General features: G+C 39.9%; 2 protein-coding genes, 1 long non-coding RNA gene, 1 other non-coding gene and 2 pseudogenes across 9 annotated transcripts; 3 read left to right on the plus strand and 3 right to left on the minus strand.

Moving 5' to 3' along the window:
• Positions 1 to 28,320: 28,320 nt before the first annotated feature.
• LOC113598483 (uncharacterized) lies at positions 28,321 to 48,101 on the minus strand. Its single transcript, XR_003419111.2, has 3 exons — positions 47,895 to 48,101; positions 43,212 to 43,349; positions 28,321 to 28,743 (listed from the first exon to the last, which is right to left on the minus strand). It is a non-coding gene; the product is annotated as an uncharacterized LOC113598483 (long non-coding RNA).
• A 119,191-nt stretch (positions 48,102 to 167,292) lies between these two features.
• Positions 167,293 to 430,128, plus strand: HS3ST5 (heparan sulfate-glucosamine 3-sulfotransferase 5). Of its 5 annotated transcripts, none has more exons than XM_015065381.3 (5): positions 167,301 to 168,131; positions 276,609 to 276,796; positions 330,157 to 330,269; positions 422,075 to 422,213; positions 425,697 to 430,128. In XM_015065381.3, the coding sequence occupies exons 4-5, from the start codon at positions 422,107 to 422,109 to the stop codon at positions 426,625 to 426,627; spliced, it is 1,038 nt and encodes a 345-aa protein (XP_014920867.1). In that variant the 5' UTR covers positions 167,301 to 168,131; positions 276,609 to 276,796; positions 330,157 to 330,269; positions 422,075 to 422,106; the 3' UTR covers positions 426,628 to 430,128. The 5 variants fall into 5 exon arrangements, 4 of the variants coding, with proteins under 4 accessions (XP_014920867.1, XP_014920868.1, XP_053078332.1 ...); XM_015065382.3 differs by having other exon boundaries at positions 330,157 to 330,265; XR_008298386.1 differs by lacking the exon at positions 422,075 to 422,213 and having other exon boundaries at positions 167,293 to 168,131; positions 425,697 to 425,824.
• Positions 180,942 to 181,026, minus strand: TRNAP-UGG (transfer RNA proline (anticodon UGG)). Its single transcript has one exon. It is a non-coding gene; the product is annotated as a tRNA-Pro (tRNA).
• A 47,510-nt stretch (positions 430,129 to 477,638) lies between the features above and the next one.
• Positions 477,639 to 477,726, plus strand: LOC113598971 (uncharacterized; annotated as a pseudogene).
• A 10,370-nt stretch (positions 477,727 to 488,096) lies between these two features.
• On the plus strand, positions 488,097 to 517,576 carry HDAC2 (histone deacetylase 2). Of its 2 annotated transcripts, none has more exons than XM_027057061.2 (14): positions 488,097 to 488,383; positions 497,692 to 497,804; positions 498,954 to 499,071; positions 500,675 to 500,749; positions 501,783 to 501,921; positions 504,168 to 504,309; positions 507,262 to 507,354; positions 507,552 to 507,660; positions 510,807 to 510,947; positions 511,199 to 511,307; positions 511,922 to 512,052; positions 512,516 to 512,671; positions 516,221 to 516,278; positions 517,204 to 517,576. In XM_027057061.2, the coding sequence occupies exons 1-14, from the start codon at positions 488,332 to 488,334 to the stop codon at positions 517,232 to 517,234; spliced, it is 1,467 nt and encodes a 488-aa protein (XP_026912862.1). In that variant the 5' UTR covers positions 488,097 to 488,331; the 3' UTR covers positions 517,235 to 517,576. The 2 variants fall into 2 exon arrangements, with proteins under 2 accessions (XP_026912862.1, XP_026912861.1); XM_027057060.2 differs by lacking the exon at positions 488,097 to 488,383 and adding an exon at positions 489,440 to 489,463.
• A 17,925-nt stretch (positions 517,577 to 535,501) lies between these two features.
• LOC113598544 (alpha-ketoglutarate dehydrogenase component 4-like) lies at positions 535,502 to 536,929 on the minus strand (annotated as a pseudogene).
• Between the last annotated feature and the right edge of the window lie 39,787 nt (positions 536,930 to 576,716).

Consider the following 576,716-nt stretch of genomic DNA (forward strand, 5'->3'; position numbering starts at 1 on the left):
CCCCTACTTTCTTTTCTATGTTTTCCAAATTTTCTATGATGAACATGTATTATTTTTATCATAAAAACATAGGAACATGGGGTGCCTGGGTGGCTCGGTCCATTAAGCGCCCGACTTCGGCTCAGGTCATGATCTCACGGTTGTGGGTTCAAACCCTCAAACCGCGAGTTGGGCTCTGTGCTGACAGTTCAGAGCCTGGAGCCTGCTTCTGGTTCTGTGTCTCCCTCCCTCCCTTCCCCTCCACGGCTCGTGCTCTGTCTCTCTGTCTCTAAAAACTAAATACACATTTAAATTTTTTTTTAAAAACAGAGGAACATTCCTTTAAAGTATAATGTAGCAATTGATAATAATTCATCCCTTTTTATTTTTTAAATTTACTACAATTCCATTCTTTATTTCTTCCACTCACATAAAAGACCCAAAAAGTATTTAAAAAAAAAAAGAGGGTTATTGATAAACGTTAATTATTAAACAAGTCACCTTTCTGTGTCTCCAATGATGGACTATTTGTGTGTGATTTGCCTTCATAACTAAATTGGAAACTACCTTGAATACAGGAACCATTTCTTTGCACACACATAATTATGTTAAGAAATGGATTGTTGATTAAGCTAAGTAAATTTTTCCATGATTAGTAATGATATAAAAATAACTTGTCAACAAAGCTTCTCAAGAAAAAAAAAAAGAGAGAGACTTAAGAAAATATGAGGTTATCTTGGTAGCAAGTACAGGAACAAAAAGACACAGACATAGCAAAAAATTATAGGTGAGTATGTGTGTGTATGTGTATCCCATTCACCTTAGAAAAGGAAGTGGTTTTAACTGAGATTTCCAAAGGAGTAGCAATCTTGCTTTCTATTCAGTGGGCCAGATAGGAAAAAAAAAAAAAAAAAACATAAAAAATGAACAGTTGATGGTTAAGTATGGCCAGTTCTAGAGTCTCAACTCCGTGAAGGGAACTGTGGGTTTTCAAGCAACATTCAGAATCCATTTTTCTGCCGTCATTTATCTCTATTGTGTATCGAATGTTCTATCTTTCTAGCCAGCCACTCTGATAAAATGGAAGTAAGGAACCACCAGTAATGTTATAAATGAAGTACTTAGAAGCCTGCAGTAATAGTAGGTATTAATAATCACCTTAATGAAAATTTGTAGCAACCCAATTTGTCATTTGAAAAAGTAGCAACACATGGTATTCATTAAAAATGTGTAAGTACAAAGTTGCAATACTATAACCTCCACCAAGATGTATGAGTATATTATGTTACCTCTCAATGTTTCTAACTATTAACATTTCCTTGGATTTTTTTTCCGAAGAAATAACCTTAGAAGACTTCATTTCAAGACAACGTATTTACTAAAATCCCTCCGCAACGTGCCAGCAGCTACAGCACCTAGGGCAGTTTGTACTTCCCCAAATCTCCCATCTTCTCTGTTCTCCTACAGTGTGACTTTATCCTCCTCATTGAGCTTTGGAGTTGGTTACCCTCCCCTGGAACTTGGTGGGGCTGTGACTGCTTCACCCAATGTACTATGTAAACTACAGAGGGAGTGATCCTATGTGGCTTCCATGCTAGGTCATGAAAAGCCATGCAGCTTCTGCTTTGGGCTCTTGGAATGCACACCCTATGGATACCCTCTTGGGACCTTCATGTTGGAACCAAGCTGCCACGAATAGAGAGGTCCAAGCCAAGGTAAGTCTGCCGTGCTCTGAGGAACAGCGCCAGCTAAGCCCATAATCAGCAGAATTGGGCCCGAATCTTTTACCACATACAAAAATCAACTCAAAATGAACTAAAGAAACATAAGACCCGAAAACATAAAACTCTTACAAGCGTAGAGGAAAAGTTCCTTGACATTGGCCTTGGCAATAAATTTAGAGTATACCAAATGCTCAGACAACAAAAACAAAATTATAGTGAGACTATATCAAACTAAACAAAAAAACTTTCACACAGCAAACAAAATTAAAGAAGCATTTTATGGAGTGGGAAAAAATATTTGGAATCGACATATCTAATAAGTAGTTTATATCCAAAATATATAAGGAGCTCATCCAAATGAAAAGCAAAAAAAACAAAACAAAGGAAAAACAAAACAACCTACGTGAGAAATGGGCAAAGAACCTGAATAGGCCTTTTTTCAAAAAAAAGACCTATAAATGACACAGATACATGAAAAAGTACTCCATATCACTAATCATCCAGGAAATTCACACCTGTTGAGATGGCTATTATAGAAAAAAAATTAAAAATAACAAATGTGGCTAGGGTGTGGACAAAAGAGAACTTTGGACACTACTAGTGGGAATGTAAATGTAAACCTACGGTCATTATGGAAAACATTATCACAGTTCTTAAAAAAAAATAGAAATACCATATGATTCAGCAATCCTTCTTCCTGGTATATACTGGAAGAAAATAAAATCAATGGTTTGAAGAGATATCTACATGTGCTCATTGCAGCATTATTCACTATAGTCAAGATACAGAAACAACCTAAGTATCCATTTGCAAATGAATGGATAAAGAAATTGGGGTACATATACACAATGAAATATCATTCCATATTTTAAAAGGATCTCCTGCCTTCTGCAACATCATGGATGAACCTAGAAGACTTTATGGGAAGTGAAAGAAACCAGATGCAAAAAGAAAAAGAAAACCTGAGTGATCTCACTGATACGTGGAATCTAAAAAGTTGAATACATAAAAGCAGAGAGTAGAATAACGGTCATCAGGGTTGGAGAAGTAGGGGAAATGAGAAGTTCAAATGGTACAAAGTTGCAGTTATGTAGGATGAAAATGTCTAAAGATCTAATGCACAGAAATGTTACTATAGTTAATAATACTGTATTGGATACTTGAAATTTGCTAAGAGCACAGACTTATCACACACACAAGTGGTAACTACATGAGGAGAAGATACAATAATTTGCTTAACTATAGAAACCATTACACTATGCAAATGTGTATCAAATCGTGTTGCACAGCTTAAATATATACAATTCTATTTTCTTAGTAAAATAATAAAGGAACATAACTTTATCATCAGGTCTCAAATTCTTTGGATTGGTATATAATGTTCTTTATGATCCCTTCAGCCTTATTTCCCACAAGACCCATACTACACTTACTGTTCCAGTAACACCGAATCCCTTGTAAATCCCAGATGGAACTCGCTTTCTCTCTCCTCCATTGACAGCCTTGCACATGATGCCTCTGTCTTAAATGTTCTCTTTACACTTCAGTTCTCAAACTTTCCTGAGCCTCCCGGTGGCCACACAAGCGGAGCTTCTCTCAGCTTCCTAAGGTAAGTTATGCCTGTATTCCCACTCCATCTGATAGCTGCCCTTATAATTCAAGAGCCTACCACAACGCCTAGCACATATTATGTACCCTGTGAATGCTTGTTGATGAATGGATGAATGGATACATGAGTACGTGGATGGACGGACAGAAGGACAGATGAATGGACATTGGAGGAAGGATGATCACAAAAATAAATAAATAAATAAATAAATAAATAAATAAATAAATAAATAAATAAAACAAATAACTTTCCAAAGAGATACGTTTTAGTCCCAGTGTTAAATCCTGGCAAGGATTGGAAAAGACTGTAGTGAAGAATACATCCCAGATGGGTAGAATCATCAGATGAAGGGTGAAGGAGGGAAATGAGAGAAACTTTTGTGTCAACAGCAAGTTCATCTGGGGTAAAGTCCTTAGACAGGAGAAGAGTAAAGAGAGCTAGTTGTTAAAATTGTTGAAGGAATGAGGGGAGAAAAACACTGCTGTCATGCTGTAAGTAATTCGGGGAGAGGTGACAGAGGTCACCGGAGAACAAGCTATTACACTTGCATACAGAGAATGCAGCTAAGTATGAAGAGCCGTGAAGAGGGTGTTATTTGTTTCTAAGATTGTATGGGTTGATTTGCAGTTAACCCTGCTGAAGGCATCGAGAAGTATTCCTTCCATTTTTAAATACCTATGCAAAACCTTAGGTTAAGTATTTGATTTTGTTATAAAAAAAAAAAAAAAACATCAGGTCCAATTTTGTATCCACTGAACATACAAACATGTTACATATTTAGAGAGAAATATGGATGTATTTTATGAAAATCTTTTGTCAGGATGTTGTTCATAATCCATTAAGCTAAAGCATTATTTTGAAACATAATGTAAGATGACAAAGTTTTAAATAAAAAAAGGTACAAAGGGTTGTTTGCGAACATACGCAGAAAAATCACAAAATAACTAGAACTATAGTAGAACCTTTCACTTTCATCCTTCACTTAGGGAATGAATCTATTCAGTTCTGAAGGCTGAATTGCGTTATTTCCTTTACACGGTGTGGTATGACTTTGAACTTAGGCAACAGGGAAGATTTTAAAGTGACTAGAATAAGAACGGCAAATCCTAAATCTTCCAGAGCCATAAGGAAGAAAATGAAAATGTGATTGTTGGCCACACTCAAGCAGCAGCGAGTAGCAGTGGAATGAGATACAAGTAATAAATTCAAGAAGTTGGAACGCAAGGTAGTAATGAAAGGAATCTAAGAATTTCATAAATATTTTTAAATTGTGGTAGATTATCACACTTCAATATAATAGCAATAGCTAATTTATAAAGGAAGTCTGTAGACAAGGAGAGGGTCTTAGTGGAAATAATGAAAGCACTGGATTAAGAAAACTTCCTGAGCTTTGATGTTCTCACCTGAAAAGTGAGTAAAATAAAATGTACCTTCCATACATAATTATACGATCAGGGGAAAATTATATAATGGGTTTGGTGCGAAGTCGTCATTTGATATGTAATCATTACTGTTGCTGATACCATCATGGAGTTTGATGTGCACCTAAGAAGAATTTAAAACTACAAAAGGAAGAAAAATAATAGCAATTATGGAGAGTTATAGGAAAAAACATTCAATGATCAATGTTTTTTGCTAGTAGAATAAGGAGGAAATAGTCAAAGGGAATCTCTCACATACATCTCTGTGTGTATACATATTTTCTCTGCTATCTTGTCAGAGAGAAGTCAGTCTCGAGAAAATTAGTGACAGACAGGTGGCATTAGTAGCTCTTCAACAGTCAAAGTTGAGGTAGGTGACACTGAAAGGGGGACAGCTTTGGGTATAGACAGAATCCAATTCCAGGACAGCAAGTAGATACGAGAAGGTGATGACTTCCGTAGGATTCATTTGAAAGGCAAGACTATACAGTTACAACATTTCCAGGAAGAGATTTATGCTTTAAATGTGTTGGGTTTTTTTCTGGGTGCCCTGGTGGCTCAGTCAGTTAAGTGTCCAACTTCAGCTTAGGTCACGATCTCACAGTCCATGAGTTCGAGCCCCACATCAGGCTTTGTTCTGCCAGCTCAGAGCCTGGAGCCTGCTTCAGATTCTGTGTCTACCTCTCTCTCTGCCCCCTCTCCTGCTGGTTCTCTCTCTCTCTCTCTCAAAAATAAATTAACATTAACATAAATTTTTAAAAATGTTCTTATTATAGCTTCACCTGAAAAGAAGAAAAACAAAAACAAAAGCCTTTGACCTCCATGGGCAAAAACTAACCTTTGACATAAGCCTCACAAACTCATACAAAAATAATTCCAAATGTGTCATTTTTAAACATTAAACTTTCAGGGAAAAATTGGAGAAAATTCTCAGGATGTAAGGCTAGGCAAGGAGTTCTTCCAGGTGACATCAAAACATGATCTGTGAAAGAAAAAAAGTGGGTCAGTTGGACTTCATCAAAATTTAAAATTTTTCCTCTGAAAAAGGCACTTTTAAAGGGATGAAAAGACAAGTTATAGACTGAGAGAAAATACTTGCAAAGCGCATATCCAGAGACTAGTATCTTGTCTCAGCATCCAGGACTTTCAAACTTATAGGAAAATAAAATCCACTTATAAAATGGCCAAAAGAGGTAAACATTTCACCCAAGAGGGTGTAAGATGGTAATTAAGCACATGAAAAGTGTTCAGCATCATTATTAGGCAAATGCACATTAAAATCTCAATGCAATCACTTTACATGCAGCAGATCAGCTAAAATAGTAATAACACCAAGTGCTGGTGCAGATGCTGAGAAACTGTCACTCCTACCGTGTACGTGGGAACATAGAGAGAAAAATAGTTTGCCAGCTTTTTATAAAACCTGACATGCAATGACCACACTAGCAAGCAATAAATTATTGGACATTCATTCCAGAGAAAAGAAAACTATGTTCACCTTCACTGTACGTGAATGTTCATGGCAGCTTTTCTCATAACAGTTAAAAAACTGGAGCCAACTCAGATACTTTTAAATAGATGAACAGTTAAGCAAACTGTGGTACATCCATACCATGAAATACGACTCAGTAATAAAAAGAAATGGACTATTGACACACATAACACCGTGGGGTGAATCTCCAGGAAATTTTGCTCAGTGAAAAAAAAAAAATCCCAGAGGTTACATACTACATGATTCCATTTATATGACATTCTTGAAATGACAAAATTACCTAAAGGGAGAGCAGGTTAGTGGTTGTAAGGGGTCAGAAATGCTAGGGGTACAAGAAGAGGTGACCAGGAATTAGGAGTGAAGTTGAGGCATTGGAGGAGGGAAAGGGATGTAGTTATCAATTACATCCACTAGGAATTTCTTGGTGATGAAATTATTTTGTATCCCGATGGTGGTGGATATACAAATTCATATGTGATACAATTGTGTGAAACTAAATATACCTACCCCCAGATAATAGGGAAAATCCAAATAACATTGATGGATTATAGTTTTGCAAGATATTACCATTGGGGGAAACCGGGAAGAGAGCAAACAGGATCTCTCTGAATTATTTCGTATAAGTGTATATGAATATAAAATTATTTCAAAATAATAATTTTAATTGTTTTATAAAAAAAAAAAAAAAACTTTGACCTGGGGCACCTGGCTGGCTCAGTGGGAAGAGCATGCCACTATTGATCTCATGGCCGTGAGTTCAAGCCTCACATTAAGTGTAGAGATTACCTAAAAATAAATAAATTTTAAAAAATAAAACAAATAAAAACAACAAAACGTTGACCTGAGCAATGCCCTCAGTTAGTAGGTTATAAGAAAAAACAAATGACTTTTAAACAACTTCAAAGTTTTAATTCCTGATGTATCACTGTATAAGAAAAAAAAGTCGTGTAGTTTTCCTCAAGATACTCTAGACTAATTAAACTGATTTAATAACTTTGGTTTAAAAACAGTTCCATACGTTCCTCCTGATTTTACCACCGTATAAAAATACTGTTAGCACAATATTCTATTTTATGCAAATCATGGATGTATTTTCTTATGAATAGTCTATTTTAAACTTTAAACTTTAAATTTCCTCTACTGGTTTGGTGTATCAGATAAACTAACATCACTTACAAAATTGCTCAATTCTAAAACACCTGTGTTCTTATTTACTACATTATGGATTAGCCACCAGTTAACAGGTGAAAGGGGCACATGAATCTGTTATGTTAGAGTTCATGTCCATTTTTAAGAAATGTAAAAATATTGTAGAGGTGCCTAGGTGGCTCAGTCAGTTGAGAACCCGACTTGGGTTCAGGTCATGATCTCCTGGCTCATGAGTTCGAGCCCTACGTCGGGCTCTGGGCTGACAGCTCAGAGCCTGGAGCCTGCTTCGGATTCTGTGTCTCCCTCTCTCTCTGCCCCTCCCCCGCTTGCTCTCTCTCTCTCTCTCTCTCTCTCTCTCTCTCAAAAAAAAAATAATAATAATTAATTAATTAATAAACATTAAAAAAACACTTAAGAAAAAGAAATACACAAGTATGGAATGATAAGGGGATATGTACACAAGATACTGAATATACACTGGTTTGTTATGGAATAATTTAGTCTTAAAGTGAAAATATGCTAAAATGTAAAAGGTAATAAAATACAAATCTTATGGCTTGTACCATAAATGTACAAGGTCTGAGTACAACCTCATCTGCCTGGGTTTATAATACTTAGAAATAATGAGCTTGAAGGAAAAAATGAAATGTGTTGAAATTTTTGATGAGTTTGTAGAAACGTGATGAGTTTATTTATAAAGAAAAAAACTCATGAGCTCTTTATTGAATGCTGTTATATGGATAATATCCTAAAAGTATAAGTAAAATCTGTGCCTTTTTTTGGAAAGGGGGCCAAGTTACACTCTTCTGAAATAGCAAATGTCCTTTTTCTCTCACAATAATTGTGGTTTTGGGCATACTCTTAAATTATTCCAGCTAAAGTGTCTTATTCTTTGAAAATGTTTAGTTCATGCTATTATCTGCTAGTCACTACAGCTTTAAAAAATTGCCTGTTAATTACTGTCATTAGATACTGTGATATATGTTCATATATTATCTCTTCTGACAATTTTGTCTTTTGCAAATTCAGTTTCCAATTTCAAAACAATAAAACTATTTAGACCTTTTTTACATGTAAATAATGCTTACGTTTCTTAAATGACCACTAAGTAACACAGAGATTTATCCCCTTCATTTTTAAAAGGAAGCATGTTAAAAATAATTAGCTATGTTTGACCTTCTCCAGACGTTCGAGCAGCTCAATACTGTTAAGAGAACTGTCCTGTATATTCTTGTTTTCAAAAGGAAAAAAGTCTGTTTTCTTAGGTGAATCATATACAGGTAAAGGGCATTAATATACATATATTTCAGTTTTTGTGTTTTTTCCCACTTCAAAAGAAACCATAACTATGTACATGTTCAAAAACTGGCAAAGTAACTGTCAACAAATTTATTTTTAATATACATATACATTTTTAGATTGACCTCACTTATTTTGATGTTCTCCTGTTAAACACATACGCATTAAGGATTGTTATCTTCTTGGAGAATTATTGTCATTACATAATGCTTCCCTTCATCCCTGATAACTTTCCTTGGTTTGGGGTTTGCTGTGTCTGAAATTAATATACTACTCCTATTTTCATCTGATTAATATTAGCATGGTTTATCTTTCTCCATCCATCCACTTTTCTCTATGTTTGTCTTTATATTTAAGATGAGTTTCTTACAGACAACATATGGTTGTGTCTTGGTTTTTGATCCACTCTGACAATCTCTGGTTTTCAATTGGTACATTTAGACCATTGAGATTCAAAGGGATTACTGATATAGTTAGATTCATATCTCCCATTTTATTACTGTTTTTTTGTTGTTGTCCTTATTTTTTATTCATTTTTATCTTCCTTTTATTCCTCAGCCTTTTGTGACTTTAAATGAGCATTTTATGTGATTCTTTTTTTTCTTTTTTAGCATATCCATTATACTTTTTTTGGCTTTCTTTTTTTTTTTTTTTTTTACATTTACAAGTAATCCTGTCAACCTTCAAATAACATTATACTGCTTCTAAGGAAGTATGAGTACCTTGTAACAAATAACCTTAATTATTTCTCCCTTATATCATTGCTGCCATTCATTTCACTTATATACAGCATACAGAAGCATATATACTATATATAGTATGTGTATATATATATAATATGTACATATTACATATAATTATGTATGTATATTATATTATATATATAATTATATATGTACATCATATGTATATATTATATATATTTACATTATATATGTATATTATGTGTATATATAATTATATATGTATATCATATGTATAGATTATATATTTACACATAAGCAAACATAATCAAATACAGTTAGTATTATTTTGAACAAACTATTGTCAGATCAACTAAAAACAAGCAAATTAAAGGTTTTTATTTTACCTTCATTAATTCCTTCTTTGATGCTTTTCTCTACTTTACTTAGATCCCGGTTTCTGACCTATATTATCTTCCTTCTCTCCGCAGAAGTTTTTTTAACATTTCTTACAATTCAAAACTATTGGAAACAAATTCCCTCAATTTTTGTTTGTCTGAGGAAGTCTTCATTTCTTCTTTACTTTTGAAGGTGAATTTCTCAAGATACAGAATTCTAGGTCAGTGGTTTTTTCCTTTTATCACATTAAGTTTTTCACTCCACTTTCTTCTTGCTTGCATGGTTTCTGAGGGGAAGTCAGATGTAATTCTTATCTTTGTTCCTCAATAGGTTGGGTGTATTTTCCCTCTGGCTTCTTTTAGGATTTCTCCTTTAACTTTGGTTTTCTGTAGTTTACATATGAAATGTATATATGTAATTTTTTGGCATTTTTCCCGTTTGGTGTTCTCTGAGCTTCCTAGATCTGTGATTTGGTATCTGACATTAATTTGGGGAAATTCTCAGTCATTATTCTTTCCAATATTTCTTCTGTTTCTCTTTTACTCCCATTTTAGTATTCCCATTACACATATGTTATACCTTTTGTAGTTGCCCCACGTTTCTTGAGTGTTCTGTTATATTTCAGTCTGTGTTCACTTTTCACTTTGGTGATTTCTATTGAGATTTCCTGAAGCGCAGACTCTTTCCTCAGCCACGACCAGTTTACTAATAAGCCCATCAAAAGCATGCTTCATTTCCATTACAGTGTTTTGATCTCTAGCAGTTCCTTTTGTTTTTGTTTTTGTTTTTTTCCTGAGGATTTCCATCTCTCTGCTTACATTGTCTGTTTGTCCCTGCATACTGTCTATATTACCCATTACAGACCTTAGCATATTAGCTAAAGTTGTTTCAAATTCCCGATCTGATAATTCCAACATGTCTGCCATGTCTGGTTCTGACTCTTGCTCCCCCTTCAAACTGTGAAGTTTCTTGCTTTATAGCAGGCCTTTTAATTTTTCTTGATAGACATGATGTGCTGGGTAAAAGGAATTGCTTTAGTAATGTGGCAATAAGGTGTGAGGGAGGGGAAGTATTCTCTAGTCCTGTGATTAGTCTTTTAGTGAGCCCGTGCCTCTGGCCCATGAATTCCTTTTGTGCTTCTCATTCCCATCCCTCCCCTTCTTACCTGGGACAGGATGACTAGAGCCAGGTGGGTATTTCCCTTCCGTTAGATCAATTAGGGTCTGATTAAAAACCCCAGCAAGGGTCTTCTGGGTGGCTTGGTCAGTTAAGCTTCAGGCTCTTGATTTCGGCTCAGGTCATGATCTCATAGTTTGTGAGTTCGAGCCCCAGGTTGGGCCCTGCACTGACAGTGTGGAGCCTGCTTGGAATTTTCTCTCCCCCTCTCTCTCTTCTTATCTCTCTCTCTTTCTCTCTCTCCCTGTCAAAATAAAATAAATAAATAAACCCAGCAAGCTAGACTGTAGTTGAATAGTTTCTCCTGAGGGCAGACGTTGTTAAGAAGAACAGAATGCTCTCATGAATTTCAAAACCGTTCCTTTTCCCTTCCCACTGCAGAAAGAAGCACAAGGGAATTTACTGGGAGAACCCCATCTAGCGCCTGAGGTAAAACTCACAGAAATGTAGGGGACCCCTGTGCCTGAGTCCCCTTGGAGTTTGTAAGTTTCAGACTTGTCTTCTCTGAGCCTCCAGCAATTCATCAATTACCATTCAGTTTTATATCCTGGCACTGGTTCCCGCAGAGCCTTCTGCTCCAGTAAGTTGTGATTTTGTGTATTTGCCTGTCCAGTTTTGGGGGGTAGTGGTTTTCCCTGTGTCCTCACTTCTCTTACAGATCTAGGAAGAGTTATTGAGTTTTCAGTTTATTCAGCTTTTTACTTGTTAGGGTGGTGTGGCAACTTCCAAGCTCCTTACATGAGGAACCAGAAACTGAAAGTCCTGTTTTCTTTACATACCTATTTATACTATTATAGATGTATTATAGCCTATTATATTACCACTTATTATATTATATTATTATATTATAGCCTATTAATATTGGTGACATTCATAAGGTACTTAATGATATAAAGACTAAAGATTTAATAATGGCCTCACCCTATCAAGATAATTTATTAAAACTTTATAAATTGATTATATATTATACTTCAACATAATAGATCGTTCTGTTCCACTCTAATATTTTTAGCTATTATAATAAAATGACCACAACCATTTAGCTTATCCACAAAAAGCTTTCTTCTCTTTGCTTACATTAGTCTAAAGTTCTGCTATAGAAAGAAAAAAATCAAGTGTCCCGGAAGAAACATCAGAAAAGCCTCAGCAAAAGACTATAGCAGTTAGACCTGACCTTTGTTATCACAAGGAATAAACTCTGATCAAACTTCCCAGACCATCACCATAGAAGGGACCTTTTAAACTGATTCAGAAAACTGAGTCAGAACCTCCAAGATTGTTCTGGTCTAGAAGCACAGACTCGATGGGAGTGAACTACTTAACCAAGTTCAACCAAACAAGAATCAATTACCCATGACTCAATGAACCAAATTAACTGATTTAACTGACGTAATATTGTACTTTCAGTGCCCATTTTTAAAGTCTATTTTTTTCTTCTTAATCTTTGTCTAACCCTCAATGTAACGTTTTATTTATACAAATTTGAAGGAAAAACTCTGTCAGTGGGATCTTCTCCCAATGAAATCTTCAGAATTCAAAAGAAAAAAAAAATCCAAAAGTAGCAATACTGACTATAAGCTAACAAATCATCGGGAAATTAAAAAAAATAATTCTGAAAAAATAATGACCTACAGTGATTGACCTTTCTTCATTAAAACAATAATAATGGTTGAACTGTATGAGCAGCAATTTTATTAGATTACTTTGTTTCATGACCATGTAATTATTTCCATAGGTTCATTAAAATGCATCCTCGTTCCTACCAGAATATAATTGAATAAATCACATTTGTAACTTTGACCAAGCCCAAAATCTTGCTTAGCTGGGTCAGATAAGCCCAGTATTTAGAAGGAAGTACCATACTTCACATGTGCAGATAAATGATGTCTTCAGAGTCCTCCCCAGAGAAATTGCCCGATACCTGTTCCATATGAGGTCCCAGCCCTACAAGTAATAAAGAACGTTGCTCCTGGCAGAGGCCGGGATTGTCAATTTAAGAAATGGGATCTCAGAAAGAGGTGACACATCCTGACAGTTACAGATTCTGCAGGAGAAACCTGGAAGAGAATAATAGGATGGTTCCTTATATTTAATGTCAGTACGATTCCTAAGAACAATGAAATTCTTCAGTGACATAAAAGTAAACTATAGCCTCAAGTCCTTGAAACACCTCCAGATAAACATCACCTTTGGGACTCCCGATTGTTTTAGTCATACCAAAAAAGACGTCAAATCTTTGTAATAAACTGGTCAAATGAGACAAAACATTGCATCAATGACGTTAGAAGAAGATCATTGACCAAATGAAGTTGGCAAGTTGGCACCACAGTAGCAAGCACCTGATGGTGACGAGAGTCATGGTAGAAGGAAAGCTGCTTCCAATAGAGTCAACGCTTCATCTAGTCAAGTCAAAAAGAACTCTTCGTACTCTGGGGGGGGCGGGGAGAGGGGGGAATAGGAATTTTAACTGGTTTGATCCCTCGAATAATAAAACTTTGAACATTTCCGATAAACCTGGATGCCCTGACGGAACAATTTTGGCTTCATTGTTCTCTGCACTTGAAGCCGTGACTTGACCTTTGTGAATGTAATAATCATGTCGCAAAGTTGCTGATTTTGACTCCGGGCAGGTTGATACGAACTCAGAAACCCTCCTACTTTTGCAAGGTATTTTTTAAAATTCTTGGCCTTGTGTTGGTTAGAGAACTAGCCCTTCTTTGTGGGTCAACTCTTTGTTTCTTCTCCTGAAAGTTTGTAACTCTGAGTGTTCCTTGGACAGACTGTATGTTGGCGGAGAGCTAGGCAAGCAAACACATACATGCACAGTTAGTGCCACAAATTGAGCCACTATTTCTGGAGAATAATCTGAAAATAGATAAGGAACAGCAATACGAGTAAAAAAATTAAATGCAGCATGAAATTAGGTGCCAAATAAGTGGTTTCAAAAAGAAATGCAAAATGACATTACGAAGGGAGAAATCAGTCAGGCTGGGGTGGTGGAACAGCTCTTCTGAGAAACAGCAATCTTGTTGCTAGTGCACAGAGGAGAGGAAGAACAAGAGTTAAGGCACCAAAGGGCACGGGGGGGGGGGGGGGGGTGCGGGGCTCAGTCGGTTGAGCGTCCGACTTCGGCGGCTCAGGTCATGATCTCACGGTCTGTGAGTTCAATCCCCGTGTTGGGCTCTGCGCTGACAGCTCAGAGCCTGGAGCCTGCTTCAGATTCTGTCTCAAACTCTCTCTCTCTCTCTCTCTCTGCCCCTCCCCCATTCAGGCTCTGTCTCTCAAAAACAAATAAAATGTTAAAAAAAATTTTTTTTTAAAAGTTAAGGCACAGAATAACAAGGCACTAATTTTCCTCCCTGTGAACCCATTAATATTTTCCTTCACTCCTCTGGCACATATCTTTCTATCATACTTAAGAACTTCACATGAGAAAAGACAATTCTTATTATGAGAAAAATTCTAGAGGTCAAAGAAAAAGTCATACCACCTCCTGGAATTTGGGAGTTAACTGGGTTTCTGAGGAGCTTGGAAAAGGTCTTCATGTATTATTAGGCAAGGTAGAATTAAATTTATTTCTGCCTCTCCAGAGAAACTAAAGAACTCTTCATAAGTTTTATAAATAAAATTACACATTCTCCAAATAGAAGGAGATTTTTTTTAATGAGAGAAAAGTAATCAGTATTTTTTACTCTGCTAAAACCAAAAAGAGTCCATGCATACTCACTGAAGATTCACCTTTGATGTCCGTTCTGCTATTGACATTTCTTTGTGCCATTTCTGCTTTGGATGCTTTGCGGCCTGGGGATTGGTAGCAGAAGTTGAGTTCATGTCGTTTCCCTATATGCTTAATTTTTAATGACAGGTCTCTCTGAATTACCAGATTGTGTCAATTACCCCTCTAAGAAATCTAATTTTGTTAATGAAATTAGTTGCTTGGAAAAGAAACGTAAGCATTAATTTCGGTTTAGCAGTTTCTCTTCGAGCTGTAGCAGGTGCTATTTGACTGAATTGCCAGCACTTGATAAAAGGGTTTATCAGGCCTCACACTCAAATCAAATCAACGCTGCCCCGAACAGTTCTGCCACCAGTGATATGGCACGTAGTAGTACATCTGGAAAACAAACTTTTCAAACCCCACATAAGACACGTAGTCACTTCTCTGAAAAAAATCAGCATGACTTTTTTTTTAATGACCTCAAGCCTAAAGCTTTTGTATAAATTCAAAAGAAAGTAAAAAGTTTAAAAAAATTATCTGTGGCAGTGTTGAACGAAAGCATATTTTTTTTTCTAGGACTATTTCTCTATATAAGCTTACAATGTAAATTTTATTTCAATTATCAAGATGATTTTCTTTTTTTTTTTTAACATTTATTTATTTTTGAGAGACAGAGACAGAGCATGAGTATGGGAGGGGCAGAGAGAGAGGGAGACACAGAATCGGAAACAGGCTCCAGGCTCTGAGCTGTCAGCACAGAGCCCGACATGGGGCTTGAACTCACGAACCATGAGATCATGACCTGAGCCGAAGTTGGATGCTTAACCGACTGAGCCACCCAGGCACCCCTATCAAGATGATTTTCTAATTATTGTTTTACTTAACTTTGCCAATAGAAAACTCTTGGTATAATCTGTGTTCTCAACTGTTACAGCTTTTAAAGCATCACGGCAAGGAGAGCTTATGACGATCATTCCTCTTTCAGCAAAATCACATTTTCTTCATCCTTTTTTATTCCTGATGAACGTGGATGTTATTTCCTTGGCACAAAAATACAGGAGTCTACAATTCCACTGAAATGCAATGTATTTATTTTTTACCCCATATAGAAGTGCACTGAATTCTTTAAATAGAAACCAGCAAATTTTAATTTGAGTTAAGAGTTTCATCTGTCTATATTTTCCCCATAGCCTGCTAAAAAGACCATCTATTGAGCAACAAGTACTTATTGAGCTCTTACTATACGCCAGGCATTCTTCCAGGTCCCAAGGATACAGCAATGAGTAAACACCAAGCCCCACCTCTTTGGGGCCTGGGATTCTGGTGACAATCTTACTAGATACAGTTTCTGCCCTGGAGGAGTTCTGGCTCAGACCCTCAATAGAGTGGGGAAAGAGTCCCTGAGACCTTATTTTTCTGAGACAGAAAGAATGGGCATGAGGAGGGAGGGTATCACAGGTAACAAGAAAATATAAAGGTGGTCAGGAAAGGCTATGCTGAGAAGGAGACACCTGAGTAGGTTTTGCAGAATGAATATGAATCCAAAAGAAATGTACTGCAGGAAGAAAAATAAGGAGTTGCTAAAGGCAGGGAAGCATGAACCACCCCCATCCCCTTCATTCCACAGATACTAAGTCGCTATTTGATTAGCAAGTGGAGGGAGGGCAGGAGCTAAGGCTGAAAATATGGACAGAACCCCAGTGGGCCTGTGGGTCATGGTCCAAAAACTGGGGGACCTTTCTCCCCCAGGCTCTCTACTCATAAAAGTATGCTAATTAACAGAATAACTAAAAAAGAGAAAAAAAGGAATGAAAGCATTATACAATCATTCGATTGGATAATTGATTCCTGAAAAGTTCTCTGTAATATGTATACTCTTCCTTTCATTACATTTTTAAGGCCATTGGGAGTTTAATAGTTTTAAGATTATATAACTCCAAAAATAATAAGTAATATTTATAACGCTTTACAGCTTTCAAAAATACTGTCTCATATATTCCTCTTATTCAATCTTCTAAGTGTTGCTGCAAAGTAGAAAAAGTGCGATTAACTTCATTTTACACGTGAGGAAAATGGTTGTTTTGAGGTTGTCAAAAGGTTGAGGAAAATGTTGTCAAGAGGTTGTTTCTGCCAGATCGGATTTCAAACAGTGCCCTCCTCCCTCCAACCCCTGGGATGTGTCTGCCATCCCAGGTCAACTTATATGGAAAATCTAGTTGTTTCATTCCTATAAAAATTCCTTTCTAAAGGAAAGATTTGAAAAGTACAACACTGGGCTCCTCTGGGTTTGAATCACAGCTGTGTGCACACCACATACAGGAAGTACCTGTCGATGTATCGTCTCTCACTCTGGTTGGCACCACCCCAAAGAGATTCCCCAGCCCGCTCACAGTGCTGACGATCCCCAAACGCTTTGCTCTTACTTCCTGTACTGCTTTTCTAGCGCCAAACTTGGCCCCCGTCCTGTCGAGCAATTCACCTGTCAGTGCCGACTTGGTCAGTGTTGGGTTCTTTTCCTGCCTGGTCTCCAGGATCTGCTGTGGAGCTGAGCACCCCCCTTGAATGCAGGTCTCCTTTTCTTTGCCTGAACTGCTGGGTGGGACCCAAAGTCTGCCCTCAAGAATGTGCATTCTCTTGAGAAATAAAATAATTATCCACACGAAACAATTAAAACATAATTCAAAATGGCAGGAAATGAAGGGTCCCATTAAATCTCGATTACAGCTAATTTTTAAGGAAAGCACTTTGGAGAATCTTATAAAATTCTCATTGGACGTCAAAAATGGGCTGTCCGTCCAGGTACCTGAAGATTTTCTACTTCCTCTATGACTCTGTGTGGCAAATAATAACAATACATTAGAAACATTTTTACTGCTCCGTTCTTATAATATTGTTGAATTTCAAGGTAGCACTAGACGTTTGAATTAAGATGCCATGTACTTCTTTCTAGCCCTTTGAAATTATAAAATGTAAATTCTCAAATCTGATTCTTATGAAAATTATGAATCTGCTGTTACCATGTGAGTATCGCCACAGTGAGTACGTCACCATGGATATTCACTAATACCCACACGGTGAGTTTGGATGGGGAGCAGCGTAGGAACCATTTCCTCAGTCCCAAGTCCTCCAGGGGTAGGTAGGAGGTAGGCACTTCTGCCCTGGGTCATCATCTATCCATGCCAGAATTCTGGATCATCTCTTGTTCTTGGAATGCTTCAGAACTGGCTCTCTCCCTTTTGGCTAACTCCTGCAACTCCTCCGTGAAGTCAATCTGTGTCTCATGCTTCATTCTGAGCTTGGGGAAACCCACCTGCGTTTCCCAGAGCCACCTTCCTTTCCTACACAGAGGAATAGCTCTGTGTTCTCACATCAGTGGAGTGCAAACAAAACGCTAAATCAATTGTAGATCCATCTGTCTAGATATGCCATATAGGTATGCCAAGCCAGAACTTTCTCTCCGGGTGAACCCATGAGAAGCATCTTCTGCGCTTCGATTTTCAGATCTCCGTGGGGACCCCGTTCCTTTCAGGTACACGAGGCCTGGTTTCCTAGGGACCACAGCATCCACTCACTCTTGGTTTCCCTTTTGTCTCTCTTCCACGTCTCTACCAGTGTCAAAGAAAACAGTCATCCAGTCTGGAGGCAGACACTGGTGGCAGACGAGTTGAGGCAGAACTTCATTGCTTTTCCTAACCCTTTCATCATTTTGCATTTTCAAAATTTTATATCCACTTTCTAGGGCCTGGACGTTTGAGGCCTCAAAAATTAAGAAATAACCCCTTGTTTCCTCTGCTTTCTACTGTGTTCTTCTTTCCTGAAATGAAAAAATGCCCTGCTGACTACACAGGGCTAGTATTAGGTGAAAGAAAGTATGAAAAAAAGCAGCAAATCTCGTAACATTCGTTTACATCACTGGCAACATCGTATACAGACGGTCTCCAATGTGTGACTTTTTGACTTCATGATGATGCAAAAGTGATATGCATTTAGTAGAAATGGTCCTCCAAATTTTGAATCTGTATCTTTCCCCAGGCTAGCAGTATGAGATACGATCCTCTCTTATGATCCCGGGCAGTGGCAGTGAGTAGCAGCTCCCAGCCAGCCATGTGACCATTGAGGTAAACAGAGATATGCGACAACCATTCTGTTTTTCACTTTCAGTACAGTATTTAATAAATTGCATGAGGTATTCAGTACTTGTTATACGCTTTGTTAGATGGCTCTGCCCAACTGTAGGGGAATGGAAGTAGGTATCCTGAGCACATTTAAGGTAGGCTAGGCTAAGCTATGAGGTTCTCTAGATTAGGAGTAGAAAATGCATTTTTGACTTAAGATATTTTCAATTTATGATGTGTTCATTGGAACATAACCCCAGTGTAAGTGGCCCCAGGTCTTCCAAGATGATTTCCCTGCCATACTGTCAGGAGGTCAACAGTAGCCCAATGTTATGTCACAATGCCTGTGTCATTCACCTCACTTCATGTTATCACATAGGCATTTTACCATCTCACAGCATCACAACAAGAAGGGTGGATACAAGGGGCGCTGGGGTGGTTCAGTCGGTTAAGCCTCCAAGTTGGGCTCAGGCCATCATCTCGCAGTTCGTGGGCTCGAGCCCCAAGTCGGGCTCTGTGCTGACAGCTCAGAACCTGGAGCCTGCTTCCGATTCTGTGTCTCCTTCTCCCTCTGTTCCTCCCCTGCTCGTGCTCTCTCTCTCTCTCTTTCTCTCTCTCTCTCAAAATAAATGAAGAAAAATTTAAAAAAAAAAGAAGGTGGGTACAGTACAAGATTTCGAGAGAGAGACCACACTCACATAACTTTATAGTATATTATAATTGTTCTATTTTATTATTGTTATTGACTTCTTACGGTGTCTAATTTAGAAATTAAACTTTACCAGGGCACCTGGGTGGCTCAGTCAGTTAAGCGTCTGACTTTGGCTCAGGTCATGATCTCACAGTTCGTGAGTTCGAGCCCCGCGTCGGGCTCTGTGCTGACTGACAGCTCAGAGCCTGGAGCCTGCTTCAGAGTCTGTGTCTCCCTCTTTCTCTGCCCCTCCCCCGCTTGCACTCTGTCTCTCCCAAAAATAAATAATAAACATTAAAAAATATTTAGAAATTAAACATTATCGTAAGTGCATAAGGATAGGAAAAAACATAGTACATATAGGATTTGGTACTCTATGTGGTTTCAGGTACCCAGTTGGGGTCTTGGAATGTATCCCCCAGAGGTAGGAGGGGAATAATGTATACAGCTATTCACCAATTTTAGATTTTAACGGGACCAACAGTCACTTTATGAATATTTATAACTTGTTTAACTTTTACATTTATATGCCATTCTTACAGGTTTCAAACTGCTTTTGATTTTTTTTTAACATTTACTTATTTTTGAGAGACTGAGCGAGAGTGGGGGAGGGGCAGAGAGAGAGGGAGACACAGAACCTGAAACAGGCTCCAGGCTCTGGGCTGTCAGCACAGAGCCCGACACGGGGCTCGAACCCACAGACCATGAGAGCATGACCTGAGCTGAAGTTGGACACTTAACCGACTGAGCCACTCAGGTGCCCCTTGATTTTTTTTTTTAACATTTATTTATTTTCGAGAGACAGAGCACGAGTGGGGGAAGGGAAGAGAGAGAGAGAAAGAGAGAGAGAGAGGGAGAATCTGAATCATGCTCCAGGCTCTGAACTGTCAGCACAGAGCCTGACGCAGGGCTGGACCCCACCTACTGTGAGATCATGACCTGAGCTGAAGTCAGATGCTTAACCGACTGAGCCACCCAGGCACTGCTCAAATTGTTTTTGAAGATGCAGAAGAAACTACTCTTTACCAAAGGAAAGACTTTCTATATAACAACTGTTAAATTTGGCCTAACAGATGGTGAAAGTGCAAGCTATGCATTACCCGTTAGAAACCTTTTCTGTTTTCTTAAGGCTGAGAGGTCACCCTGGTGCCTGTGCTCTGAAAGCGGGGCTCTGACGAGCAAGTTAAGTCCCTTCCACCTGCACTTACCCATCTCCTCCTCCTTCTCAAATTCTTCCCCACCTTCCTGTTCTCCTTCTCCCTTCAGTACGGATTTGAAAACGAAGTGCCCCTCCTCTGCCACAGGGACCGTCTCTCCACGCTGGTACCTGTAATGACCTCAGCCTCCTCTCCTCCAGAGCTCACCTCACAGCACAGCACGGAGCATGGAGTCTGCAGCCACACATGGACTCCTAGTGTGGCTCTGCCGCTTTTTGTTGCACATTTCTGCATATTATTTAACATCCCACAACCTCAGGGTCTGCATTTAAAAAATGGAATTGTAACAGCGCCTGCCACATAGTAAGTTCTGGAAGAGTGAGAGATGCTCTATCATTGCCTCTCTCACTTTCTTGCATCCCTACTCTTTTCTCTTATCTTGATTCTGTTTCTTCTCCAACAAATCTCAGTTCTTCCCGAATTTAGACAAAACACGCCTCCACCCTGTAGCATCCTCTCCCTACCATGTCTCTCCCTTTACCACTGAATTTTTGAAAGAGTACTGTTCCTGTAGTCTTTTCCTGTTGACTCCAAATTTCTTAAGTTTCACTACTGAATTCGCGTCCTCAAATCTAATCACTGAGCCATGTATCTCTTCTCTAGTTTTAATTCCTTGAAATAGCTGCACTCATCAACACTGTTGGATACCCCTTTGTTTGAAATAATTTCTCTCTCAGCATCTAGTATCGTTCTGTATCTGTGTATTTTTGATCATTCTTTCTCTTCCTACCTCCAAACGTAGCTGTTTCTTCATTTCTTTCCTCCACCCTCTCTGATTAGATGTGCACCATACTTCTGAAATATCACCAAATCTAGCAACACTGCCTGAATGACCCAACGTCTCCATACTGAATTAAAAATCTCATTAGGGGTGCCTCGATGGCTCAGTAGGTTGAGCATCTGCTGCTTGATTTTGGCTCAAGTGATGATCCCAGCATCAGGGGATGGAACCCCACATTGGACTCCATGCGGAGCAAGGAGCCTGCTTAAGATTCTCTCTCTCTCTCTCTCTCTCTCTCTCTCTCTCTCTATCCCTTTGCCCCTCTCCCCCACTCACATGTTCCCTCTCTCTGTCTCTCTCTTTCTCTTTCTCTCTCTCTAAGATTAAAAAAAACGGATCTCATTAATTATCTGTTTGGACGTTCTGTGAACCTTTGAACTCAAAACACCCCATGAACCAAAGTCATTCCATTGCACCCAAACCAGGTCTTATTAACACAGTATTAAAGATATTGGCATTCTCCTTGGCAACCAGAGCCAAAATCTTCAAGTTACTTCCTCTCCTACCATCTCCTACCGTGGATCAGTCACCAATCCCATAAATTCTAGCTCTATAATATTTTCACATTCATCACTGTCTTCCAGTTTAATTGTCACCTCCATGGTTCGGGATTTATTACTTCTTATCTGAACTATTATAATAACCTTCTAATTTGTTCTAACTCATCTTAAGTCTCTCCTTTCAGCTTTCCCCTAACCTTCATTTCTGAACTAATCCATCATCAATGCCAGATAAAGCTTCAGTTTAATTTAATAAGTGTTTATGAATAAGAAACTTGCAAAAGAAAAAAATAGGAATTGATATTTGGGGGCAGCAGCTGGTAGCATATCATATATTTTACTATGTTATCATATTTAATATTCAAAACAAATTGTGACAGACATACGTGGTTGCCCATGCAATATCCATTTCCCTCTTCCACCTTTGAAAGGGAACCCTGATTTTATTGAGGTTTCCGTCTCCATCTCTCTCACAGGAAGATTCTAATTAGTCTGTCCTTGTTTTCTGACTGCTATTACTGGTCTAAGGGTAATTACACATCCCACAATGATGCGTAAGGAAAGAACTTGTATTTCATGGTTGGCTAAGAATGTCTCTGTCTCTCATGAGACAGGAAAAGAGAGCATCTTACCCAGTTTGCCACAGCCACCAACTTAGGACCATAGGAGGGGCCAGACCGAGAATAAAATTGACAGACAAGGGCTGAACCCAAAGAGTAGTAAAGAAAGAGTCAGAGAGTGACACATTGTATCTCCAAGCCCCTGGACTACTGATTCCCCAAGACAACGTGTTTCCATATTTATAAATTCGTTTGGAATATTCTATTACGTATAGCCTGAATCTGCCTGATGAGTAGTCTTATGATATGGAGTCAGGTTCAGAGAACCCCAAGTTTACATGGCTGGTTGCAGCAGAGCCTAGATTTGAAACTGCGTTTGCTTGACTACAAAGCCCTTGCTTTTCCCACTAATCCGTATTATCTGATTAAAATTCCCGTCAGCTTAAAACCTGTAGAAATATTTCAGACATTCATTGAGGCATTATTGTGTATTCTGCAGTTACAAGCACTTTACAGGTATTAACTCAGTGACTCCTTGAAATAACTGTATGAGGCTCACATGCTATCGTCATTTTACAAAGACCGAAAGATGTTAAATAACTTTCTCAGGGTCACACGGCAAGTAATGATGAGAGCGTGGGACTGAAACAATGCATCTGGCTCTAGAACTCCTGCTCTCCGTCACTGGTCTTCAACACAATTCTTCATGGATCCTTTGCATGTGCTCGAAGCTTGCAAACCAGGTGGCATAGTCACAAGGAAAGTTGTGGGAGTCTACTGGAAGAGAACGCTGGTTTACAGTCACAGTTTCTGCATGTGTCAGAGGGAGGCTGACAGCGGCATGAACGGGGGACTATTGGAATGAGAATATGTGATGTGAAATGCAGTATCTTTTGGCTAAAGAGGAGGCAGCCCCCGTCTCACAAGGGTGAGGCCTGGCAATGGTGCTGGCGGTGGAAGTTCTCAAGGAAACCTTCACATATGGCTTAGTTCGAATTTTCATGATGCCCAGAGAGCCAGGCCAACTCCTTGAGGGGCTCTCCACAGAACCAAAGCTAATTCCAAGCTCCCGAGCCTAGCGTTTATATTCTGAGTCCAATCTACCCTTCCAGTCCCCCACCCAGACCCCCCCCACCCTTCTCTTTTATACACATCATCTCTTGTCATTGAACTTAGGTAATGAAAACTGTTCTACATTAGCCCTGATCATTCTTTCATAGGGAAAGTTAACTTGCAGAGAGATAATTTTAGGAATACAGCTAGCATCTATTCACTGGAAATGGAAAGAACCTCAGCAGTTGGATGTCTTTGTCATAATGCAGTGAGACATATGGTGAGGGCAATGGTAGAATCTTAGAAAATGAGGTTCGCTCAGTGGGAGACTCTGTTTTGTATTTGAAAAAAAAAAAAACTCTGTTCAAGTTCTACTCAGCTAACAAATGAAGTAAGGTCCTTGTTCGTGCTACATCATGGAAAGGTGAGGTGTCTGTCCTCACTCCTAATGAGAAGCCAGGGGCACGAATTAAGCAAGCCTGGTAGTTCTTTACCCATCTGTAACTTAATAAAGTATTACAGAGAAAAACAGCTTCAGGGTTTGTACCCAACTCTTGATTTTTTTGTGTTTTTTTGTTACTGTGGACATAAAATATCCCCTCCCTCCAGAGCTTCTGTGAAATGGTGTCTTGAAAATAAGTGAAATGTCATTTGTTATCTTCATCCAGTAATGGTAGATTATTAAGTTCCTGTTTGTCACTGGGATATAAGTTTCATCCAAAGGTAATATTCCAGTATTTTTCTTAGGATCGGAAATATTCTATCTGAACAAGATAAATATTAAGCATTCATCCTTCTTCTTCAACTGTCAGTAAGATCTTGGGGAGGCCATAACAGCCAGGAGGAATTAACAGTAATTGTATCTGTATTAACAGTTTTACATAGTCAGTAGTATAAGGAGTAGGGGAAACTTTTTCAGGTCGTTGTCAATCTAAGGTTTTCTTTTCCACAAAAAGCCGAGTGCTTTAAAATCCCTTTAAACACCACAAGCACACCAGAGGAAGAATTCAAGGAAAACAAAAATAAGATCTGATACTATCTGAAGGTTTTGCATGTTTCACTAAATTTCTTTGGCACCGAGAAGAAGGTAATTCACATTGCGTACAGCACAGCAGCACGCCAAATTTTATTAATGGAAACCTATCATCTATCCAGTTGAGGGAATGAAGAGGGCAAATAGGTTAAATTTTTTCTCTTAACTATTAATTAATGCGCCTCAGGTGATCTCGTTCCTATTAATGTCATTGTACCACCGGAAAATATAGTCAGAACAACTGTACATGTTAATCAGTGCTGCTTGCAAAGTTAATACAGGATAGAGGTCTGAATGTCTCCCTCTAAATCAGTAGCAATAACAACACCACCATCAGAGAAGATGCTATTAAACGCTGCCCGTTCCAGCACATATGCCACAGGCTAATTCTACCAACATCTACGTTTCTAACTAGATTCGTGTTTATGCCAAGATAACCAAATCAACAAAATGCCTTACAACACAGCCGTGGTCTCCATGAAAGTTGTGGCAACAAGAGCACGAATTTAAGTATGAAAAGAAAATTTGTATTATGTCGATTTTATTTTAATATACATAATATTGAATTTTTTAGAGAAGGAACACTGACCAATTTGCTTTACTAACCTGAATATATATAATGTGGGAATTGGAATCTCAAAAAGTCTTCAAAAAAAATAGAAGAAGACTAGGGGTGCCTGGATGGCTCCGTTGGTTAAGCATCTGACTTTTGATTTAGGCTCAGGCCATAGTCTCACAGTTCGTGTGATCGAGCCCCGTGTCAGGCTTTGCACTGACAGTGGAGCCTACTTGGGGTTCTCTCTCTCTCCCCCTCTTTCTCTGCCCCTCCCCTGCTCATGTGCATTCGCTCTCTCTCTCCTTTTCTCTCTTTCTCTCAAAATAAATAATAAATAAATAAATAAATAAAGTGTATAAAGACTGTTTTCATAGAAAGTGACAAGATCACATTGTATCTGGCTAAAGAGAGGAAGGGAATTTATTGTTCAAGTAATTGAGAAAGCAAGTGTTGGACCCAACTTTAGGAAAAGACAGGATTCAAAGATTGTTACTCTTGTTACTCTTTTTCTTGTTTTTGTTTTCTCTTCTCTTTTTTTTTCTCCTTCCATTTTCCTTCCCTTTATTCCTTTTTTCTTTCTTCTCTCTGTGTGGTGGTCTCATTTTCTTTACAATTTTTTCCAGCTTTATTAAGGAATAATTGACTAGTATAAATGTGTATATTTAAAGCGTACAAAATAATGATTTGAGATAGACAGATCGAGTGGGATTACCAAAGTAAGGATAATTAGCACACCATCATCTCACATAGTTAACGTGTGTGTGTCTGTATGTGTGCACGTGCACACGTGGTAGGAACACTTAAGATCTATTCTCAGCAACATTCAAGTATACAATTAGTAATACCGTACCATTAACTAAAGTCACCATGCTGTACATTAGATCCTCAGATCTTACACATAATATAACTGGAAGTTTTTTCCCTTCGACCAACATCTCCCTATTTCCCCCTGCCCCCAGCTCTTGGCAACCACCATTCTAGTCAAAGTTTCAATGAAATTGGTTTTCTACATAGATAGTTTCATGTATAATCACACATGAATGAATAGTAGCGGAAAACCAAAAATAGAATGGTTGGCATAAGTGAGGAGCAATCTTCCAAAGGAAGTTTGCAGCGGAGAGGTATTGAAAGGATGCTCTTACAAGAAGAGAGAAAGTCAGGCAGAAATTCCCAACAATAGAAATCATCTTCATTGGTGTTTCCCACTGTGGTCTCCAGACCAACAGCATGTGCATTACCTGGGAAACTATTAGAAATGCATATTCTCTAGCCTTCCTCCAGATCTACTGAATCAAAAACTCTAGAAATGGGGTCTGGCCACCCATTTCCACATGCCCTCCAAGTGATTCTCAAGCATGCTAATGTTTAAGAGGCATTGTTCCACATGATGATTCCAGAGTATCATTGTGACCGTCTATCCTGCATAGTCAACTGTCCCACCTTACTTTGTACACCTTAAATTGCAGGGATTTATGATAGAGCTCATCATAGCCTGCCAATGCAGCTCCCCCCCCTGATATTTCTGTTCTCGGTTAATGCCACCACAATCCATCTGGGAAATGGAGATGCATCATGGAGTTCTTCTACCCTAGACCCACTTGCTGTATATTATCAAGTTCAGCCAGTCTCTGTACTGATCTCTCTCGTACCTGCCTTTTCCATAACCTCAAATTCATTTCTTCTCTATAAACAAAGTAATGCAATTAAAATGCAAATCCGGTATGCGTCACCTCTGCAAAACATTCTGAAAGCTTGCAGAATGAAGCCAACAGATTTGCATACTACTTGGCTAAGGCACCAACTCTCTGGGTGGACCTCTACTTTGCTGTCCCCCATGTCCTAAGTTGCTCTCCACATCAGAAATTCATGAATACCCCAGGATTCCATTTTAAAAATCCATGTTATGTTTATATGCGCATTTTTCTAGGGAGTAGGTCCTCAGCTTTCATCAGATTCTTGTTGACTCAAAAAGTGTAAACAACATCGATACAGTAGACAGAGGAGAAAAGTAGTGTAAGTTCTCGGTGCACATCAATGACTGAGAGTCCTCTGAAAAAAAGTGAAGATTAATCTAACACATCTTTCTGTATGAAGCCATTCCTATGCTTGTTAGAGTGACCACATGGGTAAGCTGTAATATAGATTCGTTGTGCCAAATTAACCATGGTAAGAAGGATTTTTCACAAGAGTGAAAATACCATAGTTCTAATCATCGTAATAATTGGAATCACGCTAATTATTTCCTGAGAAGATTGATGGAGGATCTGGAATGCAAACCAAACCAACCAAACAAACGATGCTTTGAAAGAAGAATGTATTTAATTTGAAAATAGATTTGATAAGGAGAGCCAGTAAGGATTCTGATAGCTATTTTTCGGGACTACCCAGCACATTTCCCATTAAATCTCATTATTTTTCTAACATTCTACAGATACTCCCTCATTCTTTGTGGTGAACGTGTAACCCATGCATGACCAATTATTGTGACAAACTTTCCTATCACAGTAATTGGCCCTGGGGTGAGCACTTAATAAATAAGCGAGGCAAAACAGATGCCTTCTTAAATTGATAAGGGGATATTGGAAAGCAGTTCTCATTCAACTGGATGTGCTAAGACAGGGCCATATAAACCTAAGGCTGTCAAAGACAGTACAGAGAACTTGTCAGAAGGGGAAAATTGAGCCAATAGACAAGGAAAAGCTAAAGAGATAGGGAAAGAGAAGCCCTGAAAACATCATTGAACTCTTATTTATCTGTACTCGAAGCTGGATTCACTTTGGACTTCCTAACCATATGGACTAATACCTTGTCTTTTATTGCTTGAAGTACTTTCAGGAGGATTTCTATCATTTGCAACAAAAACAGACCTGCCTAATATACGGAACTAGGAGCTCCATACTTTGCTGTCATTCCATCTGTCACTGGACAGATACCAAGTCTGAACCTAGCCCGAGCTCCTTGTCTCAGAGAAGCTCACACTTTCCCAGTGATGAAAGGTACCATGATGAGGTGCCTTTCTATTGACATTTTGAGATCATCATTTGCTACATATATGTTTTTCTTGCTTTAATTTTAACAAATGCAATGTTAAAGTGCTCCATCTGATCCATACACAAAGCACCATGGGAGTATGGAGTGATGGAGGCAGTATGGAATCAGCAAAATTGCCAACCACCAGCTCTGTACATGTGGACAGCTTGCTCAACCTGCTAAGCCTAGATATACTATCTACCTTAAAAGATTTTAGAAATAAAGTAGGCAAATAATACATATTATTACTGTGTCTGTCACATATTTGCATGAATCAATATTCTTTCCACAGATGCATGCATTCAAATAAGAGAAAAGACCGGTTCTCTTTGTTGGGAAGCACTGTAATTCCACAGAGAATGTTCCTCATGAATTGAGTGATCAGGATTTTGACAGATAAAAAATAGGGAAGGGCATTACAATTAGAGAATAGCATGTGTTTGCTAGTTATTTTTAATTTGCGTTTCTAGATCTCCCTTCTGCCCATCTCTTTATGACCTGCATTACCCAGGCTCTCTCGTCCTCCTGGCTTCTGGTGGGGTCAGCCAATGGTGACTCCTGGAGGATAGTGGAGGGTGGGAAGAAAGAGAGCTCAGAGTAGTAATTTTGTCAGGCCACCTCATTCTCATGGCTATAATGCTCACTGGTTTCTGGTAACAACTTTCCAGTATGTACCTTATGTAGCTCAATATCTTTGGTTGGTTTCCCTGACCTTTCCCATCCTTTTGTAAATAGTGCCTACTGAGCTCTCTCCAGTGAAATATTTTGTGTGCACCTCTTTCTTTTCAGCACCCAAATATATACAACAGGTAAAACACAAGAAGTAAAACGGCATGGTCTATTTAGGAAATCATAAGTAGGTCAATTTTTTCCCCATTTTCAAAGTAACAAAAATAAATAAAATTAAAAAAAAAATAACCTTCCTAATATCTTGGAACTATCTCGCTTGTTCTCCTTTTCCCACCATAGCTAAGCCTTGTAAAAAAACCAGTTTACACGGAGTCACCCACTTCTTCATTCCTTCGTTTTAGCCACCACATCATTCCATGAAAGCCTGTAGCAAAAGCCTCTAAACTATATATATCCTTTGTTGTGTTAAGAAAGTTCCCTCCAATTTCCAGTTTGCTGAGAGTTTTTATTATAAGTGGGTGTTGAATTTTATCAAATATTTCTTTTGCGTCTATTAATACTATCATATCGTTATGGTTTTTACCTTTATTACTGTGATGAATTACAGTACTCAATTTTTAAACTTTAAACTATCCTTGCATTGTTGGAATAAACCTTACTTGGTCATTTTTCTTTCTGTAAGTACCTAGGTTCCAGTTACATCTAACTCATTCAGAATTTTTTACTTCATGTTCATAAGGAACATTGGCCTGTAATGTTCTTTCTTACTGTACTTTTCAAGTTTTGGTATCAAGATTATGCTAAGCTCAGAAGCTGAGAGGTGCTCCTTATATCGTTTTCTCTTAGCTTACTCCCTAAGTATTTTTCTTATAGTTTCGTTTTTACGCAGCCATTGTTTTTCTACTTATAATCCTATGTCCGTGCCTTAAGTTTTGGAATTTTCCAAGGTTCTACTTATTGTCTTAGCGGAGAAAGAAAAATGGCAGAGTAAATAAGTAGGTTGGGTCTAGATTATACAGGGATGTGTATTAAGCCTTTGTTACATTTCTGTCTAAAACACTACTGCAATTTCTCTCAAAAGCCTTCATAAACCCCCAATTGCTGGCAAAATTAGACCTGCGTTTGGTTCACACTTTTCCCTCCTCCTGATACGCCTGTCTTTCTCACTTTGTGTAAACTTCGTTTCTTCCAATGTTCATTTCAAAGATACCTCCTTCCATGAAGACTGAATAATACCCCCGTGGTTCTTAAAGAATGCCATCCCCTCCCATTTGGGCTCTTTACATTATAGCACTGAACGGATAGCCCTTTTACAAAACCCATTCACTTTGTCTCCTGTAATAGTCACATATGTACAAGTTTTATTGCCACCTCCAAACCCAATCAAACTAGACTACTTATGAGAAGAAGTATATCCCATCTGTTTATCTCCTGCTGAGTCCAGTTCACTGTCTCATAATTTTTAGACCATTAAAAAACCATTTGTAGCTAATGTAACGTTGTGTGTCAACTACACTTCAATTAAAAAAAAACGCTATTTGTAAAGTGAATTCAATTAAAATTGGAATGGACAATCCAGGATGTCTGGCCATCTTAATCTGTATCTTATTGAACAGCATGCCAAAGGAAATCTCCTTGTAGGCAAAGTCCTTGCTAGCACTCTTTTTTCTTTCCTATGACATTTTGAGTCTTGCTGCTAAAAGTAGATACGCTAAGAAAATGTGGTTTTCATAAGTCAATGGAATGTAGATAAAATTCTTACCAAAATAGGGCATTGGAACTGAACATCCAATTAGTAACTTCTGATAAATCCATGAGCTTAAACAAAAACTGCCGTAAAGTTCTGCAGCAATGCACAAGGGAAATTTTGCAGCTATATATATATATATATACATACACACACAAACACATGGAGATATATATATATATATATATATATATATATATACACACACACACACACACATGGATATATATATGGATATATATATGGATATCATGGTTATTTTATTTCCCCAATGTTTATTCTTTCCAAATGTTGGTATCTATGCTGGATCTTGATGAAAGGAAGGGGAAAAAAAGGGAAAATAAACTGTGTCTGACAATACTATTTCCCTCCTGTAGTAGGTAACTTGTAATAAAATACATATAGCTATTTATATTGACTTCCTCCTAGTCAGGAAAAAAAAATGATAAACAAACAGCAACAACAAAAGAGCAGCAGACCTTCCATCCCCAAGAGTATTACTAAGGCTTTATGCTGAAATATAGAACCCCACAGCCATGCCATCAAAGCATAGCATGTAAAATCTGAGAGAGCATGGTATTTCTAAATCAATAAAACATCAAATTGGTTGGTCCTACTTTTGCTGAAAAAAAATTCTAGTGGTTTAACTTAAAAGTAGAGTGAAATACAGAAATAAAAAAGATCAAAGATCAAAGTTTTACTCAATATTACTTTTTTTTCAAATAACATTTGAGCACCGAAATAAGTTACATATGAGAATGCATATTGGAATTAGTCAGTAGGGTTTGTTTTCTTGAATAACAGAGGCATAGATACCTCTAAGCTGAAGCTAATGTTGGCTTATCATAGCTATGGATGGAAACTGTTGGTAGGATTAACTGAAGTCCCTACACGCTTGCTGACCTCTCGTTCACATAATTAACTTGTTCAGTACTAAGTATGTGTTCCAGATCCTGTCTCTTCTTCTGGCCCTACGGTGTTTTTTCCCAGTTTTCCTCTCCCCTCATTTCTTCTAGAAAACTGTCTTGGCACATCTTAGTCCTACCACTGCACTTATTTTTTAAACAATGAAATAGGCTTTTAAAATATAATTCAAACCAGAGCCAGTCATCTACATACTCCGAAATATTTGAGGAGAAAAGAGAGCCCGCTCTTAATGTTACTCGTTTTGTGTTTTGGTTTCTCTGCTTTGGATATGAGCTATCTTACAATCACAAACTGGTGGGTAAATTTAAATTTAGGCTGAACAAAGAATCATTTGGATGACATAGCTCACAGAGAAAAGAGAATGAAGGAAAGTGAGATGATCCTTATTAAAGAGAAGGAGAGAAGGAATATAGAGCTATGTGAGGAGAATAAGTTGGCGGTCAAAGACAATGAGTAGTCCACGAGAAACTGTAGAAAAGAGAAGCCATAAAGGAAGGAAGTTGAGGAGATGTGGAAGGTAAGTCAGTATCAAGAAATGGGGATAGAAATAATTAATGGATATTGATATCAGATATCTAGGAAAAGAAACAAGTTTTAAAAGAGCATGGCCGTTAACTTGTTTTTTAATGTAAGATGTGAAAATTCTGCCTTTTGCATTATAGAATATGTAAACAGTGCCTCCTGAAACTGTGCCCTGCGCAATGAGTATGACCATATGTGATGGCCCTGACTGCCAAGAAAATGTTTTAATTTAAACAGAGGACGGGAGCACCTGGGTGGCTCTGTTGGTTGAGCATCCAACTTCCGCTCAGGTCATGAAGTCATGGTTTGTGAGTTTGAGCCCTGCGTCGGGCTCTGTGCCGACAGCTCAGAGCCCGGAGCCTGCTTCGGATTCTGTGTCTTCCTCGCTCTCTGCCCCTCCCCCACTCTCACTCTGTCTCTTTCTCTCTCTCCAAAATAAATAAAAACATTTTTAAAAATTAAAAAATAAATAAAATAGAGAACCAGCCATTGGAGAACCTTCCAGAAACTACTTTGTTTTGTATATCAAGCCAAAAGCATTGTGTGTTGGAAAGACCCTTCCTTTGCCACTTTCTAACCTAAAAAAATGTCAATTTCATATAGTTCAGCGTATTAATTGCAAAATCTTGGTAAAGCCATTTTACCTTTCTTGGGAAAAGTTTTTCCCAGCTGTAAAATGAGAACTTTAGACTAGATCAGTGAGGGCCAAACTGTATTTTGCCCTGTCCTCTTCCACATCACTACACACTGCTCTGAACAGCAGCCTTCCTATGCGCAGTGACTCCTAATGGGTACAGTGATAGAGGGACCACATTGGTTGTCTCCTGCAGACAGTGATTCTGAATGCTCCTTTATAGAGCCATTCCTTTTCCCTGCCCCGTTGGAAACCCTGGAGTGAGATGCTAGAATTTCTTGGGTGACCAGAATAGTTCTTTGAGAGTCAGGCACCGGGACTTATAGGCTAGTTGGTGTTGACTGTCCAGAAAACTACACCCCATAGTTAAAATCTTAATCTGCCCACATATATGTTGAGTGTTCTGAGATTCTTCTTCGGCAGCAAATGTAGGTCACAGGCCATCAGCAATGGCCTGAAAGCATAATTATTTTGATGGTCCATCCCATAGGAAAAACTGTGACTAAGAATAATCACAAGGCTTAGCCTTAAGGCAACATGCGAAGGTGGAGACTCCCCTACTGTCCTTTGGGAGGGCAGGTGAGGCAGGGAATAGGCCGAACCTTAGGAAAAGGCAGAATAGAGCTCCTTGGGTTGTAGCACTTGTGACAACATTTTAGAATTCCTGTTTAATTTCCTGTTTTCACAGGGGAGATTAAAGAGTCTTGAAATTACCTGTCTTTGCATCCCGTTCATCTTTATATCCCAAATATCTATCAGAATGCCTTCTTGGCATTTGGTAAACCCTCAGTGTCTTTTTTTTTTTCTTCAACTTTATTATTATGAAATAACTTGAAAATCTGAATGGGAGATTTGCAAAAATAGTACTCCTTTATGAACTAGTTTCGTGTGTTGTTGACATGTTACCACATTTACTCTGCCCATCTAAGCCTTTTTGAAGTAGGTCACAATTATCGTGGCCAATTACCCTTGAATACTTCAGTGTACATTTCTAAAAGCAAGGAAGTTATATAATCATATTACAAATATTAAAGTCCTGTTATAAACCATTGCTGTAGTCCATGTTTATAATTGGCCAATAATCTCGGTGTTGGTTGATAGCAACCTTTCCAGTCAATGAGATAAATAGTACAGTTACTTAACAAATTAATAATTTCTGAATGAAAGCCAAGTATATTTTATCCTCTCAACTCTGTTTTCCTTAGTGCTAAATTTGTTTAACACCTGGAATTTCATAGACAATAGGGCAAAACAGAATGGGATTTTAAGTCAAAAGAATTAAGGTACCTAGATGGTTAAACTAGAGTAATTTTCTTAGCTACAGACTTCTTACTGGTAAAACGTTGATCACTCTCACATGGTGAGGGTATACAGTAAAAGGGTTTATAAATAACAACTGTCCAGGTGATTTTTTTCACCTCTAACTAGCTAACTCTCTCCTGATCATAAAGTAGACACTGTAAAACATTCAAAGATAAAATACACTCACCAGCATAACAAAGTACAATGAAATAGAGAGGTTGGGAGCATATCCAAAAGAAAAAAAAGTTAGATAATTCTAGCAAATTTGATCACATGAATCTAAGGGTTTCTCACATGAGTCTAAGGGTTGATATTTTAGCCATAAGAATTTATTGTCGTGAGGGCCGGGGGCTGTCCTGTGCATTGTATGATGTCTAGCAGAATTCCTTTTTAAGTTACCCAACAAATTCCTACTGGCCTCAAAGTTAGTCATTCCACTGCAATGGGAATATATGCACATTTATGTCTACTTTCCAAATATCTGATTACAGTATATTTTTATATGTCTATATTGAGTTCCTCCTGAGTAGTAAACATGTATTTCCAACTCTCCCCCAGTACTATATTTTCTGATAAATGTTGGTGAAGGAAGGGAGAGAAAAAGGAAAGAACCCCGAGGATATAACCTGATACATGAGAGCAAGTGGAGTAATTTACAGAACTGAAAGAAAATGACCTGAATCCAAGAGTGCCTCATGAGAATCTATCTTGAAAAGTCACTTGATATTGACCACCATTTTGAGTGAAAAGTACAAAACCAAAACCCATGAAGCAGTAAATACCATATGTTCAAATCTCCTAATTTCAGTTTTCCATCAAGAAAGATACATGCAAGGAACCTTTATATATCTGCCTATGACACTCCTGCTTCCAAAATGATAAAGTTAATATTATGGTATTATTGATTCTTCTTTTTCTTCTTCCAAGTACTATCAGACGCATGTGCACACACAATTGAATGAAAAAGTTTCTATTACATTCTTTTGGGAGAAAAGAGTTGATGTTGTTGTTTTCTTGTTACTGTTTTCAATAAATATACCAGACAGAATATCAAGATAATTTAAAAAAAATTTTTTTTAATGTTTGATTCACTTTTGAGAGACAGAGAAAGCTGGGGGGTGGGGCAGGGAGGAAGACAGAATCCAAAGCAGGCTCCTGGTTCCGAGCTGTCAGTGCAGAGCCCCACACGGGGCTCAAAATCACAAACCATGAGATCATGACCTGAGCCACAGTCAGCTGCTTAACCGACTGAGCCACCCCGGCTCCCCAAAATAATTTTTTTAAATCTCTATCTAGCAATCTTATAAAAGTATGTTATTAGGTTCGTGTGGATAATGTACAATCAAGTCCTATTTTCATACATAAAATTCCAAGGAAAACTTAGAAAAATTGATATAATAATTTGTTTTATTCCTTTCATAGCAAGAAACTTTCAGTTCATTCCCTTTGGTATGTAGTTGTTTAGTACCTGTGTTTTAACAAGAAATAAGAAAAACAAAACCTGTTTAGAACACAGCTTTACTTTTATCTTACTGCATTGAATATTGGTGTTTTGACAAGAAGAATAAGATTATGAAAGGTAAATGGACTAATTTAACCAGAGATTTTTATATAGAATGCTATAAGGAATAGAACCAATGCATGAAGACTGAATAAGTATGTAAAATAACAAAAACAAACAAACTAAAACCTCTCAGGCTCCAGGCTCCCAGAATGCCCATAAAATAACCTGAAATTCTGAAAATAGAAGGCTTTTCCTCTGCTCTCAATAATATGCACATAGTAACATAGTAGGAGCTAAAAAAAAAAAAAAGTTATTGAATGAGTGATGGTGAAGGCTTCATACTGTTTTTATTTCCTCCTATTCATACATTCACCGGATATGAAAGTGGTCATGGAGCACTGGTTATGTGTCAAACACTTTTAGGAAGCTGGGGAGGGGTGCTTGGGTGGCTCTGTCAGTTAAGAGTCTGACTCGATTTCGGCTCAGGTCATGATCTCAAGATCTTGAGATCAAGCCCTGCTTCGGGCTCCGTGCCGAGTGTGGAACCTGCTTAAGATTCTCTTTCTCCCTTTGTTTCCTTCCGCCCCTCTCCTGCTCTCTCTCTCAAATAAAATATAAAATAAAAAAAAGGAAGAAGAAGAACCTGGAATCTATTAATGAATAAAAAAAAAACCAAAGATTTCAATCATTGTGGAGTTTACATTATAAGCAGGCAAATGGAGAATAACAATAATTGTAATTAGTAAGTCAATGACACATTATAGTAGAAGGTGATAAGTGCTGTGAATTAAAGTAAACAGTAGGGAATAAGAGGATGGAGAACAAGTTGAAGCATTAAATAGTATGATCAAGATAGTCCTCAGAAGAGGTATGAACAAATAGTTAAAATAGTTCAAAGAATGGGAATTAGTGAAGCAGATATTGATAACAGGAACATTCCAGTCAGGAAGAACAGTTAAAGCAAAGTCCTTAAGGCATCATCTTCAGAAAACAGCAGGGAGGGGAGCATGGCTGGAAGAAATTACATGAAAGAGATCAGGAGTAATGACGCCAGACAAGGTCTCTCTGGTCCATTGTATTTTATTCTACTTTTGTCTGAGTGGAATGGGGAGCCATCACAGCATTTTTAACAGAGGATGGATGTTAGCTTTTATTTTTTTGTTTTGTTGTGTTGTTGATTACGGTTAAAGTAAAGGTACGCAAATGCATATTTAAGTGTATAATTCAATAAGTTGTACATAAATGTAAATACTCAACTCCGTTCCCAAACATGATACAGAACATTTCTCTAACTCCAGAAACTTCTTTTGGGAACTTTCGATCTCCTCCTCCATGAGCAACTGTTTTTCTGATTTCTTTCAACGTAGATTATTTTACCTGTTCTTGAACTTCATATAAATAGATTCGAACTGTCTGTGGGTTTTTGCGTCTAGTTTCTTTCACTTAACGTAATGTTTTTGCGATCTGTCTATGGTGTTTGTATCAGTAGGTGATTTTGTTGTTGTTGTTGTTCTTGAGTGGTATTTCATTGTACAGATACCGTAATTTGCTATTGGCAATCTTTTTGATGGGCATTTGAGCTATATCTGGTTTTTTGGCAATTAGGAATAGAGCTTCTGTGAAATTCCTGTACAAGTTACTTTGCAGATGCGTCTGCAGATGCGTCTACTCTGCAGATGCAGAGATCAGTTGTTCGGTTGTGAAACTGAGGTCGCTATTTCTTTGCTGACCATTGGTCAAGGGTCACTCCCGGACTGTAGACGCTACCTGTTTGCCTCAGTATGTGATTTCCTTCCTCTGTTTTCAAAGCCAACAAATTGAGTCATATGTGTCTCCTACTTCGTATCTTTTCTGTCTTCTTCCATTGTCTCAAATTTCTGGTCTACTTTCACTTTTAGAGGCCGACGTGATTACACAAGGACCACCTGGATAATCCAGAGTAATCTCCCTGTTTTAAAGTTTGTTGGCTTAATTCCATGTGAAAAATTATTTTGCCATGTAACTAGAAAGGAAAAATTTGCTTCCTCCTGTGTGACTCCTTTATGATTTATACTTAATACTTCTTCATGTGGGAGACAAAGACAGAATGAAATGTAGTTAAAATTAAATTTCCTTATAACCTGCGGCCCATTGGCAAATACTTGAGGCAGGCAGAGTATGACATTCTTTCAGGAAACCCCAATCTTAATGTTAATGAGTTGCTAGAGGGAAAGACAACTTTAGTTTGACAATAGCTAGGACTCCAGTATCTTATGAGTCCTCTTTAGTATACGAAAGTCCTTTTAGAAACTTCCCTTTTGTCTTTACCTGTCCCAACTCCATAGTATATAATGAGTCACTCCTCACAACCCCAGTGCATTTCATTCTGCCCGTGGGTCCTGTCCCTGTACTTTAATAAAATCACCTTTTTGAACCAAAGACGTCTCAAGAATTCTTTCTCGGCCATAGGCTCTGGACCCCCTCACCCCCCACCAATCCAAAACCGCATCACCCCGACCCTCTCCTTGTGTTTGATTGATTTGCTAGAGTGCCTCGCAGAACTCAGCAAAACATTTTCTTACTGCAGGTTTATTGCAGGTTTATTGCAAAAAGATACAACTCGGGAACAACCCGATGAAAGAAATGTATAGGGTAAGGTATGTGGGAAGGGGCAGGGAGCTTCCATGCTGTCTCTGGGCCACAAGTTTTCCAGCACCTTCCATGTAACCACCAATCTGGAAACTCTCCAAATTCTGTCCTTTAGGGTTTTTATGGAGGCTTCGTTACTTAGGCATGATGGATTAAATCAGTGGCCACAGGTGGTTGACTCAATCTCTATCCCTTTTCCCCTTCCCAGAGGTCAAATGGTGGAACTGAAAATTCCAACCCTCTCCTCCAAGTTGGTTTCCCTGGCAACAGCCCTCCTCCTTACCTAACCTAGGTGCTTTTCAAAAGTGACCTCATTAACATAAACTCTGGTGTGGTAGAAAGGGACTTGTTATGAATAACAAAAGACAGCCATTTCACCTTTATCACTCTTACCACTTAGGAAATTGCAGGACTACAGGAACCCCAAGCCAAAAACTGGGATGAAGATCACATATATATTTATTTTATAAATCACAACATCAGGGGCGCCTGGGTGGCTCAGTTGGTTAAGCGCCCGACTTCAGCTCAGGTCACGATCTCGCGGTCCGTGAGTTCGAGCCCCACGTAGGCTCTGGGCTGATGGCTCAGAGCCTGGAGCCTGCTTCCGATTCTGTGTCTCCCTCTCTCTCTGCCCCTCCCCCGTTCATGCTCTGTCTCTCTCTGTCCCAAAAATAAATAAACGTTAAAAAATAAATAAATAAATAAATAAATAAATAAATAAATAAATATATAAATCACAACATCACAAGAACATACTCACAGGTCCCAGGGATTAGGATGTGGACACTTTAGGGGAGCAGTATTCTGCCTACCACAACTTTTTATCTGCTAACTCTAATCTGCTGCTAAATCCATCCACAGAACTTTTTTTAGGTGCTGAATTTTCCGTTTCAAGAATTTCTATTTGGTTTTTTATAGTTTCCATTTCTCCACTGATATTTCCCATCTGTTCACTCTCTTTATGACCATCTTTTAAATTAAGTCCTTGTGATAGATACTTGAATGTCCTTGACTATTAATTGCCTACTGTTTTCATGATCTATTGATATTGATTGCTTTCATTTTTGATAGTAGCTCATATTCTGCTTTATGTAATAAATTTTTATTTTATATTTGTTATTGTGCTTGGAGATTCTTGATTCTGTTATCTTCCTATGAGAAGGGGTGATTTTTTTTTTCCTAACAGTTAAATTACTGGCTGATCATACTGAATTTTTAAAGCCTTGATTTTATACCTTGTGGAGGCAATATATGGAGAGACAGAGAGCAAGGAGTGCACTCATGCCTGCATTTGGGCAAATCAGGGAACACAGTATTTGCATATAATATGAGGAATGTCATAGGTTCCAAAGGAAAGCCCAAGGTGTTTACTTTTTACTTGGCAAGAACTGCCAAACTCTGTCTTCCCAGTATAGGTCAATAGCTGTAACCTACGCTCAATGTTTCCAGCCATCAAGTTGTTGATTTCCTCTGGACTTTTTGTTATATGCTCTCTATATATGAATTTTAGGAAATCACAGGTTTGAGGGGGTCTTGCATGAGTGGCTCCATCTCCAGGCCTTCTTCTCCTAGCTTCTAGACACTCTAATACCTCCTAACTCCTTTCTTTGAAATTACAGGTCAGTAAGACTGGTTTCCGCTCAGTTTTATTCAAGGATACCACATTTTAATTAGATATTGCCCTCAGGCAGAAAAGCTTTGTAAGAATGCCTGTTACCTGGTATGGCACCCTTCTTTCCAACGTCAAATTCTTCTCTGTGTCTGCCTACTTTGCATTATTGGGGGGGGGCCTGGGTGGCTGAGTCTGTTAAGCCTAACTTCGACTCAGGTCATGATCCCCTGGCCCACAAGTTCAAGCCCCACATCAGGTTCTGTGCTGAAGACTCAGAGCTTGGAGCCTGCTTTGGATTCTGTTTCCCTTGCTCTCTGCCCCTCCCCACCCCTCTCTTTCAAAAATAAATAAACATTAAAAGAAATATCTTGAAGGCACCTGGGTGGCTCACTGGGCTAAGCATCTGACTTTGGTTCAGGTCATGATCTCACAGTTCATGAGCTTGAACCTCACATGGGGCTTGCTGCTGTCAACACACAGCCTGCTTCAGATCCTCTGTCCCCCTCTCTCTCTGCCCCTCCCCTGCTCATTCTCTCTCTCTCTCTCTCAAAATAAATAAATAAATAAATAAATAAATAAATAAATAAAGTTTTAAAAAATGTTTGAAAAATATTATGCCAGAGTTTAAAATTGCTATCTACAAGAAAGTTAGTCTGATACAAGTAACTCTACCATTAACAGAACTGGAAACTGACTCAAATTTTTAAAGAATAAAGATATATTGTTGAAGGATAACTGTCTCCTGTGTTGAGAAGATATAGTAGGGCAGAAATACAAGGTTAGAAGCTGAAAGACAATAAGAAGTTTCTTGCAACGATCCAGGAAAGAGATGAGGTTGGTTTGTTGCAGAGTGGTGGCAATGAGGTGGTGAGGGGTCAAATCAGGATAGCTTTTACATAGAGCCCAAAGAATTTTCTACTAGTTTGGGGGAAAGCATAGAACATAGACGTCAAAGGTATCTTGAAGACTTAGTAACTTGACAATTTCTATTAACTGGCATGGGGAAGTTATGCCAGGGCCTTGGGGAGAGGGGAGCAAAGAATATAAGTTTAGTTTTAAATATGTCGACGTCAAGATGTCCATGAGCCATCAGGGTAGAGATAGCAAGTAGGCAGTTGGATATACCAGTCTGGAGTTCATGAGAGTGATCTGACTGGAGGTAAAAATTCAGGGCTTACATCAGTTACCTATTGCTCTGCAATAAATTATCCCCAAACTTAGTGTCTTAAAACAAAAAAATATATATAATAATAATGGTCTCACCCAGTTTCAATGTTACAAAGCCAGATATGACTGAGCTGAGTGGTTCTGGCTCAGGGTTTCTCATAAAGTTGTAATCAAGTTATAGCTAAGGCTATAGTCTCTCAAGACTTGATTGGGCCTAGAGGATCTGTTTTCTGGTGTGGCTGTTGGCTGGAGGCTCTTTCCTCATTATATGGACATCTCCATAGTGCTTCTCAGGACATGTCTCCACACAGAGCACTTGATGAGAGAGAAAACCCAAGATGGAGACCCCGATCTCAAAAGTGACATTCCAGCACTTGGTTATATTCCACCCATTAGACGACAGTCACTACGTCTGGCCCATACTCCATACTCAGGGAAGTAGAAGCAGGCTCAGTCTTTTGGAGGGAGGAAGATCAAAGAATTTGAGAACACATCTTTAAAACTGCCATGTAAGTTATCAGTATATAGATGATATTTAAAGTCACAGGACTGGGGCACCTGGGTAGCTTGCTCCAGTAAGCATCTGCCTCTTGATCTTGGCTCAAGTCACAATGTCGCACGGTTCATGGGATCAAGCCCCATTTAGGGCTTTGTGTTGACAGTGTAGAGCCTGCTTGGGATTCTTTCTCTCTCCCTCTCTCCCTCTCTCCCTGCCCCTCTCCACTCACAAGCTTTCTCTCTCTCTCTCTCTCTCTCAGAATAAATAAACTTAAAAAAAAATATTTAAAGTCACAGGACTGGATGAGATCACCAAGAGAGAGGATGACATACAGATATCCAAGACCTGATCTCTAGATCATACCAACAGAAAGAGGTCGAAGAGAAGAAGGAAAAAAAAAAAGTAAATAAGGTTAAGGGAGAGATCAGTGAGGTAATAGGAAAACAAAGATTATAAAATCCTTGAAGCTTGAAAAATAAAGTATACAATATACCAGGCCCTGTGATAGACTTTATAATAAGAAGTAGACTTTCTACTTTTTTACACTTAGTTTCCTGGCATTAAGCATACTTAACATGTACTGCATAATTGTTACATGCTGCAGATATGTTTGAGCATTCTAAATATGTTATTTCATCCAACCAAAGAGACAGTTTTATTATTCAACATTTTAGACATAAGAATCAAATGGTTCAGAGAATTCAATAACTCGCCCAAATTCACATAAGTACAAAGCCTATAATTGAATTACAGTCAGCCTAATCGAAACCCCAAGTTCTAGCCCTAGCCTTCAAGATATTCACTAAATTATGAACACTTTAAAATGGCTGTTTCATTTACCATATTTAGTTAATTATTTCAGCCATAGAAACAAAATCAGTGTTTATGAAAAATTGGCCCTAATCCCTAAGAATTCTGAAATAATTTCTTTATAAGCAAAGAAATTTACCCCAACATGCAGAGTGTGCAAATAATAACATCATATAAAAACAGTAAAGCATAATAATTCTTCTTCAGCAATGTCCATTGCATTCCTTTTTTTTTTTCCCCCACCTCCACTGCTACCTATTTTCCTATTTACCAGTTAGTCATTTATTAGCCTTCCATTTCTCTCCCACGGCATTCTTCTCTACACATAACTGCCATTTTAGCCTCCTGAAACACAAATATTAACCTGGCTTATCACAGCTCAGAAAATTCCAATGACTAAATGGAGCCAAGTCCAGACCTGTGATTCTGGCATTTCTTTCTAATCTCATCTTTTTTAGCCTGGCATCCAGTACAGCCAGACTATAAATATTTCATGTAGGCCTATCTCCATTTCTTTTTTTCTTTATCTTCCTGAAATGTTTACCTCCTTTTCCAATCTTCCTCCATATAATCAATAAACCTATATCTTGCCTGGGGCCACAAGGACTTCTCCATTCCTCTGAACTCCTGATGTCACAGGGCACTTACCATTCTGCTTTATATTCTTCATTTTCTTTGTAGTACCCTTCTTTGCCATTGAATGCAATGGTAAAGAAATATACTATGCCTACGGTATTTGTGAATCTTATAGTGTGTGTGTGTGTGTGTGTGTGTGTATTATACATAATACATGCTTAATATTAATTTAATATTAACTAATATCCTTAAGTTGACATTAAATATTCTGTATACAATAATAGCAAATGCAGAGAGCTTACTTTATTTACACCTTCGAAGAGCTTTATGTATATTAACTCACAAATTTTCTCCTTTGATTTTCCTAAAACTTTGCCAAATGTCTCCAATTTATTTGGGGGACAAAGAACGATTGAATAAGCTAACTTATGTAGTTTAAATAACACGTGTGACAAAAGCCATACATACCACGTATATAACTTCGGCCAAGGACTGTCCTGTGCTCTTGACTTCACCATCAGGGTACAGACGGTGGATATTAAAGTGTACATATCACGTTATCACTCCTTTCTTTGTAGCCTCCATTTGCTTTCATAAATCATCATGCTTGGCAAGAAGAGGGAGGGAAGGCAATGGGAGAAAATTAAAAATAAAAATAAAAATAAAAAACAAATCATCATCCTTATCCCATCCACTTTAATTAAACATAACCACTGAGTTCTGTTTCAATGTACATTTAGCATTGTTAAATAACTCCATTATAAAGCCCTTTATTACATTGTGCATATAGGTCTTGTTTGGTCAAACTGTGTCTCTTACAATGCAAAGTGGTCTCGGGTGTCTAAAACAATAAAACAGAAATAAGTTACCCAGTTTTATTGACTGTGGCATCCAAACTTGGAATGATGGTCACTGTAGACACAGAACAGATGAAATAATAATAATAATAATAATAATAACAAATAAAAAAACAGATAAAGTAATGTAAAGTAATTATATCAACACTAGGAGATTTGATCCTCAGAGGTGGTTTTTTTTTTTCCCCCACAAAGACTTAGAAGAACAGAAAAGTGTCATTCACTTTTTCTTGACAAAGAACAAATCTGTATTGGTAGCTGAGAAAAGAAAATCAACCCATTTATTTTTACAATCAACAAATTGTATTCTATGGTCTTCTTTCTGTGCATTGGCCAAAAAAAGACTACTGATTTCTGCGTATCTAGCGGTTTCAGAAATGGAACATTTTATGAGTGATATCAAAGTAATACAAAAGTTCCAAAGTAAGATACCTGGAATTAGAAATCCTGATAAAATAGAAAGTACTTTGCAATTTCCTCTAGGTGCTTGTTTAATATTGTTTCCTAGTGCTTGGCAGATTTTCTTCCTCATCTCTGTCTTGCTGCACCTGAACGCAGAGATAAATGCACCCATAACACTGCCATCTCAAAAGGAAAGAGGGAGAAAAGTCATTTCTCGGCCCCACAAAGAATTGTGCCAGAAAGATTTGATGGGCTCCCTCAAACCCAGTCATAATGTTCACTCTGATTTGGATTTAATCAGAAGCACTGTATGGAGTTTTAATTAAAAAAAAAAAAAAGACGAAGAAAAGAAAAGGAAAAAAGAACTCTTACTTTCTTGAGCTATTACAAAGGAATAATTATGTAGTAACCTATTGTTTTCACCAAACCAGATGAAACTTCGGTCTATCCTTCCAAATCCCCTCATGATTTAATCTTGAATTGAGCAACACAGAACAAAAGAATCAATTCCCTTTTTAAGAAACAAATGTTTAATCATCACACTGGACCCAAGCCAACCTGCAAAATCCTTAGGACTGGCAAAAAAGCAAAAATAAAAACAAAAGACACTTAAAAACTTTTTCAAAGATACTGCTAGCTATCCAGTATTATTAAATCATTCAAGTTTGTCTTTGGCAAATTCAAGTACTCTACTTCTCTGTCCCTTTTTCACTTGCTATTACTCATCTCCCCTTAAGTGCCCACAGCTATCAAATCTATCTTTGAACCTCAATGTAAATATGCAGAGAAACAAGCAAAAAACTTTTTCAAAGAAATACTAGTGGTGTTACTTTTTTCCAGGGTTTTGTATTTTAAATTCAATTTTATTTATTTATTTGTTTGTTTGTTTTAATGTTTATTTTTTAGAGAGAGAGAGAGAGAGAGAGAGAGAGAGAGACAGAGCATGAGTGGGGGAGGGGCAGAGAAAGAGAGAGAAAGACAGAACCTGAAGCAGACCCCAGGCTCCACGCTGTCAACACAGAGCCTGACGCAGGGCTCAAAATCCTGTTCTGTGAGATCATGCCCTAAGCTGAAGTTGGATGCTCAACAGACTGACCCACCCAGGTGCCCCATATTTTAAATTCAATTAAAAAAAAAAAAAACAAAACATCTCCTGAGCATCCATTCTTTTCCAAGTTCTGGAAAAAGTGAAGAAGAGACCTATGCCCTGTACCTGGGTTCTCACAGTCTACCAGGGGAAACAGAATTATAACAAATGACCAACCTACACTGAGCTAAGCTTATGACAGAATAGCATGAAAGGTACAGAGAAAACAGAGATATTTTACTCTCTATTTTGGGGTCATGGATGCCTTGGAAAAAGTGTTGAGTTGAAGTATTTGTAAGATTTTATCCAGAGATATTCAGAAGGAACTGAACATTGGGTCTGGGGATCTCTAAAAACATGAGGGCTGAAGACATTATTTTGAAAAACATCATTGTTATCCACCCTTAGGTAATGGAGAAAAGTGTAGATGAGTATTTTGCAAAGCCCGTAACTTGGACTAATAGTCTCATGAGATGCTTTGGAGAAAATGGAACTAGGATTAGATAAAATAAAGGAATACCATATGCATTACTCCCTCCTTGGGAAACTTGTAAATGACATTAACATGTTAAAAGTGCTGATAATTCCTACATTTGGGCAGGATAGAGGAAGAGAACCAGAAGATGTTTATTAAGGAAGCCAAAAGAACAAAATATTGCAAGAAGATAGATATGAAGATCATTTGTATCAATCCTGGAAGTCCCAAAAGTTAAGAACTGGCAGAGAGACGGTCTTGCTCAGTTTGTTGTTCCAGGACCCAGCAGAGACCATGGCATATTTTATGAATATTTGGCAGATTAATCAGCGAATAAAAACATGTAATTCCTCATGCGATTCCACTTAACATTCTACTAAACGCCTATAAAGACAGAGAAAAAATGGCAATTATACAAACAATTCAGATAAAAGAACATCATTCCATCTGAAGAAAGTTTCATAAAATACACGTAGTATAGAAGCATGTTCTTAGACTCTATAGCCGTGATTCTCAGTAAAAAGAAGGGAGGGCATTTTTGCTCCCCAAAGAACACTTAGCAACTTCTAAAGACATTTTTGGTTGCCACACTCTACTTGCATCTACTGGATAGAGACCAGGAGACTGCTAAACATGCTGCCAGGACAGCCCCACAGCCATGAATATTCCAGTACAAAATGTCTGTGGCACAGCAGTGGAGAAATCCTGCTCCACAGTGTACAATACAGCCACACATGCAGAGCAACAAGGATGAGTCCAAATCCGGGGTAGCAAAAGCCTTTGATTTACTCTTCTTTGTCTGATCCAAACTCTGGCCACAAAAATTACACAGATCAGAAAAAACATCTGACTTTTTTTTTCTGGCTGCCAAAGATCATTTTTTAAGACAGCCAGAGCCTCGCCATTTATCTGTTCTAGGGCTTCTACCCACAAAGCTCTCAGAGGTATATGTCGAGGAGCACTGACTGAGATGCCTTTCCCCTCAAAAAAAAAAAAAAATACTAAGCCCATCCTTTCCAGACTAATCACCGTTAGACACAAACATCCTAAGATCCGTGCAAATCAATCTGCCTTTGGTTCTAGAGCCAAAGGATGGCAGGGTCTGGACTTAGGGGAAGAGCAATCCAGCTTAATGGAGACAAGAAAACATGTTTTGGAAAATACCAGGTCTGGATGAATCTACATCTGTGAAAGAATGATAAAGAGAGAAAGCCAGTAGGAAAAAGAAAAGGTAATGTTTAATAAACTAGGCTTGATGTCCTCAAAAACATGAAGAAGGAAATGGCCTCTGGAGTAAGACAGCAAAGATAAACGGTATTAGGTAAGGGCAGACACAAAGCAATCTGACTAAAATAATGAAAAAAAAAAAAATGCAAGAAAAACCCCAGAGCAAGAGTGGAACTAAAGTTCCCATTACAAACAGTAAAAATGGATATGACCAAATCCAATTGGTAATAACGATAGCAGATTTGAGAACCCTTAAATCCAAAGGTAAAACACATAAACCAAAGTGACAGGAAAATGTATAGACATGGGAGGAAAGGAAATGAAGATCTAATGCAAGACAACTCTGACATAACTAAAAGAAACTAACACAGAAAAATCTGCCTAAGGTGAGAAAGAAAACCAAATTTATAGCTCTAAAAGCTTCACTAAATATCAGGTTAAAAATACTAAAACAAGACTCATTCTGGAAATAGGGGAAATCTGAGATTATATAATGATATATGAATGCTGAAAGCATCAATGAAAAGGGAATCATTTGCCTACAAAGGACTAAAGATCAGGCTGACATTAGACTTCCTGAATCATACTAAAGACCACAGGAAAACAGAGCGGGATGCCTACATAGGTGCATATCTGTGAAAAGTAATAAGAGAAAATATACCAAAACAGAATTAAGGTGAGAAAATTTTGCTTGCCTTATCTGTGCAAAGTAAGTATATAAAAGAATTAGAAAATACATGATTTTCATATCTTAATAAACAAAATTGAATTAACAGTTATACATTGAAAAGAATAATTCTTTTCCAATATTAAGTATTATTGATATTTGTATACATTATATTTTAATCATCATGTCCGTCCCCTCTGTTTGTAATGACTTCACCCCTTCTCTCCTTTTTCCAGCTCAGTTGCAGTGTTGTTTTGGTAAATCAGTCCTCTGAGGAAAAAAGAAAGTCCTGATTTGCCAATTTCCATGGTGTTGATATTCCCACCATAGCCAATTTCAAGCTGCCAAAGGTTTAACAACCAGCTGTCAAGATTCCTGAATATTTAATCATGGAGCTGGGAAGATCCACCTGGATCGTACCACAGAGGCCTGTTACCTTCTCTGATGAAGTAGCTCCTCGTTCGCCACATTTCATTATAGCCAGGGAGGTGGGATTTGGCCGAGAATCTGGAGTCTTTAACAGAAAGTCTCCTGGCTTTTCCATACTAAGATGGAAAAGGTCCTTGGAAAAGACCAGCAAATACACATTTTATTGCTGGCGTTTGACCTCAAACCTTGGAATGGAATCCCAAAGTCCGGTAAGCTAGAATGGAACCCAAATGAGTCACAAAACTCTTTGTGAATCCCAGGCCTAGATAAATATGTGTCAAATATTTATCTTTGCTCCTTTCCCTAAACACACAAGCTAAGTTTAATATCTGTCCATCTTAATAGTGCGATAAAGCCCAGAAAGATCATTTCAAGGCCTAGAACAGCAAACCAACGCATCCCGTCAAGTATTCCTGGACTGCAGACTTCATTCTGATTACTAGTGGGTTTCTGAGGAGATTAGAAAAGGAAACACGTTTTCAAAGGAGAGAAGACGTTGGATCCCTGTATGATACTGACATAGAAGGAGAGAAGCCCAAATCCCAACAAACTTGAAAGCATTTGCAAACATCTGAGACTCTAACTCCTTTGCTCATCACACCCAAAGTTCTGTCCTTTGTACCCCTGGCACCATGCCGTCTCTGAGGAATTCCTGTTGTCCCTGATCTGAAGCAGTCAGGCCTCTAGGTGGGATGGAGGGATGACTGGTGTGGGTAGAAAATAGCCTTGAACTCTTACTAGAGGCTGGTAGTCGCTCTGGCAGGGTTCAGCAAACTTTTGCTTAAAGGGCCAGGTAATAAATATTTTAGACATACAGACAGTCGTTTCTGCAGAGACTAAAGCTGCATAGTTCCTGTTTCATAACAATTACGTTCTCTCCATTTTAAGTAGTGCTATGTCAGAAAAGAAAAAAATATATTAATAATGATATTGAGTAGAACCTCAGTATTTTGATCATCCCACCAAAATCAACACAAAGATAAGAACGACAGGATTGCAAGAGTCACCATTCTCTTCAACGTTGTAAAACAGCAATATTTACAAATTCGCCTCATTGTTAACCTAGCAGTTAGGACCACCAGTTTTGGACTGAAGAAAGCCAAGCAAACGTTTTCGTGTTATATCAGCACCTTAAATGATGTACCGTATGGGATTCTATTTTTAATGCGCAATCTGTGAAAGCAAGATTTATTTAAATTAAACTTTATTTTGGATGCAAGCTTACCATTTCAATGACCATTTGAGAATGTGGGGCATTTTATACATGTTCCAAAAGCTCTCTTTCCCACATCAAGTCTGTTCAGCTGAATTAACCATTGCAACCAAGTCAATCCAGTATTTGCAGCTGTCTTAACAACCAAACCAAAATGCTACATGGTCAATCAGTTGATCAATGCCTAATTGATCGTGAAGATAGCCCGAAATATCAGCCAATTTGTTAACTGTGTGGAGATATAGACAGAATCAGTAAGCAAATTGGAGCAAGGAAATTAAAAGAATGTAATCAAAATTGCTCTGATCAAAGGGACTATTTGGCTGAATGAGGACTAAATTTTATTCCATTTTTTTTTCTCTTGGAAAATCCTGACACTTCTATGCTTAGAATTCTTGACCCTTGTTAACTACCTCCAACAACCTCTTATATGGAACTTGTTTGAAATATGCTCTCCCTCAACCCTCCATCAACATCACTACATTCAATAAAAGTATGAAACAGTGTGTTTTCTGAAATAGACACAGAGAGCAAGGTTGTTTAACCAATCATTTTTCATCCACAATATTGCCCATATCAATGGACTACATAAAAAGAATGGTACAAGAAAGCAAAAGGGAGAGAAAACTACAGAAGAAGATGAATATTAAAACCAACTTTTAAGAAAGAACATAGAAAAGTAGATAAGGGCTTGAGAACACAACTTCAAACATAATTTAAAAGTTAAATTTTCCGGGGCGCCTAGGTGGCTCAGTCAGTTAAGCTTATGACTCTTGATTTTTGCTCAGATCATGATCTCATGGTTCTTGAGATGACCCCTACGTCAGCACAGAGCCTGCTTGGAATTCTCTCTCTCTGTCCCTTCCCCTCTCCCACTCTCTCTCGCTGCCCTCCTCCTCTCATTCTCTCTCTCTCTCTCTTTCAAAACAAATAAACATTTAAAAAAAATAAAATAAAAGTTAAAATTTACTAATTCATTCAGTTTAGTATAAATAAATATTATATGTGTGTCTAACATATACAAAATTAAATGACACTAAAATTATATATATATATATATGTTTACATGTGTTTTATTTTATAAATGTCTATACGATTTCAAACAAATAGATTATTTTGCAGGCAGTATACAGATGCTTTGGTTGATACTTTTTTAGGCTTATATGAAAAATATTTACAGCCATGAGTATGCAAGTAGATAATATAATACCAAAAAAACTTTTACGGATTAGTGTTAAAGTCCTAAGGCAAAGGAGCTTTATACAGCCCTTTATCACCTTTTTTCATTCATGATTTCATTTGAGCCTCACAGCCCTGCTGATCAAGAATTAGCATCAGTCATATTTTAGAGATGAAGCACCTGTAGGTCAAATGGATGAGGTGACTTTCCTGAGATCACACTAATAGCTAACGGGTGCAATTGACATATCATCAAGCTGTTCTGACCTTTTCCATGAACAATTCTGCTTTCTACCTTATCAACACTGAGATGTGAAAAACAAGGTTTTTTTTTTTGTTTTACAACCGAGTGATCCTTCCCCTGAAACTCGCTGAAAATGTGTATAAACATTGATTATAATGTGCATGTTTCTCAAGAAAAGTCAGAATAAGTGAAGCCACCCCAGTGAATTAAATGTCTTTGACTGTGGAACAATATGAGACCCCCGCCCCCAGCCTCAGCCTCATTTGAATTCGTGTTTTAAGAACTTAATTGCCTGTTTGTCCAGACACACTGTGCTAACCACAGGGGAAGGAAACCAGACTTGCTTCTGTTTCAGCCTGGGTGATATGGTGTAGTAATTCCTTGCCGTTTTAGAACTGTAATTTAAAATTATCAATATTTAATAGCTGAGGTGGACTGGCACACATATTTTCTTTGACCTAGGTTTTCCTCTTCTCTTCTTCTTTAGCCCTGCCCTGACCAGAAGACCGGGAATTCAGCATAAATTTTGAAACATAAGAGCATCAAGTCTAGATGTTTACCACCAGTGGGGCCTGTAGCTAATCAGCACTAAGAATGAGGAACAACTGAGAGAGAATTTCCAGTAACTTTAAAAAATGTGGATAGATAAGTTTTCTCTCTGAAACCTGCATCTGAATAGTGCGAGAATCACAAATACTAAAAAACAAGCCAGCTGATTTGGGCTACAGTGGGGAAGAAAGACACTGTCTGATTCTCCACCCTTTCCTTTGTCCTTTACCAACTGCCTTCAAATGCAGCTCATTTCCCACTTCACATCTTTATGATAATTCAAATTCTGCGGCGTTTGTTGAGTGTCTGTGATCTGCCAGGCATTGGGAAAAGCACTCCACATAGTTCATTATTGTTGAGCTGTTCAAGTCTATCTTTCTTCATTTTACAAATGAACAAGCATAAGTAGAGTCCTTCAATATTAGTCCTAGATTTTAGCATTACTCTTTCTCCCCTACCTTTTTTTTTTTAATCATTTTGTTTTGCTTCGTATCAATGTTTTCTTTGCACAGGTCACAATTTCTTTAGTATTTATTATACTCCACACCCAATATGAATACCTGTAGATATTATCTTATGTCATCTTACTTGAGCTTACCATTAAGTAGGCATCATTATTCCCACTGGGCAAGTAGGAAAGTTAAGACTTTAAGATGCCATTCATCAGAGGTCACACATTCATTCAGTGGCAAGGTGGGATCTGAAATCCAGATCTGTCTGATTTCAGATCACAGGCCTTATAACTTGTAACCAATGAGGTTCTGCTTTGTTATCATATACATAAAGACAACACATATAAATAGGGATTCAAATTATACACTCATGGTGGATATTCCCTCTAATGGTTTGTACAGAAGAGGAATAATTGGTCTAACTTTCTTGTACACATTACCCTCCCCATCTTACCCATGGCTCCAGCCATTGCCCCTGTGAATATCTTTATTTCTTTATATTTACACTAAAAAATTCATCAGGCTAACATTCATAGGACATTAACTTTGCACTCCCCCGGAGAGGGATAAGGGAAAAACATTTCTCCCCATCAAGCTAAAGCATATTTCAGTTGGTGCATGTAACAGATTAAAAAAAAAAAACAAACTCAAATTCTTCCATACTTGTCCCATTTTCTTTCTCTTCTTTTGAATCTGGGCTGGCCTACTGTTTTGATCAGTAGAGCATGAAGAAAGTCATGTTATGCTATTTCTAGGCTCAGCCTTTAAGAGAACTGGGTGCTTATCTGTCTTGTTGTCTTAAAGCCCTGAGACACAATGGGAGAAGTCTACCCTGCCAGAGAAACTTCATGGAAAGGCCTTGAGGTGAAAAAGAGACACAGACTCAGCTGAACCCAGTCTTCCACCTACCACCTGTTTTCAGGCAGGGAGTCTCTTAAATCATGTTCCCGGGAAATAGATTCTGAGATCTGAGATTTATGTGCAGGAGACTATCGGGAAGTTCTCCCAAGAACAACATCTATAAGGCATAAACGAAGCAGGCTGGGCAGAGGGAGAAGTTAAATGGTGATACAATTGCAACAGTTGAGCTCTGGAAATAGGATGGCCCCTGACGTTGTCGTATCTTGAGCCAGAGAGGTGGAACTTTTATGCTTCAGCATGGAAGAGTGTTTAGATTCAGGCTATGTCCATGCATGCAGTAGGGGGTGTGCCCTTAGACAAGAACACTCAGTCCTGAAGAGTTCTGGGCAATGTATCACCGCATCCACTAAATGGAGTCCCAGTGAAAAGCATTCTTCAATTGATTGACTATAATTCATGGGAATTTCAAGAGAACTGCTCTGGCAGAAATGGCATAAGCCTTTAACTCAGCTAGAAATCAGACAAAAAGGAGCTTAATTTTGCAAAAAAAAAAAAAAGTTAAAATAAACATTGTTTTTTTTCCAAACTCTTTCCATGAAGCCCCCATTACCTTGATTCCAAAACCAAACAGAGACCACACTAAAAAGGAGAACTATAGACCAATTTCCCTGATGAACATGGATGCAAAAATCCTCAGCAAGATATTAGCCAACTGGATCCAACAATACATTAAAAAAATTATTCACCATGACCAAGTGGGTTTTATACCTGGGATGCAGGGCTGGCTCAATAGCCACAAAACAATTAATGTGATTCATCACATCAATAAAATAAAGGACAAAAACCATATGATCATCTCACTAGATGCAGAGAAAGCATTTGACAAAATACAGCATCCTTTCTTGATAAAAACCCTCAAGAAAGTAGGGATAGAAGAAGCATACCTCAAGATCATAAAAGCCATGTGTGAACAACCCAATGCTAATATCATCCTCAATGGGGAAAAACTGAGAGCTTTCCCCCTAAGGTCGGGAATAAGACAAGGATGTCCACTCTCGCCACTGTTATTCAACATGGTATTGGAAGTCTTAGCTTCTGCTATCAGACAACACAAAGAAATAAAAGGAATCCAAATCGTCCAGGAAGATGTCAAACTTTCACTCTTCGCAGATGACATGATACTCCATATGGAAAACCCAAAAGATTCCACCAAAAAAACTGCTAGAACTGATTCATGAATTCAGCAAAGTTGCAGGATATAAAAAACACACAGAAATCAGTTGCATTCCATACACCAACAATGAAGCGACAGAAAGAGAAATCAAGGAATCTATCCCATTTATAGTTGCACCAAAAACCATAAAATACCTAGCAATAAATCTAACCAAAGAGGTGAAACATCTATACACTGAAAACTACAGAAAGCTTATGAAAGAAATTGAAGAAGACACACACACACACACACACACACACACACACACAAATGGAAAAAGATTCCATGCTCCTGGATAGGAAGAACAAATATTGTTAAAATGCCAATACTACCCAAAGCAATCTACATAGTCAGTGCAATCCCTACCAAAATAACACCAGCGTTCTTCACGGAGCTAGAACAAACAATCCTAAAATTTGTATGGAACGAGAAAAGACCCCGAATAGTCAAAGCAATAGTGAAAAAGAAAACCAAAGCAGGAGGCATTACAATTCCAGACTTCAAGCTATACTACAAAGCTGATATCATCAAGACAGTATGGTACTGGCACAAGAACAGACACTCAGATCAATGGGAACAGAATAGAGAACCCAGAAATGGACCCACAAACATATGGCCAACTAATCTTTGACAAAGCAGGAAAGAATATCCGATGGAATAAAGACAGTCTCTTCAGCAAGTGGTCCTGGGAAAATTGGACAGCGACATGTAGAAGAACGAACCTGGACCACTTTCTTACACCATACACAAAAATAAATTCAAAATGGATGAGAGACCTCAATGTAAGACAGGAAGCTATCAAAATCCTCGAGGAAAAAGCAGGCAAAAACCTTTTTGATCTTGGCTGCAGCAACTTCTTACTCAACACGTCCCCAGAGGCAAGGGAAACAAAAGCAAAAATGAACTATTGGGACCTCATCAAAATAAAAAGCTTCTGCACAGTGCAGGAAACAGTCAGCAAAACTAAAAGGCAACCGACAGAATGGGAGAAGATATTTGCAAATGACATATGAGATAAAGGGTTAGTCTCCAAAATCAGTAAGGAACTTATCAAACTCAACACCCAAAAAACAAACAATCCATTGAAGAAATGGGCAAAAGACATGAATAGACACTTCTCCAAAGAAGACATCCAGATGGCCAACCGACACATGAAAAAATGCTCAACATCACTCATCATCAGGGAAATGCAAATCAAAACCACAAGGAGATACCACCACACACCTGTCAGAATGGCTAACACTAACAACTCAGGCAACAACAGATGTTAGTGAGGATGTGGAGAAAGTGGATCTGTTTTGCATTGTTGGTGGGAATGCAAACTGGTGCAGCCACTCTGGAAAACAGTATGGAGGTTCCTCAAAAAACTAAAAATAGAACTACCCTAGGACCTAGCAATTGCACTACTAGGCATTTATCCAAGGGATACAGGTGTGCTGTTTCGAAGGGACACATGCACCCCCATGTTTATAGCAGCACTATCAACAATAGCCAAATATGGAAAGAGCCCAAATGTCCACTGATGGATGAATGGATAAAGAAGATGTGGTATATCTATATATCTGTCTATCTATATAGATAGATAGATATACACAATGGAGTATTACTCGGCAATCAAAAAGAATGAAATCTTGCCATTTGCAACTATGTGGATAGAACTAGAAGGTATTATGCTAAGTGAAATTAGTCAGTCAGAGAAAGACAAACAGCATATGACTACATGCATATAAGGACTTTAAGACACAGAACAGATGAACCTAAGGGAAAAGGAAGCAAAAATAATATAAAAACAGGGAGGGGGCAAAACAGAAGAGACTCTTAAATATGGAGAACAAAAAGAGGGTTACAGGAGGGGTTGTAGGAGGGGGGATGGGCTAAATGGGTAAAGGGCATTAAGCAATCTGCTCCTGAAATCATTGTTGCACTATATGCTAACTAATTTGGATGTAAATTAAAAAAATAAAATTAAAATTAAAAAAATTTTTAAATTAATTATTAAAAAATAAAATAAAATAAAATAAAATAAAATAAAATAAGATAAAATAAAATAAACATCATTTTGCTTCTTCCAGGCTTTCTAAATATTAGAAACACTAAGCGTGAATCCAAAGGAATTAGTCATGTGATCTCAGGCAAGTCACTTAGAGAACAATAGTCTGAATTTACATCCTGCCAAGAACCTTGCACTGGGGACATACTAAGGAGAAGGCTGCCACCACCCTCAGGAAGCTCAGGTAAGTGAAGTCAGTGACCCTCTCAGACTTTCAGAGGTATCCCTTGTAAAATGGAAACAATTCTACCTGCCTAAATCCTATGCTAAAGTTTTGCCAACAGTACATAATTGATATGTGCAAAATTCTACACAATGATAAAGGACTAAAGAAAGTTAAGGTACTCGGGTACCTGGGTGGCTCAGTTGGTGGAGCGTCCGACTTCGGTTCAGGTCATGATCTTGCAGTCTGTGAGTTCGAGCCTTGCGTTGTGCTCTGTGCTGACAGCTCAGAGCCTGGAGCCTGCTTTGGATTTTGTGTCTCCCTTTCTCTCTGCCCCTCCCCCACTCATGCTCGCTCTCTCTCTCTCTCTCTCTCTCTCTTTCAAAAATAAACATTAAATAAATTTAAAAAAAAGAAAGTTAAGGTATTTTTAAGGTATTTTTAATAATAATGAATTTTCCTTGTTGTCAAATATCTCATAGAAAAACATTCAATCAAAGTGAGTGTGTATTTGTATTTATTATCAAGCTTCCATTTGAAAATAAACATTAACGTTCAGGTTATAAAAAATGAAAAAAACAACTTTTTAAAACTGACTTTTATTTATGAGTCTATGCAAATCAGTTTTCATTGTTCTCTCTTTTCTACACAAGTGTAGTCTCTTTAAATATGCATTGCTAGCATGTACGTTATAGTTTTGCAAAACATCCTAAATTAAAACTGACAAGATTCTTCTTGCAAAACCTATTCTGATAGCCCATTCCTGACACCCACAGTCTTCAAACTAATGTTAGTGGAAAGGTGAGAAAGTCAAATTAATATCAGTCTACTAAGAATACCTTGTCCAAAATCCTTCCAATTCCAGAGTTCTTTTATTAGATTTTGGCTCCGTTTTTGTCCTAATTGAATGTACGGAGAATCAGTTAAAGAAGTATATAGACAAAATGAAATAAAATAAAATAAAAAGTCTGACTATGTTAAACTAATAAGAAAACCTTCGTTCCATCTGCCTCTGATTTTCTAGATAGACAATTTATGAAGCAGGGATCACAGGCTAGGCTGCATATAATATTATTGTCAAAATTGCAGGAGAAGGGATTGTTTTTTATGTACTTATTTATATATATTTTTTTGCAAATTAATTGTCAATTTCAAATGGCCTAAAGCAGCCCTGAGCCCTTGTTACACTTTTAATTTACATTAAATTATTAGATTGCATGTCTTGATGAAATGGGTGCCTTCACCTAAGTCAAGCAACAAGGAAACTATTGCTTTTTTCTGGGTCCAAGTTCCCATTTTGCTCCTATGAAATAGTCTTAAAAAGCTACTGCCTGCTTTCCTCTTGTTGCCGTCAATCAATAAGAACATGGTTTTGCAACAGATTCAACTAAAATGAAATGACTCCATCCAAGAGCTTTACTCATTTGACCAGTAAAAAAAAATTAACGTTTATTTTTGAAGGTGGGGTAGGGGCAGAGAGGGAGGAAGACAGAGGATCCAAGCAGGTTCTGTGCACTCAGTGCAAAGCCCCATGCAGGGCTCAAACTCACAAACTGTGAGATCATGACCTGAACTGCAATCAAGAATCAGACGCGGTTGGCTGAGCCACCCAGCACTGCTGCTTTTCCACATTTTTTTAAACTCGTCAATAAATCTTTACAGATCTATATGGGGAGAGATCTACCTTAATCTTTCCAATGGCTTCCTGGTATTTCATTGTATTGCTATGTTACACTTCAATTAATTAAACTTGCATCTCTGAGGGGCGCCTGGGTGGCTTGGTCGGTTAAGCGTCCGACTTCGGCTCAGGTCATGATCTCACTGTCCGTGAGTTTGAGCCCCGCGTCGGGCTGTGTGCTGACCGCTCCGAACCTGCAGCCTGTTTCAGATTCTGTGTCTCCCTCTCTCTCTGCCCCTCCCCTGTTCATGCTCTGTCTCTCTCTGTCTCAAAAATAAATAAACGTTAAAAAAAAATTAAAAAAAAACCTTGCATCTATGAGTATTAATTTTCCATTTATCTACACTATCTACACTATAAAAGTGTTTCAATCAGCATCCGTGCAACTTTGTGTGAAGTCTAATAATTTTATCAGACTGAATACTTGAACATGCAGTTTTTCGGTCAAATCAAATGTGTATTTTCAATTTTAGTTCATATTGTTATATGCCCCAGAGAAAGTTTGAATAAGTGTTTACTTCCAACAAGAGAACATAAAAGTGCTTGTTTCTGTAAATTCTTGATAAGCTTCTGGGTAGCTGGTGATAAAGGTACTGTGTTTACAGTATACAGGATCTGCGGATAATTAAAATGTCCCTTATCCCATTTGTATCAAGCATTCGTTGTCTTAAGTGAGTCTCTGGCAAATGCTGGAAGGAAGTCAGTTCGTAGGGAAGTTCTCTGATGAGTGCCCATAGGGCCAGGATTCTTGTGGAATCCAGAGAAACCACAGGCTTCAGATAGCAGTTGCACAGAGCACAAATCTGACATGCCAGTGTGAACACGTGACAGCCTGATTTGAGCTCGGCCGCAGAAATTTTCCAATCAAATGGAGGTGCGCTATGGGGATGTTGAGAAAGGAACCCATCAAAAAAATTTTTTTTATTGCCTGATAAGAACTTGAGCACTATTTAGTTGAGATGTTCGGGTTCTGGGCCAGATGCAGAAGTGAAGAGGTGACTTTGGCCTAATAGTCTACCTCGCTTATGGAAACAAAAGTAAACACTTCAAACACCTCAATAAAAAGGTGAGATTTTGAGTAAGAGTAAAATCTCGCTGCTTATCTAAATAGGTCAAAAGGCTCGTAAAGAGTTAAATGAGGGGCACCTTGGTGGTTCAGTGGGTTGAGCATCCAATTTCTGTTCATGGTTCGTGACACGCTGGCATCATGGAGCCTGCTTGGAATTCTCTCTCCCTCTCTCTCTGCCCCCCCCCCACTTGCTCACACTCTCCTTCTTTCAAAGTAAATAAACTTAAAAAATGTTTTAATGTGGAAAAGCAAATATAATTTGATCTCTTGTTTGTTTAAATGTACATAACCATACATGTGCATTTAAAAAGTATATAACTATAGAAGTAAATGTAGCACGGGTTCAAAATAACTAACTCATGCCGTAACGTAACTCACAACACCTATTCGTCCACTACTCTCGGTAGATTTTTATGCTGAATTTGGTCCTCCACTGCCCCACTTACATATTCACTTTGGAAGGTAGTAGAATATAAAGGGAAACTTAGGAGGAAAAGGAAGAAAAGGAGGGAGAGGACTTGCTCTTACCTTTACACTGCTTGAATTCTGCCTCTCCCTCCCTCCTCCTCTTAAGTTCTTCATGTGATTTTTTAAAATTTATTTCCATCATTATTTCTGATTATTGGATAATTCACTTACAAAGTTTTTTTTCATATTTCCTATTAGTTTCCTTAGAAGACTCATCAACCATGATTCGATGTTTTTAGGTTTATTTTGATTTACTTAGAGAGATAGAGAGCAAGCAGGGGAGGTACAGAGAGAGAGAGAGACAGAATCCCAAGCAGGTTCCAGACTGTCAGTGCAGAGCACGATGCAGGATTCGAACTCACAAACTGTGAGATCTTGACCTGAGCTGAAATCAAGAGCCAGATGTTCAACCAATGGAGCCACCTAGGTGACCCAACCATGATTCAGTTAAAAAAACACACACACACATTTTAAATCCTTGCTGCAATCCTACAATTCACCCTCGATTAAGAAATAGTTGTCCATGTGAGAAACTGTTCCAATGCAAACCTGTTACTGGAATTCTGAGCCTCTGTCCTATTTGTTAAAACCACTGTTTTCACTAATAAATCGTCTTCAAATGTAGTGAGCAGCAAATAGACCTGATTTAGTTCTGTTTTCAAACGCTAGAAGTTGAATTTCTCTTTACCTTATGTGTCCCCAGATCCCCTCAAAAAAGAATTTCAATTATGTCATAGCTTACTTTTAAAGTAAGAAAATCCCCCACATACCCTTCATATTTACTGAAAAGTATCTGCCTTCATGATCTCTCTCCTTGACACGGTCTCCACAGCTCCCATAAGTGAATTTTGTGAAAGCTGTATGACTTATATTTTTACATCAGGCTGCGCGAAACTCACCCTATTAATTTGGTGACAATTCACATATCCATTTTCTCGTGATGCATTAATGAACCTGCAGACAGATTTGACTTTTATATAGTTTTGAAAGATTAAGTACATGGAGGTAATGTCTCCCCCACACACAGAATGTTTAGATACGATTACTTCTAACTCAAGCTGTCAGTTTATTCTTAAAACTCAAAATGAATCAGGAAATTAATAAATGTCGTTTGCATGTCCTTTGAAATCATGAAAAGATTTCTCTCTTGAAAGGATTGATAATGGATTTGGAAAGCATGGGGAAAAATTGCGGGCATCTAAAAAATCTATACCACTAACTCTCATAATGTGGTTTTCAAATGTACAATAGTTTTACCTGCCACAACAGCATTTAACATTTATAAAAATTTAAAGATTAAAATAGCTTCCTCTTTTTTTTTTTTTTGAACAGCCCAACTTAGGAAACAGACACATGCATACACACATACATACCCCTTAATTCTTCATTTATGTTTGCATTGCCAAAAGAGTATAAACAATAAATAAATAAATAAATTCTGGTAATCACACTGAGGGTGGAATCTTGAGTTTCCACCTTAATTTCAATGAGTTCATGTTTCAATATCATAGACAGCCTAATCCTTCCCTACCCTTGCTTTATGACTTTGAAAAAGACTAAAGGGGATGATGCAAGATCCTACATTTCTCTGAGTAAGAAGTAATGTCCCTATGCTTAAATTCTTTTGAGGTCATGACGCCAGAGTTAACCCAATGCCCAAAGCAACACCAATAGTTCTGAGTACATTCAACAGTGAAGGAGAGAGGACTCTTTCCAGATTTCTATGGCCAGGCCCCTGCCCAGTTCTTAGAAGTGAAAACAGTGCACAGAGGTTCATATTGTAGTGGCAAGTCCTCAGGTGTTCACACTCTCTTGGGGGTCCTTAGGCAGCACTGTTGGAGAGGTCTGATCAAGCAAGACTGAGAGCCCCTGTGTATCCTGAGCACAAGACTCCTAAAACTTGCCTGCATTGAGCTCACATAAAGGAAGCAGAGGAGAACTATAGACCAATTTCCCTGATGAACATGGATGCAAAAATCCTCAACAAGATATTAGCCAACCAGATCCAACAGTACATTAAAAAATTATTCACAACGACCAAGTGGGATTTAAACCTGGGTTGCAGGGCTGGTTCAATATCTGCAAAATAATTAACGTGGTTCATCACATCAATAAATGAAAGGACAAGAACCATATGATCATCTCACTAGATGCAGAGAAAGCATTTGACAAAATACAGCATCCTTTCTTGATAAAAACCCTCAAGAAAGTAAGGATAGAAGGAGCATATCTCGAGATCATAAAAGCCATATATGAACAACCCAATGCTAATATCATCCTCAATGGGGAAAAACTGAGAGCTTTCCCCCTAAGGTCAGGGACAAGACAGGGATGTCCACTCTCGCCACTGTTATTCAACATAGTATTGGAAGTCTTAGCTTCTGCAATCAAACAACACAAAGAAATAAAAGGCATCCAAATCGGCCAGGAGGAGGTTAAACTTTCACTCTTCGCAGATAACATGATACTCTATATGGAAAACCCAAAAGATTCCACCAAAAACCTGCTAGAATGGATTCACAAATTCATCAAAGTTGCAGGATATAAAAAACACACAGAAATCAGTTGCATTCCATATACCAACAATGAAGCGACAGAAAGAGAAATCAAGGAATCGATCCCATTTACAGCTGCAACAAAAACCATAAAACCTAGGAATAAATCTAACCAAAGAGGTGAAACATCTATACACTAAAAACTACAGAAAGCTTATGAAAGAAACTGAAGAAGACACAAAAAAAATGGAAAAAGATTCCATGCTCCTGGATGGGAAGAACAAATATTGTTAAAATGTCAATACCACCCAAAGCAATCTACATAGTCAGTGCAATCCCTACCAAAATAGCACCAGCGTTCTTCACAGAGCTAGAACAAACAATCCTAAAATTTGTATGGAACGAGAAAAGACCCCGAATAGTCAAAGCAATAGTGAAAAAGAAAACCAAAGCAGGAGGCATTACAATTCCAGACTTCAAGCTATACTACAAAGCTGATATCATCAAGACAGTATGGTACTGGCACAAGAACAGACACTCAGATCAAGGGAACAGAATAGAGAACCCAGAAATGGACCCACAGACTTATGGCCAACTAATCTTTGACAAAGCAGGGAAGAATATCCAATGGAATAAAGACGGTCTCTTCAGCAAGTGGTCCTGGGAAAATTGGACAGCGACATGTAGAAGAACGAACCTGGACCACTTTCTTACACCATACACAAAAATAAACTCAAAATAGATGAGAGACCTCAATGTAAGACAGGAAGCCATCAAAATCCTCAAGGAGAAAGCAGGCAAAAACCTTTTTGATCTTGGCCGCAGCAACTTCTTACTCAACACGTCTCCAGAGGCAAGGGAAACAAAAGCAAAAAAGAACTATTGGGACCTCATCAAAATAAAAAGCTTCTGCACAGTGCAGGAAACAGTCAGCAAAACTAAAAGGCAACCGACAGAATGGGAGAAGATATTTGCAAATGACATATGAGATAAAGGGTTAGTCTCCAAAATCAGTAAGGAACTTATCAAACTCAACACCCAAAAAACAAATAATCCAGTGAAGAAACGGGCAAAAGACACGAATAGACACTTCTCCAAAGAAGACATCCAGATGGCCAACCACACTGGAAAACAGTATGGAGGTTCCTCAAAAAATTAAAAATAGAATTACCCTACGACCCAGCAATTGCACTACTAGGCATTTATCCAAGAGATACAGGTGTGCTATTTCAAAGGGACACATGCACCCCCATGTTTATAGCAACACTATCAACAACAGCCAAAGTATGGAAAGAGCCCAAATGTCCATCGATGGATGAATAGATAAAGAAGATGTGGTATATATATATACAATGGCGTATTACTCAGCAATCAAAAAGAATGAAATCTTGCCCTTTGCAACTACATGGATGGAACTGGAGGGTATTCTGCTAAGTGAAATCAGTCAGTCAGAGAAAGACGAGTATCATATGACTTCACTCATATGAGGACTTTAACAGACAAAACAGATGAACATAAGGGAAGGGAAGCAAAAATAATATAAAAACAGGGAGGGGGACAAAACAGAAGAGACTCATAACTATGGAGAACAAACAGAGGGTTACTGGAGGGATTATGGGAGGGGGGATGGGCTAAATGGGTAAGGAACCTACTCCTGAAATCATTGTTGCACTACATGCTAACTAATTTGGATGTTAAGTTTAAAAAATAATTAAATTAAAAAAAGGGGGGGGGAGCAGAATCCACAGGCTCCAGACCCAGTGACACTGCCAGGGGCCCCATCTTAATCGGAGGATTCTGGTGCCATGCTGCTCTCCAACAGTCTTCCTGCGTCCTTTACTACCAAGCTTCATCACACTTGCTGCGCCGCTGTCCCGGTTCCTGGATTCCCGAGACTCATCCATTCTGAGTAGCACGTGACTGCCCAGCCTGCGCCAAGGTAAGAGGACACTCTCGTGAACAGTAACCCTGAGCCAACACCACTGCCAGCTGGTACCAAAACATCTACTTGTCCTGACTGCTTAGGCAAAAACTGTGGAGGTACAAGAGCGAAAAGGGGCAGCCTGCTTGCTACATACACGGCAGGGGTTCCACTTAGAGCTTCACGAACACTGTCTCACCCCCTCTCCTCGCAAGCTCTTATAAGTGGATGCTGAGTGCCCTCACCCTACAGATAAGGAAACTTGAGACACAGGAACCACATAGCTTCTGGCCACAGAGCTGGTAGTGATAGAGCCAGGCTCTGCACCCACGTCAGGCTGTGTGTGGACGGGTGAGCATTCAATCACTTCACCAGGCCACTTCTTACTGGACATACAAGTTGGGCTCTGACCTAGAAATAGAAGCAGGCCAAGGCAGTAAACTTGCGTGCTATTAACAACAATATTCTTTTTTTTTTAATTTTTTTAATGTTTATTTATCTTTGAGAGAGAGACAGAGTGCGAGCAGGGGAGGGACAGAGGCAGAGGGAGACACAGAATCCGAAGCAGGCTGCAGGCTCCGAGCCATCAGCACAGAGCCCGATGCGGGGCTCGAACTCACAGACCCGGAGATCATGACCTGAGCCGAAGTCGGACGCTCAACTGACTGAGGCACCCAGGCACCCCAACAACCATACTCTATTGAAACAAGAACATTTTTCAATAGTGCCCCCAAAATGATATATATGAACGTAATGACCAAAAAAATATATATATATCTTCATAAGTCAATCTCATGTTTCTGGATCTTTCTGTGACTTCTCACTGCTCTGTCAAGGATTCTAAATCCACTCCCCTTGTCTGCACCATCTTTATTCTGAAGGTGCCTGGTTTCAGGAATCAAATTAAGCCCACTTCATGTCACTTCACATGGGTCTGTGCTTTCATCAGCAGCTACATGATAATCAAAAAAAGGATTGTTCAGGGGCACCTGGTCGATTGAGTGTCTGACTCTTGATTCTAGCTCAGGTCGTGATCTCATGGTTTTTGAGTTCGAGCCTCACATTGGGCACTGTGTTGACAGTGTGGAGCCTGCTTGGGATTCTCTCTTTCTCTCTCTCTCTCTCTCTCTCAAAATGAATTTTAAAACTTAAAAAAAAAAAAAGGATGTCCACCCTGGCCGTCCTCAGATGGGTGGGCAGAGGTTTGAGAACGTAGTACAGCTACCTGGGCATACCTCATCTCTCTCTGGACTGTGGCAATAGTCTCCCATCTGAATCCTTGCATCTTTTCTGCCTCTCCTCCAGTGTATTCCCACAGTGCAGCCACAGTGTTTTCTCAAGACACAAATCTGATAATGTTTCTTATCCTAGAATAGTGTTCCCTCCCCTCATCCTATTTAGTTCATATTATCCTCAGGTCAGATGTCAACAACCTCGACCATCACTTCTTAAAGAAACCTCCACCAGCCTCCTGCCCTGGTTAAATTTAAAACTGGTTCTTTAAATTATTAAACTTAGAGGGGTGCCTGGGAGGCTTGGTCGGTTAAGCGTCCGACTTCAGCTCAGGTCACGATTTCACAGTCTGTGAGTTTGAGCCCCACATCAGGCTCTGAGATTACAGCTCAGAGCCTGGAGCCTGCTTCAGAGTCTGTGTCTCCCTCTCTCTCTGCCCCTCCCCTGCTCATGCTCTGTCTCTCTCTGTCTCAAAAATAAATAAAAACATTGAAAAAAATTTTTAATAAATAAATTATTAAACTTAGAAATTATTCAAAATACGATGTGTCCTTATAACGCCATGAAGCTCTTCTTTGTAGTTCGAGGTACAGGTTGCAGTCTCACATTCACAGAAGTTCGCTTTTATTTTTCAGCCTATCTCTAGTTGCCCCTCTGCTGCATGGTACAGAATGGAGACTCCCAAGTAGGTGTCAAAGGAAGGTAAGTGATCTGGTGAAGTGAGTGGGGATGTCGATTTGCACGCGCACCTGGGCACACTTAAACTTGACCAACACGCCCAGACGTTCATTGACGTGAAAGGTTTGTAAAACCTTTACAAACTATGTCTTTTATAATTTTACAAGGGCCACAGTTGATACAAAATCCTGGGACATTTTATGTTGGATAAATTACAGTAGAGAAAACTTTGTGTTTCTTATGGTTGTGAGACCTTGATTTGACAGTTCCTGTTTTAAGTTTTGTATCAAACAAACTGGCCAGTTACCCTGTGTTTGGGAAAACTAATGCTCTCTTCCCGGCAAGTATGGATAAAGGGCTCTCCTGTCTTGAAGGAATCTAACTGAAATATCACATGAAAGAATGTTCTTGGCTACTTCACTACTTAATCCCCAAGTAGGGATGGATCCGGAAACACCGTTCTTTCACGGAGTTCGTGAATTACAAAGTCTCAGCCCAACATCCCATGATGGTTCTAGTGTATTTGCAACAGTCAAGACGCACATTCTAGCAACCCTTTTGTTTCTTCCCCCCCTCTTTTTTTCCCCTTTAACATGGTGATAATCAGAACAAATTGATTTTGTTTCTCAGATTGCTAAAATCCTCCCAACACTTTCTTCAACACTGGTGCTGAATAAATCATTGTAATGTTCCCCTGAAGTGAATTGAAAATTAATTTACACAACCACGATGATCCTCCTAATAACAGGGTACACGGAATGGGGAAATTGGAAATCATTACCCAGCAAACATTATCTGCATTATTTTTGTAGCTGCTTTAGATTGCATTGTAATAGAAAATTAGGAGACCGGCTGTGAAGAAGTTTAAGAGGGTCCCCTGAAGAGCGTCTACTTTAAAATTGATTCTTTAAGAAAGCATTAAAAAGCTATTGGAATTGATTGCCTGCTAATATAAAGGAAAAACTCTTCGCCACCATTTGAGTTAAAAAAGAGCATCTTCATTCATGCATGTTATTAAAACTACTGGCCTGAAAGCCCCTGTAGAAAGATAAAGGATATGGATGGGATATTAAAACAGCAATCTTTACCTTATCTGGGATTTAAACTTAATATGTTGCTTTTATTAATTTAGCGGGTACCATTACTTAGGATGTCAAAGAGTGGATTTACAATTAAAATGCTATAGAATGGCAATATCTTTAATAAACAATGGACCAGGAATTCTTCATTAATCTTCCAAGCATGAGGCACACCCCTACAAAGAATAAATCCTGAATTTACAGTTTTCTTTATTGCTAAGTTTTCTGCGCAGCAGCAATAAAAGTCATAGCTGATGACACCCCTGATTAGCTCTTGAAGCCTCTCTTGAAATAGGGTAATGACCAATCAGATCCCAGCAGTTGGCCAGATAGAAAATGGCATTTGTCATCTTAAAAATATGTCTTTTGCGCTTAGAAAGGCTTCCATGTATCTGATGCAGTGGGCTATTGTTTGAGAAATGATATTGTAGACAGATATACAAACACATAAGCAAAACCAATAGGGGGCCTTGACACTAAATTATTTTCTCTTTATGGCCTTTTGATTTTCACCACATTCAGTGGGAAATTGCCTTGTCTCTTTTAATACATGATAAGTAGGACTACTTAACAGCAAGGAATAATGAGTAAGAAATGCCTTTTCAAATGCAATATATTATCTTTTGCTTTAAAAGTTATCTCGAATTTAGTTAAACTTTACTCTCACCTCAATCACCTGCTTCATCTCTCTCCCTCTGTTTCAGTGGATTATGAGTAATTGCTACACCAACGAGCAATATTAGCAATTTTGGGGGAGAGAAATGGCATCATAGATGTATAGCATATGCACTAAAGCTACCTTCATGGAAGGAAATTGTCACTTCAGGAGCCCCCTGGAGCCCTTGCTGATGTAATAGAAATAGACTCCTATTGAGGCTCTTGGGGTACCCCAGTTAGGAACCCATTGAAAAGAACTGAAATGGGCCCACACATTATTCTGTGTTCTGCCTATTTTTCTGCCTAGCCTAATAACACCTTTTTTGTGTATCAGCCTCAAATATGAACAGGAAACTTAAAATGTGCCTTGGACTTACCACCAGAACAATTCTTCACTAAGAATACTTATCACATAGATTTCTTAATAAGCTTCCCTGTACCTATTTTATTCATATTTTATTTTTAGTTGGTTAGGAGAGTGACTAATGCCATTGGTCCTGGTTTACCTGGCATAGTCCCAATCAAAGCCTGTTGCCTGGAGTAATCATTAATAGAATCTCATTCTCAAAAGTGTTCTGTTTTAGAAGATAAATGATATGGCCACTCTATAAGTAATTTCTGAAATATATCACTTTTATGTCATTTGTTATAGAACTTCAAGTCATTTTTTGTCAAAATAGTTAAGCTTATGTTAAAAGAGTAAAGTGTTTATGCTTTCAAAATAAATTTCAATTTCTTTGCCACCCATAAAACTTAAAAGCCCAGGCCCAGAAGTGATCCATAAGTCACCCATAAGTCATTATTATAGATATTTAATTTTCCTAATGTTGCTGATAAAGATAATTAGAATAATTGCCCAAATGCAAACAAGTACTAGAAGAAATGAATATAAACCATAAAAATTAATGCTGTTTTTATTACTGATGTATAACACTTTCAGACTACAGAGGCCATATATGATTTTGGTTAGAAAGGTTTTAATGACTAAGTGAAAATTCTCTATAAACTTGCTTCACAAAGGCAACCATTGTTAACAGTTCTTTGTCTACAGATACAAAAAACAGACTCCTTCTTTTTGTTTTGTTTTTGAAATGGGATCATAATATTTTCAAACTGGTCTTTTCACTCTGCTGCAGAGACCAGAAAGAAAAGATGTCGTAAATAACAAACATAATTGCATTTCTGATTTTGTTAACAAAATAGCATATGCCAACAGAGACTAAAGGAGCCCTGTAGAGAAGTTCAACCTCTTTCATGTCCAGGTTCTTGGGTTTCCATAAGGTTTTTTATTTTCTTCACCAATACTACGGATATTGAACACCACACCAAAACTAAAACTAAGACCAAAGAGTGAAATTAACATGGATACTTTAATTATTTTTAATACCCAGAAGCAATAATCCAGAGTCTTATTTAAATGGAAAGATCTGTGTATTACATGGACGTTACATATCAGTGAGTATTATAAATAATTAATAGAGTATTATTAATAATTATATTATTATAATTATATATTACATATATTATATATATTATATAAATAATATAATAATTGCTAATGTTCGTGATAAAAAAGTAATTATATTGTTAATATGTAAACAAAAGTAGGAGAAATTTTTTAAAACAGTAAAAATTAATCTCATCTCTATTACTATTATTTTAATATTAATTTGTAACTTGTTGAGATTACCAAGGTGTTATACAATATAGGAGAAATCTATATGAAATTATTCCTTGTACGAACTTTAAAATTTTCTCTTTTCGTCAAAGTTCTCACTAGTTAGGAGCGCCTGTGTGGCTCAGTCAGTTGAGCCTCCAACCCTTGATTTTGGCTCAGATCATGACCCCTGGTATTGAGCCCTACGGACTCCACCCTAAGCGTGGAGCCTGCTTAAGACTCCCTCTTTTTCCCCTCTGACACTGTCTCTCTCAAAAAAAAAAAAAAATCTCAATAACCAGAAATTGGAATTTTTAATTCCAACCAATATGGCACAAATAACCTCAAGCATCCTATTTATTGTATCAAAATAATTTTAATATTAGGCAATATAAATGTTTTTCAGAATCACTGATGATAAAAAGCAAACGGAAATGTAGATGCTTGCAGCCCTACTGCCCTGAATTAAAATGCAACAGTAGCCACCTTAAAAGTCGGTGTTTTTCCCTAAGAAAATACTTATTGGTTCTTTTAAAATACTCAGTGTGACTCAGTCTTTCTTTGTAAATTCATATTTATGGTGGTATAAAAGTCACCCCTTTTAGGTGTATGGTTTTTCAATGTCTGTCACTTGAAAGAGGCACAAAGCTAGAAATTTGTTCTATGATTCGAATGGGTAGGAATGTCAGTTAACAGAAGACACATTCTTCTAGAAATTAGTTGAAAATTACTCTAAAACCAGTTCCGCATATCAAAAGGCCCAAGTGGAGGGCAAAACAGAGATGGAAGTGAAATCATCTGTATATCACTCATCCTACCAAGAGAGAGAGTTCCTGTCCTCCAACAGGAAGGAAATTCATTGGGAAATTGTCCATAATCTTTAAATTAGCTCATAATCTTTAAATCTTTAAATTAACTTTTTCTTTTCTTTTTTCAAAATTTTTAAACATTTATTTATTTTTGAGAGAGAGAGAGAGAGCGCGCGCGCGCGCGCGCGCGCACAAGTGGGGGAGGGGCAGAGAGAGAGGGAGACACAGACTCTGAAGCAGGCTCCAGGCTCTGAGCTGTCAGCACACAGCCCGATGCGGGGCTTGAACCCACGAATCATGAGATCATGACCTGAGCGAAAGACAGTCGTTGAACTGACTGAGCCACCCAGGCGCCCCTTATCTTCCCTTTTCTCATTCACACCTTAATAAATCCAAATTACTACTCCACTATGCATACAAAAAAGGAAAGTCCAACAATTAATTATCAGGAAACTGAGAAAATATGTATCTCCTAGATGAGTCTAGAGAAGTAGAAAGAAGTCAGGAAATGAAAAGGGAAGAAAGTTAACTTTATCTTCCCAGTTTTTAAGGGCTGTAAACAATAAATAGCATGGCTTGTATAGGTTTCACCATTCCTAAATCTTTACAAAATGAGTGAAAAAAAACACTGAGAAATACTCTTCACCTTTATTACCTATTAAGTTGGTTTCAAATAAACAGTGGGCACGAGAGCTAAATTGCTTATCCCTTGAGAAAAGTCGTATTACACACACATGAACATACACACACACACACACACACACACACACACACACACAGAGAGAAAGCCAAAGCTCATAGAATACCAAATATTTCCATTTTATATTGAAAAGTTCAGGTCAGTGTCAGGCTTCCTGAGAGATCCTTAAAATGAGCAATGCAGAAGTTCGAACTCTCACATATATCACCTCTTTGAAGAATGTACTACTCTCGGTTTTCTTCCTTTAATTAACACGTTAAAGGAAACTGAACAAATTGAAGGACTAATGCACTGAAGGACATTATTTTAATAAGACTAGACATCATCCTTCAACTGTCTTGACCAGATCTGTAAACTGACTGTTGCCACGTCACTCCTGGCAGTGATAGAAGCAGAGCCCCCCCCCCCACCACCTCCCCAGACCATACTGCGTCTCAGCCGTGCTCCCCATTCTCTCCATTGTTGTGGCAGCCATCAAGAAAAATTATTTGAACAGCAGCATCTCAAACAGATGGCTAAGAGACAAGTTAGAGATGGAAAAACCTCTGAGAAGAAATTTGCAAAAGTCAAGGCAGACATCAAAGCACAGCCCTATTCTCTAGCTGTGGGACAGAGACAGGCAGAGTTTTCCTGTGCATGTGCTAGCCAGACTTCTTCCACACCCCTGGTCCGGTCCAGACTCTGGCCAGCTCCCTTGCACGGCTGGCTACCCCAACCTTGGGAGTGGCGAGGGGCAACATATCTCCTTTCTTCCTTTCTGGCAGCCAGTTCTTGAGGCAGAATCCAACCTAGGTAGCATTTGGTGACAGAAATATTGCCTTCCAATTCCTTTCTGTCTTCGTCACTTGTCTTTCTATGAACCAGACCTGCTTTCTCAGCTGGATGCCCTATATTTCCTTATCACCCAGGGTGGCCGTGGCAGACATAAGAATATGCTTTGGAGTTCTCCAGCCACAGGAGGAAAATTGGCCAAGGGACCCAGCTGCCGTTCTCTGAATCCGCCACTGTGTTGGCTGAGCCCATGCTCCCCTCCGGCTGCTTCCAGGCAATGACTGAGCGCAGCAGAGATACTAAGGCAGGCTCGTTTTTGAGGCATACAAACTCCTCTGACGGGGGTCTTTGGCTCAGGAACTATGCATGGGTTTGCCAAATCTGTCTTAGTGTGATCCTGCACTCCATGACCTTTCCTGTCTAACTTTCCCTCCTTCCCTCCTTCTTTGCCAGGGGCTAGAACTGCATCATGATTTGAAAGCCCCTCCAGACTCCTCATGTTTTTGTGTGTCTGCTTCCTGGAGGATCCAAATTCACTCAGGGGCTCTGCCCCTTTACTCTTCCTCACCTGCTCTGCGATCCCTCAAAGCTCTGCTGTGTGATACGCTGCCAGTCGGATGTGTATACTGTTACAATTTAAATTGTCAACTTAATTGAGTAGCAATGTTACTGAGAGAATTTGCATTCTTTTTCAGTGAGGAAAATGTGAAGTATCTTGGTACATTTGAAGAGTAGCAAGGAGAAGGCAGCTTTCTGATCTTCCAGGCATAAATTCCATTTAGAGATACATCTTGCAACACAGAGCTCCTTGTAGCCAAAGGCAAAGGGTTCTTAGTGGAGCACAGAGTGTATCTGTCCTCTGGCTGGCCCTATCACGGGGCCATAAATCAAATGCTTTATTTTCAGAATAATCTTCTCTGAAACTTTGGTCTCCATTAGCCAAAATTTACCACAAATCATGTCATTTGTTTATTATCAGCAGTGATGATGATATAGTTACTTCTTAAGCACTTTTTTCTTTGTGCTTAACCTTGTAACACACATTACCTTATCTACTTTGACACTATGAAGTTGGTGCATTTATGGATGATGAAACTGGGAGCCAGCAGGGGGATGTGATTTGACCAAGGTCACAGAATTATTCTATCTACAGTGGAATTTTTTTGTTTTTGCCAGCAGAGTCCTCTTTGCCTTTCTTCTGGCAGAAGAATTAATTTTGCCAGTGTCCCATTACATACGGGATAGGCCATTCCATACAGGATAGGATTCTAGTAGCTCTGCTTTCAGATCATATGGGCCTGCTTGTTCTTATTATTTTTTTTCACGTTTATTCATTTTTGAGAGAGAGAAAGAGAAAGAGTGTGAGTGGGGGAGGGCCAGAGAGAGACAGAAACACAGAATCCGAAGTAGGCTCCAGGCTCTGAGCTGTCAGCACAGAGCCCAACACGGGGCTCGAACCCATGAACCGTGTGATCATGACCTGAGCTGAAGTCCGGGGCTTAACCGACTTAGCCACCCAGGCGCCCCCTGGGCCTGCTTGTTCTTGACCTGACCTAGCAAGTGTGGGTGAGTCCCCAGAATGGATGGTCAGGGTGAATACACTGATTGGTCTAAGAGTGACCGACCATGAGATCCTTGCAGGGCCAGAAACCAGGACAGTAGATAAGGATGCTGAGAGAAAAACGATCTCTCCACTTTTACGACAGTGAGTGTTAGGAGTCATATATATTTAGGGCACCCAGTGGCCTTCTTTATCATGGTACAAACACAGCCTCCTGGCAAGTGAAGCCAATATTGAGAAAAGCAGACCTGAGAGTTGAAAAGAAAGTGAATCATAGGACACCTGCTGAACTGGGTGTAGCTCATGCTAACGCCAATCTTCAGGCTTGCCAGCGGCAAAAGCCAATAAATACCTTCTTTAAACTCGAGTTGGATTGGGGTGCCTGGGTGACTTAGTTGGTTGAGCTTCTGGCTATGGTTCAGGTCATGATCTCATGGTTCGTCAGTTGGAGCCCCCCCCCCCCCCCCCGCCGGGGGGTCAGGTCAGAGCCTGCTTTGGATTCTCTGTCTCCCTCTCTCTGCTCCTGTCCCACTGGTGCAACCTCTCTCTCCCTCAAAAATAAAGAGACATTGAGGCGCCTGGGTGGCGCAGTCGGTTAAGCGTCCGACTTCAGCCAGGTCACGATCTCGCGGTCCCGGAGTTCGAGCCCCGCGTCAGGCTCTGGGCTGATGGCTCAGAGCCTGGAGCCTGTTTCCGTTTCTGTGTCTCCCTCTCTCTCTGCCCCTCCCCCGTTCATGCTCTGTCTCTCTCTGTCGCAAAAATAAATAAACGTTGAAAAAAAAAATTAAAAAAATAAAGAGACATTAAAATAAATAAATAAATACGCTAGAGCTGGATTTCTGTTAATGCAACACGGAAAGTCCTGGCTAAGACAATACTAGAGCCAGAATTAGATCCAATCCCTCTGATTATATAACAATATTATATATATATATATATATATGTATATATATACATATATACACACACATATACATATACAATAATATACATATACATAATATTAATTTTTGTAATAACCACCTTTTTATGTTTTTCCACAAATATCTTAATGACCGGTACCATATCTTACTCACCCTTGTAACCCTTCTGCTGATCCCAGTCTCTAGGACATAGAACATGCTCAATAAACATCTTTTGAATAAACAAATATTTACAGTAATTTACCAATAAGAGAATTCTACCTCTTATTTCAAGTTAATTTGGAATACTCTTGTCCAAGATAGTTGCCTGTCCTGGTCTCTTACTTTATGCAGATCTTTGCTTAAAAGACCCTACTTTACCTGAGAGTTTTCCCAACGGAGGGTTCCTAACACACTGTGCTTCCTCGTTGCTCTTCCTCCATTTTAGTATATTCTTCTTGATAATAGCTATCACCTACTGAAACGCTGATGGTCTATTCCCTGTCACTTTCACTAGAATGTAAGCTTCTTGAGAGCGGTGCCTGCACATAAAAGGCTCTCAAAAATGATTCAATCATTAAATATTTACATTGTAAACAGTATAACTGGGGATGCATTCAAGTCCACATTTCTAGTACCTTCCAACACATTTTAGATATTGGTTTAATATTTCATAATTCAAAACATAAGCATTAAATTTAATGTTTACATATTCTAATGTAATGAGTTTTTGTTCTAAAATGATGGTATGTGTGTTCCTGAGTAAAATATTTTGACAGTGTATGAGCTCTGAATCTAAAAATCTTCTGCTAAATCCGTACTGGTAATCATATTGATTAACAAAGTATTGCCTGAAGACAATCTGCTAAATCAGCCATCTGTTTGCTCATGTTGTTATGCTAATGATATCTTAGCCTAGATTAACTGTAATAATATGTAGAGGCTTAGTGAAATCTAGGTGTATATCATCACTGATCTGTATAAACTGGACTTGTTATTTTTTTAAATGCTTTCTTTGACTTTGATTTTTAAGTATAACTTAATACAATTGTCTGCAGTCATCAGTTTTTAAGTAAATACAGATATGAACCCAAAGCAATGGTAACTTACTAGTAAAAACATATTTTGAAAAAACTCATCAATTTCAAAATAATATACTTATGTAGGAAAAAAATTCAGATAAAAATCTCTTATGATAGAAAGTGATCATAAAAGAAACAACATCATGGCAGATTAATTAGGGAAAGTATTCAATGTTTACTTCTTGTTTCATTAATCTTTCAGTTAAATTGACTTTAGGAGAGAGCTTCAAAAACTGTGGCAAGCATCATTGTTCTCTCTACCCTGATTTATGTGCCTAAGGATTGCTTTATTGGTAACCTTTAGGGCTATTGAAACTGACATATTTGGTATTTTTCCATGAATACTATGAACTTTTAAAAAAATATTAAATTGCAATTATAATACAAATCAGTAGCTCCGTGTAATTAAAATAATGACAGTGCATTGTCTCTTGCTGACTCCAAATGTCTAGCCTCTTCTTGCTCTTTATTTCTCCAGTTATCAGAGAGAACAGCTGTGGTTCTACATGGGATACACCTGGCAGCTTGAAGCATCCAGATGCCAACTCCTGCTTTAAAAAGAAAAAAAAGGGGGGGGGGGAAGAAGTAAAAAGCACTCCTTCTTAAGATAATATTTACTTCAGAGGCAACTAGTGTTTGGAGTAGAGATTAAAGGAGAGAAATCAGGGAAGGAAAGGAGCCAGACTTCCATTTGATTTTCATCTGTAACAAATACAGATGATATGTCATTAAAATGCCAGCTCCCTGACCACGGGACTACTCCTTTCTACTTGGAAAGTAAGTTAAGTCTCAGATCCCACTCTTCAGTGCAAATGGGTGACTTGGCTGCAGTTTCCTTCTTTCTTCTTAAAATGGAGGTTGGCCAGGACTTTCATCCCTACCTAATACAGAAAAAATAGCTATGTGACATTTATACCAAAAGGACGGAGCCATGAGAAGTATCACAAACTGGAACACCTGGAGAGAAAGGGCAGGAAGGTTTTATGTGAATTAAATTAAAATGCAACCTCCTTTGTTTTGAAGCTTTAATAAAACATTAAGTACATGCTAAAAGTTTCAGACTCTAGACTGACCACATGTTCTTCATTTAGAGTTTATGTAAAATTATGCATACCGTGTGATGACATAGTTGAACATAACAAACAACCAGAGGAGACTTCCATTTATTTGTTTTATAAAGATCACAATAAACTGCTGAATTTGCTAATGCCTAGCAGGGAATTACATAAAGAGGTACATCTATTTCTGATTGCTTATCCCCACTTTCCACAGACAGAAATTTCCAAGGGATATTTATTTTTGAACTGAGAGCAAACGAAGAAAAAGAAGCCAATATAAATACAGTTGTGTTCTGGGAAATAGCTTTCTTCCTTGTAGTTTTCATTTTTTTTTGAGAAAGAATCCCCTTTCTTTGCTTGTTCAAATCATAGATTATAACTCATCTGGGCTCAGTAATTTTTAGCAGAATGAATTTACCCACTTGTAGCAAAAATTCAAGTTCACTATTTGCTTCTTACATTCTCACACTCGTTAGATCTGTGTTGATGTACAGACATTAAAACTGAAGAATTTTTCCTCACTTCTCTGTTAGTTCTCGTTAAGAATTCCTGGAGGCAGGGTGCCTGGGTGGCTCGGTTGAGCGACTGACTCCTGACTTTGGCTCAGGTCATGATCTCACGGTTGGTGAGATAATGCCCGGTGTTGGGCTTGCACTGACAGCACAGAGGCTGCTTGGCATTCTGTCTCTCCCTGTCTGCCCCTCCCCTGCTCTTGGGTGCATGCACACACATGCTTCCTCACTCTCTCTCAAAATAAATAAATAAACAAACAAACAAAAAAGAATTCCTGAAGGCATTTTATAGCTCTTCTCCCAGTATAACTATATTACATGTATATATTGATGTTTGACTGTGTATGTGTTCCCTAGATCATACCTCTTCTTTCACTCTATTTGAATAACTCTGGAAAAAGAAGACCTATCTTCTTTCACTGCTTAACACTTGAGTCATATCCCCCACAATTCACAACTTGTGCCAAGGCAGTCTTAGAAATGCCACCATCATAAAAAAATCCTGTAGCCAAAAAACTAATAAGTAATTCATCCTAAAACTGAATCCAAGAACAGATATTTAATCCTTTGCTCATGTTTTTCAAAGTTTTTGGGAGTTTTTTTTTTGGTTTAATTTATTTTTATTTTTATTTTTATTTTTTTAGTTTACCATTAGGTAGCTATCTCACATTCTAGTCAACACCAATCATTCTTATTTTAAATTTATTCATACTCAGGCATCTCGGCTCTTACTGTGGCTAAAACCAGCTGGTTTAGGGGCGCCTGGGTGGTGCAGCTGGTTAAGCATCTGACTCTTGATCTTGGCCCAGGTCGTGATCTCACAGTCTGTGAGTTCTAGCCCTGCCTCGGGCTCTGTGCTGATGGTGCAGAGCCTGCTTGGAATTTTGTCTCTCGTTCACTGTGCCCCTACCCGTTGTGCTCTCTCCCTCAAAATAAATAAATAAATGCAAAAAAAAATATATAAGTAAACAGAAGGTAAAAACTGAGTTATGGCTTAAAAAGAGGACAGTATAAGCCACTGCATATTTAATTCCTAAATGTTGTGTTTCAAATATCAAGAACTGGAGCTGTTCTTAACCTCCACATGTCCGGGTCCAGGCACCAGCACTCATAGAAAGCTTTCTAGGTTATTCTAATATGCAACCAGGGATGAGATCGATTGTGCTGGAAAGTCTCCATCCTGACTCACAACCAGCTTTCAGCTGTTTAGGAGATCAAGAGGGTTGAAGATCCAGATACTCAGCCATCATTTCTCAAACCTTAGTCTTCACAAGAATTATCTGGGGCTCTGTTAAACAAACATGGCTCTGGGGCTTAGCCCCGAGAGACTCAGTTTCTGCCACCCTAGGTAGGGCCCCAAACCCACATTTTTCAACAAGAGGCCTTGATGATGTTGATGCAGTGGCCATTAGACCACACTTTGAGGAAACCCACTCAAAATCCAGTGAGTATCCAGATCTGGAGTGGTGACACTTCACATCATAATACGGTAGCTCAGAGTTGACAAATCAATACGAGTATCTTGAAAAACTTATTTTATAAATATATTTTCATATCCTTGTATTGCACTATTTCACTAATACTCTTTTTTATTTTATTTTTATTTATTTATTTATCTTTGAAACAATCTCTATGCCCAATGTGGGGCTCGAATTCACAACCCCAAGATCAAGGGTCACACACTCTACCAACAGAGCCAGCCAGGCGCCCCTATCTCAATAACATTCTTCCTAGGTAAAATAAGTTACCAAAATCAGTTTTGTTTTACAATCGCTAGAGAGATGTTTATAGTACTTTGGAATTATCTTTTCCTTGGCGCCATCATGACTTCTTTAGAAAATTAAACAGTTGAGGGGCGCCTGGGTGGCGCAGTCGGTTAAGCGTCCGACTTCAGCCAGGTCACGGTCTCGCGGCCCGTGAGTTTGAGCCCCGCGTCGGGCTCTGGGCTGATGGCTTGGAGCCTGTTTCCGATTCTGTGTCTCCCTCTCTCTCTGCCCCTCCCCCGTTCATGCTCTGTCTCTCTCTGTCCCAAAAATAAATAAAAAACGTTGAAAAAAAAAAAAGAAAATTAAACAGTTGAGAACCACTGTTTTGAAAAAAAAAATAGAGAAAATATGAACGAAAAATGGAAAGCGAGAAAAGGGCTTTCTTTAGTTATTGTACATGCATGTGTCGCTGTGTGTGTGTTTTCCTTTTCTTGTTTTTGGGGGGTAGGATGAGTAAGGAGGAGCAAAAGCTAACTTAAAGGTTTTATTTTAAAATTACTAAAGCTTTCAGCTAATGATGTTCGCATAACATAAAGTTCTATGACTGTTGCTCATTTTAGCTCAATGTAGTCAAATTGTCTTACTTGTAACTGCTAAGAAGCCTATGAAAACCATGTCTGTTCCTGAAGATAGAACCTTTACATAAGCAAAAATAGAATAGAAACAGAGCTCCCTCAGGGAAAATGCACAAAACATATACTTTTCCCATCAGTAAGTACTTGGAAATTAAATGTCAATGTACTTGTAAAATGTAACACAAAACAGGAAAAAACGGCCCCATGCTATACGATGCATAGCGATGTTAGCTGATATATAACGGATACACTATATTTATCTTCGTTTCATTTTTAGACCAAAGTTTCCCGAATGATGTTAACAAAACATGCATCTCGGTACTTTTAAATGTCTTTAATTTTAAGATTACCAGCTAGCTTTTCATTCATTGATTCTCTTCTTCCACGTGGAGCCTTGAAATTCAACTGCTTTAAACCGTCTGAATCCTACCGCCCTAGAACAGGCACACCTGCAGAAGATCAAAGTTCTCATTGACCTTGAGAACGCAGCAGTTTCGGTGAAATAATCTCATTTAGTAAAAAGAAAACCATATGTGAATCAACATTAACCACTCTTAGCCCACATCAGGGATGATGGCTCCCTTGGCACCCGTCTGCTTTTTGAGCTGAGGAATTTGGCCCGCACTTCCTCTCTCTTAGCCAGGACAGATAGGGAAAGAGGTACACCATTAGCATAAGCAGTTGCTCTGTATTTCTGAATTTTTCTAACTATGTCCCTCTTAAGTTTGCTTTCAGTAGAATTACAGAAAGGATGTTTTCAGCCGCATTTTATTTCCAAAAGCAGTCCCCTGTGCGTTAGGGAGAACTGAGCTTAGCAAATAGAAGTAACAACAACAGCCAACGCATTTATTGTGTGTTTGCTCTGTGCCAGAGACTAGACTATCAGTTTTACCTACTTTGTTTCTTATATTCACAATGCCTCTAAAGTGACACTTATTACCCCCCATTGGACAGATGAGAAAAGTAAGGTTGAGAAAGGCTAAGTGATCTGCCCAAGGACAGATTAAAACCAAAGGCATCCAAACACATGTGATACAATAATGATCCATAAGCATTGAATCACATGTTTCTGTATTCTGTGCTGCATTTAAAAAGTTAACAGCTACCATTTATTTGCTGTTTACTGTGTGTCAGGCGCTGTTCTAATTACTTTCATGCATTAGTTTAACATTTCTACTAACTCCGTGAGGAAAGTACTGCTATTATTCCCATTATATCCCAAGTGATTGAAACTGAGGCACCAAGAAGTCAAGTAACTTGCCTAAAGTCTCAAAGCTGATGCTTGGAGGACCCATGATTTAACCCAGGCAATCAGCATCAGATTATGTGCCCTTAACCATGATGCTGCAAGAATATTAATAGTTTCCAAATAGCCATTTTTTAAATTTCGTTATTAAAATGTACAACTACATGCTCCAACCGTGGACATCAGGATTTATCATAACGAGACAGAATGTCAATGTGAGGAATCTACTCGATAAAAAGGAAGACTTGAATTCTCTACCTGCCACACGATAGGCAGAGAAGACCGACAAGACATCATAGACATTGTGTTGTATAAGATGACTCCTGGGCCTTATCCAGCAGTCAAGAAATTTCAGTCTAAAAAACATTTCATCCTAAATAAAGGTGGGATTTTTGTTGTTGTTGTTGTTGTTTTAGTTTGCCTTGGTTTTTTTGTTTGTTTTTGTTTTTGCAAATCCCTTAGACTATCTCAATGGTACAGCAAACAGCACTTGGGAAGAATTAGGGGTTACAACACCACAGTACCAGGGGAGGTGATGCTTTACATATAACTTCCATCAAGCTGCCTTTTCTGAGCTTTAGAATCACAGTTGTGATGCATAATGATAAACATAATAAATCTGATAGGAAATAAATGCATAGCACTTCATAAAAGAGGCGAGATCTCAGAAGGAAAAGAAGGGATAACGTTTATAACATTTAGTCGTTTCTGGTGGGCTTGTCACAGTTGAGGCGGAGGAAAAAGAGATTATTATCAGTCTGTCTCCTGGGAACTGGTCATGATGTAACAGCTTGAGTTCAGAGATCTGCTCTACAAGAGCAGGAAGAATGTTAGCACATGACTGCACGAAAAGAAAGAAAAAAACATGTATCTGCAGAGTGAAGAAAGTTGCAACATTCTTTGCCTTAATTAAAGAGCAAATATCAACACTGAATTCGGACACATGCACTGCCCAGATTTGAAGTATTAAGATACTCATAAAAATGGAGCGTCTCTGAGCTCTGGTGCTGTTTCTCCTCAATACCCCACCTCTTTTACTCCCCTGGGAGTTCAGCCCTGACAACTACAGGGTTGCCATCACAGCAGCTGGCCCTGTCGCGCGGTGCTATTTTCCGCATGCAAAAACGTGGACTCCAGAGAGACTTGGTGGTGTGCGTTAACATTAAGTCTGATTCCAGTCTTCTGGGAAGACCTAAGTTTATTAGTTTATGAGGAAAAAAAAAGTACTGAGCAGACACTCTGTTCTTAGAACTTTGATTGTTGTCGTTCTAGTTTTATTTAACCGCTAATACTCTGCAATGAATTATTTATGTAGAATTCATGAAGTGAACATACAAATAACTTAAGGAATTTTTCAACCCCTAGCTTCTGATCCTTATATAAAATTTAATGGACAAACAAACAGACCTTTGCCTTTCAAATGAGTGCTTTGTTAACTTCAAATAGGTAACACTGTTTTGAAAAGTTCATATTCTCTCTCAGGCTATTGACCTTACTACGATGATTTTTTTTTTTTTTAAGTTCCTTTTGGGTCTTTTTTCTTAGAATGGTCTGATCCACCCACGAGTCAGTTGCTACATTTCTAAACTTCACTATGTGCTCGCTACCCTCAAGAGAGGATTTCTGTATAATCTAGAAACTTCAAAATGCATGGTGTCTGGGAATTAGGTGCTCCTGGGGAGTACATTCAAAGCTTGGTATCACAGGCTAAATTATTATTTTTTGAAATATAAATACTGCAACCTAGATGGCACAGCACTATTGAAAACGGCTTGCCATATGCCTTTGATTTCACTGAGAGATATGCCATCTGCCACAACATTCAATAGTGATTACCAAAAAAAAAAAAAAAAAAAAGAAAAGAAAAAAAATGTAGAAGAAGAAGGAGAAAAAGGAGAAAGAGAAGAAAGAGAGAAGACTGGCAGAAGGTTGTGACCAAATGTAAGAATGTTGTCCGTCATGTGCCATTTGGATCTGGCCTGGTACTGGTTCCTGACGTCTAGTCAGGAGTCAAAGTCAGACAATATCAACTAATTCCTCTCTTTTTCTGTAGGCTCTGCACTCTGCGTGCCGTGCAGTTCACTCAGCATGATTATTGATATTGGTTTAGAAAAAAGTCTTTGATATGAACTAAAAGCCAAAGATCCTAAGGCAATTTCTATTTTAAAAGAGTTTTGGCCCAGGGACGAGGATTAAAACAGGGAGAACTTGCCTATATATAGTTAATTTATTTGTAAAAAATTAATACCTTCAAGGGTGGTGGCGGAAGGTTGGAGAAAGAAAGTGGCAAGAAGTCAGACTCTGGGGGAATGTATATATGTACACACACACACACACACACACACACACATATATATTGAGGGAAATATCTAGATCTATTTTGTTACTATATTTTATCAAGCATGAATTCGTCCCAGTGTATATTTAACTCTGCATAATAAAATTGTTGTGATAAATCCCTTAAGATGATTCCCAAATAACAGAAGTAATTTCTCTAAGAAGCTTAAAAATAGAACTCTCCTCAAATGCATCCAGACAGTGCCTGCACGGTCACTATTTTGCCAAAGAAACAAAAAAGAGCACAATAAATTGTAAGGTCTGCAGGAAAAAAATTACAAATAACGGTGCGTTTATTTAGTTTTGTTTATCGGAAAGAGGAAAATATTCAAACCCTACGGGCCGAAATTTGGCTGAGAGGATAGCACAGGAACAACGCAGCTGGACTGTGACCAAATTTTTCTTTGTAAAAGGAAAAAAAAAATAGGTGACTAGACTGTAAAAGTGGTTTTGAGAATGAAATACCATCCTGTTTCAGAAATCTATAGCCAATATTACAATGCAGTCTTGTCCCTAGCTTGTGAGATTTATCTGGAATGTTTTATCCCAGATATCCAAGGGTAAAAACCATGTCCATATAATTGAATTTCTAGTACTCTTCTAAGAAATAAATTTTAATGGAAACATATTAGTTCTCCAAAAGCAACTAATTATAAAAAATAATTGTATTTGACCTGCTGTAGAAATTTCATGTCGCCATTTATTTAAAAATGTTTAGTGGGCACCTAGAAAAGCATTATGGGAAGTTTAAAAAAAAAAAAGCTAAAGAATAACACACAGCATTTGTCTATTGCTTTATAATTTATTCACAGTATCTCTAAAACGTATCTTTCTATTTTACAGATAAGAAAGCCGAGGCTTAGCAGGGTTAATCACCTGCTTGCAGTGGAATTGCTAGTAACAGAGTCAGAAGGGAATATAGGTCTTACGTTGATGCTACATTGGGGCCCCTTGTACCTTCATGGGGGCGGGGGGAGGACGGGCCGAGTGGAAACTCTTTGCGGCTTCGTTCTTAGACAAAGATACCAAGTGCTTCAATTTTCAGAGTTGGATATACGATCCCATATAGTTACCCTCATGTTTTCCATCTTTGTGCGGAAATGTTTTAAAACTGGTAACATTTTAAACTGTTTTTAGCCACAGACTGTACAAATTAAGGATTTAACAATTTACCAGAGTGGGGCGCCTGACTGGCTCAGTCGGCAAAGCATCGGACTTCATCTCAGGGGCAAGAGCTCGCGGTTCATGGGTTCGAGCCCCGCATCAGGCTCTGTGCTGACAGCTTGGAGCCTGGAGCCTGCTTCAGATTCTGTGTCTCCCTCTCTCTCTCTGCCCTGCCTGCAGTAGTGCTGTATCTCTCTCTTTCAAAAATGAATAAATGTTAAAAATTAAAAGAATAAAATAAAAAGAATTTACCAGGGAAAGTGAGGACAGGGGTCTTTAGGTCACGGTTTCACACACACTAGTTATGCGACAACTTATATCTGCATGAAATAAATACTGTAGTACACAAGATGTCCTTGCACATAATATCATACATTGATATATTAGAGCGATCATTTGATCAGTACTATTAAAGAGTCAGACGTTATATAACAGGGTTTACAAAGAAGAAACATCTCACAGTTTGCTTTTCTAGGTCAAATTTGGGTGTATAATTTATTGAAATTTGTTAGGATAGCACACTGGCACTAGAGAATTTTGAGTATTAAAATGAATAATCACGCCGCAAATTATCCAATAACTTATTTGTGGACAAGTCCTCATCTCAGAAACTCTTTTGTTGTGGTGGAAATAGAGCTGGAGACGCAGGGGACGCTCCACACATAGGGTGTCTCCCAGGGAAATCGTCAAAGGCGGTATCAGTAGGATAATGCAGGAAAAGTTGCAAGTGTGCTGAATTTCTTAGAGAAAAAAAAGTTAAGCCCTTGAACATTCTTCAGAATCAGATCACATCTACCATTTCTAGAAATATATACAGCTATTAATAGAAAAAGGGGAGAAGAAGCAATGGGAGTTGAGAAAAGACAAGAAGAGTAAAGCAGATAATAAAACAAAAGTCTTCTTTGCAGGGCAGCCTTTGGGAGATAAAACTGAGTTGAAACGCCCAGAGCCATGAAACTGTAGTTCTGTCTAGTAAAGAGGGGAGAATTGGAATGGGGATGGAAAACAGGTCGCAGACCCTGACCCATCCCTGGATGGATCTATACTCTGAAATAAGCCCAGCAGAAAACTGCAGAGAGTTCCTCATTCATGGGAGAGTTGTTCCCTTCACTTAGCCAAGCTATGTTCATAAAATTTCATTACGCTTTCTGTGTGTTAATAAAACCTTACCCAGACCTCTTCCTCCAAAAAGCCCATATTAAATAAGAAGGTGGGATGAGACGATCTCCAAGGTCTCTTCCAGCTTTAGCACAAGAATTTGATGATAAGTGAAAAAGCCCTAATTGTATTTTTAATAGTTAAGAAGTTGGACATTTTTGTTAAAACTCCATGCTCCCGGGACTGGTATCCAGAGGTCAAGAGAATGGTGGCTGACTTGATACAATCAATTTCCTGTTAAGTGTGGGGTGAAGTGTTTGTCCCTAGGGAGTAAATGAAATTCTCCAAATTGACGCTTGTTTTTAGTTCCTCACCCCCCCCCCATTTGCCAATTGCTCTTTTTTTTTTTTTCACTTGCTGGTTTAAGAATTTGCTTGGCTCTTTTCCTCCATTTAATGACTATATTTAAAAAAGGATTTGGCTAGATGCCTAGAGGCTCTTGGGTATTGGGTGCCATATAAACAAAATTAATTACTTATTTCAGTGCCAATATCAGATCACTGGCAATGAGTGGTTAGTTGACAAGAGGCAAAAAAGGTCTGACATTAATGAACATTTCAACAAATAATACTACACTTTTTGCATAAATCCAAGAATATGCCAAAATTCATGGAAATAACCCTACATCTGTATACATTTATATAATGTTTCGTTGGGTTTTTTCCCTAATGTTTTCATGTGTGTTACTTCCTTTAGTTGTCCTAACAATCTCACGTGCTGGCTACTACAGATATTACTAACTTCATTTTACAAAATTAAGGAACCAAGTATCAGAGGTGTTGAGCTGCCATATGCATTTTTTTTCATTCATTCAATAAATACTAAAACCTACCAAGTGCCAAATGTCGCACAAAAGTAACAGGGTGACCAACCATCCCAGAACTGAGTTTCCTGGGATGCAGACTTTCAGTGCTAAAATAAGACAGTCCTGGCCAAACCGGGATGGTTGGTCATGGGAACACAATTCTGGTCACCTTAACGACACATCATGGATTGAGTCATAAAAGAAGCTGTATGCCAGATGGAGACCTCTGTCTCTCTCTTTCATTATGTTTTCACTCAGGACTTTTCCTTCTGAACCCCACTCCCAACTGCACTACAAATTCTCCTCAGGGTGGTCCCTTAAGTACCAAAAAATGTCCTCTTGCTCCCCAAGTTCTCTGACTTAACAGTTTCATTACCTCTATTCCCTTTGACTTCACTTTTCCCTTGCCTTTCTCTCTCCTTTAGTAATGCCCTACATTTTCCCATCTAAACTTCCATCATTAAGCATAAATACGCAATTTTAAAGCCATAGCGGCAGTATGGCAGCTTTGATACAAGGATTTGTTTGACAGAAAGAGCTCCTCTGCACCTGGCCATCCCACCAAGAATTCCAATGAACCCAGTCTCCAGATGAAAAGATTATTTTTCTCCACAGCCAGTTCCTTCTCTTGACTTTCCCGTCTTTCTTGTTTGGCAACATTCCTTGGCCCCAGGTTCCATCTCAAGTCCTCCTTGGTTCTTTTCACCACATCTAATGTGTTACCAGCATTCAGTGAGCAGTTCTTTAGAAAGTTCTTCACATTCACCGTTTCCTTCCTTTTCTAGCTGTTACCACTGAAACACAGTTCCTCCTTACCTCTCTCTTGGACTGCTATCCTCGTTGACTTCATGAACCAGTTATTCCCTGTCTATCAACCCTTCCTCCCGCTCACTGCTTTTTTTTCATTTCAATTTAGTCTACACTGCTCCCAGGTTCACGTGCATTCTGATCTGCATCCCTAATGTTCTTCTATATGCACCCCATTCTCCAGTCATAATAAACCACTTGCCCTGCAGTCCTTTCCTCTCTATGCTTTTGCTTATGTTATTTGTCATGTGTGGAATATTTTTGCCTGTCAAAATCTTACCCTTCTTTCAAGCTAATCTTACATTTCAAAGTTTCAGAAAAAACTTTTTATGGTTGCAAAAGGATGTAAGCCATCCTTCCTTGAACCCTCTTGTCTTTGTACTCCAGAACGACTCATCTCACCTGCTTTATATTGTAATTATGTGCATCTTTTCACAGCCCTCCTACTAGATTGCATGCAAGAATGTATCTGACTCATTATGGGATCGCTGCTTAACATAGCAGGCATTTATTAAGTTTTTAGTGAAGACTGAAATGCACTAACTCCTCTCCCAATTCTGGCTTTAAAAATGTTATTTTGTAAACAAGTCATTTCGGATGTTTGCCATTTTGTGTGTGACTTAAACGCGTAGTGAATGCACGAACACTGTAATTAGCAACAACAACAAAAACCCTCAAGCACCCAAGGATTATCAAATATCAACACAAAGTTTGTGAGTACAGACGCATTCACACCAGGAGCTTTACTTTAGTGTGTATGTTTGCACACACGTTTGCCAGCCCAGGCAGCTCCTTATCAGCTCCCATGCAGAAAAGGCCGCAAAGTAGAAGAGCTATTCCAGGATGGGCAATCACTTGTGTTCAGAAAATAGACTTTAATTGAGTAATTTTTCAGACGATTGAAGTTGAATTGATACCACCCTGCAGAAAGAATGCTTGATTTTGGCCTAAATTGTTTCTCCCCATCTAGCGGGGAGCCACGACGTAAGCAAGAAATCCATACAGTTGGGGACCTACGAACATTTGGATTTCAGGACAATCCCGAAAGAAGCCCATCATTTTGGGCCTCTAAGGGTTTCACTTCATTAACCTGGAATCAGTGAAAAACATCGGAACTGAAAGGCTCATTGCAATATTCATTGAATCTTTATGGCGACAATTTAAAAAATAGCAAAGTTGAAGAGAAGTAGACTCACTTTTCATGATGTTTTCCAAATGTTCCAAAGGCGCTTTGGGTCTGCATGTGGAGGGAGCAACAAGAGACTGATGAGAAGAAAGTCATATTAAATTTTACCTTATCCATTGCCCCCCTCCCACCATCAAGTTCCTCCAGCCAGCTCTACATCAACCCTTCAGGGGCCCCTACTTCAGGCACTGCCGGAAACGCCAGGAAGACTGTCACTTGCTCTTTGCATCTTAAATACGGCTGACGCCTTTTCCCTTGTCCTGAGCCCAGTTCTATCAAGGAAAGGGGGAGACGAACGAGTGACCCATGCATCTGACATCTAATATCTGCTGCTTCAGATTTGGGGTTTGATTTAGTGTCTCTATCAGAGAGTTTAAGGAAACAAAGTCTTTTATCTTCTTTAAATAAATTCATGCACTGACGCACAATTTACCTTCTCTGGCAGTTTTATTACTCAGAACAATGGGCTGTTGTAGTTGTGCAATATTTTGGCTTTTCCCTTTCCTTTCACGTTGATAAACAAAAACATTCAGTGCGGCAACTTAAACAACAATAAAACAGAAGTGATGCATGGCACTAAGACTACAAAACTGCCATGTTGTCATTGTCTTTCTTCAAAAAAAGAGTATAGAAGGGAAAGCAAAATAGCCCTCACCTTGGTATTCAAGTAGGGACCTGAACTCAGTACATTAAAGTGACCTCTTCAGTGGCTGCATTGTCATTTTTACCTCTTTACACTTGGGTGTGTATAGAATTTTATACAAGGGCACTTGGGTGGCTCAGTCAGTTGAGCGGCTGACTCTTGATTTCAGCTCCGGTCATGATCTCATGGTTCATGAGTTTGAGCCCCAAGGGCGGGGGCGGGGGGCACTCTGCACTGCGAGTGTGGAGTCTGCTTGGCATTCTCTCTCTCTCTCTCTCTCTCTCTCTCTCTCTCTCTCTCTCTCTCCCCACCCCCCCCCCCCCCCCCGCCGGCCCTCCTGTAATCTCTCTTTCTCTCTCTCTCAAAATAAATAAATAAACTTTAAAAAATAACATAAAATAAAACTTTATGCAAATCAGTTCATGAATCCTTAGGGCCTCCACTCTGCACAAAGGCCCCAGCCAAAGCAATCAGTGGGACCGACATCCCCTTCCACTCCAATAACTGAATGTAGGTGCCCTAACGTGCAGCTACTCCTTCCTAAGAGACAGGACACCTCTTACTCAACACAAAGGTGCCATCTGCTCTATTAAACTTCTCCTGGTGCTGCATTGCCCAAGAGGGGTTATGTTTTCCCTAACTCACCTGCACAGAAGGGGCATCCTCTCTAATTTGCACAAAGATACCACATAAGCTGCAGGTTGGCCTTGCAGATCTGATGCCTGTTTCTAGATAAATAGTGGAAATAGAATGCAATGAGGATTAGGCAGTTTCAACTAACAAAAAGAAACCACACAGTGCTGCTAATCTAGCATTCACTTGCCTTGAACGTCATTTACTTGCGTAAGAAGTCAGTTGATGGCAAGAGGTGAAATTGGGAAGACTCTTGGGATTCTGGCCGAAGGTGTTCAGATGGGGTATGTCCCACTGGAGAAGGTGTTTGGGGACAAATGGTGGTGCCTCAGGGGAAGGGTCTACCAGAACTGTGCTTATGTCGCCCAGTGTTAAGTCATTGCCAGGAAGAAAGGTCAGATGGAACAAGCAAGTTATGACCAAAATGACCACGAAGTGGAACACATCTTGGTGAGTTGTATCACCGAGTAGACTATTCATCCTAAATTTGAAGTCACATCCCGAGTTTAATAGAGACATTCCTGAGGCAACAGAGGATAACGAAACCTGTCTTAACAGTAAAGTCATCCTTGGAAGGAATGGACAAACCTAGTTATCTGTCTCGTTTATCTCCCCATGGGTACTGATGGAGAAAATCAACCTAGGTCAAATAGACGCTACTATGACTCCAGGGTCTCTGCTGTCAACTGGTCTTCAACAACTCGCTGCTATCCTTGTTTCTCTCTTTGTTACCCTTTTGGTCAATGCTTCTTCACTGTGGTCAGTGTGTGACCCCCCCCCACACCTCGCTTTTACTTGGAGTAAATGTTACCTAATATTTCCCAGAGAAATTGAATGTGAGCTGCTGATGCCTTCCTCTACCTTAATCATCCATTCATTTCATAAGCATTGATTAAGGATTAGCTGTGTGCTATTTGTAAAGAAATGAACAAAACGTGGCATACCTGCGCTCGCCCAGCTCACTAGCCTACACAGAACCACCTGTATCCACATTCACTCTTGCCGTCCTTGTACCTGTTTCATCAGATCTTACCCTGTCTCATTAGATCTATGTTAGAGCCTGTGTTCCGCTTTTTATCCCACAAGACTTTCTCAGCGATGTTTTTAAAATTCTCTCCTCTCCTTTATCTTGTTTCTTTTTCCTCTCACTGCTCTCTTTAAAAAGGCCTCCCTCAAATTCTGTCTACTGATCCCTTTCTTTAACCATCTTCCTCACAGATTTCAGGGACATACTGCTGGTCTTGGAGTATTCACTTCCTCACCTACCAGTCTGAAATTGCTAAACCTGCTCACACTAGAGTCAATAAATTCAATGAATAATTTTCAGGTCTTATCTTACTGACCCCTAGGTAGCATTTTAAATGTTAAAGCAACCTTTCCTATACTAAAGATTCCCTTTTTTAGGCTTCCAACACAACACAAACGCTGGTTTTCCTCTTAAATTTCTGGCCACGATGCTCAGTCTCCTTTACGAACTCTTCCTCCTCTGGACTTCTGGTAAATGCTGATGCTGTGCGAGACCCTCAACACTTTTCACTCTGTTCACCTCCCTTGGGTGATCTCCAGAGTGAAATGGTTTCAGTAATTTGAACCAGTAGAGTTCAAATGTTAGCATGCTTAAGAATCAACTGTAAAATCTGATCCAGTCAATGTAAATTGGGGCCAAATTTAGTATCTAGCCCTCCAGACAATTCTGAGAAAAGCAGTCATCATATTCAGATTTCCTTTAAGCACTGAGCTAAACTGTGATTTCTACGAGGTCACAAATTGGGTCTGTCTTACTCATCATGATATTTTCAGAGCCTAGCAGGATATCTAAAAGAAATGTGTGTCTAATATTCATAGAACCAATGAATGTGTATGTGGGTGACTCCCATGTCTGTATCTCCAGCCCAGATTTCATTCTGTAGTCCCTACCAAGCCCCAGTCTCAGTGAATGGCTGCATCATCTGCTGATAACATATGATTCCCCGTCTATCTCACTCAGCCTTGGTCCAATTAATTAGTAAGCATACCTACTTCAATCTTCTGATATCTTAACAAAACTCTCAATTCCTTTCTGTCACCATTGTCAATGTCCTAGTCCAGGCCACTGTAACTTTTCAGCTGGATTACTTCGATGCTTTTCTAACTAGTCACACTGCCTTTATTCTTGCCCCAAGCTCCCTTAAACAAAGATCGCATCCCTAGGGTCCAGGCACATTAATATGGCTTGTGTGACCCTACGTGAGATGGCTTCTGCTTGTCATTTAACAAACCCTTTTCTAACGTTGTTCGCCTCTATCACCCCACTTTGTGCTCTAGTCATAATAATTTGGGGAAGTAATTTTTTTGCTTTTGGTTCTAATTATGTTTGTTTTTACAGAAGCTTTAAAACATGTATTTGTTTACACGCCAGTCCCAAGAGGGAAAGTTTATTTTAGGTCTCATCCATATAAGCTATTTCAATTTTCACATTTTTACTCTTTCCCTATGCAGTTCCCAATTCTCAACCTTTGTTAATTTAATTTAGTGTTTTTGACTTAGATTACTGTTGTTACATTAAACTATTATTGCATTGTTAAATCTGCATTCAGTATATCTTCTTTCAAGAACAATTTTTGAAACTTGAATTGTTTCTATAACAAAATATTATCAACTTTTCTCTAACTGATTTTAGTGAAAATCTTTTTAGCACTTTTGTGCTTCATCTCTCATTTTATTGAGATAGATCACTAAATAACTTTTCAAGAATGTGGACAGATAACATATTTTCATAGCCTTAACAAAACCTGAAATTATCTTTCTGTTATCTGACTGACAGGTTGATTATTGAAATATTCTTGGGTCACAGATTTTTTTTATCCCTTCAGTATTAATTGTTAACATTCGTTTTGCATTAGACAACCTAAGACCAAACTGAATTTTCTTTCTCTGATGATAAATTATATTTGTCTGCTCAGATACTTATAAAATATTTTAACCAATGCAGTTCAATATTTGTTATTCTATGACCAGGTGGGGATGTATTTTCATTGACTTTTTCCCCGGCATAGAATGAAGTTTTTCAATTAGCGATTGAATGCTGCCTCCCTAAAATATCACCAGATCAACCTGTTAATAAGGCAAAGCCGAGTCTATTGTTTACCTTGATAAGGTACACACTACCTCTATTCTGTTCATAGCATCTCTGGAGGGGAGAGGGAAAAGTTAGGATACTTTATGAGACTTTGAAGTCTGGCTTAAGGTAGTTTTTTCAATAGGGGGGAGGAGAGAACACTTGATTAGGACAGGATAAGCATCATGATATAATAGTATAGGATTGGTAGACACAGCAAGGAGAGACTTTTGAGAGAAGAGGTTCACACTGTCTTGGTGGGGGGAGGTGGATATAGGACCACAATATGCCTAAATATTAGTAGCACATCTTATTAAAACACGAGCCCTCAAGATTCCCCAAATGGTCTAATAAATTCTGGGGGCAAAAATGTGTCTTGGGATGTAAACTTTCCTTCAAAACTTCCTACTGAAGAGTTGATTGGTCTTCCTGCACATTTCTGGACTAATCAATAAAGTTATTTGTCCCTTTTATGTTCCTGAACAAGTTTCTGGGGATAAAGCCATGTTAATGTAGACAACAGCAGTGTGGGTGTGGAAGGTTTCAGTTTTTACCTCACACACATGTTTTTCTTCAGCTCAGGAAAATATTACTGAATTGGATGGGGTTTTCCCCCATTTGTTCACAGCTCTTCTTCAGGATTAATGCTTATGGGTATGTTGTCTACCCATCTCTGTCTTCCACATCTACTCCTTTCCTGATTATTTTGAGTATTTTGACTCCTTGTCATTTTTTGCAGCCTTCTGAAAGATCAGATTAAGTTTTTGTTTCACATCAACATCAACTTTCTGCAGTATCAGTTCTGTTCTTTAGTGCTTTCAACATAAATCTAAGTGTAAAATCTTTTAATTTTTCCCATTTTTAAAACTTCCATTTTTAAATCTCTATTGTCATGTTTATTTATTTCAGGATGGTCTGTTCTTATGGAATGTGTCCCGTGTCCCTACTTTATAGTGGACATTGCTTTGACACTTTTCTGAGTGCTCTGAATAGTTTTCTAAAGTTTATTTTGAATTCTTTGGTACATAATCTGCACAGTATTTCATTCATGTGATTCTCATCAATCTTTTCCTTTATCTGGTAGCATTTGTCACAGGTTCTGGATTGCTGTTGCCCAACCCAAGGAATGAGAAAACTCATTCCTTGCCTTATGATTGTTTCTCTCTTTCTTTTTCTCTTTGTGACCCTTCTTATCCTTGAGTAAGTCAGGATTGTCTATATTTAGTGGTTACCAAAAGATAAAATGATGACATTTCCTGATGTCCTTTTCCAACCACTGGTATGGTTGTTGAAATCCTTCTTTCAGATCTCAGCTCAATTCAGTTGACTGTCCACTCCTTGAAACTCTTTCTCCCACTGATTCTTACCTACCTCACTGGCTACTCTTTCACAGTATGCTTTGCTGCCTTTTTTTTTAACTTCCAATTTTTAAATATTGAAATGTTTCAAGGCCCTGTCTTGACCTCATTCTATTTCTTTCCATATTCATATGCTAATGGCCCTAAAGTCTATATTTGAATACTCATTCATATACATTCTCCTTGGGATACTAGACTCACTTGTCTCAACGTCTATCCAGTATCTCTCTCTCTCTGGTTATCTAATAGGCAAAGCAAATCTAACATAAACAAAGTAAAACTATTAATATTTCTTCCTTGCTGATCCTCATCTGGTTTTTTCTATCTTACTATTGAGTCACACTATCCAATCCTTCATTGAGGCCCTTAATTCAGAGCCGTCCTAATTTCTCTCTTTCCTTCAGCTTCACTTTCGTCTATTAGCAACTTCTTTTGATCCTACCTCTAAAAGATACCCCAAACCCTACATGCTCAAACCTCTCCACTCATGTACTCTCATGAAGGGCACACCTTAAGGTAATTCTTGTGTTTGTAAACTCTTTTCTCTGTTATTCATCCCCTACTCACAGAACGTTGCATGACAATTTTTTTCTTTCTTTTCATATTCAATCTCAAATTTTGTCTTAGAGAGGTCTTTCTAAAATAGTTTCCCAATACAAATGATCTTCACATCATCTTATTTTCATCTTTTGCATAGATCTCATCAATAGATGATTTTTGTTCTTATTTATTTTTCTATTTGCTTATTTTCTACTCTTCCTACATGGAATATTAGTTCTGTGACAGAAAGGACCTATATGTCTTTTATATTTCTGTATCCTTGGTCCCTTAAATATTGTCTCACATAAATAATTGCTCAGTAAATATTTCACGACTTAACAAGTCTATGGCCTAAGGGTAGATACTAATGTATTCAATTCCTTGGCCAAATCACAGGTTTTGTTAGACTTGGACTATACACAAGTTCTCAGAAGCAATATAATACAGGGCAGTATTTTCGTGATTGCATTGCTATCAAGAAGCATCCAGTATCAGGGTGCCTGGGTGGCTCAGTTGGTTAAGTGTCCGACTTCGGCTCAGGTCATGATCTCATGGCTCATGAGTGTGAGCCCTGTGCCAGGCTCTGTGTTGACAGCTCAGAGCCTGGAGCCTGCTTTGGATTCTGTGTCTCCCGATCTCTCTCTGCCCCTCCACTGCATGTGCTCTCTCTCTCTCTCTCTCTCTCAAAAATAAATAACATTAAAATTTTTTTTTGAAAAAACAACCATCCTATATCACTCTCATCTCCTGTCTTTCACTAAGGAATGCTAGAGACCATACCTTCTAGAAAGCTCTGTGTCATGCAGTCCTCTCTTCCATTTTCTGCCCACTTGTTTTCTGGGATTTTTCATTATCTGCCTGGGTTGGGTTGGGGAAACTGACCCACAGAGCATCACCTGAGAGGCCCAGGCTTATGTTTGGTTCATACCTTGGGTTTACAGTTAAAGAATAGCTATGGGACAAGGGGGAAGCATAAAGTCATCGTTCATTTTTGTTAGATAGATGGCATCTTTTATGATATAAAACCAAAGCTTGAAATGACCTGAAACCTGGGAAGATTTTGTATCAACCCAATTTAATTTGCCTAGTAATTATTGTCAACTTCTTCCAAGTAACTGGCAGTTATTTCTGTGCCTGTTTGTATATATGTGTTTATATATATTATAACATATATAAAAACAGGCACGGAAACAGCTTTGACAGTTTCTGACTCCCTTGTTTTTGTTGTTGTTGTTTGTTTGTTTGTTTGTTTGTTTTTAATGACTTTGAACGTCTTGAGGAGGACTGGCCATGTAACCTGTAGAATGTCCCCCAATCTGGATTTGTATCCACCAGAGAAACAGAACTAGAATGGATGGATCTATGGGTGGATAGATATAGATAGATAGATGATAGATAGATAGATAGATAGAGGAATTGGCTTAGTGTTTATGGGGGCTGGCTAGATAAGTCAAAAATCTGTTATGCAAACCAACAGAAAGGAAAGGCTGGAAAGTCTCAGGCTGGAATTGCTGCTGCATTCCAAAAAGTCTTCTTCCGCAGGGAAACCTCACTTCTTGTCTTAAAGCCATTTAATTGATTGAATCAGATCTGGCCCACCTCGGATTATTGAGAATAGTCTTCCTTGCTTAAAGTCAACTGATTGTAGAGGCCAATCACATTTATAAAATACCTTCACAGAAACACCTATATTAGTGTTTGATTGAATAATTGTGCCCCTGCTTACCAAGTGGACACATAAAACTGACCATCACACTGGACTATAGATGTTTTGAAAATATGCAGTGGACATACATACATCTCATCATATGAGGAGTTTCAAAATATCCGTATAATATCGCGGGTGATATTGACCTTCATCACTTGGTTAAGGTAACATTTGCCAGGTTTCTTCACCTGGCAAGAATCTACCATTCTTCCCATTTCCTACTCTAGTCTTTGGAAGTTGTTCACAAAATCTAGCACATTCTGTGGGGTAGAAGAATTAAGCTTCTCCTCCTGTAGTGAGGAGTATCTCCATATGCTATTTGAATTTTTCTGTAATAAACATTTGTCTCTTGTCCCCAATTATTCCTTTATTCGGTTATTTATTTTTGTAAGTATGGTTTCATGTACATACCTTGGATTACAATTTATACTACACTATTTTGTGGTTCAAATTGTTCCAGCTCTAGACATCGAGAGCTCTTTCAGGTTGGTTCCCATGTCTCTTTGACATGCCACCAACCTCTTGCTTTTTGAGCACTTCCTTACTTTCTGGTACTTAAAGATACTCCAGACTCATCTTGCATTCTCCTTGAACTGTCCTAGAAACAGTTATTTCTCCAAGGAGCCCGTTGCTTTTATCGGAGAACAATATTTAGAAACCAGGATCTAGGTGTGTGGTGTGCCCATTGCTATTGGGGTGTCATCGCTTCTAGGCCCTCTCAGAGGACAATGCTATGTAATATATATACTTATAGCATAGCCACCTGTGTATCTTTGTTTCTATATTTATCCAGCAGTATCTATATTAATCTAAACATGAGCATACACTGATGTCTCCAACTCTAATCAAGAAGTGCAGGGTTCATTCTAGACTTTCTTGTTTATCTGTAATTTCACTCACGAACAATGAAAGACGTGTCCCCCCCCACCACCCAACATCCATTTTCTTTGTTTAACCCCACTATACTTATAAAGCAGTTTCAGGATCATTAGTCCGTGCCTTCATAAGAAAGAAATTTGCCAGCTAGAACACAGTGTTTATGAATAGTTTCTTTTTTAGTTTGCACACTTTTTTTAGTTTCTTTTAAAAATTTTTAGCCATTAAACTTCATTCTTTGTTATGCTCAGTTCTATGGATTTTGACAAATTGAGTGATGTAACCATCACCCCAGGACCATACAGAGCATTTTCTTTTCTTCACTCTAAAATTTCCCCTGTGCATCCTCTTGGTAGTCAACCATTCCCACTCCCTTAAGATGCCTAAATTTTATATATTACTTTACCCTTAGTCTTTTTCTTTATATGTTTATGGTTATTTTATTGGATAATTCCAGGGGGAGCTAAACCAGGGTATGCTAAACATCAGGTGTTTTTCCAGTCATTCTCTTTGGAATAAGTATTTAACAAACTCTTCATATCACCATGCATTTTGATGGGTGTAGAGTATATACAGAAGAATAATGCTTCCTTATTAAAGGTGCTAATTTCAGATAGTATATTTAAATTTTCAATCATTTTATTTCTTTTTAATTGACACGTTAAGATTTAGTTGGAAAATTAGCATAAGCTTTACTTTAAAAAACCAAACAGAGTCACAAAATAATGTATAATGTTATGCCAATGAAGATATATTAAGGAAGAAAATAAAATGGCCTTTATGACCTGTACGTGCTCTTAGTCATGGTAGTGACATATCTAACTCAATGTTTTAAAATAATTCTTTTTTTTTAATCTTTATTTATTGTTTTTTGAGAGACAGAGTGAGAATGAGTGCAAACCGGGGAGTGGCAGAGAGAGAGAGAGAGAGAGAGAGGGAGACACAGAATCCAAAGCAGGTTCCAGGCTCTGAGCTATCAGCACTGAGCCCGACACGGGGCTCGAACTCATGACATGAGATCATGACCTGGGCTGAAGTCAAATTCTCAACTGACTGAGCCACCCAGGCACCCCCGTTTTAAAATAATTCTATACTCAATGTAGCAATTTAAAATGGGCCAACTTTGTAACTTTAAAATATGTGTGTGTGTGTATACATATACATATAATTTCATTGTCATGTTTATTTTATAGTTTACAAATATCAAACCAGTAAGCCTTGCTTGTTAAATTTTATTTCTCATAAAGTTAAGAAAGCTCAGGAGACCACTTGCTGTCTCAGGCCAAGTGGGCATGTGTATACGTGTGTTTATTAGGGGAGTGGGATGAGATTCATCTTTGAGCAACTCATAATTTTATATTCCCTGCTAGCCTCCCTATTTGACTCCATATAATTCAGTCTGCTTAAATTTCAAATGCTGTTAGAGAAAAATGTATTCAGAGTATCCTTAAACAAAGTGTAATTATCTTAAAAGAGAAAAACAGAATTAGATCATTCTTCCCATTATAACAATTTTCTGCTGTGGAAAATGGCAGTTAGATGAATTTAGAAAACTAATGAATTAAGAAATAAAATTTATAGTCCCATCTCACTGTATCATTTTTTTAAGACAGAGAATTCCTGGATTAGCAAATTACTTACTATGAGAATGTCAGAGGGGTGCCTGGGTGGCTCAGTTAAGCGTCAGACTTCGCTCAGATCATGATCTCACGGTTTGTGAGTTCGAGCCCCGCTTCAGGCTCTGGGCTGCTGGGTCAGAGCCTGGAGCCTGCTTCGGATCTGTGTCTCCTCTCACTCTCTCTCTGTGCCCCTCCCTGACTAGCGCTCTATCTCTGTCTTTCAAAAATAAATAAATGTCAAAAAAAAAGTCGGATTTTTTTTCCATTAATTTGCATACCTCAAATCAACTAACAGAAAACATTGCAACGTTGCCTCATCTGCAATTTTGTGGGGAAATGATACATCGGTCTTAACCAATGTGATCAGATGACTCTGCTTTTAGAAATACTTTAGGAGAGACGCTTGACAAATACATTTCTAAACTGAATGTGCATAATGCATTTTGAATAAGTTCTTCAGTAGGAGAGAATGTGGAAGCATTTGTAACTTTGCTGAATAGAATTGAAAGCCCCAAGGGCTGAGGATGATAATTTTTTTGTATTGACCTGATAAAAACCTTCCTTTGACTTTACTCCCAGGACCTGAGTGTTAGAGAGAACCATGGAGGTCATCTAGATACCAGGCTTTGTAATTCAATCTTGTGTTTACAGTTGGATGGCCCTTGTATTCCTGTTATCTCTTCACTGAAAATAAACGTGGCGAATGCTAAATAGAATGTGATCTCTTTGGGAAACGATTCAACAGAATGATTAATTAATTGAGAGGAAGTTTAGATGGTAACTGAAATGAAAGCGATGCTTTTTAATTCAGCATTCCAAAGCGCATTTGACGTTTTGTTACAAACTATACGTTTCTCGCAGCTGTGAGGGTGATTGTTTTGCCAGTTTCTAATTGCAGATGTTGGCAGCTGGAAATTAGGAGCAAGTAGTAGTTTCTTTAGGGGATAGAATTCAGTGTGTGAAAACATGAGATCACATCCCGCTTTCCAGTCGTCTTCGACACTACTCTGCAGAGCGGAGTTTTAGAATCTCTGCTAATTATTGTAAAGGTCTGATAACCTTAAACATTAAAAAGCTTTAAGCCTCTACTGGTGATAAAAAAAGCATGTCACTTTTCATAAGGAAATTAGATGACAAAGAATTCTCCGTGGCCAGAGCCAAGAAAGAAAAATAAGGATTTATTTGAATAATTAAATAAAAGAGGAAGTTTTATTGAATTATTCAGATAATTGCTTCAATTCTCCCACTTAGCCTTGCCTGTGAAGACCTGACAAAATGCCCTTTTCTCCTACATTCAGTCTCCAGAGCCACCTAAAGGGATGCTGACAAACATGAATTTTGCATTTATAAAACAGTCTCCGTAAGTGACAGCAATTTCAAGATTAATGCGTGGGCCTCCTGAGAACAGATTTCAGGAATGGAAAAGGTGCTCTTAAAACTTTTTCTTTAGCTCTTACATCATGTCGGGCACTGGGCTGCAACAGTATTTTCCAATCAAAGAGACTGCTGGAGACGCTGCTCTTCTGGCCACAGATTTTGTCCTCCTGCCATTGGAAATAAAGAGTGCTTGTTCCTAGAGGCGCGGTTTACATTGTGTGGGTCGCTCTGCCTGACACAGAAGTCTCCGGGGTGTGTCTTTAAGATGTACGTTCAGTTATAGGGTAGAGGATAAAAGCAATAAAGACGGGGAACTTAGACCATACCCAAACTTTGGCTCTGTGAAAGTCACTGTTAAGGGAGTAAAAAGACAAGCTACAGACTGGCAAGACGCTTGCAAATTACCTATGTGCCAAAGAGCTGTACCCAGCACATAAAGAAGCCCCCAAATTCAGCAACATAAATAACCCATGTGAAAAATGGGCAGAGAAAGTGGGCAGATGGTTTGCCCGAGAAGTTCATGAGTGACCGATAAGGGCATGAAATGTCGCTCGGGATCCCGGGCCATCGAGGGTTGCAAATTAAAAACATAACGATGGGGCACCTGGGTGGCTCAGTCAGTTGAGCGGCCGACTTTGGCTCAGGTCATGATCTCATGGCTTGTGAGTTCGAGCCCTGCATCGGGCTCTGTGCTGACAGCTCAGAGCCTGGAGCCTGCTTCGGATTCCGTGTCTCCCTCTCTCTCTGCCCCTCCCCCACTCGCACTCTGTCTCTTTCTCCTTCAAAAATAAATAAACATTAAAAAAAAATTTTTTTTAGTAAAAAAATAAAAACAGAAAGAGAGGGGTGCCTGGGTGGCACAGCCGGTTGGGCATCCGACTTCAGTTCAGGTCGTGATCTCACGGTTTGTGAGTTCGAGCCCTGCATCAGGCTCTGTGCTGACAGCTCAGAGCCTGGAGCCTGCTTCGGAGTCTGTCTCTCCCTCTCTGTCTCTCTCTGCCTCTCCCCCACTCACATTCTGTCTCTCTCTCTCAAAAATAAAGATTAAAAAAAATTTTTTTTAATAAAATAAAAAAATAAAAACATAATGAGATATTTATTACTGACACCCTTGAGAATGGCTGAATTTTAAAATGCCTGACAATGACCCAGCAAAAATTTAAAGCTGTTGTCAACCCCATGCCTTCTAGCGGGCATGCAGAAAGGTGCACCACTCTTGGAAACTGGCAGTGTTTCATATTTAAGTGGACATGTAGCCATAGGATTCAGCAAACCCACTGCTAGGTATTTACCTAGGAAACTAAAAGCTTATGTTCATGCAAAGCCCATAAATGAATGTTTTTATAGCAGCTCTGCTCATTATCACTTAAAATGGAAGCAACCATCTGTTTCAGTGGATGAGTGAATAAACAAGTTGTAGTTCATTCGTAGAAAGGAATATTAGTCAGCAATCTAAAGGAATGAGGATGTGAGAGACACAATAACATGGATGAAACTCAAAAGCTGTATGTTGAGCTTAAAAAGCCAGTTTCCAAAGGAAACGTACTGAATGAGCTCATTTACGTGACATTCTGGAAAAAGGAAAAACCTAAGAAGGGGAACAGATCTGTGGTTACCAGGGCAAGGAGTGGGGGCAGGGTTTGACAGTTCATGGTGATTATGGAGGTGGCTGTATGAACCCTGTGTCAGAATGGACACAGCTATACGCCAAAAGTGTATATTTAGTGCACACTAAATTAAAAATAAACATTGAGGGGCGCCTGGGTGGCTCGGTCGGTTAATCGTCCGACTTCGGCTCAGGTCACCATCTCGCGGTCCGCGAGTTCGAGCCCCGCGTCGGGCTCTGGGCTGATGGCTCAGAGCCTGGAGCCTGCTTCCGATTCTGTGTTTCCCTCTCTCTCTGCCCCTCCCCCGTTCATGCTGTGTCTCTCTCTGTCTCAAAAATAAATAAATGTTAAAAAAAAAATTTATAAATAAACATTGAAATGCTGGCTTTGAAAAATACTCAAATTGTGATATAATCACCTGCCCTTTCCAAGTTTTGCCTGTTCTCTCCCTTTTTTTTGTTTTCACTCCAAATTATTCACTGACATTTTCAAATTTGTCACAACGACGCATTCTAAGGAGAGTGTGAGGGGAAGATATTGAGGAGTTGCTCATAATTAATCAAGAACAATTAATCCTTGTTCTTCGAATGTAAGCATTTGATATAATGTACTTTCTATCTTATAGTCTGACCTCAGGATGTGATCGGACCCTCATCTGAGGAAAACCAGGAAGCAGGTACTGAGACTTTACTAGTTCTGGGGAATGAAAATGGCTGGAAAACCTGGGGTTTGCCATGCCCGAGTTAATAGGTGAAATTTGAGAACATGGGGTTTCTGCTTCCCAAGTTCTTCCGTGATAAGTCCAGAGCAACCTAGACATTAGTAATGGAAAAGTCCTGAAATCAGGGCCTCCTGTCACCAAGCGGCCCTAAGTAGTTATCTTGCTCGCTATGAAGTTCCAGCTCCCTCCAAGGCGACCATGGTGTTATCAGCAGGCTAAATCCATCCTATCACTCAAAGGGAAGCCTCCTCCCGCATTTACATGGTAATAAGTGAAGAGACTAGGCTGTCCTTTGCCTTGCTTTCCTCTGTCCTGTCCAAGGCTCCGGTGAGTAAATTCCACAGTGGCTATCCCCTCCACTTGATCTGTTTCTTGTCAAGTTAAAGTCCCGCTTTTCTGATGACTCTCAAGGACATGTGTGAGTCCAAAACTGGACATCAGATTAGACCAGAAGCCCCATTTCTAGAACTGTGGCCCCTCTAGCTCAGTCCCCAGATCTCAGGTGTAGGGTCAGGGTAAAAAGGCATGGTTACCCAGAACAAATGGTCCCAGCTTATTCCGTGGGGACAAACATAAAACTGGGAGGGGAGACTTACCTTGTTAAGTCCCAGCAGCTGTCTTTAGGTTCGACCACTAATGAGAGTAGAGGTGAACAGCTCCCTGTTGGCAATGCAGGAGTCTTCTGGACTGATTTTTCCCAGGAGAATTGGTGCTCAGTGCATAATGAGCCCTTAGTATTCGCTACTTTTGGAATTTCCACGTATCTAAGGATTTGAAAAAATTTAAAAGGGTTGTTTTTTTTTAACATTCTCAAGAGAAAAGATAAGATGCTGGCCAATAGATACACCCCTTATAAATTACCCATCATGATTTCTGCATAAGGGATTCTGAGGTCAAACGGAGAAGAAGAGATGATGATTTTTTTTTTTTTTTTTTTGAGATGAGCAATTTTAAACAAAGCTATTCAAAGACCTGGGTAGGATGTTCAGTTAAGGACTGAACTTCCTTGAGTGGAGAATCTATCTGTATCCTGAAGCAGGCACACCCGTGGGCTAAGCCTCTTAGTGCATCTCCTTGACTCTGGCCCTCAAAGTGTGGCCGTAGGCCATAGGCCATATATCATGCTACATAATCCTCTCTAGGTCATCCATAAGCTTGTCCTTTATATATTGTTCATTTTACAATGTGTTAGTGTCTATAGCTTTGCCACAAAATAACCTACTATTTATGATACCTATTTTAAAATAGACACAGTACGCACCTAGATTAAAACTGTGCATGTTCACTGCTGTCCCTGCCAACAAGTGGGGGCAAATACATTTGTTTCCAGTGGTATCAGTCTGCAGAGGAAGAAAAAAAAAATTGTCCTCCAGAAAGAGCAAACTCCTAGGAGCCTAAACTTTCAATTTAAAAGGGTCTCCTGTGTGAAATCCAATAGGCAAAGAAAAGGCTGTTTAATAGAATCAAGGAACTGGAGAGCAGACATGAGTTAAGTCTAGGCCTCAGGAAGATTCATACTGGGGTTTTTTTTTAACTTACCTGGGCCTTTTTTAGCTATATGTCCAACTTGTGAAAAACCAATCACTAGCAAAGCATCACCTCTTAAAGATTTTATAGCCTTTTTCACCCCCTGTTTTTTGGGAAGTAGAAGGGTAGCAGATTTTGTTTGTATATCAAATGCCCCTCAGCTCCTTGGAGAAAGGTTCTGTGTATTCTCCTCCCTGTTCCCCCCAGCCCCTTCCCCAGACATGGGACACATAAATTGCTGCATAACTCAACAGATAATTAATTATTTACTCAATCAATTCAAGACAGGAGACAATAATAGACTAACCCAGACTTTGGCTTGTTTTAATACTCTGGGAACCACTCGTTTAGCATTTCAGACAAGGGCACTCAGTGAGGAGCTGTGGTCTATTTCTAGGCCATCCCTGCATCTCTAAAGAGAGAGATCCTAAGAGAAGGCTGTTTTCTCCTCCCCAAGCCCTGTATATATGTATGACAACACGATCTTTGTTCCGAAATAGGTGTTTATTCCACTCCTGTTTACTTTCTAAGCATAAAGTATTGGTATTCGTGTGAATGACCTCTCCTAAACAAGGTAAAGGTCTGACAAAGAGAAAAAAAAATTAATGGGCATCATGATGTCTTCTTTCAAAAGTAAAACCAACTTCCTAACTAAATTTATGGGGTGGGAAACTTATTTAGGTTAATGAGGGACGGTTTAGATAAGAGTGGTCCATGCGTTATTTTGCTGCAATAAAAAGTACATTTAAAGAAAAAGTTGCAACCATCTCTAAGTACTCAAAAGCCTTCTCTTAAATTTTTCTTAAAAATACTCACTGGTTGACATCAGAGTGAGATTTCTGAATACATAGCTCCATTTTTGTATGTCTCTGTTTTCAGATGAAGGGAATAAGACAGTAAAAAAAAGTTACAGCCAGGGGCGCCTGGGTGGCTTGGTCAGTTAAGTGTCTGACTTCGGCTCAGGTCATGATCTCACAGTTGGTGAGTTCCAGCCCCACCTCGGGCCCTGTGCTGACAGCTCAGAGCCTGGAGCCTGCTTGGGATTCTGTGTCTCCCTCTCTCTCTGCCCCTCCCCCGCTTGCACTCGGTGTGTGTCTCTCTCTCTCTCTTTCCCTCAAAAATAAATAACCATTAAAATTTTTTTTTAAAAAAATTACATCCAGGTAGTTGCTTTAGAATCTCTTACTCACACACATAATAGCACAATACTGTCCTCTTCAGACATCAAAGCCAGAACTTCCTGACAATTCTGTCTGCTGTCTTTTCTGTTCCATTGCTCTTGGTTCTCACAACCCTACCAAACTGTTTGGATCACTATAACCCTACAATGTGCTTTGATAACTAGCAATCAAAACCCATGTAATTAACATTTAAAAAGTAGTTTTAGCGATCTTCACTGGTTATTCTTACTATTATAACATAATCATGATCTCAATACCTCCTTTCCTACCACCAACAAAATTATGAATTTATTTAGAACTATATGAATCGATACGTAATGAAGTTATACATCCTGCTGTTCTTGTGGGCAGGGACCATAAGTTGCCCTTGTATCTGTCACATGTAGCACAGAGCCCGGCATAGAATCTACAACAGAACTTGGTATGTGTTTATTAACACTTGCTACATGTTTGCTGAATGGGTGAACAACTATTATACTTGCCCTATGTTCTGGAGGAAAAAAAAAAAATAGTACTTGTGATAAGCGTAATGGCTATCTGGCATTTATCTTTGGGTTTGGAAATTTTCTTCCTTTCCTGCCTGTCAGGCTTTACCAAGAGCTCTCCTCCAATACCGAGCTCTGTGTGTGGCTTTTGATGTAGGCGTTTTCCTTTAAAGTGTTCCGGTCCAAGATTAGGCAACTTCTGAATTTTCCAGGACCCTTTACTGGTTCATGCAACTTCACTGTCTCCACTTCCACTATGCCAGAAATCAAACCTTTTTTGTTCTATTTTTTGATAAATCTAAGTTCATACCAAGTAATAGAAGCAATGCTCCTCTTGGCATTAAAAAAAAGAGAGAGAGAATTAAGTTCAATAATGCAATTCCCTAATAAAATAATTAAGAAATGGAAAACATCTTGCAAAAAAAAAAAAATAACCATCATATGTTGAGAACTTACTACGTGCCAGGCTCTGTGCTAACCTTGACTTAGAATATTTAATTTAAACATCACAACACTCTGAGGTACATATCATCCGGATTCCTAAGTTCCAGATAAGGACGCTGAAGCTTGAAGAAGTTAAATGGAGCTTGGAGAAGTTAAATAGAGAGGTAGAGATGGCATGGTAATTAAGGACAGGGCCCTTAAGCACTATAATAACCCCCTCAAATTCACACGCACACATCAACATCTTACACTGAGACTGGGAATAACTTTGAACTCGTGCCACAGGCAGAGCATGTTTCAGACCATTTCCTCCTGGCTCCTTCCAACGGAGATAATGGCGGATAGGAACAAACTCTCCAAGCTTCAGATGGAGTGAGTCCCTCGTAATCTAATGGTGGTGTTTAAGGGTATTTCCACAAGTTAAGTGGGCAAAAGGCGAGGAAGATCAAAAGGTAAAACAAAGGCAAGTAGCTTCACACAGAGTGTCTGGGACTTGGGGGTGTGGAGGAAAACACTGCTGGTTGTCACAAACCCACACGGGCTGGCGAGCACCTCCGAGCAGGTAGGACAGGGGCTGGTTGTGTCACCTGTATTCGCAATGTGTTCTTCAGCATCCACAGGAGCTCCCCAACCTGCCTATGTCGTACTTAAATACCTCCTGTGCATTTGAAGGACTTGTATCAGATTTGTCCTCTCGAAAAGCTATTAAGCTAGTTACCCTGCAGCACAGAAGGCTGTTCTTCAAGTAAAACTGACTGTACCACATCATGGCCATTAAAACAGCCCCACGTAGCTGCCTGAATAATTCCTGGGAAAGGTCACCAGTACCTCAACTATGAAGGCCTTTTTTCTTTTACCAAAAAAAAAAAAAAAAAGAGAGAGAGAGAGAGAATGGTAAATCAGCTATTTTCAACTTTTCCAGAACAAAAACCAGCACAAAAGCCCAGTTACATTTTTTCCTTCTCTTCAGCATACTTAAAATAACTGCATTCAGTTGCAAAATGTTGGAAGGAGAGTTTTCTCATTATGTTATGACCTAAGCCGAAATCCATTTTAATTTCTACTCCTGTATCTAGATATTGATTCCCTTCTTCAGATATCCCACCTGTAAGTGTAGAATTTTCTAGTATTTGATGACATATAGCAGAATACAGGCCCTATGTTAGGCCAAGCTTTTGACGGTAAACCAATCCACTCTGCAGTGGGGTAGTAAGCAAGCTTCCTGCAGGATGCCCGCTGGGGAACCACGGCGAGACATCGCCGATCTCCTGTGTGACATTAGCTCAAAGCATGTGTCCCACAGCCAACCTTGAGACTGGGGTAAAACTCTTTGTCATGGATTCACACGTGGCAGAATATAATAGGATTGCAAGTTGTACCAAAGCAGTACATTAACAGATTATCAGATTATCAATTTTGCCTTCATACAAACCCTCCCTTCTCACAACGAAGCTACCTGTAAGTATTCATCTTTCAAGACCTCTCTCTTCTGTTTTCTCTGAGCTGACTGTAAATGAACAGTATATTCAGAGGGATGAGAAAAGGTACCCTTCATACGAAAGCAAGAACTAAAGGAAATTTCAATGAAATGGCCTCTTTTGTAAAATAATGATAATATTAATAATAATTCTTCTGTGGATGAAATACGGTTTGATTAATATTATTTCTTCCGATTTCCTTTCAAGCGGCAACTTTTTCTACGGATTTCCTGTGAGCCATTTAAGGACAATTTCTCTGTTGTTTCTGAATTAAAAACGGTTTTTTTCCAAAAGGAGACAAAGGAGTGGAAAGCTCCAGAATTGTTGTGAGAAAAAGGACTTTGAGGGACAAGGCTCTTACTAATGCTTCTGCCAATTCAAAATAAATAAGAACAAAAAGTTTATTTTTTAATATGTAAGCATCTTGTACATCGTGGTTAAGGTGAAACAGTTCTATAAATAACTCAGGGATAAAAGCTACTGCAATCACAGATGATTTTGCTCTTTCAGAGAAGGAACAGGGCTGTGAGCTGCGGGGTAACCTGGTGGTTAAGAGCAGGGTGGAGCAGGTGAATGCCACAATATAAAGAATCACAGTAGTCAGGCAGCCCTAAAAATTCAACTTCGCAGCTAAATATTGTTGAAATTTTCCAACCAGATCCTTGGGAGTTAACGTGATAGAGACCATAATAAAGATGGTAAAATCAGGGCATAAAAAGATTAAATGAGGGGCACCTGGGTGGCTCAGTCGGTTGAGCGTCTGACTTCAGCTCAGGTCATGATCTCGCATTTGTGAGTTCAAGCCCCTGCAGGGCTCTGTGCTGACAGCTCAGAGCCTGGAGCCTGCTTGGGATTCTGTGTCTCCCTCTCTCTCTGCCCCTCCCCCGCTCTTGCTCTCTGTCTCTCAAAAATAAACAAATGTTAATTAAAAAAAAATGAAAGGATTTACCTAAGATTTGATTCAAATTCCCACAGCTCTCTTACGTCGCTCACTGGTCACTTGCTCCCCTGGGACACCTCCTCTGATGTTCTTGTTTCGGCAAAACAAATGAAATGTTATCTGAAATTTTCACTCCGATAACCTCAACCTTTGTGCTCCCCTAGATGCCCCGAGATCCCAAGGTGTAGCCCAAGCTTCTCAAACGCTTGACAAAGTACTGTGTGGGGAGAAAAGATTATTGTCATGCAAGCAACAGGCCAAAGCAGGCAGGGCATGCGTTCTCTGAAAAAGTGAACTAGGAGTCCTGAGTGGCTCAGTCTGTCTTGATTTCAGCTCAGGTCATGATCCTGAGACTGTGGGATCCAGACCCACGCCCGGCTCTATGCTGAGCGTGCCGCCTGCTTAGGATTCTCTCTCTCTCCCTCTGCCCCTCACCCCCTCTCATGCTCTCTCTCTCTCTAAAGAATAAAATTAAGTAAATAAAATAAAATTTTAAGAAGTGAAATACATTTTGGGGGGTTTTCCCCCTGAACCTAGACCCTCTGCAAATACTGATAAACACGCATAGAACAAAGAAGCTTGAAGGACTATAGGTACAATAAGATAGAGGGGCGCCTGGGTGGCTCAGGTACAATAAGATAGAGGGGCGCCTGGGTGGCTCAGTCGGTTAAGCGTCCGACTTCAGCTCAGGTCATGATCTCGCGGTTTGTGAGTTTGAGCCCCGCGTCGGGCTCTGTGCTGACAGCTCAGAGCCTGGAGCCTGCTTCCGATTCTGTGTCTCCCTCTCTCTCTCTGCCCCTCCCCCGTTCATGCTCTGTCTCTCTCTGTCCCAAAAATAAATAAATGTTAAAAAAAATTTTTTTTTTAAATAAAAAAAAAATAAGATAGTGAGAGTGAGTTTAATAGGCATTCAATAAGTATTAGAAGAATGAATGAATGGACGAATATAAGCAGACTTTGTGAGAGGTTGAAATGGAAAGAATATCTAAATGAGAACAGTAAATAAATAATACCTACATCTAAGCATTCAACTGTTCTTTTACCAAAGAAAGATTGGAAATGGCCTGAACGTGCCCCTTCTTCTTAGTGGACTTTGTGAGCCCCGCCATCCCGATTTCTCAGCAGGCCACAGCGAGCCATGAGAATCAAAGAAAGCAGTTCTAGCATTTGCTCTGGGGACAACAAAGAGCGAACTTGGGGTGTTTTTTACTCAGAGACGTGAGCTGCCAGCCTCTTCTCCCCGCGCAAGCCCTGAGGTGGAGACTCTGTGCCAAGCCCTTTGTTGCTTCAACCCAACTCACATCCTCGGGGTTGATCCCAATTGTGTAGAAAATGAATCTTAGACAACTGGGAAGGGAATGAGTTTGACAAACACAAAGTTACCAATACAACCCGAGGTCCAAAGCCTTGGAAGGGGCCCATGCCAGCACAGGGGTCACACAAGCTGAACCTTCCGTAGCTTCGCGGTAAACCCCGAGTGTACCCCCCTTTTGGAGACTGGATGCCTCTCCTCAACCCTTCTCCAGCAGCCACCCCCTCCCCTGTCTTCACGTGGGTTCTGAAATGTTCCGATCTTTATGCAATTTCCTCTGACACTTACCACCCCAACAGGCAGCATGGTCACCGCAGAGCTGGTGCACTTTTCTCTCACTGACACCACTTACTTAGCTGTTTGGTAGTCGTTCATGTGCCTCTTCCAGACCTCGGCTAGACCGGGGGGCCCTTGGAGGGCAGAGCTCCTGCCTTACTAGCCTTCATGTCCACATTACAGCGGTCTCAGTAAAAGGCCAATTGCATGCTTGGATAGATTATGCTTTTTGTTACACCAATCGCCGGTGCTCAAGATGACAAAATACTATTACGGTTATATTAATGTCTCCATTTTTTTTTTTTTTTTTTTTACCTGATTGTTGCCGCTGATTAAAGAACAGAGCCTGAAGAGTGGATTCATTTTCTCCCATTGCTTTCTTATTCCAAGAAGAAAGTTCATTTTAAAGAAGTGTGGAAACTTTCGAAACCCGAGATGTAAGGGCAGTCAAACCTGCTACGCTCGACTCCCCTCCAAGCAGCCTAGCAAATGCACTATATCCCTAGTCGAGATTACCATTTTCAAATGCAAAGTCTGGATTCGAGTTTTGCAAGCTAAACAAATAACGTTTCCACTGGGAAATAGAACCGGTGAAATCTTTGATTAACAAAATTTAGAGTGCAGATGATAAGGAGGTATTACACTTGCCATTTAGTGAATGCGCCATAATGAAGTTCAGAAAATAAAATCATTTTGTACTATTTGCTGGGTTGTAACTTGGATTTACACAGAGGGAGAATAAAAGGAAATTAGATAAGCCTGAGGTTTTGCTTCTCTAAGATTATTCTTTTTGTAGCAAAGCCTAAAGGGGCAATTAAATGGGAAAATAGAAAACACACTAGCTGTTTATTTTTTTATAAAGTCACAAGAAAAAACGTAAACACAGAACTACACTAAAGCAATAAGATATTTTTTAAAAAGTATTAAAAAATACAATACTTTGTATACCTTTTTTATCCCATATCTTCCCCAAGAGATATTTTCTATTTCTGAGATGTGTGCTTTTGTTTCCCATGTATAGCTTCTAAGCGTAACTCAAGATTTGTTATTTTCAATAACTAAATATTATAAGAGATGTAGATATTATAACAATAAAAAGATAAATAATACAGATGACTAAATTAGAAACTGCTTATGGACAAAAGCATCGTATTTAATAGATTTACATAGATACTGAAGTTAGGACTCATGACCTTACCATGCTCCTTTTCCCCCTCTTTTACATAAAATTCTTAAACAATGAAAGGAAGGCAAGTCCAAACGAGTATCTAGAGTATATAGGTTTATGACTATTATCTCATACAAAGGAGATTTTCTAGGTTAAGAAGTAATTTATTGGGGGACTAGTGAAATTCTGGTATGATCTGAAATAACTTATGTTCATTAATTTGATTTTCAAAATAATACAGATTTCCAAAAGTTAGTTTTTTTTCAGCTTCATTTCTATTTCTCTGTTTCAGAAGATCTAAAGAAAGGGTATGGAGGAGAATAAAAAATGTTTATCTTCTCATTCTCATAAAATATTTTCTTAGACTGGGCTTTTTATTTATTTTTATTTTTTTTACTTTAGAGAGAGAGCACACATGAGTAGGGGAGAGGGGCAGAGGGAGAGACAGAAGGAGAGAAAGAATCCCAAGCAGGTTCCATGCTCAGCATGGAACCCATTGCGGGGCTTGATCCCAAGACGCTGGTATCATGACCTGAGCTGAAATCAAGAGTCGGATGCTCAACCAACTTAACCACCCAGATGCCCTTTAGACTGGGTTTTTTAGTTGTTTGGCAGAAAGATAACAATTTTAAGTTATGAAAAAATTGCACAACAACAACAAAAAATAATTGTTGGCATTATTCTGGTTTCATTAAATAAGATAATTTGGCAATCATTAATCAAATTACCAATTTCCCACAACATAATCACCATACATGAAACAGCAAAATTCCAGAAGCTATCATATAATTATATGACATTTCACAAGTGTTTTCTATATTTATATTTTGAAAATGCTGTGTAACCGATTGAGCCAACCAGGCGCCCCAAATTTTTTTTTTGTAACGTTTTATTTATTTTTGAGACAGAGAGAGACAGAGCATGAACAGGGGAGGGTCAGCGAGAGGGAGACACAGAATCTGAAACAGGCTCCAGGCTCTGAGCTGTCAGCACAGAGCGCAACGCGGGGCTCGAACTCACGGACCGCGAGATCGTGACCTGAGCTGAAGTCGGCCGCTTAACCGACTGAGCCACCCAGGCGCCCCTGAAAATGCTGTTTAAAAGGTATTTTTATGTACTTTTATTGACTATGTACGTACAAAGATATGTTGTCCTATTTACTTTGAATTGTGTTTGGTACAATGTTGAGTACAGATTTTAGCACCTTTGTTTATCACTGTAACCATATTATATTAAAAGCAGCTGAAAATTTCATAGCTGTGCTTATTCTGTTAACCTTCACCATATTACAAGAAAGTGGGACAGCATCTTTATTTGCAAGCTAAATTCACTCTAAAGTTTTCATGGAGAAAAGATGAAATTAAAACATTCAAAATGCCGAATTGTCTCAATGGAATACAGTTTGCTTCATTCACAGAAGTATTTTCTTTTGAGGGGAAAAAATAAAAGAAGGAAAAGGCAAGGAAAAAGGAACTGGGGAGAGAGGAAAAAAGGAGCGAGGAGGGGAATAAAGTAGAAGGAAAAGGGGGGAAATGTCATTTTCAAACTCAGTCACTTTGTTTGCTTCTAGCTAGAAAAGGATCCTATATTTTTCTTTAAAAATTCAGAGATCAGGGGTGCCTGGATAGCTCCATTGGTTAAGTGTCTAGCTCTTGATTTCAGGTCAGGTTGTTATCTCAGGGTTTGTAAGTTTGAGCCCCTGTCAGGCTCTACACTGGCAGTGGAGAGCCTGCCTGGGATTCTCTCCCTCCCTCTCTCTCTCTCTCTGTCAAAATAAAGAAATAAACTTTTTTTTTTTTTTTTTAATGTGAAGGTGAGGCAGCTGGGTGGTTCAGTTACTTAAGTGTCTGACTCTTGGTTTCAGCTCAGGCCATGATCTCACAGTTTGTGGGTTCGAGCCCCACATCAGACTCTGCGCTGATGGTGCAAAGCCTGCTTGGGATTCTCTCTCTCTCTCCCTCTCTCTCATGCACTCTCTCTTCCTTTCTCTCAAAATAAATAAACTTAAAAAAAAAAAACAAAAAATATCTTCCTCCTGTTGTTTTTTTTAATTTGAAGATCAATTTTAATATTCAACATTTATCAAGATTGGGTTGTGGAGCTCTAACAAGGTGGCAAAACTTGTAGAAGGAAAGAAAAGAAAGAAAGAAAGAAAGAAAGAAAGAAAGAAAGAAAGAAAGAAAGAAAGAAAGAAAGAAAAGGAAGGAAAATGGAAAGGAAAGGAAAGGAAAGGAAAGGAAAGGAAAGGAAAGGAAAGGAAAGGAAAAAGAAAACTAAGCTTCAATCTTTTTCGATTCAATACCTAAATGAGCAAAGACCAAGCACTGCTCAGCTGGGCTGATTTTCCACTCTCTATTAGCTTGCATCAACAGTAATGTCCTTGGAGCTCGGAATCTTGTTTTCATTTGTTTGTGCCTCCCAGGTGTGATGTTAATACACCCAGCAAACTCAGCGTGTGCAAACCATAGGAAAAGCAGCAGCTCACAGCCTTCTCAGGTCTCTGTTACTGGAGTTTCAAGTGACCAAGCAAGAGAAAATAAATGGACCCCAGAGCCTAAGAGACACATGATTTAAATGATGAGGGAACAACAAAGGGATGTCCGCTCTGATGATTAGAGAATGAATATGGGCACAATTTCCAGATGTGTAACAAACAGAGGTGTGAGAGTTGAGAATTATGCTGCTCAATAGGAGGTCATCGCAATTATAGTCAATGAAGAAACACAATCTCTATGCAAAAAATAACGATGAACGAAAACATGCAGTGAACTCTGCAGGACAAGTTAAGCATGTGTGTTCATTGTCATTTCATTCGCTCATTTCTAAAGTAGGCATCGACTCCTCAGTGGAATGAAGGCTAGGGGTGGAGGAATATGATCAAAAATAAAGAAAAAGAAGCGATGGAGGGAGGGGGAGAGGGAGGAAAAAAAGGGAATAAAGTGTGAGGTCAATTCCTTAGCTCACAAAGAGTCTAAAAGCTCTTATTAGGATTTTTCAGACAAAAAATAATATTTTAAATATCTTGTGACAAGAGATTCTATATGAATTGCTGATATAATGGAATAAATTTGCATTTTATGTCAGTGAAAAATTCTGTATTCATGTCAAAACCTTATAATTTAAATATCTACATACTTATGAGAATGTGTGTTGAATGAGCTTGCCCAAAGAACATATTGTGAGCCCTTGAAATATATGCACTCTCCACCCAGCAATAACACTATTAGGAATCTATCCAAAGGATACAGGAGTGCTGATGCATAGGGGCACGTGTACCCCAATGTGTATTTATAGCAGCACTTTCAACAATAGCCAAATCACGGAAAGAGCCCAAATGGCCATCAACTGATGAATGGATAAAGAAGATGTGGTTTATCTATACAATGGAATACTACTTGGCAATGAGAAAGAATGAAATCCTGCCATTTGCAACAATGTGGAGGAACTGGAGGGTATTATGCTAAGTGAAATAAGTCAGTCATAGAAAGACAGATCTCATATGTTTTCACCCGTATGTGGAACTTGAGAAACGGGGAAGGAAAGAGGAAACAATAGTTTCAAACAGAGAGGGAGGCAAAACAGAGTACAAACTGAGGGTTAATGGGGGGCGGGCCAGGGGAGAGGGGAAAATGGGTGATGGGCATTGATGAGGACACTTGTTGGGATGAGCACTGGGTGTTGTACGTAAGGGATGAATCACCAGAATCTACCCCCAAAATCAAGAGCTCTCTTGTATGCAATGTACATTCGCTAACTTGACAATAAATTATACTAAAAAAATAAATAAGTAAAAAAATAAACATAAACAAATAAATAAAAATGAAAACTGGAAAAAAAGAAATACATGCACTCTTTTTTTGTAGACTGAAAATTCTTTGTCTCCTGAGTAAGCACTTTGTACACGAGTAGGGCTAAATAAAGTATGAGTTTCAGAAATATTTTTAATGTCATAACTTAAAGATTTGGTTAAGTCTTCAGTTAGAGTACAAGATAAAAACCATCCCCGGCAGTAGCGTGTGGACTCTAACATCTGGGATATGATACGCGCCAGAATCCTCGAGCACGGAACTGAACACGACAGAAGATTATTTTTACTAAAATATTACTTGAATCCATACTAGAATTGAATTTGGTTCATATGTCTAAAACATACAGTTCCAACCATAAAGTCAAACTGAATTTTAGTTAAATACACAACAAAACTATAATATGTTCCTTCAACACTTACTGAGTGGCCACGTGCCAGGTGCTGATGTGTTCCAAGGGCTTGAGAGCGGAGAACCCCAGCCCTCATGGAACTTGTATTCATGCTGAGAGGAAATGGACATAAGCAACTACTGATAAATGAGGAAAATATCTAGCTTGCTGGAGGCAAGCAGTATTATGGAAAAATCATAGAGCAGGGTAGGTAACATTGGAATTCTTGGGAGTGGGTGGGGTGGGAGATACGTGGTGTGCATTTAAAATAGAGTAGTGGTAAGACCTGGTCCAAGTACAGATCTATTTTGAAGGCCAAGCCAATAGAATTTCCTGATGAATTGGATGTCTATCTTGTCAGAGAGAGCATAAGTCAAGGCTGCCCCCAAGGTTTTTGACTGAGCAACTGACAGGATAGGTACCCAATCCAATGAGCTTTTCTCAGTTATGATACTTGCCACTGTTAAATACACCAGTTTTTCTTGAAATCTCTTCCTCCTGCAATTTTGGTGATGCCAGTTTCCTGAGCTTCTTACTCCTCTCTCTGGCTGCCCCCTCTATCTTACTCTCCGACATCTGTTTCTCTACTGGTTCTTACATAGCCACATACCCGCAAGGCTCTTTCTTTTGCCTTGTTCCCAAATTCTCCTCTCTTTTCAGGAAAATCACATCTACCCTCATTCTTCTGCCATCACCCTTTGACATTTATCTTGGTTGTATACTCTGTAAAGCCTTCTCTGACATGGTCATCCCCAAACTGTGATGCACTCCCACCCAAAATACCCAATCCTAGTTCTAACAATTTACAACTTAAACACACCTTCACTTTCCTCCCCTCTCCCAGCCCTTGGCAACGAAACTGTAGAAATTAAATATCATACAAAAAAATTTTTAAATACTGTCCTGCTTGAAATAAATAATGGAAGTCATTATAAATGAAGGGAGGAGTCACTGTGATACCTGCAATAGGGAGCAAGTCAACCAAATGACATTCATCAGTTATGTTTTCTGTCGACAAATAATCGAAGAAGTTGTTGACTTTCCAATAACTTTGCAAAATTTCCAAGACCAGTTAAAAATTGGTGCCAAGGTAATGATAATACTAATACTAATACTAATAATTTATATTTATAGATAAATATTTCAGTGTATTTGCCGGCATTAAAATATTTAGTACATGCCATATACTTTTGCCCTTCTTTGACCTTCCAATTCCCCATCTCCAAATTCCTATTCTTCAAGACACAAGACTGGCTTTTCATATGATTCTGTATGTGAACCAATCTCTTTCTCTCCAGGCAGAGTTCACCACTGTCTTATCCGGACCGGGAAGTGCACTTTGAAATTCCTGGACTAAAGAATGCATCATTTTATTATATAATCATTAGCTAACCCATTATTTTCTCCTGGGAACAATGAGCTTCTCAGAAAGCAGGGGACACTTATGCTGTATTTCCAAAACATCTGACAGATCCTATTGACAAACATTTTAGTACCAAACATAGTAAACTTGCTTTGAATTTTTTTTACTCCCTCATTTATGGAACGTTGTAATGCTTAAATACATAGTGCAGCAAGCGGTCTATTAAATCAAAACAAAGATTTGTTTATGCTCTCTTAGCAATAAGTATACCTGGAGATAACAAAAGGAATTTGTATGCACATCCTGGGCAAGTTCAGTAACCAGATACATCCAAATAAGCCTAGTGATTTGATAAAAATTAAAATGTAGCCTCTCTAAAACTATGCACTCATGTTTACCTATAAATTGGTAGAATCCATTGTATTGACCAAGTGTTCCATATTACAAATACTAAATCTCACAAATTCTCAGTGTGTGTATGTGTATAGCAATTACGTGGGGCTGTAAAAGAATTTAATTTTACTTTGAATTATGCACTTTGTTAAAGTACCGTTATTGACATTATTTTTCATCTCTATTCTAGAAAATTCTTAAAAAACTAAGTTCACTCAATATGTCCCCAGTAATAGTTGAGCGTCCAAGGAACGATTCAATAATGAGTATGGCTATTTAAAATATAATTTTAGAGAGTGTTGGTTTCAATTTATATTTATTGGTTGGTACCTTCTGAATTTACCTAAGCAGAGCTCTAAAATTCATTTTAATCAGGCTGGTTCATCCAAATATACCCTTATCTAAAGACTCATCAAAGAAATAAACATTAAGCCATGTTTTTCACAATATGATTATATGGGTGATGGAATAAAGGACTGTGGGGCGGCCGTTACCCCAGGAGAAGGGAGTAGACTGGGTAAGAAAAGGGGTCTATCAGAGCTTTTTTGGAAAGCAGCAATATCTTGTTTGCTGACCTGGATAGTGGTCAGATGGGTGTTTGCTTTATAATTACTTGTTAAACCGTACATATATTCTACGCTTGGTACCTATGTTTTATTTCATACCGTTTTTTAAAAAGAAAGAAAATCAATGTGCTTATAGTATCTGGCAGAATTACTTCCTCGGGCTTCAGTAACAAAGTGCTACAAACTGAGTGGCTTGAAATGATAGAAATACATTTCCTCACCATCCTGGAGGCTGGGAGTCTAAAATCAGGGTGTCAGGCAGGACATACTTTCTCTGAAGGCTCTAGGGAAAAATCTGTTCCATGCTCTTCCTTAGCTTCTGTTGCTGCCTACCGTCTATGACAGTCCTTGGCTTATATGTGCCTCACCCCGATGTCTGTCTCCGTGCTCACATGGCATTCTCCCTCTGTGTCTCTTTGTGTGGTTTTTCCTTCGCCTCTTCCTGGAAGAAAACTGGTCGCAGTGCACTTGAGGCCACCCTAGCTCAGTATGATTTCATTGTAACATGTTACATCTGCAAAAACCCTATTTTCAAAGCATGTCATTTTCACAGCTACCTCCAGGGGCCGGGACTTCAACATATCTTTCGGGGCTAGGAAGACAGAATCCAACCCATAACAACATCTACCTCAAAAGTGTTGTTAATGACAGGGAGCAAGGAGAGTGAGAGCTACTATTATTTTAATTACGTGAAGCCTATTTTCATATATTCATGTATGTATTCCTTCAGGAACTTGGTCAGTATGAATGGTAAAGAATGCATAGCAGTTATGGCAACGTGAATGTGAGACAGAAAGAGAAAGTAGAAGAAGAAGCGAGCTCTCAGAAATTAAGTGCTATCGTGAGTCAGGCTTGGGTTAAATTTGGCCACATCCATTTATCCCATTAGTTAAATGAGATTCAGATTGTGAAACTGAGCAATGAGGGTTACGGCAGAAGTCTGGCCTCCTTGTTATTTTAGTGTCTTTTTTCTTTTTTTTACTTCGCCGGATTCTTTATCATGTTTGTCTTGCTTTTTGTTGTTTTTTGCGATCATTGGTCCTCAAACTTGCAATTAAAAGTTAAGTAAAAGTTTTTGTTTATTTTGCAGCACTATTCTTAAATATTTATGAAGGATCTTAAGTCTGACTCGCTTTGAGGAAATATAGATGAATTAATAATGGATGCGGCTGCTTTGCAGAAAATTAAAGGTTGGAAGCACGTGTTAAAAAATTAAATCATCTATGCCGAAGACGGCCGATGCTATTTATTTTAAATCTTGCAAAAAATGGACAATTAGGTTCTTTCTCCCATCCAGGTCAACTGAAAACCTAATGATTCATGCCACCTTCTCAGATTCTAAGACCTGAAATTAGTCAAAGTCTAGACAATAAAGGACAAAGAGAAATTGCAAGTTTTATCCCATCATTTTTAAGTGTGCTGCTTATTTACACAGAAATATACAATAGGAAGGAAGATTCTGTATGTTCTGTAGTATGTGGGTCCAGGGGCATATTAATAGACCAATTAATAGTTTTAGTATTCATTTATAATCACAGGGGTCGTATGGTTTATTTAAAGGGTTTACCCTTTAAAGAGTAAGTGTATTTCCTCCACTTGGACATTAGTTTATGTCTTTAAAATAAGTTAAAGACACAGATGCAAAGGATGTCGGGTTAAAAATACTTGCCACCACTGGGCGTAGGTAACTCCAGCAGCTGGAAAAGCAGCGGCTTACACTTTTGCACAAGATTTATGGAACTTGTAATCTTGGCTGGAAGTATTATTTAGAGGGCAGCCTTTCTATAAGAGTTCGGCAATTTTATTTCTGCCTAGAGAATGAAAGAAAGTCGTACTCAAATACTATCAGACTGTTCTAGAGGCGGAGGAGTGTGAGCATAACCTCTACAAGTCCTTACCAAAGCCTCATTTTCTTATCTCACACTGGAAAAAAATCATAAATCACAGAGCAAGTTCAATGAGCAGCAAACTATACTACTGTTGTACCTTTAAGTCATTACTTGCTGTCTAGTCTTTTTGAAGGTATCCCTTTTAAATGGCATTTATCCATCCAACCAGATTTAGAGCCTCTTTTATTTCTTTGCAATAAAACTCCCCATAACTTGATGAATCATCTTTTCTAATTCTGGTTTACCCACCTCTGCTACTGGAAGGTCCCCTGAAATCACTGGCCTTCTAAGGAATGCCTGGTGTCATGACCTTGCGACAGCCAGGGCAGTTCTTTATACATTGATTGAAAATACAGATCAGGAAAAGTTTTCCTGGGTTCCTCCAAAAGGAAAAGTTTACTATTTCTCATGTAAGCAGACTTTGAAGGTCATAGGTATCCCAGTATATCTAAGGTATCCTAAGATCTGAAATATTTTCCCCAGATTATCAGAGTTAACTATTTTTTAAGACTTTATTTAATTCGAACTCATATAAAATCCAGAAGGGCCTATCAAATTAGTTACACCCCCTCCCCCCCAACAAAAAAAAGGAAACTGTCTCCATCACAGAATTGACTAGCAATCCTTACTATGCGATTCACATTGCAGTTTAGGGGAAAACAGTCCAGGGTTCAAGCAGTGATTTCTCAACAGTCTTGTGAACGAATGGATGTGTCAACAAAACACCCTTGCTTCATTTGACTTTATGAAGTGTCCGTTGGCCATTTGATGGAGGTCACTGAGCTTGCATAATCCCGTAGAGAAATGATGGACCCGTGTATCTCATCGCTTCTTACATTGCCAAATGGTTTCCTTCATTCGACTAAAATAAATTAATTTTTCTATTTCTTCCCTAAATGCCTAGTACCTGTCTTTTCTAATTAGGTATATAAACTGAGATCCTACTTCATGCCCCCAAAATGTGCTTACACATTTTTTTTTCTTGGTCCACAGTCCACTATGAAATGAAAAATATTGTACTCCTGAGTAGCTAGCCTTCTCCAGATAGTTAAAATTTTAACAGTGTCTTCTAAGCATTGTTATGTAGAGTGCCCTCTTGGTATAATATCTGCAACAACGTTACACAAAATCAATACATTTTGTTCCAGATTTAATCAATGTATTCAAGGAAACACAAGAGAAATGCTTTCAAACCTTAGAAAAGAGTACACTGGGATTGTTTATCTGGCTTTCAGTAATATTAGTAAACTCATTCTGCATCATGACTGAAATGTGTAGTCTGTGCACTGAAAAGTAGTTGGTCAGTACTCCCACATTTAAAAATATGAACTATTCTGGGGCGCCTAAGTGACTCAGTCACTCAAGTGCCGACTCTTGACTTCAGGTCACCATCTCAAGTTTGTGGGTTAGAGCTCTGCATCAGGTTCTGCTTTGACAGTGTGGAGCCTGCTTGAGATTCTGTCTCTCTCTCTCTCTCTCTCTCTCTCTCAAAATTAATAAATAATAAAACTTTTAAAAATATTTAAAAATATAAACTATTTTAGTAGGAGGAAGTTGGATAAGGACTTAAACTTCCTCATTTTAAAGCTGTAATAGATACTGTGATGAGTGGCCATATCCCCTTCAGAACCTCAGGATTTATGACCCCTCTGCTAGAAGAGGGGACCTCAGCTGCCGGTCTTGTCTAGAAACTGCCTTCGGAAAATGCCCTGGACTAAAGAGAGCCGTCTCACCTGACTGCAAGCCTTTTTCCTGGGACAGCACTCTCCAATGACTGGTGTAAGTTATAAAGTATAAGATATAACATAAAGTACATATAATTGTACAGTATAAACTATTAGTACATTATAGAATATATATACTATATTACATATAGTGTAATATATACATATATACTATATATGTAATATATATACTATATATATAATATATAATATATATTATATATATTATATATAATATATACTATGTACTATAGTATATATACTATATACTATATACTATATACTATATATTATATATATTATATGATTATATGATTATATATATGATATATATGATAATATATAGTATATATATTAGAGAATATATACACTATATTACATATAGTGTATACACTATATGTAATATAGTATTAACAATATAGTATATAGAATAAAAAAATTAATATACAGTGTATAGCATATGTAATAGTATATAGTATATTATTATAGTATATAGAATTAAAATAAAATATAGCATGGAATATATAGCATAGTATATAGTTTACAATATAAACTATTATTGAAGTATAAAATATTTAGAATGGTATAAAGATCCAACAGCCTTGCCAAAGCATGAGATAACTCTGTTATTGAGACAGTATCATGGCTCCAACTTGTCTTTGCCCAATCCTGCTGTTTCCCTGTTTCTTCTCTCCTCTCCCCCTCCCTCTCTTCCCTCTCTTCACTCCTACTCTCAATCTGCTTTCCTTTCCCTCTCCTCCCTCTTCTCCTCTCCTTTTCCTCCCTTCTCTTTCCTTCCATGATTGTCAGTCCTGAAACAATCCCTAACAATGTCCTGCATGTAAGGTCAGTCTTAGAGACAGCTGAGCATAATTGTGCATAAGGGAGCATAATTGTGACCAATGTTTCAGAAAGACAAGAACGTATCCCAAGTGAGTCTATGAGATTTCCTTTTCTGGACAAAATGTTTAAAAAAATAAAACAAGGGATTATCTTTTTGGAATCATTTAGGTTTGAGTCAGCCTGAAATTTTTTAGATTAACTGATGTTGATAATTTAATCGCGGAGTGTGTAGAAATAGTTTTAAAAAATCAAGGAGTGTGGGGCACCCTGGATGGCTCAGTTGGTTAAACGTCCAACTTCTACTCAGGTCATGATCTCACAGTCAAGGGGTTCAAGCCCCGCATCAGGCTCTGTGCTGACAGCTCAGATCCTGGAGCCTGCTTCAGATTCTGTGTCTCCGTCTCTCTGTCCCTCCCCTGCACAACTCTGTCTGTCTCTCTCTCAAAAAAAAAAAAAAAAAAATTAAAAAAAAATTTTTAAATCAAGGAGTGTGCACATAAGAATGATTCAACAGCACAGAGTAAGTACAAATCCTATTAAAAACATAAAGTGATTTCACCAGTAATCCATCTCTGTATATTTCCAACATCCTTTTATTTTTCCATTGTTTTTTCTTGTAAATTTTTCTCACCTTGAAATAATTCATATAGTCATTCTCACCAAAATAAATAAACTATACCATCTATTTGCTCTGTAGAATATCTGTATTATATTCCCTCTTGAGAAATAAACTGCAATGACTTTAAGGATGGTCTAGAAACTCATCTATATGCACCAGTGTCAAAAGAACCACATACAGTATTTAAAAGCAGCAGCAATCTAAAAATTTGGGTGCTCACATCAATAAGGGGGCTCCGGACATTAGAGTTGACAAAAAAGCAAGCAGAGAGTTGCTGTGTACTACAAACATCCTCTCATCTCTGTTTAAAATAGCAAAGTATCTGGGGCTTCCGACTTAGGCTCAGGTCACCCTCGTAATTAGTGAGTTCGAGCCCCCGCGTAGGGCTCTGTAGTGACAGCTCAGAGACCGGAGCCTGCTTTGTATTCTGTGTCTCCCTCTCTCTCTGCCCCTCCCCTGCTCATGCTCTGTCTCTCTAAAAATAAATAAACATTAAAAAAATTAAAAAAAAAATAAATAATACATAGCAAAATATCATTCGGGAGATGTGGGGAGTGGGAGGCATTGAAAAGTTTTCAAACTTGTTTAACTTCCACATTCTTCTCACTCTGGAGCAGCTGATTTGCATTAAAAAAAATCTTGGCATCATTTCAGAAAGGCTACCCCCAGCTAAAATGATGGCACATATCTAAGCTGAAACAGTGTATTCTCCTTTACGTTTTAGTATGCCTGTCTCATTACACAGTTAACGTTCTGTTTCATCATCTAATGTAACATGATATGACAAGTAAGATTTGAGGAAAGAAATCATTTTTTATATTGGAGAGCGACTTTCTTCTTGAAAAGCTGGTATCAGTCTCCACTTCCCTAAACACGCCAAACAGCACCAAAGCTTAAGCCAACATCTGCTTGCAGACACTGGTTAATGAGTTGATGGCTGACTTTAAAAAAAATCTAAGTAACTTGGCATATCACATTCCACCAAAAAATTATGACATATGATGTTTTATTGCTTCCAATTTGCTTGAAAAGGCTGTGTTTTCCTTGTATATCATCTTCTCCTGTCTTGTTTATATATTTTACCACCTACATGGATTCACACAAAAATATTGAGTTCCTTTTCATTTCCTTAATTAAGACAAACTGCATAATTCCATAAATGCCAATGGAGAAAAATATTGTTAAGTTTTGTTCCTCCTAAGATAAAAACACAGGAAAAGATGGGCCAAGATTGTCTTTGCTTCCCATATGTTCCAATCTTGAAGAGAATGTACTTCTTTGCCCCAGTTGATATGGTGCACAAGGAATTTGGGGGTGCAAATACATCATCCTGGCTCCAAAAGCACAAATCACAACCTCTAGAGGTTTTCATGCAGTTTTAGGACATTGAGTGTTAGATGATTATTATCTCTTCCGAAAGTTTAAAATTGCACCAGTTTTTAATACAGCGTTGAAGAAATCTCCTATCAGAGGATCAAATTTTAAAGTATTGACACTGAGGGGCTCCTGGGTGGCTCCGTTGTTAGGCGTCCAACTTTGACTCTGGTCATGATCTCATGGGTTCGTGAGTTAGAGCCCAGCATCTGGCTCTCTACGGAGCCCACTTCAGATCCTCTGTCTCCCTCGCTCTCTGCCCCTCCCCCACCCTCGCTCAAAAATAAATGCACATTTAAAAAAATAAAAGTATTGACATCGAATCTAATTCTTTTATCAGGTTCTACCATCCTTGTTGCTGTTATTCACTCAGGGTTTCCTTTTTTTTTTTTTTTTATTTGTATCTCACTGACTCCAAGTTAAAACAAAGGAAATTTCCTGCAGGAAGAATTCCCGGAAGTTTAATGCTGAGCGTCGTTTTCTTATTTAAAGACAGTACCTTTAAGGGAAAGTAGCAATGGTGTTCAGAGCGGGGGAAAATGTTTAAATTTTTTTTAAATTTTTTTTAACATTTATTTATTTTTGAGACAGAGAGAGAGAGCATGAACAGGGGACGGTCAGAGAAAGAGGGAGACACAGAAACCGAAACAGGCTCCAGGCTCTGAGCTGTCAGCACAGAGCCCGACGCAGGGCTCGAACCCATGGACCGCGAGATCATAACCTGAGCCGAGTTGGATGCTTAACCGACTGAGCCACCCAGGCGCCCCAAAATGTTTAAATTTTTAAGGAGTCTGCTTTAACCTATTTAATTTTTATAAAACACCAACTGTATAACTGCTATAGGACAGAATTTTGAAATTCTAATTCCCTAATGAAAGATGAAGTCAGCCTACCACCTGTTTTGTATGGACCACAAGCTAAAAATGCTTTTTTGTGATTTTAATGGCTTGTCATTTTCTATGACAACCATGATCGCTGGAGTCAGAAACTACTACCCTCAGAAAACAGAAGCACATGAATGAGTGTGAGGTAGGTGTTTCCGGGAAATGCTTTGGTTTACTTCCCCACCTGCTTTCTATTCGCATTTATTTTGTTAACTTCTTATCGTCACTCCAGCACTCTGTTTCTCTCCATTTCTTCAATATGCTTTTTCTTCCAGACAGAAACATCATGTTTCTTAAGAACATAAATACAATACAGATTCTGCCTATTTGTAGACAAGCGGAGACTGATGTTATCAGCTGTCCACCTTATAAACTCAAACAATGTTGCGACTGATGGTGACGTAATTGATGAGTAATATAAACATAAAATACGTTTTAAAGAAAAGAAACATGGTGGATTTTCCCCTTGGCTAAGCATTGGATGGGGACCTGGGCATAAAATTTGTATAAAGTGAAAACATGCGAATACCTGGTTCAAATTATCAACTTAGACATGTGTTTGTTTGGTTCACTCAGAGTTTTCTGACATGCATATTTTACTTGATCGTGTCGATTAAGTTTGTTACTGATGCCCCAGACATGGAGTTTTGGGAAAGCTTCCTTAAACTGCAAGTTGTCATATTTTATGAAAGGACAATTCTGTCTATAAAAATGACCTTTTCCATGGTCCAGTTGTATGACTCAACTTTAAATGAGCAATATTTTAGCACCTAGGTAAGTAAATACCTTTCTGGACTATACGCATGCTGGAATTCACCTTTGTAAATTATTTCATAGCAATGAGTTTATAATTATGTTTCAAGAAAGTTGAATAGCATACTAGATATTTTACTTCAAGATCCAGAACAGGAAACATATCCCATGTCAGGCAGGTTTGACTGTCTGGGATGGTTAAAACGAAAAAAAAAAAAAAAAAAAACCCAACACCCACAAAACCAAATAAGAGGGATGACACCTGAAAAATAACCTCAACCCTTTTATTTTAGAAAAGAAAAGAACTGAGACGTGGGGGGATAAAGGGGAGCTATGTGGGTCCTTTCAACATTTAGCTCTGTGATTTTTATTTCTAAATGAGTAAACATGAGCTTCTAAATTTTCACACTTGGAGCAGATAGATAAAATAGTATCTAATGCAATTTAAAATAGCTTTAGTAAGTCATCCTGTGAGTATCATAACATTTCTCTTTTTGGTACATCTTTCTTCCAAACTCAGTTTTTCATTTAGCACCAAAAGAGACTACACTCCATCCCTCAGAAAAGAAATAAAGGTTTTATTTTTAAAGAATGTTAAGTCTACAAGTGACTAAAGAGTCTTTGATACCAAAAATACTCTAGGTAAAGAGGGAAATTTTTCAGTTTGAACAGTGTGCAGTCATAAATGTGACAGACTATTAGCCCAGACAGTGGGACGAACAGTTGGTGAGGCTTCAGCTCTTTGCTGAGGAGCACAAACCACACCACAGGGAATATGGAATAAGGATGCTTCCTTCTCCCTTTTGTATATACACACCTGCCCACTCGCATGCACACACATGCTCGTTCTCAGGCACATATATGTCACATCTGTACACATACTCAGAAACACACACACTCAGTCACACAGACACTCAGAGATACACATAGCCAGACATACACCAATATATAAATAAAAAGATCCAGAGAAACACTTATGGAGTCACATGGACACATGGACATGTACATGCACACAAGAATTATTAGATACCCAAAGTAACTATAGAAATGAGAACAGGAGGGACGCCTGGGTGCCTCAATCTGTTGAGCGTCTGAGTCTTGATCTCGGCTCAGGTCATGATCTCACAGTTCATGAGTTTGAGCCCCGTGTGGAGCTCTGTGCTGACGACACAGAGCCTGCTTGGGATTCTCTCTCTCTGCCTCTCTTTACACCCCCCCATCTCTCTTACACAAAAAGTAAATATACTTAAAAAAAAAAAAGACATGAGAACCATAATTTGAAGTGTGTTCCTTGTATTCATCATTGTTCCTCTGAAATCTAATGAAATTACCTCTTTATTACAAAATCGTCTTGTCACCATATTGAAAAATACCGTCTTACAAAAATGACAGATGCTTAGTCAATGCAAGTATGTGCCAACATAACAATGTCATAAAAGGAATCAATAAAAAAATTACACGTGTAGGAGAACATGGCTCCTCATCTGTTTCGGAGAAAATCTAAGCGACTCACCTCAGTCAAGTCACCCTGATTCCTCATGTGTGAAATGTGGGTGCCAGACTAGCATCCCCCCGCTCTCATACTGTAGGAATATACACTTAGATTCGCGTAGGAATGAGAGTGACGAACCCTTACTGCTTAACCTTTAATGGACTGCCAAAGCGTTTTATTAAAAATTTGCTACACACCTGACTATTCAGTACTAGAGAAATTATAGAGTTTTCCATACGAGACATTTAATGTGTGCCTTAACTAAGCAGGGAAATGGTTGGTTGCTTGACAATCTGCCATTGACCTTGACCACATGAGTGTTGGGAGAGACTGATAATCCTTAGGAGTTACCAGTAGTAAACCATCTATAGCACCATAAAATAAATCATTTACTAAAGACATGACTGCCTTGGGGTGCTGAATAGACATCGCGCATGTTAAGCGGAATTTGCGTAAGGATGGTGAAAGCAGTAAACTATATAGTAAAAGCAAGACTTCCTGTTTGAACCTCTTCGGGACTTATTCCTGACACTGGATTTCACTCATTCCACATGGCTTTAATAAAGGAATTCTTTCAAAATCTGTCAGGTTTAGGAAAATTAATTAATATGGTATACTCATCTCTCATATAGAACATAAAATCACTTATTATGAACGATCAACTACTCAGTTCCCAATATGATCAGGTGATTTGATATTTTACAACATTTCCAACAACACGCCACATGGTTAAAATTATTATTTCCATCTACAGAAACTGTCCTAAAGCTCAGAGATGAGCTAACATGCCCAAGGCCACATAGCCAGGAAGTAGCAGATCTGGCCTTGGAGCCCGGTTCCGATGGATTCTTGACCACTGCACAACTCTGGCCCAGATGCATCCAGAGGTCTGTGTGAACAGAAACAGTGCTGGAGTGGCTGGGAAGGCAGTCTCATGCTAATCATAGAGATCACAGAGGGTTTTCTCATCTTCTAGAGAGTGGTTCCTGTTCCAATCGCATTGAGGAATCGCAGGACTTCATGCAAAGCCAATGAACAGAGAATGAGGACTTGACCTTGGTATTTGTGAAAAGCTACCCCGGGAGAATCCGATGGGTGCCCAGAGCAGAGAATCACTGTTGTGACCAGTGGGCATCCCCCTGGTCAGCAGCATCCGCATCACCTGGGAACTCGGAAGGTCTCTGGACTCCCATACCACTTGTGTAAGTCTGTGCTTTAACAAAACAATCTTGCTTTAACAAGTCCTCCAGGTGATTGTGACGCATGTTAAGGTTTGAGAGGCGCTGCTCTAGATCAAGGATTCCAGAGATATGCTTTTCAAACATCAAAGTGCATCAATGTTAAAATGAAGATTGTAATTCAAGGGGTCTAGGTGGTGCCTGAGAATCTGCATTCCTAACAAGCTTCTTCCAGGTGATGCTGATGCTGTCCACAGAGGATGCTCTGAGAAGAGCTGGCTTCCAGTCGTTTTTTTTTTTTTTTGATGTGTATTTATTTATATTGAGAGAGGGAAATCGAGAGTGAGCAGGGGAGGGGCAGAGAGAGAGGGAGACAGGCTCTGCACTGTTAGCACAGATCCTAATGTGGGACTCCAACTCATGAGCCGGTGAGATCATGACCTGATTCGAAATTAGGAGTCAGGCGCTTAATCGACTGAGCCACCCAGGTGCCCCTATTTTTTTTTTTTTTTATTTGCATCAACCACTAGTACCAATTTTCATTCAAGGCAATATTCTGGTGTTTAAAAAAGGACTCTTAGATCTCTCTAGTAGTAATAGATATGAGAACATAAACTCCCCAATATAGCATATAAGGTGCAGCAAATGGAAAAAAGCAGCAGGAATGGTCCAAAGCTAGTTCTGAAGAAGTTTCAGCAAGGCCCCATGACTTCTTTGTGTCCACTTTTCTTGCTTTTTAAAACAAAGAATTTAGGGGTGCCTGGGTGGCTCAGTCAGTTAAGCGTCCGACTTCAGCTCAGGTCACGGTCCCACAGTTCGGTTCGTGGGTCCGAGCCCCGCGTCGGCCTCTGTGCTGACAGTTCCGAGCCTGGAGCCTGCTTTGGATTCTGTGTCTCCCTCTCTCTCTACCCCTCCCCAACTCATGCTCTGTCTCTCTCTCTCAAAAATAAATAAACATTAAAAAAAATTTTAATGAAGAATTTAGACTAGACTATTTTGGTATTTTTGAGTTCAAAACTTTTTGTGTGTGTAATTAACTTTGTATTACTTTACTGAGCATTCACCACATTTCCATACTCTGCTTGGAATGTGCTATTGAATGCAGGGACTGTCACTTACAAATCCTTAAGCTTGTACAGCATAGGGATGGTGCACAGCACATGGTACATTCTTCCAACTACCTGATGAAAGCACTGGAAGCAAATTATAAGCTATTTTCTCAGAAGACTCTAATTGCTAAAACGATGGCTGTATTTTCATTTTTCTCCATAGAGATATTTCTTTGCACTAATGAGAAAGATAGATCCCCTTAAAAATCTTGTTTGAAGCAACACAAGAGAAGTCTTGCATGAAGCATCTGACCTATTGCATCACAAATGGAGCAACCTCTTTCATTTATTTATTTATTTAGTTAGTTAGTTAGTTATTTGAGAGAGAGAAAGAGATAGCACATACAACCTGGGGGAGGGGCAGAGGTAAGGAGAGAGAGAGAGAGAGAGATCCCAAGCAGGATCCATACTCAGTGCAGAACCCAATGTAGGGCTCAATCTCATGACGATGAGATCATTACCTTAAAATCAAGAGCTGGAGGTTTAACTGACTGAACCACACAGGTGCCCCTGGAGCAACCACTTTATGCGTATACAATCCACACAGAGTGGACCCAACATGCCACAGGAGTTAAAAGTACAGAACAGGACTTTTTTGTTAGAATAACAGCATTTAATTTTAAGCTACAATTTATAGATATTTAAGATTGTCATTTTGCCCCTTTCCCGATTGTTGTGGTTCAAAAGGAAAGTAGTCAAAATTTTTAAAAGGGCGACGGTGAATGACCCAACAAAATACAAAATAACATGTATTATTTCATTGGGTTCAGTGTTTGGTTTGTTTGTTTGTTTGTTTGTTTGAGAAAGAGCAAGTGGGGGAGGGGCAGAGAGAGAGAGAGAAAAAGAGAGAGAGAGAATCCCAAGCCAGCTCTGCACCTTCAGCACAGAGTCTGACACGGGGCTCAAACTCATGAACCCTGAGATCATGACCCGAGTTGAAATCAAGAGTCAGACGTTTAACCAACTGTACCACCCAAATGCCCCAGTTGGATTCAGTATTTTTAGTGACCTGTGCTCCAAACTCTCTCTGTCCTTTCTTCCTGAAATCACGAGGCAAGGTGAATACCTCCCTTGTGGGTTGGAAACCAGAGACAAAGGGCACCCTCGAGACCTGGAGGGAGATTAGAGGATTTGTGTAAATAGTGAAACCTGAGAGTCAACAATTATCAGGAAGGTGTAATCATCAGAATTAGGCCAGGGAATGTGAGTGAGACTCATTTGGTTGGGTTGACAATGAACAAAATACCCTGGAAGTTTTAACAGATGGAGTTGAGATCCTTAGAGAACATGGAGACCTGTCTTAAGAAGCAGATGGCTGATGACAAAGTACACCCTTGAGAACCAGAGGCAAAACGAACACATGAAGAGAACAAAGATGACTAGAACCTGCGCATTAGGGTTGCCCTAAAAAATTGATCTGGGTGCAAAAGACAGTATCCAAATGATAAGGTAATAGTAATGATAAGAATAAGAATAAGAAGAATAATGCACTTCCTATCCATGTAGAGAACACACCTCTTATTCAGCAGGACAATCCACAGATGTATACAAATGCAAAAGAGACAGAGAGGGATGAAAGATGCTAAAGTAACAGAAGCAGAAAACCAGTATCACCAGGTAAGACAGGAGACTTTGGACTTTTGCATCAAGAAGCAAAAGCCTGAATCACCCGCAAAGCTAGTCTAAGTGCCGTCACTGGACTGAATATTGGGGATACGGTTATTTAGTAAACAGCAGATACAGTGCCTGCTCGTATGGCTCATCGTCCAGTGAGGAAGATGTCCATAAAATATTCAGGTAAATGCAAGCCCTTCCTAGGAAAGGGAAGTGCAACGGGGCTCTGAGAGTTTATAATGGGGGGCTTGACCTCAAAAGATGATGCAGGACATCCTTGAGGAAGTAAGGAGTTTGCTGAGACCTGAACAAAGAGGAGGAGTTAACAGGACGAGGCATATGTTGCTGGTGGGGAGAGGGTGTTGGTCAAGAAGGGATGGGATTGAAAAGCCCCGAGGAAGGATGGGTAGTGATAGATGACACTAGGGAGGAAGGGAGGGGAAGCCCAGCAGAGCTGAAAAGGCCACATTAAATACTTTGGTCTTCGTTGTAAAATTAGTGAGAAACCGTGCAGTTGTCTGAACAGGGGACTGGCATGGGAAGTTACATTTTACAAAAAAAAAAAAAAAAAAAAAAAAAAGATCATTCCAGCATTGGCATATAGCACACACTGTAATGCAGCCAGATTTGAAGGTAATAAAGCAGAAGATTTTTAGAGGCTTTTACAGTGCTCCAGGTGAAGATGACGGCACTCAAGCCAGGGTGGCTGCAATGAAAACAGAGAGAAGTTTCTGGCTCCAGGGTTGTTTAGAAAGTGAAATCGGCAGGATCTAGAGATGGACCGACAGGGCACAGTGGATGATGGAAGCGCGCCTTCCAGAATGACCCGGGCTTCCGGCTTGCTCACCTTTGAAACAGCAATGCCGAAAAAAGATCTTCTTCTGTTCGGTTTGTGACGGGAAGGTGATAATAATAATAAGTTCAGTTAAGGACGAGCAGAATTGAAAATGACTTGAAGATATCCATGTGGAGATACCAAGTAGGCAATGAACCTGCTGGTTTGGACCTTCCAAGAGAGTTCTGGGCTGAAGTTGAAAATAGACAAGACATGGGAGGCATGGAGATGGTCATCGAAGCCATGGGCCAGGGTGGCACTTCCTGGAAAAAGTGGGCAAAGGGAGGAAAGAAGAGACCTTAGAATGAGATTCGAGTAAGTCTAACAAAGAGGGGTGTGCCACGCCCTCCTCACTCTCACCAGACTTGGCCCTAATCTGAAAAGATGCAGTCAGAAAACAACAAATAAACAGAGCAGGATACCCCAATATCATCATTTCAAAAGTCAGGGAAACACATCAAGAGCAAGACAGCTTGTAGGGGTCTCTGACTTAAGTAAACTTTGTAAAAAGTCAAGTAGTCAAAAATATATATTAAGGTCTGATTTTCACCTTACTGGAGGATGTTTTCATTCACCAAAGTACTTGTCCTATAACTATTGAAAACTTATTTCTCTCCGAGCATTTAAAGGAAGATTTGCTTAGCAGATAGAAAAATTGAGGAAACAATCCCATTGGGGTGCCTGACCGGCTCATTTAGTTAAGTGTCTGGTTTTGACCCAGGTCACGATCTCACAGTTTGTGAGATCGAGCCCCACATCAGGCTCTGTGCTGATGGCACGGATTCTCTCTCCCTCTCTCTGCCTGTCCTCCACTCACACTCTATCTCAAAATAAATAAATAAACTTAAAAAAAAAAAAGAACAAAAACAAGCTCATTTACAATTGCACCAAAAATAATAAAAGACCTAGGACTAAACTTACCCAAGGAGGTGAAAAATCCAAACTCTGAAAACTGAAAACACTGATGATAGAAATGGAAGACAACACAAATAAATTGAAAGATATCCCATGCTTATGGATTGGAGGAACAAATGTTGTTAAAATGTCCGTACTACCCAAAGCAACCTACAGATTTAATGTAATCTGTATCAAAATACCAACAGCATTTTTCACAGAACCAAAACAAATAATCTTAAAATGTGTATGGAACCACAAAAGACCCTGAATAGCCAAAGCAACCTTAAAAAAGGAGAATAAAACAGGAGGTATCACAATCCTACATATCAAGATATACTCAAAGCTGTAGTAATCAAAATAGTATGTAACTAGCACAACAATAGACATATACTTCAATGGAACCAATTAGAGAAGCCAGAAATAAATCCACAATTACATGGCCAATTAATCTTCAACAAAGGAGGCAAGAATATGCAATGGGAAAAAGGAAGTTTCTTCAATACGTGGTCTTGGGAAAACTGAACAGCTACGTGCAAAAGAATGAAACAGAACCCTATCTTACATCATCTGCAAAAGTAAACTCAAAATAGATTAAAGACCTAAATATAAGACCTGAGATCATAAAAGTCCTAGAAGAGAGAATAGGCAGTAATTTCTCTGACCTCAGCCATAGCAACATTTTTCTAGATAGGTCTCGTAAGGCAAGGAAAATAAAACCAAAAATAAACTATTAGGATTACATCAAAATAAAAAGCTTCTGCACAGCAAAGAAAACAATCAACAAAACTAAAAGGCAGCCTTCTGAATGGGAGAAGATATTTGCAAATGACATGTAAGGTAAAGTGTTAGTATCCAGAATACATAAAGAACTTATACAACTCAATACCAACCCCCCCCCCAAATAACCTGATTTAAAAATGGGCAGAAGACATGAACAAACATTTCTCCAAAGAAGACATCCGGATGTCCAACAGACACAAGAAGAGACGCTCAACGTCACTCAGCGCCAGGGAAATACAAATCAAAACCACAATGAGATATTACCTCACCCTGTCAGAATGGCTAAAACCAAAAACACAAGAAACAAGAGGACATTGGTGATGATGTGGAGAAAAAGGAACCCTTGTGCACTGTTGGTGGGAATGCAAACTGGTGAAGCCACTGTGGAAAACAGTATGGTGTTTCCTCAAAAAATTAAAAATAGATCTACCCTATGACCCAGCAATAGCACTGCTAGGAATTTACCCAAAGAATATGAAAACACTAATTCCAAAAGATACATGCCCTCCTATGTTTATTGCAGCATTATTTACAATAGCGAAATTATGGAAGCAGCTCAAGTGTCCATCCATAAATAAATGGATAAAGAATATGTGGTATCTTATAAAATGGAATATTACCAAGCCATTAAAAAGAATGAAATCTCGCCATTTACAACAACATGGATGGATATGGAGTATATAATGCTAAGTAAAATAACCAATCAGAGAAAGACAAATAGCATATGATTTCACTCATACGTAGAATTTAAGGAAAAAAACAAATGAACAAAGAAAAAAGAGACAAACAAAAAAACCACTCTTAACTATAGAGAACAAACCAATGGTTACCAGAGGAGAGGGGGTTGGGGGAGTGGGTAAAATAGGTGAAGGGGACTGAGTACACTTAGCATGATGATCACCGAGTAACGTATAGAATTGTTGAATCACTGACCACAGGAAACTAATGTAACACCGTATATTAACTATACTGGAATTAAAAATATTAAATAAAAAAGTAGAGGAATGTGGCTTGCTCAGTTGGTAAAGCATGTGACTATTGATCTCAAGGTTGTACGTTTAAGCCCCACATTGGATGTAGAGACTACTTAAAAGTAAAACATTTAAGGGTGCCTGTGTGGCTCAGCCCGTTAAGCGACCGACTCTTGGTTTTGGCTTATATCGTGACCTCACAGTTTGAAGGTTCGAGCTCTGTGTCTGGCTCCACGTTGACACTGAAGAGCCTGCTTTGGATTCTCTCTCTCCATCTCAAAAACAAATAATAAAATATTTATAAATAAATAAATAAAATTTATAAATAAAAAAATAATTAAAATGAGATTTGCTTTGGCATTTGGGGGTCCAAATGAATTGTCCATGTATGTACGTCAGACATGAAGTTCAGGCTTCCAACACTCTGTGGGCGAGGGAGACTGCACTATAAAGTTTAGGAAGTATGTTTGGTTTCCAGAGAGGAGAGAGAGTTCCAGTGTAATAGAACAAGGGAATAGTATCTCCTCTCTGAGCACAACATATATAATCATGTACATATCTCTCAACAATCTTCCTCCTTAGGGACAATCAGGTAATATTAATTCTGTAGGGGAAAATTAGGATGTTGTTTGTGAATCACTAAAAAAGAAGTTAAGGTTAACCTGGAAGTACAATGGTGAATCTATAACGTATTACTAGAAAGAAAACAATCTTTAGCTTTATTTTATTTATCTATAAAACAATCTAAATCTCTAGCTTTATTTCTTTTTTAAATTTTTTTTACATTTATTTTTGAGAGAGAGAGAGAGAGAGAGAGAGAGAGAGAGAGAGAACAAGTGGGGGAGGGGCAGAGAGAGAAGGAGACACTGAATCCGAAGCAGGCTCCAGCTCTGAGCTGTCAGCACAGAGCTGGACGCGGGGCTCGAACCCACAAACCCACAAACCATGAGATCATGACCTGAGCTTAGGTGGGACCCTCAACCGACTGAGCCACCAAGGCACCCCTCTAGCTTTCTTTCTATATTTCTTTTTTTTTAATTCATGAATTTTTTTTTAATTTTATTTTTTATTTTTTGACATCTATATCCAAATTAGTTAGCATATAGCAAAACAATGATTTCAGGAGTAGATTCCTTAATGCCCCTTACCCATTTAGCCCATCCCCCCTCCCACAACCCCTCCAGCAACCCTCAGTTTGTTCTCCATATTTATGAGTCTCTTCTGTTTTGTCCCCCTCCCTGTTTTTTTTTTTATATTATTTTTGTTTCCCTTCCCTTATGTTCACCTGTTTTGTCTCTTAAAGTCCTCATATGAGTGAAGTCATATGATTTTTGTCTTTCTCTGACTAATTTCACTTAGCATAATACCCTCCAGTTCCATCCACGTAGTTGCAAATGGCAAGATTTCATTCTTTTTGATTGCCGAGTAATACTCCATTGTGTGTGTGTGTGTGTGTGTGTGTGTGTGTGTGTGTGTGTGTGTGTGTATACCACATCTTCTTTATCCATTCATCCATCAATGGACATTTGGGCTCTTTCCATACTTTGGCTGCTGTTGATAGTGCTGTTATAAACATTGGAGTGCGGGGCCCCTGGGTGGCTCAGTCGGTTAAGCTTCCGACTTCGGCTCAGGTCATGATCTCATGGTCCATGAGTTCGAGCCCCGCGTCGGGCTCTGTGCTGACAGCTCAGAGCCTGGAGCCTGTTTCAGATTCTGTGTCTCCCTCTCTATGACCCTCCCCTGTTCATGCTCTGTCTCTCTCTGTCTCAAAAATAAATAAACGTTAAAAAGAATTTTTTTTAAACAAAAAACAAAAAACATTGGAGTGCATGTGTCCCTTCGAAACAGCACACCTGTATCCCTTGGATAAATGCCTCGTAGTGCAATTGCTGGGTCGTAGGGTAGACCTATTTTTAATTTTTTGAGGAACCTCCATACTGTTTTCCAGAGTGGCTGCACCAGCTTGCATTCCCATATATTTCATTTTTTAAATGCTTGATTCCATAGCTTTTACATGGCAAAAAAAAAAAAAGAAGCACATGTACTAGAAATGCATAATCACACTAAAAAAAAAGATATCTGTAAACTCACTTTTCATATTAGAGTTGATGCAAGCATTAACATTTTTTTTCCAATTTAAAAGCAATGGCAATGGCTGTTAAGGGAGCCATGGCAGTACCCAGCAAGGCAGATGAACACAATGGAAGAATTTGCGAACTACTCCGTTGGTAACTTCATCAGGTGAAAGAAATATTCTCTCACGGCTCACAATGAGAGTTTTAAATCTTGTGTTTGAGTGACTTTTTAATATCCACTATTTTTAAATTGTTCTGAGAAATGTTTTTGTACTCTGGAGAAAACTAACGAAAGCATAACTGACAACATAGGGCACCATTGTTTTCCAGTATCTTTGTTGTCTTTATTTTAAATTCTCTTTTTTATGTTTCCCTTCAAAATGTATATTTTTATTCTGACATTGCCATTCGAGTATGAATTTTAATTTTCTTATCCTAGCTCTGTGTAACTTTTCAGATGTAAATACCTCAACAAACTTAAAGTATAAGGAAGAAAAAAAAATCCCTCATGTGATGTCGATGTGCCAACAGAATGGTATTTATGCTTTGTAGTCAGAAATGTTACAATGAAATTGTCTCTGCTTGTGATCTCACATTATGGAGAGTTCTGGGGGTCTGACAACTCCCGACATTATGATATACTCCAGTTACACGGTTAAATCAGACAGCTAGAGCAGAGTTCTCAGCAGGGCATAAGGAAAGATTTATAGACATGGCCAAGGAACACTTTGCCTGTTCCCTTCTTTAAATAATTATGACTTTCCATGAATCTCTTTCTAAATCAACTCCAGAATGACAAATATCTGGGCAAAGAAAAGGCCACAAAAATATCACTTACAGGAAGCACTATCGAGGTTTTAGAAGCACAGTATTGAATTCTCTGTTGTACGTTGTGCATATGATACATTATGTGGGATGCTCCCTGCCTCTCCACACACCATATATTTCTCCCATTATCATTCAAAAAGAACTTTAAAAACTCCCTCTTTCTGTCAAGTTCTTTCTCTTCTCAATACAACAGGTCAAGGAGAAAATATTTCAGTGTATTTTGAATCGAACAAGTTGAGGGGAAGGGACAAAAATATTTGCCTAATTGGTTACATGGTATGAGTACTCTCGAAGGACTTCCCAGGATTTTGAGAAAAAAAAAATTATAAGTATATCTGGATGTCTTGTTCATTTAATCTTGAAGATTTGCAGAAAGTAAAATTTTTAAACACTGAGTTTTTTCTAAACACCCACTTTTTTTTTTTTTCAGTGAAGGGAAAGAGAACTCATGTTTATGGAGCATCATTTCTGCAAGAGCCTTTCCATACGTTGTATCTGTCAATCTCACAGCAGTCCCAGGACAGAAGGGGTGTCAGCTCCATTTTACAGATAAGCACATTGAGTTTCACACAGATTATGTGCTCATGACCACCCGGGTATCTGAAATTGCCTCCTTTAATTACATAATTATTACAAACTTAAACTATAACAAGCTACTTTTATATTTCCATATATTCTTTTTAAGTTTATTTATTTTGAGAGAGAGAGAGCAAGCGGGGAAGGGACAGAAAGAAAGGGAGAGAGAGAATCCCAAGCAACCTCCACACTGTCAGCATGGAGCTAGACACAGGGCTCGATCTCACAAACCCATGAAATATGCCTGAGCTGAAATCAAGAGGTGGACGCTTAACCAACTGAGCCATTCAGGCACCCCTATTTCCATATGTTTTTAAAACAATATATTACATTTTATATATAAAAACTTCATAATTATCATTTTTAAATTACCTAAATAATACATGAATACTATTTTTAAAAAATCTATGAAAAACCAATACGGAAGTTAACTTTAAAAAGTAACATGTGGATGTAACCTGTTGTACTGCCCATCAACCCTACCTTCTTCCCTAAAAATAACTACTGTTCACAGATGTATATCCTTCTAGAGTTTTTCATTGTATCTTATAAATATATGTAATCTTAAGTCATATTATGCTTCTATTTTTTCTGGTCTTAATAACATGTCTTGGCGCTCTTTCAATATTAGGACACTTAGCTTCATTGCTGTCATTCTTTACTCCCGAAGAGTTTACCATGATACAGATATACCACATTTTAGTTTTCCATTCCACAATTGATGGACAGCATGTTATTTTATGGGTTCTTTAACTTTTCTCTAAAGCATCTATCTTGTGCTCTGCCCAATTACCATGTCCAAAATGAAATTTATCACCATCCTCCACATTGCTAATCCCGGTAGGGATGCATGTTCTCTGGGTCAGCGCTACTGAAAGCATGAGCTATGGACCAGTGATGGTCTGGGGATTATTTGAACTGGTCCATGAAGTAAGTACAGAAGCTGAAAGTAAAGCATTTGAAAACTTTCACAGCAATCCGGCAATGCTGCAATATCTAACTGCATGAGCATGCTTCTAGTAATTCATTTTTATTGTATTTTGCAAAAAGTAGACGATGAATAAGAAATTTTTTAAAAATGAATTCTTTACCACGGAGAATCTGAAAAACACTTACTGCTGCAATTTAGCGAACGGTACTAACAGTCACGTAAGCTGGTAATGAGGGCATATCTCTCTGACCAAGAAAACATGGACAGACAGGCAGAGGAAAACCAAGAGAAGCTTTCTAGACCAAAGGGATTGTTTCAAACTCTTGTCTTCCCTGCCCCCTTTCCCATTAGGACTAAAACATGCTGGTTTTCTCTAATCTCTTAAATACCTTCTCTCAATCCCACATGACCTCTCACCCCCCCTCAATTATTTCCCTCTCTTTCTCCCCCTTCATGGTAAGATGTTAGTTCAAAAGATTGGGGGAACATCATGACCCCTTCCATGATCCTGGTCAGGTTTGATAACCGACTGAAATGTGATTTTTCTTTTTCTTTTTCTTTTTTTTAATTTATTTATTTTGGGGAGAGTGTACGCAGAGGAGGGGCAGAGACAGGGGGACAGAGGATCCCAAGTAGCTCTATACTGAAAGGCTGACAACAGCAAGTGTGATGTGGGGCTCGAACTCACAAATGGCAAGATCATGACCTGAGCCAAAGTCAGACACTCAACCGACTGAGCCACCCAGGTGCCTCTGCAGTGTGATTTTTCTTAACTTCCCTGTTGAAAATCTTAATAGCCAACCATGGCTTTATTTCTAAATCCATAGTTGATATCTTCCTTATCTTACCCTTCTCTCTGCAACATTTAACACCATTGACCGGCCTCTTCTTCTTGATACTCATCCTGGCCAATGGTTTTTATTCCAAATCTGTGAAGTAAGGTGTGAAGTCATCTGTCAACAGGTATAGAAGATCTAAAATTGCTCTGGTGGAAATTAAGAGAGGACAGTGTCTATAGAAAATAGAAAGACAGCCAAGCAGTGTTGAGAGCCTGGGTCATTTTGGACACCGCCAATGTAGAGTAGCACTAACTGCTTCTTTGTCTTATTTTCTCTAGTGAACTCAGCCCTGGGTGGTTGAATTAACCCAGAGTTTATCTTAAAGGTGGTGGCTGAAGATGACTAGTGTAGATAAGATCCCCTAAGAAGCACATGTTGAATGAGAAGCAAGAAGGACCAAGGATAAAATTCCAGATAATGTTTAATATTCAAAGAGTTGGCAGGGGGCACCTAGGCGGCTCAGTCGGTTAAGCGTCCAACTTCAGCTCAGGTCATGATCCCACGGTTCTTGAGTGTGAGCCCCACATCGGGCTCTGTGCTGATAGCTCAGAGCCCGGAGCCTGCTTCAGATTCTGAGTCTCCCTCTCTCTCTGCCCCTCCCCTGCACACATCCTCTCTCTCTCTCTCTCTCTCTCTCTCTCTCTCAAAAATAAAACATTTTAAAAATTTTTTAAAAAATAAAGAGTTGGCAGAAAAAGTGTTTACTGATGATGCTGAGGAAAAGTAGTAGCTAGATTAAAGGATAAACATAAAAAGTAGGGCCTAAAAATTAAAGAGACTTTTAGAAAGTAGAGATCGTCAACAGTGACAACTGTAAAGAGATTACGCAGGCTAAGGCCAGGAAACACATGATTGAATATGCAAATTAATGTCATTAGTGATTTTTTTCAATAGTAGCTTCAGAAGCTCCCTGGGAAGTCCACACAGCTACAACTTTTGCTGAATCAGACACAAACACTGCCTCTTGCAGCCCTGGGACGCATACTAGTAGCCATGGTATTCCCAAAGCCATAAAATATATGACCACAATTAGTGGGCAGAAGCAAATCTCCCTGGAAAAATTCTTCTATGCACATTGCCATCCCAAAGGCCTTGACCTGAGAGTGTTATCTGTCATCATCTACTCTACAGCATAAACCACCCAAGCACCTCTGTGGAAACCACTCAATCAAGGCAAAAGTCTCCTTACTTTGATGAAGAGAAACAGCAAAGGAAAAAGCTGATATTGCCTATTTAGGACCACCCCCAAGCTCTGTCCGAATTGACTTCTATGCTCTCATGTCTGGTTTTTCATAATTTTCTTCTCTCTCTCTCTCCTCACTAAGATTCATTATTTGACCTCCCCCTCCAAAAAGGTCCCCAAAACAGAAAAAGTCATATGACACCAAAACCTTCTAAACCAACCTGAAAGTTCTTGTTAAAAAAAAAGACGAGTCTCTTTTAGCTCTCCCTCTATTTTTCCATCTGTATTTCTCATTCCAAAAGATATCCCAAGAGCCCTCCAGGTTTCAGCACACGTATCGTGTAAGTCTGAGTTGGTCCTTCCCACTAGCAAAGCTCTCAATAGAGGGAATGCAAATTTCTCACCATTAAACTTGAGACACATGAAGTTGGGAAATTGTTAAAAGACCAAGAGAACTCTAAGAACCACCCCTCAATGTCAAATGTCATTCGGTAAAGAAGAAAAGTCTCCTGCTCTTTCAGAAGGCACTGAGTGACAAACATATTTTGAAGGCCATGATGTTAAAGATGAGACAGAAGAAACGGTTCTACTAGAGGCATCCCCGTTCTATTCTGATTTAGCACTGTGGCACAGGTAACGTTACGTGTCCACCAAATTCCATTTTCTACTTACCTTTCAAGGGTGTGATAATTGCTACCTATCCAGCTAGCTACCTTTCAGTAAGTTAAGGCCACGATTCTTGTTCTGGACAAGGAGCTATGAGCGGCAGAGGCAATGGGGTCTAAGATAGGCCCCCCTGCCCTGGTGAAAGTGGGGTCCTCATGTCAAGGCAGTAGAGAGACAAGATCCAAACGGTTTGGTTTGCTGGGACACCGTTGGAGGACAGTTATCATTAAATGTCTCCCAGCTTGCAGTCAGGCTTTTCGTGGGACAAACTTTTGTTAGTTCAAGCCACGTGATTTGGGGTTTAACTTGTTATGCCACAGCAACATCTTTCCTATCTTCATTAATGTGAACATTGCATAATTACAGACGTGAGTGGGATTATTTCCCCCAATTTCTTCTTTTTGGAGATGAAACGAAGGCCCACGGAGTCTGTGTCTCAAGACGATGACGTGTCCAAAATCACAAATTTGCATGGTACAGAGGAACATATAATGTAGGTCTCCTGATATTTATTCCGCTTCTCTCTTGTTTATAAGAAACAGTATAAGCTAGGATGTTAGAACAATAATAACACACATTGAAAGCATGCTATTACTGATATTTAAAAAAAAAAATAGGCACATTTGGGGTGCCTGGGTGGCTCAGTTGGTTAAGCAACTGACTCTTGATTTTAGCTCAGGTCATGATCTCACGGTTGACAGGGCCCGGTATCGGGCTCAGCGTTGACAGCTCAGAGCCTGCTTTTGATTCTCTTTCTCCCTCTGTCTCTCCACCCCTCCCCCTGGCGCGTGCTCACTCTCTCTCTCTCTCTCTCTCAAAATAAATAACTAAATAACTAAATAACTAAATAAATAAATAAACTTAAAAAAAAGACTGCTAGAAAAATAAGCACATTTATATACATGCGCACAATAAATACGTCTCAGCTGGTACCCAAAGCAAAGCAAGAATTCAGCCCCTTCTCGTTGTGCCAGATTCTTTGAATTGTGTTTAAATGTTTCCCTCAAGTTGAGAAAGTAATGAGGAAGGAAAGAACAGTTTCTTCCACAAAAGTGATAGGACAAAAAGGGTTTCAGAATTGGACAGACAGAGCATCAGGAGGCTAAATAAGGAGATTAGCCTGGTGAGAAACGAGTAGATAACTATGACGGCGAAGAACAAACTAAATAAACTGGTCTTTAAGTATTCAGGAGCTCATGCGATCTGTGGGAGGGTCATTTCTGAGAAGAGAATAAGTTGGTCATCTTTAGGAATTCCTTATTACCAATATCTGGAGGGTTAGGAACAAAGCAAAATAAAGAGAATTGGTGTCTGTTACATAAGACTGGGGAGTCTCTTGAATTCCTCCGGGAAAAGGTGTGATGAAAATACTGTCAATCTAACTCATGTTTTCCCTTGTGGTTGAATAAATCATTATAATAAATAATCTCCCACCTTTTGTGCCCACAAGAGGTCTCTGAGCAAGGCTTTCCTTTTTGTAGTGCTTTGATCTCCTTCCTTAATGCCCTGCGTTCACCGGACCCTCTGTTCTGAACTTTGACTCGAGTCTGTAGGCGAGGCTCTGAGGTCTCTGGCAAAAATCTATTTGATTTGCGACAGTCAAAGAGCAATGAAATTCCTCCTGAAAGGTCTGCTTGAAAGATACTATTACAAATGACCTCGTGTTTTATGAAGTATTCATTAGAAGAGTGAATATGGATGTGTACATGTATGCAAGTTCAACAACCATCTTTCACGGTAGGGGCCGAGCATAAGGGATGAAACGGTCCGCGCTCCCACCCTCAGTGACCCTGTCCACATAGCTCCCAGTTTCTCTCTGCTAATTAGCTTTAACTTTATCTTCACTGGTCCACCAGCAGAGGCTTTTTAGAAAGTGGTATGCCCAGCTGAAAGCAAATGGAGACCTCAGGGACCATATAATTACTCAGTACCTGTTTACTTGCATCTAAAGAATTGCCTATTTGTCCGCTAAAAAAAATCACCGCGGCATTAAAGTACCACAAGAAGGCTGAAAAGGAGACAACAGTGGTTATCCCTCCACTGGCAAAATTATGCGTCTAGCATTGCCTCCCACTGGTTAACAATGATCTTATCCTCCTCGGTGTCTCCACGGTACTTTAGGCATATGCTCATTACACACTATTTTGTGTTGATTTATTCATTTGCAGAAGTCCCTCCTATTAAACTAGACGTGCTTTAAGGTAAGGGAATGCTCCGTCTGTTTTTAGAGACCCCACATCTACACCAAGGTTCAAGTTCCAAATTTGTTTGTTTGTTTCAGTAAATGAACGCATTGCTGTGGAAGCAGCGATTCGACGGTAGAAGAAAGGATCTTACAGATATAAATAACATGCATAGAAGGTAAGAAAGCCAGAATCAAATCTGATTCTGACTTTGCTGATTGTAAGTTTCATATCTGTCCATCTTTCATGGGGGTCGGGCTCCTGTGATACTTTCCCTCCATTTAGGGGAAATATTTTTCTGGGTGCATGGAAATGCCTATTCTTGACTTGGGAAATACGAAGTAAAAACCAGACCCTGTGTAGAAAGATAGTAGCCAGACGCTGAAAGATGGTAGCTGATAAACTCTGTTCTCTCATAAGGTTGGAGAAAAAGTCCTCTCACTAACCTAGCCAGCTTTGACTCATCATATTTTTCAATAGGTGAAAACTATCAAGCAGAGAGAGAAAGGAAGAGATAATCTGGAATATGGGATTTGTGTAAATCTGAAGCAGAAGACAAATACAAAGACATTGGAAGTGAAAATTGAGAAGCCTGACCACCCTGGAGAACAGCATCCAGTGGGACTCCCTCTAGCTTGAGTGCTGGTTGTGTTAATGAGAAAACTCAAGAGTCCCCCAGGTACATGTCCAAGACCTGGACTAGAGAAAGACTTCTCTGCTCTCCATTTCCTCATCCTCAAGCTGAGTATCATCATAACAGGCACTTATTCACCTGAACAGTTAACAGGGTGTTTGTAATACGGCTTTAAAACCCTCAAAGGAAAGCAACTTTGTAAGACAAAAGCTCTCGCGATATATCTAACTTCCTCATACTTCCTGTAACTTGCAGTGCTTTTTACAACTCAGTTCTCTGGGTTGACCTTGCTTAGCTTGTATTATATTTTAGATAAGCCCATCTATTAATAATTTACTTCTTTCTCATTTACATTATGTTATGTTTGTTTTTTTAAGGAAGTAAGAGTATTGATTTTAATTTCTATATCATGAAGCAAATTATTTCTGACCTCTGTATGTACAGAAGATATGCACTTAAGCTGCAACTCTTGCTAGCCATAAAATACCCTGCTGAATCATGAATATTAAAGCAAATAACTTTCCATCTTGGGGCCAAGAGTGTTCATTTCCATAAAAACAAAAAAAATTGAGTCCATTTAATTTTAAATGAAAAAAATTAATTGAATCATACAGGAGTTGAGAAAAATTTTAAGAGGAATATAAGCGCTTAGTATAAAAATATCCAAAAGTTATTGCCATAATTGTAATTCTGTGAGAGGAGGCATATTCAGAGTTGGAGTCTTCCATTCTAATTAAAAGAACTGTATTTTCCTCAGCAAGAGGGCTGCTTCTTCAGTGATCACTAATCATTACCCTCCCTTTCCAGAATTTTTTTTTTTTTTTTTTTTTTTTGTCTAATCACCCTGTTGAAGTATGTGAGAGACCACAGCCTTGGAATGACCCTTCACGTACACATACACAAAAGAACAAATATCTCTGATCTAATTAAAATTTCTTAAACCTACTTTTGTTCTCAGCTCACCATACCATTATTAAAGAATTCATATATATATATATATAATATTAATACTCTTTCCTTCCAAAATTAAGGTTTTTCTTAATTTTTCAAAATTGACTCTTCTAAGATGTTTAAAGTAAAAAAAAAAAAAAGTGTTTACGCTACATGTGGAAGTAAATATGGATGTGCCAGTGGGAAAAGGGCAAAGAAGGATGTGGGGGGGGGGCGGCGGGAGGAAGGTTCCCTCTCCTAGGATCTCTGTGAAAGTAACGATTAAAGAGGGGTTCATTACAAGTTTGATTTGCAATAGAGTCCCAACTTTTAGCATTTCGTGGATTCTTCATTCGTATTGCGATGCCACAAACCAAAGCATTTTCTAAGTGGTAGCATATTAATAGTATATTAATATACCCGAGTATATTCATGCTCGAGTAGAGTCATTACCCTCACCACTGCTTTCCTTCATGTTGGAGCATACACTGGCCACTACTTTTCACGTTGACCTATCCTTATAGTCTATACTGAACAATGCTCCAGGTTGCTTAGATATGATCACATGTCCAATTGTTTTCTTGTCTCCCCAGCACTACTCTAAACTCCCTCTGGACATGGTGTCTTTTTACATGCACCAGAAAACCCACCACTGCCTAGGCCTCTTCATATTCCCAGCTTCGACGCACTGCCTGGTACATAGCAAGTATTAGATAAGTTTATATTTAACTGTATTTTAAGTATAGTCATAACAACTATCTCTCTAGTTGTGATAGACGAATAGAGGTATAAAGTTAATCCAAAATACACCTGAAGAATGAGTTCTATTATTTATCTAGAACCTAAAAATGATATTTGCATTTCAATCAGCAGATAGCAAGAATATAGTTTAGGTCTAGAAGGGAAAGTGATCTATTCCATAAAGGGTCATCAAAACCTCTGGGACAGGTGTGAATGTACCTGGCTTCCCTTTTGCTCCGATTTAAATTTTTTTTTTTAACCTTTATTTATTTTTGAGACAGAGAGAGACAGAGCATGAACGGGGGAGGGTCAGAGAGAGAGGGAGACACAGAATCTGAAACAGGCTCCAGGCTCTGAGCAGTCAGCACAGAGCCCAATGCGGGGCTCGAACTCACATACCGCGAGATCGTGACCCGAGCCAAAGTCGGACGCCCAACCAACTGAGCCACCCAGGCGCCCCCCTTTTGCTCGGATTTAAAAAACACTACTCGGCAACTGCAGAGGACAAACAAATAGCAAAATATGAGGGTTTGTGTTTTCTTGGCATGATTCCCTAACATGCAGTTTTATACATTCATCTAGTGGGTTGTTAAGCAATATTTGTGATAGCTAATTGTTTTATTTTATTTTTATTTTTATTTTTTTCGAGAGAGGGAGAAAGTGCAGGCAGGAGAGGGGCAGAGAGAGAATCCCAAGCAGGCTCTATGCTGTCAGCGCAGAACCTCATGTGGGGCTCGATCTCATGAACCAGGAGATCACGACCTGGGCTGAAATCAAGAGTCAGACACTTAACTGACTGAGCCACTCATGTGTCCCAGTAACTAATTGTTTTATCATTATTTTTTTTAACTTTTTTCAATGTTTATTTATTTTTGAGACAGAGAGAGACAGAGCATGAACGGGGGGGGTGGGGGGGGGGGGAGACGGTCAGAGAAAGAGGGAGACACAGAATCTGAAGCAGGCTCCAGGCTCTGAGCTGTCAGCACAGAGCCCAACACGGGGCTCGAATTCACGGACCGTGAGATCATGACCTAAGCCGAAGTCAGACGCTTAACCGACTGAGCCACCCAGGCACCCCTGTTTTATCATTATTTATACCTGACTTAGTTGTGCCATATAGTCATTACATTCTTGTATGCTTAAAAAATATTGAGATAAGGCATCAGTGAACATATTTGTCTAAATGTTATTATAGTTATTCTTATAAAAAATTAATTTCATATTTATATAAGAAAAAAATTAATATACACTTGAAATAAGGCATGCCATTAATATTTAGATACAACAAGTTGCATTTTCTCAATTTTGAAACATTTGCCAAGATGGCTTATTTTATATTATCAATATTATTTTCTTTATTTCCTAGAGGTGAAACTGTACAGAGAATTATGTGATAACAATCAAATAAGATAAGAAAAATATATTCAGTGTGGGCTAAGAAGGAAAATGTGCTTGTGATCCACCTCCATTTAGATTTATTGATATATAATGGTCTCAAGTAACTCTAAATGGTTGTCTAGTGATAACAATTACATTTTGGGGCCACACTTTATCAAGTTGATTCTATATGTAAGAATTTTACTATCCAACCAACAATGCTATAGTAAGCTCTTCTCTTTTAACTAATGACAGTGTATTAAATACCATGACCAAAGCCTGAACAGTTCTTGAAGTTAGGCAAAATTCACATTTCGCACGTAGCTCGAATTTCAGTGTGACAGTCAACTCTGGAGACAGAAGGAAAGTGAGGAATCATATTTAGTAGCTGTGTTCACTTTCAATTCATCAAATTTTCTAGATAAATATAACGTTGACCTGAAGAAGTAGATTTTCTTATGACTTTGGTCATCTCCAGTATCTTGCTCCCTGCGTGTATTGATATGGCTTCTATCTTCCTCTGCAGAGTCAAAGGTCATGTCCAGCAGCTTCTCTCCTCTTCCTAGCAATACATTCACAGCACAGGCCTCCACCAGCTCCTGTGTAATTAAACATGCTACTCTTGACACTCAAGCAGAAACCATTGAAAATGTACTGGTAACTGTTGTGTGGATGCAAAAGGCCAATTTGTCACCATTCATTGTGCTAATTCAGCCATGATGAATTAACAGAAATGGAGTCTTTTCCATCTTTCTACTATGACTCCCCTTAAGCCTCAAGGTCTGAAAGCTGAGAGAGGGTGCTTGGTCAGGAAATGGCATGCATAATTCTGGAATACTTAGCAGCACTTTGCAGTCTGGAGCCCCACTGGCCCGGATCTGATTTATCTCCATGTCAAACTTGGTTGGCATTTGGCTAATGTGTAATTTTGTTTTGACATGAATCATTGAAATTTAAACATTTAACTAAATATTTAAATATTTAAATATTTAAACTCTATATGAAACCTTTATTAAAAATCTAAAGTATGTATTTGAAGACTTTTTACAAAACATCTTAGCTAAACATAAAATAATTATTCATAATAGTCTCAAAGATTCTTGACTTTTCTTCTTGGTAAGGGTGAACTATTCTGGGGATATTGCTATTTCACTTTCAATGAAGAGAAAATCATTTCTGTATGAATTTGTCTCCGCAGGATGAGGTGAGGTGAAAGGTCAGCATTTATCAAGTAGGCTAGAAATTTCGTTCATTGGTGACAAAGGATTTGGAGACAAAAATACCAGAGGGCAAATCTCTGAATTATCTGGGTAGATACTGCCTTTCTTTTTTGGCCATTTAAAATTGAATAGAGAAATAGGACAGTGGAAAAAAATAAATAAATAAAGTAGTGAGGTGTTTTTTTTTCTTTTTAAGGAGAGGGTTTTTAAATAATTAAAAATAATTTTTCAGATGCCATCGACATCTGAAATTGAAGAGCAGGAGAGAAGAGTTGCAATATTAAACCTTAGATTCAGCCCATATAACTTTCCAGAGACCAATAGACACATACCAACTCTGAGCAGCAACTTTCTGGACCTAGCCAAGAAACAGTCCTCCAGTCTAGTCAGACAAGTCCTTCATCCAGAGCTGGCGTTTTGAAACTTCTTCTTCTTCTTTTTTTAATGTTTATTTATTTTTGAGAGAGACAGAGACAGAGTGTGGGTGGGGGAGGGGCAGAGAGAGAGGGAGACACAGAATCCGAAGCAGGTTCCAGGCCCTGAGCTGTCAGCACAGAGCCCGATGCGGGGCTCCAACCCACAGACTGTGAATTCATGACCTGAGCCGAAGCTGGACGCTTCACCAACTGAGCCACCCAGGTGCCCCGAAGCTTCTAAACATTATAAAAGACAACCCCTTACTTGCCTTCATTTTAGGAAAGCTATTGGTGAACACTATGGAGGCTCACAGTACTGAGATCAATATGGTATCCCGTATCACCCGACCCCAACATGGCTTCTCCTTCAAGTAGTTTCCTCGGAACTGTCTCGATTCAAATTTGGGAACAGCAAAAAGATCGTATTTTACGACACACTCTGACCAAATGTTGAAGCAAACTCAGCTTAACAAATCAAACTGACCTGAAATATAAAAGGCAATGTTGGCATATTTATGAAAACAGTAGATCCCAGTCCTAAAACACTACCTCACGTTGTAAGGAAACGACATGCTCTGAGTCTTTATGTGGATAGTGAATCAATACAGGAAATATAGGAACACTTGCATTTCTAATTTTGCACTAGTAGCAAAAGGGGACGAGATGAGCCTGCAATCATGTTATGAGGATGCAGTCATGGCCTTCCCAGCTACAGTTAAAGCAATGGGCTCAAAGAATGGAATGGTGTGAAAAGATGAAACCCTTCTCCCCTGACAGCTGCTCAATTCCCTCCAGCAGCGCTGAGGTTTTTTTTAAATGCCCTTTTGCACTAAACTGACCTTTTCCATGAATAGGTCAGCCAGGTGCAAGCTACCAGATGTGACTGTCCCTGGTTGCTAAGCCTCAGGAGGCCATTTATCTCTTCTATTAGATAGGACTCAATGCTCACAAGAAGCGTGGTACAGCAGCATTTTATTAGGGCATGTGGGTTTGACAAAATTGTATGCTCTCCAATAGGAAAAGCACTCCAGATGTGCTGTTTCTTTTCATCACAACATGATTATATCACAAAGCAGACCACTCAGTGTTAAGGCAGTAGTATGGAGATGCTTGTATCGCCATTTCTGATGGCCTAAATTATCTTACACTCCTATACGATGCCTCTTTCACCTACTCCTTGTAGACCTTTTTTAATGGCTCAAACCTGTTGCATGACTTAGGCAAGGACTTCAAGAAACTTAGAGACGGTTGGAATAGCTAAAATATCTCATTGGGTTTTACTAGAGGACTTCCAACCATTGAAAGAATGCTTTTCTACACTCAGCACTTCCTTTGGGGTGCCCTTCACACCCAAGCCCAGGCCTCGTGTCATGCTTTCTGTTTCTTTTCCAAATAAATAACACACGCTGTCCCTCCTCAGCAGCTAGGGGCTGGAGGGTTTCCAACCCCTATCTTTCAGAGTCTCAGTTTCTGAGGCTCACTGGATCACTAACCTCATCAGACAAAGTAATCTCAGCTGATGTTTCAAAGGCCTTCTTGGCAATAACATATATTTAACACCGCCTAACCTGAGTTTTGTTATCTAACTCAGCGGCACCTAAATCTGGAGAGTGCCTTAAAAATACAGATTTTTAAGCCCCAACCCAGATTTGTATTCTGCAAATCTAAGGGGACTCAGGAATCCCTAAATGATCCTATAAGGGCAGCCAAGTTTGGGAACCATTTCGTCAATTCACTAATGGCTATTGTGGGAAATTTGAGACCACAGTAATTTATGGGATACTGTCTCCAGACAAAGAAATATCCATGGTCTTTAGAAGGACACAGACCCAGGTTCAAATCTCTAGTCTGTCATTTCTGAGGTGTGTGGTCTCTTTGAGCCTCAATTTTCTCCCTTAGAAAACAAGTAGGTAATAATACTTGCCCAGATTGTTAATGGTTTTGTTGAAGATGTTAATATGAAGCAAGAGAAAAAAAAATTGAGAAAAAGGAGATTAAATGGTAGTATAGAAATCACAGTTATGTAATACAGTCCTAAAAGAAATAGTCAATTATACCGCTTTCCTGATGAGGAAGTCAAGTCATTACACATTTCTGGGCCATGGCACGGAATTATCCTAGGTGAAAATTAAGAATTGAGGAGATTTCAGGGTGCCTGAGTGGCTCAGTCAATTAAATGTCCGACTTCGGGTCGTGATCTCACCATTCGTGGGTTCGAGCCCCGCGTCATCGGGCTCTGTGCTGACAACTGGGAGCCTGAAGCCTGCTTCAGATTCTGTGATTCCCTCTCTCTCTGCCCCTCCCTCACTCACGCTCTGTCTCTCACTCTCAAAAATAAACGTTAATTTTTTTTTTTAAAGAATTGAGGAGATTTAGAAATGGTCATGGTCAGGGTACAGGGAGCTTCTTCCCTTGGGCAACCCGAGAATTCTTCCATGTGTTCATTCAGCATGTCTGTTGAGTTACTTGCTCTCTGCCAAACAGAAAGAATACCAGGCAGAGATGTAAGAAGGGACAGAGAAAGTTGTCCCTGCTCTGTTGTAACTTATGTTCTAGTGGGAGCAAGGCTAATAATAAAAAAGTAGACAAATGAGCAGTAAATGAATGAATAAGAAAACATCTGATCATGATAAATACCATGTAAGGCATTAAAAAGGTGATGTGAGAGCAAGCGACTGAGCAGATGCTTTCAACTGAATGGGAGAGGAGAGCATCCCCCAAAGTGGCGTCTAGGCTGAAATGGGAAGGGCAAGAAGGAGCCAGCCATGAAGAATTTGGGGGTAAGGGCATTCCTGGCAAAGTTCACAGCTGGTACATAGGTCCTAAGATGAAACCTTGACATGTTCAAGAAACAGGAAGAAGGCCAGTGTGACTGAGGCACAGTGGGTGAGGGCAAAGGGTTGGGACATGAGGACAAAAAGATAGGAGCGGTCAGCACACAGAAGAAAGCTTTGTATTCCAGAGTCAGGAGTTTGGATTTTATTCTGAGAGTGATGAGAAGTCACTGGAAGCTGTTTGCTTGTTTGTTTGTTTGTTTGTTTTGTTATCAGAGAGAGTGCCAATGGGGGAGAGGGGCAGAGGGAGAGAGAGACAATCCTAAGCAGGCTCCATGCTCAATGTGGAGCCCAGTGCAGGGATCATTACCTAAGCTGAAATCAACAGTTGGATGCTCAATCGACTGAGCCACCTATGTGCCCCTGGGAGTTTTTAAGTCAGAGTCGTATCATGGTTAAGTGTATGTTTCACCAGGATCCACCCGGGTTCTCAATGGAGAACAGATTTTAAATAAGAGTAACATCACGGTTAGATGCTGTTTTTCCAGGATCAGCCCAGGCTCTTAGTGGAGAATGAATTTTATAGGGTAAGGAGTGAAAGCAAACACACTTATTTAGGAGGCTACTTCTGTAGTTTAGGCAAGAGGATAGGTGGATGTAGTTTGGAAGACGGTGATAACCGTGGAGAGAGAAAAACAGATGGAGTCAAGACATGTTTTAGAGGCAGTGTCTTCAGTTCTTGTGATATAGTAGATATGGGATATGAGGCCAAAAATAAAGGGATCAAGGAGAAACCAAGGCTTTGGGGCTTGAATAAATGGGTGATGGCTGCCAAAGAACAGGCTGAGAGAGGGCAAATTCAAGAGCTCTCCTGGTGATATTTCAACTGCCATAAAACTTGAACAACAACAAAAATAAGTCAGAAGTCGGAATAAGTCTGTAAAATATTCCACATTTACTCTAGTATCAGAAAAGCCACCTCTGAATTGAAATACTAATAACACTGTAACTGAACTTTAATAGATAATCTATGTTAGGATTTGATTAACTTGTTGCCATGAGGTGTAAGGTGGGTAAATCTCCTTCAATACCAGGTCAGCTATACTGATAGTGGAATATATTGAGAGCTCTCTGTGTACCAGACGCTGCTTAAAGTGTGAATTTTTCAGTAACCCTGTGAGATCAATTTCCTAATCATGCTCATTTCACAAAGTGGGGACCTGCATTAACTTCCCCACCGGCACAGAGCCTGCAAGGGGAAGCAGGGTTTGAATACTACTTTTTCTTCTAAGAATTCTTTAGAGTCTTCTTTGTAAGCTAGAAAAACACAGGGGTTTTTTTTTAGAGTCATTTCTTTTCTTTTTTAATATGTTATTTTTAAGTAATCTCTACGTCCAACGGAGGGCTCAAACTTACCATCCCAAGGTCAAGAGTCACAGGCTCTACCGCCTGAGCCAGCCATGCACCCCAAGAGTCATTTATTTCTGATGCCAGTAATTAAATCTGTTACCAAAGAATTTTATACTTATGAGGCAGTACAAAACAATCAGGGCCTTTTGTAAAGTATGGTTTTTATGAACTTAGTTTTATTACTTGTTAATATCCATTTATATCTTAGCTTAAAATATTAACTTTCCTCGAGATTACTAAAAGCCCATTTCTTCTCAAATATTTTCTCGGGCAGATTTCTTACTCTTTTCCCTCCATTACTGCCAATGAATGAGGTTTTAAACTGTTCACATTTATGGGACTGCATATAAAAATAATAATAAACACCAACTTTCAAAATTATGTCCTTTTTAATTTTGTGGAGACTGTTTAGAGAAATAAAAATGTAAATGATACAAATTTACAGTGGTTGATTCATGAGCGATTCTTTTCAAATTGATGGAAGAAGCCGGCAAATGCCCACAGTCACATAAGATTTTTAAATTATAGCCATTTTAAACACCACCGGATTTTTGTCACTTAATTTTAGGAGGGAACTTTCCATGTCGAACAATAGGAAATGATGAACAGCTGGTTTTGACTGAGGCCTATTTATCATTTTTTAAAAAATGGTAATTATAGGTCATAGAACTCACAGAAACTTGACACGGGACAAATGACATTAACTTTTGAGAGGAGGAAAGTCAGTTTGTTGGAGAAGCTAATGCTTATTGAGAACTTACTATGGAGCAATCCCTGTATTAAGTACTTTACATAAATTGTTGCTTCTAACTTCACAGTAACTCCTGAGATGTGCCCCAGGTGAGCAGACACTGGCATCCCAAGAGGGTACGCAGTAGGGGATAACCCTAGTGTTGGAACCTCGACCACATCCTTGATCACTTTGCTCTACAGACAAGCTGTTTCCTGAGAAGTGCCGAATGATCAGCATTCGGTCTTTATTCACATCCCTCCAGCAACAGCAGGCCCTCGGTGGTATTTACAGTGACTTGGTGGAGAGGACCAGTGCCTGGCCAGTGGATGCCCTTGAGTAATAGAGAGAGAGAGGCAGACTTTAGAGCTGACGGCTGAACTTGGGGACCACGGGGAAAGCTTCCGGTTCTGTCCAAACAGCCTATTCATTTATTGGAAGCAAAGACATCATCTAAATGCCTCGACACATTTACCACTTCCCTGATCTCACTTTGCTTTGTTTTGTTTTGTTTTGTTTTCAGGAGAAATTTTAGAACAAAAGGTTTAATCTGTTCTTATTTCCAATGTTTAAATCTACCAGAGACTTATATGTTCATAAAGTGGGGCTCAGATAACTCAAAAACCTGCCCAAGATCACAGGGCTGCCAGCAGAAGTCCTGTAACTTGACTCTGAACCTGATTTCCCTACACATTGATCTCCTATTCTCTTATGGTTTCTCTCTTCTCACCACTTCCCATTTTCTTTTTCTTCTCCTCTGTGCCCTTCTTGTATTTCTCACATGTGTCCTCACCTGTTTGGAGGAGGAAGGAGTAGAGGAAGGAAAGAAGAGACAACGAGGAAGCAAAGTGTGGTGAAGCGATCACGCTCAGTATTGATTTTATATGTAGAATGTTTCTGGGCTCAGATCACTTCCTGGACGTTTGCCTCCTGGTTTTAAAGTTTCATATCTTTAAATGAAAATTTTTTTTAGAACTGCACATTCTTACGTGGGTAGCTTTCGTTTCTTTACATTTTGCATGCCTCCAGCAGAGAATGTGGATTCTACTTTCTAGATGTGTGACTTACTAACTTTTTGACCTTAGACACGTAATAGCTTTTTAACATTTTCAACTTCATCGTCCATCAACAGAGAACAATACTTGTTTCGCCAGCTGGACAGGGTGTCTGTAAAGATTAAATGAAACAGCAGGATGACTACGCTTACAAGGACTGATGCTCATGAGGTGGTTCTGGTAGCAGAATATTTCTGGCCCTTTCTTGACCCCCTCCCTCTCCATCTCCTTCCACTTTCTTTTTTTTTTTACTTTCTCATCTGCCGTTTCAGCAATGCCGCATTTATTTGACACACCAATAAATAATGTGTTCCACTAGAAATTAATGAAGTTTCCACCAAACTAGACCATGGACATTTATTTTGTTAGCTTTAATCATTTTAAATGGAACGTTTTTAGAACAGGATTATTCATATCCTGCCTCTTTAAACATCCTTCGTTAAGTATAATTTCTATTTCCTTGATGATTCAGGACTATTATCACTATAAATATATGATCCCTACCCCCAATAAACTGTCACCCACCCCATGCTGCTTCTAGTACTGTCTCAATTACTTGTACCTGTATCTCCTCGTGTCCCTTTACCCACCATCTAACTTATGTTTTACAGTCTTTCTCCCCAAAGAACTCTTAGTCCCTCGATGGCGTGGACTGATTTTCATGTGACAGTATGTCACAGTTCCTAGCAGTATGGATTATTCAATCCATCACGTAGTATGAGTTTCATAAACACTATCTGAATTTATAAAATTCATTGATAGCCAATGAGCCTGTTCATCCCCAGGAGGAAAGGAAGGAAAGGGGTACTTCTCACAAACGTGTTACATCACATATGTTTAATCTTCACAACAACTGGATAAAGAGTAGAGTATTAACACCTCCATTTTAGAAATGAGAAGAGTGGGGCTCAGAGAACTCAAAAACCTGCCCAAGATCACACAGCTACCAGCAGAAGTCCGGTAACTTGAATCTGAACCTGTTTTATGCCGAAGTCCATTCTCTTCCTGCCATACCACATACGCATGCTCTGACGCTGAAGAGGCCCACCTGCTTTTTGGTTTGAGCTAAAGTTCATAGGCTTTTACAAGTTTTCCTCCCCTCCCTCAAAGTCACTTGTGACCTCTTTGGCTATCATTTATTACATACGCTCTCCCATTCGGTATTTCGCTGTTCCGGTCTGCGATCAGCCTAGGAAACACTACCCATACTTGTTAGGCTTATCTGGAAATAAGAATAAAACATTCTCGTAACAACATAAGGAAAGGATGGCAAACGGGATTAAAGCTGCATGTCCGACCCCAACAGAACAGTAGCAGTTGCCTGGAGTGCCGGGTTGAAGCAACATCCAGGCTCTGCAGGAATGAGGACCCACAGGGAGTAGCGACGTCTGGCATAGTTAAGGGAAGGGAAAGTGGTGCCATGCTTCTGGGGCCTGGGGACTTTTCAACGAGTAAATTGCATGACGGTTACTGTGTGGTCTTGGCATCATCCATCTACACTTTCTGACGTGCTTTGGCTGACTCCTTCGTTCTTAACTGGAGCGTATACAGTTAAGGAAGTTGGATAAATGACTTCTGTATAACTAAAATGTTTACGACGGTCTTTTTTCTTTCTCTCGCCCCTTATTTTATTTTTCTTGGCCCGTGCTCCGTGGTTTAGGTCTTCAGCGAGGCACCACCACCCATAGCACCCACCCGCTTTACCTAAGTCGTGGAAAGCACATAAAGCTGAAAAAGTGCAAACCTCTGGTGTAGATTAAGACAACCACAGGTAAGTACATTCACCAAGAACTAAATGATTACAATTAGCAAAAGAGATGTTTTTCCAGGAATATTAAGTATGTGAGGATTTAATTATACGTGGCACCCTGACACCCATTGGACCACCGATATTAACTCTGAACTTCACCCCTGCATCGTTCTTCCCCACAGTCTACAAGAGCTTCCACGTACAATCCCCTTTGCTTGCTTTCCCTTTCCCTCTGCCTTTCTTATTTCTTATCTAGTTGGATCCCTGTCATGTCATCTGAGCTTCTTGGTTTCTACATGAAAAGACTGACCTTTTATATACATCATCATCAAGCCACAAGATTTCTTCCCTCCTGCTGGAGAATTAATCGATCACAGCTCATCTGCTGTAACCTTCATGCCTTTGGCTCTTCTTAACCATGTTCAGAATGCACAAAGCTCACAGTTACTTCTTTCGTTAGATACAAGTTCTGTTTTCTTCCTTTTGTATCTGACACCATTCCTGATGCTTGAACACTGGACTCTGGATAAGTGAGATTATGCTGCACTTGATAAAGCCTACCTGCTGAAGACACTTTTCCATTGTTCCACACATGATAGTCAATGTACGCATTCATAACCCCACCCAAGGGGTGGCCAGTGTAGGCTCAACTCCCAAGGGGCCTTCTCTAACAACTCCCTTTCTCTCCCTCTCTTTAACATATGTCTCAAAGGAAGGGAGATTGTCCTCCATTAGAGGAATAACCTTGATTCTACTAAAAGTGATCCTCTTAAATCATTTGCTAAATTCCTTGTGGCAGAACACAGTGGGTTTTGGTCCTAATATTAACAACTCCTGATAGCTCAATTTGCTAAAGAATCATCCTAAAAATAAGATTGCTGATGGTTTAGCATCACTCAGAGATGCAATGCATCAAGTGGTATCCTGATGGACATTCTCGTGTCATTATTCCAAGACCAGAGTTACCTGATATTGCAAGTTTAATTAAATAGAACCGTGAAGGAAAGAAAAACAATAGAGAAATAAATAGCTTCTGGGACGTAAGAATGAGACAGTTTCTACTGTTGTGATTTTGTTGTGGTGGTTGTTATGTAAGATACAAAGTTTTATTTACCCATATTTACCTATTGAAGAGAAGCAAAAAGAGAGGGAGAGATAGAAAATATATTGGTGAGAGGAGGTTATTTATGGTATAAAATTGTCTTGTCCAATATGGTAGCCACTAGCCACATGTGGCTATTGAGCACTTAAAATGTGGTTAATCTAAATTGAGATATGCTGAAAGTGTAAAATACACATGGGATTTTGAGGATTTGGCAGGAAACAAAAGCATGTAAACTATCGCATTAATATTTTTTGCATTGGCTTGCATATTGAAAAGATAATATTTTGGAAACATCAATTTAAATAAAATATATCATTAACATTATTTCACCTGTTTCTTTTTACCTTTTAGAATGGCTGGAAAAACTTGAGTTATGTATATGGCTTACATTTGTGGCTCACATTACATTGTTTTTAGGCAGCATTTGTATAAGGTTTTAACTACTGGGATTAGATTGAACCGCAAGTAACAGAAAACTCCAAAATAACATGGGATTACTCAAGACAAATGTGTATTGATTCCTTACACAATAGACCAGAGGTAGACAGGGCTGAGAGGGTCACTCCATATTCATCAGAGACTTGGCTTCCTTTCATCCTTATGATAGAATATGAGAAGCATGCTGCCTCATGGTCCAAGATGGCTGCTAAAGCTCTTGCCACAATAACCACATTCCAGCCAGCAGGAAGAGAAAGGAACCCAGCAAAGACACCTTCTATGTGTAGTGTTCTAAAACCATTTTCTGTCATGTACCCTGATAAGTGAAAACCCACATTGGTCAAGATATGGACACCCTTGTTAAACTTTGGGGGAAAACTAGTCACTGTGATCTGGTACCATTTTAGTCGTGAGGTCACCCACAAATACGAAGGAGGCTGGACAACAGAGTCTTTATTCCTAACAATGAGTATACAGCTAAAAATCAGGAGTTATTTTCAGGATGACCATGTGTCCTAGTTAGCCAGGAAGTCTATTTTGTGTGTGTTGTCCTGGCATAATTATTAATAGCTCCCCCTTTTTCTCTCTTGAGCGTCCTAGTTTGGATGATAAATTATATGGTCACCCTTGTTGCATTGCCAAGAAAAAAAGGAGAAAAACAGATGATGGGGTAGACAATTCAGTATCTGCTAGAGAGTTTTGAGGAATCATTGGAGAAATCCTTGGCAGGTGGGTGTTTCTTTAGCCCACCTCACGATTGTTTTGAAACTGTCCTTGTAGAGATTGCTAGTGACTTCGTATTGATAAAGGACTTTTGTCACTGTTCACTCTGTTGTGTTGTGACTCCATGTATCAAGCACTATGCGTTTGGGGGACACAGGGATAAAGTGGAATTCAATATTATTAGTCCTCAAACTATTAAACCCATCTCCTATTACAGTAGAGTAATAGAAGTCTGAATTGGCTGGATTCTGGGACTATTGCTTCTCCCACTGGTTATTTGTCTAAGTCTCTTTCTATCTTCTTCTGGTTCCAGAATATTCTAGCCCGTGGTTTCCCAAAATGTCTCCAATATATCACTAGTTCTTCAAGAAAGTGCCATAGTCAAATAATATTTGCAAGTGCAGCATAATTAGAGCCTCACGACGCACGTTAGCATACTAAAATCTCTAAGAAGTTCTACAATAGGAATTCCTATTTAACTCTTCTAATCTGAACCGGTTCTAGGGTAATACCCGCTAATAGCTGATATAACATCCCTTTTGCACTGCTTCATTTGTCCCAGAAATATGAAGCGTTATAAAGTCTCTATCTGTAGCTCCTCCCTCTACGTTCAGCCTCCTGATCCCCACATTTGTTCTCCAAGGAGATGACAGCCTTTACCTCATTCCCCACACCAATTCAACGGGCATCTCTATTGAATAGAACATCATTATCTCAAACTCTATGATCCTGAACTTACGTACCTGAAGTTTGAATGTGCTTCTTTGTCCCAAATCGAGTCTCCCCTCATGCATATCAATTTTGGGAGGCATCCTGCCTGTACTCAATATTTTATTTCCTTTGTTGGTTGTTTCTTTGTTTCGGTTTGCTTTGGTGTGGTTTTGGCAAGGGGTGGGGTGGGAGTTTGGGGGCAGGCTGAGTGGCCTTGCAGCTTTATTCCCACTTTTTTTATTTTTTATTTTTTATTTTTATTCCTACTTTTGTAGAAAGTGCCTTTTTGTACAGTGCTGGTGACACAATATGCACCACCAGTGGCTCCTGGCCATCTAGGCTTGAGCATGTGGTCTGGGCTCAGCCGGTCAGCCTCCCGTTGGGGACTTTGAATCTTGAGTTATCAGAACAGAAACATATGAATGGCTACAATTCCCTCATCGTGTGGCAGCAGTGAAGCCAGCAGTGTTCCTTCACAAGTGGCCCTGTCCTACTCACCCCTGATGACTCTAATGTACTCTAAAGTTTGACAACTGACTACTGCATCAGGGCTTTCTTATACATCAGCTCTCCCAGGAAAATTTAATTAGTATCCTACCCGAGATTAACTCTTCCTTTTGGAGAGTCGTATAATCCTCATTGTCTATATGCTGAACCTATGCTGTGTTGTTTGGCTAAGCAGGTACCTTCTTTCTCTCTCTTTTTTTTTTTAAAGTTTATTTTGAGAGAGACAGAGACAGCATGACTGGGGGAGGGGGCAGAGACAGAGGGACAGAGAGAGAGAGAGAGAGAGAGAGAGAGAGAATCCCAAGCAGCCTCTGTGCTGCTAGCACAGAGCCTGACACGGGGCTTGAACTCTGACCTGAACCATGAGATCATGACCTGAGCTGAAACCAAGAGTCGGTCTCTCAACCAACTGAGCCACCCGGGCGCCCCAACAGGTACCTAATTTCTAAAACTAGTTTCTAAGCTTCTAAAAGACAGGATATAAGTCACAGTGACTTACATAAAGTAATAACTGACTGCGTATGATAGGGAAAGATAGGATTCAGTAGGCAGAGAGGGACAGGTTAGGACCTGAGGTCCCTGGGTAGGAAAAAACACACTTTAAATGATTTCTTCTGGGAATATCTACCTCCAGCAAACTCTCCCAGGCATAAAGTTCCTCTTGAGAATGACATACAGCACCTACTATCTGCCAGGTTTCCCTCAGGAATCTGACAAACAAAAGACCTGACTAAAAAGAAGTAGACCATAAAAACATACTACCCACAAGGAATAGGCATGGCCATACGCCATCAATGGAAAGGAACCAATCAAAAAGGAATGAGTAGGCATGTAGAGTTACCTAGCCAATAAGGGTAGAACCTGAGAAGGAACCAGGGGGGAAGGAGAGAGGGTGCCAAACAAAGGCCCTGGCCTATAGCTGGCAGGCATTCACTTTCAAACGCCCCCTCTCTGTAAAGAGAACTTCCATACAATTTTTACCTTCTGATCTTATACTCTAATAAACTTCCTTGCTGCTCATTTTAGTGCCCACCTCTTCATTCTGTGAAGTAGCAAGACAATAAACCTTCGGTATTGAGGTAACAAAATCCTGCAACAGTAGGAATACATGAATATCACTAATGACACCTTAATCGCACTGGATATGTAAGCCTTTTTTGTTTTCTCTAATAAACTCTAAATACGTTCACCTCTACTTAAGAGGTCCTAAAGCAATGGTTCTCAAATTTGCAGTATTTTAAAATCACCTAGAAAATTGTAACGAATACTTACATTCAAGTCACAACTTCAGAGATTCTTGTGTAATTGATTTGGGGGTACAGCAACCTGGCCATTGTGATTCTTAAGAGTTCCTAAATGAGTCTATGTTACAGGCAAGGTTGTGAATCATCATCGTGATATTCAGAGCGTGATTCAAAAACCAGCAGTTCACCTGGGAGCTTCAGAATGTGCATTTTACCCAGATTTCCAGAGGATTCATATATGCATTAAAATATGAGAAGCACTTGGTCTAGAGCAGAAATGGCCTATAGAAACACAAGCCTGAGATACTGTGATTTATAAGAAATACCTATTCGGTCATTCAAATGACCAAAATACATTTCTCATATATGTGTTTGGTCTTTGTCCACAGTTCCTGGCTCACAGCTCCCAAAACCCTTGGAATTTCCTGACCTGCATCTTTTGTTACAATACTTGGTCTCTTGTCCTTAGTTCCTGAAATCCCTTCAGAGCCATGAAGGTGACATGGGTGTCTTATTATTCATAATAAGCTCCTCTCCAGCACAACTGTGTTTATGTTCGGGAGATGACTTTGGAAAACACCTATGAATAGACCTTGGGTGCAGGAGAGCTTTCAGTCCCACTGGATGATTTCCAGGGAAGGGAGAGGGACTGGACGTTGAATCGGTCACCACTGGCCAAGGATTTCATCAATCACACCTGTGTAATAAATGCATCTGTAATAAAGCCATCATAAAAACCCAAAGGGAGAGGGTTCAGAGAACCCTCAGGTAGGAGAACCAGAATGTGTGACCCTACCAGGTTCCAAACTCTACAGGGACAGAAGCTCCTTTGCTCGGGACTTCATACGTATTTCTTCATCTCGCTATTGATTTGTATCTTTCAATGTCCCTTGCAATCAGTAATCTCGTGAGTTAATGGGTTTCCTGAATTCTGTGAGCCACCCTAACAAATTAATCAAATCCAAGAAAGGGAAAGCGGGGGACCTCTGATCTACAGACCGTCAAGCACAGGTAACAATCTGGGCTTGCGACTGGCGTCTGAAGCAGGTGGGGAGCAAGCCAGAATTGTGGGACTGAGCCCTTCACCTGTGGAATCTGATGCTACCTTTGAGTAGATAGCGTCAGAGTTGAGCTGGGTTGTAGGACCCCCGGCTGGTGTCTGAGAATTGTTTGTTGGTGTGATGTTCAAGCCCCTCATCAGGTTCAGTGCTGGCAGCTCAGAGCCTGAAGCCTACTTGGGATTCTGTGTCTCCTCTCTCTCTGCCCCTCCCCCACTCACATTCTGTCTCTCTCTCTCTCAAAAATAAATAAACATCTAAAAAAATGTAAACAAAACGCTTGAAGAAAAGCTTTTAAAAAGGCAAAAATAATTTTAAGAATATATTTTGGGTAACCCAAAGTATCCAAAATATGATTACTTCCACAATTACTATAACATTTTCAGTAAACTATTTTACAGGGCTTTTTCCCCCCCGAGTGTTTGAAATCCAATGTGTATTTTCCACTTATAGAGTGTCTCCAATCAGTCCAGCCACATTTCAAGTGCTTCAGAGCCACATGTGGCTAACAGCTACCATATTGAACGGTGCAGATCGAGAGCTTATCCACTTTGCCATCTCTAACACCAACTACGGCTCGCCTTACAAGAGCTTTTCACTGTAGTCAAGGGACGTTTTCACTAGTCCATCCACCCAGTCACTTTCCTGTCTGTGCAGGGCTGTCCCCATTGCTCCTCACAGCCCAGAAAGCCCTCCCTCTTCTCCCTTCTGATCTAGGCTCCATTTTTTTTTTCTTTAAACCCAGTCTAGGTCTATATAACTCCTTAGCAAAACCTTTCTAAAATGGTCCCAGATCACATTGGTTAGTTTCTGCTCTAGATTTTATACTAGAGTTTCTGCTCTACTTTTTACATGCTTACCTGTCAGTGAAGATGGTAAAAGCTGATTTTAGAAAATTAAACATGGAATGCAATTAGAATTGGAAAACATGCTGCCCTTCTTAATGAAAACAAAATGTAGATCCTCAGAAGTTTGATATTGAAAAGCAATTTCTCGGTAGGGAGGAACAACCTTCCTAGGCATGCTAAATCAATCCACATAATTCTTCTCCTGGAGATCTTTAACAGTTACTCTTACCTGCCCTTCCCCACCCCTACTACTAGAATTAAATGACTGATGCTCTGCCTTAAGCATGAATTCAAATGGAAGCAACAACTCCTCTTCATTGCTCCAAAACTTAACTGAGACAGAGATGAAATATTCAAAAAAGACTTTATTAACAGGCTCTACTAATAAAGCAAATTTATCCAAGTACAATGAATTTGGACAATCTGACTTGTAAAATGTAGCCTGCTTTCTCTAAGACCAAGAACACCTCGTTCCCATGGGCCAAGGATGGGGACTCAAGAGAGATCTTGCTAAGTTCCTCCCTTCCTTGCTCCTTTTCTTTCTCCACACAGTGATGCTATATCTAGATTACAAACCTAGCACTTCTTAGGTATCTTGATTTCTCTTGGTCTAGACTTAACACTGTCCAATATGGCAGCCATTCACCACACTGAATAGTTGAAATATGGCCAATCTATATTGAGATGGACTGTAAGTGTAAAATACATCCCAGATTTTGAGATTTAGTATGTGTATGAGTTTTCCACTGCTGCTGTAAAAAATCACCATAAACGAAGTGGCTTATAAAACACCCACTTATTATGTCACATTTCCGTGGTCCTGAAGTTGTGCGGCATGGCTCAGCTGATCCCTCTGTCTAGAGTCTCAGAAGGCCAAAATCAAAATATCGGTTGGGCTATATTCTTCTCTGCAGCTCTGGAGATGAATCTGCTTCCGGAATCATTCATGTGGTTGGCCACATTCAGTTCCTTATTGTTGTAGGGCAGGTCTCATTTCTTTCCTGGCTATCAGAAGGAAGCCTCTTTCAGAACCTGAAGGCCACCTGCATTCCTTGTCATCATATTGGTTCTTCCACCCTTAAACCAGCCACAGCATGTTGAATCCTTCTCATGTTTTAAATTTCTCTGACTTCTTTTTTCACCTCTTGTCTGCTTTTTAAAAACTCATCTGATTAGTTTGGGTCCATCCAGACAATCCTGGATAATCTCCCTATTTGAAGGTCTATAAGCTTAATTACCTCTGCAAAGTCCCATTTGCCATGGTAATGTAACATATTCACAGGTTCCAGGGATTAGGATATGGGAGCTACTCTGCCTATCATAATTAAAAAAAAATTCATTAATACTTTTTATATTTCTCATATGTTGAAATACCTAAAATATATGTAAACTTAAATAAAACACATTATTGAAATTAATGTCACCTGTTTCTTTTACTTTTTTAACTATAGCATATTTAAAATTGCATCTATGGCCCACATTCCTGCCTGGCATCAGACTTCTATTGGCCGGCACAGGTCTAAACCTTGAGAGAGGTTGAATCCTCTTTACCATCTTCATAGCTTATGCACCTGTCCTGTGGCCCACCTCTTCAACAATCACACGTGGCCTTATCATTTCAGCCTTTCAACCACTTAAACATACCATAGCATAATATGAAAACCATAACTTTCACGGAAGAGATGCTCAAATACAGTGATAGCGTATGGAGATGTGGGTGCGTGGGCTTATTTCCATACAAGGGAAGGAACCCAGGTCCACCAGATGTGTAGCTGATAACTCTAGTGATTACTGAGTTTGCCCCCTGAGGGGGAGATTTTATTCATCTTTCAGTTTCTGGTTGTTGGCACCTAGAGGGGTCCTTTGAATGAATATTTGCTAATCCAAGTGAATCTAGATGTCAGTGATTGGCTAGTTAAAAAGAAAACCAAATGGATATTGGAAAATAAGTCAGCTATCCCCTCTTGCCTAATAATGACAAACACTTTCATGCTTTAACTGAGGGGCTCTGCCTCCATTAAAACTATAAGCTGCACAATATTTAACGGTTGCGTCTTTATGAGACAAGAGAGGGTGATGATGCTCAGAAAAAAAGTTCTTTACCAAATGATCACTCGAATTAACCAAATGTTTTCATTACTGTGCACTTTATTTGGCTTTGGCAACTAAACCAAACCAGACTCTAGGGCTGTTTTCAAAACCGCATTTTAAAAAGATCTTTTGGATGTCACTTTGTCCAGTGCTTAGTTTTAATTTAGCACAGTACCAAAATGTTACTACTAAATATGACAGACCCCAACCACTCATCTCTGCACTTTATCTAGACAGCAGGAAGGCCAGAATGTCTGTGGGAAGTGAAGACCAGCGCACAAAGCAATGCAAATACCCCGATCTAACACTCCAACCATAGGCAAGGTAGAAACCCTTTCCAGAGCTTTGCTTCTCAGTTTCTGGGTCTGTAGCTGCTGCCAGCCCCAGTTGTGATCTTGCACAAGAGAGGCAAAACCACTGGACAATCTTGCAGTCCATCAGCTACCCAGCCAAGGATCCTCCGAGGAGAAGTTAGGACTGCTGAGAAGCACAGGCTGCTGAATGTTCCTCTTCTGCCAGACATAAACCTGAAGCAAGACAGAATTATGAGAATCCAGATTTGTCTCAAATCCATCATCCTTCTCAGTAATCTTCCCAGCACAAAAGAAAGAATGAATACCAATAAAAAGATAATACAAACATTTTAAATAAAGTTTACTAATTGAAAGGACTGATAGAGGGAGGGAGGCATTCTTCAAAATCTATTGTCATGCCTTTGTGGAGTTTATTGCCTATCAGCAATTTTTCCCCTCAAGAAAAACAGAACAGCAACGTTTGTTCAGGGAAAAAAAAAAAGCCAATTGTGTTCCTTCCTTTCTTATTACTTTTATTGTTTGAGGTTTCTTTTAGACTATAATGTGGCATTGTGATTTTGAGATGGGGGAAAAAAACAATCCCTTGTCTTTCAAACATAAGAATGTGATTGTATGCTATTGTTGCCAACAATGAGCTAAAGAGGTTAATGGATCACATATCTGGCAAACAGCCATTTTTCCTCCTGCTCAATATATTAAACAATATACATTCTGTTGTTGCTGCTGAGCTTCTGATTCTGTGTGAGTAGTTGGTAAATAAGTTTACTTGCATTTAAGTTATCTCTTTCTAGAACTCAGCAGCTTTGTCCTTCAGGCAGTCTCCTGAAATTTAAATAAAGTGCAGTTTGAGATCCGAGCTCCTGAGCTTTCAAAGTGACGGTAAAAGAGGAAGGCTAGGAAAGGGGGGTGGGCTGGCTGTTGAAGGAGAATCTAGAAATATTGTGCCTTGTCAATTGCATCCGACCTTTCATTTTCAGGTGGCCTGAATTAACAGTGTGGAATTACCATATAAAAAGAAAGGGATACCGGAGAAAGCGCCCCTGTTCTTTCTGGTGTTGTTGCCAGTGATCATTCTAACAGACCTGTAATTAAACGGACAATCCTCTCCACTGACCCCCAGGTTGACTCAACTTTGCATTCTGTGACTGTCATTGGAAAACAGACAAGCCGTCAGAAGCAATAATGCGTGATTCTCGACTAAGACTTTTGTGTGTGTTGCATTTGTACTATGGAATTAGCGAGAGACCTAATGCCTCAGCAGCCAAAGCGGGGGGGGGGGGGGGGGAGGTGTATTTATTTGTTTGTTTGTTTAAAGGAAACTCCAGAGAGAGAGAGAGGAAAAAAAAAACTTTGTCAATAAGAAAGGTATTAGTTTTTCAGGAAATTTTGGTTGGGTGGCCATAGATACTAAGGGAGGGGACTACAGTTGAGAGAGAAGCAGCACCACACCAGCCTGGATCTGGTGGGATCCCTTCGATCTAGCAAAGGGCACAGTAAACAGCACCTCGAGTTCCGTGGCCCTCCGTGTTGCCGGGAGCAAAGGGAAGAGGGACAGGACAGACCGCGTGGGGAAGGCGAGTGTGCCTCTCGGGCTTTGGGATTTGGACTCGGAAAAAAAAAAAGGCTGAGCGACGATCTCTGCTTCCCAGCTTGGCGGTGATCGCCCCCTGCGACTCCGGATGCATACAGCAGTCTGAGAACGGCCGCCGCCGCCGCCGCCCGACCCCTCTCCCAGCCTCCAGCGCTCCTGATAGGCAACCTAGAGCCACAGGCCAGCTCCCTGGACACCTGTGTGCCCCAAGCTCCGCGTCTAGGGCCCTCACCCTAGGGACACCGGTCTCAGCTCCTCAGACATTGGGTCCTTCCGACTTCTAAGTTCCTAGGTTCTGCCACCCTGGTGACTTCTGCGGGTTCCCCAAGCTTCGGCCTCAGTCGGCGGGGGAGCCCTGCGCGCCCCCCTCCCCATCGCCTCGCCGGCCCGCAGCTCCCGCGCCCGGGTGGGATGGGCGGCGGCTCGGCCGCAGGACCTCGGCCTCGGGGTAAATCCCCTCCTCCCCCTTCTCCGCCTGAGCCCTGCCCTCCCCCTTCAGCAAGCCGCCCCGGTGTGAGCGCCCCTCTCTCGACTGAAGACACCTGCGCTTCCTTCCCCACCCTTCTCCGCCCCTTTCGCTGCGGTTTCTCACCGCCTTTGGGAGCTCGGGAGCGCCTGCTGGAGGAGGAGCAGCGGGGAGGAGGCGGAGGGCGAGGAGTAGGGGCGGGGTGCGTGGGGAGAGAGCGGGAGGGTGTGGACTGGCAGCCACTCTGCAGCTGGTCGCCGGGGACCCGGTCCCTCCCGCGCGCCGAGTGATGGAGGGGAAGAGATTCGCTTAGACACACACACGCGCACACAGCTGGGCACGTCTCCGGGAGGCAGCTGCCGGCTCGGGCGCGCCGGGGGCCGGGCGGCGGCCGTGACAGCGCCAGCCGCGGGGAGCGGGGCGCCGGCACCGCTTGGCACCGCGGCTCCGAGACCTAGGAAGGGAAGATCCCAGCCGCCCTGACTGTTGCTCTTTTGGGCGGATCGGGAGGGAGCAGGCTGCCCAAGGAGCTGTCACCGAGGACACCGGAGGCTCTCCCCTTGGCGCTCAGAGTCCGGGGCCGCGCCAGTGCCCGCGTGGGGCGAGGAGGATGCGCACCTCCTCCCGCAGAGCGGCTGCGGGCCCGGGCACTGCGTGGACTCGGGCTCCGGCGGCTGCCCGTGCCGTGCCTGCGCCGCGGGAGCGCGCCCTGCCGCACCTGGCCCCAGCCTCCCGGCGAAGTGCAGGAAACGCGCCCTAAACTCCACTACTTCTCGCCCGCTTCCTCCCCCTTCCGGCTCCCGCCCGGGACCCAGCAGCCGCCGCCGCTGCCCTCGTGTGGGGCCCGCCCGCCTCTTACTCTCACGCGCGCACGCACAGCGCGGTCGCTCGCTCCCATTCACGCCGACTCGCTCTCCGCGGAGCCGGAGCCCGGGCTTCCGAAACTACTGGACCAACTGCCGCGGAGACTGAGGGAGCGACCGGTGGCCCGGCGCGACCCGTGGCCGGCGCCCGCGCCCTGGGCTCCCGCCCCCGCCCCCGCCGCCGCGCCCGGGACGAAGGTGAGCAGGGCGAGCTGCCCGCCTCGCGCCGGGGAGGGGCTCGGGCGCAGCGGGCTGAAAGCTCGTAGATTCGGGAGGAATTGACTCGGGAGGGGAGTCGCCCAAGGGCGACGTCCGTGCGGTGCCAGCCGAAACCACTTTGGGGGCGCGGTTCTCCTGGGTGCTGCCGGGGGTAGACTTTTGAGACGTTCCCTGGGGCTCGGGGCTAAACTAGAGCGAGACGGGAACCGGCGGGGCGATTCCCGGGGTAAATTTAAGAGGGTCGTAGGTGTCAGTCGGTCAGTCTCAGCCCGCGCTGGGCTCTCTTTGAGGGAGCCAGGGAGGAAACACGGGTAAACTGCGCTCTGCAGAGTTTGGGGCCTCGCGCCCAGCCACTTCCCCGGGTGGCTGTGGGGCTGTCGCTTGGAGCGCGAGACGGCTTCGGGAGACTGGGGGGCTGCAAGGCCGGAGCGGGGGGCAGGCAGAGGCTCAGTTAACTTGGGTCGGGTGCGATCTCCGCCCCAGCCGGCCCCCATCTCTCGCAGCCCCAGACCCCGCCACCCATCCCACTCACGAGTCCCCAGCACACGCGCGCGCGCGAGCTGGATGCAATCGAGGGGGCGGTCGCATTATTCAGGGGTGCGCGAGGTCGCTGTGCCTTCTGACTGGAGCGCAGAGACCCCTGCTCCTGGGACTTGGGTGGTCGCCTTGGTTTGGGGACTCGGGGAATGAGCGCCCCGAGGAGCGCGCAGACTGTTGTGGACGCCTCTACCCGGCGGTTCCGGGTGCACAGCGAGCAGTCCTCCGCTTTAGCTCCGGAGTCACTTCACCCTGTTGGGCTCCGTTCTCCAGCTTCTCTCTTGGCGTGCTTCAGGGTGCCCGCCCAAAGGGGCTGCTATTCAGATCCGTGGTTTCCCCAGTCCTCACCCGGTGGGTCGGTCTCTCCCTCTCCATCCCTTCCTTCTTTCCCTCCCTCCTCCCAATACCACCTTCTTCATGGAAAACATTGATCCCTTAAGGGGAGGTTTAATATTTGCAAAGTGCTTTATATCATATTACTTCGTGGCTACATTTAATTGCACTGTAACTCTTCTCTGATTTATGTAAACTTAGTCTGATAAATAGCATACAGGGTCAGGTTGGGCGTGAGCGAGAGTGGGTGAGCGTCCTTTCTGTAAAGGTGCCCTTTTCTAAACAGATTTGCTCCAAGTACTATGAGGTGGTTCTTCTGAAAGCTTTTGCTCAGTAGTTTTGACGTATTTCAAAGCTTTAAACCCATGTTTCCACGTGACAGTTTATTTCAAATGTATTCAGTGTCCAGTCCAAGGAAAAGTTGAAATGCAGGTAAGAAAAGAGATTACAAATTTGGATATCAAAGCTGTTTTTAAAAATATGTTTTATTGATCTCAATGATGTTGTAGCAGATTTTTAAAAGTTACCTTAGTGGTTTCTCCCAGGGAAGCTCTTAACGGGAGAAATGAAAACAGTACTCCAAACCTTACTCCCTTTGTTTGTTTACAAATGGTCCTGGCTTAAAGTGACTGGAGGAGCATGGGGAGGGATTCTTTAGGAATGTGAAGTCGGTCACCAGTGAACTAGAGGCAGGAAGATATTGCACACAACCTAGTGATGGACGGAAACTGTTGTTTAAATTTAACTGCCTCTCAGAGTCTGAACAGTGAAATGGAAAACTGTTCTCGCCCCTTCCAGATTACTCCAGAGTATTTTTAAAGTATTCTTTTTTCAGTTACTAAAATGCATAGAAACATATTTAATGATGTAAAATAATATTTTCAAATAGATGCCTAAATCAGGTTACGTGGGAAATTATGAGCATAGCATTTAATGGGGTTTCACAGAAGTACTAGGATCATGATTTCTAGGTTAAGCTGGACCTCCTGCTTAGATTTTAATACTGGAAGTTGCTCCCTCTTGGACCTTTCTGAGAAGGTGTTCATTACAGTGTTTTGATTATGCTTCCATCATTGTCCTTACCATTTTGCAGGCAGACACAGATGTTTTTGAATGAATAACCTTCTTACTCACTGAATTTCCACTCATTCAAGAAGTATTTATTGAGCACAGGAGCACACACACAGAGGCAAAGCTGGGCTGGATGTTATTTTAAATAAAAAGGAAGGATTTTCGGTAGAAGCAGGATGCTTACTTCTACACCCTGTAAAGGAACTGCAGAGCAGTGGGTTACTTAGGGAAGCGGCATCTTGCCCAAAGTAGGTGGTCAACAAAGAGTTGTTGACTCAAAAATCATACAAGATGTTAACTAGCCAACTTTGCTTTCACCATAAATCCCACCCTCATTCTTAACCCACCACATCATTTAGATGTGACTCAACTTCAGAGAATTGATGCTGACTTTAATCTTCTTGCTCTTTGTGTGAATACTTTGGAGAAATGTAACTCCCTGTGCACTGCTCTAGCTTTCTGTGTGTGATTTCTATGGAGCAGCCAGATCTGCATGTCATTAGTATTCATTTATGAGGACATGCAAATGTTCCTGTTGCATTGAAAAAGTGAACTCAAATTCCTACAACACAGCAAACAATTTGCTCCTTTTCTCCTCTCTTTGTTTGTGTAATCTCAGAAACAGTAACAGCTCTCAAAAATGCAGTAATATGTCAAAGAGGCTAATAATAATAAGAAGAAGAAAAGGTTATTTAAGAGTGTTTAGAAAAAGGGAAACCTCTTATGGAAATTTCAGTCGAGGAGAATTTTCTTTGGCTCTCTTGACATGTCTGGCAGGATGGTCTTTTATTTTAGGGACGTTCATTCCTGAATGAAGTAACTCTCAAGATAACTTCCTAGTAAAGGGAGCTGGCAGAGGAGAGAATGCTTGCTAAAAATGATGCTAACAACCCTGGGAATAGAGTGTTAGAAGTAACACTAGATTTGTGCCACTGAAATTATATATGTGAATAGTCGTATATTTTATTGGCCCTTATATGCCTGACATTTTTTTTGGATTTCTTTGTAATACTTTATTCAAGTATTTTCATATTCTGCCGTTGGTACAATTAAGTGAGGAGCTCTTATTTGGTAATAGAATTATAGTTTGTTTTCAGAAAAGATAAATAGCTTGAAAGAAGAGAACAGGTCAAGTTCAGAGACTATTTATTCAAACGACAGATTTATCTTCATTCAAGGTTTGTCCTGTTTTGGTAGGGAGGGGGACTTCAAAACCAAAGTAGCTAGTTAAACTTTGTTACGACCTAAATTGCTACTATTTAGAAAAACCCTACATTTTAATTTTTCTGCAAAGTTAATATGAATTCATTAGAACCAGCAAAAGAGTAACTCCCCCAACCCCCCGCCAGGATCTCATTTAATTGTTGATATATTTTGCTCACTCTAGAATCAGTATTTATTTCTGAGACTCGTGATGTTATCCTAACCTTTACAGCAGAAAAACAATTAAAGCAAGATATTTATAATTGCATTTAAAAGCCACTGATCTAAGTCAAAAACATTTCAGAGCAGCTAACACTAACAAAAGTAGGAGCAAAAGATTATATCTGGAGATCCACATAATGTATAGGCAGGATAAATGAACCCCTATAGATCTTCTATGCAAGTTCCATTATCATGTCTTAATTAACATTTGGTACAATGGATTATTTTCCATTTTCTTGAAAAGTTTTATGAAGGAAAACTGTGTCAGTTTTTTTTTTTTTTTTAATGTCAGTTTAACTGATGGTTGAAGACTTGCTTTGCCTTTAGCCCACTTCACCTAGATTGTGCACGGGAGGTGGTTAAGTTTCATATGTGTACCTATGCTTCTGTATACATATATGCATATATACTCATAAGTGTACATATGGAGTATATCTTTATATATTTATGTTTCTGCATATATCTATGATTTGTCCAATAACTTTGAATAATAGGAAGAGACTCTCCTTTGTGGCAGATATGTTTTGTGAAGTCAGCATGATCTTAAGAATGGTATTTATAAATACTCAAATACTTTGATGCTAAAAATTGGAGCGTATTCAACTTTTTGGAACAATTTGTTTAAGAAGCTTTTATCATAACCTTTAAGATGTTCCTGACACTGTCCAAAGAGCTCTCCTATTATTAACTCACTCAATTCTGGTAGCCACCCTCCTCTCCCCCCCCCCCAACCCCCCCCCCCCCCGCCGTTTCAGAGGGAAAATAAGTGGGTAAAGTAGGTATTATTAGTATCCCTATTTAGGGGAAGAGGAAAAAATGAGGCTAAGTGGGCCTAAATACAAGACTCAGGCCCCACAGCTGCTAAGGGCAGAGCTGGTATTCGAGCCCAGGCTGTTTACCATCCCACCACTGCTCTTGAACAGATACCCTTTTAAAGCTTACTGAATAAGGGGCCAAGTGGGGCGCAGGTGAAGTTGTCAGATAGATTCTAGCAACTGAGATGTATGACAGTTTTCAACTTGGAGTGCATTCTTCAGGAATTCATAAAGAAGGCAGTTGTCATGAAGCACGGACACAACCTGAACTACAGCAGTGGGAGAGCAGTGCTATCACTTAATGTAATATTTAATGGACTCAATCATTTTCTTAGGTTCAGCTACTTTTAAATTAGGTAACTTAAGAACTGATGCCGTATTTAAGTAGTTTTAATAGCTCGGAGGATCTGGTTCTGAATGTTTTATGCTTCCCATAATATCCTTATAATGTGAACGTCTTGTGCAGAGGTCAGTATTATGTGTTACTATGCAGTACTTGCCAAAGGAATCCCAGATGTTCTGTTTTGTCTCATGAAGATGTGAAATGAGACTCAATATGTTCTGATGCACGGGACATACAGTAGGCATCCAATTAATGTTTACTGCATGAAGTGATACAGGGTATTCTACAAGTTGCTAGACCAGAATTAAAAAAAAAAAAATGTTAAAGTCTTTATAGGGCATAGTTGCAAGATTGTGATTTAATATTGAATGGACTGTTTCCTTGGTCATGATCTCAGGACATTACGGTCTATGGAACCCTGTGGAATAATAATCTTTATGAGACTGAATGGCCTGAGACAGGAGGAGGATGGCACAGGAGGGTAAAGTAATAAACTGATTAAAATGTTTAAGTTTAGAAGTTGACGAAAGGAAAACCATCTGTAACTGTTCCTTTTATTTTAAAAAAGCATATAGGGCACTTGGGGGGCTCAGTCGGTTAAGTGTCCGACTTCGGCTCAGGTCACGGTCTTGGGGTTCATGGATTCGAGCCCCGCATCGGGCTCTGTGCTGACAGCGCAAGAGCCTGGAGCCTGCTTCAGATTCTGGGTCTCCCTCTCTCTCTGCCCCGCCCCCCACTCGCATTCTGTCAGTCTCTCTCTCTCTGTAAAAAGTAAATAAACTTTTAAAAAGCATATAAAACATAATGAACACTAAGTAACAGCATCTTTACACTACTAATGAAGTAGCCTAACCGTCCTATCGTAAATATTAATAATCTTATTAAATGTATAGTTTGGGAAACTATTTATGAACCTGTTACAGTGTCACTGTAATCTCTTTGTCATAGCTAACTCAAGTCAATGAAAAAAATCACCGTGTTTCTGAATGTGTCTCAGCATAAGTAAGGTATTTGTTATAGTGTAAGTACTGGAATCAGAGAGGGCTGGCTGAATTAGAAGCCCTGCTTCGCGGTTTATTAGCTATGGGATCTTGGGCAAATTACTTAGCCTTTCTATTTCTTAGTAATATTATCTTTTATATGGTTATGGGATTACCAGTTCTAGATTTCCATACAAGAATACATGTAAAATGACTAGCAGAGAGTGTCACACATGGTTAAGATTTAGGAAGTGGTAATTGATATTGCTGTAATCATCATCACCTTGAACATCAGCATAACATCCTCACAAATGGTTAAACACAATGGGCACATTTTTCCTTCTTTATCTATTTATATGTATGTGTATATATGTATATATGAGTTGGTTGTTCTCCATTGTAAAAGCATAGGTTCTATGGATCCTTTTACTGTTGAGGGAAAGGTAGAAAGAGAAGAAATCTGTGTTTCAGACTGGATTTAAAGGCCTCTGTCAAGCATAGAAATTAAGAGGAGGCTTTTGGAATAGCTACTTCACTGTGTGTTCTTGCAGGCCCCGGCTGTACATGTTCGCACAAATTTTTGTAAGATAAATCCTCTTCTATAGATATAGGTAATGGGGAAGAACAAAAGGCATTGAAAAGCATTGAAATATTTCTGTTTATCTTTATATCCAATATGAGTTGAAGTATTAGGATACGTAGAAATTTCTCTTTTATGTATATTTATTTAAAAAAAATTTTTTTACATTTATGTATTTTTGAGAAACAGTGAGACAAAGCGTGAGCGGGGGAGGGGCAGAGAGAGAAGGAGACAGAATCTGAAGCAGGCTCCAAGCTCTGAGCAAGCGGTCAGCACAGAGCCCGACGTGGGGCTTGAACCCACAAAGTGTGAGATCATGACCTGAGCTGAAGTCGGACGCTCAACCGACTGAGCCACCCAGGTGCCCCATATGTATATTTATTTTTAAAATATTTTTATACCATATAGAGTTCATAGTGTAAAGTAAAAGGCTGTTTTCTAACTCTGGTCATTAAACTTGAGTAACAGAATTTAAAAGGTTAAATTTAACTTTATTCTTAGTTTTTTTATTGTTTTTTTTTTGTAACTTATTTAATTCTGGTAGATATCTGGTTATCTTCACTTTACAGATTTGTAAAGCTTAGGAACTAATGTTCCTTCATGTTTATTTCATCCTAATGAATATACCTATTTACCTCTTTATCTCTGGAAAAATAATAAATGATAATAGATAACATTTAATTATTGTTTACTATGTGCCAAGCATTGTACAGGTCATCGCACATTGCATTCCCGCAAAACATTCAGTGGGACATGTCATTAGCGTTTCCATTTCACAGGTGAAGAAACTGAGGCCCAGAGAAGCCCTGTTGCTAGAAGGGTGGAGCCATGATCTAAACCCATGCCATCTAGCTTAGAGCCCACACATGCCCACACCAACAGACTTCTCAGTAGCCTTTAGCCCCAGAGCGTCATCCCTGGATTTCCGGGCCTTGAAACTCAGGCCTCCCTATTTCCCTGTGTCCTTCCTGCAACAAGAGAGGGATTTATTTTTAATAAAGTTTGATTTCTTGGCTTCGTCATATCACACTATTTTCCAGTGTATATGCAACAGCCGCTGAAGCTAAAGAATGAGACCATAGTAATTTTTAGTAGACTGTGGTATCTATTTTTAAACAGATTTAAATAGATCTGCCAAGATCCTGCTAAATAGTTGCACCCCTGCTCCGTGTGCAGGGGTACGGAACTGCTACTCGGTGTAGTGGAATTTCATCTAGTGAGCCAGCTGCCTGTGGGCCTAACTTCCTAATCGCCTCGCTTTTTCTGCGCTGAATGAAATAGTATAGGATCTAGGGCACTGGAAAGGGGCACTGCGAAGGAGTGGAGATACTCCCCACTAGGGAGCTATGGGTTCCTGCGGATGCACAGAGTTCCTTCCTCCTAAGAAGCCAGAAAAGGCCCAAAGACCATTCTGTTGTCCACCTGACTGAGTGACTCTGAAGGGCAGGGATTGTGCTGGGTTACCTTTATTTATTTCCGTGGTATTTGGTGCATGGTGTCAGATGGGGCACACAGGGGGCTTCTTCCTTTGGGCACTTCGGAACCTGGCAAACGGAGAGCTGAGGGATGCAGGGTGGGGTTGGGGGTACCCAGGCGAGGGGCGGAGACAGAAGACAGGACATATATGGGCGTGCCTGAGGGAAGGATGGGCCAGCAGATGGATTGGTAGCTAGTGGGAGTACTTGTTTCCGTTTTATTTTTTATTCACATTTAGCTATATTGTTTTTTTCCCCCCATTGAGACTAGATGTGTGGTGCCCACTTAATCCTGATACCTGACTCTTCAAAGTGAAGAACGTTATTGCCAATTGCCAGGACCGTGGTATCTGGCACACCAGATATTAGCTATAGTTATTGGCCAATTTTCTGTAGAGCTTTAGGGTAAAGTTCAAACAAGTTCAACAATCAAAGCTCTATTTTTTTTTTTTTTCAGTCAGGTGTTTATGTTATTCTCATACCCTATCCACTCTGAAATAGGCACCTGGGCGTTCAGCAGCTACGATAGCAGCATTTAGTGTTAGAGTTGCTGAATTCTATAAATACTAGCAGAAGGAATCCCCAACTTTGTACTTAACGACAACAAGAGCAAGGGCTTGAAATTTTGTATGCACCATTACTTTCTTAATGTTACGTCTTATCGAATACTTTCTATTATTTTGTTCTTCTCTATTGGCAACATCATCCATCCAGACACTCAAGGAAAGTGAGAAACCAAGGAGCATAGTTAGTTACAAAGATCGTAGTCGGAATACAGGTACCCTGGGATCCTCTTGCATTTTCTCCTCTGCTCCTCCAGTCTGTCACCAAGACATGACAACCCAGCCTCCTGAACTCCTACCTATTCCGTCAGCCTCAATGCACCTGCTTTAGTTCAGTCCGAACTTCTTGCCTGAATCACGCCAGCCTCCTTACCAGCCTCAAGTACTTGTCAGTGCGTCTGCAGTTTTGTTTTGTTTTGTTTCCACATGCAAACCTGATCATGTAATTCCCCTGCTTGATAACCTGTAACATCTTTGCTTCTAGGGTGAAGTTCAGACTAGTGCGGCATTCCACGATCTTACTGTTCCAAAGACCCAGCCTAGGACTTATCTCCTGTTGACTCCAAAATGAGGTCCCTGCAATTTGGAGGTTCTGGGCAGGGAGTAGTGTGCTCTTTCACATACGATGCCTTTGCACATGTTGCCCATCTCGAGTGCTCTCTGCTCGTCTGACTTCTCTTCCTCTTTCTCCCCACTTCTCTTTTTTTCTTATGCCTTTTCTTCTTGCAGCCTACCCACCCCCACCCAAGCCAGGATGGGCTGGCTTTCTGCTCTTCTATTGTATGTACTCTGTGTATAGATTGTATTTTTGAATGATTGGTTTATTTGTTAGTGGCCGGCCAGCATTCATATACACACACTGCCTCCGCCCCAGCCAGTGCCTATATCTGCAGTGCCTTCCATAGTATCTGGGATATAGGAAGCACTAAATACATTTTTATTGGAGAAATAATCATGATCTTATTCCCTCTGCCTTACTTTTTTTCCAGCTTTTTCTTACTCACTGACTTGCTCAATTTATTTCAGTACACATTTATTGAGCACTTACTGTGTGTGACGGGCAATGGGTTAGGTGCTGAGGAGGTCGATGACACACTCCTTGCTCTCAAGGAATTTGCAAGCCCAAGAATAAATTTAGCTGGTAAACGAACAGGTGGTACTTCGTGTGTTACACGAGGGAGAGAAGATGCAACGAGGACATGGGGTGAGGAAGAAAAGTCCCGTTCTGCCTGAGATTAGGGAAAACTTGCTCCCCACTCCCAGTCCGGTTCCCTTCTTTTCCACTGTTCTCAGTGTCCACAGTAGGTATCCATCTAGCAAGACTAGATAGATTTTTTTTTTTTAAGAGTAAATTGAAGTTCTCCATTTCTCTGGTAAGGTCTATAGAGAACTAGGCAGTTTTAATTTTTATATTCTATATACAAGGCTAAGAAAGCTTTAGAAAGTTCCATAATAGGGGCACCTGAGTGGCTCCGTTGGTTACATGTCTGACTTTTGGTTTCAGCACAGGTCATGATCTCATGGTTTGTGAGTTCATGGTTTCGAGTCCTGCTTTGGGTATCATGCTGTCAGTGCAGGGCCTGCTTGGGATTTTCTTTCCCTCTCTCTCTGTCCCTCCCCTGCTCATGTGAGCACGCACGCGTGTACTCTCTCAAAATAAATAAACTTAAAACAAGAAAGTTCCGTAATAGTCCATAAGCTTATTTTTTACTTTTCATTCCATTCAAATTCTTTCAAATATATCTAATAATAGGGGCGCCTGGGTGTTTTCAGTCGGTTAAGCGTCCCACTTCGGCTCAGGTCAGGATCTCGCGGTCCGTGAGTTCGAGCCCTGCGTCGGGCTCTGTGCTGACAGCTCAGTACTTGGAGCCTGTTTCGGGTTCTGTGTCTCCCTCTCTCTGTGACCCTCCCCCATTCATGCTCTGTGTCTCTCTGTCTCAAAAATAAATAAATGTTTAAAAAAATTAAATATATCTAATAATAATATGATTTATTTATGATTTTCCCTATAAATCAAGATACTTATATTTAACCCATTATTTACTTAATGTGAGATAAAAATTTTTCTTCTAAGATTTGAAATAAACATGAAATTAAATTCCTTCACTATGACCAAAATGGAAAACTCCATAAAAGCAAAAGATTAGCTGATAACCTATGATAATCACATTAACATCTTATCTGGTTCTGAAAAAATATCAATGGCCTGTTGATAGATGTATTTAATAGGAAATATTTTTAGATGTGTGTGGCCATTCCCTGGTGAGTAACCAAACATACAAATAAAATAATAAATTCCCTTCAAAAATAAAAATACTACCTTCAAAAGTATAACATAAAGACTATAATATACTATTCTCTAAAAATATTGATGCATGTAGTATGGTATTTAAGCTATAACTATTTTAGCTGACTTCTTTTACTGTATTTCTAAAATTAAAAACAAAAACAGTATTAATATTATGTTTATCTGCTTCCTCTTAAGTACTTAAAAACATTAATATTCCCTTGTTGTATAGACATTATATTCCCATTGTATGCCTTAAGCCTGAGACAAAACCATCAGTAATATGTAAGTAGAAACAAGTTAATCCTGTTTGCTTTCAGTCATAAATTTATTTGGAAATGTTTATACCGTTGTGAGAATTTAACTATATCCTGTTTTAAAGGTACCTTAGCAAGGAATATATATTTTAGGGGTGTATACATGTATATTCTATTATGTATACTATAATAATATTAAATCATATATATATAATTATATACATATATATGAAATTTTTCCTCTGCCTTTAGTAGCTGCTGCTGCTTTTTTTTTTCTTTTTTAGTAGTAGCTTCTTGATTACCAAATAATTCTGTAGCCTTGATGAAGGGGATAGTTTTACTTTTATAAGCATGAAGCTCTCTGTGACCTAATTCCATCACAATAATAATCAGCCATTTTTGATCTACAGGTGGTTCCCTACATACATTACATGTCCAAAATATATTTGAAGATAAAATGTCAGAAAACTGAACAAAAGACTTATGTTTGTTTTAAATAGATGACCATAGAATTTACTGGCCAAGCTGGGATACTTTTGAAAGCAAAAGGATATCTAGTAATCGTTATGCTGAGAGAGAGAACCATTCTGAAATCCCTAAGTGTGGTTACTGTAGTGCTGCCTTCCTGTGTCCAGTGATCCTACGGTCTGGGGAGACCAGCCCTAGAAGGCTGGGCACACACCTTCATCCCTCACCCAGCACACGGCTGGGGCAGACCTTCTGACAACTACACATGTTACAGGGTTTGTGCCAGGACTCCTTTGATACTAAAAGTAGGCTCGAGGAGGAGGACCTTTTCCTTGTTCCAGAAGATAGTCAAGTGGGTCTTACCTCCCCAAGTTGGTAAAAGGGAGCCTGATGTAGGAGGGAGCGGAGCGCAAAGAAAGGAAAGATGTTTGTGTTGCCCTGGGGAGCCTGTGGATGTTCGTGCGAGGAAACAAGGCCCTTATGCTCCCCACTCCCATCAGCACCCGACCACAGGTGGGAAGCCTACCTCTGGCTGTGCTGTCTCTGCCCTTGCCACCAAATTTCACTCCCTGGCTTCAGCCGGCTAGAGTGGGAAGCAAGTAACAATACCGTGACAATAGCTCAAAATCTCATGCACTTGATGGCTATTTCTTGAACACCTACTGTATTCCAGGAATGTTCCAGGTGATTCAAAAGCCTGAGTTTGGCATATGACAGCTATTCAAGAATGCAGTGAAATTGTCATAGGAACCTAAAAAAAGCCAGGACGTTTCAGAGGTTCTATAGTCCGTGTTTGTCTTACTGGTTTCTCCCTTTGAATAAACCCTACTCTGTAAGGAACTCAGTAGCTACTCAGTGTGTTCTTTCTTCAATTGAGATGCCAATCACTTGAAATGTTTAACATTTTGGTTTTTTAGAAATATCTGGAATAGCCCATGTATTCTCAATAAAGGAGGTGAGAATTTGTACCAGGGAAAAGGGAGAACTTACACCATTCCCACGGGACCTTGCACCCCTTACCCAACAGAGGAGTCCCGGGAAAAAGAATGCAAGTTAGTGTCTTTTGCCTACCGTAGTTCAAAAATACACTTAGATAGTTCTACCTTTTTTTTTTTTCCATTATTTTCCATCGGGAAAGCTTTTTTTTTTTTTTCTTTTTTCTGTCTGAGATGAACAACCAAATTATTAATTGTATTTAAATAATGTGCTGTATGCAGAAGAGTAGCTGCTGAATTTGTTGGGACCTGTAACAAGATAATTAATTATCCAGGAACACAAGGACTATTGGAGTGTTGGTGGGAGAAGAAGGATGAGGCGGTCAGGATGCTGTGAGGGGTGTGATAAGTCTTAGAGCCTGGGCGGTGGCAGGGAGGGGGGCAGGGTCAAGCCACTTGTGCACCAGGTCCTCCCTGCTGTTGTTTTCCCCACTGATCCTACCACCACCCCATGGCTTCACTGGTTGAGACTCCGGCTTCCCCTTCCCACTGCCGCCACATTCATTTTATTTATTTATTTTTTTAACTTTTTAATGTTTATTTACAGAGAGAGAGTGAGAAAGACAGAGAGTGTGTGTGAGCGGCAGAGTGGCAGAGAGAGAGCCAGCGAGACACAGAATCCGAAGCAGACTCCGGGCTCCGTCCGAGCTGTCAGCACGGAGCCCGACGCGGGGCTCGAACCCGCAACCTGTGAGATCATGACCTGAGCCCAAGTCAGATGCCCAACCGGCTGAGCCACCCAGGCGCCCCAACCACCCCATTCATTTTAAATGTCAGGGGAAGTCAGGGGAGGCGAGGGCCGCAGCTCTGCTCCCCTCAGACCCTGGCCTCAATGCCAGCGTCTGTGGCATTTCCTGCACCTATCCTGTGCAGAGAATTGGGCTGCCAGTACCTTCACCCCGACATTGCTTGTAGTCAGGTAGATTCAGAGCTTTAAAGAGTTTTAGGCTTCTTTCAGAAGCGCTTAAGATAAATTAGTGTTACAAGCAAAAGCCATGCATTTTTTTCACTTGCAAATTTCGAAGACCTGAACTGAAGTCCAGCATTTTCCCAGAGAAAGCCTGGTTGCGTATCAGTGAAATAAGGCATAGAGGACATTGTTACTACCCCCCCCCCTTCACCTTGCAAAGTATCCTCCTCTGTCTAATCCATTTATGAGAATTAGAAGTCTCATTTGTACTGAAGTCCCCTTGATGGTAGAGATTATAGTGACTTCACTATTGATGCTTTTCTTACCGATTACCATCATGATGTATTTTTAACTCAGAAAGGCATAGTACTTGTTGGTATTACGGAGGGGTGACATTTAGATTTCAGATATGAAAAGAACTATTTAATTGCAAACTTTATTACTCATGTGCTAAAGAAATACCGGATAACCCCCTTCAGGTATCTTCACAATAAAGTTACTCATTCGTCATAAAAAAAAAAGAGTGAGTTTCTGATGTGGGGAAGTCAGCAGTCACCTTGCTTCTCCCACCCTCTCAATATCAGGCCCATCTTTTATCATTTAAAGTAGAGCTCCCTAAAATAGATTACACTGACAAGGAGTAATTACTGACAGCTGCATTTAATTAGCAAAGCAGATTCCTGCTCATGACAATAAAGTATTATTGCATGTTTAGCATTAGCACCCACAGTAGAAGAGGTGACTTTGCTAACACAGAACTAGAAGACCTGTTTTCTTTATTTAAAAATACGCATGCACACTTTGCCTGGAATTGAGCCTCTGCTCTGTGGGAGTGTCTATGGTTACAAAGAGAAAGAAGAACAGTAACTGCAAAAGTGGTTGAAAAAACAACAACAACAACAACAAAAAACCAGGCAGACTGTACAAGGACTAAAAGTCCAGTGCCAACCACTGGCTCCCAGTCTGGAATTGGCGTGTCATTGTTTTTGTGTCTGTGTCTGTGCGTAAGTTTGTCTGAGGGTTGGGGGGGGGGGGTCAAAGAGTTTGGATGTCAGAGATAGAAATGCAATTGGCCCATGTAAATTAGCCATGTCTGATTATGCGAAGATGCTATTGTCTTTCTTTTCTTCTTTCCCCTGTGTGCAACTCTAGCTTATAGAGTATTTGAAAAGTATTATGGGGGCTCCTGGGTGGCTTAGTCGGTTAAGCATCTTGATTTTGGCTCAGGCCGTGATCCCAGGGTCGTGGGATCAAGCCCCGCATCCGGGTAGTGTTGAGTGTGGTGCCTGCTTAAGATTCTCATTCTGTCATGCTCTCCGTCTCCCCACCCCCGCCCCTCGGAAAAAAGGATACATGCAGTCAAATTTTGGATTTTATATACACTCTGGGTTTTACAGTTGATTGGAATTTCCATCTATTCCTTCTGATCACGTAGGCTTATCCTACCTTTTACCACCCCTGGTATTCCATTGCCATTGCCCTGTCTTGCTCTCCTCTGGAATTCTTAGTGAGAACTTAGAATGGTGAGCGTCCGGACATCACAACAGGTGGTCAGTATTTTGTGTAATACCGTCTTCCCCACCTCACCAGTTCACAGTGCACAGCGGGCTGCTGCTAGCTTTAACGACACGGAGAGCACCAAAACTAGCACTCCTGGACTTACATGACATTTGCTGTTTTCATTATTTAGACACATGACTCAGGACATGGCAACAGATCAGCTTGTCATGGCGTTGGTCAGTAGAACCGGTCCTAGAACTGAGTGTGTTTTCTCACATTCATGGAACCCAATTCTGAAACAGTTACTGGAGGTCAGAAGTATGATGTTGCATGTCTGGAAGGTGCTTCTGCTGAGATAGCCTCGTATGTTTCCACAACGCCGCTTTAAGTTATCTGGACGGCATTTACTTTTTAGGTTGTAAAAATAGACTCAGTGTAATATACTGCCATCTTGTAACTTGCCATTATAAATGCTATATTCATAAAAACTTATGTATCCATGGCAATAAGAGGCAAAATGAATATGAATCAAGGAATCCTGAATTGATCCTCAAAAAAATTTCCATCCTCAGACTGGTCAGCAGATTTCCCAAACTTAAACTGTTGTTTTTTTTTTCCTCCTCTCTCCCACTTACCCTCTAGTGGACACAGCTAAAGAACAAGGGGGCTGCCCAAGACAGTATGCAGCAGGGTATAGAGTAGAGATTCCACAAGGAATATGGCCAACACACTAGTTTGATATTTCTCAATATCCACAAGTACGCTGTGACCACAGACTGTGTTCACAACCCCAGACTGGGCACTGTACCGTCTTTGTTCACTAATGCTGCTTATTCCAACAGAGGTATTTAAAAGGAAAAATTTCAGGAGCATGTCTCTGTTTTAAGGAGATATTACAAAAAGTAAATTCTGAGAAACAGCATTTGTATGGATACTAAATATAAGTATCCAAGTGAGCATTTAGATAAGACCTATTAAGAGTTATTTTGATTATCAAATTGCAAAACTTCACTCACACCCTAAATTTAAAGCCCTACTGCATCTTGTAATATATTGTCATTTAAATCCTATTAAGAAAGGAGGTTTATTTTTATTTTGTGCTTTAGAAACCAAGAATAGAAGATTATTCACTGAAAACAGTTTATGGGATTCAAGGACATTGACTGAAAAGAAGTATCGTGATCGTCAAAATTGGATATGTTTGACGACTCAATGTTTCAACTATAAAACTTTCCAAAATTAGATCTATAAAATTGGAAACTAGTACACAGCAGCTCTAATTACTGTGCTAGTTCATAAATTAGTACCGAGGAATACAGGCCCAAATATTCTCTTTTAAGAACATCTTTGATTTTTAATATTGTCGTTACTGAGAATTCCATATTCAGTCATTAAGCGGATACTTATTGAGGGCCTGCTCTGTGCTGCAGAGATGAACCAAACACAGTCCTCTGGCTTCGTGGAGTTACATGAGAAAGTAAATTATTACATTACAATTAAAGAAGGACTACCTCACTGTCCTTTCTTCCCTCCTACCAACTAGAATGTGAACTCCACTGAGAACAAGAATTTTTTTGTTCACCAGTGTATCCTAAGTGTGTCAGAATATTCCCTGGCACATGGCAAGTGCTTATAAATACTGGTTGAATGGAATCATAGAGGAGGTATTAAAGAAGGAGAGTAGAGGAAGAAAGGAGAGACTGTAAGGGAAAAGGTGTAAGAAAGTACTTCCAGGAGGTGGTAAGCCTTGAACTCAATCTAGAAGCTCTAAATGGAAAATCATTTGAGTAAAGCTTAGAGGGGCCTTATATACCTGCTTAGAGCTGTGTGCGGCTTTTTTTCTTTTCACTTAATTTTTATTGGTTGTTGTTGTTGGTGGTGGTGGTGGTGGTGGTGTGTGTGTGTGTGTGTGTGTGTGTTTGTCTTGAAACATGCCTAACACTGAGTCACAGAAATACTGCTTTGGCAGCCAAAAATAACAAACAAGCAGTTTGAATCTTGGGATGCAGCAAACCTTCTTGAGACACTTCTCTCCATCTCTCTGCATGTTTCACTTGCACGACGGCTAGATCCTAAAGCTATCTTCCTTCTCTGCTAACTCCTAATGATATCATCAGGAAACCAGCCCATCTTAGCGAAATAACACTTTTACCATGTTTCTGTCCCACCATCTTGTTGAATCAGTCCCCTGATTTCCATCAAAATTGGTCTACAGTACATATTTTTAAACTGGAACAGCCTTTGTTACAAAGCCTGGATCTCTCTGTGGTTTAAATACGTTCCTGTTTTAACCCTTGGTGAGTTGTGCCTAGATAACTAACCCCATCAAGTTGACTTGTAGAATTCTTTCTGCTCCAAGCTGTATCTACTGCAGCATATGCATGAATCATCTGCAGATGCTAAATTTAGCAAACCGTTCATTCAGAAAGTGGGGATTAGGCTGATGTATTCAAGGTGCATTTCCTGCTGCAAGGCAACATAAAGGCCTTTTTAAAAAAAAAAGAAATCTTTGTTTAAATGTTCCTTTCTCCGGATTATTAGCCTGGAGCCCAGTGTAGACATTTCCTGAATGCGTAACAGCCATTTCCTAGTTTGACAGTACTTCGCTGACTAGCCATGTGACTAAAGTTGTACTGTGCTGTGATGTCCCTTCAACTGGAGGAGACACGTTATCAAAAATCGGAATCACTAGGAAGCATAAGAATGGTGGTCCCATAGACTAGTATAAGTGAAAGGAGGCTATCATAGGAGTTTGCTTAAGTGTGCAGGCCTACTCCTGGTCCAACTGAATGTACTTGAATATGCTGGCCGCAAGTCTTCTTTTAGAACGTCACCGTAGGAGAGACCATCGCAGACTTTGTGCATCCAGTTGTCTCAAAAATTGCAACAGGCTTTGGATGGAGAAGGCAGAGGACATAAAAATAAGTCAGTGACTGACAGGTAAAACCTAAAGTGCACCAAGAGATATAGTTTGCTGTGAAATACCCTGGTTCTTTTTTTAAGGGAACCTATTTTGATGGGCAAATATCTCTAAGAAACTCAGGAGAATAAATCTTAGCCTACATAATGATTAAGTAATATGGGGGGAAGGGTGCTCATTTTTTAAAACGTGGAGTCAGAGCCATCAAACTAATGTTGCATCAAAATGTTTTAGGTCCAAGGTTTTTGTTCTGTTGTGCTGTGATTGAATGTCAAAAGCCATGTGTAAATTATGAATAAAAGTGATGAGCTGAAACCAGAAACGTACCCATGTCAGGGACTACTTGCCCCTCCAGGGCCAAGTTAGAAATCAAAGTTTTCAGAAAAGGTATTCAAGGGAACGCAAGTATCACTCTCTTCGCCTGATCCAGAATCTTTGAAGCTTTTCGATTTTTCTCACCCAGGAATTATACTGGGCCTCAGTGATGGCTGGCAGCTGTTGTCTAAGGGGGACCAGAATGGGTAGGCATTTTCAAGCAGGTACATTTTGTGTGCAATAATGGCTACCTCAATGCACTGTTAGGTTGGGTTTATCTCCTACACTCCGTTTTCTTCTTCTTTTTTGAATCTCACACTCTCAGGAGCTACGAAAGGACAGGAAGAAGTCCGTGCCCCCCAGTGCTCTTGCTGAAGTCTTGTCTGGATGTCTTTGTTAAGCCTCACCTGCTGACTCAACCTCCCTTCAAAACAGCCTTCGAGATCTCTTTGGCCCTAAAGTTAAAACTGTCTTGTTCTTCTGAGAACCTTTGAAAATGTCCTCTGTCCCAGGCTTCTCCAAAGCCTGAAACCCAATTCTGCTTAATTCACATTCACCCTAGGCTCACCCATAGCTTTAGACCCTAGATAATTTTGGATACGTTAGCTTTCTGTTCATTGAGAGGGAAAGTATAAATATGTAGAAGTAATAAGATTTGTGTTGATCGAACAGCCGTTGTATGCCACATCCTTATATCAGACTCTTAACATGCATTCTCTGTTATCTTCAGAATAACCCAGCAAGCTAGCTTCCATATGCCAGTTTTATAGATTAGCAATTGCACCTTCAGTTAAATTGCTCAGAGTTGAGCAGTCGGGAAGAGGTTTGAAGGATTGAACTCAGTCTGTCTGATTTCATAAATACATGACCCCTGCCACCAGTAATACTGCCCACTACAGGTTACCATGACAAACGCTTTCATCTCTGAAGATAAAATTGAAATATTACTGCACTATTGGTATTCACTAACAATTTAATGATTTTATCCGTATCCCCCTATACACACTTAATAGTCATCCACATAGAAGTCCTTAACCCCCTTTATAAGTACAAATCATTAAATATGCTATTTTTCTCTTAATTCCAACAACAGTCCTGCTTTTTTTTTTTTTCTTTGCACCTTCTAGGTAAAAGAGCTTCCCTTCATTCTGGTGTATGACTTCCTATCACAGATGTTAGTCAGGAAGAGGCTAAGTTGTGCTGAGGTAACAAATGGCTTGATCTCAATGATTTCACAATCTCAAATGTTCGTTTCTCCCTCCCGCCACATTTCCATCGCAGGCTGGAGGGCTCTACTCAAGGAGTCTGCACTCTGGGACCCGGATGGTTAGAGCACCATCCATGGAAAGCATTGCTGATCTTTTTGGTGTGGGGAAAAGAGATTACCATAGACAACATGCTGGCTCTAGAAGCATCGCCTTGGGAGTGACCTGTATTCATGTCAGTAGCCAAATCGATTCCTATGGCCAACTCTGACATCAGTGAGGCAAAGAAATACAGCCCTCCCCCAGGGAGGAGGAACAAATATTTGGGAAGTTCAGCACTGTCTACGGTATTAGATATGAATGCTTGTCATTTCCTAAAAGTACGATACATCTAGTCTTTGCAGTGGGTAAGTCAAAGAAAACTTCAGAGAGAGAGAGAGAGAAGTATAGAAGGCAAGAAGAGAAATGAATGTCTGTAAGGTGTTTTCTCAAAGGCTACTTCAGCAGCTTCTGCAGACGTGACCTCCAGGATTCCTATCCTTTCACAAACAGATACCTTCCCATTTATTACTTTTGCTAAAATGGATTTGAGTCCTTATCGACAGGGAATCTATATGCTTCACTGTTGCCTTTTGAATTTAGAACGTATATTTAGAATTTGGAATCATTTTCTCTGATGTCAGTTCTGCAGCTGATTTTTTTAATGTGTTATATGAGCAAATGTAGATTGTAACTATAAACACAGTGCAAGGAAAAAGCGGGCCCATCTGTCTTTTTCAAACTCGATTAGGGAAGGTTGTACAATACTTACTTAGGGAAGACAATACTTTTGGTATGGTCTTAAAATTAAGGTTAAGTTGCTTTGACACCAATTGACTACAATAGATTTGTTCATTTTGAGGGTTAGGATAAAACAAATTGAAAAAATATACACATTCCCAAAGACACATTATGTTGCTATTTTGAAACCACATTTATTTTTTGCTTGCACAGGAAATACATTTGGTGTAGAGACCTTTCCTTCTCTGACTTGGGTGATAGAAATTTTTGAAATGGCCAACAGTTCTATCACGTGTAGTTAATACCACTGATAAGAATTGAACTAAGAACAAGAGGGAATAGTCTGTATACTCTCAAGCTCTGGATAAATGAGAAAAGTTATATTACATGAATCTAAATGGCATAGACAAAAGTAAATTCAATAGTGACTGCAAGAAAAAAGTACCTTTTTCATTTGCTCTAAGTCTGATTTTAATTATTAATCTGAAAGATTGTTCAACCAAGTCATGAACTTATTAAATTATTCAGTTGACCAACAAGTACCAGACCAGCCTTGTTTTTCTCCACCTCCCATCACCATGGGAAATAGATAAATGCCAAAAAAAAAAAAAAATCAAGTAAATAGTAAGATGCTTGGGTTCATTGAGAAAGAGTCTTGGAAAAACGTTTAGTGGCTCTGATGAAGAAAAATTTTGAAGGAGAAGAAAATAGGAAATTCCAGGTGTGTTTATGAAACAACAAATAGATTTGACCTAGAGCAATAAATGTGCAAGTGAGGCTGTTACAGTTCCTGGGCTAGGTACTTAACGTTTCCAGTCTCCACAGTGCTACTGGGTGGGAGTGCGGGGTTCCACAGGAGAGGGAAAAGGGCTTATCGCAGTTGGGTAGCTAACTTGCCCAAAGTTTCTGTTCCTGCATCCATGGAGCCAAAGTTAATTAAGTCCACACATCTGTTCATTCCTTCAACCAATACTTATTGAGCACTTTCTAGGCACTATTCTAGGCCCTGGGAATACTGTAGTGCACGAGAGAAAAACTGGCCTATCCTCATGGAGCCGGTATTTGCACAATATTAACAGTTTCCTATTTTGTTTTTAGCTGTTGGAATGTTGTGGGTTTTTTCAAATACTTTTCAAATAAAGTATTACCTGACCCCATTCCCTTACACAGAAAGCGGATGACAATGGAGCTACTCTGTGGAAGGTGAGGCTAAGGGCCTGGGAGCCATACTGAATCAGCACCTCCCCTGGCTGTGCCCTCACTGCGCGCGTATACCTACTTAAAAAGCGTCCACACCCTGAGGTTGCTGCCACAGCAGGAGAGGTGACAGGGAGGGACAGGGGAAGTGGGTCCAGATGCTGAGGAAGCGTAAGTACTGGGCTGAAAGAGTAATCTTATGATGTAATTGAATTCGTGTTGGAGTGAGGTTATTGGCAAGTGGCGAGCAGGAGAAATTTGAGGGAAGTAACTTAAGACAAGAAGAGTCCGTAGGAGGCTGTTTCACTAGTCTGCCTGAACTAGTGAGATAGCAGTGGATACCACGTAGATTCGGAGGGATTTAGAGTTGTAATGAATCAGCATATAAAGGCTGATATCATGCATTACTACAGAGACGTAGATTTGAGGGCAGAGTATAGGTTTAGGAATTAAGAGAACCCAGGCACATAGGCTGGCCTCAGTACTTAATGTTGTAACTTCGGTCACATTCCTCATTTGACTTGAGCCTCAGTTTCCTCATCTGAAAATTTTATCATGGGTCTAAAAAAAACCTATCTAATTGCGAGAATTAAAAACAATGCATGTGAAGTCGCAAGAACAGCACAGTTGCCTACAAACTACCTTCCCATCGCCACCAATTTTTTTAAAGATTTTTTTTTAATGTTTATTTATCTTTGAGAGAGAGAGACAGAGTGTGAGCAGGAAAGGGGCAGAGAGAGAGGGAGAGACAGAATCCGAAGCAGGCTGCAGGCTTCAAGCTGTCAGCACAGAGCCCAACGCGGGGCTCGAACCCATGGACCGTGAGATCATGACCTGAGAGGAAGTCAGACACTGAACCAGCTGAGCCACCCAGGCGCCCCCCCATCACCACCAGTTTTTATAAGATTTTCTTTTGTGTAGTTAAAAACAAGTCCTCTTAGTTCTTGTTGTTGTTGTTGTTGTTATTACCATGACCACGACCACCATTTTTTCCTCTCTAGTAAAAGATTGGATCCTGAGGCGCCTGGGTGGCTCAGTCAGTTAAGTGCCAGACTCTTGATCAGGTCATGATCTCAAAGTTTTGTGGGATCAGGCTCTGTGTTGGGCTCTATGCTGATAAGTGGAGCCTGCTTGGGATTCTCTCTCTCCCTCTCTCTCTGCCTCTCATCCACTTGTGTGCTCTCTCTCTCTCAAAATAAATAAATAAGTACTTAATTAATTAAAAATGATTGGATGTAATAAAGAACTGATTGAATCTGATGTGCCATCTATTATTATGAAGGGTCAGAGATATCAGAAGATTCTAAACCTGATTGGGGTAATGGTGGAGCCATTAACAAAAAATTAGGGTAAGGTACTTACAGACATACACGAGTGTGCAAAGGAACTGAAGTATGTTTATTGCAGTATTGTTTGTAGTAGCAAAAGACCGGAAAAACCTAAATTTCCATCAGTAAGAACTTGTAAAATAAGTGAAGCTATATTCATACAGTAGAACACGATTCAACTAAAAGAAAGAATGAGATAGAAATTTAAATAAAAATGTGTAATGATTTCCAACATAGTTTTTAAGTATAAAAGGAGGATGTATACTCTCTGGAAGAATAACATTAAGGTTCCCCACATGATATTTATATTTAGGATACGGAAAAAGAGAAAAAAATAGAATAAAAAATGAGCAAATGGCATTGTTTTTTAACTAAGGCTTTTGAGGTGGCCTTCACAAAACATCAACATGGTCATAACCATGCATAGACCATGAAACTAACAGTGACAGATGGTAATCAGGGGCCATAGTATATAGGAGTCAATTTTACAAAAAGCTTGAAGGTTCAGATCATTCTCTTAAGCGTTATTTGTCTATGGAATCACTCCCAGCAGTTAACATTTCTGAACTCAAAGGAGAGGAGTTGATCTAACTCTTAAGTGTTGCGTAATGGTGCGTGCAAATTGAATAATCCAAAAGAAACGTATTAAGTTTAAGAAAATTGAACAGATTGAGTTCTTCCTTCCTCTAAGAGCTTGGAATATATAACATCTTCAGAGACCTACAAGTATACATGTATCATGTTTAACAGAAGCTGCATACGCAAAATTAAATGCATATTTTAAATATATACAGTGGATGGTCACTGATTTAGGGATTTTTTTTTCTTTTGCAAACATGTATAACAAAGCAAAACAAAAGACTTGTCAAAATAATAGGAAATACCTAAATCTTGTTTCTCGTTGGGTTGATAGGAGCTGAGAAAAGTGATATTTTAGTCATTCTTAGAAAAAGATTATGGAGTTATAATAGCTGATAGGTATTGAGCACTTGCTGGGTCCAAGCATGATGCTGACTGATTTACATATTAGTTACATCCTGATAACGACTTGATGAGGTAAGTGCTTTTGTTTCCCCAAGTGGTTCATTTATGTGCCCAACATCCCGCAGGTGATAAGAGGTCAAGTGGGCATTTGAACCTGGGTCGGCTGACGTCAGAGCCCTTATTTGTAACTAAGATGCTGGACGTTCTAGGCTTAGGGCATAACCTCCAAGAGGGACATGGGGTAGGATTTAGTCAGTCATACAGAGCTAGAGGAGAAGCCATTCAAGAGACTGGATTTGGGTACAGAAACAGGAAATAATGGTGGGCAGACTTGGTGGGCAGATTCAGTGACCTATATTTTACTATTGAAATTATGCCCAGGACAGTTATTTATTGCCAGACAGTTATTTTTTTTAACCTGCTTAAAGAGTCCGAGATTAGATTCCTGAGAATGAGTGACTGAGGGGGAAAAAAACTAGAAATTTGAACAACAAATGCAGTGCTGAGTAGATAGGTAAATTATAAAAGTAATGCACATAGATTTTGAGATCAATGAAGAGACTGAAGTTGAGTTAAAGCATGGCTAAGAGTTTTTGAAGACAATATTCACTGTGCTTTTGGTGAGTATAGATTTTGCATTTTTTTCCTAATCGGTCACCTTATATTATGGGCCAGCCATGAAGTGGACAGAATGTGGTTCACTCTCTGGGATGGGGAGCCGTGAATAGTGAGGTGTTAAACGGTGGAGATTAATGAGCCTTGGCAGGTCAATGTAGGGGAGCTTGGGTGGCATCTGCTCTCCCGGCAGTGGGTTTAGCTCTCTCCAGTTATATGTGTAAGCTGATCGCTCAGACTTTCAAGTAGAGAAAAACTTCCTCCATCTAATGCTATATTCTAATTTCAGCATCTGCCTTACCAGTGCTGTTAATGAGGGCATCCTGTTTTCTGAAAATGTCTTGTCGGTGTGTGTGTTTTAATACGTGTCGATGGTGTGGCAGTCAGAGCACTAGCCACTCTGTAAAGTAAGCCACTTTTCTCCATGATTTTTCCCCACCCTCCAGCCCCCCCCCATAGCCCCCCCATTATTACCCTGACGTTCCTTCATAGCGTTTAGACACCTTGAGAATGTTGCGGTGTGCCTGTGTTGATGTCATTCCCCAGTTAAAACAAGCTCTGTGAGGACAGGCACCATGTCACTTTTGTTCCCAGCTAGGTATATGCATGATCTACCTACCCCTGTAGATACTCAGTGAATATCTGTTCGGTGAACAGGTGGATGCATGAAATGTCTTTTCCATTGTCCCTGGAATAATCAAAAATGTTATCATATACCATTCAAATATCACATCCATAGATGTTGCCCCAAACCCTGAAGAAACAATATTTTTCTAATTGTGGATTAAGACTATTATGGAACTCCTTTGCATTTCTGTTATTACTTTCATTCTGAAGGGAGATGAGCAACTGGTGTGTTGAAGGTTACCCTTGTGAGTAATGCAGGTCGAAGAGATTACTTGGAGAGGAAGAGGTCACTTCTACATAAGAACAAGACAGATCCTAAGGGCATTCCTCCAAGATTGACCTATACGTTTTACCAAAATGAAAATAACATTATTTACATTCCTATAATGCCTTAGCTTTTACAGAGATACCAGCCATAAATTCCTCATTTGTCATTTCTACGTTTTAAAGAAACCACGATTCAAGGAAATTAAATTACTTGCACAGAGTCACCTCACTAATAATTGGAAAATCTGAGATATTAAATCAGATCTTTGAATCAAACTTCGGTGAGTTTCCCAGTGAAACACACTGGAATAGCTTGCTTTTACAAGAAAAATCTCATTGTAGTCCGCAAGCTAGCCATGTAACTGCTCTGCCACAATTTTATTGCCCTAGAACTGAACAAACAAAACCCCCAGCAACTCACGATTCATAGTATCAGCTTTTCTTATAAGGTAATCTAAAATATTAGCATATAAAATAAAACATTTTTATCTTATCTAAAACAAAAAAATTCTTGCCTTTAAAAGATGAAAAATTTGTGCTGATGATTCAACGAATGTTCATCAAGGAGAGCTTTATTTTTTCTAGCAGCATTAACTACAGAACACGTACGTAATACTTAACAGTGAATTTCTGTTAGCCAAAACATGTAAATATTTGGCATGTATAATGTAGATTACTCTTCCTGAGATCATCTGTTTTTATTATTTTTTTTTCTTTTTGAATCAAGTTGTCACTTGAATACTTTTGGATAAATCTGGAATCTTCTCCCCCTTCTGCTCTCCATTCCTTGTCCCCTTGGAATTAAAAAATCATCAATTTGATTTCAGTGCTCATCTGATATGTGACAGAATAAACAATACTGGATGTGTTCCAGGCCCACATTACATTTAATGCCATCCGTCCTCCAACAGATGGCCAATGCAGTGTTCGTTTTATGAGTGTCCTTAGATCGGGGCTGCTTCCTGCATCATTGGTTTATTGCAACTGGTAGTGATATGGTTGGAAGAGTTACTTCCAAAAGCAGACGACATTATGGCGTAATTTATACAAATAATTATCTGTACACAGGCAAATTACTAAAATACAAAAAATAGTGTCTGCTGCCTTGAAGAAAGGTGGAGTTATGGAAGGTCCTTGTTCACTGATGGCCTAATCCACTTTATATGACAATAAATTCAGTAATTGTTGATAGAAAAAGTCACATGCCTGTTTCCATTTCTCTTGATGGCACTGCAGGGTTAGATTGCAGCATGAATGAGAAGATGGTATGTTTTCAAAGCCTTGGCAGCCTGCAGTGACCTTCAGGAGAAATGAAATGCTCTGCTGGCTAGAGAAACAATTGAGCTGAAACCAGTGAGGCGCAGAAAACTCAGAGATAGACTTCCCAAATTAAAAGCTGTTAGCAACAGCTCAGACAAGAAAAGGGAGAAAATAATATCATTCTGCAAGGTGATTTTATGCGGAGATTTAAAAATGGAGGAGAAAATGGAGTTCAAATAAGAGTAAGTTTGTTTTTTTGCCTCCTAAAGAGCTTAGTGTCCATACATTATCGAGACCATGGACATAGATAAGTCTAACCTGTTGAAAAGCATGCAGAAAAATAAAAGTCAGACCTTTTCATAAAACAGAACATGAAAGAATTAGTAGTGGTCATAATATTTCATAATCAAATTGTTTTCTGTGCACTTCTAAGTCACAAAATATGTCAGTGGACCACATATTTGTAGAGGCTAATTGACATATTTATTATGAAACATGGATACTAAATAAGTTTACTAAATCTGTTCATGGCTAAGCTCTATGATTATTTGTAATTTTTTTCTATTTTATGAAAATGATTGAATGTAACAAGGTTTCTGATCGCTTATTGAGAAACTGTATCAACCCCTAAATGTGTATCCAGGATAGAGACCAGATAAAGTGGAAGACTGAAAATATATTCTTTCATATCTGTAGGGAATAAAGAGAGGTATACTGGACAATGAATAGACAGATGTGCTGTATTATAATATTATATGTGGCAGTTCCATTAGCGTTTATACGGAATGTGAAATAGGTAGGAAATAATCATAACCACATTTGCATATTCTCCGCATGAAAATGTATATGCACAAATAAAAATGCTCTTACAGCTGCAATCTATCATTTCATGTATTGTCCAAGCCACATACTATAGTTATTAACTTTACATAATTATTTCTTATTTTCTTAATTACACTGGAACCAGAAAGTGGGGAAAGGTGAAATAAAGAATATCTTAATTTTAATCTTGAAAAATTTTAATTCAGTCTTAAAAAAATTACACTTCTAGAATGTCTGGTCGCACTTAGAAGCTTTCTTTGCTCATTACTTTTCAATGGTGAACGCTTATTCATTCCTCTTCACTGCTAGTGACCTACATAATATCTATGCCAAGCCTTCAATCTAAAACTTCTGAGTGCTCAGTGCAAATAAAAAAAAAAATCGAAGTTGTAAGCTTTCATGTTCACTTACTGTTTATCTTTGAAGAAAACTCATGTATATGAAAATTAAAAATGGAAAGGATACTCACAGAGTTACTTTAGTGTGCCTTAATCTTTTTTGATCATATTCACTTGAAAATTTGATGAAAACTTGGCCTTCTCTCTAGGGGGGAGAAAAAAGTGTGCACAAAAAATTTGTGTTGAATTTCAGAGGATTTGCCAGCTCCCTCTATGAATTTGCAGGGACTTCTGGGACTTGTGAAAGCAATTAAAAAGCTTACTTTAGTTTTCCAGGAAATTACTCAAAATACTAAATTTTATTCCCATTAAATTGAGACGCATATGCAAGGACTTAACTTGGTAAAAGTGCTCTGTGTCTGACTGCAGCAAGGCCATCCTGCTGAAATTGACCTCACTAATTGATTCATTTTAGGAATCATTTTTGTCTACCTCTAAGGCACTAGCTTTTCAGCTGTGCTCCCTGGAGGAGCCGTGTCACCATCTCCTCCCCTTCCCACCTGATCCCTTGTTAGAAATGCGTATTCCTGGGCCTCACCCCTGACACATGGAGTCAGAAACTTGAGGTAGGATCCAGCAGTTACTTCCAGGTAATTCCTATGGAAGCCAATGTTTAACAAACCACTAATCTAAGGAATTCCCTTATTTCTAATCCCCATAGCCAAGCATCTATTTTAAATCACTTGATTGATATATAATTTACATACAATACAATGCATGCATTTTAAACATGCGGCAGGTGAGTTTTGACAAATCCATGTACCCACGATGAAGGTGTTGAACATTTTTTTTTCCATCTCCCTAGCAAATTCCCCCATATGCCCTTATGGGTAATCCCTGTCACCTTCTCCCCAGCAAACTGTTGATCTGATTTTTACCACTATGGATAAGTGTTGCCTGTTCTAGAACTTCATTTAATGAAATCATGCAATCTCTATTTCCTCCACATAGTTAAAAAGAAGTTTATCTGAATTGCTGTGTATATCAGCTCATTTCTCCCCCCCCTTTTTTTTTGCTGAGTAGTATTCTTTTTTAAAATTAAAAAAAATTTTAATTTTTAATTTTTTTTTTATTTTAGAGCGAGAGAGCATGGGGGAGAGGGGCAGAGGGAGAAGGAGAGGGAGAATCCTAAGTAGGCTCCACGCTCAACACAGAACCCAACATGGGGCTCGATCCCATGACCCTGGCATCTTGACCTGAGCCGACATCAAGAGTCAGACCCTCAGCCGACTGAGCTACCCAGACGCCCCAAATAGTATTCCGTTTGTTGTATAGATAGATCACAGTTGTTTTTCCATTTATCTATTGTTGGATATTTGGATTGTTTCCACTTTAGGGTTATTATGAGTACAGATATTATAAACATTTTTGTACAGCTCTGTGAACATATTTTTATTTATCATGGGCAAATAATACCTAGAAATGGGATTGCTAGATCCCATGGTCAGCGTATGGTTAATTTTATAAGACTGCCAAACTGTTTTCCAGCATGGTTGCACTCCCATCAGAAACATAAGAGTTTCAGTTGTACTGTTGTATCTTCATCAGTAGTTGGTGTTGCCAGCTTTTTGTCCTTTTTTTTTTTTTTAAATGTTTGTCCTGCTAATGACTGTAAAGTGATCTCTTACCGTGGTTTTAAATTTCATTTTCCTGATGACTAATGTTGAGCATCTTTTCATGTGTTTGGCTATGAGTGTATCTTATTTGGTGAAGTGAAGTCTTTTGGCCATTTTTAAGTGGGTTGATTTTTTTTCCTTATTATTTAGCATTAAGATTTTTTTTCTTTTCATTTTTTTGCTTCTAGGTACAGGTCATTTGTTACATGTGTTAGAAATATTTTCTTCCAGTCTGTGGCTTGCCTTCTTGCTTTCTTAATGAAAAAGTTTATCGATTTTATCAATGGATTTATCCGATTTATCAATTTATCAATTTTATTTTTTTTAACTTTATATATATTGTGTCTAGTCTAAGAAATCTTTGTCTATCTCAAGGATCTTGTCCTGTGTTTTATTGTAGACATTTCATACTTTTAGCTTTTATATTTATAAATATCTTACATTTTCAATTTAGACCTAATTCCTAAATGTCTTTTGTGTATGGTGTAAGATACAGACCAAGGTTCTTTATTTTTCTCCCCAGTTTGACTATCTGGTTGTTTCAGCACATTTGTTGATACTTGATACAAAGACAAATATCTGTTTTGTTTTGTTTTTTAATGCTTATTTATTTATTTTTAGAGAGATGGATAGAGAACAAGTTGGGGAAGGGCAGGGAGAGACACACACAGAATCTGAAGCAGGCTCCAGGCTCCGAACTGTCAGCAGAGAGCCTGATGTGGGGCTCAAACCCACAAACCGTGAGATCATGACCTGAGCCAAAGTCGGACGCTCAACTGACTGAGCCACCAGGCTCACAAATATCTGTTTTTAACTCTAAGATAGTTTATTAACTTTCTCTTAAAAGTTTAAGATTCTTCATTATTCTTAGATTTTTGCCCAGAGGTTCCATTAGATGTTAGTTTGCAAACATATTAACAAGAGGGATGCTTGGCTGGCTCAGTTGGAGGAGCATGTGACTCTTGATCTGTGGGTCATGAATTCAAGCCCCATGTTGGGTATAGAGATTACTAAAAATAAATAAATAAATAAACTCAAGAAAACACATTAATAAGAAACCCAACTCTTCCCGAGGAATTTAGTATTAGTCTAGATATTAGTTTGGCTCATATTCAGCCAGAGGAAGGAAAAGACAAAAATGCTCTATGTAGAACTCTACCTCATTGGAAAGGTGAATATAAAAGTAGCAGACAATATGTTAATGGAGGACATTACTCAGGTTGCAAAATTAAAATACTACAAATTTTCAAAGCAGAATGCTGAATTGAAAGTAAAATGGCATAAATGATGAAATACCTAGTAAATTATTGATTGGTTTACTTATGACCATAGCAAAACGTTTTACTTAAGGTTTTAATTCAAGTGGTAGCAATTTTTAAATAGCTTTGTTTTTTTTTAAATGTTGTAATAGAAACATAAGTTTGTTAAAAATGTAGAAAAGCGTAAAGAGTAATTCAAATAAACCATAGTTCTTCCAGTCAGAAGTAACTGATCTTAACATATAGCTGTATATCCTTACAAATGTAGAACCACAAAGATTGGAATGGAAACATAGTCTAGATACCATTGTTTTCCTTAAGATATTGCAAATCCCTTTATGTCTTAGTAAATGAAGATTAGCGTTGTATATGATTTTATTATTTGAAAGTTATGTGTCTTTGTTAACTATTTCTTTATAAATGTTTTGTTGTTTTTGATTTTTGTTATTATAAACAGTGCTGTGTATTATAAACAGTCTGGTATGTATACATTTGCATTCTTGTCTGATTATTTTAAAAGGCAGTGCTTATTTCAATGAATAAAATTGGTTGTTCTGTTTCTTTGTTTGTTTAATGTATTTATTCTTGACCCTGAGCATTTAATCTTGATGACTTCAGTGGTAACAGCATATTCAACCTCCTGGAATATTTACAACTGGAACTAAAACCAGAAAGTTGCCAAACTGTATTTATTTTTCATGGGGATTTTGAGGCCTTAGGAGAATTTATATATGTGGAAATAGATGAAAAATTCATCAAACATTCTTGTCATTGAAAATTGTGGGAATATAATATTAAATGACTATGTATTCAGCAACTATTTATTGTGTACAAGACACTGTTTAGATGGAGGTGGGTTGGAAAAAGAAAAAAAAGATTTCCTGGGTGCCTAGGGGGGAGAAAAAGACTTTAGTGAGTAAATAAAATGGTCTTTTCCATAAAGGCATTTTTAAAGTTTCTGCCTTTTATAATACAACTGAATTTGACGGTTTAAAATGCCATTTTAGGAAGAGACCCTTACTCTAGGGTTCTTAAGTAACTTGAAGTTTAATTATTTGATTTCTTAGCTCCCTGGGGGGGGAAAAATCTATATTCCCACAGTTCTTCTTATACAACTACCTCTCAGTGAGCATTAGTATGTAGTGAAGGCAGATATTTCATTCATTTATTGAGTAGTTATTATATAAAAGATGTTGTACTGAGCACCCTGGAGGAGCTTTGACACCTGCCTGGGAATTTCAAACTTGAAAGATATTTTACATGTAAAAATGTTAGCCTGGATTTAAATCTAAGACTTCTGCAGAGACTATGACTTTAATGTTTTTCCCCACCATTCCATTATGGGTTTGCTGTTTCCTTGTCCACTGTGATATGTGAGAGGAAACAAGTTCACTGTCGTCTGCCGTTTACTCATAGGTCTTGTTCTCTGCACATTACCCTTAAGACCTTGTTGAAAGGCATGTTCAAAAGTATAAGTAAGTATAGAGAAGATCTTTTTCTTTAGATCTACTTTGTGTTTATGAAGTCGAAATTGGAAAAGAACCCTGGCAGTCAATATTTAGTGCAAACATAATTCTCTGCTCAAAATGTGAAATAATCTTGGCCCAAAGACAGAGGTAGGACTCTGTTTTTCAGTGTTTTAGGTCTCATATAAAAATGTTTAACGCATATGACAATGTTTAACGCAAAAGGCTATTTCAGTGTTTTTAAATTGAGGTTACTATTTAATTCATTACATTAGGTGGTATAGTAGGAAAAGTGTATTTATGTGTTTATTGGCAAGTCACCCAAATAGTAAGAGGTTTTCACTGCTTAACTCTGTGTTTTGGGTAACTGTACTTTATTACAAGTTTCAGTTATTTTTAGCATACCACCCTTTCAGGGATTTCGCGGCCCCTGGTGCTTGTGTATACTCTGTGAAAGGGTTCCTTTAGTGTGGTCAAAGAAACCATCTTCAACAGCATCCCCTAGGTTTCTTGTAAAAAGCCAGCATCCTTGGTTTTACATTTCCTAAATCCGAATCTCTGGATGTGGGACTCCGTCTTCTGTAACGTTAGCCACATCCCAGGTGAGTGTGACATTAACTGCACTTCAAAGACAATGCTCTGTGGAATCGGTTCTCATTCCTGCCTCCAGGTCGCCTGTTAATAGGATTCTGAGTCTGGAGGAAAAATCGCCCTTTTACTCGTTTCATACCTGCCTGGCTCTGAGAACACCTGGTCATCAAAATCAGGTGTGTCTCAGCTGTTGGGGAACAGGGGTACAGGGTTCAAGGTTATGTTGTACGTGGGGAGCAGTCAGAGAATCATTTCACCAGCCATTTCGTCCACTCACTTCTCCTTACCGCGTCTTACTTGCTCCCGGGACCGTGTTCGGGGAGAGCTCAGAGACTGAGGCATTGCACAAAGCTATAGCTCCGGTCAGCAGTGAAAGAGCTATAATCTCCTATACTTGTACTTAAACGTTCAGTAAGTGTTAAACTAGATTATTTCCTGCTATGCAAGTGAGTCAAACAAGGATGAGAAGAGTAAGAGACTCATGCTTTAAAGAATATTTTTAAAAATGCAGTACACTCTTAAGATATTCCTATGCTTATTAGTATATAAATTTTCAACTGAAAATTTGTAGTAGGCATTTACTATGATCATTTTTTCCGACATTATTCTTGGAATATAGACTATTTTGTCAATTAATTATTTCTTCTCTGCAAACAATGTCAATACATAAAAATTTTCTTTCCAAATTAAGGTATCTGCTTTCTAAAGGAATCATTTCTAAGTTCATTATATGACTCAACTCATTGAATTTTTTGACATCAGTCTTAATATTGCACATTGAGTAAGAACTTATAAATTAGAGTAATATGATATATACTGACATAGAACTCTCAAACCATTTCAATCAAAACCAATATGAGATTGGTAATTAAGAATATCTTTGAAAATAAATTTGAATTCAATTCACATTGATGTTAATTAAAATAGTAGTATTCCAAATTTTCTTGGATACGTTGCTATTAATATTTTATTATTAAAAGAAAGCAAATCACATCTCACTAGCAAATGCCAATTCATCTGCTTTTTAAATTTAAATGCAAATTATTTCCACCCCTTACCTTTACATTGAGATAAGTCAAAGTAGAAATTGCATATGTTATGCATTACTTACCCAGACTTCAATATCAAAATTATTTTTATCACTATTCTCCAAAAACTTATTTTAGACTAACATCAGTGAATCCAATTTTTATCCTAGTTTCTATATTACATTTTAATACAATAGAATTCTTAGACATTTATGAGAAGCTTTATGATAGTTCTTAGAAATCCCTATGTAATTTTCAATAGATTACTACGTGAAAAAAATGTAGGGGTACTTGTGATAGACATATTTCAAATGTGGCATCCTGTGTTGTTCTCACAAGAGAGAAAGAAATGTTTTTTTATATTATTCCACTGGTGTAATGTGTAATGACCCAGAGGATGCCCTAGCACACCTTCCCCCGGGTAATCTCATGGACCATAGCATAATAGAGTTGAGGAATCAAAATTTGGAATTTCCTCTCAGTGCTCGCAAAGTCTGGAAACTTCCGTTTGACAACAAAAGGCTGTGGACTCTCTATATCCACAATAAAGGAGGTCCAATCCACACTGTCTCTACTAATGACGTGGGAGTCCATGCTTGACAGGATGCTCACACGGCTCTTGTTAATGCAGTTCTACGAATTTCCCCCATGAATCTCCACTGGCTGCTGCTATGACCAGTAGTGGGATGGTCATAACAGAGCTTCAAGGGGAATAAGGATACACCGAAATGGAAATAGACCCAAAGAAGCAATCGTATGTTCTAATGTATGTTCTTTAACTAGGGTTGGAGGTATTTAGCACTTGGAACTTCTCTTGGTGATTGAGAGTCTAAGCTAAATCAGGAATAGGTAGGATTTGCTACATTTCTCACTTCAGTTTTTAAACTCTCGGATTCCAGGATTACAAAGCACTTAATACTCTTCCACTAATTTAACTTGGGTGCTCAAAGTACATCTCTAAAATATAGCTGTTTTTATAGCAACTACACCTGTGTCTAATGGAGTACTCTCTATGTGTCTCCTTTTTTTCCTAACCTGTAAAATGTTGAATGTTTTTAGTCTATAATCATATTGATGGATAACAATTCACAGCTAAAATATAGAAACAGAACAGTCTGTTGAAAAATTATTATAGACATCATGTCAGTTACTAAAACACCAATATGTTTCAATAATGTCATACAGACTTGGCCCTGAGTTTTATTTGAGGTCAAAACTATTTATTATTTGTAATCACAGGATAAAAGTCTTTGCTTCTGGAAGATCCATATATTATTCATGACAGAAGTTTTGCCTTAAAAAGTTCCTGAATGAACCAAAAGAAAAAAAATGCTAAAATAAAATTTTGATTCTTAAAGAAAATAGAGGGTATATTAAATATTTTTTTTTCATAGTCATAATTGTTCAGGAAATGTATTTAGACTAAGGATCTCAGAATGTAAAGTACTTTCTTGGAGACAAAGTGTAGTGGGAATTGCACAGGAACTGTGCGGCCTTGAGTCACTGACTTCCTAAACTTCAGTGTTTATTTCTGTTAACTCAGTAAGCCAACCAGCTGGTCTCTCCATTCCAACATTATAGTCCAATGTATCATAGAAACCCTGGTTCTCAAGCTGTGATCGGTGGACTTCTGGGATCCTTGAGTCACTATCAGGGAGTCTGTGAGGCCAGAACTTTCCAGAATATTATTGGTGTTCTTTGTCCTTTTCCCCTTGTTGACATTTGAATTGATGAGTGGTGAGTACAACTTCTGAAGCTTCTTCACTTCACACACATACATTGAGCGTAGAAGAGGGGAGAGGAGGAGGGGGAAGCAGCTTTACTTAAGAATGTCCTTTTCATATATATATTTATTTATTTTATATATATATACATATAAATATAAATATATATATTATATATATTATATATAATTATATTATATATATATTAAATATATATAATATATATATTTATATTTATATATATACATAATTTACATTTCTATAATAAATATTTATTTTATTTATTTATTTTAAATATTTGCTTAACATACAGTGCAATATTGGTTTCAGGATGAGAATTCAGTGATTTATCCCTTGCATACAACACCCAGTGCTCATCACAGTTGCCCTCCTTAGTACCCATCACCCATCTAGCCCATCTCCCACCCACTTCCCTCCATCTAGCCATAGTTTGTTCTGTATCATTAAGAGTCTCTTGTAGTTTGTTTAAAAAAAGGAAAAAAAACAAAAAAGAATGTCCTTGAGAGGGCACCTGGGTGGCTAAGTCATTAAGCATCTGACTTCAGCTCAGGTCATGATCCCGTGAGTCCCATATCAGGTGATTTGGAGCCCCACATTGGGTAAACAGAAGCTCAGCTTCAGGTGAGCCCCCTCCCCCTCCTCTGTCTCTGCCCCTTGCTCTCTTGCACCCTCTCTCTCTCTCTCTCAAAAAAAAAAAATGACCTTGAAGCAGTAAAAGCTATTAATTATATTAAATATCAACCCTTGAGTATGGTCTTTTTAATAGCTTGCATGATGAAATGGGAAGGATGCATAAAGCACTCTGCTGTACATCAAAGTACAAATATCGTCTTGAGGAAAACCTCAGGTGGATTGTTTGATGTGCTAAACTAGCCACACTTTTCGTGGAACATCAAGTTTACTTGAAAGAATGGCAAACTACAGTTATTCCTATTTGGGTATTTTCTCAAAAACCAGCAGGATCAGATTAGCCTGCCACTTCAAGGAAACCGATTGACAATACTTACTGCCAATGATAAAATTCAAGCTTTCAAATAAAAGTACTGGGAAACTTGTATATGCTATTAGTGTGACAGCTTCCCAGTTGGTAAAGATTTTTCTGATGAAATGGGTGGTGATTTTTTGACAATGAGATATGTCAACATTTGGAAGATATATAGAATTCAGTGCAATATTTTCCCAAAGACCAGTGTGTGATGTTAAATTTTAGGCTTGGCAAAAGGACCCAGAATATTCAAAGTGTAAGATAGACTTATTTTTTGTAGTAGAGTCAAAAAATCCATTGATGTGATTTCAGATTCCACAGTGCAATAACCTTTAAGAAACTATTACTTGTCAAGTTTTGGTGTAGTATTAAAAATACCACAATAACCTGAAAATGCTATTAAATTACTCCTTCCTATTCCAACTATGTATCTATGTGAAGCCTTACAGATAATATAGTTGGAATAAGAAAGGGTAATTTAATTATATGTATAATTAAACTAAAATGACATACTGCAGCAGATTTAATGCAAAAGCATTTATGGGAATCCAGCTGTTTGAAGCCAGAAATTAATGGGACTTATAAAAATATGAAACAATATATCTCTTATAATTTCCTTGAACATACAGCCTTTTTTTAAATAAAAATGTTATTTATGTTAACATGTAATGAATGGGTTTATTGTTACTTTTCAATGAATTAATATTTTCTTAAATCTCAGTTTTGATTCCTAATATAGCAAATAGTTATAGATAGAGCATACCTAAACAAGAGGTTCTGAGACCACAAAGTTTGGGAATTGTTAATATAAACCAGAAGGCTGGTGTCCGGGGAAGCTATTCAAATCTAAAACAGAGCTAAAATGATCACTTTAGCCACTAGAGGGAGCTTTTATTTTATATAAATGTATAGTGTATAGGCATTAAAAATGTACCTGAAAAATAAATGCAAAAATTCTAGAATTCCAGCACTTAATATATACAACACAGAGCTTTGTGAGAACCCCCAGCTTCTGTGCTTTATTTCCACAACAGCCCTTTAAACAAAATGGAAGGATATTTTTTCTATAGCCATAAGCTTGTCTTTGCCTGGTATACTTAAGAAAATTATGTTTACGTTGAAGTAGACATTTAGGAAAACACCATGAAGTCTTAGTATATGATGCCATATGGTTAAAAGTCATTAATTTTTTTTCCCTTTCTAACTAATTTCTTATAAACAGCAAGAGGTTCTTGATATGGTTCTTCTTGGTATATCTTGATATGGTTCTTCTCACTGACCTTTGAGTGATAGCTAGTTGAGTGTAGGTCAGTCAGAAATACTTCTGACATTGTATTTCTCCCAGAGACATTTGTATCAGTTACAGGGAAATGACCGTGCATATAGAAGCAATGACTAAGTTCTGAATGATTTATTTCTTCTCTTCTCTGGGGTTCACAGAGAATCACAGCAGTCATTCCTGTGGTGTTATGAACTCTCCCTCAGTGACATCTATTTTTATAACAGTATCTATTATTTTTCATTGTCTTCCTAAAGCCTCGATATGGAGAACCATATCCTAATTCTTAAGAGATGGGTACAGGCTCAGTGAAAAGCTGCTAGGTTACTTTTGTAGTATTTTAGAAATAATTGCATACACTATTCCCTGTATTTCATAAGCAATCTTCAGCAGTCAGGGGTGCAGTAAAACTAAAGCTAAGTACATCCACATCTGCAGAAGCCATGCTGTTCAAATTACTTAGGATTCTTTTTTTCACGTAAGATATAATGTACCCTGATAAGGACAGAGGGGAGGGAGTTCCCTGCTAGAAAAATTATTTTTATCGAGTACTCTCTTCTCCCTACAGAACATCTTGTGTTCCTTCAAACCCATGGTTCTTAATATATTGAAATTTGAAAAAAAGGAAGAAAGAAAAGAAAGAAAAAAGCTTTAAAATCAGGTGAAAGCTATGATCCCTCTGCCCAAAAAAATATGCTAAAATATGCTAAAATATTAGCATAACAAGCTAATCTTTGCATATAATCTTAAAGGTTTTTAGATCTGAAGTCCGCAAGAAACCCAGATTAAGAATTCTTGTTTAAATCCACAGAAAATCAGTGAAGATACAATGTGATAGGTTTTGTTTGTTTGGGAGTGAGGGAGAAGATAAGTATCTGGGACTAATATGCGTTAATTATTTATCTTAGAGTCACTAAAAATATCTTTGGGTATCCTGAAATGCTTTTAGTAAAGGCTTCATAATTCATTTCCATTACAAATGTTATAAAAGCTAGAGCTGAAAGCTTTGGTAGAATTGAGGCTAGAACTAGTGACACCTGGTAACTCCCCAATGCAGAAGGTCCACTCATGTTTGTCACAGGTTTAAGAAAGTGACGTCTTTAGAGAAGCCATTCTAAGTAAATCTTGATTTTAACGAATTAAACCTTTTTGAGTTATTTAGAGCACACAGTTTCCAGGAACTAAATTGTTCTCAAGAATCTATCAGGAATAAACCATACAAGTTTAAGTTATATAAAGTAAGCTAAGAGCATTTTAAATATAGGCAAACCTAAATAGTAACATTAAAGTTGTTAATCCATATTCTCCCTGCAACATTTTCACTCTTTGTTGAGAAGGGATTGGCATAATATATTTAAACTGTGAATAATGAAGACATAACTGATAACACTAGGAGATAAAGGATTGTAGGATCAAAGATGCCCCCTAAGGATCCCATAAGAATGAAAAAGATGAGAGAAAAGAGTAGAAAATTACTTTCGTTCAGTAATTCCCGGCAGGTGTTGATAGTTGAAGCTTACCTAGAAAATGAAATATACTTTTTTTTTCTTTCAAGACAAATACACCCTAAATCTCTGATCCCTGAAATTTTTATAAGGAATTTTCATTGTTCTACATAGCTTTCCAGATGCCTTAACTTCTTTGAACCTCGTATCTATATATCTGAATTATTGCCATTGGTTTTATTAAGTAGCAGATGATTGATAGTTTAATTTTGTTTATATGCTTGAATATAGCTATGGTAAGGAAATAGAACTAGGTACATCCTATCATTAATAAACTTAAACATGATCTTCCCTTAGTATTTCACATGTGCTGCTATGTTCCAGCAATCATGAAATAGTTTTCTGTGACTTTCAGCAAGTCTAGATTACTGTTAGCTTCATTCTGCTTTTTGAAGGTTGTATTGATTGAAATAAGTGAGTTTTCTGTCTTTGTCATGGACGGCTGATCCTAACATATACATGTAGGGGTATCCAGAGTCACCACACATACAATTAATGCATACCTCCTTCATACCTAAAATTTGGAGGCTGCCACTTTGGCAAGGATAATTTAGCACCTTTCTGAGCAATTTCAAATATTTGCAAATCTTGGAGAGAAGAGCAGCAGACAGTATGATTTGCAGCTTGGAGAGCCAACTTAGTGAGTCATCAATGATGTCCAAAGCCAACAAAGATCTAATGAATGCATGCTGTGGTTTTAACACTGGAAATCAACGGTCAATTATCCAGAAGGTTATTTTTTTCCTTAAAAAGCCCTTTTAAGCCCTTGGTTGCCCTTCCGTTCTTCTAAGCTTGGCAGGCATATTTAAGTGGTGACGATAAGCAGATAGTAGCAGGGCTGCATCATGGTCCTGGGAGACCAGTCCTCTTCTGAAGAGAAACTTCTGGAGTAGCTAAGAGCTGAGCCGTATGTCCAGGTTCAGGGGAAGGATGATATGAGCTCAGGAGAGTGTCGGTGTCACGGAAATGGAGTTAAGGTCAAGGGTCCAGTCACAGGTAAAGAAATATCTTCAGGTATCCCGATGTAAATTTTAAGAAAGTCGAAAGTACAGGTTTCTCAGGAAGCCAAAGATTTACCGTATTTCAGAAAGTGTGGGGTGGGGAGCCATGGTGCTGATAGAACAGGGAGAAAATTATGGCTTATTTGGACATAGATCCCTTAAATGTACTCTCGTATCTAGGACGCCAAGGCTGACTCTAGACCCTACTTACTACCAGGAATGGGGCATCTCAAATTATATATGCCTTGTTCAGCATTGACTCAGGTGAGCTAGGACTGCAGGTTTTTGACAGTAGCTCCATGACCAAGAAAACAAGGACATCTTTCCCCCCAGACAAGACTTGAACTTCCCAAGGGATTGCTAGTGTGTGGTGCGTGCTGTGCATGACCTTTAGAAATCAGTTAACTTTTCATGGAAAAACAACAAATCTATCGGGATACTTTGTATTCACATGTATGGTGCTAAAAATGAATTTACTAACATGGAGATCCATTTTTTTTTCTTTTGCAGAATCAATTTTTGAAGAAACCTGTTTATTATTTAAAAAAAAAACAGCTTTATTGGGCTGTATATAATTCCTCTATCATAAAATCCATCCATTTAAAATGTACAGTTAAGTGGTTTTTAATATATTCACAGAGCTCTGTGCCTGTTAAAGTCAATCCCCATCCCCTCTCCCTAACCCAGCAGCCCTAAGCAACTACTAATCTATTTTCTGTCTCTCTCTGTTTGTCTATTTCTAGACATTTCATACAAACGGCAACATGTAAATGTGGTCTTTTGTGATTAGCTTCTTTCACTCAGTGTAATGTTTCAAAGTTCATCCATGTTGTGGGGGTGCCTTGGTGGCTTAGTTAAGCATCCGAATTTGGCTCAGGTCGTGATCTCAAGGTCCGTGAGTTCAAGCCCCACGTCGGGCTCTGTGCTGACAGCTCAGAGCCTGGAGCCTGCTTCGGATTCTGTGTCTCCCTCTCTCTCTCTGCCCCTCCCTGCTCATACCCTGTCTCTCTCTTTCTCTCAAAAATGAATAAAAATGTTAAAAAAAAAAAAAGTTCATCCATGTAGCACGTATAAGGATTTCACTCGTTTTTATTGCTGAATAATAGTCCATTGTATAAAGATACCATTTTATTTATTCATTCATCAGTTTATTGGTATTAAGGAGGTTTCCACTTTCTGGCTATCATGAATAATGCTGCTGTGAATATTCATGTCCAGGTTTGTGTATGGACACGTGTTTTAAATTCTCTTGGGTATATACCTGGGAATGGAATTGTTAGGTCATATAATAAGTAATAATATTTAAGAACTAATAACTAATAATACTAATAACTAATAACATTTAATATATTGGGGAATTGCTAAACTGTTTTCCAAAGTAGCTGTGCTATTTTATAATCCCACCAGCAATGTATGAGGGCACTAATTTCTATACATCCTTGAAAATACTTTTTGCCGACTATATTTTTGGTTTTAGCCATCCTGCTAACAATAAAGTAGTATCTCATGGTTTTGAGTTGCATTTCTTTAATTACTACTGATATCGGGCATCTTTCCATATACTTATATGTCTTTTTGGAGGAATGTCTATTCAAATCCTTAGACCATTTTTAAATTGGGATATTTCTTTGTGCTGTATTGTACAATGTTTTTCATATATTCTTGGTGCAAGTTCCTTTTCAGAGGTATGGTTTACAAATAGTTTTCTTCTGTGAGTTATCTTTTTGCTCTCTTGATGATGTTCTTTTAAATACAATAGTTTTTTTTAATTTTGATTAAGTCCAACTTATATATTTTTTTTTTCTTTTGTCACTTGTGCTTTTGGTGTCTGTCATTAACCAGAAACTTTGGCCTAAAGTTGCTGGTTACTTGTAGATATTAAGTCATTTTACATTTTAATCCATAGTTTTTTAGACTTGCACTATTTTGTTTTCCTGCATGGTTGGGCTATCTTTACCTGCAGGTAAGGACCATTTTTCTGGTGTCAGGCCATAGGAGAGGGAACAATATTCAAGAAGTGCATTTTTTAGTGATCAGTCACTGCCTAGTGGTCACTAGCACTGAACTTGGGAAAAAGCAAGTAAAAGCACAAAACATGTATTTCCATCTATAAAGGAAATTTAGAAATTTCAGTAGGTAGAATATGTTTCTCATTATTCTTGATAGATTTATTTTTTTTAATTTTTTTTTAACGTTTATTTACTTTTGAGACAGAGAGAGACAGAGCATGAACGGGAGAGGGGCAGAGGGAGAGGGAGACACAGAATCCGAAGCAGGCTCTAGGCTCTGAGCCGTCAGCCCAGAGCCCGACGCGGGGCTCGAACTCACGGACCACGAGATCGTGACCTGAGCTGAAGTTGGATGCTTAACCGACTGAGCCACCTAGGCGCCCCTAGATTTATTTTTTTTTTAAGTAGGTTTCACACCTAGTACAGAGCCCAATGTAGGGCTCAAACTCACAACCATGAGATCAAGACCTGAGCCTAGATCAAGAGTCAGACACTTAACTGACTGAGCCATGCAAGAGCCCTTATTCTTGATAGATTTCAACTAATACCTAATACCTTGAATGCCTACAAAACCCATTGCCAGAAAATTCAGCCTTATCTCCCCCCACATCAGATTTTTGGATTCTGTTATCTTGTAGAGGACAAGATTGTGTGCTCTGAGGTCACGCTTCTAGGGGGAACCCTGACTCTCTTATTAGCTGTGTGAGTTCAGGAAAGTTACAGCTCGGTGTTTGAATTCCATCCATAAAGTGGTAGTGACAATAGCATCTACCTCGTAGAGATGTGAGGGCTAACTGAGATATAGGTAAACCAGTTAGAACAAGCGTCCAGCACATAATCCGTGACCATTAGCGTCAAGTGCAGTGATGATGTTACAAAATTGGTGTATCTGTGAAAAATTGACCAAAACGAATTCTGATGAATCTCCTGTATTGCTGTTGAAGTATTTCAGACAACATGAAATATAACCCCGAAATATGAACAGCACTAGATATGCAGATCTGAAACAGAAAGTCTGATGATCATTCATACATTTTCTGTTTTTTTAAGAGTTTTTTTTTTTTTTTTGGTCTGAAAAGAATAAATTATATCTTCTAATAGTCAGGAAATTGCCTCCATCAATCTTTGTTGTTTAATTTGTTTGAATTCTGAGCATTAAAATAGCTCGTTAATTAATCACAGTTTTCTCAGTTACTTTCAAACGCTGAACTAATATTTTATATATGGCAATCGGAGATTTCTCAACTATTTTCAGTTCCTGCAAACATACTAATACTTTATATATGGCAATCACCGCTGAGGAAGCAGGCTGGGGGATACCACCATCAAATAAGAGGAAAGCCTTTTAAAACAATTGTATTAACTCCTTTTGTAGGAAAGATAATTCACAGAAAAATTAATGTCAAGGTTCATAAAAGCACATTCCAGTTACTGTTCCCAAAATAATGTGTCAGATCCTTTTGTATTCATTATCTTTATTACTCATTCTGGCAGTTTCAATTACACTGTCACTATTTCATGAGATTAACAGACTATCTTCCAATATAAATACTGGGGTAGATGCCTTGTCTCCCAATTAGATTGCCACTCCTTGAAGGAAGGCACTAGCCAGACCTGTTCTGTATTCCTAGCATCTAAAGTGGTGCTATGTTTATAGAAAGTATTCTATAGATTCCTACAGACCCATACAATTTTAAAGCTACAAGAGAAGGGCCTTCATTAAAAATGGATAAATTTATGGGTGCCTGGGTGGTTCAGTCAGTTGAGCATCTGACTTCGGCTCAGGTCACTATCTCACAGCTCATGAGGTCGAGCTGTTACCTTGTCAAGGACAAGATTGTGTATCGGGCTCTGTGCTGCCAGCTTTGAGCCTGGAGCCTACTTTGGATTCTCTCTCTCTCTCTCTCTCTCTCTCTCTCTCTCTCTCTCCTTTTGCCCCACTCGTGCTCTGTCTCACTCTCTTTCAAAAATAAGCATTAAAAAAATTTTTTTAATGGATAAATTTACAGAGTATTACTAGAATGTCTGAAAAAGACTGTGCACTGAAATAAACAGTAAAAATCTTGAAAGAGACGTTTCACCATAAGCCCTACGTCATTCCTTCCTCTTCAGCTTTTGTTTGGTTCCTTCTCCTCTCACTCGAGTTGCTAACACACAGATGCCTGAGGACACACTTGAGTTGAGTGCCCCTCCAGCATGCCGCCACAGGACCTTGACCTTCCTCATTGTAGCACAGAGTCTCAGTTTTGTAAGTGCTTCTTTAATTGCCTGTTTCCCCCTTTAAACTAGAGTCCTGGGACAATGGAAGCCATTCTTGTCCTACGCTGATCATTGTATTCTTCATGCAAGTCTAGCATGGGACGGTGCCTGGTACAGAATTCCTCGGGTACTTGCCAAACGACTGGAGGAATTATGTCAGTGTCTGACTCTGCCTCGAACTGGTTGTGTGGGCTTGGGGAAGTCAGTAGCCTCTCCAGGTCTCAGCGCATCTACCTGTAAAATGATGTGGTTGGGCTTGATCAGAGTTTGAAATCAGCCGATCTATTTGCTAATTCTGACCCAGAAGAGTGTTTTTATTTTTGTTTCTCTTCTCATTTGTTTGTCTCAGGGAAGCATGCCCTCCCATTTGGCCACACTTCCCTTTGCATTTCAGCTCTCGCCCCTATGCTCATGTTATCTGACCAGCTCCTGAGGTATTTTGAAGTTGCCACCCCTGACCTAGGGGTGATCTGTATGATCACTTTCAGTTCTAAAATGTTGATTCCGTGATGTTTAAGAGAAATACACAATCTCACGCTTCAGCCTGCATTCACTTGCAACAAGGAGTTTTTATTTACATTGGTTTGTTTTCTGGAGTATCTTTTTGTTTTGGCTCTTTCCACCTGGCAACGCTTATCAATTCCGAAGCTTACAAATCCTTGCTGTTCGCTCTGCCCTGTTCGTCAACAGAAGTGATTATACGTATTTGTGTCTTCTCTCTGGATATTTTTATAGCACCATGCAAGGGGATTATCGTTGTGGTGATAATGTTACCGTGAAAAGAAAATTACCTTTAGGAATAGATTATGAATTTTAGAAGTTCCCTGTTCTTCATTTGACATGTATTTAGTTATATATTTTTCCCATGGATTATGCCACTATCTCTGTGCTGGTTATAGAGATGTATGAACGCATTTCAATTCTGAACTTAACAGTATTATGTGTAAATGTATGTATGTAGGAACATATGGAGATATTGATAATTTTATTTAAAAAATAATTTTAATAATAATTTCATGTAATTTGTCATCCCCTAAGGTCATTTTTTTTTCAGCAGGGCAAAAGCAAATATAAAAACTTCACACAATCCTCAATATATCTATTGCAGGATGCCTGATTAACAGAGGTATCACTCTATAAATGCCACTGCTTAGTAGAATGATATATATTTGACAGGTACCCATAGTTACTAACCTTCGAGTGGAACATAACAGGCTCCTGCTGAGTTAAAACATTAATGTAGCGGAGAAGTTTACAAATGGTGAAAGGAACTACTTTTAGTTTTGCTCTCAAAAGATATGTAAGAAATCTAAATATTGTGAATATTCTTTTCTGTACTGAGCAGAGCAGCCATTACGTGGAGAAATATGTGACCGTTTGGCCTACTATTACTGCCTATTTCAGAACATTCTGCATGGTTAGTTACTTGGAGCCTAGATTCACAACAGAAGCAACTTTCAAATCTAATAGAAACCCGTGGGACATACACATGGGACTGTTCAAATAATTGAACTCCCTTTCACTTATGACTATCTTATTTGCCACTTGGTGCAGGCCTGAAGATTGTACAAGCTGTGAAGGAGCCCCTTGGATATGGTCTGGTGGTCCCCAAGCAATCATTTTAGCGTCCGTCACAGTAGACCTAGTTTATAGAGCACTAAGGAGCACTGTCCTTAAGAATATTAAGGAAATAATTGCTCATACATGAGTTCTGAGTAGTTCCTTCCCTTCTGTATATTTTTCATGCTCTCCACTGTTATTCTCAACGTAGTTATCTCAGGTGTTAAGATATTTACGGTCACTGGCTGAAAATGACCTTATTCTGTAACAGTTTGATGTCTGAAGTAGCAGTAGCTAGACATGTCAGTTTCCTATAGATAGCTTCGAATTAAATGATTGTACTTCCGGGGAGGCGCCTGGGTAGCTCAATTGGTTAAGTGGCTGACTCTTGATTTCAGCTGACATCATGATCTCATGAGTTTGTGAGTTTGAGTCCCACGTCGGGCTCTGCGCTGACATGTGGAGCCTGCTTGGGATTCTGTCTCTCTTCCCCTCCCCCGCTCTCTCTCTCAAAATAAATAAAAATGTTAAACAATTTTTAAGAACATGTTTTTACTTTGGAGATGTCTTACTTACCTAATATGTCTGCATATGTAGCAAAGTTAACTACTATAATAGTCAATACAGTTATTCTCCACATTTGGCCAAATCCCCCTTGCCCTCAAATAAGCACTTAATCTCTTATTGGAGAAGGGAACGTAAGTTTTTGAAGATTTATTCTGTGCCTGTCATATACCTTATGGATAAAATTTTTTTTTATTAATACAAATGTTCTCAGATTTGATTAAGGGGCACTAGAAAAGGTAGTTATGATTCATATCCATTTTCCATTCATCTTCTAGTAATACATTTTACTTTATTATTTTCTGAAGTATGTGTGCATGTGTGTGTGTGAAAACAAGAAAAAAGAAATGAGAGATGAAGTGGGAATAAAATCTTGTTCTTTGGTGTAATTTAGTTCTGTTTCCAGGCACTTAGGTTTAGAAAGAGTTCCTAGTGCCTTATTAATTAGTATGTAAATGCTTATTTGTGAGATAATTATCTATGTCTGCCATTAGTATCTAAATAATTGTCTGTGAGATTAAGTTTCTCCATACAATGAGAGAACTGTAATCCTTGAATACACAAACATGCTCACCTTCAGGTATTAGTTCAAAATTAAGAAAAGAAAGAAAGATAAATAGAAGAATTAGACATTTGATCTTTGCAAGAATTTCCAAAAGGCTTTTTTCCCTATTTCAGTCAGCATTATTGGAACATAATCAGTGACTTAATATTACATAATCTTAAAACTGTCTCAGAGTCCTGAAGAAAGTTCTTTCAATATCAGAAATGTAGCTCTTTAAATAGATTAGATGTGGTAGAAAAGTTTTATAACTTCAACTTAGCAAGATGAATTTTAGGAGTTCAAAGAGCCATAGCTAAAACAGTCCAGTCCAACTTTCTACCAACAGGTAGAATGGTTTCTATACATCCTGGTCAAATGTAGTGAGGCTGTGCTTGAATCTTCAAAGACAAGTTTGTAACCTGGTGAAGCAGAAACACCACGTTGTTGGCTAATTCTAATTCTGCAGTTTTTTTCTGTTTGGAGCTAAAGTTCACTTCCATGTATCAGCTCTCTTTCTTCTAATGCTTATCTCCTGGACACGGGCAAAATTTATCACACTTCCAAATTCCAAATTTCCCGCGGCTATCTCTCCTTCAGTTATTTCTTCATGACATGCCATTGAGATCCAATGACAGCCTGATCTCCTTTCTGAAGATTCCCATCCAACTCTTTACATAGTTTAAAATTTCTCCATGATTTTGTGTCAAGCTCGTAGAAGAGATAATTACTCTCTTTGTTCTTACTTCCTCACTTTTAATTCACTCCAGAAAGCACCACAGTCAGGTTTCTCCTTTGGGCTAAATTCTACAGAAATGTGCCTCCATGGGGTTATTCAGGACTTCCTGGGCACCAAATCCTGAATACTTTAGTCTCTCTGTAACATCTAGCCCTGTTGATTCCTTGAGGCTCTTTCCTCTTTTGACATCCTAAAACTTCCTCCTCCATTTCCTCCTGGTTCTGACTGCTTCACCCCAGCTCCTTCATGAGTTCACCTTTTAAAGTTTGGAGTTGTTTTCCAAGGTAGCATCCATCATCTTTTCTCATAGTACACATGCTTACTGAGCAGTTCTATGTGCTGTGATGTGTCATAGGCCATATTTTGAAGGTTCACAAAAGTAAGTCACCAATTTAGATCTTGCTTCTAACTTTTACAATTTAATTGCCCCATGAACTGTTTTCACTTAGGATCTTCTCATTTACTGCTTGTTTGACCACATCAGTCTCCTGATTGGTCTTTATGTCCAATGGATGTCTTCACTGTGGCAAGAGGGAGCTTTCTGAAACAAAAATCAATCATTATCCCGAGTAAAAGACTTCAAGGACTCCTCTTTGTCTCGTGAGTTCTTTCAAACCCCTTAGTTTAGTGTATGAGGCTCTTCATGACCTGTTACTTCTCCAGTGTAACCTAAAACCATTTTCCATCTTAAACACTCAGCTATGGTCCTAGAGAATTCACTTCTGTTTCCCAAACACTTGAAGCTCTTTTGCACCTCTGAACCCTATGCAGCTTCTTCTGCCTGAAACCAATTCCCTTCCCTGTCTGCTCTCTTTTCATTCAGCTACCTTTTATGCAGTTCAGAGATCCCAGTCCACCTGCCCCGTGGCTTATTCTTCCCAGAACTCAGTTAAGTGCCTCTTTGATGTGCTCTTGGAGTCCCAATATACTCAGCACTTATCACACTGAGATTGTTTTTGTACTTGTCTCTCTCCCCACCAAAGCATGAATGACTTGAGAGAGTATGTCTTCGCATGTGTATAGCTCTCAACACTTTATAAAATAACTTTTGCACCTCAGTTTAGGCCTTGTTCATTCAGTCACTTGGTGACTGTTTTTTTGAATCTACCAAACTCTTTAACAGATGCTTGGAATATACTGATGAGCAAGGTGATAACGGACTGGCCTTCATGAAACTTACAAACCACTAAACAACCTCTTCATTCCTTTTAAAGGTTGTTCCTTCATTCCTTCCTATATGCCAAGATCATTTTAAATCTTGATCTTTCTATAAACCACATTAGCTATTCTTTCTCTCTATGTCCTGTGCAGATTTGTTCTTTAGAACACGCCTTGGAGTATTAGGCATGTACTTATTGCTAACATGCATGTACTTTCATTCACAAAGCAATTCCGAGATATATTGTCAGTGCTGTTATTCTCTGTTCCCATGGAAGAAAACAGAAGCTAGTGGAATTTAAATCCTGGACTTGTGTCAAAGTAGAGTTTCAAACCTAAAGCCCAAGAGCTGTATGCTAAACTGATCAAGAGGCTCTTTGTGTCTTCGTTAAAAGCACTGATAACAAATGGTGAGTAAGAAAGACCTGAACTTTGAGGCCCCGGGGCTGACATTACAGATCTCCTTCCTGGTGACACCATACATTTATCAGACATTCCTATCAATCTCCCTATTAGGCAGCCCACCTTTCTTCATTCTGTCCACAAGGACATTACAAAGGGCTCACTAATGCCTTGCAGAAATCGGTATCCACCTTACCCATGGCACTGCCTTTATCTATAAATCCAGTGCCCTCATCACATGGGGAAATGGGCCTAACACCAGGTCTCATAAATATCTGTCAAATGAACGATTGACTTGACTTTCTTTCCTGTTCTTTCCATTACATCCACTAATGACTTGCAGCTACATAAATGCAGTGCAATTACCCTTTAAGTCCTCAGATGTGCAACCTCACTGGCAGTATAAACACAAAACATAAGCTCTCTTAAGAGACTGGATGGCTCCCTCCCATACAATGTACACAGTTGCATACCTGTTTTAATCAGCGTGCCGCGTGCTCCAAAGAAGAGAGCGCTAAAAGCATGCATTCCCAACCAGTGGTTACACTGAAGTGCTTAGAGGCTGGGCAGGTGGGACTGAACCCAGGTATACCGAAACTTCTTTCATTTCCAGAGGAAAAGGGTGTCAGTCAGCCTTGCCTTGGACAGCAGCCCGAAGGGAGTCTGTTTGACAGGACAGAAAGAATTGCACGTTGAAAGAGGCTGCATAGGGCCGACTCCCAGAACTGGGCACTGTTAGGTCCCCAAACCCAGTTTTCCACTTGCTACTTGATAGTGTCATCAAGAGGACCAGTGGGAGGAATTTTTTAAATAATAGATTATTGTCAACATAATAATCTTGACGGTTTCCCCCTTGGAGGCTAATGGCTTCTCTTAAAAAAAAAAGAACAAATCACACAACTCTTGCAAAAAATACTACTTTTTTTTTTTAACTTTCTTAGGCAGATGTGACAGAACCAATACAAATGGCACCTAGTAATTGTCAAGTTGTAGCTTTAGAAATAAAAAATGCCTTCCAAGCGAGCCTCTGTTTCAAAAGAAAAATTTAGCATCGACTTTCTGGTATTCAAATCACTTTGAAAAAAAGTATTCATAGTGGTGTGAATTCTCCTAGGACGAGGCTGGTGAGGAACCAGAGACTGTGGAATTGAACAACCTTGAAGAAAACAAAATCCCTCTTGGCATTACTTCTTGCTGTGTGATCTCCTCTGTCAGGAGTCCAAGTTTAGTCTGATCTTGATCAGAAGGGCATAATTTATAGGAGAAATTTCAGAATGGGGCCTCTTCTACTTAATTTTTTTTTTCTTTTTCTGTGCTCTCTTTAAAGCACTCTGAGTTCTCCCTTTAAATCTAATCAACTACTGGTTATTCTCAAATTCCAAAAAGGAACAATGGATTGAACCCTTTGACTTCTTCACCCTGCATTACTGAGAGCAATAGTTATTCCCTTAAAGTGTACAGGGCACACTTTAAGAAGCCACTCATACAGTGTTTTGTGTGTCTTTCAAAAGATTGCATTGACATGTTAATTAGATTCTAAAAATGTAATTACAGATGAAATAAAAAAAAACCCACCCTTGTATGTAATTTAATCGCTCTATATTTATTTGATCATTTTCAAATAGTACACAAGTATGAAACTTAGACAGAAATGCCATCTGTAATTGTGCTGTGTTTCAGTGACTACAAAGGACAGAGAATTCTTATATAATAAGTTGATGTCGTCTTTTTGGCTCTCCAGAGCTTATATGTCATTGTTATAAAGGAAATTTCTCATTCTTGTTTTTCATTTGACATACAGTATACTCCCTACCCTATTACCCACTAGACATTTTGTGCTTAATTAACAATGTGGTCAAGAGGTACTTGAAAGTAAGATGTTTCACTTTGACTTCAAAGTTCATAGAAAGGAAGTTTGGAAGACTGACAGTAGATATTGTTTATTCTCTCTGATTTCAATTCTGCCCATCACTTAGGTAATGATACAAAGTATAAGATTTGCACTTGTAGAACACGTTTGTATAAGGAGTTTATCGGGGCAAGTGCTAGAATGGATTGCTCTCCAGGGTCGTCCTGAGAATGAGATACAGGACAAATATTAATGTCCTCAGCTGACAAACTGAAACAAGGTTATGATTGACTCAAGTTTCCATCATCTGCAGATCTATAAGGAAACCAACCTCCTGGAGTGGTTTCTCTTCCACTTACCTAAGGGAGAACAAGATGCCACAAGCAGGGGAGAATTTTGCTGAATGAACTCCATCAGTGTTTACTTAACTTGGGGCCACTTAAACATAGTAAGAGGAAGCGTTGCCTGGCTGGCTGAGTTGGTAGAGCATGCGACTCTTGATCTCTTGTAAGTTCAAGTCCCGCGTCGGGTATACTTACACATAAAGTCTTAAAAAAAAAAAAATAGCGGTTCAAAAAAATAGTAAGAGGACGATAAGTGATTGGATGTCTTTCAATTTTATGTCTTCAATTTTTAAAATAAATACCCAGCATTAGTTGTTCTTGTAGACATATAATATGCTCATGCTTCTTGGACTTGCTGACTGTATACCATGCTGATTCAGAAGCAGTTGCAGTGTTGTTTTCCCACTCGAGGAAGAGTTTATAAATAGCACTGATGGGTGTTCATTGTGTGCTATTTCATGAAATGCTGACTGAATTGTCTTTATATAGTGTATTTTTATTGTAAAAACTATAATGTTGTATTATGGTATCTCCCATGAAATAGATTTTAAAATGTGTACGTTCCAGACCAAAACATATAACATTAAATGGAGAAACTCAGCCCGTGATTCAATATATTCATTCATCCATTCAAACGTCCCACCAGCCAACATTTACCAAGGGTCTACTGTGCGTCAGGCCCTGTCCCAGTCAAGATGTACTGAACATCTTCTCTGTCCCAGGAACCGTGCCAGGCATCTGGAATATAAAGTTCCTAAAGTGCTGTCTGTGTTCTTAGGGAACTAAGGATGTTGCTCTTATGAGAAGTAGGGATGATTAATTACTAGCTGACTAGGTCAGGGAAAAGCCCCAAGGTTATGGGGCAATGGTCCCCATCACTATTGGACAAAATTATTTTATTCAAATCCTTGGGCACAGACTACATCTGACATCCTGGTTGTTTTGGGGGATGGCAGCAAGAGACACGTGAAAGATTCTGAAGAGGAGTGAGAATAGAAATAATGTGGATACCTTCTCCATGAAACCTTTAGCCATCTGTCCAGCCAAAGTAATTATTCCCTTGAACTCACAAAGCTCTCGAGTCTTGTGTCATATGTCTTTGTATCTGTATGTCCTCATATCTGTCGGTCTGCCTGCCTCTGCGTGGCAGCTCAGGGCTCTAAGAGCAAGTGTTTCAAAAGACGGGGAGTGGATGATACCAGTCTCTTATGTCCTTTTTTGTTAGAAAAAGACAAGATTTCAAAGAAGAATATATTTTTTTAAAGCCCTTAAATGTCCCTGTCTGCTTGGCCACCCTGCCAATATACTTGGTGATAATTTTAGAACTACATGAAATTCCAAATATAATATGGTATCAGTGGTTGATGGGACTTTCAGTATATATGAAACAAAATAAGATATATGATTCCATTGATTTTCTGATTTGCACTGTGGAGAAACACAGCCAATGAATTTTGCCACTCAATAGTTGCCCTTTGGTTACTTCCCTTAAAGAGGTATTTTTACAATACATTGTTAAGGGAGGAAAGGAACTTATTTTATTGAATGCTGTTTATTTGTTTCTCTCACTAGTGTTGTACATTACCTGGCAGACATTTTCCCATAATTGTAATGGATTAATTATGTATGTATGTATGTATACTTGGTGTATTATGTATTTATAAAAATAGGTACAGTAATTTCTGAATTTGTTAAGCTACCCAGGAATAACTCATTTCTTCATATTTATAGTGCATATGTGAGTGTATATGTGCGTGTTAAAATAACATCTTCACACATGACTAGCTTCAGTAGGATAAAATTTCAAGGACTATTCCCTCTAAAGCTTTTAGGTGGGAGAAGATGAGAAACTGGGCGAAGGGGAAATTTTCATCTTACTGCCGTGTATCACGCAATTAGGTACTTTATGGGGGATTTTATGTCTCCTACTAAAATAGCCAGCATTAGACATTTTCAGAAATAGGATATTGGACTGATCAGACCATTGGTCAGTTTTGCTGTGGCAATTTCTGTTTGCCTAAGGAGGGTGATGGGTGCTTGATTTGAATACATGTCAGAAAACAGAGCATTCTCTGTTTAGGCTTCTTGAATCATACCATGCTAGAAACAGATGTATTACAAGATTTCTTACTTATCAGTGTGCTTCTTTTTCAAGTGTCATGGTAGGTGATTACATAATGATGTGAGAAGGGGTTCATACAATGTTATATGGACAAAAAATAGATAAAACAGTATATATAAATTAACAGTCCTTCTTCATACACAGAGTATGTATAGCCCTGTGTAGCAGAGTCATGGCTATGGTCAGTCTTTGGCGTAGATCAGAGGAAGGGCCCAATTTAAAATCCCAGCTTCTCCACCTATTAAATATGTGACCTTTGACCCTGCGCAAGTTTCTGTGCCTTAATTTCCTCACTTGCAGAATGGAGATAATGAGGGACTGTACATATGATTTTATATATATAATCTGTTCTAAATTATATATTTTATTTAAAATACACGATATATGTATGAGCCTGATACAGAGTAAGTGCTTAATATTGTTAAAATTATATTATTATTAGTGCATAGTATTAATAGTGCTTATCTCTAGATAATTGGGCTGAAAAGTAATTTAAGAAAATTTTTTTAATGTTTATTTACTTTTGAGAGAAAGAGAGTCAGAGCACCAAGGGGTTGGTGGGGGGGGGGAGGGCAGAGAGAGACGGAGACACAGAATCAGAAGCAGGCTCCAGGCTCTGAGCTGTCAGCACAGAGCCTGATGTGGGGCTCAAATTCATGAGCCATGAGATCATGACCTGAGAGGAAGTCAGATGCTCAACTGACTGAGCCACCCAGGTGCCCCTGCAGTCATTTTTATTTCTTCATTTTAATTGTATTCTCTAAATTGTCTAAAATGTACATGAATTGAGGTTAAATATGTTGTTTAAAAAGAGTAAAAAAAAAGGCTGATACTGTAATTTACATTAGAAATCTTTAAGCGTGACTCCAGGCATCTTTAACACCTTCTAAACAGAAACTAGTCTAGTTGTCATTTAATTGTTATCTTCTTAATGCGTCAAAATTGGAATGTTACTAAGTTACTAAGATCTTAGCAGCTCCACCGAAATAAGGGTAGCGGACAAAAATGTAAGTAGTTTTTCTTCTCAATATGTTCTTTATAATAATAAATATTAAGACAGACTTTTTGTCATTTGTTGTAACTTTTTAAGTTTCTTTCTAAAGTTACTTACTTTTTCTAATTCAAAGTGAATCACAAGAAAATGTGAAAAGCCAAATGTATGCTTGAGGAAAAAAAGAGTTTAGTAAGTCATTGTTTGAAATTCAAGGTTAGTTTATAAAAGGGAAGGATGAAAATTAACAACTTAGCTAGACATTTAATTGGGAAGAGAACCAGGCTTCTTCCCAATAGACTTTAACATGCCTATTTTCTTCTTATTTTATTGCACTAATTTCCCAATACACTATGAAGTACTTGGCTAATAGCCATTCAGATATTTACCAGCCAATCTCTCATACTTTGTTAAACTGGCATATGTATGAAAGTGGTGTGCAAATAGAATATTCTAGCACTTTAGAGAATGAGTCATATAAAAGCATACATAGATTAACTTGAGCTGCAGTCTAATTTGAATTTTAGTCTTATGGATGTTTTCTCCCACTAAGAGAGAAATTTAATTTTATAAAATTTAGTATTTTTTTCCCTCAAATCTGCTGTTCAAATGTGTGTGTCTGTGTGTGTCTATCAGAAAAACACATTGAAGATTTACTTTTTTTACTTCTACAAGATAAGTTTTTTCTGGCTGTAAACTCTTAGTATGTAATTTTGCTATCACTTAAGGAAAATGTTATGAAGTTTTGTAACACTGGTATTAAAGAGACTGAAAGTTCTTCTTTTCTCTTGCTCTGGTAGTCATAGGCCCAGGCTTTTAGGAACTGGAATATTCAGTGCTCCTTGGGTTGTTGAGGAGATATACAGAAAGCGATCACAGAATTTTCTGGTGCCAAGTTGTGGCCAAGACTAGATCTCTTGGCTCAGGCTAGCTTCTCAACTTTTAGCACAATTCTTTGATGATTAATGATTTCACAACTGATTTCTCACCATAAGAAAAGACACACTTAAAGCAAAAAAAAAAAACATTAAAAATATACGACTTGTAACAACTTTGCAATTAAGACCAAAAATACTGACTGCCTGGGGCACCTGGGTGGCTCAGTGGGTTGAATGTTTGACTTCAGCTCAGGTCATGATCTCAAAGCTCATGAATTCGAGCCCTGCATCAGACTCTGTGCAGACAGCTCAGAGCCTGGATCCTGCTTCGGATTCTGTGTCTCCCTCTCTCTCTGCCCTTCCCCCATTTATGTTCTATCTCTCTCTCCTTCAAAAAATAAATAAACATTTAAAAAAAATTTTTAAATAATACTGACTGCCTTTGTAAAATAATAGTTCAACATAGTATGAAGCCTCCAGGAATGTACATCATGAAGGGATTTGTCGATGAAGAACCCATCGTTAATGTGAAAAAAATGGAGCTAATATAGATTTGGTGTTAGACTTTAAAATTCTTTAATGAGTTTTAATGTCCTCTTAGATGATGGGCCAAGCATTTTGTAGGTAATGTTGTATGAGCCCAGAATCATTTGTTATCACCTTTAAACGAGGGTTGAGAGTTTTGTTTTTCTAGCTATTGAGTGTTTAAGACCAGATTCCCAGTCAATAACAGTATAGGCATAATTAACATCCAGGGATTAGATGTGCCCAGAGATAGAGATCATCCCCAACTGGTAGGATTGGTTGAGTCCTTCATCAGCTTTTCCAATCCCAGAAACACATGCAATATTATTTTGAGTAGGTTCTGTCTGTCTGTATTTTCTGCTTAAACATTCCACCTGCTACTGAAAAAAATTGGGGGTTCTTTGTGAAGAGGTATCATTTTTTTTTTTTTTTGATATCCTGAGACAGTTGCTGAAAGTGTTTCTCAGTATAGGCAAGAACGCTCACCAATTCTCTGGTTCATTAACTGGCAGACTTGTGTAGTCTCTTTAGAAATATTCAGGGAATATATTTTTCTTCATACCTTTTTTTTTTCTTTTCCCCTAAAACAACAGATTCAATGTGTAGGAAAGGGGAAGAACTCACCGCCTGCATCGTAAACCCAGTAACGTCTTTTTGTGAGCAAACAGACACAGGAGAAGGGCTTTTAGAAAGTGTTTATTTAGGGGTGCCTGGGTGGCTCAGTCGGTTGAGCGTCCGACTAAGGCTCAGGTCATGATCTCACAGTTTGTGAGTTCGAGCCCCACGTCGGGCTCTGTGCTGACAGCTCGGAGCCTGGAGCCTGTTCCGGATTCTGTCTCCCTTTCTCTCTACCCCTCCCCTGCTCACACTCTGTCTCTGTCTCTCTCAAAAATAAATAAACATTAAAAAAAATTTTTTTTAAATAAAAATAAAAAAAGAAAGTGTTTATTTAACTGAATGAATTGGAGTATAAACCAAAGGTGGTGTTTATTTTATGACATGAAAAAAATAAGAGCAAAGAATTTCTATATTACTTTATAGTTTTGGAAAAACTTTCCTGAGTATAATCCTCTTCAAGTTTTGCAGGCTCTCAGTAGTGTTGATATTGCTACTGTCATTTCACAGATGAAAAAATTAATCCTCCAAGAGGCCTTGCAGGTGGTGAATGATGAACCAAGCCTGGAAATCATGGCAACCCTTAACCCAAGGATACCACATATAATCTTGATGCTGACTCTGGCTGTAAAGAAGAATTCATAGTGACAACTCAAAACTGGACTAAAACTTAGAATGGAGGAAAAGTAGGGTTGGTATTTGAAGCAAAACCTAAAAAAGTAATCAAAGACTGAAATCTAGAATTTAGTATCTAAGCAGCATTCATATGTATATTAACTCTTTGTAGCTTCAAAGGATCATGGATTCTCTTGCTGATTCTATTTTTGGAGTAAAACCAAATTAACAGCTTAAATTGAGGAGGCATATATTGAAAGGTCCTGGAATTCTGGTTATCAAATTATATAAATTATATTGCTTTTTTCTTTAAAAAAAAAAGGTTACGGAATGAAGCTTTGTACTTGTGAAACTTTTAGTTGCGAGGTTATTTTTCTTGCGACTCCACATGAGTAGGCCGTTAAGAGATTAGTTGTACCAAATTCCATGAGTCTCTCAGTGCTAAGTGGCCCCCTGGTTTTTGTCTTTAATAATGGGGGCAACGGGAAAGAGAAAGGATAGGAAAAGGAGGGAGGAGAGGAGAGAGGGAAAGAAAGAAATCAAATCTGCAAAAAGAGTTCCAGGTGCACCTCAGTGGGCCAAACGGAGCATTCAGTACAGTGTATTAACATGGGCTTGAATAATTCAGACTTTCAAACCACAGGAAGAGGCTTTCCAGTGGGAGGAAAAGTCACCATAATTAAAGCTTCCCTGGCACATGGAGGCAGCTGTATGTTCCGACAGACTGAGAAAATTGGACAAGGCCTAATAGCCTAAGAACAGGGATGCGGTGGTGCAGGAGTTGTTTGAGAAGTGTTGGGTTTATTTTGGTGTTCTCCAATTATAAAGTCAATTCTCTGGATACCAGCTTCTTTTACATATTAATGGCCTAACCCTTGGCATATGGCAAGAATGCAGGATTCAACTCTGGAAACTGCTTGAGAAAGGAAGGGAGTTCAAAGATGCCAGTGGCTGCATATTACGTTTTCGAAAGCTAGCTTTGAAAAATAAACACGAAGATGGGAGTTTTTACATCAATATGCAATTTATTTTAGGAAGACTATTTCCCCACTTAACGTCTTTACATAAGGTGCTTAAGGGTTTCAAAATATTTTGTACACACATGTACATACACACACTCATACAGTTTCTGAATATGTTGTTTTAAAAATAAAGATTGTTTCTATTATATACATTCCTTTCCATAACAAATCTGAACCTCTACCTCAGCTTATTCATTTAAAGCTTTCAAAAGTCCCACTTGATTTTGATTTATTCAAAGGCCAAGAAGCTTCATCGGCACCTTTGTTTTTTTGTTGTTGTTGTTGTTGTTGGTTTTTGTTTGTTTGTTTGTTTGTTTTTTGGAAGGTGCTTATTTTTCCCCTCTAGTGCACTTCCTATTTGCAATTTTCTGTCATCTTCCAGTGTCTTCAGCAAAGGAGGCTAATTGTCATGCTTGTTTTCTGGGGGTTGAAATAAACAATTCAGTGTAATCCTGGAGGCCTTGCCAGACTGAGAAAAGCTAACATATTGTGGCATTCCCCTGGGGACTTCACACCGTGTCTCAGCTGAAGAAGGTGGAAAAAAGAGGGGAACAGCAATATCTTCTATTTCCTCTTGCCTTTGCTGACAGCAGAGTTAAAAGCTTACCTCTTTCTTCACATTTGATTTCCCACTCCCCCGCTATCCCGAACGTCAGTACAACAGTGAATCGTTTTCCAGGTGGCCACAGGGGATTGGAAAATAGGAATGAAAAGCAAGGAATCCGAAGTCCACTGCTCCAGGGAGAAAAGAAGTTTATTTATATCAAGCGATTTAAAAACTGGCCAGAAAGCTTCTGTGGCCTTTCCAAGAAACTCTTCATTACTTTCTGGACAACTTTGAAAACTTCATGATAAAACTGCCTTATACAGGACTGTCATTCCAAAGAATTGCGTCCAACCCTGTAGGACTGTATTGGCATGCTTTGTAAAGTATAGCTCATATTCTAATTAAGGGACCATGTTACCCTTGTAAGTGAAACAGAGTTGCGTTGGAAGGGACCACTGAGACAAAGATGTGATTTGTTACTTGCAAAATGGTCTGCCTTATCTTAGAATACATTTCTTACTCTGAATTTCCAAATTAAATGATATCTGAACTCTCATTTTCATGCTGAAAGTCTGTTCCTAATAAAAACTTTGCTAAACTTATAAGGCTACTGCCTTACTTTAAGAAACAGAAATGGCCTCTCGTGTGACCACAAACCCACTGACCTGAAACTCTCACATTTACAGATTGCATTGTTAGTCTGATGATGATTAGAGGTTTTCTGATTTTATTGCTTACCAGTTTTTATGATTCCTAAAGGCTCTGTTTACAGCTGAAAGTGTCCTACTTTGGTTTTGATGCTGAATTGTGAATAAGCAGGTCAGATTGTCTTCAAAGACATACGAATTCAAATCAGATCTCTGAAGGCTCATCCAAAAGGCAAGAGGTGGAGTGTAATATTTACTGCCTTCAAAAATACCATACTTCTGAAACTCCTGAAAATTACTGAAAAAAATGCGCCATTTACTATGTGGAAGACAGAAAAGGTAGTCAGAAATAATTTAGTAATTTAACATTCAGAACATTCCATGATAATCAACTATACAACTCATTCTAGTTCTCTTTCTGTCTCTGTGTCTGTCTCTCTCTCTCACACACACACATTTTTCCCCCCTCGAAAATTCCCACTCTCCTCTGGGCTCACATAGTTATGATTTCTCTGACAAGCCTTCGTGGACCAGTTTTGTTGCCCTTCTATACGCTTTCCTAGTTTCAGGACTATGTACTTCTACGTTGGTCCTGTGTATCATTCTCAATGATAGTTTCCTGCCGTCTCTTGTACTGTGTGGGAACTCTTCCCTAGCTACCCCCTAAGCTATCTGAGGCTAAGGACCAGGATTTATTCACTGTGATCTTCCTACCACTTGCCCCAGAGTAACTTCTCCGTAAATATTTGTTGAATAATTGAGCAAACTGTTTGGAGCCAGCTTGTTCAAACTCTCTCCCAACTTCCGCAAGGTGGCCTTCCCCCTACCACCAGACCACTGCCCCACCACAAGAGACATTTCCTATTTCTGAGTCCTACTCTGTCCCATCCCTTCAAGGTAAATTCTGCCACACTAGGCCAAGTCTTGATCATAATGAGGTTCTCAGAAAGCAATGAAACGAGGACAGTCTTCAGGAGTGAATAGAAGTGTGGAAGCCGCCCAGAATGGAGATCGTCCCTTTTTGATGTTTCTATCATTTAAATCTCACTGCAATTGCAACAAAAATCTGGGACAGCTTTGTTACACTCCCATCACCATAGTCTACATTTAGAAACTTGTATAACACACAGGCACAGATTCCACCTATTTTTCCCTAAATAGAAAGAACAGGTTATATAGTTAAGGATGAAATGATGCTTCCATTGCAGAACCTCCTTGCGCGATTTGCTGCTCATTACTTATTCTTCCGTGTTCCGTGTTAAGAACAAGCACAACTTACTGGGCCTTTCCTGAAGCAGTACTTGCACATTTCGGCATCGTTGTCTATGTATTCCCATTTCCAATTCAGCACTGATAAACGCAGCACACACATCTAAATATTGGCATAGGAGCTGATTTTTCTTGTAAAGAAATATGGACTTGGAATAATCCTGAAGTTTTCACGTACTTCCGTAGCTCCAGATTTCTTTGTCTAATTATGCAACTAAAGAAATAGATGATTTCTTGTCATTAGAATTCGTCTGGTATTGATTAGCAATGCTATGGCGCGCTGCCTCATTCTCTAAAAGGAATTGATGTAGTAAAGTAGAAACAATAAAAAGAGGTTATTCTTGTTGTAGGGCCTGAGTCTTTATTGAGCTTTGGAGGCTTTCCTGAGTGGTGAATTACTGATACACTGATCTTGTTAGATGCATTCTGTCATTTGATGTGGAGAACTCATTTCCATCCGGTTTCCAAAGGGAATCCTTTGAGATCTGCATGTGTGCAAGAAAGTTTATGCAAAGAGAAAAAGTGTGTTTTTCTAGCCTTCACCCTTTAAAATGTAGATTCACTCAGAGGTTCTTATCACTCCCTGTCCATTTCATTTCCACGTCATCTGTGTGGGGTTTTTTTCTGCTCTCCCTGCCAACAGCCTTTAGCCTTCTAGTGGAAACTGGTATTCAGGAATCTGAATACAGCTGATGAACAATTAAAATGTCAGCCGTTTGTTGTAAGAGCGTATGGTCTCACACTTTGCGGGATATTTGAAGAATACTGAAATAGCAGTACTTTTTAAATGAATACAAAAAAGGCCTCACATTCCTCCCAAATTCCTAAGTTCGTCTCAGTTTTCATTTTAGTTTGTTTTATTTTACTGTATATCGGGGAGAAATTTTTCTGTTCATTTTGGCTCAAACTTTGTAAGGCTGTGGAATTTGTAAGCAAAATTAATATAGAAAATGCAACCCTTAGGCAGAGAAAATTAGTACGAATGACAAGAAAAAGAATAATGCTGTAAACTGCCTACGTTCAAATTCAAGAAGTAGAACTGAACAGCAAGGATTGCTATTGATTTTGATGTATTTTTTTTTATTACAGCGTGGTGTGCATTTATGGAGCTATATAAATCTCATAAGAATAATTGAAGAGTACATGTAGACCTGCCCCCTTGCCCGTCTGGGTCTCCTCCCACATGACTTAACCCCAGTGTCGGGAAGCAGCTGTCAGTCATGGGTGGCTGTGTTTGATCATCTTTTGTTTCTCCTGCTAACCTGCCTGCCTGGAAGCCCATCTCGGGTGGCCTTGACCGAAAGTGAGAAATGGGAGCCAGGACGCTTTCTCGTCACTGATAATTAGGGTGACCTTTTTATGGTTGGGGGATTTAAAAATATATTTTCAAACAGGAGAATTAAAAAAAAAAGTCATCTTTATGTTCTTTTGTAATTAAAACTGCTACCTGGACGAGGCAGGTAGCCTCAAGGCAGGACGAGGCAGGGTATACCTCCCTTTAATGAGGGTATCTTTGCTCAACAAAGGATACAAAAATAAACTTCCGGAACTAACCCTTTTAAGACATTCTTGAGTCATATCTGCATATGGCTTTTCCTAAAGTCAGTAAAATTTCCACATATGTACTCAAGCATGGAGCAGTCTAGAATGAATTCCCTTATCAAGAACAGGGCAATGTTTCCGTTGCCTGTGAAACATTTTGTGCAGCAAACATCATAATCCAGGAACGTATCTGTTTATTCAGCAGATAGAATGATAAAATTGCAACACCAAAAAGGAAAGGGGGGTAAAAAAAAAAAAACCTAAGATTTGCATTTATACAAATTGGGTTTTATTATTATTCTAATTACTGTTACTGTTTGTGTAACTGCTGGTGTAAGCAGCCCGTATTTCCTATTGGAATGAAGCAAAAGAAACATGATTCAGTTCCCCTTTTTTCTGGTCCTGCTTATTACTTATCTACTATTGACAGTCAATACACCATTGAAACCATAACCGAGGAGAGTCACCCCTGCATTACAGAATTTTATGTTTTTGTATTTTATTTTTTTTATTATTTTTTGATCGAGAGAGCGAGAGAGAGAGCGAGAGAGAGAGAGAGAGAGTGCATGTGTGCAAGAGGGGGAGGGGCAGAAGGGGAGGGAGGGAGAGAATCTCAAGCAGGTTCGATGCTGAGCATGGACCTTGCCGCCACCAGGCTTCCTCTCACGGTCTGACAACCGTGAGGTCACCACCTGCCCCAAAATGAGGAGTCGGATGCTTAAGCAACCGAGCCACCGACTGGCTTTAACCAAGTCACTTGGTTACAGAATTTTAGAAAGAATTAAATCAAGAATTAAAAATTAGTAAGGTATCATCCTTTCTAGGGGTGGAAGGGAAGCTGCAAATATTTGCAACTTCAAGTTGAGTAACTGTGACTCTTGTGGATTTCTTTACTTGGTCTGAAAACAAGCAAAATACCAAAAACATTCTGACTATGTACTTTCCCCAATGTGAAGGAAAATCGAATTGGGGAAAAGGTAAAGCTGAAATAGGTCTCAGTGATGTTCATTCTTTGCCAAATGGACCCTGCTTGTTATAGGGTAGCTCCTTTAACTGGAGATGTGTCCTAATGCAGTCAAAGGCTCATAATGTCTTCCAGCAATATCTAAACTAATCCCATACTGAACATCAATCCATTCCATCACTTCCTTACATAAATAGAGGGATAGAGAAAGAGCAAGTGCTTCCTCAAAAGTGAACTAAGTGGGTCAAGTCAGAAGGAGGGAACAAATGCATGTGCCTAGAAAATAGGTCATTTTGTGCCCATTAGACCCCAATCTTAGCTGTAGAAATCGCCCTGTATCTTAGGAAATTTGGGCTATATAGAAGAAACTTGAAAAAGCAGTGCTGAGGTCATTTGGTGTATTTCACCTGGAAACTTACACCACTCTGAGAGATTTTTTTCCCCCTCTCTACTTTCACAGCCTTTGGAGATTTAGCTGTGGCAGATCATGGGCTCATTTACCCAAATGGAGTTTGTGCTGGTGCAGAAAGGGTGCTTTTTGCTCTTTAGTGGCTGGTCAGAAGATTGCTCTTGTCTTGTGTAAAAAGCATGTGTTACCCATTGGTTAAGATGGTACTAACACTTACTTTGTCACCATGCCAATATTTAAATAGTAGTCAATTCATTCAGGTAATAAATACACACAGAACACTCTGTGCAAAGCATTAATTATTAGCGTGACTTGCATCACGTAGGATTGGCAAGGAAATGAGGACCCAGTAGGTCTACAGTTCTAATCCCAGCTCTGTCACTTTTGAGATGTGTAGTCTTTGGAAAATCACTTAATTTCTCTAATTTTTGCTTTTATAGCTTTTGTAAAAGTACTAAAGAAACCATAATAGAGGGTCGCCAGTTCCCCAACATGGCCTTCTCTGTTTGCTACGTTGTCTTTCTCTTTGGTGATCTACCTTCTTAACCCTGTGAGTTTCTGATTAGTCAGTAAACAATTCGCAGAAAATATTTTTCATATGGTTTGGGGATCATACCATGGACCCCGAGGCCAGGGCCATGAAAACAAGAAGGATGCCCAGCCTGAGCTCCCACTAAAGTCAAAAACTGATGCCTAACCCAAAACCACAAGGACTCTTCTCTATCCGACAAGTCAGCAAACTATATAGCCTTTGAGTCAAAGACCTGGCACCCGTTTTTGAATAACCTGGGGCCATTTACACTTTTAAATGGCTGAAAAAAAAAATCAAAAGAAAAGGAACATATCGTGACATGTGAAAACTATGTGAAATTCAAATTTTAGTGTCCATAAGTCAAGTTTTATTGGAACACAACCATACTAGGTTGTCGATGTAGTGGCTGGGGCTGCTTTCCTGCTATGCTATGGCAGAGGTGACTAATTGCTCCAGAGACCTTCGGGCCACAGAAACCTAAAATATTTACTCTCTGGCCTTTTACAGAAAATGTTTGCTGATGCCTACCCTCCTTTGTAAAAACCCTGGCCCTGCTTCCGTTGGGACCTACCTGGTTGTCACGTGCTCCCCCTACACATCTGCTGACTAAAGCCTTATCCTCCATGGGAGTCAGTGAAATTCTCTCATCGCAGTTGTCGTTGCTGTTCTTATAAGCTGTTCTTATAAGTATCTGCAAGAGGGTGTCACTGTAAAGTTTAGTAACGTTATATAAAGCATTCGAGAGAACGCTAGGCACAAAGAGACAACTTAAGCTGCTACTGTTGGTTTATTTCTATAATTATTTATATGTATATTGTGTATGTATACACCATGTGCTGTTCTGTAGGCAGGGGACCACTAGGTGCGACACTTTCCAGGAGCTTATACTCTCAAACATGGCTATCGAATAACAATAGATAGAAAGTAGAAGAGAGTCATAATGGATTGCAGATAAAGAGTTGTAAGACCTAGAAGGCAAGAAGAGAGGAAAGGTGAGGTCAGGGAAGGTATCCATAAAGGGAACTATTTAAGCCGATCCTGTCCTTCCCCTTGCTGCAACCACTCCCAAGACCATAGTCTAAGCCTTCTCATTGCCAATTGCTGTACCTCCTTCGCAATCCTGTTTTCAAGCATTGCATTTGCAACTACGGCCTGTCTTTCCACCTTGCCTCCTTCGGTGCTCCATTTCCGGCAATTCACAGGGTCTACAATCCATTGATCCCACTACGTTCTCACTGCACTTCACCCTTATCACAGCTTTACTTTCCTCCCACCAGCTAAATTATGTAGTTCTTCATTAAAATGACTCCCTTGCTTATACCCTCAATTCTGGCAGTAACTGAACCCAACTCTCCTCCATCTTTGCAGGGACTGCCCCCTTGCAGCCCAGTATTTCTAGAGACAAACACACAGCCATGCTGACGGGTCTCACTTTTAATTCATGGTCATTAACCTCCCGGGGTCATTAGCACTGCCCAGCAGCTGTGCCGTAATTTTCTGGTCCATCCATCACCCTCTCTTTTGAAACCTCCACATCTCCTCTACATTGTCTCTCAGCTGCTCTCCTTGCTTCCTATTTCATTAAAAATAGTAGCAATCAGAAGAGGACTTGCAAAGAGTCCACCAACAGAACCATCTGGCCTCGGCCTCGATGCCCACATTTCTCTGTCCCTCCCATTACTCTGGATGAACCCCTATGATCCGGAGGCCACTTTTTGGTCACTAGATCCCATTCCCTTGTACTCCCTCAGGAGTACCACTTAACCGCTTCTCCCCTCCTCATCCAGCACCATGAGAATGGCCTCTACTAGATCATTCCCACAGCATGTAAACACGTTATTTCTCCCATATTTAATTCATTTTTTCTTTGCCCTACCTTCCCCTCCGGCTCCAGTCTGGTTTTTCTGCTCCCCTTGAGAGCAGAACTTCTCTAAACAGTTGTCAGAACTCTGTCTCCAGCCCTTCTCTCCTATCTTGGACCCCCTCCAATCAAGCCTTTGCCCCATCGCTCTCCTGAAACTGCTCTTTCAGGGTCACCAGTAACCCCCTGTTGCACATACAGTGGTCAATTCTCATTCTTCATCCAATTTGACCTTTTGGCATTTGACACAGCTAATTATTCCATTTTTATCTGAAACACTGTTTGTTTGTGCTTGGCTTTCTGGAGACCATACCCGCCTAGGTTTCCACTCTTTCTCAGTCTTGCTTATTCCCCTTCGTGTCTCCAACCCCTTCCTTTTGAAGGGCTTAGACATCAGACCTCGAGTCCTTTCTCACTTCTTTGATGATTTATTGCAGTCTTATGGCTTTACATACCATCAATAGGCTGATCATCCCCACCCAGACCTAGCCCTGGAGCTCCAGGCTCAGGTACAATAGATTCTATCACTTAGCTTTTAATAAGTATCTCAGATTTAAAGATCCAAAACCAATCCTGATTTTCCTTTTAATTCTCTTTTCACCCCTTTTTCCCTTTTTAGTAGGTGGTTGTTGTCATCCTTCCAGCTGCTCAGGACAGAACCTTCTTTCTCTCACACTCAACACGTAATCCATCAGGATTACTTGTCGACTCCGTCTTCGAAGTACATTTAACCACTCCCCACCTTCTCTGCCATTATTACCCTTTCCCTTGCCACGATATTCTCTCACCTGCACTATTTCACTATCTTTCCTACTCTTTCCTTTCCTTGGCCCTTATTCCACTACAGTTAATTCTCAGTGCAGCAGCCCTTTAAAACTTAAGTTTGGCCGTGTCACTACTCTACTCGAAATCCTCTGGTGGCTGCCCGTTTTGCTCAGAGTAAACATCACATCCTTGCTGAGCCCTGCAAGGCTTCTCTCACCCCTCCCCAACTCCTGGTAAGTCTCTGTATCTTCTCCAACTTTTAGTTCATACAACCCTACGAGTCCTAAAATTCAGCCGTAAAGCTTTTGCACTTGCTGTTTCCTATACCTGGACTGTTCTTTGCGTAGATATCTACATGCCTGTCTCCTTCACTTTATTCATCTCATTGATCGATTGTCATTTCAGTAATTGCACTGCCCTACGCATGCTCCCAGAAGGAGTCTCAGAGGTCCCCGTGAAAGTCCCACGTGGATCCTTGGCTGAGAGCTGGGCTCAGGGCAAGACCCCCCTTGAGGTTTAGCCATGAGTGACCACTGTGGGGTTGAGACTGTAACAGCAGTGGAGACTTTGATTTTCCATTCTGGCCATGTTAACACCTTCTTCACATCCTGTTATCATCCTCAGCTTCTGAAGCAAGACTAGAAAAGCCATGCCTTTGGAGTTAGGATCATACCCTGCCCTTCAAAGCTTAAAAGCAGATGTGATGAGATTCAAAAGGAAGACGCTTCAAAGTTAAGTCCTGGCTGGTTGGAGGGCATAGAGAAACACCTTGAGCTTTCTGTACTGTCCTAAAAGTATAAACCAAGCCTACACAGTATCAAGGTGACCGGCCAGTAATTGAACTGCCTGCTAGAACAAGCTCAACACTCCTCAGAGGGAGAAAACAGCCTCCAGAACCTCTGTTGTATATCACATACCACATTTAGTATTCATCCAAAATTCCTGTGTGTGTACAGAAACAGGAAAATGTGGCCTGTGGTAAAGACAAAAAGAGTCCACAGAAACTAACTCCTAGATGACCTAGATGTGAACTGTAGCAGGCAAAGACTATAAAGAACCTGTGATAAATATGTTCAACAAATCAAAAATATATTCAGAGAAATGTAGCGTTAGTATTCATTCCAAATACGGTTGGTTCAGTGACTCACCAGTATCATCCGTGATCTTTCTAACACTCACATTTTCCTGCTTTTTTCATATGTTGAGGACGTATTTATAGGAAAGGTGGGAGATTTGAAAAAAAAAGAGAGAGAACTTAACAGAGCAAGGTCTTCCTGTGGGCAGGTGGGCATCAGATGGAGAGTGGAAAGTGTAGGATTCACTTTAGAAAGTTGAGAGAATTCTTCCCCTGAAGTAGGAGAAAAGGAGAAAAATGAAGAAAGGTTTATCTTAAGATACATGTTCGGCCTAAGGCAGAAAGAAGACTAATAGGGACCTCATACTGAATGTGTACATGGCCTCCTTTTATATAGGAGGTTATTATTTGGAGACCGTGAGGGTGCAAGATTTAGTGAAACTGAAAAAGAAAATTAGAATCCAACTGTAGGAACAGAGATCCTGAATCAGCAATATGTTAATTAAATTTTTGCTGTAATTTGAAGTTAGCATTGTTTTTTTTAGGTGGAACATATATGCATGTTAAAGTTAAGCCTCCCCATGACCTCGATTTATTATATTTATAATTTAGATTATCTGTTCATCCAGGTAAATTATATTAAGAGCTATTTGGCTTCTACTCTATAGCTTTTTACCAGTTTAGCTACTAATTTATTCTCTATATACATCTCACCTCTTTTGTTTCAAGAACTCCAGAAATCATAGGAGAAGGGAACCAGGAACTGACAGGCACTGGTGAGGAAATTTCCACTGTGAATTGTATTGAGTGATGACCTCTAAGATTCCCTTCTGATTCTAAGATTCTGTGATAAAGTAATAAGGCCACTTGGAGCTTTTTTTCTTTCAATGTAAGACTTCAACTAAAATATATTTAACTTTTTTAATCCTCGCTTTCTTTGTGATCATTAATTCCTAACAACTCATTCTTGTTAATCTAGTTTAAATGTCATTTACATGATTAACTTTTTCTCCTCCCTTATAAAGAGTATAAGCTCCTTAACTTCGTCCTTAAGGATAAAAATGTTATGACAGGATCCTAGACTTAAAATCTGCGAGCAGGGACTAGCCTTAAAGATCACACAGACGTCAATATTTTGCAGGAAGGAAAAGTAAGGCCCAGAGAAGTTAAGTGGTTTGCCCAAGCTCATAGTGTGTAGAATTTCTTGGACCCCACATCTGTTGTACATGTGGTCTCTTGCCTGCTTTTTTTTTTTTTAATTTAAGTGAATTTTTCTGCATGTGTTTATTTCAAATATCTGATTTATTTCAGTAAGGGATCATGTTAAATGACCAAGAGCATGCATCAAATTGAACCAGAATGAAATTTTGGAATGCAGTCTAGAAATGCAATTTATTTCAGCAGTCTCTTCTTAACACAAAGTCTAAAGATTTTTAAATAGATTTAAGAAAAGCTCCTTCAAACATTTTCACCGAGAAAGTAATCAATAGAATCACAATGCTTTCAAATAATGGTGTAGATAAAAATGTCTTCATTTGCAACAGACTAATTAAATTACTGATTTTATCGTTACAACTTGGCTTATATTAGCAAAATTGGCACAGTCTGCCTCATCAAGTTGCATTTGAGAAGTGCATCTTCTTTTTTTTTTTTTTTTTTTGGTTTACTAATTCAGAATACAAGAATCTTCAGCGTCATGTCAACTTTTCCTGACATTGTCTGCAGACCACACTGGTGCCAGACGGCTGTGGTGCCACCATAGCAAATCTGATTAGAACTCAAAAACTAAACAGTATTTGGTTATGCTAGATCAACATTAGAACTGGAAGGGGCAATCTGAGCACGAGCCCAATGTTCTCTCCTTCCCTTGACTGACCACAGAGGTACAGATGATGGCCCAAAGTGACTGGTTGCCAGGTAAATACATATTTAGTTCATTATCAAGCCAATGAAAGGTTATATGACAATGTATGAGTCACTCTAGCCCTCTGGGTCTTGGTTTTGTCATCTGTAAACTGAGGGAATCGGACTCTGTGATCTCCAAGGATCTCCAAGTCTAAAATTATATTAATGAACCTATAGTAGCCCTCCCGGGTGTACTGATAACCAGAAATTATATGGAGAACCGCCAAACAGCACACACAGCTAAATGGATTCTCATGTATTTCATTATTGTTTAATCTTCTTCTTTCTAAGGTTTCCAGCCTTGCTCTAATCACTGGAGAAAATTGAGTGTGCTGGGTCTAAGCTCAGGATGCCATATGGTGGAACTGAAGGGGAATATGGCTATTACTTTCTAAATACATTGAGTGCAATGGTTTTTCTAATTTTATGGCTTAACCTTTGGGCATTTGATGAAAATTCTAAACTGTCCCTTCCAAGAAATCATATAATCATTCAAATTTTGCTTTAATCTTAGAGAGCTCATGGACCTCTCTAGAGCCATCTCTGTTTCCTTTGATATGTCCCTGTTTTGATGGGTGATATATAAATAATGGGCTTTTTAGAGCAGTATCATGTGATAGGAAGAGGATGAGCTCTGGAGTTAGACCTCCATGCTTTGTTATACAGGGCTGTGAGATATTAGGCAAGATGGTTAATTACAGTGGGTCTATTTTTACCTATAAAATAGGAAGATAATTCCTTTACAGGATTCGAGTTATATAAGATAATAATAACATTAACTAACACCATGCTTGATGCATAAGCTTTCAACAACCGATTTCCTGTTTCCTTTCTAAAGTATAACTAATTTATATAATTTAGGTAAAGTTTTAGAAAGCAACTAGTGAAATTTAGAATCATATAACGTTAAGGGTTGGAAGGTAGCAATCTAATAACCCATAAAATTCTTAACCCTTAGACTATAAATTCTGCAACTCAGGACACTGGAGAACTCGAATGAGGCCTGGGGGGCATCTTCAGAGCCCTACACCTCCTCTTTGGCATATTCAGGGACATTCTGTGGTCAGTTTTTGTCCAGTGTAGGCTTCATCCAGACCAGAAACTGCCTGGAGCACCAGCATCATCACTGTTATTCATCAAAATCCATCTGGCCTGGGGGCGCCTGGGTGGCGCAGTCGGTTAAGCGTCCGACTTCAGCCAGGTCACGATCTCACGGTCCATGAGTTTGAGCCCCGCGTCAGGCTCTGGGCTGATGGCTCAGAGCCTGGAGCCTGTTTCCGATTCTGTGTCTCCCTCTCTCTCTGCCCCTCCCCTGTTCATGCTCTGTCTCTCTCTGTCCCAAAAATAAATAAAAAATGTTGAAAAAAAAATTAAAAAAAAAAAAACCCATCTGGTCTGTGTTCCCACCCTCAATGCCTCACTCTCTCCTTATATGAGCTCAAGTGTTAATAGTGGAGAATAAAATAATCCTTACCTCACTAATAACTTTTTAAATACTGCCTTCAGTACTTGTTACCCAAAGAAATGACGACAGTTGACCATTAAACAATGCAGGGGTTTAGGGCATTGACTCCCGTGCAGTCAAAAATCCACTCATAACTCTTGACTTTCTAGACATTTAACTACTAATAGCCTGCTGATGACCAGAAGCCTTACCTAAAACATAAACAGTTAGTTAACTGTATATTCTGTATATTACATGTATTATGAACCTTGTTCTTACAATAAAGTAAGCTAGAGAAAAGAAAATATCGAGAAAGTCATAAGGAAAATCCAGTTACAGTACCGTACTGTATTGAAAAGAATTTGCATATAAATAGATCTGTGCAGTTCAAACCCATGTTGTCCAAGGGTCAACCACAATTGCATAAAATGGCCCGATCCCTCATTTCTGAATCGTCACTTGGCAAACAACTAACTACCTGTGGGCATCCCTTAGTTTATACTTTGGGAAAAGGAAAATAATCGGTCAGAGCAAAGCTCACGTTGTTTCAGACGTGTTCCGTCTTGTTGTTGGGCTAGGATGAAAAATTTTTTTAAATGTTTTTTAAAAAAATGTTAGGGAATGTATACTGCCTCCATCCTTCCTATTTATTTTCTATTCCCCTGAGCATCGAGGAGGAGTAAGCAGCAAGGACGGAGGGAAACCAAGGCCGGTCTGAGCAGGCTTCCCCCTCATCCTTTTCTCTATGAGGACTTCTCACTCCAAGAATAAGAATACATCCTATGTCAAATCCTTGCCTAGAGAGTTGAGCGAGCCCACCCATCTGGATTGTGAAGGAGTGAAAAGCTGCACACAGCGACACTGGAGGCTACCTGAGAACTTGGAGGTGGGATGAGTATCTGCCACAGACAGCACACAAGGTCAAAGAACCAGGAGAGGAAGGTTTGCGCCTCCAAAACCAGTGACTGATTGAGGAAAGTGGGCATTCATGATTGATTGTCTGGTAGAAAGCTCAGGCCCCCCATGTGGTATACAAACTCAATGCTGTGTATGTCTACACAAGGAGAGATGATGAAGTTTTAGAAATAGATATTTTTTCCCCTGTTCATTAAATAAACGTGTCAGTAGAGACCTGGATCATGAAAGCTGGAGAAGGGGAGGGTGGTAATAGACATATTTTCAGAAAAGATGTTCAAGAAACCACATTTTCTGAAACTGGTGACCTGGAACTCGTGAAGGAATACACTGACATGGACACCGACCAGAAAAGAAATTGCTCGTTTTACCTGGCTTCTGCTTCCTTCCATCTTGTCTCCCAGGTCCTTGGGAATTCTCAGGTCTAACGGTGGCTCAGCTCAACTGGCTGTTTGGTTGGTTCTGTTTGTCCCCTGGATTCAGCAATTTGTTGCTTTGATCAAATGCCCACAGTATAAGAAAAAAACAATTTAAATAAGCAAATATCCCAGCTCCAGAAGCTAGAATTATATCTGCTGCCTTGTTTCTAGGAAGAGGGCCTGTCCCTTGTCTTCTGTAGGGCTGAATCTCTCTCTGTCCTTTGGGATCTGGTGTCTGCTTCACTCTCTCTCACCTCAAGGCCCAGGCCCCCTCCCTGAACCCAGAGCATTCCAGACACTCTCTTCTCAATATCCTGCATACTGGTGGGAAAGGGTAGGTGGTAAATACATCTTATTTCTACATTAGCCTCTGTTCTTTGGTGCTTATTGTCGTGGAAAAATACAGACAACTCTACTTTTTACAGACAACGTCTGAAGTTTTTAAACTTCCTAACAAAGCTTCCAGCTGAAGTGCAAATTTATCCCCTTTAAAAATAGCACAGTAGATAGATAGATAGATAGATAGATAGATAGATAGATAGATAAGTAAAAATAAAAATCGTGCCAGTGCCTTTCTTACTGAGGTGGATAGCTGGATCATTATTGCAAGAATAATTTCATCATACCTACTCATTTTTATTACTTGCATCTTATAATTATTAAATTATCCACCAACAAATCTTTAGTTCCTTAATTTATTTTCATTCTGCATCACATTTGCCAGTTTTGAGATTTTGTGTCAAGATACACCTGATTATGCTTTGGACCCAGGCTGGCACTTTTATGTAGAGGCAAGACAATGAAGATGCAGTAAACTATGGGAGGCACTGTTTTCTGTAGGTGTGACAACAACAGGTACCAAAAAGTGCATCTAGTAGGCAATAGACATGATTTTTTGCAACTGAAACTAGATTTTCCCTAGTATATTTGAACTTTGAACTGATATTTGAGTACTGAGTATCGACAAAAGACTTAGCTTGACCAAATACTTTAATAATTTCAAATATAGATGTTTTGTATATCCTTTTGATACCTTTTGATCGAAAAGATTGGAGCAAACATTTTCTTTGAAAAAAGCTGGTACTTGTCACCTATCAAAAGGTTCTTGGTGACAGGTCTGCAATGCAGAAGATGCTGACATGAATATGGTTCTCAGTGTTCTTTATTGTTCTCAATATTCTTTATTGTTCTCAATGTTCTTCATTGTTCTCAAACCTGCAGGGGAAGTATTAATGTTGTTTTCTAGTCCTCATAATTTGTTGCACTTCTGAGAATTTTTGGAAAGGGAACCCACACACTGCATTGTTAAATGAAAATGACAACCAGTAACTGTTTTTCTTGCCTCCCTCCTGAACAGACTTGATTTGGATACAGTTAGCTAATGCTTCTCCATTTAACTTAACAAGTTAAAAGTTAGGAAACATTTGACTCCAATTATTTTCAAAAAACAACTTTTACACTTTTATAAGTTCAAACTCTTGCTAACGCTCTCTAATTTGTAAACCCTATCTCTGAATTCAGGCATTTTTCCTTTAGGCAAATTGAGGGCATCAACAAACATGAGAGAAGGGATATGTCAGGCAGGTAAATGCACAGGATACCTGAGAAATTAAACTCCTTGCCATTCCAATAGATAACACTGATGCCACCTCTGAGCTCGCCTTCTGCGTTTGACATTGACAACCTACATAATAAGGCAGAGTTCAAAAACTATAATTGGTTTCGCCCGTAATCCATCCTCAGAAGGTTTTCCAATGAACTTCAAAACTACCGGAAGAGGATACTCATTTTTTTATTTTTTATTTTTTTTCAATGTTTATTTTATTTTTGAGACAGTGAGGGACAGATCATGAATGGGGGAGGGGCAGAGAGAGGGAGACACAGAATCCGAAGCAGGCTGCAGGCTCTGAGCTGTCAGCACAGAGCCCGAAGCTGGGCTTGAACTCGTCAACCGCGAGATCATGACCTGAGCCGAAGTCGGATGCTCAACGGACAAACCACCCAGGCGCCCCACATTTTTTAATTTTGTTACTAATATCACAATTATATCAGTAAGTAGTCTCTTTACATATTGGTCCCAACATGATATCAACATTGTCAGTTCTATTATATTTTCCTACACAGCTCTCTTTTCAGTCTCCTTGACTTACCTCCAGCCATCACATGCCACACATGTTTTTCATCACTATCTATGTGGACAACCTTACCTCTCCCTTCAAGAAGAAAGTCAAATTCTCCTTTATCTGCGATCCTTTCCTCAGTAATGATTCCTCCAAATCAACAATTAAATATGGCTAAGCCTTATATGTGAGTAGGGAGGGAGAAGAAGGAGTAGGATATGACCAAGATATGTGGATATGGCAGCTGGTAGTTGACAGTGTCATTAACTGAAAGAAAAGAAGATAAAAAGCAAATCTTAAAGTGAAGTATGTTGAGTTCAGATCGGGATCCTTGAATCTTAAGTACCCATGGGATATGTAGGTGAAGGTATCCATCGAGTGACTAGATATAACGTCTGTTTGCCAAGCTTAGAATTAGCTTGCAATGCAGGTGCCATTGACTTGTGAATAATAGTTTGCCCATGAGAATAAAAGAGATCACCTAGGGAGAGCATGTAAAATGAGAAGGAATATGAACCAGAGATGTAATCCTAAAAATAGGTGAGCAGGGAAGAGGTTAGAAGATATACTCAGAAAGGATAGATAAGAACCAGGAGAAACAGGTGTCATGAAAGTTGAGGAGCAGAGGGAATAAATGGTCAATTGTGTTAACTGTGTCTAGTACGATGAGAATTGGTCTGAAGGACATTGGTGAACCTTGGCCAGAGATATTCAGAAGAGTCAATCCTTTTGCTAGAACCCATTGCCTTCTACTTCCTTAAAAAGTTACCTCCTTAGGCTTTCTCATCATTCTCCTGCAATTCAGCTTCTCTTCTACTGGATCATCTCCATCAAAGTGAGCTGATATCCCCAGACTTCACCCAGACTCTCCCTCCAGCAACTGCCCAGTCTCCCTGTTTCACTCTCACAGTCGTACTTGAAAAAAGTGTCCACATGTGCTACATCTGCCATTTAAAATCCGGTTCACTGATTAGCCCACTCCAGGTTGGCTTTGGCAACATTACCACCCCAGCTTTCCACTAGAAAGAACTATTTCGATTGAGTTCACCAGTGATCTTAAGAAAGCCAGATCCTATAGACATTTTTTTAGGCCTCTCAGCAGAATTACACGTCATCAACCGTTTTCTCCGTTTTGATACATTATCTTCTCTTACTGTGACGCCACATTCTTTTGGCATTCTTTCTACCTTCTTAACAGTTCTTGCCATGTTTCTTTTGCTGACCTCTCTTGCTCTACCCAAGTTTCCAATATTACATTTTCCCCAGATTCTGTCCTGGACCCATTTCTCCTTGTTTTCTAAACTCTCCTCATAGTTGTTCACATTTGCTACTGGACTTTAAATGCCTCCCATAGGCTGCGACTCTCAGATTTACATCACCAGCCCATGCTTGTCACTAAGCATCTGATAACACACACACACACACACACACACACACACACACACACACACCCCTACTCAATGGAATGAAAACCATGAAAAACTCTTACAGATCTGTAGTAAAAAGAAGGACGAAAAAGAATTACCACATTAGAAAATTGAGAGACAGAAAAAGGGTTAAAATGTCCAAGAAACACATGGAAACATGTTCATCAACTTTGCAAGTAATAAAAATCAAGTTAAAACTAACCTTCATTGGGCAAATCAGAGTGAGTTATAATAGTTATTATAATGAGTTATGTTGGTGAAATGGACATTTTCTTATATCATTGGTGGGGAATAACATGGTACATTTAGAAGTGCAGTTTATAAATATGTATCAAAATGCAGATTATACATGTTTTTTGATACGTGACCACTTCCAGAAATGCATCCTGAAATAATTCCACAAATGCATGATGTGCAGACAGTGTTCTTCATCGTAGAGTTTATAAGAGCAAAGGTCTGGAAGCAATCTAAATGCCAATCAATAAAGAATGAGTTAAATAAATTATGTATTATCTATATATGAGGTTATCATGCATATAATAATGTGGCTCTATTTTTATTTTTAGAACAAGAGCAATACTATATTAAGTAAAAAGCAGTTTTCAAAATAATATTCATATTATGAATCCTTTAAAGAAAGTATTTGTTTAGACATTCCTAGAAGAGTCTGGAAAGAGTTGATAGACTATTTGTGTTGTGTTATTAAGAGAACTCTTTATAGTCTTCTTTATGTGTTTCAGATTTTTTTCTATACTTTAGAAATTACTAACTATAACCATGTTATTAACTTTTACCTCCTTAATTATAAAAGGTCTATCTCCCTGGAAATGAATATGTGTGTTATCCTTCTTAATTACTGGTTTTTAAATTTCAGCTTTATTGAGGTAGAACTAACATACAAAATTATAAGATATTTAAAATGCATATCACTGTGATTTGTTATGTGTATATATTATGAGAGAATTCCCCCATCTATTTAATTAATACGTCCATCACTAATATATGTGTGTAGTATATTGTTAAATATATATATATTTAATTTAATGTGTTTTATATATATATATATATATTTAATTCTACTCTCTTAGCAAATTTCAAGTATGCAATACAGAGTTATTAGCTGTAGTCACCACATTTTATATTACATCCTCAGACCTTATTTATCTTACTGAGGAAAGCTTATACCCTTTTACCAGCTTCTCCATATTTTCTCTACTCTGCAGATGCTGGCTTTTCTACTCTCTGTTTCTATGGGTTTGATTTTTTTTTTTTTTAGGTCCACATGTAAGTGACACTGTGCAGTATGTGGCTTTCTCATCTGGCTTATTTCATTTAGTTAATTACTGCTGACACTTGACGACTATGGGGTTGGCGAGGGGGAGAATATGTCTTCATTATCCATGTTCTCCTATGACCAGTTTTGCAAGGAGACTGGTGCCACACTCCTTTAGTCCTTCCCTGACATGCCCAGGGTGCTGTCAGTATTGTGGCCCATAAACACTTTAGGGGAACAAAACAAAACAAAACATGACTACACATGACTTCATTTTGAGACTTTGGTTATCAGCAAGTTTTTTTAGCTTTTCTTTTTCTGTTAGAAACCAGTGGTAGAAACTTTCAAAGAGATGAGATTCCATCTAAAACAGGGTTGGCAGAAAGCTACCTGAAAATAACAAAATCCAAGGCTTTGAAGATTAGGAGATAAGTTAGAAGTTCAAATAGCTTTTTTCTTATCTGGAGAATTGGATAATTCACTGTTTAACTAGCTAAGAAGAGTTTTGTTTTTTCATTTTTTTTTTTTAACTAGATTTAATGACAAAGGAGAGTATATAACAGTTCAGAGCATACTGAAAATCTTTTTCTTTCCAAGTCTTTTTTCTCTGTTTTGGAATATTAAGATGGAGGTTATAATTGTCTGCATTAAAGTGGTTAATAAAGATCTTGAAGTATTTTACTAAGAAGTATGTCTAATAGGCCCAGAGTCCTGAAAAAAGATTCTAATTTAGATAATTATTAAATGCATATCTGGGGCGCCTGGATGGCTCAGTCGGTTAAGCGTCTGACTTTAGCTCAGGTCATGATCTCATGGTTCATGAGTTTGAGCCCCATGTCAGGCTCTGTGCTGACAGCCTGGAGCCTGCTTCGGATTCTGTGTCTCCCTCTCTCTCTGCCCCTCCCCAGCTCATGCTCGCACTCTGTCTCTGTCAAAAATAAATAAACTTAACAAAAAAAAAATTTTTTTTAATGCTTATCTACTAGAAAAAAAATTGTTTGAATGTTTTTTAAAAATCTGAGTCACCTAGAGCCCAACAAAGGTATCCATTCTTCAAACCATTATTTCTAGACTTCCACTGGTGATCATTGAAAGAAAGCAAACTTACATAAGGCATTGACTGGATACAACAGCAGCCTGATACCAATATATGTTATTTGATCTCCTACACTGTCTACATTTTCAAGAATGCTACTAGAAGTATTCTGTTTATATTCATAAGCAGAGCAAAATCTTTAATTATCGAAGAAAGATTCACTTATATTTAGTATATTTTCAAGGCAAAAAGGTATTTTTGGTAGCATTTCTCCAACGAAAGCTTACTCAACAAAAAGAGATTCCCGAATCACTATTAAGAAACCTGAAAATGTAATACTTCGCAGTCTCCTATGCATTCCAAGTAATGGAGTTTTTATATTCCTTTGACTTTCATCTTCATTGTTAAGCAACTGCTGTTTTGCTATTTCAGTCCTTCTTAAGGTGAATATATATATAATGTTATGAAAAAATGAAACATATTTGCAACATTCAAATACCTTTCCATTTCATTTTAAAACTCAGAGGAAATATGTTGGAACAACTTAATCAAAAGTATGTTTTATGGGGGGCACCTGGGTGACTCAGTCGGTTAAGTGTCCGATTCTTGATTTCAGCTCAGGTCATGATCTCACAGTTCGTGAGATTGAGTCCCGCATCAGACTCTGCTCTGACAGTTCAGAACCTGCTTGGGATTGTCTCTCTCCATCTCCCCCTGCCCCTCCCCCCTCCTCAAAATAGATAAATACACTTTAAAAAATATGTGTTATGAGGTATTTTTTTAACATTTATTTATTATTGAGAGACAGAGAGAGAGAGACAGAGCGTGAGCATGGGAGGGGCAGAGAGAGGGGGAGACACAGAATCCGAAGCAGGCTCCAGGCTCTGAGCTGTCAGCCCAGAGCCCGATGCAGGGCTCCAACCCACGAACTGTGAGACCATGACCTGAACCGAAGTCAGATACTTAACCGACTGAGCCACCCAGGAGCCCCATGTTATGAAATATTTTTAGAGTACATGATAGTAAACTGCTCCAGAGACAAGAGACAATTATTGAGTCTTAGAGAAGAGTTCTGTAGTTTGATTCATAGGTCACATCTCATGGAAAGATTCTGTAGGTGATCTGTGGGCTCATATTCTTAGAAATAATCTGCAAAATACGATGGTGCAAAACAGCGATTTTAAGGCTTTGTTTTCTTACAGTAATCAGTAATGCATGATATTCATTTAATGGAATTTTACTGGATGCAATATTCATTATCTAGAGAAAGAAATTTCTGGTAGAGAAAGCATATGAGGAGAGGCACTACTGAGGAGAGAATATACAGTAATAGTAAGTTCTATGAGGGCAGAAAGTGTTTTCTCATTTTAACATCCTGCCAACACTGAAGTTCTCTCTAGCTACAGGTCCAGTGAATACATGTGGAGGCAGAAACACTTTCCTGAAGGGTTTGGACAAGGTTAGGGACACTGGGAAGGGGAGAGAGAAGCTTCATCTTCTCCCTTATATGAAGGGACCAGTCAACAGATTTTAATTGAATTCCTACCATGTGTAAAACAGGATGATCTGTGAGAGCACAAAACACCAAGATATACAATTCTGCCTCATGTAGTTATAGTCTGTGGGAAACACATGCATATTCATAAAAAGCCAGCATCACAATGATGCCATGTGAGTGTTAAAAGAATTACATAAACAGTCATTAAATTTACTGTATAGAAGTAGATATTGATGGGAAAGCAACCATATTGTCAATTACAGATACAAAAACATCTTCCCAAAAATGTTACGTGAAATGATTAATGCACATGTTTCTACTGGCTATAGGAAATGATCCCCATGTTACCTAGAACTGATTGCTAATCGGTCGATACCATGTAGTGGTTAATTTGTGAAGGATATGGAAGAGAATCTGGGAAGACAGAGGCTAATTTGAAGGTTCAAAGCAATAGTAACGTCCTGGTCAGACAGTGTGGAGTGGCCCATGCATGGATTATACAATGAGAACATACTTTTATTATCTCCAGATGAGAATCTGAGCCATTGAGTAATAAAGTTTCTTGCCCAAAGCCTCACTGTGAATACTGGTTTCCCATATCATCTCTCCTTGAGACCTTATGTCTTTATTTTTTTTATTTAAAAAAATTTTAACATTTATTTATTTTTGAGAGACAGAGAGAGACAGAGCACAAGCAGGGGAAGGGGGGAGAGAGGGAGATACAGAATCTGAAGCAGGCTCCAGGCTCTGAGCTGGCAGCACAGAGCCTGATGTGGGGCTCGAACCCACGAGCCATGAGATTATGACCTGAACTGAAGTAGGACGCTTAACTGACTGAGTCACCCAGATGCCCCCAGACCTTAAGTCTTTATTAGTTTTATTGTCACTATGATTTCAAATAGCAAGGATCTGGCAGTTCAGTTAGAGCCTTATCAAATAGAAATCAACATGGGTAGAATAGATCAGAGCTAGGAAGATCAAAACTAGGGACTCCAGGCAGTTAGAGGAATATAGGAAAAGGTCAGGAGAGCCAACAGTTTTCAAGTTGGGGGACATTGCCTCCCAGCAAGGATTGGGAGCCAGAGCAAGGAGATTGGACTAATGGGACTTCAATTATAGTCGTGGGGGCACTGCCAAAGGGTTCCCTGTCCCCAGATGTCTCCATAATGCCACAGCTGGAAGACAAAACACTGTAGCTCACCCCCATGCCCATGGCCACAGCTCCAACACCTCCCTCATTTTCCTTTCTTGCCTTTGACCTCTGCCACCCCTCAAAATCTTTGTACAGCTTTGGGCTGGGCTGCTGGTATTTGTCCCATGCTGTTAATCATGCTGCTGATGATAGAAGGGATTGGTACTTTAAATGGAATCTTTTTTTTTTTTTTTTTTTAAATCCACAATCAAATTTTTGTGAGAACTGGTTAGGACCCAGGATTTCAGCAAGGAATCTTGAGTCTTCAAGATCTGAATCAGGAGAGGAATCATCATGTATTCCCCTAGGGTCAAATCAACTCTCCAAAGGGGAGGGGGTGCAAGTCGATGAAGACACCATCTTTTATTTGTGACTAAGGAAAGGCAGTTGGGAGCCTCTGCATTTAATGGCTCAGTTGTTAAATTCATTGGAAGACAGACTCAAGCGCATTGTGTTTGGATTTGAAGTCCTTAATACCTAATCAGAAAGAGATTCATATATAAGACATACGCAAATAAAGGGATTAAAGACTAGCCCCGAGTGTGGACACAAGTTACTTCGTATCCAGGACTTTTAGGTTGCCTCAACCAGGGTATTCCTGTAAGTTGCCTGTTAGTTTTAGTCAGTTTCTGAGTTTTGGGTAGCCTGTTAACCTGACAGGAGTAGAGGTGTATGAGCCAGACTGTAAACCCAGACTGCCTGAGTTCAAATCCTGCCTCTGCCCTTTACAAGCTATGACTCTGGGTAAGTTACTTACCCTCTTTAAGACTCAGGGTCATCATCTGTCAATAGAGATGATATTAATACTACCTACCTTATATTGCGTAAATGAGTTATTTGTCAAGAACTTAGAATAGTAGCTAGCATTTGGTGAAAGGCTTCCCACCCCCCTTGCCAAAATTTCTCTCTTTTCCTGAGTCAGAAACCTGTTATATGCCCTGCCTCCTCTCTTTCCCTGGCCCACTGCCACCGTTCAACAAACCCTGCCAATTACCTCCTCAGCAGAACCTGACACTGTCTACTTCTCTCTCTGGAAGAGATTCTATCCCACTCAACATCTCTTGTCTTGCAGTAGCTTTCTCCCTGGGCTCTGTTCCCCCAGCCTGGCCCCCCTGCCTGCATGCATCCCAGTCCACAAACTCAGGCGCGCAGTAACGATTGCACAGTTTCCCACAGCCCAGTCTAATTACCATTCTGAAACCATATGGAACCTGCCAGGAGGGTAAGAAATTGAAACACACTCGTTGGGGAGGTTCAGGGCCTTCCACAGTGTCATACCATCTGGCGGGGCGGAGGCAAATAAGGATTGTGTCCTTGGCCCATCCTGGGGTCCGTGAGGCATCCACCATGGTGGCGCGCGTTGTTCTGCTTCGTTCTCGCCCTGCCTGGGCATAGAAATCTTTCCCAGCCTGCCTGTCTTCCCCATCCACCTCCTTGAAGCAGACTTTCTCTTCCTGAGCTGCTGCCCCTTCCCTCGTTAGCCTTGTGAGGAGGACCTGTGTTCCATGAAGTGGAGCTCAAAGCCGTCTTCCGTTCACCTTGTTCTCTCATGCTTCTCTCTCTCTCTTGCCCACAGGATGGCCCTTCCTCAGATTTTTATCCAAAACATTTTTCCTAGGCCTCCACATTCTCTTCCTGTGACCTACATCACACACTTTAAAAAAAAATTAATCTTTATTTTTGAGGGGGGGGGAGGGGATGGAGAGAGGGAGACGTAGCATCTAAAGCAGGCTCCAGACTCTGAGCTGTCAGCACAGAGCCCGACTCAGGGCTCGAACTCACAAACCGTGAGATCATGACCTGAGCCGAAGTCGGAGGCTTAACCAACTGAGCCACCCAGGCACCCCCATGACACCCTCTCTTAATTACCCCAACACAATTTTGGATGAGAAAAGCCAAGGAGAACATTGCTCATTTTCACCTTGCCATGTTCCTTCCTTGAGGCAATGAGCAGAGGGTCTGCTGTCTGCTTAAATGGAGACAGGGGAAAAGAACTACAGGGAGAGAAAATGGATGAAGATCTGAAATATTCTCTCACCACACTTTGAACATACAGAAGCCAAGTGGACTATCTGCAAGACCTAATGCACCAATTCAGTCATGTCATTACCCTGTGTGAACATGTCCAGTGGTTTCTAATTGTGTGGAGTGTTTCTTCTAAACTTACAGACCTGGCTTTCCAGTTTGGACACATTAGCACAAGCCTTCTCCACTTTTCCTTTCCTGTCACTCCCTCCCTCTACACCAATGTCAGCCCATATTGAACTTCTGTTCCTTGTGAGAAGAGATATGCTGGCACCTGAGGTTTAAACTGCAGTGTTTGTGTTGATACTTAGAAAGTCCACCCACCCCGGGTCGCCTGGGTGGTTCAGTCGGTTGAGCATCTGACTTCGGCTCAGGTCATGATCTCACGGTTTGTGAGTTCGAGCCCTGCATCGGGCTCTGTGCTGATGCCTCAGAGCCTGGAGCCTGCTTCGGATTCTGTGTCTCCCTCTCTCTCTCTGCCTATCCCCGCTTGTGCTCTGTCTCTCTCTCTGTCTCTCAAAAATAAATAAATAAATGTAAAAAATAAAAATAAAAAAAATAAAAAGTCCACCCACCCCAAACAAAACTCAGGAGGAAGCAACTGTTCTCTAGATCTTTGTTGACTGATGACAAGCATATGTGAGTATTACGCACTTAAGTTTGCTATAGTCTGAATTGAAATGTGCTCTAATTTCATATTCTTAAGATATTGTACCAAAAAAATACAAAATATCTCATTAATGACTTTTTATATTGAGCACGTGTTGAAATGATAATATCTTGGGTATATTGGGTTAAATAAAATAGATTATTAATTTCACCTGTTTCTTTTTACTTGTGTTTGTTTGTTTGTTTGTTTGTTTAGGGAGATAGGGAGAACATGAGTTGGGGAGAGGGGAAGAGGAAGGGAGAAAAAATCCCAAGCAGTTTCCATGCTCAGCACAGAGGCTGATACAAAGTTTGATCCCACAACCCTGGGATCACAATCTGAGCCGAAATCAAGAGTCAGATGCTCAACTGACAGGGCCACCCAGGCGCCCATCTTTTTACTTGTTTTTAATGTGGCTGTTGGAAAATTTAAATTTGCATATGTGGTGCACTTGCATTATATTTCTATTGAATTGCTCTAGTTTGTGACATTTTGGAGAACAACTTAAAATATGGAAGCTTGTAAAGAAAAGGCAGAGATTCTGCTCCCATCTTATCCACTGAAAATCCAAAGGTGATGGTGCTTTGACATAGCTTCAGACAGGGTCAGCCTTAAGTTGGAATGACTTTATAGGTGGATTGCATTTTTTCTCAAAGAAAACCCTCCTTTCCATTTCTAAATACATTCTCCTCACAGACTCACAGCATTCTAAAATTTTGATCAGGAATTCTACTTATCCCTGCAATTATCCTCAATTAATACAGTTTTCTCTTACAATCATCTAGAACGTACACTCATCCCCTTCCACACATGTTCAAGAAACTCTTAAACAAATAGTAATAACCCAGCTTTGACTCCCATGAATTCTACATTCCCAGTCTCAGATGTACAGCTTCCTTTCTGTGGGTCACCGTAATTTCACACTCAGGCAGTCAGCTGAGGGAGGAACCAGGGCCACCTTAACCCACAGCTAATGAAAAATCCTCAGGGCTCAACTTGCACAAAATTGAATCAATGCATTAATTCTCAAACCTCTGCAAGTTAGTGGAGAAGCAAACCCATAAGAAGTAATCTGCACAAAGGCACAGAGAGATTCATAGTGTTGCAGCAGGAATGGATTTCCCGGAACAATCTGAGCAACCCTTTTGTTTTACAAATAAAGGATATAAGTAAATGAAACCTCAGTTAGGGGCAAAACTGGGATCAGAACCCATGGCTCTTAACTCAGTCAATCAACAAATATTTGCCAAGCTGCTCACTCCCTGCCAGCTACTCCTCTAGGTGCCGGGATACAACAGAGATCAGTTACAGTGTTTTCCTGTTATAACAGGAAACCCAATCAAACGTTGGTTCAAAGAATAAAGGAAAGGCGCCCCACTGGCTCAGTCAGTGGAGTGTGCGACTCTTGAGCTCGGGGTTGTAGGTTCAAGCCCCACATTGGGTGTAAAGATTACTTAAAAGTAAAATCTTAAAAAAAAAAGGAAACTTACTGTCATGGAACTGAGAAGTCAGGCCGAGTTCAGGAGGCTCTAGACCAGCAGCTCAGATGAATTTCACGAGGATGACTGTCTCCAGTTCTTAGTGCCACTTCATTGTTTGCTCCATCTGGGGCGTCTTTTCCATTATTGTCACAATATAATAATTTGGCAGCCTCTGGGGTTAGTGCTTTCAGGCACAAATCTAGCACAAAAGAGAGTCCACTTTGCTTTTAGGATTAAAAAACAAAACAACCAAAAACTGAAGACCTACCACATGGAATTGATTCTCTCATCTCTGATTAACCAAGTTGGATCGTGTACTCAACCCTGAACCAATTAGTGTGGTGTGGAGATGGGGTATGCAGACTGACTTAGGCCACACAGGGGCCACTTCCTGAGTCAAGAGCAGTGTCAAATCCATCCGAAATACATGCTGAGAATTTTGAGGTGCTGTTAGGCAGGGGGAATGGGACAATGAAAAAATGTAAATAATCTGTTCCCTCAAGGTCTCACAGCTGAGAGGTTTCCAGTACCCCAGTTGGTTTGTACGCTCTGCTCACTGGGGTCCTAGGAGTTCTTTAGTTGGATCTCAGGGTGTGAGGCAGTCTGCATTACTATCATCCCCAGCCCCTTCCTCTGACTATCATCCCTAGCCCCTTTCCTCTGACTGTCCTCCCCAGACCCTTCCCTCTGACTTTCATCCCCAGCCCCTTCCCTCTGACTGTCCTCCCCAGCCCCTTCCTTCTGACTATCATCCCCAGTCCCTTCCCTCTGACCGTCCTTCCCAGCCCCTTCCCTCTGACTTTCATCCCCAGCCCCTTCCCTCTGACTGCCATCCCCAGCCCCTTCCCTCTGAGTATCATCCCAGCCCCTTCCCTCTGATTATCATCCCTAGCCCCTTCTCTCTATCATCCCCAGCCCCTTCCCTCTGACTGTCATCCCCAGCCCTTTCCCTCTCAGTATCATCCCAGCCCCTTCCCTCTGATTATCATCCCCAGCCCCTTCTCTCTATCATCCCCAGCCCCTTCCCTCTGACTGTTATCCCCAGTCCCTTCCCCCTGACTGTCTTCCCCAGCCCCTTCCCTCAGACTTCAATCAGAGCTAGTCCTCTTGTTGCTTGGTGTACATATTGGGCTCACATATAAGATTTAATTTGAAGAAAGTGCTTCACTGATGAAATGCAGTTTAAAAATTTTTTTAAATGTCTATTTTTGAGAGACAGAGAGAGAGCACAAGCAGGTGAGGGGCAGAGAGAGAGGGAGACACAGAATCTGAAGCAGGCTCCAGGCTCTGAGCTGCCAGCACAAAGCCCCACCACATGGGGATCAAACCCACGAACTGTGAGATCATGACCCGAGCCGAAGTCAGACGCTCAACCGACTCAGTCACTCAGGTGCCCCGATGAAATGCAGTTTTAAAACCACTCTCCCACATCAATACTACGGCGGTGGCAAAGTTGTCTACATTTTATACTTTTTATACATTACTTTTTCCTGATCCAAAGACTTATCCCTATTGCCATATTCCTCTTCTAATGCTAACAGAATGGAATCAGAATGTCATGAAGGCACTTCTTGGAACTTAGATCTTAATGCTGAAAATTCCATTTCACAGGCTCTCATCTCATGCTTCTGATATTTTGCTGATAGTAGTCATTTCATAGACATTCTTTCCATTCCCTGTTCCATTTACTCACTCAAAACACTTGAGACAAATTTCTAAATCTCTAATACTTCTAAATACTCAACTTTAAGGTCATGAGTAAGCAAGTGAAGTTCTTAACAGATAAGATAATCTGCCAATGAGTTCCACTAATGTAGACACTGAGCGAGTATTATATGGCTGTCCTTCCAATAATCCACTTGTTTACCTGGAGTGAAGTTATTATACCGTGTAGTTTGAAAATTAACACTGAAAGTAAAAACAAGCCAAACTTTAACCCAAGAGAAGACAAAATGCCCCTTAACTTCATGTCAAAGTTGACAGTAAGTTTGTTATGGTCATGTGCTTGGCGAATTCTTCTCTTTCTCTGCTAAATTGCTATCTCCTTCGTAGTCTAGTCCGTGAAATGTAAAATTTGAAAACATATCACATTCATTGTTAGCTTTGAAAGGATTCACATCTTAACATTGTATTTATTTGTATTCACTTTACTTCTGTCCATTTCATCTTAATGATGTATTTGAATTATAAACAATTTTATCCCTAAAAAATATTTTCTGAGGAGCATTTAGGGAATTCAAAATATTTCCTAAATTTTAGTCTTACACAATGAGCAATATTCATATCATAAGTTTTTGTGGAAGGTGCTACTATATAAATAATATTATTTCCTCACCTAAAAATTGAATAAGAATCATGAAAATAGGTGAGGATAGACAAATATTTCAGATTCATATTGATACATTTTTATATTAGTTATCTTTGCTTTTTATTCGGCGCACTATCCTCCTTTGAATTTCCTGGAAACACACGCCATAGGCAATTTGTATACATGGAACTTGGGGAAGTATTTGGAAACAACAGCAATAAGGAATTGAGAGAAGCAGGATTAGACAGAGGGTTAGAACACAGACCCCACGTTATCATGAGAGCTCTGAACCTAGATGGGTCCCAAATTAGGGTTGCCCTACATTGAGGCAAGGGTCCTGGCATCCCATGTTGACCAGTCACTGGATATAAACTAACCCCTGGGGAGGGGGCATCTTGGGTAGGGCATTCGCATCTTCAGCCAAGGGCAATGCCAGGAGAGGAGTGCAGCTGTCAGCTGCCTGCATCAACACCCTTAGAAGTTGGGGGAATGCATACCTTAGTTCTGAAGGGGGCATTCACTTACTTTACGGCACCCCCACTCTCACCACCAGAAAGGAGGTTTAAGAGGTAGAACGACAAGAACGTATTTAAGGAGGACTTCTGTTTCTGTTTTATACCTCATTTGCCACTCAAACAAATTGTTCCTGGTAACTTCGAATGCACGATTGGTTCAAGTGAAAGACATTTGTTGATACAGTGAAAGTGTAAGTAATAGATGGTTGATAAGAAAAGAAAAACTTGTAAGAGGTTCGCTTGGGCCTAACAGGTTAATTATTGATTAGCATGTATGTGCTGAAAGAATATTAATAAAAAAACCAGAGATACAAGGCAGTGAATTTCCAGAAGTTGACTTTTTTGGTATTTCTCAAGCAGGAAGAAAAGAGAAGAAATCACAAGGAAAATATATCATGTATTTCCCTGCTTCAGTGGGCTAGTCTTGAGTGATGCTCCAAAAAAGATCACCATCTATATAAATATATGATTGGTGAAACCCATAATGACTATTTCATATATTATTGCTTGTTAATGAAACAAGTTTAGGCTTTTAATCTTGACTGGACGCCAAGCTGGGCAACACTCTTGGTATCAGCAAGGACAAATACACAAAAAAACATTCAAAAACAAATCAGAGTAGATAGAAGATTGAATAAACAATACCTTCAGCCTAAAAATTCTGCTTTTGGACTAAAACAGCTGATAATATGCTACAGGCAATCTTTGCACAGTACCGTATTAACTGATATTTGTGCATATTGGAATCATGGAAAGTGACGATTGTCATTACTCTCACTTCAGTTATTACAATTATCCTACAAATTTGCCTCTTTTTAAAACTTTTTTTTAAGTTTATGTATTTATTTAAGTCATCTCTACACCCAATGTGGGGCTTGAACCCACAACCCTGAGATCAAGAGTTGCATCCTCTTCCGACTAAGCCAGCCAGGCGCCCCAAAACATTTTAAATTGTCTGAATTGTTAGACATTAGCCTCATGAAAGAAGAGACTGTCTAGTTTCCCTTAATATTTAATCCCTACAGGGGCGCCTGGGTGGCTCAGTTGGTTGAGTGTCCGACTTCGGCTCCAGTCATGATCTCGCAAGTTCGTGAGTTCGAGCCCTGCGTCGGGCTCTGTGCTGACAGCTCGGAGCCTGGAGCCTGCTTTAGATTCTGTGTCTCCTTCTCTCTCTGCCCCTTCCCCACTCATGCTCTGTCTCTCTCTGTCGCTCAAAAATGAATCAATGTTAAAATTTTTTTTTTTAATTTAATCCCTACAACCTAATACAGTTTCTGGCCCCATAGCAGGCATTCAGTAAATATTTAATGAATGCATGAACCATCAACCAAATGAAGTAGTGCTTAGCAATCTAGTGACCATACAGTCTTTTCTAAAACTGTCTAGAAAATATCTGAATTATTTGCTGGGTGAATCTTGAAAAGCTAACAGAACTTTCTATAGTAACCTGTTAGTGCTTGCTTTCTTATTTAGAGATGCAGTTTTTATAACAGTCTTTCATACTGTTTGTTCTAATCAAAGATTAGTTGCTCTTTCCTTTTCAACTATTCACTATAAATCTGGTTCCCCCAAAAAAGATCACTATCTATGTAAGTATATAATTGGTGAAACCCATAATGACTATTTCATATATTATTTCTTGTTAATGAAACAAGTTTAGGCTTTTAGTTTTGTTTTAGGCTGTTTTGGGTTTGTGCTGTTGTTGTTGTTGTTGTTGTTTTTAAGTAAACTCTACACTCAAAATGGAGCTTGAACTCACAACCCCAAGGTCAAGAGTCACATGGTCCCTGAGCTGAGCCAACTGGGAGCCCCAAGGTTAGGCTTTTAAATTCAGTTAGAGGGGCGCCTGGGTGGCTCAGTGGGTTAGGCGTCTGACTTCAGCTCAGGTCATGATCTCACAGTTCATGGGTTTGAGCCCTGCATCAGGCTCTGTGCCGTCAGCTCAGAGCCTGGAGCCTGCTCTTGATTCTGTGTCTCCCTCACTTTCTGCCCCTCCCCTGCTCTCTCTCTCTCTCTGTCTCAAAAATAAACATTTTAAAAAAAGTTAAAAAAAATAATAAATTCAGTTAGAAAAATAATTTTTCTGTTGATTTCAAAAACAAATAATTAAAGTTTCTAACTCCGCTTCATGTTCACAGACTAAGCAATTTAGTATACAAAATAGACAAAAGAACACAGATATTAAATAAAGGATAGAAATTCAAATAGGGGATGGAACGAGCGATGTTCAAGGGCACTGGGAAAGCTGAATGATGACTAGAAAACAAAGTGCTTAACCCCAAGGAGTTTCTTAAATTTATTTTTAACTATCAAACTTCTTTTTAAGTTTATTTATTGATTTTGAGAGAGAGAGAGAGAGAGAGCGAGCATGAGCAGGGGAGGGGAAGAGAGAGACAGAGAGAGAGAGAGAGAGAATCCCAAGCAGGCTCTGCACTGCATGCCGGGCTCGAACTCACAAACTAGGAGATCATGACCTAATCCAAAACCAAGAGTCAGACGCTTAACCAACTGAGCCACCCAGGCACCCCCAACTATCAAACTTTTAAATCTGAGACAGCAGTTTCTTCACAAAACATATTCCGATATTTTGGAATCGCCAAATTTGTGTATTACAAATGATAGAATCTTTAGTACTTTCTTCAATATTGTACTTCTGTCAGTCACCCCTATTTCTCAAATAGCCCTCAAGCTCATTTTCCACTTTCCTTAAATTTATCCCTCGCTCTTGGTTTATCTCCCTCTCATTTCTCATGAAAATACTCCGTTTTCTTGTTTTCATCACTAGGGTACGAGTAGGAAACAGCCTAATCTATTGGTGGCCCCTGGGCTAACTCTCTCAATGTCAGAGCGGGTGGTACTCCCAATTCAAATTGACACGATTACAAAATGACAGAGCATTCTCCCCAAGGACCCATGTCATAAATTCACGAACGCTGAAGAGCTACTGTGTTGGCAACAAGACTAGCAATAGTAGAGGGTTAACCATAGGATGGCATTTGGAAAGATGAGGAACAAGAATCCACAGTTGCGAGCATAGCCAATTCTACAATGGAAGCAAAGGAAGCAAGACAAGAGAACACATAGATGAAAATGACTTGATTTTAGCTGAGAACCCTGAAGAAAAAGAAAGTTAGAAAAGAGATTGTTGTCGAATCTGTTCTTAACCATTCTTATTCCCATCACCACAATAAATGAAAGCAAGTTGTAGTAGAAGATTAGAGTTCAGTTTTTCCTGCAGAGTTGTTTGTTGGTCTTTTGTTTTTGGTTTTCTTTGGGGGTTTTTGTCTATGTTAATAGTCAGGCTAAAAAAAGAAATCTTTCTCTTTGAAGGTGCTTTTATTAGGTGAGTAGAACAGAATACAACCTATGTGCTTTTCTTTCTTTCTTCCTTCTTTTTTTTAACCATATAACTAAGCCATTTATTTAAAGTGAACAGCACAAATGTTTTTAGTACATCCACAGAGTTCTGCCATCACCGTAATCAATTTAACAATATTTTCATTGCCCCTAAAAGAAGCCATGTACCCTTTAGCAATCATTCTGTTTTCCTCCACTCCTCCACTTTTATTCTCTGTAGATTTCCCTATTCTACGCATCTCGTAAAAATAAAACCATACAATACATGGCCTTTTATGACTGGCTTTTTTCATTCAGCCTAATGTGTGTGTGTGTGTTTTTTTTTAATTTAAATTCAAGTTAGTTAACATACAGTGTAGTCAGCTTCAGGAGTAGAACCCAGTGATTCATCTCTTACATATAACACCCAGTGCTCATCTGGAAAAGTGCCCTCCTTAATGCCCATCACCCATTTAAACCATCTGCCCACCCACCTCACCTTAACCCTCAGTTTGTTCTCTGTATTTAAGGGTCTCTAATGGTTTTCCTCCCTCTCTGTTTTTATCTTACTTTGGCTTCCCCTCCCCTATGTTCGCCTGTTGAGTTTCTCAAATTCCACATATAAGTGAAATCATATGATATCTGTCTTTCTCTGACTGACTGTTGCAAATGGCAAGATTTCATTCTTTTTGACCACTGAGTAATATTCCATTGTATATCTATACCACATCTTCTTCATCCATTCATCCATTGATAGACATTTGGGCTCTTTGCATACTTTGGCTATTGTTGACAGTGTTGCTATAAACATTGGAGGGCATGTGCCCCTTCGAATCAGGCAAACTGGTACAGCCACTCTGGAAAATAGTATGGAGGTTCCTCAAAAATTAAAAATAGAACTACCCTACAACCCAGCAATTGCACTACTAGGAATTTATCCAAAGGATACAAAAAAGTTAAAAACCTATGTGCCTTTCAATGACTATAAATTGGTAAACAACGTGAGCCTTACATTCAGTGCGTGTGGAAAGTCTAAACAAACCAGCCCATATAAAATTTGATTTTGAAGGGTGCCTGGGTGACTCAGTCATTAAGCATCCGACTTCAGCTCAGGTCATGATCTCCTGGCTTGTGGGTTCGAGCCCCACGTCAAGCTCTGTGCTGACAGCTCGGAGCCTGGAGCCTCCTTCGGATTCTGTGTCTCCCTCTCGCGCTCTGCCCCTCCCCCAGTTGCACTCTGTCTCTCTCTCAAAAATAAATAAACATTAAAAAAATATATGAAAAAAAGCAAACTTGATTTTGAGTGGGAAGATGGCTTTCCCAGAACTATTAAGGCAACATGAGGAGGAGAGTTTGTTCGTTTTCTCTCTTGATAGGAGCAGTGCCGTATAAATGCCGCTGCAGCTATCATTAAAGCTACTTGTTGTTTACCTTAGCGTAAGTGACTGGCAGACAAACTATATTATTGTCTGTTAAACCAGAGATGAGTAGAAGAGCAAATTATAGTAGGTCTGCTTTGAACACTGTTGTTGAAGCCCTCTTGATTACACTTTAAGGCCTGCAATATGTGTATATAGTACTCGATGGATTACACATCATGTCTGTATCTACTATCACTTTCGATCCACACAAAAAACACCGTGACCTAAGCAGAGACGGCATCGGACAAATTACAAAACTCACCTGGCTCGGCCATGCCTGCCAGTTTTCAGTAATCCCCCTGCTGGTCATTTAGTTCATGGAATATTGCTGGGTGACACGTTTCCCTTTGCCAGTAATCGTGAGAGTAATCGAAGGCCGGGCAAGCCTTTTCCTACAAATTTATATGAAAGCATTTTATTAACAGAGAATATAACACAACACCTATATCAAGCATTATGTGTGTAGACTGCTGCGTACGGTTATGGCCCCCGAGAATTCCCAGGCGAGGCCAGTTTGTAAAAATCCTTATTCTGTCTGCCTGCATAAAAAGGTTCATGCTGCTCTGTCATTTAAGCCGCAGCTTCAGGGGGGTCCTGAGACTTGCCGGGTAAATCTTTCCTGGGCCCTTTCCCCAAAGCGTTGACCTTTGCGTTACTACAAAGCACAGAGTATTTTCCAGGAGATTTAGCTCTAGCATAACTGGCCAGGTTTGCACATCACATATATGCAGCTTTCCTTTTCCAACTGTATGTGCAAATGATTTCTTGTGTGTGGCTTCTGCTGGTACGGGCAGAGCCTAGGGCTCAGAGGGTCTATCCTTCCTGCCAGGTTGGCTTGGTGTTTTGTCTCAGAAACAGGGCCACTCTCCCTGATTGCTATGTGCCAGAGCAATCTATCAGGCGCTCTTCCTTCCCAGCAGTCCACTGCTCTCCACAGCATACCTTAACATTGTGCTTCAGTGTCCTTGCAGGACTGTATCTGGCCTCACAGCTTGTGGCTGTCCCCACAGCAGCTCGCCAGACCACATCTGCTCAGTAATCCTGTTGTCATCTGTCCTTCTCACCTGCAGGGGAGGGGCTCTGGTGCGGCAATCTGCGCTAGGAGGCTGGCCGCACACCAACACGTTATTGTTGCCGATGATCCTGACTTGCCGTTTACTGTTCAGCGTTATTCCCAAGTACACGAGAAGAACCAGGTGGGGTTTTGTAATTCATCCCCATCTCGCAGCTGTGGACGAGGCTGCACATTAGTACTTCTGTTCTCTCTAAACCCTCATTTTGTAAACTCAGAGGCGTGATGCTGTCTTCATGTCTTCCAATTTCCAGGAAAGCATATTTGTCTCCGTAATCTAATTTTATTCTTATCCTCCTTTCTTGCAACCTTCCAGGCAAGACACTTTGCCTACCCAGCATCAGCTATCAATTTTGTGTTGTAACTTGAAACCATAGATTGCCGGCGCCTTTTCTATGCAGCTCTGTGGAACTCTACGCTGAACAGTATCTAAAACCTACGTGCCACCTGGTGATTCACCGGTTGTATTGCTAATGAAAACTAGAATTCTGTCAAACAGGACTCGGTGCCCATCCAGTAACACCATAGTTTCGCATTTCACCACTGAAAGCAGAGGGTGCACCTCTGTTTTCTTCTCCGTAGAGTCGCTTAGGGTAGGAATGGAATAGCATTTCAGGGGATCTTCCAAAAATTCAATCCCCAAAAGCCCCCTAAGTGCTCACGTTGTTTGTTGAGCTTCCTAGCATTTGAGTCTGCTCTACCTTGGAAGCCCCTCATCAGTTATGGCAGGTAAAGAAGCATAGTTTCTTTGGCCTTCCACAGAGGTACCTGTAAAGAAAACAGAGGTGTCTTGGTCACTTAGCAACTGTTAAGATGTCAGCTGCTGCTACTGACTTAGGAGCGAGGCTTGGGTACACAGGCCAACTTTTACAGTGCCTTTAGGCCGAACTTGGAATTTTCACAAAGAAAATGCCGTGCTCCAACATTTCGACTGACGTTTATGTCTGTGCAACGTGATAGACATTTTATATTCACTGTCTTATTTAATCTTGAAGGCAACCTATGGAACATATTATTTTCTCTATGGTATCAATCAAGTTAAATGAGTTTTGGAATGGTTTAGTACCTGCCCAGGTAGGCAGCTAGTAAGTGATATGGAAAGTGAATACTACTTATAGGGTCCTGTGTGTTTTTCTACTCTTGCCGCCCTGTTATTCCCCCATTCCTTGCTCAACTTTCTGTACAATATCATCACTGGCAGAAGCCGTGACCCTCAGAAGCCAGTCTCAGAGAAGAGGTATTATTTTTAAGAAGTAATTAATTAATCAACACAAGTTTTCTACTTACGTGTTCAAATCACGTAAAGAGATTTTAAGCAACAACACCTGTAGGAGCATTTGTTAAAAACCTCCTTTCCTTTTGTAACCGTGGTCCCTTACCACCTCACTTGCTCTGAGTCCTCTCATTGAAAACCTCCTCACAAAACCCTCTGCCATTTCTATAGCTTTTTATCTTTAAAAAAAAAAAAAAAGACACTATTCTCCTCATCCTGCCCTTCTACTTTTCTGCCCATGACTCCAGTTTTCTCTCATTCTCAGCATTCTTATGGAGCATCACAAAAGCCCAAAGAACCCATAGGCGCTAGAAGGACCGTCCCAGGAGCATGCTGAGGGGAGGGTATGGAGTGACTCGAGTGCATAGTCGGTACCAGTTTCAACAAGCAGTGAGATAAAACAAAGCTGGGAGTACTCATATTTTCATTTTTTTTTTAATTTTAGACAAAGAGTGTGTGTGTGAGCAGGAGAGAACGGTAGAGGGAGAGGGAGGAGGGAGAATCTTAAGCAGGCTCTATGCTCAGCATGGAGCCTGAAGCAGGGCTCAATACCCCCACCCTGGGATCATGACCTGAGCCAAAATCAAGAGTCAGGCGCACAGCTCACTGAGCCACTCAAGCACCTGGGAAGTACTCACATATTAACAGCTTTTCTCCAACAACAAATAAACCTAAGAACAACCATAGGAAAGGGCCTTTTTAATAGTCCACCACTTGCTTGGAAAAGTAAGAATCGTATTGTGCTACTTATTCCACGCCATTTAAGTTTTAGCATTCCTGCTGATGCTTGTCTTAAAACTCTCCATGATAACCAATAGGTTATACCTCTGGGATGAATTTGTCTGGCTTCTGCTAGAATATCTTCTATAGTTCTCATGCTTGTCATCATGGCCCAACGTATTTTGTCTGAGAGGTTAGAGAGAGTGGGATTTTCAAGTATGACCTTAAGGTTCCCAGTGTGAATTGTCACATTAAAAAATGAACACTCAGTTATGAAAATTACACTTCTGTATCAGGTAGGTATTTCAGAAGAGACTGGGTAATAACCACAGAGTCTTGGCAGCGTGCAAAACTAAGCATGTACCCAGATCATGGGTCTCCGTGTCCTTTGCAGTTGGCGGGGTTGGGTAGCTGTGATGATCTCAGCTGTTTGCTCCTGTGGCTGGGAATCAGCCAGGGATTAGCCTGGGCTCAACTGGGGCAGCTGATTTCTGTCCTATATGTCTCCCATCCTCTTCCTGCCTGGGCCAGTTCTCGCAACAATAGCAGAAGCACCAGAGAGCAAACTCAATAGGGCAAGCATTATTCAAGCCTTTGATCACATCGTGCTCTCTAATGTTTCATTGACCAAAACAAGTCACATGACCCAACCCAAAGCAAAGGAGTAGGGAAAGACATTCTACTTCCTCATCAGGAAAGATTACGGAGACATGTAGCAATGAGCGTGGAGACATATAGCAATGAGCATGGATGCTGGAAGAAGTGAAGAGTTGGTGACATCGATAAGGTCTACTACAGTTATATCCTCCTATCAAAAGTTAGATTTGTTCATTCTGGTAGTATTAGCTACAGATGAAGCTATCTTTCATTCACTCAAGACTGCATTCACTCATTGTGCATTTAACACACAATATTGAGTTCTTTAACAAGTACTATTTAATAGAAATATACTGCAAGTCAATTTTCTAGTAGCTACATTTAAAGAAAGTAAGAACAGGGGTGTCTGGGTGATTCAGTAGGTTAAGCGGATGACTTCAGCTGAGGTCATGATTTCGTGGTCTGAGAATTTGAGCCCCATGTCGGGCTCTGTGTCCACAGCCTAGAGCCTGGAGCCTGCTTCAGATTCTGTGTCTCCCTCTCTCTGTCTCTCTCTTTCTGTCTCTCTCTCTCTCTGCCCCTCCCCCGCTCGCATTCTCTCTCAAAAATAAATAAACCTTAAAAAATTTTTTTTAAAAAAGAAGCTAAGACTAAACAGGCAAAATTATGTCTAATAATATATTTTAATCAAATATATCTAAAAGATTATAATTTTGACATGTAATCAACATTGAAGTTATTAAGATATTCTATATTCTTTTCCTTTTGCACTAAATCTTCAAAATCCAGTGTGTATTCTTCACTTACAGCACAGTTCAGTTTGGACGAGTCATATTTCAAGTACAGTCGAGTCACTCATTTCAAGTGAGTAGTAAAGTTACAGACTATGTATTGAACTTGGTGCTGACAATACAAAATGCCCGCCCCATGGATCTTACAATCTAAAAAGAATTCATTTAAATGATGTGGTCACTTTATGTCTTTCTGAGAAGTTCATATTTGACGTTTTTGGGAAAATTACTATATTTGTACCCCTGGGATCTGATCATGCCATTGTGTGGCAGTTCTTTCCCTATTCTAATAGTTTTCTATTCTGCATCCCCGTACAATCTCCCTAGCCTGGTTTAGTTGGAGACATTTCAACATGCCTTTACAAAATCTCTTGTGGAGAGCCATCCCTGCACTTCAAAGACCAGCAAAAAAAAAAAAAAAAAAAAAAAAAAAAGATGTGGCTTTTTGCAAAATCAATACAGTAAAGGGATATTACCTGAGATCTTATTACTAGGTGGATAAGTTTCCACATTATGATTTGCCCTGATAAGAGCTGAGAATCCTTCATGTTAGAAAAGTTGAATGCAAAAGTTCTCTTTCTCAGTGGCTATCTGCTCTTAAAAAAAAAAATTAATAAAAAAACTGGGTGGTTGTAGAGAGAATGTATAATAAAAGTAGATAAAAAGGAAAATACTGCTTCAGAAGCAGTACAAGACAGAAGAGGCAAAGAATGGAGAAAATGGGAAGAAAAAAAAAGGAAATATTGACAGTGTTTATCTATTCTTGACCTGATTAAGCTTATAACTGCCTAAAAGAACATTTTGACTTTTCCACACTAAACTGCCCAAGCAAGGTTTATCAAAAAAGGTAATTTTTAGAAAGCAATTATTGTCTTTTGAAGTTACAGATAAAGGGTCTGGCAAGAATAGGGAGATAAGCTATTTTCTTTGTAGTCTAAAAAAAAAAATCTCATGTTTCTTTAAATATTTAGGCATAGCTTAAAGAACTGAAAGAGGTCTCTTTTAAATGCTACGAATCACCTCATGATTTCTTCTCTCTTTTTTAATCCTGTTCTCTTCTCAGTGGTGATTCATTGCGTTGATTGTGCAACCCATTGATAGCAAAACCACTTTGGGCGGAGGTGCCCTCATGCTTCTTTGTTCCTCTGGCAACATGACAGGTCCTGGTGATGGTACTTGGAATCATCCCCTTGAGGAACCCAGAGCACCCTTGACTTTCATCACTCATTGCATCCAAATAGCAAACATCTTCTATAGTGTGGGATGATGCAGTGCAGAGAACGACATACCGGATTTTAAGGTCTGAGATAGTACACAAGATAGTACACAAGATTTTAAGCTTACACGATAGTACTGAAAACTACAGTGTGGCCCATGTTTCCGTACTCGACACTTTAGAAAATGACGATAATTACATAGAAAAGGGAGTCCAGATTACATGGTGGGCTTTGTTACACTTGAAATTACAAATATATACTTGTACACGTACCCCAGGTTTTCATGAAGCATTTAAATCAGAACAACTACATTGTCTTATGTATAAGTGACAAAGGATCATTTCAATAATTCCAAGAATTATTTTTCACCACCAATGGATGTCCACCAGATATAGCCTCTCCCTTCCCCCCCCACATCTAACATTCTTGCTTTTAACATTGAAATATTTGGGGTCATTTCCTTTCATTATGATATTTTCAGATGGGAATTTAAAAGAGTCAATCCTCGTAAACTTAGATGGCAAATTAGTGATTTATGAATTGGTGGTTTATGAATGAAAAAAAAAAAAAGTCAGCTGTAAAGGGATGGACATGATGAGGTGGAAAGCCCCTCCTCCCCTGGGTCAGGAAGTGTATGGGGGCTTGGATTAGAGTGAAGGACTAAGAAGGTTGGCATCAGAGACATCTTCGTTAATTCAATCACAGAAGATGGAAAAGGTTCTCCTAAACAGCTCCTAAAGTCACTATATAGTAAAGAATAAAAAGAGTTGCTGGTGGAATGGAGAGTATGAGAGGAGTTTGTGTGCGTGTGTGTGTGTGTGTGTGTGTGTGTGCGCCTGTGTATATAAAAGCTTGAGAATTGACTTCAAAGAATTTAATAAAGTCAATGAATAAGTTGTGTGCTCGCAAATTATCTAAGAATCTTTGTATCCCCATGGCTTAAAACAAAGAAGGCACACCATAACTATTGCATGAACAAATGAATGAATGTTATCTACTTAGATAAATTTTAGCGATTATGGCTTTACTTTTTTCTAGATATTGAGCCCCTACGCACAGAAAGGAGGATCTAAGAATTGGGCAGTCTTTCAGATACAGCCATTAGTACCCTGTCCCTGGTGCCATTTCTCAAAGACCAGAGGAGTCCCATCAACTGCAGAAATACAGGCCAGAGCTAAATGTAGGTGACAAAATAGGGCCACGATTCTTGTCTGGTTCCAAACCCTAACTCCAGCTCCTTAACTGTGGCCCAAACAGAGAAATACAAAAGAGAGGAAATGGAGGTCTAATCCAACTATCCTTATTAATTATACTATATATCTCTCCCTCCCTAAGAAAACTCCATGCCAATTTTAAGATTAGGTTTAGAGACATTCTGGATCTTCCTTTAGCAAAGCAAAGGCGTTAACATTTTCCTAGGAAAGATCTTTTCCAATCATTGGATAAATATAAGGTCTACTTTTAGGACCGGGAGAGTTTTACTCATTCAGTAAACAATCATCAAGCATCTCTTCCTTGAAATAGATTTGTCTCCTGTAATTAAACCAGTCCTCAGTATTTCTGGAGTAGTGAACTTTGTTTCCTCTATCATGATTATGTTTTTGTAGTTGCTAAGATATGTTGAAAGTAGAAGAATTGGAAAAAGCTTAGAATTCTAAAAGTCTATACGTAATTCTATATGCATATTTATTCTATGATAAGCAGGTACAATTTTAGAACATTTATATTCTGACAGCACTTATATTTTGTTTTTCTGCTTCTCTTTCCTCTAACTACCCTCCCTGTTAATTAATACTTTGTCTGATTTGCATGCAGGGTGTTAGTTGAAAATCTGGAGCTCACTGATATAGAAAACTACCATCAGACTACAAATAGGAGTCCAGATTAATGAACAAATTTCCAAGTGTGTGTGTATGCCTGTGTGCATATGAAAGGGACCTTTCCAGAAATTGCAGAATGATAGACTTTGGGGCACTGGAAGTGCTTAGAAGACATATTCATTGATTCTCAATATATTCAGTTGAGAATCACTGAATATATGCCATTGTAATATGCAATTGTATATGTAATAATATGCAATTGTAATATTCAATTGTATGCAATAATATGCAATTGTAATTGCAGATTACAATCACTTGGGGAACCCACAAGACTCCTTTTTCCCACTTCAGACCAACTGAACCAGCATCTTTGAGGATGAGGCCTGAGCATGAGTATTTTTTTAAATCCATGTATGTTCTAATATGCAGCCGGTGTTTAAACATCTCCGGTTTGGGCGGGCCTCTTTTCACTTGGGTAGACAAAATAACCTTTGGATAGAAACTGTGTATCTCAGGCCTTTAGAGTCTGAATTAGAAGCCACATTACCTAGCCCGAATTTCAGAGTGATTTCCATAACAATCCAGCACTAATATCTTTTGTTAGTTTGGACTTGTTTGAACTTTCCCTTGAGAACATTAACAGAAAGAATCAAGTTCCTTAATTTCTTTTTTTTTTTTTTTTTTTTGGTCAAATGGACTTGAGACAAAAGCCCACCATACCGTGCAATAGTATAAATTAATGCGTGAGTTTCCTACATTTCTCAGTGTCGTTGACCTTGCCTTCCACCAAAAATAGGTTAATCTTTGGGGCACCTGGGTGGCTTAGCCCGTTAAGCATCCGACTTCGGCTCAGGTCATGATCTCATGGTTTCTGAGTTTGAGCCCTGCATCGGGCTGTATGCTGACAGCTCAGAGCCTGGAACCTGCTTCAGATTATGTGTCTCCCTCTCCCTCTGCGCCTGTCCTGCTCATGCTCTGTCTCTCTCTGTCTCAAAAATAAAATAAACATTAAAAAAATTTAAAAAAAAAATAAGTCTTTGATTGTTGTGAAGCATTTTGGAACACATTTATAACTTTCATTTTGTACAAGTCCAGAAGATATTTCAAACCATTTTTAAATTTATCATATGAAGTATGTGTAACTCACTTCCTAAGAAACATTCTAAGAAAACAGCACTGATAACATGGCTCATAGTTAGCAGTGTTATGATAGAGATAAACATTTTCCTGTTCTTTGACATCTGTCTTTCTGTATGTATATATCTGTTGAGCCCATCAAAGTCTAAAATATTTCAATTCAGCATAAGATTGCAGTACCAATTGTTATATAGCATATATTTTATCTTGTGGAGAGATGGAAAAGCATATCTAAATACATCATGCCTATGCTCCGAAGTAATGCAAATCTTCTGTCTTGCCACTTCCAGAAATAAATGAAAATGATAGTAGATAAAGGCTAGAAACATTTTTCTCCCTTGCACTCATGCAAAATCTTGCGTGCAGTGATCATCATCAGGCATTAAGCATCTGCTGTAAGCCAGACATTCTGCTATATGGGCAGAGGAATGTTGATGGCATAGTCTGTACCCTCGACTCTTACTAATCAAAAGCAAATAAATAAACAAATACAGTTAAAAATAGGAGGGCATAAAGAACAAACATTTAGCTCAGAAAAAGACTCGTTAAGTACAAAGACATTCTATGAATTATGAATAGAGCTATATATGCTCACACAGTTTTCAACCTCTTATAACTGTCCAGTCTTTACCTAATTAGGTTGTTGGACTGAACATTTATGTCTGTAAGTGTCTTACCTGAATTGTGTATGATTTGTGCCAACTATCACTATAGTGCAAAGAGTAGAGGAATTCATGAATAGCAGGTATTTTAATGATAACTTTTTAAAAAGACCTGAAAAACTGTCCATGGTAGAACTACCAAGTAAAGAAGGTAAGTGTGTTAGAAGGAACAGGACAGATGGCAGCCTGTTATGAACCCGATAATGCACTGATGGAATTTACTACTACCCAGACTCTGAATTTCTGTATTATCAGCCTGAGAGTTAGATTCAAGGAGATGACATCATTATGGTCAGACTTAGAAAGGACTGAACTACCTGAATTAGGTGATCAGTGAATGAGGACCACTCCACTACTGTGTCCAAAGCATCGGTGTCCTTTGTGACCTTTACCTAGAGTGCCTCTTTCTGACCTGGAAGTCACTGGGGGAGCTGACCAGTAAACATGGGGCGTTGGGAGAGATGTGCAATCCAGACCAAAGGGAACTCTGAGGAATCTTCTAAATAAGTGACTTCTGCAGTTACAAGGGAGATCAGGAGGTGAGGTCTTGATCAACATTGGCAACTTCTGTTTCCTGGATTTTCTGTCCTTCACTCTCAAAGCTAGAGATGCCGAAAGCATGTTCCACAGAACTCTAGGGTGCTTTGTAAGAATTGTTTTTTGGGAGATGGATCTTCTCAAAAGGAAAACAACATTGTAACTACTGCTGTCATCTAGCCATCCCCTCCATATTATAGTACAATTTTAGCTTCTCTAATCACATTCCAGTTCTGTCTCTTAGTAATGACATTATTTCCAGATCTCCTTAATGGAGAATGGGAAGTTCCCAAACTCTTCAGACACTCTTTTATTGAGAACGTTGCAGAAGGTTGATCATCTTCAGATGGTTGATCATCTTCAGTCTTGTGGGGCTTGGCTTTTACTTGTTTAATTTTTATTGCTGTTATAGGGTGTTCTAATCTTTGAGCTAGAGGTAGGTATATAAAACCTTTTGTGTTTTTATGCACGATTGAGAGGAAAATCTACATAAGGCATACATAAATGGGCAATCTCCTATTCTTTTTTTTTTTAAGCACTCTTGTAAATGTCTTTATGCCATGTGTTTTTAAAAAACCTGTACTACAGCATTACAGAATGGCAGTGACATCCATCGGCAATCTCACACTCTTAACAAAAGAGTCAATTTTTAAAGAAATACAAAATGGTTGTCCTATAATTATAGGACATGTATGAATTTTCATGCCAAAGGACCAACCTAATCTTATCCACAGATCAAGAAATCAACAAATAAAACAGAAATGTTTTACAAGTGAAGTACTTTACAGTTAAAAATTGTTTTTTTTTCCCTCATACAGGAAAGAAGCGTGTAAAGAGGAGGAGCATAAGAATCTGTCCTTCCTTCATGTAGTTAAACTAATCTTTTATTTTATATAAAGAGGAGCAAAATAAACAGCGTCACTTCAACCTACCCGTTGGAATTTAAGTTAAAGGAAATCATGACTATACCCTGGTAGAATTTCTTATTTTGCTTGAAAAGCAGTTGAATGTTAAATCGTGAATCACTGGTTTCCTAAAATATCTTTCAATACCCTGGGAGAAAATTGTAAAATAGCCTTCTCTCTGATTCTGAGAACAACTACTTGTAGTGATTCTCAAAATGCATTTCTTGAAGAAATGTTCCTTTCTTTTTATTTCTTTCCTTTTTTTAAAATTTTTACAAACTCCCTAATAGAGCCAATACCCTGAAAAAAACTAGAAGATATTTATAACTGAACAACAGGCCTATAGAAACCCAAAGGCAATTATCTCTTGCATAAATATCCCTTAGGCAAACTTCAACTAATATATATGAAGCAGAAGGTTAAGCCTGCTCAAGAATTTTATTCAGACAGGAAATTTGCATTATCTACTCTTGTATTTCTTGGCCTCTCCTCCTTCTTGATCCCCTCAATCCTACTTTTGTTTCCCATTCCCCAACTTGGAAAACTTTATCTGGCCACAGCTAACAGTCAGAAGCCCTCGAGAAGCTTGCTTCCCTTGTTCTCCAGTTTAGAGAATGTGCCTTAGCCCCACTGTTTCATTGCTTTGGGGCTGCTCATGTGTGTTTTCATTTTACGCTACCCTAAGAAATACTTTTCTTATTTTGGGTAATGTCACTTTACAGCATAGGCTAAAATTTCATACCTACCTTTGAATCTCTGAAATTCTTTTTACACTTTCAGGTGAATATCCAATAACTAAGAATTAATTTGCACTTGGGGTAACTATTTTCCAAAATAATCAGTCTCTACCCAAAAAGACTTTAGCTGTCAGTTATTTAAAGTATTAAATTCTTACTTACATGTTTCAAAGGTAAAGATTTCTAAAGAAAACTTGTGTATGTTTGGAAAAAAATGGCAGTGAAAATTGCCAACATGATGTTTCAGTGTCTGTCCACATAATTCAGGGCTTATCTGAAGTTTTTCCATGTCATGCAGAAGAACAACTCCTGTATAATTAATCTGCAAATTCCGTAGAATTGTAATCAGAGACAAATTTTCTATTTTTTTGTACTTCCATTATTTTGACATAATAAATTTCCCCTTATTCATGTTTAACCTGTAGACAAGTGATAACTATCCATTGTGTTAGAATGAATTTCAACCTTTTAAAAAGGAATCAGACTAGAAATATCAATAGTAATATAATTGAATACCTTCTGAACCCCTCCTACTCACATAGCATTCTGCTACAGGTTACAGAGAAATATGACTTTTCTTTATCTGCAATGTACTTATAAGTAACTCAGAAAATAAAGCATACAAAAAAAGTAATGACACAATGTGGCTCATGGTTCAAGAGTTATTGCAAGGCAATTATTCATTCAACAAATATTTACTGAGTGCCTACTATGTGCTAAGCACTCTTCTGCATGCTGAGTTTTTAAAACATGAGTGTATTTAAAAACAGAAGGATCATTGTCCTCCAGAGAAATGAGGCTGGTGAGTCAGGCAGGGATCGGGTGATGTGAGGCCTTGTTCTTTACCCTTAAGACGACGGGAAGGCATTGAAGGTTTTTAAACAAGGATCGACATGATCCACTGTGTAGTTTTAAAAGATCACTCTACATGCCATGAGGCAAATACTGGAGAGAAACAAAATGTGAAATGGGAGACAGAAAAAAATCCAAACAGCGTTCCAAGTAACAGACAAGGTCTTAGGGGTGGCAGCAATGGTAGTGGAGCAGAAGGAAAAGGAGGAAGTGGAGAGAAGGTGGACAAAGCAGATAGATTTACAAATTATTTAGGAAATAAAATCTAAAGAATTTGGTGATCAGGTACTGGGGCTGAAGGAGAAAAGAAGGATGAAATCCACTCTGGTTCCTTTGTTTTAAGATGTTGAAAATCTTGGTTTCTGGCTTCTCCAACTGATATCAATGGTGCTGTTTTTAAAAATCGGAAACATTAGCGGAAAGCTATGTTTGAGACACATGAGTCTTTATGAGTTTGGTTATGGACGAATTCAGGTTGCAGAGCCTTCATTATATCCAAGTTGAGATACCAACTGTTCAGTTAGAAATGAAAGTCTGGAGATAAAAGAAGAAAATGTTAAACTGAAGATTTGAGAGTCATAATGAAATGATAGCATGATATACCTTGGTGAGCTCTTTTATTAGTATGTACAATGAAAAATAAAGACGTTTAATTTAGGGTTCTTTCATTATAAATTAGAAGAGTCTGGAAATGTATTATGGGAGAAGGGGACTTGATCTAAAAAAAAATACAGGGGCTAAGCATTTGACTTCGGCTCAAGTCATGGTCTCACGGTTTGTGGGTTCGAGCCCCACATCAGGCTCTGTGCTGCCAGCCTGGAGCCTGGAGCCTGCTTCGGATTCTGTGTCTCCTCTCTCTCTGCCCCTCCCCTGCTCATGCTCTTTCCTCAAGAATAAATAAACATTAAAAATTTTTTTGGATAAAAAGAATATAGGTAAGAGGAGAGAAGTAGAAATGAATGAAATGGCAGACACACTAAAACATAAATAAATTGCAAAGTTCTTTTTGGTTGCAAATAACAGAGGATACCAACCCAGATTGACTTAATTTAAAAAAAAAAAAAAAGTCTGTAAATTCACACATAACTGAAAAGCCCAGGGTGTTCCACCTACAGGCAAAACTCTGCCCAGGGGTGAAACAACATGGTCAGGACCCAGCTCCTCTTTTTCTGTTTCTCAGCTACTTCCTTGGTGTGGACTTAAGCTCTGGCAAGTTCTCTCATGATCTCAAGATGGTTGCCAGTAGTTCCAAATGTTATATGTTCACATGCCAAAGTCCAGCAAGAAAAACAAGTTGTTCTTTTACATACAACCTGTATGTAAAGGTCAAAGAAAACCCCAAAATGGAGATCATTAACATCTTAAGGCCATGTGCTTATCCTTAATATTGTAGGTAAAAATTGAGATACATAGGTTATCTTAAGCTACTTAAGGTGCATCTCTGGACTGGAGACAAATCCTCCCACCAAGCCATGTAGAGTGTTAGAGAAGGGGGATAGGCTAGAAGAACGTATATAGGGAGACTGAAATGCCAAGTTAAGGACCTTGGACTTAATCCAATAGACCAAAAAGAGCTCTTATATTTTGAACAGAAGAGGGATCTAATGAAATGTTTTAAGAAGTTGAGTCTTAAAGCAACTATAGGACATACTGGAATGTTTAAGAAAAAGGAAAACAAGAATCTGTTAAAAGTCTACGACAACAGTCTAGGAAAGAGATAGTGAAAGCCTAAACTGCAATCGAGTAAGAAATGTTGATAAAGGGGCACCTGGGTGGCTCAGTTGGTTAAGCCTCCAACTTCAGCTCAGGTCATGATCTCACAGTTTGTGAGTTCAAGACCCTCATAGGGCTCTCTGCTTGTTAGCACGGAGTTCACTTTGGATCCTCTGTCCTTCTCTCTCTCTGCCAATCCTTGCTGCCGTGATGTCTCTTTCTCTCAAAAATAGATAAACATTAAAAAAAAATGTTGATAGAGAAGATATCATGAAGTGATGGATGGAACAATATTTCAAAGCATCCACAGTTCACAAGATAATAAGAACGAATTTTGCTATGGAATTTCAGACTCTTACACTGAGATTTCAACCAATGTGATAGCTTTGGCTTATAGCAAAGATGAGATCCTTTTTTAAACCATGATACTGCACCCTCTTCTTCCAAACCCATTTCTAAATGAGTCTTTCCATTTCATTTTGTTTTAATTAGTTACCGTCATCCTGTGACCCATTATTCCCCTCATGCACAGCTTTCCTAGAAGTGAAAAAGAAGCCAAGTTCCAACCTCTGTCAGAATGAAGCCTGTCTTTGACTCCACAGAATAAGAACTTGCGGATTATAATGTAAAAAAGATAGATATCCCTACAGTTACATCAGTGGCATTTACTTTCTAGCAAACGTTTTTTTGAACACTCTGTCAGCCTGCAGTGATTCCGTTAGCAAGCACCAGAAAACCCAATGAGTTAAACAAGTAGAACTCTAGAGGAAGCAGTTGGTAGTGTTGATTCAGCTGCTTATCAGTAGCAGGACCTACATCTTTGTGATTTTCTAGATTTTCGTAGTGTTTTACATCGTGGTGACAAGATGACTGCTTTACCTCCAAGTAGCACATCCTCATTCCAGGCAGGCAGTTGTGTGGAATAGAGAAGAAGGACAGGAATCTTTCTATTCATCAATACAATAAAATACTGCCTGCATTTCTTGCTCAGCATGCTTCTTATAGCTAATGGGCCAGAAGGGAATCACGTAACCATCCTTAGCAGTTGGAAGACTGGGAAAGTGAACATTTGATTTGATTTTCTGTTCTCTATGTATGAGACATAGAAAGGAAGAAGAAAGTTGAGCATGGTTTTGGGGTGGCCAAGCATTAGAATCTTCCATGAAAAACTGTTGTTTTACAGTATAGTCTGTGCTTACGTGTGTATTACACTCTTGTCATTTTGTATTTGACTTTGTACTTATCTGTGTGTGTTGCTTTCTCTACCCTTGAGGAGAATATTTTCATGATCTGTTACCAGTTTTAAAAATAGATGTTTTATTCCCTTTTTCCATTAGCCACTACCAACGTCTGCTTAACTTACTCAGCAAAGATGCTAGAATTTTGGTTTCCCTAAGTAGGCAACACAGATTGACTAGAAAGGATATTATTTTTGTTTATGTCTAGTTACCTTGGCAAGCATTACCATGTGAAAGAAAATATAGCAGAAGCACCAGATGATTCCGTTGGGATTTTGTAATAAGTATCACATTTTATCTTTTGTGGGGTGTGATAGAGTCTCGTGTAAGGATATATTTCCAACAGAACTCATCAACCTTGACTTAGAAAGAAATCCAGTGCCAAAATCTGGCATCTGCACATCAAAGATAAAATTAGTAATACCACTGGATGCAGCGTTTAGATGAAATAGTCAATGAAAGCAGTATGAATTCCACCAGAATCCTCTGCAGACAGCAGCATCATGCAATCCTGACTTCACAATGACATGAAATTTTAAATGACAACTGTGCTAAATCAGGGAGCCGCAAACCCAGGCCAAGTTTAAATTTAGTAACACTGCCAGTTTACTGAAAATAACCTTCTCCGTAGCAGATTCTCTATGAATTTCAGGTGACCGACTACTTGTTTTTCTGTTCTGTTCAGAGATAATCAGGTACCCGGAGGCTCCAGCACTGGTACCTAACCTTGTCAATGGCGTTTCTGGTGTCCACTTCCGGAGTCTCTCTGGCCAGCTTTGAAATACGTGGAGATTAGAGAGTCCGCTGCATATATTCTTAAAACTTTCCACCGTACATGCTCAGACTTTTTTGAATAAGCATAAGGATTTGGAGGTAAGTGGATTTTGGAAGTCACTCACGTGGCCGTGTAGCTCTTAATTACGTCAAAAGTTAATATTTACTATATTTAACAAAATATATAAAAGTAAAAACAGTTATTGAGTATTAGGAAAATAGCCGTCTATGTGCAATTCCATAGCAAAAAAAGGAAAATCAAATACAAAGTTTGAAAGTTGGTATATGTCGTGTAAATGTAAATACAAGTGGTATTCTTGATAACTGATAATCAGGTTCACACAAAAACATCACAATAATCACAGTGGTTCTCAAATTGTAATGTGTGTGAGAGTCACTGGGTGGGGAGAAGGTCTGTAAAATTCTGATACCTGGGTATACTTCACAGAGAGTTAGGTTGACTGGATCTCAGATGTGACCCAGCAATCTGAATTTTTATTTACTCACGTCAAAATGATCCTGATGAATGTGCATCTTGGGCCTTTGGGAAATGCTGAAGTTGGCATTCAAAATAATATGCTTCTGGACGCCTGGGTGGCTCAGTCTGTTTTGCATCAGACTTCGGCTCAGGTCATGATCTTGCAGTCCGTGGGTTTGAGCCTCACGTCGGGCTCTGGGCTGACAGCTCAGAGCCTGGAGCCTGTTTGGGCTTCTGTGTCTCCCTCTCTCTCTGCCTCTCCCCCACTCACGCTCTGTCTCTCTCTCAAAAATGAATATTAAAAAAAATATGCTTCTAATTTTCAAACTTTATATTAAATTGGGTTTTATGCCGTTTCCTTTGGCTACAAGAATAAATAAGGAAGGCACATTTAGCACAGAGGTGCTCAATTAGTGCTCTTTTTGTGACCCCCCCCACCCCCAAATTGAATTGTTAGTTCTCTTTTAATACTTCTTTTTCAAGTTCAGCATGATGGGCTAGGTCCCAGGGCTCCCTATCTTGCTTTCAGAGTAAGCTTGCTGTCTTTAACCGGTTCTCCGTTCTCTGTAATGTTTTAATTTATTCAGATGTTTATGCTTAGTGGATCAACTCTAAGAACCATCTCAGAAGATAGGAATAATGAGTTATTACCAGGATTGGCTAAGCATTTCTTTATTTTTGAAGTTTATTTTCTTTTCCTCTTAACTTGGGAAACTCAGCCTCAGATTTTTCAAAAGAACAGATTTGCTTAACACATCATCAGCTACTCATTTTCCTTTGCACATAAAAACTTCTAAGTCATGTGCTACCTTAACACAGGTTATACGCACATTTATTGAATATCATTTTATTATATTTCTTGATCTCATTTAGCAACTTCATCTTTACTGTGTGCAATTTTAAGTTAATGAAAAGTTTGGTTTTCTTACTCTGGTGATAAAAGTGATTAGTAGAGACATATTCAGAACAGAAAGTGTGATGATTCCTTAAAGGTACAACATGATATTATTTTCGCAGTGAAGAGTGAAGTTTTTAATTAAAATCCTTTGATTGAATTTCATTTTTTTTCACCCTATAAGTCTCTGTGTGCACATGTTCATATTGTATACAATTTCTTGTCAGTAAAATATCAAGTGGCAAAAATAAACCCTTAATAAAAAAAAAGTATATCCCTGTAGTGGCAATTAGCTATACATATTAGCTATTAGTATTACACAAAGAAAATGAATATAGACGTGGTTAAACAAGGTAGCACTTTTTTCAAGTAATCTAAAGATTTACAGAATTAGATCAACTGTAATCATGAATTTTTACATACATTTGTTGTCAGTGTTGTTCTCAATAGGCAATGCTCTCATTGCCATATCTGATGATAAAATCCTAAAATCTATAGTCCCCAAATTGTAAAATCCTCAAATATGTACTATACAAGTTCAATGAAGTTCTCAAATAAGATTTAATAAAGCTTTTAGTGCCAATCTTCTGTAATATTTTTATTTCAGAGAAATATAGAAACTACGCTTCTGCTTTTTCTTTTTTGTGTTCTTTTCCTTTTTTTCCTTCTCAGAAGAGCAGATGGAGAGAGAATGAAATTGTGTCCTCGAGTGAGTCACGTTCATTATCATTGGCATATTTGTCTTAAGTTGTGGCTCCCTAAAGAAAACTTACAATGTAGTTTCAGGGAACCTGAGTGAGACAACCTCCAGACACAGGAAGTAAAATATAACAACAAAAGGATAAATTATAGAAACTTTTTAAAAAAATTTTTTTAATGTTTATTTATTTCTGAGACAGAGAGAGACAGAGCATGAGCGGGGAAGGGGCAGAGAGAGAGAGGGAGACACAGAGTCCGAAGCAGGCTCCAGGCTCCGAGCAGTCAGCACAGAGCCTGACGTGAGGCTCGAACTCATCAACCACAAGATCATGACCTGAGCTGAAGTCAGACGCTCAACTGACTGAGCCACCCAGGCGCCCCTAGAAACTTTATTGAAGCATAGAAGCATAAAGTTTTAGAACAGAAATGGACCATTAAGATCTTCTAGTCTGGCCCCTCATGTATAATAGCATTTTTTCTCTTCCAAACTTGCTGCATAGAAGGTTAATACAAAGAGCAGGAATCATCAATCTGGAGAGCTATGATTTTTTAACGAGCGAAACTAAACAAGTGTTTTTCAGTAATGATTTCTTGGGTAAGGAAGGCTAGAAGGAAATTTTCATCCAAGATGAAGGTTGAAGAGGTAAAGGCAATACCTGAGTACTTATATCATTGAACTTAAAATCATCAATTCTTTTAGTTGTCAGTAGATTATCTTTCATGTCATTCATTTAAAAATGAAAACAGCCAATTGAGGTCTACCTCAGGTTTGGTCAGCTTTATATGGAAATCTGATGTTGAAGGAGAAAAAGAGCTCAGAGTAAGATACAGCTTAGGATAGTAGAGCCATCTGGGACCATTCGCAATATAGGAGAAAGGAGATTTAGCTATGTAAGAATGTCTGGGAGTGTTAGTGTTATTATGAAATAGTATAATAATGATATTTGTGAAATATCCAAAAAGATTAAAATGTATTTATTATTCTCAATTTAAGAAGTTGGAAAGTCATGAACATTTATGTAGTAAAGTATAATTTTTGATGTGTGGGAAATGCTCATAATGTGCTATAAATGAAAACAACAAGTTACAAACCATATTATGATGTGGTCCCATTTTTATTAGAAAAACAACAACAGATGCGTAGGAAGAAAATTGGCATGATATATATCAAAATATTTTTAATGTTTATGCTCAACTGATAAACTATGGTTGATTTTTATTGCTTCTCAGGGTATGTAAAACTGTTTCTAAGTATGGATTATTAATGTAATTTAAAAATATTTTTCAAGGGCTGGGAAAATGTTCAGTTATCTGGAAATTTACTTTTGTAGAACTGTAAGGTAGTCCTGAAAATGTTTGTTTAAAATAGTCTTAAAGGGGGGCACCTGGGTGGCTCAGTCGGTTAAGCGTCCGACTTCGGCTCAGGTCATGATCTCGCGGTCCGTGAGTTCGAGCCCCGCGCCGGACTCTGTGCTGACAGCTCAGAGCCTGGAGCCTGCTTCAGATTCTGTGTCTCCCTCTCTCTCTGACCCTCCCCCGTTCATGCTCTGTCTCTCTCTGTCTCAAAAATAAACGTTAAAAAAAAATTTTTTTTTAAAAAGAAGAAAAAAAAATAAAATAAAATAGTCTTAAAGGAAGGCTCTCGATCTTATAGTATTAAACTGATTTAAATATGAGAATATTACTTACAATTAGAGCAAAATGATTTTTAGATATAACTGTTCATTTGTGGATATTGTACTAAACTAAAATTTTCAATTTTCCCTCTTCATTAAACACTGATAACTTCAGATTATGACAGTTAATTCCTTAGAAATATCCTTTATTTCTTGAATCAGATAATTCCAATGTGCGGTTCAGGAATTTTCTAACTATAATAGCTTGCTCCATTTGGAGGATAATTTTATATGTTTGGTTACATTAGTGTTAATATGTCTTTGTTCTTTAAATCTCCAGCGTAACATATGGTTAGTCTCACCATTATTACTACCAGCTGTGGTTGGCCTATGATTTTTGTTCATTCTGTCTGAATCCAAAGTAATTAGCTCTTTAGTTTAATGACAATATTTGTTAATGGGTTTTTAGGGCCAAATTCTGCTGTTAGAGAGTGGGTGGTATATTTGAAGATAGAATCTGGCCCTTATGTTTTAAGCATAAGCTGTGTAATTTGATTTCAAAATGATGGTTTAGAGAGTTTGGGGTAGGAAAACTGAATCTACATTTATCTGAAGTTTCTCAGTTTCAAGAAACAGAAAATGAAAGTGACAATTTATGTAAACGAAAAACAGACCCACTGAAAATTCTCTAATACAGCTATCCTGCATGAGTCATTCCGTACATAGTTGGAATAAGAAAAGAAATGATAATTTTCAAGCAGACGTTAGGTAGATTCTCTTATGTCATGGGGCACATGTTGAGTCCTTTAAGTGCAATGAAATGCTTTTGGTCATTGTATTTTTTTCAGCTTTATTGAGATATAATTGACATATAACATTATATAAATTTAACGTGTACAGTATGATGATTTGATACACGTATATACTGCAAAATGATTACCACAATAAGGTTAGTTAACATATCCATCAGCTCCCATGATTAAGAGAGCAGATCTTAAATGTTCTCACCACACACAAAAAAATGATCATTGTATTTTTTTAAGGACTCAGTGAAATGAAAAGAACCTTTGCCTGGGATCGCTGGGGTTCAAGATTGGACTCAGCTTCCTAGTAGTGGCATGACCTTGGAGAACTCTCTTTTCCTCTCCTTGGGCTTCAGTTTCTTCATCCTAAAATAAGGCCTTTGTTGTTGATGATCCTAGTGTCCCCTTCCAGCTCTGAAATGAGAACTCATAGTACTTTAAAAAACATTATGGGGAAGGCACAGGATGGCAAGGAATATGCAATGACTTGAGCTGACTGAATAACAAACCATTAAGTCTCGGGGCGCCTGGGTGGCCCAGTCGGTTGAGCATCCGACTTCGGCTCAGGTCATGATCTCGCGGTTCGTGAGTTCGAGCCCCGCGTTGGGCACTGTTCTGACAGCATAGAGCCTGGAGCCTGCTTCGAATTCTGTGTCTCCCTCTCTCTCTGCTCCTCCCCCGCTCATGCTCTGTCTCTCTCTCTCTCTCTTTCAAAAATAAATTAAAAAACATTAAAAAAATAATAAAGTAAATAAATCAGTAAGTCTACTAAAAGGTACTTTGGAGACATTTTGGCCTTAAGAACTCACCTTCAATGAACGACGTGGTACTTTTGGCCTACGCTGGGGGGTTATGTGGTAGAGACTATAGGCTTGTTCCATCGGAAGTATTCAAGGAGACCAGTTTTGGCAAAAGTTAAAAAAGGAAACAAAACTCATCTAATAACAGTTGAGATATCTAACAATGGAATAAGATGCCTTGGGAGATCATGAATTCGCTGTCATCATAGGAAAGAAAGTGGATCCCAAGGGTTATATGACCTGCCAACTGCCTTTCATGGTATAAAAGCTAAAAGCAAATATACTGAGCAGAGAGGAACTCAGGAAGTGCTGTTATCAATGAGCCCTCCTGGAGGTCACTGTTGGAGGACAAATTCCATCAAACCTAGAAGTGACCATGGCAACAACTGCAAAAGTACTGATTGTGAGCATTGACCAGTTTAACCCTAAAACTAAATCTGAAATACGTATGTAGATGAGGGTGGCACACAGATCATACCAGCAAAACTCCCTATAGATCTAAAGCAACCAACAAGAATTGGGAGGATGTGACAGGAGTAAGTGGTATATTGGCTTTACTCTTAATATCTAGGGATTGGTGGGTACCATTTCCACCTGACAAAGCAAGTTCTAGAAGTATTACAGAGTAGGAAAAAAAGGCACTAAGAAAGTGATGTCCAACATTAGGTCACAAAGAATGGGGGAAGAAAGAGGGGAAAAAATGCTTTTTCTGTGCTCATAATAGAGAAATGGTCAATATTCTAAAGATACAGAAGATCAAAGTTATTATATGAAGTTACTGACTTCACATATATATGTTATTACATGAACTTAACAAAGTCATAAATTAGAAGTAAATGTGCACCCTATTAAATATGCTTAAGAAGCTACATATAAATATCAAACAAGGTGAACAGACCATATAATGACTGATTTTCAAAACCTTTAGCAGAAAACTTAAAATATTATGGAAGAATGTCCCTGTCATATCTTTCATATTAATAAATGTAAAGAAATGCATTGATTTGTTTAAAGAAATTCTTTTTAGACATTTTTTAATGTTTCATTTATTTTTGAGAGAGAAAGCATGAGTGGGAGCTGGGGAGGGATAGAGAGAGAGGGGAACAGAAGATCCAAAGCAAGCTCTGCTCACAGCAGCAAGCCTGATGCGGGGCTCGAGCTCACAAAGTGTGAGATCATGATCTGAGCTGATGTCGGACACTCAACCAACTGAGCCGCCCAGGCGCCCCGAAAGAAATTCTTTTTGATTAGATCACAGTGCAGAAGCAAATTATAAGCTTGTATACAAGGATGAGACCAAAACAAAGTGATTAAAAATTTTAAAAATGAAAGGGTAGGTGAATACAGCCTAAATATTTTAGGAGTTTGAATTTTACTACCAGAAAAGGTAAGATTTAGGGGCACCTGGCTGGTTCAGTCGGTGGAGCACACAGCTCTTGATCTTGGGGTTGTGGGTTTGAGCCCCATGTTGGGTGTAGTGATGGCTTAAGAATAAAACCTTTAAAATTTTTAAAGAAAAACCAGAAAAGGTGAAATTTGGGGCCAAAAAACATTAATTAAGACAAAAGAGGGACTTTATAGTGGATACTCATATAATGAAGGCATACAGTCATAAATAAATAATAGCTTTAAGGGCTATCATAGAAGTTTGTTCAGAAAATAAACCTAACTTCTGAAAACATCCCAAGAAATAGCCATAGTCCATATTTTAGTCCAAAAAGTAATATTCTCTGCTATAAAGCAAAACACTTATATTGAAATTTATTTTCAAGGGAAAATATTTCTGTATCAAAACAAAACTACCTATTAACCAAAAATTAAGTACTTGACTGAGGACGATTTTTTTTTTCATTATCAGCACAAAGGAGTTACAAGTTGCTTCTCATAGGAAGAAAACACAAACCATAGATTCCACTAAACATATACATTAAACTTATTTGATTTGAAAGAAAATGGACTGTTCAGACTCCCCCCCCCAACCCCAACAGGCATTCTTTTCTTTTTCTAAGTTTATTTATTTATTTTCTTTTAAGTTTATTTTTATTTTGAGAGAGACAGAGACAGCACCGGCAGGGGAGGGGCAAGAGAGAGATTGAGAGAGAGAGAGAGAGAGAGAGAGAGAGAGAGAGAATACCATGCAGGCTCCACACTGTCAGTGCAGAGCCTGATGCAGGGCTCAAACTCACAAACCTTGAGATCATGACCTGAGCCAAAATCAAGAATTGGACGCTTAACCAACTGAGCTATCCAGACGCCCCTGTTGTTTTTTTTTTGTTTTGTTTTTTTAAACATTTATTTATTTTTGAGAGAGAGGGAGAGACAGTGCGAGCGGGGAAAGGGCAGAGACAGAAGGAGACACAGAATCCCAAGCGGATTCCAGGTTCCAAACTGTCAGCGCAGAGCCCGATGCAGGGCTTGAACCCACGAACCCTAAGTTCATGACCTGAACTGAAGTGGGACTCTTAACCAATTGAGTCACCGAGATGCTCCCCACTGACAGGTATTTTTAGCAGCAGGATATAGTTTCAGAGTTTTTGCAGTTAAGAGGTTTCTGCTGAGCAAAAATTTTCATTCTGTTTAGGAATGCAGATTGTAATCGTTGCTGCCCTCATTTTGCAGATTCCTAAGTTCAGTAAGGAACAACTAGGTAACTTTAGTTCTAAGTTACCACACCCTTCAAGCATAGCCCCATCAACTCAACTTAGTTATCATGCAAAGCCGCTTAGCCTCACAAGTGAAATGGAATACAGTTGAATTGCTTTTCTAATGTAATACCTATTTATAATAAATGCAAAGTGGTTTATGATGGCAGACTTGGTAGAGCATGAAAAATTATGAGGGAAAAAAGCTTATTTTTTTTTTCTGACCTAAAATTGTGAAGAAATGTCATGTATGCTAGTGGGTGACACTACTATTAAAATAAAAAGAGAAAAATATTCAAAACTAAAAATTTAATACATTGGCTTTTATGATCTATTACTTCAGCAAAAAGAAATTTAAATGAAGCTATTATATTTCAGAATAGCATTTTATTCCTAGGTAGCACAGTTTTTCTAATTTACATAAATTCTCTCTAGTTTAATTTCTTTCTGTCCTACTAGGCCTCAACCACATGGGCCAGAATCCCCTCACTTTTGTTTGAAAAAGTAGGGGCGCCTGGGTGGCTCAGTCGGTTGAGCGACCGACTTCAGCTCAGGCCATGATCTCGCGGTCTGTGAGTTCGAGCCCCGCATCAGGCTCTGTGCTGACAGCTCAGAGCCTGGAGCCTGCTTCCGATTCTGTGTCTCCCTCTCTCTCTCTGCCCCTCCCGCACTCATGCCCTGTCTCTGTCGCAGAAATAAACATTAAAAACCTGCATATCAAGATAATCCCTTCTTTAAAAAAAAAAAGAAAGAAAAAGTAAACATGGCTCAAATCTCATCCTTTGTCTGCTGACGGTAGAAAAAACTAAGTCTGTAACAAATGCAAGTTAAACTACAGAAATCTCACATTACCATAAAGTAGGTTACTAAGGTTTTGGTCTTATCCTTTGAGTAAGAACATTCTAGATGGTAGTTTCATTCATCAAGTCAGGTGAGATGGTGCCTGAGCTGATGTTTTACAACCGCAAGCTGCTCTGTCTTCATGCGCATGCTCAGGTAATTCTGTTTGCTCTTCCATTAACTGATCTTCGTTCATGAGTAAGGTATGTATGCCAGGCCACGACAGCTCCATTTTCATTGTGCCTGCTCAATATTGCCAAATGTAAGGATCGATTTGTACAACAAGGGAAGCAAAGGTCTATCTAAGCCTGATAGGTAATTTATAAACTGTACTGGCTTGAAATGTATTTGTTTTTTATGCATAGTAGTGTGATTCCAGCCGAGAATCAAGACCCATACCTGGATACGTGATAACCCGGTGTAAACTTCATTTCTTCATTCATTCAACAAGTATACGGGTAGTAACTACTAAGTGCCAGGATGTTCTAGGACTTGAGATGTGTCCACGAACAAAACATGGCCATTTGGCGGGGGGACATGCAGACAATAAAAATTAATCATAACAAGTAAGTGAATTACATAATGCTATAGACAACAAAAAGGCATGAAAGAAAGAGAACGAAGTAAGACAGGCAGGGAGAGTGTGATAGGATGCAGGGCAGTAGGAGCTGATCTGATACTGTTGTACCAGGACCCGCTCCTCTGGCAGATGCTTTTCCATGTTCAGTCTGGCTGTCTTGTCTTTCATTTTGAGAGGGAGGGGGCGGGTGGGGCGCAAGTGAGTGGGGGGCAGAGATGGAGACAAAGGAGAGAGAAGCAGGGCTCACCCCAGGTGGAGTGGGGCTCATGTTTTACCAAAGGGGGGCTCGAGCTCACCCCATGTGGGGCTTGAACTCACAAACCATGAGATCATGATCTGAGCCAAAGTCAGATGCTTAACCCACTGAGCCACCCAGGAACTCCCAGTCTGGCTGTCTTAAAATGAGAATATGTGGATTGGACTTGGAGGGTGGAATCATTATTACATGACATTTCCAAATGTTCTTATTTTAATGACAAGCTCCCATACATTGACATTCATGCTTGAGATAATTACCTTAGAGTTTACCCAAATTAAAGCAATCAACTTCATGTGTTTTCTAAGTTTTAGCTTTAGAGTTCTTTGCTTGGTTTTATTACAGGTGATCTAATTAACAAGTGCTCTGCAAGTAGTACTGTGGAATTTCCAGGGGGGTCAAACCGTGAAGAATAAAAAATGATCTTAAATTTAAATGTTTTCCTTTGTCCTGAGACTTTATAATTTATGGAGTAGTTTTAAATTATGGCATGACTATAGCCATAATCCTTGTCAGTGATGTTAAGCGATGCCAAATTAGTTCAAAAAGGTCTAAACATCCCATAAGAATATATTAACTTTTAGAATTAATCTGGATTTTGAAAGTAGTTAGGACCCTTGAGATAAGATTCTTGATTATCAGAAAAATGAGGACTGAACTCTACATTTGAGTACGCATTAAAAAAAAACAAAAACCTGGGGCGCCTGCGTGGCTCAGTCAGTTAAGCCTTCAACTTCAGCTCAGGTCATGATCTCGCTCGCGGTCAGTGAATTCAAGCCCCACGTCAGGCTCTGTGCTCACACAGCTCAGAGCCTGGAGCCTGCTTTGGATTCTGTGCTCCCCCCCTTCTCTGCCCCTCCCCCACTCATGCTCTGTCTCTCAAAAATAAATAAATGTTTAAATTTTTTTTTTAAACAACCTAGAGTCATTTTGAATTTATTCATATTGTGATGCCACTTTAAGAACTCTTTATGGGGCACCTGGGTGGCTCAGTCGGTAAAGCATTCGACTTCAGTTGGGCTCATGATCTCACGGTTCGGTTCGTGAGTTCAAGCCCAGTGTCAGGCTCTGTGCTGACAGCTCAGAGCCTGGGGCCTGCTTCGGATTCTGTATCTCCCTCCTTCTCTGCCCCTCCCCTGCTCACACCGTGTCTTTCTCTCTTTCAAAATAAATAAGCATTAAAAAAAAGAATTATTTTCATGTTGATCATCATGTGCTACCAATGCTATAGCATCACAGCCTCCTGGAACTGGAAGTGATCCCAGAAATTGTCTTCCAACTGCTTGTGTTTTGCAGGTGTGAAAACTGAGTCCCACAGAGGGTACTTAATTTGTGCAGGTTAAATGGTATGTGCAGTTCTAGGAGGCCAGTTAGTGGTAACACTGGGACAGGAATACATCCTTTAAAATCCCAGTAGAGTATGTTTCCAGGTACATCCCTCTATCCGAGATTTTTCCATTGCTTATTATTAAAATAATGTTTCTTTTAAAACAAGGAGTTTTACTGATACCTTTGAATTCCACAAAGTCATCTTAAGAGTGTGTCTGCACTCCCAGAATGGTCTTGCTTATTTGATAACCTCTTCAGCACTACCAGAATTACCTTTAAAAAAAAAACAAAAAACACTTAGAATGATCTTTTGAGATTTCTCTCTTTGAAAAGTAAATGAAATTATTTAGGAAGCCATGAAATTAACTTACCCGTTCATCAGTAGATACAGCACAAATGAAATGCAACTGTATTAGTTTTCAAGGAATTGTGGAAGGAGAAAGTTATAAATAGTAAAATGCTGAGTTTAGAAAGCAGCTTAAGTAACATCTGGGCCCTGGGTCCCTTGGCGTCCTTAGGGAATGATACAGGCTCCTGTGAGAGCTCTCTGAATCCTCAGAAGGGAAAATTATGTAACTCATTGGAAAATAATTTTAGTAGATTTAATAGAGCAGAGAGGCAGTATATTCAAAACACAAGAAGAAAAGTGTAAAAAACTGCTAAGACCAGGGAGTTTTATATGCCAGAAAAAAAACCAAAGAAAAAAACAATTAAATCAGTATCAATTAATTTCCTCAGACAGCTTCTAGTTTAAGCATTACAATACAGCTTAAAATGTTGTACATTCTGTGCTTAGAAATGGATTCTAAATTCGCTTGCAGTGAACGATATAACCATGGCTTTCTAAGGACAAAGTTGGGCTTTCTCATTGACAGAAGAGAATTTTCATATGTATTTCCAGGCATATTATTTATTAAACTAATATAATTTAAATCTTAAGTGAACTAAAAAGTATGTGTAACATTAGGTATGTGGCTCTAAATGATTGATGATGATGATTATGGAAAACAGCTGTAAATACCTGGGGTCCAGCCAACTTAATGAGTACTTGTGAACTTACCAAGGTTTTGATGGTTTTGTCTGATAGTGAATGAAGTTCACCGTACAGTCTGACCAACTTTTACTTGCTATTGTGCACTTGTAAATCCAATAAGACTAAGACACTAAAAACTGGACGTTCTATCTATTCCAATATTCGAAACACAGTTCAATTAAAGTCTTCTGTAGTAAGTAAAGTTAATTGAAAATTATAATTTAAAACTACATCTGGTTCTTATTAATGTGATGGCTAATTATTAACATTCTAACATTAGGCATTTTAGGCTAATTGTTTATTATTTTCAACAATAACAGAACAGATGTTTAAGAAAATACAAGGCTAATATATTTCAGATTACCAATGAGGAGGAAAACTGAAAATAACTGATTTATGCTTATTTTTGATTGATTGAATTCATTTTGTCTGAAGCCCTTAGTGATGTCTTTGGAAATTTCTGTCCCTTTTTTTCCTCTCCCCCCTTCCATGAATATTTATGTGATTTAGAAGGCATCACATTTTTTGCATATTCTTTTCCCAAAGGAACATTTTTCCCCCATTTTTAATCACTTCATAGGTGAATTGCTCTCTGATAACCAAGGGAATTAGTGGGCCAGACTTCCCTTTTATGTAAATCTAGGTGGTCAGAGTGTCTTAGTTTGCCACTTGAGCTGAATAAAATTGAATATACCTTTGCCTTTCATTGTCTTTTCACACATTATGTAAATTGGTAAGAATAAAGTAATGTGATTGAAAGTATGGTTTGACAGACAATATCATGTAATATAATATCCAAATACTTATAAGCTAGAAATCGTGCCTTGAGGCACCACATTTATTGTGAATGAGCATTTGCACTTACACATTTTTGTCTAGAGCTCAGACTTGCATAATAAATCACTTATTGTAGAAAGTAGAACTGGTTTCAAAAGGGTAACAAAGAAATAGCAAATGCCATTTCTTCCCGCAAAGCGCTTTCAGTCTATTTGGGGAAGTAAGGCACAGAGACATAAGAAGGAAGTCAGGTTACACAGAGTTAATAATAATAGCAATTCTATATGGATTGACATGGACATTATAAATTCTCTTTCTGTATTTTATATGTAAATAAATGAAATACCTAGAAAAGCTTAATCCAAAAGTGGTACTCATGTGCATTTCCTAATAATTTGGACGCAACATAAGAAAGTCATGAGGCGCCTGGGTGGCTCAGTCGGTTCAGCGTCCAACTTCAGCTCAGGTCATGATCTCACGGTTTGTGGGTTTGAGCCCCGTGTCGGGCTCTGTACAGACAGCTCAGAGGCTGGAGCCTACTTCAGACTCAGTGTCTCCCTCTCTCTCTGCCCCTCCCCACTCACACACTCTCTTTCTCTCTCTCTCTCTCAAAAATAAATAAACATTAAAAAAAATTTTTTTTAAATTTTTTTTCAACGTTTTTTATTTATTTTTGGGACAGAGAGAGACAGAGCATGAACGGGGGAGGGGCAGAGAGAGAGGGAGACACAGAATCGGAAACAGGCTCCAGGCTCCGAGCCGTCAGCCCAGAGCCTGAGCGGGGCTCGAACTCACGGACCGTGAGATCGTGACCTGGCTGAAGTCGGACGCTGAACCGACTGCGCCACCCAGGCGCCCCGAAAAAAATTTTTTTAAGAAAGTTCAGTAGTTGATTCTTAACAGGAATCACATAATACCATCACACCCTAAGCCAGATCAAGGCATCCCATTCCCTGCTTCGTTGGCATGGTCTGTGTGGATTCCAGCTCACTCCCAGCTCATCAGGAAATGGCATTATTCTTTCAAACCTTCATACCTATTGAAAGGCTCCGTATCTTTCAACCAAGTTTCCTCCTTTCCAAAGGAATCAAAATTTTAAACACTGAGGTTTTGAGTATTATTTATTTTCTAAAGAAAATTATTCAAACCAATACATATTTGAGTAAATGTCAAGGACATTTGTCACTGAAACTAGAACTGTTTAGTTATTCAGATAACAAAATGAAAATATGCTTTTTTGTTTTGTTTAACCTTGGCATAGAAAACCATCTCATTTTAATGGGAAACGTGGGGGGAGTCCCATTTTGTCCTGGTTAGTGATAGGGCCATCCGTGAATGGATTTGCTGATACTAAACAAGGTGTTAAAGAATAGCAATTAAGAACGTGACCTCTGGAGTCAGATTGCCTAAATTCAAATCCCCAGTTCTGCTACTTACTATCTGTGTGACCTTGGACACCTTCAACTTGCTAAGTCTCAATTTCCTCATATGTAAAATGCAGATGATAATGTTGCCAACATCAGAGGACTGTTGAGATTAAAGGAGATGAGTCACGTAAAGTACTTTGTGGGCTCAATAGATATAAACCACTCACATTTCTACTATTCCACATGGCTTCTCTCTTCTCAAAAATGCAATCTTGTCATGCAACGCTTTGAACCCTGACTGTTCCTTCATTTCCATTGTTTCCATTAACGTGGAAATGAAGAAACTATAAATACATAACTTTATGTAACTGTATAATTACAACCATGTATACACTATGTACGTATGTATATAACCATATAGGAATTGTGAAAAGATTCAAGTAAGATTGTCTAATAGAGTATTTTTGTCCTCAGGATAGTGGTTGCTTTAAATCTGCAGCTTTGGAACAGAATTTAAATGACACCTTAATGGCTTTGTCATCATAACCACATAAAAGGTCTGGCAAGATGTGTAAATCTGTGCATATGGGCACAGTTGGCAAGCCCTTTGAGTTGAAATCGAACCCACCCAACAAGTTGTTTCATCAAAACAGTGCCTGGAAATGTTTGCATTTTGTGGTGCGGTGGTTGGCTTTCCAGCTAAACCCCTCAGTGAGTGGTGAGTGTGTTCAGTCAGAATAGCGTGGGGCAGGACACTCTGTCCCTCCAGATTGGGGAGCAGCTGGAGGGAGTCATGCTTAACTGACACTTGACAGCTGTCCATCAGCTTTTAATCACGAGAAAAGCTTCGGGACGCAGCAGCTGCCTTTGGCAACCAGAGACCCCAAAGAGAAAATGCAACTGCCTGAGGTAGCAAAGCTTCCCTTGCACTCGCCCCGGCTCCCAGACCTTCCAGTGACTCTGGAATCTCTCTCAGCTAAAAACATGACGTTCTCTGAATCCAGGAAAGAGTTCTTTAGGAGCACTGCACTTTCTCTTTCGTTTTTCAAGGGAGGATGATGATTCTTTTCTGTTTCTGGGCGCTCGTGAAGATTTTCTGGGTCAGACTAAAGAGTCCATCAATAACCATTGTGGCTGAACAGACTGGCTCGCCTGCACCCATTAGCTCGCTCTCTAGTTCCCTATCTATTTGTAGATAATGAGACAAAGGATGTGAGACGACAGGATATACCTGTGGCTACTATTATGTAGACATGCTGATGAGTGGAATCTTCCTTTTAGCAAAGATTAAACATATCGGTGGAATGTCTCCTGATCTGCATCACTGAAGGTTTGTTTACTGTTTTGGACCTGCAGAGTGTGAAACAAAATTGACAGTCTGCATCCTAACTGAAGGTGCATGCGTTTATAATATGCTGGTTTTATTTGTGCATCATTGCATCGCGCTTTGCCAGACGTTGTGAAGAGACCACTGCAAGTTAACAAGTCGCTTGCATGGCTGCATGCATGATTTCATTTACTCCAGGGTCTAGCCAGTGCATTCAGCTTTATTTGCTAACCTGGCAGAAGATTATTTATTAATGAGTTCTTCATGCTTTATTAAGCCTAATGTCAAAACACCTCCGTGGGACCCTAGCAGGCATGTTTTCCCTTTGTGGGAAAGACCTTCCAAAGAAAATGAAAAATTATGCAGCAATGCGCCAGTTAAAACCCAACAGATATCAGTTCAATTTCTCTTGAACCTGTCAGATGCTATTTCTGAATCTTTGGGAAAGATCTGAAGCGAACGCAGAGAACTGAAATTAGAGAATGTCAGTCATTAGAATCCCTTCAAATCAAAGCAAAGCTTCTGTGGCCCCAGGAAACGAGTGGACTCTTTAGCAGGCCAAAGCTAACAATTTCAGCAGGAGGGGGAAGCACAGATTCAGTCTTCACGATAGTAGTGAGAAACTACGGATTTAGGCAGATACCGTAATAATTTGAGATTAGTGACAAAGTGAAATAACCAAGCACGTCTGAGCCAGAAGGGGAACGGGCACAATTCTAAAACTATGCTAGGACTTTGCGGGAAGAGCTGGTGGGAAAGGAGAAAAAGCGCCTATTGCTCGGGCCAAGGAGAACAACCAAAGGGTAGGATAGCAAAAAACAAAAACAAAAAAAACAAAAACATGGGTCTATCAGCTGAGCCTTGTCCTGGTTTCATGGAGCAGCTGTTTCAACAGAGCCAGATAGGTTATAGCATTGGGGAAATCCAGGCAACTGGAGATACCAAAGAGTAGGCGAGTCTGGTATCATACTATGAAGCGTCAGAACATACCATCAGTCACTTGTAGGGAGAACCAGAAAAGGAGCCAACTGGGATTCAGGGTTCCAGGCAAGAAGATTGGATTTCTCTGTCCTGAGTTTCTTAACAGAAAACTACAAGACAGAAACCCTGGTGTTAAGAGAGGTAGGGAGTAATTACTTTCGCTCAGCGATCTGTGCACAGGGCACAGGACAGATGAAGTCTATTTTTAGTGAGATCCGACAACAGCTAGATGCTGAGACCGAGGCTGTGTCTGCCCTTCCTGCCGGCCACCAAGTAGCCGCGTGCCCTGATTAGCGCCAGTGATTTCTGCTCTTCGGGGCATGGAGAAAATGGGCTCGGATACAGTGTCCGCAAAGAGAGCTTTGTGTCTTATAATTTTGCAGTCTTGCCCTTCTAATAACTTAAAGTTGCCATGGCAGACCGTTCACTAAGTAGATAATAAAGACGTTGTTACTATTCTAATTGTTTCTGACATACAGGTAAGTAGTGATCATTGAGTTCTTATCACGTGCTACTGGGAATAAAAACATGTCCCACTGACAAAACTTATGTCCGAGTGAGGAAATACCCATGTACAAATGTAATGTTATTATATGGTAAAAAATTGTCAAGGTCATGAAGGAGAAAGACAGGCTGAGGAACAGTCACAGTTTGGAGGAAGCTAAGGACATATGACAACTCAATGCAGTGTGGGATCCCGAATTGGATTCCGGACTAGAAAAAGTACATCACTGGAAAAACTGGTGGCATCCAAATAAACTCTAGAGTTTAATTTTAAGTATCGTACCAGGACTAATTCCTTCCTTTTGCCAGTGTGGTTACGTGAGATATTAATGTTAGGCGAATCTGATTGAAGGATATAATGGGAACTCGCTGCAACTTTTCTATAAGCCTAGATTCATTTCAAATTAAAAGTTTAAAAATTGATACATCCTATAGGGAAGGTGCAAATGCATACATGAGATAAAAAGATCGTGAAGGGGCACCTGGACATCCAAGGATAGGAAAAGGCTATTTCCAGGGAGAGAACAGGATGGGTCAAGGCATGAAAACAGGAAAAGAGAGGGCTCTTCTGGGAAAGAAAAAAAAAAAAAACAATATACAATGAAAGCATTATAGCCCACGTGGAAGGCTTGGGATATAGTTACAGGCAAAGAAAGAGGCAAGAAGGTGAATAGAACATGGAAGATTAGCAAGGAAATTGATTTGCTTGAGTTCATCACATGTGAAGTGGGGGGCAGAGAGGGATTGGGAGGTCGTCAGAGGTAAAATTGGGAAAGATTTTGAATGCCAAGCACTGGCATTGACCTGCCTCTCCCATGCCACAAAGTAGCCCTGGGCATGTGTCAGCTTGTTCCCCAGAGACTGTAAGTACTTTACAACTGGAACCGTGTCTTATATTGGGATATCTGGGGACAAGTGTATAGAGGAAATGTTCTAGGTTGGAATGTTGCAAAGGAAAGGGAGGAAGCTGCCAAGAGAGCCTGAACCTGCAGGCCAGAAGACAAATGCCTGGGAGAAGAGCAAAGAGGGCATAACAACTAACGTGAAGGCTCTACGACCCACTGCGGTGGGCAAGTGAAGGGAGTTAAAACACAAGGCAATGTATTTAGAGTTAACGACTGTTGCTTAAGTGCTTAGATAGAGAGAAAATTGAGTGAGAGTTCTTTGATGGAATTGCAAAAGTAAACATGTCTAAATCAGAAGTCTACTGAAATGTTGAATCATATTGGAAACTACGTTTGGAAGCATTTTTGATCCAGTTAATATACTTGTTAATAGGAAACCCTAAAGTGCCACCACCGCTTTTGTTTTTCCCACCAGGACTTACAGCGTTTAGATATTGGTGTTGTGATTGTAGGGTTCAAGAGGAGGAGTGGTAGATGAGAGGAGTGCTCATTGCTCTGGTACAATAAATGGGAAAAGAGCCCTAAAACATCAACATCACCACGTACCCCCGCACATCCTAACCCAATGCCAGGACTCCCCACAGGGAAGAGCCAGTAGGGGTTTGGAATATCCACCCTGACCGTGACCACAACTTTGCAGAAGGCCGGGCCTGCTCTCATTGAAATCACCTCTGTGGTTCCTGGAGGCAAGAGTCCTACTAACTGTCTAACTCGTACAGAGTCCCAGGTAAGCAAACAGCTCACCTGTTAGCAAGCTGAACCTCCATCAACACAGACCTGTGTGATCTGGGATCAGTGAGAGGCAGTTACAGACCATACCCACAGCCATGCCTGAAATACAGAATTCCGGGTGCCTGTTCTCACATCAAGTCACTCCCGAGCATGACCGTATGTCTCTCTAACGTATTTCCCTTAAGGATGCAAAACAGTGCAGGGGATATAACCTATGCACATGTCACGTGAGGGTGCTTTTTCCTCCCATTCATTATGTTTTAGACATTAGCAATCACCTTACATGATCTTTCAACAATCCCAAAGCCTCTGAGCACTCCGAGTCTATTTTGGATTCTATTTGATTCTTCTGGCTTGGCCTGTTGTGCCAAGTATTTTCTGTGCCACTACAGTGTCATAAATGGAAATAGCTTTTTGGTCCTTCTGTGTAATCCAGAAATGAAGCTAGTTTTTAACACGTTTCCTCCTGACATATATAAAGTTAAACACTTGTCTTGGAAAATGAAGTCTCTATTTTCACGGAATGTGGCATAATATTAAGAAATATATTCATGAGACTCATAAAAAATTCCAGAAGTTAATAGAAAGGAAGCTTACTTAGATGGGCATCATATAAAATGTTCGTAAAATGGTATCTGTAATTTTATTATAGTGAAGGTTGCTTCTACAACTGGTCTTAGAAACCAGTGACATCCTGGAAATCAAATCTGCAGATGGTATGAAAATCCGAGGAATACCACATACCGTGGAAGCTAGCATCAAGACTTAGATCTGCATTGGCTACAGCGCTGAGCCAAATCTGGGGCAATAAAATGAAATGAGAATAAATGAAAAGTTGCATCCTCCAGTCAAAAGGAAAAAAAAAAAGTGCATTGGGAAGAACCTGGAAGAACCACACATTAAAGATTCTAGCATTCATTCAATTATTAACAGTATGAGTTAGTGAGATGATGTCACTGCCCCAAGGATCTGAGAGGACCTTAGATTCAATTTGTAGGAAGAACATTTCCAGAGCAGAGAGGATGACGGTTTCTCCTGCTGTAGATTGAGCATCCCCACAGCCATGCTGAGGCCATATCGCAGGATACTGTGAGAGGTGTAGTCTAACCGGACCAGAGACAATATGTGTTGGGAGTAGGGCACCTACAACTGTAAAAGGCTAATAAGGAGCACCCTGCAGGGATGAGAATGTTTGACTGAGAGAAAATAAGATATAGTGAAATATAGCGGAGGACTGAAAACCGCCTTCAATATTGGCAGGCCGCCATGGGGAGCACGGAGGAGAAGCACAGGACAGAACAAGGGGAAAAGAGTAGCTGACACAAGTATGTAAACCGCGTCTCAATTTATGTGCAAATTGTAGACTCATTACGGCCGGCCGAGACGCCCACAGGCGGCAAGTTGTCCCTGATCTGGCAAAAGCCCATCGACATGCCACCAGTGCCGAGGGAGCTCTTCCTAAATGTGCCTGGCCTGTGTGATCTTGGCTCCTGGTCTCTCTGAAGGGCCACAGTTTTTTGTACCTTCTACACCTAGATCTGAGAAATGGGGCAAGCCTTAATGGAGCATGGTTCATCTTCTTAGGAATACACCAGAGGGTCCATTTACCTTCTGGAAATGTAAGGAAACATCAGTTTTTCTACACTAAGCCATTGAACGCAGCCCCTAAGCCACTTCTGGTCATCGTAGTTGGTGTTCGCGTTGCCACTGCTTAAGCTGGAGAAGGTGCTAATAGTTTTTCTTGTCCATCATTTTCTCAGCGATAAAAGCAGCTGCTAAGAGGCTAAAATAAGCTAACATCCCTTACGACATGAATTGTGATCACAGATTTTTTTTTATGCATTTTGTTGTTGTTCATTTAATTGAAGGTCCAAGACTACGATAGGCTTTTGCTTTCAAATTATGCAGTGAAAATGTGGGGTATACCTAGAGGGGCACACAGATGAGTGGGGCTACAAAATCACTTCTGCTCACATGGAACTTTTATTTCCTAACTCCAGTTTGTAATTACTACTAGTAATGAATATTTTATCTACGCGTTTTAGCAACCTTTCCATTTGGCTCCATCTGGTCTCTTCACAATCCCATCTTGACATTTTTGCCACGGATGATGTATCAATTTTGCCACCTTGGTCCTTGACAGAAAAACCAGAGACCATGAACAACCTGGGCACGATGTCAAAATTCTGTTCGAATGATAGGTTCCATGGATTTTAAAGATAAGTTGAAAGTAAGTTATGCTATTACTTGAGAATTGCCTTGAAAGGAGGTAATTGTGACCTTTACGCCACTGCTCGCCAAAACACACAATTAATCATCTTTGTTCCTATTTTCTCTTCATCCCTTCCTTCTCCCACTTCTTCCCTTTCTTTCACTTTTTCCCTCCTGATGCCCAATCAATCAGTATTTGAAGTTATATCCTTCCATGGATATTTCTAACCAACTTAAATTCAAACTTGCACACCAATTCCTAGCATAAAGGATTTCAAAATAAAAATTGGAACAGGAACAAGTACTTTTCATCTTCTGCTTAAGCAGCTTTTTAATTACAGTGAGTACCCAGAATTTGAATACCAAATTGTTTATTCTAGGACCATTTAGTGAGTTGGTAAAAAGAAAGACAATACTCAGTAGAAAAGCTGAGAGTATACAGGAAGAGAAAATGTAGGAAGAGGAAACATAAAAAAGGAGAAAATTGGGTCAGAATAATTAAACGCTTGAGAATTATACACAGGGAACATATTTTTAAAAAGAAAGTTATGAAAGAGAAGATAGACAAGGTTTTTTCCCTTCCATGTTAAAAAAAAAAGAACTACGAATGAATATCTTTTTAAAGATTTAAAGTATATAATTAATAATTCTCAAAGCAAAACAGTGCCCAAATTTAGCATATGTTTAATAAAACGTTGCTTAACTGAATTGAATCAACTGCAGAGAATATATGGTTTCACCGAAAATACAGAATGGAAGAAAGAGCCTTATACACATTTCAATTTGGCGACAATGAAGTGATTCTGAAAATGGGTACAGCCCGCATGATCCCCCACCCACAATTCCAATGTACTGTAACTGGGCTCATTGCTGTGCTCTTTTGTGGGTTTTAACCCTATTCTCCCTGTTTGCCTTTAGCTAGATCCAATGTATTCATTGCCCAGGAATATTTATTGAGCTTCGTGTAGTTCTATAACCACCATATATGAGAATTGAACATATTGTAATTCAAGGCAATCTCGGATCTTTAAAAACTGATAAAATTAATGGTATCTCTTTGCATCATGATTTACAATTTACAGAGCACTTTGCATAAAATCTTATAAAGTAGCTGAAACGGGCATTATTATCCCCTTCTCAAAATTGAAAAAGCTAAATCTCAGAGAAGTTAAAAAAAAAAAAAAGCTTACCTAGGATCACTGAATAAGTAAAGGGGGCCACTCTATTTATTTCCTACAGGGCAGATCTAAGAAACATACGTCTAGTGGGGCGCCTAGGTAGCTCAGTTGGTTTAACGTCGGACTCTTGATTTCAGCTCAGGTCATGATCTCATGGTTCATGAAATCGAGCCTCACTTCGGGCTCTGTGCTGACATGGAACCTGCTTGGGATTCTCTCTCTCCCTCTCTCTCTCTGCCGCTCTTCCCACCCCCACTCTCATAATAAATAAACAAACAAACAAACAAACAAAATAAACATTTAAAAACATTTTTCAAAAAGAAACATAACTATAGCTTGTCTTAAAGTGTGGCCTGGTCAGGGTACCTGGGTGGCTCAGTCGGTTGAGCGTCCAACTCTTGATCTCGGCTCAGGTCATGATCTCACAGTGTGTGAGTTCAAGCCCAGCATCAGGTTCTGCGCTGACAGTGCGGGGCCTGCTGGGGATTCTGTCTCTCCCCGTCTTTCTCTGCCCCGCCCCTGCTCATGCTCTGTCTCAAAATAAATAAACATGAAAGAACGTGGACTGGTCAGATTTGCAGTCACCTAGGCAATGAGAGGATGGGTTCTCTTGGTGGGACACAGGCTGGGCCCTTGCACTGATAACTTTCTTTAGTTCTTCCGAGCAGTATGATTCTCAGTGCCATCCTCCCTCCACCAAGAAGCATCTGGCCTCGGTCTTTTTGATAGTCACAAAGACTGAATGATGCCATTGGCATTTAGTCTTGAGGAGCAAGGGATAATGTCTAGGAAAGTAACCAACACCCACAATGAGAAGATCTTCAACCCTAACCAGGGTAATGCCCCTGTTGAAAAGCAGGTTGGGGGTTAGTTACTAATAGTGAGTTATTCATAGATTTTTTTTTAAGCCTGGCACTCCTAACCTAAATTTGATGATCATCTGAATTTATCAATTGACCAAGAACCTGAGCCCTGGCCAGCGCTCAGAGGCTTCCTGCAAATGCACGTACAACATCGGAGTTTCCTTAGTTTTCAGAAAGAACGTGTCATCAGTGCCTCGACAATGTAGTTCTGAGTTGGTCAGGTTTTCAATGGCTGCTATTCCTTGTTAAACATTACTGGTAGCTTTTCAGTCACCATTATCTCTTTGTTCACTATTAGGTATTTAGTTAACTCTGAAGCGTTTGGTAATCCCTACTTTTACGAATAGTATTTTTGGCCTATTACTTATAGTAACTATACCTTAGGACATGCTATATGCTGCAGTGCAAAGATGGGTTATTCCCTGCAACCTACTGCTAAAGTGGATATTTGCCCAAACTCCTCTTCAAAAGCTACCTAGTGTAGTATTGTACAACACAGCATATATGGTATAGAATGGAAAACTATATAATAATAGTATACTATACTGATAATATAATTTACTATAGTATAATTATACTGATATAGACCAGTACAATATAGTATAATAGTATCATATAATATGGTGCAGTATAGTATTATTATCACCAAGAGTGCCTTGTCCATTGTAAAGTGGAAACAGGTGACCTCAATGAGTGATGGGGTCTTTTTTCCTTCCAAAAGGGCTGCCTACCAGAGTTGTTTAAACAAAGAATTGGGAGCCTCTGAGTGATATAGTGCAGCATGAGCTGAGCAGGTGTCAGGAGCTTGGACTTCTTACTCAGAATGGTTGGCATCAGGCAGGGGGAGTGAGTTACCTTCACTACCACTGTCCTTTTTAATTTTTTTTTTTTGTAACGTTTATTTATTTTTGAGACAGAGAGAGACAGAGCATGAACGGGGGAGGGTCAGAGAGAGGGAGACACAGAATCCGAAACAGGCTCCAAGCCGTCAGCACAGAGCCTGAACGCGGGGCTCGAACTCACGGACCGCGAGATCATGACCTGAGCCGAAGTCGGCCGCTTAACCGACTGAGCCACCCAGGCGCCCCACTACCACTGTCCTTAAGGGAGCCCACTAGCCTGCTCTAATGCAGCTCTTTGTGCTCGTGTATTTCTAATGAAGTGTTTTGAGACCCTGTGGCAGACATGTTATTTTTGTTTTAATATCAACTGGTACCTTTTGTCTACAAGGGAAAGTGTTTCCTCTATACTATTTATCACCTTGTCTCTGGTTTTGTTGTCGAAAACTACCTGCGTAGTTTTGTGGGGTTTTTTTCAACACTTTTTATTAAGAAAATATTAGGAAGGAACAATACTAGTAAATTGCAGAATTATAAAAGAGAAGCTTGCACAGCTAAATTTTAAGATACTCTGAGGAACAAAAAGAAAAATATATAAGCCACCAGTGCTGGGTAAGAAAAATGCATGACAATGGAAGTATGAAACGTGATTTACTTGGCCGGCTACTATGTAGGGGAATAAATTCTATAATCTTGCCAAAACCTGAGGGAAATGTGAATTGAATAGCAATAAATAACCTTATTAGAAAGAGTTGAAGGTGATGATATACTGTACCCTCCAGCCTTTATGCAGGAAAATTTCCCATTGATAAGAGCATCAGACCCAAAGTGCACTGAAGGTGAGATCATTTTTAATATACTTCACAATGTCCCTTCTTCTCCTATGCCACAACCTCCTCAAACTTTATGAGTTGGGAGGTTAGTTGAACTGTGTATGCAACTCCGGAATTCTCAGCCTCTTTCAGGATTAAGTAAATTTTATAACTAATGTTTTTTTTTTCTATGTTTTTTCATTAATATTCTTGTGCTATTCAGAAGTCAGTCTTCTATGTTTATTAATGTCGTATGTTTAATAACATCTTAATTTGTTTTCTTTGACTAATGTTTTAAAGTTACAAGCACTTTTGTCCATAAGCTTATTTAACCCTCACAATATTACCGTGTGTTTAGAGAGGGTATTGTTTCTCCTGTGTGTTATAGTTGAGAACATTCGGACCTAGAGTGCTTATGTGACTTGCCCAATCATATACACTGAGTAGATGGCCAGTCTGGGGCTCAATATGAGGGTTTCTGCATCCCAATATTTGGTTAATAAGAATTTTATCATTTGACTTATTACAATTTATATGATAGTTGCGTTTCTGCTGAAATGCCTAGTTCTATCATATTTTTATTACTGAGCATCACATAGACTACTAAAGGGCAGTTTGCTTGCTTTATTCAGGCAGTTGCTTGCTCCTTTATTAAAAATTTTTGAGTATCTGCTTTGTGTATTAGGTGGGGGGAGAAAAGAAAAACAGACATAAGAGATTGCCCTCAAAGAGTATGCGTCCGAAGGGAAAGCAGATAAACATACATGCTCACCACAATGCCAAAATCATTTGTGTAATACAATAAAAAAATATATTTAGTCTTTGTTCCCCCTCCCTGCCATTCTGGAACAAAGCTCTTAAAACTGTTGGAATTTTCTGAAGTGATAGGAGCGTCTCACTGTCTGCTAATAATGACTCGCGGGGGAACAGAGGACTAGAAGAACGAACCATGTGATTCGATGGTTAGAGCTTTCAGCCCCATCACCCAGTGTCCAGGGAAGCGAGAGGGGCTGGAGACTGAGTTCAGTTACCAGCGACCAGTGATTTAAATTAAGTATGCCTTTGTATGAAATTTCAGTTAAAAACTCTGAAACAATGAAGCTAAGAGAGCTTCTGGGTTGGGGACACAATGATGTACTGGGAGGAGACTGCATGGAGTCTTCTGAACTCATAAGTCTTTCAAGTTCTATGAGTCATTGTGGTGAATATTGAACCTGGGGGTAGTGGGGGGGCGGGGGGGGGGGAGGGACTCTTGAATTTGTTAAGGAGTCATTTAGAAATGTGGGTAGCCTGGGGACCCAGGACTCAAGACTAGCATCTGAAGTGAAGGTAGTCTTGTGGGACTGAGCCCTTAACTTGTGGCCGGGGGCGGGGTGGAGGGTAGGGGGCGGGGCGGGTAGTCAGTGCTAATTCTGGGTAGTTAATGTCAAAATTGAATTGAATTGTAGGAAACCTACCTGGTGTCAGAGAGTTAGAGAATTGATGATTGTTTGCAAAACCCAAACACCACTGCTCACCATGCCCTGCACAAAATGCCCTATGTGACTCAGGCATTCAGAGTACCTGTGGCCAGTGAGGTACTCTCTCTCTTTGCATTTTTGTTTCCACCATTTGTGCTGTGTACTTATCATTAATTGGTATTGTTTGCCCCCAAACTGTTTGTGCTAATAGTATTCTGTGTAGATATGTACTTTAATTGAGTATTTAGTAATCTTAGAAATACACATGTGATATTCAAAAGTAATTTCTAGTTGAACTAAAACTTAGTTCAACTCTTTGGAAAGATTCAATAAAGATAAGCTGCAGAAAATTCTATCAAAGTGGGCATGGACAATACAACTCCAAAAGACTGATGAAAACATTAAAAATCTAAAAAGATTAAAAATAAAATGTATCAATTCCTAGAGTAAAAAATTACCCAAGAAATTACTTCAGAACATACTTACAGAATCACTTTTTATTTTTTTCAGAATCACTTTTTAAATACCAGTTGTGTAAATACAAATTATAGTATAAAAACTCTACTCAGAATTTCTCACAAGCATCTTTAAGGTTTTACTTTAAAGAAATGAAATGAATTTGTAGACGAAACCTGGCTTGTGACCAGCAAGGAAGAAAATAAGGAACACCAATCATCAGACCCATCGGGCCTTTCTTCTCCTTCAAAAGATGATTTATGTGTTTTAAGTTGAAATTAGGGGCGCCTGGGTGGCGCAGTCGGTTAAGCGTCCGACCTCAGCTCAGGTCACAATCTCGCGGTCGGTGAGTTCGAGCCCCGCGTCGGGCTCTGGGCTGATGGCTCAGAGCCTGGAGCCTGTTTCCGATTCTGTGTCTCCCTCTCTCTCTGCCCCTCCCCCGTTCATGCTCTGTCTCTCTCTGTCTCAAAAATAAATAAACGTTAAAAAAAAAATTAAAAAAAAAAAGTTGAAATTAAATGTATAATGTGTGTATTTATTGTCAAATTCCCACCTTAGCCATTTTTTGCCAATTAATCTACCAACCATTGGTTTTGATTCTAAAATGAGAGAACTGAGCATACCTCACCTTCATAACTCAACTCTTCCTTCTGTTTTTGGTTAAGAAATTGAAGTTATCACCTGTGAGCCTAGAAGGTAATGCCAAAATTTAAATTATTTGCAATACCATTTTGTCAGGGATTTATGACCCTGGTTTTCATTTAGGGAGAGTTAATAAGCTCCTAGTCAGTAGATGTACTCTCAGATTGACTTTGAAAGAAAAGCATAGCCCTCAAGTTTTTTCCTTCCCTTCCCTTCCCTTCCCTAAAATAATTTATAAAATCGTGGAGCTGTCTGAATCCACCGAAGTCAGCTTCGTTACCCTGCCTCCAGGCCAGCTTCCCCTCATTGTGCTAGACTGTTTAGAAAGGTACTCTAGACGTATGATTTCCTAGGAGATGATTTTGTGATTTTGTTCATTAACCTATAAATGAACCTGACAACCAGCCTATTGAGATTTCTTTTATTCTGTGCATCCAATCTTAATCTCATCTACTGCTGGCTTCAAACTCCATTTTTTTTTAATTTGTTCAGATACTCACTGACTACCTCCTATGTGCCAGGAATTTTGGAGGCACTTGGGATACAAAGACGCCTACCTGTGGTACTTCTATATGAGAGCTGGGAGGGGAGAGTCAGAAAATATCAATAATCATAAAGGAGAAGGAAATTGCCTAGTATATTAGAAGGAAATAAGTACTATGGGTGGGGGGCGGGGGTGGGCTGAGAAACCACAGGATATGGGGGATCAGGAGCAACCATGAATTGGGGAATGGATTGCAATTTTAAGTGGGGTGGTCAAGGTAGATTCATTGAATAAAGACTTGAAGAAAGTGAGGAATGTGGCTATGCAGGAAAGGGAACAGTCATTGCAGAGACTTTCAGGTGGGAGGTACTCAGCATGTTTGAATGGTAAGGAAGAAAGTGCCTGGATGAGTTCAGAGAGATAACTGTTAAAAATATCAGTCTGTGTGACATGCTGAAAATAACTGGACAGCGAAAATGCCAGCGGTAAAAACAGAGAGTCTAGTAAAAGGCTGTTGGAATAACCAGGCAAGAGATGATTGTTTCTCACTCCTAAGTGATGCAGTAGAGACAGTGAGGGGTGGCCAGTTCTAGGCATATTTAGAAGGTGGAACCAACAAGATTCCCTTAGCTTAAATGGAAGAGAGGGCTCAAAGATGACTCCAAGGTTTTTTCCACCTGACTACAGGAAGAATGAAGTTGCCATCAACTGAGACAGAGGAGCTATTTTGAGGAGCAGGGTTAGGATGACAGATACAATTTAGGGGGTGCCTAGGTGACACAGTCGGTTAAGCGTCCAACTCTTGACTTTGGCTCAGATCGTGATCTCACAGTTTGTGGGTTTGGGCCCTGCGTCCAGCTCTGCGGTGACAGTGCGGAGCCTGCTTGGGATTCTTTCTCTCCCTCTCTCTCTGCCCCTCCCCTGCTCTTTCCCTCTCGCTCTCTCTCTCTCCCTGTCTCTCCCTCTCTCTTTCTCTCTCTCAAAATAAATAAATAAACTTTTTAAAAAAAAGATGCAATTTAGTACTGGCCATACTGAGTTGAGATGTTTATTGGACTCTGAGTAGAAACGTCCAGTCCAGAATGACCTTTATGGATCTAAAGCTTGGAGAAAGAGTCATCAGCATGTAAACTGCTCTGCTCTTAGAGGAGGTGAAGATGAGCCAGCCTTTCTCAACTAGAGTTTCACAAGAGAAGTAAGCCTTCGAGCCTCAAAGATCCCTTGTGTGTAAATAAATTCTCTCCTGCATATCTAGAATGGTACTGGCTACGTAGCATCTTGAAAGAATTGAGAAATCATTGTTTTGTGTTTCTGTGGTTCAGATGAAAATGCCCAGTGAAGAAAGGCTGTTTGGGGTACCTAAAGAAACTTAAGTTGTCTCTTTTTCAGACAAATGTTCTTAATTCTCTGTTCTTTTTTTTTTAATGTTTGTTTATACATGAGAGAGAGAGACAGAGTATGAGCAGAGTATGGGCAGAGAGATGCAGAAAGAATCTGAAGCAGGGTCCAGGCTCTGAGATGTCAGTACAGAGCCCAACATGGGGCTCGAACTCACGAGCCATGAGATCATGACCTGAGCCAAAGTAGAACACTTAACTGACTGAGCCACCCAGGTGTCCCATCTTAATTCTCATTCTTAAGGTAATTGGAATCTTGAGATACTTTGAGTCATTTTATAAAAACTTAAATGTAATATCATCAACCAAAGTTTCCCAAAATGTGTCCAGTTGTAATTGGTGTTCATAAAAGGTGTGGGGGGAGGGGAGGGGAGGAGGCAGTGATAATTCAGATATGTATGGTGTTGAAGAAAATTCATTAAAATTTATTTCAACCCAGAAATCCTCTCCGCAAGGGGAGTGGGAGAAGAAAACACGTTTGTTTCTGAGTAAACATTAAACCAAACTGTGATGTGCATCGTGGGCGATCCACTGAGAGATTGCAAAGACAGAGAGGAATCGTACCCCCTTATGTAGACAAGAAGATGCAACCTCTTACATACACGTTTTCGAGATAAGTGATAAGTAGTCCTCAAATCGGAGGACTCGACAGCACCATTTTTCACGTAGGGTTTATCCTCACGTTAGCAATTGGGGTGACCATCTGAGTCGTGGCTTCATCCATGGGAAAAACATACCTCGTGTCTTATGACCGAAGGTAGCTTTGCAAATTCGAGAAACTGGAGCAAGTCACCCACTGAAGTTAAAGGTTCTACCCTCCCACAAAAGCTGGGAGATAGGGGGGCTTTTTTATTTCAACTTTGCTTTTCAAAAAGATGGCTCCCAGCCCTGGGTCATAATGCTGATAGAAGTCCCATCTAGTTTTCAAGAGGATTTATAAACATTTTAAAGAGAAAAGAAAGTATTTATAATTATAAATTCTCTCTTTTTTTAATATAATTTATTATCAAGTTGGCTAACATACAGTGTATACAGTGTGCTCTTGGTAAAAAGGGTAGATTCCTGTGATTCATCCCCTACATACAATACCCAGTGCTCATCCCAACAAGTGCCCTCCTCAATGCCCATCACCCATTTTCCCCTCTCCCCTGCCCATCAACCCTTACTTTGTTCTCTGTATTTAAGAGTCTCTTGTGGTTTACCTCTCTCTCTGTTTGAAACTATTTTTCCCCTTCCCTTCCCCCATGGTCTTCGGTTAAGTTTCTCTTCTAAAGTAAATACTCTTAAAAAAAAAAAAAAAAAAAAAAGGATGGGGGAGCGTCTCTTTGCTAATTTTCAACAGAATTAAACTTCTCATTTTTCATTTTTATTTGCCCTTATAATGGTGAGCTCTAGGTATAAAATGAAGATAAACATTTCTTTCCTGTAGGACTTCTCAGCGCTTTTAATTTGCTTGCATGAATTATAAAACTCCAAGGGAGAAATAGGGTTGGCATTATTTCTCAAATGTATTTGACCATAGAACTTTTTTCCAATGTTTATTTTTGAGAGAGGGAGAGAGAGGGAGACAGAGGATCCGAAGTGGGCTCCACGCTGACAGCAAGGATCCCAATGTGGGCTCAAACTTACAAACCGCGAGATCATGACCTGAGCCAATGTCGGACGCTTAACCAACTGAGCTATCCAGGTGCCCCAGAACTTTTTTTTAATGGAGTATCTCATAGAACCAGTATTCCTCAAATTAAGACACTGGAAAATGCCATGCTGACCTAACACAACCTGACCAATTCCGTAAAGACTGGGTGCATTTATTTTGTGCTAATACCTTGTCCCATGCCTGTATCTTTCATGGCCGTAGTCACCAAACTTAGGTCATTTTTGCGCTTGAGTTTTTTTAATTTGTTGCTTTTTCCCCCTATTTATTTTGACATGTGGTATGTTGCTCTTTTCCCCTATTTTGGTGCATGCTGTGCTATTTTTATGTTCCTATATATGCATTTGGCTAAACTACGAACATTCTATATTCCCATTTTATCTCTCTGGTAGTAATGGCATTAATATTTTATTATTTTAATGTTATTAAAATAACACTAGCACTACCTCAATTCTAGTTCTGGAAAATTGCTTGGTATCTTGGAAGCACCTAGATACCTATTTAAAATCCCTTGTGACGTTTCAAGTCTGTAAAATAGCTGTTATTCTGAAAGCAACCCTTTATAGGCCAGTTTACAGCTTGAGGACACTGGGGAACTGCTCCTGGAGAATGGAGGCATAAGTGTGTATAGACATGTGTTGAGCTGACTTCGGGCACAGGCCACCATGAGAATGAGGCATACAACCCATAATTCTCTCATTCATGCATTTATTTTTTTTAGACAAGAACTTGTACTAATTAGCTGCTATTCTCATGAATCTCTAATTTCTACTAAACTTCTTTCTAAATCCACACGATTTGCAAAGCAAAGTCTACAGTAAATACAGAATGCTTCCAAGTAAACTCGGTCATTTCTTTAATTTGCTTGATTGTGCATTGAATTTTGTGCACTGTCAGGACCTTCCCCCGATTTCTTCTTACAACCTGACCCATCACTTGCTGTGTCAGCCCTGCTGGTGTGTGGGAAAGAAGGTGCTAATTGCCCCCTTAAATTCACCTCCTACCTTTCCCTTTAACTCTGATTGTTCTGTAGAATAGAGAAGTCCTGACTCATTTCATCCAAAAACGGCTGTTTCTTGGCCAGCTGGTTGGAGCCCTGGGGCTTCCCTGCTGTCTCCTGCAGCTAAAATTATCTTGTCTTTTCAAGGCAACAGCCACTAAAAAAAGAACTTTACCTGCTTCACTTCTTTGCCCTTCAAGGAAACTAATTGTCCTTCCTCAATTAGTCCTCTCTTACCTCTTGTTAAATGCTCCTTTTCATTTACAAAGTTTCCAGGACTTTACTCTCTCCTTTCTAATGATAACAAACCCTCTCCTTAAAAAAATATCTTTCAGGGCACCTGGGTGGTTCAGTCCGGTAAGCGTCTGGCTTCAGCTCAGGTCATGATCTCATGGTTTGTGAGTTCGAGCCCTGCGTCGGGCGTCAGGCTCTGTGCTGACAGCTCAGAGCCTGGAGCCTGCTTCAGATTCTGTGTCTCCCTTTCTCTCTGCCCCCACCCCATTCATGATCTGTCTCTCTCTCAAAAATTGATAAACGTTAAAAAATATTTTTTTAAACATCTTTCAAACCATCATTAAACAAACAACTTGAAAAAATACTCTTTTAGTAGTGTATTCGTGTATTAGTTGTGATGTCATCTCATGTACTAAAATCCGTATCTAGTGACTGCCACTTTATAGACTGATACTCAATTCCATAGAATTTGGGATCTTTTTATGGTGCCTCAGCCTGGCCAAATGGTACTAGGAAAGATGCTGGTATTTCAGTTGTGGGCCAAGAAGTGAGATTTTCAAAAGGGAGACTCCCCAGTTCTTTGGCTTTGTCATTGGAATTTGGGCAGTACATTTTCTATTTGCCATTTTAGAGTAAAAAGTCAATACAAAAAAAAATACTAAAAAGTAAAAATACTAAAAGTATTTATTTTTAGTAAATACCAAAAAAAAAAGTTACTTAAAGGATGTAACGTCTTATTCTGTCACAAAAGCCCCATTCAGTGGAAGGACAGTTGGGGGAAAGATATTTATATTCCTTTGTTCACCCCACCTTAACGCCAACTCACAGGCTAAACATAGGAGATCCTAACAACAAACTGGCCTGATCTAGGAAACGAGAAAAGATCTCCCTAACTATTGAACTTTGTTCTACTAAATTTGGGCTCTGGAGGAGTAGGTCCGTTTAAACCTGTTGATGTCATCCAAACAGCCATTCCGTAGTGGCTTTCTAGACTTACAATGACTTGAAACTCACATGGAAAGCGATGAGATATGAGATCTAAATGTAAATGTTATGTGTCCTGCTAACTTTTCTTGTGTCTCTCAGTGGTGTCTATGGAAGCGATCATAATCATTTAATATTATTCAGATAGAAGGAGCCAGCTTTTAGAAAATGAATTTGGTCAAGTCTTTCTTCCATTCAAATGCCCAGATTTAGTCAACGTAAGGGTAAGATGTCTAAATCAAATTCAAGTAAAATCGGACAATGGATTTCTGAGGTATCTGGCTCTAATGAGAACTTGTTCTTCTCAGTATGATTTATCTCCCCCAAAAAGGTAAACCTTCTAGGTCTCAACAAACACATTTCTCTTTCTAAAATATATACATGCGGTTATCTAGGGACAGTATGAGTGTCTCGCAATTATTTTGTGTGTGTGTGCCCACTTGTCATTTGACTTCATAATAGGAGATCTGAATGCCTAGGTGAGCTATGAAATAGCTATTCAGGCACCGCTCAGAATTCCTGAGTTGGGAAGCTGCCTTCCAGGAATAGCTTTCTAATTAATAGAAGAGAGGAATCTAGAAGCATAATCTAATATTGCTTATTGTTAGTGTGCAGACACATATGGAGGAAATTTTACCCTTAACAGTGATATTGATTGCTTAGGAATTAGTTGTCTCTTGGGGGGTAATAATAATAATAATGAATGTTTATCGAGTGCTTATTATGTGCCAGGCACAATACTACTCCATTTAACCTCCCCAAACCCTACAGTTTAGGTATTGTTATGTTTCCTATTATCTAGATAAGGAACTTATGGCACAGAGAAGTCAATAAGGAACTTGCCCAAGGTCAGCATCAGGGTTCACATGCAGCAGAATGATGCCAGAATGTGCCTTCTCACCTCCATGTGACCCTACCTCATGTACATGCTATTCCCCAGCCATGCCAGTCCCCCAAAACACCAAGCTCTTTGGTTCCATGAGGTTTTCCTTTTGTCGATTGTACCTTTATTCACCATGTCCATCTTGTGACTTACTCTTTAAATTTTTTTAACATTTATTTATTTTTGAGAGACACAGAGACAGGGCACAAGTGGAGGAGGGGAAGAGAGAGAGAGAGGGAGACACAGAATCCCAAAGCAGGCTCCAGGCTCCAAGCTGTCAGCAACAGAGCCCGATGCAGGGCTCGAACCCACAAACCGTGAGAGAATGACCTGAACTGAAGTTGGACGCTTAAGTAACTGAGCCACCCAGGCGCCCCATTGTGACTATTTATCCTTCAAAATGTGATTCGGATATCACCCCATCTATGAGGACTTCCCTGACTTTTCCAAGGAGAGTTAGTTTTCCTTCCTTATCTAAGCTCCTATGACACACACATGCACACACTTACTCTGCCTTCCCCCCACCCGGACATGTATATTTTTCTTTGGGCCTGTACCATATTAAACAGACATCATTTGTTTATATGTCTGCTCTTCCAACGAAGCTGATTAAATCAGGAAGTGGGTAGCTTTGATCTCCACTGTCCCACACATTAGTGATTAATAGGAGCTTGCTGATTTAATGTGTTTCATGAATGGGCAAACAGGGCATTAACCACTTAGTCCTGGTTCCATTAATACTGCTGCGGAACTATCAGATAGAATCTGAAAGGAAGAAAAGAAAAGAAAAAAGCAGTCACATCCATGCTATAGGTTAAATTAAAAAAGGAGGAGGAGGAGGAGGAGGAGGAGGAGGAGGAGGAGGAGGAGGAGAAGAAGAAGAAGAAGAAGAAGAAGAAGAAGAAGAAGAAGAAGAAGAAGAAATGACAATTTTGAGTATAATAATCTTATGTGGAAACTATGGATATAGCCATTGAATAAAAAATAATCAAATCGTATTTTGTGGCATAGAAGCTCATGATATAACTTTTTATTTTTTTTATGTTTATTTTAGAGAGAGAGACACGGAGCATGAGCTGGAGAGGGGCAGAGAGAGAGAGAGAGAGAGAGAGACAGAATCTAAAGTAGGCTCCAGGCTCTGAGCTGTCAGCACAGAGCCCATCACGGGATTCAAACTCATAAACTGTGAGATCATGACCTGAGCTGAAGCCAGATGCTTACCCAACTGAACCACCCTGACGCCCCTCATGATATAACTTTTTAAGAGAAACTGTGATAGCATTTTTTATCTTATTAACATCGTAGTGATTTATTTCTCTTTATAACCCTAGGGTAAAAGCTCTACCCCTAGGCCCAATTCCCCCCTAAATTATATAACTTTGGTTTCTAGTGGAATAACCTGTGGTCTTCCCTCTGAGACTACAGGCAGTCTCTTAAATTTTCAGAAATGGAATGTCACCCTTGCTCCTGGGTATTGTTCTTTTAATTGACACTTTAGAAATACAAGGTAGTAGGCTCTGGCCTTGGAGTGTAATTTTGAATTTTTCACTATTCAACTTCTTCACAAAAAAAAATCCTAGCTGAAAGAAGTGATATATATTTTTTTAAAGTGTAGGCCAAAAGAAGTGGGATTTACCTTGACGGACAGGTTTTAGCCTTGTGTTCTTGCCACTGAACGGTGTAATGTTGAGCAAGATGTTCACCTCTCTGTGAAATAGTCCTTTCATGTGTAGAATGGGATCATAATAGGTGTCTATCTCTTAAGGTTACTCAGAAGATTAATGAGCTCATGTATGTAAAGTGCTTAGAACAGTGTGTGGCACATGGTAAGTACCTTGGGAATATTTGTGGTCATTATCATCAAGCCATTGAGAAATCTATGCATATACATTAGGTCTCAACAAAAATGCCTTCAAAAATTGTTATAATACTATGCCCTGCACTTGCTGATGGTGATACAAATAACCCTGTGAAAAACATTTCTCTAAGTTGTAAACTCCTTGTCCAAAATAATATTCATTATGTTACTTAATATTCATTATGCAATTTCTAATGTTTATTTATTTTTGAGAGAGAGAGATAGAATGCAGTGGGTTGGGGCAGAGAGACAGGAAGACACAGAAACAGAAGCAGGCACCAGGCTCCGAGCTGTCAGCACAGAGCCTGACTCCGGGCTCGAACTCAGGAGCTGTGAGATCATGACCTGAGCCAAAGTCAGACGCTCAACCCGCTGAGCCACCCAGGCGCCCCAGGTTATTTCTAATACAAGGAATAGATGGCAAACTTCAGTATTGAATTTAGTACCAGAAAAATATTTTCTCTCTTGAAGAACAGATACCTTTTCTATATGAGGTTGAAAATTATACGCCCCCTTTTGCTGTGGGGAAGAATTTGCCAACAGAATCCAACATTTCAACCTTTGGAGGAAACTTAAATGTAAGTGCCTGTGTTGCCACGATACATCTGCTTTTGTGATAACCCGATGAAAATGGAGTTCCATTTTGCTCACAGAAATTAAGGAGTCTATTCAGAAAGCATGCCTCAAAGATGGCCGACTGGAGCTGAGAGTGGAGGTGGGCCAGGGGACCGCAGAAGATGGGGGCGAGCTTTTCCTCAGAAAATAGTCCCTTCCACACGGAGTAACTGTGAAGCCCCCACTTTTGATGCAGCAAGTCATTGAGCGAGAGGGTGTTTGATGGTGCAGTGCTGTAGGCTGAGGATCCCCCACACGCATCCCAGGGCTGGCATGAAAATGGAGATAACGCCTCTGCCATTAGCCAACATCCATTGTTTTATTTTCACAGCCTAGCAGCTACCTGCCTCAAAACTGATTCTCACAGAATTTGATTCTCATATTCTCTTTCCCTGCCCTTCACCTGACATTTATTTCAGCATAAATAAATTCAGCTTGAGGCTGCCTATTAAATATCACTCTAACAAAAACAAAGAACTCACCTTCATGTGTAGAGTATGTGTGTTAATAAATCGTAAGGCAGGGTTGAATGACAGTAATGGTCAATTTTAAATATATTTTCATTTTATAATAATGACTACGTTGTAACTGAAAATAACATAGGGAGGGGGAGCCAAAGAAAGAACACGCAAATACATGGACAATGCATTTTGAAGAACTTCTTCTCAGGGGGGAAGAAAACCTATCGGGATGTATGCGGTGGGATCCTTTTGTAAGTCCATGTTTTCCTTTGTCTCATATTTTCTATACTTAATGTTATTAGACCACCATTAAGTCTGGACCAAGAGCATTTGTCAACAGTTGAAGTCATTTTCTCTTTGGCCACAGCTGCAGTTGGAAGTTATTCATGATGACCCTGTACTCAAAGGGCAGCAATAAAGTGACCTTCACCATCCAAGAATCTATTCAAACAACTAATATACATGTTAAGTGGAAACCAGGACAGATGGCAATATCAGCCCCAGAGTTCTTTGTCATTTTTGGAGACTGGTATTCAGTTCTAGTCTAGATAGATGGTGCATTAGCTCCAAAAAAATCTCTTCACCATAATAATCAATGTTCTAGGAGACCAAGGAGCTCCATACATGGTTTTCTGTTAGAATATCAAAGAATATTTAATATCTCACAATATTTGGAGACATCTGCATGGGACAAATACAGAAAATTGGTACGATTGGTAGAGGCTTATGTATATGAAGAGGTTGAAAAGAATTATACATGGTGATGATTCCTTCACTTGGCAGATATTTGTAAAGGACTTTCTAAGTGCCAAGCACGGCACTTTCTGATGAGGATGCCATGGTGACCAAAGTAGTTATAGTGTATTAACTACCTTCCAAACCCCAATGAAACAACTGAAAAAGAATTCTTTTAAAGGCACACTTGTATAAGGATAAAAGCATGGGATAGCGGACAATAGCAACAAATCGTTTAAGCTGAAAAGGGTATGTAGATGTAGAAACTGATTAAGCAAGCCCCCAAATTGCTGAATCCTAAAACCAGCAGTGGGCAAAGTCGGGAAGCAATGCAGTTTCTGCCGAAGCACTCCCAAAGGCTCAGGAAATGGCCTCTGTGTGTATCTCTCTCTGGAACTGGGAAGTGAACATGAGCCTAACCATTGGAAGATTGACTAAAAAGCAACCCTGGACACCCTCCGGATTCCTTCATTTATCCATACATTCGGAACCCGGAAGTTTTATTCCATGATTAGGACAAAACAGAGAGTCAGTGGACTTGGGACCATCAGGGGGAAGGGAGAACAGTGGTACCACGCTAAAAATAATGGATTTAAGTGAGAGTTCACATATGGAATGTTGAGATCCACAGCCTTCTTCCTCACTGGACTCAGAGAATCCTGGCAATCAGATTTCTGCAGGAGAGATATTTGAAGAGTATTGGGGGAATTTGGTCAGTCCAGAAATGAAAAACCAAAGGATAAAAAGATTAGGGATCAGGGACTCCTTAAGGGAACAGCCTAGCTGGGTCACCCTAGAATAATGAGCATATTTGACCAATTTCCGTATGGTCGCAAGCTCTTTACTCATAATTGTGAGTAGACAACGGTGGATCGATGCATGTTTTATGGAAGGTATCTACTTTGACATACAGACCAAAAACAGATGGTAATACCTGGCAGGAAGCAGAGACTAAGAGAAAGACAAGATTTTGCTTCATTGTAATGAGGAGAGTGTGCTTATAAGACAGGCACATTCAGAGAACAACAAAAAATATGCCTGGAAGTTAAAAATATAATAGCAGACATGATTAAAATAAAAGATTGGAAGATAACATTGAGGCATTTTCCCAGCAAAGACAGCAAAAAGGTTAAAGAGATGAATAATAGGTGAGAAGGTTTTTTAAAACTAGTCTAAGGATTCTACTTCTGAATAACAAGAATTCCTCAGTATGAGAAAAAAAATTACATGAAGGAAAAAATCATCAAAAGAATATTCTCAGAATTCACATGAGTTTCCCTACTGAGAGGGTCATGGAATGCCCAGGATGGTAAATAAAAATAAACCACACTCATTGGGATGTTTTACAACACTGGGGACAAAGAAAATACCTAAGAAATTCTGTAGCAAAAGTACAAATTTCATAGATTGGAGAATGTACCTGAATAGTATCAGACCTCTCTCAACAGCAATACTGGGCAGCTAGAAGAGAGTAAGTGCCTTCAAAAATGAGGAGAATCATTTCTAATCTAGAATCTATACCCAGTGGCCCTACTGATAATTTGTTAGGATAGACATACCTCACAATAGCATACTTTTTAAATATATAAGATTCAGAAAACTCTAGCTTTCACAATAAACCTATGGAGGATGTACTTCACCAAAAAAGAGAGAAACCAAGAAAGTAGGATATAAAGGATTTAGAGAATCAGGAAACATAAACTATAATCCAAAAGAGAGCTTTGGAAATTCCAGGGTAACGTCTGTGCAGCAACTAGTTTAGAATGCGACCAGGCAGAAGGCTCCAAGCCATTTCTCCAAAAAGAGGAAAATTTACAGAATACCTAATATATTTAAACATATGGAGAGATTTAAACAACTAGAAAAGAGGATTGAAAGAGTGATAAATTATTTGAAACAAACTGAACAAGATAATTATTAACTCAGAGTGGGGATTAGTGCAAATGGCAGGCATGAAAATTATATACTCCATGACTCAGCTGAGAATATATAATAATACATAATAATGATTCATTGGTAATTCTCATAACAATCACTGTTGGTCCGTGTTGGGAGAATGGGCTCACAGACAGACTTCATGTGTTAAGAGTTTGTGTAGTAAGTGTAGCTGGCAGGGGAGTGTGAAGGGGGAACTTCTCTTCCAAGAGGGAACTCAGTATTCAATGTCTAAAACTGAAAACTCGAGAAAAAGTAATATGAGCATGATATTTACAAAAATAGTCAAAAATGCCAAAATATTCAGCTGGAAGAATTGAAAGTAGTTGTTTCAGGGGAAATGAAAATGGCATTGGAGTGTGCAAGGAGCAGCTGTTTTCCCTAACAAGCCCCATAAAGTGGACTCTTTAAGATATGTTCATTGTTACCTTGAAAAAATAAAGAGCAAATTAAAAAAAAAAAAAGGCTAGTCTTAGAATTTTCTTGGAATTTACAGCCTAAAGAGGGATATGATATAATTGCATAGATATGTAACTATAACTACCAGTTGTGCGAAATGCTGTGACTGAAATGTCTTGTTTAATCTTGTGTGAACACTGAAAGAATGAGAAGGCGCCCATTCTTAATGAGGAATGTACCAACCCCAGTAGTTGGTGAAAGATCATTATGAGTAATGAACTTCAGAGAAGAGTAGGGAACCATCAAATGTGGCATCTGTTGGGCTGGGGTAACTAACTGTGAGATGCTACCTGGAGCGTTCTATTTAATAATGGCAAGGTCAGCCACTGTGACCATGGGAAGGATCATATTCACCTGGAATAACCTTCCCTAGTTTCTGGCCCTAGTAACCGAAATAACCACCTGGGGTCACCGACCAGGAGAACCTGTTAGGACATCAGAGCTCATCTGTTCTTAACTTTATCCTCTCCTTTTGCAGCCAGGAAGACTCAGGCCCCAGAAGGTTTAGCAGTCTGCCCCAGGTCTCAAAACCCACTTAATTCCAGAGCCAAAGCAAGAATTCGGATCTCCAAGTACCTTATCTAGAACTCTTCTCTACAATTATAGAAAAACATATAGATTGACCTGTTAGAGAAGCTGAAATTAAATGAAACTAATTATCATAGTGTTGCCCAACAACAGAAAACTTCACATTCTTTGTTCAATGATGAAAGAAAACATTACAAAAAATAATTACTTTCTCTATTTGAATTTTTCATTATTGTCCAAATTTAGTACCTGATAGCAGCTTAGGGATGATCAGTCTCTTCTTTGTAAAATAAAAAATTTAAACTTTATATTCATCAGTAATGAGGTGAAAATCTAATGGCGATAACTTGTTACAATAGTTCCAAGAAATGCCTATAAAAACTGCAATATATATGACTTGCACACGTTCTCATTCAGTCTTAAATAATGGCTTTGCATTTACTGCAGCTGATCATATGTAGAAAACATACTATGTATCTTAAATTTTAATTATGTTAATGAAACATATAAAAAAGTATCTCCCCTCCAGAGGAACCTTATAATTCAAGACAGCATGTGCACAACACGCACGCACGCGCGCGCACACACACACACACACACACACAATCAGACCCTGGCGTTCCCTGAAAAACAGAATGATCAGAGTCAGGAGATCCATTTTCACCAAAAGAAAGCTCTTTTTTAAAATGTTCACATGGCTGCACCAGAACCCTGACATTTTAGTCATGTCTACGCTAGTCAAATCTACAACAGCATTTTGAAATCTTGGTGTGGGTCGTGATATCATGTACTTGTACTCTAATACAGGATTCAGCTATCACCCCCCGCCCAGTAGAAGCTTACTACAAGTTCAGAGAACAAGACTATGGTTATCAAAGAGAGAATGTTGTAGGCTTAATTTTTTTCTTTCATGCAGTAAGGAAGCTTTGTAATAATTAGGCCCGGATATGATTTCTGATTCTAAGATCTGATTGGAAAATTCCAAGAAATACTCAGGGTGTCCCAAAGAATAGTTTACGGTTGTATTGACCCTGTGATCACTGTCCATTCAGAACAGAGATTCTCAATGATATATAGGGAAGTAGCACATCGATGTGATGACCATTAGAAATGATCAACTGGACCGCATGATATCTATGAAATTTCCCTTTGGGAATCAGGAAGTACCTATGATTGGGTACACTTGGACAATAATTTTAATATATATATATATGCGCATATATATATATATATTTGAGAATTTTACCATGTTCTCTTTGTCGATCAGTTAGAAGGAAGGTTAGCACTCAGGTGTATGATCCCTCATCTGTGTTTTCATCTGTAATGCTCTAGAAGGCTCTGGAAAGTTCAAGGAGCCCCCGAAGGATTATTGTTGGAAGATTGCATCAGCAGGATAACTTGAATTTGAACAGTTCTTCAAATCCAATACATATTTGACTGAGATATGCATACTTAATCTCTAGATTACTGAGGCAAATATGGCAAGAACAGAAAAGGTGACAGAAAAGTTATTTCTGTAAGTGGGAGAGTGAATCCTGTGATTGCAAGTAAGGAAATGAGATGTATTTGTTTGTTACTATCCCAGATAGTTTAGCTCAGGGCACTTGCTATGGACTGGATTGTATCCTCTACAAATTCATAATTTGCCCCCAGTGTGACAGTATCTGAAGATAGAACTTTCAGGAGTTAAGTAAGGTTAAATGAGGTTATAAGGATGGGGGTCCTAATCCAATAGGATTGGTGGCCTTACAAGAAGAGCAAGAAAGATCTCTCTCTCTCTCCACGTACACACACCCAGGAAAGACCACGTGAGTGCACGGTAAGAAGGCAACCCTCTACAAGCCAGGAAGAGAGGTCTCACCAGGACCTGACCAGGTCATGCTGCCATCATGACCTCAGACTTGCAGCATCCACAACTGTGAGACAACTTGTTAAGCCACTCAGTCTATGAGATTTTGTTGTGGCAGCCTGAGCTGACTAAGACAACACCACAAAAGCGTACCAGGGAGATTGGAATGTTGAAGCAAAGCGTGCATCAGGTACAGTGCAGGATCCCAGACCAGAGTCAGGGCAGAGTTTACATAAGACCAGGGAACAGAATAAAGACAAGACAGGGGCTGTGCATGGAGCAGAGTCTCCGACCAAGAGGCACCGAACCAAGATTTGGCATAGTGAGTAAGAGCTTGGGCTTTGAACTTACCTAGTTCAAAACTTTTTTTTTTTTTCCTCTACCATCCATAAGTTGCAGGACTTTAAATAAGTTATGTAACTACCTCATTCTCACTCTAGGACTTCACCACTAATCCTACAGTGGGGATAATAATGCCTTTATCACATAGCCATTGTGAGAATTAGATGATTAGTATCTAGCAGTGTCTGGCCCAGGCTAACTCACATCTCTTTGAATTGGTAACCACATATAGTAGCCAAAGTCCGAGAATTGGGCGGTCTAAACTGGTCTGTATTCGTGTGTTCCTACTCCAGATATTTACTGCATACTTACTATCCACCAGGCAAGATTATAGGTGCCAGAGAAAGAGCAGTGAGGGACAAAAAAAATCTACCTTCATGGCGCTTACATTCTAGAGAGTTAATGAGTCTAATGGCAAGAACCTGAAGTTGGCAGGCTCCTGAGTCCCCAGCCGTGTCCCATGTGCAAAAAGGTCTTGTTCTGGGCAACTCACACAGTCCCTGGGAATGGCTTAATATATGTAAAAAGAGACAAAATGTATGTTGCCAAATAGCTTGTCACACAGGTGATAAATATTGCTAATTTCTTTTTCAAAACCGCATGAAGGACTGTTGTTCGACACGTCATCTTGCAGAAAGCTATCATCACCCTCATTCTCTAAAAGCTTTTCTTCTCCTTCTCTCTTCCCTCAAAAAAGACAGGCTGTATATAAAGACGGTGTTCTTGTACCAGAAAGAAGTATACTTCGATCTATCCATTGTCCCATAATGTTTCATTTGCTTTCCTGAATCTTGTTTCTAAGAAATTTTAGCTTGGCAAAAAGGAAAACATATTTGAAAACAGTTTGGGAAATTAAAGCTTTGCAATGATAACTTTCTGAAAGGGGCCCCTTCATGCTGACAGCTCCCTTTCTTAATGTTTGTGGAAGTCTGTGTAAGACAGTTTGGGGAACCTCCCAGTGTTGGGGTGTATGTGCAATCTACCTTTTCCATTCATCTTTCCCTCTCGATTCTGAAATCAAGCTAAAACACTTGGACTTTGCTGCATAAATACTTGCAGAGTAGATTTTGTTTTATTTGGTACCATTTACCATTTATTTGTGGGTGTTTCACTCTTTTGTCATCCATATGCAGAGCTAATCGGAAAATGGATTTGGTTATATTAAATAAACCACTTTTGGGGGGCACCTGGGTGGCTCAGTTGGTTGAATGTCTGACTTCGGCTCAGGTCATGATCTCACAGTTCATGAGTTCGAACCCTGCGTCAGGCTCTGTGCTGACAGCTCAGAGCCCGGAGCCTGCTTCGGATTCTGTGTCTCCCTTTCTCTCTCTGCTCCTCCCCTGCTCACACGCTGTCTCTCTCTCTCTTTCTCAAAAATAAATAAAGATTAAAAAAATAATAATAAAAATAAAATAAATAAATAAATAAATAAATAAATAAATAAACCATTTTTTTGTATCTAAAAACCCATTCTCGGGGCACCTGAGTGGCTCAGTTGGTTAAGCATCTGACTCTTGATTGTGGCTCAGGTCATGATCTCCAGGTTCATAAGTTCAAGCCCCTCATTGGACTCTGCACTGACAGCCCAGAGAGCCTGCTTGGGATTCTCTCTCTCCCTCTCTCCCCCTCTCTGCCCCTCCCCCACTCACTTTCTTTCTCTCTCTCTCTCTCTCTCTCATTCACTCCAAATAAATAAAAAATAAGTAAATAAACAAAAACCCATTCTCCAAGATGCTTCTCTGCAGTAACAGTGTAGTTCCTTTGTTGCTTTGGAAATGTGTCTTATTCTCCTTTATTCTTTCGCGGCAACCTGAGTTCACATATTCACAATCCAAAATCAAAAGAGCTTAGGGAAGTACTGAGATCAGCTGCTCATCATTTTATGCCTAAATAAAAGAAAGGGAAAAGTACGAGTGTTTTTGCAAAACTTCAATGAATACCCAATTGTAGTAAACAAACAACCACTAGGAACAATGCTGAAAATAATTGGGCTGAGTCGAAAATTCTTTTCATGTTTAAACAAATTTGGGATTTCTTTTCTTCCCATGTAAATGCATACATGTACAGTTTTGCCCACTACTGAAGAGTATTGCTATCTTAGGAAGTCTCCTTCTTCTGGTTTATCACATAGATCATGGAAAGGTATGATTTTAGAGTTTGTTGCCTTTAATTAATAAATGAATAGTGCCAAATAAAGATAGCCATTCAAATAGCAAATAAACTCTTACCAAGAGAAATTCTTTTATAACTAGAACATCTTTCACAGGACTAAGTCCTTTGTTAGTGAGATAAACTCTAGAAGTGGATTTCAGAATAAAGACCTCAGTATTTGTTTTTATTCTTGTGAAAGCAATAAAGTGCTGACAAAGAGTACTATAATGCGTCACCCTAGTTAGAAATAAGTCACATTTAAGAGTGTTCTTCATTGCTGCCCTTAGCCAGGCTACCACTTTACAAAACAGCAGCAGGATGGTTACATTCATTGGAGCCCCACCTGAATACTATATACACTCTCTAAAAATGTCAGACGTTTAAGGATATTGGAGTGATTATAATACACCGTCATTATGTTCCCATTGGTTTAAGTCTGAAACATACTGAATCTAAAAGAGTAAAAGGGTATGTTTTTCCATTGATTTTCATACCATATTATTTCCTATAAAATTGCAACCCCATTTCAAAAGACTCAGCTATTTCAATTGTGATTTTTTTTAGATAATAAATGTAAACACGGTTTTGACCTATACTTGTTTCTTTAAGTCTGGATGTGAAAATGCGTAATGCTTCCCATTCAAACCACAGTAGATTTGCATTATGGTTCTGAGCACAGAAGGCACGATGGGATAGGAAGATAGAACCTTCAAGCCATGGTATAGGGCCTACTTGGCTGTGAGAAGGCAGATGTGCACAGATGACTGGAACGAAAAATGGGAAGGGGGTTTGTCACCAAATTGTCGAGCAGAAGGCATGAGACCAAGATTCTCAGCTCTGGCTGCACAATAGAATCATCTTGGAGCACACCAGTCCTTGAGAGGGGTTAGCATGTAAGTTAAAGAATTGGCACGTAGAAATAAAAATAGATTTATAACCCAGAGCCTTTCCCTATGTTTTTTTAAAAAGCCTGTCCATATTCAACAGTTATACCTTTCTTTGCTTTTTGGGGGGGGGGGGTAGGAGGCGGGTGAGGTCTACATTTTTTTACCATTTACCCCAGGTAGGCATTCAAGAAGTGCTTTGTTGCCAATCTGACTCCATTTCCAGCCACAGCCCTATGGAGTTTAGCTGGACGATGTCTATACCTGAGAGTAGGCGTGCAGGTATATAATGCTCTGTGTGAATGAGAAGCAAAATTAGTTCTTTCAGAAATGTTGTCTTGGTTCTGATTAAAGATAAAAATAAAAGCTGTAAGTTTCCACAAATGCTACAAGTGTTTTTTCTTGCAATGTACCCATTTATATTTTCAACAACGTTGGTTTGTCTTTCTTGAAAATGTCCTTCATTCAAGGACCACACCGCAACCGTAGATCATTTATGGATAATTTGGTAGATGATAGACATTTGAAATTACTGTGACAGGTGTTTTCGCATTGTTTGTGCTGATCTGATAAAAAGCATGTTGCCAGAAAAGAGAGTGGAGAACTTAAATTCTTCAGAATCAATTTTTGAAGCACCCTTTTGAAATGAGAATTGCTGTGAAGAAGCGTTTTGGAAAGAGGTGAAGGTGGGGGGAACAGTCCTTGAGATGAAAATACAATTCAGTAAAACAAATTTACTTCTTTGATGGGGACTATATACACTGTACTTTAATTTATTCATCACTGTTCTTGTCCTTGAAATTGTTTTCTGCTACCGTCCACATGATGGCCCCAGGAAGCCCAGCAGAGAGCCAAGGGAAACAATTCCACCTGTGCTCCTGGTGAACTATTTCAATATATTTGAATATATTTCAAAATAAGAAATAAGAACTTACTAAAGAGACAAATACTGCAAGCTGAAGGCTAAAAAATACGGAGAAAGGATCTCTTTTATATATGACGGTCCATAGGTGCCAATGTTATTCTGTAAAACCAGTGACACCTGTGTTAAGTAATTTATGTGGGAATAAAAATTGTTTTATGTAACTTTTGCTGTGGAAGGTAGCATTCCATAAGTTCATATTTTTAATCTTGACTTAAGAAAAGAACTGCTATGGCCATGTTAAAAATAAGAGTTCCACTTATCTCTTTGCAAGAACTCCTTCTCTTCCTTCTGTGTCCTTCCCCTCATACCCGCCCTCCCACACCCAACTCCATCCACCCTCCCCCCGTTAGCCAAAGGCATTTGTGAAATATGGAGGCGCTTATGTCGTGCTGTTATTTGGTTGGGGTATTCTTAATAAATGCCTCCTGTGTTTAGAGGTGGTTTGAGGAGGTCAGCTAATGCAATTTCACTTTGATTACTTATTTGAATTTTGGGTGCAAAGAACCCTGAACCAATTCCCTGAATTTGCCATAATCATAATTTAGTTATCCACAGCTGCTTCATTAGATTTAAGGTCCTTTCAAGAGAATATTGATTATTACAGCTCTCGATTATCTAATAACAGTATTCATAAGATGCCCTCTTCTCCAACTCCATTCCGCCTGACTCACCAATAGGTACTGGTTTCCACTGTTCTCCTTTTGCAGGCACAGCATCCCCCGAGAAGTTACCGGCTCATAATGACACAGCAATATAAAGCAAGACCTTCCGTTCTTTCAGAGGTTGTTCATTACTCTCCATAAATCCTTTCTGTCCCCTTTCATTCTGCCCTCATGTTTGCCACTAGAATTCTGTATCTTAAACTCAAAACCAAGCATGGCATTCCAGATCTTACCCTTCTTGAGTTACCCGCCTTGGACTTTCTGTGTAGGGAGAAATGTTATGAGAAACCCTTGAGCCAAAATGTGAAACTTGTCATTCCGGCTAGATGAAATAGTAAAATGGGAACATTAATGGTAACACATGCCAACGCAAGTAAATTAATCTATCTTTTAAAGTAGTTATACTTAACAACGTGCGTTGTCACCAAGAGGAAAAAAAATATATGTATTGGTCACATAGGAACTTTTCGCTCAAATAATTCATTAATCTGTTTAACAAAGGGTTTGAGAGCATCTAGAATATTCCAGACACTTGTCTAAGCAGTGGAGACTTAACAGTAAACAAGACTGCCATGGAACTTATGGTCTGTTGACGATACTGACAAGTAAGGAGGCAGTGACACCACTGTATCACAGGGACTCAGATATGAGAGAAGAGGGTTCTACAGGATCTAGAGAAAGGATGCCGAGAGAGCGAATTGTCAGAAGAATCTTCTGGAGGAAGGTGACATCTAAGCTGAGATTCAAAAGAAGAGAAATTAGCTGAGCTGACTGGGATAGTGATCTAGGCAAAAGAGATTCTGGCCTGTGCAGGGAATTGGAAAAGGCTCTAGAGGAATGAATGAGCAGGCGCAGGGTGGAGTAGAGACAGAAGAGGCTAGAGAGCAGTCGCGCAGGGTCCCAGCCAGAGGGACACAGGATGAAGGGCAGTTTATTGCCTCGAGGTACCCTTGGGTGTCCAACTGAGGTTTTCAGTAGGCAGGGCCTGCATTGGCAAAAAACGAAGGATGATTTGATTTTGAAATTTATGACTTAGTAGGGAACTTATAAGTATAATTCAGAGGCAGCTAAATCTCTTAGGATTCCTTGGCTGGTTTTCTAGAAAATTCTTTGACTTGGTTCCTGTTACATATTTACAATTCACCGAATACTGTTGCTGTAGCTCTTTTCCTCAACACATCTTAGAGTTCTGTGCCTAAAACATTTTGTTGCTGAATTAAATGTTTCCTATTCTAACTACTCATCTTGAATTTCCCCACGTTTTTGCAACCAGAAATTAGTATGTTTAAAAATGCTGTGGTCTGCCATGAAGAAGTACAAAATGGCAAATATAACAGCTTATAGCATCACACCTAGAGTTGATTCTGTGCAAGTTTAATTCCCTGCGCTTGTCAAAAGTTGTTAAAACATTGCTTGCCTTTTTTGAATGTAAAATGTGGGCAGACATGTACTAATATATCAAAAAATGACACTTTGTCAAAGAGGGCTTTCATGGGAGAATGTTCTGAATAAAATGTTTTCTTTTGAAAAGAACCCGACCTGTTTAACATTCCAAAGCAAACACAAAAGAACACATAATGCCTGAACCTACTGCCAGTCACGACTGTCAGTTTCATTTCCCCTTTCATACTTTTTTTTTTCACATTCCAAAAACGGTTCCTCCAAAGAATTATCAGTTTTATTCCATGATAACCCTGGTTTGAAGTAAAATGAAAGTAGCTTAGACACTCCTCAAAATGGATTCTTTTCAGACTTCCTAGCACTTCTAATGGCAAGAAGATGATATGGTTGGCTATGTCTACCGTTAGACTCTATGTAATTATATGTGAAGCAACAATTCCCTTATCTATTAGGAACACTCGCTGAGGCCCACTGTAGTTCACTGTTTGGCAGATGAAATACAGAATTAAAATCTCACACTCCTTTTCAAGTTTTTTTTCGCCCCCCAGTCATTTTAAAATCTTTTAACCTAGGGAAAGATGGTAGCCAGGAATGAATGGAAAACAGATGGTATTTAAAGGCCTTAGCAAGATTAACCAAGCAGATGCGCCTATACGTTTACCCCTACTCGTTTCTCAAATAGTACGTTCTCATCACCGTTACGGTTGATTGGTGACAGAGCCCCTTCTTTGGATCTTCTGACGATTTCCGCAATTCAGATGACGGGTGATAGTTGGAATGTTAAACTGAAAATCAATAGATAATTGGCTTTGATCACAACCTCGTATCATCTTATCTAAAGAGCAGGGATGGCTGTCTATGTTAACGCACGTCCTTGGCGGAGAAATACACTAAGTCTAGCTCTTGAGTGGGACTATCGTTCATTGTTTAGGGTACCAGGGAGAAGGGCTGAAAGAAATAGAAACAGATGGCAGTTGAGGTAATTGAGATACGGTATAGCTTGAAGGCATCCTGGAATGCCACCTAATAGTACTAGCGTGAAAAGAAGAGAAATATTCTGCACAACTTCATTTCGCATGTAAGCTGAGCCTGCTCAGAATGAAAATTCCTCAAGGGTGGAAGGAGACGCAAAAGGTTTGAGCTCGTATCAGAGCATGGCAGGAACAGATGCCCCCGCCGGAAGGGTTCATTGGAGAGTAGGAGGTCCAGGTTTTAATAAAATACTAGAAAATTCTGTGTATACTGTTATGAGCAACTGAAGATGCCTTCCTTAGAGCTCTGCGATGGCAAGTCGGGACAGTGAGGTGCAGAGCTACAGAGTGAAGTTTTGCGTCCTGCCTCCATCTCTACTGATCACACTGCCCTTGGCAGTGCCTTGGACTCCCCAAGCCTCACTTTGTTCACCTGTAAAATGGACCTGATGATACCACCTCGTGAGGCATTTAAGCTAAGCCAGTGCCGACACGTATTGAGTAACTAATAAACAGTAGCGCTATCATTAATGGATTTTGCACAGCTTAGCAGTGTTTCCAGCAACCACACCCCAGAGGAGAATATTCATGGATGTAGTTTTTCGCTTCACCAGGAAACCCAGCTCGATAGTTATTGTGGGTGGCTAAAATTCCCTCACATTCTTTGAGCCGGGAAAAACTGTTCTACGTTACCACCTGTTCTCTTGGTTCCTAGGTATATAAATCATGTGGTGTGTTTAAACAGAAGTTAAAATCAGAACATTTCCTTGAAAACACTTTCTGGTTACACCATCAGACTGACTCAAAGAAGGTTTTCTTTTTTTTTTTTTTTTTTACACAGATCGTTAACACACTTTTGAGTCATTTGCTAAACACAGTGGTTTCTCCTAAATGTATTAAAGCCAAAAGTCATTTATAAAATTTAGATCCCTTTTTAAGTTAAGACACTCGTATCCGTGACTATAGGCTATTATTACCTAAGAGGTGAAGGTGCATATCATCTGCACAAAGGTAACAATGACCTATCATTCGTGGATTCTCCTACATAGTGGTCATCCTCAATACCCTAATATAAATGGCTCACTAGCAGTTACAACTGAAACCAACAAACGATGCAAACGAATCCCGATTTATCTTAATATTCAATTTGTACAGCACTTTTTGAGCTATCTTATAAATTAATTAATTTCAAAATGGATGAAGCAGTAACACTGAGGTTTAGCTAATTATGTGCGAATTAAATATAAGCATTTAAAATAACCATTTTAATTAAATACAAGACTCAGGCAACTAATCATTAAAAGTGGAATTGGTAACTTGAGATTTATCATTCTGAAACTACTTGCACCACATTTCTAATGAATTCTTTCCTCTACTTAAACGAAAGACAAAATGCATCTCCCCAAAGTGGCAGCTAGTAAAAGGTAACCCTTTCTTGAGTCGTTGTCTCAACCCTTTCTTGAGTCATTGCTTTGAAATTGAATCCAAGCAAAAGAAAAAAAAATTTACTTTGCTACAGTCTCTTAGATTCAAAACTGTAGTTACTATTTGCTAAACCATTTCCAGCTTGACTTATATTTTAGTCCTATAAACATCTAAGAAAAAACATAATATCTGTAATGGCATTTGTTACTGCAAAAAAAAATGGATATATTTTGTAAGAAAAAATTGTATCAAAATTTTTTTAACATTTATTAATTTCTGAGAGCCAGAGAGAGACAAAGCATGATTGGGGGGTGGAGGGGGAGCAGAGAGAGAAGGAAACACAGAATCCCAAGCAGGTTCCAGGCTCCAAGGTGTCAGTACAGAGTCCGATGTGGGACTCAAACCCACAACTGTGAGATCATGAGCTGAAGTCGGACGCTTAACCGACAAAGCCACCCAGGCGCTGCAGAAAAAAAATTATACTTTTAACAGAGGAGGCTCTGAGGAAGAAAAATCTGAATAATTTGTGATTTAATTTTTTAATGAAAATAATAATGTATTACAATTCAAGAATAATGAGAAATAATGCTTTAAAAAGTTTCATTTTATATATAGTAGCTATATACTCCAAACTTTATACTTGTAAGGACATAAAAATATCTTGCTATGTTCAAATCTGTCTATAGTAATTTGTATATGTTTAAAGAAAAAAACAGCGGCTACTTTTTAATGGCGCAGCGTCACTGTCAGCATAAATGCTGACACATGGTAGATCTTAATAAACATTTTTAGATTGTGTAAATATATTGATACATTTTACAAAATACCTTTGAAAAGGTTTTCTTTTGAAAACGATTTATTGTTATATCATGCCTCCTATGTACTCCAAATAGCAGATAAAGATGAAACGCATCGACTTAACCTTCTGAGGGCGGTATGCTTTTCTGCTGTCCTGCGATCAATTGCTTTTCTGTGTTCTGGAATTAGTATAGACATTGAGAATCTGAAAGAGAGCAATGCCTCTGCTGGCTGAGAAGGAGTGATTTAAAGGCAAGTTGGCTTGTTTTGTTCCTTGTGCTTGAACACCTGCAATTACTGATTGTCACATTTTTCTTCTGTTGCAAAAACTGAGCTAATTGAAGGCACCACCCTTAGGGGATGAGTTCTGCAGTGTAACGAATGTTGAGTGCCCTCTTGAGTTTAGCATTTTAATTATTCATAATTACAGTGATTTCTGTTTATTTGAGAACTTTGGAAATAATTCTAGTTTCTGTGGTGGAGGCTTTGTTTTGTTTTGTCTTCTGTTGAGGTCAGCAGGCCTGTGAGCATGTGAGAAGTTCTCAGAAGCAACGGAATCCAGTTTTCTGGCTAATAAGTGGACACTATTGATGTGTGCCATGTTCTGAAATAACCGAATGTACTTTTTTCTACCAGCTGTCTGGTTTCTCTAGGACTGTTTGGCTGATAATAGGATTGTGAGGTGAAGAGCGAGCAAGGATTCTAGCAGAAGAACTCGAAAAAATATGTATGAAAGGGTGTTAATCAGAGAAGAGAATACGAGAGATTTGGTAGCTGGCTATTAGCCAAATGTATACAATTTTAAGGTCTTTTCTTTTTCTTGAAAAAGTGTGTGTGTGTGTGTGCGTGTGTTGCACCCTAAATACATTTGCATACAAGGGACCCAGGTAAAGATGAATATTCTAGCCATTTTGGACAACACTAATCTTCATGTCTACTATTTGCAAATAAACATTAGTAAGAATGATGTACTGGGACTGGGCTCCTACAATCTCTTTAGATGTTATATACACTCTTATGATAGCCTGGAAAAACAAGGAAATATTACTTTAACAAAAAGAGTTTGGCACTGACAACCTGTTTTCATTGCAGTCTGTTTCGTTTTCTCATCTCTTTCTTCTTCTTCTTCTTCTACTACTACTACTACTACTACTACTACTACTACTACTACTTCTTTTAATCTCTTAAATACAGCACTTTAGTTCTAGAGCCAAGCATGTACTCTGCAGCTAGAGAATTACTCAGGTCGCCTGGCATTCTCTATTCAACTTAGGAGGAAGCAGCAATTGCCTAATATCTTCAAGTAGCTGCAAAGGTGAAAGTGATCGATATGGATAATCATCATATTGGCAGTAAAAGGCAGTCTGGAGATACACCATGGGTAGCAGTCTTAAGAAGCGTACGCTGAACCTCTCTCACCTAAAAAACCTCAGCAGCCAGATCAGAAGCAAGGTTCTGCTGCAGGAACATTATCTGAAAAGGCATGTTGGGTAGCCCCCAGTTTGTGAGACCATCTCTAATCAAAGGGAATTGACAATGACCTCTCCCAGGGTTAGGCTCAAATATGAGCCCTGCTGCTGTTCATCAGCAAATTGTTTCATAAAGGAACCGAAGGTATCATTTTAAAAAAAAAACAAGGAAAGAAATGGTCTGATCATCCAAACTACACCTCTTCTTCTTCTTACCACAACACATTTTTAACCACAGCTACTAAGGAGCAGAAATTAAACAAACAAACAAACACTACGACAAAATAAAAGACTAACTGGGAAATCACTCGTCTGTGTCTCCACCCCCAGGTGCCATCAAGCAGGGAACAAGCCAAAAGGACAGACAGTAGGTGAGAAGACACCATGGAATGTCCACCAACCAGATAAGCATCGCTGGATCATTGAGAAGTGTCTGAATGTAGGTATGTGCGCTGAAGACTTCTGTGCTCTCCGTTCTCGAACTTTCCATACCCCTACCCCGTGTGTTACCCATCTGCCATCTCCTCAGCCTTTTGAAAGCACTACTTGGAGTGACACCACGCATGTGCACCCAGACACCCTTGGTGGCTCTCCCACAGGAGATCCTCCCCCCTCTCCCGGCTTTTCAAACGTTCTACAAAATGACTTTAAACTGCCTCCTGTTCCCCAGTCTCAGAATTCCTGTAGAGAAACCTTCCCCACTGACACCGAGCCTTATTGCCCAAACACAGAAAGCCTTCTGATTATCTGAAATACCTTCCCCAAATCCTCCTTGCTGGTTTCAGTTCTGGTTTTCCTCCAAGACCTAAGTCAACCTTCACCTCCATTACAAAATTGTGCTGATTTTCCATCCCAATTAAGTCCTTCCTTCCAAACTGCCATAGAACTTGGGGTTATACCCCCTCTCTGACATTCGACAGCTTCTACCGTGTATTACTTTGTCTCTCCTGATGTGTGTGCCCTGTGTCCTCAGTGTGCCTATTTACTTCCGGAAAGGTGGGAACTGTTGTTTTTTTTTTTTTTTTTTACCAGAATCCAGGGTGAGGAGAAGTGGGCATGTCATGAGCTGCCATGACAAACAAGGGGACAAAGCGAGATGGTTAAGAACACAGACTCTGGAGCTAGACTGCCAGAGTTTGAGTTTGAGTTCCTGCTCAGCCAGCTAGTAACTGACCATGGCAAGGGTTCTGTTTTTTAAATGTTTATTTCTGAAAGAGAGAGAGAGAGAGAGAGAGAGAGAGAGAGAGAGAGAGAGAGTAAGTGGGGGAGAGGCAGAGAGAGAGGGAAAGAGAGGATCCAAAGCAGGCTCCGTGTTGACAGCAGAGAGCCCGATACGGGGCTCAAACTCAAGAACCATGAGATCATGACCGGAGTAGAAGTCGGATGCTTAACTGACTGAGCCACCCAGGCACCCCAACCATGGCAAGGTTTCTGCGCCTTAATTTCCTTATCTCTAGAATGGGTATGATAATAGATCCATCCCCTTGAGTTATGGTAAAGCTTAAATCAGCAAAAGAAAAAGTGCTTAGAATAGTGTAATCATATTGAATCACACTCAAAAACTGTTAACCTGTGTATTACTGTGTATACATGGAATAGTCCATCTCAATTAATTTTTTCAATAATGTTATAATAGCACATCATTCCCATTCTAAAAAGAGGAAATCCATGGCCCTGAGACATCAGGCCATTGCCTAAAATCACAAGAAGAGGGAGAATGACAACCAATATGTCTGACCTTAAATCCTGGGCTATTTCACTCTGCGCATTTTCACACATTGCACGTTGCCTCACACCCTAGTTACTGCTGCTAAAAATGAAATGTAGAGTTTAAACCAAATTATGCTGAGATTTCACTAGACGTGACCTTGAAAGATCGTCTCAACGTGAAAAGTTTTAGTTGACTGTAAATACTTTTCTTATGGGCTAATCCAAATGCGGTGGGATGGTAATTGCATTTTTTTTTTTTTTTTTTTTTGTCTGTTTAGTTTGACTTAGAGGCTGAAATTCAGCTCAGCAAGTATTTCTTTTCCCAGGCACTGCAGGAGAAGGGTAGAGAAAATACCAAATGGGTAGTTTTGCCACAGGGTTTTTAACCTATGTGACTTGAGTCATAGAAACAAAGTGGTAACACCTCGCACGTTTGTAAAACTTACATTCCTAGGTCCCCTTGAGATTGGTTCTTCCACATTTCCTTCCTCGCCCCCTGTCATAATATGGTCTGGATACAGTACCACTCTCTACAAAAATGACACTTTGGGGTTTGGCAGAACGTGCCATTCAAGAGGAAAGTATAAAAAGTAGAAGTTTTCAAATCATTTTATTCTATTTGAAGTTATTTGGGAGAATTTTCAAGAAGTCCGTTAAACTTGGCAGACCAGTCCCTCTTGGAATATCTTTATTTTCTAGGAAATCATCAAGTCTGGTTCGTGTCGCTGCCAACATTAGCTGCAGCCAGTCCGTTTGTGCATCTGTAGCACTTAGTACTGAGCTGGGATATAGTAGATGATGGATAAATCCTTGGTTCAATGCAATGTTGTTACTGATACGTTAAATATACTCTGCTCTCCCGGCCCACCACTGAATTACAGAATAACTTTAGAGATCCTCTGTATACCTGAAAGAACTACCTTTAGGTGAAGACTTCCCAAGAGATGGGATTGGAAAGACTAACGTTTTTGAACATACTTACCTTATTCTAAGTTCTTTAATTCACATAAACCATTTCATTTCATCATCAAAGTAACCCTGCGAAATAGGTATTATTATCCTGCACTTACCGACAAGGAAGCTGAACTTCAGGGTTTAACCGATATACTTAAAAACCTTGACACAAGGGCCCCCGGGTGTCTCAGTCTATGAAGCGTGCCTGACTCTTGATCTTGGCTGAGGTCATGATCTCACAGTTCGTGGGTTCGAGCCCCGCATCGGGCTCTGCGCTTGACAGCACAGAGCCTGCCTGGGATTCTCTCTCTGCCCCTCCTCTCTGCCCCTCCTCTGCTTGCACCCATGCTCGCTCGCTCTCTCTTTCCCTCTCTCTGTCAAAATAAATAAATAAACTTAAAAAAATGAAAAAGTAAAAATCACACAACTGGTGAAAAAGCATTTCTATCACAAGTCTAATCCAAAGACCAGCAAATGACGAGGCAGTTAACGGGGACGGATTGAGCCTCCATTCAGTCAGGAAGGAGGAACTCTGTCAAAACAAGTGACTCAGGCATGTCTGATAATCTCCTCATGCCTTGGTTTTCTCATCTCATGTGATGTTATTATGAGGATCAAAATATTTTAAAATTTATTTATTTATTTATCTTGTACACGTTTATTCATTTTTGAGAGACAGAGGGAGACAGAGTATGAACGGGGGACGGTCAGAGAGAGGGAGACACAGAATCCGAAGCAGGCTCCAGGCTCTGAGCTGTCAGCACAGAGCCCGACACGGGGCTTGCACCCGTGAACCGTGAGATCGTGACTTGAGGCCAAAGTCAGAAGCTTAACCGACTGAGCCACCCAGGTGCCCCTGAAGATCAAAACGTTTTATTTGTGAAATAGCTTTGGAATTATCATCGATGCTATAAACATTAAGTTATAGTTAATGGGTTTGGAAAAAATAAACACTGAAACAGTTTAGAAGCCCCCAAAGGGTTTGATACCCCTAGCAGGTAATAGAAGGGAGGGAGAGTCAATGAAAGACAGCAAAGGCCAAAACCAAGCAAATGCCATGCCTGTGTGGGATTTTGGAAGCGGATCTAGAAAAGACTGCTCTAGTACGGATATCGATCCAATGCTGTGCAGGCATCAGTTACTAAGTGGCAGTTACTCATAAGTATGTTGCATCATGTTTTAAAATGTAGATATAATGGCCATAATCACTAAAGCCAAGGACTGGATTTAGGATAAAACAGTGTAAATGAGGACTGTGCCTATGGAGCTTGTACCTTGTACAAGGAATAATTGTGTGGCAAGCTACTCATTGGAAGGATCAAGAGTAATGCTGTCCTTAAACACATGGTTCTAAAAGTTTGTGTGTACCTAGGGGCCTTAATAGGCACCAGCCTGCTGCTTCTTGAAACAATCTCTTCAAACGTTTTCCATAGGAATTAATGGCACCTTCAAGTTGTGCCGGATGTCTGGTTTCGACCTTGTAAATGTTAAGGGAAGTAAATGTATTGGATGAGTTTTAAGCATGTGCTTCAGTTAAGTTAATATGCTAGTAAAAACAACCCTGTCTTATAAACTGTAAGGTGCTTTCCATTCTTTAGCATTTAATTGCATTCTAGCTGAGCTAATAAGTCATTAACCTCAGCATCTGATCTAATCCATGTATTTAGATGTACAAAAATTGGCCATATTTGTCCTTTTCTTTTTTTAAAGATTTTATTTTTAAGTAATCTCCACATGCAACATGGGGCTCAAACTCACAACCCTGAGATTAAGTTGCATGCTCCATTGACTGAGCCAGCCAGGCGCCTCACTGTCTTTTCATTTGTTTACATAATAAGTTCCAGAAACCACCTACCAGATTTTTTTTTAATTGTATTTTAACCTGAAGGACAGCAGCAACCTTGCTGATACTTTAAACAATATTCAAGAAGTCAAAGAGAAAGTAAGAAACCACTTTTAGGGGCACCTGGGTGGCTCAATCAGTTAAGCGTCAGACTCTTGATTTTGGCTCAGGTCATGATCTCACAGTGAGATCATGTGAGATTGTGAGATTGAGCCCTGCATCAGGTTCTGCACCGACAGTGAGGAGCCTGTTTGGGATTCTCTGTCTCCCTCTCTCTCTGCGTGCCTCACTCATGCTTGCTTGCTCTCTCTCAAATAAACATTTAAAAAAATAAGTAGTCTTAAAAAAAAAAAGAAAGAAAAGAAACCACTCTGTAAGTGTGCTTGTTAAAGCCTGCCTAGAGGAGGCCTCTACTGCTGAGATTGAGAATCTGGGATCAATTGCTTAATTTCATCTGACCAATTTCAACTGTCAACTATTTCTAAAGACCTAGGCCGATAACACAGTTAACTTACTTTTTAAGTAGCTTTCTTAATATTTGTAGTTTCTCATTATTGTTTATTATTAAACGTCTTGACGGTAGAATGGATTGCCGGAATAATGATTGGAGTAATACAGCAATGAGTGGCTAAACGGGGGAATATTTTTAGAGCATAGTCCTAAGTCGTAAAGGTATTTTGTAAACTCTAAGTCACTACACAAATATTATTTATAAGAATAATTTTTAGGGGCGCCTGGGTGGCGCAGTCGGTTGAGCGTCCGACTTCAGCCAGGTCACGATCTCGCGGTCCGTGAGTTCGAGCCCCGCGTCAGGCTCTGGGCTGATGGCTCGGAGCCTGGAGCCTGTTTCCGATTCTGTGTCTCCCTCTCTCTCTGCCCCTCCCCCGTTCATGCTCTGTCTCTCTCTGTCCCAAAAATAAATAAACATTGAAAAAATAATAATAATTTTTATAATACTACATTATGTTTTTCTGCAAAGCACTGAAATATAAGGAGGAAATTTTTCCTACTACTTTTACTTAAAAAATATTCATGAACATGGGTTCTTTAATACAGAACAGAATAGTACCTGAGAGAAGATTCATAAAAATTATAATACCTGCTGTTACAGAGTACTTGTTTTAGGCTAGACATTTTTAAATAGATCATTTTTAGTCTTCAGAATGTCCCTGCAAGATTTTGCTTTCTTCATAGATCCTCTTACACAATTGGGGCTCAGATTCATTAATAAACAGATTAGTAAACTAGTAAATGGCAGTGCCATAGTTTAAACCCAGATGTTTTAGACTCCTATGCTCATGCTTTTTAGCTATTAGGGAAGCCATTTTTCTCCATAAACAATAGAAGGAAGGAGTGAAAAAGAAAAAGTCGTAAAACAAAAACAATAATAGTAGCTACCATTTATTAATGTGCCATGTACTGAGGTAGGTGCCACAGGGTGCCCTTTAATTCATGAACCTAATTAACAGCTCCAAAGGGGTTCATTCATCTCCGGTTTTCGAAGCAAACTGGATATTAATATTTTCACTTGCCTTGTGAGAACTTTAAAGTTCAAAGACATTGAGTTGCTGACCCAAGATGGCACACCCAGCAAGTGGCAGGACCATCCTGATGATTTCCAAAATCCATATTCTTTCTGCAGAATATGACAAGCTAAAGTATATTTCTGATTCATAAAATAAAGACTCTGGACTGCTGCATGCTTATCTTTTTTTTTTCCTCTGAGTTTATTCTTAGACTGATTTTAGTTTTGTTTAGAAATTACTGAGCTTTCGGTTTGTAAGGAGCTTTCAGAAAATTATTATTAATTCTGTGAATATGCACTGCTTTGTGTTTATCGTAATGGTGCCCAAGTTTACACTGAAGTCAGATTTCAACATTATAAATCTCATGTGCTCAGCTTATATTTCATAATCCAGAATTTCGCTAAGAACTTAAAAATTAAAACAGATTTATTAGGTTCGGGAAAACTGCCTCGCATGCATAAATTACTGCTCTGGAATACCACAAGTTACAAACACAACTGAATAGCTTTCATCCTAATCTTGCAAGAAGCCTAGAGCAGCATTTTTGCGTTCATTCATTAAACAAGTGTCTACTGATTGCTAACTATTTTCATAAACTCCATGCTAGGGAGATTGGCAGATAATAAGAACACAAACACCCCTACCCTTAAAGAGCTTTACAAATTAATTAGGGAGAAAAGATGTGGAAACCGTTAAACAATGAGAACTGAAGTTCAGCCATATTACAACAGTGAAATAAATCATTTTAATACAAAAAAAAAAAAAAAGGCTGTTCCAGTTTCATGACTAGAGGTGCTAACTATGGCTTGAAGTAGTGAAAAAGGCCTCACAGATGGAAGGCGACGGGCTAGGCAGAGAGGATGGATGGTACCCACCAGGCAGGCCCTATGGTGAAAGTAACCAAGCAGCAGATGCATTTATTATCCTGCAGGCTTGTGCAGGAGAACTGGAAAAGACAAGATTAGAAAAGCAAGTGAGGCCGGAGAGCCCAAAGCTTTGATTCTAGATAAAGACCGGCCTCTGGCCCCCAGGGGATGGGGACTCATTGACAATTTTGAGCAGAGGAATGATATAATTAAAATAGTGCTTTAAAAAAGATTCATTTGGCAGGAGTAGGCAGGATGGATTGGTAGAAAGAGAACAGGAGCAGAGAAACTACTGCAATAACTCAGTTCTAAGGTGATGAGGTTCTAGACAGAAGTGACGGTGGGGTAGAAGGAAAGAATAAATGCGAGAGATAGTGCAAAGGAAGGCACGACAGAGGTGATGACCAGATGCGGGAGACAGACACAAAACTTACTAACTTCACATTCTGTTCGGGAACTTGTATAGTTTGCAAAGTGTGTAGAGTTCATTGACATTATGCATAATATTCATGGTCTCAGGTGCCATTGGATTCCAGGAACATCTTGCTTTTATTTACTGTAGCATTTCTTTTAGCAAACCTACAGTGAAGTCCTGATTTCCACGAGATAATAAATACTATTATAAAAATGCCTGGGAGAATAATTGTAGCTCTATGTTGAAGTAAGAAGATGGAAGCATAATTAGATGAGTAATGAACATTCAGCCAGTGATGTTTAATATGCCCCCAAAATTCCAGTTTCCTTGTTCAGCTGCTGTTATATTTTTTTACCGCATTGACTTGTAAAAGCTGTTAATTGATTGTCTAGAGTGCATTATTTTCATAAATGTATTGATACGATTCTCCAGTAGTTTGGTGTTTATTTAGTACCTTCCTGCCAGGATTAATTCCAGTGTCTTCAAAATGTCCTTCTTTAACAGTTTTACTTTACAAATGGAAAAACTGAGCCATAGAGAAAGTGAATTAATGATTTATCCCCGGTAGCAGGAGAACTCAAGAATCTATCTTTCTGTGGGTCCAGAGTGGGCTACAGAGATAAAATAAAACCAGAAAGCCATCAAGTACTCTTTGTAGTTATTTAGATTTAAGGAAATACCCAGTGCCAGGCAAATGTAACCTCCTTACCTAGAACACACACACACACGCACGCACACGCACACACACGCGCGCATGCGCGCGCGCGCACACACACACACACACACACACACACACCCACACCCACTCCATTGCGTTACGATGATATATAATAGTTCAAAAAGCAAGTGCCATTTTAATATTACTTAGATGCTGTTTTTAATGCCTCAAGTAAACCATATCGTAGCTTCTAATATTAATTCATTCCCCACTTAGAATTGTTAAAAATATTTATGATCTGGTATAGAGCAAAGCATATTGTTATCCATTTTCTTCAGCTTTGATATAAAAGCATTCTTCAGCTGTCTTCTAGGGACGAATGTCGTCAGAGTTTGATGGTAATTTATGTTGTCAGTCCATTAAGTTGATTTTATGGCAGCCAACACAACTATTGTCCATTTATGAGAAACCCGAGGACCACTCCGGGTCTCCACGAAGGCCGTTTGATACCTGCCCTCTCATATGGCTGACCTTGAGGGGAGTTGAGTTTGGTAATTTATGGCAAACCCCATCTAGGAAGACCTATTTGCAAGATTCACTGTCATTTAGTGCTAAATGATCATTGCTGAGTCCAGAGACAATCTGAGCTCCTGACAGAGCAATCCCATAAAAAATATTGCCTACCCACCCAGGTGTCCTTTCCAATTATCTGGAGTAGAAATTAATACTTTTAAAAGCTGCTAGTTTTTGAAAGGTTATTACAATTTATTCCAGCGGTTTCTTTTGCACATTATGATGAATTAGTTTATTACGCCATTATTTTCCATGTCAGCTTTTTAGAAGATTGAACCATAATGTTGAAACATTAGTGTGAATGGCAAACATACTATTTTACAGCTGAGTAATATATTTCTTTGAGAAAAAATGTGCTCAGTTTTTAATAACAGGTAATTTTATGTTTATGCTCCCTAATGCTGTTGTCAGGTATTATTTATTTCTGTTTGGTAAGAACTGGAGAACTTTCTTTTAAAATGTTAATGGGGGTTTGGACAGATTTTAGAGTCATAGTAAGAATATATTACTTAAAAGTAGAAAATATAAATTGTAAGTGTTTTTTCCTGAAAGCTAATATTTTCTAAGGTTTTCTTGACACCAATTTAATATATGATTACTTCCAGGGAGAGTGATACTACTCTTCATTTTTTCTCTAAAATGTAGTTGGTGGGAGGATACTTTTTTGTTCATTTTTCCAAGGTCTTCATGACTTTCAAGTTTTTTTTAATAAAGTATCTTTCTCTTATAAATGATTTAAGATAAATGATTTATGAAGCTATAAATCATTTAATGATGTTCTATCATTTACAGGCGTCTTATAAATAATATTAAAACAGCACTGTTATATAATAATTAGCACTATGATATTTATTTTTTTCAGTCATTATTCTCTATTATATGCTTGCTAAAATAGCAAAGAAGTATATAGTTCATTTCCTGTTTACCAGGTATTTAAAAAATACCCATTGTATCTCTATGTGACAAAGATTGAGGAGAAGTATCTAACGAGTGCACCTTGTACTATATTTTTATTCTTAAAGCAAATATTTTTCAAATGCTTATTATTTGCCAGGCATTACACAACTGTGTGTAGTTGGGACAAAGCCAGAGCAGCATTTTAGACATTCAGTCTTTTTTATTTCTATTACAATTATTTTTATCCCTACAGTTTTTAAAAAATACAACTCCACAAAAATTCTGAATCTTGAGTAAACCAAACATCTAAGCAAATTCAGTAACAACTTGGAAGTTTTACATTTGCTACCTCCAATCCAACAAATGTTTGCCAAAGGAAATACTGGTTTTTGTTTTCTCATCAAACACATTTGTTTCTTTAGCAAACGTTTTCAATATTGAAGTATTTATTTTTGTTGACACGACTGAAGCAAATGTTAGTTTTAGCAGAATTAAGATTCACAACATTCGTGAGTTCTTCCCTGAGAACTTGTGCCTGAGAATTTCTTCATAATGGAGGAGATAGGTAAAAGAGAGCACCAGCTTTCTTCTTTTTGGGGGGAAAGGGATGTGATTTTTGTTGAAGTGTAACATGTATACAGAAAAAGATGCACAAATAATAAGTATACAGCTGAATGGATTGGCCCAGAATGAGCATTCCTGTGCAATCAGCACTCAAAGCGAGAGGCAGAAATCACCAGCATTTCAACAAACACCGCTGTGTCCTCTAAGTAACCATTCTTCTTACTTCTGACATCAGAGATTAGGTTAGACTGTTTTTTGAAATTTGCGTCGATAAAAATCATGATAAAATGATAACTTCTTTTGCTCCTCATAATTTTGTGATTCATCCACATGGTTGTATGTAGTTGTACCTTGGTTTCATCACTGCATGGTATATTCCATTGCTTAAATATACCGTATTTTATTTGCCCAGTCTACTATTGATGATCATTGGATCGATGGCAGTTGGGGGTATTACAAAAAAAAAAAAAAATGCTTATCATATATATCATTTGGTGACAAATAAAAGCACTTCTATTGGGTATATTTCTAGGGGTAGAGGAGCTGGGTCTCAGGATGGGTATAGGTTCAGCTTTCATAGATACTGCTGACCACTTTTCCCGAGTCCTGGGAATCTCTTATGCTTACTGGTTATTTTCCTTTAGACCTTAAACTTAAAAATAATTGTAGAGAATTGGAGTAAATAATGTCTAGGTTTGTATCAGGCCTAAAATACTGTAATTCAGTACTTGTTTACAGAGGAGAGCTTTGGCATTGATTTTAACAAAAAGCAGATAATGAGAATATGCTATTTGGTTTTCCATTATATTTCTCCATTTGCATTTGCATCTGGATTTGACTGTTAATGAACCTGAGCATTCACATTTTATGCTAAATAATGAAATTACAGTATCTGGTGCAGAAAAGCTGGAAAGTTTTCTGGTGTGCCCAATCATATTTTTCCATGTAATATAGAATATCTCTTGCCAGGCTGATGGTAATGACTAGCCAAATGCAAAACAGTACCTCTCTTCAACGTCCCTGGTTATTTTCACTGGAGTAAGGAGCGCACGGGTTGTGTGGATGCATCCCTTGTGGTATTTCACACAAAACAAGTATTCAGTACATTTTGTTGAACCCATTTGTCTATTTTGTTGGATGGGTTTTTTTTTTTAGTGGGGGGGGAGTGGACTTTGGGGGTTTCATATAATCTTGGCTCTGACAACTGACTCTGGCCAAATTGCTTATCTCTCTTCGCCTTATTTTCTTCATCTGTAATGTGAAGAAGATAATAGTTCCTGCCTCACAGATCACTGTGTGAACAAAATGACTGTACACGTGAAGCACTTTTCACAGTGCCCGTCCACAGTAGATAACCCAGGAACTATTGGGTATTGTTGTTGTTTTAATTTTAAGATGGGTATTCTTCCAACTTCTGTCTAAAGATAGTAACATTTCTGTTGTTCATACTTTCTGATAGGCAGACATGCTCAAAAATCAATTAGAACTTGACAACTGGATTTTATTCCCTCTTTTATTAATGTTTCCACAAATGTGTTTGAGTACCTACTATGTGTTATGTACTACACAAGACAGGTCAGACACCGCCCCTGGGCACACAAAGCTGACGTGGCTTGCGAGTCCTCAGGCAGTTAAAGGGCAGTAGGACAAGGCATGACGGGGAGGTTCACGGAGTAGAGATTGCGCAGCAGGGCACTTCAATCCGTGAAGGCAGCCTGGAGGAAGTGACGCTGCACTGATAGCTGACGGAGGCACAGGAGCTGACCAGGTGAGGGAAGAGTAATAAATATACGGGGACAAGAGCATACCAGGCAGAGGACTGAAAGATTTTCAGAAAGACTGAACTCATAAGACTACGTATGGGGAAAAGGAAAGGAAAAGTGTCAGGAAGAAAGAGGGACGGCTAACAAGGCAAGAGGGACCAGCCCATTAAGGCCATATGAACCGGTCTTTGGACTTTGGACATTATCCTGAAGGTAATGAGAAGCTATTGAGGTTTTGAGTGTCCTATCAGATTTTCGATTTGAGTATCAAGATCAGATTTGTATATTAGAAAGACCAGTGTTGGTGCACAGTGAAGAATGGATCGGACGGGAACATAACAGGGGGCAGGAAGACCAGTTAGGAGGTCAAGACAGTGAACAGGGTAGTGCGCAACAGTGGTCTGCAGGTCTCCACAGGAGGATGTGTGATACAAAGTATCACACTTGGAAATGTAGAACGGTACCCATATCCTCGCTTGGACAACGGGATGGATCGTCATGGTAGTGAGCAAAGGAAGCAATGCAGAAGGAGGAGAAGGTGGAGGCAGAAGACAGATGCGCTGCACTGGGGCATATTAAGATGGAAGTGCCTGTGTTGTCTAAATACCGAAGGCCCGTAAGTGTTGAATAAATAGCTTTGAGTTCAGGAGAGAAAGCTTAAATGAAGATGTCGCTAACATGGTCATTGCAGCAGCCATAGACATAGGGCAGGTGGCTGAAGCAGGCTGAAGAGAGTGACCGAGAACAGAGACCTAAGGAAAAGCCATATACAAGATACAGATGGGAGAACCTCAAGGGACACCGAGAAAGAACAGCCACAGAGGTGGTGGGAAAATGTGAAGAGTGGAGGTATCATGATGACCAGCAGGATAAAACGTTTCCAGAAGAAGGGGAAGTAGGTGTCAGATGCTGTGGAGGTGTGAAATAAGCAGGGTACTGAGGAGCGTAACCACCAGATTTAGCAACAAGGAGATCTCTTAAGAAGAGGCTAGCTTTGAGCCAGTGAGGGTGCAAATAACAAATGGAAACTACCTAAGAGTTGATGGCCTTCCAGATGAGTATATTATTAAAAAGCACGTCACATGACTACATTAGTAAGACGGTTGTACTAAGACCTGGTAAATCCAGATTTTTACAACTTAAATACCAGAACTACAAAATACGTACCACTTTTGATCATTTTTTTTTTCTTAATGGGTTCGCATCACTGGTTTGACATGTACCTTTGAATCATAGAAATGTTCTGTAAAAGAATACAAATCTTATGCCCTCGTTGAATTGTTAGAAATTTGCCTCTTAATGAAACTCAGCTGTGAATTCTGAAGAAACAGGAATGAACAGGGCGGGGAAGAAATTCTCTTGGGTTAAGTTCCTTTCGAACACTTTTTGTTAATGTGGAAAAGAGGTAGGAAATGAAAGCATACCATAGAGGAATTCCAAATGGAAAAACAGTTCCTGCCCTTGCATGTACATATATGCAGAATCAAACTCAGAGAAAGGATAAACTCCGGGAGGAAAAGCCAGTGATTCATTATTGTGAGTTAAGAGGGGACATGCTATAAATCACAAGCAGGAAAAGCCCAGTGCTGTTCTCCCTGCTCTGTTCCACTGTTGAAAATTAATTTTCCCCAGGATTTTTTTTTCCTGGTGGCTGTTATTTACAGTATTGTCCACCCAGCCCCGCTCGTTCATTTACACAGGCCGTCCCTGTTGGTGCACCAGGGTAAAGCACAGCAAATTAGGTTGGGGGGTTGTAGGAGCTCTACGAGGAAGCACTGTTTCCAGTTCAATCTATAAACGTGGGGTGTGTTCATCTTCACATTTCACACCAGGCCCAAGCCCAAGCCCAGGTTAGTACTTGAGATTCATGTTTAAGAGAGCTTTGGAAAGGATCACGTTTGGGAGATTTTCCTTTTAAAAATATATAAGGTCACTCAGGTGTGTGATATAACGGGTCCTTTCATGGACACGGCATCTTCTCACAGGGGCTCTGTCGCATTGAGGGTAGAGCTGAGGAGCCGGCTGCCTCGTGGAGCCGATGGCTTGGGGAGTGGCAGGGCCGTGAAGGGCACCCCCATCCCTGTGTCCCCCCCCCCCGGGTGAGTGGCCCCTCTCAGGACTGAGCACGTGGAGCCGGGCCCGGACTGAGGGCCTCAGAGCACCCTGTTCCCACTTACTCACCAGCAGAGCCAACCCTGGGAGGTGACACCAGAATGAGGTCCATTTCACAAAGAGGAAAGTCAGAGCCTGAGAAATTACGTACTTGGCCTAGGTACACCACGACTAAGTAGTAAGAGCTGGATTCAAACCCAGATTGTTCCACAATGGCCCAATGGAACGCAAGAGTAGTAGGTTTGTATATGTATACTTTTTTGCTTTGGGTTTGTTTTTTTTTTTTTTTTTCAGGTTGCTGAAGAGAGTCCCCTGGCTTGATTAACAGAAGACTAACTATTTTGTCTTCCCATGCTACCACAAGTTTCCCTTTACAATCCTATTCTTTTTTTTTTCTTTATTCTTTATATATATTTATATCCTATTTACTTCTCTGTGGGCCACTTAAAATCGGAAAGAAGATGACGAAGGAGATACTTTATTAAGTCACAAGATAAAGCATTGTTAAAATTTAGTATCATAATAAAATAAAGCGTAACAAATCAAGTCAAATCTATTAGTGTTAAGCAAGAGAGATGTTATTCCATGAAATAATTAGCATAAATTCATTCAACAAATACTTCTTAAGCACCTGCTTCTCTCTGGAGGCCCTCCTCTGTGCTGGGTCAACAACGGTGGACAAAACAGATGGCCTGTCCTCCAGAAGCTGTCATTCTAGGGGAGCGGGGGGGATGAGGGAGGCAGGCAGTTAACACATATGTAACAAGGGCATACGTTTGCCTTTGGTGAGAGGAAGCAAAGTTCAGTGGGTGTGGGCACCAAGGGCGTGAGAGGAAGAGGGTGTGTTCTTAGGCATCACAGTCAGGGGAGACTTTTCACGCGAGATGATGTTTGACAGGAGCCACAGGGAGCAAACCCTGGCCACAGATGGGTGGAGGGCATCTGAGGATGAGGAAGCCTTAGCAGCGAATACTCTGAGACAGGAACTCTCTAAGTGTTTGTGTGTCCTTACCCGCGCCTTCCGCCAGAAAGGAGACCAGTGTAGCCCAGAATAGAGTAGGCCAGAGGGAGGAAGCATGGCATAGCTACTAAATCAGAGAGGCCCAAGCGGTGGGGCAGGGTGGCCTATTTTGTAGGGCCCTGTAAACCACTTCAGTCAAATGTAGTAAGCAAGTCACATTTACAAGTCATCTTGCTGTGGTACACCTCATCCAAATTTTACCAGTTTGCCCTTCTTTTGGTTTTTCTTTTCACTTGTAAGTAGTTCCAATTGGATGATTTGTCCTGAATCCCAAAAGAGCGGATCAGAAAATAAGCAGCCGGCCACTCCCTTCTCCTCCCTCAGGGCAGGAAGCAGTAACTGATCATGGAGTTCTCTAGTCCATTGCAAAAGGTCAGAGCCAGCCAAGAGATGAGCCATTCCAGATGTAGCCTTTAATATGCATATGTTTCCATCCCTGCCCTTCACCTCACCCTGCTTCATTAATAGATTAAGGTCCAAGATCCAAGCCTCCAGCAGCTGACTTGCCTTTGCTTCAGTCCAGCTGCCTGACCCAGAAACTAAAATGCCCTCTGATCCTTTCTACTTCACACTGAGCACCTCCTGACCCTGTGTGCACTCAGTCCCTTTCAGTCCCCTAGGTAGCTCCCCACCGCTCACTGTTGCCCTCTTGGGACCTGAACAGCGAACAGCTGAAAGCAAAATAACCTTGACCTTTCTAGGTCTTAGCTTCCTCACTGGCAAAATGGCTCATCTCGCCCAGCCTGCAGAATGGTCGTGAGTAGGAAGTAGCAGCTATTAATAAAGTGAGTGTGCCTGATTCTAGTTGAGTCCTGGATCTGATAGAAGAAAAAGCAGGGAGAAAATGGGTCGTAGAAACTTGAAATAGAAGAAACAGAGGTGAGGGGTGCCTGGGTGGCTCAGTCAGCTGAGTGTCTGACTCTTGATTTCACTCAGGTCATGATCTCACAGTTGCTGAGTTTGAGCCTCAAATCAGGCTCTGCACTGACAACAGAGACTGCTTGGGATTCTCCCTCTCTCCTCCCTGTGCCCCTCTCCTACTCGTACTCTCTTTCTCTCTCCTAAAATAAATAAATAAACTTTAAAAAAGAAGAAGAAGGAACAGAGGTAAAAATGACGTACGTTTTGTACTGGCCTTCTATCATATCTGGCTGAGCACAGAATTACCAAGAATGAGATAAGACAGAATATATTGTCCAGGACAAAAGCTTGAGGTCTCCATCAATATGATGTCATGGGAGTCCGCCCAGTGGGGAACATGAATATGAAGATGATCATCAGATAATTCCTGCCATGGAGAGAGGACAGAGTTTTCAACTGGTGGGTGGGAAGGATGAGTATATCAATGAAAATACAGAGATAGACAACATTTAGAAAATTAGGAAGTGCAACAGAATTCCGGTAGAATACGTAAGTATTCCAACCTATCGTCACTTCATGGGAGGCTGTTGAACATTGTTTAGTTAGCTATACTGAAGCAGGGCAGACTCGGGCCGGGCCTGGCACTCCCCCATCACCAAGGAACATACAAGAGGGAACATACCAGCTGTAAGTACTCTTAGGAAGTCTAGACTAGGAGCCAGATCCCAGTATTTGAATGATAGCCATGAGAGTCACCATGTTACCACTACCATAGACATTGGGCAATAAGTTTTGATGGACACGTTAAATAGAGCAACTGGAAATATGCAAGCAAATGCATAGAACCTCAACCATCGGCTGGGGCTCAGAGGCAAGGCTTCTACTGCTTGTAAAATGGAACGAGAGGGCTTGAGGGAGACTAGAACTCATGTGGGGCCAACTAAAGAGCATGGAAATTATGAGGCAGGTTCCCAGGCAGATTCAGTTGATAATACTGAGATCCAATACATCTAAACAAGGCAGAAGTTTTGGAATCCGAATCCAAAACACAGGCCAAAGCACTTCTCAGCAAAGGCCACACGATGCTGAGCCCCTACATCCCTCCTGGCTGAGATGGGGACCCACTGACCAAGGGGCAAGCCACTTGAGATTGCACTTGCATTGGGGAGTTGGGCCACAGGAAGAAAGTGTGTAGAGGTGAGGAAGTGAACTAGTGCTAACCCTTCTCACCTGGCCAAGTCTCAGAAAAATCCATTTCAGTCTCTGGACTTCCTTGGGTTGCAAGATGGAAATTCTGAGAAGAAAGTTGAGGAAAGTAAATCTGTAAGTTGTTTGGGAGTTCCAAGTGCTACCTTCTTTCTAAAAATCATTTTTTCCTTAGCTCACGTAGTTAACAGAATTCTTTTCCAGTATCTAAAATGTCGACTTTAACTGGACTTTAGTGAAGAATGATGTCCTTAAAAACTTAAAATTCTAGGGGCGCCTGGGTAGCTCAGTTGGTTAACCATCCGACTTCGGCTTAGGTCATGATCTCACGGTTCATGAGTTCAAGCCCTCCATTGGGCTTGCTGCTGTCAGTGTAGACCATGCTTTGGACCCTCTGTCCCCCTCTTTCTTTTCCCTCCCCTGCTCGTGTGTGCGCTCTCTCTCTCTTTCTCTCTTTCTCTCAAAAGAAACATTAAGAAAAGAATTAAAAAGTTTTTAATTTTTTTCAAAAGCCTTAAAATTCTGGAGTTCCAAGTAAAGAAATAGAGACTGTAGGTGTGCTAATAACAGTCCATGAAGTCTTAGAGTGATGTGTGCCACGCAGAAACATATAGTGAGAGAAACACAATTAGGCACTTGCAGAGACCGATTCTTTTTCTTTAAAAATGGAAACTTGTGGGGCGCCTGGGTGGCTCAGTCGGTTAAGCGGCCGACTTCGGCTCAGGTCACGATCTCATGGTCCGTGAGTTCGAGCCCCGCGTCGGGCTCTGGGCTGATGGCTCAGAGCCTGGAGCCTGCTTCCGATTCTGTGTCTCCCTCTCTCTCTGCCCCTCCCCCGTTCATGCTCTGTCTCTCTTTGTCTCAAAAATAAATAAACGTTAAAAAAAAAATTTTTTTTAGTGGAAACTTGTGTGCTAATGTTGACAGTGAGACCAAAGTTTTCTTCTGAATAAATTAAGCAACATAAATCTGAACTTGCCAGCTTACAATTAACCCAGCCACAGACAGTAGGATATAAGAGTAGAGCGGAATGTGTTGAATTGGAACAGAATGACCTTATACATACTGGCACAAGAACTTATGTTTTTCTGTTTTAATTTACAGTTTGCAAAGTGTTGATACAATTTTCTACATTCTACATAATTTGATTATAAGAGTCTCCTTTCAAAGGGGCTTTGAGTATATTGGAATTTATTGGGCAAATGCTTATTCGGGGGCAAATGGTTATTCATCTACTTATTGGCTTCCAGAGAGAGGTTGTGCTGGTTCATTTAGGCGACTGGAATCCTGTCCACCAGAAAGCTAATCAACAAGATGGCCGGTTACATTCATGAGTATTTCTTTTGGAGGCATTTCGTTTCAATCCCACAGATGGTAGCTGCAGTCCATTAGTTTGTGAGCCAAGCCTTTCCGTGTCCTATTGTACTTAGCAAAATTGCTATTGCAGCAACACGATTATTCCAAATTCAGTGAGACTCAGCAGGGCTAAAACAAAGCTATGTCATATCAATTTAATCCCAGCTCACCTTCCCCTTTACTGGATAAACAACCAAACACCTGCTGAATTCTGCCGCACATAATGAGAACATCTGAGCAACAAAGATCAAAGAACACTGACATCTGATCTTAAAACCAATACAGTGGAACCCCATTTTGGAAAGGGTTTTTATTACATGGTTTCAGGTAGCTATTCTGTGGGTCAAATTATAGTACCCAAAATAAGCCGTACCAAAAAATCCTACCTCGACATGGCTAATTTGTAAGGCCTATACCTCATCATCAACCTTTTTAGGAGCTTCGTGCCATCCACCTCAGCCTTCATTTGAATGACTTGAAAAATGGTCATTTAGAATTTACAGGGGCAAGAGAATATGTGTTTTCTGCTTAAAAAAAAAAAAAAACAACAGTAAAAAATGCAAGATGAAAACCTGTTAAGGATGTTTATCTTCCCGGTTGCACTAGAATCTCCACTTTCAAAAACAAGCAAAACACTTTGAGCTTTGAAAATATCCCTAACACAAGTTTTCCAGTGTAATTCACAGAAGACACCTTGATTGTCCCTTCTGGGTACTTTTTCCTCCGTGCTTATGAGGAATAAATAAATCTGACCACAAATGGCAATGCTTTCTTCCAGGGTTTTAATGTAATACTGAATACACCTCCTACACTCAGGTATTACCTCCTCCTGTGGGTCTTTTTTTTTCTTTTTTTTTTTTTTTTTTTTTTTGTAGTGCACTGTAAACTGTAGAATGCAAGCTTTCTCGCCTTCTTCTAGCAAATCCGAATGGTTGTTAACCCCCGTATTCTTTATAAAATGCTTCCTGAGTCAACATGAAATGGACTTTCTGCTCCGGTCCTCCATACAGGTCCCAGCGTTCCCCAGGTTCTCTACTCTGTAAAGGCCCCTTGTATAATTTCTGATATAAGAAGTAAACGCTTATTTTGACATACGCAGTCAGGAGGGCACCTAGGCCTATGAACATTTGCTTATGAGATTTTCTGTCTTAGAAAACTTTAAGAAGGCAAACGGGGAACAACAGTCATGCTGTGCCCTGAACACCTGGAGCCGAATGGAACTGACTGGTGTTTTTATGTTAATTGTGTGGACATCGGCTGTGTGGCATCTAGATCTGTGCGAGTCCCGTGATGTGCAGGGACATCCATACCAGCTCATTGTATTGGCGTTATTGTTAAATTAATTCTATTTAGCTCACAACAAGGAGCCAAAGGCTGGTTTTCAATGAGAGTGCTTGATGGCAGCCAAAAAAATAATAATAATAATTAGCCATTGCCCACTCCCTATAGAATATAAATTCTAGTCTCCAAAGGTAACCTAGGCCCACCGTACCAGATTATTCCAAATTCGTGGAGACTCAGCAGGGCTAAAACATCCTCCTGGCATGAGAAGTCTCCTGTTTTAGCCAACCTGGCCCTCTAACCAGCAAAGGAGAACTGTATTTTAAGCCTGTCTCTGTTTGATATTGGAAGGTTCAGAAGTACCAGGATTTTGAAGCATGCTTGAACTCATTTGGGACTACCTTTGAATACTTGATAAAAACTGAACCCTGTGTGTGTGTGTTGTACTTTTTTACATGTAATTTCGGGGTGGTGCTATACCCCAGATACTAAACTCCTGCTGACCTGAGAATTTATACGGCCTAGAAAAATGGCTTTATGGTATTTGAACTAAAAATTCAAATTACTCTAGAGGTGATGCTTTTATTGGCTCTGACCTCAAACCATTCTGAAATGATGATGTCCTGCACTGGGACGAAGGAGGATATCTTTGCTATGACAAAGAGAACCCAGGCCCCTCCCATTCACCCTCTACTATTTGGGCAGTGGTTGTTTTATCCGTATAAACCACCCTGGCCACTCTCTCGTTTCCTCCTCTAATCAAGCAGGATCTGGGTCTCCATGTGAGCATTATGTTTCCTATCCTCTGATTTGGGAGCATGCCTTTCCAAACCTAACATTGTCATTTCATCTCATTCTTGCCTTAAACCAGGGTCCACGTAGCCCAGGCCTACTGCTGGGACCACCATAAATAACACTGGAGATGAAACCAGAAGCACACTAAGCCATTTTGAGAAAGAATCTTCCATTACAAACAAACTCTATTCCTGAAAAGATGGTAAAAGGTCCATAGGAAGTGTTGTTTTGTGTCGTACTGTTTTGTTTTGTTTGAGTGAGGCAGTCTTTGGGCCGTGTGGGAGCCAGGACTGGAATGTGCTCTCAGAAACAACCTAGAAGTACAAAACCAAACGCTGGGTCTAGAACTTGAAGGAACACGGACAGAATACGAGAACTAGAACATAGTTCTAGTATGAAAGGTACGAGATCAGTTTCAAAGCCAAGATTCTCAGGGTATAAACAGTGAGGGGTGCCAAAAAGGGAAGGGTAAGTCAGTGACAAAAACCGCTGGAGAGCAGAGGAGCTGCTTTGAGGGGTGGGGAAGAGGTGAGCAGGGACGGTAATGTCCATGAGCATCAGCTGAGCATGTGTGAAGGGCACGGACCACATGGGCACAGGTGAGATTTCACCTGCTAGAGGCTCCCACTCTTCAGGCCTTGACGAACAATGGAGTGGTGAGCCAGGGACACTCAGATTTACTGTTACATGTCAGGCACTGTCGTAGGAGGAATTCAAAGGTTGCTCATTTGATTCTTCTGAATTCTTCTGATTCTTTTGACACCACTCTGAAATGTGGGTCAGGTCACACAGCTAGTAAAAGCCCAGGCTAAGATTTGTACCCAAGTCTACCCGATGCCAAAGGCTTTGTGTGTTCCCCCTAGCAGGGGTTAGAACATGTTTAAAGTGTTCCGTGGACTTTCTGGGCCTGCCACGTTCAGTCTCCACTTGTACACTGTAGATGCATTGAAGTGAGGGCTATCTTCTGCTCAGGGATTTTTCCCATCATTAAATGGTCATGTTTGGTCAGACCGTAGGAACTTCCGGAGAGTTCGGAGTTCAGTCCTTATGGCTGATTTTTTCAAAGACAGTCCCAAAGCTGAAACGGATTTCTTTCTTTGTGATGTAAGAAAGAAGGCCTTTGTCAGGCTGTAATTTTATTTGTGCACTTTCAGTCTTCGATCAGTGAGTGGTGGGAAATCATGTTAGTAATCTGATCACTCCATTAAATGTATTGGGCTTAGGTCACCCAAAAGTGGCCTGAAGTCCGCTCTTGGACCTCGCCAGTGTTTGGGAGCGCGGCACGCTTGTCTTTGTGTAGGCCAGAACAGAATGAATGTCTTTCAGCCTCAAAATACAGGACAGCAGTTTCCTGACACTTGAATCATCCAATCTGTCAGGGGCACTTATGCGCCAGTCGGCTCAGGCTACGGAGCGGAGGGTAGTGAACCCACTGCCTCTGGGAACACCCCGAGTGCATTCGCATTGCCTGCCAAACTCTGACATTGGAACAGCAATGACTCTGTATACCGAATCCCCTCCTATTCTGCCTCGGACATGGAAACAGTTCCTAAGAGAAACACAAATCTAGAAGAGGAGCGAGGCGATGACTATCCACAGTGACCTCCCACGGAATACACCGTATGTGCGGTAACAATGATAATCAGGATCGTTCCATCAGACATTGATGTACAGATTATTCTCTGCCGGGTGCTGTTCTGTGCACTTTATGGGTATTAACCCCTTAGTGGTTACAACCGTCTTATTAAGTAGGTCCTGTTATTATGCCACCATTAAGGATGAGGAGACTAAGGTGTAGAACTGTTAAGCAACTTGCCCAAGACCTCATATCTAGTTTTGACTTTTTAGCCACTTTTCAGCAGCTACTAAAATGATGTTCCTTGTATGAAGAAACGGATGAGACAGGTGTACTGACTGACAGCTGCTCTAGAATTAGTGCAAAGAGGGGGCGCCTGGGTGGCTCAGTCGGTTGAGCATCTGAGTCTCGATTTCGGCTCAGGTCACCATCTCACGGTTTGTGATATTGAGCCCCACGTCGGGCTCTGCGCTGATAGTGCAGAGCCTGCTTGGGATTCTCTCTCTGCCTCTCCCCCGCTCACTCTCGCTTGCTCTCACTCTCTCTCGCTCGCTCTCGCTCTCTCTCTCTCTCAAATAAATAACCATGAAAAAATTTTTTTAAAAATAATTAATACAGGGAGAAGAGCGATCTCGGTAACTTACACACTTAGCCTGCACTGTTTAAGTCCCTGCATGGCTCCCAGTGGCCACTGTCCATCTCCTGCTTCTCTTCTGACTCCAGAAGCCCAAGAGTTTTTCTCTGAGAATACATTTAGGGGAGGAATCTGTGATAATGAGGCAGGGAAAGTGATGAGTGAGGTGAAAGCATAACTTTTACCTAAAAACAATCCAGAGGAAATGATGCTGTTCTGTGCAGCCCTCTTCCCTCCCCCTTCCTAGTCTCCTATAAATGGATAGCCATCTAGGCAAGCCTTGACTTGGGATGATTCTAGTTCATAAGACTAGATCACTCAGTGCTGTTATTTTAGCTCCTCGTATGAGACTCTGAGATAGTTTTATTATAGAGAAGACTTTTCTGTAATGGCATTTACTCTGATGTGGTTTCACCTGTAAGGGCAAAAAAATTTATCAGACTTCTCGGTGATATAATTTATTCATCTTGACAAACGTTTTTCAGAAATGGCCACGTTGACATTCTGTTTGCCTCCCAAGGCTTGCATTATCCTCAGCCACTACCAGTTACTGCCCCACCCCTGCCCCCCCTCTCCCAGGACACGTGTGCTGCCACATGACCACCCACACCCAGCGTTTCCACATGGCATGGGCTCTAATGAAAGGTCGACGGCATTTCTTTCTGATGGTATTCCAGTTGACGTGCAGGACCTGGAACATTAAAGGGGAGGGCATTACGTTGTGAGAGAGAAAGGGGAGACAGCACAGAAACCCAGAAATACCATGAACATTTCAGAAAACTGGCTGTAGATAATGAAGATTAAAAACGTGGAATAAAAAATGAAGCAGGGAAGTATTCGTTTTATTCAGATAATGTAAGGATCTGAGAGCCAACAGAATATTCTGGCAGTCATTAGCATGACAAGCCTGCGTACAAAGCGGCAGGTGAAGGCTCATCTCAGGGAGAGCACAGGGGTGGCAAAGCAGCAGGGCCCGGCTCTAGGAGCACCTGAAGTCTGTAACCAGTGGCTGTGGGACAGGGGCTAATGGGCGGGAAGGTCACACTCACCTTGCCAGCTTCGCCTTCCCAATATCCTCTGCTTCCTTCGTACATTCCAACTGAGTTTCATGCATTTGGTATTGTACATATTGTTAAAATGAAAATTAAAACTGTCATCCTTGGGTGGCTGGTGCACATTTATAATTTATCACCTTCCTTTATAGTTAAAAAGGACAACCAGGGAAATGCAGCTTAGCCCTCACTCACAAACTCTCAGCACTGCATAAAGCACGCTCGGGCCTCGTAGGACAGATATACTGCACACATTTAGCATATTTATTTCTCCCCTTATGGAACTTCTTCTTATCCGGGGTATGCTTAGCTTTAAATATATTCAGAGGCTATAAATATTGCATGGAATTTTGAGATCTGAAAAATAACTTCTCCATCGCTGATTTACTGATACACTGCAGAACAAGTTTAGTATCTATATTTACATGATAAAAATTTTCAGTTAATACACGGGCTGTTTTTAGCCATCCATGGCAGTGCTACGATTACATTTTAATCCTTGGGTGAAAAGGGAGAAAAAAGAATCAGTTGGGAATGATCCCAGGTTTCTGTCCTTGGTTTGCGGGTAAATGGAGATTCTTTGAGTCTGGGGAGGCAGGAAGAGACACGGGCTTCCAGTGTTAAAGTAGACGAGTACATCTTGATGAGGTAGTAAAGCCTGATGCCCAATTCCCTGTCCTTCTGATGTTAGAATCATGTACGTCATGTATTTTCAGAATCCCATTTTGGTTCCCATATGAATAAAAATAACAGCGGCCCTTTATTATTTGATCCATTTCAGACATTGTTGCTCGTTTTGTCTTAATCCTTATAACAACCGTGTGGGCACTTTTCTCCATTTTACAGATGAGGAAATTGAAGCAGAGACACTAAGTAACTTGCTAAAAATCACACAGCTAGTACATGCAAAGAGCTACCAGGCTCTCAACCCTGTGCCTTCACCTCTGCCCTGGACAGGTTCCCGTTTGGGAAATAGCAAACTCGCCGTATTTCACAGAAGAGTCGAACTTCACTCTGGTGGCTCAGTCCCAGGGCACCCCTTTCAGTACTCCTCGTTGTTCTCCACCTTCCAGGGTGCTCCTCCATACGCCCTTGGAGCAGATGTGAACGTGTTTATCAGTGCCCTGTGTTAGATACATAGCCAAGGCGAGAATGCGATGGAATCAGCAGTGTCCAGTGCTTTCCAAATCTGCATTTGTTTTTCACAGGAATTTTAGACCATTATAACAAGCAAGAGTAGGCAGACCTTGGAGACTTTCTAATTCAACTCAAACCTCTAATGTGTCTCGGATTTCAGCCAATCATATACTACCTTCACGACTAGCCAGACTGGCTCACCACTCTATAGTATACCATTTAAATAAACTTTTTTTTTTTACCTTAAATGTATTTTTTATAAAAGAATCCTTACATCACTATTATAAATGGAAAACCAGTATCACTTTCCACAAATTGAAATTAATCATAAATACACAGACAGAACAAAGTAATGTTATTAAATTCTAGCCTCGTATTGCCCAAACTCTGAAATTGATAGCCACGTCTTTTCTTCTGGTATGTATTAGAATGTGGTTGGGAGATATTAAAGACATTGCAGCATCGTGCTGAGACTTTTCTCCTTGAATAAATAGGAGGATGAAAAAAAAAAGGATTTAGAAGGAAATAACTCTTTCTTCAGGGGGTTGGGTGTTACTTCAGGCTATGTCTGTGCATCACTTACAGTCATCTCTAGCATAACCAGTCGTTGGTATCCATCACTTGCAAAACTCTGGCCTTGTCTAGTCCTCACATTTTACCAAAAAAAGAAACTAAGATCCAGAAAGTCCAAATGATTTTCCATGCTCACGTATCTGGTACCTGGCATTTAGTAGATGTCAACGAACGATGAATGAGCTATTTGGACATGTTTGGACTTCAGGATCAAATGTGGATTCCAATCCTGTCACTTATTACCAGTATGATCAAAAACCCAGTTGGTCTCTTGACTCCCAGAAGTGTTCTTGTTAATGCTACATACTGCCTTACAGGTTGAAGATGACACATAAATAAAGTTCTGAAAAGTTATAGAGACACATAAAGTCGAAAGAACAGGATATGGATTCTGCAACAGGTCCAAGTTCCACAAAGGAGAACCTAGCATGGTGTTGAGAATCTAAGGTATATCAAATAAGCAATGGTATTTGAATCTTTAGATGGATAGGAATCTTGTATCCTTCATTCTGAATTCGACAATTAAATTCAACTTCAATTTATTGGACATCTTCTATATCTACCCATAGAGATTGGACTTAAAGATAAATGGGATTACTTGTGCTGAGTTACCCAAAAGATGAAATGGCCTACAGAGGCCTACGCTGCCTTCCTTGCCCATTTTTTCCCCTTTATGACCCATGCCATTGGAAAGATATTTAAATCCTAAGCTCTTCACAAACTTTTCCAACTCCTTTTCCTACCTTCTTCAGCTTCCTCAACCGCATTTGCCCAAGAGTAGCCACCATAAGCTGTTACGTTAATTCATTCAAGATGGCCTGGTTGTTCAACACCAAAGCTTGGGGATAATTGGAAACTAAAAGTTTCGATCACTGCAGCAGAGACAAAAGGTGTGCTTTTGAGAGAACAGTGGGAGAAGATCCAGGCAGTGGGGCAAAACTGTTCCTATTGGGCTGGATGGTATTGCTCCTGGGAGAGTCTTCCTCCTACTGCCATCTTTGGTGGGCTGCACAGCCTGGCTCTACGTTCCAAGTGTGGAGCCGGAAAGGTTTCCTTTAAATACCTACTCTGGATGTTTACCAGAAGAGCCACATAGATGGATCATGGAGGGACTGTGAATTGTGCTATTTTCAGCCATATGGCCTCATATGCATGGGGCAGGTGGGGTGGTGGGGAGGAAGGCTAGGAAAGAAGTTTGAGTATGTAAAGGATGTCCCTAAATGGTTACTTGCTTATTCCAACCCAGTATCTCCTAACCCTGGCTTCTGTTTTGAAGTTCATCTGACCTCTCCCAATGTCAAGACCTTTGGCCCTCTCCAACGTTCCATCATTTTAAGCAGCCATTGCTCGAACAGCAATTACAGACAAGATCAGACTAACCCAAATACCTTCTACTTCTAACTGTGCTGCTACTGTACAAGTCCCCCTTTTTGGAGAAGAAAGGAAAGTCTGAAAAGTGGGTTTGTGAAAAGAATAATTTTTTAAGTTCAATAGCTGGAGGCAATATGCCCTTCATTTTGTGAAGTCAATGACTATCCTGTCCCCAATACATAGTATCTGCTCTGGATTATAATAGATGCTTGATAGGTACTTGTCAAATGAAAGAATGTGCATTTGGACATACAATGAGCTTAGGAATTAGATGTGGATGTTGGCTGTCTTTCTTTTACTGCCATTTACTACTAGTGTGACTTTAGGCAAGATACCCAGCTCTCTGGGCCTCCATTTTCTCATCTATAAATTATCAGTGGTACTTTTAAGATTAGGTATAAAGTGTGTAGAGAGTCTATCACAATACCTGGTCCAGAGGAAGAACGTGATGGTAGCTAAGTGCATCTGTGCTGTGTGTTTATTATTTGGGAGCTTTAAGGAGGTCTGAAAATGCCTTTTCCTTCAAAGATTCACTGACTACCTTTTTATGGTCAGTGCCACCAAGAGGACACAGTGTTGGATGCCAAAGGGAGTCATAAGCAGCGGGAAATAAGAAAAGTGGGAGAGATGCCATAGGCATAGAAGAATCAAATAAAAAAGGCAGACAAGGAAAGGAAGTCAAGTTGAGGAACAGAGTGGCCTGCCAACAATGCCTGCCTCATTAGCACTTAGGACAGAGAGACTTACCTCTCTCACTTCTCCTTTCCTTAGAACATCCACTCGGACTATAGGAGAGACACAACTTGGGGATTTTGAGTGGTCAGCTGGAAAAAGTCTTATTTCTTGCCCACTTCACTCTCTGGTATGACCAACTAAATATTTGCTTAGTACATCAATTTAGCGGATGTTTATGGAGCACTACAAAGCCCAAAACCTGGTAGATGGCACTTCAGCAATGAGATACTCAAGATTTTTAACCTAGGACAACAGACAGTCTTATCTCTGAGACATCCATAGGTGTGCATTTCTCTTACCACTTTAACAAAAAAGAAGTGAGTTTCTCATAGCCAATGATAATTTTCTCATATCCAGGAGTTAAAACCAGCATGCTGTTACTTTGGTACTTTGAAATTATAAGCGGTATGTGTGAGAAGAAAGGGAGAAATGGGAATGGTTTTCATTAAGAGAGAAAATATATTTTCCAGATAGCCTCCTGAAGAAGAGATCATTCTCCAGTTTCTACTTTGGATACAGCCATTGTCCAGAAAGTCACTGAAATCAGATTGCTATGATGCATTATGCTGTCATATCCACATGTCCATTTAGAAGAAAAATACTTTGGTAACAATTCCGCAGCAGAATCTACTGTGTTTTCTGAATAATCCGATTGAGAAGGCAAAATATTAAAGAACGATATTCTCTCCAAAAATAGTTCTTCATAAAAAGACCAGGACTTTTGGCACTCCATAAATACCATTTTTGTAATTATTATCATTAAAAGCACCAAAAATGAGGCCAGAAACGTGTGGGCCTCAATATAAAAAATGCCCCCATGTCTTACTTCATGAAAGTGTCCAGAGTGATTTTAAGTACTTGGATTATGCAAATGAAATGAATTTGCTACCGCGACCTCCTCTTGAACTAAAGGAGGCTTTTAAGTTGCCATAAATTCCTTGGGTTGTATTTTCGAGTGAGTGAGTGAGTCAGTGCCAAAACCATGTAATAAGGCCAGTGCATCACGGTGGCCAACAACAAAACAAACTGGCCCGTTAAGGAGGAACTGAAGGGTTTCAAGTGAATGCCCAGTTCAGTTCAACACAGCAGGTGCAGGTGACCTTTTGTGTGTGAGGTATCGTGAGAGGGACAAGGGGCATACAGAGCAGTTCTCTTAGAGGTTCGTAGACAGACAGCTACTCTGGCAGTCGCAGCGCAGGCTTCAATCATACATTCAACCAATAGACCCTAGACACTGACTACGTCAGCCTCTATTCTAGGTGCCGTAGATAAAGCAAAGGCACACGTCTCTGCTCTCACGATAAGCGATTTTAACGTATCGTATGCTAGACTAATCATGACCGATGTGGAGACAAACGAAGCAGAGAAGGGATATAATGTTGGTTTTCGGTGAGAAATAAGGAGAAGATGACACTTGAATAAAGACATGGAGGAGGTAGACGAGTGAACCTCCAGGATATCTGGGGGAGATCATTCCAGATAGGGGAGAACAAGGGCAACGTAAGGGGTATGGGGGGAAGGTGGATGCGCAGAGGGCTCAGCATGAGCAAGGTGTACCAGGAGAACGTGTAAGCAGGTCAGGTTTTCTGGCATCTGACCCATCTGGCCCAGCTCGGGGTCCATGGATTACTGGTGTGCATTACCTCATAAACAGTGCCCTGCTGCCTCTCGTCACCCTTGGCATCCTATCCATTTCTTGGTTTTTCCGTCCCTGGGGAGTGCTGTGGTCGTGCTCCCCCTGACTCCGGGACACATGTCTCCCCCCCAGATCATCCGTTTTCTCACCTGACTTAACTTTTCTGACATCTAAAAAAAAAAAAAAAAAATCAAATGAATGGAATAGGCTTTCTCTCAGGCTAGCATCTGTGTCGTGGTCTAATCTAGAATCTGTAATGCTGTGAATGAGTGAAGGAATAGGAGGGGATAGAGGACATTTGCAGCCATTCTGTAGGAAGAGCATCTGGGAAGAGCTGGGCCACCACAGCCCCTGGGTTTCTGGGGTGGCTCTGAAGAAAGAGCTCATGGTGTTCTCTCGTCTTGAGCTCTGATCTCTCATGGCCCACCCAGCCTGTCCCCACCCCCAATCTAGCAGTCACTTAAACAGAAAATGAATATGTCCCCACGTTCAGACGTGGATGTGACCCCCACCGGGTTTCTGAGCTTTCTCCCCCTGTACGTCCCTGGTGCTGTTACAGCCAGGTGGTTAACCCAGATGAAAGTGAGCACGCATGTTGGAGTGGTCTGGACTGCAGATCATCTTAAAGGGGACCCGAATGCACACAGAAATTCAGGAGGCCCGAGGAAAAGAAAGCGATTGGCAGAGGCCAGGGAGAAAGGGGAATGCATACAGGGCTTATGTAAGGAGACAGACCCTGAGCCCTGACAGACCCTGCATCCAAGCAGTGGTTTCCAGCAACCCTGGCTGCACATGAGAATCACCTGAAGACCTTTCAAAAACTCATGTTGAGCCCCCATTAAATGAGAATCCGAGGGGTGAGGCCCAGGCAGGAATTTCCTTGATGATTCCACTGTGCAGTTGGGGCTGAGGACCACTGAGCTAGAATCGGAGCTTCAACAAAGGCCTTCTTCTCACTGAGGATCCAGCCTTCCATGAAGCTGGGTGCAAAGGGACTGCCTGCCTGCCTGCCTGCCTGCCTGGGACAGACTTCCTCTTGGTCCTCCCTTTGGCGCATGAGCCTCCCATACGGGGCTCCAACCAGACAGCACTAGAAAGGTAAAGAGACGGCTAAGTGACAGAGCGTTTGTGTAAGAACCTTGGGGCAGAACTTGGGTCCAGGCCAGCAATGCACCCACCCTTGGGCGAGTTATTGAACCTCTCTCGGTCTCAGTGCCTTTGCTTATAGATACATGATGATAATAATACCCACCTCAAGGGGTTGTGATGATTCCATGTTTTCATAAATGTAAAGCTCCTCACACAGCCCCTGGCACACGGTAGATGGTCGCTATTTGCTGCCTTCGTTGTGCGTCTTGACCTGGCCCATGCAAGTCTCTAGCCAAGCCTCCAGCTTTGTTGCGTCTTCAAACTTGAATTTTTACATTTCTCTCTTTTTCTCTTCTTTCTCTTGCCCTTCCTCACTCCCACCCTCACGCACGCACACACACACACACGCACAGGTGTACACATGCATTCCCACATACACATCCCAGTCTGTTCCCTCTGCCTGGCCTGGCCTCTCCCTGTCTTTCCAGAAGAACCAGAGTCCTCGCCTCTGTGCTGCTGAAACATCCCTACATGGCTCTAACTCCGCATTTACCATAGTACACTGTAATTATGTACATATTTCCTGGCCCCACTAGAACTGAGCTACTCAAAGTATTGTATTTACCTTGTCTTTTTGGTGCTTAAAACAGCGGCAAGTGTAGAAGTACTCAGTAAGCATTGCCTGCATGAGTACTCTAAAATATTTTTCCAATGGCCTTATTAGGATCCCTGCTAACCTCTTTCCAGCCTGAAATCTCTACCATTTGGAATCATTTATTGGGTTAAACAACAACAACAATAAAAATCACCAACGATATGGACAGAAATCTGATTAAAATGCAACTGTGCTTACACATTCATGTGCACACACACGCATACAATGCTACAGAGGGGCAAGGACTATCCTCTGCAGGCAACCTCCTGCCCTCCCTGTGCCTTAGTGTCCTCAGATGAATAAAAGGGTCATGGGCTGGAGAAGTTCTCAGGTTCCCTCCATATTTAGAACCCCAAGAGTCTAGGCTTAGATCTTGGGGCGGTTCAGAGGAGCTGACCCTGAGGGAGTTAGCGTAGTGGACAGGGCCGTGAAAAGCCGCCCCACTGTCATGCCCTGGTGGACAGAAGACAGGATAGGAAATGATAAGATCTATGTAGGAAGAATAATCCAGAAAGGGTAGGTCTGGATGCAGGCTGGAGAAGAAATTGGAAAAGGGGCTGAGAAATGGGGGGGGGGGGGGGCGGATAAAAAATAGAGGTAACTAGAAGGAGGAGACTCTCGGGAGCAAACACAAGGAAAGGGCTTGGGGGAGAGAGACGAGATTGGGAAGGTTGGCTGGACATTCAGGTGACAGACGCATAATGAAGATAAGAACAAGGAGGACAGAACAGAGAAGATAGCATTTAATCCACAGTCTTCTCAGCCCTGGAAATCTCCAAGAGCAAGTCAAAACTCGAGTCCTCTGAAAGCTGACTAGCCTGAAAGGGGAGCCTGGGTTTCAGCCCGGGCTCTGAAGGGGGCAGGAGCCCGAAAGTCCCGCCCGTAGCCTGTCTTTTAGAACTACCAAAACTAGCCTTGGTTCACCCTGGGTACACAGGCATACTTGGGGGCAGACCTTATTTAATATTTACAGAGCCTGTAACCATTTACAAACCCGCCTTCTGTCCTTGGACCTTGGCCAAAACTCTTATTTAAATCGGGCCAGGCTGTCTTCATTGCTTCAGGCCATAACACTGCTCTGTTTCCTGTTGCGCTTATATTATATAGGTGGACAGCTTGGAAAACGCTCTGTCTGTGACCACTAGCACCTTCTTCGAAAATGCCTGGTATTTAGCCGAATTCTGAATAGCTCTCTTTCTAACTACCTTGGCCGGCCAGCTCCTATGAGAACACAAGGGTGATCTGTATTCATTTCCAGCATTTACGTGCCACAATAAAACATAGCAAACTGAACGGTAAACGCTATGTATAAATTGGTATCAAAAACTGATCTGTTGGGGCTTCTGAAAACAAAATCACATTTGCCAACGCATTTTAATTCATTGTAGGAGGGAGCAGTAGAATGAAGGGCATTTTTGCAAAGCTTCGCTAGGAAGTCATAAGGTCATACAAGTCTACTGGTTACAGGCCAACTGTCTTGTACTATCCCATGTGCATATATGATCATTGCACAGTCTTTATTTTTCTCATTTTCTCTTGGCACAGTTAGAGGACTGGCATCTGAGAACCTTTACATTGGGACATAAGCTATGAGAGAATATTGAAAAGAAGTGACTCATTAGTGTGCAGAAGGAAATTTAAAAGGCAGGGCACAAAGAAGATAAAGATCCAAAATACTTAGAAGATAGAAAATTTATAAGGTATAAAAGGAAAATTAAGCTGAAGGGAAAAACACACTAAATGGTAATGGAAGAAGTTTCCAAATGGAAGCCACACCACTCACTCCCTTGGCATCGAGAACAGGGCACATGCTCGAATATCAAATCCTCGCAGGACTGAGGCCACAGCTGATGGTGAGCACTGGTAGTAAATTTTACTAGTCAGAAAGAGCACTATAGAGGGGAAAATGCAGACTAATTTTGCAGAAGTGCAGTTTATGGATTTTTGTACATGAAAAGAAACTGAATGGGACAACGCTGTTTGATAGCTTTTTGACTTCTTAGGCTTTCTGGCAAACTTTAAAGTAGAATGTAGTAAAGTCTTCCAAAAGTGCATTTCCTGAAAGATTTAATTTTTTAAATCTCAAATTAGCCCCCCTCCATTTGCAATCATCATATAAAAATTATGTTCCCTAAGAACTTTAAGAACATTTTCTCCCCTTTCAACATACTCATAAAGCACATCTCCCAAGAGCCTAATAACTTATGTATTTTTATACTTGAAAAGTTATTGCCAAAAGAAGAAAAATGCTTTATAATTTTTTTTTACTTCCTGAATGTATAGGAAAAGTCACTAACTTTTTCAAAGTTCACTTTTGCAGCATTTTAAGAACAAAATGAATATTTGCTACTTTGTTTCCTATTTAAGAAATTATCTCTTCAAATATGGTCTACTTAAATTTCATTTACCTCCTCCTTCTTTTCCTTTTGATCATCTATGTAGTAGATATTTGCATTAGATTGCTCCTAAACGTATGACAATTGGAACATTAAAGTGGTTTCCACCCCATTTCCAAAATTGCGTGTGCAACTCTGATGCAGCTGGAAAGCTATGCATTCTCTGATGATGCCTGCCCAGTTTTTCCTGTGAAATATCTCTGGGCTGGGGTAGATTTGTCTATAGGCTGGCAATTACGTAAGTAATTTTAGAAGCGCATTTGGAAAATTTGGTCGTGGTGTTCAACTCTCTATCCATTGTGGAATGCTTTTAATAGTGACAAAACGTTGCTTTTCTCTCTCACTGCCTGAAACTAACACAGTGGTGTCTAATAGAATGTTTTAGGATGAGGAAAATCATCTTCATAGATGCTGTTTGACATGAGAGCTTACTTGTCACATTGGGCACTTGAAATGTACTTAGTTCAACTGAGGAACAGGATGTTTAATTTTATTTGATCGTCATTATTTCTAAGTAGCCACATGCGACTAGTGTGGCTAGTACTGCGGGCAGGACAGAGCAAGCAGGTGTCCCATTGTATACCTTGTTCCACTGAGACCAAACCCGTGTCTGTGTTTTCATTTTACCCTGGGTGCCCCTCGATTTTCTCTTTAGTGCAATGAGAGCATTGACTGTGTGATCTCTGATGTTCCCTGCAGTTCAAACTCGTCTGACTCCCCTCTCTATCTCAAAATATCACAGCCTTTACACCCAGCTTTAATTTTACCACAGCCTTAACATCAAATGTAATAATAAGAGCCTTTAATAGCATCGGTGAGGATGACCTTACACACGAGTTTCATACAAAACTTTGATGATCAGTGTCATCACCACTTTTCACACAAATGGCAGAAAGTTTTTTTTTTCTTCTTCTTCTTCTGGAAACAGCCTTGGAACAATTGCCAGTTACATCCGAAGCCAACACTGGCCAAACCTCTTCCTGCAAGGCTCACCTGATTCTCCCTCCTCCCTACCCACCCCTGCGGAGAACGGCTTTTCAGCGACACCACTGAAGCCTAGGATAGCAATTAGAACGCTTCATTTGTTTGGCATTCCTCCCTCTGATAGATGTACGATTCTTGTTGCAGGGGCGTGTCTCAATTGTCTTTGCAGCCCCAGCTCCTGGAGGGGTGCCTGGCCAGTAATAAGAGCAATATACCAGTGATGATAGTTAGCATTTACGGAGAGCTTGCTGCGACCAGACATTGTGCTGCAGGATTTACATTCTCATTTGCCCTCACAAAATCTACGAGGCACACACTATTACAATCTCTCCTTAATAAATGTGTGATGAACGGACATAGAAACAAGCCAGAAGCTTGGCTTTTCCTTTTCCTGGAGTTTACCCCTGCCCATTACAGGAAAAAAAAAGAATTTGTCAGCAGCCTTTTCTGCAATGACCAGACCTTAGCTGCAGTTTTTCTTCACTGCAAAGCACATGTGACTACCTAACATTTGTAGCAGCTAGGAGTTGAAAGAGCAATGCTGGCCAGCTGTAAAGAGCCGGATTCACTCGCTGGCATTCACGCTGGACTGGAGCTAATTGCTGACTCTATTTTCCGGTACTTCTTACTCTTAGCGAGTTATCTTCATGACTCCAGGGTGCTGCTAATCTTGGTTCAGCACTCTCAACTAAATGATGACAATACAAGTTGTAAGATCAACAGGTTTGTTTTCTCTTTCTTGTTTTTTACTCTACTGTCAGTCCAATGTGTTGCCTGTTGAAGTTTTTATTTTTAACTTTTTTCTAATATTTTTAATGCTTGTTTATTTTTTGAGAGAGAGAGAAAGAGAGAGAGAGCACGAGCAGGGGAGGGGCAGAGAGAGAGGGAGACACAGAATCCGAAGCAAGCTCCAGGCTCCGAGCTGTCAGCACAGAGCCCGACGCGGGGCTCGAACCCACGAACCGTGAGATCGTGACGTGAGCAGAAGTCAGACACTTAACCGAGTGAGCCACCCAGGCGGCCCAGGAAAGTTTTTATTTTTTTTAATGAAGACCTGTATACAGGGTATAATTGACTTCTCTTCAAGGCTCCCCCTGCTGTAGCTTCAGTTCCATGAGGGCAGGGATTTGGTCTGGCTCTTTCATCTCTGCACAGATCTGCAGGCCTTACAACAGTGCCTCACATATAACAGGTCCTCTCGATCCCTCTCTGTGAGATGAATGATGACCAGTGTTCAAAGTATTCATAGAGCTGCGTAGTGTTCCTCTACCCAATTTGGAGTGGGGGTGGGGGAAGGGTGGCAATTCTTCCCTCCTTTTAAAAATATTTTATTATTTATATAAAACACTCAGAAACATAATAAAAAGGCACGCATCTAAAATGTGATGGGTTTAAAAATTCTTAAAATGTCAATTATTAAGTTAGATTTAGATGTAATTGCAGAACGTTTCCAATACTTAACCAGAGGTGCATATCCGAATTACCTGTGGGAGCTTTTTAAAACTCCGTATATAAGGCACAGGTCTTACCCCTAGAGATTCTGATTCAGTGAATCCAGGGTGGAGTTTGAGAATTTTTATCTTTATAGTTAATCCGAGGTGATTTTTTTTTTCTTTTAAAACTATCTTTATGGGTGCGTTCGTGAGGGTTCTCCGGAGACGCAGAACCAAGGAGAAGGATACAGAGAGATTGATTTAATTTAGGGAGCTGGCTCACTTAACTGTGGGGGCTGGGAAGGCTAAAATCTGCAGAGTAGGCCAGCAGGCTGGAAATTCTAGCAAGAGTCAATGCTGCTGCCTTGAGTCAAAAGTTAGGTCTGGAGGCAGAAAGCCTTCGTCTCCTGAGGGCCTCAGTCTTCTCTCTTAAGGCCTTCAACTGATTGCATGAAACCCAGATTACTGGGTAATCTGCTTTACTCAGAGTCTACCGACTTGAATGTTAATCACATCTAAAAAATACCTCACAGCAACATCTTAACGCTTCTTAACACTGTTTGAGCCAACAGCTGGGAACTGTAGCCCAGTCACCATCACAAAAGTAACCATCACCACGAAGTAAAATTTACATACAATTAAATGCATCCATGTTAAGTATCCAGGTAGATGAGTTCTGAAAATGTATGCATGCCCTATATATCTGCCGCCAGAACGAAGATATAGGACATTTCCTTCGCTCCAGAAAGTCACCTCTTGGCCCTTTGCAACCATCTGCTTTCTATCATGATGGATTAAGTTGGTCTGTTCTAGAATTTTCCGTAAATTGAGCCTTGTAGGCTGAAACTCTGTACCCACTGAACACTAACTCCCCATTTTGCCCTCTCTCTAGTACCTGGCAACCAACATTCACCTTCTGTCTCTATGACTTTGACTACCCTGGGTACTCATACAAGTGGAATTCTACAATATTTGTCCTTTTGTGACTGGCTTATTTCACTTACCATGATGTCTTCAAGTTTCATCCACGTTGTAGCATGTGTCGATTTCCTTCTTTTTAAGGCAAATGACATTCGACTGCATGTATGGGTCACAGTTTGCTATTCCATGGAGGTACACGCTTGTGTGCCTGGCTTCTTTCATTTAGCATAATGCTTTCAGATTCATGGATTTGCATTTGCTTCTGTCTGTAGTTGTTTCCACAGGTGATTTTGATGGTTCTCAAATTATGCTAACCAAATGAATGCTAGAATATGTGGGTTTTTTTTTTTCTTTAGCCAGTCAGATTATTATATGTGTCTCAACGGTAGGAAATTTCTATTACTCCTAGGGCATGTCCCAGGGCAAAGGCACAGACTGGACTGTGGTAGTAATTTACAGTTGTTTAGCACTGACCATCGACAGCACTTATTTTCATGCCTTGTGTCATGAAATCCTCTTAATAACCCTGTGATATATCATGATCCCCACCTTATCAAAGAGAAAGCCAATGCCATGAAAGATAAAGGAACGATGTGCCCAAGGTCACACAACTGTCAAGTGGCAATACTGTCCTTTGAACCTAATTCTTCTGATCTAGGTTCAGTGCTCACAGCTGCCTGAGCATTTATCTGAGGGGCACAAGGCAGGCTCTGTGACAAAAATTAACTCACCCATCGGTCTATTGGGGTGCCTGAAATTCCTCAAGTAAATGGGCGTCCTTGAGTCCCAAGAGTTCTGCAATCTTCTAGAAATGCCTTTGCAAATGAAATGCCCTGGGATGAGCTACATTTACATCCAGTTCACCCAGTAAGAATCAGTTCACAATAATAAAAGTAACTGCCATTGATTCAATGTGGACCACATCCCTGACTCTGTGCTAGGATCCTGTGTTCATCGGATACCTCACTTCATTCTCAGAATAATTCGGGAGGTCGATATGCTCACCCCCATATTACAGATGAACAAACTTACACAGCAGGTAACTGGAGGAACCTGTTAATGCCAAGACTGCATGGCTGTGTAGACAGCGCCTTTAATCACTAGAGTTCACTGCCTCTTCCAAGCCTTTCCTCTAATGAGGTACTGAACCAGCAGGGATGCAAGAGAGGAGTCCTGGAGTCAAGGGGCTGAAAAAAGGAGTCGAGATGAGCTTCTTGCAAAAGTTTGTCTAGGGCTGGCTTGAGTTACTACTTAGGAATCCTTTGCTATGAAAAACTTATAAAGGCCCCTTTGTTATCTTTTCTTGTTGCTCTTTTTCTTTTTTTTTAACATCTCCCTCCACACTAAATTCTTTGCTTGTGCAGAATGTGTTTTTGACACTTTTTTTCTTGATGTATCCAGGGAGTGTTTTTGAAATGTTCTTTCTTACCAAGCGCCCTAAGGAACTGATGATATTAATCGCGATGAAGAAAGAACAAGAATATAAGATTCATGCTGCTCTTTGATTAAAGCTTCTTAGATAGAATTGGACCTCAGAGCTGTGTTGTTTTAATGGCCTCCTATAGGTATTTTTCTGAGAGGTCTCTGAGGGCTTTGTTTCCTGGTTCCTCCTGGCAACGCCTGGCAGCTTCCATGCCGCATGTATTTTACTTCAAAGGAGAGCCTGGGTAATTTGCCTATTTCTGCATTTTGGAGCCAGTCAAACAATACCAACTCGGCTCTCGTGTGTTGACAAGAAGTCAGCAGGAAAGGCTAGTCAGCTAATCATCAAGTTGATGTATTTGAGACGCTGTGAAGTCATTCCGGTTTTGCTTCCACTAAATACTCTCTGGGTTCCGTGGGAATCGATTAATCGGGAGGAGTTCTCTTTACGTCCCACATATGCCGTTTATTGCGTAGTCCCTTTCCCAGGAATATGTGATCTAAGCCTCCATACTGAAATAAAATTATACCTAATTTACCAATTTCTTGAGAATCATCTTTGATATCAATGATGCCAGAAATAGAGTGGATTCTGATCTTGCTCAATATTGAACAACTTTCATGAAATGGTAGAAAGCTGGCTTTCTAGAATTTCATGAATCTTTTCTGCTGAACTAAAATCAAGGTTTATATGTTAAAAACTATTTTTGAGAAGATGGCCCTGAATTTTAGAGCCAGTTTTCTCAGAATGCTCAAACATTTTTAAATGAACTTTAGAATGCATCTTTAAAATTGTAGGCATTGGTAAGGGAATTTCTGCGGAAAAACATGAAGCTTCCAGAGGGTATGTATTATTCTTAGTTGAAAGGGATATGTTAGATTGTTCTTGATATATGATCCTAGAAAAGCTAAGATACTAATTCTCTGTAAAGATACTTCAACTTCAGTAGTCTTCTGTTTTTTAAAAAAGAAAAATAAAATCATTGAATTTATTGGCCATATTCCACTTTACATATTTCAGTAGAATATCATATCTTCCAGAGAAAAATCAATTACCTTTTATTTACTTTCCCCAGACAGACTTTAATTTTTTTTTTCAACGTTTTTTATTTTATTTTTGGGACAGAGAGAGACAGAGCATGAACGGGGGAGGGGCAGAGAAAGAGGGAGGCACAGAATCTGAAACAGGCTCCAGGCTCCGAGCCATCAGCCCAGAGCCCGACGCCAGGCTCGAACTCACGGACCGCGAGATGGTGACCTGGCTGAAGTCAGACGCTTAACCGACTGCGCCACCCAGGCGCCCCTCCCCAGACAGACTTTAATGCCAATCGGAGATAAATAAACCTATATCTTGGCTGCCTCTCTTAAGGAATTTCAAGCAAAAGCAGCCACCCCAGCAAATTACTTACACCACACCTAGAATCGCCCCATGGACCAGGCTTTGAAATATTGCGTCTTGCTTGCTTGCTTGTTTTATAGAACATCATACTTACCACCATCAAGCAAGTTGCTGGAGAGAAATACACTAAATGACCCAAAACAATGTAAATCTGAAAATCGGTAGTTGATTGTTAATAATACGGTTCCTTTGTCTTCTGAAAGAGAGGCATTTCAATCACATTGTTTCAAAGGTACCAAGAAAGAAGGATGACAAAATTAAATCCTTTGTGTTGTTGTTGTGGGCTTTTTTTTTTTTTTTTTGCCATTGTCAGAGTATATTTTTCATCGGCCAGTACCGTTAGATCTTCTTTAAAAAGGACAATCTTGGGCAGATTTGCTTACCAGACAACTGAGCCATAGGAGTGGAAAAGTATGAGCCAAAACATTTTCAAAACTCGTTTACGTAAATGAAAATATCAGTCTCATATAGGAAAAAAAAAAAAAAAACCTATCCATTCTTTTAGCCTCATATGTGGGTGGGCACAGAAAGTGGGTAGGGTTAGTTGAAACACTTATAGAATAAGGACAGTAAGAAATTGTTGACTCAACCCCAGGGTTTACAGCCTGGCCCAGCATGCATTTTTGGAGTAACCTGCATTCCCAGGTTCCTCTTTCCCTCCAGGCTGGAGGCAGTCGTGTCCTATTCTATACAATTCAAAAAGGGATAGTAGCCCTAAAACTGCTGTGCAACACCAAGAAGAACAGGAGTCTGAAATATTAAGCCCATTTCAGTCATAGGGAGAACTGGACAAAAAAAAGCAGGGACAGCAATTGGAAAATCAAAGCTGGGGAGTTCAGAAAGCCTTCTGGAGGTGACGTGAAGCCAGGGGAGGGAGCTATTTGTGGCAAGCTTCGTCTTGATGGGAGGGAGCTGTTAAAGCCAGCTTTGACCTCTACCTTAGAGAGTGGATGTGATGGTGACCTTGTAAAGAGAAGGGAGGCAGCTGGTATCCTTGCGTAATGCCCGAAAAAGAAATCGAGACCACGGCAACACATTCTCCCTGGTGCATTCTAGCAAGTTGTAAAAAAAATTTGGGAGGGGGAACAAAGCATTCAAAGAAATCAAATGTCAACATATGCAAAGAGTTATTACATTTCTAAAGTAACATTTTGTACTTGCAAGTAAATGTGTCCCTTACAGAGTACATGCGAACCAAGGATTCACGGCCAAAGAGAGAGAAAGACCCGTTTGTCTAGAGAAAATGAGGGCTGGATTTCTAAACTAGGTTTGAAGAAGGTCAAGGTCATGGATTAGCACGCTGAATGCCATAATGTATGTATGTGCTTGTGGTAAAATGTTAATTGTGTTAAAAAAAAAAATTGACTTGGCTGGAGAGACGAACCTGTGTTAGTTAGAAACAGGAAATGGACCTTGACTGTCAAGCTGAAGAATTTGGATTTAATTTAATTGGACAACTATTAATTAATCTTTATTTTCATTTCCTTGACACGTTTTGAAGAATTTTTCTCTTGGGTATAGATCTTGCTCTCTTCACTTTTTAAAGACAAACTTTTAATTGCTGTTGGATATCCAAACTCTGAAATGAGGGAAGTAAGCTCAAGCCATTTAGCCTTGGCTGAGTTTCCTCATTTCCACAATGAAAGTCTTGGCCTAGAATATTTCTGAGATCCCTTTCAATTTACAGTTGCAAGCCTAGACAGTGTTTTTAAAAACGCTGTACACACTTGATGCTGAAATAGGAAAAAGTTGTTTTCACCTGCTTAATGATTTAATTTCTAAAAATAAGTATCTGCCGATTGGGAGTTTGATGGACCAAATGTTATAATCTCATGTAAATGATGATAATATGATCCATGAGTCATCCCTGTGTCTTAGCTTCTGTGCCCCACACTTTACTGTTGGCCACATGCTCCTCCAAAGGTAGGGGATGTGTAGGTGGTGGAGGCCCAGTTGGCTGCATATGATGGTAATATATTTGCAACATATGTTAGCAGAAGTGTGGTTTAAATATCCTACATGATTTATTTTCTTCCAAGCTTATGTTAACAAGGATTTTCATGAGTTTAAAAGGGAAAACCATAGAAATAAAGCGGATAGGGCTAAAGATACTAGAAATACCTGATGTCACAATCATTCCCAACTAGACATGATCTACCCCTCTACTGAAGAGGAAGATGAATTTCAGAGATTTTCCAATGGGGTGCAATTAATGGGCTTGCTCTGTGTCTCCCTCTCTTTCCCTCTCTCCCTCTCTTCTCATAATTCCTCAGAACTTTTGAAACATAGACCCACTCCATGAAGAATATCCCCAGGCCCAGACGATCTTCCAAAAAGTAGGGACTCACTGAATTGTGCAATGGATGAAAGAAAGAACATTTATGTAAAATGGCGAAATGTTTAAGCACAGCCTCAAAGGATGTCATGGACCCTGCCAAGGTGACTCCTGAGGGATCCAGGCAGTCAAGGCATGACTCTGAGGGCTCGTCAGACATTCTGGAAATGGTCAGTAGCAAGGCTGGCTAAGCAGAGGATCCCAGCTGGGCCTTTCAGCATTACCCAAACCACACTCAACGTCAGGGGCAGGGATTGGTGTTTGGGCTGGGCCAAGGAAGAACGGTCTCATTAAAAGGGGAAGCAAGGACAGAAAAGGAAGCAAGCCCTGGCATCGAGCTCCCGGGTTGGGCCTGGGACAGGACTTGCAGTAGGAAGAAGGTAGGATAAATTGTTGGAGCTAAGGTCTGTCACTAACTTATCAACCGTAAGTCATCATCCATAACCGTATTCCCACCTCCAAAGTGCTGTTTTTAACATACGCTAAACATAACCAAATGTACAGATAAATAAATAATAACTTTATTTATTTTTTTTTAATGTTTATTTTTGAGAAAGAGCGTGAGTGCGGGAGGGGCAGAGAGAGAAGGAGACACAGAATCCAAAGCAGGCTCCAGGCTCCGAGCTGTCAGCACAGAGCCCGACGTGGGGCTCAAACTTACAGGCTGCAAGATCATGACCTGAGCTAAAGTCAGATGCCCAACCGACTGAGCCACCCAGGCACCCCAATAATAACAACTTTAAAAAAATAGACATTCAGTTTGTTTCCAAAGACTGTGACAAGTATCATTAAGGAATGATATTATAATAACTCAATACCAGAGACAAGTTTAGTATTCAGTTACAGGGGTGCGTTCAAGAAAACGTGGGACAATCATGCGCTAATACTATGAAACTATGTAAAACGATTTATGTATTCTTTTACCATGTTATTAAATGAAAACATAAGGTGGGACACCTGGGTGGCTCAGTCGATTAAGTGTCTAACCCTTGATTTCGGCCCACGTCGTGATCTTAGAGTTTGTGAGTTTGAGTCCTTTGTCAGGCTTTCTACTGACTTCACAGAGTCTGCTTGGGATTCTCTTCCCCCCACCCCCGCCCCTCCCTACTCATTTGCTCTCTCTCTCTCTCAAAAATAAATAAATAAACATGTAAATGAAAAAATAAGGTCATAACTAGTGTTGTATTTTTTTATAAAAAAAAACGTAATTCATTTACAAAGCAAAGAGTTTAGAAAGATATAGGCCAACGTATTTCTAGTGGTGTTTGTTCAGTAACTGGATTACATTTATGTAATTCTTAATTTTTATACAATGAACGTATATTACTTTTAAAACTTTAAAAAGAGCAGCAAGGGGCGCCTGGGTGGCTCAGTGGGTTAAGCATCCGACTTCAGCTCAGGTCACGATCTCACGTTCCGTGAGTTCGAACCCCGCGTCGGGCTCTGGGCTGATGGCTCGGAGCCTGGAGCCTGTTTCAGGTTCTGTGTCTCCCTCTCTCTCTGCCCCTCCCCCATTCATGCTCTGTCTCTCTCTGTCTCAAAAATAAATAAACGTTAAAAAAAAAATTTTTTTTTAACAATAAAAAAAAAAGAGCAGCAAAAATTTTTAAAAACTCAACAAGCGGTCAATTTGTCCTTGATTACAGAAAGGCATCTGAATGGAATGTCATATGTCTTTACAAGTCCTAAGAAATAGCCTGACACTGTAGTGCGTGTCTGTGTTCTCTCGAGTGAGCGTTACCAGAGAAGCCTCCAGAATAGATGTTTCCATTTCCATTATATCTGGAGAACTTAGAACGTTGTTATGTGGTATATAAACTGTTGGTCAGAGCAGTAATAGAAAAATAATGAGAGTAGCTTTGCTTCAAGAAACCCAACTTAATTTAAAGTGACTGAATTCCAATTTATAAGCCTGAGGTACATTAGAGTTTGAACACTTTTTGTTTCCTTTCAAATATACATTAATATTTGGCTCAACACTCATAGGGAAGCAATTCAGCACCAAAGGTGCAATTTTTCTTCCAGAATGCTAAAATCAATTTAGCCATTTGGCTTGTACTAAATGGTGAGTAGTTTCTGATGCCAAGTTTTCCTCCAATGATGGGTGTGTGGTACTGGGACTTCTGGAAAAAAAGAAAACATATATATATATATATACACATATATACACACACACACACATATATATATATACACACACACATATATATTAAGGCCTCCCTTTTTAATTCTGAGGATTCGATCTCAAAGAAAAAGAAAAAGAACTAATCGGTCATAGAAGAAAATTACAACCTCCAGCTATAAATTTGTAAAAACAGTTTTATCACTGCTTATCTTTTTAGAGATTTTATTATTTTATCTAAGACTATCTGCTTTGCTGTGTTAAATATGATTTCTAGACTCTTTGCTGAAAACCAACTTAGCATTTTGCATATGACTGACTAGAAAGATTCTCAAAATATAGCTTATAAATCATTAATGTCCTTGGACTTTTGGGGTTTTTTTTAAGTTTTTTTTTTTTTTAAGTTTACTTCTTTTGGAAGAGAGAGAGAATGAGAGAGCAAGAGCGAGCGTGCAAGCAGGGTAAGGGCAGAGAAAGAGGGGAGGGAAACAATCCCAAGCAGGCTGTCAGTGCAGAGCCCAAGGCGGGGCTCAAACTCATGAACCTGATCACAACCTGAGCCAAAATCAAGGGCCAGAGGCTTAACTGACTAAGCCACCCAGGTGCCTCTGTCCCTGGAGTTTCTTGAACTGAAAAAAAAAAATAACCAAAATGTCATTACATAAAAAGATAATTTTTTTTCTTTTTGATAAGCCCATCGTCCGTTTAAAGCACACACCCACACACAGGCACACTAACATTTCAAAACTACTTTAAATAATCACATAATCTTAAAAAAAATTTTTTTTTAATATTTATTTATTTTTGAGAGAGAGAGCATGAGCGGGGGGGGGGGGAGCAGAGAGAGAGGAAGACACAGAATCTGAAGCAATCTCCCCGTTTACTGTTAATTTTGTGAGGTATGTTAATAGCATGGCTGTTATTATTTTTTTAACGTTTATTTATTTTTGAGAGAGAGAAAGAGCGTGAGCAGGGGAGGGGCAGAGAGAGAGAGGGAGACACAGAATCCGAAGCAGACTCCGGGCTCTGAGCTGTCAGCGCAAAGCCCGACATGGGGCTCGAACTCATGAGCCGTGAGATCATGACCTGAGCCGAAATCAGATACTTCACCGACTGAGCCACTCAGGCGCCCCCCAAAATCGCATAATCTTAAAGTTAGACGTGAAAGGCATCAGCGTATGTTTGAAAGAATACAGATATTGAAATCACAGAAAATTGATTTCAAGTCCCAGTTTTGCCTATTATTGTATGAATGTAAGAGTCGATTACTCCATCTCTCTGAGTTTCAACAAGACCTTCACCTACACAGCAAGCTTGTAAAAATCAGGGGAAAAATTACATAAAAGCCAATTCAATCAACCTCACTAACAAATACTAGGTATTTAATCAACACTAGCTGGGGGCTTGTTGGTTTATTGTCTGTTTATTTGACTCTACCGCAAGCTCCTTGAGGGCAGGAACTATATCCTCTTTGGTCCCCCAACATTTTAGCACAATTTCTAATTCCTAGTAGTCACTCAGTAAACATTTGTTGGCTAAGTTAATGGAGCGGTATCGTATCCTCCAAGGACTGAGGGTTCCTCACTAGGATTATTTGTGACCTCATCATAATGTAATATCCTAGATCTTGTCAGCTTTCCAATCCCTTTTAAATATTATGATTTTAGTATCATTAGTATCTTTTTTCTGAATCTTTAAGATTCACTTCTCTAATAAGCTGGAGTACTTTTTATGTCCAGTGTTCCCTATCTGGGTTGCTATGTAATCTCCCATGGTTTTCGTTACTTCCTTAACATTAAGTAGCTCTTTACTGAGCCAGTTTAATGCCAATTTGCAATTCCCCTGACTGCCTCCTCAGCTTTTGAAAATCCCACAGTGTTGCTTTTGAAAGATCACTTTATTTTCTGGGTAAGTCAAGAATCTATCAGATTCTGCCTTTTTTTGTCAGAACAACGGTTCTGACATAGATCAAGTGGTTAAAGTCTCCCGGTGGTGGTCTGACCACCATCCCGGTTTCAGCGTCTGTGTTAGGAAAGGATTTGGCTGATCCCATCCCCATGAAGTCACTTCTCTGCTGCTCCGTTTATCTTCCCTCAGACACTTTGCCTTCCACCTTTCCCCTTAGGTTTGTGAGTATCCATTCATTGTATGCCTTTGCCTATGCTCTGCTAAACTCTTATCCCTTAGTATATCCATTCCTTTTGAATAAGGTCAACTGTTATCAGTCATGACGGTATCAATTATCTTTTGATTACAAACGACCCACAAATCGGGGTCGGGTGCTCCTCTGTTCCATTTGGCCTCAGTTTAGACCTCAGTTTAGGTCTCAGACAAAGAGACCAGCTACTATCTGGAACGTAGTCAAACACTAGGCAGTATGGCAGAAGGGGAAAGACCTATGGTGTATATCACACAAATCCTTAAAGCTTTCACGTGTCATTTATGCTCATATTTCAATAGCCTGAGCGAGCCCTATAGCCCTATACCGTGCCTGTCTTAAAAGCAGATGGGGCAGTACCCTTCTACCACCTGTCTACAAGAAAAAAACAGAAATAACTGCTGAAGAGATTAATGCCTGAGACATACAACTTTCTACCAATTCATTCTGATTGTGAGTCCTCTTCCACCCGTGGGAGCTCATATTTACTTCCACATTTTAAAATCTCAAGTTCACTTAATTTATTCACCAGAATAGAAATTTTTCTTTGAATAGAAAAATGGAAGGGTGCCTGGGTGGCTCAGTCGGTTGAGCGTCCGACTTCGGCTCAGGTCATGATCTCACAGTCTGTGAGTTCAAGCCCCGCATCGGGCTCTGTGCTGATGGCTCAGAGCCTGGAGCCTGCTTCCGATTCTGTGTCTCCCTCTCTCTCCGCCCCTTCCCTGCTCATGCTCTGTCTCTCTCTGTCTCAAAAATAAATAAAAAATTAAGAAAAAAAATTAAAAAAAAAAAAAGAAAAATGGAAACCAGTAGTGAAGACAATGGTAAATAATGGTAATAGCCCCATTGAATTGTTTTATTATATACAGGCTGTTTGTCATATAATTAATTCTCATCCTTAAGAATCAATAGTTTGAGAATCACGAATCTCCAAGAGAGAATATCAAACACTTGAGACAAAATACAGAGTTGCTGTCCTTTTCTTCCTTGTATTTCCTGCCTAACTATAGATCAACTTCTTTCTGTACATCATTTTTCTGCTGAAAATTGTGCCTGCCTCCTACATGTGGGAATGGCCAAGCCAGTAAGAATTGTATACTAGCTCCATCAAACCCTCACTGGTACCTCAAAATCACCTGCTTAAAGATTGGTAAATCTGGTCATAGTACCAAAAACCCACAACTACAAGAATAAAGGAATCCCCCTTGCCACAGAGAGAAGGCCCTGTGAATGTTGACATATCCGTTTTAATTCCCTCTGAAACCTGAAGCAAATCACTTAGTTGCTAGCTGTCTTCCTTTTCTGCCCCAAGGATAATATTAACATACTTCTCTCGGTCCTTCCGAGGCATAATGTACAGAATTGAGAGCAAAGGCATTTTCAGAATATGAGACACTGTAGACATTTGATGCGCTCTGGATTCTGTACAGTGACCCTCCTCGAGGAGGATGTCTGGCCAGAGAGAGGAATGTCTGAGGCAAGGGGTATTTCTATAGGACAGAGATGTCTGTTCTGAATTCCCAATTAGGCAGGGTCATTTATCTATGTTGTGGATTGTATCTGGGCTGTTTGATGTACTGATCTTCCTCCTTTCTTTAGGCATTTTTCTGGTTTCTGTCCTAACCACTTGGCAGAAGAGATCAAACTCAAATTAGTCCCTTTTTTTTTTAATTTAATTTAATTTATTTATTTTTTGCCTGGCATAGTAACTCTAGGAAAAGAGTTGGATTGGAGAGCTGGTTATAAATGATACTGATGCTTTGGGTTTAGAGTTGGAGTAATGACATATCTGTTTGCTTTTAAGTGTTTGCAAAGTGCATTCACAGCACATATGATCTTATTGGAGACTTACTGTTAGTTACTCTGTAAGGTGGGCATCATCCTTATTTACAGAAGAGGACATAGAGACGTAAAGGATTCAGTGTGTGGCCAAAGCCACCACAGTAAGAAATGACAAACTCAATATTAGATTTTTCTGATTCTGATTCTGATTTTTTGTTCCATTGTTCTGGGCCGCCTCTGTTTTCTGGCAGAGACAGGTGACAATCCAGCTTTAAACCATGATCAGCTGGAACCAACATTAGGAAAGGAGGGAACTGATTAAAGAAACAAATGGAAAGGGACTAATCATTCGAATCCAAATTTAGCATTCTTTTGCTTAGGAAGTAAAAGGAGCTAAGCATTTCTTCAAGACTAATTTTAGTATTCTAATGAGATAAAATTAATTTAGTTAACTAGTAAGTTTTTTTCCACCAGAACATTCAGCCAGAATGGGGAGAGATATTTTTAATCCCCAGTAAAAATGATGAGTTGATTTCTTTTTTTTTTTTTTTAATGTTTATTTATTTTTGAGGGAGGGAGACAGAGAGAGAAATGGAATGTGAGCAGGGGAGGGGCACAGAGAGGGAGATACAGAATCTGAAGCAGGGTCCAGGCTCCGAGCTGTCAGCACAAAGCCCAACACAGGGCTCAAACCCACAAACCGTAGATCTTGACTAACTGAGCCAGCGCCCCCCGCCCCGGCACCCCTGATGACTTATTTCTTTATGATGGAATCAGCCAACGACTCAACTCCATTCCCCGGTTTCCCCCTCCAAAAATAATAGCAATAAGGAGAGTTGATTTTTATTCATTTGTTATGCATTTATTTACCACCATTTGCCAAGAAGTTTTAGCCTAATGGGTGGAGGGAGGGGGAGAACAGATAAGTAAATGGATGCTTATAATACAGTAAGCGCTAGAATAGAACAAAGGATGGCACCAAACCCAGAAGGAAAGGTCAAGAAAACTTAGAAAAGCCAGCCATTAAGGTGAATTAAGCCATTACTTACTTAATCTCTTGAAGTGAGAGTTACTGGGTCGACAGTAGGGGAAATGGAGCTCTAGCTTTAAGAGCAGAAGCTTAAATGGCTCTGCAGGGGTGGGAGGATGGGAAGGAGTTGGGAAGTGGAGGGAGATGGGCCAAAGAGGTAAGCAAGGGTTGGACCTTAAAAGACCTGGTATAGCCTGCTGCAGTTTTTTAACTTTATTCTTAATGCTCTTGGAGCCACTGATGAATCTGACCAAATTAGAAAGATCTGTGGGGGAGATGGACTTGGGGACTTGGTAATAGGTCTGCCGGCTGACTCAGAAACATTCAAGGAGGTGGTTCATGAAATGCAAGCAAGAAATGACCAGGTGGTTCATGAAGTTCAAGCAAGAAATGACCAGGTGAAAAGAGCTTATGGTCTTTCCTGCATGCCATTTACCTCATACTTGGGCAAATCAGAAGTTAGAACTCAACTTCTCTAATTCCTTGGCTGGCAGTTTTCTCTCTCATCCCACAGTGCCTACCCATCTCTTCGGTATTTTCTTTCTTTAGAGAACTCTATTCCTTTTGGAATGTGTGCAGAGATGCTAGAACATTTTTAAGGTAATCTCATGCTCTACTAGAACTAAATATTTATCGTGGTGATGATAACGTTTAGACAGTTCCCACCAGCAGACCCATCCATGTGATCGTATTTGGTTTTCTTCTGAGAATGCCAGGGCTATCTTTACTTCTATGGGTAAAAATAAAGACTCTCTAAATTTTTGTAACTACATACTTTAAACTTTAAGCTGTGACTTGTCTTTCTATTACAGTTTGAGGATAAAGCAAAGCAATTGTTTTACTTTATTCTTTAGTATCAAAAGATAACTGCTCAATGTTAATGAGAATTATAGGGCCAGCTCAACTGCAGTGATAAGTTCAGAGCATAAAAGATCATATATCAGCATGACCTCACTAACCTTCTCTGTACTAGATGACAAACTGCTAGAAATAGCCTTTGGATCAGGTCACGGGCTCACTAAAATACTCACCCTTCACCACAGAGCTCTATTGAACCCTATCTATCATTTACCACCTTCAATCACAGAAGCCTGCTTCAATGCTGAACAGAATTTCCAACACAAAATAAAAGGAGAGACAACTTCCTTCAAATAGTTCAACTTCTGATTTTATTTAGCATCTCTCTGAACTCTGAAACAACGTGGCGAAAGATCACAGCTAGTTACACTAGGCTTTTTGCATTTGTAGAGGGATTGAGGTATAAGGGAAAAAATAGGGTTTTAGAGTCAGTGGTTACCTCTTCCGTAAGAGGTTAATGTCGTATCATTGCTCTAACGCTAGGACGGATATATGACATTACTCTTTTCTTAACAGCAGAACTGGACCCAACTATTAAGGCTTCGTTAAGCTTTGTAAGAGAATAGTGGGATTCAACCAAGCGGTTCTAAGACTGCCAGGTTCGTGTTACACATACTTGCTGCGCACACTTCATCCCCATCGTCAAATAAACGTCACTGCTCCTTGTTCTGAATGTGTCCATAAGCGACTTTTCCAGTCTATTTGGAAAATCAGGATTTCAAATAAATTATCTTCAGGGAAATAAATACACTCTTTAACCACTCTAGTGTTCGTGTGTTATTTTCATATATTTTTCGTGCAAGGGAGAAATATTTGGGAAAGCATAAAAATTAAAATGTACCTTCATACACGTGGTTGAACTTCATAGTTTGTCAATGGGTAATAATTGAGATTTCATATTATATATAGCATTTATGTGTTTGACTTTGGGACAGGCACTGTGGCTAATTGCAGAAACAATACTGAACCATGTCAACAATATCCTTGGATTTATAAAGCTTACAAGGATAATAGCAAAGATGATTTGCTGAATGAATAAATGGCCTTTGCCTTCATATAACCTTTTCAATTGAAGCATAGGTGACATATAATATGTCCGTTTTAGGTATACAATATTGTATATAGTGATTCAATATTATATACATCATGAAATGCTGACCACAGTAAGTCTAGTTACCATCTGTCACCATACAATGTCATTATAATATTATTGACTGTATTTCCTATGCTGTCCTTTTCATCACATCACTTATTTGCTTTGTAACTGAAAGTTTGTACCTCTTAATCCCCTTCACCTACTTTTCCTCTCCCCTCCATCAGCAATCCCCGTCCACTGGCAACCACTAGTTTGTTTTCTTTATTTATGAATCTGTTTCTATTTTTTTTGTTGTTGTTTTTGTTGTTTGTGTGTTCATTTTAACACACAAAAAAAGGCTATATTTGTCTATGGCTGAGTCTAAGTTACAGCAAAAAAAATGGTCAATAGAATTTTTTTAAAAAACAACGATCTGTTGTACTTTTAACTTCTGCTTTTCCTTTAAAGCTTTTTGTCATCTCCTTAATAATATTTACCATTCTTTTATATATTATTCCATGATTAATTTAGTCAAAAAGAAGAAAAATCAAAGTATGAATATTGTAACAATCAGAAAAATTCATGTATAATAACAAAATGATCTTATTACCTGGACATAGTCAGATTTTAAAGGATTTAAAGTTTTCTAAGTGTGAATATATGTGACTTTATATAATGCCAAAGTCATAATGAAGTCTCATAGCATTCCAGCTTTTGCGCCCCATTCTTTGAGATATCACTTTATTATGGAGTCCCATTGGGTCTTCAAGAGCTAAGCCTTTGCATGGTCTCATTGGATTTTCAATAGCTAAGCTTTGTTGAAAAGCCATTAAGAGTTTTTGTCATTACCCTCAAATAAACATCAGTAACCTTCTTTTCCGTAAGTCACAAATAGGAATGATTATTCCGGGGCTCATGACTAATACTTAAGAATAGCAGTACGATGAATGAAGTAAAATATGGATTTGTTGTTAGGTGTGGAGGAAAGGAAAGCCCCAGTAAGGCAAGCGGTTTTCCTGACTACATTGAAAACCCACCAACGAATCAAACTATTGATAGAGAATCTAGTCCCTACTTGGTTCTATAGTGATTTAAAGAACTGTAAATTGATTCTACCAACAAGATTATTCTGTTCTTTTTTTTTTTTAATGTTTATTTATTTTCGACAGAGAGAGAGAGCATGAGCGGGGAGGGGCAGAGAGAGAGAGAGGCACAGAATCTGAAGCAGGCTCGAGGCTCTGAACTGTCAGCATAGAGCCCGACACGGGACTCGAACTCACGGGCTGTGAGATCATGACCTGAGCCAAAGTCAGACGCTCAACCGACTGGGCCACCCAGGTGCCCCTAGATTATATTCTGTTCTAATCTGAGAAGCCAAATCAGCGCATGAGCAACAAAAACAGAGACAGCCCAGTACTTACCACTGCAATGGCAGAACAAAAATTAAAATGCAGATGCTCTTAGTTAGGTATAAGCTTTCATTTGAAATACTTGACAATAATCCTGTCACAGAATCAACATAGAAACAAGACGTCAATGAGTGCTGCAGCTGCCCAGCCTGATGTCTAATGATGCCAACTTTGGCCAGAACTGGCAGGAGTTACAGGAATGCTCTGTTCATACAACTTCTAAGGACAAGAAAATGATCATATGACAGAGACTTTGACCTGCCCAAATTTTGCTTCAACGAAGTTAACTCTGGAGTGGAATTTAGTACATAAGAGTCATAAACATTCATTGAAAGAATATGTGCCATGCATACATTCTGATGCGAGCACACAGACAATAAATGAATAAAAGAATGAATGAATGAATGAATGAATGGGAGTTTGGGTACTGATATATGCTATGAAGAGTTTTCTTATGTATGATGCGACCGAACAACTTCAGGTTTGTTTGGATAGGGCCAATGAAGCCCTCCTGAACAGGGTGACCTTTGAATCGAGGCATCAGTGAGGAGAAGGCAGCCTCCAATGAAGTGGAGGAAGATTATTCCAAGCAGAAGAAACAGCAAATGCAAGAGCCCTGAGGTGGAAATAAGCTTGTTTTCGTTGAGGGACAGAAGAAAGAATGTCAGCATGACTGCAGTAAGTGAAGAGAAGAGTTGTAAAAAATGAGATGGGAAAGTCCACAGGTGTCTGATTACCCAGATTTTTGTAGCCCAAGGTAGGTTCTGGGTTTTTTATTGGGTGCAGTGGAGAGACTTTTGAGGATGATAAGTGGGGAAATAGTCCAATTTAGTCTTTAGAAAAATCACTAAGTCTATAGAGTGGGAAGCAAAGACAGGGAGGTTAGTGCATCTGTCCAGGCGAGGGGTGGAGGGGAACTAGAGTAGGGCCCCTCAGTAGGGATGTGAGAAGTCATGGGGCTCGGGGCATACAGAAATTACTTACACATCGGGATGTGGTGTGTGAGGGGGAAAGTGGAATTAAGACTTCTACATGTTTTGCCTGAGTTATTGAGTGTTACTACCGGTAGGGAGCCCCCTGAGAAGTTAAGAAAGTTGGAACCCAGGACTCAGTAGAAGAGACTGGCTTTCGATTGCCTTGTGGACACTCTACTTCATCCCCTATAACATGTGGAAGACAGAACATATATGTAGCCATGGAAGCAGATTAAGGAAATGGTGGGAAGATGCTCTGTTTCTCAACTATTTATAATTATTTTTTCTGTGAAGAAACAAGCACAAACGGGGCGTAAGTTGAGGAAAGACAGTGTTGGAGGCGTGATGAAAGAAAAGGTGTGAAGTAATCATCTTGGAGAGAAAGTGAATTTATAGGAAAGTGTAATCAGATTGTCTGGAAATGTCGAGAGGTCCTTTTTGATATGTAGTCGTATTTGCAGTGAGGCCAGTTAGCATGGTTGTGTAATTTTTCCAACGATCAGCTCTCTGTGGGTGCCGGCAGATTCTAAGTAGATAGTGGGATTTAACCATGGGTATTGGTTTGCTATTGCTGCTAAAACATACCACAAACTTAATGGCTTTAAACAACACATAGTTGCCAGAGGTCAGAATTCAAAAACGAGTCTCACTGGGCTAAGTTCAAAATGTCAGTAGGGCTGCGTTTTGTCTGGAGACCCTAGGGAAAAATCCATCTCTTTGCCTTTCCAGCTTCCCAAGTGCATTTCCGGTCTCATGGCCCCCTTCCGTCTTCAAAGCCAGCGATAAGTGGCTGAGTCCTTCTCATGCTCCCAGCCCTCTACCTCTCCTTCTTCTGCCTCCAGTGTGATTACCTGGGCCCCACTCAGATAATGCAAGATAATCTTTCCATCTCAAGGCTCACTAATTAGCAACATTAATCATGTCTGCAACTTTAGTTCCCCTTTGCCATATGTTTAGCATATTCACACTTTCAGGGATTACACTGTGGACATCTTTGTGGAACCATTGTTCTGCCTAACACTGTATCTGTCTGCTCTGACTGCCATAACAAAATAGCATAAACTAGGTGTCTTAATAGCAATTTATTTTCTTATAATTCTGGAAGCTGGAAGTCTGAGATCAGGGTGTCAGCATGGTCAGTTTCTGGTGAAAACTCTCTTTCTAGTTTCTCTCTCTTGTCTCTTTCTAGACGGCTGCCTTCTTGCTATATCCTTATGTGGCGGGGATTAGGGGTAGTGCTCTCTCTGCGTCTGTTCTTATAAGGACACTAATTGAATGGGATCAGGGCCCCACCCTTGTGCCCTCATTTAACTGCGGTTACCTCCTTGTAAGCTCCATCTCCAAATACAGTGGCATTGGAGGTTAATATTTCAACCAAATTAGGAGGGGACACAATTCAGTCCATAGCATACACAGTGGTTGGAGTTTTGCCGGCCAATAGGTGATATATGACAAAGAGAAGGAAAGAGAGTGAGAAATTTAAGAGTGTTTTCAAGGAGTGGTTATAGAGCTGAACCATCAAATCCAAGCTGTAAGTGGAGAGTAGTGGGGGTTTCAAAAGGATGTTTAGAAGGGGACAAACTAGTAATATCCAGATATGGTGGATCTCAATGAGATCAGGAAATTTCTGGAGAAGAGAACTGGAATCAGTAAGCTGGAAGAACAGAAAGTGATGGTCAGAGGGCAACAGATTTAAAAATGGGGTTTCAGAGACTTACGGTTATTGGAAATGGCAAAGTTTATGAGTTTTGAAACTGAAGGACACAAACAAACTAATGACGAGTCATTTTGCTCTCAGTAAGTCAAGTACCTAGTACGGACCCAAGGAGACAGTAAGGTTCCAGGGTGTTTATTTTTAAAAGGAATAACTGCCATTTATCCATTTTGAAAAGTAAACCTCGTTTCACATCCTGTCCCTGGCCTCTGGACCTGTCAGGAGAAGGCCCCTCTTCCAGCCTCAGCTGGGAGGGGGCAGGGTGAGCCGTGCCTACGGAGAGGGATTTGTCACCCAGGGAAACAGAGACCAGAAGAGCGGTGCTCTGTGTGAGAAGGAGAGCCATTCTATTCGGGGACTAGTAAATGGCTCAGAAAATGACGTGTAACTGCTTCCACTAAAGGGTGGCAGAGTTATTCAGGATGCCTTCTGTGGTACCTAGGGAACATTTTGTGTCTAAATTGCTAAGGATGTTTCTATTTTGAACTTCAAACTGTTTCATGCTTTATTTTGCAATACAAATATGGGTCATCTCATTGCAGTGTTCATTGAAAGATTTCTCTCTCGTGTACTATGCCCAGAAAGCACTGAATTAGTTCTGCTCTACTGAAACCAGTACAAGATTGTCTGTGGAGTGCATGGTTTCTGTGTCACATTATTAAAATATCATTAATTTCCTCCAGGTCTATGCATATACTTTTTTCCCAGGCAGTACAGAATGACAGCTTGCTGAATATGAGAGGCCAGATGTGTATGTTCTCTATAATTTGGAGGTGAATATGAGTTGGAGGAAAAAGCTACTGAATAAAATTAGAGAATAAATGGAACGGCACATTATGTGTTCCGAGGTCAATACTTAATGAAGTGTAATGATTACAACAATTTTATTAGAAAATAAGGATTTGCCTTATGCCTTTTGCAGAGGATTTAGAAACAAATGGCTGTTTTCACTAGAAACTACATCTTTTGAATGCTACTAAAATAACAAATGCCACTACATTATGGAATATGCAAATACAAGTTGCAGTGTTAAAAAAATTCATCTGATTATTTCTCTGACACCTCTAATAGCCTCACATGTCTCATCCCACATCACGCATTCGTCCACACGCTCACATCCATCCTACCTTCTTTCAACTTTTTAATTTTCTGAACATCTCGTGAAGCCCAGCTTTCCCACAGAGACTTCTTTGACTGTAAGACCCACACACGACTCCTCCCAGACTTGCTTTTGGCCTGGGGTGAGTACGCCTGTTCTCCAGTAAAATGGTCTCTGTTGACCAGTTTTAGCATTTAACAACGTAATGTCTGTGAAGGCAAATCAAACCATCCCAGCCCCAGGCACCGTGTCAAGCTCAAAAGCATGTTTTATTTTTTGATTTAGATTGCACAACTCAACTCCCTACTGCACCGCAGCCCGCCCCCGCCCCCCCCCCCCCCGCCCCCCAGCCACTAACTTGAGATTCATTCCGTGATGGCTATGGTTATAGTGGCAGGGAAATAAAACAAGGTATAGACTCTGGGCCACAGTTGTCTATTTCAAACAATTTTAAGTGCTTTTAGACAGGATAAGGTAAGGTAGACTAAGGAGAAAACAACCCAGCTCCTCAGAAAGCAGCCATCTCGCAAGAGGCCATCCAAAAAGTCGAATATTCTGTATGTAGGTGGTATAAATGTAAATGCCATCACTCATCATTTCTGAGTCCCTGCCTTTAAGAAGCTTACAATAATCCCAGTTTGAGGAATGGCATGTCAAGAGAGAGATGTCTGCTAATGCGTTCTACAGTTTCTACTAAAATGTAAGGTCCAGCACAGCAAAGACTATATTTGTATTGTTCATTGTGTTAGCCCTGACAACGAACACAATACCTGCATATAGTAGTCACTAAAAGAAATTATGTTAATGCAAAATTGCTTTTTACCATACAGGAGACAGGGAGTGAGGGGAAGGGCAGCAGTACGTTCTAAGACTGTATGTAACCCAGTATGTTGTCTAAATCTCTGAATGAGCAACAACCGTGGACACTGTCCTCCAAGGGAGGGTGGGGCTTCATGGGTCCAGGGATACCCATTCAAGCCAGGAAGTGAGACCTGGCTCAGGAGGGATTGGGGGCAGAGGCTGTGCTCATGAGAACCAAATCTCAGTTAAGGCTGGCCCTGAAGTTTTGCAGAGGAGACTTATTTAATCCCTGGCCCCACTGGACAGGCAAGGGGAGGTGAGTTTCCTCAGTCCAAGTTGGCTCCTGAACTCAAGTCAGAGGTAAAGCCTACAGAGAATTTCACTCTGAGTGAAGCAAGGGGCCCTTAATAGTCAGCAATTCTGTCTCGTGGCAAAAAAAAAAAAAAAAAAAGCAAAGCCAAGAACAAAAAAAAACATACATACATATAAACACCTTCCACCTAAACTTCTAACAGATGCAAAGGTTCTTTCGGGAGAGAAATAGAGAAATGCTGTATACATTTTCTGTAATAGCTTTATTGATGTCTCATCAACATACAAAGAACGGCACATAGTTTAATGTACAGTTTGATTAGTTTTGACGTATGTTTGTAGCTGTGAAACCATCACCACAATCAAGAAAATGAACGTATCTATCACCTCCCCCCCAAAAAAATTTCCTCATGCTTCTTTACAACCCCTTTGTGCCCTTATGGATTTAACTGTCAGCTCCAAATGCGTCTCTTTTGCCTGCTCCATGAAAAGGAACCTGGGCCATTTTCGCAGCTGGCACCGTGTTTAGCCTTGTCAGTAGATGGTGCTGGCGAGCTATCGCAGGAGGAAAGGGGAGGGTTGCTCCTGGATTCCAGTCTACGCACCAGGCTGGGCTCCTGCAGTGCCCAGCAGCCAGCTTCACCGGGTGGTCAGAAGCTTCCCCCAGCACTCCCGTGGGCATGTTCTTAGCTGAGTGCCTCCAGTAAGACACATTGCCCGTGGACAGCTCCCCAGGCACCCCAGGACATAGATCTCAGTCAAGTTGCATCGGGCCACACCACAGCAGCTCTCTTTTTACCCAGGGAGCCAGCTGTATCTCAACGTTAGGAGGAGGGGAGGTGGCAGTGGAGCTGTCCCCAGACACTCCATCTTAGCCATACAGGGTGATAATTGCTTCTTGTATCTGCTATTCCTGTAGGGTTCTCTTTACCTCTTACTAGCCATCTCTGGTCACTCCAGTCTCCTGGTATGCTTAATAATGTGGTGCATTAAACTTTCTTTGTTTGACTTACTGTGTTATTTCCCTCTCTTGACTGAAACTGGACTATTATCTATCTATCTATCTATCTATCTATCTATCTATCTATCCATCCATCTATTATCTATCTGCCCTTCTATACCTTTACGTATCTATATAATCTCCTAGACATCCCTTTCTGTTGTTCCTCTTCAAGCAGACACTGATGCGCTTTCTGTCACAATAGACCAGAATTCACTTTCTAGAATTTTATATAGATTGGAACCCCAAAATTTTCTGGTTTTGCCTACAAGTTTTATAATTTTAGGTCACACGTTAAGTCTATGATCTATGTTGAGTTGGTATTTGTATATGGTGCAAGGTACGGATCCAAGTTCTTTTTTGCATATAGATATCCAGTTGCTGTAGCACAGCTTATTTACAAGATGATCATTTCCCCACTAAATTGCCTTTGTAGTTATCCATATACATGTGTGTTTATTTCTAGACTCTCTCTGTTCCATTGATCTATATGCCCATCCTTATACCAATGCCACACTGTATTAGTTAATGTAGCTTTATAGCAAGTCTTGAAATCAGGTAGTATTAGTCCTCCAACTTCGTTCTTACTTTTTAAATGTGCTTTGGTTATTTTAAGACAATGAATTTCCATATAGACTGTAGAATCTTCTTGGCAATTTCTATCCAAAAAAAAAAAAATACTGAGATTTTGATTGGGATTATGTTGAATTTATAAATCAACCTAAGGAGAGTTGGCAGCTTGGCAATATGGGGTATTCCAACACATGAACAAGGTAATATATCTCCATGTATTATTGGATCTTCTTTAAATTCTCTCAGGAATTTTATAATTTTTATAAAAAAATTTTATAAAAATGTTATAATTTTTGATTCACATATTTGCATCCATTTTATCACATTTATTTACTAAATATTCCATATTTGTGTGCTCTTATAATATTGCATTTCACATTGATCATTGCTAAGATATAGAAATATAATGGATTTTTATATATTAAACTTATATTCTGCAACCTTAGTAAATTCACTTATTCTAGTAGCACCTTTATAGATTCCGTCAGTCTCCGTAATCGTGCCGTCTGCGAATTCAGACAATTTTACCTTTGCCTTTTCAATCTGTCTTTTCTTTTCCTTCCTCTATTTTCATGACTAAAACTTTCAAAACAGTAATGAACAGGAAGGGTGAAAACAGACATCCTTGTCTTGTTCTTGGTTTTAGGAAGAAAGCATTAAATCTTTCATCATTAAGTATGATGTTTACTGTGGGTTTTTCACAGATGAGCTTTATCGGGCTGGGAAACTTCCCTTAAATTCCTCATTGACTGAGAGTTGTCATAGGGAATGGATGTTGGATTTTGTCAAATGCTTTTATAGTATCTGTTGAGGTGAACGTATGTTTTTTTCTTTTTTAATCTACTACTATGATGAGTTACATTATTTGATTTTCAGATGTTCAAAGTTTTTCATTCTTCGGATAAACCCCACTTGGTCACGATGTATTTTTTTTAATATTGCGCTATTTTTCTTCTCAAAAAGACAGGAACTGAAACTCATGAGAAGGAAAAAAAAAAAACCAGCCAGGAAAATATGGTGTTTTCTTTTTGATTCCTTACTCAATTTTAGTCACTAATTTGGGAATTGGGGAAGCCTATAATTTATGCTTGCTGCCAGTTACTTCTCAATATGATTTCGAACACAAGAATTTTTGTGCAGTTTCTGAGATGTGGTTAATGGAATTATTTTTAATATGCCATCTGCTCGTCTTCTAATTTTAGCACCAGTAACAGAAACGAAGATTTGGTAAAATACGTAACCACCGTAGAGAATTTGTATCTTACTTGCAACTTTTCTACAACAGAAATAATGTTTGTCACTTTTCTATGTTATTTTCTAAGAATAGATGATTATAAACTTTCTCAGAACCTTATCTTCATTTTCCACTTTTACAATGTAGGTGGCATTTCATAATCATCATGAACAAGTGAATTCTTGTATCAACTTCAACTGCACTCAGGTATATGCGTCAGCCCTAAAGTAGCAAGGAATTTTTGTAAAAAGTTTTAATTTCATTCTAAATATTCTCCCATACTATTTGGGCACCACTTCTGGGCACTCATTTTACCTATAGTTGTCATATGTCAGGACAACATATTTTGTATTGAATAAAAGAAGTAGTTGTAGATAATGCTTAAAATGCAGATATATTATCAGGGCACTTGGGTGGCTCAGTCAGTTAAGCATTTGACTTTGGCTCAGGTCATGATCTCACAGTTCATGAGTTCAAGCCCCACATCTGGCTCTTTGCTGTCAGTGTGGAGTCTGCTTTGGATCCTCTGTCTATCTCTCTCTGTCCTTCACTTTCTCTCTCTCTCTCTCTCTCTCAAAAATAAGTAAACATTTTTATAAATGCAGATATATGTCCATTATGTGTAGTTTTGACTTTGTGCTTTTACTCCTGGAGAAACACAGACAGAACATATTACAGATGGAGAAGGATGAGTGTCTTTTATGCAAGTCTTTTTTGTTTATTCAATTCAAGAAACATTTAGAGAATGCCAACTCCACACAGGATTCTTTTGTTAATAGTATTTCTTAATTTGTTATCCCTCTCCTAAATGATGGTATTTTTTCATTTGATAGGCCTATTTTAACAGAGAAATGGCTACTCTTAGATTAGGCATATGATGGATGATAATGTAATTTATTTCATTCAAGTAGGGACAGTTCTTGGCTTTCTGGAAATCCCATTATCCATAAAACTTCGCCCTATTTTCTTCTTCTTTTCATGAAATTACCTCCTTGGCTTAATTACAAGGGTAGTGTTTTCCCACAGGCATTACAATATCTAGTTACCCTAAACACCCCAAAGTCAAGAAAACTTAGAGTGTTAAGTAAAATTGATTTGTTCAGTTCAGATCAAAAACAACATTACAGCTTACTGGTTAATCAATGTAAATTTTGCTAATGCCATAAGGACTCAAGTCCATTTATTAAAGGATACGTGTATAACCTGTTTCATGAATCTGTGTCGTCTATGCCATGTTAATTTGATCTCAGGTAGTTTGGTAAGACAAATAGGCTTATTTTCTGAAAATATTCTAGCTGTATAACATGAGATGTGTCCAGATAAGGGAGGAGACTTGTGCAGGATTGTATAGAAACATTTGTTGACATGGAAAACTGCCAGAGCTGTTTTTGAATATAAAACTGTCAGGAGTTAAAACAGCAGATTGATATATGTTCATCCTAAGGAAAACGGGGGCAACAGTGATCAGAAGAACAAAGAGTCCACACTTTTCACCCAATTTAATTCTTGAAAATTATTTCCAAGCTGACAATAATATTTCTTCAAGGGGAAAATGTCATTCTGGTTACATTTCCTGACCAAATGCATGTAAATTAAAAATACAATCAGTATTATATCACAATAGCAAAGAGGCAAGAAAGAGAAACTTTGATCAGATGAAATAGTAAAATATGCTGCCCTTTGTATACGATGAAACAGATGGGCAATTTACCAGTTCCTCATGGATGATGACAGACCTCACAATACCAAACACTACCACTCTACTACGTAGTCACCGAAAGTCGCGTGCCAGCTAATGCAATACTTCAATTAAAATTTTACTAAAATTTCTTTGCCTTAGAATTTAGGAAGACTTTTGAGGCATCATGTGGTTTATCAACTCTCCTAAACATCCCCATAGACATTTGAGTGGCTGCCTTCTTTTCCCTAATGTGTTTTTCCCTCCGTAAGCCAAACTTTTCATTCACAATTATTCCGTTGACTTAAAATCACCTCAACATAATGTAGCCACTGTTGACAGCTAGGAGAGTGGTTCCCACTTCTCTGGAAGGCCATAAAAAAAATCCAGCAGGTCTGAAGCACAAACTTTTTATACTTTTTCTATGGAGGTTTTTGGGGCTTTGCAAGTTCTCTTAGGGACTGAGAAGGTGAGAGGTATCCCAGGGCTTGAGTACTGGCTCCAAAATCTGTCAGAGTTTTAAGTGAATGGAAAAGGAGTGCCAAAAGCTGAGGTTTTAGTTAGGCCTGAATGAAGGAGGAGGATATTCAAAGTCACAAAAATGTCTTGTGACGTACCCTTAATCCTTGGGTAATCTGGACCAAAGGTATTGTCCTTTTCCATTGCATTGGTCCCACATCCTAGTTCTTCAGAACTTTCTAAGGAAGCATAAATTAGTCAGGTCAGCCTTGGGGAGAGATCTATTAACTTCTCAAGACCACCACCTGCATAGTTCATGCCTAAGAGAGGGCCGAACCAAACCAAGCAAAGCATTGGGATAAAATCGCCTCTAAGTGGTGCCAAGAGTGGCTTTTGTTGAGAGGACGTGAAGTGTAGAATTCTGCAGGGTCCGAGAGAGTCTAGGGAACTGGGACCAATCCTGGAAAAAAACCCAAACTGAATAAATTCGAGAAAATGCAAAGAGTAAAATGGCTGCGGGGAACGTGGCCTCGACAGACCCAGCACTACAGATTTAAACACTCAACTGATGCTCAGAAAAGGAGATGATGAGCGTGAACTTTGTAGCTCGAAAGACGTAACTTCAACCTGTAATTAGTCTACAGAGGTAAAAGGCAAGTCTGTCTGTCTAGAAATCTGAATGCACGTAGTCTTTTAGCTGTTAGCATTTTCTCCAAATACCCACACAGACGAGGTATCAGAGGAACTGGGTGCGATTCCAAAGCTTTGTCCCTTGCTTAGCATAGGATTTTTAGAACTTCTCAAAATCTCTGTGGTTTAAGCATTTTTAAAAATGCAAGTCAAATGCTTCTCTCCTGTGGGCCTCAGGATTATTCTAAATATCAAAAAGGATATAATACGTAAGAGGGCTTGGGAAATTAGAGCACTAGGTAAGAGGCTAAGAATATAGTCAGCCAACCAGTAATGAGCTGCCAAGTGTTTTCTGAAGCCAGTTCGGTACTGCGGAATTATGGTTCTCCAACACAGACACCGTTTGCAGTCTGTTTTCATGAGCGTTTTTACATCCTCCTACCACCTATCCTAGTATTTACCTGACATTATTTCTGTAAATCAGATCACTTTTCTGTTTCTTTTGTGCTTACTTAAGTCTCACCCTAAAAGCAATTTTCCTAAAGCCAGAGGTTGGTGTGCTTCTTATGTAATTGCAACACGCATTAAAATAAATGCATACTTACTACAAAAAAAAAAAAAAGTAAAGTTCTCTATATGATGCTTTAATAAACATTGCTAGAGAAAAAGGCCTTAAAATTCAGGCCAGAGGCCGGGAGTGTGCAAAGTAAAAAAATGGAAGCTAGCAAAGGCTTTGGCGATGGTTATTTGATCCTTTTGCAAATATAATCACTCTCCTCCTAAAAAAGTGCAGTATTGATCTTTAACTTGCCGTGAGGTGGAATTTTATTTTGAACTGTCTTTACAATAACTAAGTCATCTGAAAATGTCGGCTTCCAAGAAAAACTTTTATTTGGGGCTTTAAAATTCTGTCTTGGTCCAGCAACTTCTGTTCACCAGAAGGGCACCCTGTCACATTCTGCCGTTCCGAAGGGTGGGCTTTTCCGAAATGCATGCTTGCAAAGCCAGATTTTAAACTTCTTCACGTGGGCCTAGCTGTACTTCAGCGTGCTGGCATTGTGATGTAATTTTTTTTTTTTTAACGTTTATTTATTTTTGGGACAGAGAGAGACAGAGCATGAACGGGGGAGGGGCAGAGAGAGGGGGAGACACAGAACCGGGGAAGCAGGCTCCAAGCTCCGAGCCATCAGCCCAGAGCCCGACGCGGGGCTCGAACTCACGGACCGTGAGATCGTGACCTGAGCTGAAGTCGGACGCCTAACCGACTGAGCCACCCAGGCGCCCCTGTGATGTAATTTTAATGACCGAATTTGAAATAGGGTTATATCGTGTGACTGTTTGGCGTAAGCATGCAATCCAATAAAATGAAAGGGGAAACAAAGACCATGTAAATCCATTCAGGCCAGAGTGCCTAACTCCTCTTCCTTCTTAGGGTATAATTACTGCCATCAAGGTTTATTACCACCGTTCAAGTTACCCAGGTCTGCACCCTCCTCCATCACTCAAAGGTCCTTCCTGGGTACCTAAGGCCCACGGGGCCCATCCCCACCCTATCCACAATGTCTGGAATACCAGTCATCATGCTCCATGGGGTGGGGGAGAGGAGAACGACCAGCGGGTCCTCAAGAGCTCCAGATCTCCCATTTCAGCGCCAAATGTAGAGATTCCAGAACCAGTTGATGTGCCAAGAATGCCTGGTGTCCTGCGATATAATGGGTTATGTGCAACCATTTCTATGCTGGGAGTTCAATAATAGATACCAGGATGATTAGGCAACCAAGGAAATGCTACAGTAAATACACAGTCTTTTCTACTGAAGGTATTTTTGGAGCCTTTGATCTGCCATTAGTCACTGTAAATCACCAAGATGGGGACTCCATATGCATCATCCCTCAAACTGATTTTGCCACACAGTTCTTTTATAAGGAGTGTCTGAGGAGACTAGTGTCCCGAGGGGGCACTGCTCTAAAAAGTGATCGTTGCTCTTTGGGGTAATACAAAAATAATGCAATGTAATTTAGGCGGCTACCTTTTCGTATCTTCTTAAAACCCGTTACTTTTGTGCTTTGGAATTGAGCTAGATAAATATATTGTAAACCTGCTTATATATATATTGTATATTATTATATATATATTATTATTATATTATAATATAATATATATTATATGTATATTATATATATATTATATATATACATATATATATTATATATATTGTAAACCTGAATAAGTCTCTGCTTATTCAGCTCAATAACCTCTTTCTTTGTGGCCTCTGAATAATGTAAGGATTTGATTCATTATTTAGAAATCTGAGTAGCTGCAGTAATGAAGTAGATATTACATTTAATCGAGACCGCCAGACTGCAGAGACTGCTAATCTCACGTGGCAGCAAAACTCGCTGAATTTTCATGCCGGCTTAAAACAAAAGAGAGAGAGAAGATTCACGTCCAAAAGTTAGGGAAAACACTTTGCCAATCGCTAATGACCCTGGATGCGACTTTTAGTTTACGGAAAGGCGCAGATTAATTGTTTTCAATCCAAACGCCAAGACTCTCAGCTAGCACTTTAATTTTAAACAACTCTCGTTCTCCATCTGGTCTACAAGACCCTACCTACAAGTGATAAGGCCCGTAATGACTGTCTGGCATGATGTCAACTTTAGCTGCCATATACTGTATATGTTTTGGAACTAAATATTTCTCCTTCCACTTGACTCTTGACCCCCTTAGAACAACTGTCGCCTCCTTCAAACACTTTCACTAAGTACAAAGTCAATTGGCTGTAAGTGGTGATGAAGAAAATGTCATGTGATTAATGCTACAGTTTAGGCTGTTGTGATTAGTCACGGGAAAAACAGTTAAACTTCCTCCCCAAGAAACATGGGATGTTAACGGCAAATGGCCTGCCTAAAGCCCAATAGGAAGAAAGAGTTGGGCAGTGTTAAAAGCTGCCTATTGATTTGTGCCCCGACTGAAAGCCATGCGCTGATGTAAATGAAAATGTGTCAAGAGTTGATATCGATTTTTTTTTTTTTTTTTCAAATCAGACCATCTCTGGGGAAATACTGCTAGCCATAGTACTGCTCTTGTGTCTGAGTGAAATAAGGTTCCTTTCCACAAGACTACACATGTCCAGACATCAAATTTTCCTCTTTAACTGAGGTAGGGTAGGATGCTAGTCCGCCGTCTGCAACCTCTGCTTGGAAAAAAATAGCGCAGAGTCTCTCTATCCAGGAATAAAATAAGAAAGAGAGTATACAGTTTAAGAGGGATGTGTGTGTGGCGAAATTGGGGGAATTCATGCACCTGGACCTACCAGTTGGCCTGTTTGTATGTGGCTCGTACCACACAGACATGCTTAAGCTAGGAATTTTTACCCCATGTGTCCCAAAAGAAATCATTTCAGAAGCATATGTTTATTTCTAGAAAATTCTATTCAAAGATAACCATAATATAGGGTAGGAACTGAAATCTGTGGGGAAACAGAAACATGAAGTTCAGGGCTTTCTTCTCCTCCAGCCTATAGGAAACCTAACCATATGTCCCCCGTGTAGGAATAACTTCCTGAGCTGTGCTTTAGTCATAGACCACACTGCTTGTAAATATTGATGAACAATATAAGAAAAGGCCAAGAGTCATAATAATCGTGCAGCTTTGGGTCAGATCTGTGGGGGTTTCAGCTGCCTAGCCAAGGCTGCTCTTCAGGATTCAGCTGGGGTAAGGCATGGACTCTAATATTGGGCAATTAAAATGGAAAATTAGCATGGAAGAGGAGAGAGGTCATCGTCTGCCAATATATGTGGATTATTTGGAATCCACTATTGGGATTAGAGAAAACCCTAATAAACTGATAAGGGAAAGGCCATTCCCTCCATGGTAGCTTAAAGAGCTAAATCCATTTAGTTTGATTCACTGGCCTTAGGCACAGACATGTGATTAAAAACTCCACGTTGCAGATTGCTTAACTTTTGTTGATTGCTCAGTGACCTTTGAAATATTCTAGATTTTGTGATCTATATGCTTTGCCTTTGAGAATAAAGGAAAAACAATCATCTGAAATAGACCTTAAGAGAGTGGGACTTACTAGGATGAGATCATTCTGTACTGAACGTCCTGCATTAAAATTTAGGAATATGTAGCAGAAATCTTCAGAAGACAATTACTTTGCTAACAAGAAATGATCGAAGTAGATGGGACTTTTCTATTTAGGACCACTGTCCTAAAACAGTTAAAATTGATCTACAGCTCTTAAAACAGGTGTGGCTTCCTAGACCTATAGTCTGATTAACAAACTGAGGCTTTGGGCTGATCCTCCAGAGTTTCCCCAAAGAGGCTAAAAGAGCAGTCCTTCCTGTAGCTGGGAAAACCAGTGCAGACCCAGAGATCTTTGCCTGTGGTGGTTCTAGACCAGCTCATGACTGTTCTGCCCCCCGCCCCCCCCCCCCGCCATTCCTTGGCATAACTTTGGATATATGTTTATTAAGTATCTCCGGCAGCATAGTAAGCTCAAAAAAGACAGAGATCATGCATTATAGTTGGTTGTATTACCAGCAGTGCATAACTTCATAACTGCTCAAGGAAAAAATCTACAAATATACACACATACATACATACATATACAGACACATATGTGTATATCTGCATATCTTTATTTAGATATGTATATATTTAACTGCAGGAAGAGCTAGCCATCCCTATGATGTCAAATTACCTAGCCACTAGTTATGCAGAAATAAAAAAGCTATATACATACCAATGACCTTACACAGTTATTCATTCTCGGATGAGCTCACATCAACTCAGAAAATGTTATTCAGAATGAAAAGTGTGTTTCCTTTCTTGTGGTTTATACAGCTGCTTAATATACACGTTCACCAAGTAATTCCTAGTTGCCTTTCTCTCATGCTTAGGCATATAAATATCATTTTCAAATATATATGCTTGAGACAATGAGGTAAAATGATTTGAGAGTGGCTATAAAGTCTGGAAACATAGATAATATTTATTATCTACATGTGATATAATATCAGTAAATCATTTATTTTATGTTTGTCTGCTTCCAGATTTAGTAGCCACCCAATATTTTCAAATAGGTTGCCTAAAAGTATGCATTTAACAAACTGATCTTTTTTTAAAAATTGTTTTCAGTGTTTTTTGTTTTTTGTTTTTTGTTTTTTTGAGAGAGACAGAGACAGAGTGTGAGTAGGGAAGGGGCAGAGAAAGAGGGAGACACAGAATCCAAAGCAGGCTCCAGGCTCAAAGCTGCCGGACACGGGGCTCAAATTCACAAACCGTGAGATCATGACCTCAGCCAAAGTCAGACGCTTAACCAACTGAGCCACCTAGGTGCCCCATAAACTAATTGATCTTCTGATTTTGACTTCAGTTACTAAATTGAAGGTTTTTGTTTGGTTGATTTTTAAGTTTCGTGAAAAAAAATTTAACAAAAGATGGCCACAGCCAAAAACTTCCAGGTTAAACAAATATCATAACTTTACTACCTTAAATGTTCTTCACTTGGAAAAGAATCAGAGTTGGAAAGCATATGCTGATATTTGATTCCTATCCTTTCCTTTCAGAGTCTGTCTTTGCTTTTTCAAGTCTTAGTGAAGGAGGCAGACAAGTAAATGTTTATACAGAAGTCATGCATTTGTTTTTGTCTGTAGAGAAGAAATAGCAAACAACACACGCATATAAACCTAAAAATAATAATGAATTCTTTGCCAGCCCACAAAATTTTGTCACTGCTCTTTTTTTGGCCCACTGGGGATAGAGTTAGTTTAAAAATCTGAATTTAAATTTTTAGTGGGGAATTAGGTGGGAAACACAAAAGAATGAGAATGTATGTTGTACTCTGATAAAAAGAAACCAAATAAGGAAGGAAAACTAGGGACATTCAACACCACCACCCCCCCCCCCGCTGTCATCCCCCTCATCTACCTCCCCCAAAGTATTTCTGATTCCTTCAATTCGAAGGGTACATATGTTCCAAAGCACAAAATAGACTCCAAATATAGTTCTATGTGGCATTTTCAGATATTCATGCCACACCATTTGACAATAGAAACAAACAATATGTAATGCAGTACTCATAATTTGAACACATTTGGAAGTCTGTGGACACAAACATGAATCACAATATACTACATGAAGGATGCTAACTATGCAATATTTCCTTTCCTAGTAGTAATACTTTGTGTCATAAATATGATTTAATATTACTGGGGAAAAGTTTTACATGAGTTTTGCATTTTACATGCCTTAGAACAGTAAATCAAGTATATCCTAATAATTATCTTAAGTACGTCTACATAGAGAGGATCAAGGCTTTCATAGATTCATTTAACTGGTAATATAGTAGTATACGTAATTTAAAATTTTTATTCTGCATATTTGGTTAAATAGAGTTCAACAATCTAATACCCAGTTACATATATATTTATATCTACAGACAGATATTTATTTCATATCAATGAATACTGATCTATTAATACGGTAGACTAATTCAGGTGATAAAAATTTTAATCTTTTTACTCTGTATTGCTCAGAAAAGTAATCAGGAAGCTAGATGAAGTTCTTCTTCCCCCCTTTTATTACACCAAAGAAATTGAGTTTAGCGAAGCACATTATGCCTTTCTCTATCAGGTACATGTTTACATTCGCATTGCTAAATTATTTACCATAAATACATTTTTAACTCTGGAAAACCTTAAAATCATAAAGTTCCATTTTCAGTCTTTATACAAACATGCAAATGTTAATATTACTAAGGAATATACTTTAAATTACGGAGCATTTTTATTCATTATTCTATTGCCCCTGCTGGGATAGTCAGGTCTCCCAGCAAGTTTGGAATATTAGGGGTCCCCCTAGTGGTACCTGTATTCCTAGTAAATTCCAAACTAAAGAATAAAAGTTAGTTCTTTTCTTGACTACTTGGACCAGTTCTGGTAGCTACACATATTTTGCTGACTTTTTTTTCCCAGTTTTGAAACCCAAGTGGATTACTTCTTACGTCCTACATATGTTGTGTACATTTCTGGCGTCAAAAATGTAATCATAATAATTCTCATCTCCAGTTATTCAAATGCGCAACTGCTAAAATCTTTTCTCATTTTTTCTCATCTTGTAACCTTTCCAGTCATCTCGGAAGCCATTTAGAGATTCAAGATGAAAAACATTTTCATACAGAAATAAAATTCCTATACTAAATGATAAAAACACACACATACCCCCAAATAGATGTATGTTCTAATATTATGGTAGTACAGAGCTGTATCTTCATAATACTTTCATCTAGCCAAAGAAAAATATATACAAAATGACACCTAGATTGAATTATCATTGGGACAGCCACATAACATGTTTAGAGCTTTCTGATATTACTATTAATTATGGTGAAGTCTTGGTGATGGGCTGAAGGGTGGCATCCCCTTGGATCAAAAGATGCCTTTCCTACCAGGTCCCCACAGAGCCTGTAGCCTAGCCTAGCCTGATCCTTCTTGATAAGCAAGCGAAGGCTTCCTGGGGATTATATTTCCACAGAATCTTAAAGGATAAGGTGAAATTACCCTCAGAATTATAGAGAGCATTCCTCACAGTGAGGACAACTTCAACAGGAATATAGAGATGAAAATAGCATGCATTTGCCCTGGAAATTGTACTATAAATGATCAATATCCTTGAAACACAGAGTGAGAAGTGGGATCATAGGGGGCATTCCAGAGATGGAGCACTGCCAACCGGATTATGAAAGGGTTTGTGGGCTACACTAAAAGGTTGGAATTTATCCTGAACACAGTGGAAAGTGTTTTGAGATTGTCAGATTTGTTTTAGGAAAGGAGTCTAGGAAGATAGCAGAGGATACATTTGAGGAGGAGTAAGTTCTAAGTCAGAATGAATATTTGGTCCAGGCAGGAAATGATGAGAGCTGGTACTGTAAGTTGTAAAAGTGCTTCTGCAATAACGTGAGGTCATTTTCTGGGCCACTGATGCCCCAGGCAACAGTGGAATTAACTGGGATCTGAGCTAAGGCCCTGGCACCTCCCTGCCTCAGCTCGGCACCCCATCAGGTCTGTCTTTGGTTACTCACCCCTTGACCTTGGCAATACTTACTACTGCCTGCTGTTCTCTCTCTGAGAATGAGCTCAAGTGAGCATCTCATAGCCTTCAGCCCTAAGACGGACATGGGTTGTATAGTTGACATTGTACAACTTTGGAGAGTGTGAAGCATGGAAAAGAGCTGAGGAAGAGGTGGGACCACAGATTGTGCATCATGGCTAGATGTGACATGTTGGGCATACAAGAGGAAAAGTAGCCCAGAATGACTCCTCAGCCTCTGGCAGGGTGACTGGGAAGATGGAAGTTCTAATCACTGGTTTGTAGAGCCAGGAAGGGACAAGGAGCACAAGTGAACTCTATCGGTCTAATTGGCTGTGTAACAAATTGCCACAAATTTAGCAGCTCAAAACAACACACATGTATTATCTCATCTTTCCTTTGGGTCAGGAGCCTGAGCACAGCTTGGCTGAGCTCTCTGCTTCCAGGTCTTCCAAGGCTGCAGTCAAGGTGCCAGCGAGAGCTTGCCTCTCCACTAGAGACTCATCTAGGAAAGTGTGTGCTTCCTTGCCAGTGTGGTTGTTGCCAGCGTGCAGTTTCTTGCAGCCGAGGGTTCATGGAAGATTCCTCCTTCAAAGCCGGCAGAAGAGACTTAGAGCAAGTCTGATAGCAAGACAGTCTTACATAATGTAACAAAATCACACGAATGATATCCCATCCTCTTTGCTATATTCTTGTGATTAGAAGCAAGTCCTTGGTCCCACCCATACTCAAGTGGAAGGGACTATACAATGGCATGAACATCAGGCACCAAAGACCTTGGGAGCCACCCCAATAAGTCCATCACATGAGCCCTTTTATAAAGTTTAAAAATGGGAAATTTCTGGGTCTCTTTACTTCCAGCTGTCCACTCAAGGAAATTCCATTATATTTGAACTTTGGCCATGAATACAGTGGCTTAGGATTATAAGAATAAGCATATGTGTCCTGAAAGTATGTGCAATAGAAAGGGGGGCGGGGGGAAGGTATAACTCCATTCTTTCTGATCTTTAGCACCCATTCAGAAGGTGCTATATTATACATCTATAAAAACGTGGTCTTAATATGCCTCTGAAAAACCTCAGGTCATGGTTTGGAAAATCTAAATGAGCAAAATCCAAGAACACTTCTTGCTAAATGACATTAAATAGGGTTGATAGTTGCTTCCTGTCCATGCTGAAGTTTGACTGACATGAATATTTAGGGAAGCATTAGAACTGACTTTAAATCCTTTTGGGGGGCACCTCTTCTTGAACTTCTCAAAAAAACAAGATTTTTTGAAAACTAAAGACAATCCTAAAATGCCTTATATTATATCCAGTCTTTTTCCAGTTTCTAATTACCTTTTCTTCAAAATACCTGTTCTACTCACCCCTTTTTCCTCATTCACACCCCTCCCTGGGAGGGAGTCATTACTGCATCATGTCTGGATAAATCAGCATCAGCCTCCTTTCTGGTGTCCTTACTCGAATATTTCCTCCCCTCTCAGTCAGTACTTTCCAGACTGGATCCTTCTTCTATAAAAACAACTTGTAACAAGAAGTTTTTTTCAATCATTTGTGCTGCTGCTCTGTTTCCTACACTAGCACCTATATACACTCCTATCTGGCTTTTAAAAGATCTGTCATCTAATATACCTTCCATTCAATCTTACTTACGTTCTTCAGTGCAGACCGTCTTTACCCCTCCAAATAATGCCCTCCTGCTCACTGCACAAGGCAGGCTTGTTCCTGTTTCCGTATCACTGCTTTTGTTGTACCCTCAGCTAGGATTGTTCAAACCATGTCATCATGCCTGCCCTAAGTACAATGAATAGACATTGAACGATGGGGACCCCAGGTAAAGAATGAGGGGAAAGCCAGATGTACACGATAGGAAAAAAAAGACACAACAAATGCATAAAATAACTCAAAAGACAGTGGACAAGGCAGAGCCAGAAGGTTAGAAAAAGGTAGGCATAACGAGCAATGATGTTATCACTTCCAAGAAGTTAAAACCAATCCCCAAAGCCAAGCCAGGTTGGTGAGCCTGGACAAATGTAAATACCAAGAGTCAAGTCAAGACAAGCAGAAAGGGGCAGACAAAAAGTATCCAAGAAAACAAAGAGGGTCAAGAGAGCTCATGTGTGAGGGTTTTCTTGGACTCGATAGGGATGAGGTAAGCAAAGAGGGTAAGCCAGATGCGTATTCACCTACTTGGTAAGACAATTGCTCGATAAGAGAGGCAGCATTCTGCAAGAGACCCAGCTTCCCATGTACCCCATGTACTTCCTATCCAGACAGCTAGATGCATGTGGAGGATCATGGTCTTTAAAGCCAGTCAGTCCTGGATTCAAATCCCTCTTCCATCATTTGTTAGCTGTGTGACCTTGGACAAGTTATTCAGCCTCCTCAAGCCTTAGTTCACTTATCTACAAAATGTGGGTGATCGTACCAATCTTATGGCTTCATAATGATTAGACGTATAAATTAAATGCTTTTAATTTAATTTACATGAAATATATATATTGAAATACTTGGCATCCAGCAAGTGTATACTGGTTCGTTTTTATCATTTATTTATTTTTTTTATTTTTGCCCTCTGCCAAAACCAAAATGGCTACCGAGTTGTATCTGCGATCTGCAGGACCTTCTCTAAGCTCTTGCAATCCTTTCAGTCAGCTTCACACATTGTGCCATTTGTCACAGACTACTCTGTGGGTTTGCTAAGTTTCAATTATTTAAGCTAATTTCCCCAATGATATTATGAATTCCTTGAGGAGAAGCTTCCCACTGCTAAGCTCATTATAAAGAGTCAGACAGCAGTTGCTTTTACAATGCATCTCAAGGCCCCACTTCATGTATTCACTCATTCAACAACTATTTATCGAGCACCCACTATGTGTGATGCACCGTGTGTGATTCACTACTAAGAACAAAGGCTTGGCTTCCTGGAGCGAGGCATGGATTGTATCGCCAAAGGAAGAGCCCTATAAATCTTGAAAATGGAAGGACCTATGAGATGGTCTAGCCCAACTCTGTAATTTTACAAAGGTACAACTGAGGATCAAGGAGAGTACACTTGGCTTTTAAGTTCTTCTCCGCTAACCACTTCTCTGCCTATTCAGTCACCGCAGTTTTGAAAAATAGAGAGAAAACTCCAGGATGGTTTTAACTGAGTTAGACTTTGCAGGTAAATCGTTTTGCCGTCCGCCACGTCTCTGTGTCAATGAGCCCACTCGTCTCAGAACGTTGCCAGCAAATGTGCGTGGCAAAATCTGCGGCATGACCTGCTCGGCTCTACCAGAAAACCGACAAAAGCTCTTCAAGGCAGCTGTGCTCTGCCTTCTTTGCCTTTGCCCCCATGTGCAAAAAAAAAAAAAAAAAAAAAAAAAATTCCATCATAGAAACAAAGGCGATTCCGGAAATATGCAGATACTTACTACATTCTTTGCTGGGGAAGGCCAAGGTGGTGGCTTCCTCCAATGGTCAATCTAGACCATTGCTTCTACATTTGAAAAGACGTTAAGCATTTCATGTAGAGAGATGTATTTGAATCAATAATATGGGACTGGCATCACAACATTTGGTGGCTTTAATCAAACTGTTTGTTCAACTCCTCTCAATACTTCAATACTTGATCCACAAACTTATTTCAAGATTAGAATGCCAAGGTGAAGATTAACACCTCTAGTGCAGCAGAGCTAATGAAACACGACTTATTAATCCTACAAGAAAATCTTAATTAGACATTGGAGCACTGCTTATCTCATTGTTAAATACTACCCAATCCCTGAAGAATTGGAAAATAAATAAGGACTGAAATAGAAAGTGGTGCTATAACCAGGCCCCCTGAAATGGAAGCAATACTTATTTTCTCCCACATGGAAAGTATTTGTGACTTGTTTCCCCTAAATAACTCAGTATCAGCATTTGTAACAAAAACTTGACACAAACATTCTTGAAATAGCAAGACACGTGGACACTAGGGAAATAGTAGATTACATTCAACAGGACTCCACAAAGAAGCTGAGTTTCAGGTGCAGCGATGTTCATCATGTCCAGTTTAATTAGCAAGATGCCTCATTATTTACTTCTTGTTCATTTCGTAGCGTCTTCCTATAAAGAGACACTAAGGTTTCATAGTGTACGTCCACGTGTTTTGGAACTGCTTCATTTTACTTCGTTGGCACTTATTTCAATCTTTCTATCCTACCCAGAAGGGAAGTGTGGGGGGGATGGGAAGAGCAGGGCTGCACCATCAGGGTACAGTTGACATTTACTCCAGCTTCCCAAACAAAATGGTAGAACACAGCATACCTATGATAATATGCATGAGTACAAGTTTTCCCATAATATATGATATTCTAAATTTTGTTTTCATGAGTAGGTCCAAGATAAGAATAGAAAGGACGAAAAGGCAGGAGAGATGGAGGGCGGAGGGGAGGAGGAACCTTGGGGCCATTCATTTACAGCTTTAGAATAAGTCCCCTTGCTGTGATCTAGGTGGGAAACATGTTGTTGGCATTTTACATACAATTACTTACAAAATACGCTCATAAACCAGATTGTCAGATTGTGTCAGTCACATCTAAACAACAGCAAGCAAATTGCCTTACACAGATGGAAAATGTGTAAGATGCACAGATATCCTGTGTAAACAACCTCAACTAAGATCTATTGATTAATTTTGTCCTACTTATCTATTCTGTTTGAAATCAGAGCCCACATTCTTTTCACCTTCTTTTTTGAAAAAGAAAAATCATTAAAGCCTAAGCCCCACAGTTCAAAAGCTGCAAGCTCTCACAAGTCTCCTAATCTTCAGCAAAAGGGAAATTCCACAAGTACAGGGTTCCCAAAAAAATGTCAATAACTATCTCCCCATCACTGGAGTTTCAGAGATATAGCAGGAAGACCCCGCCCCCAGTATAGTTTGGGGGAGTCAATTTAGCAGTTATTCTGGTTACTATTATATTAGATAAAGCGATTAAGATTATTTTCTTTCCATTCATACTAAACCCCAGCTGCTGTGTTTTAAAGAGAATATTCTGAAGAATAAGAAATTAACTGGTAAAGCTAAAGTCATGATGTTGACCAACTGCTTCTTTCTGTTTGTGCCTCAAATAATACCTCTTGCCCCAGCTATAGAGGACAGGCATTCTTCTTCATAAGTAATAATGGAAAATAATAGGGGAAGCAATCAGAACATTTGCAAACGATATAAAAGACACATACACTGGGGCGCCTGGGTGGTGCAGTCGGTTAAGCATCCGACTTCAGCCAGGTCACGAGCTCGCGGTCCATGAGTTCGAGCCCCGAGTCAAGATCTGGGCTGATGGCTCAGAGCCTGGAGCCTGTTTCCGATTCTGTGCCTCCCTCTCTCTCTGCCCCTCCCCCGTTCATGCTCCGTCTCTCTCTGTCCCAAAAATAAATAAACGTTGAAAAAAAAATTAAAAAAAAAAAAAAAGACACATACACCTCCGTCACTTCTTAGCTGTGTGATGTTTGATCAGTTTAACTCCTCTGAGTTCCACGTTTCAAAGTGTGGGTGCTAATGACACCTAGTAAGTTCGCTTTGAGAATTTTAGGATATGATATATGTGAGAGGAGTGCTCTGTAAAATACCAAGTCACAAATGCACCAAAGGGACCAGGACAAGAAAGGATGAGGGAAATCAATGAAAACCCACCACTGCTATTTTGAAAATTGCTGAAAGCACATAGTCTCAAGAGCAGCAAGATAAACACCACCCACTTGGAAGGGTCATCTGAACAGGAAGGGAAGATATCATTTACTCTTCTAAATCCACATATGCCTAGATGCTATGGTCAGAAAACCTGTTAAGTGGCTAATTTAATGGTTGGCTAAGAAGAATGTTTGAAGCAAGGCTCCCTATGGCTTGCCGACTTGCCTTCCCCTCTCTGTGTGGTAGAGTGGAAATCTTGCTACTCTGAATCAGATGTAGAGTCTCATTTCAGTTCACTAGGTGCACTTACCTTGCATTGTTCATTCATTCATTCGTTGGGCCAATGTTTATTGACTCCTAAGTGTCAGGTCCTGCACTGAGCACAAAGGCACCGCAGTCTACCTCGCACGTGGCTTATATCTAGCAGGGTCTCTCAACTTCTCCAGCTGGAACTCTGTCATCTGTGAAACAAAGGAAATGGGCGTCATGCTCTCTGCAGTCTCTTCCAGTTGTCATGTGCTGAGTCTTTTTTCTCTGTGGGTTTTCAATTCTTTATTCTTCTCCGAAGAATAAAGAGTCTTCATGGTGATCTTTCCCTCTTCATTAAATTATGAAATAATTTGTGAGTATACACACACATACACATAAACATGTCAGTACATATATACACATATATATGTATATAGACAAAAATCTATCTCCTAAATAAAATTCCCCCATTCGATGTATGCATCACACATTTTTTGAGAGTCACTGAGGAAAGACACTATGCTGTTTGTGGACGCATATATACACAGATAGGCATGTTAAACAGCCCCTGTCCTAAGAGACAAAATATATTCACAAATTATAACATATCAGAATCCTACCTTTAGAAGGAAAAAGAAAAATCTTCAGTTAATAGGACCAGAGAAGGTTTCTCATAGACAGTGGAGCAAATATGAGCCTGGAAGAGGGAATAGAATTTTGGTAAGCAAAATGAAAGAAAAGAATAAGGTATGGGCAGAGGAAAAGAAGAAAGATAGGGTTTCTGAAAAAATACTGGCTATGATGGACATTTCACGTGTGAGACAGGAGAGATGAGGCCATATGTAAATCAAAATGCCAAGTTCAGGTGCTAGAACATTATGCCCTTGGCTAGTACTGCCTAAAAACGTGTAATGCAAGCCATATATATATATATATATATATATATATATATATATATATATATATAGTTTTGAAACTTCCGTGGCCTCATTAAAAAAGATGAAAAGAACAGATGAAATTAATTTTAGTGACACATTTCCTTTCACCCAGTATAAGCAAAATATCTTCTTAACACATACACAAAATAAAACATTTTTAATGAGATATTTTGTATTCTTTTTATACCATGCCTTTGAAACCCATTGATGTTTAACCCTTTCATCACGTCTCAAGTTGTGTTTATGGCTGCTGACTAGTGACTCATACTGTGCAGTACAGCTTCAGGCTACAGAGAGTTACCGCTGGGTTTTGAGATGGAGGGTGGCTCGGTGAAAGCAATTTCTTTGGCAGCTGAATAAAGTTTTAGGATGTAGGAATGGAGGGAGTAGGTATGCATGTATGTGGAAGACAGGGAGATTGATCTTGTTGAAATTACCTGGGTTTGAGGAGACTGTGGTGGTCAACTCACCGAGTACACACGGTTGAGAGAAATGTCAAGCCTACACAATCCAACTGAAGCAGAAAGTAACAAGCCATAGGCCAATTCACACAGTTAAAGAAAAAGCAGTATTCCTGATTATCTTGCTTATCTCACTAGACTTGATCCTCAATTTAACAGATGTGGATCAAACATCTAATAATGAACTGTGCCATCTTTGGGGGTCTATATATATATATATATACACACACGTATATATAAATACACACACGTGTGTGTATGTATATATATATAGACCCCCAAAGATGGCATATATGTGTGTGTGTGTGTGTGTGTATATATATATATACACGTATATATAAATACACATGCGTGTGTGTATATATATATATATATATACACCCCCAAAGATGGCATATATATGTGTATATATATATACACACACATATATATAAATACACACAGTTGTAAGACAGTAATTTAGCAATAACATGGGGAAAGTGGACATTTACACAACAAAGCGCAAGAAGTGTTTTTGAATGCTTTGGGAACACAAAAGAGAGAATATACAATTCTGCCTGGAAGAATCTAGAAAAGATTCTTGGGGGAAGTGTCACCTGAGCTGAATATTGAGAGATAAGCACAGTGTCTGCAAGTACAAATAGGAGAGCAGAAGGAAGAGCATGAGAAAAATTAGGAAACTACCTGGCATGTCTTGGAAACAATGAATATTTGCCAAAGTTAGGGTCTGTGTGGGCGTATCACAGGAAATGTAGCTGGAGGGGCGCCTGGGTGGCCCCATCAGGTGCGCATCGAACTCTTGACTTTGGCTCAGGTCATGATCTCATAGTTAGTGGGATCAAGCCCCGCATCAGGCTCTGCACTGAGTGAGGAGCCTGCTTGGGATTCCCTCTCCCTGCCTCCCGGTTCCTTCCCTGCCGGTGTGCGCACGCTCTCTCTCTCTCAAAATAAGTGAATATTTAAATAAATAAATAAATAATTTTTTATTTATTTTCTTTTATTTTTTTTACCGTTTATTTATTTTTGAGACAGAGAGAGACAGAGCATGAACGGGGGAGGGTCAGAGAGAGGGAGACACAGAATCCGAAACAGGCTCCAGGCTCTGAGCGGTCAGCCCAGAGCCCGACGCGGGGCTCGAACTCACGGACCACGAGATCATGACCTGAGCCGAAGTCGGCGGCTTAACCGACTGAGCCACCCAGGCGCCCCTAAATAATTTTTTTTTAAATGAAGATGGAAAGGTGAAAGAGAAATTGGGGGTGGGGGAAGGTCAACCTCTAGCTAAATGTAGTGTTCACTGTGCTACAGAGACCTCGAGCATCATAGGGGAGAGAAGTCACTTCCAGAGCCCACAGGTGTGTTGGGCAACAAGGCTTTGGCTTGAAAAACAAACGCAAAAAGGGTCGGCTTCGAAGAGAGTCATATGGAGACAGTAGCTTGCACATTATAACTCAAGAGTACTGACTTAGTGTCAGATGTCATGATCTGCCTTTTCGCTGAAAAGTAGTCGACACTTCACTAAATTGACCTTTTCTGGCCAATAGCAAACGCAGTTGCATTATCGTCTGGGTTCAAAGTTGGAGCATACGAGCTATCATTGTTAGGGGTACAATGTATCTCTTGGAGGTGAGCTTTTGCTATTTGGCAGTGAGAAGAAAGCTTCAGGGGAAAATCACCACTGCTTTTTTTTTTTTCTAAAAGCTACAGATGATGGAGAAATATGCCTGTATTAGTTTTCTAATGCTGCATGACAAAAGACTTCCAACACAGTAACATAACACAGCACCCATTTATTAGTTCACAGGTCTGTAGGTCAGAAGTCCAGGTGGTTCAACTGGATTGTCTGTGGAGCATCTCACAAGGCTGAAATCAAGCCTTGAAGTCAGCCTGACTGGGCTCTTATCTGGAGATGGTGCGGAGGAATATGCTGCCAAGTTCATTGTTGTGATTGGCAGAATCTAGTTCCTTGTGGTTGTAGGCATGAGGTCACCTGTTCTTTCTGGCTGCTGGCCAGAAGTCACTCTCAGTTCCTGGGGGCTGCTCTCCAAGTCCTTACATCTTCCAGCTTGCAACAGCATGTTGAATCCTTGTCTTGCTTGCACTCTAAGCTACCAGCCGAAGAGAACTTCCTGCTTTTCAAGAGCTCGCCTAATTGCATTAGGCCCACCTAAATGATTTCCTTATCCTGTGGTCAACTGATTAGCAACCGTAATTGCAGTCTGCAAAACATAATCTCAGGAATAACATCGGGGCGAAGGTCATGGGGGACGGGAAAAATCCTTCCCTGCCTACAGTGCCCTTTACCATCTTGTCAGAGTACATTTCAGATGGATCCATTTTCTTTTCTTTGTAAATTGAAAGAAGCTGTTTGGGCCACTTTACCTGATGAAACAAATAAAATTTCTGTGAATGTCTGTGAAGGGACCGATTTTCTCCTGGCTGGGTGATTAAGTAGGTGGGCTAAAACTGTATGTGAGTTTAAGGGAAAAGGAATAAAATAAAAGACACTTTCATTTCTGACAGGATGGTCAAACAGATACTCTGTATCCCACTTGCTACTGAAATAACTAAAATGTATGCTGAAATAGCTAAAGGATATGTCTATCCTGTAAGTATATAATTATATCTATATGGCTACTTGAAAGTAAGGAAGGACCAGAGCCCCAGAGTGAGATAAAATTGGGAAACCTGATTGGCGAGTGAGTTCCAAAGTGAGGATTACTCTGAGAATTTCTACCAAACTCTAGAATCCTTTTTCTTCCACTTTGATGGTTTTGCAGGCTCAGCTGTGAGAAAAATCACAAGAAGTGATCAGTGCAAGGAGTCTAAAGCAAGACAGTCATAAAAATAGTATTCTAGAGGATTGTACTGCCATTGTAAGAATGAATTAGAAGTAAGCCCAAATATTCCACAAGGAAATCAATTTTGGCACAGTGTAAAAGGACAGAACTCCCTGAAGATTGACAATCACAAACCGGTTCTCTCTGGAGTGTGGGGTTCTAGTTCATCCTACATGTGTGGTCCCAAAATCCCCAAGCAGGATCCCAGAGGACCATGCCCTCTGGCAACTGCAGCAGCAAATTTGTAATTCCTTCGGAAAACTCAACCTCAACCCAGGCTTCAAAGAGTACCAAAAAATAAAATTCCTTGGAAAATGAACAACCCAGAATGAGAATCACAGAACAAACAAGGAAATAAGACGTTATGAGTAAAACAACAAACCCAAAGGTCTCAGATAATGAGATTGTCAACACAGAGTATAACATAGCTATGTTTAATGAAATCTACCAAAAGCTTGGAAATAAGAGCAGGGAACATGAGACCATAAAAAATAACCAACCCTACTTGAACAATATTAGATTCTAGAAAGTAATATGCAATCATTGAAATTTAAAATGCGGTGAATGTACTATCCAAAAGATTAGATACAGTGAAGATAGCGAACTGGGAGATAAGTCTTAAGAAATGAACTAGAAAAGAAAAAAGAAAAAGAAATGAACTAGAATTCTGTCCAAACGGGTAGAAAATATAAAACGTAAGTTAAGAGTTATAGAGAATAGAATGAGAAGGTTTAACATAAATCTTATCAAGAGTTTCAGAAGGTAGTAGAAATAACATAAAAAAGGAATACTCAATGTGATAACGATTCCTATTTTTTTTCCCAAATTTATTGAAATATATGAATTCTGAGAACCAGGAAACCTAGTAAATCCCAATTAGGATAAATGAAAAGGTTTCTTCTACACTAAGACCTACAGTAAAGCTACAGATCACCAAAGTGAAAGCGAAGATCTTAAAAGCAGAGTGAAAAGTTGGTTAAGTGTCCAACTTCAGCTCAGGTCATGATCTCACAGTCATGAGTTCGATCCCCGTGTCAGACTCTGTGCTGACAGCTCAGAGCCTGGAGCCTGCGTCTCTCTTTTTCTCTCTGCCTCTTTCCCCACTCATGCTGTTTCTCTCTCTCTCTCAAAAATAAATAAAAACATTTTTAAAAAATTTTTAAAAGAGAAGAACAGCTTGATTGTCAATTCTGAATCAGCACCAATGGAAACTGAAGACAGCAGTATTAATATATTTAATAGAACGTGCTTCAAGAGAATAACCACCTCCCTTGAATTCTATACCCAGTCTTCCTTGTAAAAATAAGCGTGAAAAAAGATGTTCATATTTAAACACAAAGCCAGTGAATTTTCACCTAAAGACTTTTCCTAAAGGCAATTCTATTTCAAATGAAAGGTAATGATCCAAATGTTTATTGTATAAACAATAACAATAATAAAACTGTCTCTAATTAGTGAGGGGAAAATTCAGGCTAAGATGATAATCAAGCTGAAACTAAAATAATATAACTGTTAAGAGCCCAGGCTTAGAAACAATAAGATTCTTGACTCTGCCACTTGGTCAAGTTTCTTTTTTTTTTTTTAATGTTTATTTATTTTTGAGAGAGAGACAGAGCACAAGTGGGGGAGGGGCAGAGAGAGAGGGAGACACAGAATCGGAAGCAGGCTCCAGGCTCTGAGCTATCAGCACAGGGCCCGACGCAGGGCTCGAACCCACAAACCGTGAGATCATGACCCGAGCCGAAGGCAGTTGCTTAACCAACTAAGCCACCCAGGCGCCCCAGGCAAATTTCTTTAAATGGCAAATGAGTATGACACTAACCAACTTCACAGAGCCATTAAAAGCGATCATGTAGGTTAAGTACTTAATACTTAAATATTAACTTAGTGTGACTGGATACTAAGTGCCCAATACGTAATGTCCACCACTGTTACTCTTAATGATTATCTGAGAGAATTTTGAAACTTTTGTGTTGATTTGGCAATCAAAAAATCCATAGGATTCATACAAGTGCTTAGCACGTGACCCATTACCTACCACATGTAGGCACGGACAAAGACTCTCTCCTTGACTAAACTCCAGTCAGGTTCCCTGGAGCCCTCTTGTCATTGAGGCCTCAACCTTAGTCTGTAAGAATTGCAGACACACAGCACTAATGACTTGGTCTACCCTCCACTCCCATCCCCTCCACCACAAACACACACACACACACACACACACACACACACACACACTGAAAGACTTGCACAAACTCTAGCAAGCTTCTGGCAGCCTAAGGCCATATGCCTAAGGTGACCCCAGCCCTCCTAAAATTGCCTGCCCGCAACAGCTCGGGGCTGTCAGTGGAATTTACTGTTTATTCCTGCCCAAACCTGCCATGTGCCCATGAACTCCCTCTTAAAGCAGTTACTTTAGAAAACTTATCATTATAAAGACTTTCTCTTGACCCTTTGAGATATACATCTACCACCCACACCTGTCTCCTTAAGGACCCAGAAATGCAGACCTTCAGAGAGGGATAGCTCTCACCCTTGTGCCTCTCAGTCCCTGGGGTGCGTATGCTGGGTGCCTTGTTCCCATTTGCAAAACTACCTCCTGTCCTGAAGATAGAAGAAGCGTGTTTTGCCTCCCGGTAAAAGCACCGATTAACAAACCCAGATGGCTTCGTCAAAGTGACCAACCCCTTCCCACTCCGTAATTTTTCACTTTCCTGACTCTGCTAGGGCCCTTCCGTCCGCACTCCCTCATCCCCCCCTTTAAACTCCCAGTCACCTCTACCAATCAGAGTGGAGCTCAGGTCTATAGTGAGGTGTCTCCCCTGCTGCAGTAATAGCACTGAATAAAATCTGTCTTTACCACCGTTAGCTAGTGTCCAATTTTGTTCTTTAATACCACTCCATAAACGAGAGCTTTATGATGACATCGGAGCACATGGCCCTGGTGCCTCCTGGTGCTGACTGCTTTACCAGCGCCTGTGTTCTTTTGTTCTGGAGGTGATTACTAGCTCAAGAGCTCTTTACTGAACACTAAACATCCTAAAACCTGTTTTGAAAAAGGACGAATTTTGGAAGAGAACATTTTAGTACTGTATTCTTTTAAACTAAGTTTCAAGTCACTCGTGGGCTCAACAGCTAACAAATCCTTCAGAAATTAGATCATCTTAATGGAGAAAACAGCGAAAAGAAAGAAGTACGACCTCTTTTTCCCTCTGGGAAGAAAAAAATTGAGGAAAATATTTCCGCCTTCGATACGAAATGTCACAACCTGTGTTTTCGGAATGGGAGGAAATTGTACTTCTGGCAAAAGGAAAATGAGATGCAAGAAGGCAGAGTGAGGCAAAAGTGGATCAGTGGTTGCCTAGGGCTAAGGGGAGAGATGGGGATGCAGGGGAGGTGGGGGCCACTCCAGGACAGTGTTTCTTTCCAGGGTGGGAAACATGTTCTACAATTGACAAGTGGTGGTTGCACAACTCTGAGTATGCTAAAATCCATTGAATGTATACTTTTACATGCGTGGGTTGCATGGTATGTGAATTATGTCTCAATAAAGTGGGTACCGGGGCACCCAGGTGGCTCAGTAGTTTGCGCGTCCGACTTCAGCTCAGATCATTGATCTCACGGTCCGTGAGTTCAAGCCCCGCGTCGGGCTCTGTGCTGACAGCTCGGAGCCTGGAGCCTGCTTCGGATTCTGTGTCTCCCTCTCTCTGTCCCTCCCCCACTTGTGCTCTGTCTCTCTCTCTCTCTCTCTCTCTCTCTCTCTCTCTCTCTCTCTCTCAAAAATAAATAAACATTAAAAAAAATTTTTTTAATGTTTAATGTTAAATCAGTATCATTTTCAGTCATTATAAAAGAAATATATAGCTCAGTATTATGGAGATTAAAAGAGAGGAAAAGTCACTGCAGAGAACATTTAATCAGCACTCCAATCAAATAAAAATTAATGATAAAAATACCACCATATTTTAATTTAGTTATGGCACTAAAAGACATTTTATGTACATTATTTCTTTGATCCTCACCAAAAACAAGACATTTGTGAGAAAGGAAATAAGATTTGGAAATTGACTTTCTGTCGGGTACAGAATATTACACTTGATTTTACTGGGTGTGACAAGTAGAACTAATATTACTATAAAATTGACTTTGGCTATACAAGGCCGAGCTTATCCAGTTAACTTGACCTTTTTAACAGCATGAGCCTAAAGTACTGGAATGACCTGCTTGGACGATGTATATTAACTTAAAATGCCTGTATACTGGTCACCTCTCCCACTTACACTTTCCTATATAAACACAAGATTAGAGAGGGAAAGATTCTACCTCTAAACTTGCCAACAGGACGATTTATTAAACTCCAACAACCATTTAATGAAGCCAAAAGAAACTTTAGTGGGAAAAACACCCTTCTTCTATAAACATTAGTTACATATAGCAATGAGATACTGAGATTAAGACTAATTGGAATTCTATGCCAAAATAAAATTCAGTTCCCATCTCTTTCCTTAAGACATCATCCTACTAAATGAGACCCCTGAACAGAAGCAGAATTAACTGGCTCCTTTTAAGTTCGATAATTACAAATGCAAAATGAGTATCTTCCTGCAGACAGAGAGCCAGAGGACTACTCAAGCTAACACAATAATGGTAGCTGTGTGTGATAAATTATGTATGCATGATATCAAAAGCTGAATGGAGGGGAGAAATGGAGAACGCATTTGAAAATTTGGAATTTGCTCAATGCCACTCCTGCAGTATTTCCCCGGAGCGTAAGTGCTAAGCACAGCGCAGTCATAAGCTCTACAGTTCTGTATAATTTATCAACTTTTTTCCTTTTCATTTCTAACATTGACCCTTCATGGTTAACTGAAGAAACAAAGAGCTAAATAGCTTCCTCAGCCATTTGATAGAGCAATTATGAGCATCCTGACTGATACATTTTCTGCCTAATCTACTAACAAATGGTGTCCATTTTCCTCTTAATCTACACCCTGTCTCCACATTCGACTTGACACGTGCAGAACGCTCCTTTCCATGCCCTTGTTCTTGCGCCCCTCTTCATTTGTTTCTTTGTCATTACAGCTCTCTTATGTGATCATTATAATAGGAGAAAAGCGAATTCTTTATGACAATTTTCCTCAGCTGCCCTTGGTTAATTTTTTTCAAAATGTGATTCCTATGGGTTCTCTGACAGCTGGGCAAATTGAAAGCTAATCAGCAGAATCTTTCTGAAGTGTCTGTATCTTTCCAAAGAAATTTCGTGTCTTAGAACGAGAGGATTGGTGTTCACGGTGATCGGCAATGTAATGTGATAGAGCCATCTTGAAGGGGGTCCAACTGTTTAAAACTGGGGGGTGATAAGAAAAATTGAGATTTACCTCAGGCACTAACTTCCCCACGCTGCAATTGTCTTTACTTCCTCAGATATTAATCTGTCATTATAAGAACACTCATTTAGTGGTCTTCTGGTGGAATCCCTTAGGTTGAGAGAACTTTAGACCCAGAAGGTCTGAACTCATCCCTTGAAAGCCCTTTGTTTCTTGGGTGGAAAAAAAAAAAAAAAAAAAAAAAAAGATCTGGGAGGTTAAATGATTTACCCATGATCACATAGCAGGTGAGTAGCAGGTTAGTTTGAACTTGCCTGGTTTTGGGGTGCCTGGGTGGCTCATTCAGTTAAGCATCCAACTCTTGCTTTTGGCTCACGTCATGATCTCCTGGTTGTGAGATCAAGCCCGGCTTTGGGCTCTCCACTGAGCATGCAGCTTGCTTGGGTTTTCTCTCTCTCCCTCTCATTTTGCTCCTCCCCTGCTCTTGCACACGTCCTCTCTCTCAAAATAAATAAACATTTTTTTAAAAAAAGATGTGGCGTAGGGGTGCCTGGGTGGCTCAGTTGGTTAAGCCTCCAACTTCAGCTCAGGTCATGATCCTGTGGTTGGTGAGTTCAAGCCCCACGTCGGGCTCTGTGCTGACAGCTCGGAACCTGGAGCCTGCTTCAGATTCTGTGTCTCCCTCCCTCTTTCTCTGCTCCTCCCACACTCGTGTTCTGTCTGTCTGTCTGTCTCTCTCTCTCTCAAAAATAAATAAGCTTAAAAAAAAAAAAAGATGTGGTGTAGATACACAATGGAATATTATCCATAAAAAAAGAATGAATTCTTGCCATGTGCAACATGGATGGATCTAGAGGCTATAATACTAAGTCAGAGAAAGATAAATACCATATGAGTTCACTCGTATGTGGAACTTAAGAAACAAAACAAAGAAACAAAGAGTCAAATAAAAAAAACAGATTCTTAAATATAGAGAACAGACTGATGGTTACCAGAGGAGATGTGGGGTAGGGGGAAGTGGGTTAATAGGTAAAGGGTTTTAAGAGTACACATATCAGGTGGTGCCTGGGTGGCCCAGTCGGTTGGGCATCTGACTTTGGCTCAGGTCATGATCTCGCAGTCCGTGGGTTCAGGCCCCATGTCGGGTTCTGTGCTGACAGCTCGGAGCCTGGAACCTGTTTTGGTTTCTGTGTCTCCCTCTCTGCCCCTCCCCTGCTCATCCGTGCGCACTCTCTCTCTTTCTGTTTCTCTCAAAAATAAATAAACATTAAAAAAATTTTTAAAAAAAGTACACTTTTCAGGATGAGCACTGAGAAATGTATGGAATCGTTGAATCACTATATTGTACACCTGTAACTAATATAACACTGTATGTTAATTATACTAGAAATACATACATGTACATATTTTAAAATAAATAATCAATGAAGGGCATTATACGTTAGAAATGACCTCACTTCTCCATCAATGCAAGAAAAAAACCTAAACGGACTATAAGGGAATAAAAAAAAGTTGTAAGTAATATAGCAACCAAAAAAAAAAAAAAACCAGCAGAAGAAAAGAAAAAGAAATGATACAGTGAATATGAAAACCACTTTGTAAAGTATTGAAAACATTACTTTTCTGTAAGAACAGCACCTTTCATTTTCATCATCATTATCATCGCTTACTAATATTTTTCCTTTGTTTTATCAGGTACAAACCATCCCAAATGCCCCTGTTGCCTGCCCCTCCATGGAAACTCTTTTCCTCTTTTACTTTTTTTCACCTCCCCATCTTCCACTTCAAGTTCAATGGCAGGTAATTTGGGTGGAGTTAAGTGGTTTTGTCTGCTCTCATCAATCAATGAACAAGTATTTATTAAGAGTCTCCCAGGTGAGCATCCAGAGTTCTATGAGTGGCATTGCAATCAAGGGGCCACATTCTTTGGGGTCAGATAATTCTGCATTTAAATTCTCCTTTTGCATTTACCAGCTACATGCCCTTGGGTAAATAATCTGCTCATCTCTCTGCTCTTTGGCTTCCATCAGAAAAAATAAAATAGATAATACTTCACAGTGCCGTTGTATAACATGAGATGATAAATGTGGGAGAAAGTAACAGAGAGCATATGCTCAATAAATGTAGTTCCCGTCCACTTCATAAGGCTGTTACTAAATGAGCTAATGCTCAGGAGACAGTTATGCTTTCCTTGGAATAATTCTGCTCTGTGAGTTTGGCTGTTTTTAATGAACTTCGCTGCTATTGTTTCTGTTACTGTTTTTACTGCTACCGGGGGCTTGTGGTAACCATGTCTACCAGCTTTTGAGCAGCGCTTGAACATATCTTTATTATTATTATTTCTGAGTTCCCTTATTTCTTTGTTTCAGCTTGGGAATCATTTCTTTTCTTTGCTTAGTGCTGCTTTGAAGAAACAGCCAGATGTCTATACAATTTGTCGTTTCTGGCCATGTACTCTGTTCTTTAGCTACTGTGCTTTGTTCAGCTAAGATACCGTGTCTATGAAAGCTTTAGTAGTCTGGAGAAACTATAATTGTGCCGTTCTTGGCACACCAAATGAAAAACACTGAGAGATTAAAAACTGGAGATGAAGGGGGCCTTCTGTGTCACTATAGGTCTTTAACCTTTTTCTATACATAAAAAGAAATAATAAACCTTAAAAAAATTTTATATACCTTGCCTATTACCAGTATGACTGCTGTGATGTAAGATTTTTAAAATATCCATTAAAGTTGGCATAGCCAAAAGAAGGAACTTTGGATCATTTAACCTTCTTCCCAGTTTAATACTGTTTTTGGTAAAACTTAGATGGTGTGGCTTCTCTTTGGTTTGAATCCTCAGACCAAGAGCAACAACTCCCAGCTTTTAAGACTCAGACAGACCCTGGAGCACTTCATGATGGAAACCAAAGGGGCATCTCGAATGTTAAATTCACCAAGTACCTTTGGTTCCCTGAGCAGGGTTGATTCAGGGGATGCTAGGGTACTGTCTCTTAGTTTATATATAGTCTGAGACTGATTACAGAACAAAATGCGATTTCACTTCCCATGTCCTGGGACATTTATTCAGAACTACTGATTTGGCTTCCGCATTTCTCAAAAATTCCAAGAGATTTCAGCCTAACACAATAAGTGTTCATTTTTTGTCTCTCTTTTTGGTAATTCTTTGCTTCGCCATCTTGCTTTGAGGAGAGAATATAGTGTTACCATTCTCATATTTCACAGTAATTTCCATTGAAAGTTATTTATATTAGAAATAGGCTTACATTTTCCACAATCCAATTATACTATTAATGAGAACTGCACTAATTGCATTCTCTTCTTCTTTAAAATGCATTGTAAGAACAACGACATCAATCTCCCGAAGGTATTTGTTATGCTTCATTTTTGTCAAGTGCCCAGACACTCATTAAGTTCTATCCCGCGTTATCTTACTGAAGGCTCATGTCATCACAACCCCGTGAGACAGACAGACATCATTATCTTCATTGTACAGATGAGGATACCCAAACCCAGAGAGTTTCAGTTATCAAAGTAAACCAAAGTGTTACTCGGGGGTCTTTGACTCCCAATCCAGTGGTCTTTGCACTGCATCATGGATGACTCATTCATATTAGCTGAGCGCTCGAATTAAAATTTTAGTTCTCCTCAGCACCCTAGTAGACTTGAGGGCGTGTAATGGGCCTGCCACAAGTAGAGGAGGCAGTGTAAACAAATGTGTCAAGAATGAGGTTTCCCAAAGAGAGAGAAACCCCCAGGGGGTCTATTTAAGGCATCTCAGGCATAAGCTGCACTGGCTGGAACAGCTTATCCCACAGAGCAAAACCTCCTGGACTTTAAAAGGACAGCCTATAGGTGGAGTATTGGAACCTTTGAGAATGAAAGATCCTCAGTGGCGGTAGAAAAAACTGTGGCTCCTACTCAGTCTGGTTTCATAACCTACTGTTTACCAGATGGCACATGCATTGCAGTAGAGAGCTTGAGAGCTTCGTTGTGGCATTCTCCTGAATCTTGGGCTAATTCCTCAGTGGCCTCCATTATTCCTCAGTCCTTTTCTTTCCTGCCTGCCAACCTTGAGCAGAGTGCAGCCATGAGGTAGCTCCACAGCCTTACTCCCCCTACACGCAAATGTCTCTCCCGTGTTAGCTCTAAGCCCAGCAGTTACCCTCTGTTCCCATACTTACCGACACGACGGGCCTGACCCACTCCTCCTCACTAATGGGCAGTATATTGGGATTTCCTCCTCCAAAATCCGCATCCACCAGGATCACCCTCCACGGCAAGGTATTCACAGGATCTGAGAGTCTTGGAGGAAATGTAGGAAAGCCATTCCAGGCCAGTGAGGAAGCTGACAAAAGCAGAGAGATGAGAGCGAAGAGGGATGAGAGGCAGCAAGGACGCTGGCCTGAAGGGCACAGAGGCTGCTGCTGGGGAGTAATAATAATACGGACGGAAGCTGAGTCTCCAAGCTGGAGCCTCGGAAGGAGGGGCCCGCACTTTCAAGAAGAGATTGGACTGGGTCAGCAAATAACCAAAAACGGGAGGGCAGAATAACTTGGGTGAGGAAGAATAACCAGACTATATGGGCCATAGGAAATGCGCAAGGATAATATCCCCAGATGTTAAGAAATAAGGGAGGTATCCTGTGCCTCAGAAGGCAAAGCAGGAAGAAATTAAGGAGAGAGTTTTCTAAACTTCGTATCTGAAGAGGAAAACAAGACAGTAAAAAATGACTAAGTTTTGTGTGTCATTCACTCCACTGTAAAACACACACACACACACACACACACACACACACACACACGATGCAAGATTAATTCAGACCCATTAAAATGGAATCTCTGAAGGTGGTAGCAGGTGTGCATTTCCTAAAGTTCCTGCAAGCTCCCGATAGAGAACCCCCTGTCAAGAGAGCAAAGCAGATAGATTCTGGGCTCAGCGCCTTTTCTTCTTGTACGTCAGTGAGCAGGTCTAGCCCACTGCTGTACTCAGATAGGGTTTATCTGAGAATTTCCTGAGCTTCCTCTTTCCCTTCTCTTCCCCGTCTTACCTACACACAAGGAAAGATGTTCGAAGTGGTAACCACAGGCTCATCGAGTCCTTGCAAAGACCCTTCTTACTGCCTCCTCTCTGCTTTTGTCCTCAGCCCTTTCTCTCCCCACCCTCAGCTCCTGTGTCCATCCAGGCCAGCCTTCCTTCGCTTCTCAAACTGGCCAAGCATTTTTCCTCCGCACTATTTTCGTGCGTGCTGGTTCCTCTGCCCTTGCCCTGTCCTCCTTGCTTCTCATCCTCAGGTGTCAGGCCAACTGTCACTTCTTCAGCAAAGACTGAATAGGTTCCTCCTGTTATTCTCTCTCAGTGGATCCTGTTCCTTTGTTATTACCGTCTGTGAATATATGTGAATCCTACGTTTGCTAGTCAATATCTCTCTTCTCCACTAGACCATAGACTCCCATGTTTCCCACTATCTCTTTAGCACCTGGTACACAATACAGCACGTAGGACACGTTCCATAAATATTTATTCACTGTGTGTTGGATGAATATGGCTCTTATCTCCCTCTTTTGGGATTCCTTCCTCCAGCCTCCTCACCAGATCATGCACTACATTCCACAGACAGAGCATGCGTGGGGGAGGGGTAGAGCAAGGGAGACACAGAATCTGGAGAGGCTCCAGGCTCTGACTGATTGGCACACAGCCTGACGTGGGGGTTGAACTCACAGACTGCGAGATCATGACCTGAGCCAAAGTCGGTTGCTCAACCAACTGAGCCACCCAGGTGCCCCTCTTCCCCCTAGTTTAGTATTTGCTCTTATAACATGGGCCAGGAAAAGGAACACAAGTTTTGGGAAATACCTGTTATATCATGAACATAGTTAAGGTTGGTATGGGATCTTTTCTTCATGAAACATCACTTCCCATACAGCCTGTACTCCCACCCCTCCAAGGCTTTGTGACAATCCACAGAGCCTATTAGGGATGACTACTGATGAGTCCCCTTCTATCCCTTGTCTCTCAGGCTGCAGAAGTCCTGAAGGTTGATGGAGGGCCATGCTATTCAAACAGCAGGCGTGGCTGAGACAGAAGCTCCTGGTGCTGGGAAGCCTTGCCGTTGGGAGTCTCCTGTATCTAGTCGCCAGAGTTGGGAGCTTGGATAGGTAGGTAATTAAACACATACTCATGCCCATGTGACTTCAAGTGTCTCTTGATTTACACTTCCCTAGGACATAATCTTAAATCCATCCATTTGTTTTCCTCTCTCAAAATTCCCAAGAAACACGCTTTTCTGCAGTATTGATTTTGATTTATTGAGCCTTTGAAAAAAAGAGATCCAAGTTGCTCAAGCCAAGGTGTTCGTCAAGATCCATTTGTATTCTGTGTGCATTGACATTTGTTTTCAGAGAAGGGATAAAGCAGTAAAAATGTCATTTACGAGAGCTCAGTGTGGTCTGTGTGCATCTGGTTGTTGACCTCTAGCCATAGCAAAATGGTGATGTTGTATTTATTTATCTTCATTTTGAAATTTATGAGTGAGCAATTAGTGTGCTACCACAAGAGTTAAGATTACGTATGAGCCTGTAAAGTAGCTCATCAAGTTTGGAATCCATTGCCTTGGAAAGATGGCTGTAGGCTTGGGGAGTTTTAACCATGTTAATTAGGTCTGGTTCCAAGGAGCTGAAAGTATCAAATGAGGAGGCTGTCGCTCAGAGTAATTGCACAGAAAACAATGGAAAATCCATGGAGAGGAAATTTACAGAGGTAGCATTTTGGCTGTAAATAAGCAAACAGTTGAGAGATGATACTAGTCTTACACTAGTCCCAGCAACATCAGCTGGCTTGACATTGAGTGGCTCTGGACTGTCCCACATTTGGTATGATTGGAAAGGACAGAGAAGTTAATTTCTGGAATGCAAAGTTTCCTTCTTTGCCCTTTAAAATCAAGTCTTGCACCGGAAAGACTGAGGAATTCAATTCCCGTTTTTCATGAAAATGCGGCCACACTTAAAACTACCTTCCTTACAGTTCTCCTTTTCTAATCTCTAGAGCTTATCAATTGGTTATTTAGCAAATAATGTTGCAGTGGTTTTTATTTTCCTTCAGCCAGTGTCAATTTGGGTAAAGTGAACCCCTCTGATGCTTTTCAATTCAAAATTCCTAAGTAAACTTCCCACCCAGTGGTTTGCTGACTATGAGAAATGGTAGTATCCAGGCTCATCCCTGACTTCGAGTAGTTTTCTAAAGTAGTACTTAGTTATTAGTGAAAAGCGTGGAGGTGGGCACCATTGTCCTAGGTCCCTACTGGAATTTTTATGTCCAGATCTTTCAATACCTTTAGTTAGCTTCCAATCATTTTCCTTTTATTGAGCAATTGATCCAATGATCATTAACATATTAGTTACTTAGTTGATGACTTTTTCGTTTTTAACTTGGTCGCTAGTCTCCAATGGGGTAGCTTTTACAAGGAATTGAACTGTTTGGTGGGCTTTCCCGAAACCTCTCATTTGAGAGTTTGAACAGATGATGCCTAAAATTGACACGCACTTACTTAGGCCTATCCTTTAGTAACTGAGGACCCTGCTCTTTGGGAGGGAGGCTGAGCTCCAATACTTCTGCTCCTCCTGGTCCTAAGATTCCATGTTTTTCCCATGTCTGAAGCCCATGCACAGAACCTACTCTTCAGGAAAGGGAAATAATATATTGTCTCCTATTGTGAGTCAGGAAGTCAAAAAAGCAACTGTTCTGCAGGGTATGAGCTCCCAAGGTGGAAGATAGAAAGAGGACAGGAGGAAAGAAGGAAAATGGGCCTGTTTCAGCCTCTCAGCCAGAGTTCCACAAGAGAATTAAGTCCTTACAGAAAAGGCGTGGATTGACTATCTCTTCATTTCTCCCAAGGAAGGCACAAGCCTCATTTTGGATGCGCAGGAGAGAAGTCCATCCATTACATTCAATGGATGCCTTAGGGAATTAGGGCTTAATTTTGGACCAGAACCCAAGATGAGCTAAAAGATGAATTTGCAATATCCCAGTCAATGTGACAATAAAAAATATCGTTGTATGTGTTGCTACTTTCATATCTTCCATTTAGAACTCTAGTGTATTAATCCTATTAACGAATCTATAAACACAAAATTCACACTTCCCTAAAATATGTAATGTAGCACACCCCATTATTTTTGTCATAGTCCATATTTTCACGTTTTCTACAATGAGCGTGGGTTGTTTCTAAAATCAGAAAAAACAAACATCACAAATAATATGTGAGCGTAATTTTCCATACGCATTATGACAGATGTTTGGACAGGCCAAACCCTTTTCCCTCAATTCTTCGGAATGTGTTGGTGAAGTTTTTCTCTTCTCCCTTTAATTATAAACATCAGAGAAGATAAGGACGGTATAATAGGGTCTCTGGGGAAAAGCAAGAGACAGCCTCATTGCCACAGAGAGGGGAACATAGACTCCAAATAATTAGGGTAACTAGAAGCTTCAGTTGGAGGATTGGCTTAACAGCCATCCTGACTAATACTATACCCTTTAACAAGAAGGCTAAAATGCCTTCTCAGATAAACTCAGGGATGTTATAATGAGTTTCAGCTAGATTCCAGACTGTTACCCAAAAGGAAACTCAATTTGCCACCCATATTTATTGGCCATGCCAAATCAAGCCGGGACTCTAGTCCGGTATCATTAGGATCGTTACCACAGCTTTCTCTCTGTAAAAAGCAGTGGTGGTTGTTCATTATTTAGGGCAACGTTGAAGTGGGAATCCTCCTTTCTGGTTCCATCCATTGCATTCCTTCCTTCACGAGCTTGAGCGCTATAATTTACATGGGTTTGGCAGTGAGGACCTGAGGCTTCCTGCCCTGCCAAAGTCTTGTTGATTTCTGGTCCAGGGTGGGGGGGCGCGAGGGGGTAGGTGATAGATAGCACTTGCTGATGGCATGGGGTTTGTTCCTACATTCAGCAAAGCAGAAACATAATCTTGACCCCTTTAGATAGAAAGAGAAGCAGAAGAAATATAGTACTTGTCTAGCTGTCCCCAAGGCCAACGGCAGAAATTCTCATAGAATGAAAAAGCTCAGCAAATGCCAGGATTGGATTTTTGCAGGTTGATGATACAAATAGCCACGGGCAGAACCTGGGACCTCTATCCAGATTATATCTCAGGGATTTTTAAGAGCCACATGAACGCTGCTGAGCTGCAAGAAAATAATACCACATGAAACCCAAAAGACGCGGCTTCCTAGCCACCCTTCCGCCTCGCAGCTGAAGATTATAATCTCCTGCCTCTCACGTCTTCTAAATGATGCTAACTCGTGGGCTGTGAAAAGGCTATTAGTATGGCTGGTGTCGCTTGTCTGTCCTGTACTGTGAACATAAGTACACGCTGTAGTCAATTAAGTGCTTGGTGAATAAAAATTTTAAGGAGCACTAATAAAAATAATCCCATCAATTATGTGTGCTCCATTTAATACAGGGTTGCTTAAAATAAAATTTCCCAAACATATGTTCATTATGGATTGCAGCAGGCTGGGAACCAGTAGTGTTATTTATGCATTTAAAGTCCTACTCTGACTAGGGAAGCAGAAAAGTGACAAGTTAGTTGCAATGAGCTTCTAAGAGCCTCTTTCTGTTGCTTTCAGGCTACAACCCATTTGCCCCATCGAAGGACGATTCGGAGCCCGCAGCCAGGCCGAATTCCCTCTCCGCGCCCTGCAGTTTAAGCGGGGCCTGCTGCACGAGTTCCGGAAGGGCAATACTTCCAAGGAGCAAGTTCGCCTTCATGACCTGGTCCAGCAGCTCCCCAGGGCCATTATCATTGGGGTGAGGAAAGGAGGCACAAGGGCCCTGCTTGAGATGCTGAACCTCCATCCAGCGGTGGTCAAAGCCTCTCAAGAAATCCACTTCTTTGACAATGATGAGAATTATGCCAAGGGAATTGAGTGGTATAGGAAAAAGATGCCTTTTTCCTACCCGCAGCAAATCACAATTGAAAAGAGCCCAGCATATTTTATCACGGAGGAGGTTCCGGAAAGGATTTACAAAATGAACTCATCCATCAAGTTGTTGATCATTGTCAGGGAGCCAACCACAAGAGCTATTTCTGATTACACTCAGGTGCTAGAGGGGAAGGAGAGGAAGAATAAAACTTACTACAAGTTTGAGAAGCTGGCAATAGACCCAAATACCTGCGAAGTGAACACAAAATACAAGGCGGTAAGAACCAGCATCTACACCAAACATCTGGAAAGGTGGTTAAAATACTTTCCGATTGAGCAATTTCACATTGTGGACGGAGATCGCCTCATCACGGAACCTCTGCCAGAACTTCAGCTTGTGGAGAAGTTCCTAAATCTTCCCCCGAGGATAAGTCAATACAATTTATATTTCAATGCTACCAGAGGGTTTTACTGCTTGCGATTTAACATTATCTTTAATAAGTGCCTGGCGGGCAGCAAGGGACGCATTCATCCAGAGGTGGACCCCTCTGTCATTACCAAATTGCGCAAATTTTTTCACCCTTTCAATCAAAAGTTTTACCAGATCACTGGGAGGACATTGAACTGGCCCTAAAATAATAAGTCATATAACACTATGTGTTGTGGCTGGAGACTCACAATGTCTCCCCTAGATTAAAAATATGCACTTTTCTTAGACACAGCTATCCGAGTCATTTTTCCATGTATACTTGTACATACGCAGTGTGTGACCAAATATAAGATCAATTCTTTTTCTATTGAAAATTGACAAAAAAAAAGCAAACAAAACAACAGTTTGCCGTCTGAGTAGTTGCATCTTTTAAGCTATTGACGAAAAGAAAAGATGGTGGTATTGGGGGACAGTGACTTCAGCTATCCTCAAAGAGTTAGTCTTCCTTTGAGTCAGAATTTGCCGCCCACCATTTTCATAGGTTTAAGCCAAAAGATTATGTGTGAAAACGCACCAGTGGCTGCGAAGCTTCAGGAGGTAGAGGATTCAGTTATGCATTCTTTTCTAAGGGAAAGCTGGCTCTTTAATTCAGAGACTGAATTGGTGCCATGAAAACAGAAAATACTATTTTCTTATTATTTCAAAGAATGTCTTGTCTCATAAACTTGACACTGTTCCAAAGTTCCTGTGGTGATTTTGCACTATTGTTTTCTCGTAGAGACCATGGTGTCTGTCACACGTGGCATGTCAATCACACATTTGAAAGTTAAGTCCTTTCACTTCCATGTCCTACGTCCACAAAGAGAAATGCCATGTACATACTGTATATTGTTGTAAATACTGGTTTCACACTAAGTAATTCTATTTTGTAAACTGAATATGGCTATTTAATTTATTGTGAAAATTAAATTTATTGTGGTATTTAAAAATGGAATGGATTAAAATTACTCTATGTGCAACCTTTTTATTCCCCCCCCTCATTTTGTTTTACGTGCCCCCTGCTGGCTCCCCAAATCAAGGCTGTTTGTGTGCACGCCAACGGGCTTGGAAAGATGCGCTGCTCAGTTAGATTTCTGTACCCTTGTGAAAATGCTTTTATGGAGCGGGGTTGAGGATCTTAAAGAAAACATCTCAGCCATCTGGAAATCTAGTAATACAGCCACCTCTACTCCTGCTGCAACTTTGTAACAATTAATTTACTTGCAATTTTACCACTGTGCCGGGAGAGAGACAGAAATACTTTAACGTAATCAAGGCATAGAAGAATCACAATTTCATTTGAACCTCTAATCAGAGTCAGACCAGTAGAGAAATTAAATAAGATCAGAAAACTTGTGTGGCCTCTGTACTGAAAGCTGCTGATGCTTCAAAAATGAATACAAACTCCCCCCCCCCAAAAAGGAATACAAACTCTCAGAACTCCCTCTTTGAGATGAAAATATATCAGTCTCCTCAGAAACGATCAAATGCGTACTGTTGCTCTTACTAACATAAACATATGGCTCATATTTCCAGCCAGAGAAATTAATGCTAAATTGGGTGCTTGCTAACATCAGATACATTGTACCGTGCTTAAATATAATTCAGAAAACCATGGAAAGAGGTATCAACCACAAGAACAAAAAGAGGGATTTTTCACGATCATAGCTGCTCATCCGGTAGAAAATGTTTAGGAGAGTTTTACTCCACATCACATTGAGAGTGCCTAGAGAAATCAGCAAATTACCATGGGTTCCCTTTGGATTGTAATAAGCGTTGATTTTCTCCATGAGTTGTTTATTCTGTCCAGTGATTTGATGGTGAACTTGCCTAAATAAATAGCCCTTTCCCCTCTGGTGTTGGTATATATTGCTTCTCAAGCTACAGCCTTAGTAATCATCTCTACTGTTTCAATTAGCAATGATGCCGTTCTCTCAGCATGGGATGGACGTGACTCCAGCCCACGCTGACAGGCCAGCTTCCCACTCACTGCGCAGCGACTCTGGAGAGCGTCTCGGGTCTCAATTCCAATCCCTTCTCCCTTAAGCTGTGAATGAAATCAAACATACGGAATGTAGCATTTGATTTCCTTGTGCCTCAACTCTCAGCTAACCATCAGAGTAAACTCCGAATGATACGTTCAAGGTCATAATTACATGCTATCATTAATTCTATTGTAACTCTTTCTAGAATACTGCAGCTAATACAGTTTTATACCAGAACTATCAAAGTATACCCCAGTGGAACAGTGATGTTTCAAAATCTTAGCCGAGGTATTCCACCAATAAAATTGAAAAACAGCAATCTTGGGGTAACTGAGTGGCTCAGTTGGTTAAGGGTCTGACTCTTAGTTTCAGCTCAGGCCATGGTCTCACGGTTTGTGGGTTTGAGCCCAAATAAATAAATAAACTATAAAAAAGTTAAGAGAAAAACAGCAATTTTTTCCTAGATAAACAGAGGAATTTTTTTTTAAATAATGAATAGAAATTTATCAGTGATAAATTTTTTTATTAAAATGTTTTTAATGTTTATTTATTTTTGAGGGAGAGAGAGTGTACAAGCAGGGGAGGGGCAGAGGGAGAGGGAGACACAGAATCTGAAGCAGGCTCCAGGCTCCGAGCTGTCCGCACAGAGTCCGACGCGGGGCTGGAACTCACAAACCGTGACATCATGACCTGAGTCAAAGTCGGACGCTTAACTGAGCCACCCAGGAGTCCCCCAAGTTTTTCTTAATTTTTGCTAATGCTACCAATAATATATATTAGAGTTTATTCTGAGATTCTATTTGGCTTATACTGACTCTTCTAATTTGTTATTTTTGGCTCCATAAGCCATTGTTTCTTCTTCACTCTCAGCAAAAAAAAGTTCTGTGATTTCCAATTGTTTCGCTTTCTAAGTAACTTTGAGAATTGTTTTCAACCTTGGAGCCTCCCCACAGAGACCTAAAGCAGGAGGCCTGGCCTGGGAAGATGTTTTGGAGGTAGGTTTCATTTCCCTGAAAGAAAGAAAAAAAACAGCCACAGCCACTGCTGGTTGAGCAACATAGAAGTAATCCCATAACTTCATTGCATACTTCCGCTGGAGGCTTTAAACCTCCTTGTTTAGGAAAATGTTTCCTGTTGTCATCAAACAGGCAACAGATCTCTAGAGAAATCCTCTAGATTTACGTTAGCTCCACCAGGGTTCTCTCTAATAAGTTACTCCTTTTACATCGTGAAATCTTTGCATTCCTCCTGGAGGCTTGGTGGCACCATACAGCTTTGTGAAACAGTTCTAGCTGCAAAGAGCAAAAAAAATCTAAGCAACGGTGAAGTTTCTGATGGACCGAAAGGCTGAAATAACACCATTTTGGAAGCTAAGGAATTGCAATTACAAGTATACAAACTAGAACTGGAGTCCTGAGACATCAGAGAGAAAAAGAGACCTACCGTAACCCCCTGGACACACAGCCCCAGTTCAAGTGCATCACCTAGTCACCTGAAATCACCTCACAGAAGCACTTTTCCTATCAACTGCACTGTCGTATAGGAAACCTCTAAGACATTAGGGCCTGTGCTCATGGATGATAAAGCAATGGCATGTAAACCAGCATAATCACATCTGATCTTAGATTTGGCACCTTTTATGTTGAAGGACCAGCAAGAACAGTCACTAATTGCCACTAAGGCTGATAGGGCCTCACGAGAGCACCATTCGTGGTGCCACACCTCGTACAAGAGCCCTACTGTACCCGCAAGGCCCTTTGAGGAGCATTATCTGGGACACTGGAGGCATGTTGCTGCAAAGGGAAGGTGGGAACCAAGGGTAAGGGAAGCCCAAACTCCAGCCCTGCCAATAGCTTTTGCTTTCTCCGATTAGCAGTGAGCTAGATTGGATGAGCCTAATTTGAGGCTCTTCATGAGCCTAATTTGAGAAACTTCCGGGGATGGACAATTTCAAACGATCATAAATAGTGTTTTCCCGCCAAAGACTTTTGTATTCTCTTGGCACACTGAGCAGCCATTTTCCACTCAGGAGAATGGTCTACAGTATAAGCAAAAAAAGAAGAGTTCACCGAAAACATTTCCCCTAAAAATGACTAAATACAGCCAAATCTTAGCAATTCGGACTAACAAGGTGAAAGTACAGAATATTTTCAAGCAAATTCATTGCAATGATTCCCAAATGCATAAGGTGCAAAACTGTACTAACATACTGAAAAATATCTAATTGCACCTGCTTTACCAAATAAAAGCCTCTTAATTGGCTTTTTTCCCCCCAAATCGGTGTTACTCAAGTGTTTCAAAACAGTCTGTTCTCCTAAGTAGGTTACTCAGGCCCTCGAGCATCTGTTTATCAATTTTCATAGCAAACCTTTCCTTTATAGCTAGACTAAGGATGAAATTTAGGCCAAACTAGGATTCTTTGGTAAGGTTCTAATAAAGGGTGCCTTACTAGACATCCTACAAAATCAGTTTTGTTTTGTTTTTACACTTTGCACTTTCAAAGATTTCTTAACGATTACATCTTATTGTAACTTTTAGGAATAAGAGTGCTGCTTCTTAACGATGCCAAATGAACTGGGGAATTGAAGAGGAAGAACTGAACTGAGAGCAACATGCACTCCCATAGAAAGCACCTGACTGGTATTCCAAGAACAAGTGTCTGTTATTCAAAGGCAGCTCAGTAAAGGGGTGCCTGGGGGGCTCAGTCTGTTAAATGGCAGGCGCTTGGTTTGGGCTCCGGTCATTATCTCACGGTTAGTGAGTTTGGGCCCCTGTGTTGGGCTCCACTCTGGCAATGCAGAGCTTTCTTGGGACTCTCTTTCTCTCTCTGCCCCTCCCCTGCATGTGCTCTCTCTCGCAAAATAAATAAACTTAAAAAAAAAGCAGTCCACCACAAGGGGGAGTGGTTCCCAGTAGACTGGTAATTTTACAAAGACGCAGCTCACCTCCAAAATTCTGAATACACAGATTTCTGCTTTACCTGTCCTTTTCAGACAGACGCAGCATTGCTGGCTTGGAAGATGGAGGGAGGGAGCCACAAGCCAAGAAATATGCCAGTCTTTAGAAGCTGGAAAAGGCAAGGCCTAGAACCTCCAGAAGGGAACACCTGCTAACACCTTAATTTTAGCCTAATGAAACTTGTGTTGGATTTCTAACCCTACAGAAATGTGGAAGTAGGTGTGCATTGTTTTTAAGCTAACTTTGTGGTCATTTGCTACAGCAGCCATAGAAAATGATCATAAGAAACAAGGAGAGGGGTGCCTGTGTGGCTCAGTTAAGCGTCCAGCTCTCGATCGTGGCTTAGGTCGTGATCTCACAGTTACTGTAGGTCTCACAGTGAATCATTTTGCGAGATCAAGCCCCATATCAGGCTCTGCACTGACAGCATGAAGCCTGCTGGGGATTCTCTCTCTCCCTGTTTCTCTCTGCCCCTTCTCTGCTTATGCTCTTTTTCTCTCTCTCTTCCAAAATAAATAGATAAACTTAAAAGTAAGAGAAAGAAGGAAAAATGGAGTGTTCACTGAGTGCTGGCATTTTTAATCAGCTTCTGCTCTGTCATCTCCACAGGGTGATGGGGCCACAGCCATCAGTCACAAAGGGCACTTCCAAACAAAGCAAGCGGAAGTCCTGAAGGACCAATGTACCCTTGCAAGTTCCCAAAGGCAACTGCAGGCAGAATGACCCTCAAGGAGACAATTTCCTGGTGATTAAAACCAGAGCAAGTCTCATTTCTTCTGGGACACCTCCGCTGAAGCTCAGAGGTTACAAAAACAAAAAAACGAAACCAAACCAAAAAAACAATGTAATGGTAACTTACAGATAAGTTTATGACGAGGTATATAGATTATGTGACATTTTTAAATATCTCTAACATTAAGGTTTTTACACAGAAAAGAGAAAGTATTTCTGGTCTGGTCTTCTTACACGTTCATAGAGTCTAGACAATCCAGAATATCTGAAGTCTCCAAAGATCAGAGCCAGGATCTGGCTCTTTTTCAAATTGGTCCCAGGATCTCCTCCCAATGGCCTCAAAAATTGTCCTGTAAGGAAAACAAAGACCTGAGATTCTTCCTCCAGGGATTAATGAAATTCAGAGGCATGTATTGATCACCTAATATGTGAAGGATCCAGTAAACAATTACTAAAGGTCACTAGAAAAAGCCAGTATTAGAGGTGTGACCAAAATACAGGCCTCCAGAATTCCAGCCCAGGGCTGCTTGTCAAGAAGTCGCTAAATGGTTCTATTTATTATTTATGTCTGCCTACATCTTAAAAGGATTTGCAGTGGCAATTTTTTAATTAAAATTTTTTTCTAATCTCTTTCTAATCGCGTCTTATTGGCTGCATTTCAACCCTTTGTACTTAATCAACCTTGAATAGTAACGTGTATTGAGTCTGTATAAACCCATGAACTAGCATTAAAATTAAAATGTACACACATTTAATACACATGCAATATGTATGGGCATATTTGTATTTGTAAGCCTGCTGAAAGAAGCTAATGATAATGGCTCCTTGTGGGACTAATCAAACTTATTCTTTCTTCAAATCTGCATAGCTGCCTTTTAAAAATGACATTCCAAAGGTGTCACAGTCCAGCCAAACAAAGTGAATACATAAAGAAAAGAAAAACTCGATAAATTAATATTTCAAAAGCCCATCGACTTATCTAGAAACAAACACTTCTATGAAAGAACACAACTTGACCAATTAAAGTGTCGCTACATCTGGTATAAAAGGTTGCAATGGTAAAAACACATAGGTCTTGTTAATTCAAGGATACTGAAAGTGCTCACACAGGAGGTATTTTACATGGCCACCGTTGTGTGTGTGTGGATCCGTGTGCATGTGTGATTTTCAGCAATTCTCTAACAGTGTCTCATCCCCATGTGATTATCACATTGCTTTGGCTTGACCACCACCAAGAGTTTTTCACCGTGGAATTGTATCAAGTTTCTCGGAAAGCACAATTAAATTTAAAGAAAAATTTAAGAACAACATGTTTACTTGGCATTATTATCTGTATCTGTTGTGCCTGAGGCACTGATGTAAACAAATTAGTAACATTAGTAGGTGCACAGGCCTGCGCCTCGAGCTCTGAGAACATGGAATTGATAATTCCCTCTGGGATCCTGAAATGTCTTCGGAAACTCCATGCTAAAGACGTAAACATCACTGAAAACAAAAGGTGTTTGAGGTGAATGGTCAGAATCAGACGGACAGAACAGGGCCAATGCCTGGTTTTTCACCCACAGCCGCCTCCGGGGAAAGACCCAAAAGGGAGTAGACACCCAGTGAGTGTTATCTGTGTTTATACACACGGACTCCCCAACTGAATTCAGCCACACAAACCCTTGTTTTAAACAGTCTGTTAAATTGGTCGAATTATTGGTTACTAGGGGACCATCTTCAAAAAAGTTACTTCCACCTTTTCAAGTTCTCCTTCAGACAATGCCTTTTGAAAGATTTGGAGAAATCGCTTAAAAATTCTTTATGTGAAATTAATTCTCTTTCGATCCCTTTGGCTGGCTCATGCCCCCTATGGGTCCCAGCCTCAGCAGCATGCTCACAAAGCCTTCCCGGGAGTCCTCAAGACTCAATGTGTGTCAATGTGTGAATGCATGTGAGGGGGTGTCCTTCTATTCTTATTGTTATACTCCCTTTCAAAAAATACCAAAACCTCCCTATGGAGTATGAACAAAGCAGCTCTTTCCACCCCTGTGTTCAGAATCTACCCCCTGTAAAGCTCAGGCAAGAGCAGAAGACAAATCTGGGTAACAGACACCATGTTGAATTTAGAATCTCATGATAAGTGTTCAATGAACATGCGTGGATTAAATGAATAAGTCCTCTTTCATTATGATGGTGGAGGCTTTGCTGCTGGCTTAAATTTGTTTGCCTGTCTTATCCTTCCTTTAGAGTGGGTTCTCTGCCAGGAGAGTCCAAGGTCCTATGCAAATAGACCTCAGGTGATCAACCCACCAAACAACCAGACCTGCCCCCCAGCAGTGGATATAGTGTAGGCTTTTGCTAGGCTCCCAAATGCCCATTATACTTATTGTATTTTTAAGTGCTTTTTTTAAAATTTATTTTGAGAGAGAAAGAGAGAACACGAATGGGGTAGGGGCAGAGAGAGAGGGAGAGAGAATTCCAAGCAGGCTCCACACTGTCAGCGCAGAGCCCAACACGGAGCCAAATGCCCTCTATGCTTTTAACACGTTGTAAGATACAAATGCTAAGAACCGAGGGCTCCCTTCAAACTCTGCTCTCTTCCTTCTCATGCCAGGTAGCAGCATGACAGTCCAAGTCGCTCCACTTCTTTATGCCCTCCTCCCAAACAAACGGTGAGGGTATTCTATTCATGTAAGAGACCTAGCTCCTCAATAAATGTGGGTCTCTGAATTTTCTTTATTACAGTTAAGTGTTACATCAGGCACAAATTAAAATTGTGAATCGTCAAAACAATAGACTCGTTGGCACGTTCATCCCAGTAAACCATGCTCTGAATATTATTGCTTAGGGGATTATAACACTAAAGGTGAACGGCTTAGTTCACTGATAGGATAGAAGTAGGGCTTCTTGTTGGTGTTTTTAATTACACTTGACTTCTACCTTCTTGCATGTTAATGCATCTGAGCCTGGGCAAGCGTGGACACAATATAATGGACTCAAAGAGAAGGAGATGGTTCACAAGCCACCAGAATACTGGAGAATAACAGATCGACATCTACACAATAACTCCCGCATCACAGAGTAGGAGAAACACCCACTTTTGGTCACTTTGACACGTGTAGAGAGTCATTAGAAGATCTTAATGAAAGAACTACGTTAACTGAACTAATTATTTGACTAAGGCTCTCTACGTGTAAGTAAAACAACCAAACCATAGATGATCCATTTATTTCTACTAAGGGTAGAAATACCTGCAAATTGAAATTGCAACTCGGTTGATTGTTCACATCATTCAGACACCGGCAAACCTTTTAAGAATGTATTTGGTGAACGAATGATTTTGGAAAATTCACTAAATGACGAGGCAGCAGCTGTGAATAGATGAAAACTCTTGACTCGAATATCCATCTAGGTCAATAGAACTACACCTGTCAGGGCACGATGGATAATATAGCCAACATCTACCCACTGGGCTGCTTATTTCAGTGCCTCACAAGTAGTTCTGGCAGAGACCCAAAAGAAATGTGCATGTCACTTCCTATCCGTCGTATTACAGATAGGCGGCCCAGGTGAAAAGCCACTATTCTCTATTCTAAAATGTACTTGTTGCTTTTATTGTCATAATAAGTGCAGCATAATTAAGAGAATGGTGTCTTTATTTGACATTTCTTCTGTCTCACAAGCAACTTTAGGACAAGTATTATGTCATCACTACGTCCCCATCCCATGCAGGCACAAGACTCCCTCCTTACACCACAGTGAATGATTTTTTTTTTTTAATTGTGAATGAAAACACTTAACCATTTAAATAATATCAAGAATCTCAAAAGATCACTGTTGGCTGAAAAGTAGCTTCTGAGGCCCAATGCCACCCAGGGCACCGCCAACTACGGATGCTCTTGGATGCATGCGTTTCGTGTAGGGCTCATCACTTACATCAGGAGGTACAAGAACGGTTTTGGCTCCAAGCCTAACACTGGCAAAGAGGCCAAAGTTGGACTAGCGGCACTGCCTCCAAATGACACCAGACTGTCATCCCTGGAAAACTCTGGCACATATCACACATTCTGACATATTTCATTTCCTAATACATTAGAACCTCAGAAAATGGCGGTAGGCCCCGTGACATCCGAGAGGCAACAACCTCATTCATCTGGACCTAAACTCGTTCACGACAGGATTGGCACGACGGAGGACGGAGGAGAGGATCCATTTAGCAGGCTCACGTCGCTTGTCCTTGTCAGTTTGGGAAACGGTGTGGGACCCGCAGGTGCGCGTGAGAATGCACTTTTGAACAGCAAATGCTAACGGAAAAAGTGGCGCGGGAATCTAATCCATATTCCGACGGAAATGCTCTGGTTTCAGTATTCTTTTTGAAAAACCTAACTTCTCGAGTAAATTGGTCACACTCCAAGAGGAATTAGGCTTGAAAGATAACAGAACTTCAAAAGCCAAATAGAAAAGACCAGACCTGAGGCTATGAAGTGCATTCAGAAGAGAGAAGGGTTTTAACTCAGCTTTCAAAGCTTGTTCTCCCTCCTCTTTGAAAGTTTCTGACACTTTGAGAGTTGCTGAAGATTTTCCCACCCGTGACGTCTTTCAACAGAAAAGCATGAAATGACAAAACTCTCTTTTGAGGTAGAGCAGGGGGAATGTGGAAGTCAGAATCAGGTAAAGTCAGTTGCCCCTTGTGCTGCTTATTTTGTTGTTGCTGTTCTACTTATTCTTGAGCCTCACAGCCATCTCCAAGAAAGCTGCCTGAGCCTTGCTTATCTCATTGCAAAGAAGCACATTCGATTACGAGTGAAACCAAGGCCCCGAACGTGTGACTCCCAACAGTAAGCACAGGGCGCGGCACGTTGCCAGAAATGTGTCTCCATGACCCGCTGGCCACTGGCCATTGGCTAGTGACTGCCAAACAAACAGACGATAACAACAACAACAAAAACCCAAAGGGAAAAAGAAAGGAGGAAGGAATAAAAATAGGAGGTGGCAAATACACAGCTCGGCACTTACATTCCTGCCTCTTTCCGGCTACTTCTTTCACCCAGAACACTGTTGTCCTGCATTTACCCTCGGGAACCTCTGGGGACCCTCCAGGATTCAAATGAGAATCATTCCAGTTCCTAGTATGTGCCAGGCTCCGTACTAGGCACAAGGAACCGGAAAGTGCACAGCAAAATACTGACCCTCAAAGAGCTGTGTGCCAGGCTCACAAGTGGGCACCAAGAACAATGTACAAAGAAAGCAGTTATTCTAAGCTCACTGTTTGCCACAAAGAAAAGAACAGTGCACAGTACAAGATACCTACCGACAAGGAGCTGAGCACCAGGCTCAGGGCTAGACACAGGAAACACAACAGTGCAGAATGAAATATACTAACCTGGAGGGGACTGGAGTCCAGGCTCTGTGCTGGACACAAGGAACGTGGCAGCACACAACCCAAGGTTCCTACTCATAGTCGATGTGTGCCAGTTTCAACGTGGGCAAACGAACAAGGTAATGTCCAATGCAATGTGCTTACCCTCAAGGAACTGCCTTCCCGGAACCCCTTGACATGGTACTTGCTTTTATACCTCCTGATAAACATCATCACTTTTTTCAAGTTTGTTTATTTTGAGAGAGAAAGAGAGAGAGAGAGAGCAGAGAAAGGGAGAGAGAGAATCCCAAACAGGCTCCGCACTGACAGTGGGGCTCAATCCCATAAACTGGGAGATGGTGACCTGAGCTAAAATCAAGAGTTGATGCTTAACCAACTGAGTCACCCAGGTGCCCCAACATCATCGCTTCTGAGCAAAATATTTTCAGGGTCTATTCCCCCCCCCACACCCCCCCCCATGGACAGTAAGTGCATCGACGGCATCATTTATAATTTATTTGTGTTCGTATCCCCAACACGAAGCACAGGGACCTCAAAAATCCAAAACCACTACCACCAGTGACAGCACAGATGTGCATGGCACTGAGCAAAAGTGCTAATAAATTTCTCCTCCAAACAGTGTCAAAGAGGTTTCAGAAAAACCTTTTCTTTGGGATATTTTAGTTAGTATTTACGCACCAATATTCATGAGTGATACGGGTCTGTAATTCTCTTTCTTTGTACTGCCTTGATCTGGCTTATGTGCCAGCGTCAAATGTTAAACTTGCTTCATCAAAGGCGTTAGAGAATTTTCCTTTCTCTTCAGTGTTCTAGCATAGATGTCAGCACACTTTGCCATAATAGGTTGATAGTAAGTGGCAGTAAATATTTTAGGCTTTGTGGTCCACACGGTCCGTGTGGCAACTCTTCGACTTTTTCCCAAAGCAGCCACAGACAATAAGGAAACAAGCAGCTGTGACCATGTGTGACCGTCCAATTCAACTTCATATCTAAAACCAGGTGGCAGGGGCGCCTGGGTGGCTCAGTGGGTTGAGCGTCTGACTTCAGCTCAGGTCATGATCCTGCGGTCTGTGAGTTCAAGCCCCACGTCGGGCTCTGTGTTGATGCCTCAGAGCCTGGAGCCTGCTTCGGATTCTGTGTCTCCCTCTCTCTCTGCCCCTCCCCTGCTCATGCTCTGCCTCTCTCTCTCTGTCTGTCAAAAATAAACAGTAAAAATGATTTAAAAAAAAAATAAAACCAGGTGGCAATGAGCCAGATTTGATCCGTGGGCCTTGGCTTGTTGACACCTGTTCCGGAATAATTTATAGAGCACGTGACCCATGCGGTCTTTGAGAGTTTGGTAGAAATGCCCCTGCGCCTGATCTCAGTGGAAAAGACTCTGGTGTTTCCCCGTTAAGTAAGATCATAAGACTTTGCAGGTCCATCTTATATTTTCCCTGCCCCAGGTCTGGGATGACCCACTTGTCCGAGGAGCCGGTGTCAAGCTCTCTTAGTTATACAGGCTTTATAGTGTATTTTAATGTCTGGTAGAGCTAGTTTCTCTTGGGAGTTCGACTCTTTTCAGGTTTCATCCCAGGGTCTTCCCTGCCCAACCAACCACAGAAAGACAGAGAAGACTAGAAGGAAACGTGACCCAGAGGCAGAACTTGCCCACAGGGACCAGGGCTGGGAGGAAGAAGCTTAGTGAGGCAGGCCACGTGTGGGAACTAGCAGCTTGAGTATGGCACTGTTATGACCGTGGGTCCTGGCACATCTGGTCCGGGAGGCTGAGGCTAACCGTGATGAAGGACTCTGGTGGCAGTGAATCCAGGTGTAAGTGAAATCCTGAGACTCGTTCATGCTGGGTGACAGCAGGCAGCAAGGGGCCGCTCCGAGCAGAGGAAGGCTGGCCTGGCAAGGACAAGGCAAAGGCCTAACGGGAGAGGTCCAGGGTCCTAAGACAGGGGACCCTGGAAGAGATCCCCTTGGTGGCACTGCTAAGTATCTGAGGAAGAAAGTGAGGTCCCAGATGAGTTACCAAACCCGGAGCTCAGGGCAGAGCCGGACAAGGACTAAGTGGGATTCTGGCTGAAACCCAAATGTCAGGCGAGGCCTCCTAAGTCCCTCCTAGCTGATGTCCTCAGGACTTGAATGAGATTGTGTCTCAGATCCCTTCCACTGCTAAGAGTCTAATTAATTAATCCACTCAAGAGCAATGAGGACTTCTGTGTCAGCGGCTCGTTTTGTGTACCATGCATGCACTCTGACAATCCCTTTACATACATTAAAGGGAAGAAAACAAATGCTTTTTGGTGTGTTGGGACATGTTTAACAACCAGCTCTCAAAATTTCCGATAATTTGTCAATCAGTTCTTGAGAGCTGGTATGGGGCACCTGTAACACGCTACTGACTATTACTTACTGCCTATCGGAGGCCATGACTGTCCTGGGAGACCCATTGTTTCATTAATCCTCACGGTGATCTTCGGAAATAATGACTATTTTACTGATGAATAAAAGGATGACTGAAAGGCTGAATAACTTGCCTGGAATCACACAGTTAACCTATGGGTTAATCACCCTCCACATCCCTGCATTCTAGCATACCACGCTGTCGCTCGTGTTGCAAACATTCGATCTCAAAGTGTTTTATTCTTTAAGAGAGTAGACTGTGTCCCATGTATGTCCGCTGAATTCGGCGAATCTGCGAACGCGGATGTGTGTGTAAGGTTGTTGGCACTGAGTCGGTTTCCTTTCTGAAAGTGCCATTAAGCTGGATAAGATGGCGGAGCCTAACCTGTGTAGTCTTTCAGAGGAGGATGGCAAGAAGCCCTTCCCGAAGCAGTGGGAATCCCCTCTGGGTCTCCTCTCGGTTTCCTTTCTTTTCCCTAAATTAATTCCAGCTCACAAAATTAATTCCTTGTTAATCAAGTCAATGTCTCCCCCAATGAACCTAAAGATGAGTAGCCAGTAACGCTTCAACCGCGGTCTTCAACTAATTTACAACATTTGCGATTCTGTTGTTTTTTCTTCTCCAGACACGATGGTGTTTACCTTTGAATAAGCCGCATCGCTGTAAAGTTACAAGAGGAGTCCCTAGAAACAAAATAGTTTTAAAACATGAATTCAGTGATTTCTCACAAGAGCCCTATGCAATAGGAATTATTATTATCCTAAGGTGCTGGTAAACTGAAATCCAAAGAGGCTAATAATTTATTCGATAACATCTTACTGGTCTAAAGATAAGCTCCAGATTCCTTACATTTTCAATCAAGGCCCTCCATAATCTGGCTCCAAATGCCCTTTCAAAATTAGACCTCACTCCTGACAACACTACTCCTTAGGACCTGCCATGTATTCTGCTTTTTGCCTGTAAGCCTCAGTCTCACTACTGTCCCCACCCAAGACACCCTCTTCCTTGCCCTTTGGGTACCTGGAACCTCCCTATCACACAAAACACTGCTCTAGTGTTGGCTTTTCCATGGAGACATATTGTCATTTAAATGCCTACATTAGTCTATATCAAAGTCTTATTCTCCAACTACAATGTTAACTTGCTCTAAATCATACTTCCACAGTGCCTAGTACTGTTCTAAGTACACAATTATCTTCAATGCCTTTTATTTATTTATTTTTTTTTAAGTAAGCTCTAGGCCCAACATGGGGTTTGAACTCACGACCCTGAGATCAATGCTCTACTGACTGAGCCAGCCAGGCACACCCCTTCAGTGCTGTTTTCATCAAAGTATTGTATGGCTTATGCAGAAGTTACTCTTTTCATCAGAAATGCACTCTGTTCTTGGACCCACACCTCATACATCTTCAGCATGAAAAACAGTTATATGCTTGAAGGCTGCATGTATTCTGGTAAAATCAACGGATGAGAATTATACATTAATCAAGATATTTGCTACCCTCAACTCATATTGTTTCCACTTTATTTTTATATGCTATAAAAAATAGAATATTCAAAAAAACTTACCACTTTAGGCAAACTGGTTAAAGTAACATTGGAAAAACTCACAGCTTAGGCAAGAAACAAGAAATTAAATACATTTTCTTTTAATAATGCACAATACCAGAGGGAAGGCAGGTGTAAGAGAAGTACAGCGTCAGACTCTACCAGAGTTATTTTTGAATAGCTTCAAAGAAAGAAAAGTTGCAAAAGTGACAACGAAGAAAAAAGGAATTTTAAATGGCAGATTAATTCGAAAGTTTGGAAGACTTTTCAGGACAGTAATTCACAGCTTTTTGAATGTATTTAAATGAGGTGGAAACTGACAAAATGGAATTGTTTTAGAAAACTTGCCCCAAGCAGACAAAGAGCAGATGGGTGGAAGATGGCAGTGAACACACACATAGCTACTTAACTCCAGTTTGGAAATGGACCATTAGGCTAAGGATGAGACAGAAAAAAAAAAAAGTTTAACTCAAAACAAAAGAAATAAACAAGCTAGCTAACTTTCAAAGTATTCTGCCTGATTTTTATTTCAAACCACTCTTAGGGGATCAGAAGTACATCAGCTTCTGCGAGCAGGCAGTGGAAACCATCTTTGTGTTCCTCACAAGGCTCATTTGCTCATAAAACAAGAGAATGAACAAGACTGCAGCATCCACACTTACTGATCACACGGCAAAGATTAGTGTTAATTCATCTTAAGAGGTCCTGATTGGCCACATTTATAGCACAACACTTAAACCCCAAGGTGATTTAATTGGAGTCACATTACTAAAGAATCCAAAAGAAATTCTTGAGAAATTGAAATTAGGTAATAATAATAAAGATCTGGGGCTGCTCTAGGTTCAGGAAACTGTAGATGGGCAGGTTTAACTTCTGTCCTAAAGGAACTATTAAGGCTTTATTTTTAGAAACCAATTAAGGATACTAATGGACGAAGCTTTCCCTCCGTCTAGGGGAAGCTAACCTGGTTGCAGAAAAATATGGCCACTCTCACTAACAGAGGTGATAAGAGATGTCATTTGAAGATAGCAGAGCTGAGGAAGACAAAAAGGGAAAGCCAACATCATAATTAGATTTCCAGGAAGAGTATGAGAGCATTTCACATTTAGAGTAAAAGGTCCAAATGTCAAAGTCACTGAACGTCAGCACTCTGGTGTTAACCCTCCGAAGCAAGATGAAAAGATTCTGTAACCTCAGATGCTTAGACGGTCTGGGTGGCAGTACCTTACACGTGAACGTGTTATGTACTGAGGAGTAGTTTTTATTAAATATAAATAATAGATTACAACTTGCCTTAAAGCATGTTACGATGTTGTAGACAATATGATACTAAGAACCATCTTACAACGTGATGGACTATGACACTAAGAACCATGACTGAATGATGAAAATTCAATCCAGTACAAAACTTGGTAAATCGGGGCTATATCTCATCTGTACGGCTTTCTGGAGTGAGTAAAAGCAGACAAAACTACATACAGAGACGCTTTCGAGGAAAAATAAATGTCCGATGTTTCTGGTCATAGATTTTCATCCTAAAAACAAAAACAAAACAAAACAAAACAAAAAAAAACGAAATACATTTTACTTTGAGCAGAACATCTCGCCAATTCGGTCCAAAGTTCCATCAGTCAGGAATGCTCCCAGGTGGCCGGATTAATGACCTTTTTTAGGTATTGACTCTCCATTCTGGCATCATGATATTATTACTCAAGGACATAAGTCACTTCTTAAGAGGGTAAGTTCGTTGATGGATAGGTTAACTTTTTAATTTTCTAGACTTTGAAGCAGCATACACTACTCTAGATTTGTCACCATCTCCGAACATTTATGGAGGAGACAAAACCTAAATGCATATGAACATGAATTAAAAGAACAAAGTGGCATCAGCTATCTACCAAACGAATGCTAAAGACAACAAATACAAAAGGTAGCAGTGGTTTGGAAAGGTCAAGAAAGGCACCCAGGGTAAGGAAAAGATGTGAGCAAAAATTCTGATTCGAATTCTCCTGGCTTGTCCAATTTGAATACAGTGTGGGACTCCTAGTGCAGATGTAATGAAAAATAAAGTGGGAAAGGTAATTAAAAGTAAAATGATGTAGTCTTTGGAAAGTCAGGTGTGGCAATTTGCACTTAATCTGCAGATGCGTGGATGGATGACTTAGAAAGTTTGAAGGTATATCTGTGAGCAAGATGGGCCAAAAGAATGAAGGTGGAGAAATCAGTTAAGACTATTTCAATAATCCAAGGCAATCAAACCAAATTAATACATTGGTAGCCCAAGGGCCTCCAGTCTGGCCCACGCAGACTTTATTTAGCCTGAGATATGATTGGCATATAACACTGTAGAAGTCTAAGATGTATAAAGTTTGACTTGGTACATTTCTTTACTGCAGTATGATTACCACATTAGTGTTAGTATCTATCATGTCACATAATTATCATTTCTCTTTTGAGGTGAGAATGTTTATGATCTAGTCTCTTAGCAACTTTACAGTAAAGAATACAATATTGTCGACTATAATCAGCATAGTGTGCATTAGTTCTCCAGAACCTACTCATCTCCTGGTTCCAAGTTTGTAGTCTTAGACCAAAATCTCCCCAACACCCTCACCCCCAGTCCCTGATTACCACCTTTCTACTCTCTGTTTCTGAGTTCAGAGTTTTTAGATTCCTCATATAAGTGACATTATACAGTCATTGTCTGACTCATTGTCATTCCTCTCTGACTTATCTCCCTTAGCATAATGCCCTCAAGGGTGTTATCAAGACCTTACCAAGACCGCATTGTCAAGGTCTATCCGTATGAAAGAATGCCTACATACTTTTTAAACAATTTGAAATAAATTGCCAACATCTAAAAGGAGCATATTTCCCATGAAAACCTGAATTTTCTACTTCTCCAGAAGGACTGTTCAAGACCCTTCATAATCCTTAGGGCCTAGGCACTGAATTTGGTGACCCAATCCCATTTTCTTCCAAACATATCCAAGTGAACCCAAGTCTCACATTAAATATAACTTATACCTGGCTACAAATTGATTTGCATGTGATTAGTTGACAACATGTTAGGTTTTGCAGACATTTAATTAAAACGTTTATTAATTGTAGTTTGCAGTTTTGTTTTTAAAGCAGTCAAAACCTTTTTTTTTTTATTCTAGGTTATATATATGTCATCAGTTTCTGAAAAACTGCAGGTACCATGCCTATGATGACTAACAGATAAAATAATACTATTCTCCTGAAAAAAAACTTATGGCAGCACTGGGTCCACATTTGTATAAAACTAACATCCCCATTAGATGGGCCCTGTGCTCAACGAGATACCATCAGAATGTGTCACTCTTCACATTACCTGCCTGGACCCTGTGACCCCAGGCATTTGGGACCTTTGCTTTAGATTCCTACCACTTAGAATGTGGTCTGCACACCTGTAGAATTCATATCATTTGAGAGCTGGACAGAAATGCAGAATTGCATACCCCACTGTGGGCCTTCAATTTAGCATGTCATGAACCATTTTGATATCCTACAAACATTAAAGTTTGCAAGCACTGTTTTGATCAATGTATGGTGCCCCCAGCTGGAAGCATCAACATCACCTGGGAGGTGTAAATTCTCAAGTTTCACCCAAGATCTACTAAATTAGAAGCTCTGGGATGGGGACCCAGGAGTCTGTGTATTAAAAAGCCTTCCGGATGATGCCAAGGAACACTAACGTGTGAGAGCCACTGTTCAGACGATGGTTTCTTAAACCAGAACAGTAATAGGGGGAAGGAAAATACAGAGCTGAATATATAAATACCTGCAAGGGAGAGATCAGTAGAATTTAATGACCGCTTGGAGCAGAGGGATGGAGAAAGACAAGGTTCAAGGGTGACAAGAAACTTGAACCCACGTTCTTTTAACTTGTGCACAAGATGGGAAATTTTACTTGCCAGAATATCTCTGTTAAGGATTTTTCACTAGTAAAGGGGGCAGAGTGAGTGAAGATATTTCCTAAAAGGAAAAGGAGATGCTGGGTTTCAACAAAACAGCATTTCAGTTCGGGGTGTGGAAGGGCAAAGAACTGCGGGGAGCACCCACTTTCCAGGAGCTGTGGGGTGGCTGGCAGGAGCCCAACCCCCTCACTTTAAGGATGAATGAGGTGCTGTGGTGGCAGGAAGGGAGAAGAAGGGAAAGCACCCCCAAGGGCATCTGAGAGAGGAGAAAAGAGGGAGCGGAGAAGGCAGAGGCAATGGGAACACACAGAAACAGGAAGTGGGAAGGAAGATTATGAAGATGCTAGGTGTGCCTGAAGGTGCTCTCCTTGCCCTACCTCCTTTGCACCTCCAAACACTTGGGAAAACAAAGTTCAGGAGCTACAGTTTAACTGCTCAGCTCTGTTTCCTCAAACGTGGTGCAATCCCTGTCCCAGGCCCCGTGGACCCCTGAATGGATTTGACTTAGAAAAGAGTAATGATGCATTTAAGTAGGAAAATCAGAAAGAAAAAAAAAAAATGAATAGAATGAATCATTTTTATATGTGTTGAATTTGAGCTTTCAGCAGGAAAATCAAAGTCAAAATATCCAATAGTCCATTCGTGACACACAATGGGAGCTTGAAAGAGATTTAGCTTTTACAGTCATCTACATACAAGCAACCACTGGATTTATTAAACACAAACCTTGAAGAAGATGAGGATTAGCAGGCTGAAGGAGACTGAAGAGCCAATGAAAGGGAGAAAAAGGCAAATGAAATAATATAATTTTCTAGGGTTTGGAGGCCGGGAGAATACTGAGTTTCAGGGCGAGCTCAACTCTGAGCCCAGATCAGTGAGGCACGTTCATACACATTAGCTTATTAAACCTATATGGCAGCATTTCAAGATGGGTCATTATACCAAATGAACAGATAATACCAAATACAGAGAAATTTCCTAATTAGCCCCCAAACTACACAGCCCCAAATCTAGCTCAATGTTTCCCATCACGGGGCGGGGGGGGGGGGGGGCGGATTTTTGTCCCCCACGAGGCAGTTGGCACGGTCTGAAAAAATTTGGGGTCTTTACAGCTTGGGGGGAGGGTTGTGGGGAAAGATCAGAGAGGGGATGAGTGTGGAATTGCTACCTGCAACTAATGGATCGAGGCCAGGGATGGTGCTAAACATCCTACAATCACAGGACAGAGAACAGCACCCCCCCCCCCACAACAAAGAATTATCTGGCCCCAAATATCAATAGTGCTGCTACCAAGAAACCTTATTTAGCATCTAGTCTTTGAAATATGGTGTATAATCTTCCCACAACACCACTCTATCCACACTCAACAGGTTGCTCCACTACGTTAGAGTAAGGGAGCTTTGATGGAAGTTTCTAGAATATGTTTTCTGTGTAGTACACAAGACTGATTTAGACACTCTGGGAGAAAGGCCCGACTATCTGTGCTTTTAAAATCCTTCCAGATGACCGTGTTACACTGTAAAGTTTGAGAACCAGTAATTTTTTTTTTTTTTGAGTCTGATGAATTTGGTCATTTGAAAACCATCACTGCCTGCTGAGAGTGTACTTTTTGAGAATGTGCTGGCACCAGAAACTGGGGCAGAAGTGGGGGGCAGATCCCTGTTACATGAGATGGCTGTGAAAAATCCCACCGCTGAAGCAGAGAAACTCCATGGAAGAGATGATTCTTAAGACGAGTTGCAACGAGGAAAAAGCATTTGCCCTGCGCGTCAGCTCTAACAGTGCCTTCTAGGCAACGAAGCCAAGCCAGCAGCAGTTAAAGAAACCTGTATCAGCATGGCTAATGTTGAGATGACAATAAGCAGTTTAGCATTGACTAGAGGATAGGCGGGGCAAGCGATGGTAGGGGAGACAGCTCAGTCTGAAGGGTGGCAATGAAGAGCTTGGCCACGTGGGCTGGAGGCAGTTTGTAGAACTAACGAAGGAGGCGTGGGGTTGGGGGTGAAGAGTTTCAAGCATGGAAATACCTTAATTAGATATGCATTTAAAAAATATAATTTAGCAGCTATTTGGATGGTGGACCTCAGTGGGATAAGAGGCTGAAGACGCTCTTACAGCCATTTCATCAGCTGTTCCCAAAGTGGGAAGAATGTGCCTAGAAGGGGTGTAAACTGATCCACTACGGTATGGAAAGGGAATACCGGAACTTGACATGTATCTAATATATTGTCATCTAAGCCAATTAAGGTTTACTAGCATTTTAATATATAAATTAATGTGAAGACCTTCGCTTTTTCCGTGTGCCAGAGGGCTGTGTGTTACTGGGACAGGAGAGTAGAAAGATTTCTGTGATGAGCTGGCAGGGAATTTCTCATCTCACACACTTTAGATTGCGTATTTCACCTGACGTGTGCCCGACAGATGGTTTTATGGCCCATGGTATCTAATTTAAGCTCAACTAGCCCTTACAAAATGAACACATGGTTTGTAAAAGATTCCTGCAAAGAAACATTAGATTGGTAGATGATGTGACTAATTCAAGCACGAGGAAATGGTAGAGTTCAAGCTTCTTCTCCCGGCCCAAACTCTTCCTCAACCACACTGTAGGCATAGATCTGATAAGACGATGACCAAAATCGTTTAAATTATCCATAATACTTGCAATACTGCATTATATCCTAATCAATAAAGAAAACCTTACCTGAACTGTATGTTGTGCTTTGAGATGCTAGCTACTGACAGTAGGAAGTCATCAAAACTAGTAAGATGTTTAAGCAACGAGAATGAAAAAATATACTGTTACTCAAAACATGAATAAATCTCAGAAACCTCACGTTGAGCAAAGAGACCAGACAGAAGCAGGAGGTACTATTTGATTATTATATAAAGTTCAAAACAAGTAAACGTTGTCCATGGTGGCAGAGGTCAGGCCAGTAGTTATCCGTGGCAGCAGGGGAAGGGGGATGTAGTGACTAGGAGAGGACACGGGAACTTCTGGGTACTGGTAATGTCCAATGTCCTGGACCTAATTTAAATTACATGGTTACACACCGATGTTTACTTTGCAAACATTCATCAAGCTAGAAACTTAAAAATGTGTCCTCTTTTCTCCATGTACATTAAACAAAATTAGATAAAAAGTTCACTTGCAAATTTTTTTAAGATGCTTACTAAACATAAACACATGTCCGTAATTTGTGAGAAAACTCCTTTTGTGCTGTTAATAAACTCAACTTTTAAAAATTATTGTTTCAGGGTGCCTGAGTGGATCAGTTGGTTAAGCGTCTGACTTCAACTCAGGTTATTATCTCACAGTTTGTGAGTTTGGGTCCCGCGTCGGACTCTGTGCTGATAGCGTGAAGCCTGCTTGGGATTCTCTCTCTCTCTCTCTCTCTCTCTCTCTCTCTCTGCCCGCCCCCCATTCGTGCTTTCTCTCTCTCTCTCAAAATAAATAAACTTAAAAAATACACTGTTTCATTCATCTGTATCTAAAATGTGTCTGTCATATAGGAAATGTTAGACAAATAGTGCATAGATCCCATTTCATTGAATATAAACCATAATACATTGGGGAGATTGAATGCATTGGTTTACTGATGGGGATGTGCCATAAAGAATCTCACCAGACCACGCACAGGTTGATAAGAGTCCGGACTCCCAGTGCACTAGGGGTGAGGGGAGGGAATGGGGAGAAGAAATGACAAGAGAGAATCTACAGGACTGATAACTGGTGGGGTTGTGCAATGTGTAAAGGGAAAAAGAGTCCCAGGTTTCCGTGAGGGCTTCCACGTGGGCTTTGAGAGGTTGATAATGCCCTGCACCAAGACAGGAAACCCAGGACGGCAATGGGTGTGAAGAAGATGCATTTAGAATATGAAAGGTGCACTATTTTTATTTTGATCCACAACCATAACCCCGTGTTTTTTAGTCAACACCTAAAACTAACTCATCTATTATTTTCTGAAGGCACATAAGGAAGCATCACTCCTAAGAAGGAATCCTGACTTATTACTGTTATACACTTATGATTACACTAAAAGTATCATTTACTTTTGAGAGAGTCTAGGAAAAATCACTCCAAAATCAAGTTCTATAATTCTTCAATTTTTTCTTTACATTTATTCATTTTTGAAAGACAGAGAGAGACAGAGTGCGAATGGGGAAGGGGCAGAGAGAGAGGGAGACACAGAATTCGAAGCAGGCTCCAGGTTCCAAGCTGTCAGCATGGAGCCCGATGCGGGGTTGAACTCACAGACCGCAAGATCATGACCTGAGCCGAAGTCGGCCGCCCAACTGACTGAGCCACCCAGGCGCCCCTCAAGTTCTGTAATTCTTTTTGAAAGTGTGGAAAACAGTGCACAGTATTTTATTATTAGGTCTATGGAAAAGGGCCGTGTAATTAATCCCCAATTACATTCTTAAAATTAGGCTTCTTTTAAAACATACAAGTCAAAGAAATGCATTCGTTTTTAATGGAGACTTTAAGAATGTTTTAAATTAGCATCATGAAAATGTTATTAGGACAAAAATCATTTGCATTGCCCACAAAAGATCCTTTGCTCAGAAATGTGCATCGAGTTTGTCATCTCTAAGACTTCATCCTTACTTGACTCTTTTTTAATCCAAAAAGCTTTAATTTCTTTACAAGTATTTATCCAGCTCCCACGTACCTCATGAGGATAATTTCCTGAAAGAATCAACACAAAGAGATGCCCGCCTTTCTCTACAGTCACACCATGGTAGACCAAGTGGCTCAGACAGAAAGGGATAAGCCAGGAGATACTTCTCGGGATCCCATGTTGCTCCCTTTACTACAGGAAAAATGTATTCTATGAAGCTATGAAAAGCACATGGGACTCCCTACAATGTGTCAGAGGATGAGAAAAATAACCTCAGAGAAGAAAGAAACACATTGGAGGAAGAAAGTGCAAAACAGGCACTAACCTTCGAATGGTTTCTCTCTGCCATGGGCTTTCACTCTTGTTTGAGGGGCTTGCTCTCCGCTACATTCATTCTCTGCGCCTGTACGAAGTTTCCCTTCTTCCCTTCCCTCTCCTTGCCTCTACTTCCCTCCTTTCCTTTCCTTTTCTCTTCCTTTCCTCCATGCCATTTGCTGATCGCTGGCTGCGGGTCGTACTGAGCTGGCATTAAGGGAAACCAACATAAGCAGGTCAGGGCGCCAGCCCTGGAGGCGATCAGAGTTTAGTAAGAAACTTACATTTGAATCAAGGAAAAGGCATGCCTTTTATACATTTTTGGGCTCACAAAGCGTGTAGACTCTTTAGTTTGACCAGGAAACTATCAATATTTTTTGAAATCATAAAACTGATAAATTGGCAACTTAAAAACAAATGCTTTCTTGGACTGGCCTTCTAGCAGATAAATCCCTCTCACAAAGGATTGAAAGGCACAGAAAGTCTGCTCTACTTTTGGATGATGTTTTCCCAGGGCTAGAAGTGGTTTTTCAATATAATTATTGTAGTGATACTGATGCATACAGGAAACATTTCAGATTGTCATTCTAAAACCCCAGTTATTGGGGCACCTGGGTGGCTCAGTCGGTTGAAGATCTGACTTTGGCTCAGGTCATGATCTCACAGTTCCTGAGTTTGAGCCCCGTGTCCACCTGTCTCCTGTCAGCACAGAACCCTCTCTGGATCCTCTGTCTCGCTCTTTGCCCCTCCCACACTCGTGCATATATATATATATGCACACACACGTGCGCTCTCTCTCAAAAATAAACATTAAAAAAATCCTAGTTATTTTCCTCCTCTCCCCGTAATTTTTTTTTGTCATTCTAACCATTTCAGATAACAAATCACAGATACTAGCAAGCATGCTTTCTCTCTAATGGGCACTGCAATGTTCTCAGACTAATATTTCCCTTCTTATTCCTCAGCTAGCTATTAGAGTTGAGAGAGCTGCCTTTTCCCACATGGGCCGGGGATTTCTCGAGGATCCACCTCACTTCGAAGTCTGGGGTCTGGAAGTACTGCCTTCTTAACGCAGAGACCACCCTGGTGTTTGCAAGTTCTCAGGCCGATGTTGAAGGCATCGAAATGGATAAGTGAACATCAGATGGTGCACCTAAGTGTCCTCCCTCAGGGCTCTGTGGTGTGCAGAATGCTCGGACGCAGTGCCCTGATGGGGCCCCCCCATAGGATGCATCTGCTTCCAAGCACAGAGTAAGTGTCTTTCAATGACACAGTCAAATGAAACGGAACCACAATCATTGTGCAGATAAAGCAGATTTGTGCCTAGTGGCCTGCTGTAAGAGGTAATCAGAGCTTTCCTTTAATGGACTGAAAATCCAAACCAATTAGAAAGCTGTCTGACCCAAACTGTAGCTCAGTTCAGATTATGAGAGAGGCTATTGTCTTTCATGTATGTCACCTCCCCCCTGAAATGAGCTCTGCTGCTTTCGAAAAGGTTACAATGATGCCCATGTAGGAAAACTATGACTGGCCCACCTAAAAGAGCAGACATCAGAACCACAGCCTGAATCTCCTACTCTGACCAAGATGAAACCACAGATACAGAAGAAGCATGGCCACTGTAGTTTCAGGCAGACGATCTGAAGAAGTGAGGACAGAGAAACTTTAGTAAATTGATATTTATTAAAATAATAATGAGAAGTTTCAGGGACATTTTAGAGCCCTGTTCAGGAGGAAAGCACAAATGTCTGTACATCCATGCACAGAAGGATTCCCCACAGGAGATATGGATATATTGGGACCACCCATGATTCCCAGGGCCTAGAAAATCAAACTGAAGTTGCAGTGTGTGCGAACAGCAGAAAGAGTAACTCTAGGATCCTTTCTTCAAGTACGTGCTAAGACTGGGAAGACATGGGTTATGGGAAAAAATGGAGGGGGACAATATTAACCAAAAGATCGCTTTCCTCAGCTGAGTTGTCAGCCACCCTGCCCGGTTACATGAAAGTCCTGACCAGAAGACAAAAAGACTAGAGCGACTGTTAGCCAATCGGAGGTGGAAAGATCACGTACAAGAACAGCTAAGGCAGGCTGTAAGACAATGAACTGTCCATCTGTGGAGAGGAGAGACAGAAGGGGCAGATGTGCTAACAGCCAACACTATTACCTGCCTACATATGGCTTCATGGGTGATTCCTGAGCTGGTGAGCCAATTATTAACTGATGGCTTGAGGTTCCAAATCTACCCTTCTTTGCTCTGCTTTGCAATGCCAAAGCAGGTCCCTGTAAACATATCTTCCTTGCTGGCCGGATTATAGGGGCTTTACCAACAGAAGGTACTAGAGAGACTCTGCAAAGACAGAACAGGAGGCAGGGATTTTCCTTGTTTTCCCCCCTGGTGTGAAGTTTCCACTAGGCAATCAGCAGATTTGGCATGTGTGGTCAATAGTGGTCAACCTCAAACCATGCCCTCCAGCAAGGTTCTCTAGCACTAGTGGGTCACATGTACCCTCTCTTCAGAGGTTCTGAAATTTCAGCCTGGAGCTGAGGGAAGAGTGTCTCAGTGTCTAAGTTCAATCTTTGTTCGCTCGCTCTCTCAGCCTAGAGATAGGTGCTGCTTTCTGTCGTTGCTACTTCTTGACCTCTTGGACTCCCTTTTTCACCTCTTGTAGTTGTGAGTTACTTTTTGCAAGGTAACAATTCTTCATATTAAATTTTCCCTCTTCAAATTGCTGGTGTAATTTCTGTCGCCAAGAGGTCTCCTGGAAATAGTGTCTCCAAGGGTTACCATGATCCAGGGTTTGGTACTTGTCTTTGCAGATTCCTGAACTCAAAAGATGATGGAGAATTTCAGATGTACTTTGTCACTGGAAAGACATGGGTTCGAATCTCAGTTCCACCACTTCCTAGCTTCATAATCAAGAGCAACTTATATAAATTACAATTCTACTTATAGGAGACGATGCATTTATTCAATAAATGTGTTTGCAGAAATCCTACTATGTGTCAGGTACTATTGTAGACATTAGGGATTCAGACAAAAATCCCTGCCCTCAAGGAGCTTATATTCTGGTAGGGGAAGACTGGCAATAAATACAAGCAACGTATGAAACACACAGTGTGCTATATAGTCATCGATAGTATGGCAAAAGGCTAGGCAGGGAAGGGGGATGGGAAGGGTTGGGAAGTTGGAAGCTTCAGTAGAATGGTTAGGGAAAGTCTCTCTTTGAATACAACATGTAAGTTCATTTTTGAAGGGAATGAGAGAATTAACCACAAGGATCCCCGGGGGAAAGGTATTCCGGGTTATGAATTATTCCCAAAAGTGTTACTTCGAGAGTTGATGGGCCGGAGTAGGCAGGAGCAGAGCGAGCGAGGCGAAGAACTCTCGGAAATGAGATCAGAAAGGAACAGCAAGCAAGACTGTGCAACATGGCAAACACATACCCCAGTGGCTGACACACATTCCCTAAATGGTAACTCTAGCAGCTACCCATGGGACTGTGAGCTCCAGGGAGAGAGAGAGAGAGAAAGAGAGAGAGGCCTTTGGAGTGTCATCCTGTCCCCTTCTGAATTTCTTACACCTCCAGTAGTACCCTGCGCAAAGGAAGCGCTGAACGAATGGTGAACAAGGTATTTACTCTAATTGCACACGCGGGACTGTGATGTGAGGTCAGAACATGAAGTTATCAATTTATAACATGTGACACACCTCTCTCTTGTACTAATTATGTCAGTCTGCGATCCAGGGCACTTCTGACCAGATATCAAGGCAGTTAGGTAGACTAATTAATCAAGAGAAAGCTGCTTAATGAGCGTGGAATAGGGTCAAAGAAAGCTGGGGAATCTTGAGGGATGTTACTTGTAATCCTGTCTTCCCGGCTCTGGCAATTTTACATATCAGAAGATGAGTCAGGCAACTGCGACTGTGTTGAATCAAAGTAGGAAATGGACTAAACACACAGTAGGGACCTTGCTGGTTGCCTATTCAAGACTCCTTCCCTCTCCCTATCCTGTAGTTCCTACTCAGCAGGTACCAAGGGGCCACCTGAACCCCCTCACAGCCCCAGGGAGTGAATCACAGCTGCTCTAAAGCAATCATAGTAATCCCATTCTCCTTGAAGGGATGATTTAGGCAAAAGCATATGACACAACCCTGACTAATGAGACCTAAGCAAACGACTATGGGGTTGGGGGGGGGGGGCTTCTGAAGAAGTTTTTCACTCAAACAGATTTGCATGAGAGAAGCTGGCTTTTCCACTTCTTAAATAGCTAGGAGTGGAAGTAACCCTCGGTGCTGAAACAGCTCTCTTACATCCACGCACGGACAAGCCTAGGGGTTAAAAGTCAATTCGCTGAGGATGACAGAACAGGAAAATGGAGAGAGCTTAGGTACTTGTTCACACAATTGAGCTGTTAATTAGCCGGCCTTGGAAATGTCTTAACTCTGGAACTCTCAGTATTATGTGGGATGGTAGATTTGCTTATGCCTTTTTTTTTTTTTAATGTTTATTTATTTTTGAATGAGAGCGAGACAGGGACAGAGGATCTAAAGTGGGCTCTGTGCTGACAGTAGGGAGCCCAACTCAGGGCCCAAACTCGGGAACCGTGAGATCATGACCTGAGCCGAAGTCAGACACTTAACCAACTAAGCCACCCAGGTGCCCCGAATTTGCTTATATTTAAAGCAATCTTGTTTGGATGTTATATTAGTATGCTATGGCTGTCATAATAATATACCACAGACCAGGTGACTTAAACAATTGAAATTTTTTTTTTTCACAGTTCTGGAGCCTAGAAGTCCAACTCTGAGATGTCAGCAGGTTTGAGGCCTCTCTCCTTAGCTTGTAGATGACCACCTTCCTCTGTGCCCTCACACTGTCATTCCTCAGTACGTGCATCCCTGGTGTCTCTTCCTTTTCTTATAAGGACATCAGTCATGGGGTGCCTGGGTGGTTCAGTTGCTTAAGCATCTGACTCTTGGTTTCGGCTCAGGTCATGATCTCAGAGTCATGAGATCAAGCTTGACATCAGCTCCACACTGGGTGCAGAGTCTGCTTAAGATTCTCTTTCTCTCTCCCTGTGCCCCTGCCCTGCTCACATGTGCATGTGTGTGCATGAACTCTCTCTGTCCAAAAACCAAGAAAGGAGTCATATCAAATTAAAGCCCTATCTTTATGACTTCATTTAACTGTAATTACCTCTTAAACGTCCTATCTCCAAATGTAATCACATTTGGGGTTAGGGCCTCAATATATAAATGGGGGGAGGCACAATTTGGTTCATAACAGGTCTCCTGTTACAGATAATATGCCACTCCTTAGGTCATTGTGACAATTTCAGAGTGTCAGTTAAAGTCTACTATCACAACATCTAATAGTAATTATAGGCTGCTCATCACATTTTTAATTTGTATAATTGGATACGCTACTTTTCAAGTCCCTCCCAAGTCTGAGATTCCATGAGTATATTTGTTTATTGCTAATACTTTCAAAGTTATAATCATGGTTATATATTAGTTGAAGTACTTTCAGCTTCAAGGAACAGAAATATCCAGAAAAATGCAGCTAAAAGTAATTTAAGCCACATCATATAAAAAGAAATCCAGAGGCAGAGAAGTTCCAGAATTAGTTAATAAAGTTGCTTAACAAATTATCAGGAGGGCCAAGATTCTTTCCATTTTTCCAGCTTGCCAATTGTCAGTTAGTGACACCACCCCCATGGTCACAAAATGACTGTAGTGGCTCCAGGTGTCACATCACTATATACCACCTCCAGAAGCAAGACAAAGGGAAAGGAAAAAACTTCCCTTCTTTCCTCTTTTTTTTTTTTTTTTTTTTTTTAGGAATGAAGAAAGAATTCCATAAAGTTTCCCCATTAGGCTTGTTGCTGGGCAGACTTTTGTCACATACCTACCATGAGTGGTTTAAATTGGCCAACTCCCCTCATTTCTCATTGATAGAACTAGGTAGCATATATACCAAATCATTCAAAAGCAAAGTGGAGAGGGGGGCACCTGGCTGGCTTAGTCAGAGGAAAGTGTGATTCTTGATCTTGGGGCTGTGGGTTCAAGCCTCACATTGGGTATCGAGATTACTAAAAATAAATAAATGAACTTAAAACATTTTTTTTTTCCAAAGCAAAGGGGGAAAAGACCTAAACCGATTATGAGCCTTCCTTAGGGTTGATGAGGGGTCAGCTTTGGCTGAAACAAATCTCCCCTGGAGAAGAATTGACCAAATCAAGATTCTGTTAGCAAGGAAGGACAAGAAGATCTAGGATATAACAGACACACTGCTACAATCCCATGTGAGAGCTGACTGTGGAAATGCATACTTGATATCCAGATTGCCCTGGGAAATCTGAAAGACCACAGAGACTGACCTGTGGTTGTTCCCACTCTGGTGAACCCTAGAAACAGCAGAAGATATTGACAGAATTTCTGAGCTGTTTTCAATATCTCAACCACCCTAGGAGAAAAGTTTGTACAAAATGGCTAAAATGTTAAATTTTTTTTTGAAACTAACTGAAATTCTGTAAAGTCTGTATACCAAGCGTTATTCTCTAATTGGGAACTCATATTGCCTAATAAATATGTATTTAATAAAAGTTTTCAATAAATTAATACTTGAAACATATTTGAAAAATAGGGGAAACCTCTTTGGCTCAGGTGACGGAGTGTCTGACTCTTGATTTTGGCTCAGGTCATGATCCCAGGGTCGTGGGATCGAGCCCTGTCTTGGGCTCTGTGCTGAGTGGGGAGCCTTCTTAAGATTCTCTCTCGCCTTCTGCCCCTCTCCCCCTACTCATGCCATGCGCCCTCTCTCTTTCTAAAATAAGAAAGAAAAAAAAGGCTCTCTTTGGGGTGCCCTCTGGCTCAGTTGGTTAAGCATCTGACTCTTGATTTTGGCTCAGGCCATGATCTCACAGTTCAGGGTTCAAGCCCGTGTTGGATTCTGTGCTGACAGCACAAGCCTGCTTGAGATCCTCTCTCTCCCTCTCTCTCTGCCCCTCTCCTGCTTGTGCTCTCTCTAAAAATAAATAAACTTTAAAAAATAAATAAAACTAGACACTTTTGAAACAAGGAATCCGTGGAGGAAAAATAATTTTTAAAAGGTTATTGTTGAGAATAACATGAGAGATCACTGATGCCCAAACTATTCCTTTCCTTAAGGAAATGTAAAGGATTTCAGCTACTCATGGCTCAAGTGCTATCCTCTCTAAAGAGACAAGAAGTAATGATTTACAGACCTCAGGCCGTTCAATCTTAGCCTGTTCTGTGCCCGGATAGTTATCTTTCACACTGACCATATGCTCAAAAACCACTATCTTTCTATATCATGAACTCATGACACCACCAGAATTTCTTGAATAAATGCATTAATTAAGCTAAGAATAATATAAAAGGCACCCTTATTGTCTTTTTTTCTATGAGAAAAGGACCAATCAACAAAAAGTATTTAAATTAAATTCTATCAGCAAAATATACTTATTTGATATCATAGACATTTGCGTTTTATTCCCTGCAATTACCACTCGCTAATAGTAATTTAATTGTTTAATAAATAAACCCAAGGAGAATAAACATTAATGAAATGGTGAACATTTTATGGGAGTCCTTCTAGTTTTATTTCTCGATAGCGAGAACGATACTCAGCAATTTCTAAAAGAGCATTAATCAAAGCCAGACAATGGTGAGAGATAGTTGTATGGCTCTTGAATATTAGATGGCCAAAGAAAACAGCTAATTCTGGAAGTGGTGTCTGGGGAGAAGAGCAAAGTGTGACAAAAATTGTCATGTGTTTTGAGTATGGGTTCTGATGCTAATGTAATTGGGTAGGACAAAACAATTGGTTAGAAAAGAGAATGCATTAAGATTGCACACACACCCCCATCCTTATGCCTTTATCAGGCTTGCACCTAAGCTTGCCTGGCAGCCAAAAAGATGCAATTAGCCTGCTTAGGAGTTATCTACAGAGCAGACTTTGATCTCAAAGATTGTTGAATGATAACCTGGAAAGAAGGTTTGTTTTTGGTTTTGGGGGTTTTTTTGTTTGTTTGTTTTTAAGCGAATGACTATGGTTTGTATTCATATTCTGGTGAAGTGGACACAGCAATGAACATAGCTGATTCTCCATGTTGGAGTGGAAAGGCCACTGTCCTAAGGAACTTTCTGGTCCAGGTATTAGGAACATACAAATAGGATACAGGAAAGGAATGCCACAGATAGACAGAAAGAAGAGCCAGACTAAGGTTCAAGCTCAAGCCTTGGAGAATAAACTGAAGGGTGGGTCTTAACCCAAGATTTCTCTGGAGTCCTCAGAAGTGATATATCTTTGCCACAGAGCTCCACAGTCTACAGAGCACCAGCTCTTCTCCACTTGCCTCCTCTGTTTTCTCTTCCTACGAACTGGCTTCTTCACTCTCTCATCTCTGATTCTTTACTCCATCTTGAAGCATTTGCCCATTCATAACTATAGCTCATGAATAGGTCTACGTCACTCATGACCCAGCTCTATCTCAACTCCTTCCGCTTTCTCTCCCTATTGCTAACCCCCTTATTCTCTTGGCGCATTCCACATGAAATGCCCAAGAGAGACTATCTAATTGACTCAGATTACCTTTCTGTGCCCAGGTCACTAACTAACTCACATTGACTGCCGTTGGGTCAAGTGCCCATTCTCGTAACCATTTATGTCCAGGATAGATAAGGACGCATGGAATCAAATATGACTGCCCATGGCTCTTTCTTCACCAGGGCCTGAGGATGAGGTGATTCCCTTAGGAATATCTGAAAGTTAGCCAGGCAGTGTGACTGGCATCTCTAACAAAAAACAAAAACAAAAACAAAAATAAAAACAAAATAAAAACAAAACTTAGTCGGACTAAGTTCAGGAGAACTTAGTCGGAAGACATGCCCGCAGGTAGCTCTGTTATCTGGTTGGCAGGTCTTCAGTGAGTAAGCAAATTGAATAATCAGCCCATATTTATGCAAATACAATCATAGTCTATACTTCTTTCAGTCTAGAAGTAAATGTCAGTAATTATGAAAGCTGCTTCTCAAGCGCACTCGTGTTGTTCCAATGCATCCAGCATTTTGAGTCAAAACAACTCCAGCAGATAGAGACCCATAGAAATCTACTATCTTCTCTTAACTCCCATGAAATAAACTCCCTTTAGAATCCATGAATCACGCCTATCCACTCCATTGTTAATAAATTCTGTAGGAGACATCTCAAAATAAAGGGCAGTTATTATTTATTGTTTGTAATGAAGCCTACTCAGCCCAGAGGGACATTGTGAGGATCACTGTCAGATTTTGTAAAATGCCTTTTGGCTTTTCAACGGAAAGGTACTATATATGATAATAAAAGAAATAGCAATAATATTCTTGCACAACCCTGACACTGAGTTCATCTTTGTCTTTAAAAATAAGATAGTTCATCTTTAGGCCTTCTGGGGATTACTGAATTCAATTTGTTTTGAGAATGCTGAGGCTGATGGAAAAGATGCTCATTATAAAAGCACTTTCTCCACTTCCTGTTCTGCTCAATATGCGCTGCTCTTAACTTTCATGTCTGGTGAAGAGTTGACCATCGCTTATAAATGCACAATGGTACTAATCGGAAGCGGACCCCTATAAAAATGTCATGGTGGCATAGAAAGAACTTTTTAAAAAATAAGGCATCAGCAACTATGCAAATATGCTTGGCTAGATGCACTCATGTGCTTATGCAGTTAAATATACACACGTGAGAAAGAGAGGCACAAAAGCAAGAAAAGGAGCTTTGGGGTGAGACTTTGAAGAATTAATACTATAATCGCACCTACATATGGGCTGTGCTCGTACTGCTTTACAAAGCATATAGTATACAGTATTTCATTTGGTTCTCACTAGAAATCTTGGAGCTCGGTGCATCTAACTCTGTTGTCCTGAGTATTGTAGGATTCAAGGCAGTCCGACTATCCAGAGGACAACAGGGCTGGCGGTGGGCAAGTAGGTGCACGGCCAGTTTCCTGCTGAAGACAAAAGGAGAGGCCCCATGGAAACCCAGAGAGTTAATGAACCTGGACACCCGTGTTCTCCTTTACGTCCCAGTGGAGATTTTGCAGTGGATTTTCCTTTAACTCCACCTGGGTTAGGGTGAAGAGCAGGACGTATTTGTGAGGCAGTGGGACTTGAAGGGGGTAGATCATGTGGATCATTCATTTCTAGGCAAACTTCAGGAACCAGTGGAGATTGAGATAATACAAGCCACAGAGGCAGAAGTAAGGCGTCCTGAGGAAACAAGAGTGAGGGGCCTTTGGAAATCACGGACTCACGCCAGGGCTCCTGTGATCAGCTATGACTAAGTATTACTCACATAATTGATGTGCAATTAATTCTGTATAAACAAACAAGCTATTTTGATCAAATCGCAACAGGGAATCCAGTAAACGTCTCCAGAGCAGCCGGCCCAGCCTTGCCTCTTCAGATACTCTGATCAATTCCTGCCTCTTAGGAAATCATCACCCTTCTCTGGCTTTTCCGAATTCTCACTTTTCAAAATCTCCAGGCTGCTTCAAATGTGGCAGCCTAGCAACTTGCTCCCCATAGAAAACTTCACTTTGTCATTCTGCCATTTCCAAATCCAATTTAGAACTGCTTTTCTAGTTTTTACAACTCTTGCTGGGTTTGCTCCTCCCTCCCTTTCCAAATGCATCTCTCCTTATCTTCATCAATCTGTCACCTTCAGCTCCACCCCCGCACTCTACTTCTTGGCTTTTCAGGCAGTTACCATTTGAATGAGAAGATTGAGAATCTCATTTATCACTTTTGAGAAGTCTCACAGAAACATATTGCAAAGCTTCCCTCACACGAGACAGACAGGGAGTGAGAGAGAAAGCGTGACACCTAAAAATGAATCTCTAGGGAGGGAGTATCCCTGAAAGAGAGCAAAATAATACACCGATGCCCGCTCGGCTTTCTTACACAACAAAACAATGGAACGCTCCCTTTGTAGATGAGCTGTTATCAAAGTGCTCGATACTGGAGAAATTCCACAAATTGCTAAATTCCCTTAAAAAAAATAAATAAAACCCGTGCTATTCACACCCCTGCAAGGAGCCACAACAGAAAAGGCTGCCAAGACAAAGCCCCACTCTTCCACTCAATGCCAACACCGTCCAGGTCTATATTACACCGCCGAGAAGACTCGGCAATTCGAACATCTGTTCCAAGGCACACCCCAGCAGAACTGCTACCTTGATTCACCCTCCTTCCTTCGGCGGGCTTGACAGATGGATATATTCCTAATGGCCCCAGGTTACATCCACATCGTTGCAACAGCCACTTCCTCCTGGGCAAACACTTCTTTCCCCACCCCACCCCTGCCCCCAGGCAGCAAAGCTGTGATCACAGTAGAGGAGTGTACTGTGATATAAATTGGGGATCTGGGCTCAAGACCCGACATCTTCCCTGTTGGCAGCAGCAGCAGCCATCTTCGTCTTGCACCACGCATTCAGTAAGTGACAACAGGCAATGAAATGCAAAGGAAAAGAGAAAAAGATATGCCCACAGGGTCTCTCCCAAATGCTGCCAAGTGTTTTGTTGGAACTACCCTGTGGGTTATAGGAGGCGGAACGGCAAGTCACCTGTTAGACTGCCTGCCACCGTGTTAGGATCTTTACTGATTATCACCAAGGGTCTTTTGTCTCCAGAATGCAATGAAAAATAACTCTCGTAAAGGAAGGTGGTATAACGTGGGAAATGCGGGCTACTATGTCAGAGTCATGTGGATGGATGTGTTCTGCTAGCAGGCTTCCGTTTCACTCTATAACTAGAAAAGAAAGAGATGAAACTTCTGGGGGAAGAAAAAAGCTGCTGCCAGTGAAAAGAACTTCTATCACCAAGTCAACTAGACCGGGGTCTCCACTTACAGATGGTGATTTACATAGACTATGGATTAATCTGTGTTGCCATATATACACCAGAAGTCTCTCTGTCCTTCTGTGGACTCGATTGGATCTTCTTTCCTCATGGTCTTTTCTTATGCTACAATTTCCCACTTTTGCTTTTTGCTCTAGGCTGGCGTAAGATTCAGATTTCTAAGGGTGTCAGGTTGTGAGTATAGAAACAAATTTCACTCTAATTTATTTTTGTGTTTGAAATTTAATATAGAATGAAGTATGTGTATTTCATCTTTAAAGAGGCTGTGAAGAATATCCTTCTAGTGAACAATCTGCTTCCTGTAGTTTTGTGGCTTCTGATGTGATAATGGGAGGTAACCCATTTCCATTTTCATTAAAATGTGTTCCTAGTCTTGGCATGTCCCTTTCTGTAATGTGTCAATATTCTCGTCTTATCTACTATCGAAACCGACTTAAAACATTTCTAAAAGGCTGTGTGTTCAGTTTACATGTTCCCTAGTGATACAATTGTCCTCTACCCACCTTTCCCCCTCTTGCCAACTGCTATTCCGATTCACATTTGGCTTTTTATTACATTTCCCCCAATTTGAGCATTTCCATTTACTTTTTTCCCTCTCTCATTTCCCTGCTAATTCTCTGTAGGGGATGAGATTCTATCATTGTTATTGTTATTGTCTTTTTTCTTCTGAAGACTGGAAGAGTGGAAGCTAAAATATTTGGGAAATGACTAGTTCCATAAATATCAAGACCTAGGTAATCAGTGGAAGCTGGTCCAGAAATCCTAACTCCTAGATTTGGGTCTATTTTTTTTTTTAATTTTTTTTTTCAACGTTTATTTATTTTTGGGACAGAGAGAGACAGAGCATGAACGGGGGAGGGGCAGAGAGAGAGGGAGACACAGAATCGGAAACAGGCTCCAGGCTCTGAGCCATCAGCCCAGAGCCTGACGCGGGGCTCAAACTCACGGACCGCGAGATCGTGACCTGGCTGAAGTCGGACGCTTAACTGACTGCGCCACCCAGGCGCCCCGATTTGGGTCTATTTTTAGTGAACCACATGAGATATGGGCGGAGACCCAAAATCCAAGTACCCTTAATTATTTTTTGGAGCTAAAATCCAATCAGGTTTCTCAATTATAAATTTATTACAAAGCTAATTGACCTGCGATGATAACCAATTGATAAACCTTATAACTGAGTAAGACGCTCTCAACAGATTTCTGTAAATGCTGTAAGAATAAAACTCCAAGAACAAAGGTAGTTTAATTTTGTTAATAAGACAGAACTTTCTTTTTTTTTTTTTAATAACAAAAGTAAAATTGGCATGTTAGCTCAACGGTGTTTCTCTTTAAGCAGGAAAAGGCAAGAAAGGCCACGGTCACAGCATCCACCCTTTTTGTCGTCTGAATCAGTGAGTAAAAAAGCTGCTTACAACCTGCTTTGGTGTAGTTTAGTGGTAGTGATTTTTTGTTTTAGTGTGAGATTTGAAATGGTTGCCCTCTGCGAGAAAAAGAGGGTGTGCTTGCAAAAATGCGAACGCAGGACCAAAACCTGGCCCTGGAGTGGAGGGGCTGGAGCCCCCAGGAGCCCCCAGCTGGTCCCCGCTGTGTGAGAGAGAGAGCAGAGCTGCAGGCAGATAGCAGGTGGGGAGTCAGCAGTTAAAAGCAGCAGGCCGAGGGGGACCTCGGCTGGGAAGAAATGAGAAGTCTCTCCAGTGGAGAGCTGTGGTGTAGCACTCTTATAACTACTGTTGCCTTTCCAGAAAGAGCAGAGGGCGGCTGTTCTCAGACAGTCGTGAGCAGAAGAAGCAGGTCAACTGCCTAAAAAGTCAGATTCCCAGTCTCACACCTCCAGACTCTTGGAGCCTGGGAATCTTCACTCATCAACACACGTGATTCTGATGCAGCTGTGCCAGGAGCCACACTTTTAAAGATTCCCCAACAGGGGTACAGCATCTAGGGCTATAAAGCACAAGACTGTGATAAGTATGTGAGCAACAGGACTACGTATTTCTACACAGGGATCTGGCTTCCTTTGAACCCTTTAAAAAAATAGCGCTTGCGCATGAAATTAAATTACTTAGGGGCTATTTAATGAAGACACTTCCATTTTCTGGTCTTCTGTAAGACACTGTGTCTTGATTTGGGGTGCTCTAAATACGATCCTCAGTTTAGAAGAAACCATGCTTTCTGCTGTTCCAGCAGTTACTTATATCTGAGGCTGTTCCATTCTGAAAAGTAAGTAAGTAAGTAAGTAAGTAAGTAAATAAATAAATAAATAAATAAATAAATAAATAAATAAAATTCACATGAGGGGAGATACCAAATTCCTGCCTCTCTCTGTTACATAGAAATACAACAATCTGGGCTGTAATTGAGCTTAGGCTATGATGAGCCTGCTAGTAGCCACTGTTGGAAATGCCTGCACAGGACCTTGAAGGAATAATTGTTCTCCAAAGGATCCACTACATATAACGACTGCCATTTCCCACACGGTTTCTGCCTCTCAGGAATGCTCATCTTTATTATGGGTTTCTCCACAGCACAAGGACACCATCTTGTGATGCACACTTTTTGTGATCAGATGGAGGATGGGGTGGCACAAGATTTAATAACTGCTAGAGGCAAGTGCACTAAAATCTAGAGAAATCAGAAGAAAGGAGAAAAGGTCGTAGGGGGTTACTTTAACCAGATGCATTAGATTTGCAACATTTTTTAGAGTCGTTCTTGGTGGAATAGCTCAACTTTGTCCAAGAAAGACAGTGCTACTGCCTTCCAAAAAATTCATATTCTGCTATTGTCTGCGGGTCAAGGTGAAAGTCGGCTCTGAAAGAATCAGCTATAAATCTAATAAATGGCAAAGAAACTTAGATGGCTTTATAGAAAAGTAAGGTTTTTTTTAAGACAGCCTGCAAAAATGTGCTGACCTAAAATCAGCAATTACAGAATAATACTTGAGATATGCGAGAAGAAGGACTTTTCAGAAACACAAGTGCAAAAACATGAAAGTTATCTTTTTCTCATAGCTCTAAAGCAAATCATCAGTAAATTATCACCTAATTGAGCGGCTTAAGCAGAAACATTATACCTTGGATATGTGTACACATTAGAGATTCTGCTACAGGATCTCACTGGGTCTTTGGTCTTCCTAGGGTGGGCTTTTCAACACTGATGTCTTCTGCTGCATTTCCCTTGGCTACCCTCTGTGGCAATGGGATGGCTGAGCTGAGGCAACTGGAGAGAAAATGTGTGGAGAAAATGTGTGGAGAAAATGGAGAAAAGTCACGAGACTGACAAGAGGGATCAGTCTGGGAGAGAATTAGTGTTTTTCTTCTTGGTAATCAGAGCATTTGATGTGCACCATCTTCATACATTTCTCATGGTTGCCAGACGCTCACCTGGTACTGATAGTCACTGTCTTCCTCAAAGTCTCTCCCTGAGCACAGGCCAACTATTCAACAAGGTCAATGCCAAACCTGTGTGTTAAGCACTGGCTAGGAAAAGTTGGATGGCATTTATTTCAAAGGTGAAGTGGTCCGGAAGATACAATGAGGAGTTAAGAAAATGTCAATACCATCTCTCGGCCCCGTGGTCTCTGGACTGCGGGTGGATGAGCCGCCTCTTCCAGAAGCTACAGAATTGGACCCATAAGGGAGTCGCAGGAGATCGAATTTAAGGCAAGAAGGTTGAGGATGTGAAGAAGTCCACTAGGTATCTATTCGAGTAATGCTAGACAAGTGTTGTAACAAATACACAAAATTTCAGTGGCTAGTTTTCTCATAGCCAGTCCATTGCAGATTGATCTTCACTGGCGTAACTTTTCTTCACGCAGTAGTTCAGACAGCCAGGCTCCCTGCATCTTGTGGCTCTGCCAATCCCTAACAGCTACAGAATCCTTCCCATTCAACTGAGAGTAAGAGAACAGGGGAGGTGCAGATTGTTTTTTTTAAAAAAAACCATCTGGGAGGGGACATAAATCTTATTCCGTTGGTGAGGACGAATCACATGGCCTTTGGATGCAGATGGCTACATCTGGATGCAGGAAGGGCTGGGGGACACAGTCTCCTGGCTGGATAGCCACCTCCCAGTGCCATCTCTACCTTATGAAAGGGAGCTGAGTGTTGGGGAGCAGTTGGTCATCTCTATCTACCACACAAAGGTTGAGAGGGCACAATAGACAGGACTGAGCAGGAAACTAGCCACCAAAGAAACAGAGAATATTGCAGGAGCTCGGCAAGACAGGATGGTACACCATTTCCTTGGTGACTTTTTATAACAAAGATGGGATGCATGATTAAATTAACCGCCGTTGACGTTTTGGGGTAAGACAGACTAAGAATTCCGGTACGATGAGGTTTAGGAGGTATTGCGGGGTGTTCAAATGGACTGTAATCAAGAACTAGCGTGAGGGTCTCCGAAGAATTTCTTTCCAGGTTATTAGAGGAGAGAATTAACTGCTTTTGAATTGTTCAAGTGCTGAAAAAGTCTGCTGCTTGCAGTAGCTGGAATGCTTAAGGCTTTCGCTGGTAGAACTAGAAATGGCTGAATTCTAGATTAGAGGTAAGCAGCAGAAAGGTCTGCAATGATGGAAGTGTTCCACATGTGTGCTGCCCAACACAGTAGCCACTAGCCACGTGACACTATCCAGCACTTGAAACGAGGCTAATGTGACTGCGAACCTAAATGTTTAATTTTATTTAATTCTGAGAAATTTACATTTACAGTTAACCACATGTAGCCCACGTACTGGACAGCATGGCTCTAGAGGTGGGTGATGGGCGGTTCTTATGTTGCCTTCACTGGCCTCGCCTTTCTTCCTCCACGAGCTTACTCAGGTGGCTCTGCAAAGCCAGGCTCATCCAAGTTTTCCTCCTTACTGGCTATGGCTGATTAAACTTGGGGTGAGCTCTACCAAAATTAGCCGGTCGGAGTCCTTTCTCAGATGCTGGGTGAATGACAAAGAATCAGTCTGTCTCCAGGTGGATTCAGGAGCTGCTGCTGGCCATGTTTTCTGCATGGGGATGGGAGAAGCAGAGGAGGTCAGACTTCAGAGAGAGATAAATGAGGCAGACTTGAAGAAAACAAGGAGATGAGGGAGAAAGCCCTAATCCTGGCCCCTGTTCCAGCCTCTGATTCTGATGTATTCCTAAAACAGGATTGCGGCCAGCCCTTTGCTTTGTGACACATCCCTGAATTCTTTTAACACATTCCTCTTTTCTAGAAATTCCTGTTACCTGTAGTAAGGAAGTCTTAACTACTAAGAAAGGCTTGGGGAAAGCACTCCTTGAGTGAAACCGACCACCAGGTAGAAAAGGAGGGGGTTGGCTAGCTATCTAGACGCTCCGTCTGTCCCCGCTAACATCCGGTGGGAGAACACCCGAGGCAGGCTCACAGCATGTCCCTGAGGTCACCACAAATCCTGGATCTCTCAGCCTCAACACATGGGAATGTTGATCCTTACAGCTCATCCAGGCTCTGAGGACTGAGACAATTTTGCAAACTCACAAATGACTGATAAGCAAGAATGCCAACTTATATATTGCCTATTTGGTAAATAGCGGTGGTATTCAGTCTGTAATGACCTGGCCTCATTTTTTTTAATGAAGATTTGATTTCCTCCCATGTATCCTACTTTCTGTGGCACACGTATGCCATGTATTTTTCCTCTATGTCTTTGCTCTGACCATTAACTCAGTGGAAATATCTGACCTCCATCTCCATCTATGGGTTCTACCATTATTTTAGGACCCATTTCAAAGGTCATCCCCTCCTATTCTTTTAGAGTAATCTGTCTCTCTCCACTTTCTCCTCCCATTTTACTTTGTGACTCTTTGAGTACACAGTCTACATTGTTTTAGAATTATTTATGAATGTCTCATAAGTTCAATACTCCAAAACCTTCACCAGACACAATTTTTTAGAATTCAGTCTGTAATTCACTTTTCTGGTAGCTAGTTTATAATTTCATCTCACATTAAGTTCTGTGGTCAATTTAGACCCTATATGTCATTATCCTTGAGGATTTAGCCCGGAATATGCTGGATGCCATTGCCAGGCTGGTGAGAGAGTGGAAGGGAGGAGCCAAATGACAGCAGGCACAGGAGCACAGCACAGGAGACTTGGGACCAGTGTAGTGGCATTAACATTGAACTGACCTAGAAAAAGTACAGCAGGTAATTCCGGAAAGCTACAACAGCTGGAGTCACTTAGCTAACCACTCTGGTCCAAGGGCCCATTAAAGTCAAAGAAAAACCTAGCCAGCAGCCAACAGAGTCTGGGGAAGGAGCGTCGGGCCCGACCACCTGAGAATGGCTGTTAAAGGCATGATGGGACTTCGGGGCTCAGCAAGCAGACAAGTAAGGTGGAAGCACTAGCTTTGGAGCCAGAAAGACTGGGGTTCTCGTCTCGGCTCTACCATTCACTTCCTGTAAAATGTGGCACAAGTGATTTTGCTTCTGTGAACCTCGGTTTTCTTATCCGTAAAATGAGGGGAAAGACTCCTGCTTTTCACAGGATTGTTGTGAGATGACCTGAAGGGGCGAATGTATGCCTGGTCCATAGCTGATGCTGAGTATATGTATTCATCTCCATCACAAGCACGGGCTTGGTGGCATGTGTGTGTGAGTCTATGCCAGATTCCTGGCAGAGCCCGCCTGGTGGAAGAATCGGAGATTAAGACAGCAATCAAGGCTGCTAGCCAGGGTTAGAAACTCAAACAGAACACTTCGGTCAGAAGACGCATGGCATTTCTCACCAGCCGTTGAACCATAAATACAGATCCACTGGATGCTGTTTGGTGACTTTGATATGTGATTGCTACATCCTACGACATCAGCTTCTCCAACTCTGACTTCGTGGCTTGCTCAGCTCCTCCAAGACCACCCTGGCCTGTGGCTTCGTGTTGGCCCAGCTGCTCTTGCGGGTGCTTCTTTGCCCCTCATCGGTATTGGTGCTCCTTGCAGTTCTATCCCTGGCCTCGTCTTCTCACTTTCATGTTCTTCCCCTGTAAGCTCATCCTTGTGGCTTTGTTTGGCTTTCAACTATTGGCTGCCGACTCCCAGATCTGCATGTTCAGCTATTCAGTCACAACTCAAAACCCTTCGCGGTTCTCTGAAAACCTTGAGATTAATTTGTATTGAGCTAGTTATCCCTTTACCTTTCTTCTTGTGTCCCCCTGCTTCTCCTGAAAAACTGAGGCTTTGGCTCATCAACATCTAAATTCCTCACTGTAATCAATCCCATTATGGATTATGACCCGTCATTAAGACTAGAATTATGGGGGCGCCTGGGGGCCTCAGTGGGTTAAGCATCTGACTTTGGCTCAGGTCCTGATCTTGCAGCTCGTGATTTGGAGCCCCATATTGGGCTCTTTGCCGACAGCTCAGAGCTTGGAGCCTGTTTCAGATTCTGTGTCTGCCTCTCTCTCTCTGCCCCTTCCCTGCTAGAGCTGTTTTTCTCAAAACTAAATAAACATAAAAAAACAAAACAAACAAACAAAAAAACTAGAATTAGGGGCACCTGGGTGGCTCAGTTAAGCATCTTTTTTTTTTTTTTAATGTTTACTTATTTTTGAGAGACATAGAGAAATAGAACAGGGCAGGGAGGGGCAGAGAGAGAAGGAGACACAGAATCCAAAACAAGATCCAGGCTCCAAGCTGTCTGCACAGAGCCCAGTGTGGGGCTTGAACTCATGAACCTCAAGATCATGACCTGTGCCAAAGTTGGACAGTCCATAGACTGAGCCACCCAGATGCTCCTCAGTTAAGTGTCTGACTCTTGATTTTGGCTCAGGTCATGATCTCATGGTTCATGAGATTGAGCCCTTATGTAGGGCTCCAAGCTCACAGTGTGGAGCCTACTTGAGATTCTCTCTCTCCCTCTCTGTGCCCCTGCTAGTGCATGTGCATTCTCTTTCTCTCAAAATAAATAGATAAACTTAAAAAAAAAAAAGACTAGAATTAATTTTGAGATTCACAACTAGCTTCTTCAAGAATAGAAGAACATAGAATGGAATGGAATAGAAATAGCAGAATGCTAGCTTCCCTAGTATTGCTTTAAGATTTTTTGTTTACAGTGTGCATACATTGGGTCACAATAAAAAATTATTTTTTTACGAGTCTATGTCATAGACAAAAGTTAAATACCCACTGTATTAAACCACGATCTCTTCCAGAGAATCCCAAATCAAACATAAGAGGAAAGATTTGGGAATTACCTGAGTTCAGTCACAAGCTCCTATGCTGACTAGTGTGTTTTCTTGGACAAATTACTTAACTTCTGTACTTCTTGATTTTTTTCATCTGTAAAATGGGTATAAAAATAATAGCTCCTTATGGGACCATTGTGAAGATTACATGAATTAATGTAGCTATTGCTTGACATGGATGTGTTTTTTAACTACTCTTAATGAAAATCTAAATATTTTATTAAAGATATTAAAATTATGGAAATGCATAAGCGATATCCACATATAGGCCTATTTCATATAATGTGGAAATAGACAAATTCATCAGGTTTCATTTTTTTCATGATGCGACAAATATGGAAAATGACAGTGTTTGCTGCTGTTGGAAAAAGGGAATATCCCACTCTGGCTGGAGATGACTGCTCAGATGTGACTGCAGCTTCTGGACCGAAACAAATGGCAGCCCCGGGGCCTGAAGGGATCAATATCTCTACATTTGACCCATCCCCAGCACAAAGTGGGAAGCTCTGGACTCTAAACCAAGAGATATCTTTCCCATGGCCACTGTTACCAATTCAGGGTGGGCCTGTGATCAAGTCTGGCCAAGGAAACTGATGAGAAAGATTTACACCCCACTGTGTCATTCTCGCTCCCACTGGATGAAAAAAAAAAGTGATGCCAGCCTTAGAAGGAGGCTGACTCTGCGGATGGCAGAAAACGTGATCTAAGTAACCTCTCACAAATGTCTGAGCTGCTCAATCACAGGCCCTGAAGAACAGCCTCCTGTTCTAGACTCCCCGTTTAGGGAGGGATAATAAATGTGTTTATTGTTTAAGCCATTTTTGAGTTAGGATTTCAATTACATCCAACACACAGCATCCTAACTGATTCAGTGTCTTGTTCTATTCTATAGATTTTCCAACACTGTAATTCATGAATGCTGTACTGTGAAATGCAAAGTATTACACGTGACTTAAGTAATCGGTGTCATGGGCCATAGAACTCAGATAATTGCAAGTGTTTACATTTGGGTTTTCAGGTTCTTCTCGGATCCTCATTAACCCTTCCATGGCAAAGATTCCTGCTAACTGAAGACTGCTCCATCTCTACCTCATCTAGATTTTTTTTTTTCTGTTTGGCGGATTCAGTGTACTTTCATAGGTCTGGATAACCTCAGGGTGTAAACCGCTGGAAGCCACGGTGCCGCCATCTGTGTAACTGCTTCTTTGGGTAGCCTATGGGGAGCTCTCTCACGGAAATCCCATACCTGCTGTAAAAAGAGATTTAAGTTCATGGAACTCAGTAACTATGAGGACATGGGAGACCACGCCCTCTAGGTGGCCCATGACCAGCTGTGTTCCTCGAATGATGTGGCCATCCTGAAGGGGTCAAAGGCACACAGCTGCAGCAGACAGGAAGAAGCCAGGGCAGGCACATGGGACCATCTTCATAAGCTGCTCACTGCTCTCCCAACTCTTCTTCAGGCTGCTGCCTGGCATCATCCTCAAATGTACTGGCAGAAACGGAAGAGGGATCCATGGAACAGGCAGCCTGGGAGCTCCTGGGAACCCCCTTTATCACCACCATTTCAAAGCCTCTCATAAATGACAGAGGACAAGTGACAGGTGGCTCCAGCACGTCCCCGTGCGGCAGCAGGTGAACGTGTCAGAGAAGAGGAGTGGACTTAGTTTACGCAGAACACTGAAGAGTGACTGGAACAATAACAAAGCAGTTTTGAAGCAGAATTCACATGGTCCCTTTATTTTTAGGCAACTTTGGATGACAAATGGTGGCACACACACATTTTCAGCCCTGCAATCACTTCAGAGGAACTCCTTCCTCTTATCGGCCAACTGAACTCATCTGGAAGCAGCCCACCGAGGCACGAGCAGGACTCCCTGCAACGGCTAGTTCAACCTGACAAGTCTCCCTACTGCCTTTGTTTGTTTTTATCTTTAATACTGGAAACATTAAGGAGCTGAAGAACTTTGGCTGCTGACCACTGGACTCCCCTTACTCATTAACTAGGTTCCGCTCCACTTCTGGCTCAGCACTTCGAATTTGGCATCCATGCAGCGACTTCCCCTGGGGAAGGACGACTGGGATGGGACAGGTTCTGGGAAACTCTTCGTGAGGACCTCTGAATTATGTCCCTTGAAGGTACAGAGAGCTCTGCCAATCCCAAGGCCACTTGCCAATTTCTAACTCTGCTGTGTGTGATGCTTCTTTACAGAACAGTTCTTAAAATATTTACTTTTCAGCAAGGGAATGATGGCAGTGTTAGTTCCTAGAGATGAAGACACCATGCCATTGGGTTGGCTGCCATTCATTTTGGGAAACTTAAGGGAATTATTTGTACAAAGATAGGGCTAGCTAGTAACTGTCCACTGTCCTCAGAGATTAGTTTGAGGTCACCTTAAATCTGTGACAGATGCTACAGCCTAGGGTTTTAAGGATTATAGAGAACAATAAACATCAAGTATAGAGTTAGTCAGGTCCTTCCCTCAAAAAGAAAAAAAGAGAGAGAGAGAAAAGTTTTTAGTTCAAGGAAATTTAGGTGGTGACCCTCCTTTAGGGTTATTTGATATTGCATTATATTATTAACTAACAGCAATGCTTTGTAGCCCATTAGTGTCCTTGGTTGTTTACACAGAACAAATAATCTGCATAGAGTTAAAGGAAACAGATTATATGCACGCTTCAGAATAAACTGAGAGAAGGCTCATCCTGGCCATGATTTGTGGTTGATGCCAGAGCCTTCCTTACCCAGCACCTTGAGGGCCCAGTGGCGGGAAGAGCTGCAAAGGGTCCACTTCTAATGGGTCATTAGACTTCTTCACAATGGTAGGTGTGGCCCTTGTGGACAAAGTACCCTCAGTGTCTTAAATTTATCACAATAAGGAGTCTAAAGAGAACAAAGGAAAGAGGGAATGGGAGTCCCTTAAAAAGAAATGTGAAATCGTTTTTATCCTCCAACCAGTGAATTAAAACCTATTCATATTATAAGCATGTATAATGGATACATACATTAGAGTACACAGTACTCTAGTTTCCACCTGAGGGAGATGTTAATTGAGGTACAACAAACCGTACGTAGTCAAAGTATACAACTTGATGAGTTTTGACCTATGTTCTATTCCTTGAATGGGATGAGACTTGTTGAATTTCCTCGGAAAGTTTCTACTGCCTTGGGAATCTCACCATATGGGACTTAGAAGGTCTCGGGGCAGGGAGTGGGAAGAAGTCAACTGTTATACATGCACAGATCCCAGCACCAGAGCATAAAAGTGACATCCGGAGGGACCTGAAGAGCAAGGAGACCATAAAATCAACCATTCTCTGTAAGCGGCTCTGGGACAGAAGGCAAGAGGAGGGTCCTTTTTCATCTGTATTCTCTTCTTTGCCAACACGGTCCATAGGAAGGTGCCACCTCTCGTCTGGATGGCTGCACTGGGTGGCAGCAAGGGTCACACAAGATGACGGGGTCCCCAACCAATCCACTGGCGGTAGAGTCTCAGTCCAGGGTTCTCAGAGGCCTAAAATTAAACAGATTGAACACACAGCGGGAGGGGAGGCACCGCTCGGAGAAAAGGGCCACGAGTCCGTAGGCATGATGTTGCCTAGTATGTCACACAGCATCTTTCAAAAACAGCTGCCAACACTCTCGGTCTGTTTTTTCCCAAAGGCAACCTTGCGTCTTACCCATTGCGTAATGAGCTCTGTGTCCCCTGGCCTTGAACCGGGGTGCGTCTTTGTGGTTGTCTTATCTAAGAAAGTTCTGTAGAAGTGAAGATGTATGACTTCTGAGACAAGATCACAAAAATGTCATTTTCTTTTTTTTTTTACTTTGTTCTTTTGGCATGCTCATTCACAGAACTCAGCCACTATGCTGGGAAAAACACTAAGCAGCCACAGGGAGAGTCTCAAACCATCTTCTCAGAAATAACTTCCTCACAAGGGGAAAAATAAAAGCTATATAGTGGAGAAACCTGGTGGGCATTACCTTAACCAAGTTCATAAGCCAGTTAACATGATCAGTAACGAGGGAAACAGACACTATGTGTCACCAGGCATAACACACTGAGAAAGACACATCACTTCAGAGGCATTTCTGCAAACAATGAAATCTAGCAACAAGAAATATCAGATAAACACAAAGAGAAAGACGTTCTATAAAATAATTGGCCTGTACTCCTCAAAAATGGCAAGATGAAGACAGACAAAAAAAAAAAAAAATACAACAACAACAACCACCCAAAACCGGTTTCCGATTAAAGGAGATTAAACAAGCATTTCAGCTAAATGTTATATGTGGTCCTGGACTGGATCTTAAACTGGGGCAGGGAGGGAGGAGAATAACTATAAAAATATTACTGGGATAGTTGTAGAAATCTTAACATACACTCTGAATTAGACAATAGCATTACATAACTATTATATCTCCTAACTTTGACAATTCTACTCTAATTATGTAGGGGAATGTCTTAGCCTTCAGGAAATACACACAGGAATGTTTCCAACCTCCTTTTAAATGGTTCAGAAAAAGAAAAATGTATGTGGGAGTAACTAGCAAATCTGGAGAAACGGTATACCGAAGTTTCTCATCCCATCCTTGCAAATATTCTGAAAGTTTCAAATTATGTCAAAATAAAAAGCTCTTCCCAGGGAAACCCCCCCAAAAGAAGAAAAGGACGTATATAAACGTATAAACACGTATATGGGATGCGGCTGGTTTGGGCACAAGGCAATACTTGCTCCTAGAGGCTTCTCTGAATCCAACAAGCTTACAGGCTGGTTGTGCTTTAGGGAACAATGGGTGACCCTCAGAGAAGGGGCATCAAGTACAGAGGATGTCATGGATTCTGGACAGGGGTCTGGACCAGCAAGGGACTCCCACAGCATAGCGATCAGCCTGTGCAAGCTCTTCCTTTTGTGACACCTTGTGGCAAAAAAGAGCTACTACAGACTTCTCTATTTGCCAGGATTAACCTTTGAGCTCAGTCATCTCCCAGAGTTCTTGAACAATTTGGGGGGAAAGATTTTAAGGAGACATTACGCTTCCTATTAAATATGGCAGGTGAGTTTTCAAACTAGACCGTAGAAGAAAAAAAAAAAAGACATGTAAGACTGTTTGTATCCTGAGTTTACCAGGTGATGCCAGTCATACTTCCTAAGCTTTGTATGCTCCTGTGCAACAACTGTGTCAAAAACTAAGCAAGTGCCAAGAAAAGATGATGAAAATACAACTGGGTAAGTTCTCATGAATGGGAAAAATTCAAAACAAAGCTATGTAACAGTCCTTTTGCATCATTCGTGTTCTTGAAAAGTTGTTAGTAACCTGAATTGTTATAATTGAAATCATATTTCCATTGTAATGAGAAGCATTTAAAAGACTATTATATATTATAGCACAACATTTTGAAATGTGAATACTTACAGACTTTAAAAAATTTTTTAATCCAAAATTTCAGTCTCTGAAAAAGTCATGTTCCTGTAAAGGGCAGCATTCCTTCAAAGTTGGATGTTTAAATAGGTAGAGACTAGTGATAAGTCATGTAAGCGTGAGAGCAGAAATTCCGTGTTTTAAAATTGTGGACAACATGATAGAAAAAAATGTGTGTACAGCTACTCAGATAATTTATTGATAAGACAGATAAATCTTTATTACTTTTATTTTTTATATTGCTTCATGTATTATCAAGACTGTTTTGGTTATAAGAGACAGAGATCCAAATCAACTAGTATAAGCAAAAAATAAAAAAATAATAAAGTGAATTTATCGGCTTATACAACTGAAGTATAAACAAAAAATAAAAAAAACTAATAAAGTGAATTTATTGGCTCATACAACTGAAGAGTCCAGAGGTAATTCTAACTCTCAGGCATGGCTAGATATAGAAGCTCAAATATTTCCTTCCTTCCTTCCATCCTTCCCTCCTTTCTTCTTTCCTTTTTTCCTTCCTTCCTTCCTTTCCTTCCTTCCTTCTTCCCTTCCTCTCTTCCTTCTTTCCTTCATTCCTTCCTTCCCTCCTGTCATCTATCACTTTTCTACTTCCCTCTTTAATTCTCTCAGTTGCTCCTTGTACCAACAGCCTCCTCCTTCGTGCCAGGGAAGACAGCCAAGAGCAGATAGACAAGTCCCTCAATTTGCTCTATCAGCAATGTCTGGGGAAATACTCTGGTCCAATTTGGATCACAAGCACATGCCTGGGAGGGAAGGAGGGAGGCCATGTGACTCAACCCTTCCAGGACCATGGCCCAAGGTGGGAGGCAGAGTAAGATGTTACAAGGTGTAGTTCCCCTAAAGAACCAGAAAAAAAGGGGAAAATGTGGTACAAAAACCACAGCTATTCTCCCCCATACTTGATAAAGGCAGCTTTTTATAATATAATTCTAATGGACCTAAACATAGCGATAGAAGCTCTTTAAGGTAAATATTGGACAAATGCACAAAGATCTATTATAATACATTTAAAGAAGGTACGGTTTTATAAGAGCCCAAGATTTTTAAAAATCTAATAGAGGTTTGGTTAAACAAATCCTACTTTATTCATGAAATAGTTTTGATTTATTTATATAGAAATGTATTATTGATAGGGAAAACATAAATTTAAAACAGTACGCACTTATCAAACAGTATACCAATAGTTTTGTTGGATAAAACCACTTTTGTTTTATAATGTATTTTCTTATGTGCTTACATAGCTTAGTATTCATTTAAAAAGTAGGGCAGTACATGCAACAAAATGTTATTTCAGGCTAGAAAGAGATGAATGATAGATGATTTTCTTTGGCCTGTTTACATTTTTTTATTTTTCTATAGAACCACATATAAAACAAAACTCAAATACTATATAATCCGAAGTTTTATGCATCAACTTTAGTTGCAAGTACTAATCCATTTCAGACTAGCATAAGGCCTGGAGGCAGTCAGTTTCAAGATGGTGGCGACAGGTCTGTGTCAGGCCTCGCTAGCTTACTTAGTTAACTTGGACTCAGCGATTCGGTAAGAAATGATAATTGTGCTGTCAAAAGAGGACCACTGTGGGGCACGTCTGGGGGGGCTCAATTGGTTAAGCATCCGACTTTGGCTCAGGTCATGGTTCATGAGTTCGAGCCCTGTGTGGGGCTCTGTGCTGGAAGCCAGAGCCTGGAGCCTGCTTCAAATTCTGTGCCTCCCTCCCTCTCTGCCCCTCCCCCGTTCTCTCTCTCTCTCAAAAATAAAAAAAAATAAAACATTAAAATTGGAATGATACAGAGAATACCAGCATGTCCTCTGCTCAAGAGTGACACACAATCCTGAAACGTTCCATATTAAAAAAAAAAAAAAAGCACAGTTCTTTTGTCTAACATGAACACTGATCAAAAATTATAAAGTTGTTATTAAACATCTTTGTAATAATCACATTACATTAAGGGCATCAACATTTTTTCCCAGAATAAGTTCCAAATATTTGGGGATCAAAATTGATAAAATGCACAAAAATTCACATTATAGAAACCATTCTAGGACGATAACTATGATGTTAGCAAAATAGACTTGAAAGGATAGATAGTTCAGAAAGAAACAGAAAAGGAAAGAAAGGAGGAAGGGAGAAAAAGGGAAGGAAATTTTGCCGGGCACCAACTAAGTACTTAGGGCAAGCATTTTTATAATTAGAAAATTCCAGCAAGGTTACTTTTTTTTTTTTTTAATTTTTTTTTTCAACATTTATTTATTTTTGGGACAGAGAGAGACAGAGCATGAACAGGGGAGGGGCAGAGAGAGAGAGGGAGACACAGAATCGGAAACAGGCTCCAGGCTCTGAGCCATCAGCCCAGAGCCTGACGCGGGGCTCGAACTCATGGACCGCGAGATCGTGACCTGGCTGAAGTCGGACGCTTAACCAACTGCGCCACCCAGGCGCCCCCAAGGTTACTTTTTAAATTATTTAATATGCAACTTTAAGATACCAAAAGTTCAATTTATAAATAAATTTTTAGGGAATCTACAATTTTAGGTATTTCCTATTATCTTAAAATTTTAGTAGAAAAATAATTGAGGAAGTAAAAGCAAGATGAATAATTAACGCTGATTCCATCCTACCTAGCCAATGAGTGTTTGCAAGTAATGTAACTGAAAGCAGTAACTAATAAGGGAAATAATTTAATGGGAAATATTTATTTAATAGAATAAAATAAGCTAAGCTAAATTCTGGTAGATTTTTATTATAAAGACACTGAATAATTTTCCAGTGGGTGCAGCGAAAATCTTTATTGCCTGTTATAAGTACTTTTAAAGTACTTGGAAATACAGTGTAGAGGGAAAGTCAGCAAAATATAAAAACTGCATAACCTATGCAGTTCTTTTCTTCTTTAGTTTCTGTGGTATGCTAATAGCTTAAAGAAAGCATTAACATAAGAGAGCTGAAGTGCATCAGATTTCAGTCATGCAGTATACAGCTTACTCTTCAGTGACACAGTACTCATTCTATCTTTATGATTTTATTAGTCAGGTTCTCTAAAGAAACAGAATCAATAAGATGTGTGTATCTTTAAAAAGATATATTTTAAGGCATTAGCTCCTACAATTATGGAGATGGGCACACCCACAATCTGCAGGGTGGGTCAGCAGGCTGGAGACCCAGGGAAGAGGTGATGCTGAATTTCAAGTCCAAAGGCTAGAGACCCAGGAGTCAATATTGCAGTTCAAGTCTGAAGGCCATCTGCTGGCAGAATTCCCTCTTGCTCGGGAGGAAGTCAGTCTTTTGTTCCAATTAGAACTTTAACTAACTGGATGGGGCCCAACCACATTATGGAAGGCAGTCTGCTTTACTCAACCTACTGGTTCAAATCTTAATCGCACCTAGAAACATCCTCACAGAAAGACCCAGAATAATGGTTAACCAAGTATCTCAGCATTCCGTGGCTCAATTAAGTTGACAGGTAAAACTAACCATCACTCAGAAACATCCATAATGTCTGAATATCTCAGAACTGTGGTCCCAGCAAGGTGACACATAAAATTAACCACCAAAATGGCCTATGTTAGATCTGATGTCTATGAGATTACCAGTAATTTTTCTTTATTTTCTACACAAATGGCTCATTTTCTAGTTGAATACATTATAATAAAAGTTAAGTTTTCAAAGTTATTTTATAAAGAGAAAGATGAGACCTTCAGTACAAGATAGAGAAAACCATCAGAGTTAATTATATGTCATTTGCTATCAAGAGGCTAATAGCTGAGGTGGACACTTTTGGGCTGACCAGCATTTTGACCCTCTTCTTATGTTTGGGCAGCCTGTCATTGATGTATTTTAGTGGGAGCCATGCTCCCATCTTCTACCAAAAGACCACACACTTCACTTCCACTGATTCCTGACAGCTAGAGCATATAACCTAAGAACCATTTATTGGGTGCTCCTGCCCAGGACTTTTGTGCTGAAGTTAACACACAGAGAAGGCAGGGACAGTGCACGAAGTGGCAGCTAACTCCAGGGTCTTAATCTGGGTTTGGTGATTGTTAGCAGTGACAGTTTCCAATGTCCACGGAGAAAACACCCTCATAATCAGACCCCGCATATGAAGATATTTAGCTGTGTTTTATCATCCGTCTTACTGGTTGATTCTTCTCAATTTTCCAAGCCTGTTCCTCTTGCTTTCCCATCAACTTCTTGAGCCATCTATACCCTTCTCATACATTCCGTTTTGCTTATCATCACCAGAACTGGCAACCAAGAACCTTGACCAATATAATACTCTTATCTAGGAGGCTTCAAGGGATTATTTTGATGTATTTTATAGAGTAGTTGTAGCATAAGTGGGGCTATTTTGATGCATTACAAAGCCTGAATTAATTTTAGAACATTATGATGTGTACATTTACATCAGTCATCCAAAATTTGAAGACTTATAAGACAAGTTTCCCTCCTGTTATGGACTGACTTGTGTTCCATTAAAGTTCATATGTCAAAGTCCTAACCCCTAGAACCTCTGAATGTGATGTATTTGGAGTTAGGACCTTTAAAGAGGTGAGTTAAAATGGGGCTGTTAGGTTTGGTACTAATCCAATAAGACTTCTTTTTTTCAGTGTTTATTTTTGAGAGAGAGAGAGTGGGAGCAGGGGAGAGGCAGAGAGACAGAGAGAGACAGAGAGAGAGACTGAGACTGGAGCAGGCTCCAGGCTCTGAGCTATTAGCACAGAACCTGATGTGGGGCTCAAACTGAGAAACTGTGAGTCATGACCTGAGCTGAAGTCAGATGCTTAACCAACTGAGCCACCCAGGCACCCCCAATAAGACTTTTTGTATGGTGCCCTTACAAAAGAGGTTAGGTCACAGACAACACAAAGAGATGACCATGTGAGGACACAGCGAAAAGCCAGCCATCTGCAAGCCAAAGAAAGAGGACTCAGAAGAAACTAAACCTGCCAATACCTTTATCTTAGGCTTCTAGCCTCCAAAATTGTGAGAAAATAAATTTCTATTGTTTAAGCCACTTAATTTATGGTATTGTGTTATTGCAGCCCGAGTAAACTAATACATATGCCCTCAAGGATCTTATAATTTTGTAAAGGTAAATAAGTATGAATAAGAAAAAAATATAGATGCTAACATATAAACTGCACATAGGATGCTGGAGGATAAAGGTGGAGAGTTAGGGAAGAGGGGTTAGGACAATGCTATATGAATTTAGATATTATTTGTCTTATTTTTAAGTGAGATCTTTTCTTGAGTCAAACCTCATACAAATACTTATTATTTAAGCTTAAGAAGAAATGAAAATGTATTTGGGTAATTAACCTACCATCATAAATGAAATACAATGAAAGTGTATTGGAGGGGAAAGCAAGTGATGGAGGGGAAAGAAAAAAAAAATCCAAGCCTTAACAGACTGTTTTTAAAAGTTTTGCCTGAAAGATGCTTTTAACAGACTAATATACCAACAAATGTAAGCATTTATTATATCAACAGACTATAAAAACTAGCATCAAATTATCCCCGTAAAGCAAGGAGGCAAAATTATGATACCAGGCCATCAGCCATGAACATCCGGTGAAGCACATTTGCCACTAGCTCAACTAAGACCGGAGTCTACAGTAAAAGTTTAATGTTTTACAAAATGAGAAGACATTACTATAGAAAAAAGGACAGCACTAAACAATGCAGTCTGTACCATTATGCGCACTCGGGTGTTGGTCATTGTTACATAAAGGAAGGTGTGGTAATGTCTTGGAGCATGGCAATGCAAAATTTGGATGAAAAAGAAAACAAGGTCACAGGTGCATTATATCTCAATAAAATTAGAAAAAAGAAAAAAATGGTCAGTTAGAAGAGAGCAAGAGAAGGTAACCTTCACTGCTGCTGAACAATATCTATTCTAGATTGTCAGCATTCCCTGTCCGTGTTCACACAAAAAAGATACTGAATCTTCAACGATTTGTGATTCTATTTAAGTGCTTTTGATGAATACTTCCAACACCTTTGTATTCACATTAGCACAAATGGGATAAAAGCATCTCAATTTTCCTCTCCTAACTAACGATCTGATAGTTTTCCAATAAAACTCATCCAGAGGTAATGTGCTAGGAATTTTTACATGTTCCCCCCTGCTCCACCCATGACTGGAAAGAAGAATCTAGAATTCACCGTAAGCTGGATATATCTGTGGGTTCACAGTATAAGGACAAATTTCTCATTGCTAACAATGCTTTGGCATTACATGGTCATGAACTGTCAAGCCCTTGAGATTTTATCGCATCTTGCAAGTGAGTTAAGTTAACCTGTTAAAGTTTTCATGGACTCTGGCTGAAGTTAGGAGATTCCCGGATCAGAGACAAAGTACTTTACTGCTCACAGCACAGCAAAACTGAATGAGCATCAACCCATTCTTTTCAGTTTCTCTTGTCTCCTAAGTCCCAGAAAGAATACGTAATGACCCAGATGACACCTGCACACAGAGTGGGTTGTACTGCAAAAGAGAAACCCGGGACCAAGGGCCCAGATTGCCGAGCAAGCAGCAAGCAAGCCAGTCTCCCTGACCCTGAGAGTGAGCACTTACACATTAGTCATGATATGTCACCTTCCTACTTAGATATCTATGTGACTAGCTACAGAAACTGCTTAGTCTCAGGAGACAGAGAAGTCTTGCAACCTGGCATACTCAGCAAGAATGTACAGGACACTCAGCAAGAATGTGCAGGGACCGGACTCTTCTAACAATCCACCCTACGTGTTCTTGACAGAACTCAAACTTTCACATGGATATATTACCATTAACCACTCTGATTAATCTGACTAGCAGAGGCTTCATTCAATTTGTCTCATATAGCGTTTAATTAAGGCCCTGTCACTGACAGCCAAGCAGCAGGAGGAGACCAATCTGTAGTATTGACCTCAGGCATGCCCCAAGGTTCCTGAAATCCCATAAACCATCGGGTCACTGGCTTTTTTCCTTATGATTCTGATTTGACCTTTCTATCTGGTCTGAGGCATTAATCCAGTTCAGCTGATGTATTAAGGATGGTTCAAAACCTGCCACCTAGGGTAATTCTATCATCTATAACAACCCTGGCTGGTGAGTTGAGGCAGACCTCACTGCTTTCTAAGGCTTCGGTGGCATCACTGATCACTTGAGCTAAACTCAGGGACAAATTTCTTACCATCTTTTCTAATTGCCTGACATCATCAGGATAATCAACCACAGAGTGCACATAAAGGAGTCAGTTATCCTTCTGGGAAGTTCCTCCAAATAACTAAGGGTGGCCCTGTTTCAAAGAGATGTCCACTGTCATCTGAAACCTATGCAATCTACTGGTGGGTCCTTAAACACTTCAAAGTCTCTTATGACCATAGCTAGGGTGCACGTTACTGTGACCTTGGAAGCGGTAAAATTAATACCTGACTTCCATTCAAGAAGTATAGTTCTGGGAGTGGACAGGGTATCCCCAGAAATCAAGTATTATTTATTACAACTGTTGGGGATCGCTAGTGGGATCAACCTAAGTCTGAAAACACAGGTTGGCTGTGTCTCCAACATGGTGAAGAAGTACCCCCACCTGGGGGAAAGCTACACAAGCAGGATACTGTGCAGCCACCTGTCTTTAAACCTACTGGTTGGTATTCAGCCTGCAAGCCCCCCAGTTCCTCTTCATTAACAGGCAATACAGTGGAGGGCCATGTAATTCCCAGTTGACTGTATAATCTGGTCAAATGTTTGCTACCAATTTCCATGGACTTCCCTCAAATTCTGCTGGTTGACAAGGCTCTCATCCTTCCTTTTTAGTAAGCCATGTCTTTATCAGCCCCCCAATCTCATCACTAAAAACTGTCAAGAAATGTGAAGGGTCTGAGATTTTACACTATTTGCAAGCTAACAAGCTAGACAACCACAGTTTCATAGACACAAGACTCCTGTGCCAAAGGCAAAGGTAATTTATTATTCAAAGCAATAGCAGTGACCAGAGTATAAGTATTATGTTTTGTGCTTCCTACAGGTCATGAGGAAGAGGACCAGATGACACACTTGTAGCGTGTTGCGTTATAGGAGATGAACCCTGAACTTAGAGAACCTGAATCTTTTATAATGGGTAGTACACGTGCCCTGCCTTTGCCCCAGAGGGAGTCACTTTCTCTTATCTTCCAAAGCTGTTCATTATACAAACATCTTTGAATGGATTGTTTGGAAAAAAGGGCATTCAGTACCTCCACTCTCAAGATGTTCAAAACCCAAGGAAAGCTGTCTCTCCACAGAAATCTGTAATTTCTAACTGGAAATCACCAAAAGCCACTAACTCCTAATGTATATTTTACATGAAGTAGGATTGTATCCAACTGCATTTAACAAAGTCCTGACTACAGTGGTTTACCCAAATATTTGTTTTGATATGTCTTTTTTCCCTGCATGTAACCAGAAGTCAGGAGGTGGACAGTCCAGGTCTGGTACAGATATAAATGAGGTCTTCAAGGACCCAGGTCCCACCATTCTGCTCCATGATCCTCATTATTGAGCTTTTCACTCAGTGGTCCCAACACACATACTCTACCTCCATTTGTACAGTTCTGTGCTAAGTAGAGAGAAATAATTATCAGATTTGAAGTAAAGTTAAAAAATTTGAGAGGAAAGATGAAGAATTAAGATATAAGTGTTGGGTGATTGGGAGACACTAGCAAATAGATTTTCCCAGATAAAGCATGGGTATAGAATTTTTCTAGAAAATGTGTGTAAGTAGATGGGTTGGATGAAAGTAATACTATGTTTTAAGGGACAGAAGCAAAGCATCCATCAGCTAAGAAGCTAAGAGGGGTGACATGGAAAGTGTAATGCAACAGAATAATTTAGTAGATAAGCTATGATTCAAAAATCTATTTTTAATAAAAATGGGAAATTTAAAATTTTACTACACAAATGCACAGCTCAAATAGAATAATGTTTCATTATTTGGTGCTACTGTTCAGATTAATGAGTTATAGCTTATAGTACTGGGTAAAAATAGGAACCATGTTTCTAGGGAAATCAAAATTCAGCTTGAGGCTGGTTTAGTGTGTGACAGCACCCTCATGTTAGTAATTCTACTTCTCTACCTTCTGTACTACCTTATGGAATTGCTACATAGAATTTAACACCAGGAAATCTAAATTTCCCTTAGAGTAGAAACAAGCTTATATGAACAATTCTTTTATGGTAACTAAAAATTAAACTATCTGCTGCAGTTGGTAGCAGGGTTTCATTTTTAGCATAAGCTGAGACAATTGTTTTCCGGTTTTTTTTTTAAACAATCGGTTTCTAAATAATCTAAATAGTTTCTAGTCAATCAGTTCTAAATAGTCAAAATAATCCAATTATGTTTAACAGATCCTTTCACTGAATAATCTCAAAGTACCAAACATCTTCAAGATTATAAAGATATGTCCATGTAGACGAAGTAGAAACCAAAGAAAAATAGTTTAAGAATAAAAACAATCCTCCAGGCCCTTGGGTGGCTCAGTTGGTTGAGTGTCCAGCTTTGGCTCAGGTCAGGATCTCGTGGTTCTGAATTCAACCCCACATTGGGCTCCCTGCTGTCAGTGAGGAGCCTACTTTGGATCCTCTCTCCCCCTCTCTCCCTGCCCCTCCCCCTGCAAATAAATGAACATTTAAAAAATAATGTAAAAAAAAAAAAAAGAATAAAGACAATCCTCAATTACACATTCTATGAATTAACCTTGTTCTCAACTTGTTTCCTTCTCCTATATATTGTCTAAAACTTTTTTCTTTTTTTTATGTTTATTTATTTTTGAGAAAAAGAGACAGAGACAGAGCGTGAGAGGGGGAGGGGCAGAGAGAGAGAGAGAGGGAGACAGAGAATCCGAAGCAGGCTCCAGCCTCTGAGCTGTTAGCACACAGCTGGACATGGGGCTTGAACTCACAGACCGCAAGTTCATGACCCGAGCCAAAGATGGATGCCCAACCAACTGAGCCACCCAGGCACCCAAAAGACTTTCTTTTTTGTGATGGTAAAAAGGTTTGTGACAGATGAGTTTGAATACGGTAAATGAAATTAGAGTTTGTCAATTCTGATAGAATGTTTGATAATCTACAGTTCATTATGACGTTTAGGCACATAATTCACTTGGTCAGCTCTTGTCACTGGGTAAGATATCCTTCTCCAATGCTAGTTTCTAAGGGTAAAATAATTTGCTTCAATTAGTTTAAAATTATTAAATAATAAATAACATAACAAGTTCCTCAACAGTTAAGGTATATGCCCAGGCTCATCTCACACATTCAAAGCTAAATGCTGTGGATGCAAACAATGGTTATTATTACCAGTATTGTAATAACAATCATAATAATCCCTTATATTTACAAAGTTCTCACTGTTTAAAAACTATTCCATATTAACTTTCTTATTTGAGCCACTCAGTATTCATATGAGGAACTATTCTTTAAGTGATCCTGCCTCATTTTACAGATAAGGCAATTCAGACCAAAAAAAGTTTAAGTGACTTGCCCCATGTCACAGAGATAAAATTGCATGCAAGACAGACATAGTCCTTCCTCTGGCTAACCTCTATTCTAATCAGAAGTTAAAAGAAGTTGTGAGCAATCTTAACGTGGTGTTGAGCTAGAGCAGTACTAGTCCCAAGAACTACATGAGGGGCAAAGAAAGACTTGGGGTCAAGGAGGTAGGTAGAGTCAGGGAAATTTTCCTGAAGTAAATAAAGTCTCATTTCAGACTTCACTATGCTGAATCTGAGAAGAATATTAGTTTTTGCTCAGAATCTACCAAGTTGATTTTGGACTTGATAGAGTAAAACTTTAAAGTCAATACCTTGTAATTAACCTTAAGCCAATGTTTCTCACACTGTGGTTCTTGTATCAACTGCATCAGTTACCTGGTATGCTTGTTAAAAATACAGACTTGGGAAAAGGGGTTACTCTGGACTTTTCTTAAACTTCTTGGGGTGAGATCCAAGAAAATTGCTTTTTTAAGTATAAATACCTTGAGGATTTTGAAGTCAATAGCAAAATCAAGAAGATATTTTTGATAGTGGCTCCGAATGGCGCCTGCTTCAATAAGGCCTTTTTTTTTTTTTTTTTGGTGAGGCTATGGAAGAGAGTGTGTATTCACGTATTTGGGAGAAAATTGTACAAGATATAGTTGGAATAAGAGTGCTACACTGTAGACTGTCAGAAGCCCCCACCCCTCACAATGCAATGTGATTGGCTTACAATAGGTGCTTGACAAATGTTTGTTGACCTATTGATCAGACACAGGTATTTATGGCTTCCATGAGTTTTGAAAGTGTTTTAGCATTCTGCTCCAATCTTCTAGTGTCCAAACAGCAGCAGCAGTATGGATGTGTGGATTTGGGGGGGGGGGGGGGGGGGAAGACTGAATGAATTCAAACCCTGGATCAACAGTGGACACGACCAAGTACCTTACTAAAGAAGAAATAGGAATAACACTTACATCTCAGTGTTTGGGGGAGTCTTAAATGGCCTACCAGGTAGCTTTTATAAATAGGTATCAATGAAAATATTGTAAGTGCAAATGCTTACCACTGTGCTTTACGCCCTGATGTAAATGCATTCTATAAATACTCATTCAAAACCAGGCAGTACTGTACTACTTATTGTCTGTATTAGGTCCCCTTAACAGATCGCAACCTCGGAGCAATTATCAACAAAAAATAAAGAATAAATGAACAAACGAGAAACCTGAGGCGACCCGGCCCAGGGACCATGGGCTGCAGCCCGGCGTGTTCGAAGAGGCCGGAAGGGGTGCAAGAGTGGTCTCTCCCCGCCCGGTTCCCGGCACGTGGTCCGCTCGGGCGGGAGCTTCGCGACAGTGGGGGAGGGGAGCGGCGTGGGACGACGCGGAGGGGGTCTAGGCGGCCAAGGCTACGGTTGGAGAGGCGCGATTGCGCAGACTCCGAATAGGCGCAACCACTGTGCGAAGATTGTGAGGGGGGGAGCGCTCACCCGGCGCCACACTCCCTTTAGCTACTTGTGGAGTGATAGCCTGACTATTTTTCTCGTTTCACGACTGCATTTGGCGCCGCTCTCCACAAGTTATTCATCATTAGAAGGCCTCTTATCTCAAGGTGACAAGGATTCTTTTTCTAGTCGGACCCCTCTTTCCCCCCCGTGAAGGCCACAGTGGACGCGTCCCACCTCCCCTCGGCCTCCGGAGGTGGTTTGGCTGCCCCCTCCCCCTCCCCAGTGTCGCGAGTTGGCGCCGCTGCCACCCCCCGCTCCGCGCTCTCGGCCCTTCGGCCGGGCGGTACCGAGTCCTCCCGGCACCCCCTCCTCTCCTCCCTTTGGCTGGCCCTTCCCCACGGGACTGCCACCCCCACCTTCGCCCCAGCCCTTTTCTTTCCCCGCCTAGCCGCGGCGGCAGCAGCAGCAGCAGCAGGAGGAGGAGCCGGAGCCCGGAGGCGGCGGTGGCCGGGGAGCCCATGGCGTACAGTCAGGGAGGCGGCAAGAAGAAAGTCTGCTACTACTACGATGGTGAGAGGCCGGGCCGGCGGCAGGGTGGGCGGGCAGGGCTGGGGAGCCAGGCCGGGAGCCGAGCCGGACTCCGCGGCCGCCGAAGCGAGTGGGCGCCGGTGCTGAGGGGTGGGAAGGAGGAGGGACCGACGTCTGGCCGCATCTTAACCCATTCCCGACCCGACGCCGTCAGGGGGAGCCCCTCCGCGGCGAGCGGCCCCGCCGGCTCTGCGGCGGGTGCCAGGTGGACGCCCCCCTTTTCCCTCTTGCCGTTCTCCCTCCGGCTGTACGGTCCGCCGCCCTGAAGGCGGCCGCCTGTAGGACGGCGCCGGCCTACCCTGCCTCGGTGGAGGTGGCCAAGGGGATGGTCCGGCCTCTCGCCTCTCCTGCCCCCCACTCGCGGAAACCCAGCTCCGGCCCCCGACCCCTCCCCCCCGGGTCAAAATATCTACCCCGGCCCAGACTTCACACAAAGCCCCGCGGCCGCGAGAGCCCCGCCCCCAGTCCCCGTCCCTCCCCCCTCCCCCCCCCCCCCCGGTCGCGGCTCGCTCCCGCCCCGCCCCTCCCTTCCTCTTCGGCTCTGGCTGGCCGCAGTGTCTACTCCTTTCTCCGCCTCCAGCTTCACCCCGGACCCCTCGACCGGGTCGCGGCTGGCGAGTAGTTACTGAGGGTGGGGGCCCATGGACGCCTTGGGGCACACACTCCTCCGTTTCGCCGGGGCTCCATCCCTCTCCTTTGTTCGCCCGGTGCTTTCAGCGCCACTTTCTCAGGATTCAAACGAAAAGGCTTCACTTCCTCGAAAAAAATTGGGGTTTTTCGAGTTTGAGGTAGTTAGTCTTCGCGGGAAATATGATGGTGCTAGGGAGACGTGGAGCTGTTACTGCTTGTGTTCGTGGATCAGACTCGATGGGTCCTGGCTTGCCTCTGTGAGAGGCGGTTGCCACCCACTTCTTTGTTGCTCTTTGTTCGATCAGGAAATACACCCTGCTTTGGAGGTTTAGGAGAGCATTGGCATCTTGCTTGTGAAAGCTGTTACTAGGTGGTGGGAGTTTGGGTGTAGGAAAACTTTGAGGAGTCGTGCGGAAAGTGCTGAATAATCAGGTAAGCTTGAGCTTGCGGCCCAGTAAAATATGAAAATCAGATAGCTTAAATTTTAGGGGTTCTCCCACTTGAAATTTGAGCAGAGACGTTACACAAAGACATTAACGGCAAATAGTTTCTCCTGGATTATTCTCCAGAGAAGGATTTTGAAAAGTTAACAAAGAAGCTAGGCTCCGTGACCTGCGAGTCCTATTTGATGTGTCTCAAGCAGTACAAATCTTGAAAGTTGTTTCCTACAAGTGGTGTATTGTCTGTATTACAAAATCTTAGGTGGAACCAGACCTTAGAGATCTGGTTCAGAATGAAGCTGATTTTAATTTGAAAATGGCCATACCATATTACTTCATTTAGCAAAGATGAATCTTTTAATGCCTGATCATATAAAATGACCATATAAAATGTGTCTTTGGGGGAAAACTTCAGATCATACGGAAGAAATCTAAATTGTTTGATGTTTGATGGCTAGTACTAAGTAGTTAACAGCTGTGGTATAAAACATTTTTTGAGAGCATTGCATATATGTGTAATACAAATTGAAATTATGCCATCCTGGAGGGATAGAGATAGGACTACATTTTAATTTTAATATGAACTATATTTCTTATCAGTCTTTAAAAATTTATGCGTATTTTGAGTCACTGGCGGAGCCCTTGCTCTCCATTCCCTGATCAAATTGGAAAGTAAATAACCGTATGTGTAAATTAATTTTTAAAATGATATTGTTTCTAAGGTTTAAAAAGCGGGGGAAACTAATGCTAAGGCTCTTCCTGCAGCTTAGTTGCTATTGACAGTGATAGGCTCTAATGAAGCTGCTTATAACTTCTTGTCATCAGACTTGAATTGTAGAAGCAGGAAGTACACGTAAGGAGCAGTTTTAAGAACAGCTGTTTGTTTCTGGGCCCATTTGTGATGAGCCTTTGCTGAGGGAATGGGATGCCAAAGGCAGGATACGGGGCTTGATAGGTAGAGTGGAAAAAATCAAGTCTCATGAGTATCACTTATTTACTGTATACCATTCAACTGCTTTACCTGATGACCAACACCAGTTGTGTAACTGAGTTTTTGGAAATCTAAGGCTCTTGCCTCATTTTTAGAATGGAATTTTTGGTTGCTTTCATTTGGAATTTTCTTTGGATTTTTGTCGGGGGTGGGGGGAGCTAATAAAATGTTTTGGAGAAACTATTAAGTTGGCTGGGTATCATTGTGCTAATTATTAGTACGTGATAGCATATATACTAAGCTTTGAACAATTAATTCAAAAAGCTTACATTTTCATTATCCCCAAAATCCTATTTTGTCAGCTGATAAAGGTAGTGGTAATTTTTCTTTTTCTAATTGTGAGGAAAGAGAAAGGTAAAGTAGCTTCTGCACCAAGACTTGGAGGTATACAACATGGATTGGATTGAAACTAAAAATCTGCTCGCCTAAATTAGCTGCTTTTAATGTGTTGGTAAAGAGAGTAGAAGACAGGAGTGAAGCGAATTCTACAACCATAGGAATCCTACGTTTAGGCTTAGTGGGACCATTAGGCACACTCTTTGCAACACAGAGAGAATATCTAGCAAATGAAAGAGACTTCTTGAAGACGTGTATTTTTCTCTGTATGCTTTATAGTGTTCAGTATTATACCCTTTAGGTGGCTGGAACGCTGGTTCCAGGTGAACCTTCAGGCATTGGTGGATGAGGTATCCTTAAACCTTTGAGAAACTGCAGCAATTGTTGACCCATGCCTCCAAAGTTTCCAAAAACTCCCTTCTAAATCTTGGTATTCTTGCAGGTACTACAAGATTATCAATACTATGTAAAGTGACATAACTAGTTGCTGAGATCCCTTCTGACTTTAAAATGATGTGATTTCTGTACTTAAATGTAATTAGCAAACCAAGCTGTGTTAACGGCCTTGTCTGTGATACTCACATTTATTTTATTTTTTTAAGTTTACTTATTTATCTTGTGAGAGAGAGCCCACGCAAACAGTGGTGGGGCAGAGAGAGAGGGAGAGGGAGAATCCCAAGCAGGGTCCCTTCTACAGAGCCAGATGTGGGCCGGATCATGACCTGAGCCAAATCAAGAGTCAGACACCTAACCACTGAGCCAACCAGGTGCCCCACAATGCATTTATAACACTTTATCTAGAAATGTTAAATGTGCTTTGTTTTGAATCAAGCTTTAGGCCAATCACATTTAGTGCCTATTTTATAATGTATGTGATATAATAGGGTTGTATATATATGTCATTTACATAATTGTCTGTATATTGCTCTGTGCTCTGTTTTTTCCTCTTGATAGTGTGCATCAGAATTTTTGGAGACAAGTGGTTCAATGAAAAGCATGCACCACTATACAAAGATAGAATATAAAAGTTATCAAGATTGCACCTCCCAGGATACTCATAAGAATTCTGTTTGGCAGCCAACTATTCACAGATTTTCTTAGACTTTTATTTGTAACAGTGGTGCCAAAGCCTTTTGTTAGATAGATAGCCTTTAATAAAACGGCATGGGTTCTTTGCTGTAGTATAAATATTATCTGTAAAATAGGTAATCATTTTTTCTAGAACAGGTTATCAGCAAATCAGAGTACTGAATGAATTACAGCAGCAGTTCATAAATACCAGTAGTCCTAATTGCACATCACTATTTAGACCTAGTACTGTGTAATACTTAAATAAAACAGTTTTTCTTATACTTGGGCCCTCTTCCCCCAACTATTCTTTACTACTCGTTTCCTTAAAATTTCACCTTATGAGACTTTTCCCTATTACCTTAATCCTCATTACTGATTTTTTCCCTATTATACTCTCATGCTGTTTATATCACCTGAATTTTGTCCACCTCACTGAATATAAGCTTTGTGAGGACAGAGTCTTGTCTGTTTTGCTTATGTCTGTGCCTCCATCATGTAAATAAGTTAAAGGTTTTTTAAATTATTGATGAATAAATGATCAGTACCTTATTTTTATGGATAGAGCACTTTTTTTTTTTAACATTTATTTATTTTTGAGACAGAGAGCATGAACAGGGGAGGGTCAGAGAAAGAGGGAGACACAGAATCTGGAACAGCCTCCAGGCTCTGAGCTGTCAGCACAGAGCCCGACGCGGGGCTCGAACCCACGGACCACGAGATCATGACCTGAGCCGAAGTCGGACACTTAACCGACTGAGCCACCCAGGCGCCCCTGGATAGAGCACTTTCATATAACATTTTCTTTGCTTCTTAAAACCATTCTGAGTTATAGACAGGTAAAATGAGTGGCATTTTGTCTATATTACATTTGAAAATAGATTCGTATCCCTGTTTGACCCAGTCCACTCCTTATCCTTTACCACATTGACTGGTTTTAATGTCCAAGAAGAGGTCAAAACCTGGTACCTAAAAGATTTTTCTTTTTTCCTTTGGTGACGCAACAGTGGACCTCCTTAGGCTGCTACAAAAAAAGGGTGGGCCGGGGGCTTCCTCTTACAAAACAAAGTATTAGTAATTATTTTTCTTAACAAAAACTTGTAAATGCTTCGGTTGATAAGTATTTAAGGAGATAGTTGGAATTGGTAATCTCTTAGAGAATGATAATAGCATTGAAATATGAATGAGATCAGATTTAAAAGTTTAATGAGGATATTTGTACTGGTTGATTAAGTCCTGTTCCTATTTCCATAGTAGTTAGCTTATACTTGTTTATGAAAGCCCATAGAAATATCAAATGGGTTTAATATTTGTGTGCCAGGTAGACAAAAGATTATTTAAGTCCTAAGAAGGAAATAAAAGCTGTATACCTAAGTGTGGACCTTTGCAGGCTGTTCAGACAAGGAAGGCCTGAAAGAAGAGAATGGGCCAGTTTTAAAAGAGTTTTCCTATGAGGACACATGGGTGGCTTAGTGGCTGAAGCATCTGACTTCAGCTCAGGTCATGATCTCTTGGTTTGTGGTATTGAGCTCTGAGCCTGCTTCAGATTCTGTGTGTCCCTCTCTCTCTGCCCTTCCCTGTTCATGCTCTGTCCCACTCTTTAAAAAATAAACATTAAAAAAAAACATTAGGGGAAAAAGGTTTTCCTATGTAGTACATTGCAAACTACAAAGGCCAAGTAAGTTAGGATTTGGCATACTAAACAAAAGGGAAGATGTAGGGGAACCATGGGATGCCAAGGCAAGGTAGTAAAGGGCCAGACCACGCAAGACGTGTACTAAGAGATTTTAACTTTGTTCAGGGAATAGAAAACCACTGAAGGTTTTTAAATAGAACTCTTTAAGTGGAAAAAGGATGGTAAAGAGTGATGAATGGAAGACTGAAAGCAAGAATTGAATGTATGTTGGTCCACATAAAATATCATGGTTGTGGCTGACAGAAATGGACACATTTAAGAGAGGTTTTGAGAGTAAAAAGAACTTGTTGGTGGATTGGAAACGGAGCTGGAACTGGTTAATGGTGATACAGAATAAAGGATGATTCCTAAGTTTCTATCTAGATGGAACAGATTAGGTGACTCATTCCTAAGAGAAGAAGATTTTTAGAGCAGTCCTCTCTTGTTCACTGACTTGTCCAAGCACCTAGAAAAGTGCCTGGCACATGGTAGTCTCTTGATTTTGTTAAATGAATGAATGAACTTGAGAAGCTCCTGATACTTAAAGGTTGGTGGAGGAGTGGCTATGGGGTAGGAGTAAAGTCCAAGAGAGCAGTTTATGGAAGCCAGTGGCCAGTGTGTTAAAGATAGTGGACTAAGCAGTATGTGGAAGATGAAAAAATTAATATTTATAATCATTATTCTGCATATTGTGAATCTTCACACATTTTTTTGCTGCAAAAATATTAATGTTTGATTATAGGCTGCTGTGTAGATCCCAGGATATCACATAATATACAACAGATGTAACAACTACATTTATAAAACCTGAAAAAAAATCTTAAATACATCTAGTCTCAAGTACTTTAGGTGAGAGTGTAGATCTTAGTAGCCATTTTGTTCTGATAGCTTCTTTTGAAGAGTGAACAGTTGCTAAAATTTTGCAGATAAAATGAATTCTTTGTGAGGACTTCTTCATGTTGACGATTAAAATTTATTGTGTTCAGGGAACCACCTTGAGCTAATTTTTCTGATGTTTGCTTCATTGGTAAAGCATTTTTATGTATTTTGATGAAAATCAAGATAACATTTAAAATGTCCAGGTTGCGGGGCGCCTGGGTGGCTCAGTCGGTTAAGCGTCCGACTTCAGCTCAGGTCACGATCCCGCGGTCCGTGGGTTTGAGCCCCGCGTCGGGCTCTGGGCTGATGGCTCGGAGCCTGGAGCCTGCTTCCGATTCTATGTCTCCCTCTCTCTCTGCCCCTCCCCCGTTCATGCTCTGTCTCTCTCTGTCCCAAAAATAAATAAACGTTAAAATAAAATAAAATAAAATAAAATGTCCAAGTTGCATTACTTCACCACTTAGATGAGTGGAATTTGTAGGTTCTTAAAACTAAGAAAAGACATTTTATGTTTATTGAAAAGTGGATGGCTACAAAGCAGCCTTGAGAGAATTTTGAGATATGGGATTAAACCAGAAAGAATTGGGAGATGGTTCTTTTATTAACCCCTTACATTTTGGGGGAATTCTTGGTAAACCAGTTAATACTTATCTTTGGCTTGGTTGCCCTTGTGGACATGTGTCATTTAAGTAGGGGGCACATATTTTTGATGGGTCTGGGGCACCTAAATTGTAGCAGAGAAAACTTGTTGAAAGCTACGTATATTCATACAAAATTGGAGGACCCTATATTGGTAAAAAAGTGATGGATTAGATAGGTAGTTTCTTATATTCATTTTCTTGAAATTAGTGAAGACCCTATACCTTTACCATATTATATCCTTTCCTAGCCAGGCTTTCCCCTACCATTTCTACTGACTGTAAATGTCGTTGCTCTCCTACTAGCTACTGCTTAAAGATGGTCTGCGTTGTTCTGCCCACATTTGACTATAGCTCTTCTAGCTTGGCAATATTACCGGACTCAGCTGCATCTCACATTTCTTCACTATAGGAACAATAGTAATAATAAATACCTACATCATAGGGTTAATTGACAAGATTAACAGATCATAATGTGAAGTGTTTAGAATTGTACCTCCTAGTAAGCACTCAATAAATGTTCATTGCTGCTATCATTTTTTTTTTCAAACATGCTTGCTGAGAGATTGCTACTGTAGTCACCCTTCTGTAGGTTATTGGCATCTTTCCTATTATTAGATTATTAGTGGCTTTCCATTGGACTCTCAGTATGTCTATAACTAGAGTTATTTGGTCTTAAAATATAATAGATGTTAGAGACCTCTCATCTTAGTAAATCTAACCAAGTGTTTGGAAGTTCTCTGAAGACAAGTTTCTTTATTCTTATTCTCATGGTCTCTTGGTAGTGATAACTTAGAAGTAACCTCCCTTGCATTAATTTGGGTATGTGATGCTTTGTGATTCTAGCGGGCTTTCCATACCTCAAGAATTTCTTGAAACCAGGTTGCTTTCAAGGAAGTATGTGTGGTGCCAACCATGTAGAACTGAGCTTCATAGTATATCCTTGTAAAGGTAGTTTATTTCATACATGGCCTCTGAATTGTGATATATATACGCAGAGGAATGTTACATATCCCCATAGTCTTCCTTAGCTACTTGTCTGTATTGTCTTAGCTTTGTTGTTGGCTCTTGGTTTAAGAAAGGTGGCTTTCCCTTTAAATGACTGTGTATATGTTGTTTTCGGAAGAGAGTTTGTATTGAAAATGAGTTAAGGAAATTAGTGTTACAATACCAACAAAATAGAACAGTAGTAGTATTTAGAAATAGCTATGTTATGAAAATAGGCCCATTATAAAACAGGAATGTTTGTCCTGGAGTATTATCAAATACATGGAAGAGAGAAATGCAAGTTTTTGAGTTCTCAGTTTACATTAAACCAAAAAAGGTGGGGGCACCTGGGTGACTCAGTCAGTTAAGCCGCCGTCTTCAGCTCAGGTCATGATCTCCTCATTTGTGGTATCGAGCCCCCCATTGGGCTCTGTCCTCAGAACCTGGAGCTTACTTCCAATTCTCTCTCTCTCTCTCTCTCTCTCTCTCTCTCTGCCCCTCCCCTGCTTGCTCTGTGTGTGTGTCTCTCAAAAATAATAAACATTAAAAAAAATTTTTTTTAACCAAAAGTGTATATTAGGACTTTGGAAGATTTTTTTGATCCTGAAGATAGAGAGGGAAATGGTATTCTTTATCCCTAGCTTTTACATAAACTCATGTTGAAGTGATTAACTTCAAGCCATTAAAGTCAGCTTGACTGTCCTCACAAAATTTCGGAATTATTTATTTAAAGACTAGAATTGATACTAAAATAATTTCTAATTTAATACAGTCTGTTGCAGAAAGTGCTTGTTACATTAAAAAAATAGTATATTTTTAGAGGTTTCCTTAATATTTTTATTATAAAACCACTAGGTCTTTACCTAAAAGTATTGATTTTATTGAAATTTGATAGATGAAAATCTGGTTTTGGTGTTACCTGCTCATTTTAAAATAGACCTTATGTATAAGTTTTAAAACGTTGGTATATAAGATGTCATGGAAAGGTAGGCTGGCAGTTACAACTTTTAATCATTAAGAATGAGACAAAATATCCTTTCTCCCTTAAAAAATGTCATGAGTATGTGTGTCTCATCAGAGCAAAATTTTATTTACGATCTAAATTTCATTTACCAAAAATTTCTCTCATAAACTGATAAGGATGTATGTGGAATGTTTTAACTCACATAATTCTAACTCTAAAGGATTTCTGGAATGCCAGTAAATATTCAGGAAGTAATTGCTGTAAAATCTTTAAATAATAACAGTGAAACTCAGCGAATTTACCTTAGGCATCTGAACTTGCCAGTGAATATGAAAAGTAATTATCAATTTAAGTAACAAAAACCACTTTTGTAAGTCATTACAGAGTATTTTATTTGGACTAATCCTAAATAAGAAATTTTGGTAAGCTGAAAATCAGAAAGCTTCCTTGCCTTAATCTATAAATAAGCATAACATATACTAATGGAGTTATCACATGTAAACGTGTACATAGTATCTTGGTTTTCTAATATAATTTGAAAGTTGAAAAATCCAAAATCATTATTTAAGGTTTTAAATCTTATTTGGGTGATAAATGCCTGCTACTGATAAACCTACATAAATTTAGATTGTGAAGATTCTCTTGTTCGTATTATTCAGTTGATGTTGTTTTTCTATTTTAGGTGATATTGGGAATTATTATTATGGACAGGGTCATCCCATGAAACCTCATAGAATCCGCATGACCCACAACTTGCTGCTAAATTATGGCTTATATAGAAAAATGGAAATATATGTGAGTATACCTTTTGGTAAATATTCAGCAGTGATTTTATTTTTTTAATCTACTGCCCTGAAACTTTATTACTCCCTTTGGAGGGCATTTAGCAGATGAAAAAGTCTGGAAGAAAACAGAAACTCCTTTTTGTTTTATTCTTCAGAGAAAACTGGGAGTGTGGGAACTGTAGCCTCTCTTTTCCCTGCTCCTCCACTACTTTTAAAAAGTTTCCCATATCCCACCTTCTCACATTCTGGAGAACAACTCACTTTAGCATACTAAATATTTTTGTTACCGTAGTGGTTGACCTGGCTGTGCTGCTGAAGAGTTGACCTGGGACTATTACGAAAGAATTATGTAGAAAATTCTAGAAAATTGGCATATGGAACAGTGTGTTAGTGGACGTGCAGAATATAAATAACATTTAAGATACAACTGCTTTAAATGTTTTTGCACTGATGGGAGTATATATAAACAAATGCAAGACACAATTCTTGCCTATCTGGGGAGAAAAGAAAGACTTGAAGCAGTTAACAGTGTTGGGTGTGTGTGTGTGTGTGTGTGTGTGTGTGTGTGTGTGTGTGTATGTATATATGTGTATATATATGTACATATATACACATGAGTTATTTTCTTTGAAATATAAACAGAGGAGAGGATTGGATAAGACTATCTGGAAGCCTTCTGGGCTTCTGGGAGAAGTGTGTCATAAATAAAATTGAGCTCTTGGGCACAAGGATAATTAAGATAGGCAAAGGAAAGGAAGAGAGATCCTGAACAAAGACTTAAAATTGAGATTGAGTCTCATTCTCACTGTATGCAGAGCAGGTTTATGATAGAAGGTTTGTGACGGAAAATGAAAGAAAGGGTTTCTAAACATGGATTCGGTAAGTGTTGAGCCATTTCCACTAAAATAAAAGGAGTGATTAATTTATAGTTGGGGCCAGACCTGTCTAATGCTTTTAAAGGAGTAGAAATTCGCTTCAGAATTGATACGGTTTCCTAAAAACACACATGTATAAATTTGGATTAGCTTTGAATTTTATTTTGTTCTGGCCAGCCTAATTCTTTTAGAGGACGGTTAGGGGAAATTGTATATTTTGTGTTTGATAATTCTGATATAACCAGTTGTAATTCCACAATTCTGACATTTGGTTTTCTTCACAGAGGCCCCATAAAGCCACTGCTGAGGAAATGACAAAATACCACAGTGATGAGTACATCAAATTTCTACGTTCAATAAGACCAGATAATATGTCTGAGTATAGTAAGCAGATGCAGAGATGTACGTTTCTGTGCTAAAAATATATGCTAGTATTGATAAGTGTAAATGAGTATTTTTAGAAGCTTATAATTAGAGTTATCCAAATCTAGGTATTCTGCCTGATCTAAATATTATTTTAATTATTGGTTTGAAAAGTCAATGTAAAAATATTAAAGCTACTTTGTAAAAAACAAAAGCAAACTCTACTTGAAGCCTATTGATTTGCCAAACTGCCAAAGAGCTATTTGGTGTTCCTCTACTCTTTGTTTTGGTTAACTTTGGGAGACTGGGTATTAGTGGGAAGACTTTGTTCCCTTGCTGTTTAAAAAAAGTGATTATACTTTGATTGGTCTTAGCCTGGTATATATATCTCATTTTCTATTTGTGTGCTTTAGTTAATCTGGATTGTAATACATAATCTGTTCCTTCCCATTGTTAGTGACACTTTTGATTTTCTTCTATAAAGCATTTTATAGATAAAAAGTATTTTATTAGTGATTGGTTGGCTTGAAAGTGTAATGCAAAGTGTCATCCTAGAATGATTGCAACAGAGTTTTTTAAACCTTGTTAACTGGAGTTCATTCTTATCAGTGTTTTTATTAATCAATTTTAGTGATGATTTTTTTTAATGAACAATTTCAATAATGCTAAATTAAGTGTAGTTGTTAGACATCTCATACATTTATAGAACTTTGTATACATTTCTACTATAGATTATTTATTCAGTAAAATGCTGTAATGTAAATAGAACATACTATTTATACATGTTTTTTTGATAGAGATTTAGGCTTAAGATTAAAAGTCATGAGTAGATGGGGCAGATGAATTAACAGGATTGATTTATTAATACATAGTACTGAATTATATTATGATTATGATTATATCTGAGCAGTAAGAAACTAAAATTTATTCATTGTAGTGTTAGATTAAGGATATATATACAAAGCTATGTAAAATAATTACCCTTACTTTTGAAGAAGTTGTAATTTGAGAGGTGGGGAGAGACTTGAGAATGGGTTATATACATATATGTCCCTTTTATCCTGTCTGTACTAAGGAACTAAATATATTGCAGTGTGTCACGTATCTGTAGGTGTTGTTTTCTCGTGCTTTGTATACTCCTTTCTTCTACACCCTGGCTGTTATGAACTTAGTTAATTCTTCTCCTTTGAGATGGGGTAGGCAACCTGCTGCTTTATCTTTTTAGTACTCGCTAAAATATAGTTCAAAGTTATGGATAGTCTGTGCATGTAAGGAATTGTAAAGAGAGTAAATTATAAAGGAATTAAAGTTGCTTCGATTTTGTAGAATCTTGATTAATTTATTGAATATTTGAGGAGAAATGCCTAAATTTAAGTCTGTGTTTTAATTAAATCAAATACGTTTTATATTTTGATTGCTACTGATTTTTTGTAATAGAGATGTTCTACAAATAATCCTGGTAAGATTTGGTGGTGGTGTTTCACATACAATGCTTTAATTACCTTGGATAAATGATATATTTTTAAGTAACAAACTTTAGCTTTCTACCAAGATGTTTTATGATTGCATCAAATAAAGTTTTTATAAGAAAAGGTTTCATTAATTCACAGAAGGGCTTGTAACTGTAATCCATCTTTCACAGTTAATGTTGGAGAGGATTGTCCAGTGTTTGATGGACTCTTTGAGTTTTGTCAGCTCTCAACTGGTGGCTCAGTTGGTAAGTGTCCTGATTCAGATTTAAAAATTGGCTTAGGGGCACCTGGGTGGCTCAGTTGGTTAAGCGTCCAACTCTTGGTTTTGGCTCAGGTCAAGATCTCACGGTTTGTGGGTTCAAGCCTTGCGTCAGGCTCTGTGCTGGCATCACAGAGCCTGCTTGGGATCCTTTTTCCCCCTCACCTGCTTGTGCTCACTCTCTCAAACTTAAAAAAAAATGACTTAAACTTAGTATGTATCTTTTGGGTTATTTGTTTAGAGCAAAAGTTTTAATGGTAGTGGATTTTAATAACAAAAAAGTAGTCTGTATGTTTATAGTAGAGTACAGTTGTCTTTAAAAACCCCTGTGTTTGGGGCACCTGGCTGACCCATTGGGTAGAGCATGTGACTCTTGATCTAGGAATCATGAATTCAAGCCCCACATTGGGTGTAGAGCTTACTTTGAAAAAAAAGTAAGTAAAGGTAGTTACTTCTTTCTTTAAAAATCAGTCAATGAATTCCCCATGTTTTATGGTCATAATGATTTGAAGTTTTCAGTTTCTTACTGCTATTATATTTTCACTTAGAGATTTCTCTCTTCTGCCTCTCTAGTTACCAATTTCCATATATACCCTTATTTAATCAGATCACAGCTATAGGGTAATATTTATCTAAGGAGGGGCGCCTGGGTGGCTCAGTCGGTTAAGCGTCTGACTTTGGCCTAGGTCATGATCTCACAGTTCGTGAGTTTGAGTCGCACGTCAGGCTCTGTGCTGATACCTTGGAGCCTGGAGCCTGCTTCGGATTATGTGTCTTCCTCTCTCTTTCTGCCCCTCCCCAGCTCATGCTTGCACTTTGTCTCTGTCAAAAATAAACAAACTTAAAATATATATATATTTATCTAAGAAAAAATTGCTGTTTGTGCCCTAGACAGTGATCCTTATATTTTTGTAATTTTAAGTTCTTTTATACATGGCATACTCTATATAGGGCTTTTGTCTAGTTCTACTGTTTTTTATTTTAAACACTTTCAAAGTCTACCCTGTCTGGTTTTTTAGCTGGAGCTGTGAAGTTAAACCGACAACAAACTGATATGGCTGTTAACTGGGCTGGAGGATTACATCATGCTAAGAAATCAGAAGCATCAGGATTCTGTTATGTTAATGATATTGTACTTGCCATCCTTGAGTTACTAAAGTAAGTTAATTTGTGTTATTTTTCTTATGAAAAAAGTTTAAAACAATATGAATCTATGGCTTTAAAATACATATCAAGTAGGTTAAAAGTAGTTATGGTGAGTCTTCTATGGATTTTTTATAAACCATTGTAGAAATGCAGGACATTTTCCCATTCCTTGGATTAGTGAGAATGAGAAATGCCTATGTATATCTAAAAGTCCCATTAAATATCCTTTTAAAAAATACTAGAAGTAGTGTAGCGATTTAGATTTGGGTTATAGTTTCAACTAATGAGAAATGACATGACCCTGAAGTTTATGTTCTAACATTTTGTAAGTTTTAACTCTTGAAGGCAAAAATATGAAACGTTGTGTTAAAGGAAATTTGTTTTTTGAATGAGTTTGTGTAGTTTTACGTGCAGTGGGGCTTTGTTCTCTACTAATGGATAAAATTATCTCTAAATTACTAGAACAGTTTTAAAGTTACCCTTGATGGCAGTTTGAGAGCGGTATCTATAGAGGAGGTACTTAAGAATTTGGAAATTTATAAAGTTTTGGTTTTTTTTAACCATTATCGGTTGTAACATGTCTTAGATTCCACTTGAGATTGTAGTGAATTAGTTTTTTCTCAGTACTGAAAATGTTGTCTATAGTTGATACCATGCATACGGTTCATAGAAACTAATTTTTCAGTCATGTAAAATTTGGAATTGACTCCTCATATAAACAACTAAAATGTTTCAGTGAGCTCATTGAGAGCCAGGGAAAACCATTTGAAATTATTTGCCTTGGTTTTTAATTTACTATTGATGTTGGTTCTTGTGTCTTCATCTCTTGAGTAATAGTTCTTGCCCACATGCTTATAGTCTTTTTTTTTTTTTTAATTTTTTTTTTTTACATTTATTTATTTTTGAGACAGAGAGAGACAGAGCATGAACGGGGAAGGGTCAGAGAGAGAGGGAGACACAGAATCTGAAACAGGCTCCAGGCTCTGAGCGGTTAGCACAGAGCCTGACGCGGGGCTCGAACTCACGGACCGCGAGATCATGACCTGAGCCGAAGTCGGACACTTAACTGACTGAGCCACCCAGGCGCCCCCCACATGCTTATATTCTTAAACAAGTTTAACTTAATTTGTCTAGACATATTTCTTTAACTGATGTGATCAAACATTTAATTAGTTGACAGTTGATAAGCCACTTATGAACCACTTAGAAACTTGCTTTGCTCACAGCTTTATTATTTTTGTGAAGAGATTCTGCTATGATGAGACATTCTACTTTTATTTCATAACTTTGCTGAATGGTGCTTTCCTGTGAGTTGAGACTGTTCCTGAGAGTGCTTAGTTTGATAATGTCAGTTTACATTATTTTCTTTTAACATAGCTGTGGTATCGTCATGTAATAAATACAGTGCTGCCATTAAACTCAGTAACAGAATAATCCTCAGGTTACAGTGCCATAAAAGGATGACATTCAGAGTTCACTTTCCTTTTCTCTTGTTTTGACCTGGGTGCGTGCTAGTAATAAGATGTCACATTATGATGATACACATGGCTCTTAAAATGCATTCAAGTTATAACTGTATCGCTGCAATTTGCAGTGCTCCAATCCGCACTGTGAAGTGACGAGAGTACCGAATGTGGTTTCTGTCACAACTGCTCTACTCTGCAGTTGAAGCACAAAAGAAGCCGTGGACAATATGTAAACAAATAAACGTGTTTCAGTAACACTTTATTTATGGACATTGAAATTTGAATTTCACTTAATTGTCACATATCCTGAACTATTCCTGTTTTAATTTTATTTTTCAGCCATTTAAAAATGTAAAAATTATTCTTACATTAAAGCTTTAAAAAAGATCCCATTGGCCAAATTCGGACTATGAACCATAGATTGCTAACCACTGTTGTATAACCCTGAAAACGTACTAGAGAGATGTTTTAAAGTAACAGTTCTAAGTATGGTATAATCTTCAGTTGTTAATATATAGGAACATGTGCTATGTTTTTAAAACCTGTAGAATAGGACAGATTTCACAGAGAGTAAATACATTTTCTTACCTAGATTGGGGCTAAAGAGAAGATTTAAGGATCTAAGGCTCAAACTTATAATTTCAGGTGTATGAATGGTCTCTTAAGCTGGAAGTAAGGTAAGAAAAGGGATTAAACATTCTGGAATGCAAGAGCTCAAAAATAGGTTTTCTGAACCCATGGTGGTTCTTCCCCATCTTAAAACCCTTTGAAAACTTACGGCTTTGTTTTCAGGTATCATCAAAGAGTCTTATATATTGATATTGATATCCATCATGGTGATGGTGTCGAAGAAGCTTTTTATACCACAGATCGTGTAATGACTGTATCATTCCATAAGTATGGGGAATACTTTCCCGGAACAGGAGATTTGCGGGTAAGACTGAATATGGTCTGAATAAATAATTACGAGATAAATATTAGGAAAACTGAGGAAGCTAATAATTATATATCTAAACTAATATTGTTCTTGAGTCATTAATTTGAAATTTGTGTGCAGAATAGTCTTTTTTTATATGTTATCTAACATATGCTAGAATTCACTTTCGTTGACTATACAAAAATTCTGAGAGGACTTCCTTTGGCTCGGTCACTTTCTTTGATTGAATAATTGTTTTTGAACATCCCTGAAGCACTAAGCAGTCTTCTTGATTGCTGTTCATTTGAATCTTCAAAACCTACTTGATAGTAGTCAACATTGTCTTTGATTGTAAAGACTGGTGGAAGAAAATAAGAAAACAATAAAATCTTTTTTAGATTCTTGTACTGTTCTTTTTATAGTTAGTCTTGATTTAATAGGTCTAATTTTAATCTCTTTTTCTTTTGGGGAAAGAATACCATAGCTTATCCCGCCTGCCTGTTAAATTAAATGCAACTATTTCTTTTATATTTCTGTTATCTTCTTCCATTTGGTGGTCTTTAATGAATGTAAAAACCAGTGGTCAAATCTTGTTTCTATAAAGTTCCTGAAGTTTTTTTTTTTCTTTTTCTACACTAGTTTTTCTTAAACCAAACTATATGCATGTTGAAATTTATTAAAAAATTTAAATAGCTGTTTTTAATTCAGCCTGGATTATATAGGAAATTTCTCTTAGCATGGCATTCAACATTAGTTCTAAATTATTTTATTAAGATTATTTTTCATATCTGTGGTATGGAGTTTATTTTAGCAACCATGTTTTTCAAATATGTGAGTTTTCTTTATTTGACCACAAGGTGGTGCTCTTTCAGTAAGAGTTGTGATGGTGAAATCTTTCTTATAAATAGGTAGAGCGTCAGTGGTTTATTTCTGTTTAAATTATGTGGCTTTTAAAATTGAAAATTTACATTTTCACTTTCTTGCCTGTTAGCTCATTCAGTGTCTTTCCTTTCCTCACTTGGTCTTAACTTACATACTAGTGATTCTCAGAGTATGACCCTTAAACTGGCAGTATCAGTGTCTCCTGGGAACATATTGTCAGGCCTCAGAAACTCAGATTCTGTGCATTAAAGTTTGAGAGGCACTGCTCTAAATCACTAGAATTCCTTTGCCTACAACCATTGCACTAGAAATTCAGCAAAAGCCTTGCTAATTTTAAGTTTAAAAAAATTAGTCTCTTTTCAGTATGGTCCTAATTAATCTCAGAAATGTCAAAAGTCAGCCTGTGTTTTAATTTCTGACAGTATTCTTATGATTGTTTGAAGTTGGTGGAAAATATTGGAGAATGAATGTTTTTAAAAGATTTCAGGATGACTGAATATCTTCTACTCACTTAAGATTTTGCACACACTATATGAAATAGCCTCATAATATTTTTTCCCTTTGGTTATTATAAAAGGTATCCCCAAAATTTTGCAAGGAACTCAAGATCAATCATACATGTAGTTATATTTGGAGTTTCATAAAACTTGTGTGTATCTTTAGATGTTAATTTGATAAACATTCCTTTTCCTTCGTGACAATTTATTCTAAATTAGAAAAGAAGGATACTTTGAGCGTTGATCATTGTTCAAAATTGTATGCATTTATTGGATCGGGAGCATAAGTGGAAGAAAAAGGGGTATGATACAGTAGTAGTTGAGGAATTAGAAATGGAAGGGATATAGCCTGGTGCTACAAGGGGAGCAGCTCTGAGTTGCCAGCCTTTGGCTGGAGTGAGAAGTGCTGACCACCTTTCTGTATTCTGAAATCTCAGTGTCAAGATATATTCCAGGAATTTGGTTTTTAATGAAGGAGTTTAAGAATTCACAGTGCTTTTAGTTTATCCACATCTGTATGGTTTGCATTTAGTTACGTATAAACATTTAGATTTCTTAAGAAAAATTTGGTTGGGAGGAGATGTGTAATCCCACTTGTCTTCGTTGGAAGTTGGCTCATAATAACTAATATTGAAGGATAAACTATGCTTTTTTAAAATGAATCAAGCTCAGATTATTATATGAGAGATCAGGGGAGAATTTACATACAAGTGTTAGTAATCCTAAGGATTCAAGTATATTGAATCATAATTTAAAACACCTGAGTATCAGTCACCCCTAATCCTTTGGTGTGGCAGGTAAAGAACTGTTTTGTAGCAATTTTTATACTGTACCGTTTCTTCAAGGAACATATATGTGTGCACGTGCAGAGGTACATTTACACTCACGCATCTATGCGTGAAATAAGTATTTCAAATACTTATTTATACAAATAAGTATATGTTGTGTGTGTGTGTGTGTGTATCCTAAGTGTGTCTACATTGCTGAACCCAGCTCTCTGTTTCTTTTGCTTCATTTGGAAGGTATTAATGCCTAGAGTGGTATTTATTCAACAAGTAGAAACATTTACTTCAAGCACAATTAAAGAGCAGATTTTGGTGCTTTAGTCTGCAGTTGTCAAGACATCAGGACAGTCAGGGCTTATCTTTCATCATAAATAAACTTACACCAGATTATGAGCCACAAGGAGGATTCTGCATTATAGAGACAATTGTTCTACAGGGTTTTTCTGCTCAGAATATTTATTTTCTGTAGCTTTATTCATAATGTTGTCTTACATATTCTGTTGATGATTAATTTCTTGGTCTCATGTAATACTGCCTTTAATTGTTTATGTTCAATTTCTGTTCTCCCAAGATAACCATTTCAGATTAATTGGAACTCATTCTTTTCAGCCTAATAATGCAATCCATTAATATTGGAATATGTACTTCTTCTGTATTATTTCCTTTCTTAACCTAAAAGCTGAATTCAGAATTGGATATTGTTACCTGTTTTTACAATCTTGCAGAAAACTATTTTAATAAACATGTCAAATATTTTCACTATGAAATACTCCCTAAGACCTGTTTAATTATGTATTTTATTTTAGGATATTGGTGCTGGAAAAGGCAAATACTATGCTGTCAATTTTCCAATGAGAGATGGTATAGATGATGAGTCCTATGGGCAGATTTTTAAGCCTGTAAGTATTACTATTTCAAAATCAAAATGGAAAGGCACCTTGCTGGCACAGTTAGGGCCTGTAACTCTTGATCTTGGAGTTATGAGTTCGAGCCCCATGATGGGTATACTTAATAAAATCTTTAAAAAAAACATAAAATCAAAATGGAATTTTAAAAGTATTTTTAGAGATAATAACTTTGATTATCTTGTACATAGATTATCTCAAAAGTGATGGAAATGTATCAACCTAGTGCTGTGGTGCTACAGTGCGGTGCTGACTCACTATCTGGTGATAGGCTTGGTTGCTTCAATTTGACAGTCAAAGGTAAGCAATTTAATGGATGATAGTCCCAGGAGAATTTTTTTTTCTTCCAAGAACTTCCCATACTAGTTTTCATTACAATTTTTACACAGAGCTACATGCTCTGTAATTTTCATGGGTTTTGTTGAATGTATGTATGCATTAACTATAATTAATCTTGTTTCAGTAAATTAGGTTTTCTTTTGTTGATACATTCAGTGGTGAATACGTCTATAAAGTTTCTCGCAGTCTCAACCAAAGCAGCCATTTTCATTGTTTTTGGTTCTTCTCTTTGGTGTTTATCTTTTATTTTTTCTTTTAAGTTTATGTGTATTTTGAGAGAGAAAGAGGGCACACGTGTGTGTGTGCGCACAGGGGGGATGCAGGGAGTGAGGGAGAGGGAGGACCTCAAGCAGGCTCCGTGCCCCCAACACAGAGCCCGAGGGGGCTCCATCCCATGAACAAGATCGTGCCCTGAGCCGAAGTCAAGAGTCAAGACGCTCAACCGACTGAGCCACCCAGGCACCCCTGGTTTTTATCTTTCTAGAAATATAACATGCAAATTTTGTTACTTTCTATTTTAGCTTTGCGTATTCACTTCCTATCATGGAAGAAGAGGGATTTAGCTCTTTTTCACCACTTTGTCCCCAATACATGCACACACTCTTCCAGTGTCTTCATTTTTACAATTTAAATCTGGGTATGTATACTAGAATTTTGGTTGTGGCATTCAGTGTTTACAGTGTCATTAACGTTAAAGCACTTTTCAGTTACCAGATTTTTCTTTTTTGCATAACTTGTTTTTCTTGCCCAGTTTTTCAATTACTTAGCTTTCTCTTTACTCATTATTAAACTGCCAGTGTCTAAATAGCTTCAAATGTTCAGATGCATCAAATATTCCATCATTTTTACCTTCTTGAAGAATAGCCTTCTGATCTGTTACTGTTTGGTTGAGTATCCCCTATAGATATGGTAGAACAAAGAGCTCTTTGCTTCTCTTGTGTGCCTCCCCTCCCCTATTGCTCTTTCCTCGGTCTTCTTCCTCACTTTTGTCTCATTTTGGTGGCGCACATTCTCAAGTAGCTTTCTGAGAAATGAGAAAAGATGTGGGAGATTAGTACTACACCAGAAATTTAAATTTGATCAAGTGTTGAAATTAACTTGTGATAGAAGTCCAGACCAAAGTAAAAGATCACCATCATGGAATTAACTCTAGAGTTTAAGAATAAATCTGAAACTTTATTTAATAAGGTCTTAAAATTTGTTATATGGGGATCAATAATGATGACTATTGTACATGATTTTGTAGTTGTTTTCCTTTTGAACTTTTAGGTAACTAATGGATGCTTTGAATTCCTTCGTAAGATGTGAAGAATTCTCAATAGAACTTTTCCAGAATTACTGTTGGCTTAAGTGGAATTAAATAACTAAATCCAGATATTAAAGGCTATTTTACTTAATGTTACGATTGCTTCTATACCAGTTAGCATTAGAATTATGGTATAATCTATTTTGCTTTTATTAGGTTGAACCGTACAAACTTGATTGCCCCTTTTCTTGGTAGGTCAGCAGTGGCCAAATAATAGTTTCATATGTTGGACTTAATGTGTTGATAACCATATGTTGGCCTCAAAATGGACATGTTCTTTTAAAAATGATCTACCTAATATTAGCACAAAATGGGTATTAACAGACCATTTTCCTGTCTTAGCTGTTTGAAAATGCTTTAATGCCTTCATACTGAAAAGTAATAGCATTCATAATCATAAACTATAGTGTTTTACTCTTAAATTAATGTACACTTCAGCCAACTGTTACAATTTCCCTGGTATAAAGCATAAGGATATTTGCAATCCCAAATCTTAAACTTGATTCTAAGCTTTCTGCACTGCCAACTTCAATTTGTATTTCTTAAGTCTATTAGTCCCCTCTTGTCCATCTCCTTTCTACCCTCCTTTATGTTGTTACTATTGTGATCTCTGCCATTCATTTTTATCTGTTACAAGAAACAGTCATTTTTCTAGTAGTGATAATAGAAACTGGGTTATGAATCATATGGTGCAACTATTGAAGAACACTTAATTAGAAATGCTCACAATATACAATTACATGAAAAAACTAATTAAACCTTATTAACTCAGAATTGTAGGGAAACGTTTAAGGGGCACCTGGTGGTTCAGTTGGTTAAGCATCCATCTGACTCTTGGTTTCAGCTCAGGTCATGATCTCACGGTTCATGGTATCAAGCCCGATGTCAGGTTCTGTACTAACAGTGTGGAGCCTACTGAAGACCTTTCTCCCTCTCTCTCTGCCCCTCACCCACTTACACATGCACTCTCTTTCTCCCTCCCCCCAATAAAGTAAACTTTAAAAAAAGAAATATTTCAAATACTATCTTTGAATGATGGTGTTTTAGATAGCTTTTCCTTTGCACTGTTTTGATTTTTCCTGATAATCTCCAGTAAGCATGGTTTTCTTTTACAATTGAAGGGTTTTTTTCTTTAAAGATTGATTTGTATACCTAAGTAATATATCAAGAAATTACTGGTAATTAACTTATAATTGATTATTGAACTGGTACATGTATCCAAAGAAATACTTTGTTTTTATATTGGGTTTACTTTTTCCTCAAATTTCTACACATAGAAGTTTGAAGTATTTCTTATACTGATAGATACTAATTTTATAATCTTAGAATAGTTAAAAAAAATTATCCATAGTATTGCTACCTGAAGATAACCCACAGTTAAACTTTGTTATATAGCTTTCCATAATTTGTATGAGTCTAGAGGGAAAATGTAGATTGTGTATGTTTCATTGTAACCTTTCCCCCGACCCCGCATAACCTCACAAGAACATAGAATCTTCGTATCACAGAACTTTTTCATATGTTAATAAAAAATATTCATATTTTAATCTTAGTTGTATATTTGACTTTTCTATCAGGGATACTTGCTAAAGTAGCCAGTGTTTTAAAAATCATTGTGTGAAAGGTATATGATTGAAAAGTAAATTTTAGACTAGAGATTTCTTGAAATTTTTACATATTTTTTAAATACTTAGAAAAGCCATTTTGGTTGAGTAAAACTTTGCATTTATTATCTTTTTAAAACTTTTCAAACTGCTAAAATATTTAGATTTGTATGTTACTCAGATCTTCTTTGTCTTAGGTCATGCTAAATGTGTAGAAGTTGTAAAAACTTTCAATTTACCATTACTGATGCTTGGGGGAGGTGGATACACAATTCGTAATGTTGCTCGATGTTGGACATACGAGACTGCAGTTGCCCTTGATTGTGAGATTCCCAATGGTAGGTATTCTTATTATGATATCTTTATTGGTTGGAACTGTTTATATATACAAATGGATGGATGGATGGATGCATGATTAGAGTAGATTCCAAAACCATGTAAATAGAATAGTCACTTAATAAATTCCCTTTGTGTTCACTTTTATATATTTTCTTGGGGAACATTTCACAACTTGAATCTGGATTTTGTGCATGGATTTGTGTGAAAACTGAACTTTTAATATGTCACTTTATTTCATTGTTTTTAATAGAACTGCCATATAATGATTACTTTGAGTATTTTGGCCCGGACTTCAAACTGCATATTAGTCCTTCAAACATGACAAACCAGAATACTCCCGAATATATGGAAAAGATAAAGTAAGAAATCATCGAATTGGTTTGATAAACATTTCATCTTTAGCTTTATATATCAGATACTTCCTTTGTCGTATTCAAAAGCATTGAAACCTTAAGATTACTGATTTTTTTTTCCTGAGATAATGAAAATGTATGGACCTCATAGCTCAAAAATATTTCCATTTTCTATTAAATATTTTTAAATCGCAAAGGTTCTCTAAATTGTATACTTCCTTGCCTTACATGAAAGTGAAATTTTCATTTTTGAAAACATTTTGATAAAGTTTTATTTCTAAGAACAAAGTGTTTAGAGGGTTATTGTAGTACACAGGCCTGAGTTTGTGTCCTCTTTCTTTGCCACACATTAGTTTTGTGACATGTGGCAGGTTCATTTGCCTTGAAGGCTTGTATTTTCTCACCAGTGAAATGGGGGATGCAATAGTACCTACATTATAAATTTTGAGGATTGAATGGGTTAATGACAGTCTGAAGTATCAGTGCTTTTATGTGTTACTAATTTAACTCACAGGTTAAGTCAGATAAAGATGAAATTTTTGCTTAATGTTTCCTGTTACATTTAAGAGGAACTTGAAAGAAAATGAATTTTGTCTAATACATTTGTACATGTAATTTAGACAGCGCTTATTTGAAAATTTACGCATGTTACCTCATGCACCTGGCGTCCAGATGCAAGCTATTCCAGAAGATGCTGTTCATGAAGACAGCGGAGATGAAGATGGAGAAGATCCAGACAAGAGAATTTCTAGTAAGATAATACCTTGATGTGAATTCTGTTACATTTTTCTGATTTGTTAAAAACATCACTACAAACTGAAGGTTTAATGGCCTGAGAACTTCACTTTGGGTCATGTTTCCTGAGCACACCATTATTACTGGCCTTTTTTTCCATTGCTAATCTTCCATAGTTTTACTTTCATATGCCTTAAAGCCTGATTTGAGTGTCAACGTTTTCAGTTCATGTGACTGTACATATGTGGTCAAATTTAATTATGTATATTTGGGAATTAGTTAGTAATACCAATTATCCAAAGTACAATGGGTTGAATAACATTAAGCACCTTCTGTTTGACTTTCCAGCTTCTCATTCTATTTATTATTGATTGCTAGAGCAATAGCATAATAGTATGCTGTTGTGGTGTAGACATTCTAACATACTTGGTATTAATGATATTTTTAATGTTGTCTATCTAAAATCTTTGTATAATTAGTTCGAGCATCTGACAAACGGATAGCTTGTGATGAAGAATTCTCAGACTCTGAGGATGAAGGAGAAGGAGGTCGTAGAAATGTGGCTGATCATAAGAAAGGAGCCAAGAAAGCTAGAATTGAAGAAGACAAGAAGGAAACAGAGGACAAAAAAGCAGGTCAGGTTTATTTTTTGGTAAAGGTGTTTTAAGTCTAAATTTTAAAAATGAGCTTCACTGCAGTTTTTATGAGAGCCTGAAGGCCATTACACAAGTAAGTATTAGAAAGGTGTGTGTGCTAGGTAGATGACTTTTTTTTCCCAATGTAAATGGTGCTTAGCTCTTAAATCTTTTATTTAGGGCTCTGCTGATGTTACTAATCACATTTGCTCTATAATGTAGAAAACCTTATTACCTACTGTCTCTTGCTGACATAGGCATAAAATAGCAAACATTACACTATGATGATACAGACTGGGTGAGAAGACCAAGTGGTTATAGGTCCGTTTGGAGTCTGTGGGCAGAACTGAAATTCTAAGATAATCTTTAATTACCTAAAGTTTATTTGATGGGAATTAAACACAAAAGAAGAGTCATATTATCTTCAGACCAGTTTTTCACCGTTGTGAAAAAGCTAGGAGAATAGACTTTGCTCAGAAGTTGTTGAATGAAAACATAAAAACTGAGGAAAGAGAAGGGATTTGGAAGCTGGGTTGGAGAGGAGGTATAATACTTCAATGCTTTAACTTTAAAAATGCTGTTAGTAGCTTGTCTTTTGACAAAATGATGCTCTAAGTGGTGAATTTACTACCAGAATTGGTTATCTTTTATCTGAGTTCCCAGAACACTTACACATACCTTGGTCGTTTTGTTTAACACATTGTATTATAGTGCCTCGTTACAGGATTTTATGTATCTCCTTGCTAGATTGGGCTGCCCAAGGCTAGGGAACACCAGATCTTAAATATCTGTACTCTCAACACTTGGTGCATTTCTTGATTGGATACCTGATGCCTATATACAAGTAATGGTGATGAGCATGAGTTTAGCTGGCTGTTAATTTTAACCCTGTAGCGTGCGGAAAACTGATAGAGATACTGGGCCAACATCCTTTTCCTTTTATCTATTATATCGAAGTTACATGAATAAGCTGGCTATCGTGTTCTTTTTTCTTTTTTACTAGAGAGGTTAGGATTCCACAGCATATCTGACACTTTTAGTTCTGTTCTTTTACTCATGATTCACTCCTCTGTAGGCTACCATTCTCTACCATTTTATAATTTTAACTTTGCAATGTATCACAATGGTGGCTCCAGTCTGCTCTTATGTACTGATTGACATCCAGAAATTCCATCTAGTTTTGAGGTAAGGAGGACTTTGCTTTAGTTGTAGGATTGTTCTAGTATTTTTCATTTCTCTCACTGTCTGTATATATTCTTGTCATTTTTGAGGTTTCTTCTCATTTTAAAATCTTTATCTTTTTTGTGCTTTTTGTTTGTTTTCCAAACGGGAGAACACATTTACTAGGGTGCTGCTTGTCTTTAATTGCCTTTTTAGCTAAAAAGAGAGTACCTTTTGCTCTGGCTTAGTAGCCTGGTAGTGGATTAATCACTTAGTATTTAGCTCCTCAAAACTTTTGTTGCTGATAATGATAACTTTAAAAAAAATTCTTTCGTGGTGGGGCTCTTCTTGTAAGACCTTCCAATTGTTAAAATCCCTTGTCCTACACATAAAGAAATATTACCATAGAAAACATTTTTAAAAATCTATAATCAAAACCTCTAAAGTGGGGGCCATTTCTTTTTCCTCCTCCCTTTCCCAGTTCCATTTTAGCAATTTGAATTAAGTTTACATATCTAAAATTAAGCCAGAAGTTGAAAGAAATGTCATCCTTATTGTCACACACATGTTTGTATTGTAAGGCAGACCAGTTTCCTGAAATGTGTATGTAGAATGCTTAGTGATGCTGTGTATAATCGCTGTATCTTTATTATTAGGTCATTACGTCACAACTTTGGCTCATATGCTTCTTTAAAGAAGAAATTCACATTTAGGCTAATTTGTTTTAGTAATCTGGAGTTTGTAGTGATAATGTTACTATTTTATTGATTTTTATTAAAATGGTTGAGTTTCAGTACTTACACAGTGAGAGTTAAAGTGAATAAGCAGTAAGATTTAGCCTCTGTTGTGTCTTGGGTTTATCTTACCTGATTCTCTCTTCTCCGAATACTTCAGTCCCAGTGGTCTTTCATTTCTTCCTTCTAAACCTGCTAATTCCACCTTTCCTCAAAGTCCTTTTAAGGTTTCCCTCCGTTCAAGATACTTCATCCCTTTTCCCACCCAAAAGCTATTCATTCTTAAGACATCTCTCTCTCTCTCTCTTTTTTATCTATACAAGGTTATTTATTACGAAATTATTAATAAAGCAAAATACTTGGAAAAAGCAAATATTGACTAACATAGGACCCGGTAAATGGATTATGATACATAAGAATGAGGAAGATCTGGGGCGCCTGGGTGGCTCAGTCGGTTAAGCGTCCAACTCTTGATTTCGGCTCAGGTCATGATCCCATGGTTCGAATCCCACATTAGGCTCTGTGCTGACAGCGTGGAGCCTGCATGGGATTCTCCCTCTCTCTTTCTCTCTGCCCCTCCCCTGCTCATGTGCTCTTTCTCTCTCTCCCTCAAAATAAATAAGTAAATTTAATGGAAAAAAAAGAAAAAGAATGAGGAAGATCTGTATGTACTGCTATATAATGGGATGGTTTTCTATTCTTTTTTTAAAGATTTTCTTTTCTTTCATTTTATTTTATTGTATGAATATAATTTATTATCAAATTGGCTTACATACAACACCCAGAGCTCATCCCAACAAGTGCCCTCAATGCCCATCACCCATTTTCCCTTCTCCCCCACCCCCCATCCACCCTCAGTTTGTTCTCTGTATTTAAGAGTCTCCTGTGGTTTGCTTCCCTCCCTCTCTGTTTGTAACTATTTTTCCCCCTTCCCTTCCCCCAGGGTCTTCTGTTAAGTTTCTCAAGATCCACATATGAGTGAAAACATATGATATCTGTCCTTCTCTGACTTATTTCACTCAGCGTAATGCCTTTTAGTTCCATCCACGTTGTTGCAAATGACAGGATTTCATTCTTTCTCATTGCCAAGTGCCACATCTTCTTTAATTCTGAGGGCATCTCTCAAAGGTCACTTCTTTGTGGTAGTTTTTCCCAACCTCCCTCAGTGCTGCTGTGCTCATGTCTGTAGGCTGAACTTCTCCACAGTGCATATCTCAGCTGTAATACTGTGGTGCAAGGAAAACAACTTCAGAGGGCAGGGTCTATGTGACATTAACTCCTTGAACCTCTCTCATTTAGCACAGCACCTAACAAAGCTTGTATAGTTATTGAATTCATGAATAGTAAAATTGTATAGGACAGCGCTTTTTTTTTTTTTTTTTTTTTTTTAATATTTGTTTATTTTGGGGGAGAGCCCAAGTGAGGGAGGGGAAGAGAGAGGAGACAGAGGATCCGAAGTTGGCTCTGCACGGACAGTCTTGACTGCAGCAAGCCCGATGTGGGATCTCAAACTGAGACATGACCTGAGCCAAAGTTGAACACTAAAACAGCTGAGCCACCCAGGTGCCCCTAAGACAGCGTTTTATATTTTAAGTAAGGTATACATTTTATATTTTAAAGTAAGTTTTAATCTCTTCCCAATTTTTGTTTTTAGACGTTAAGGAAGAAGATAAATCCAAGGACAGTAGTGGTGAAAAAACAGATACCAAAGGGTAAATTGTGTTTTTTATCTAATAATTTCTATATACTATAAAAATAATAAATACATTTACTTTAGGTGTGTTATGTGTGTATTCTTTTGAGAAGTGCTGGACCGAACTTGACTGAGAGCATCAGTAAGTTGAATGAGGTGTTCTAAATTTTACTCTGTATTGGTGGTGCACAAGATAATATATGCTGTCTAACTATCAGTGTATGTGTTATCTGTTTCTTTTTTACTTATGTAGCTTGCCTTAAAAAATGGTGAAGACTAGTAACGTTGTGTAACTGAACGTTAAATCAGTTTGTATTGTACGTAATGTATCTGAGACCTTTTGCTATTAACTTTATGTGATCTTTTCATGGTGCTCTTATTTCTGTATACATGATTACTTTTTGTGTGTGTGTGTGTGTGTGTGTGTGTGTGTGTGGTGTTGGCAGATGGGTAAATTTAAAATTTTTTTAATGTTTATTTATTTTTGAGAGAGACCAAGAGACAGAGAGCAAGCTGGGGAGGGGCAGAGAGAGGAAGACACAGAATCTGAAGCAGGCTCCAGGCTCTGAGCTGTCAGCACAGAGCCCAACACAGGGCTTGAACTCCACGAACTGTGAGATCATGACCTGAGAAGTCGGACACTTAACCGACTGAGCCACCCAGGCATCCCGAGATGGGTAAATTAAACACTGGGCTGGTATAACATGATTCATAATTTAGTTATGTTTGGCAAAATCATAATTGAGGTGTTTATCATCAGAAAGCATACATTTGACCACATGTAATTTTGTGCTAGCCTTTATAGGATAACTTGAATAGATTGTAAAATCACTGGAAAGATTAAGGTAGTCAGTACTCTAAAAATTGACTCAAGGCATTATCAGTGTGTGTTTCTTGGCATGACCCTCCAGGACTTTAATATTTTATGTTGCCTCTTTTAACAGAGCCAAATCAGAACAGCTCAGCAACCCTTGAATTTGAGTGTCTCACCAATTTCAGAAACCATAAAAGAGTGAGAAAATATCGGGAAGAAAAATTTTTTCTTTTTGAAGACTTGGCTTCATTTTATACTACTTTGGCATGGACTGTATTTATTTTCAAAATGGCTTTTTTTGTTTTTGTTTTTCTTGGCAAGTTTTATTGTGAGTTTTCTAATTATGAAGCAAAATTTCTTTCTCCACCATGCTTTATGTGATAGTATTTAAAATTGATGTGAGTTATTATGTCAAAAAACTGATCTATTAAAGAAGTAATTGGCCTTTCTGAGCTGATTTTTCCATCTTTTGTAATTATCTTTATTAAAAAATTGTACTTGGATTGCCTTTTGTCTGTTTCTTACATGAAATCTTTTTTCAGAGGCAAATAACATGACTTTCTGTACAATTAGAATACACTAGAGGAACTGATAACAGCTTCAAGGACATCCATTTACTATTCAAGAAAGAGTATTTTACAGTAAATATTTATTAATGCTCTAGGAGTTCTACCATCTTGGTTTTTATACTTTGGCCAGTCAGTGTCAGTGAAGATTGACATCTCATTGTAATAATTTATCTCTGAATTAATAATATAAGCTATGCGACTAAGATCCAGGAATTATATTTGAGCTGAACCAAAGATTCCCAAAAATTGGAAAAAATGAAAATTCTGAATTGGAAGAAAACCATAATCAGAGAAGGAAACGGTCTTCCATACTAGCAATATGTGACTTTGTTGCCAACCCCCACTATGTACCAAGTAGACAAGGAATTGTATGGTTGTGTCTGACCAGAATTTTCCTGTATTCATATTAAGTCTGTCTAAAATAAAACCTATTTAGACAAAACCTGGTCTAAGCTGCATTTACGTAACATCCAGGTTCCACTCTTACACCTAAGTTTCCAAACTAAGGAAATAAACGTTTAAAGAATTAGTTCATCTTTCAATTTATCGAGTATATTCATTTTAATGCTTCGGGTATGCAACTGAACATAATGGTGGAAGAATGCCCGCAGCACCGCTTACATTCTGGTGGTAGGAGGCAGGCATGTGGGCAGTTTGTACTTGAGGATGTGCAAGAGAAAATACATTTTAGGAACCTGTCAAAACCAGTGAAATCACCTTGCCAGGCCTAACCTGATGGTTTTGAGATGAAAATCCTAAAATTCTAGAAGATAGATAAAACATGTTTGTTTCTGTGTAAGCCCCTGCTTTCAGATGTTCACAGGAACACCTGGATTTAGGTAATGAGCAGCCATGCATCCATTCAGATTTATCATGTTTTCACTTTTGCCATATTTGCTTCAAGTGTTTTTTTTTTCCCTTTAAGTAGATTCTATACAGTTTGAAGACTTTATACACTTTGCCATGTAATTCCCCTTTTCCCACTCTTTAGAAGTAACCACTAGTCTGAAGTTCATGCATATTTTACCCATATTTTTACTCTTGCAAATCTGTCAGCATCTAAGCCTGTATGACATTAGATATTAAAGAGCTCAGTCCTTCATTAAAGGAGTAAGGAAATATGTTTGTGTTCTGTAACTTGGTTCTTTTTATATTGTGATTTACCCCTGTTGCAAGTGTAGTTCATTTTATATATAGTTGAAGCTTCAAGAGAGTTATGAAACAAATTCAGCCCAGGTCACTTGGTACAACATCCAAACGACAGAACTACTGAAAGAACAAAGACCCCATTTACAATTAAAAATTTCTAGAAATAAAAGTGCAGAGAAATCACAGTTCTGGTCTTACAGTGAGAAAGATCAATGTAACAGGATGTCAAGATCAATAATACACATTTGGAAATTAATACTGGATAAAAATACTTGAGATGGTGAGGGAAGAGAAAGTTAACTACTTTGGTGGGATAATGGATAGTCAGATGGAAGAAGTTTTATGCCTTCCACCAGAAAAATTTAAGTTGGAAAGGGGAAATGAAGCCCATAAGTACTAGAAACTTTAAGAAGAAAATAATTGGAGTAGAGATCATTCTGACTCCAAACCGTAGAAGAAACAATTGATACATTTGACTAAGGGGGGAAAGAAGTTGCAGGCTAATAAAACTAAGTTGAGGAAAAGACATGGCAGGGGGAGTTTGTAGGACCACAACTTGTCACCGTTCAAAAGGCTAACATCTAAAGCTAGTAGAGAAAGACTAAAGTGCATGAAGGATGTGAAGTTAACTGGGAAAGAAATACACATAGTTGTTAAATATGAAAAGGTCCTGAACCACTTTGAAATGCATATTAAAAAGATATTTTTTGGCCTGGTTTTTTTAAGCCTATCATAAATTTGAAAAGTGTTGGCAAGAGTTTGAGGAAATTGTCATTGTAGTAGGGTGTGTGAGTCACTATAACCTTGAGCTTAATTTAACAAAATGACAATCTAATTCAAAATTCCACTTTTGGAAAATTTAACATACTTGATGTGCAGATGACTTTCAGAGATCATTATGCAACAGTGTTTGAAAAAAAGATAAAAATGACTTAATGTTCAGTAGAGGCAGAGTTGAATGATTGTTATGAAAGAATACGGCGTAGCAAATATGAGATATGGAAATAAGGAATATGGAAAAACCTTTAAGGGCTACCATTAAGGGGAAAAAGGCAGATGTGGATCACATGACATACTACCTTATTTGTGTGTTAAGAAATAAAATAGGAAAGGTGATAATGAAATGGAGCATTGGAGCATTGGCTGCTTCCATGGGGATTTGAAGGTTGGACCATTACACAAAAGTAATTAAAAAATGCAAGAAGATAATTTCCGGTCGAAGGGATAGGAATTTTGCACAGCGTTACAGCTTCCTTTTCCACGTCTCAAATTCTTGAGATGACTTTCAGATTCTTGCAGTCCATTTGTTGTGACAGTAGTGACTTAGTTTTACTTTTTCCCAGGAGAAGGAACATGTGCCATGTGGCTAAAAGCCCCAGTGCCTAAGATGAGATATAAACCATCTGGAAGAATCATGTGGTCCTGATCAGGGTAAAGTAGCTATCAACTATCATTAGTTTTTTTTTTTTAATGACACTTTACAACTAAGACCTCAACTCAGGGAAAAACAAAACGAAACAACGGTCCTTTAATGAAGATGTTGCTTTTTTCTTTTAAAAAAAAATTTTTTTTTTAATGTTTATTTTTTTTAACGTTTATTTATTTTTGAGACAGAGACAGAGCATGAACAGGGGAGGGGCAGAGAGAGAGGGAGACACAGAATCTGAAACAGGCTCCAGGCTCGGAGCTGTCAGCACAGAGCCCGATGCGGGGCTCGAACCCACGAACCGTGAGATCATGACCTGAGCCGAAGTCGGACGCTTCAGCGACTGAGCCACCCAGGCGCCCCAGATGTTGCTTTGTTCTTAGTTTTTCACATTTCTTCGTGACGTGGGCGAATGCTTGTTCCAAGTCAGCATTGGTAATACAACGTAATGATATATAACTAATCTGCCCTTCTACCAAAGCTACTAGCATCCTGTCGATAGAGTTTTCAGAGTTCTTACATTGAAGTCATGTACTTGCATCTGCTTCCATTGCCTTCAGTAAAAATATTGCTGAAGCTTCTCTGTTCTCTGAGATTCATAACATTTTGCATTTCTATTGTGATATAAATGACATGGGTTTTCAAGGTTTAAATGAAAACTTCGATTTGTGTGCTCTCACAAGTATGCGTTTCAATAGTGTAAGATCCCTTTTTCTTCACCATAATCCTGTGTACGTTACTAACTTCTCTGTGCTTCCATTCGTTTTTAGTTTAAAATGAGGAAGGTGATAACCATCCCTACCTCACAGGGTTGTCACAAGGTTTGAATAATGTTCAGTTAAGTGTTAGCTGCTATTGTTAGGGGGGTCTGGCTGGCTCATTCGGTAGAGTATGTGACTTGATCTCAAGGCTAGGAGTTCAAGCCCCATGGTGGGTGTAGAGATTACTATTTAAAAAAAAAAAAGAAGAAAGAAAATACAGCGATCAGTAAGTGTTTGCTGCCATTGGTTTTGTTAACATGTCAGGTAAAGGGTAATAGATGGGGCCAAAATGATTTCAGGGAGAAAGCCTGAAAGCTTCATGTGTTCTTCAGACGTCACATGGATTGCATTTGAGCCTTTTGTTGCAATTTGGTGTCTACTAAAACTACTAGGTCATGGAGGTTAGAGAAGCAATCTTTTGAGAACTCAGTTTAGCAAGCAATCTAGTAAGATTTGGCAAATTTAGGAGGATCTTAATGCTGTTGCAATTTGAGAATAATCTGTCAGGGAAGATTGTTGTGAATGGATTGTGGACGAAATAAGACATTGTTATTGGCTAGTCATTTGAGTAGCAATATTAATGCGAAGAACTAATGCTCAGGAGTGTTCCAGTATTTAGGAGCTGCTCAACGATTGCTGCAATTTCCCCACCTCACCACAAGATGGCATATATTCCATTGTTTAAATATTTTTCTAGCTGCATTTTTCTTCTGTAGTCACTTGGTCTATTTAACAAGCAGAGTAACACTAACAGGTTCTTTTGGATGCAGGCTTGGATTCAATACTATTTGAATTAAGCTACAATTTGGTGTACTTAGTTGGGATTTTCTGTAGGTAAAACAATTATAACACTAATTCCTGAGTTTATATCCATAAAATAAAATAGAGTGTATCTGGTAATAAATTGAGACTTTTCTAGTAAAAAGTAGAATATAAATTAATGTGAGAAGAAGAAGAATTTTCTATTTTTGCTGGGAGGTGTAATCATTTAATATATACAGTTAAACAGGAGAATTGTAATTTATTTTTAGGATATGTAGCTTAGCACAGTGAAGGTAATATGCAGGGGCGTTGGATTCTTGCTCCACAACTTCTGTCATTAAGCTACGTACCTAACCTCTTTGATCTTTGGCACTTCACAGAGTCATGATTAGGATTATTAATAAATTCTTTTCTAGTGGAATAAATGACAAGGGAGAACATATTCCTTGCTTAGATTCTGTTTTTTTTTTTTTTTAAATACTTTTTGTTTTTGAGAGAGCTCAAGGGAGGGAGGGACAAAGAGAGAGATGACAGAGGATCCGAAGCGGGCTCTGCGCTGAGAGCAGCAAGCCTGATGTGAGGCTCCAAGTCACAAACTAGCAGTTTATGACCTGGGCCGAAGTCAGACGCTCAACTGACTGAGCCACCCAGGCGCCCCAGTTAGATTGTGTTATTGATAGAGCTCTGAACTGGTGTAAAAAAAAAATTTGGCGGGCTCACCTTGAGACAAGTGGTATGTGTGTAGGGGTGAGTTTAACAGTTATGATTGAAATCTAAAACTAATCCCTTTGGGTTGTGACGCTTCCAGCTTCTCTTGTGTATCATCCAACAAATTACTTTTTTTTGTTTCTTCAGAAATCAGCATTTCAAGGGTGACCTCCAGTCATGCGGTCTATACTCACTAGGCTGATGTACAGGTAAAACTTCAATGAACAGGCAAGTATAGACAGGCATTCCTAAGTTAAAAGAGAAAACATTATCACAATTGCGTCTGCTTAACAGATACCAACAAAAGGTCGTCATGGTCGGGCAACCAATAAGCTGAATGTTTGATTTGAAGGGACAAGAATTTCTCCTTTTGCCTTTTTCACCTGCACTTGTACTATATCTTTCAATGGGAAAAGCACTTGAAAAATCTCATTATTCTGCAGGATAGCAGGAAAGTTTCAACTTTGTTGCCTTTGACCAGATTTCAGGTGAGATCGACATGCTTGAGGGCACGCTCCTGTGCTCCAGGGGTGGGTACGAGCCTTCCAGATGCAAGAATGGGAGCACTGATCTCCTCAGCATTTCAGAAGTTAGACTCTTCTAACTGGGCTGGATTTCTCATTTCCATAGGATCTGCCTGCAGTGGACATACAGTATTTTTCAGGAAAAGATTTTCTCTATGATCCACAGTCCAAACCATTATTGGCTATTATGCTCCCTATCAGCCAAATGCAAAAGAAACTTCTTTTTGGTGCACTGAAAGGAGATACTCTTTTCAGACGCATTTATTTGTGTAGTTTAATGTTTATATGTAATAAACTTAGGTATAGTTTCTATGCTATTCCCTTAAATGGTGAATACCCTTTCAAAATCTGTTTTAAAATCAAATTAACATAAATCTTTAAGCACATAGTAAAGCTCTTTTATCATCCTATTTCTAGAGTTAAGCAGAAAACTCTATAAGCTCATTTACTTCAGATCGATGTATGACCATGGTGGGCATAAATCTGATTTCCCATATACGCATGCTGGACCCTAATGGTTATGTAAGGTAAGCAGCCTTATCTTTTTTTTTTTTTTTTAATTTGGTTTTTTTTTAACGTTTTTATTTTTGAGACAGAGAGAGACAGAGCATGAATGGGGGAGGGGCAGAGAGAGAAAGAGACACAGAATCAGAAGCAGGCTCCAGGCTCCGAGCCATCAGCCCAGAGCCCGACGCGGGACTCGAACTCACGGACCGTGAGATCGTGACCTGAGCCAAAGTCGGATGCTTAACCGAATGAGCCACCCAGGTGCCCCTAAGCAGCCTTATCTTAAACTTGCTTGGGCTTCTTACCCGACTTCCTCAAAACACCATCATCACGTAGAGTAGCAACAGACAAAGAGCCGTGGCCTGGAAATCATAAATATGAAGTTAGTCCCAGCCTTTGCACTGTATAGTTCTGCTTTGGCCAAGTCACTTCAATTGTCTATGCCTCAGTTTACTCATCTGTAAACATGGGTAGGTAACAGCTGGCAAATAACCATGCTTTTCCACCATGTCCTCTCTGTTACCTGTGGCAGATATCACAAACTGATAAGTGCTTTGCTGGCCTTAAAATTCTTCTCCACACAGAAAAACCCTACAATGAATCAGAGTTGGCATTAAAGGTGAAATGTTTTTGCCGTTCCTGTGCTGTGAGATGTTTAAAGCCCAAAGTCAACAGAGCGAGCCTTCATGTCTCTATGCATAAGCATGGAATATATTTCTTGGTTGTCGAATATGATATATTAGAAATTATTTTTACTGTCAATATTTTCCTCATAGCTAAACATTTGCCCATAGAGATTCATTTTTAAAATTTTAAATCAGTTCATTATACCAAGAAGTGCTATTGGAAAACTATAAAGGTCATAGAGACCAGAGTTTCCCTGCGTCAGAGTCAAATCAGGAAAGAGAAACCGTACTGTAATGTGAATGTGAAATTTTAATAACAATCATTAATTATAATAGGATTAGAGTATTGAGGGATTGCCTAGTAAAAATGAAGAGAATAAATTTTTAAAAACCACAGGAATAACATGTAAGGAGCAGCCACTACCCCTAGGGCTGTGAGAAGAGCCCAACTCCCCCACCCAAGCTTCTGGAGAGGGCACACTGATGGCTCACTGGATGGCACAGAAGTCACTGGGGGACCGCATTGGTGGAACTTGCTGGAAATCCACCCTCTAACCCTTGCCCGAAATCCTGTCTCCAGGGGGCTGGGGAAAGCTACTCCTAGAAAGGTGTCTTGTGGAAGGGACTCAGCCATGAAACTGCTTGAGCTGCCTGATGGGGGACAGGTGAGACTCCGGCTGCTGGACGCTGCCGATCACCCTACAGTGGGGCCAAGAGCTAGGGAAGCTGCCCATGCTCCAGGCAGTAGGTGCCAGGGAAGCCTGCGGCGACCTGCTAAGAGCACACCACGACCGGAGGAGCCACTTCACCCTCTGGCACCCTTTACTGACAGCTTAATATCGTGGCAGCTGGCAAAACAGAAACAGTTAAAAAATCGAACTCCCACGCCACGGTGCAGGCAACGGCAGATGCGTTTGCAGCCGAGAGGCAAACTGATAACTGGTCTGTTCCTCTTTCCAAAGGACTCTTTGGTGTTAGCTGTTGTGTGCAACGGAGAAGTAAATTCTCAACCCTTCTCTCTGTGGACTTAGCTTGGCTAGGCTTGGGTCACTTCTGCCTTGCCCTTAGAGGTAAATCCTTTTTTTTTTTTTCTTTCTGCACAACTACCTAACATGTCTCTCAGCCACTGGCACCACCAATTGATTTCCTCTTCGCTGCCTTTTGACCCTTTGCTGGTAATTGCCTGACAGAATTCCTGTGACTAGGAGTATCGAGTGTAAGTGAAGGTAAAAATAATGAAGCTGTCTAGTCTTGGGGTATGAGCACTAGGAGGATAAACTTACTGAATGTTGAGTTTTACTCCAGACAACATAGGGAACTCTAAAACAACACTTGTTTGAGACACTTGCTGAAGCCAGATGGCATTGGAGCAAACTGTGTCTATGCTTTAGTGAAGCTATATAAGGTAGTCTAAAGACCACTGAAACTGGGCTCCACCATTTGCTATCTTTGTTTTGGACAAGTTTCCTAAACTCTCTGAGCCTCAGTTTCATCATCTACAAAATGAGGATGATCTCAATTTCAGATAGATCCAAAGATGAAATGAGAAACGACTTTATCTCTGGTTCTTCCCAAAGCTGTACGAGTATATTAACAAGAAGCAAAAATAAATCCAGAAGGAGAATGTAAGAGGATACAATAGCATGAAAGGGAAGTGATCATTTTGGAAAGTCATAGGCAGGCGGTAACTGGAACTTACTCTTGCAATGATAAAAAGTCAGGAACCAGTCAGTTTCCTGCCAGAACTTGGAAAAGGCTTAGAACGGGATGCCTCACTGAAGGCTGCAGTGCTGACGAACTTGGAAAAGGCTTAGAACGGGATGCCTCACTGAAGGCTGCAGTGCTGACGGGAGGTGAAAATGGGAAGACTGGCTGATGTCTTTAAGAGGAGCTATTAGATCCCTAAATACCATTCCCTACCCTGAGAAGCCTGGCAGACACCCTTCCGCCCCAATTAGGAGAGATTTGCCTTCTGCAGAAATTGAACCAGATTGGTTCTGGGCTCAGAGACATAGAAGATGAGATGACATATTGAGAAAATGAGCCTTCATACCAAACTGTGAGATTCTACTGAGTGTAGGTCTCTTTGTGAACTCATAATTCTTTTTCTTTTTTTTAAGATTTGATTTTTAAGTAATCTCTACACCCAACATAGGGCTCAAGCACACAACCCCAAGATCAAGAGTTGCACACTCCACCAAGTGAGCCAGCCAGGCATTACGTGAACTCATAATTCTTGAGTTCGTTGAGCTTCATGGGTTTGTAGATATATTTAATCAATTTGGGAAATTACTTGGAGAGATCACTAAATTGACAAACTTTTAGCTAAGCTAAGAAAAGCAGGATACATAAATTAACTAAAATCAGCAATGGAAGTGGAGACATTACTACCAAACTTACAGAAATAAAGGTATTCAAGAGAATACTATGAAGAATTGTGTGCCAACAATTTGATAACTTAGATGACATGGAGAAATTCTTAGAAATACACAAATTATCAAAGCTGACTCAAAAAGAGAAAAATCTCAATAGACCTGTTATAAGTAAAGGGATTGAATATTTTTTTAAAAAATTTTTTAATGTTTATTTATTTTTGAGAGACAGAATGCAAGTGAGTTGGGACAGAGAGAGGGAGAGAGACACAGAATCCGAAGCAGGCTCCAGGCTCCGAGCTGTCAGCACAGAGCCCGATGCAGGGCTCAAACTCAGGAACTGTAAGATCATGACCTGAGCTCAAGTCGGTCGCTCAACCACCTGAGCCACCCAGGCACCCCAGGGATTGAATCTTTAATTAAAAAAAACAAAAACAAAAACAAAACTCCCAATAAAGAAAAGTCCAGGACCAGATGGCTTCACTGGTGAATTCTATCAATCATTTAAAGGATTAACACCAGTCCTCAAACTCTTGCAAAAAGTAGACGATGAAGGAACACTTCCCAACTCATTTTATGAGGCCAGTCTTTTCCTGGTATCAAAGCCAGATGAAGACACCACCAGAAACAACTGAAGACCCATGTCTCTGATGTATATCTGATATATATTTAAGCCATAAAGAAGAGTGAAATACTGATACATGCTATAGCACAGACAAACCTTGAAAACATTACACCAAGGGGGCCTGAGCTCAGTCAGTTAAACATATGACTCTTGATTTCAGCTCAGGTCATGATCACACGGTTTGCAAGATTGAGCCCCGCACCAGAGCCAACTGACAGTGTGGAGCCTGCCTGGGCTTCTCTCTCCCTCTCCCTCCCTCTCTCTCTCAGTAAATAAATAAATAAACTTTAAAAAATTACACTAAGTTCAAAGAAGCCCGACACAAAATGTCACCTGTTTTATGACTGCAGTTATACAGAATATTCAGAACAGATCAATTCTTAGCAAGAGAATTTAGATTGGCAGTTGCCAGAGGCTAGCACAGAGGGCTAAAATAATAGCTAGTGCCTAATGGGTACAAGATTTCCTTTGGGATGATGAAAACGTTTTGGAACTAGATAGAGGTGGTGGTTGTACAACTGTGGATGCACTGAACGCCATTGAATGGTCACTTTAAAATGATCGATTTTGTGTTCTATGAATTTCACCTCTAAAATAAATATTTGTGTTTATGTTAGGCCCTCCCCTAACTGATGCTTTTCTGGTGGTGCTGAGAGCATTGGCCCCAAATCTAATCTAATCTGCCTTCCAATATAAGGAAGGAGCTAGACATTCAACAAGCAAGTATGCAGGCAAATACACAGTTACAGTTGTGGTGAGTGTATACAGAGGAAACGAAGGAGTTGTAGGAAGAGAACAGTGAGGGAAATTGAATTAGACTGGGCGGTGGGGGAAAGGGGTGAAGGGAGAGACAGGGTCAGGAAGTTCTACCTGAGGAAATGTCTTTTCAGCGGGATCTGAAGAATCAGAATTAGCCTAGTGGGGAACTGAGTATTGCATACCCCGGACATTGGGAGCAGCACGCCAAGTGTCCTGAGACGAGAGAGAGAGAGCAGTGCATTTGAGAAAAGGAAAGAGTTGGAACCCACCGATCAAGGCACCAGAAGGAGCTGGAGAGAAGGGCAATTGAACGCTATTATCAACTGAGAAGGTAGAAACAGGAAGTAACATGACATGATTCACATTTTAAAACGCTGCTGTGTGGTGAATAAATTGTTGAGAGGCAGGAATGAAAGCAGCGAGATCAGTTACGGGATGTGACATTTTACAAAACAGCCTGCAAGTTTGTGACATTGCTCCCATTGAGAAGTGGTGTCTCCGTCCTCCCCCTTGGATCCGAGTGGGCTCATGGCTGCTTCAAACAAAATACAACAGAACTGACACCTAGAGGACTCTTAAGGCTGGGTCATAAAAGACCATTCAGATTCTTCCTCATGTTCTAGGGATATGCACTGTGGGGAAACCCAGCTGCCATGTCTGACTGTCCTGTAACTGCCCAGCTCGAGAGGCTTATGTAGACACTTCTGTTGCTAGTCCTAGCTGAACCCAGTCTTCCAGGCACCCTCCACACCCCCAAGGGACCAGAGAGGGGAGTCCAGCTATCTTGGACCCTCTGGCCCAGCCCATGTTCCAATGAATGCCATTCAGTGACTTCAGTTGTTTCCTTGAGGAGCAGAAGAGTGGCCCAACTCAGCTCTATGGGCACCCCCAAACCCTTCTCAGATTCTGATAATCTACTTTGAGGCTCCTCCAGATGGGGGCTGGGGGACACACATCGGCCTACCTCACCTGATAGTTTTTTTGATCAGTCTCTTCAGAAAGAAGGTGAAGGAAGGGAATAAGATGAGCAAAAAACCAAAATTGGAGTCTCATCGCTGCCACTGTTAGTAGTGCCTGATTTAAGGCACGTTATTTAACCTCATTACTCCTTGGTTACCTAATTCATAAAATGGGGATGATGATACAATGGTGCTGATCTCACGGGTTCGTTGAGAGAATGACAGAAGAGAATGCATACAAAGTGCTCAAACAGTGCCTGGCATATTTTAAGTGCCTAGTTTATATTACTTATTATTAATGCCTAAATTCTATTCCATAGATCAGAACAAAATTTGGCAAGTGAGACTACTCCGTGGTTTCTGAGTTGGCTTAATTTCTCAATATACCAGTGTCAAGATTCACTGTTGCTAGAACTAATACTTTTAAAAATTAAGTATGTCATGATTTGGCAATTTGATATCACAGAAATACATCATGATAGGTTAAAATAACCTTGTCTCCAAACACTTTCCAGGTACAAAAATAAACAACTAGAACTATACATGGGAATGGAAGACAAGAGTTAGTGAATGAAGATATGAAAGTGCTTTGAAAGCAAGCTGGGAGGTTTTGATGACAACCTTTTGGCCATTCGGTATCACCATCCCCAAGGATACCGGCTCCAGCGTACCTTAAATATACATGACAAACACAGCTCTGGAGAAGGAAATGTCCCATCCCTTCTCCTTCTTTGGTCATAAGTGTGGAGACTAATCTTCTTGTGTCATTCTCTCCAAGAGAGAATGGTGCTTGGAAATGTGAATAATGTGTGGAACTGTAAATTTTTATAGTGTTTTTGAGGCTGATTAAAAAAAAAAATCATTGGCAAACATAAAAGACTTAGTTCCCAGATGTTCATTTTAGTATCGTTTATAGTAACAACCTAAATAGTTAGTTTTGCAAATTTCTGTAAGGAATTATAGTTTATTAACTCACTGGAATATTAATTATTCCATAAACATGATGGTGTAAAACTATATTGTTGACATAGAAATATATTTAGGTATATTAATTCGTGAGGGAAAAGCAGGTTACATTGTTAACCTTTATAACTTTCAGATAACGGAGGGAAAGCTCGAGGTAAAAAAAAAAGTCCCCACAAAGAAGCAAACTTTGAGATTCCCGGTGTTTTATTTTCGACTAGAATCTTAAAGAAATCCAGAAGGACACGTGCTGAAGATATAGAACCTGTTGTGGGGCGGGCCCGATGAAGACTTGCCACAGAACAAAAGGAAATGGCGGGTTACTGACCTGCCCTTCGGAGAGGTTCCAGAGCAATCTTCGGGGATCGCCCTATGGTTAGTCACTCTGAATCTCCCTTAGAACAAGCTGAAAACCCAGAACAAAGCACAGGATCAAACTCTAAACCTGTGTCTCCCATAGTCTGTTTTGCAAAACACTAGTTCCATGGTATATGCATAGTTAATAAAATAAGAAGCATGTTCCTTTCTCAAATAGTTTGGGGAAGCTTTTAGATTAAATGTTGACAAATGTATTTGCAGGAGCGCCTGACCGGAACCTTGAATGTGAAGCTGTGCTTGGTGATCTCCCAAACAGAGGTACCACGTTCACACTTCTCTAACTAGTGTCCTCGCAGATTCCTCATGGAAAAAAAGTGTCCCATGGTCCATAAAGTAGAGAAATATGTGTCAATGGGCTAGACACCTTCTCATCTTTGAATGTCTTTCTTTTTCATCTCCTGTATTCAGCCCACTGGCATTGATTTGTTTCTTCCATCATAATATTTTTCGAATGTGTCCATTTAAAATCATATATTATTTTAACGTATGCCTGGGTGGCACCTGGCTGGCTGTGGCACCTGTGTGGCTCAGTTGGTTAGGCATCCGACTCCTGATTTAGGATCAGGTCATGATCTCATTCACGATGGTGAGATCGTGCCCCACGTCAGGCTCCATGATGGGCAAGGAGCCTCAAGATTCTCTCTCTCTCTCTTCCTCTACCCTTCTCCCCAACCTGCACTCTCTCTCTCACAATAAATAAATAAATAAATAAATAAATAAATAAATAAATAAAATCATATATTAACATTGAGCTTCTATTAAATACTAGGCATTTAAAAACCTTTATCATTTAGTTTTTGAAAAATTATGGATGCTAATTTCACCACTGCTTTCTAAGTAGAGACACTGAGGTGTAGAGAGATTGGGTACCTTGATCAGGGTCAACGGACTCATAAGTGATTGAGCTTTGATTCAAGTCTTTGAAGTACATGCTTTCCCCAGTAGCACATTTTAATTCTACTTCAATGACCTTCCTTATTTTCACTATGCACCACAGCAACAGCCTCCTTAGTTTGTCTTCCTTCCCGGCGGTCTCTTTCTGCTTCGATCCGCCTAGCCCTGCTATATCCCTGCTGCCAGGCTAATTTCTCTTACATGCATGTATCCCAAAGATCAAGGGCCCCAAAAGCTCTTATTTGAATCTGGCAGGGGAGGGAGCTGTGAGGGTCCAGTGGCTTCATGGAAACTTCACCTATGGAAAAAATGTTTCTGCTGCCATTAAAACTTTCAAAGAAAAAAGATTATAAATTATCAGAAGAAGGTGAGACAGTTAATAACTTTCTAGAGTATTTGAGTATGTGCCCTCAAGTCAAGTAGCATCTTGAGAGGAGCAGGATATGGAGAAGGAATGAGCTAATGGTCCGGTTATTGCCTGATTTCCCTCTTTGCCTGCTGCACACCATGGGGAGGTAGGTCCTTCTCCCCTGCACAGGAGACCAGGTCTGGGAAACCTACCAACAATCCATGATGGAAACTGGAAAGGGAAGCTGATGTTTTGATTAAGCGAATATTTGAAATTATTTCATTCCAAAGAAAAATATCCCAATTAAAGTGCCAAGCATTCAGTATTCACAAACAGAAAACAGATGCAACATGTGTTCAGTTTGAAACTGACTTGGGAATAACTCTCCCGAAACTGAATGTGGACATATTTAAACAATATAATTCATAACAGAGCTCTAGAAGGGTTTCGAAGAGGAGACAAAGGAGTACTATACACACATTTAGCTATCCCTAGAGTATGGGCATGTACCAAATGTAATAAATATATGTCTGCTATTTAGCTCTGCAATTTCCACATGCTTTTTACGTGACTGCATTACTGATTACATAAGACACTAAAATCTTTTTTAGGAATACATATAGTGGTAACGTTTTTAGAACCAAATTATAAAAATAATTAGCCAGTGGAAAAACTTTTTTTTCTACTTCTCAAGTTCAATATTTTCCTGAAAAAAATTTTCTACTTCCTGATTTGGAAAATGAACTTGGAGCCAAGATTTACTTTCTCTTAGAAAGGAAACTTCAATAAAGTTTTGTCATTCTTTGATCCTTTTAGAAAAACGAGGCTTATTACTCTTCAGAAAACAAAATTCTCCGATAACTTCTTGCATTCCTTTGGTATAAACATGGGAGTACAAGACAGGATCATAGTTAAAAAAAATTATTCTCAGGACTGCTAAATTCTAGCCAATCTTCCACCCAAGTGAATAAAAAGTTTTAGCAGGTCCATAAAATGCTTCCACATATTTCTAACCAGAAAGTTGATGGTGGATACCAGGTTGTAATGTTTTGCAGTTAATATTGTCATCAGTATTTTCCATATGTTTTTTTGTTGTTTTCCTTGATTTACCAAATGAGATTTCTCAAATTTTCAATGCGTTGTTTTAGCTATAGTCCTCACATTCAAAATAAATTTACAGAGAATCTATTCAACAAATATATATTGAATGCTTGCTATGTGCAAAACACTATGCTGTGCTGTTTTGAACTTTCCATTTGAATTAAACTTTTATATTGGTTAACTTATGTGTTAATTTCATAGACTGATTTTAGAAGCAAATTTTCAATTAGCTTTTCTTTATTCTAGTTCCTCACTAACCTACTTTACAATTGACTCTGTACCTGTGGCGTCGCAATTGACAAAAAAGAGTGGGTTTAATACGGTGTATTATGCATCCAATACAATTTTAAATTATTAATCTGATGCAAAAGTGGGGAATAAGATTAAAACGTTAAATAAAAGTGGAAATTTATAGATATAGTATGTGACCTAAGACAATATAAACATATATGTGACCAGCGAAGATATTATGATAGATTTCATTATTTGCCCCATTTCCCCCTCCCCACCCCACTTTCCCTCTATGCCATGCCATTTGGCAGTGCTCTCCCACAGTAGGCATACTTCTTATGGACTATTACTTAGGTTGTGTTTGATCTCTCCTTTTGGTTTGGTCATGTGAATTGCCTTGGTCAATAGAATGAGGCAGAAGGGATAGCGTGCTAGGTCCAAAGTTAACCCTCAAGGGATCTTGCATATTTCCACTTTCTCTCTTGTGTTCCTGCCACCCATGAGAAAGATAAGCCCAGGGCTAGCCAGGTGCCAGAGAAAGGAATTTAGACACATGGAAGTGGGTTGCCCCCACTAACGTAGTCGAAGCAACCTATAGCTGGAGCCCAGCTCTTATCAGCTCTGTTAGTTTTCCAGGACTGCCATAACAGACTAGGGGGCTTCAACAACAGAAATTCGGTTTTTCACAGCCCTGAAGCCTGGAAGTCTGAGATCAAGGCTAGAAGTCTGGTAGGTTTGGTTTCTTCTGAGGCTTCTCTTCTTGGCTTGTAGCTTGTCTTTATGTTCACCTAGCATTCTCTTTTTAGCATTCCTCTTTTGTAAGAACACCAATCATACTGGATTAGGCCCACCATAATGACCTAATTTTGACTTAGTTACTTCTTTAAAGAGCCTTTCTCCAAACACAGTCACATTCTGAGGAACTAGGTGTTAGGACTTTGACATATCATTTTTGGGGGGATGCAAGTCAACCTGTGACATCAACCAAACTCAGCCTAGATCAGGCAATCCTCAGGTGTCAAAGAGATTCATCAGCTATAATAATAATAGATTAGCATTTTAAGGAAGTGAATTTTGGTGTGCTTTGTTTCAAAATATTAGCTTATCAGGGGCGCCCGGGTGGCTCAGTTGGTTGAGCGTCCGACTTTGGATCAGGTCATGATCTCACAGTTTGTGAGTTTGAGTCCCACATCAGACTCTTGGCAGTCAGCGCAGAGCCCATCTTGAATCCTCTGTCTCCCTCTCTCTCTGCCCCTCCCCTGCTCATTCTCTCTCTCTCTCTCTCTCTCTCTCTCTCTCTCTTTCTCAAAAATAAATAAATACATTAAAAAAATTAGCTAACCAGTACAACTTGCATGAAAAAAATTTAAATAATTATTGGTCATGAGATATGGGGTAAATCAAAAATATTTTAAGATTGTTGGGTCACCTAGGTGGCTCAGTTGGTTAAGCGTCAGACTTCGGCTCAGGTCATGATTTCCCGAGTCTGAGATGTGCTGACAGCTCCGAGCCTGGAGCCTGCTTCAAATTCTGTCTCCCTCTCTCTCTCTGCCCCTCCCCCACTTGTGCTCTCTCTCTCTCTCTCTCTCTCTCAAAAATAAACATTAAAAAACTTAAAAAAAAATGATTGTTGCTACATATTCTTTTAAATTGGCTGTATTTTTTTCTGTATATAAAGTAATACTTCTCCATTGTTATAAAAACAGAAAATATAGTAATACATAAAATATAAAAACAAGACTCAGTTGTAATGTGCCCCCTTCCCCATCATGGTAGAAAACCAATGTTAAATACCTTTTAATTACTTTCCTATTTACAAACACAAACATATCCATACATATTTTTACACATACATCCACACATATTTTTACAAAATCAGGTATTGTATTATACATATTTTAAACTGCTTTTACTTTTTTTTAATAAAATTTCCAAGGGTAGTGTTCTGTTAATGTAAAGCTATATCATAATTTTAATGACTGCATAGTATACTCTTTTATCAATTACCAGAATTTGCTAACTTTTTATTGGCTATTATTTAGATTGCATTCATTTTTAAAAAAATTTTTTTAATGTTTATTTATTTTTGAGAGAGACAGGGACAGAGTGTGAGGTGGGGAGGGGGCAGAGAAAGGGAGACAGATTCTGAAGCAGGCTCCAGGCTCTGAGCTGTCAGCACAGAGCTCGACGCAGGGCTCGAACTCACGGACCACAAGATCATGACCTAAGCTGAAGTCGGGCACTTAACCGAGTGAGCCACCCAGGCACCCCTAGATTGACATTCATTTTTTATCATTATTTTATTTTTTTCATTAAAAATAAAAGATGCAATAATGTTTCTTTCTAAAATGCCTTGAGATTTGGGGTTAAAAAAATAAAATACATGTGGAGACTATTACTAACTATAAGTTACCATAGGTTTTTCTGCCAACTTTACATAGATGGCTTTAACCAAGTATAACGATGAAAATGTATTTGGCCTTGGTATAAAGGTCAGTGAATTTAAATAAGGATGATGGTTACAGCAGAGCTGATAATTTCTTTAAAAATTTTTATAAATGTATACTTTAATAAGAATATAAGCAAATAGGTAAGTTTGTGGAGAAGCTGACCAAGATACATATATTAGGAGATACAAGTGTCCATCTAAATCTTCTATATTTCCTTTTTTTTTTCTTACAGAATATTCAAGTTGTTTAATGTGTAATTTCTCATGTGCCATTTTGGAAGTCCTTTATTGTAAAGACCATTCTTTTGTCTGATTACAAACAGCAGCCACACTGTCAGTGATTATTCTGGACCTCCACGTTGGATAAATTCAATTTCTTCTCGAGACACAAGTTTCCTTCTGTATTTCTGACGTAATGTTTTTATTATTTCTGCAGTGTCTGGTGGACCCTGATGAATCAGCAAATCTGGTGATTTCCTGCCCTTAGAACGCTGTGAAATTGAAGAAGAGTGAGATGGGAGTCCTGCTGAGCTCAAAACTTCTGATACATTGAGTTTAGGATTGTCTCTTCTGTCAGGGAACCTTATTCATAGACTATGTGGTTTGACTACCTGAACAACTCTGCTGGCAGATGCCATCTTGATGCCCCTGATGGTTTCATTTTAAAACATTAATCCCACTGGTATCTACTGAATTACCTACGAAATGTGTGACACTTGCCTCCACACTACAGAAATGAAATGTGGCTTGAGATGTCTCCCTGCTGAAGAGGGAGCAGACAGGGATGGGTATAGGTGACCCTGAGGACTTGACACCTGACACCCGCAAGGTTGCTTATGGGATGATGAAGGAAGTTCAATGTTAAGTGTTAGAAAGAAACATGTTTTCTACTTTTATAATTAAAAAACTGTTCTTAAGAGCAGGGCTTTTCTTCCTGGTGTTTCTTTCTGTGTAAGAAACAAGTAAAATTCTCACTTGCCTAACAGCAGGATACATTTAACAACCCTCAACATCCTTCTAAGGAAGAGCCTCCCAGGCAAATATTTTCTGTGAGGCTTCTGAGGTGGTTTCTTTTCCCCTTGGGCTTGGGCCAGCCATCTGTTAATTGTGGGTCTGGTTTCTTTCTTGCCTTCTGTCACCCCCAACTCAGTGGCCCTGGCCACAAAAGGAAGTCAACATTGACCACACAAAGACACCCTCTGTCGTCATCTCCACCGAGGCTGGCTGCACTGCTGGTATCATTTGTTCTGTACTTCAGGGGACCCTACGTCGGTTGGGACTCAGTGCCAAAGAATCTCTACTTCTGGAGAATGTGGTGGTGATATCCTTGTGTAATTTCTCCTCCGGAATACAAGACCACTCACTGTATCAAGTACTGTATTTCTCAGAGGCATCTTTCTCTGCAAAATTGGGAACCTTATGGGAGGAAACAATATTTTTAGCTGAACGAACTGTTTGAATCTAGGTTAGTGTGATCCAAAATTGTACGAAATCCACGCCAGCCTATTTTCTTTGCCTCCATCAATAAATTTAGAAAGTGCAGATTAGTGTAACCATATCAACTCTATTTTATTTAATGCTTTTAGCGGTGCTATGTGTTTTCCATATCAGGCTTCTGGGAAGCAAATATTCACACTGTCAGATAATGTAAATGACAAGTGTATTCACCATATCCTTACCTCCGGATATACGCTTGGTCAAAAGTTTGAGATGAAGAAGAATGAGACTGGGGAACAACAGGCATATATATTTTCAGTCAAGATGACAAAAATCTGGGCCAAGGTAGACATCAGATTTTATATTGAATGATTTGTTAACAGGTTAAATATGGGAAGTAGAAGATAAGCTGGAGTCATAATAATATTAATATTATTAATGGTAATAATATTGGTAATTGGTATTGGTAATTTATTGGTAATAAAATTGGTAATAACAATGGTAATCACAATGACTGCTAGAGTTTATTGGAAGCTTTCTGTTTTCCAGGGTCATGCTAAGCACATTATATACTTACCTTGTTTCTCTTCCACAACAACTGGTCTATTATATTATATATAATATATCTATTATATAGATATATCTATATTATTATAATATTATTATTATATTATTATATTAATAATATATATTATTATATAGTATATATAATATATAATTATATATTATATTATTATATTAATAATAATATATTATTATATATATCTATTATTACATAATAGATATATATATCTATTACATAGATATATCTATATATATATCTATATATATCTAATATATCTATTATTATAGAAACAAATACTATTATTTTCATTATTATTTCTATTTTTGAGATGAGAAGATTGAGGTGCAAAGTAATTAATTAGCTTGTCCTATCACCTTAAGGGTAGAAAGTGACAGAGCTGAGATTTTTACCAGATCCTGGGCTCTTAATTACTGCACCATACTGCTTATGAGCACTTATCTTTTACTGTGCTTTTCTGCACTGCGCAGGCTATTATTACTATATAATAAGATACCCCTATAAAGACCTAAGGAAGGAAAAGGTTGCTCAGAGCTCCTTATCTGAAGAGAACCGCCATTGCAGGGAGTTAAAACTCAGGCCAGCCAATGGGGTTTATTATACCCATTACGGCCATTGCTACATTTCCATGTCTAGATCTTTCTAAGCTCCTCATGACATAGGACTTTTAAGGAATTGCTTTGGGACCTTTGCACAGAGCTTCCTATCAGGGAAATGTACTCTGTGTGCAGTGTTTACTCTCTACAATGTAGGCCCTGGGCGTGGGGTGCTTGCGATGGTTTCTCTCTCCCTCTCTGTCTCTCTCAGAATCATTAATGACTTCACTATCCATCCCTTCTATATAAATACCCCCAACCACCATTCTCCCTAGGCCCACTCCTAAATCTCCCTTTCCTTTTTAGCTCATCTCCACCTGGCTCATTCTTCAGGTGTCACTGGTGCCAGCTGCGGCATCTTCCACCTGTGCATCCAGCCTTCTGGACAAGCGTCATCCCTTTGATCCACAGATAATGCATGCTGTGATCCAGGCAGCCAGGGAGCTGGAACGAGAGGACAAAGACGCTGGCACTCTTTTACCTTCTCTTTCAAGTCTGCAGAAGCTGCCTTAGGAACATAGCAAGATATCCAACCAGTCATGAGGGACTGCGTGGTTTCTGTCAGGGCTTTCATGAAACGTCAAAGTGATGAATAGCTTTGACATGTCTTATTGATGTCATGTCCACGCTCCACTATATCCATGTTGGCTCTTCCACGGTGTGAATCTAACAGAGCATTTGGGGTAGGCCCAGCAATTAAATCCATCTCAGGCCTTCTCATTAAGGCCAGTGAGGTCTTCTGTTTTCATTAATTGTATCTTCATTAGTTGCGGGGGAGTCTTTCAAAATTCATTGTAATTTTGTCCTTCTGTGAATCTGGGGAGCAGGCAACTACAAGTATAAATTCTATGTTAATAACCCAAAGCTTTTAACAGTAACTGACTCTTCCTTTGTTGAGGGCCCCACAGGAAGATGGGCTTGGCTACCACACATTAGAACTAACATGGTGGTGTTGGGGCGCCTGGGTGGCTCAGTCGGTTGAGCGGCCGACTTCAGCTCAGGTCATGATCTCGCGGTCCATGAGTTTGAGCCCCGCGTCAGGCTCTGTGCTGACAGCTCAGAGCCTGGAGCCTGTTTCAGATTCTGTGTCTCCCTCTCTCTGACCCTCCTCTGTTCATGTTCTGTCTCTCTCTGTCTCAAAAAATAAAAAATAAACGTTGAAAAAGAAAGAACTAACATGGTGAATGAAAAGGAAATTTTGAAGGTATGACTTCTTGCCCTTGGCCTAAATTTGCAAGCATGTCTACAGTCACATGTGGAAGCTTCAAATTTAAAATATTGTAAGAGAAATCCTCTACTCTGAAGACACAGCAATGTAATGGTTTCTTTCTCTCTCTCTCTCTTGCAGAATCATTAGTAACTATTCCCTTAATAAAATGTATAAGCTATTTGTCTATTGATTTCTAATATATGTCATTGTCCTAAATATGGGGCTTCATTTTTCTTTTAATAGGTTGATATACTACATAATACATTCATCTGGTTCAAAAATGAAAGATGTAAAACATGGTAACTTTCTTTCCTACTTTTGCTTCCCCAACTTTCTCTTCCCATCATGGCTAATCACTATTTTCAGTCCTTTGAATTGTTGCAGAGTTTTTAATGCGTACAAAGGCTACTACTAATGCATGTGCACACACACACATAATCTTTAAGAACAAATAAGGCAGCATTCATTCACTCATATACCTAGTCATCCAACAAAGGGAGGCATCCTAATGTGTCTAAAAGCATGGACTTCAAGGTCAAACAGAAGACCCTGGTTTGAATTCTGGCCCCATTTGTTACTAGTCATTTAACCGATGAAGTTACGACACCTCTCAGTGCTTTCATCTCCACAGCACCACAGTGAGGACAAGAACACCTACTTACAGGTGGGTGACAATCAAATGCAAAGAAATATATAAAACAACTCTTAGTGCCCATTACATAATTAGTTTCCAGTCTTATTATCATATATTGACACGTAAGATGTGTAACTCACAATCCCTACCCTTATGGAGTTTACAAATAACAGGAAGGATGGACTTCATTCAATTTAATTTCTTTTTCGTGGAGAAAAACATCCAAGGAAACAAAAAGGCAAGGCACAGAGCAAGAGAAAATATGTGCAAAACCTATCTGACAAAGGACTTTTATCTGGAATTTATAAAGCGCTCTTACAACTCAAGAACAACCCGATTTTAACACTGGGCAAAACGCTTAGGCATTTCACCCAAGAAGAGATACAGATGGCTACTAAGCACCATGAAAAGTAACTCAACACAATTAGTCATTAGGGAAGCGCAAATGAAGAGTGTACTGAGACACCACAATGGCGACTAGTATGAAAAAATTAAAGACTGACGACCAAGGGCTAATGAGGATGGGGAGCAACTGGAACTCTCATGTGACGATGGTGGGAAACAGTCTGGTGTTTTCATCTGACCCAGCAATTTTACTCCTAGGTATTTGCCAAAGTAACATGAAAACACATGTCCGCACAAAGATCTGTTTGCAAATGTTCATAGCAGCACTATTCATTGGAATTAAAAATAGGAGCAATTCAAATGTCTGTCTACTAATAAATTTTGTGGTATATCTCTTTAAAAAGGACCAAAATATGTTCAAAAACAGCATGGATGAACCTCAGAAACTTTATCCTAATTGAAAGTCATATATTAAAAAAAAGACATATCCTCTATGGTTCCACTTATAGGAGAATCTAGAAAAGGCAAAACTATAATGACAAAAAGGATCGGAGTTTACCTTTGGCCAGAGTTTGGAGGAGGGGGTGGACTTCAAAGGGGCACAAAAAACCTTTTTTGGGATTATAGAAGTGTTTTATATCTTGGTTGTGATGGTGATTATACAATTGTATGCAGCTGTCAAAATTCATCAACTATGCACTTTAAATGGGTGGATTTTAGTATGTGTAAATTATACCTCAACAAAAAAGAAGGGGACAAAACAGTCTTAAAGGAGATATGAAAGGAATAAGCGTTATGGAAATCGAGAAGAGAAAGTTGGATCAGATGATTTAAATACTTATTACTGAGGAAGCAGCATATGTGAGCTACCTCTGGAAGGACAAGCAGAATGTAGACATGGTTTTGTTCTTTGGGAATATTCCATTTGATGGGAACAGTGTGAGCATGGAAGAGGAGCATGGGGAAATGTTGAGAGAGTGCCTAAGACCCCAACTTGATTCAAATTCAAATTTGTGATTGATGAGTAGAGGAGAAAAATGAGGTTGGAGACATAGGCCGGAACCCAAAATCTTGCTGTGCTTTGAATGGAAGGTAAGGAGATTGGACTTAATTTGGCAAAAAGAACAAATAAATAAAATAAAGGCTTTTGAGCAGGGTGTCATGGGTTGTTGACAACATAATTTTATCTGTGCTTTTGATCATGAGGAAACTAATTATGGTCTGTGGGCCAAATGCAACCCACTGCCTATTGTTGTAAATAAAGCTGTATTGGAATCCAGCCATGCTCATTCTCTTATGTAATGTCTATGGTTGCTTTTACTGTCTGGTTTTTTACAGAAAAAGTTTGCTGACCTCTACTTTGGATGAACCAACCTGTCAGACTCTTTGGAAAGTGCAAAACTCTTTTCTCTTCAAGACAGCTTGAATTAGCAGAGAATTAATACTTACATCTTCATGTCAAACTTCTTGTATGAATTTCTTTACACGTAGAAGCTTGTGGCCTGAAATATCGGCACAGATTGCTAATTTTAGTAAAATTATACTATATGTGTTCTTTTGTGACTAGTAATTTTTTGCCGAACAGTATGTTTATAAGATTCATTTAAGTTAGTGACTATATGTATAGTTTGTTCATTTTCATTGCATTGCAGTATTTCACTACACAAATATGTCAGAATTTGTTTATCCCTATCACCTTTATATAACATATAAATGATATTGCTAAACATATTCTTACAGTCTAGTACACGTAGGGATTGTGTCGCTAAGATATATATTTAAGAATGGAATTGCTTGCTAGTCTTAGGTTATGTATGCATTCAACTCTATTGATAAATGTCGTATTATTTTTCCAAGTAATTTTTGTGGTTGGAATTTTGTCCCCCAAAGAGATATGTCGAAGTGCTAACACCTGATACCTGTGAATGTAACCATATTTGAAAATTGGGTCTTTGTAGATGTAATCAATTTAAGATAAGGTCATACTAGATTAGGATAGATACTGAATCCACTGACTAGGATCCTTATAAGGAGAGAGTGATGTGGAGACCAGGAGACATACCCAGAGGAAAGATGGCCAAGTGAAGACAGGCAGAAATTGGAGTGATGTAGCTACATTTCTGGCAACCATAAGCATAGCAAGATTCTTCTCTAGAGCCTTCAGGAATGGTCTGGCCCTGCTGAAACCTTGATCTTGGACTTCTGGCCTCCAGAACAATGGGAAAATAATGTTATTTCAAGTCACTCAGCTATGGTAATTTGTTATGGCATCCTTAGGAAACAAAAACAGTGATCATACGGATTCTATTCTCAATAACATTTATGAGTATTTCTTTTCCTGTACATCCTCATTAGCAGTTGATGTTATCAAACTTTTATTTGTAAATAAGAGCATATAGGATTATTTGGAATAATATTACAGGAATAAAAATTATACTAGTGGAACAGAATAGAGGGCAAGAATCAAATTCTCACATTTATAAACACTTGATTTATGATAAGAATATTCTTCATAGAAAGGGGGAAATAGAATTGACCTTTTAGAAAATAATGCTGACACAACTGGATATCCTTATGAGGAAAAAAAATGCAACTGGATTCCAATATTACACCATAAACAAAAATCAATTCCAGGTAGATTAACTACTTAAACAGGATAGTCCATGATATAAACCTTTTAGAAAATGATATAAAAGAATATCTTGGGATACTCAAGAAAAAAGCAACTTGGGATAAGCAAGAAAAAAATCAACAAATTGTACCATTTTAAAATTAATAGTTTCAGAATTTTACTTCTAGCTGAGATGATGTAACAGGTACTGGATTTAACCTCTCTCCTGAAACGATTTAAAATTTGGGCAAAACATATGAAATAATAGTTTTGAGATATCAGACAGAGTAGTGATCCATGAGAGAAAGAAAACAAATGTTGTTCTGGGCTAAATTGTGCCCATTCACCCCCCATAAATTCATATGTGGAAGTCTTAACCTGTAGGACTGGATTTGAAGATAAGGTCTTTAAAAGGGTGATTAGGTTAAAATGAAGCAATTAGAGTAGACCCTAATTTAATCTGATTTGTCCTTATAAGAAGAGTACATTTGGACACCCAGAGAGACACCAGGGTCATGCATACACACAATAGAGAGAAAAGACTATCTGAAGTCACAGTGAGAAGGCAGCCATTTGTAATTGCTCCCACATACTTCCTAGAGTTTTTAGGTCACAGCACAGGTGAGGAAGAACACAAGTGAAGTTCACCAGTCTCCCTGAGTTGAGAAGATAGAGCTGGCAGTTAAGGGGAGTTCAGATGGCTAGAGTTCACAGGACAGAATATATATACGTATGTACACATGTATAAAGAGAGAGCTTCAGATAGAAGCTCAGGTATTTTCTCACAAATTTCTGACAGCTGACAGAAAGAACTGTCCAAAAGAAGCAGAGAGAATACAACTTGGAGCTCAACACAGCCAGAAATAGTTTTTGTTTCCAGCAGCCAGACTAGAAAACCGCATAATTCATGTAGCATCGGTTAAAGTTCTCGGAAGAGCATCACCTTAGTGATGGCACAAAATCAGCTCCAGACTAATGGCTGCTTGGTGTCATCTAACAAAATTGAAAAAAGACTAGGCTTTTCCCATAAACTAACTACATCTCAGAGCAAAGCTTAAGATTATTTATAGGAACAGAAAAAACTAGTCCCTAACAAAGTATAATTTAAAAAAAAAAAGAAAAAAAAAGAAAGAAAAAAAAGACAAAATGAAAAGAAAAAGCAATCATCGGAGACAGACCTATAAACTATACAGATGAGAAAATTAGATATGTACACAAGAGATTAAAACCTTTATTATAACTTTATTCCACATGTTTAAGATGATAGAAACAGGATTAAACATGTTATATAATGACATCAAAGATATGAAAATATAGAACTTCCTTTTTTAAGTTTATTTATTTATTTTGAGAGAGAGTCTGTGAGCAGGGGGGAAGAGCAGAGAGAGAGAGAGAACCCCAAGCAAGCTCCATGAGGTCTGTGCAGAGCCCAATGTGGGGCTCAAACTCATGAAACAGATCATGACCTGAGCTGAAATCAAGAGTCAGATGCTTAAACCTACTGAGCCACCCAGCCGTCTCCAAACAGAATTTCTAGACATGTAAAAATACAGTGACTTGAGAAAACACGGGCTGGGAGTAAGAGCAGATTAAACATTGCAGATGAAAAGATTAATAGACAAGCAATAGAAACTATTCAAAATGAGATACAGAGAAAGACTGGGAAAAACAGAATTCCACTGCACCACAGGACTGCATTAAGAGGCCTAATATACCTGTGATTCTAGTCTCTGAAGGAGAAAAGTGACAGTAGAAACAGTAAATGATGAAATAAAGACTAAAAACATTTTAAATTTGATAAAAACTATAAACCCACACACCCAAGAAGTTCAATAAACCTCTAGCACAAGAAACATGAAGAAAATGTCACCAAGGAATATAATAGATTGATCTCAACAAGTGATAAAGATGAAAATCTTAAGAGCAACTACAGAAAGAAGACACATTATATACAGAAAAAGATAAGAATGGCAGTAGATATCTCGTTTGAAGCAATGCAAACCAGGAGAGAGTGAAGCAGCATCTTTAAAACATGGAAAGAAAAACAGTCAAGCTAGAATTCTATACCCAGCAAAAATACCTTTTAAAACAAAAGCTAGATAAAGACTTGTTTCAGACATTAAATTAAAAATGTCTATTGCTTTAAAAATTAAAAAGACAGAAGCAGAATGGTGAAAGTATTTAGAATACATATAACCAAAAACCAAACAAATAAAACAAAACAAACAAAAAAAAACTGGTATCCAGAATGTTAAATACTAGTACAAATCAATAAGCAAAATGACCAGAAGACCTGAATAGGCACTTCACAAAAGAAGAAATCAAATGGCTGATAAAGATATGAAAAATACCAAAATCTATAAGTAGCCTGAGAATTGCAAATTACAACCATACCATTAAACGCCTATCTGATTGGAGAAAAAATTAAAAGTCCATACGTTATCATTCTTTTTCTGATTCATGTGAAGAGGAAAAAAAAATCTATTTTTAATACCTTTCTATTCCATAAAAATAGATTCTTGTTTTTTCCCCTGATATAGTGATAACAATGTATTGAAATGACAAAAGTGTTTACATAAAAATGCCTCTAAACTGGTTTCCTTATTAGTGAGTTGTCAGGTATTCTTAATTAGAACAGATGAGCTAGAACATTGGATAAATTAAGCTATATTAACTTTTATTAATATTCTTAACAATCATGAAGCTAGAATACTGAAAAAACCCTTAATCTAGTCATTAAATTCAAAAGAATTGTTACAGAAGTGCTAATTAACTTAACAATCAATAATTAATTTTATGATTAAGTATTAATCTAATTTAAGGAGCAGAGAGAAGCAGACTATGGTTTCACTGTATGAGTGCATCTTACCGAAGATAATTGTCTTTATGTTTAAAAAAGGGAAAAGGAAAGAAATATTCTCTTTAGGATCAGAGGACAATCTATTATTCATTTCTTTGTCCCCTGTTGTGTTTCAGCGAGTGCTTGGGACATAGAAAGTTTCTTGGATAGAATTTTGATGTGCCATGTGTTTATAGTTACTTTAGAAAAGGCAGCGCTAAAGCCCTATTAGAGAGTTAGACTGCCTACCCTTTTTCTTACAGCATCTGATAACACTTATTGACACGGACCAGCTATATAATTAAAGAATTGTCCTCAAAATTCAAAGAAAGGGAGCTATAATTAAAGTCCATCACTTGAGACTGACTTTAGAAACCCCTGGTAGGCCCAACTATACTCAGGAAGACAATCAATGCCCTAGGTTATGAAACTGATTTATATACAAGAGAACCATCCATGAAATGCCAAGCAGGAAGACAGGAAGAAGGTGTCCAAATGCTTTTCCACAACTTCTCAAAGAATATGTGAGTATGAGCCCAAGAAAACCAAATTCAGATTTAAATCCAGCAAACATTGAGCGTCTATTACGTGGTAGTTAACGTGCAAGCTATCGTCCTATGTAACATCTGGTTGGATCTTTACAATGGCAACAAAGCATCTGTCCTAAACTGAAAGAATTGAATTAGAACAGTGAATAAAATAATATATGAAGTTGAGGATTTATGTGAATACAGAATGAAATAAACTGTGCAGACAAGCGGGAATATTTAGAGCTCGCCACTGATTGCCCCATTAACTGGGATTTGACAACTCTCTTAAAGGCAGAGTGGATTGAATAACCACACACCTGCATATAGGCTCTAATTTTGTGCTCCTCATAGTTTAGCTGAGTCGCTCTCTCACCTCATGGCACTGGGTTGTATATACATATCTGTGTTTATATGAGTCATTTTCTGGCTTATTTAAGGGAGTTTCAAGGGTAATTTTGACTACACACAATCTTGAGCTTTTCTGTTCACTTTATGTCTTTGCTGTAAGATGCAGTTCCACTGAGTAATACGGCCAGGATGAGGCAGCTGTATCAGAACTTAAGGTCAGGATCTAAGGCTGGACACCCTTTGAGGGAAAAAGCCACCCACTCTTTCCACTCCTAACGCTAGCTGTATATTTTCATTATAGCGGTCTAGCAAACCACTTCTAATGTTTGCTTTTGCTTAAAACAAACAACTCTGGCCATTTTTAACCTCAAAGATAGAGGTATTTTCAGAGGTGGGCCGTAATTACTTACTTTGGCAATACTACGCTTGGCATTAGCCTTGATCAGTCAGGACTGTCATGTCCCCCTGCCCCGCCACCCCCCACCCCCGCCGTAAAAAAGGTAGAGGTGAACGAGCAGGCAGTGATGCAATCACTGAGGCCCCACTTTTGTCTTGGCAGGATTCTTAATTACCATTTCAGAGTGTCAAATAGGTCATCTGGAAAATGGGATATTAATCATTCACCCACTCCCTAAGTGTCAGCCAACCTGAACTAATGCCCCGTTCTGACTCCAGACCTTTAGACATACTGTCCTTCTGCCTGGCCAGCTCCTCAGCATCCTTCCAGATTGAACTCAGGAGCCCTTTCTCCGAGAAGGGAAGTCTTCCCTATTGTTCAGCAGCCCCCTCCCCACTTGGGGCCAAGAGCCACTCCTGAGGTTCCTCCAGTGTTTGGGCTTGTACCTGCCTGGTGAGCTCCACTCATCTCTTTCCTTGTCTGTGCCCCCAGCTTGGCCCTAAGCACCTTAAAGATGGAGATGATGTCTGCTTTACTTCTGTGCCTCGTTATGATGAGTAAGAGTTTGAAAATGTTATGTTGAATAGAAGAGAAACAGAACATCTCTGTAGGGCTTCAAATGAGATGGCAAATGTAAAGTAAAAAACCTAACACCTGACACACAGTAGGCACTCAGTATTAGTCTTTCTTTTCTCTCTCCCCATCCCTTGCCACTGCTTTCTTCTCAGGGGCTTTGCATGACCCCACTCCCTGGTGTGAGAGGTGACTTCAGTGGAATGCGCTGAGTGACCTCTTCCTAAAGGAATGATGGGATTCCAATGGGAAATGTATATTTTGGGAATGGTTTCAACTTGAACTGGTTTTAAGAGGCTATGGGCTCCTCAGTGAGGACATTTTATAGAGTGACAAATGATGACCTCACTGTCTTAGAAAATTTAGAAGAAATTAGTTTTACATTAATTAAGTGATAACGGTGTTTGGGTGTGGTGTGAAGCAAAATAAACACGTTATTGAAAACTGATAGCTACATGGGGCGCCTGGGTGGCTCAGTCGGTTAAGCGGCCGACTTCGGCTCAGGTCATGATCTCGCGGTCTGTGAGTTCAAGCCCCGCGTCGGGCTCTGTGCTGACAGCTCAGAGCCTGGAGCCTGTTTCAGATTCTGTGTCTCCCTCTTGCTGACCCTCCCCTGTTCATGCTCTGTCTCTCTCTGTCTCAAAAATAAATAAAAACGTTAAAAAAAAAATTAAAAAAAAAAAAGAAAACTGATAGCTACAAATTACAGCTCTAATAGTAGATGTTGAGATTCACCACGAATATTATGGATCGTGTTTAATACAAAGCAAAGAAAAATTTAAAAGTGCAAATTCAGTTCTAGAGGAAGTTAAACTTCGCTCAGGAAAATTATGTAAATATAAAAGCATGGGGCAGATTTGGTCAAGCGTAAAGAGTATTATGGCCACTAGAGGGAGCTCATACTTTAAAGAATGTTTGGAGCAACCATATTTCCCCAACAACGGCCGCTTTTGGGTTTTGAAATCAGTAACGGTATTGCCCTGATTTTCTTTTTTGGAGGGTGAGGGGAGAAATGTTTTACACTACTAACGTTCCAGAGGGATGGATGAGTGACAAAAACTGTACATCAATGTAAATATATTAGAACTGGGCTGTGAGTGTTCAGACGTGTCATCTGTGATCACACATATTTTAAGTCATGGATTCAATTTACTTTTTTCTCACAGAACATAAAGTATTTTTTAAAGGTACTTTCTTCTAAAGAAAACACATTTCCTTCCAGAGTGAAAGCTGTGGGATCATTTTGTTTTCATTTATTCCAGGAATAGGGGAATTGATGTTAATAATTTTATCATTACATGTACGTGAAAAAAATAATGTTTCACAGTCATATCAACCTTTGGAATGTCTCTTAAATATATTCTCATCCCCCTGTTCTCACTACAACAGCCCTGGCTCGAGGATTCTTTGTTCTACCCTGGATTTTCATGATAGTTTCTTTACTGGTTTCTCTACCTCCATCGACCAACCCTGTCTGGTGTCTCCCAAATGCAACTGACTTCATACATCATTTTCAGACTCATTTTCATGAACCGTATTTTTGATCACATCACCTTCCGGCTCAGAAACCTTTAGTAGCCCCCTGTTTCTATAAAATAGAGCCACAAATGGCCAATTGGCCTTCAAGATCCAATTCAATATTACCTCCCAGGTTCAGGCCGCAGTAATTCTCTCCTCTCTCTTTTCTGAGCTCTCATGGCACCTTTTTTTCTGTACCAATCTTTATTTTATAGGCACTTGTGAGCGTATCTTACCTCTAAGACCAACTCCCTTAAAAGCGTGAGTCCTTGCTCAGAAACCAGAAAGCAAGCTTTGCCTTAACAAATAAATGATGTTGAAGGTTCACCGAGAGAACCAGATCTGAGAGACATTCTGGGGTAGAACTGATAGAACCTGGTATTCTGGTCGTCGATTGCGACCTCAAAATTTAGTTGTTTAAAGTAATGATTTATTATTATCGCTCAACATTCTGAAGGTGGACTGGACCCATCTGGGTGGTTCTTCCTTGGCGTCCTAAATGTGAAGTCAATCAGAAGGGAGCTGGGCTGGAGTCACCTGAATGTTCATCCAGGCTGGGCATCCAGGAGGGCTTCCACATTTATGTGTCTGGCCACCAGACTAGGATGGCTGAAATCACTGGAAGCTAGCCAAAATTTGCTCTCTTTTGCTGGTTCCTCCATGTGACTACGTTCCTTAAAGCATGTTGGTCTTGGGTTAGATTCCTTATATGATGGCTGACTTTCCCCAGAATGAGCATTTCCAAAGACCTAGGTGGAAGCAACCAGGCTTCTTAAGACCTAATCTTGGGGGGCACCTGGGTTGTTCAGTCGGTTAAGTGGCTGACCTGGGCTCAGGTCATGATCACACGGTTCGTGAGTTCGAGTCCCACATCGGGCTCTGTGCTGACAGCTCAGAGCCTGGAGCCTGCTTGGGATTCTGTGTCTTCGTCTCTCTCTGCCCCTCCCCCACTCATGCTCTGTGTGTCTCTCTCTCAAAAATAAATAAACTTAAGAAAAGAAAAGAAGAAAAGAAAAGAAAAGAAAAGAAAAGAAAACCTAACCTTGGAAGTCATACAGGATCACTTCCTCCACAGTGCCAGCCTAGACTCAGGGTGGGAAGGGACTGCACGAGAGCACAATCCTGGGATATGTGGTTCCTCAAGCAGCCACCTCTGAAGTCTAGCTACCTCACTTACTAAAGTTTTCAATGAGGAAATAGCCATTATTTGAAGCATGGAAGTTAGAAGCTGAAGATAGACCAATCAGAAGAATTGGAAAGATCAGGGTGGGGAAAACAAAAAACAAAAAACAACTTCACTGACTGACAAAGGTTGTCAGTCAATATCGTATAATATGTCCACAAATTTTTTCACACCCTTCTCATCAGGAGGAGCGTTTATGTTCCCTCCCCTTAAAACTGGGCAGGGTTTTCTGATTATTTGGTCTAACTGAGCATAGCAAGAATGATGCTGTGTAACTTCCAAACCAAAGTCAAAAAAAAAAAAGATGGCAACGATACTTCCATTGCGCTTGCTAAAGTACTTGCTTTTAAAACCTTCAGATTCTGCATTGGCAGTCTGACTTCCTTAGGCCACCATACTGTGAGGAAGCCCATAGTCTGTGAGGGACACTGAATATACTGTCATTCATTTATGGTCATCATTTAGATGCCATATGGAGTGAGGGGTGGGAATTACCATTCTACTTGCTCGGGAGAGATATCTGAATTCTCAGATGCCAAGGGCACTTGGGTGGCTCACTTGATTAAGCGCGGGGCTCTTGATTTCTGCTCAGGTCATGACTGAACGGTTCGTGAGGTCCGGTTCTGTGCTGAATGGTGCAAAACAAAGCCTGCTTGGGATTCTCTCACCCCTTCTTTCTGCCCCTCCCCCACTTGCGTGCCTAAGCACACAGGGATCCTCACGCGTGCATGTGTGCTCTCTAAATCAATCAATCAATCAATCAATCAATCAATCAATAAATTCTCAGAGGCTTAACAGGGCCAACAAGAGTTGGTTGGGGGGCCTTGGGGCCCCCTAATGACCCTTTTTTTTCTTTTTAAAATTTTTAATGTGTATTTATTTCAGAGAGAAAGAGACAGAGATACAGCATAAGCGGGGAAGGGGTAGAGAGAGAGGGAGACACAGAATCCCAAACAGGTTCCAGGCTGTGAGCTGTCAGCACAGAGCCCAACGCGGGGCTCGAACTCATGGAGATCACGACATAAGCTGAAGTCGGAGGCTTAATTGACTGAGCCACCCAGGCACCCCCTCCCCCAATGGCCCTTTTAAAATGAGATTCAAGCTTGGCTTAAGACTTGGGGTGTGCAAGTATAAAGTTGTAAGCACGTGAGATGCAGAACATCCATCAAATAACTACAGACCTTCTCCTTTTTCACTACCATGGTTGGCTACGTGCTTCGTGCCCTGTTCTTTCTTTTAGTTCAGCCTTTGAGGTTTTTTATTTTTTTTTCAAAGCTCACTTAAAAGTCACAGACCTGTGACAGGCCATCTAAGTGTGAAAAGCCTGGAAGGAAATCGTATTGGTGGGTTTGGATGACGCTAAGATTGGAGGGACACAAGTGCCATGGAACGTGCAGATTCCTTTCTTCTTTCTGCCCTGCTCCCTGTGTCTCTAGCACAGTAGAACATTCTCGGCGAAAACAACGTGCACTGACCTCATTCCAAAAAAATCAGCAACAACATCCAGTTGTCTTTGAGGAGGAAAGGAGGCGGCATTGAGAGACAGGACAGTTAGAAAGAGGGAGAACCACCGGTCACTCTTTCAGACTTCCCAGTGGGGACTTGGCGCCTGGCATGAACAAAGGCTGTGGCAGGAAGGACAGGCACATCAGTGGAGAGGCTGGCAGGCTGTGGCCAACACAGGGGCAGAGGGAGGAGAGAGCCGGCCGGGATCCCTACTTGTCTCCTCCAACAACTTTTGGGTCCCCCTTTCTGAAACAAGGCTCAAGGAGGATGCCCTCTGGCCTGGGGAATGGGGGGTGATCCTGAAGCACCTCAGAGAGCAAAGGACGCAGGTTTTGCACTTGCCGTCTGGGCGGGGAAGTGGGAGGCACTGGAAGCGATTGAGGTTGGGGGTACAGAGACCTTCTTGCCAAACCCATTCCCAGGCTTTCTGACTCTCTAGGAACGGAGGGAGAGCGAGCATGCCCTGGCCAGTTTCCTGTAATTCATTCGCTGGAGCCAGGGCCCCGCAAGGGCTCGCTCTGAGAAAACACACGCACAAGAGAAAAGGATGAGAAGGAGGAAACGGCAAGCTAGGCAACTCCAAAGGGAGCAGTGGCTAAGCTCACGGGCAAACTGCTTCCGTGCAGGAAGCAAGTAAAGCGCAAACAGGATCTGAGCGAGGTCGTTTGTTTTGGAGGCGAGAGAGGGAGGCGGGGTGGGGGGGGTGGGGGGAGCAGTGGGAAAGTGCAGAATCCCGGGAGCCTTCTCCTCCCGGGACGTCCTGCCTGCAGCACCCTGCGAGCAAACCCTCCCTGCCTGCAAGGCACCAAGCGCCTGCAGCCCTCCCTGAATTCTGCCTGGGGAATTACAAAATTAATATCCCCCCCCCCCCCCCCCAGTTGCAAGACCAACACCAAGAGTCAGTCCTGGGGAACTGCCTGGGGGAGGAGCGAGTGTGAATTCCTGGGAGACCCTTTGTGATCTGCTGGGTATATTCTTGCCAGTTTTTAAATGTATTAAGTTTCCTTTTTATGAAAATGCCATTCCCTGACCAGATTGTACTGATTTTGAAGTGCCCTTCTACTTTATGAACTTTAATAGCCAAATTTCTGTGTGATGGTATTCTGGCTGAACAATGGATAACAAGAACTTTCTCAGGGACTGTTTCGTTCAACACTTGACTTTTCTAGAGACAATTTTAGGAGCTTTAGGTGTGAAAGAGTATCAGCATGGACCTATTGCATGGTATCCAGTACCAAGGGATTAAAAAGTTTAGGTATTACAATTAAAAATAGCATGGACCAAGAATCCAAAGTTATGTAGCTCACTCTTTTTCAAGAAATGGGGACTTTTTTGCTTGTGGGTCCCAGTTTCGTGAAAAGCAGTACTTTTCTTTTGACTTAACTCAGTCTGTTCATTCTTTCCAGAACCCCAGTGTAAGAAGAACTCATTAACCAAAAATTGTTGAAGCAAATGCACTGATTAGAAAAAAAAAAAAAAAAAAGGCTCTGGGGCTCCTGGCTGGCTCAGTCAGAAGAGCATGTGATTCTTGATCTCAGGGTCATGAGTTCAAGCCCCAGGTTGAGTGTAGAGATTCCTTTAAAATAAAATCTTTATTAAAAAAAGCTTCTTCTAAGGACTTTTTAGGCGGATCCAGCTGGTCTGTCTCAGCTGGTAACTACCACCTTCTCTAGCACATTCTACTCCATGGGCTATGACAAGTCACACCATCCTATTTCTGCACAGATGTCTCCTGTGTGGTCTTAGGAGAGACTTGGGAACACCTTTATGCAATAAAGGACCTGGGATGGGGGAGTAAAGTGAGTGGGCAGTTGGGCAAGTTAAACAGGTGATCTTGGATCCCGGGGACTACACATACAAGCTGCTTCTCGGTCTAAATAAGATGCAACACAATGATTTCCCCGTAGGGTCCCTGCTCATCCCACAGAGACAGAGACGGCTCAGATTGGGGCCAGCCTCTCTTACCATTTTCCTTGACATGTGTCCCCACCCCCACCACTTGATACTCTAACCTAAGTTTCTTTTCCGGAAACAATCACCTGGCGAGAATTAGTCCCAGATATCCCTAGGGAGGGAGTCACCCTAGACACAGCTAGACACAGCTGGATTCTTATGATGGTAGAAATGTCTTTTCTTTTTTTTTTTTTTTTAATTTTTTTTTAACGTTTTATTTATTTTTGAGACAGAGAGAGACAGAGCATGAACGGGGGAGGGGCAAAGAGAGAGGGAGACACAGAATCGGAAGCAGGCTCCAGGCTCTGAGCCATCAGCCCACAGCCCTATGCGGGGCTCGAACTCACGACCGCGAGATCGCGACCTGAGCTGAAGTCGGACGCTTAACCAACTGAGCCACCCAGGCGCCCCAGAAATGTGTCTTTTCAATGGAGTATCCTGAAATGATTCACGGGGAATTCAGTGAACACTTTGCGGCAGAAGCCTCGGTTGCTTGGCTGTTGGGCAAGGCAGTGCTTTTTCAGAGTGGTAAACGTGACATTTGACATTTGAGACAATGTAAGAGCCATCAGTGATAAGACGGTGTGCCCATACCTGCTTGCGGCAGCTGCACAAGAGAGAAGCAGTTTTAATGCGCCAAATGTGACCGCCTTCCCTTTTTAAAACGCTGATACCCGGCTTCATTGGGATCTCCTAATACAGCTCTTCCTCCACTTACGATGAGGTTCATTCTGATAAAACCACAGTAAGTCGACACTGCTGGTAGGTCGAAAATGCATTGAATACACCTAACACCTTGAACATCAGAGCTTATAGCCCAGCAGAACTTAAACATGCACAAAACACCTAACATTTGCCTACAGTGAGGCAGAATCATCTAACACAAAATCATCTAGAATGGTACTTTGGTAATAAGTTTTCTAATCTGCAAAGACGCCCTGGCAATTATGGAAAGATGTGTGCATGAGGCTCTTCATGCAACCGTGTTTGTTTGTTAGAAACAACTCAAGTGTCAGTCAAAAGGAGAGCATCAGGTAGGGTTCCATCCGCACCATGGAATAGTACACACATGTCAAAATAAATAAAGAATAATGTCTGTAGACACTTCGTTGGGAAGATTGATGGGATATATCGCTCATGAACTAAACGTTAAAACACAATCACTAAAAGAACAAAATGAAAAACTGAACCTAACTATAGATTGAATTGATGGCACATCCCCTCAGGGAGGAAGTATTTCAAGTAACTTTAGAACATGGGAATTGACTGTAGATCCCAAGTGGGATATAACCTTAGAACGAAAGGAACTGACCAAAAACAAAATCTTCAAACGTTTCCAGTAATTATATTGTTGCTATTGTTATTCTGAGACTGTTGTATGTGTTCTTTGGGGCAAAAACAAACAAGTAATTATGTAGGTGTTGATGGGAACCAGGATTTAGAGTGTGAAAGGAGATATAGATGTCAGATTGACACGATCTTACATCTTGTGTGGGTGTAATAAAAGCCGTGTAGTCATGTGCTAGAATGTGCATGTAGAAACTAGTGATGCTTGCTAACTAGCTAGGTTTCCATCCATTCATCTACCTACCTACCTACCTACCTACCTATCTATCATCGGTTACCATCTATCTCTAATCCCCTAGCTTTGCTCCCTGAAGAGGCCTGGAAACAATGAGCAACCCATTAGGAATGAGCATCTCTCACATACAGATTCTGATCTCCTAAGAACTGGGGCTCCGCTCTTGGTCTGGGTCAAGAAGTTCTCAAGGTGAATCTCTAAGTTCCGGTCACACCTGAAAACACTATTGACGACTACTCTGTGCCAAAAGGAGTCAGGAGCCAACTTGCAGGATCTTCCATTGGAATAGCAATAAAAATAATACTTGCAGTGAGTTGAAGCACATCAACTCTATTTAAATCTATGAGTTTATAATGAGTTCATCAAAAAAGAAGCTCCTGGGAACTGATGTCAGAGTGGCAGTGACAAATCCCGAGGGCAGGTAAAGGATGGCCCAGGTGGGTGGGGGCAACGGGGTGACCATACCAATGACAGTCACAAGGCAGCAGAGCAGGGATCAAGGATCAGCACCCGCACAGCAGCAGGGGCCCCCAGAGGCAAGAGGCCTTAAAGAGAATGAGTGTGCCAAGCTACGAGCTGGCCAGGGGACAGCAGGCTGAGAAGGGTGCCGTGGGATGGTGGTCCAGAGCAGACTGATGAGGACAGGAAGCCACGGGTAACTCTCACCATCACATTCGCCTCCACGTTGTCTCGTTCCTGACAGCAAGACCCGGGAGATTATATTTGGGAGTTGTTAACGTGTAGGAAATTGAAGTCAGTTACCCCAAGAATCTCACATTGTTGGAGAAAAATCTAAACACAGCGTTTTGTTATTAAAAATCAATCCATTTTATTAGAAACGAAAACGGGTTCTTTTGCTCTTTTATTTCAAGTAGAAAATTTGTCTGAAAACTAAGATCTTCTGCAGCCATCCTGCTGGGACTCCTATCCGAGAAGGGGTTCTTACTCTCAATTGAAACTCTCCACAGTCACCAATAATTCCTCTTTACTTCTGCTCTCCAAGAGCTAAGTGACTCAGCTCAGTTTGGCTTTAAATTGTAGACACTATCAGTCTTTCTGTGGGGGCTATGTTTGAACAGAGACTGGGGCTAAACTTGTTTGGCTCCAAGGCCTGGTACTTTTCCTGACTGAAGTGCTATGATTGAATTTATATGTTTTTTGACTGCAGGCTTGTTTCCTGGTTGTTCAGATTTAAAGAAACTATTGGAAATAATAAACTTCCTTCTTCTCGTGATTGAATCTATGGTGGGAATAAACAACAACAACAACAACAACAAAACAGCAACAAGACTCTCTCCCTCTTCCTCCTCTCTCCAGGTATACCCCCAGACTCCTAATGAAGTAAATCTAATAACTGGCCTCACCTCAGACCAAGAACAGGAGAGAGTTGAACACCAACTTAAAGAAAAAGTATATAGAGTCCTTATCTTATGCAGGGGAATGTAAAGCGCATAAAAACATTCTTATTATTTGATGAAAATACTCAATTTGCCTTGCATCTGGTGGTGTGCTTTATTATTATACTTGTACCTGAGTCTTAAAAAAAAAAACTTCTGGAATGTCATTTTGGCAAACATGTTTGACTCCGTGAACAGTGTCTGGGAACTGAAATTCTGGCTCATTTCCCCTAAACTTGCGCTGGTTATACATGGTTTTCTGAAATTGAGCAGGGCCAATTTTTGATGCCTACAAATAGCTCGTATTTACCCAGGGGCTGAGGAGGTTGCTGAAATGGTTGTACTCTGGGAAAGCTTTGTAAGAAAGATGATTTATGAGAAGTGTTTGATGAAAAAGGAGGACCGACAGGTAAAGAGAAGAGGCCAGAGGGAAGTTTGGAGGAGAGCACAGGGCTAAGCATTGCAAGAATAGGTGTCCGGTGATGGAGAGGGAGGGATAAGTGGAATTGGCTAGCTCTAACGGAGACATCTAGTCTATGCAGTTAGGCGGAGGGATGTCGTTGGGAAGTGGCATTTGATAACTAGCCTTAAACTCATAATTAAAGGCTCTAATTTAAAGCAGTGGCAAATTCACAACTTGAATCTGTGGGATGATTCAGTGGTAGCTGTTGGGAAGTTTCTGAGTGAGGAATGATGTCATGAAAGAGGAGATGAGAATGATGGCTCTTAGCATCTATAATCTGGAAGGAAGGAGCCTAGAGGAGTTTGAAGAGTCTACAGTGGGGGACAATGGGCCATGATTTGAGTCAGGGGGTAGCAAGGGAGGGGTTCAAAGCACTGTGTGTGGGGAAAGAACCATTGTGAGAGAGCAGCTCCAGGATTAGAGATGAAGCGGAGATATATTTTGGTTGAAGGGAAGCCCGAGGTAACAAGTCAGGAAAATGGGAGGAAAGTAATGGCCTCAACAACAGTGGAGGCCGTGGGAAGGAAGAGGGGTTGCTGTAGTACAACGAATGATCTCTGCGTGTAGAATATGGCACATGGCAACATTCCGAGAGGTAAAAGTTGGCAGAAAGTTGAATCATGTTGTTGATGTCTAGAGACCATGGTTGAATTCTATGTGGATTATTTAAAAGACTTCTCTGGATGATGTTTGTTTTGGTGTTTACTTTAGACAGTGGATTGGTCTACAAACATGTCTTTCAGCAGCTGGTGGTTTCTCCCCGAGAATCAATTCCTGGGCCCTGGGAGCTCACATTTGGAGAATTGCAAGGACCACAGCATGAGGGCACAAGGGGCAAACCGTAGATGAAAGTGGAAAATCAGGGGGGAAAATCAGGGGTCACGAGGTTCAGTTTTACTCAGTGAGTCCTGGGGGATCAGTGATGCTTTATGAAGCCAGGGAATGACACGGTCAAATGTATATGTTAGAGAAACCCAACTGGTGGTGGTGAGGACAGTAGATTGAAGAGGGGGAGACAATAGAAGCAAGACCACTGCTTAGAGAGGATTATTTAAAGAATGGCCAGAAAGCCCATCTGCTAAGAAATATTAGTTGTGAAAATGCCAAGATGGGGATAACCAAACAACATGGGCTAAATTCCCATGAGTTTTAGACTTAGTGCCATGGTATTTATGGTACAGTTTAGACCACTGAGAGTCATAAGACAGCTAGGGGTTAATTTGCTCCAGAAATTGCAAAGAGGAAAGCAAGAAAGCATTTGAGTGACAAGAACCTTAAAGGGAGAAGGAATCGAGAGCATTCTGACTAAGACACATCTTGTGGGAACTGCCTATATTGTTCAGGGTTCAGCCAGAGAGGCAGAACCACTAAGACATGTGAATATGTGCAAAGAGAATTGGTTTCCAAAATGGTAGGAGCTGGCCAAGAAAGCCCGATTTCCAAAAGACAGGAAAGGGGAAAGAGAAGGTCATGAGCCAGCTGGAAATCCATGAACTTGAGCCTGCGTGAGGCTGGGCATCTCTCAGCTTTAGGAGGGACCTTGTCACTCTTTAAACGGCTTCCACTTGTCTAAGACTCTGGCAGGAAGATGTCCCTTTTTGATTAACTCAAAAGCCAGTGACTTGGGACTTTAGTTATATCCGCATAATCCCTCTGTGGCAGAACCTCGATTAGTGCTTGATTGAACAATTGGAGGATGATGTGTGCCCGCCGCAGAACAGCCCCTTTCTCCTTACTTCGTCCAGCTCTCATGAGGCAAGTACCCTCGTAGCCCGCCGGAGCCAGAAACATGCTAGAGAAGGAATTCTGCGCATAGAGTTCAGACTAGCCACGTTGACAGATCACAAAGCCATGAGCTGTCATTCTAAGACAACTATTCAGGTGAAGAACACTATTCTGGAGACCATGAGAGCTGGAAATGCAAATTACATTCCCTCTGGTTTTAATAGTCATGAGGCTTAACTGTCTCCACGTAGTATTGCTGGGCTTTACGGCTATTAATGAGAATGTCTTAGTTCAGAAAAATGTTAGCGTTTTTGTTGTATTTTCTTCTGTATTAAATAATATGTACATTCAATTTAATAAAGTAGAATAAACATTTGTAATTCAAATAAGGAGTAGTCATATCATAAAGCCAAACTTAAAATTGGGACACCTGATTTTCCAAGGAAAAGTTAAAAGACTTCTATTTTCTCCCATGGCTTAGCTTCTAATTAGTTTAGTCACCTTGGCCAAGTCATTTATCCCAAAGCTCACACCTGAGTTTTCTCCTGGGTGTTATGAGGTAGCTGGCTCCAGAGATTTTTAAGGTCTACAAGGCTTTTGGCAACATTCATAAAACCGTGAATTATTTCTAAAAAACTATCTGTTGGATATTATTGACCAAATGACCTATAAAGTAATCAACTCAAAGAATTCAAAAATCTGCTACATTAGCAACAATTTCTATTGTTTTTATGTCTGTAACTTTTTAGAAATCTGTATTTCACCAGGGACTCATTAATCTCGCACACGTGAATCTCTTTAGGGCAGTTTCGAATGCTTCAGACCTTAGAGGATGGGAGATGTGAACTGTAGTGGGTTCTGTACGTCAAGATGGGGTTGACAGCCATTATGCCTCATGGAGCACCGATAGAATAAGAAAAACACACCGTGGTGGTTCCTAAGTTCTAAACTACTATACATCACAGACCGGATCATTACTTGGCCAGCCAGACTTGAAGAATATTTACATTGGTTATTGTGGTGAAGTTCGGGGATGACCTTTTCCTGATTTGCTTCAGGATCGCAGCACTACAAATTAGTCAGTGTTATTTCCCTACAGAGAATGAAGGCGCCTGAAAGGAAGTTTACAGCTGTTATTTTGGTTCACGTGAATTAATTTTTTTTTTTTTCTAGGAAGCTATCTATCCATCAGGGGGCGTGACCATCACTGCGTTCATGGGATCAGGCCCCAGGATAGGATTTCGTGAGAACAGTCAAAGATCTGAGTGATCTGAGGCAAATTAAATCAAACTGTTACCCCCACTTTTGATGGGAACAAACATGAACGAGCCCCAACTAGTGTAATTTCTCATTCTTTTCAAAAGCCAGCCTTTTTTTTTTACCAAAGAAATTGGATATAAAATACAAAATCAGGCACCCCATTAGAGACCTCAGAAGACTAAGACAATGCAAATGAGGAGACAGAAAGCATGAGAACGCTGTAGGAGGGGAGGAAAAAAGAGAAAGGAGGAAGGGAAGGAGGGGGCCTACGAAGGCGTCTTATAGGGTAGATGGCCCCTGAAACTTAGCTATATTGCTACCCTCAAGTATAAAGGACTTCTTATTGGAGAGTTGGAAATACGATAAGCAGTACCTTATCACCTTACATTTCTAGAGCAATTCATTCATTCAACAAATATTCACTGGGCCTCTACTCTATGCCAGGCATGTTGGGAAACAGCCATGAACACATGAAGACATTTTGTGGTTGATTTTCCTACTGTGTCTTTTCTCAAGCCTTGCATAATCTAAGTCGGAATAGATACTGGAAATATGAGATATTTTTGCCTCCTAGGGTAAAATCAGAATATGAACTAAAAGAAACACAAAATATTATTTCTCGGAGGCTTTTGTAGTTTGATTTTCATCGAAGGAAGTGATGGTTATTACTTCTTTCTAGACATCTCCAGTCTGACATTATACAGTTTGTCCAAAATTATGCTTGTCAAAAAAAAAAAAAAAGGAATCTTTTTTTTTTTTTAAATAATTTTTTTTTTAACGTTTATTTATTTTTGAGACAGAGAAAGACAGAGCATGAACGGGGGAGGGTCAGAGAGAGAGGGAGACACAGAATCGGAAACAGGCTCCAGGTTCTGAGCTGTCAGCACAGAGCCCGAAGCGGGGCTCGAACTCACGGACCGCGAGATTGTGACCTGAGCCGAAGTCGGACGCTTAACCGACTCAGCCACCCAGGCGCCCCAAAAAAAGGAATCTTCATATAGGTAACAAACAAATAAAAATCCAGCAATGGTGTGATTTTCCTGATGTCAGAATTTCACCAGCAGTAATTTCCCTTTCGCCTTCAAGAACTGAATTCGTTTAAAAGTTTATATTTACCTCAGGAGAGGCCTTGCCTTTTATTCTTTAGTTTTTTTTTAAGTTTCTTTCTTTCTTTTTATTTGTGAGTGAGTCAGAGACAGCGTGAACAGGGGTGGGGCAGAGAGAGAGGGAGAGAGAGGATCACAAGCAGGCTCCTTGTACTGCTAGCACAGAGCCCAATGCTCGAACCCACAAAACCGTGACATCATGACCTGAGCCAAACCAAAAGTCAGACGATTAACTGACTAAGCCCCCCAGGTGTCCCAGAAGAGGCCTTGTCTTTTAAATATATAGACTTAAATATTTACAGATGAAATAATGTGATGACTGGAATCTTCCTCAAAATAACCTGGGAGCAGACAAGGTGTGTGAGGATATAGATGCAACAGGATTATCCAGGAGTTGATCATTTAAAAAAAATTTTTTTTAATGTTTTTATTTATTTTGAGACAGAGAGAGACAGAGCATGAACAGAGGAGGGGTGGAGAGAGAGAGGGAGATACAGAATCCGAAGCAGGCTCCAGGCTCTGAGCTGTCAGCACAGAGCCCAAAGCAGGGCTCGAACTCACAAACTGTAAGATCGTGACCTGAGCTGAAGTCGGACGCTTAACCGACTGAGCCATCCAGGCGCCTCAGGAGTTGATCATTTTGAAAGCTAGGTGATGGACACATGGCATTCCTTATACTACTCTTTTTACTTTACATGTGTTTGAAAATGTCCACAGTAAAACACTTTTTAAAGCTATCATATATTGTAATATATAAATTATTATAATGCATTATGTGTAATAATAAATTATATATGACATATATCTAATATGTAATATATAGAATATCGCATGAACTTCTTGATTGCTTAGAATCAGAATGTGAGTGACAGATTAATTCAATCTATGGAATGAGAATGCTCCCTGCCACAATAATCCTTCCACAGTATTTTCGACCCTCTGAATGAATATGCCAATGCAATTTTAAGAGTTAAATCGATGGTCTTTATCACAATATGTCCTGTGTGGTAGCTTTGAGGGTGATGTTCTTGAAAAAAATTAGATAGCCGAAAAAAGAGAGGAAAAGGGAAAGGAAAGAAAAACCTGTAACATTTCAGCTGTTTAACTAATTTGGGAAGAAAATAAACAAAAGTGTTTCAAGAGCCAAGTTGAACATTTGGTGTCCATGAAGAAACGAAAACACTCTGGGAATTGAGATCGTAGAGACAAGACAATTTCCATTAGCTACCAAATGGAAAATCGGGACTGCATGTTTTGTGAGTGCTCTCACTTGATGAACTCACAGACCATATGTTTAATAAAAGTATTTATGGCAAGTGATTCCATAAACACAGAGTATATGAAGAAACTGTGGCTCTGCACAATAACAAATATCTGATCGGAAAGTTTAAATAATAACCAATTTTGAGGTTTCAGAACATCTGGACTTCTGGTTCTTTGCATTCATTCAACAAATATTTATTGGCTCCATATAGGCTTCAGGCACTGTTTTGGGAGCTAGACAAACAGAAACAAAATAAGCAAAGTTTTTGCCCTCCTGAAGCTTATATTCTAATGGAAAAGATCAGACAGTAAACATAATAAAAGTCAGAGACGTAAGGGTTGTGGAAGCAGGAACGGGCAATAGGGAGTACAGGAGTTGGAGGGAAGGAGGTGGCCATTTTTAAAAAGGGTACTCCGAAAAGGGCTCAGGGAAGAAGAGACGTATGAAGAAGCCACACAGAGACGCGTTAGGGAAAAGGATTCCAGGTGGAGAACAGCAAGTACAAAGGCCCTGAGGCGGGAGCACATCTGGAGTGTTGGAGAAGCACCAAGGAGGCTGGCGTGTCTGGGTCAGCCTGAGCATGGGGAAGGAGTGGGAGGTGAGGGGGAGGGCCAACCTTGACACAGCTCTGACAAGGTCTCTCCACCCCTACCCTATGGGGATCTCTGCAGTAAAGACTGTCCATTTATTTATTTATTTTTATTTATTTATTTTTTTAACGTTTATTTATTTTTGGGACAGAGAGAGACAGAGCATGAACGGGGGAGGGGCAGAGAGAGAGGGAGACACAGAATCGGAAGCAGGCTCCAGGCTCTGAGCCATCAGCCCAGAGCCCGACGCAGGGCTCGAACCCACGGGCCGCGAGATCGTGACCTGAGCTCAAGTCGGACGCTCAACTGACTGAGCCACCCAGGCGCCCCAAGACTGTCCATTTAAGTGGTCATGGGCTGGTCGAAAATAATGAAACTTCCGTGCTACTGCCTTGGTCACTGGTGGGGGCCACTGAGCATGCTGGAAAGCTGGGGTAGACCCCACTGAACTCCACCAAAGGAGGCTGTCAGTGCGGCCCGCTCCCCTCAGCTGAGCAGCAACGTCTTTCTTGAGAGATCTGAGCAGCTCACATCCTCTCAGAGACAAGCAGAGCCTTATTTCAGCATCTCCAAATGCAAGTTACACTGAAAGCTCTACCACTCCCTTGGCTAAGGCCTGCTTTAGGCTTAGAGGTCTTCAGGGAAGGAGATGAGCAAACAGAGCTGGGCTTTCTCTCCCTTGCTCACCTCCTCTCCCACTTAATGAGTCCAGCCTAAGAGGAGAAGGGGTTAGAAGAAAGAAGGGGCTGTTCAAGTGGAGCGGGGGTGCTCTGGGCCTAGTAAACGTTCAGCACTGATGGTCTCGGAGGTAGGGCCAGGGCTAGGTGGAGGAGAGTCAGGCATTTGCCCCCAAAAGCAATACTTGGGGCACCTGGCTGGCTGAGTCACAAGAGCAGGCGACTCTTCATCTCAGGGTCGTGAGTTCTAGCCCCACGTTGGGTGTAGAGATGACTTACGTAAGTAAATAAATCAACTTAAAAAATAAAATCTTAATAACCAAGGTAAGTGGTACTTTAACAAAATGTTTTTTGTTTTTGTTTTTTTTAAATAAAAGGTAGCACAGGGGCACCTGGGCGGCTCAGTCGGTTAAGCGTCCAACTCTTGATTTCGGCTCAGGTCATGATCTCATGGTTCATGAGGTTGAGCTGCACGTCGGGCTCTGTGCCGACAGGGCAGAGCCTGCTTGGGATTCTCTCTCTCTCTCTCTCTCTCTCTCTGTCTGTCTCTCTGCCCCTCCCCCATTCACGTGCATGCTTTCTCACTCTCTCTCAAAATAAATAAATAAACGTTTAAATAAATTACTTAAAAATAATACAAAAATCCTATAGTGAACCGACAACACATTTTTTTTAAATTTTTTTTTTAACGTTTATTTATTTTTGAGACAGAGAGACAGAGCATGAACGGGGGAGGAGCAGAGAGAGAGGGAGACACAGAATCGAAAGCAGGTTCCAGGCTCTGAACCATCAGCCCAGAGCCTGATGCGGGGCTCGAACTCACGGACCGTGAGATCATGACCTGAGCCAAAGTCAGACGCCCAACCGACCAAGCCACCCAGGCGCCCCAACAACACATTTTTCATAGGCGGTCTAGGAGCTGTTGAGGCAATGTGAAGAGTGGCATTCAACATGATGTTCTCTAGTCGAGGGCAATTATGTGCAGGTCGGCCAATCTGCCTTGCCTGCCATCCCACACCTCTGTGAGGAAGGCCTTCCTCACCTTGCCAACCCTGCAGTGCCTCTCTTCCTCAGGATCTGACTCAAGGGTCTCCTACTCCTGGAAGTCTTCCTTGACTACTTCTATAGAACATATACTTATACCCCCTAAACTCCACATGTCGAAGTTCTAACTCCCAAAGTGACAGAGTTGGGGGGGGGGGGCTCTTGGAAGGTGACTAGGCCGCCAGAGTGGAGCCCTCATGTGTGGATTGCTGCTTGTAGCAGAAGAGAGAGTAGAGAGCTTGCTTCTTTCTCCCCACCACGTAAGGAAACTGAGAAGAAGGCCCTCACCGGACACCAAATCTGCTGACACGGGAACTTCCCAGCCTCCAGAACTGTTGTGGCAGTCTTCAGTCTGTGGTATTTTGTTATTATAGCCAGAGCTGACTAGGACAGCACCCGCCCACCCCGCCCAACTTCCATTGCTCAGAAGGATCTTCAAACCTTCCACCGCACCGCCCCTGTACCCTCTTCACAACCATTTTGTATAGCCCCAGTAAATGGTGATACCCTCTAAATCACAAGCACCTTCCTTCCCTTTCTTAATACTCTGCAGAGCATCTGGCATTTCAGATACCTTAGATTTTTTTCTCAGCAATATACTTTGGGCATTGCATGTCCCTAATTCATAGAACTAATTGTTTAAACCCTGAAAGAGCTTTGATAAACACAAACGCATTGAACGTCCCCGGCATCTTCTCTTTATCCCATTTGTTGATGGGGACTCCCTGCGAGGCTCAGCCTAACAGCGGCGAAAGAAAGAAAAGAAGAGAAAACCCAAATCCCATGACTCCACGACGCCGCGGTGCCCGCTGCTGAGCCTCTCTTCCGGGAGCTTTCTCAGTGTTACTTTTCAGATTGAAGAAACCAGAAGCCCACGAAAACAATAACCTAGAAACAAAAAATCAAGAAAAGTCAAAAGAATTTTGGGGATACCAAAATGCAGCAAAGACACAAGTTTAGAAACATCTTTGAAATTCAAACTAGATTTCTTGTTATTTTGGAGTGGTTGAAAGCAAGTCGGAAGATCCACACATGTAAGACGCCAATAAATACCCACCCGCACCCCCCCCATTCCAGTGCTGTTTTGTAAGGGAGTGTGTGTGTGTGTGTGTGTGTTTAAGAACACGGTGTTCAAGAAAAAACAAACAAACGACAAACAAAAACCAGGCCAACCATTTATGAACAAATCTTCCCAAGTTTCAAGAATTTTCTGACAAAATATCTTCTGTCATCTCAGAAATCTCAAAGTCCCCAAAAGCAAACCGATTATCTGAAGGCTGACCTCAGGGGTTACTCATTCATGAGGCCAAGTGTTTTGAATGCCATTGCCAAGTGATGACAGTGGATGTTGGAACACTCATTCTGGCCTCCTCTGGGTAGTCACCTCTCAGTTGACTTGACAAATGCAGCCTTGAGGAAGCCTCACATTTGGGGGTCACTTACTGATCTTTCTCCAGTCCCGGAGCATGCAAAACAAAGGGGTCAGGTGGACTGCTGGGTTTTACCTGGAAGAAAAATTTCTCCTGAAAACACCACCTTCCCCTCCCCCACCCTGCAACCCCTCAGAAGAACATGGTCTGATGGGCTCATTCTACCACTCACCTTGGACCTTTGTATGAGCCATAGTGACGTTGGGAGAGCCCCTGTGCAAGGCAGCCCAAGGCACACAGCTCCTCAGCTCGGGGTGAGGCCGGGAGCCTGTTTGCAGATGAGCACACATCACTTGCACTCCTGGACTGGGCTCCTTTCTCTGGGAAGAGGCAAAATAGGTTCCTGCCTTCTTCCTGCTTCGGCTCTCATTTCCCTCCTACTCTCACTTTGGTTTTCTGTGACCTCTAACCCAGCCTCTCCAGTCTGATACACTGGACCAAATATTAGCTTTGCAGTCACACAGATTAAGTCTTAATCTGGCTCTGTCACTGAAACAGTGTGCGATCTTGGGCACGCTATGTCATCGTCTGGAAGAGTTAGTTCCTATTTCTTCTCCTCTTGCCCTAAACCAAAAGAAGCCCCTCTTACCGCAAAACAAGACCCAACGCTTGCATATTCATAAAGGTAGTTCAAAATGATATATAAGACACTCATACAGAGGGGACAGACACCAGGCAATTTGGGAACAAAAACAGGAAGGACACATACGTTTTTAAACTTCTAGCTTTTGAACCATATACATATATTATCCATTCCACAAAGGTATGATTAAAAAATAAATCAGCGATAGATCTGTAGAAAAAAATTACTCCACGTAAATCATCTCTGACTTTCCCACAGATAAATATTATAATAGGTTTACTTTGTTTAATTTAGATTCATTTTGACAAGTGAGCTTTTTATGAAAATGGCCATAAATATGAAATATTTTAAGTAATTATATCTGCATTATAGAATAAGGCAATAAATAAACTGTATCGTTTCTGTTCTCCATTTGTATCCCATCCACTGACTCATAAAAAAAAAATCTCTTGAGTAAAATGTTAACATTTGTAAAGCACTTTAAAGTTTACAAAGGCCTTCATGCGCTCTGATGAAGATCTTCCAGCTCCAGAAGCAGCCAGAGCGGGCGCGACTCTTCATCTCTCAGCTGAGGAAATGAGTTCCGATTTGCCCAAGGTCACAGAACAAGCAAGTGGTAGAAGGGCGATTTGAACCCAGTTCTCCTGGCTCTGAATAATGCCACGGTGTTTCCTCTGATTTCAGGGCAGGATTCACACGCGAAATGTCTAAATTGATCTTGAGAGACTGGAAGAAGAAAAGCAAGACTTAAATAAACATTCTGTTGACAACATCATTATCATTCAAGCATGCCGTATTTTACGCTCCCCTGGTTCCATTTCTCTATTCTTAGATCTCCAGTGTGTTGCCCAGGAGCGCTTGACACCTGTCTCTTGACTCCAAAGTGTGTGTTTGTCGTGTGTCCCTACTTCGAAAGGAGTTAGGAGCAGAGAGCTCGAGATAGTTTGTCTGGATGGGAAAACAAAACCAAACTTTCTCTTACTCTGAAAAGCACGATGAGCTTGGATTAATACCAAAATGGCAAGACATGCTACATAGCACCCTGAGGAGCGATTATGCCTACATATTTCGTTTAATTTAAGGGAAAGTGGTAAATTGGGTTTTTATGTGTGTAACATATTATGAAAAAGTGTACTGAAAAGGAATATTTCACCGGGTATTTTTTTCTTTTTTTCACTCCTACAAGCAATTCTCTTTTTAGCCCTAACTGGAGAAAGCTAAACATTTATTTATATCTTTTAACTGTCCTATTCTGTCTTGCCATCATCTTTCGGTTGAATACAACTGAGTTTTTCCGCGAGAGGGTCCTGTTAAGTACAAATCAAGTTCAGAGATTAAACACACGTACACACGCACGCACACCCGCACACAGGGACACACAGGCATGCACACGTACACACACAGGCTATTATTCCACACTGTAGTTGTGTAAGGATTTCGAAATCAAAAAGCCTGGCTCAAGCCCTAACCTGGAACTTCCTACCTGTGAAACTCTGGGCGACTAACGCAAACTTCCTGAAGACTCACTTCCTGTCTTAGAATCATGGGACAGTCAAGAAAGACTTTGAAACATAGCCGTCATTTCTTCGTGCATCAATTCATTTCCTGCTTAGCATCTCTTCTGTGCAGGCCCTGAACCCGGGCCCTGAAGATCGAACAAAACAGCAATCCCAGCCCAAGGAAGCTTGCATTCTCTGAGGGGAGACAGACAATAACAGCGAAGATACATTTTTAGAGTAGCTATAAAAATAATGGGGGAAAAGAAGAAACTTAGAGGTGCAGATTGATTAGGGAAGACTGCGGTAAGAAAGAATAAGTTTAAGAAATGTTAGTTGTAATTATAATAGTTGTAACATATTATTCTACCTTCACATACCGTGTTTGCAATTCTCTGTGAGTAGACTAATGAATCTAACACTATTAATAGCATAGAAGATAATCAGATGCAAACATTCATGACGGTCACACTCCTCCTGCTTCTCTGCAAATAACTTAACATCCTGGGATTGTTCTATGCCCACCCCCACCCCCCACCATCATTATTCAACACTTGCTTAACATATAATTTTATAATACATCTGGTGTAAAAGTTGTAATAATGAGATGAGCAAAACTAGTCTGAGCCTGTCAAAATAAATATATAAAGTAGATCTACTCCTTTTAAAAAAAACATGCTTTCTGGGGCGCCTGGGTGGCTCTGTCCATTAAGCGTCCGACTTCGGCTCAGGTCATGATCTCGCGGTTTTGAGTTTGAGCCCCGCGTCAGGCTCTGTGCTGACAGCTCAGAGCCTGGAGCCTGCTTCGGATTCTGTGTCTGCCCGTCCCCTGCTCATGCTCTGTCTCCCTCTGTCTCAAAAATAAGTAAAACATTAAACAAAAAAATTTTTAAAAATGTTCTTTCTGTAGGGTGGAGTGTCCATTTTGCATTTCCTTGATGGGACACAGTCACTTGCCCCCAGCGTGAAGTTCCCTTTGAAGCAATTGTCAAACCCAGTGAAAATAGGCCTCTGTGGCTTTCATTACTTTTCAGAAAATAGGGTCATTATCCAGATCGCTACTGATGACCCCACTTAGCTCTTCGTTTTATTTCTTACCTTCTGGTGTTTCTCTTTCTACATTTCTCCCCTCTCAGATTCCTCCTTCTCGTTCCCTCCTCCTTCTTTTTTCAGCCTTCTTCTCCCTGCAAGTTACTTGGGAGAGGAGGCATTTTATCTTCAAGTGAGAACATCTCAGACTATGCAAAATAGGAATCTCTCCAATTCCTTATCCCGGGCAGCTTGAATCATCTGAAAGCTTTGCCCAAATCTCTAACGGCACAAAGAGACAAACCCTCCTAATGGCAAAGGAGGAAAAAACAACTCTCCTTCTAATGGCAAAGAAAGAAAACAAAAAACAAAAAAACTCCACCAGCTCTGTGGCCCCAGGTTCCTCAACCTCTCTGAATCTGTTTCCTCAGTGGAGCGCAACTATATTTTTTCTGCTTAAAGCTTGTTTTATAAATTAGAAGCGATATCTGAAAAGGGCTTGGCTCTTGGGCATGGCGAGGCAGCAACTGCTGAGCGATGTAAATTAATGGAGTCTTGAAGGGTTATGATCATCGCATTTCATGTCCCGACAAATACATTAATAACTTCTCTTTTTAAGTGTTTTGGTGTCCTGGAGGCCCTAACCATGAGTTGTCATGACCTCATTTGCCACTGTTCTCAGCCATATTCTCTCTGAGCCTGACTCTTCCCTTCTGTCCTTCCTGGTGTCTGTGTCTAGAATGAGCTTTGCTTTTTCTGATTTCTTTGGGTTGTTGAAACAGCAGGGCCTTTCTTTCTGATCTAAAAACCCTCGCTTAGGTCTGGGCTTGCGTCAGCCGAGCGCTGTCTTTCACGGCCAGGTGTCTTTCACGGCCAGGGTGAGAGCGTGGGCTCAAAATGGGTGCACTGCCCCCCCCCCCCCCCCCACTACACCATATGGCCTCTGAGGACCAGCATTTGATTTTCATTTAATTGAAATTCTTGTAGAAGATCGTAGACAATAGCATTAGCGGTAACCGGCTCTTTTCATTGTCCGAATAATCCTGGTCTGTTTTTGTGCAGATGTTGCCTTGCTCCCAGGGCAGCTGTGAGTGTGTGAAGTCCTCATCAGCGACGTGGACACTGCCCAAATGGTAATCATCACAGAAAGTTTAGAAAATTACCAACAGACGACAGCTTCTGTCTGCCAGCACTTTCAATGCTAGCTAGCTGGGGGCTTTTTTGTTTTGGTTGGTTTTTTGTGTGTTTTTGTGAGTTTTTTTCCTTCGGTACTGGAACAGGTTGTGATTTAAAGTAAGCCTTTGTAAATGCGAATGAACATACAGGGCTCACACCCAATTAACAAGCTTGGACAAACGAGGGCACATACATGGTGTATTTGCAAGGATAAACAACAACTGAGCAAACTGAGGATGCTTTTCTCCCTGTCTCTTACCTTAATAATCCTCAACGCAACTCCGTATTACCCCGTCATAGCGCTGTATGTGGGGAGGGACACTTCCTGCCTGTCAAGGGCAAATACGACGATGTTGGATCACAATGACCATGGTATGAGCCATTTACCAGGACAGAAAAAAATAAAGCTGCAAGCTTCTACTCACATATGCTTCTATCTATTTTGAAGTCCAAAGGCTATGAGTGACATACCATCTAAGTGAGTTGCAAAAGCGAACATCTTAGTCTTACCCCTGCTTCTGCTATACATTCTCTCAGTTACCCCCAAGGGCTGCTTCAGCTGGCAATACAATAACAATAACAATGCTATTTTTTGTTTCTTTTTTCAAGTATATTTATTTATTTTGAGAGAGAGAGAGAAAGAGAGAGAACGTGAGCAGGGATGAGGCAGAGAGAGAGGGAGAATCTCAAGCAGGCTCCACGCTGTCAGAGCAGAGCCCCATGAGGGGCTCAAACCCATGAAACTGTGAGACCATGATCTGAACTGAAATCGGGAGTCAGACACTCAACTGACTGAGCCACCCAGCAGCCCCTCCCTATGCTATTTAATCAGCTATACAATCTTTTTCTCTACTTTGTCCTGTGTCCTTCCTTTGGATGCATTTTTAAACAGTTTCCAAAAAATTCAGTCTCCTGTGAAGCATGAATTTCTATTTTTTGTATTTAATTTTTTTTCACTGTTTATTTGTTTTTGAGAGAGAGAGACAGAGTGCAAGTGGGGGAGGGGCAGAGAGAGAGGGTGACACAGATTCCGAAGCAGGCTCCAGGCTCTGTGCGAGGTGGGGCTCAAAGTCACAGACGTGAGATCATGACCTGAGCTGAAGTCAGAGGCTTAACCGACCGAGCCACCCAGACGCTCCTAGATTGCATTATTTTTTTATTATTCAGATCAGTTTTGCTATCTCTACTGATTTTAACTAAACAATGTGTCTGGGGAATAATGTGAATTTAGATCTGACAGGTCAACTTTTATTTCGACCCTACGGGGTTGGGACAGACCCTTAGAAACCAGTAAGAAACCGACCTCTCAAGAAGTCTGGCAAGTTCCTCAACTTACATTTTCTCATCTGTCAACTTATGGCCACACAGCTTCTGTATTGCACAACATGTTCCTGTCATGGTTGAGCAAAGGCAGCCTGTCAGTAATAGAACAGAGGTGGGCAAATTAAACGATCTTCAAAAATCCCTTTGAGCTAAAATTGAATCGTTATGTCAGTGAGGTACTCCAGTTTTTTTTCAAAATTTCCTCACATTTGCTTTTAAAATATCATTTTACCAATTATTTTTAATATATGTTCTGGACTAAATTTGGTTTAAAAATATTCTGAGTTTCAGTTTGTGTGCTAACTTAAAAAAATGAAATAGTAGGGGTGCCCGGGTGGCTCAGTCGGTTGAGCATCCGACTTCGGCTCCGGTCATGACCTCGCAGTTCGTGAGTTCGAGCCCCGCGTCGGGCTCTGTGCTGACAGCTCAGAGCGTGGAGCCTGCTTCCGATTCTGTGTCTCCCTCTCTTACTGCCCCTCCCCCACTCTCTTGCTCTCTTTCAAAAATAAATAAACATTTAAAAAAATGAAATAGTAAATATATATTTTAAAAAAAAACAATGAGTTTCCAAACTTTATGAACACCACAAAACTCAAAGTCCTGTAACTCATGTAGCATGCCATAGAGATAATCTACACACTGATTTAAACTGAGATTGCTAACAAATTTAAACGGATTGCTAGACATCAAACACTGATGCTAATTCATATGGAAGACTCTTAGGGCTTAACCATCACCATAAATACCGTGTGCTCTGGAGTGAACTTCCCCATAAGGATCATTGATCTTGGAACCCAAACAAGGGCGTTTAGTTACTGACTCATTAATAAGAAACTCTTGACGGAATGATTCTCCCTGTCAAGTGGCCCTCATAATGTTAGAATCTAGCTCTTCTCCTGAAGGTAGTAGTATATTTATGTCAAACAGCTATACCTCACATCCAACCAAAAGGGCACAGGGAAGCTTCAAAGTTTATTCACACCATGTTGGTTGGCTTCAAGTAACTTTTCCTTTCTTTGTAATTTCCAGATCAACACTGTTTGCACTCCACATCCCCACTTTGAGCTTACTTGTTTGGTAGCCAACTTTCTAAGAACTGATGGTCACATACATCGAATTGCCTTCAGAACATTTTTCTGGTAAGTAGAATTATTCCAAGTCTAGGGGCACCTGGGTAACTCAGTTGGTTGAGCGTCTGTCCAATTCTTGATTTTGGTTCATGTCATGACCCCATGGTTTATGAGGTCGAGCCCCACGTGGGGCTCTGTGCTCACCGTTCAGAGCCTGATTGGGATTCTCTCTCTCTCTCTGCTCCTCTCCCATTCACGTGCTCTCGCTCTCTCTCAAAATAAATAAAATAAAAACATGGAAAAAATTAAAAAAAAAAAGAATTATTGCAAGTCTGAAAGCTTGCTTGCTAATGGAACACATTCAAGTCATCAGAGAAAGAAATTATACTCTAAACATGAAGTCCAGCACTAGTCCATTGCTTCTAAATTAGAAGCCCAGGACCCTCCCCTCCCAGATTACTCTCACCCTGCTTTTTCCTTTGATAGTCCTTTGATAGTTAACTCCTTCTTCATGTTGAAGTCCTTTGAAAGTCAACTCCTTTCCTTTGATACCTTTGATAGTCAACTCCTTCTTCATGTTGAATACATTGAATTTCATTTTAATTACCGGATACTGTCTGTGCAGCATTTAAGCATGAATTAAAAATGTAGAGACCACATAGAAAACTACAGAAAATTTTAGACTAGTATTGGTAGTTAAAAGTTAAAAAAAAATGATAAAATGAAAAACATAAAAATGATATATTGTTCTGAATTTCGCATAAGACAGGCTAAAAATCTTCCTTAGGAACAATTTTCTACCTGCCATATTCACATTAACTGCCACATGGTATAAATGTAGTCCTTGATCTACCAAGGAATGCCCTTGACCTTCCAACAGATTCCGTACACACCAACGACCTCTTCGTGTCACTGCTGTGTTTTCTTCAGCTCCCTTCTACTCTGTCTCTTGACTGGGTTTCCACTCAAGTGCCATAGATGTTCTTGCAAAGGCCACTAAAGATAATGGCTTCTAACACAGCTAATCTTTTCCCAAGGCAAATAGTATTCAGGGTGAAAAGAAAGCTCCTGGCTAATTTATGTTGCTTAGAAAACCAAAATAGATAAAGGAATCGCCTTTAAAAATCACCACCACACTATAATATAATCAGGAACTGGGTAAATTCAACAATAGAAGGAAGTCAAATAGGCTGACCTTTCCCAAGTTGTTTTAAAACTGACATGTGAGTGGAAGTTACTGGTGTGGTTTTGTTGCAGCTTCTGTTTTCCTAAGGAATTTGGAATCTAAGCAGGGAAGTAGGCTGTTCTTTAAACTAGGAGGAGAACAAGAAAGAACACACCCATCCTTGGGGGGATGGGGGGGAGGGGGATTATTCTAGCTGGGATCCAACTCCCCAAAAGATACAACTAAAATCACCAACCAGTAACTTGAACAAGAAGTATTATTCATCTCTTACTATTGACCTGCACTGTTCCAAACATTGGTAGAACTTGAGAAGAGCAAGGATACAAAAGAAGTATTGGAATGTCCTGAGTTAAAAACTGGTCTCTTCTCTCAAGAAGTTTACAGCCTAGGGGCCCCTGAGTGGCTCAGTCAGTTAAACATATGACTTGAGCTCAGGTCATGATCTCACAGTCCGTGGGTTCGAGCCTCAAGGGAGCTCTGTGCTGACATCTCAGAGCCTGGAGCCTGCTTCAGATTCTGTGTCTCCCTCTCTCTCTGCCCCTCACCCACTTTCTCTCTCTCTCTCTCTCAAAAGTAAATAAACATTAAAAAAAATTAAAAAAAAAGTTTACAGCCTAACTCAACATTGTTGTATTTTATTATTTAAAAAAAAAATTTTTTTTAACATTTATTTATTTTTGGGACAGAGAGAGACAGAGCATGAACGGGGGAGGGGCAGAGAGAGAGGGAGACACAGAATCGGAAGCAGGCTCCAGGCTCTGAGCCATCAGCCCAGAGCCCGACGCGGGGCTCGAACTCGCGGACCGCGAGATCGTGACCTGAGCTGAAGTCGGACGCTCAACCGACTGAGCCACCCAGGCGCCCCAACATTGTTGTATTTTAAACATGTTTGAAAGTATTTAATTTTTTACATCATCACCTATCACTTTTAAAGTTATTTCTATAGTGTCTACATAAATTATTATTCCTGAATTTTTCTAACATGGACCAAATACTCTGTGTGTTATATATTGTGTTGTCTTTTCATATAAATATATTAACGAATCACCAAGAAGTAGGAGCCATCGTTAAGCCATGCGGTTTTAGCTGGGTTTATAAAATATGGTTATTAGAACAATGTCCCAGTGTGGTAAGTGGACTTATTCAATTTATACTTACCAGTCAAAAAGTAATGCCAAGTGAAACCTGGACAATACATTTCTAACAGCCAATGCCAGAAGCAGAACCCCATGGTCAGTCATTCCTTGGATTATATCTTCATCCAGAATTGTGCTGTGTTTGAAATCTTCAGCTTCAAACCTGTCATCAAATTATCTTCTATTTGTCGAGCTTTACTTTCCTTGCTTCCATTAACTACCCCTGGCGTCCTCCTGGGTTCTGCTGATTTCCCATCATCTTCCATTTCTTCTGGATTCCTTTCCCGTATTGCTTGGCCCATAGCCTTAAATCTTTCACACCGCATTCCATTCTTTTGTCCTTCTCCTGCTCTTGTCCTGTCCATCCTTGATCTTGGGTCAGTTTATTGTCTGTTTTAGCTATATCTGAGCTGGCAGAGAAAAATCTTATCATTGTGTTGAGGGCGGCATTGCAAAATCATATATTTTTTTTGACCGACTATTCTACTCGTTCTTAACTTCTCTTACTCATTTCCCACAGAGATGCTGCCAAACTTTTCATTCTCCTTCAGCTTTCCTTCTTATCCCCAAGAACTCACATCAAGGTATGACCTTGCTTCTTCTTTCACCTAAAAAATAGAAGCCATCAGGCTTGACCCCTCTCGATTTCTCCTTCCAGAAGCTTACCAATATTTGCAGGCTAGCTTTTCACTAAATCTTTAAACCCTAGTGTAAAAACCACTTCTTTGCATGGCCTACCCTGAATCATTCTCTCCCAATGCAATATATATATATATATATATGTATATATTTAATTTCTAAGTTTATTTATGTAAGAGAAAGAGAGAAAGCAAGTGGGGGAGGGGCAGAGAGAGAAAGAGAGAGAGAGAGAGAGAGAGAGAGAGAGAGAGAGAGAGAGAACCAAGCAGGCTCCATGCTATCAGCTCAGACCCCCAACTCCGGGACTGAACTCATTAACTGTGAGATCATGACTTGAGCAGAAATCAGGAGTCTGACACTCAATTGACTGAACCACCCAGGTGCCTCTACTAAATATATTTTAATTTTTAGCTCAGAAAATGTAGCCTGTAATACTTATAATATTTATGGGTTAACTTTTTTAAATAGGTAATACATTCATACTGCATAAAATTCCAAAGGTACAAAGAGAAATCAGTACATATTCTTCTACTCCTGGAACTAGATACCCAGTTTCTTGTGTATTCTCTAAAGATATTCTTGGGCACATGTAAGCAATTAAGTATATTCTTCCCCACCCACACTTTTTGTATACATAGATACTATCATATTATACACACTATTGTACACCCATCACTTAACAATGGATGCCAGAAATTATTCCAAGTCAGTATATAAAGTATTAGCTCTTTCTATTTTACAGATGCATGGCTTGGTAGAATACAGACGGCCACAAATTCTTTGCCACTCTTCTACTTAAAGAGATGGAGTCTATTTTCCTCCCCTTGTATCTGGGCTGCCCTCGTAACTTATTTTGTCAATGGAATGAGGTAGAAATGATGCCGTATAACTTCTGAGGCTGGGCCTTAAGCAATCTGCAGCCTTATGTTCTGGGAACACTCCCTCTTGGAAGCTAGCCATCATGCTGGAAGAAGACCAAGCTATGAGGAGAGGCCACATGGATGAGAGTTTATGCTAATGCACTATGTCAACAATCCCAGCTGATTTTCCTTCCAACAGCCCGTACCAACTGCCAGCCATGTAAGTGAGCCA

Source organism: Acinonyx jubatus, chromosome B2 (genome assembly GCF_027475565.1).
Source record: "Acinonyx jubatus isolate Ajub_Pintada_27869175 chromosome B2, VMU_Ajub_asm_v1.0, whole genome shotgun sequence".
NCBI classification, from domain to species: domain Eukaryota; kingdom Metazoa; phylum Chordata; class Mammalia; order Carnivora; family Felidae; genus Acinonyx; species Acinonyx jubatus.

What these genes read in the sequence shown, in the direction of transcription:
- HS3ST5 (XM_015065381.3), top strand. Translation starts at nt 422,107, where the DNA reads ATGCTATTCAAACAGCAGGCGTGGCTGAGACAGAAGCTCCTGGTGCTG. An exon ending in AGAGTTGGGAGCTTGGATAG is followed by an intron (nt 422,214 to 425,696) that starts GTAGGTAATTAA and finishes TGTTGCTTTCAG; the next exon opens with GCTACAACCCATTTGCCCCA.
- HDAC2 (XM_027057061.2), top strand. Translation starts at nt 488,332, where the DNA reads ATGGCGTACAGTCAGGGAGGCGGCAAGAAGAAAGTCTGCTACTACTAC. An exon ending in CTCAACTGGTGGCTCAGTTG is followed by an intron (nt 500,750 to 501,782) that starts GTAAGTGTCCTG and finishes CTGGTTTTTTAG; the next exon opens with CTGGAGCTGTGAAGTTAAAC. An exon ending in TCCAGACAAGAGAATTTCTA is followed by an intron (nt 512,053 to 512,515) that starts GTAAGATAATAC and finishes TTGTATAATTAG; the next exon opens with TTCGAGCATCTGACAAACGG.